General features: G+C 47.7%; 136 protein-coding genes, 2 non-coding genes and 1 pseudogene across 139 annotated transcripts; 59 read left to right on the forward strand and 80 right to left on the reverse strand.

The window, feature by feature from the left end:
• Positions 1 to 5,245: 5,245 nt before the first annotated feature.
• Positions 5,246 to 5,458, forward strand: B0H65DRAFT_436754 (uncharacterized protein; the record flags this gene model as incomplete). Its single annotated transcript, XM_062825256.1, has 1 exon — positions 5,246 to 5,458. A coding segment is annotated over one exon (213 nt), but the record flags the coding sequence as incomplete, so codon positions are not given.
• A 71-nt stretch (positions 5,459 to 5,529) lies between these two features.
• On the forward strand, positions 5,530 to 8,240 carry B0H65DRAFT_481117 (uncharacterized protein). The gene is made up of 5 exons (XM_062827619.1): positions 5,530 to 6,117; positions 6,182 to 6,515; positions 6,643 to 6,872; positions 6,944 to 7,220; positions 7,269 to 8,240. Exons 1-5 carry the CDS (start codon positions 5,837 to 5,839, stop codon positions 7,929 to 7,931), a joined length of 1,785 nt encoding a protein of 594 aa, XP_062676734.1. The 5' UTR covers positions 5,530 to 5,836; the 3' UTR covers positions 7,932 to 8,240.
• Positions 8,241 to 8,905, forward strand: B0H65DRAFT_481118 (uncharacterized protein). Its single transcript, XM_062827620.1, has 2 exons — positions 8,241 to 8,421; positions 8,674 to 8,905. The coding sequence occupies exons 1-2, from the start codon at positions 8,358 to 8,360 to the stop codon at positions 8,868 to 8,870; spliced, it is 261 nt and encodes an 86-aa protein (XP_062676735.1). The 5' UTR covers positions 8,241 to 8,357; the 3' UTR covers positions 8,871 to 8,905.
• A 4,345-nt stretch (positions 8,906 to 13,250) lies between these two features.
• B0H65DRAFT_565916 (uncharacterized protein) lies at positions 13,251 to 15,602 on the reverse strand (the record flags this gene model as incomplete). Its single annotated transcript, XM_062830304.1, has 2 exons — positions 15,470 to 15,602; positions 13,251 to 15,416 (listed from the first exon to the last, which is right to left on the reverse strand). The coding sequence occupies exons 1-2, from the start codon at positions 15,500 to 15,502 to the stop codon at positions 13,251 to 13,253; spliced, it is 2,199 nt and encodes a 732-aa protein (XP_062676736.1). The 5' UTR covers positions 15,503 to 15,602.
• Positions 15,603 to 16,539: 937 nt separating this feature from the next.
• B0H65DRAFT_592888 (uncharacterized protein) lies at positions 16,540 to 17,794 on the reverse strand (the record flags this gene model as incomplete). The annotated part of the gene is made up of 3 exons (XM_062831135.1): positions 16,540 to 17,395; positions 17,591 to 17,685; positions 17,769 to 17,794. The coding sequence occupies 3 exons, from the start codon at positions 17,792 to 17,794 to the stop codon at positions 16,695 to 16,697; spliced, it is 822 nt and encodes a 273-aa protein (XP_062676737.1). The 3' UTR covers positions 16,540 to 16,694.
• A 321-nt stretch (positions 17,795 to 18,115) lies between these two features.
• On the forward strand, positions 18,116 to 19,161 carry B0H65DRAFT_76625 (NUDIX hydrolase domain-like protein). Its single transcript, XM_062831382.1, has one exon. It carries the CDS (start codon positions 18,248 to 18,250, stop codon positions 19,103 to 19,105), a length of 858 nt encoding a protein of 285 aa, XP_062676738.1. The 5' UTR covers positions 18,116 to 18,247; the 3' UTR covers positions 19,106 to 19,161.
• A 2,196-nt stretch (positions 19,162 to 21,357) lies between these two features.
• B0H65DRAFT_76631 (nuclear distribution protein nude 1) lies at positions 21,358 to 24,252 on the forward strand. Its single transcript, XM_062831383.1, has 3 exons — positions 21,358 to 21,384; positions 21,468 to 21,993; positions 22,159 to 24,252. Exons 2-3 carry the CDS (start codon positions 21,763 to 21,765, stop codon positions 24,010 to 24,012), a joined length of 2,085 nt encoding a protein of 694 aa, XP_062676739.1. The 5' UTR covers positions 21,358 to 21,384; positions 21,468 to 21,762; the 3' UTR covers positions 24,013 to 24,252.
• Positions 24,253 to 24,974: 722 nt separating this feature from the next.
• B0H65DRAFT_543230 (uncharacterized protein) lies at positions 24,975 to 26,204 on the reverse strand (the record flags this gene model as incomplete). Its single annotated transcript, XM_062829217.1, has 3 exons — positions 24,975 to 25,343; positions 25,559 to 25,704; positions 25,876 to 26,204. The coding sequence occupies 3 exons, from the start codon at positions 26,202 to 26,204 to the stop codon at positions 25,279 to 25,281; spliced, it is 540 nt and encodes a 179-aa protein (XP_062676740.1). The 3' UTR covers positions 24,975 to 25,278.
• A 966-nt stretch (positions 26,205 to 27,170) lies between these two features.
• B0H65DRAFT_76670 (uncharacterized protein) lies at positions 27,171 to 32,458 on the reverse strand. The gene is made up of 2 exons (XM_062831384.1): positions 32,020 to 32,458; positions 27,171 to 31,961 (listed from the first exon to the last, which is right to left on the reverse strand). Exons 1-2 carry the CDS (start codon positions 32,266 to 32,268, stop codon positions 27,357 to 27,359), a joined length of 4,854 nt encoding a protein of 1,617 aa, XP_062676741.1. The 5' UTR covers positions 32,269 to 32,458; the 3' UTR covers positions 27,171 to 27,356.
• A 3,629-nt stretch (positions 32,459 to 36,087) lies between these two features.
• Positions 36,088 to 36,173, forward strand: B0H65DRAFT_t467 (annotated as a pseudogene). The gene has a single exon. The product of its transcript is annotated as a tRNA-OTHER (tRNA).
• A 2,363-nt stretch (positions 36,174 to 38,536) lies between these two features.
• On the forward strand, positions 38,537 to 40,990 carry B0H65DRAFT_76713 (WD40-repeat-containing domain protein). Its single transcript, XM_062831385.1, has 4 exons — positions 38,537 to 39,050; positions 39,115 to 39,835; positions 39,902 to 40,006; positions 40,063 to 40,990. The coding sequence occupies exons 1-4, from the start codon at positions 38,691 to 38,693 to the stop codon at positions 40,959 to 40,961; spliced, it is 2,085 nt and encodes a 694-aa protein (XP_062676742.1). The 5' UTR covers positions 38,537 to 38,690; the 3' UTR covers positions 40,962 to 40,990.
• Positions 40,991 to 52,635: 11,645 nt separating this feature from the next.
• On the reverse strand, positions 52,636 to 54,025 carry B0H65DRAFT_76888 (uncharacterized protein). Its single transcript, XM_062831388.1, has 2 exons — positions 53,545 to 54,025; positions 52,636 to 53,164 (listed from the first exon to the last, which is right to left on the reverse strand). The coding sequence occupies exons 1-2, from the start codon at positions 53,683 to 53,685 to the stop codon at positions 52,703 to 52,705; spliced, it is 603 nt and encodes a 200-aa protein (XP_062676743.1). The 5' UTR covers positions 53,686 to 54,025; the 3' UTR covers positions 52,636 to 52,702.
• Positions 53,294 to 55,871, forward strand: B0H65DRAFT_76833 (succinate/fumarate mitochondrial transporter). The gene is made up of 5 exons (XM_062831387.1): positions 53,294 to 53,787; positions 53,911 to 53,958; positions 54,032 to 54,740; positions 54,809 to 54,952; positions 55,425 to 55,871. Exons 1-5 carry the CDS (start codon positions 53,727 to 53,729, stop codon positions 55,444 to 55,446), a joined length of 984 nt encoding a protein of 327 aa, XP_062676744.1. The 5' UTR covers positions 53,294 to 53,726; the 3' UTR covers positions 55,447 to 55,871.
• Positions 55,872 to 58,630: 2,759 nt separating this feature from the next.
• B0H65DRAFT_481164 (uncharacterized protein) lies at positions 58,631 to 59,961 on the forward strand. Its single transcript, XM_062827621.1, has one exon. The coding sequence runs from the start codon at positions 58,983 to 58,985 to the stop codon at positions 59,205 to 59,207; it is 225 nt and encodes a 74-aa protein (XP_062676745.1). The 5' UTR covers positions 58,631 to 58,982; the 3' UTR covers positions 59,208 to 59,961.
• A 624-nt stretch (positions 59,962 to 60,585) lies between these two features.
• Positions 60,586 to 62,593, reverse strand: B0H65DRAFT_76818 (acyltransferase family-domain-containing protein). Its single transcript, XM_062831386.1, has 3 exons — positions 62,217 to 62,593; positions 61,525 to 62,152; positions 60,586 to 61,463 (listed from the first exon to the last, which is right to left on the reverse strand). Exons 1-3 carry the CDS (start codon positions 62,253 to 62,255, stop codon positions 60,685 to 60,687), a joined length of 1,446 nt encoding a protein of 481 aa, XP_062676746.1. The 5' UTR covers positions 62,256 to 62,593; the 3' UTR covers positions 60,586 to 60,684.
• Positions 62,477 to 63,649, reverse strand: B0H65DRAFT_76964 (uncharacterized protein). The gene is made up of 2 exons (XM_062831389.1): positions 63,256 to 63,649; positions 62,477 to 63,184 (listed from the first exon to the last, which is right to left on the reverse strand). The coding sequence occupies exons 1-2, from the start codon at positions 63,472 to 63,474 to the stop codon at positions 62,699 to 62,701; spliced, it is 705 nt and encodes a 234-aa protein (XP_062676747.1). The 5' UTR covers positions 63,475 to 63,649; the 3' UTR covers positions 62,477 to 62,698.
• A 5,817-nt stretch (positions 63,650 to 69,466) lies between these two features.
• Positions 69,467 to 71,604, reverse strand: B0H65DRAFT_77015 (uncharacterized protein). Its single transcript, XM_062831390.1, has one exon. It carries the CDS (start codon positions 71,501 to 71,503, stop codon positions 69,641 to 69,643), a length of 1,863 nt encoding a protein of 620 aa, XP_062676748.1. The 5' UTR covers positions 71,504 to 71,604; the 3' UTR covers positions 69,467 to 69,640.
• Positions 71,605 to 72,990: 1,386 nt separating this feature from the next.
• Positions 72,991 to 75,072, reverse strand: B0H65DRAFT_437053 (uncharacterized protein; the record flags this gene model as incomplete). The annotated part of the gene is made up of 2 exons (XM_062825283.1): positions 72,991 to 73,524; positions 73,585 to 75,072. 2 exons carry the CDS (start codon positions 75,070 to 75,072, stop codon positions 72,991 to 72,993), a joined length of 2,022 nt encoding a protein of 673 aa, XP_062676749.1.
• Positions 75,073 to 76,490: 1,418 nt separating this feature from the next.
• Positions 76,491 to 77,688, reverse strand: B0H65DRAFT_512795 (uncharacterized protein; the record flags this gene model as incomplete). Its single annotated transcript, XM_062828601.1, has 4 exons — positions 76,491 to 76,674; positions 76,721 to 77,193; positions 77,243 to 77,585; positions 77,651 to 77,688. The coding sequence occupies 4 exons, from the start codon at positions 77,686 to 77,688 to the stop codon at positions 76,491 to 76,493; spliced, it is 1,038 nt and encodes a 345-aa protein (XP_062676750.1).
• Positions 77,689 to 79,517: 1,829 nt separating this feature from the next.
• B0H65DRAFT_77051 (uncharacterized protein) lies at positions 79,518 to 80,990 on the reverse strand. The gene is made up of 2 exons (XM_062831391.1): positions 80,833 to 80,990; positions 79,518 to 80,766 (listed from the first exon to the last, which is right to left on the reverse strand). Exon 2 carries the CDS (start codon positions 80,664 to 80,666, stop codon positions 79,671 to 79,673), a length of 996 nt encoding a protein of 331 aa, XP_062676751.1. The 5' UTR covers positions 80,667 to 80,766; positions 80,833 to 80,990; the 3' UTR covers positions 79,518 to 79,670.
• A 2,548-nt stretch (positions 80,991 to 83,538) lies between these two features.
• Positions 83,539 to 84,059, reverse strand: B0H65DRAFT_436876 (uncharacterized protein; the record flags this gene model as incomplete). The annotated part of the gene is made up of 3 exons (XM_062825268.1): positions 83,539 to 83,690; positions 83,767 to 83,918; positions 83,992 to 84,059. Coding segments are annotated over 3 exons (372 nt in total), but the record flags the coding sequence as incomplete, so codon positions are not given.
• Positions 84,060 to 84,815: 756 nt separating this feature from the next.
• On the forward strand, positions 84,816 to 85,799 carry B0H65DRAFT_592901 (uncharacterized protein; the record flags this gene model as incomplete). Its single annotated transcript, XM_062831136.1, has 2 exons — positions 84,816 to 85,015; positions 85,103 to 85,799. The coding sequence occupies 2 exons, from the start codon at positions 84,816 to 84,818 to the stop codon at positions 85,797 to 85,799; spliced, it is 897 nt and encodes a 298-aa protein (XP_062676753.1).
• Positions 85,800 to 91,339: 5,540 nt separating this feature from the next.
• B0H65DRAFT_436735 (uncharacterized protein) lies at positions 91,340 to 93,031 on the reverse strand (the record flags this gene model as incomplete). The annotated part of the gene is made up of 4 exons (XM_062825254.1): positions 91,340 to 91,591; positions 91,655 to 91,948; positions 92,627 to 92,675; positions 92,925 to 93,031. 4 exons carry the CDS (start codon positions 93,029 to 93,031, stop codon positions 91,340 to 91,342), a joined length of 702 nt encoding a protein of 233 aa, XP_062676754.1.
• Positions 93,032 to 93,284: 253 nt separating this feature from the next.
• B0H65DRAFT_446858 (uncharacterized protein) lies at positions 93,285 to 93,605 on the reverse strand (the record flags this gene model as incomplete). The annotated part of the gene is made up of 1 exon (XM_062825817.1): positions 93,285 to 93,605. One exon carries the CDS (start codon positions 93,603 to 93,605, stop codon positions 93,285 to 93,287), a length of 321 nt encoding a protein of 106 aa, XP_062676755.1.
• Positions 93,606 to 94,484: 879 nt separating this feature from the next.
• Positions 94,485 to 94,643, reverse strand: B0H65DRAFT_436784 (uncharacterized protein; the record flags this gene model as incomplete). The annotated part of the gene is made up of 1 exon (XM_062825260.1): positions 94,485 to 94,643. The coding sequence occupies one exon, from the start codon at positions 94,641 to 94,643 to the stop codon at positions 94,485 to 94,487; it is 159 nt and encodes a 52-aa protein (XP_062676756.1).
• A 3,665-nt stretch (positions 94,644 to 98,308) lies between these two features.
• B0H65DRAFT_393664 (uncharacterized protein) lies at positions 98,309 to 98,773 on the reverse strand (the record flags this gene model as incomplete). Its single annotated transcript, XM_062823760.1, has 1 exon — positions 98,309 to 98,773. A coding segment is annotated over one exon (465 nt), but the record flags the coding sequence as incomplete, so codon positions are not given.
• Positions 98,774 to 99,670: 897 nt separating this feature from the next.
• B0H65DRAFT_389128 (uncharacterized protein) lies at positions 99,671 to 100,372 on the forward strand (the record flags this gene model as incomplete). Its single annotated transcript, XM_062823733.1, has 2 exons — positions 99,671 to 99,753; positions 99,955 to 100,372. Coding segments are annotated over 2 exons (501 nt in total), but the record flags the coding sequence as incomplete, so codon positions are not given.
• Positions 100,373 to 109,086: 8,714 nt separating this feature from the next.
• Positions 109,087 to 110,346, reverse strand: B0H65DRAFT_436834 (uncharacterized protein; the record flags this gene model as incomplete). Its single annotated transcript, XM_062825265.1, has 3 exons — positions 109,087 to 109,416; positions 109,471 to 109,685; positions 109,785 to 110,346. 3 exons carry the CDS (start codon positions 110,344 to 110,346, stop codon positions 109,087 to 109,089), a joined length of 1,107 nt encoding a protein of 368 aa, XP_062676759.1.
• Positions 110,347 to 112,830: 2,484 nt separating this feature from the next.
• Positions 112,831 to 113,726, forward strand: B0H65DRAFT_446864 (uncharacterized protein; the record flags this gene model as incomplete). The annotated part of the gene is made up of 2 exons (XM_062825818.1): positions 112,831 to 112,902; positions 112,965 to 113,726. 2 exons carry the CDS (start codon positions 112,831 to 112,833, stop codon positions 113,724 to 113,726), a joined length of 834 nt encoding a protein of 277 aa, XP_062676760.1.
• A 1,442-nt stretch (positions 113,727 to 115,168) lies between these two features.
• B0H65DRAFT_446866 (uncharacterized protein) lies at positions 115,169 to 116,427 on the forward strand (the record flags this gene model as incomplete). Its single annotated transcript, XM_062825819.1, has 2 exons — positions 115,169 to 115,256; positions 115,808 to 116,427. 2 exons carry the CDS (start codon positions 115,169 to 115,171, stop codon positions 116,425 to 116,427), a joined length of 708 nt encoding a protein of 235 aa, XP_062676761.1.
• A 4,327-nt stretch (positions 116,428 to 120,754) lies between these two features.
• Positions 120,755 to 122,822, reverse strand: B0H65DRAFT_446869 (uncharacterized protein; the record flags this gene model as incomplete). The annotated part of the gene is made up of 3 exons (XM_062825820.1): positions 120,755 to 121,147; positions 121,322 to 121,733; positions 122,200 to 122,822. The coding sequence occupies 3 exons, from the start codon at positions 122,820 to 122,822 to the stop codon at positions 120,755 to 120,757; spliced, it is 1,428 nt and encodes a 475-aa protein (XP_062676762.1).
• Positions 122,823 to 123,343: 521 nt separating this feature from the next.
• Positions 123,344 to 124,689, forward strand: B0H65DRAFT_446870 (uncharacterized protein; the record flags this gene model as incomplete). The annotated part of the gene is made up of 3 exons (XM_062825821.1): positions 123,344 to 123,403; positions 123,715 to 124,161; positions 124,258 to 124,689. 3 exons carry the CDS (start codon positions 123,344 to 123,346, stop codon positions 124,687 to 124,689), a joined length of 939 nt encoding a protein of 312 aa, XP_062676763.1.
• Positions 124,690 to 125,302: 613 nt separating this feature from the next.
• Positions 125,303 to 129,335, reverse strand: B0H65DRAFT_446871 (uncharacterized protein; the record flags this gene model as incomplete). The annotated part of the gene is made up of 6 exons (XM_062825822.1): positions 125,303 to 125,439; positions 125,610 to 125,885; positions 126,054 to 126,582; positions 126,844 to 127,225; position 128,622; positions 129,293 to 129,335. 6 exons carry the CDS (start codon positions 129,333 to 129,335, stop codon positions 125,303 to 125,305), a joined length of 1,368 nt encoding a protein of 455 aa, XP_062676764.1.
• A 3,012-nt stretch (positions 129,336 to 132,347) lies between these two features.
• B0H65DRAFT_446872 (uncharacterized protein) lies at positions 132,348 to 133,805 on the reverse strand (the record flags this gene model as incomplete). Its single annotated transcript, XM_062825823.1, has 1 exon — positions 132,348 to 133,805. The coding sequence occupies one exon, from the start codon at positions 133,803 to 133,805 to the stop codon at positions 132,348 to 132,350; it is 1,458 nt and encodes a 485-aa protein (XP_062676765.1).
• A 2,494-nt stretch (positions 133,806 to 136,299) lies between these two features.
• On the reverse strand, positions 136,300 to 137,469 carry B0H65DRAFT_543238 (uncharacterized protein; the record flags this gene model as incomplete). Its single annotated transcript, XM_062829218.1, has 3 exons — positions 136,300 to 137,004; positions 137,092 to 137,316; positions 137,380 to 137,469. 3 exons carry the CDS (start codon positions 137,467 to 137,469, stop codon positions 136,300 to 136,302), a joined length of 1,020 nt encoding a protein of 339 aa, XP_062676766.1.
• Positions 137,470 to 138,250: 781 nt separating this feature from the next.
• B0H65DRAFT_446874 (uncharacterized protein) lies at positions 138,251 to 139,187 on the forward strand (the record flags this gene model as incomplete). Its single annotated transcript, XM_062825824.1, has 3 exons — positions 138,251 to 138,309; positions 138,400 to 138,544; positions 138,864 to 139,187. 3 exons carry the CDS (start codon positions 138,251 to 138,253, stop codon positions 139,185 to 139,187), a joined length of 528 nt encoding a protein of 175 aa, XP_062676767.1.
• A 968-nt stretch (positions 139,188 to 140,155) lies between these two features.
• Positions 140,156 to 140,736, reverse strand: B0H65DRAFT_565976 (uncharacterized protein; the record flags this gene model as incomplete). The annotated part of the gene is made up of 2 exons (XM_062830305.1): positions 140,156 to 140,563; positions 140,638 to 140,736. The coding sequence occupies 2 exons, from the start codon at positions 140,734 to 140,736 to the stop codon at positions 140,156 to 140,158; spliced, it is 507 nt and encodes a 168-aa protein (XP_062676768.1).
• Positions 140,737 to 144,984: 4,248 nt separating this feature from the next.
• B0H65DRAFT_534607 (uncharacterized protein) lies at positions 144,985 to 147,950 on the reverse strand (the record flags this gene model as incomplete). Its single annotated transcript, XM_062829007.1, has 3 exons — positions 147,866 to 147,950; positions 147,292 to 147,803; positions 144,985 to 145,549 (listed from the first exon to the last, which is right to left on the reverse strand). The coding sequence occupies exons 1-3, from the start codon at positions 147,905 to 147,907 to the stop codon at positions 144,985 to 144,987; spliced, it is 1,119 nt and encodes a 372-aa protein (XP_062676769.1). The 5' UTR covers positions 147,908 to 147,950.
• Positions 147,951 to 149,055: 1,105 nt separating this feature from the next.
• On the reverse strand, positions 149,056 to 151,804 carry B0H65DRAFT_565981 (uncharacterized protein; the record flags this gene model as incomplete). Its single annotated transcript, XM_062830306.1, has 4 exons — positions 149,056 to 149,693; positions 149,760 to 150,357; positions 150,974 to 151,121; positions 151,654 to 151,804. 4 exons carry the CDS (start codon positions 151,802 to 151,804, stop codon positions 149,349 to 149,351), a joined length of 1,242 nt encoding a protein of 413 aa, XP_062676770.1. The 3' UTR covers positions 149,056 to 149,348.
• A 2,764-nt stretch (positions 151,805 to 154,568) lies between these two features.
• B0H65DRAFT_446880 (uncharacterized protein) lies at positions 154,569 to 154,937 on the reverse strand (the record flags this gene model as incomplete). Its single annotated transcript, XM_062825825.1, has 1 exon — positions 154,569 to 154,937. One exon carries the CDS (start codon positions 154,935 to 154,937, stop codon positions 154,569 to 154,571), a length of 369 nt encoding a protein of 122 aa, XP_062676771.1.
• Positions 154,938 to 159,453: 4,516 nt separating this feature from the next.
• Positions 159,454 to 160,477, forward strand: B0H65DRAFT_436882 (uncharacterized protein; the record flags this gene model as incomplete). The annotated part of the gene is made up of 3 exons (XM_062825269.1): positions 159,454 to 159,511; positions 159,603 to 160,285; positions 160,343 to 160,477. The coding sequence occupies 3 exons, from the start codon at positions 159,454 to 159,456 to the stop codon at positions 160,475 to 160,477; spliced, it is 876 nt and encodes a 291-aa protein (XP_062676772.1).
• A 2,401-nt stretch (positions 160,478 to 162,878) lies between these two features.
• Positions 162,879 to 163,238, reverse strand: B0H65DRAFT_393578 (uncharacterized protein; the record flags this gene model as incomplete). Its single annotated transcript, XM_062823759.1, has 1 exon — positions 162,879 to 163,238. A coding segment is annotated over one exon (360 nt), but the record flags the coding sequence as incomplete, so codon positions are not given.
• Positions 163,239 to 187,169: 23,931 nt separating this feature from the next.
• B0H65DRAFT_543245 (uncharacterized protein) lies at positions 187,170 to 187,618 on the forward strand (the record flags this gene model as incomplete). The annotated part of the gene is made up of 2 exons (XM_062829219.1): positions 187,170 to 187,455; positions 187,575 to 187,618. The coding sequence occupies exons 1-2, from the start codon at positions 187,188 to 187,190 to the stop codon at positions 187,616 to 187,618; spliced, it is 312 nt and encodes a 103-aa protein (XP_062676774.1). The 5' UTR covers positions 187,170 to 187,187.
• A 17,088-nt stretch (positions 187,619 to 204,706) lies between these two features.
• Positions 204,707 to 206,183, forward strand: B0H65DRAFT_565992 (uncharacterized protein; the record flags this gene model as incomplete). The annotated part of the gene is made up of 2 exons (XM_062830307.1): positions 204,707 to 204,719; positions 205,289 to 206,183. 2 exons carry the CDS (start codon positions 204,707 to 204,709, stop codon positions 205,954 to 205,956), a joined length of 681 nt encoding a protein of 226 aa, XP_062676775.1. The 3' UTR covers positions 205,957 to 206,183.
• Positions 206,184 to 208,225: 2,042 nt separating this feature from the next.
• B0H65DRAFT_543247 (uncharacterized protein) lies at positions 208,226 to 208,901 on the reverse strand (the record flags this gene model as incomplete). The annotated part of the gene is given in 3 exon segments (XM_062829220.1): positions 208,226 to 208,657; positions 208,714 to 208,779; positions 208,794 to 208,901. The coding sequence occupies 3 exon segments, from the start codon at positions 208,899 to 208,901 to the stop codon at positions 208,226 to 208,228; spliced, it is 606 nt and encodes a 201-aa protein (XP_062676776.1).
• A 1,691-nt stretch (positions 208,902 to 210,592) lies between these two features.
• B0H65DRAFT_388301 (uncharacterized protein) lies at positions 210,593 to 210,763 on the reverse strand (the record flags this gene model as incomplete). The annotated part of the gene is made up of 1 exon (XM_062823722.1): positions 210,593 to 210,763. A coding segment is annotated over one exon (171 nt), but the record flags the coding sequence as incomplete, so codon positions are not given.
• A 51-nt stretch (positions 210,764 to 210,814) lies between these two features.
• On the forward strand, positions 210,815 to 211,195 carry B0H65DRAFT_446887 (uncharacterized protein; the record flags this gene model as incomplete). The annotated part of the gene is made up of 1 exon (XM_062825826.1): positions 210,815 to 211,195. The coding sequence occupies one exon, from the start codon at positions 210,815 to 210,817 to the stop codon at positions 211,193 to 211,195; it is 381 nt and encodes a 126-aa protein (XP_062676778.1).
• Positions 211,196 to 211,585: 390 nt separating this feature from the next.
• Positions 211,586 to 211,822, reverse strand: B0H65DRAFT_437026 (uncharacterized protein; the record flags this gene model as incomplete). The annotated part of the gene is made up of 1 exon (XM_062825279.1): positions 211,586 to 211,822. A coding segment is annotated over one exon (237 nt), but the record flags the coding sequence as incomplete, so codon positions are not given.
• A 754-nt stretch (positions 211,823 to 212,576) lies between these two features.
• B0H65DRAFT_553558 (uncharacterized protein) lies at positions 212,577 to 213,328 on the reverse strand (the record flags this gene model as incomplete). Its single annotated transcript, XM_062829969.1, has 2 exons — positions 212,577 to 212,716; positions 212,830 to 213,328. The coding sequence occupies 2 exons, from the start codon at positions 213,326 to 213,328 to the stop codon at positions 212,577 to 212,579; spliced, it is 639 nt and encodes a 212-aa protein (XP_062676780.1).
• A 326-nt stretch (positions 213,329 to 213,654) lies between these two features.
• B0H65DRAFT_77132 (uncharacterized protein) lies at positions 213,655 to 214,155 on the reverse strand. Its single transcript, XM_062831392.1, has one exon. The coding sequence runs from the start codon at positions 214,036 to 214,038 to the stop codon at positions 213,757 to 213,759; it is 282 nt and encodes a 93-aa protein (XP_062676781.1). The 5' UTR covers positions 214,039 to 214,155; the 3' UTR covers positions 213,655 to 213,756.
• Positions 214,088 to 214,464, reverse strand: B0H65DRAFT_553559 (uncharacterized protein; the record flags this gene model as incomplete). The annotated part of the gene is made up of 2 exons (XM_062829970.1): positions 214,088 to 214,369; positions 214,435 to 214,464. 2 exons carry the CDS (start codon positions 214,462 to 214,464, stop codon positions 214,088 to 214,090), a joined length of 312 nt encoding a protein of 103 aa, XP_062676782.1.
• Positions 214,465 to 216,149: 1,685 nt separating this feature from the next.
• B0H65DRAFT_534615 (uncharacterized protein) lies at positions 216,150 to 217,139 on the reverse strand (the record flags this gene model as incomplete). The annotated part of the gene is made up of 3 exons (XM_062829008.1): positions 217,068 to 217,139; positions 216,870 to 216,996; positions 216,150 to 216,798 (listed from the first exon to the last, which is right to left on the reverse strand). Exons 2-3 carry the CDS (start codon positions 216,899 to 216,901, stop codon positions 216,150 to 216,152), a joined length of 681 nt encoding a protein of 226 aa, XP_062676783.1. The 5' UTR covers positions 216,902 to 216,996; positions 217,068 to 217,139.
• Positions 217,140 to 218,776: 1,637 nt separating this feature from the next.
• Positions 218,777 to 219,607, reverse strand: B0H65DRAFT_512805 (uncharacterized protein; the record flags this gene model as incomplete). The annotated part of the gene is made up of 3 exons (XM_062828602.1): positions 218,777 to 219,052; positions 219,122 to 219,386; positions 219,450 to 219,607. The coding sequence occupies 3 exons, from the start codon at positions 219,605 to 219,607 to the stop codon at positions 218,777 to 218,779; spliced, it is 699 nt and encodes a 232-aa protein (XP_062676784.1).
• Positions 219,608 to 223,252: 3,645 nt separating this feature from the next.
• Positions 223,253 to 224,028, reverse strand: B0H65DRAFT_566020 (uncharacterized protein; the record flags this gene model as incomplete). The annotated part of the gene is made up of 2 exons (XM_062830308.1): positions 223,253 to 223,881; positions 223,948 to 224,028. The coding sequence occupies 2 exons, from the start codon at positions 224,026 to 224,028 to the stop codon at positions 223,345 to 223,347; spliced, it is 618 nt and encodes a 205-aa protein (XP_062676785.1). The 3' UTR covers positions 223,253 to 223,344.
• Positions 224,029 to 224,782: 754 nt separating this feature from the next.
• On the forward strand, positions 224,783 to 225,053 carry B0H65DRAFT_392256 (uncharacterized protein; the record flags this gene model as incomplete). The annotated part of the gene is made up of 2 exons (XM_062823752.1): positions 224,783 to 224,915; positions 224,962 to 225,053. Coding segments are annotated over 2 exons (225 nt in total), but the record flags the coding sequence as incomplete, so codon positions are not given.
• A 2,964-nt stretch (positions 225,054 to 228,017) lies between these two features.
• On the reverse strand, positions 228,018 to 230,309 carry B0H65DRAFT_512807 (uncharacterized protein; the record flags this gene model as incomplete). Its single annotated transcript, XM_062828603.1, has 3 exons — positions 228,018 to 228,350; positions 229,940 to 229,990; positions 230,277 to 230,309. 3 exons carry the CDS (start codon positions 230,307 to 230,309, stop codon positions 228,018 to 228,020), a joined length of 417 nt encoding a protein of 138 aa, XP_062676787.1.
• A 1,383-nt stretch (positions 230,310 to 231,692) lies between these two features.
• On the reverse strand, positions 231,693 to 234,561 carry B0H65DRAFT_553567 (uncharacterized protein; the record flags this gene model as incomplete). Its single annotated transcript, XM_062829971.1, has 3 exons — positions 231,693 to 232,209; positions 233,262 to 233,523; positions 233,595 to 234,561. 3 exons carry the CDS (start codon positions 234,559 to 234,561, stop codon positions 231,693 to 231,695), a joined length of 1,746 nt encoding a protein of 581 aa, XP_062676788.1.
• Positions 234,562 to 235,899: 1,338 nt separating this feature from the next.
• B0H65DRAFT_390041 (uncharacterized protein) lies at positions 235,900 to 236,346 on the reverse strand (the record flags this gene model as incomplete). Its single annotated transcript, XM_062823739.1, has 1 exon — positions 235,900 to 236,346. A coding segment is annotated over one exon (447 nt), but the record flags the coding sequence as incomplete, so codon positions are not given.
• Positions 236,347 to 242,816: 6,470 nt separating this feature from the next.
• On the forward strand, positions 242,817 to 243,695 carry B0H65DRAFT_446898 (uncharacterized protein; the record flags this gene model as incomplete). The annotated part of the gene is made up of 1 exon (XM_062825827.1): positions 242,817 to 243,695. The coding sequence occupies one exon, from the start codon at positions 242,817 to 242,819 to the stop codon at positions 243,693 to 243,695; it is 879 nt and encodes a 292-aa protein (XP_062676790.1).
• A 3,593-nt stretch (positions 243,696 to 247,288) lies between these two features.
• On the forward strand, positions 247,289 to 248,048 carry B0H65DRAFT_446899 (uncharacterized protein; the record flags this gene model as incomplete). The annotated part of the gene is made up of 2 exons (XM_062825828.1): positions 247,289 to 247,724; positions 248,020 to 248,048. The coding sequence occupies 2 exons, from the start codon at positions 247,289 to 247,291 to the stop codon at positions 248,046 to 248,048; spliced, it is 465 nt and encodes a 154-aa protein (XP_062676791.1).
• Positions 248,049 to 249,217: 1,169 nt separating this feature from the next.
• B0H65DRAFT_437071 (uncharacterized protein) lies at positions 249,218 to 249,640 on the reverse strand (the record flags this gene model as incomplete). The annotated part of the gene is made up of 1 exon (XM_062825285.1): positions 249,218 to 249,640. One exon carries the CDS (start codon positions 249,638 to 249,640, stop codon positions 249,218 to 249,220), a length of 423 nt encoding a protein of 140 aa, XP_062676792.1.
• A 1,045-nt stretch (positions 249,641 to 250,685) lies between these two features.
• On the forward strand, positions 250,686 to 251,466 carry B0H65DRAFT_553570 (uncharacterized protein; the record flags this gene model as incomplete). The annotated part of the gene is made up of 2 exons (XM_062829972.1): positions 250,686 to 250,754; positions 250,810 to 251,466. The coding sequence occupies 2 exons, from the start codon at positions 250,686 to 250,688 to the stop codon at positions 251,464 to 251,466; spliced, it is 726 nt and encodes a 241-aa protein (XP_062676793.1).
• A 1,862-nt stretch (positions 251,467 to 253,328) lies between these two features.
• Positions 253,329 to 253,598, forward strand: B0H65DRAFT_392266 (uncharacterized protein; the record flags this gene model as incomplete). Its single annotated transcript, XM_062823753.1, has 1 exon — positions 253,329 to 253,598. A coding segment is annotated over one exon (270 nt), but the record flags the coding sequence as incomplete, so codon positions are not given.
• Positions 253,599 to 253,965: 367 nt separating this feature from the next.
• B0H65DRAFT_566026 (uncharacterized protein) lies at positions 253,966 to 254,840 on the reverse strand (the record flags this gene model as incomplete). Its single annotated transcript, XM_062830309.1, has 1 exon — positions 253,966 to 254,840. The coding sequence occupies one exon, from the start codon at positions 254,838 to 254,840 to the stop codon at positions 254,148 to 254,150; it is 693 nt and encodes a 230-aa protein (XP_062676795.1). The 3' UTR covers positions 253,966 to 254,147.
• A 1,912-nt stretch (positions 254,841 to 256,752) lies between these two features.
• Positions 256,753 to 257,160, reverse strand: B0H65DRAFT_436959 (uncharacterized protein; the record flags this gene model as incomplete). The annotated part of the gene is made up of 1 exon (XM_062825273.1): positions 256,753 to 257,160. One exon carries the CDS (start codon positions 257,158 to 257,160, stop codon positions 256,753 to 256,755), a length of 408 nt encoding a protein of 135 aa, XP_062676796.1.
• A 259-nt stretch (positions 257,161 to 257,419) lies between these two features.
• On the forward strand, positions 257,420 to 258,743 carry B0H65DRAFT_553573 (uncharacterized protein; the record flags this gene model as incomplete). Its single annotated transcript, XM_062829973.1, has 2 exons — positions 257,420 to 257,469; positions 258,614 to 258,743. 2 exons carry the CDS (start codon positions 257,420 to 257,422, stop codon positions 258,741 to 258,743), a joined length of 180 nt encoding a protein of 59 aa, XP_062676797.1.
• Positions 258,744 to 259,725: 982 nt separating this feature from the next.
• Positions 259,726 to 260,797, reverse strand: B0H65DRAFT_566032 (uncharacterized protein; the record flags this gene model as incomplete). The annotated part of the gene is made up of 3 exons (XM_062830310.1): positions 259,726 to 260,063; positions 260,339 to 260,657; positions 260,753 to 260,797. 3 exons carry the CDS (start codon positions 260,795 to 260,797, stop codon positions 259,732 to 259,734), a joined length of 696 nt encoding a protein of 231 aa, XP_062676798.1. The 3' UTR covers positions 259,726 to 259,731.
• A 1,359-nt stretch (positions 260,798 to 262,156) lies between these two features.
• B0H65DRAFT_437050 (uncharacterized protein) lies at positions 262,157 to 263,497 on the reverse strand (the record flags this gene model as incomplete). The annotated part of the gene is made up of 2 exons (XM_062825282.1): positions 262,157 to 262,336; positions 262,520 to 263,497. 2 exons carry the CDS (start codon positions 263,495 to 263,497, stop codon positions 262,157 to 262,159), a joined length of 1,158 nt encoding a protein of 385 aa, XP_062676799.1.
• Positions 263,498 to 264,661: 1,164 nt separating this feature from the next.
• B0H65DRAFT_77174 (uncharacterized protein) lies at positions 264,662 to 265,621 on the reverse strand. Its single transcript, XM_062831393.1, has one exon. The coding sequence runs from the start codon at positions 265,428 to 265,430 to the stop codon at positions 264,804 to 264,806; it is 627 nt and encodes a 208-aa protein (XP_062676800.1). The 5' UTR covers positions 265,431 to 265,621; the 3' UTR covers positions 264,662 to 264,803.
• Positions 265,622 to 265,715: 94 nt separating this feature from the next.
• Positions 265,716 to 266,336, reverse strand: B0H65DRAFT_446906 (uncharacterized protein; the record flags this gene model as incomplete). The annotated part of the gene is made up of 1 exon (XM_062825829.1): positions 265,716 to 266,336. The coding sequence occupies one exon, from the start codon at positions 266,334 to 266,336 to the stop codon at positions 265,716 to 265,718; it is 621 nt and encodes a 206-aa protein (XP_062676801.1).
• Positions 266,337 to 268,635: 2,299 nt separating this feature from the next.
• On the reverse strand, positions 268,636 to 269,298 carry B0H65DRAFT_437004 (serine hydrolase FSH; the record flags this gene model as incomplete). The annotated part of the gene is made up of 1 exon (XM_062825278.1): positions 268,636 to 269,298. One exon carries the CDS (start codon positions 269,296 to 269,298, stop codon positions 268,636 to 268,638), a length of 663 nt encoding a protein of 220 aa, XP_062676802.1.
• Positions 269,299 to 269,803: 505 nt separating this feature from the next.
• Positions 269,804 to 274,416, forward strand: B0H65DRAFT_553577 (uncharacterized protein; the record flags this gene model as incomplete). Its single annotated transcript, XM_062829974.1, has 12 exons — positions 269,804 to 270,012; positions 270,080 to 270,144; positions 270,467 to 270,531; positions 270,615 to 270,947; positions 271,106 to 271,291; positions 271,740 to 271,748; positions 271,800 to 271,925; positions 271,952 to 272,073; positions 272,147 to 272,313; positions 273,750 to 274,127; positions 274,245 to 274,276; positions 274,342 to 274,416. The coding sequence occupies 12 exons, from the start codon at positions 269,804 to 269,806 to the stop codon at positions 274,414 to 274,416; spliced, it is 1,767 nt and encodes a 588-aa protein (XP_062676803.1).
• On the reverse strand, positions 272,632 to 272,705 carry B0H65DRAFT_t469. The gene has a single exon. It is a non-coding gene; the product is annotated as a tRNA-Val (tRNA).
• A 9,940-nt stretch (positions 274,417 to 284,356) lies between the features above and the next one.
• Positions 284,357 to 286,002, forward strand: B0H65DRAFT_446909 (tryptophan synthase beta subunit-like PLP-dependent enzyme; the record flags this gene model as incomplete). The annotated part of the gene is made up of 2 exons (XM_062825830.1): positions 284,357 to 284,625; positions 284,685 to 286,002. The coding sequence occupies 2 exons, from the start codon at positions 284,357 to 284,359 to the stop codon at positions 286,000 to 286,002; spliced, it is 1,587 nt and encodes a 528-aa protein (XP_062676804.1).
• Positions 286,003 to 286,607: 605 nt separating this feature from the next.
• On the reverse strand, positions 286,608 to 288,213 carry B0H65DRAFT_481225 (signal recognition particle receptor beta subunit-domain-containing protein). Its single transcript, XM_062827622.1, has one exon. The coding sequence runs from the start codon at positions 287,828 to 287,830 to the stop codon at positions 286,784 to 286,786; it is 1,047 nt and encodes a 348-aa protein (XP_062676805.1). The 5' UTR covers positions 287,831 to 288,213; the 3' UTR covers positions 286,608 to 286,783.
• A 775-nt stretch (positions 288,214 to 288,988) lies between these two features.
• B0H65DRAFT_512812 (uncharacterized protein) lies at positions 288,989 to 291,347 on the forward strand (the record flags this gene model as incomplete). The annotated part of the gene is made up of 4 exons (XM_062828604.1): positions 288,989 to 289,234; positions 289,297 to 290,453; positions 290,506 to 290,618; positions 290,668 to 291,347. The coding sequence occupies 4 exons, from the start codon at positions 288,989 to 288,991 to the stop codon at positions 291,345 to 291,347; spliced, it is 2,196 nt and encodes a 731-aa protein (XP_062676806.1).
• A 4,003-nt stretch (positions 291,348 to 295,350) lies between these two features.
• B0H65DRAFT_592916 (uncharacterized protein) lies at positions 295,351 to 295,881 on the reverse strand (the record flags this gene model as incomplete). The annotated part of the gene is made up of 1 exon (XM_062831137.1): positions 295,351 to 295,881. One exon carries the CDS (start codon positions 295,879 to 295,881, stop codon positions 295,351 to 295,353), a length of 531 nt encoding a protein of 176 aa, XP_062676807.1.
• Positions 295,882 to 296,887: 1,006 nt separating this feature from the next.
• B0H65DRAFT_481234 (uncharacterized protein) lies at positions 296,888 to 297,443 on the reverse strand. Its single transcript, XM_062827623.1, has one exon. It carries the CDS (start codon positions 297,421 to 297,423, stop codon positions 297,265 to 297,267), a length of 159 nt encoding a protein of 52 aa, XP_062676808.1. The 5' UTR covers positions 297,424 to 297,443; the 3' UTR covers positions 296,888 to 297,264.
• An 830-nt stretch (positions 297,444 to 298,273) lies between these two features.
• On the reverse strand, positions 298,274 to 298,899 carry B0H65DRAFT_543257 (uncharacterized protein). Its single transcript, XM_062829221.1, has one exon. It carries the CDS (start codon positions 298,865 to 298,867, stop codon positions 298,325 to 298,327), a length of 543 nt encoding a protein of 180 aa, XP_062676809.1. The 5' UTR covers positions 298,868 to 298,899; the 3' UTR covers positions 298,274 to 298,324.
• A 5,036-nt stretch (positions 298,900 to 303,935) lies between these two features.
• B0H65DRAFT_481255 (nucleoside phosphorylase domain-containing protein) lies at positions 303,936 to 305,348 on the forward strand. Its single transcript, XM_062827624.1, has one exon. The coding sequence runs from the start codon at positions 303,987 to 303,989 to the stop codon at positions 305,085 to 305,087; it is 1,101 nt and encodes a 366-aa protein (XP_062676810.1). The 5' UTR covers positions 303,936 to 303,986; the 3' UTR covers positions 305,088 to 305,348.
• A 92-nt stretch (positions 305,349 to 305,440) lies between these two features.
• On the reverse strand, positions 305,441 to 305,755 carry B0H65DRAFT_436992 (uncharacterized protein; the record flags this gene model as incomplete). Its single annotated transcript, XM_062825277.1, has 1 exon — positions 305,441 to 305,755. One exon carries the CDS (start codon positions 305,753 to 305,755, stop codon positions 305,441 to 305,443), a length of 315 nt encoding a protein of 104 aa, XP_062676811.1.
• An 855-nt stretch (positions 305,756 to 306,610) lies between these two features.
• Positions 306,611 to 306,985, reverse strand: B0H65DRAFT_390918 (uncharacterized protein; the record flags this gene model as incomplete). Its single annotated transcript, XM_062823742.1, has 1 exon — positions 306,611 to 306,985. A coding segment is annotated over one exon (375 nt), but the record flags the coding sequence as incomplete, so codon positions are not given.
• Positions 306,986 to 307,389: 404 nt separating this feature from the next.
• B0H65DRAFT_561692 (actin-related protein) lies at positions 307,390 to 308,449 on the reverse strand. The gene is made up of 4 exons (XM_062830182.1): positions 308,091 to 308,449; positions 307,688 to 307,926; positions 307,585 to 307,659; positions 307,390 to 307,518 (listed from the first exon to the last, which is right to left on the reverse strand). Exons 1-4 carry the CDS (start codon positions 308,401 to 308,403, stop codon positions 307,444 to 307,446), a joined length of 702 nt encoding a protein of 233 aa, XP_062676813.1. The 5' UTR covers positions 308,404 to 308,449; the 3' UTR covers positions 307,390 to 307,443.
• Positions 308,450 to 309,152: 703 nt separating this feature from the next.
• On the reverse strand, positions 309,153 to 310,307 carry B0H65DRAFT_566068 (uncharacterized protein; the record flags this gene model as incomplete). The annotated part of the gene is made up of 1 exon (XM_062830311.1): positions 309,153 to 310,307. The coding sequence occupies one exon, from the start codon at positions 310,305 to 310,307 to the stop codon at positions 309,198 to 309,200; it is 1,110 nt and encodes a 369-aa protein (XP_062676814.1). The 3' UTR covers positions 309,153 to 309,197.
• An 898-nt stretch (positions 310,308 to 311,205) lies between these two features.
• On the reverse strand, positions 311,206 to 312,433 carry B0H65DRAFT_481262 (rhamnogalacturonan acetylesterase precursor). The gene is made up of 3 exons (XM_062827625.1): positions 312,060 to 312,433; positions 311,315 to 311,973; positions 311,206 to 311,222 (listed from the first exon to the last, which is right to left on the reverse strand). The coding sequence occupies exons 1-2, from the start codon at positions 312,205 to 312,207 to the stop codon at positions 311,315 to 311,317; spliced, it is 807 nt and encodes a 268-aa protein (XP_062676815.1). The 5' UTR covers positions 312,208 to 312,433; the 3' UTR covers positions 311,206 to 311,222.
• A 295-nt stretch (positions 312,434 to 312,728) lies between these two features.
• Positions 312,729 to 317,444, reverse strand: B0H65DRAFT_77445 (P-loop containing nucleoside triphosphate hydrolase protein). Its single transcript, XM_062831394.1, has 11 exons — positions 317,166 to 317,444; positions 316,902 to 317,089; positions 316,771 to 316,825; positions 315,684 to 316,712; positions 315,477 to 315,632; positions 314,851 to 315,430; positions 314,619 to 314,794; positions 314,034 to 314,563; positions 313,856 to 313,971; positions 313,610 to 313,803; positions 312,729 to 313,542 (listed from the first exon to the last, which is right to left on the reverse strand). Exons 1-11 carry the CDS (start codon positions 317,328 to 317,330, stop codon positions 312,826 to 312,828), a joined length of 3,906 nt encoding a protein of 1,301 aa, XP_062676816.1. The 5' UTR covers positions 317,331 to 317,444; the 3' UTR covers positions 312,729 to 312,825.
• A 917-nt stretch (positions 317,445 to 318,361) lies between these two features.
• B0H65DRAFT_512818 (uncharacterized protein) lies at positions 318,362 to 321,345 on the forward strand (the record flags this gene model as incomplete). The annotated part of the gene is made up of 6 exons (XM_062828605.1): positions 318,362 to 318,451; positions 318,779 to 318,802; positions 318,893 to 319,529; positions 319,601 to 319,899; positions 319,984 to 320,699; positions 320,769 to 321,345. The coding sequence occupies 6 exons, from the start codon at positions 318,362 to 318,364 to the stop codon at positions 321,343 to 321,345; spliced, it is 2,343 nt and encodes a 780-aa protein (XP_062676817.1).
• Positions 321,346 to 321,545: 200 nt separating this feature from the next.
• On the reverse strand, positions 321,546 to 322,470 carry B0H65DRAFT_77490 (uncharacterized protein). Its single transcript, XM_062831395.1, has 2 exons — positions 322,275 to 322,470; positions 321,546 to 322,204 (listed from the first exon to the last, which is right to left on the reverse strand). Exons 1-2 carry the CDS (start codon positions 322,281 to 322,283, stop codon positions 321,677 to 321,679), a joined length of 537 nt encoding a protein of 178 aa, XP_062676818.1. The 5' UTR covers positions 322,284 to 322,470; the 3' UTR covers positions 321,546 to 321,676.
• Positions 322,471 to 322,658: 188 nt separating this feature from the next.
• B0H65DRAFT_543264 (uncharacterized protein) lies at positions 322,659 to 326,159 on the forward strand (the record flags this gene model as incomplete). The annotated part of the gene is made up of 3 exons (XM_062829222.1): positions 322,659 to 323,863; positions 324,874 to 325,214; positions 325,567 to 326,159. Exons 1-3 carry the CDS (start codon positions 323,154 to 323,156, stop codon positions 326,157 to 326,159), a joined length of 1,644 nt encoding a protein of 547 aa, XP_062676819.1. The 5' UTR covers positions 322,659 to 323,153.
• Positions 326,160 to 327,511: 1,352 nt separating this feature from the next.
• On the reverse strand, positions 327,512 to 330,859 carry B0H65DRAFT_561698 (uncharacterized protein; the record flags this gene model as incomplete). The annotated part of the gene is made up of 5 exons (XM_062830183.1): positions 327,512 to 328,106; positions 328,419 to 328,607; positions 328,655 to 329,847; positions 329,888 to 330,130; positions 330,217 to 330,859. The coding sequence occupies 5 exons, from the start codon at positions 330,857 to 330,859 to the stop codon at positions 327,648 to 327,650; spliced, it is 2,727 nt and encodes a 908-aa protein (XP_062676820.1). The 3' UTR covers positions 327,512 to 327,647.
• Positions 330,860 to 335,345: 4,486 nt separating this feature from the next.
• Positions 335,346 to 335,864, forward strand: B0H65DRAFT_77561 (uncharacterized protein). The gene has a single exon (XM_062831396.1). The coding sequence runs from the start codon at positions 335,481 to 335,483 to the stop codon at positions 335,751 to 335,753; it is 273 nt and encodes a 90-aa protein (XP_062676821.1). The 5' UTR covers positions 335,346 to 335,480; the 3' UTR covers positions 335,754 to 335,864.
• B0H65DRAFT_543266 (ribonuclease H-like domain-containing protein) lies at positions 335,719 to 336,799 on the reverse strand. Its single transcript, XM_062829223.1, has one exon. It carries the CDS (start codon positions 336,720 to 336,722, stop codon positions 335,976 to 335,978), a length of 747 nt encoding a protein of 248 aa, XP_062676822.1. The 5' UTR covers positions 336,723 to 336,799; the 3' UTR covers positions 335,719 to 335,975.
• Positions 336,800 to 338,217: 1,418 nt separating this feature from the next.
• On the reverse strand, positions 338,218 to 338,424 carry B0H65DRAFT_409896 (uncharacterized protein; the record flags this gene model as incomplete). Its single annotated transcript, XM_062823828.1, has 1 exon — positions 338,218 to 338,424. A coding segment is annotated over one exon (207 nt), but the record flags the coding sequence as incomplete, so codon positions are not given.
• A 1,884-nt stretch (positions 338,425 to 340,308) lies between these two features.
• On the forward strand, positions 340,309 to 341,112 carry B0H65DRAFT_481302 (uncharacterized protein; the record flags this gene model as incomplete). Its single annotated transcript, XM_062827626.1, has 4 exons — positions 340,309 to 340,363; positions 340,429 to 340,447; positions 340,479 to 340,618; positions 341,016 to 341,112. Coding segments are annotated over exons 2-4 (256 nt in total), but the record flags the coding sequence as incomplete, so codon positions are not given.
• A 735-nt stretch (positions 341,113 to 341,847) lies between these two features.
• B0H65DRAFT_543267 (uncharacterized protein) lies at positions 341,848 to 343,663 on the forward strand (the record flags this gene model as incomplete). The annotated part of the gene is made up of 3 exons (XM_062829224.1): positions 341,848 to 341,951; positions 342,414 to 342,677; positions 343,284 to 343,663. The coding sequence occupies exons 1-3, from the start codon at positions 341,930 to 341,932 to the stop codon at positions 343,661 to 343,663; spliced, it is 666 nt and encodes a 221-aa protein (XP_062676825.1). The 5' UTR covers positions 341,848 to 341,929.
• A 501-nt stretch (positions 343,664 to 344,164) lies between these two features.
• On the forward strand, positions 344,165 to 345,397 carry B0H65DRAFT_77569 (uncharacterized protein). The gene has a single exon (XM_062831397.1). It carries the CDS (start codon positions 344,410 to 344,412, stop codon positions 345,376 to 345,378), a length of 969 nt encoding a protein of 322 aa, XP_062676826.1. The 5' UTR covers positions 344,165 to 344,409; the 3' UTR covers positions 345,379 to 345,397.
• Positions 345,398 to 346,271: 874 nt separating this feature from the next.
• Positions 346,272 to 349,085, reverse strand: B0H65DRAFT_77652 (P-loop containing nucleoside triphosphate hydrolase protein). The gene has a single exon (XM_062831400.1). The coding sequence runs from the start codon at positions 348,920 to 348,922 to the stop codon at positions 346,415 to 346,417; it is 2,508 nt and encodes an 835-aa protein (XP_062676827.1). The 5' UTR covers positions 348,923 to 349,085; the 3' UTR covers positions 346,272 to 346,414.
• On the reverse strand, positions 348,958 to 351,409 carry B0H65DRAFT_512824 (nucleoside phosphorylase domain-containing protein; the record flags this gene model as incomplete). The annotated part of the gene is made up of 3 exons (XM_062828606.1): positions 348,958 to 349,117; positions 349,150 to 350,237; positions 351,341 to 351,409. 3 exons carry the CDS (start codon positions 351,407 to 351,409, stop codon positions 348,958 to 348,960), a joined length of 1,317 nt encoding a protein of 438 aa, XP_062676828.1.
• Positions 351,410 to 353,013: 1,604 nt separating this feature from the next.
• Positions 353,014 to 353,419, forward strand: B0H65DRAFT_481331 (uncharacterized protein). The gene is made up of 2 exons (XM_062827627.1): positions 353,014 to 353,109; positions 353,158 to 353,419. The coding sequence occupies exon 2, from the start codon at positions 353,177 to 353,179 to the stop codon at positions 353,366 to 353,368; it is 192 nt and encodes a 63-aa protein (XP_062676829.1). The 5' UTR covers positions 353,014 to 353,109; positions 353,158 to 353,176; the 3' UTR covers positions 353,369 to 353,419.
• Positions 353,420 to 355,605: 2,186 nt separating this feature from the next.
• On the reverse strand, positions 355,606 to 357,984 carry B0H65DRAFT_534668 (heterokaryon incompatibility protein-domain-containing protein; the record flags this gene model as incomplete). The annotated part of the gene is given in 3 exon segments (XM_062829009.1): positions 355,606 to 356,214; positions 356,314 to 357,621; positions 357,634 to 357,984. The coding sequence occupies 3 exon segments, from the start codon at positions 357,982 to 357,984 to the stop codon at positions 355,606 to 355,608; spliced, it is 2,268 nt and encodes a 755-aa protein (XP_062676830.1).
• Positions 357,985 to 358,765: 781 nt separating this feature from the next.
• Positions 358,766 to 359,560, reverse strand: B0H65DRAFT_446930 (uncharacterized protein; the record flags this gene model as incomplete). The annotated part of the gene is made up of 1 exon (XM_062825831.1): positions 358,766 to 359,560. The coding sequence occupies one exon, from the start codon at positions 359,558 to 359,560 to the stop codon at positions 358,766 to 358,768; it is 795 nt and encodes a 264-aa protein (XP_062676831.1).
• A 413-nt stretch (positions 359,561 to 359,973) lies between these two features.
• B0H65DRAFT_446931 (uncharacterized protein) lies at positions 359,974 to 361,733 on the reverse strand (the record flags this gene model as incomplete). Its single annotated transcript, XM_062825832.1, has 2 exons — positions 359,974 to 360,037; positions 361,003 to 361,733. 2 exons carry the CDS (start codon positions 361,731 to 361,733, stop codon positions 359,974 to 359,976), a joined length of 795 nt encoding a protein of 264 aa, XP_062676832.1.
• Positions 361,734 to 362,380: 647 nt separating this feature from the next.
• On the reverse strand, positions 362,381 to 364,381 carry B0H65DRAFT_512827 (Alpha/Beta hydrolase protein; the record flags this gene model as incomplete). Its single annotated transcript, XM_062828607.1, has 3 exons — positions 362,381 to 363,057; positions 363,145 to 363,176; positions 364,293 to 364,381. The coding sequence occupies 3 exons, from the start codon at positions 364,379 to 364,381 to the stop codon at positions 362,381 to 362,383; spliced, it is 798 nt and encodes a 265-aa protein (XP_062676833.1).
• Positions 364,382 to 365,384: 1,003 nt separating this feature from the next.
• On the forward strand, positions 365,385 to 367,804 carry B0H65DRAFT_534673 (uncharacterized protein). Its single transcript, XM_062829010.1, has 3 exons — positions 365,385 to 365,870; positions 365,937 to 367,262; positions 367,327 to 367,804. The coding sequence occupies exons 1-3, from the start codon at positions 365,508 to 365,510 to the stop codon at positions 367,387 to 367,389; spliced, it is 1,752 nt and encodes a 583-aa protein (XP_062676834.1). The 5' UTR covers positions 365,385 to 365,507; the 3' UTR covers positions 367,390 to 367,804.
• A 390-nt stretch (positions 367,805 to 368,194) lies between these two features.
• Positions 368,195 to 368,764, reverse strand: B0H65DRAFT_553600 (uncharacterized protein; the record flags this gene model as incomplete). The annotated part of the gene is made up of 1 exon (XM_062829975.1): positions 368,195 to 368,764. The coding sequence occupies one exon, from the start codon at positions 368,762 to 368,764 to the stop codon at positions 368,195 to 368,197; it is 570 nt and encodes a 189-aa protein (XP_062676835.1).
• Positions 368,765 to 370,123: 1,359 nt separating this feature from the next.
• On the forward strand, positions 370,124 to 370,865 carry B0H65DRAFT_77791 (uncharacterized protein). The gene has a single exon (XM_062831401.1). The coding sequence runs from the start codon at positions 370,165 to 370,167 to the stop codon at positions 370,699 to 370,701; it is 537 nt and encodes a 178-aa protein (XP_062676836.1). The 5' UTR covers positions 370,124 to 370,164; the 3' UTR covers positions 370,702 to 370,865.
• A 9,283-nt stretch (positions 370,866 to 380,148) lies between these two features.
• On the forward strand, positions 380,149 to 381,743 carry B0H65DRAFT_77827 (high-affinity nickel-transport protein-domain-containing protein). The gene is made up of 2 exons (XM_062831402.1): positions 380,149 to 381,072; positions 381,136 to 381,743. Exons 1-2 carry the CDS (start codon positions 380,295 to 380,297, stop codon positions 381,597 to 381,599), a joined length of 1,242 nt encoding a protein of 413 aa, XP_062676837.1. The 5' UTR covers positions 380,149 to 380,294; the 3' UTR covers positions 381,600 to 381,743.
• A 3,137-nt stretch (positions 381,744 to 384,880) lies between these two features.
• Positions 384,881 to 384,952, forward strand: B0H65DRAFT_t468. The gene has a single exon. It is a non-coding gene; the product is annotated as a tRNA-Thr (tRNA).
• A 1,735-nt stretch (positions 384,953 to 386,687) lies between these two features.
• Positions 386,688 to 389,402, reverse strand: B0H65DRAFT_77873 (nucleotide-diphospho-sugar transferase). Its single transcript, XM_062831404.1, has 5 exons — positions 389,049 to 389,402; positions 388,856 to 388,987; positions 387,716 to 388,788; positions 387,361 to 387,554; positions 386,688 to 387,287 (listed from the first exon to the last, which is right to left on the reverse strand). Exons 1-5 carry the CDS (start codon positions 389,181 to 389,183, stop codon positions 386,803 to 386,805), a joined length of 2,019 nt encoding a protein of 672 aa, XP_062676838.1. The 5' UTR covers positions 389,184 to 389,402; the 3' UTR covers positions 386,688 to 386,802.
• A 353-nt stretch (positions 389,403 to 389,755) lies between these two features.
• B0H65DRAFT_77861 (concanavalin A-like lectin/glucanase domain-containing protein) lies at positions 389,756 to 391,666 on the reverse strand. The gene is made up of 4 exons (XM_062831403.1): positions 391,368 to 391,666; positions 391,179 to 391,228; positions 390,710 to 391,110; positions 389,756 to 390,613 (listed from the first exon to the last, which is right to left on the reverse strand). Exons 1-4 carry the CDS (start codon positions 391,525 to 391,527, stop codon positions 390,250 to 390,252), a joined length of 975 nt encoding a protein of 324 aa, XP_062676839.1. The 5' UTR covers positions 391,528 to 391,666; the 3' UTR covers positions 389,756 to 390,249.
• Positions 391,667 to 393,515: 1,849 nt separating this feature from the next.
• B0H65DRAFT_566160 (nucleotide sugar dehydrogenase) lies at positions 393,516 to 395,775 on the forward strand. The gene is made up of 3 exons (XM_062830312.1): positions 393,516 to 393,927; positions 393,987 to 394,435; positions 394,491 to 395,775. Exons 1-3 carry the CDS (start codon positions 393,576 to 393,578, stop codon positions 395,685 to 395,687), a joined length of 1,998 nt encoding a protein of 665 aa, XP_062676840.1. The 5' UTR covers positions 393,516 to 393,575; the 3' UTR covers positions 395,688 to 395,775.
• A 1,321-nt stretch (positions 395,776 to 397,096) lies between these two features.
• B0H65DRAFT_78010 (uncharacterized protein) lies at positions 397,097 to 398,328 on the forward strand. The gene has a single exon (XM_062831405.1). The coding sequence runs from the start codon at positions 397,388 to 397,390 to the stop codon at positions 398,042 to 398,044; it is 657 nt and encodes a 218-aa protein (XP_062676841.1). The 5' UTR covers positions 397,097 to 397,387; the 3' UTR covers positions 398,045 to 398,328.
• Positions 398,329 to 399,944: 1,616 nt separating this feature from the next.
• Positions 399,945 to 401,769, forward strand: B0H65DRAFT_78039 (uncharacterized protein). The gene has a single exon (XM_062831407.1). It carries the CDS (start codon positions 400,193 to 400,195, stop codon positions 401,645 to 401,647), a length of 1,455 nt encoding a protein of 484 aa, XP_062676842.1. The 5' UTR covers positions 399,945 to 400,192; the 3' UTR covers positions 401,648 to 401,769.
• Positions 401,747 to 402,463, forward strand: B0H65DRAFT_78034 (uncharacterized protein). The gene has a single exon (XM_062831406.1). The coding sequence runs from the start codon at positions 401,892 to 401,894 to the stop codon at positions 402,333 to 402,335; it is 444 nt and encodes a 147-aa protein (XP_062676843.1). The 5' UTR covers positions 401,747 to 401,891; the 3' UTR covers positions 402,336 to 402,463.
• Positions 402,464 to 406,187: 3,724 nt separating this feature from the next.
• Positions 406,188 to 407,067, forward strand: B0H65DRAFT_78062 (uncharacterized protein). The gene is made up of 2 exons (XM_062831408.1): positions 406,188 to 406,545; positions 406,646 to 407,067. Exons 1-2 carry the CDS (start codon positions 406,224 to 406,226, stop codon positions 406,966 to 406,968), a joined length of 645 nt encoding a protein of 214 aa, XP_062676844.1. The 5' UTR covers positions 406,188 to 406,223; the 3' UTR covers positions 406,969 to 407,067.
• A 1,340-nt stretch (positions 407,068 to 408,407) lies between these two features.
• On the reverse strand, positions 408,408 to 411,323 carry B0H65DRAFT_566166 (uncharacterized protein). The gene has a single exon (XM_062830313.1). It carries the CDS (start codon positions 410,850 to 410,852, stop codon positions 408,645 to 408,647), a length of 2,208 nt encoding a protein of 735 aa, XP_062676845.1. The 5' UTR covers positions 410,853 to 411,323; the 3' UTR covers positions 408,408 to 408,644.
• A 5,948-nt stretch (positions 411,324 to 417,271) lies between these two features.
• On the reverse strand, positions 417,272 to 419,094 carry B0H65DRAFT_78104 (acyltransferase family-domain-containing protein). Its single transcript, XM_062831410.1, has one exon. The coding sequence runs from the start codon at positions 418,993 to 418,995 to the stop codon at positions 417,475 to 417,477; it is 1,521 nt and encodes a 506-aa protein (XP_062676846.1). The 5' UTR covers positions 418,996 to 419,094; the 3' UTR covers positions 417,272 to 417,474.
• A 1,912-nt stretch (positions 419,095 to 421,006) lies between these two features.
• B0H65DRAFT_436780 (nucleotide-diphospho-sugar transferase) lies at positions 421,007 to 422,605 on the forward strand (the record flags this gene model as incomplete). Its single annotated transcript, XM_062825259.1, has 1 exon — positions 421,007 to 422,605. One exon carries the CDS (start codon positions 421,007 to 421,009, stop codon positions 422,603 to 422,605), a length of 1,599 nt encoding a protein of 532 aa, XP_062676847.1.
• A 6,130-nt stretch (positions 422,606 to 428,735) lies between these two features.
• Positions 428,736 to 429,542, forward strand: B0H65DRAFT_553610 (uncharacterized protein; the record flags this gene model as incomplete). Its single annotated transcript, XM_062829976.1, has 1 exon — positions 428,736 to 429,542. One exon carries the CDS (start codon positions 428,736 to 428,738, stop codon positions 429,540 to 429,542), a length of 807 nt encoding a protein of 268 aa, XP_062676848.1.
• A 2,055-nt stretch (positions 429,543 to 431,597) lies between these two features.
• On the forward strand, positions 431,598 to 431,900 carry B0H65DRAFT_553611 (uncharacterized protein; the record flags this gene model as incomplete). Its single annotated transcript, XM_062829977.1, has 2 exons — positions 431,598 to 431,805; positions 431,887 to 431,900. The coding sequence occupies 2 exons, from the start codon at positions 431,598 to 431,600 to the stop codon at positions 431,898 to 431,900; spliced, it is 222 nt and encodes a 73-aa protein (XP_062676849.1).
• An 876-nt stretch (positions 431,901 to 432,776) lies between these two features.
• B0H65DRAFT_389055 (uncharacterized protein) lies at positions 432,777 to 435,058 on the forward strand (the record flags this gene model as incomplete). The annotated part of the gene is made up of 4 exons (XM_062823731.1): positions 432,777 to 432,927; positions 432,974 to 433,007; positions 433,067 to 433,167; positions 434,370 to 435,058. Coding segments are annotated over 4 exons (975 nt in total), but the record flags the coding sequence as incomplete, so codon positions are not given.
• A 1,170-nt stretch (positions 435,059 to 436,228) lies between these two features.
• On the forward strand, positions 436,229 to 436,741 carry B0H65DRAFT_553614 (uncharacterized protein; the record flags this gene model as incomplete). Its single annotated transcript, XM_062829978.1, has 1 exon — positions 436,229 to 436,741. The coding sequence occupies one exon, from the start codon at positions 436,229 to 436,231 to the stop codon at positions 436,739 to 436,741; it is 513 nt and encodes a 170-aa protein (XP_062676851.1).
• A 935-nt stretch (positions 436,742 to 437,676) lies between these two features.
• On the forward strand, positions 437,677 to 438,381 carry B0H65DRAFT_512839 (uncharacterized protein; the record flags this gene model as incomplete). Its single annotated transcript, XM_062828608.1, has 2 exons — positions 437,677 to 437,741; positions 437,763 to 438,381. 2 exons carry the CDS (start codon positions 437,677 to 437,679, stop codon positions 438,379 to 438,381), a joined length of 684 nt encoding a protein of 227 aa, XP_062676852.1.
• A 267-nt stretch (positions 438,382 to 438,648) lies between these two features.
• Positions 438,649 to 440,082, forward strand: B0H65DRAFT_553616 (uncharacterized protein; the record flags this gene model as incomplete). Its single annotated transcript, XM_062829979.1, has 4 exons — positions 438,649 to 438,679; positions 438,731 to 438,767; positions 438,854 to 438,928; positions 439,800 to 440,082. The coding sequence occupies 4 exons, from the start codon at positions 438,649 to 438,651 to the stop codon at positions 440,080 to 440,082; spliced, it is 426 nt and encodes a 141-aa protein (XP_062676853.1).
• A 489-nt stretch (positions 440,083 to 440,571) lies between these two features.
• Positions 440,572 to 441,138, forward strand: B0H65DRAFT_436745 (uncharacterized protein; the record flags this gene model as incomplete). The annotated part of the gene is made up of 1 exon (XM_062825255.1): positions 440,572 to 441,138. One exon carries the CDS (start codon positions 440,572 to 440,574, stop codon positions 441,136 to 441,138), a length of 567 nt encoding a protein of 188 aa, XP_062676854.1.
• A 1,442-nt stretch (positions 441,139 to 442,580) lies between these two features.
• Positions 442,581 to 442,931, forward strand: B0H65DRAFT_436794 (uncharacterized protein; the record flags this gene model as incomplete). The annotated part of the gene is made up of 1 exon (XM_062825261.1): positions 442,581 to 442,931. The coding sequence occupies one exon, from the start codon at positions 442,581 to 442,583 to the stop codon at positions 442,929 to 442,931; it is 351 nt and encodes a 116-aa protein (XP_062676855.1).
• A 936-nt stretch (positions 442,932 to 443,867) lies between these two features.
• B0H65DRAFT_446949 (uncharacterized protein) lies at positions 443,868 to 445,073 on the reverse strand (the record flags this gene model as incomplete). The annotated part of the gene is made up of 3 exons (XM_062825833.1): positions 443,868 to 444,344; positions 444,567 to 444,787; positions 444,998 to 445,073. 3 exons carry the CDS (start codon positions 445,071 to 445,073, stop codon positions 443,868 to 443,870), a joined length of 774 nt encoding a protein of 257 aa, XP_062676856.1.
• Positions 445,074 to 445,773: 700 nt separating this feature from the next.
• On the forward strand, positions 445,774 to 446,534 carry B0H65DRAFT_481377 (uncharacterized protein). Its single transcript, XM_062827628.1, has 3 exons — positions 445,774 to 445,934; positions 446,112 to 446,174; positions 446,246 to 446,534. The coding sequence occupies exon 3, from the start codon at positions 446,254 to 446,256 to the stop codon at positions 446,473 to 446,475; it is 222 nt and encodes a 73-aa protein (XP_062676857.1). The 5' UTR covers positions 445,774 to 445,934; positions 446,112 to 446,174; positions 446,246 to 446,253; the 3' UTR covers positions 446,476 to 446,534.
• A 42-nt stretch (positions 446,535 to 446,576) lies between these two features.
• Positions 446,577 to 446,822, reverse strand: B0H65DRAFT_436934 (uncharacterized protein; the record flags this gene model as incomplete). Its single annotated transcript, XM_062825272.1, has 1 exon — positions 446,577 to 446,822. A coding segment is annotated over one exon (246 nt), but the record flags the coding sequence as incomplete, so codon positions are not given.
• A 405-nt stretch (positions 446,823 to 447,227) lies between these two features.
• On the reverse strand, positions 447,228 to 448,260 carry B0H65DRAFT_553620 (uncharacterized protein; the record flags this gene model as incomplete). Its single annotated transcript, XM_062829980.1, has 2 exons — positions 447,228 to 447,337; positions 447,861 to 448,260. The coding sequence occupies 2 exons, from the start codon at positions 448,258 to 448,260 to the stop codon at positions 447,228 to 447,230; spliced, it is 510 nt and encodes a 169-aa protein (XP_062676859.1).
• Positions 448,261 to 468,864: 20,604 nt separating this feature from the next.
• Positions 468,865 to 471,360, reverse strand: B0H65DRAFT_592942 (uncharacterized protein; the record flags this gene model as incomplete). The annotated part of the gene is made up of 2 exons (XM_062831138.1): positions 471,165 to 471,360; positions 468,865 to 469,185 (listed from the first exon to the last, which is right to left on the reverse strand). The coding sequence occupies exons 1-2, from the start codon at positions 471,318 to 471,320 to the stop codon at positions 468,865 to 468,867; spliced, it is 477 nt and encodes a 158-aa protein (XP_062676860.1). The 5' UTR covers positions 471,321 to 471,360.
• Positions 471,361 to 472,461: 1,101 nt separating this feature from the next.
• On the forward strand, positions 472,462 to 473,718 carry B0H65DRAFT_436965 (uncharacterized protein; the record flags this gene model as incomplete). Its single annotated transcript, XM_062825274.1, has 3 exons — positions 472,462 to 473,076; positions 473,138 to 473,145; positions 473,367 to 473,718. Coding segments are annotated over 3 exons (975 nt in total), but the record flags the coding sequence as incomplete, so codon positions are not given.
• Positions 473,719 to 475,760: 2,042 nt separating this feature from the next.
• B0H65DRAFT_566192 (uncharacterized protein) lies at positions 475,761 to 477,538 on the forward strand (the record flags this gene model as incomplete). Its single annotated transcript, XM_062830314.1, has 2 exons — positions 475,761 to 476,653; positions 476,731 to 477,538. The coding sequence occupies 2 exons, from the start codon at positions 475,761 to 475,763 to the stop codon at positions 477,536 to 477,538; spliced, it is 1,701 nt and encodes a 566-aa protein (XP_062676862.1).
• A 56-nt stretch (positions 477,539 to 477,594) lies between these two features.
• On the reverse strand, positions 477,595 to 478,058 carry B0H65DRAFT_553625 (uncharacterized protein; the record flags this gene model as incomplete). The annotated part of the gene is made up of 2 exons (XM_062829981.1): positions 477,595 to 477,654; positions 477,717 to 478,058. The coding sequence occupies 2 exons, from the start codon at positions 478,056 to 478,058 to the stop codon at positions 477,595 to 477,597; spliced, it is 402 nt and encodes a 133-aa protein (XP_062676863.1).
• A 61-nt stretch (positions 478,059 to 478,119) lies between these two features.
• B0H65DRAFT_534703 (uncharacterized protein) lies at positions 478,120 to 480,853 on the reverse strand. The gene is made up of 3 exons (XM_062829011.1): positions 480,124 to 480,853; positions 479,278 to 479,962; positions 478,120 to 479,216 (listed from the first exon to the last, which is right to left on the reverse strand). The coding sequence occupies exons 1-3, from the start codon at positions 480,694 to 480,696 to the stop codon at positions 478,522 to 478,524; spliced, it is 1,953 nt and encodes a 650-aa protein (XP_062676864.1). The 5' UTR covers positions 480,697 to 480,853; the 3' UTR covers positions 478,120 to 478,521.
• A 1,025-nt stretch (positions 480,854 to 481,878) lies between these two features.
• On the forward strand, positions 481,879 to 482,479 carry B0H65DRAFT_78169 (uncharacterized protein). The gene has a single exon (XM_062831411.1). It carries the CDS (start codon positions 482,029 to 482,031, stop codon positions 482,395 to 482,397), a length of 369 nt encoding a protein of 122 aa, XP_062676865.1. The 5' UTR covers positions 481,879 to 482,028; the 3' UTR covers positions 482,398 to 482,479.
• Positions 482,480 to 484,728: 2,249 nt separating this feature from the next.
• B0H65DRAFT_553627 (uncharacterized protein) lies at positions 484,729 to 485,031 on the forward strand (the record flags this gene model as incomplete). Its single annotated transcript, XM_062829982.1, has 1 exon — positions 484,729 to 485,031. The coding sequence occupies one exon, from the start codon at positions 484,729 to 484,731 to the stop codon at positions 485,029 to 485,031; it is 303 nt and encodes a 100-aa protein (XP_062676866.1).
• A 745-nt stretch (positions 485,032 to 485,776) lies between these two features.
• Positions 485,777 to 487,411, reverse strand: B0H65DRAFT_437064 (uncharacterized protein; the record flags this gene model as incomplete). The annotated part of the gene is made up of 5 exons (XM_062825284.1): positions 485,777 to 486,601; positions 486,651 to 486,776; positions 486,832 to 487,034; positions 487,102 to 487,109; positions 487,164 to 487,411. 5 exons carry the CDS (start codon positions 487,409 to 487,411, stop codon positions 485,777 to 485,779), a joined length of 1,410 nt encoding a protein of 469 aa, XP_062676867.1.
• A 2,035-nt stretch (positions 487,412 to 489,446) lies between these two features.
• On the reverse strand, positions 489,447 to 491,890 carry B0H65DRAFT_512844 (cytochrome P450; the record flags this gene model as incomplete). Its single annotated transcript, XM_062828610.1, has 6 exons — positions 489,447 to 489,922; positions 490,076 to 490,596; positions 490,730 to 490,811; positions 490,892 to 491,333; positions 491,381 to 491,646; positions 491,737 to 491,890. 6 exons carry the CDS (start codon positions 491,888 to 491,890, stop codon positions 489,447 to 489,449), a joined length of 1,941 nt encoding a protein of 646 aa, XP_062676868.1.
• Positions 491,891 to 491,931: the final 41 nt, after the last annotated feature.

The raw sequence follows: 491,931 nt of genomic DNA on the forward strand, positions 1-491,931 counted from the left end.
GGTTTAATAATTTTGACGAATTTTAACGATTTAATCGATAGGTCGATAGTTAATTTAATTCTTAATTTCTTTAAACTAATTTTGGGTAAATTTATCTTATTTAAATAAAATATCAGTATAGTAGGCGGCGATATAAATATTTATCTAATTACAAATTCGGATATTAACGTCGTCGAAATTTTTCTAATACTTATAGCGAATATTATACATATTATTAATTTAATTATACGTTACTTTCCTAATAATTATTAAATCAATAGAGGGGTTAATAACTATATCCTCCCTACTATCCTATTCGGTACATTATTTATTATCCTCCTCTTCCTCTTTTTTATCTTCTTCTCCCAAATTTCCTTCCTTATTGTTTTCGTTAGCACTAGCGGCGGCTTCTTCTTAGAATTGGGTAATAGTAGTAGTTTCGGTAAAAGTACTATTCGTATTAGTAGCCGTACTAATAATTATTACAGTTATAATTATAGCCTTTTTAATTTAAATTCCTCTATTAAATTTAACGAACTCCTTCTTTACCACTAGAAGGCAATCCTTTACTTACTTAGTAAGCAAGAAATTTTCCGGCTTTAGGGGTATAACCTTCTAAATTATAGGTCCTCTCTTAAGTAACCAATTACTAAAGTCCTAATTACTACTAGCGAATTTCTTAAGAGTTTTATACTAGCTAGGCCAATCGGTAGGGGTATTGAAAATGACTATAATAGCCTTGTTGGTAGATTCCTTTAATTAAAATATAGCTAACGTTATTGGTTTCATAAGGATATTGCTTATAATCGATAATTATAGCGTTAAACGTAAATACGCAAATCAGACTATTAATTATCAAATTAAACGGTATAGAATTGATTGATTGAAGAGTGTATATAGTTGATTCGAACTAACGCTCCAGAAGGTATAGGGGGTGCTGGGGTAACCCAGATATGCCCAGAAATCAGGCTTAATTAGGTGGCTGGGAGATCTAACCCTCAACGAGTTAGCCAGAATCCCCACCCTTGAATCTGACAAGATTCGCGGATGCGCGGCGCCTTTGGCTGATGGAACGTCATCATCCATTGGGTTGGGCTCATGGATTGAACTTCCCTTGTTGTGGTGGTGGCTGTTGACTGTTGTTGTTCGCAGTTGTTGTTTAGTTGTTTGTTGTTTCTTGGTCAAAGCGTTTGAGCAGGTTTTCTTCGACGGAAATTGTTAGTGTCAGAGATTAAACAACGTCCCTTCCTGTTTGATCCGAGTTGAGTCCTTTCCCGTGCCTTCCGCCGTTGAATCGGTTCCTGGATCGTGTTGGAGGCGTCGTGAGGCGCTCCTTCTCTTCCTCAATGTGGGAGCGTTGGGGGTCAGTGGGGTCTCAATCGGGTTTAGCGCGGCAAGGAAGTGGAAGCCACCACTGGCCGCCGATCATTTCTGGGCTGTGGAGAAGAGAGCGGGAAGGAGACATGGATCGTCGTGCACTAACAGAAGACCCCTGTTTTGAGTGCTTTTGCTCGCTGACGTCTGATAGTGCGGGGAAAGAGGCCCCTGTCATCCGCCAAACAGTGCCCTTCTTCACGGGCGGCTGCAAACAGTAAAACATCGATGGTCGACTTCCTGCATTTCCTCATCTCGCTCATCTTCATCTCTCTTGCGGTTCTTCTCACATCAGCAACAAACTCAGCTTCTGCTGTGTCTCCCCTACCGCATCATTAGCCAGAACTCCCTCTCAACCGGGTTTCCTAAAGGGTATCAGGGTCTCCCCCCACGAACCCCTCAATAAGGATCACAATATATCCAACCCATGCATTCGACCAGACACAGACTGCCAGGTTATCATCATCCTGCTTGTTTCAAATCCAGGCATATTTCCAAGCATTCATGAAAGGACAGCATGGAAACGAGTTGGTCTCCCGATGCCGGTCTCAGGTCTGTTCATGTGCCTTGCATTGCCACCTTCTCCCCGTCTAGCAGTCGAGATTCTGGATCCCATCGCCACTTCCACCTTCTTCAACGGGAGCAACGCTCTAGATGTTATAGATCACGGAAACCTTTCCAATATCGGGCATACAATGTTTGCTTTGGGTATGTGTGGGGGTCCATCCGGATATTCGGAGTCTCAGAATCAAGTGATGGCAAGTGATGGGAAGCTTAAAAGTCAACAGCAGCTGGAAGCCGTCCGCGTCTCCATACCCTCCCACTCCTCCGCCATCTACACTACCGTGGTCTTCATATTGGTACGGAAATAGAAGCAGACGGGTTGGCGGGACATTCGAGCCAGCATCAGCCATGATGGAAAGGCCCGCCGTATTGCCCGTTACCCACTTCTCCCCGTCCCTTCATTCTCTCCGCCTTCTCGTTTCCCCGTTTCCCCGGCCTCCCGGTTCTCCACCACCTCTCCGTGTTGCCGCTTGGTGACCAGAGAATCACCAGGGACCAAGAGGACCTGGACAATTCCCGAGGCCCAGGTCTTGGGACGCGGCACAACGCAGTTACATAACCACTCACTTTCCCAGTCTCCAGTGTTTCTGTCGTGGTCCAACCGGAACCGGTCTTTGGGGGCAAAAGCGATCGGGATTAAAGTGTCTGAAAGCAGTGTATGCGTGTGGAAAGAAAAAAAAGTTGGACACAACCTAAAATTGTCGTCCGAGTTGTACACCGTCCGACTTGAGCGGGGTATCTCAGGACTGGGAAGAGTAATTCAGTTACTCAAGAGGGGACTCAAGGGGTAAGGGGTAATTACTCTCTTGTCCATACGTTTTTCTTCAAAGGGGTATTTTGATGAAGAAGGACCCGAGGTTTGTTAACCTTGTGATCTCGTGATGGGTTGAGGGAAGTTCTGCTTGGTTAAGCCGCGAGGGCTGAAGTTTCAAACTTTGTGCTCGTCACTCCAAGAAATGTCACGGTAGATTCGGATGTGGTATTGCGGCTCAGCGTCGTTCGTAACGGGACTGGAGGGACATGGAGGACTGGGCTCAAGCCAACAGTTGCAACCGGCAAGCCCATCTCATTCAAACGCCGCCGCCGCCGCCGCCGCCGCCGCCGCCGCCATGGCCGTGAACCGGCGACACAAGTTTCGAACCCTCAAACCCGAAAACTCATGGTCAGTGATTATCTCTTTGTTCGCCGCAAGTTTGGAGCCGCCATATCCATGAAGAGATGTCAGGTATGAGGCGCCACCTAGAATTAACAAAACTTCAGGGTCCAACACACTTAACCCAAATTGGGCAACTGTTAATTGGAGGCTTGAAAGGTAATATCGGTCAACTTACCTTTCAGTGCCATCTAGACCTTCATATTAATCACTTGCATAGTAGCATGGGCGCATTGCAGTCGGTCGGCATGTACTATGTAGGCGGTGCATGATTGCATTAGGATTATACCCGCCAGTCACCATGCTCAAAGTAAAACATCAGCGGCATGCACCAAAAGATGGCAAGGTCGCAAGGAAGAACCGAACAGCGAAGCGGAAGCGGAAAACCGAAAGAATACCGTTGGCTCAAGACTGGCAAGCAATTTGGCAATCTCCTCATCAAGGGATGGATGGCCCATGATTTCGTCTTCAACCTGTGGCAAGAAGGCATGCATGTGCCCGCTGGCCGGGCGCCGAAACAACGGTTGCCCGCGGATCGAGCCGCGCCAGTTGGCCCAAGCTGGCGAGGGAAAGCTGGAGAGGCACCACCGGAAACAAAACCGCTTTTCGTTTTATTTGTTTCCTTGTTGAAGAAAAGATCATAATGGTGGCTATGAACGGCTTCGGCTGTGCTATCCTATCAACGGTAAACACTACCTAGCTTGGTGTAGGATGGGGGAAGTCCAAGGCGTCACCAGCTGGGCGTCACAGATCTCCCTTCTTCCACCCCGCGTACCTCGGTTTGTGCCTTGTGCTTTGTCACTTCGTTGCGATGACTTGTAAGAGAATAAGTCGTGAAAACTTGGCCTGGGGAAACGTTCCACATCGTTTCTTGTGTACTTGTGTTTCCCCCGAGGTTATCGACCAAAGCTACACTTACCCAGTTCGCATACAAGCAGACGATCGTACCTACCTTCTACATTTCCATAGGCCCATCTCCACCAAGGCGTTGGAGCTCAACACTCAGACGCCCAGTCCAGACCTGATGACAAGACGAGAAAGGCAGGAGCGACGAGATGAGTAGGCAACAAGCTAAACCAAATTCGTCGAGAACTTATCTTCACGGCCGAGTTGAGCTTCGTCAGTCCACATCAGTTCTTGAGCTTATCCAATGAAGGAAGCTAAGAAGCGAATTCATTTCGCGAAACCCCGGTTCATGCTTCAGAAGTGCTGCGAGAGTGCTGCGTGAGTGCTGCGTAAGCGCCATGTTGTGCACTCCTTTCATCCATCGTCCATGGTTCGCATTGCCAACGAACAGCCTCGAGACATCGCTCGACCAAGAAGGGATGGATGGATGGATGGATGGATGGATGGATGGATGGATGGATGTTCTCGTTGAGAACTTGAGATGATGGCCCGAGCGGTTTGCAGGGTCTTGGTCTTGGGTTTGGTTTAAGGAGCATGGAGGAGCACGGAGGAGGACCGACCGAGGTCAGCGACTTCGGACAGGACCAAAAGGAATCGGTGATCGTGGATCAGAAGACAAGAAGACAAGTCGAATTCCAGATCGAAGGAATCCCCGCGGGAACTGAAACTGCCCCTGGGGAAGAGAACGAGGAGAACCGGAGTCCGGGGAGGAGGGGACAGTCACAGAAGCTCAGTCGGAACAGTTGCGTATTTTCTCGATGGTCTAGGTACGTTGCTCTACGGGCGTAAGAAAGCCACAATGCCGGGCCCCTCCCCGGTATGTCCTCTCTTCATCCCCGTGTCCGTGCGGAGTAAGCTGGACAATTTGGGGAAGAAGGGAAGGGGAAGAGGAAGGGGAAAGGGGAAAAAGAGAAGGCGATTTGGGGGAGCACAACTTGCACAAAAAGTACTTGCCGGATGTATACTGCAGCACATAGAGTGCGGATGTACTCCCAGCCACCCGTCACCCGTTTTATTTGACAAGGTCGTCCAGCTGTCAACCAAGTGTCTGACCGCATTTACAAGTACGCCTCTCCTTGTATGTGAAATTGCTAAATTGAGTCCCGTCCTTCCAATACCGGCCTCCAACTGCCGTCGCCGTCTCCGATTTCGTATGCCGCTGTCTACCGCTGTCAGCCGTGCCCGTCAGCCGTTGTCTCTGCCGAAACGGTTACCGGTGCCGCGGCCTATCCTTTTTGAGGAATCCCATAACTCTATCGAAACGATTTCAAATCACAGAATCCCAAAATGACGAGCATCATGACTCGCGTGCAAGTCGAGAACCTCCACTCACTTGGGGTGAGGTGGGTTTCAGTGGGCTGTGGTTCCCTGTGGTGGGGTTTCCCCAACCTTTTTGGTGGAGAGGGGATGGGATGGCTACAGAAAACTGAGATCACGGAATGGAGTTGCTTAGTCGATGGCTTTTTATTTTCTGTAGCGTGAAGCGGGGGAACCGGGCCGGGGAAGAGCCCACAGCAACAAGGCCAAAACATGGAGGCCGTTCCTGGAGCTTCTGTTTTTGGAGCAAGTGAACTTGTTCCCCCAAATCCACGAACCACTTTCATGATCTTTAGACCAATGAAGCATCGTGTCATGATCAAAAAAGAAATGGAAAACACTTGACATTTCATGACAGCTTCCTTTGACAGCAATCCGATGGTCTGGCATCCTGTCACACCTCCATGATCACGCTTCCACAACTCAAAAACACGATTCAGACCCTGGACGCCGATCAGCCTTTTATATAACACCAGGCTTCCCTGACTATCGTCCAAGCCTCCCTCGTTTACACCATACACTCCATCCTTCCCGATCAATATCATGGCCTCACCAGTAACAACCTCGTTCCCGGCCAACGTGGACGACGTGGTCTTGGACCCTGAGTCTCTCATCCGCCTCCTGCGCGCCTACGACCCTGCCTTTGATGGCGCACAGGCGGTGAGAGCCGCCTACGAGGATGCTGTTCACAATGTGATGATGGACCATGATCTGGATCTTGACAGCGAGGACGTCGGTCGCGGCCTCACGGGGAACGCCCTCGTCGACTGGGTTACCGCCCATGTCAACTCAGACACCTTGCTCTCTGTTGACGAGATAAACCAGTAAGGGCCTTGTCCTGGAAACGCCACACTTTTTTCACACTTGTCTTCCTAACACACAACCCAGGTACGCCGCCCTCGAACGGGCCGGGCTCCTGCCACACTTGGAAGCCACCCTCACCCAGCCTTCCTCCATGTCCTTGTCCATGCCCATGTCCGATCTCAAATCCAGCGATCCGTCAAAAGTCCCTCCCCTCAGCGATCAGGAGATCAGAGCGGCCACCCAGGAACTCATCCGATCAACCAGTCTCATCACCCGCCAGACCGAGGCCCTGCGCGAGCAGCAGGATCACCTCGACCGGCTTGTCGCCGAGCACAAGAGGGATACCCAAGCTAGGGCCGCCTTGGAGGTTCAGCAGCTCAAGGGGCTGGGGGAGCGGCAGAGGGTGTTGGTTCAGTCGGTGAGCTTTATTTTCTCTCATGTCATCATAAACACATCACGATCCATCTGAGATCTTAAGGGTCCTGATGTCTTTCAACTATCTTCTATCCATCGGTTTGACACTGACCGACTAACTGAGTAAACAGGTGGTGGAACTAACCCTGTTCTTGGGCGACAAGGTTGATGAACTGGAGCAGCAAATTGAAGAGCGGAAAGCCGACGTCGAAACGCTCGTCGATGGAATGTTTCACTCGGATGACCATGTTTTGTCTAGTCTCCAGAAATTAGGGGACCAGTTGAGTAGGTGTTGTTCTGGCGAGGACGCCAACAAGGCGGAGGAGGAGATAATCAAGAGTTTGCGTGACGTTTGCGCTAGGTGAGCACTTGTCCCTTGACCTGACACATCAGGGTCTGGCACAGCATGGAAGCTAATCTGTTGTGAGATAGAATGATCAAGTTCCATGTGGAAGGGATTAGAACGAGCTTGGATAGAATCTATCTCGAGACCCTTCATGCGGCGATAGAGTCTAGTGCTGGGGGTGATGGTAGTACCGTCACAGTGGAGGATGTTGCTGCTGTCCAGCGGGAGTTGGAGGAACTCTACACAGAGATCCTTCCAGTCGGTCAGATGGCTATCGAGCATCAGTTCTTGCGGCCTGCTCTTGATGATCTAGCAGCCAAGAATGGCCGCAGTCTGGAGCAGTCGACACAAGCAGCTCATTATGTAGGTTGCCCGCACACATCTTACCTTGACCAAGACTAACATTCCCAGATCGACGAATGCCTCGACTACCTGCTCGACCGCATCACCACCATCCGCGCGTGTCTCCAAGAGTATCTCTCGCACCAACAAGCCGTCGCCGAGTTTGCCCAACTCACACGACCAGAACTCAACACCAACGGCCTGCTTCCTCAAACATCCACAGAATCATCCCGACCTGGCACAACACAGGCGCACCACCGCCGACACTCCTCCTTCCCCCGCCAACTCCCAACAGATTCACTATCCCCCGAACTCAAATCCATCCTCCAAACCCTCGGCATCCCCATCCCCTCAGCAGATCCCGCACTCCAATCCCACCTCTCCGCCCTTCAATCAGCCCTCGACTCCACCTTAACAGACCGCCAACAAAAGCGCGACGAACTATTCTCCACCGCGCAATCAACCTTTGAAGACGCAGTAACCAAGCACATAGGCGATGCGAAGGCTGCCCTTGCCATGCTGAGGGACTCGGTGTTGGCGGAAAGTCCGTGGGGAGCGGTGAGATTGGTTGATGAGGAGTTGGAGGGGAGTGTGGAGGTTATCAGACAGGAACTCGGGAAGATAGAAGAGTGGAAGGGGGATGTTGATGGGGCTGTCAAGGCGGCGAGTGGGAGCGAGAAGAAGGAGGCGTTCTTGAAGCGATGGGGGCATCTTGCAACTGCCCTATCATGACGCTAACATGGCACGTCAAAAGAAGGTTATCGCCCGAGCCGCCCGCAACATGCATCATGATCTGAAGTGGTCCAGACATCTGGGCGTCCGTAGGCCAAGGCGATCATAAGATAAAGCCAAGATGGGCTCGGGCCAGGCCTTGGTGGAGCCCACCATCACGGCACTGCGTCCAAGTGCCGATGACGATGATATCATTGTTTCTTCATACCCGATGCATATGGCATGGTTCCTGCTTTTCGACGTCGCATACGGTGGGCTGAGAGTTCCTGCGTTAGGTATATATATCTGGATCCCTTCGGAGTGGTTTGGCATTAGATCAGTCTTACATACCGAATCTCATAACTACCACACATCAAAAACACTAGCCTTCCCATCATCAACGCACGATACAAATTGCACTATCAATAACAACATCAAACAATCAACATGGACACCATCAAGAAGAAGATCAACAAGGGCTTGGACAAGGCCACCGGCGTTAACAACGAGCGTACGTTTTCCTCTCCTCTCTTCTCTCTCCTCTTCCCCCCTCCTATCCGTGCCCTCCCCCCCCTCCCGACTTCCCCCTTCATCATGAATGTTCCCGACACATCGATCCCATCCAGTTCCCGCTCGCCTACCTTACATATGATTTCCCACCTCCCCCATCCACCCACCACCTTCATATGCCCACAAACACCACAAATTCCCAACACACATAAAACCAGCAAGCAACGAATAATAACACGAATGGACGCAATAGCCCAAGTCCTCAACAAGTCCTCCCAATCCCACGCCCTCAACATCACCGGCATCAAAGACCACCAATCCTCCCCCCTGACGAGCGGCCTCGAGAAGCCGCAAGACCCCAGCAAAGGCTTGGGTGCCGTGGGAACGGGAATGACTGCTACGGGGGTTAGCACTGGTACGAACCCGAACCCTGCTGCTGCGCGCCAGTAAATTGTAAATGCGTTGCTGTTGCTGTTGCTGTTGCTGTTGCTGTTGCTGTTGCTGTTGCTGTTGCTGTTGCTGTTGCTGTTGCTGTTGCTGTTGCTGTTGCTGTTGCTGTTTAGCGTATGATGCTTGCGATGCGATGCGCGTGCTTCCGTCCGTCGAGTTACTGTTTCTTTAGCGAGTGGTGTTTTCTTTGATGGCGAGCGAGCGAGCGGTTTTGGAATACAACGATCATCCGCGTTTCCCTTTTATCTCGATGACTTCCTTCGTGCGTGGAATTGGTGTTTTCGATTCGATCAACATGACCAACATGAACCTAAACCTGAACCGGTTCTGACGAATACCTACTACATACGCGATACGACCCGCAAAAGACCGTCGAGCCTCAAATCAACACGCACGAGACATGGGCTACGGCCCCGGTTCCGAGCCATGCTACGGCGGCACTGGTCCTCACCTCGGTTTGCATAGGGGTAGCGTTGGATCAATTGGATCAGTTGGATCAGTTGGATCATCGGGATCGGGATCCGAACTTGGCGGTCTCGGAGGAGAAGGAGGAGAACAAGTTGGGATCGGCATGGGTACGCAGTCACATGGACGGTATGAACATCGCCAGCCGAGCTTGCAGGAGCAGAGGAGGGGAGAGAGGATGGGGTGGGATATTGGGGAGCATTTTGATGTTTGAACCTCTTAAAGTTGGGATATGTAACAATAGTTGGGTATGGGTATGGGTAATGAATGAATGAATGAATGATGAACATACAAGTTTGTAAACATCATGATACTTGCTGTTCCGGTTGGGTGGGTGGCTTGGACCATCAAGCCGGCCTGTGACTACTACGTAGTCTTTGCGATCAAGCATTCACAAACCAAGTTGGTTCGGATTTGTTGAAGTGTAGTGCTCGCTTGCGCTTCTGTACGAAAGCTCGCTGGACAAGCTCGTGTTCAGAATGATAGTGCTTCTTACAGTCATTCTTCGGCAATCTCGTGTCAGTCAAGCGGTTCATGGCAAGGTATTACTGGATTGTTGTTTCTTCGCTTGATGAACATCAGGAGAGGTGTTTGAGCTGCATTGGGAAACTTTTGAATCCACCACCACTACTTACACCGTGATCATGATTACCTGTATGGATACCTTATCGATGTCGGCATTCCCGCAATTTGGATCTGTCACCACCATATCAACCACAAATGCCAAATATATCCAGAAAGTTTGACCAAAGAACATTTTGGCCACGATCATGCTGGCGCGGCCACCTAACATCAGGTTGCTCGGGAGCAAAGTCATCCAAATTGACATCAACCATTAACTTTCAGTTCCGTCCCGTTCACTCCTGGTCTTCCTATTATCCCATGTCTTCGCCAAGTTCACCTTCACTAGTCCTTTTATCCTCCATTCAACTTTAGCTTCCTCGTCTCCATATCACAGTTCATTCCTTTCTCTCAGGAGGCCACTTCTTCTTCCTGACTTACCACTAATTCTCGATCTACTCAGCCCGTGGCACCTCGCGAACGCCCTGCAGCTCGCCCATCCCATCGAGAGCGAGAACTGAGAATAACGCAGAACCACGACCCAAGATCCGACCATCAACACCAAAGAACTCACCATGTGCATAATCTGGTGGACCTCCGCCTGTCCGCACTGCCGCCGTCTCATTCCCATCCAAGTCGTGCAGCAACCCGACGACGAGCTACGAACCAACCCCCCTCGACCTGGACATGAAGTTCCTGAGCAGCCGCCTCAACAAACCAACAGCACCACCAACAACACCATCCCACATGCAACCTATTGGCTTGGCCCCCTTGAACCGGAGACACACGAAGTCCAAAGTATCTGGAGATGTTATCAAGTTGATAGCAGAATTTCGCTGAGGGAGTCGTTGAATGCTTACATGACGAAGGATTTAAACACCAGGGCGGATTCGAGTACAGGTACTTTCGCTGGGCCGAACCCTAGCCAGAATTCTGGTCCCGGACCAGGCGGACCAGGCGGACCCGGAACCGGAACCGGAACCGGCTCGGGCTCCGGCCCCGCCCCCGTCCCAAACGGCGTTACCGCCGGACCTGCTGCACCCGGACCTTCGGGAGCCGGCGCCGTAAACCCCAACTTGAATCATAACCTTAGCTCCAGCCTTGGCCATCATATCCCCTCCTACAACTACTTTTCTCTCCCAAATCGGCATCCCGCCGTGACCACCAACCTGAATAGTAATCCCGGTCCTACTACTAATCCCAACCCAAGCAGCAATGCCGTTCCCCCGGTCCTCAACACATCCATGTCCACCCTCTCCAGCGTATCCAATCCTACTCACAACGCTCCTCACAACCCTCCTCACCTTTTTCCTCACCTCCCCCCTCCCGGTTCCTCTCACATCCCCTTCCCCTCTCCTGGACCCAGTCCCTCTCCCGGTTCCGGTTCCGGTTCCGGTCCCCTTCCCCTTCCCTCTCCCTCTCCCAGTCCCAGTGCCTCCTCCTTCCCCGGTTACCATACTACCGTCCCCGGTACCGTCCCCGCTTCCTTTCCCCTCCCCGGTACCGTCCCCGTCCCCGCTTCCTGTCCCCTCCCCGGCTCCCTCTCCGGCCCGCACCCCGGCCCCCTCCCCCAAAAAACCCTCCCAGGACTCATCAACCCCAACCCCAACCCCAACCGTCCCCCTCCTCCTCCCCACGTGCAGCGAAAGGGAGGTCTAGAATCCTTCCGCCTCTGTCCGCTCTTGCAGCATCTAGACGGTAGCGATCCGGAAAAGAAACATCCGAGGGAAGAATGTTGGTTGACGAGGTACAGGTGGGTTGGGATGGTGTATTCTCTTGGGAGGGGCGCAGTTGTTCAAGGTGGTCAAGGTGGTTTAGATCAGGGTGGTCAGGGTGGTCAGGGTGGAGGTGGAGGGGGAGATGGAGGGGGTGGAGGGGGAGGGGGAGTTGTTGGAGGGGGAGGGGGCGGACATGGAGGTGGAGGGGGAGGGGGAAATGGAGAGGGACATGGACATGCTGGGTTGGTACATACACATGTTGTACATGCTGGATCGGTACATGTACATGTACCTGTTACTGTACGCACAGGTACGGGAGGGATGGGAACTCAAGACCAAGGTCAAGGCCAAGGTCAAGGCCAAGGTCAAGGTCAAGGTCAAGGTAATAACCATGTTGGAACGGGGGGAGGCGCGGGAGGAATGGGAAGAGGACGAGGTACGCCACATGCTGGTCCAAGTAGCGTTGGTGGGAATGGTCGCAATGGGACAGGACAACCTGAAAATGGGGTGAACCAGAATCAGAACCAGAACCAAAACTTGTCAAATCGACACATGGGATCTGGATGGTTCAAACTATTAGAGTTCTACCTCCCAATCGGCAGTAGGGGGTCGAGACTGACCATGGGAGACATTTGTGGTTGAAGTAGTTGATAGGAGGGAGGGAGCATATCGCAAATACTTCATGTTGCGTTATGCAACTTCCTTTTTCGGCTACAGGTCAAGCACTACAGTACAGAGCAGCGCGCCTACCTCAGAATCGGGGATTAGCTAGGTACCTAGGTAGAGAATCGTACAGCCTGTTGCGTCGCCTCTACCTGAAGCATCAGGTCGGTACATATGTAGCCGAGAGCTTTAGAAAATTTTCCCAAATTCGGGATTCTGGATAACTTACCGAACTTGGGGTTAATTTACCGAACTTGGGGTTTTACGGCAGAAGGAAGGAACGGGAAGGGTTGAGGGAGAAGTGTCACTCATGGAACAGGGAAGAAAAGAGGTGCCAGCCCCAACTGGTATTGAAGGCTGGCAGATCGTGCTCAGTCAGTCCCGAAACCGAAACCGAAACCGCATATCCCAAGTGTGAATAGCAAAATGCAATAGACAACTAACCACTGTGATCCTACGAATACCTCAAAATGCTTCCCTACCTAGGTATGTTCTCCCATGTCACGAGACCTGTCTTTGTCCTGGCGTATGCTTGTTACCTTACCTAGGTACTATATATCTAGGTATGTTCTCGCTTGTTACCTTACCTACAACTCGTGTTTGCATCTCGTATTCCATGAGCTAGCAAAGTTAGTACGACTAAACACGTCTCTACTGGGGTCTCAAGCTGTTTCTTCTCCACGATCAAATGAAATGGTCCATGTATGCTTGTTGTCTACTATAGTTCTACCTCTGTTCTTGTTGCTGTAAGGTAGTGTCCAAGTGTTCCATTATCTATCCAGATCCCCTTCTTGCACCACCGGGGTGTCTCAAATTTCCATGCACGATGCTTGCCTTTCAGTTAATGCTCATGAACGCTCATTTCTTTGCCATAGCATCATGTATCCAACCCAGCCCGAACCTGCGATGAACACTCCGCTGCGCCATTTCCGTTCTTTCAAGAACAATATGAACATGATTCACCCCCTTACCCTCACCTAATTCTTCCTGCCTCCACGCTGCGACTCATTCCTCCGATCTTCTGTGATCCTCCGGCGTTCAGTGACCCTCCGGCGCTCTGTGATTCTCCGGACTTCTGTGGTCCTCCGGACTTCTGTGGTCTTCCGGCGTTCTGTGATCTCCCGGATTTCTGGACTCCTCCGGTGTTCTGTAATCCTCCGGCGTTCTGTGATCTCCCGGATTTCTGGACTCCTCCGGTGTTCTGTAATCCTCCGGCGCTCTGTGATCCTCCGGCGCTCTGTGATCCTCCGGCTTTTTGGACACCTCCAACCTTCTGTACTGGTCCAGCCTCCTGCTTAGGTTGCTGGGCACTAGCCGTTCCCATCCCCGTGTTAACCTCCGTCCTAGGCCTCTTCTCCGGTCTTGCTTCCGTTCCCGGACTCACCTTTCGCTTCTTGTTGGATCCGTTGATCCACCCACCAGCACGAGGACCAACACTGACTCCCGCCGCCTTTGCTGCCGCTTCTGCTACCGCCGCTGCTGCAGCTGCTTTTGCCCATATGTCCGCGGCCGTAGCTCCCATCTCTCTACCTCCTCCACTGCCACCGACACTCCCTCCAGCCTGTGCCTGTGCCTGAGGCTGATACAAGCCCCCACCTCCCCCATTGGCACTGGCACGGGCATGGGCACTCCCTCCAGCCTGACCCTGACCCTGACCCTGACCCTGAGCCCGACACATCCCCTCCCCCCTCTTCTTCGTCCCGCTCTGTATCCTCCCCTCCACCTCCCACTCATACTCACTCAACGGCTTCCTCTGCACCTCCCTCAAGCTAACAAACTTTTTAGGCGGTCTATTATCGGGCAGCAGACGCTGGAGTTCCAGCCGGATCCTAAATTCATCGGAGAGCAACAGGGCGAGGACGGGGTCTTTCCTGAAAACCCGCTGGAAATGCAGGTTGTGCACGAGCAGGCGGTATCGGTCGTAGTCCTCGAGGCTGATGTGGACGCCGGGGATGAGGTGGAGGGGGAAGGAGGGGATGTGGGGGACGGAGCCGGAGCCGGAGCTGGGGCTGGAGCTGGAGCCTTGGTCGGCTTGGGTTTTTTGCGGTTGGGCTGGGACGCCAGGGACGGGGGCAGAGGCAGAGGGTGGGTGCAGTTGTTGCGGTTGTAGCTGTTGTAGCAGTTCCTGAAGCAATTGTTGGTGTTGCGGTTGTTTCAGTTTTCCTTGTGATAACAGTACTAGGAGTTGTTGTAGTTGGTGCATTTGGTGCAGTTTTTGCTGTTGTTCTTGCTGTTCTTGCTGTTGAGGCTGCTCTTGCTGTTGAGGCTGCTCTTGCTGTTGAGGCTGTTCTTGATGTTCTTGCTGTTGAGGCTGTTGAGGCTGTTGAGGCTGTTCTTGATGTTCTTGCTGTTGAGGCTGTTGAGGCTGTTGAGCATGTGGATGTGGTGGTTGTTGCTGTTGCGGGTCTTGCAGTTGCTCTTTTTGTAGCGGTGTAAGCAACCCGAGTTGTTGTAGTTCGTACATTTGGTGCTGTTGTTGCTGTCGTAGCTGTTGTACCAGTTGTTGACGTTGTTGCTCTCGTAGCTGTTGTGCCGGTGTTTGTTGTTGTTGTTTCTGCTGTTGGGTATGTGCGTGTGGTGGTTGTGGTTGTGGTGGTGGTGGTGGTTGCGGGCCTTGCAGTTGTCCCCGTTGTAGCGGTGGTAGCAGCCCGAGTTGTCGCAGTTGGCGCACTTGGCGCTCATGGCACTGTTGTTGCTGCCTTAGCTGTTGTAACAGTTGTTCCTGCTGTTGGCTATACAGCAGTTGTTGGTGTTGGGTACGTTCGTGTGGTGGTTGTTGCGGTCCTGGTAGTAAGTTAGGTGGTGGTGCAGGCGGGAGGTTGGACCTCGCGGGAAGATCGGTGTTGCTTGTGCCGGTCATGGGCTTGGTATCAGCGGGGAGAATGGGTGCGCTGGCCAGAGGTGAAGAAACGGCCGGATCGTTGTTGCGTAAAGTGGTGACTGGGGTTGGATATGGAGCCGCGTTCGATGTGGCCCCGTTTGGTGTAATTTTGGTGATTGTCAAAGGCCTCGTTGATGAAGAAATCGCGGGCGTCTTGCTGGAGTTGGTGTCAGGCTTGGAGTGGGAGGAGCCGGGAACAGCAGTTGAGCGAGGGGCTGCTCCGTCCATGTTTTTGTTCGCTGGTGCGTCCATCTTTGTCTTTTCGTCTGTGAGTGGGCAGAAGCGGTTTCGACGGCCTGTGGAGTACTCACATGGATTTCAGATTGAAGGTCAGCGTGGTTCATAAAGCTAGCAGGCTGATGTGGAAGGTTAAGGAAAGGTCAAGGCGATGGTTATGTTCGAGGTTGTGGTTGACGTTGTCCGAAAGGTAAAGTTCTGGTTGATAATGGGGGCTTCTAACCCTGACGAGTAGAGGTGCTGGAAACAAGTCTGGGTCAACGGTCGGTGCCAGTTGCGACCAGGTGAAGAGAATGATGTGATGGAAAACTGAAAACTCGATGGGTGGTCGGGTTGAAGAAGGCCAAAGGCAGCTTTAGCGACGAGCGTTGCATGTGCAGATGGAGGTATACGCCCCAGGACCATGTGTTCGGGTTCTGCTTGACGAAGTAGACGCATGTACTGTGCATGTACAGGTTTTGGGTGCAGGAAGTTGACTGCAGATGGTGGCAGTTGTTTGTTGATTGAAATTTATGACTGGAGTGTTATGGGAACCTGGATTCTTACGTAGCCTTGGGCTGCTTGGCTTTCAATCTGCACAACGTGTCTAAGGCTGTACTAGATGCCCCTGTGCAGTACTGTTTCCGGCGTTGGAATAACGTAGGTAGCTAGGCCGTTGTCGGGTGGTTGAAGTTGAGGTCCGCCCTGGTCCTGTGGCAGTGAGCCCGTTGCAATCGTTCTCATGTCCAAACACTTGTGCTCTCCATGTGAACCCCAGGCCTCCCTGAAATCGCAGTGGTCACGTTCGTCAGTGCACCTGAGGATATCATGGAGGAAGGCGAGAAGCTGGTTGTTGTCCAAGTTCCAAAAATTGCTGAAGCGACCACCTGACCAGCGGAGCTCGGGGAATTGAAGTCCGTAGGCCATGCCCAATGGGGTGTATTTCAGCTCGTCATTCATGTTCCTGCACCAGAGGATGTAGAGGATTTTGTTGTTGTCCAAGCCGTAGCATAGCGGGCAGTAAATGAAATATACAATGCACATGCTGGACTGGCCGGAGGGTCACAGACCCGAAGGGGCTTTGTCGTTGCCAAGGTTCTGCTCTCTGGATTCGAAGTTTTGATATTGGTGTGGTAAAGCAACCGACGGTATTTAGCAAAATAATTTCCGGTTATGCAAACGGGGTGTAGCTGGATGAAGGACAGCCAAACAAAATGATGATTGATGGGATGATGGTTGGTTGTGGATGATCAAATGCACGAGAGTGTTGCAGTCACCTCAGCTTTAAACAACTCTCAACCTGCTGCCAGTGAGCCCAATTCAACTACCCCTTCCGCTTCCAACATTCCCGCCGGTGCCGCCTTCCTTTCCATTCGGACTCTTGCCCGATGTAGTAGGCGCTGTTTCCTCGCGCTCGGTAGTACTCTCCTCGCCTCCGTGTCCACCATTATTAGAGGTAGTGGCTTCCGCACTACTCTCTCTCCACTCCCTAGCCCTGGCCGCAGCCATCATGCGTTCCCGGACCCAGCTCCAAGAGGTTGTGTATCTCGATCTCGCTGTCGGTAGGTCCTCGACGGCAAATGGCAAAATTGAACCAGAGTAATGCCAATCCCTCGTGCGTTCGATCTCGATGTTGTCGTAGTACGGGCATCGGTGGGCGAGTTGGACGTGGCTGAGGATGTATTCGTGGGTTGAGTCTCGGTCGAAAGCGGTTCGGTCTTTGTCAGTTCCTTGGACGTCGGGAAATTGGGCGGCGCACCAGTTGATGTTGATGAGATGGCAACATTGACGGTTATCTACGATCCTGCGACGGGAAATCCAAGGTGAGAGGACGTACTTGAGTTGGCACATCGGTACTGAGGTTGGAGTTGAGTTTTTAGGTGTCGTGGATTTGTCTGCTGACGAGTTCTGATCGTAGAGTAAGTTGCGGGTGAGGGCGTCACGGGTGCCGAAGGGTCGAAGGGTTTTAAGGAGAGGAATGGCTATTGGTGATTCACCTGGCGACGGATCATTATGGGTGACTTCAACGGTTGAATAGGGGCGAGTTTGTTGTCGCAATCAAGGTGAAGGAAAGGAGTTGAACATGGTCGGAAGTCTTGATGTCACTTCACTTGCATCTCCAAGGTTTGGTCCGAGAAAGGATGGCCCGTCCGATGTAGCTGATGCACAGAAGGTCGGCCATTCTTCTAGACTTGTGGCAGGGACTGACAGCACACCTTGAGATGACCGTGGTCCTGGGAAAGGGGGTGTAGTGTCGAAGGATGGGGCCAACACGGCGTAGACACTCGTCGACTTTGCCCCATCAACAGTGCTTGTGGACGGGAAAGCCAATCTGGAATATAGGAAAATGACCCTTAAGCCCCATTCCAATGTGAGTTCAACGTCAGAACGTACTCATCTGACTGACTCCTCGTTGACATTGTGAGCAATGCCAGGTCAACGCTGCGTTGACACTCGTCGATGTTCGATCGCCAACGAGTTTGATGAAGAACAAAATTGGGGGAAATGGCTGACATGTGATCTCTTTGAGCTTTACACCGCCCCTGACATTCATATCTCCGACATGACATGAGCATGTCGGTGATTTCCTGTTCACTCCTGTTGACATTGCGCCATCAACTCCGAGCCAAGCATCACCAACAACCCTAACCCTTGCGCTTCGCGGATCCGAGGGTCCTCCTGTGCGTCATCAGCCAAGACCCTCTTCTGCCCCGCGCTTCCCTCTCGCCTCCTCCCGAGTCATGTCGTCGCGGTTGAAGCTTCCCAACCACATCACTTCTCTCCGAAAGCAACCTCAACTCAACTTTTCAAACCTCCTGAAAAACCCAATTCAAGTCACTTGACTTGACCAACAACAAATCTCTTAGAAGCCGATGCGGAATATCCTCACCCGAATCCGATACCCCGCACTCACCTCACTCGCATCCGCATCACGCACTCGCGCTCTTGCCAGCAGCAACAACAACAACCTGTTCAACCTCAACCGCGACCTCAACACCAAGTTAAACCTCACCACCAACCAAACCCCCGTCCAAAGACGCCCCATCTCCAAAATGACCATCCAAAAAACCCAAGAACCCGCCATCACCTCCATCACCGAGCTGACCCCTCAAAATGCCAAATGGCTCACCCTCCAACAAATCCACTACGTCGACCAAACCGGCAAATCGCGCCTCTGGGAGGTCTGCGCGCGCAAGACGCGCTCCTCCGATCCTACCCCCGTCGGTTCGCACGGAATCGACGCAGTAGCCATGTGCAACATCCTTTTGCACCCGTCCCGCCCGCCCGCCACCGTCCTGGTAATCCAATACCGGCCCCCCTTGGACGCCTACACGATCGAGTGGCCTGCCGGTCTAATCGACGCGGGGGAAACGCCCGAGGAGGCCGCGGTGCGGGAGTTCAGGGAGGAGGTCGGGTATGAGTGTGTGGTCAAGTCTGTGAGTCCCGTGGAGGCGGCGGATCCGGGGCTGAGTAATACGACGATGGTGATGGCTACTGTTGAGGTGCAACTCAAAGAGGAGGAGAAGGAGGGGGAGTTGCCTGACCAAAGGCTGGATGAGGGGGAGCATATCCAGAGGGTGGTGGTGCCGATGGCGGAGCTGTATGAGAGGTTGGTGGAGTATAGTAAGAAGGAACGGCATATTGTGGCGGCGAAGTTGTTTCATTTTGCGCAGGGGATGCATTTTGCGACGACGGAGAGGTATGGTGTTTTTGGTGAGAAGAAGGAGTAGGCTGCGCGGGACGGAGAGGCACGGGCATGATAGAGGTACCCCTCTGAGTCGAGGGTGAGCCTTTCGGGACCGGAATGAAGGGGTTAGTTAGGTGTAAAAGGTGTATGATGACTATGATGTTGTGTTTACCAAGACGTTTGATAGACGGCGATGAGTTTGGAGCTGGTGTTCTATCAGACGGTCGTGTAGAGTAGAGAGATTGATGACTGTCTGTGCACGGCTTGAGAATGTCATTGTTGGTTCCTTTGATCTTGCAAACGGCCCGTCCCGTTGAGAATAATGATGTGCCTTGCTCACTTGAGTGCGGCCCAATGATGACCCCATATCAGACACAAAGAATGAAGCCAAGCATATTGGCAATGAAAGATGTATGAAAGGTATGGATAACCACGTGTCGTGGCACGACGATTGTCGCAAGGAATTACGCGATTACCGTGACATGAACAAGGGGGAGATCTCCAGTGCAGCTCAAGTTTCAAGTCAAAGAGGTTCCAATGCCAATGGGCATCTTGATCATCGTCAATGACTGGCTTCGTTGTCAATTGTCAAGCAAAGCACACAGTGACGCAATGCTTTGAGGTTGTGTCTTTCGTGAATTGTGACCCAAACGGCCGTCGACGTGCAGTGGGACGTGGGAAAATTGCGGGGACCTGCAGCTGGATGCAAGGCGGGGCGGGGCGGCCGGGGGAGCACGGGGAGCCAAGGGGGGGGATCCGATGCTGCTCTCCCGGGTTTGCATATCGTGATGAGTACGTACTACACATCTGATTGATACGATGATAGGCATTGAGGGCTTTGTCCTCCGTGAGGAGTCACAGAGGAATAAATAGTAACAAGTCGGAAGAACATCAATGGTTCCATTGCCAGGATGAAGACGACACCGCCGTGCTGTCGTGAGGCGGTAAACAGCTGAAGGCTGAGGGACATTCCAGAGTGGATGATTTGGCAAAAAGTGGATGATAGTATCAGCCCAAAAAGGGGCTACGTTTAATCGTGGCGGAATGCGGATGGATGGTTGCCTTGCATTTTAAACTAAAACAATACGTAAGGCTGATGATGATGATGATGATGATGAGGCATGATGCGGTGTTCATCTCATCACCATCCCAAACATGGTAGTAAGTCCAAGTCCGAGCGGTAATAGAAACCCCTTGATGAGGATCTGAGTCCAGTCTCTTGGATAAAAAAGAAGAACAGAGACAGGTACCCGTAGACCGTAGTGGCGGTGACCCACTTGGTTTAGCTTTGAGAGTAGTCTAGAGGGGGACTAGCACTCTGGAGATATGGAGAGTGGTAAGTGAAATATCGAATGTGATTCAAATGTGATTGACAGAAAGAGAATGAAAGGAGGCTTTGAACATGCATCAACTGTTTTGTCATGACCAAACAAGGCCAATGCCACTCTTTCCACGTCTTTCCATTAAAGGTCAATGAATGTTTCAACGTTTCATGCGGGAAGCCATGGGAGGCAGTCAAGTGGACAAGAGCGAACAAGAGAACCAAAAGAGAAAGACCATCTGCACTGATGCACCTCCCGCTGCAAGGATTGACGAGGTGCGCACGGGTGCCATGGTGCCCATGAACCCGCTGACTCCACTCATGGCCATCCATATCCACGCTGTTAGTGCGCGCAATGCGACGGTTGGCCGGCAGAGACTGTTCGGTTCACATCTGTTAGCTTTTCTATGTGTCCCTCCACGGTAGTGGTAACAAACCCGAAGAACTGGGGGAGTGGGCTCGACCTGGGGGAACAGGCGCCCCCGTCCTCAGGTCTGCCATCTTTCCCACCGACACCGCCCGACCGACTCGGACGACATTCCTGCTTCATTCCCTTCTCTGGTTCCTCTTGTCCTGCAACAACACTTCAGTCCCATACCAACCGACGACGACCATCACGACACCCGAGACCGACGGCGTCGTGTAATCTAGGTGGGTTTCGACTTTGCGACTGTCGCAGTCTGCCTTTCCTACAACAAGCACTACGCCCACAGCAGCATAACAGCCATTGCAACCGGCTCAACTGGCAGCCAACCAACCGCTGCAGCCAAAAGAAGCAAACCAGCCCCCCGACAAGTCCTGCGTTTTCGACCACCTTCCCGTCAGCTTGCGACGCCAACAATCAATCAAAACAGGAGAGGCCCCGTCGCCTTTTCTCCCCCCGATCTCACCTCCGCCCGGTCGCGCAGGTCCTTTCCTGGCCTCTGTCCCAGTACTCCAAACGACGACGTCGGCGACAAGGCCTTTTTTCCTGCGTGGTTCGAGGCTCCTCCTGCTGTCGGGTAATGCGTCACCCTCATCCTCCATCGCCATGACCCAAACTGCTTCTACCGAGAACACCTCCATCTAACGCTGGGAAGTAAAGAAAGACGCCAAGGAACCGACGACAACCATTGATCATAATTCCATTTTTCACGCGATACTCGGCTTCAACTCTGCGATATACCCTCATTTCTACGTCACGCACGCCTGCATTTCCTTGCATTCACCTTTTCGCATCACGCATATCGCATCTCGATTTCCTTCACGACAGCGACGACCGACGAGTTTTTTTTTTCCTTTGTTTACAATACTACAACAAGCACCAAATCAACACCAGAATCATCACATGAAAGCCTGCAGACCACCATACCACATCGTACGACGATAGAACTTGCGAAATGGCGGCCGACGTCCCGGGATCACCGCTCGCCAAAAATGCCACGGCCGAGGAGGCCCTGGCCTGGTACAAGTCTCAGTACGAAGAGCTTGAGCAGGAACTCAAGGAATTCCAACAGTCGTCCAAGGAACTCGAGGCCGAGCTGGAAAAGGACTTGGACGCCGCCGATAAGAGAGAGCGCGCCCTACAGCAAAAGGCCGAGGGTTTATCCTACGAGGTAGAGGAGTGGAAGGTATGTTTGGCTCTCGTTAGGCTCCCATGATGATGATCCCATCCTGTGACTGTGATGGATGTGACCCCCAACACACCCTTCATTTCAATTAGCGCCACACCCGGCAAATACCCCCACCACCCATCTTGTCAGATGAACATCTGCTGACCCGTTTCTTCGGTACAGAGAAAATACAAAGAATCAAAATCAGAGGCAAATGCTGCGCAAAGTGCGCTTGAGAAGGAAATCACGGCTCTGCGCGAGACCAACAGAACCCTTCAACTAAAGCTACGCGATATCGAAGTGGCCAACGATGACTTTGAGCGCCAAGCCCGAAACACGTCTTCCTCACTTGAGGACCTCGAATCCAAGTACAATGTCGCCATCGAGCGCGCCGTCATGATGGAGGAGGAAATCAAGATTGGGGAACAAGAAAGAGAACGGCTACGCGTCGAAGCCCAGCGATTGCGCGAAGAATTGTCCGACCTCAAGATTGAAGCCGAGATCCTGCAGTCCAAGCTTAGGAAGCACCAAGCCCGCGGACATCTCACCCAGATTACCACCACGATTGCCCCCGCGCCCGCTTCACCGCTGTCGACCGCCAGCTCGCCCTTGGTTACAACTCCACCCGATACCAAGTCCCTGTCCACGATCGACACCTTGTCCGAAGTGCAAGATCCACCATCGCCGCCCATGTCGGACGCCTCGCTGGGCAAGGGTCTTAGGGCATCTAGGAGCACCCCCGTCAAGCAGACGGCGTCTAGGCCAGGAGGGTGCAGGACACCCAAGACATCCATCTCCAAGTCAGCGGCGGCCAAGTCGTCAGCACAGGCAACCCACAAGGCCAACCGGTCCATCAGCGAGAACAACATCACGCCGAAGCCGAAGCCGCTCAGCTCGTCGACTTCCTCGCAAACGAACCGTCCTTCCAACGGCCGCTTCAACAACAACAGCTATCCTATGGTGCGCACGCCCTCGTCGAGGCCCTCTGCCGCTAGAGCCGCTGAGAGGCCACGGGCGCCGGTGCACAGGATTCCTCCGTCCAACTCTCTCACCCATATCCGAACCCTTACCGCGCAGATGCAGAAACTCGAAGCCCGTGTCCACTCTGCTCGCTCCAAGCTTCCGGCTGGTCCAGCGCAGACGCCACCTAAGCAGTCGCCGCGCTTCAACGGAGGCATTGGAGGTATTGCCGCCACGGTAGCCATGCGCGGGAAGAAGCAGCGAGGAGCTGGGGCCTCTACGCCCAACCTGCTAGAAGACGACAACGCGTCCGACATTTCCAACACGCACAGCAACCCCGACTTTCGCAGTAGCACCTTGAATCTCAGCAAGCACATCCCCCGACTTAGCACGTCAGGAGTGTCTCGTATAGCCTTCGGTCCCCTACCAATCCGCCACCCCGCCTCCGCCTCAACAACATCGACAAGCACAGCAACCGCCACAAACGTTGACTCGGAAGTCTCGCGGCCCAGCAGCCGAGCTAGTTCCTCGAGCTACGCCCGTCCGATCAGCCGAGCCGAGTCCCACTCCACAGCAGCGTCAGGGTACATGCCCTCGTCTTCCTCGCGACCTATCAGCCGGACCAGTCTACCTGGACATGGGACACGAACTCCCGTAGGCTCGTGGCCACGCAGCTCGGGGACACTGAGTACATATGGCCACGGCCCCGCCCACAGCCAAGCGAGCATCAGCTATAGCACAGCGGAGGAGGACGAGCTTACGGATGATGGGCAGCGGGAGTTGAGGCCAAAGACGACGCCCGCGAGGAGGAGGACAGGGACACTGAGTGCACGCGACGCCCCTGATCATCATCATACTGGTATTCCGATACCAGGAAGTGGAGGGAACAGGAGGCAGAGTGGCAGCTCGAGCGCGAGTAGGTCAAGTGTTACGGGTAGCTTGAGTCTGAGGAGGCCGAGTAATGCGGCGGCTCTAGGGCATGGGCATGGACATAGCGCGGGGTACGGACATGGACACGGATCGGTGGGAGGGAGCACGACAGTGAGAAAGGTGGTGGATTTGGGGGAGACTTATTGAGGGTTATGAGGAAGTAAGAAACGGAATTTTTGGGAGGGGAGGAGCGGAGGAAACATGGATATCGATGATATGGATATGGCATGCATATGGATATTGCTTGGAAGGGCAGAGATGAGAGGTGTGGGAGGAGGAGAGAGGAGCCAAGAGGACGAGAATGAGCAAAGAAGAAAGATGAGAGAATGGGAATTCTGATGGACAGGAAGGAGTACGGACTACTGGCTTGCTTGGTTGGCTTGCGGTTTGGCTGGTTTCAATCTCGCCTTCCCCTTCTACTCTACTCTTCTGATTTTCTCAACTTCCTGCTTGCTGCGCGACGCGCAAGAACGGCACTCTACAATAACATACAACAGTTACTACATCTTTTTAGTTTTGCTAGGTGGCTACTATCGAATTACCTACCCCACCACATTACAGCCTTTTTCAGTTTTTTTTTTTTTTAGGGCACACGTTTCTTTGGAAGGCAGATATATCGTTTCGTCAATGGAAGAATATCTGACACACACACACAGCCCTCCCTTTCTATGCACACACAACCTTTGGGACGAGAGTGACGATGATGGATGGATGCCCGTGGTGATGGAGGAGGGAGCTTGTGGTCTTTCTTTGCCTTCATATTGCTTGCTGTATTGCCTATCGATTGACTCTTTCGATTCTGTTCGTATGGCAGGCAGCTTGAGACTGTCGTCAACTTTGATCATCCATTTTCTACCTGCTTTTTTGCTGTTTTGCTGTTTGTTGTATGAATGGAGAAGAGCGATAGAAGTAGCCAAGACACAAGGTTGAGACCTACAGAAAATACCACATCAAGATGAGCTAACAGCATGACAACAGGTGTGAGCGTTTGGAGTCTATGAAGCAAGCGTATTCCTAAAGCTACCAACGTCTCGTCTCGTTGGACACCAGAGTTTTGACAATTAATGCAGCCCATCTCAGCCTAGCGTAGGTAATCCGGTCTCAATCATCGGGTACCAAGCCCGGGTCCCAACTCAATCCCCCCTTTCCTGCGTTCCAGGATTCCAGCCCTTTCCGCCGACTCTCACCAACCAACCTATCCCTTACCTCAGCTCCCCTCTTCCCCGTTCGTTTAATGCACTTGCCTTCTCTCACATCCAACGCTGACTTGTCCCTTGGTCATATCACTCGAAAATTCCCATGTTTAAGAATCTTAAGAACCTCCCATACATTCATTCTTCCTCGACCGTACCCATCCATGTTCGTAACCGCTACTTACCTCCACTTACTTACCTCTATGATTTATCCAATGGACTAGCGCCCGGCGGCGTCGGCGCAGGCGGTCCAGGCGGTACACTCGGCGATACGCTCGGCCCAACCTGAAGATACGAACTAGTTGTACCTATAGGACTCCCTCTAGATGGCGGGGTGGGAGCACCTCCAGGGTAAGTAAACCGCGACGGACTTGGTTCCCTGAGAGTCGAAGTCGAGGGAGGGATGTAAATACCCGGGGAAGAGGTATGCGAAGGGGGGGTGGGCGCTGTGTAGTTGTAGAGGGGGTAGTCTGGGTGGAGGCAGGTTGTTGTGTTGTTACTTGTGGTTGTGGTGCTGGGTGTTGAGGATGCGGTGGAAGTGGATGGGGTTAGATAGCTGGGGAGGGGGGTGGAAGATGAGGTGCTTGTGCTTGTGCTGGTGCTGGTGCTAGGGGCGAGGTAAGAGCTGGTGCTGGGAGCCAAATAACTAGAAGTACTCGGGGTGCTCGCCCCCAAATAAGAACTCGGCGTGTTTCCACCGCCCAAATAGTTCGATGTGCTCGTGCTCGCCCCCGAAGCCGGATACAAACTCGACCCTGACCCGCTCGACCCATACGTGCTCGACCCTCCATACGAACTACTACTCCCCGCCAAATACCCCGACGAACTCGCGACCGGAGAATAAGAGCTAGTCATAGTAGCGGTAGGGAAGTAAGGCGAGTAAGGTGTGTAAGCCGAGCTACTGCTTGCGGGTGTAGTGGAGGAAGTGCTGGGCCCGGTGAAAATGGAAGTGGAAGTGGAAGTGGAAGTGGACGTATAAGGAGTGGAATACCCGATAGTACTAGTGCTAGGGGCTGCAGAGCGAATAGAGCGGGAAGGGGAGTAGGGGATGGTGGAGGCGGAACTGCTGGTGGTGGTGCTGCTGCTGCTGGAGGATAGGTAGGAGGAGGAGAGGGGGGAGGATGATGGCTTTTTTGGGGAGGACATTGTTGGGGTGGTGGAAGGGAAAGGTAGGTGATGAAATTTCGGGATTTGTTTTGAAGTTGAGGGCTAGCTAGGGGCATGCGTGGGTGACTGTGCTGTGGTGGAGGGTAGGTGATGAATTTTGGTTTAGTTTTCCAAGTTGAGGGGGGACTGGTTGGGTAGTATGTCTTGTTTGAAACCTTGATGGGAGACGAATGTTGAGTGCGAGATGTGTTTGTAGGACTGGGCCGAGAGTCTCCTTCTTTTAACCATTTGTCCACGAAGGGGAGATCGTACTTGAGAAGGAGCCATTTGGCAATGTCAAGACTATGGCTCGTCATGGTGTGTTGATCTCTTGATGACACACTCACTCCCCCATGTTTGCCCCCAAGTCAGTCAAGTGCACCCAGGAAACCGCAAGATGAAGAAAGGCCACCGAGACCGGACCAACCAAGTTAAACCAAGACATTCTGGGTATAAACACTATCTGTGAGGAACTATCGATCTATGTAAACAGAAAAATCATCTCATGTACACACTTCGGGTCGGGGTAGGGCCATATCTCTAGTAGATGATGCGCCCATCCACCACCCCAGACCCCATCATCCTCCAGCGCTGGAGCCGGACCCGTCATCATCAACATTATCCAAAATGCAAGCCATAACCATGTAACCAATTTGTTTCGTTCGTTCATCGCTTTTCCCAACCGTCCGTAATAAGTAACCCATAAGATCATGCCTAAGGAAAATCCAAAACATCGTGATGAGCCATGAAAGACACCTGCGTGTTTGTCCATCATTCCCATGGAGACGGGAAGTTTCCTTTTCCTCTGCTTTTTGTTTTGTCACAGCTTTCTGTCGGTCGAACTGTTGAGACCTTTCTGTTCCGTTGGCGTCCTTCGCACCTTTCACACACCTTTCACGCCTCTCCTTTCTCTTCCCAGGTGTCGCATCCTTCGAACTGCTTGCTGCACCCATCACACTTCTTCTCCGGCGTCCTCTACAATAACATCCATGTCCTCCACGTTCTCTACCTCTAGGGGGGCCTACCATCTCAGCCTCAGGTTGCTACAACTACCTTTACCTAAGTAAGCAAGGTAGTTGCGCTTCCGCCAGCTTCAACAGGAGTCCCATCAGTATCACAGACAGGCCTGCTACCCCCCTAGAACCACACTCCCTACCAGCGAATCTTGACCACCCACGAACACCGCCCATAAGCCCTCTTGCACCAATCGCCCACCCAAAACGCGAGGTTGAACAACTTCTGCGGCACCACCGCCGCCGCCTTGGCCCCCGTCTGGCCCAAATACTTCGCATACCCCCCCTTCCCGCTCTTCGGCTCCGGTAGCCTGCGCGCAGCCCGACTTGCCTCCCTTTCTCTCCTTTCTTTATCCTCTTTCTCCTCTCGGCGCTTCATCTCCCGCGCCTCGCGGTGTCTGTTACCCGTTGTCGTAGACGTCGTAGCGGTGGTCGTCGTCGTCGCGCTCGTGGTACTCGTCGTCATGGTATTCGACCGATCTCTCATCCCGCGCCGGCCGCGCGGCCGCACCGTTTCTTGGTCCGAGTCCTCGGAGTCGTCGTTGAGTTGGCCTCTTTGCATCGCCAGCTCGAGCGGGTGCACGGGCCGTTCCATGTCGGGCTTCTTGCCGAGCGATTCGCGCGTGTAGTGCGGCGCTTTGGGCTCGACGAGGGTTTCGGTTGAGGAGCGCCGGGAGAGTGAAGGGGAGGGCGGCGCGCGCGAGTGGGGGTTGACGTCCGGGTAGAGGTCTTCGACGTCGTCGGAGTTGGGGTCGACGAGGGTTGCTTGGGACGGGTTGATGCCGAGACCGGGGAAGGGCTCGGTTTGGCGCCGGTGGTGGGCGACGGCGCGGAAGGCGGCCGGCCAGAGGAAGTCGGCGGGGGAGGGGGCGATGGGCGTTCGTGGGGAGAGGGGAGAGAGTGGCATGCGGGGGGATACTGGGGAGAGGGGGAAGCGTTGGGAAAGTGGTGAGAGGGGGAAGCGTTGCGACAGTGGTGAGAGGGGCATGCGAGGGAGGTCGGGGAAGCGGGGGGTCTGTTGCATTTCGGGGCTCGGTTCATGCGGGCGTGGAGGAGGGGTCGGTGCCAGCTCTGGCTCGGGTTCGGGCTGCTGGGGCAAAATCGGCGAGATGGTTCCGGTCGGGCTAGGAGGCGTCGAGTTCGGTAGTTCGACAAACGATGCCGTGGGGAGGAAGAAAATCTCATCCGGTGCCGAAGGTGGAGGGGTGTCCGGCAATGTCTGATGGTGCATCACCGGCGTCTTCGCCCTCCCGTAATCCTCATCGACGATCTCGCCCATACTCGGCTGAGTACTGAGCATCGAGCTCTCCCGGGGGATCGGCGGCAACGGTTTATCCTCAATCGCGTCGTCCAACAAGGTGTCTCCGGACCCTGCTCTTCGTAGCGGCTTCCTTAGGATGATCTGCTCGCCCCGATCCCTCCTCGCCGGCATGATGACCGATCGCCCATCGTCATCGCTATCGTCATCATAATCGTCATCATCCTCGCTCCCATAATCATCACTATCCTCATCGAAATCATCCCCTCCCTCTCCATTCGGCCTCCTCGACTTTCTCCTCCTCCACCCCTTAGTCTTATGCACGCCCTTCAGCACTCTATGCGTCTTGCGCATAATCATGCCCAACTTCTTGCCCACCTCGTTTGTCGCGGGGCCCTTGGCGTATGGCTCCAACCATTCCAGCAGCGTCGCCTCCTCATCCTTCGCTCGGCCAGGACACTCCAACACCAGATTCTTCATGCCGGCGCCGTGCAGCACAACCGACGGGACCTTGCTACCCTTATCGGCCCCGTTCTTGACGAAAAAGTTGGTAATCCACAACACCGCCCTCACCTTCTGATTCGGCAAAAGCTCTGTCAAGTTCTTCTTCCTCAGCGCCGGATGCACCAACACCAGAATCGCCTGGCTCGTCAGCTCCCACGCGTTCCTATGCGCCGACAGCTTGCCGCTTCCCATCGAAAAAGTAAACTCGCACATCGGGTTCGCGCCAAACTCCAGCAACGTCCGACACACCCTCGCATGCGGCTTGGTCCAGGGCACAATACAAAAGTTGCTGCTAGCCGCCGTGAGCTGCGCCCAAAGGAACAGTAACCTGGTAGCAGTGTGCGCGACCTTTGGTGGGACGTACGTCTGCTTCCCACCCTTGATCTTGTCGATCTTATTGATGAGCGTCTTGCGGGTGGATTTACGCTTCATGGTCGCTTCGATTCCCTCTTCGGCTTCCTTTAGGCGGTGTAAACAGGTGCGCAGGTATGTGGGCAAGGAGTACATGATTGCTACTACCAAGAAACCGAGATCGATCTCGCCGAGGAGGCGCTGGTTCTCTTCGTCGAGGGATGTGGACGTGGACGTGGGGTCATTGTTGACGTAAAGCGAAGGGTAGCAGAACTGGTTGAACTCGGCTTGGACGCGGGCCATGTCGACGTCTTTCGGGCCCGTCCAGAACCAGAAGGCTTTTTGTGCCCAGTGGTGAAGGCGATGGATGTCGGACGAGGAGTTGTAGGGAGTGGTGGAGGAGAGCGCGGCAAACCAGTGCCGACTCATGGCCTGGTCGAGCCGGTCTAGGTAGCCGTCGAAGACGGGCCGTTTCTTGTACTCGGCTATGCGCGCGTACTCGAGACAGGTGCGCATGCTGTCCCACACGACGTCGCCGTCGAAGCGGGTAGTGGTGGGCATGACTCTGGCCAGGGTCAGGCAGGATCGGACGAGGTAGGCTTGCGGGTTGAAGTCGGAGCTCAAGGTGCCATAAAGGAAGTCGATAGCAATTTGGGACTCGCGGAGAAAGTCGACGGCGGTGCGGTGGGTGAAGTCGATATATGGCTTGTGAGTCTTGTCGTCCTTGCGCGTGTGTACTTCCAACAGCCCCAGGCAGCGACTGCTCACTCTCGCTTCGATGTCTCGAACTCTCACCTCTTCCAGATCCCAGGTCAGAGATCCTTCCGGGATCAACTTGACCTCATCCCATACCCCTTCGGCCAACGACAACTGGATCGCGAGGACTGGGTGCTCTCGGATTTGCTGCTCAATGTCGATGCTCGCCATGACGATCCGGAACAGCTTGGCCGCGTTCTTTTTGTAATCTGGCGGTATCTTCTTCAGCATATGCCCATAAAGCTTCTCGATATCGCTCGGCAGCTGATCCAGCCTCTTCCGCATCTCCTTCAGGTTATCATGATGATTCTGCAACCCTTTCTGCAGCGACCGTATTACTAGCGCCACCCACAAAAACACACCCTCGGCGCGCTTGACAATCTCGTTCACCAGCCTAAACCAGTCCTCGCCGCCCTTATCGCGCAGCTGCTCGCCCAGCATCGCCTCCGTGTACCGTCGGATATCATCCTCCGTCAGGTCCTGTAACCTCAGACTCGGACAAGACCCAAACGCCTTGGCGCACGCTTGCATCGGCCTGCTCGATACCAGGTACTTGACCCGATCTCCTCTGGTGTTGCGAATCAAGTGGATCAGCTCCTCTGGATCGCCTTGGAACTCATCAATCCCGTCGATGGCGATAAACAGGCGAAAATTTCCGACATTCGTCGCCGTGGCGTGCAGCAACCGCTCGAACCACATCCTCAGCTCCGAACCCGATGGAGTTTCCAGTTGGCCGTTGCGGCTCTTGGCGGCTTCAAGACACATCTCCGGCATGATGGTTGCTATCAGATCCGGCCTGGCACAGAGCACTTGATAGAGAAGCGACCGCATAAGGCCGGAAATGAGCCGCTGGTCGTCTGTCCCTAAATGCCAGGAGAAGAAGTTGGCGTAGATCAAGTCGTCGGATGGCCCCGCCCATCGTTGCAGGTGTTGTTGGAGGCGGCGGTCGCTGACAATGTACTTCATCAGAGTAGACTTCCCCGAGCCGGCTTTGCCTTTGATCCAGTAGCACTTGTCCTTTTCGTCTTTGCTTTCGAGGAAGGCTGACAGATTCGACCAGGGCCTGCAAATGTTGTCGAAGGTGCTGGGGTTGTTGAGGTGGGAAAACACCCAGGAAAAGGTGCTTTCGTACGGGGTCTTGACGGACTCGAACCGGTCGGTGATTTGTCGGAAGTGAAGCATGTCCAGGACGGCTTTGCTGATGGTCGCGAAGTCCTTTGTGGGGACGTGTTCCATTTCTGCTCCTGCTGGTTGACCCATGAGCCCGGGGTCGGATGAGAGGCGCAATACGGTGTCGAATTTGGCGTCCTCGAAGGATCCCGATTCCGATCCCTTGTTGAAATGCCCGAGTTGCTGGTGACTGCCGCTGCCATTTACCCCCATGGCCTTTGCGCGAGGATAGATGAACCTCGTCTCACCACTAGCCAGTGTGATCATAGCAGCTACAATCACTGGGTTCGGACCACCACCCTGCTTTGCCTCGGCCGCCGTTCTTGCATGCTGATCAAAGATTGGTGTGCTACTCCCCGACTTGATCCCTCTCTGGTTGAAGGCTACAATCTTGACGATGTTCTCGTTTATGCGGTGGATGTCTTGCCGTAACTGGACAATCTCCTCTCGTTGCTGGGCTAGGTCATAGTGGTGCTGCATGCCGTAATGGTCCACTTTGGCGTTTACCATGGCGAGGACATGGATACCCAAGTCACGCTTGAAGCCATCCAGCTTCTCCTTGAACTTGTCGAGTTCGCCTTCCGTCCTGACTGAGCCGATTGCCTCCGCTAGGGTGTTCCACCCGTAGCGGTTTGGGTCGCACTGTAATTGGTTTAGGAAGTCCTCAGCCATGTCCGTGGCTTGGTCGAGGAGAGAGTTGATGGCCTTGTTCAGGTGTCAGCAAAGAGGAGGGTGTCTGCTCATACGACGAAGGGGCACTGACCTCTTCATGCTGTATTAGGATACTTTCTGTTTCGGATGCGTTGTGAAGCCTTGGCGTGGATTTCAAGACGCGATTTACGTTGGTGAGATCGTTGAGTGCCGCTTCGAACGATTTAGATACGGCCCGAGCATTGTTGCCATTCAGGCTGCCGTTGCGGAGCCTTTTGTACTCCCCGTACACGGTAGATCCAAAGTCGATGAACTGAAGGACGGCCGATGCCAGACCTAGGGCGGTGAAAGGGTCGATCATATTGAAGATAGTTGAAGAGGGGGGCGAAGAAGGTGAGTGAGATTGAACAAGGTGAAGGTGAAGAAGAGAGACTGAGGAGAGCTTATCGTCAACTCGGGACTCTTAAGCGGGGTCGTCACTCGTCAGTCGGTCGGTCGTATGAAAAGTGACAGGCCTGGAAAAGAAACTATGAGGGTATCATGCAAAACACATCAGCAGCAGCAGAGCAGCGGCACTGCCTAAGAAGAGAGGTCAACAACGGACGACGACGACGACGAGATGAGGTTGAACTGGAGCGTGGTGAGCCTCATCTGGTGGAGCCATCCATCCGCCGTAGTAGTGTAGGGGGCCAGGCACAGCTGACGGAGCGCTACGTAGGGACTGGATCGGTATTGTGTATGTATGGCTCAACGTTGTCGTGAGTCGTGGTGTGGACTGATTCCTTCTGTATTGATGAAACTGAAAAAAAGGTACAACACCAGGGGCAGGCAGGCAGAGACCAGGCAAAGGAGACCAGACAGAGAGAAGACTGAATGGAATGGCCTTTCTAAAGATCCGGTGGCCGAAAACCCGCCCACTTCCACGGCCACCACACTGCCGCCCTCTCTCTCTCACCTCTCGCAGCGCTTCCTCGTTGCCTTCTGACCTCTCGTGAGGCCCAGCTAACGACCCGGCCAAAACTGTGCCCAGCTGCCCAACACGTGTATCCAGCATGTTATCGGCGCTTGTGATTGGTGGTTGGCGGGCGACGGCGGGCTAATCGGTGCGCGTTCTGCAGCGAGTGCAGCGCCCACATGCGCGATATCAGGTAAAATTGGTAAAGATCCGGCATTTATGCGCCTCTGGCACTGGCGCCGGAGACTAGCACCGTAAATGGTGGAGCTTCACGGAATCGTATAAGAATCTTCAATTCATCCCTCACTTTCTCGACCCCTCTCCTTGGCCTGGTCGTCGCGAGGGCCTGCAGCTCAGGGGCATCTTTGACTGGACAATCGAATTTTACTGGAAGACGAGCGAGCGAACGAACCAGGTCACTGGTGAGGGCCAGACCAGAATGGAGACAGCCAGGGCTGCTGTCAAGCTTCAACGGAAAAATGCGCGCCACAACTCCAGTTTTTTGCCTCCTGGGTTCGCTCCGGGTGTGGCTGCGATGAATGAATGGCTGAGCTCGCTGGCCGTTGGAGCCACGAAAAGGGCCTTTTGCCAATTGTCCACCACACCTCCGAAACCGTAAGCTTGCATGCATCAGCATCATCGTGAAACAAGTACAACGAGATGGCTCCTTTCCTTTTCGCTTTCGGACGTCTGGATCGCGCATTCAGGGGCTTCTGGACCCATTGAGATGATGCTAATTTGGACGGGCAGGACGGCGGTCAGTTTGATCCTCTGCAAGACCAGCATGGCGATATCATGAAGTCGACGACTCCCCCAAAATCAGGAACTTGCAGCCAAATGGACTTGACGTGCGTATTCGGTCATGCAACAAGTCCTTCTTGGCCCGCTGGTTGATGTCATATGTCTTTACTGCGATTCGGTCTAGGATGGCGAGCGACTTGGAGCTTAAGCCTTCCAGCCGGTGGCAGAAGTCCTTGACGCCCTTCAATGCCACTAACTTTTCGACCGCTGCCCATTTGGTTCAAAGGGCGATGGGTTTCTTCGGCCTCATCTTCTCTCTCTCTCTCTCTCTCTTGGAGGCTTTATAATCTCATGCGCTGAGCGTTCTTGCCACTGGTATCGGTATCAACCCAATGACGGTAGCCAGCTCTATCATGTGTATGCCCCATTGCGCAATGGTGCTGCTCGATTCGTTACCATCATCGCAGCCTAGCGGTAGGCAAAGCCTCGTGGAATCGACCCAGCCACCAGGTATCATAGAGACTTTCCGGTTCTTGACGCCGAGGCTCAGCGTTGATGTGTGTACTACGTCGAAGATTTGAGAAAAGTCATGGGGCCACGGTTGATTCGCATCGTCCATCTGCCAGTCACAGGTGGGCGGTCCATGATGAGGCTGTATGGAAGATCAATCGGTGCCAATGAGGATCATATCCATGAGTCCATACTGGCCAGAACTGTGGCAGCCAGTCGGGTGCAGCATGAGAAGACGGCACGTATGCTTCCTGATGGCGGGGTTGGTGATGTACAGCCAGCACCACAACCGACTGGACATCTAGAACGTCCTTCGTCGACAGAGTCAGATGGAGCTGGCCATTGAGGATGGTTTGTAGGACGATGGATTGAAGCTCTGTTGCGTCGTAAGCATATGGACTGTCGTGTAACACACTGTTGAGGTTCATGCCCAATCGGTTTGCTTCTTGCTTTTTGCCTGAGAATGGCAGGTTGCCGTTGTCATTGGCAATGTGCTCGCTTGATGGTGCCGTACAGGGTCAACCTCAGGCTGTGAAGAAGTTGGAGTCCCATGAGGTGCCGATTACGTCTCGAGCAGAGAGGGCGGCATCAACCAAACTTGTAGAAGTTCCTAACTCCGGGCCAGAGCTTGCAAGAAAAGTGGTGATGATGAAATGTCCCACTCGGCCAGCCTACGGCGAGATATCGACCTCATATGCCTCATTGGGACTCTTGTAAGCGAATGCGAAGGACAGGAGTCAGTCAAGCAGGCCTTGGTGAGGATCATGGGCGGACAATGGCATGCATATGAACACGGCCTCGAGGTTGGTGATCGTTCTGACGCCCTCCAGCTCCCATCAGCAACATATGAACCATTTGATGCCGCCCTCCATGATGGCGAAATACAAGCGAGGGAAGCGAAGTCCAAGGTCCGGGGCACATGCACTGGAGAGGAGAAGGTCGAAATAAACTTGTTCTATGGTGCCATAGAAGGATCGGTATGTACCTGCGGTCGTCAGGCGCAGAGTGGTATTGTTCAGGAGTGCCGAGATAGCCACCGTAACCACGGGTGAGGACCTGAAGGTTGTGTTGCATTGGACTAATCTGGAGGATAAGGTACCGGCCGGAGTAAGACGATTGGGCCGAAAACCATTTGTTCGGGCCTTGCCTCCAGTCACCGAAGTGGTAAAGTCTACGCTGTGGTCAGGACATGTTTATCAATGAGTGTTTCTACACATACGGGAAGATGATGGGAAGTGATAGTGGTCAAGACATCCAGTAACGTGTACCATATCCAAGACAAGCGTGAAGATATTCGATATCGGAGAGGGGAGGTGACTAACTGATATGAGATGATTTCCAATGTGAGGCTGAATCTTTTCGGTGTAGCTCGACGTTCGTTTATCGAGACATTATAAGAAAACACTACTAACAAAAGTTGTTTGCAGCACGGGGAGATTTAGAGTACACACTCTGAACTTACAGTGCTTATCAGGCATGGCTTGTAGAAATTGCCGCTGGAGCTCCGTCAGCCTGTTTCGAACTTTCGACACCCACAAGCCGGCAAGGGCTCGAGCCTTTCAAGACCCCTCGAATGTCTGAAAAGCTTCCATCATGATGGAAAAGAAGGAAGTCAATCTTGGTCACCCCGCAAAATTCCCCAGGAAAATGTAGTCTCTGTTACATTGACCTCTTTCACCCCCCCACCCTTCCATCCCCGACCCCCCCCTCTCCCGGACCCCCCCGCGCCCCCGCCCCACATGGAATGTGGGTCTCTTCGAACAAAGTGAGAAGAGGTCTATGATAATTTTGAACGTTTTGGCCGTTAGCTGCGAAAATCCTTATATAAGCAAAAAAATCTATTTAATAGTTATTCGCGAATATTTTAATAATAATAATATGTATTTAAATTCGGTCTATTCATTATATTTGGTATAAACTAGAACTTTTACGTTGTAATTTTTATTTATTTATTATAATTTATATTTATTATTAGGGGGGATAGCTCAGTTGGGAAGATCTGGGCTTGGATTTACCTTGCAGTTTCTGTAAGGTCGTAGGTTCGAATCCCACTCCCCTCTCTTCTATCCGATCTTTCTAATTCTTAAATCGGATGGAATTTTTCTCCCACCCTAAGTACGTAGTTAAACTTGCAAGGCTCTCCCTAGTCCAAAACCTTAGGTACTCTGCCGAAAAAGTGGATTCGGGTTGATTTTCCCTACTTCGAAAAGTAATTACCCCGTTTGATAGTATGACAACTTTTTCGCTTAATTAGCATATAATTCCCTAATAGCAAGTAGGGTAATGCTTACCTTCGCTTCCGCCAACTCTAGGGCCTTTGGGCCGAAAGAAGATTTTAAGAAGAATGCCGATCGAAATCCGTAAAACCCCTCTTCCTTCCCCCTAAAAATATTACCCTATATAAAACAGACGATCTCGGGGCGGTAAAGAAAGGGTAGGGGTAGAGGGGTAGGCTATAAAAGGACTTTGAAGGAAGGCTTGGATTAAATAAAAATAAATATTAAATATAAAGACACAGGAGGTTTTCATCCAGTATTCAGCGATATACAAATATAGTTAGGTTAATTTGGAGGATAGAGAATTCGAATGTGAGGTTAGGCGAATTGGGCGCGAACGTTAAGTAATTATTAAGTAAAGCCGGAAGGGGCGATTCTTAAAATAAATAATAAATCGAATCGGGCGAATAAAACATTATGATTTAATAGATTTCGTTTTAATTAGGGTATATTATATAAAGAGAGAGTATAATTATAATTATACAATTTAGTAGATTTCGTTCTAATTAGAATTATAACTTCGGTTGACGGCTAAAACGTTCAAAGTTGGCTCAGACTTACTACCGTAAAAAAGTGTGCCCGTCCGCTAATTGGTGGGTGGTATAGGGGGGTGGGGCGGGCGGGCGCGTTTCGGAGGTCCAGCAGGTTTGAGGTCTGAGACAAGGAAAATGACCTTGACATACGGACCTTAGCATGGGTCGACATGTTGGAAGGAGGAAGGAGATCCAATTTCAAGAACGCCGGGATCGAGATCGAAACCGGAATGGGAATGTCAATGTCGCTGCCAACGGCCTGACGATGTTTATCGGGTGGATATCACGACATGTCGCCTGGATGTTGACATGCACGACGAGACGGGCAGACGGGGTAATTGGGAACCTTGATGGAAGAGTTGCCTGATCTGGCTGCGATTCAAGATGCAGTGGCACGTGACCGGGACCCGGCATCACAGAGAGCTGTAGCTCGAGCTGTATGTCTTGGCTGTTAGATATTTCCCGCACAGCTTGGCGCAATATTTAACAGCTAGTACATCTCCGCATTTTACAGTGGACCCGGTGATGTCGCAATTCTGGCGACAAAGCAACAAAGCGAAAAAAGAGGACGGTGACTCCACCTTGTACCTGGGAGCTTCCCGCGCCCCACCCAAGCTGAGCCAAGCGATTTCGCCATTTTGCCCTCCTCTTGCAAGAGCGACGGCCAATCTTGTCTCTTTCTGTCGCAACACTCACAGGTCACAGAGAAGGAGCAAGTCTAGCACGTCCGATTTCAGGAGGTGAAGCAAGAGGTTCAACACCCCGTTGCGAGACTTGTATTTTCTCAATTGCCATCTTGGAAGGAGCTGAGTATTCAGGTCCCCATCCCATCACCGAGAGCCGTCGCAGAGCCGTTCCATATCCGGTTACGCTAAAGACGACTCGTACAGCTGAGCTTCAAAGAGTTGGAACTCAGCCAGTCGATCAACTCAGACAACAGCCCTGTGTAACACACTGGAGTGGAACAAATCATCACAGTACGTACAGCACCAAAAAGGACCCTTTAAACACTCTCCCCCAGTCTTGACTCGGATTACGACCAAGGTGTGCATTGCGCGCCACCCGCCTGGTCTTGCTTCCAATGCTCCCTTCCCGTCCTCCCACAGACGTCCCCTAACCTTGATACCTAGCCTTCTGAAGTGCAGCTGCACACTGCGCTGGACTCGAGTGCACTAACACTTACACTGCACCAATAACAAAAGGTCAACGTGCCCATCTCCTCTTTGTGTCCAGCAGTCCTTCAACGGTCCGTCTTTCACACGACATTACCGGGTCATCTGGCCCTTCTCTTGATCGCCTCCTCCTTCTCGGGGCCCCATCTCCAATCCTCCGCCAACGACAAACAGACCCATCACGTGCCCATCCAGAGAGATCGCCAGTTGGGCTGCCCGGCATCCCCTCCCTCCTCTTTCAGCTTGATCCAGACCTACCAACAGTGGAGCGAGATTGGACCTCTTAGACGACGGTAGACCGCCCAAACATCGGCCACCATCCATACACCTCACACACAAGGACCACAGGGAACCCCAAGACATCCTCCAGATCACGCAAGATCGATACAGCGCCAATCTACGATACATCAATCTGCCTCCCCTGGTCAGCACGCCATCGCCCTCCAGCCTGACAACCATCGCTAGCAAGCGAGGGCCCAATGCTTGGTGCTGCCTCTGCCGCCATCCATCGACAAGACCACGCAACCGCAACCGCACTCTACAGACGCATAATCGCAGCGTAATCTGGGCCCGGCGGTCCTCGACTCCCTCTCCCAATGGATTCCTACCACCTCGCCCCGTCTCGTCTTAATGACATCTCCAACGACCCGACCGATATCACAGACCAAAACTGCGACCGCAAACGTCCAGAGCAACAGGCAAGGCTGCGCTCCCGCAACAGCGTCACCAACATGTCGTCCGTCCTCATGAGCAAGACTGTCACGCCCTTCCTCAGGGAACATATTCCCAGCCTCTACGCCCCCATCGGCAAGCCTGGGAACCAAGAGACGGCCAGAGCAGAGAACCCCAACTCCAAGTACTGCTACAGACATCACCCAGACTCAAAGTGCCGAAGAGCTGCCGACAAGGCCAAGATGGTCATGATTCAGAGCGAGCTGGACAAGCTCACATCAGCGGTAGGTCTACAATATTGGAAAAAAAAAGAGGTTTGGTGGCTGACTTGTACCTTGCTTGAAATAGGATCAGCAAGCTGTTACCCACGTGTGGTCCCTGTTCTCCGCCGCCCCTGCCCGACACCGCGACCTGATGCTTCAGGGTATCCTCTCCCAGCTCTGCTTCCCACAGCTCTCGTTCGTCTCTAGAGAAGTCAACGAAGCCCTCAAGATCGACTTCATCTCCGCCCTCCCCGTCGAGCTCGCCCAAAAGGTCCTATGCTATCTCGACACCGTCAGCTTGACCAAGGCCGCCCAGGTCAGCCAGAGGTGGCGAACCCTGGCCGACTCCGATGCCGTCTGGGTCCGCATGTGCGAGCAACACGTCAACAGGAAATGCACAAAGTGTGGATGGGGATTGCCCTTGCTGGAACGCAAGAAGCTGCGCAACTACACAAGACAAAGACAGTTGGCCAAGGGTGGGCCACAAGGGAGGATCACGGAATTGGCCGACTCCCACGACAGCCAGCATCAATCAGTCAACCAACACGGAAAGCGCCCGGCAGAGACGGAGGAAGAGGATCCTATAAAGAAGCGCCAGTGCATCGCTGAAGCCTCCAAGGCGGTAACGCAACCCAAGACACGAAGCTGGAAGGCTGTCTACCGGGATCGCTGGCAGGTCAGCTACAACTGGAAGAACAGCCGTTACAAGTTGTCAGTTCTCAAGGGTCATGAGAATGGCGTCACCTGTCTCCAGCTCGATGATAACATCCTTGCGACTGGATCGTACGACGCCACCATCAAGATCTGTACGTGGCCTTTCTCCTTTGGACATGTTACAATGGCGCTCCAGACTAACACATTCTTCTTGACAGGGAACATTGAGACTGAAGAGTGCATCCGGACCCTTGTTGGTCATACAGCTGGCATCCGTGCGCTGCAGTTTGACGATTCGAAGCTCATCAGTGGCAGTCTTGACCGTATGTTGTAACCCGCCTCCAATCCTAGCATGCCAATGTTGCTAACTGATTCGTAGACACCATCAAGGTCTGGAACTGGCATACCGGCGAGTGCCTCAGCACGTTCGCTGCGCATACCGACTCAGTGATTAGCGTCCACTTCGACGGCCACCTACTCGCCAGTGGGTCGAGCGACAAGACAGTCAAGATTTTCGACTTCAATTCCAAGGAGACATACTGCCTCAAGGGCCACAGCGATTGGGTCAACTCGACCCATGTCGACATCAAGAGCCGAACCGTCTTCTCCGCCTCGGATGATACAACGATCAAGCTGTGGGACCTGGACACGCGCCAGGTTATTCGGACATACGAAGGACATGTCGGCCATGTGCAGCAGGTCCTCATGCTCCCGCCCGAGTACGAGCCCGACGAGGAGGTGCTCAACGGAGCTTTACAAGACAACCAAGACGCCATGTCGGTATCATCGACCGGAAGCGGAAGCCCAACCATGTCGCACGCACAAATCGAGCACGCCGGCAGCCCTGGCAGCCACAGCCCCAGCTACAACCCGCTACCGAGCAGCCTGCCGAGTGGAGACGATGACGTGCGCCACCTCTATGGATCCGCCTTCGCAGCAGACGAGTCACGGCCACTTCCCTCGCGCTATTTCATGACGGGCGGACTCGACAGCACCATTCGCCTCTGGGACAGCGCGACCGGCCGGTGTCTGAGGACACTGTTCGGCCACCTCGAGGGCGTTTGGTCTTTGGCGGGAGATACGATCCGCGTTATCAGCGGAGCTAACGACGGCATGGTCAAGACGTGGGAGCCGCGCAGCGGCAAGTGCGATGCGACGTATACGGGCCACTGCGGACCCGTCACCTGTGTCGGGCTGAGCGATAGTTTGATGGCAAGCGGCAGTGAGGATGGAACGATTCGGTTACATTCTTTCAAGCCGCGGCCTTGTCAACAGTGAGAGGTGGCGGCCGGGACTCCCGCAACTTTGGGATGATGAGAGCATGTCGGGTTTCAACTACCCACTCTGACTGCTCTTGCATCTCCCTCCAGTTTTGGATATTTTGGATACGCCGTCTGCGCCCATCTGCGTCCTCACATCTCTTTTTGTTTCTTTCTTTATCCTCCTCCATTGCGGATTCTCAAGCAACTTTTCGTTTTTTGTGTTTTTTGCTTTCAACAAAACATTGCCTCTCCCCAAGAAGGGAACGAAGGCACATAGTTTTGGGTCAACTTGCAAGCATAGGTACAGCGTCATGTGTTTCACAAGTTAGGCATCCGGGATGGGATCTCAAAAGCAGGCACTTACAGTGATATAGAAAAGGAGGGGGGCGTCATTTGCATGGTTCTGGAAGGATATCTGGGGGTTGGATGGAGTTCATGATTTGGCTTTTTTTTTTTTTTCGTTCTATACCCTCTTGCTTTGGTGTGATAGTGTGAGTTGCGATAATGAGAATGGTATTTTTTGGAATGGGATCTTGTCTCGTTCATGTTCATGTTGTCGTTGATGAACAGAATGCTCAATGCTGATGACGGTTCGGAGATGTGAGGGGAATGAATGTCTTCATGTCTGCTTCGTCTTGTCGCCTTCGGGTTGGCCTTCCAGAATGACCATGGATAGAGAACAGAATCTTGTTCCGTTCCCACATTATCGATTTGCGCGGAGAACGTGTCTCTTTTTACACGTAACGCTCCATCGTAAGGTATGTTTCACTTGGTGGATATGTAAATGGTGCATAGTTTTTGTCTCCCGTATTTCGTCGTCAAGCAGAGATAGATAGTTGATAACCTCATACCGAAAGTCATGACACTAAACTAAGAGGGAGAGGAAACAACAATGTGTCAGTCATGGAAAAGAGGGAATCGCGATTCATCTCTTGAGGTTTCCTACCGGCGATATGCCGTGAGTGATGACGATTAGCCCCAACTGCCACATCTGGATGGCACAAATCCCGTCACAATCACGATCACGATCGAGTGGGTGAGTGGTAGGTGGAACAAGCAAGTGGAAAGTGGTAAAGCACGACCCATCTCCCTCCCGATGTCTCCTTCCTTCCCGTTGTTCTTTCAATACGTAGATGTACCTTCCGCGCAACTTAACAGTTCGGATGGTTCCTTCCTCCGTTGTGAATATGAGCGCATTGGACTTTACGCACTGCAGAGCAGAGGCAGGAACGAAGCGTTGAGCGGTGATGGTTGGAGGTGGCGGTTGATGAAATTCAAGTGGAAAGTGCCATTGTCCGAATGTTTCATGATAGGAAGCAGGGAATGGCTGAGGATGGGAAGGAGCATTTGGCTGTTTGGTGCAAACGGTCAGTGATGAAAGATCTGTTTTGGAGACGTCCAACTTTTATTGCTCAGATCTTCTTCTTAAGTTGAGTTCTTCCTCAGCCTGCAACACTCATCAACCGACCTACTTACTCCAAACCACTTCTGCCACTGAAGCCATCAACCAACAATTCCACCACGACAAACGACGGAAGTCCATCATTGCCATTTCTTACCACGGATTGATCTACATTTTGCGATATCAACAGCTTTCCTTGACCTTCACCAGCTACACTGTCCGGTAAGAACTCCCCTCCTCCCCGGTTCCATCACTCTTTCCCAAATGAAGACTGACAAAATGTTCCTTCAGAACATGACCTGATCCGCTACCAGTATTACGTCGAAAAGAACAAGAACTCCGAGTCCGAAATGACCATGCGCAAGAGGGACAACCTGTCACTCACATGCCACTACCACCCCCCTTCCATCACCATGCATCATTCATCTACAACCTTATCCCACCTTACCTGCTTGAGCGACATCCGTCAGCGTCATAAATCAAGCGAGGCATACAGTCAAGAATCCTTCGAGAAGAACGACTGCTCTCCCTAATTTTTTTCACGAATTTGGTTGAGCACCGGCACATCTCAAGCACTAAGGTACCATCTTCCCGCGCTTCCGTGACAACGATAAGCTCGTGGCAGTCAAACTGTCGCATAGCTTATCGAAGCACGATAAGAACAGTAATGGGTACCTCTACGGTCACGGCGAGTCGGTGACACCACGGAGCATCGGAGAGCGTGTCTTGTCTCATCACGACATCAAACAAATGTCGCCTCACAGCACGCAATAGGGACAAAGACACGATCAAACGATCAATGACCGAATTCGGGTTAATATTGGCCGAGACCCGACATTTGCCGGGCTCCGGAGCGCGGGAACGACGGCTGTCGGCGGGTATTGGTGAGTTTTGTTGACTCTTCTTCACCGTCGTTGATTTCAAACATTCACAGACCGGATTCTCCTCCGTCGTTAGAGTCATCAGCGAGATGTCTCCAGCGAGATGTCTCCAGCGGGCGCCATACCGAAGAACGCACTAGAGAGTTCGCAAGCGCCATGGTCGCCGTTGTCGGCGGTGACATTGAGTTTGACTCTGACGAAGTGGTAGGATTCAACCTCGGCATTGGCACTCTGAGGGACCAGGGCGCCGTCACCGGTGAGCACTGTCACCCCTCGAGACGCGCAACTGGAAAGAAAGAAGCCCAAACAGCGGAATTGATGAGGCCAGGAGGGAAAGCTGGCACGTGGCTGGGCACCTGGAAGGCTCGGCTCCTCCCGGAAGACTTCGGGAAGTATTTCGAAAAGACATCAAACCTCACCGGATCAGCCAGAGCAATTCGGTCGACTCGGATCTGATAAGAAGCTGTCACTCTGCACTCAGGCGGTGGACGGTTCGAACTTTGAAATTCTCGGCTGGATGGTTCGGACGCTGCGGGGTGGAGAACCCTTGTCGCCAATTGACCTTCTCCAACTTCTTCCATGGTGTTGCGACGCTGCGCCGGACACGATCACTGGCGGTGACATTCCGCTCGCCCTTGGCAGGCAATTATCAACAGCTGTCAGATTCAAGGGTGGGGATTCTGGCTAACTCGTTGAGGGTTAGACTCCCAGCCACCTGATTAAGCCTGATTTCTGGGCATATCTAGGTTACCCCAGCACCCCCTATACCTTCTAGAATTCTCGCTTGAGAAAGCGATATACACTCTTCAATTAATTAATTCTGCACTGTCTAATCTGACAATTAATAGTCTAATTTGCATATTCACGTTCAATCACTAACCTACTTTTAAGTAACCATATCCCTATCAAAGGAATCCACTGACAAGACCGTCAGAATAATCTTCAAATCGCCTGGCAATTAGCCTAATGAGTATAAGGCTTTTAAGAGACTTGCTAATAATAATTAAAAATTTAGTAATTAGCTACTTAAAGGAGGACCTATAATCTATTAAGTTCTACCCCCCAAGCCGGAAGATTTTTTTCTTATAAAGTAGGCTAAGGACCGCCTTCTAGTAGTAAAGAAAGAGCTTGTCAAATTCAACCGTAGAATCTGAATTAAGAAGGTCATAATTATTACTACAACAATTATTATTATTACTATTATTAATATTAATAATACGAATACCAGTATTATTACTAAAATTATTACTACTACCTAATTTTAATAAGAAGCCGCCGAAAGCGCTAACAATAAAGAAATAGAGGAAGAAGAAAATAAAAAGGAAGAGGAGGATGAATATTATATTAAATAGGATATTTTAGAGGATATAATTATTAACCCCGCTATCGATTTAACGACCGCTAGGAAGGTAGTATACAATTAAATTAATAATATATATAATACCTACTATAAATATTAGAAGAATTTTAATAACGCTAATATTCGAATCTATAACTAAATAAATACTTATATCGCGGCTTATTATATTAATTCCTCGTTCGAATAGGATTGGTCTATTAAAAACTAGTTTAAAAAGATTGAGGGTTAAATTAATTACTATCCTATCAATTAAATCGCTAAAATTCGTTATAATTACTAAACCTTTATTAAAGAAATTTAGAAGAAGGTCCCTAAGGACTTGGAATAGTAATTATCCAAATAGAAAATTCTTATAACCGCCGGAAAACGTTTTAAAATTAATAATTGCTCTACCCCTACTTTGTAATTTACCAATGTTATCGATATAGTCCGGCTATATAAGCCTATTTAAGTAGTAAATTTATAGAAATTTAATACCGAATTTAAAAATGAATTTTTAAATTATAAAGACATATCTGTTAACTTTAGAAAGGTCAGTATCCGGAAATATATTATCGTTATAATTACATTTAATAAGAAGGCTATTATATACGGCGTTTAAATTATCGGTTATTCTAATTCGTAAGAGTTTACATTAGATAAGGAGGATACTTCTAATTTTAATTATAAAAAGAAGCGGAAGGTTGTCATGGGACTAGAGCCCAGGGGTTAAGCTTGGCTGTTGCCAAGCCGTATCCTGCAGCCTGCCAGCCCGATAAGCCAATAAGCTGCGATGCGAGCCTTCTAGTTGGCTAGACCCGTATAACTACTTAGCCTGTACGGTCTTAGCACTAATTATATAAAACCTTCTTTCAACTACACCCTTCTAATATAATCTTTCCTCTCTTTTTTTCCTTATTAAATATAGTGTTTCAACCTTATATGATTGTTTGCTATACTTTACTCTTATTGACTCATTATATTATATTTAACCCTCTTTTCAAATATTTTATACCTCGCCTATACGTTTAAAGAATTTCCCTTTCATTACTTTAATCTTTCGTAATACCCTCTCCATATTATTCTTATTTCCTTTAGTAATACTATCGTTCTCATTTTTCAACGGTAACCTCTCGCCGTCGCTCTCGTCCCTCAATGATAGTACCCCTCCCTCTACATTTTTTGTGCCCGCGTTACTATTTTCTTACTAGTACGTTAAGAAAACTTCGTATTCGCTTCGTTCGATTTTGTTCACTCGCTTACAATTAATCCCAATTATAATTATTGCCCGGACTTCCGTCCCTTTCAATAATAATACTAATTCTCTCCTTAAAATCCCTACATAAATAGATTCGCTACTTACAATACAAGCTATCCGCCTACTTTTTCGTATACTATTTTAAATAATAATATTTTTTTTTAGCTTTTATTTCCCCTAGGTAGGTTTAATTAGAAATATCAACGATCCTTCGATATTAACGTCGTTAGGAAAACTTCAAACTCTATTTAAATAAAGAAATAAAAGAGAAAAGAGGATAATAGCAATAATAATTATAATCCGAAGAATAATATTAATTTTATAAAAATAGAATTAATTTATTTTAATATAGTAGGAGCTTAAATAATTATAATAGTAATAATTAAAGAGAGGAGCTCTTAGACTAAGTCATTATTTTATTAATAAATAAGAACGCCTTAATGATATTAGGAATGAAGGAGCGCTATTATATCCGTATAGGAGGGATTTTTAATTAATTTACTAAGTATGTTATCTACTAACTAAATAAGTAGTAAAATTACTATACAATACACTTCGCTGCCTAACTATATTATTTAATAGTATTTACTATAAAATGCAATTATAAAAGGGTAATAAATATAATATTTCGTAAATATAAAGATTTATTAAGGTTATTCCTTAGCGAGGGAATTAAAATAATAATTTATAGTTACTACGTTTTAGAGAACGCGGTAATTAATAATTACTACTAATAGGAAAAGTAGAATAATATAAAGTATTAGGTAATTACTTTAATACTAATTATTACGCGGTATAGATTTATTTTAGTACAAAAGGGCCCCGGATAGGCAAGGTATAAATATATTTCCTAATTTAATTTTAATTCTCGTATATTAGGACTAATTCTATAAGGGTAGGTATTTATAACGTTTAGAATATTACCGACTCGGGTAGGAAGTAAATAGTTGTATAACGTTTATTTGGGGGCTCAATATAGATACTTTTCTTAATATTATTAATTTCTTCCCTATTTAGATAGGTATTTGGTTGGGAGCGGTTGTTAATAGATTTCGTTATTTTTGTATAATTAACTACTTAATACTTTGTACGGTAGACTATACTCTTAAGAGGGGTAGACTGAACTTCCTAAGGGGGAGTAGGGGGGTAATATTATAGGGCTAGAGCCTAGGGGGTAAGTTTGGCTATTGCTAAGCCGTATCCTACAGCCTGCCGGCCCGATAAGCCGATAAATTACAATGCGAGCCTTCTAGTTGGCCAGACCCGTATAATTGCCTGGCCCGTACGGTCTTGGTACTGGTTGTACAAAACTTTCTTTCGACTGCACCCTTCTGGTGCAGTCTTTCCTCTCTTTCTTTCCTTGTCAAATATAGCATTTCAACCTTACACGACTGCTCGCTGTGCCTTACTCTTGCAGACCCGTTACAAAGGTAAACGCAAGGAAAAAACGTAGGGCAGATAAAAACGCTAAAGATTTTTTATAGCCGAAAAAGAAAATAGGTTCTTTATTATAATATAAAGTTTGCGAGCGAAGACTTTACTTAATAATACGCTATTAATATTTAATACCTAAAATTAAGGATAACCCTAAATAGAAGCCTGCTCTTCTAATTTAGAAGCTTATTAATAAGAATTTTAAAAAATATTTAGAAATTCGTACAGAGGTCGAGAAAGCTAAAAACCAAAGACGGGACCGCTTTATTGCCTTTATATATAATGCTACTATCGCTTCTAAGTAATAAAGGAACCGAAAAATCGGTACTTATAATTTAATATTTTTCGTTAAATAAAGTACCTTTAATACGGGTAATAAAAGGGAATTTTACCCTCTCAACAATTTTATTATCCTCGATTCTAGTATTTCCTTTTATATTTTTAACGAAATTATTCGCTTTTCTTCATCTCAAGCAACGTCCTTAAAGGACTACGCTTAAGCTAGTAACTTTTAAATACTTATTAATGGTTTTAGGATCGTTAATATAGAAGTTTAAGGATAGAGAGGACCTTTTCAATTAAGGTTGAAGGAGGTAGCCTTCTACTTTAATCTTACTATAAATTTTATATTTTTTTAACTACTTCATAAGTAGGGTTTTTATTAAGATTATAAATTATTTAATAATTACCTTCATCGATTAAACGGCTTTGTTTTTTATTACCTTTAAAATATTTATTATTAAATAGTTTTCGAATACTTTCTTCTATCCTTTAATCGCGCCGCTTTCTTTACCCGACGAAATTGTTTTAATTCCTATACCGGCCGACGCGTTTATAAAATACTAGCGAGTTTATAGTACGGGAAATTCAGCTACCCAGGTCCCTAAATCCTCGAATAATTTCATAACGTCGAGGGCGCTAAATTTAAAGGCCCTGCTACTTATTAATATAATATATAAAATATTTCGAAAATTAAGTAAAATATTATACGAAGGCTACGCGACCGAAGATATAAGCTTGGCGAGTACTTCTCTATTAACTTCCTTAATTTTAAAGAAGGAAGAAATAAGTATAAATCAGTAATATTTATTATATATTGTTAAATTAATTTTATTTAAGACATTTATATAGCCAACTAGTAAGTAATTATAATCGTTCGAAATCTATTCGGTATTATCGATATAATTTACTATTAATATAATATTAAAATTAAAGATATTAAATTCGATAATAAATTTAATAGTTAATACGTTAAAAATTAATTTACTATCTGCTTTATTATTTTCAAACTTTTAATATTTAATATTTGAATTTAAAACGGCGGTACTAAATGTTTAAAGGGTATAATTAAAGAGAGGTCGTATATAATAATTAAAAGTTTGAATTTCCCTTATAATTTTTAATTTTAAATTATTTTAGTTATAATTTACTTTAATAATCGATTACTTAAATACTTTTATAATTAGAAATGACTATATAAACAATTCTATATTTTTAGTACTTATTATAAGAGGGTATAAACCGAGCCCTATAAATTTAATTTTAATTATTTACCTATTTATAAATATAAAATTTATGTAATAATAATTGTTATTTAAAAGAAAGAATAGAGATTTAAAAAATTTTAATTAAAAGTATAGATCGGATTCCTTATCGGCTATTCTACCTCCTTTATTTATTAAGTTTAGAATTTTTAAATAGGTTGTATCATTTATATTTATAATATATTATTTAATAAAGATTCGTTCTATTTAAGGAAGTTAAAAGATTATATAATTGTAAAAAGATTAATTACCGACGAAATTGTTAATTTCTTTAACCGAATCGATTAATTACTTTATCTCTCTATATAATACTTTAAGCCTCTTACTATTAATTAAAATATAGAAGATAATAGTATTATTTTTCTCTTTTTATTATTCTTCGATAATAAGCTTTAAAAAGATAATAATAAGACCGAATTAATAATTATAAAAGTATTAGAGCCCGCCTTTCAAAATAAAATATTTATCGATTTCGTATTTAAATATTTATTTCTACTTACTTCGCTACTTATTACCCTTACTACTAGTCTAATTATGAATTTACTAAAGTTTATATCCTTCCTAATATTTAAATTATAGGAAGCCGTTTTTAATATTAAGAGATTCCTTTAATTAATAGGATAACGGTAAAGTAAAAATATTATTAAAATAGAAATTAATTATTTAATTATGAAGGGTAGTAGGTTAGATTTTATTAAACGATAAGACCTCCTTCTAATATCAAAGATTTGTTGCGATTTCGAATATTATAATTTTAGTAATCTTTTTTAAATAAATAGAGGAAATATATTTTAATAATTATAAGGAAATAAGGTTATAGGTCGAAATTGATAAAAACGTTTCCCGTACTAAAGGTTTTTAAATTTTCGATTATATATAAATATATATATATAAATTTAATAAATACAGTCGATTCTAAAATATTAAAATTTATTTCGTCATTAGAAATAATTAATAGCATAATTACGGTAAAGAAACATATATTTATATTTTTGCTAATCGGGTCTTTCGATTTATTATTATTTAAATTACTTTATTTAACCTCGAATTTATTTAATATAATACGGTTAATACCTTTATTAATACCTATTTTGATAAAGAGATCTATATATATATATTATTTAAGTATTATAAATACAGTACTATTTTTAAATTCTTTAAGGCCTTTTATAAATTCCGACGTATTCCCTTATTATAGTAGAGAAAATTTAATAGTACTTTCGAAACTTTTAAATTCAAACTATTATTTAAAGATTTTTATATTTTTAAACGCGATAGAATTTTAATCTTCTATTACGTTAACGATATTATATTTACTTTTAATAAATTATAATATAAAAAACTTATTTTAATTACTAAAAAGTTGGAGGAGAAGTATAAGCTGATTAGAAGTAATAATTCTTAATAATTTTTGAGTATTAAAATTATTCGAAACCGGGAGAAACGTTTAATTTAATTAATTTAATAGGAATATATTTATAAAATTACTAAATTAATTAAGAATTTCTATACCTTCGCCTTTATATTAATAAATAATAAAGAATTCCTACCTTTTAATAGCGTAACTACCTTTAATAAAATCTAGGAATATTAGGTCGTTATCAGTTTTATTATATACACTACCGTTATTACCCGACCAAATATTATTTTCGCTGCCAGTAAATTAATTCATTATAATTACAATCCCGGTCCTTAATATTGTAAAGCTACTAATGAAGTTTTGTACTACTTAGAATTCTACCCTAACTTTTCCCTATATTATAATAATTTAAAAAAGTTAAAATTAGCTTTTAATATATTATACGCTAATAATTCCCCTAATCGAAAGAACTCTTAAAATTTTACTATTAAACTATTTAAGGGTATAATTTACTAGGATATTATTAAGTAAAAGATAGTTTCAATGATAATTATTAAAGTAGAATTACTCTCTCTCTCTAACGTAGTAAAGGAAATTATTATTATTATATGCCTTTATAAGGAGATCGAAATTCCTTTTAATATAAAAGTGCCTGTAATTAATTGTAATAATACTTAAACGATCTAGGTATTAATTATTGAAGTAATTAAATTAATAATTAAATTAAAATATATTAATATTTATAATTATTAGTTAAAGTAGGAGATTTAAGTAGGGAGGATCGATATTGAGTATTTGGAGACGAAGAAAATGCTAATTAACGGATTAATTAAGGTTTTAGGATAGTAGGAGTATAAGAGATTCTAGGAGTTAATTAGAATAGTGAATACGCTAGCTTATAAGGAAAAGAAGAAGGAGAAGGAGATTGGTAATAATATATTAGGGGATATTTATAATTTAGTTAGAAAAATCGAAGTACCAAAAGAGAAACTCTATAAATAGCTTTACTTTTGCCCATTTTAAAAAGTTTACAAGTGAAGGGGTATATTAAATTTAAGGGTAGGGATTCTAGCTAACTCGTTAAGGGTTAGACTCCTAGCCACCTAATTAAGCCTAATTTTTGGGCATATCTAGGTTACCCCAGTACCCCCCATACCTTCTGGAGCGCTCGCTCGAGAAAGCGATACACACTCTTCAATTAATTAATTCTGCACCGTCTAATCTGACAATAGCTGCCCGTCACCGGCTGGCAACAGCACGCACAGGCAACAAACTGGCTCGTGCACCCTCTGCTCTCTCTTCTCATCGTCGGCTCTCTCCCTCTTCCCTGACAGCTTCATGGTGCCAATCCCCGGCCCCCGCAAAATCACAAGCTCCGTCGGCCTTCCGCTCTTCGAATCGGTTATTAGCTACGTCACACAACCATCACAAGCCAGTCGACATGGCCATTTGTTCGTCTTGACGCCAGGCCGGACGAGACTCGTCGAATGCGGTAACACTAGAAGAAAGAACCCTTGAGGCGAATTTCCATGATGCCTGTCTCGCATCTGACAGGCAAGGCATGGGAGTCACGAGGACAGTTCCATTCTTCGACGGCCGTGCAAATTGGCCACGAGGATGCCTGACTTTTGTCGTCTCTCAACTTTCGAACAGCAGCTGCTAGCAAGTCCAGGTCCCTGGTGTCAAGTTGTGCCTGGGAAGAGGTAAAGCCGTCATGCTTTGATTACCCCGGGCTCGGCGCTGGCCAGAAAGGAAGCTTTTGTACACCAAAGTTGGTCACTGGCATGCGATGAACATGGTGGTTGTGCCAGGGGTGCAGCTGTTGAGCGTGGCAGGTGACAAGTTTCAAATGCCATGTTAATGTCGCTGTACAACGGGGAACGAACGACCTGACAGGCAACCGGGCGCGGGGCGGGAGGGTGCGTGTAAGTGCCGCGTCTTCTATCCAGTCATCTGGCTTCTCCGCCGATTTCCTTCCCTCCGCTGCTCCGAATGACGGGGCTTGGGGCTCATCCCATATGTCCGGACTTGACCCTAACTAACTAACGCCACTCACAGAAGAGCGATATGGGGGCGGAAAGATCAATGGTTTCTGGCACTGCATGTCGTCCCTTTCTGTCATGTCTGGTCCTATTCTTGGTCCCATGCTCTCTGGCCCTTTGCACTGCTTGCACTATGCACGTTCTCCGTCACAACTTGTCATTGGCCAATGCATCACATCTAACAAAAAGAAACACTACAATTTGGTATCCTTCGTTGGGCGTCTCATCGTCCATGTCGTCCACCAAAATATCCTTTCAAACCATCCAGCAACGTCCCCCTCATCACTGTCACGCCAAGTATTCCGGGGTTGCGGATATATGGAAAGCAACCAAGTCCCCCCAATTCTGCCAGGAACCACTTTGACCGCCAGGAACGAATCACAGCCGCCAAAATCCCCAAAAGGGCCACTAGAATCCAGGAATCCTTGCGTGTCCCCGGCCTCATCCGGGACGGTACACACGCGGCACCACCGCTTCTTCCTTTCCTGGAGACTCTGTTACAGGTCGCCGGGCCACCGCGGTGCTCGGCTCAGCTCTGTCCTGAGATCTGCGTCATATGGAAGCTTCCGAGTTGCCCGACCTGACCGTATCGAGCAAAGTGACGGCAAGAGAACAAAGACACCTGGTGGAAGATGGCACATGTCCTCGTTATAAGTCGTCGTGTACCTTGCCGTCCTTGTTGACATCAAGCTCCATATTCTCCGCCTGCCTCCCCTTACCCGACTCCAACTCCCTTTTTTACCATTCTTTTTAACCGCTGCTAGAGGGTCCTCTGCTGTCTCCATCGCCGTGAGCACAGAAGTGGAGTCCGATCTACCAAGTCCTACGTTTCCGGTGTTAACAATCCTCCTTACCACTGACTCGCGCCCAAACCGGCCTCGTCCTTGGCAACTCAGGGTGTCATCCTGTCTCGCCGCGACTCTATCTAGATCGGATATCCCCCGGGAACTGGACTTGTACTTCAGCAACACGTATATCTGGAAGGGTTCATCTGCTGTCTCTCTACGCTTTGTGCATCTTGTGTCGATTATTCTTCTCGTGCTTCACGGCAACACGTTCATCCATCCAAGCCAGCTCAGCCCAGCCTTGTCTCTGCCCTTCTCCAGACACGGCCAACTAAACTTCCCCCACACCGAGCTACGTCCGGTACCAAGTTACAGGGGTCGTCAACTTTAGCAGCCATCCCGAGACATTTTCGGCGATTTCCCTGGAGTGCCGAACTTCGCGAAGCGGACTCTCTTGTCTCCAAGACTAGCCCACAACCAACCCACCTCCATCCCTCGGTCCATACCCCCTGTGGACACGCCATTGATATATCCAACAAGGCCACCCAGATCACTTCTCCCTTTCGCTCCTTTTTCTTCTCTTTTACGGGGGAATTAGTAATTACCACTTGAACACGCCATAGACGGACCCATACCGACGATTTGTCACCGTTGCGCCGAACCGATTTAATACCACTTACACCGAACATCACCATCCTTCAACACCACACACTACACACATACACAAACCGCAGCAATGGCGACCAAGGTCAACCAGGATCCTAAGAAGCGGACTTCCGCTGCCACCAACCTCATTGGTGAGCCTCCCACAGCTGGAGGAGAAGAGATGAGACGGGAGGCTACTACTCGCGCGCAATGCGCCGGGCAGTCTGGTCGCGGCGTATCAAGGACAAACTGCTAACCTTTCCATGCTAATAAAGCTGGTGGTGGTGCCGGTATGATGGAGGCTCTCGTCTGCCACCCTCTCGGTAAGCAATCCCCCATTGCATGGCCTCGCAGCCCCTAAACCCCAGACTCCGGCTAACCTCGGCATTCCCGCAGATACCATCAAGGTCCGCATGCAGCTTTCCAAGCGCGGCCGCGTGCCTGGCCAAGCTAAGCGCGGCTTCATCCGCACCGGTGTCGAGATCGTCAAGAAGGAGACGGCGCTCGGTCTCTACAAGGGTCTCGGTGCCGTCCTGACCGGTATCGTCCCCAAGATGGCCATCCGTTTCACTTCGTTCGAGTGGTACAAGCAGCTCCTGGCCGACAAGCAGACCGGCATCGTCTCGGGTCAGGCCACCTTCTTCGCCGGTCTGGCCGCCGGTGTCACCGAGGCCGTTGCCGTTGTCACCCCCATGGAGGTCATCAAGATTCGTCTGCAGGCGCAGCACCACTCCATGGCTGATCCTTTGGACGTTCCCAAGTACCGCAACGCCGGGCATGCGCTCTTCACTGTTGTCAAGGAGGAGGGTTTCGGTGCGCTTTACCGCGGTGTTTCCCTGACTGCGCTCCGCCAGGGTTCCAACCAGGCCGTCAACTTCACTGCCTACAGCTACTTCAAGAAGTGGCTCTATGAGTTCCAGCCCGAGTATGTCGGCCAGAACCTGCCCTCTTACCAGACCACCCTTATTGGTCTCGTTTCTGGTGCTATGGGTCCTCTCTCGAACGCTCCTATCGATACCATCAAGACCAGACTCCAGAAGAGCGTTGCTCAGCCCGGCGAGTCGGCAATCCAGAGAATTACCAAGATCGCTGGTGAGATGTTCAAGTGAGTAGCCTCCCGTCCCTTTCCTTTCAGCCTCTGTACCATAGTCACTGATGCAAATGCGACAACAGGCAAGAAGGTTTCCACGCCTTCTACAAGGGCATCACCCCCCGCATCATGCGTGTCGCGCCCGGTCAGGCCGTCACCTTCACTGTCTACGAGTACCTCAAGCAGAAGATCGAGCGGACCGGTCCTGCTGCTTTGACTGGTGGAAGGTACGAGGAGTGATTTTGTGCGAATTGAAAAAGTGATGATCGTGATGACGTTGATGAAAGAAGATGATGGGTTGAGGCGATTGGAAACATTAGCCGAGGATCCCTGTCGCTGTTGTCTTGGTGCGCTGTCACATGCGCGGATTGGACACGGCCCCCTTGTTTTCCCCCACACCCCCTGTTATGCTTTCCCCTTCTTGTTTTTTTGCATGTGGCTTTTCTTGTCTCTGTCAAAAGACGGTCATGGTGTCGGTGATGGCGGGGAAAAGTTCTCTGGTCACGGCGATTGATTGTATATACCCTTCTTTTTTGTTGGGGGCGTACCACGATGTTGCATTTTGGTGGTATCTAGTGGATCCTACTTTGACGTTTGGCTTCTTGGCTTTTTGCATTCTGCTTTGACAAACTGCATCGCGAGAAGTTACGTTTGTATCATGATGGAAGAGAACATGGGCTAAAACTGGATGATTTACAGCACCGCTGAGGCTAAGCTCTAAGCTCTGATTTCACGACACTGACGAGCGTTTTTCAATTTTTTACACAACACATCATTGCATCATTTCAGCGGCGCATGCACACAACAGAGTTCGATCGTCATCATCACCAGCTTGCATATACGCATTCACACGCACATACAATACGGGGTACATAGCACACATCGCAAGGACGAGCACAGCGAAGCATAGCGATCAGCAGGAGGCAACGTATCATCGTCAACCACGGGACCCCAAGACACGAGACGACGCTCAGATGAGCAAACGGTCGTGGTCTTGTCTTCCCATCCCCAACATCAGCACCCCACTATATCATCGACGTCGCATTCCTTAATTCGTTTGTATCCGGAGTTCGCGGCGCGGCGATACGGCGATTTGGGTAGGGCTTGCTGTTGGGTTTTTCACGTTCATGTACATACGAGGATTAAGATGACGAACGAAGACCGGGAACGCGGTACGGGTGGGAGGGCTTTTTAAAAGGCATGGATGGGATAGAGAAAACGGCTTGGATTGGTTTTTCTCCTACCTATTTCTTTTTGTCTTTTGCATGGCATGGCATGGCATTAGCATTGCATGTATGGATGGATGGTCTTGAATATCACTTTATTTGAAGAACTTTCACTGGGATTTCTTATACGATGGCATTCCCCAATACGGGTCACAATTGTCGGAGGGTCTGGTGCAGAATGGACCGAAGAACAAACATGGACGTCAGGAAGTCCAACCAAGTCCCTGCTTGACATATGCAGGTACATCTCATGACCAACATCCGTCCGTTGTGTGTTTTGGGTTGGGTAACTCCCAGGCTACCTCGGTCGGACATTGACTGGTCCGTATTTCCGATGGTAATATATGTCTACCCCGACTGGCTCAAGTTACCACATAATCAATCCTGGCATCGTTCAACGGACAACTGAAGCAACAAAATTACATGCCGGACCGCCGATATTTTCAGAGCTCAGAGCCTCTCAAATATCCAGTTTGTTCTCGACGACCTCGTCCATAACAGTACCTATTCTACTGACTTGCCCTCATGTCATGAATCATACTTCTAGGCACTGGTTCGCGCCTGATGGGTACGGGGTACAGGTATCTAGATTTCTGGAGGAGCGACACCGATCACCATGGAACGCCGCCGCTCAAGGGTATAAGTTCGCGTCGATTGCCCAGGCTTCTTTTCCTTCTTCTTCTTCTTCTTCTTCTTCTTCTTCTTCCTCCTCCTTCTCGTCCTCCTTCTCGTCCTCTTGTTTTCCAATCGGCGGTCCTTCTGCTTCTTGTTCTTTTTTTTTTTTTCCCCTCCTTTTTCTTTATCTTGACTTTCTTATTGTCTCCCATCAAGTTTCTTCCAGGAGTCAGTGACGGGGTAAGTGGACCTGGCCGGCACGAAGTAGGACGGGAAAAGGGGGAAAGAGGGAAAGAGGGAAAGAGGGAAAGAGGGAAAGAGGGGAAGAGGGAAAGAGGGAAAGAGGGAACGAGCGAACAAAAGCAGAACGGAAGTCAAAGGAGTGGATGGCGGGGACCACACAAAAGGATAAGGAAGGTAGAACTACAGGAGAAAGATCAAAGAGGATGAAAATGAATTTTGATCGATGTCAATGACTGCAATCGAAGGATCGACGGGCATCAAGAAGGAGAGAGATCTCGATCTAGGTATGGGTATGTATGTACCAGACACAGCACCCCCCGATTCCCCGAACTAATCCTCCATCGACTTCAACCATCTCTAACTAACGATCCCTCAACGCAGGTATCGATCGGCAACCTCGCAACAGTTTAAAAGGTCTCAGCATCCCAGCAAACAAACTCCATCAGAACTACCACAAAAAAAAACAGGAATACAGGAATACAATCTACGTTCGCTTGAAAGAAAAGAAAGAAAAAAAAAAAAACCAACAGTCCTCGACAACCTCCGCGGACCGCTCTCCTGGCAGGCTGTAGGCATGATGCTCGACCGGTCGGTCGGCAAGGGATAGTTAGTTAATCTGCAGTGGTCCGTCCAGTCCACGATCATCAATCATCTCGGGATCTCCAGGTTTCGGAAGTGTCGGACAAGCCTATACCTCGTCAGTCCCTACCTGTATGTGTCTAGACATAGGACGTGAGGGTCCACGGATAGGTAATGACCTTGCTCGATTGTTCAACTAGAGACGCCTGCGCCTGCGCTTGGCGGATAGTGCCTAGTGGTGGGTGGTGGTGGTGGTGGTGGTGGGTGGAGATATAGAATCTTTTGGGGGAGAGGAGAGAGGGGAGAGGGAGAGGGAGAGGGAGAGGGAGAGTGAGTGAGGCAAAGGAGTTGGAGATGGATACGGAGATGGAGACGGACAGTACCTCTGCATTACCTCCAGAGGCTATAACTGGTGAGGTTCTCGTCTCTTTTGTAACAATGGTGTGAGCATCTAGCTTACATGGTTCAGGTCGCCGACGACGACGTCGTCGTTGTAGACGGTTGATACCTAGGTGGTTATTTCATACCCCACGCTACCTGCTTTATCAAGTCGCTGTACGAGTGTGAAGGATGGAAATCAGACATCTGAGATCCATATTGACGAGGGTGGTTGTACTCACTGGGAGTCAGTCCATGTAGATATGTCACTATCTGATCTGACCCATCACTACACTGAAAACTGTTAAGTCTCCTAACCTTCTCTGTTGTCCGGGGTACTTGTTTTCCTTTATGGCTTTTTTGACAAGCGCAGCAATCGCCTCATCACAACACGATGCCATTAAGCCCCCCCGGGTCTGAACTCCTACGAGAAGAGGTGGTAAACACATGGGGACAAATACCATCCATAATCCAAGACAACAAAAGGAAGGTGTTCGGAAGGTGTTCGACACACATGCAAGACAAAGGAAGTGTGACAACCCTCCACCACCGAGTTTCTCCATCGTCTAGTCTCCTCCCTGTTGCCTCCCCAGCCAGCCGCCTATCCTCATCCTTCCAGGTTTACAGTTCGTTCTCTGAAGCAGGCAGGCCCGGCTATAACGGCACTTGAAACCGCTTCTTCCCAAGACAGCCAAGACAACCAAGGAGCCCTCCTGCAAGAGCATCATCCAAGACCCTCCAAGACGGCCCGCTGCTTTTTTTTTCCCGGTTTCCCCGTTACGCCGGTATGCAGTGAGGCAGTCTCAGGCAGTCAGTCTCAAGACAGTCACGGCAGTGTACAGCGAGCGCTGTGTAACCCAACCCGTTTTGTTTCTTTCAATTCCTGTCCGTCATGCCCGTCATCAGCATTGGTGCAACCGGTTTGGATATATTTGACATGGCATGGATTGATTGCACACCTTTCACATCCTCCCTCCATCGTCATGTCATGTCTTCCGTAAAGGACAGCTTAAGGTAGCTTGGCCTTTTTGCTTCTCTCCCCATCCATCTCTCATGAGTCTCCCACTTCTCCCACTTCCGCCTTCTTTCACACATTTGAGTTAGGACTTTCGAGGTCCGAGTCCTCTCAGCCACTCACTGGTTTATCATCAAGTGCCTCTTGCACTCAGCGCCGCCTGTCCTGTCCGTCTTTCGGGCTTCTGCTCTTTCGCCCGCCATGCCTTCCATCTTCCGCTTGTTGTTGTTGCTGCTGCCAGTCCTTCCTCCTCCTCCTGTCATATTCGGCATCCGCCATCTGTCACCCACCCAACCTCCGTGGCCCGTCACGTCACCCATTCTCCGCTATCCACCGAGCCCGACGGCCCGTTACGATGTGGTGTTGCGTGTCAACGAAGTGCTTGTGATGGGCAAACACGCACCGCACCCCTTGATTCAATCTTGACCCACTGGATCTCCAGGGACGGACCAGACAAATAAGTCTTCACAAGTTAATGTTTGAAGTTTGACAGCCTTTGGCCATGAGATGGCGCACCCTCCACGGACGGCATCCGGTGATACTGACTGACGTTAACGTTTGACACCTCGCGAGGTTGACAAAAAGATCTCGTCACGAGTACCTACCGGGGGGGATTAGTAGACGCTGCTGGACCGTCGTGACCTGTTGTTGCTATTAGTGTCTTCTGTCTTGTCCGCGAGTTCTTGGTGTAGCAGAGGAGTTTCCCAAACTTCTCAAGGACTTACACCGAGCAGACGCCGTGCGGACAGACCGACCCTCGCCGAGGTACCTAACCCTCATCCTATACATACAGCAGGGGGCGCGCGAAAACAAACATTCCCTCCTCAAAAACTTCGAAACATCAACATTTAAACTGCAGAGACAGACGGCAGAGAAGGTTAACGATTTCCATCCGCGCAAGCTGTTCCCGATCTCCCTACGTTCCACAGCCTTTACACCATGCAGGCTGGCGAACGGCGAACTAGCTGGCGGCCTTTGGCGGAAGAAAACGCCATCTCACCCGGGAAGCGGCAGGGCATCGTCATCGTTTGATGTGCAGCTATCCATCTCTCCCTCTTTCCATTGCTCCGACGGACATTCATTGGCCATTCATCTGGACATCCAACGGCGTTGAGGCGATCAAGCGATCAAGAGAAAGCTCATCCGGCATTGACTCGATCCTTCGATAGCTGATTCATCCAGGCAAGTTACCTGGTGCTGTAAGGGACACAACAAGGAGCAAACTGAGTGGGATCGGGAAAGAGTCGCTCAAAGGGTTCACGATAGCGGACCAGGTAAACGACAAAGAATCGGTTCCAAAAACTTCAATTGGTATCTCCTCCATGTTCCTCCATGCTCCTCCATGCTTTCCATCTCCAATATCCAACAATATCCGCTCTAACGAGTTCCCAACGGCGACTTCTGGGCCGCCGGAATATGGCTACCTAGGTATATGTTATGCACCTCCCGACATAGGAATTATGTTTTACGTAGACAACAAACGGAAACGAAAATGAATAAAAAAAAAGATCCAATGATACATTGGCAGGCTCATGTCCGCCATGCTCTATATCTTGGTATGATGATGCGTGCGATGGAGAGCCGCTGGCTGGGTGGGTGTGGCTGCGTGGGTTCGGGTCGTGATGTAGATACTCTTTGTTCTACTCCGTGCCGCCGAATGCTGAGTGGTGTCTTTGTCGACGATCCGCTTCGGCTTTCCCTTTAAGCCCACGGACAGCGAGGGCTTGAAATGGCGCTCCTCACAATCTCGGCTTCCACCCGTAGCGAGGCCTTTCACCCAATGCACCTAAGCCATGGGACCTCCGCATCAATGCTGTACAATATCCAGAATATGCCTTCGACATCCTCCCGCTTTGCAGACGAATGCATCCTCATCTAAAATTCGAACCATATCCTCAATGACTTAGGGAGGAGGCACCCTCGCCTCTCCGCCATTCAACAAAGGCTGCGCATGCTCCCTACTCGCTCCTCCGTTCGCATATCCCTTCTCCGCCAGACCGGCCTTGCCTCCCTCGGTCCCCTCATCATCATCAAACACCTTCTTCTCCAACCACTGCGTCGCCCTGGCGCACGCGGTATCAACCCACTTCATCCACGCCCACGCAGCAATGTACGTGGCGGTCGTGAAAATGACAATACTCGCCATCTTGTGGCCCCTGGACTTGGGGTGCAACCAGTTGGGTTCCTTGGGCGAGCCATCCTCGTTCTTTCCCGGATCCTCCCAAGGCTGGCCGGAGATACCGTAGACGATCCACATGCCCAAGGTCCTAAGAATGGTGCCGTGGGTGAGGTAGACGGCGAAGGAGTGGTGGCCGAGCCAGAGGAGCAAGCGGTGCGAGAGGAGGTTCTGCAAGCTAGGAGACAAGAAGATGGAGACGGCGACGCATTGAATCATGAACGCGCTGGCGCGACGACCGGCATTGGACCCCTTAGGAACAATGAACGAGCCGCGAGAGCCGTCACCGGCAGGATCGACGAGGAACTTGTGGAGGCGCAGAGACCAGGGCGCCCAGTCCTCGTGCTCGTGCGGATAGGAACCGACGTAGCCGCCGATGAGGAGGAGAATGGGCACGATGACGTAGGAGAGGATGCGCTGGTACTTGGCGATAAAGTTTTGGGTGGGACGGTGCTGGGAGAGCTCGGCGAGAAGGGTGCCGAGGGCGAGGTTGGCGCCGAAGGTTTCTGCATGCAGGGACGGTGGGTTAGTGTATGTGCGCATGTGAGGAGGGAGGGGTGTGCGTACCAGTCAAGGGTCCGGTGTTCAACAACCAGTAGGCGACCAAGAGGACGTGAACGAGGATGCGGTAGCGGAAGCGCATGCCAATGGTGGCGGCGAGGACAATGTAGACCTGGAAGGCTCCAATCAGCAAGGGGCGCATAGCCCACTGATGTCTGTCGTAAACATTCTCGGTGGTGGTCCAAGTATCAAGCAGGGCTCTAAACAGCCTGCGAAAGTTCTCGCCGAGAGGTACGGGATCGGGGGCGTCGAAGCGGACCCAAAAGCTGTCGCAACGGTTGGAGGCCGTGTAGGCGCCCAAGATGGAGAGCACGAAGCTGATGAGGGTGGCGATGACGGCCGGGAGCATCAGCCTGGGGGGTCGTCGGAAGGCGGATCGGGCGACGGTCTTGAGGGAAGCCGAGTGGTTCCCTTGTTGGTATGCGAGCTTCAAGGGCTTGGCGGCGCAGACGAAGCCGGTGAGGAAGGCGAAGATGGGAACGCCGAGACGGCCCTGCCAGGGGATTCGGAGGTATGGAACTTGTAGCCACCTCGGGGTGCCGTCCTTAACATCGGCAGGCCAGAAGAGTGGGAAGTCCAGGGCTCGGGCAAGATGTGTCGAGATAACGAGGGCGGAGGTGATGCCACGGAGGCCCTGTTGGAAGAAGGGTGGTCAGCAAGGTACTTATACGAGGTACAACGGAACGGCAACGGCTTACCTCGACCCATTTGATGTTCTTTTTGCTCTGAGCGCTCATCTTGCGGGATGAACGTCAGAGACGCAATAGCTAATTGTAATAGTATTAAGGGGGGGTGTTTGGAAGCTAGGACGATGTTGGTGACCAGCTCCGGTATAGGTTCGGAAGCACAAGACAGCGGCGTCAAGCTTGTCTCTGATTCCTTGGTTTTGTGTCCGATGCCGTCGGCCGAACCAGCAAAACGTGAGGCGAGACAAAATATTAAAAGAGGTGAGACGGAAAAGTAGAAGTCGGGAGTGGTTGACCGGAGAGGCGGGACCGGCAAAGCATAAAAAAGATGCGGATCTGGTACACGCGGCCGGATCGAGGTACACGCGGCCGGGCGGAGCTAGAAGAAACGGGCTAGGGATAGGGGGTAGTAGATGGCGGGCGGGCGCTATCGAGGACGGCGTTGTAGGCGTAGGCGGGGCATCGAAAGGGGGTCTCTCTTGTCTGTCCGTCTTTTATTCCGTCCGTACTAGTCGACGTCGGTCGGTATTTCTCTTGTCTGTATGGATTATACTAACGGTAGAGGTACGGGTTTGTCGAAGGAGTGGCCGAATCGAAAAAGTCGAAGTGGTCGCAAAAGTGGGAATCCAAATGCAAAAGGGAAGCGTGGCCGCGTCACAGGACTGAGAAAGTTGGACAGGAACAGGAACAGGAAATCCAGACAGAAACAAATGAAGTGAAAAAGAGGGATGAATGGAGTGCGAATGCACTGGGGTGGTGTGTACGTGTACCGGTATGGGTGTCCACAAGGAGGGTCCTGGAGATGGACTGTGGAGGACTGTGGACCGGGACCGCCGACCGCCGTTGAACTTTTTTTTGGGAATCGGGGTTTTGGGGCTGCCGGGGGACGGGGGATGTTGACGACGTCGCTCCGTGCGGTGGCCGTGTTTCTTCAGTGTTGCCTTCCCCTTGTTACTTGTTGTTATACAAGCTCGTTGTTGCTGTGTAACAAACGTTAACAAGCAAGCCAAGACCGCAGAAAAAAAGGGATAAATATCAACCGTAATCTTACAACCGTCAGATATATCGTCTCGATATTTCTGTCAAGCGAGAGACGGTGGCGGATCCAAGGATTCTGAGGCCTGTGAGTCCTGTGAGGGCGCTGAAGAGAGGGGTACCGCTGGTGTCGCCTGTAACCTGCCCGTGCTTGTGCTGTAACTTGGCACACCCGCCAAGAGATGTAACTTGGCACACCCGCCAAGAGAGGGACATACAAGTTCCAATCTGCCATCCCCTCGAATTAATGCGAGCCAAGACGGCCGCCAAGAGTCCAAGCATGCGCCAACTCTTGGCCACCACGATTGCCGGCCAAGGTCGGTGCACTTTTGCCAGGGCAGGGCATGGAATCGCAAATGGCGGACAGCATCGGATCGGAGGTTGATGAAGAGGTGCTGGCGTTGGTTTTCTCACCGACTGGAGATGACTTCTTTCACGGTTTTGAAGGAGGAAAAGATGGAATGCCCGTCAAAGTTGAAAAGGCCTCAGAAGTGTCCTAGCCGAGGCCACCTCATGGTCCCGGCAGGCAAGAGAGAGTCTGTGTTCCTTGCAGTAGCACAGGTACAGTCCAGCAGGTACAACACCGACTACGGGGATGCAGCTGCCCTGAGATTGCGACTATTGATTCAGCAATTGCGACGAGGGGCAACTTGAATTAACCACCACAGTGCCCTGTCCAAGTGGCGGTCTGGGCTCACACAGTGTCGCACCCGCTTCAACTTTTGGTTGTTCTGTCGAATCCTTCTCGTCCATTTCCATTTCCATTTTCTATCAATTGGACGCGAATGCTTGCCATGGGGATTCGTCATCCTTTGGTTTTTGGGGGGCATTCCATCAATCACAAGTTCACAGCCGCCATGACAGGATGCCGTCCTTGCCGGTGTCACTTGCATAACCCTCTCCGAGATTACAATGCTGACATTGAAGACGGGGATAAAGATGGCTCGAGATATTTGGTAACGAACACGCGGCCCCAAAATGAACCTGAATCATGCGACAGTAGCGGCTGCAACACTCCCGTTTAAGTCCTATTTGGTTCCATTGTTCCACGTCTCGTCTCCCAACTGAGTGTCAACCCCAGATTTCATTGCCCTACCGCTAGGGACTGTGCTTGTTTCATCGTCAACATTTCATCATCCATCATCATCACCAGCCAGTGTCCATCTGTATATCTTGACCAGAGATCGCTCATCCTCAATCACAAGCGTTCAGGAAAGGCAACTAACAAACAATCACAAGCGACAAGACACAGCATCGCATCGACAGGCGCAATTGGATCGATCGTCAACCGGCCAAAACCCTGGATAATGTTAGGGGTCAACCCTTGCAAACATAAACCAGTCGTTACCCATTTCTAGAAGGCTTTCCAGCAAATCTATCGACATTCCAAGGAGAACCGAGCCTTTGACCCCCATCTTTTGCATATCTTTTCCTGCTTTCCTCAAAATCACTGTTCATCACCTTCCAGTTTGTGTTTCCTGTTTTTCTGTTTGGGGAAACCAAGTCCCGTCTTCCGCCTTGTCAAGAAGCTGAAGAAATATCTCAGGATCGATCATCACCAGAAATCACTCAGCTGACCGCTTTCACCGCTGACATTATGGTCGATCTCAGTCCTTTTCGACCTCTTGAAGCGATGTCGTCTCCAAAAAGACTCCATCAAAACCCCAAATCCCCAATTGAACACCCCCGGCCGTCCCCGAACAACCCCCACCCCGGGCCGCGTAACCGACCGCACTACTGCGGTTGCGAGCAAAAGTTTTACCTCCCTGTCAGGTACCTTGCACGGACCACCACAGCCAAAGCTTCGTGGGCACTGTGTGTTCAACGACCTGCTCCACCCGTTAAACTTACCCACAACACCATAGTAGCTTGCGGTTTCTAGCACTTCTCCGACAGCAAATATTCCAATTCAGGTACAGTGATTTCTTACCCCTTTTTATGTCCTTGTCGTCGGCATGTTTCTTTTCCATCTTTTGAGGTTTCAACCATCGACGGAGGAATCCGTCCGTGCGGCGCCCTTTCTCCAGATTCTCACAGACCTCTTCCAGAACCCAGTCATGTGCCGTGTGCTCCAAAGAAACCCAAGACGGCAGCTTGGGTCTCCCAACAACATGAAACCGAACCCGCCCCGGTCCCGAGATCGTCCATGCAGCATCTTTCATCTCAGCCTCCACGTTTTGTTCTGCACACTGCACCCGGAGGTGATGACAAGCTTGCGCTTATCGAGCACCAACAACAACGACCAACAGCCGGGGAAGCATTCGATACCCGCAAGCGCAACAAAACCCAAACGGACAATTGCGCACGCGACCATATGCCCGATGCCACCGTGCCACGCTTGCCATGCCATGCCTCCCATGTCTTGCCTCCTTTCTTAACGTGCGCAGCCACTGTAGCCTACCAGTGAAGTGAACTAGCGAGTGATACCCCATGGGCAACATGACATCGTGAGATTGATCCAGATTCGGAATCCTTCTCGAACCTCCCCGGGCCTAGCTTGATCTCGCCTTGTCCGTCCCGTTTGGGGCACACGGCGGCTCGTGGGCGGCGGGTTCGGGTTCGGGAAATAAGGATATGACATAAGCACTTGCCTGTTTTGTTTATCTGATACACATTACAAGACCCATGATCCCGTGACTTCATCCATTGCAGGATCAAATATAAAAAAAGGGTTCATGCACAACTCGCAGAGCCTCGGATTTGTCAGTTTGAGTAGTGTACGTATCTGACAGGTGGATGGATGATCTTCGGTGATACACTAGTCAGTCAGGCACCGGGCACCGCCAGACCGCCGCCAGTCACCGCCAGGGACGTAGTGTAATTTTACATCTCCTCCTCCGACTTAAAGTCGGAATCGAGATGGGCTTGATGGGGTACCCCCTACGTAGGTAGATGCGTAGACAACCTCACAGCCACAAAAAAAGAAAAAAAAAAGGAAACTCATCGCAAAATCTGAGGACGGATGGATGGTTCACAACCGGGAACGTGGACGAGCACTAACAGATGTCGATAGAGGTTCAGGCGATAGATGTTAGTGCACTGCTTATCAAAGTTAGGTTGACATCTAAGCTTTGTATATAGGGATAGAAGAACGCCTCAAACGAATCTCACTCACTTCATACAATACTCGGTGGCTTCACTCAATCTCACGGCTTCACATCTCCGTAACCGTCTTCATTCTCCGACTCCCTATTCCTCCAACACTCACCCCAGCCCGTCCTCCCCCCTCTTCTATCATTGCACCACAATATTAGAGTAGATGATTCACGGAACTACAACCCGCATTGTTATCGAGTCCTGAGAATGTGAGACAGACAGACAAATACCCGCTCGCTGGAAAGAAGTAGAAGACCTCATCGGAATAATACGCAGTTAGCTCACTAAATTGTTCTTATTTTAGTAGTGCCTTCGGGTAGCAAGCACATCTGTTAGCGAGCTGATATATCTATTGGGGATCTGATATCCGAGTATGTGAAGGAACATGCATACAAGCCATCTAGGCTTTTACTCGTAGTCTCTCAGTCAGGAGTTTAGTTTCAAGTTTTCGACAAAGTGTCATCCATAGGGCTTATGAGAAATCGCATTCCCGGTCCCGATACCCGGAATAGGGGGACGTAGCGCACTAACAGATCATGGTGCAAGAAGGTGCTGCTTGCGTTAGTGACATCGCACGTCCATATCTTCTGGAATTTGAATGTGTACGAATGATTCTTTCTCTGATTCCTACTATGCTCACTCACCGTCCTCACCGTGCTATCTGGTGTGGCACTGAAGTATATACGTCGGTAGTCACTTCCCGGGATCACTTGCATCTGCTGTCTCCGTCTCCGTCTTCGTTTCTGTCTCGGTCGACATCTCGGTCGACATCTCGGACAGTATCGGCCGTCCTGTTACCGCCGGTTGGCTCACCCCCATGAAGAAGAAGAAGAAGAAGAAGAAGAAGAAGAAGAAGAAGAAGAAGAAGAAGAAGAAAGAAGCCGAGAGCGCGCCACCCACGTACATATCTACCTCTACTCTACTTGTATTGCCAGCCCGCTTCCCCCGTTCCCTCTTTCCCTCTTTCCCTCTTTCCCTCTTTCCCTCTTTCCCTCTTTCCCTCTTTCCCTCTTTCCCTCTTTCCCTCTTTCCCTCTTTCCCTCTTTCCCTCTTTCCCTCTTTCCCTCTTTCCCTCTTTCCCGCCCGACACCCAAGAGACTCAGTCCGAGTTGGAACGTATATCCGACCTTGATGGACCAGGAGAGTCGGGCGAGCCGGGTTAATAATTGTCGGCATTGATACAACAGTCCGCGTATCATGCTAGGAGTGGGAGCGGCAGTGGTCCGCACAGAAGGCGAAGATATCTACCTACCTCTGTGCAATGGAACTGGACGGACGCTGTGGTCAGTGATGGTATATTGCTTCTCTGACATACATCCACTTTATGTAGCGATGTAGGTCAAACTTTCAAATCGCTGAGACGGTTGTGAGCTATATACAACTCATTGATCCCGGTGCTATTAACCGACCAGGCCAAATCCTGATGCGCCAATCCTGATGCTAACCCTGATGCTAACTTTTCCAAGTCAACACAAAATGCTATCTAACGCTGCCTGTGTCCATTGACGCTGGTGCCCATGTCATAAGATGTTCCATACAACCATCACCTTCTCACTCGCCGGTGAGGACGACGACGTGGAGGAATTTAAGGATGATGATGAGGATGAGGCTGAGGGGGAGGACGAGAATTGGTCCAGTCCCCTGCCTCATCCACATCCTCATCCTCATCCTCATTCTCGTTCTCATCCGTATTCTCGACCTCATCCACATCCTCATCCTCATCTTCGACCTCATCCATATCCACCATCCTCATCCTCACATTCATCGTCATCCACATCCACATCCTCCAACATCTCCCTATCCTCGTCCTGATCCTCGTTCTGATCCTCAAACTCCTCCTCCTCCTCCTCCTCCTTCTCCTCCTCATCCTCATCGTCCTCCTCAACATGGAGCCCCTGCCGTTCATGAAAGCGCCGCCACCACTCCTCAAACTCCTCTTCATCCTCAGTGATGACCTCGACCTCAAACTCGTCCTCTTCCTCCCTCCCCTGCCGCCTCCGCCGTTCCCGAAGGCGCTGCGACCACCACTCCTCAATAGTCCTCACCGCCCCCATTAACTCCTCCCTCCCCACCCTTTGCAACTCGCGCTCGGCATTGCGGTTCAGCTCCATCTCCACCATCCACCGAATCCGCAAAAACCGTCTCCCATCAAACCTATCAAAGTTATGAGAAAACCTACCCGCACTCCAAGACAAACCTACAGGCACCCTAAGTCTCCATCTGGCAGCTGTCATATAAATACGGCCGTTTTGTATAGTAATTTGGGGTCTTCCAATGACCAATGTTCGTAACATTTCCCAGCGCGCCAAGAAAGTCGTAAAAGTTTATAGTGTTGTGAACCCCCTAACCAGCGTAGTACAATTTTCGGTACCTCATCGCTCCTTTTATTGCTGATTAATTGATACGTTACCCTTACTATATTACTATAAGGTCTATGATATCCCTATCACACTTCTTGATCCCTCAATGTAATTGAAGTACAAATGTCCTTTGCTTCTAGGTTGACGAAGTAGGGTAATGATGTACCTCTAGGCGGTGATGCGACGTCTGGTGTAAAAGCGTGGTCAAAATCGCGAAGACCGCGTGCATTTCAGCCAAAAATTTCACGAAATGAAGCGGAATGTTTCGTGCATCGAAATGGCGAAATTTCGCGGCTAAAAGTGGGTTTCTGGATGTCGAGTGCTATGGCCTGTCACCAGGTGATTTTGTGGATCTTAGGGTGCGTGTAGGCAAACCTTAGAGTGTGGGTAGGTTTTCTCAAAGTTATACCTCATCAACGCATTGCTCCGCTCCGCGCGGGAAGCCTCCCTAAACTGAAAGCCAACGCCCCGCACGCGCTGCACGACCCATTCCGATAAATACCCTGCCCACCACAGAGGCGAGGCCACGAGCGGGGCGACGACGCTGTTTAAGAATTCGGGGCCGATTCTTATCCAGAGGGATTCCATATCGTACATGACGTAGAGGAGATGGAGTTGCTCGACGTAGAGGAGTTCTATGAGGTAGCTGAGAGTGGCCCATTTGAGGGCGAAGGAGCGGTAGGCGAGATCGAGGAGGCGCTTGATGTAGGAGGGGATTAGAGGTAGGGAAGTGGTGCGGTGGGAGAGACGGGGTGGGATAGGGTATCGAAGCGCTTGAAGCCGAAGCAGTGAACGAAGGAGCAGTGGGTACAGCGAGATGTCGGATAGTAGTTGTTGGTCGATGAGCGGTTGTAGTGATGTTTTACTCGGCTGCGAGGGGGCCGACGGTTTGTGTTGTTGCCGTGATCGAAGCGATGGGTGCGACTTCCAGATGGAGCTTGCAAACTACTGCATCTCCTCTTCCATATCCATATCAAGGGGCTGGTCGACGTCAACGACGAACTCTACCCCAGCCTTCTCAAACAACTCCCGAACGTCTTTGAACAGCTCTTGCACATCCGGAGCCTTGTCGTCAACTGGTAGCCATGTAGGCAGCGTCCTGACAAAGAAGCGGAACCGTTTCAGCTTGTGCATCTTGTTCTCGCCATACCGACCGGGTTTGGCGTTCCTCCCTGAAACAGAAGCAAGGCCCTTCATCATGTCCAGAACCGTCTCCCTGTATTCCTTCTTTTCCCGGTAATGGGCTTCCTTTTGCTCGTCCGACCAGCGGTAGAATGTGTCGAAATCATCGAGGCTGTCCCACCACCAATCCTCCAGGGTCAGCTCAACCAGGTTGGGCGGTAACAGATCCACCACTGGCCTTTGCTGCATCATCTGCTCGCCCGCTGGCAGATCCCCGTACAGCATGACGAACTGAATGCACAGCTTTTCCACCTCCTTCAGTTGTGGAAGAGTTGAGAGCCGTCCGCCAACGCCGATGCTGGCCTCTAAACCCTGGCAGTCAAACCAGTTAAGATCCAGATGTTTCAGCTTCTTCCCGTATTTCACCAACGCTTGATCTAAGCAATCCTCGTCCGCCTGGGTTGCATCCTGGGGTGGTATCCTATGGAAGCTGTCCACCCTTCGGGGAAACATGTAGAGCGTCTCCAGGTCTGTCGCGTGTCTGAGTATCCTGCCGATGTTGCGCGGGTCGGCGACTGAAGAGTGGAGGTAGACATGCTTGGCGGGGCTCAAATGAAAGGAGGTGATGGGTCTGGCGAAGACATCGGTCAAGTCCTCCTCGCCGTCCAAGAAGGTAAATAGGCCGTCGTCAGTGGATACTTCGAGGGTGGTGAGAGCGGGAAGAAGCTCGAAAAGAGGGTGATAGTGGCGGGTCTGGACACCGAAGACTTCGGGAGGGTCGCCGGTATCGGAATCGTCTTCGTCGAGCGTGGTAGGGTCCTCGACTGACGGGTCACCTTGGAGGAGAAGAGTGGTGAGGTGCTGGAAGGGGGTGAGGGCCTCGGACTCGAGCCGGTCGGGGATCATGGTCCTGACATCTTCGGGAAGGATGGCGAGATAGCCACGGCACTTTTCGCCCTCCTCCGTGTTGAAGTAGGACATTGTGATTCTGAGACAGCTTATCAGTTCGAAATAATCGCGGTCATCCTCAATCGCAGGAAGCTGCAGCAGCAGGGTCTCGAGTGAATACAGGGCGGTAATGGTCATGCCGAATATCCCCTGGGCCATCTCGTAGTATTCTTCCGGATCAGTGCTAGCACGCCGCATTTGCAGGCTTTCGAGATAACCGGTGATAAAGACCAACCCCTTGCCTTCCCGCCAGGTTGGAAGAAACTTGTTGAGACAGCGCTTAGTCTTGCGAACCACTCGGCTGTTGGTCAAGGTGATGTGGCAGCTGAGGGAGCGGGTCCAACCGCAGTACTCTGGATTCTCGGTGATGGTGCGAAAGAGCAGCACAAGGACCTCTTCGCTGGTTATGGCGATGGTGTGGTAGAGATACGGGCGAGCAAGATCGGCGAAGAAGTGCGAGACGAGACAGAGGTTGCGCAAGGCGCTGCGACGGCGAGTAAAGTCGTACCATGGGTCTTCACGGACAAGCTTGTCGTAGGCTTCTGGAGCTGGCTCGCCTATCTCGGGCAGGCTGGGGATGAGATGATCGAGGATCTGGTTGACTAGTTCGGGGGGAAGATCCATGATGGATTTTGGCTTGGGTGAGGAAGGGTTTTCCGGCCGCCGGTGAGGATCAGACTCTGTGTCGGCCATGTCGGATGCCTTGCGCTTCTTGGCCGAGCCGGGTGATGTTGGCATGGCTGGTTTTGAGGAGATGGGTTGGGCTCAAGTATACAGCCGATGGCGGAGGAGTCAAGATGTAGAGGACTGCAGGTGGCCGCGAAAGTTCAGACGTGAACCCAAGAGCTATGAAAGAGGTCAAGTCCAAAGATGCAGCAGTGCCACTGAAATTTGCAACTGCGATACCGACAACGACGCGCCGAATCCTGTTTCAAAGCGAGTCAAAAAGTAACGAATAATGGTCGAATAAATGAAGTCGGAGGTCTCAGGGAAAAGGGTCGTCCGCCAAAAGCGCCCGAGAGGTGAGGATGATGACGGTGATGTTGATATTGATCGTGGTGGAGATCATGGAGGACATGAAGTAAACACCAGAATTCATGCGATCAATGGAGGGGCAGCAAACAAAAAGTGGATATTGACGAGGTACGTACCTCTGTGGTGCCTGCCGGGACTTCATTCCCACTTTGCATTTTCTTGTAGGCGTTCATCGTGCCTGCCACAGCACCTAGGTACTTGTCGCAGTCATAGCCCCGCGGGCAGGCAACTGGCCAGTGGCCTGTGCTGCTGCACTCAGTGACTTCCTCTGTCCTTCATCAACATCGGCATTGACAACCAGGCAGTGACGATCCACGACATTCAGGGCGTTTGACATGAAGGAGTGACCGTTTCCTCTGTCCGGCCGTTTGGAAATCTGGTGTTCGTTTTCTCTTCTGGACATGACATTTTCCCCTCACCTCTCCGCAGTCTGCATTTCAGGCCGAGTGCAGTTTCTGGCCGCCACAACACCGACCACGGCGTCCGATTATTCCTTTCCAAACTCACATTCCCATTTTGGTATGGATGACTTCAGATGGATCTACTCGAGTTCCTCATTCTCATTTGAGTGACCAGCCTATTCATTTCCGGAAACGCCTTGGAAAGACACAGTGCCTGACAGCCTGGAGGGCCGTGCAAGTGAGATCTTGGTGTCTCTGTCTGTTCAAACCTCCGCTGTGGCAGACAAGTGGAAGCCGTCAGTCACACTTCAAGGGTTTGGATTCTTCTAATGCATCCTCAAAGAAGGGATATGATTGCTGACATCAAATATGCAGTCCTGTCATCCCACGGTAGCCCTGAACACTCCCCGGCAGCTCTTCGGACCTCCACGGTAGCTTTTTGCTGGCACGTACAGTAGGCAACAATGCTTGCCTTCATCACATACCTAGAGGGAGACCCAAGTGGGCTCCATCATCAGGGCTTTTAGTCAGGGGCTCTGTTTACATCATCAATCATCAATCCAAGTCATGGCCTTCAGACTTCACACAGCTCGCAGAAAAAGGCACCACGGCACCCGACCGTCATTTGGCTCTGGATTCCATTTTCTTCAAGGATATCTCTGCTTACAAACCCAACTACATACCTACCTGTTTCTAAACCTAGTCACCATCACATGTTTCCCTCTCTCTTCATTCCTGTCCTCTTCCTCCGCTGCCTTTGGATTCCGTGTACTTCAAGGTTGACAAATTTCAAGCTGCCTGTGCTTGACCACCTCCCTGCTCACTTCCTCCACCACCACCTTGACCCTTCTTGGTCCTTTTTTGATGTTTCTGCTTACCTTTCTCCCTACACTGCAGACAGTATGCAAAAGGCTCTCCGTTGGCCTTCAAAGGTCTTGGTGTCCCCATGTGCCGATTACATCCTGTGTTCGTACAATAGCCGCGCTCTCTATTGATTTCACGTATCTTAGCGTGCGTATCTACGCATTTCTGGCATTTCTTCGTGTTTTTTTTCGCTGGCTTCATTCGAACGTTTTTGCAATTAATGCAATGCTGCCCGCACGGAAGGTCCACTGCCCACTCGGCATACTCTTTCCCTTCCGCAGTAAGGCGTGCATGCGCATCCGCAGCCGTGGCTCTGGGTGGGATGCCCCCGGAATTGGCGCCCTGGGGTCGTTGGGGTCGCTGGGGAACCAGCGGGTTGTTGTTGTTGTTGTTGTTGTTGTTGGCGGTGGCGACGTAAGGAGTGTTGGGACTGTTGGGAGGAGGGAAACCCATGGCAGCCTCTCTGAGGAGCCTAGCTCTCTCGGAATGAGGTGTAATGATACGCCTCGGGACAAAAACCGGCATGGGAGGGGGAGCAGCAGCAGGAGCCCAATCATCATCATCATCCAGCATCATAGGACCCCCAGCATCCTCGAAAGGATCACCACCAGAAAGAGGAACGCCTGCCGATGCACCATCAACAAAGGGATCATGGAGAAAAGGTCCACCAGGAAGAGGATGGCGCTTCTCCACAACACGTTGACGCTTGTGGCTCTCGCCCGTTTCATCCCCTCCCTCATAACGTCGGCGCTTCGGTTTTCTCGTAGGAGACTTGACATCTCCAGCATTCGTTCCATCCAACACCCCGCCCGAGAACCCCTGAAGCAGACCCTGAAACTTGCGAGACAAGGCTTTTGAATGAGCGGTCAACTCAATCTCAGCCTGACCTTCAGGCTCTGGCGGAGGCCCGTTCGGCGTCCATGGTCCAGCAACATCTCCTCCTTGCTGGAACCGTTCTGCCTGCTCCCAGGCCTCCATAACATCCAAAATATCGCTCCCCTCAGGAACCGGGAAACTGAACCACCTAGCCAAATAATCCAACACCCTTACCTCCACACTCCTATCTCCTCGACACCCATTACAGATCGGAGCCCAAGGCGTTCTGTACCCAACGACCAAAGCACCAGTTCCGTTCCCGCCCAGCGTTTCGTCACCCCTCGCGAACCTCGTGTTTTCGGGATCATACCGACAATTACACCACTGAGTTTGGTCGTACATAAACGATTGCACAAACCCGCATGCATTGGTCAGGTACGTGGTCAAGTACGACGGCTTGTCGAGGTAGATCTGTAAAATATCCACCACGCCATTGTGATTTAGCTCCACATAATCCTCTTGAGTAGGTCTGTACCAGATCTGTCTCTCGGAGTTGGGGATAACGCATCCTACTCTGGGGGGAGCGGCACGAAGGAGGGTGAAGAGGTCATCGACTCTCAGGATACCGCGTTTTCGAGGTGGAAGAGTGAGAGGAGGAAGATCAGGGGGATCGTCGGGCACGTTGTCAAGAGTCTTCTTGAGACGTTCCAGAATGCCTGTAAAGTCAACGGGGCTGGATGGAACGTTGTTGCGTTGTTCTCCTTCGGGGTTGGGAGCAATGGACCGGTTGGGGGGTGTGGAAGGGGGGTTTTGGGCATCTTGATTCTGGTTCTGAGACTGAGATGGGCCCATGGCATTAATCGCGGCCTGCACCCTGGCGACGTTGGCTTCAATACGCTTCATAACCTCGAGGGGTATACGGGGTTGATCCTGCGGTGGTTGCGGATGTTGTGGAGTAGGAGGGAAAGGAGTAGGGAAAGGAGGAGGGGGAGGAGGAGGGGGAGAAAGGGAAGGAGAGGCATTGGGGTCACGGGGGTTAGGAGTGACGGGGGGGTACGGGTCGCGCAATGCCGGATCTATCAGATCTATATCCATCTCATCGCCATCGCCCGCGTACCACGAGTCATTGGCTTGGGCTTGGGTTGGATAGACTGACTTGGGGTCATCGTGGGTGGGGGCGTCGGGTTCCATGGTGCTTGTTTGAGGTTCAAGGAGTAGGAATCCTTGCTAGGTAGGATTGCTAGTAGCTGCCACCGATGTGGGCGAGGCTGGAGACGATTACTTCCAGCTTCCTTGGTTGTTTTCTCTCTGGGTTTGTTTCTTGCTCTCTCGTTTTCTTGTCGTTCAGAACCGTCTTCTTTCTGTCCGAGTCGACTCTCAACTGCTGCTGATGTTCACCAAATCGAATAAGGAAAAAACAACTCCAGTCGCATTATAACGGCCATGGTCGCAGATATTTAACCCGTCTTCGACGAAGATAATGAGTCCAAAGATAGTACACTCGGCCTCTGGAAGCCATCGTATCAAAGAGAAGAACAATGGATCATGATCATTGCTCCTTGTCCTCGGCAAGCTCGCATAAGGTAGCCAGTACAATCTCATTGTTTACCTCCCAGTCTTAGTCCCCCTCCTTGACCACCCTGGCCCAGCCCACCTTGTCCTCTTTCCCTCGCATTCTCGCAAAGACCCATTGTCTCCTCCTCCTCGGAAGGGTCCATTGTCCCGCCCTTTCCCGTGGTCCCGTGGAACCTTTGTTGTCAAACGTCTTCCTAGTTCTGCCCTCCATTATGCTGGGGCCGAAGTCTGAACAGATGTTAGCGACGGTACAATGTCCTTTGTTCAAGGTTAAAAACGATGGGAAACCCTCAAAAGAACATCGCGGAGAAGGAGTTTTGTTACAGCTTTTGTTTACGGAGGTGCTGTCTTGCGCTATGCTGGCTGCGATTTGAGAGGGAACGGCAGGTGGTAGGTGGCAGGTGGCAGGATGGCCAACGAGGATGGGGATGGGGATGGGGATGATGGTCGGACTAAGACTTGGACGACGGACTCAGAGACTGGGGGTTGGAGACCGGGTTGGAAACCAGGACTTAGGAGTGGCAGACCGGGAGTGGGACACCGGGACTGGACACCGGGACTGGACACCGGGAGTGGACACCGGGACTGGACACCGGGGCTGGGACACTGGGAATGGGACACCAGGAGTTTGTGGTACACTCCAAGGTTTGAGTATCGAATCTCGAGTGATGCGTGCCGAGGCCCGAGGGCTGAGAGAAGTTGATGTTGGTGACTAATAGTTGTTCCGGGGACCCAACATGGGAGATGTTGGGCGAATGAACTGATCACAAAGCTCGCATATGAATGCCTTTAGAGAGCAGAGAACTGATGAATAGTGCTTTGAAGAGTAATCAATGAAGTCTAGAGGCTGAGGAACGTGAACACCCGTCCCATTTCTGTCGCTATGCCCAAACAATCCACCATCGACTATCTCGCTGAGGACTCCCATTTTCTTGTCCATTCTTTGATCAACACGGATACACTCTATCGACCCATTACACACCTAATCCATGTTCATAGCGCTGATCCTTTGTCGATGTCACTTTAAAAACCCTTTACACCCCATAACTCTTCGTCCCGTAATCCTCAGAAGCAAGAATCCAGTTGCTCGTGGGCAGCTCCATCCATATCAGAGTCATCCTCTCCAGTATCCGTAGATTCCCCTCCTGAGAACTCCTTCCCATCTGTCTGGTCTTGCGAACCCTCCGATTCCGAGTTTGCAGCGTCAGGGTCTGCCACCTCTGTGCCCGCAGCATCCTCCTTGGATCCATTATTCTCTCTCAACAGTCTTCTTCTATCCCGCTCAGCCTGGGCTCTTAGGTCACGGTGAAGTTTACAAAGCCTGCCTCCCTTTACGGCCGGCCGCGGGCAGTCCTTGCACTGACCCTTGATCCATTTCAATTTGCGACCCTCACTCATATCCCAGTTTTTTCGTTTTCTATGTTTCTCACAATATCTTGAGGATCTATCCTTTCTCGTAAGCAGCACCCCACATTGAACACAGCGGCCTTCCTTTACTCGTTTATCATACTTCGCTCTTTCATATATAGCTTGTGGGGTCATTGAACACCGGCGTGGCCTTTTGCTCCCATTGGCCTTATCACCTGCTGCTTGAGCTTTTGCATTAACGGTAGCCGGTTTTTGTTGAGTGTTGTGGGCATTGTCGAAGGCATCACAACTGACGGAATTCTCAGGACCGCGGCCTTTGCCATTGGTTTTCTGTCTCTGCTGGCGGTTTGGCAATGGCTTCTGGCGACGCTGTCAGAGATACAGATACAAGAGTTTGAAAGAGTAGGCGGACACGTACGGTATGTGATGCCGCAGAACGACCAATAGCGTTCGAGTCTTCAGATTTTTTCTTCGGTCGTTTGCGTTCAGAAGGATGTGACCTCGGCGCTCTTCTCCAATCTGCAGGCAAGGAACTCGATCCCACAGATGATAAAACTGGGCGATCTACTCTTGTGCCTCGTGCTGATGTGCTTGGAAGAGTTTCTCTTGCATCATGTCGTGATCCCGGTGGGCTATGGGCTCGGGTGGATGACGAAGGATATTGCATCCTCGTTGGAGATGGATTGCGATCCGCTCTTCTGTTTGGTGCTGAAGAGTAGGATTCATTCTCTCTATAATCGCGGTGTGATCCAGGCCGATGGCTGGCTGAGAAAGAGACTGTATGCCGCTGGCTCCCCCATGCCGGTGGTGATGGGATACGATTCACTTCTCTTGGTGCTGAGGAGTAGGCCCTGCTGGACCCATCGTCTCTTGGTTCGTATTGCGACCTCGGCCGGCTGTTTGTTTGGACAGACGATGAGGAGGGCCGTCTCATCCTTGGAGATAGGCTACGATCCGCTCTTCTTCTTGATGTGAAAGTATGGTCGGAATCGCGTTCTCTCGCTTCGTATCCTGACCCCGACCGAGCTCGGCTGTTAGCACTGGTAGAGGATGAAGGATATGGTCTCCGCGATGGCGATGGGTGATGAACGATCAACGAATGGACGGGCGTTGTGTATGGAAAAGAAGAAGCAGAAGCGAATGTTTCCTTTGCACCACACCTAGTACCTCGCGGAGCCCGGACTCGCAACTTCCTCCGTTCGACATGTGCAAGTGAAATGATCCACGTCATCGAAGTCCTGGTGTAGAGGTAGTTCCTTCCGCCAACTTCCCTCCGGGTGTTCTCATCAAACATTCTTGCCGGGAAGGAGAGCTGGTCTGGAACACCACCGATCAGACACCAGTGGGCAAGTGCAAAGGAGGAAATCGGAAGTTGAGAGTCTGGCGAATGCCTGAGAGATGGACAAACCAGTGGTTCTCTTGAGCAGTCAAGGTGCTCTCCTTCCCATATCTCAGGATCGCGAGGAGCACTTGCCCCATTCCTGTCGGGGAGTGACCTAGGTCCCGCTTTTGTTTCCCGCATCTACCCGACACATTATCCGTTCCGCTTGATCGTGACTTCCTCTGCTTTTTTCGTTCTCTGAGCTACTACTTGTTAGCGGTGTCAAACGCCCTGTTGCGACCCTTCCTCCACTTGACTGGTTTCCACTTACAAACTCCCGGTTCTGCCTCCCTGACTGCCAAGCCTCCATCATCAGCCCAACTCGAACAACCAGACACATTTGAGATCTTGTCCTAAGGAGAGGGCCAAACCGAGAATGGCGGGAAACCATTCATTTTTGTTACCATTTCTATCAAGTACAAAAACACTAATGACAGCAACTTGACCGTGCCAAGTTCTGTCGAACAAAGTGACAGCACCTTCACCACTCCCGTCCATACCACAACACCCTCATCATCGGTACAGATCAGATGTTCTGTTCCTTTACATCTGTCCTATCATTCTCCTTATTCTAGTCTTCTGTCCTCCCTCGCCCATAGTGATCCTCAGTTCTCATCCTTCCCACCAACTTCCCCCAGTCCTCGCCCCTTCCCCACCATCCCTCTCTTCTCCCACCTAGATTCTTCCAACCTCCCCCCAACCCAGTCATCTTCACCCTTCCCCTTCAATTGCTTCCCTACTGCCCTTTCCCCTTCCCCTTAGCATACCTCACCCTCCCCTTCGCTCTACACTCTCCACACGTCAACTTCCCATCATCATCCCGGTCTCTTCCACAAGTCGTACACAGTCCTTCTTCTTCTCGCTGCTGGCGGAGAGATTTCCGCCGAAAGGAACAACCGACACATGTCATCTTGCCAGGGAGGCAAGGCTGCGGGTTGTTTTTGTTGTGGCAGCGGGTGCAGGATGCTATTGGCCTTTGAGCAGGAGCCGATGTAGGAGAAGGGGAAAGAGGAGCAGGTGGTGGTGATGGAAAACGATGGGGAATGGGAGCGGAGATAGGAGCTGGGATCGGAGCGTGAATTGGAGCGGGAAAAGGAGCGGGCAGAGGTGCAGGGGCCTGATCGAAGCCTGAAGATGCTGCTGTTGCGGGTGGAGGACATGGTTGACAGGGGCGTGAACGCAATCGCGTGGGACGGGGTGGGATCGGAGGAACTCGAGTTGCTGGAGATGCAGCCGGGGGAGCCTGTGACGAGACTGGAACTGGAGGTGTGACGGGTTGCAATGGAAAGCCTAGGTGAGAAGCTATCATATCCAAGCGGAGACGAGCTGGAAGCCTTGGGTGGAACTGGAGAGCCTCTGAGCTGCCTTCGGTGACATCGACTTGGTTCCCCATCCGTAAAGGGTCTTCGGTGCCACCGATGCCGGTGGATACAGGTGACAGGACGGGACGCGGGAAAGAAGAATCCTATTCCTTGACTTGGATTTCGTCTCCGTCCTGGCCAGCAGAGGGCTCTAAGTGTTGAAGCGGGTAGTTGCTTGCTGGTCCGTCATCATGAAGCTCACCAATTCCTACGTCGTTGGACAACTCCGTAAAACGCCAGAGTTCCGGCTCAAACACGGCACTCGAGTTACTTGTCTGGAAAGATGTCTGCTCGGACGACGGAGACTGATGACCCTGGACACTGGGAGCCGCACACCTTGGAGATGATAGGAAAGTAAATTCTGTTGTTTGGCTTCCTAGGCTGTGGCGGCTATCCATGAACAAAGAGGAAGAAGTCGTATCTGGGCTGAACAAATGTTCGTCCAACACCTCCACACCTGCGGAGTGTTCTGCCTGAAGTCCCGCGCTCTCCACGTCTGACTGAGTCGGTATTGGGCAAGAACTTATCCCGCATATCATCTGATTGTCGTCAGGGAACCATGGCGTCGGCTCAAAAGGTTGTGGTTCGAACAAGGGATCAAGGGTGTAATCCCATGCGGGATTGGAGAAGAGCTCCTCGATTGTCAGGGTCGTCCAATCTCGTTCCTCCCATTCCCCTGTATGGGTTGGCTCTGCTTGGTTGGTATACTCGGCCGTTGGGTCTGCAGACAAAACGGTGGGGCTTGTTTCTTCGTCGTGATTCTCGCTGTTGGGGATATCTTCCTCTTGCTCGGGCTCGTCATCCACTCGGGGCCTGTGTGTGAGAGTGATCGCGCTCTCGTTGCAACCGAGAGCAGGTTGATGAGTATTCGGCTCAGTGGTGTCGGGGTTGGCCGTAATGGAGGAGGTTTGCCGATGTGGGTTCTCCTGGTTTTGGATCCCTTCGCTGATGATCTCGTCATCCACGCGCTGTCGCTTGTGGATTTGGCTGTTCTCGGTCTCGTCCTCGTCAGACTCGTCATGCTGGCGCTTCGTGCTTCGGGTTTGGCTAGTCGATGACCCTGTCTCCGTCGCGGCCAGTTCCTCGTCGGGTGTGTTCATGATCGGTTATACGTTGGGGTTGAGGTATGTCTGGCCCGTTGACACTGGGTTCGTAGAGATGCGGAAACTGCATGGCGGGAGTGTAAAATGGACACATCTGCTTGAACGAGGGATGTTAGATGTGCGGCAAAGAGAAAGGACGAGGGGAAGTGATCTTTCAGACTACCTGGCGCGCGGATTCTCGGCTTTTCGCGTGGGTGGATGGCAGGATGGCTTCGAGTGTTCGAGGGTCGTCGCAATGCGCAGGTGGGCGTGTCGGTGAACTGCTGGGCGTGGGTAGAATCACCGGCTGTCAACGAGAGCCATTTCGTGAAGAGACTGGCTTCAAAGATGCAGCCGTCCCTTTGTTTGTGCCATTCGTGTAGCTCTTGGTCTCGCAGATGTGCTTGTATCGTCGAATGGCCGCGGTCGCTTGGACTTTGGAGTCCTCTTTCGGGGAGAAGGCCGTTTCATCGCGGAGTTCAGGCGGCCCAAGAAAAGGCAACGCTCAATGAAGCGCCGGGCAAAGCGGTATTGCCTGGACCTCCCCTCAGACTGTTCAGCGCGAAAGCAGCGGTTCTTTTGTCAACATAACGGTCGTTATCTATCCATTTGACTGTTCGTGGCGCGGGCCATCTCGCTGCCGCCACTGCCGTCGTCGAAGAGGGTTTGAAGCAACGAGGAAGTTGGGGGACAACATGACAAGATCCCCGGTTTTGGAAAGCAAATCGCCTCGGAGAGGGAATGAGCGAGCAGGATGCTCAGGATTTCTTCTAGTCTCTGTGCAGGCAGGTGCATCCGAGCTGCATCTGAGATGCATCATGTGAGGGGCCGTTGAGGGGGTACTCACCTCGCGAGTCGCGTCGCGTCTGGATCATCCATGATCGCGACCAACCAAAACCGCTTCACCCAAGCTGCATCTCGTCCAAGAATCTTTGTTGTATTTCCTCTTTTAACGCTAACGCTCTTTGTTATCGTGGCGCCGCGTGGCCGGACCAAGCCTCAGACTGTTTCGATCGGGGTGGTCGCGATGGTGGGAGAGGAGGCAAAGGAACCAACGGTGGCGCGACTGGGTTGAACGCTACAACGACAAGGAACAACATAACCGCAGTACTACCTCTAACCATCAAGGAGAGAAAGCTTCGCGATGCCCAAGTGCTTGGGGGATGGCGAGCGAGATCGCTTTGAGTGTCCGAGGTACATCTGAGCGGGAGCTGATGCAATGCTGACCGGGCTCGCGAGGCGCGGCTGGATACCACCGCGAAAGTCTCTCGGTCTGGACTTTCGATTTTCGGTCAATCGTTTGTATGTTTCCTACACGCATATGCTCTCGTTCGGGTGCTGGATGGCTGGTATCCGAGAGTGACCGGACTGGAGGCGGCGTGGATGGTTTGGGAAGAGGACCGGCGTGATGAATCGTGAAGAAAGGTTCGGGCGAGAGAGGATGATAGCATTGAGGTTGCGGAAGGCCTTGCGGAAAGTCGCAATCGCATCGGTCCTCGGCACAGCGATTTGGTTCCCACGCAGTTCTGGAAGTCGTAGGTCCGCTCCTGCCCGAGATATTGCCTGTTGGCCTTCCCGGCCCCAATGTGATGGCGCGCAATCCGCGATGTTGTTGCATGGCGGCACTTGGTACCAGACTTCCACGTTTCATGTCGCCTACACATCTTTTCTAACCCCTTTGTACATCTTCAGGGTGCTTTTTGCTGCAGTAGGCACGATTCATCGCCAGATATGTGCGAGTGTCTGGTGAGAGTCTGACAAGAAGCCGATATCGGCCAACCCGGCCACGAAGGCAGGAGCGAACAAGCCAACAACGAACAAAAGGCCGCCCGTTGAGTTCCGTTGCTTCCTTTGTGCTAATGCTGCAGGAACGAATGCCTGCAATCACTGATTGGCATTCCGATGCACCTTTCTGAGAACGACCGGGAGCTTCCAGTCCCGGCAATCGGCAACGAAAGATCATCGCCATCGTGGCTTCCCTTCTCTCTCCACTACATATCTGCATGTTTGCCTGTTTGCATATCATAATGTTGGCAAAAGGTGCACCGGACCCTTCCTTCCACTTCAATTACTGGCACTTGCCGTTCGCATCTTCTTTTCGTTCTTCACCGTTCATCAAGACTGTATGCCCGACGCCGAGCAGCACCGACCTACACTATCGCGCCGACCCGGACCCACTCCCCGGACCCGATATTGATGGGAGTAAGCCGTCACCGAAACTTCCATTGTATGAGTGCTGATCGATACGGCAGATATCCCTCTCAGCTGCCGATGGATATCATACTTACTTCGCTGTTGACTTCCAGCATCCATACACTGGCCGATGAACAGGTACCCACCACCAGGAGGCGGGTCTTTCGGTACGTACTTGCTGCAACAGTACGCACCAATATCCCAACGCCCGTCTCTCGTCGTTGTGTCTCTCCGTTCGCCGGGGTGAAGCAAGTCGATGGTAATGCGCGTTTGTCAGCGAAAAGTCAAAGGAAGAGTGAACCGCATACATACAAAGCACTGCAGATGAAGAGCTGCGCCTAGATTGCCCCCCTTTTTCCATCGCATGGCTGCTAGACGCATATTGATGCTTCTTCAGCTACTGGTAAAATACTTACTATGGGAGGTGAAACTTGGGAAAACAAGCAAGAGGGGTGGAAGGCAGGAACAAGACAACAAACGAGGGAGCAAGGGAAACCTTTCGTCGTAAGAGGAAGCAACGGGCAGCAAAGGTATCCCCAAAAGAGCCAGAACACTTCTCTTCCATACAGCTCGTTACATGCTTCTTTTGCTCCTGTTACAATCCCTAGGCAGCACCAGCACTTTCTCCATCCAGTTTCTTGAACAATTAGAGCAGCTTTTCTCCGTTGTCGTGGAAAAGCAATTGCTCGGTCCTAGATCAAGGAGTCGCAGTAGCCTCACAAGGTTGCGTATACGTGGCAATGCCCCAACCAGTAGTGCACTGCTGACACGGCGTTCTCGTCGGGCAAAGGGTGACGGTCGTCGTCACGATCGGTACAGATGAGCAGCCGCAAGACTTAGTGATGGCAGCTAAAAGAGGAGCGAGACCAGTCAGTCAGCAAAGACAGGAACTAGAACGCGACGCCTCGACGCCGGAAACACTTACCGTCCCAGATGCAGAAACCGCTCATGTCACAGGAGAGATCACATCCGCTGGTGGCCCATTGTGTCTGGGTACCTGTAAAGGTGCAGGAAGGGGCGATCGTAGGTGACGGAGCGGTGGTGGTGGCAGTTTTACAGGGGCCGGCGGAGACGGTGCTGTCAAAGAGTGTCAGCATGGTTTGGCCAGAACAGTCAAGGAAGAGGGATAAGGAAGAGGGACAAGGAATACCTCAACGCCGTCAGGAGAAAGGCAAGTTGGCTCTTCATGATGATTGCCGTAAACGTTGGAATAGTGATGTTTACCGCTGAGCGTTTGAGGTGTCAAGGACAAAAAGCCGATGACAACATTTAGGGCGGACTTGGGTGCTCTTAACCATCCTCCTCGCGCATATGAAGGATTGTTCCTTCCATCCCTCCCGGTTACTGAAGTGGAAGGCCCGACACAAGATGGTGCCTAGAGGCTGTCAAGTGCTTCTGAACCCCTCAGCTGAGAGTCTGGTAGAGCAGATCGGGTGATGCGAAAGGACGGATACGGATATGACGGGAACGGGGTGGTAACGCCGAGCCGAAAAGGGAACACGCGTTTTTCCCGACGGTGCTGTTGGCCAATGTTTCGACGGGATACAACGCTGGCTTGCGGGTAGCATCTGATAGTCTCGTATTCTGTTAGCCGTTGTTGGGATACGGACAACCGCCAAGATTGTTGGCAAAGTGTGGTACATACAACCAACAAACATTGTGTTTATCGTGATACGGTGGTAGCTGGTGATGTCAGCAAAACGCCAACAATTGGGATACTTTGTGGTAGGCTACCTGGAAGTGAACAAAATTCCCAGGAAACTGCAAACAAAGGCGTTAGTCAGCTTTCATGGTTGGACAAAGGTTTGGTGTTCAACATTGAAAGGGTGATGTGGTTGACAATTAAAGGGGCTTTGTGTACTATAAAGCACCCATTCCTTCCGGTCAGTTACTCGTTCACGACTCCTGTCTGGATCAATAGGAGAAGGGACAAGACCACGATTTACCAGCTTGCACCGATTGCACCCAGTTTAGATGTCTAACTCGGCCCCACCTCAACCTCCCCAGGCTGGTGGCCTTGGTGCAGGGCAGGGCAGCCAAGGCCCACCAAATATTGCCGACTACCTTCGTCAACCCGGTTGGCGGGAGCCGCACTGTCCCCGGTGCGCATACCGGGCTGCCAATGTGGGAAAGGCTTTGCGGAAATATCTCCCTACGGTCAACATTTTGAAAGCGTTAGAAATCATCGGAGAGCTTGCTTGTACAACGCCAGTCGGCGAGGAACAAAGCGGAACCCTGTGTGACTGCTGTCGTACTTACAGGCGCGATGTCGAGTTCCACTACCCGCCCGGGAGAGGCTTTGAAGAATCGAGTGCTAGACTATGGAAGAGCCTACCTGACCTCGCTGGCCACTGTCTTGATCTTGATGCGAAACCCAACTCGTGGGACATTGGACTCCGAAAAGTAGAACAAGCGTCCAGAGACTTTTTGGCTTGCTGGCATGAGGTCTGTAGGCAACACGGCAAAGACTTGTTGCAAATGAGCGCCCAGGAGTTGAGGCAAATGGGATGCACGTCCGTTGTAACCGTCCCTGTCGTCGGGAAGCCCATGGCAGCAAAATCAACATCAGCCGTACCCAGACCAGACGGACCCGGTGTTAGTCTAGGAAGTGTCTTGGACGAAGTTCAAAAGATGGGAAAGGACTTCAACAAGTTTGCCAGCAAATTTCACAGCCATGCCGAGAACACGAAGACGGAGATCGAGCTCCTCAATGACACTACGGCACAGCTCGAAGCCGACTTTGCGAAAATTCAGATCCAGGACAGGGACCTCGCCACCTCTTTGGAGGGTCACTCCGAGAAGCTCATGAGCGAGATCAAGGAGTTGGCGCAGTTTGTGAAAGCCCAGAGTAGGACGCTTTCGGCGGTGAAGATCCAGGTGGACCGGCTCGCCATCAACTTCAGCAGAGTTGCTTCTGCGGCCTTGGCCACGGCTGGTACGGGTGAACAGCGCGAGTAGTTGGCCGAGGTGGGAACGGAGGAGGGAGACGGCATATTGCCTGGAGTAAACCTACCCGCACCCACCCCAAACCCTACACGCACCCTCTCCCACCACCAACATCCCAAGGAACTCAACATACAAGACTTTTTATACCAAGCTTGGTATAGAATAAGGCACCTTCATAGATCCAAATTCTCTATACATTTTCTAGTAATTCCAAACTTGGTGGTTGGCTATAATGAGAGTACGTTGCACAAATCGGACACTGCGAATGCAATTGCCGGCGACGATGACTTTCAATAGATTCTTGAGTCAGAGAACCGGCATGTATTGCGGGTTTAGGAACTAAACTATGACCCTGCCAGCTTTGAAGAAGTCTTTGAGCGTTGGGAGTAAATCATTACCAAGTGTCTTAGAATGGGGAGGGTGCGTATAGGTTTGGGGTGGGTGCGGGTAGGGTTACTCATTGCCTGACACAGGTTCTTTTCACGCGGCACCAGTGGCTCACTCCCAGCTCAGATCAAGACCAGGCAAATACAGGAAGAAGCTTTCCTCACTGTTCGTAGGATGGGGTATTGTCGTAGAGGATAAAGGTCAGGACAAAGGATTGGGGAGGAAAGGCTCAACTGGCACGAAAAGAAGCGAGGGGACGTTGAGGTCAGATTGGTGGAAAACAAGGAGGATCGGCCATTGAGATGGCCTTTGCCGCATTGTAGATAGCTGATAAGTAAATGGAGACAGAATTGGCATTGGCTTGTGTTGTCAAGGAATTGATCGTTTGGTGGAAGCTGTTTGAAGGAAGAAGTTCGAACAACCAACCCGTTGGACGAAGGAACTTCCCGCCGACATCGGGACTCTCCCGGTCTCGCCTTCGCTCACATGACCGTTGGCAGATGCAGCTTCCCTTCGGACCCGAGGAATTTGGATCATTTGAGCTTCTCGCATATGCGCCTTCCCGTCGACTGTGTGAAATGTGGAGAACGGAGGAGGAGGACACCGCAGCGTCGAAGGGCACCTCGCGGACAACAGTCTTCTTCTGCGGATCGGAGATAGCAAGCCCTGGATTCTTGTTAAACTTTGTTTCGTGAAGATCTGACCCATTGCTGTTCTTTTTGCTCAGAGTACATCGGTTTGCCCCAAGTTTCAAGTCCTCCGTAACTTTCGTGGTCGAGGAACCGCGGATCCAAAGTTTCTGATGTTGGAAGAGCCATGTTTCATGGACTTCTACTTGGCACGATTCGATCAAAGAACGGGAAGGAATCACTTGCCTAGGTTCCGCAGCAGCCATCACGCACTCTGACATTCCCTCCTCCAAGATGGCGACGGAGGCAAGTGCACTTGATGAAGATGACAGGAAGAAGGATCGAATTATACCAGATGGCGGCTAGGGTAGGCATAATAGACAGCTCAAAACAAGCAGGCAAGTCTTCGACTCACCTTCGAAGTGGAAGCCATTCATGAGCACTTTCGTCGTTATTCTCATACAACACCCACAGAAAGCACGCGCTAACTGTCCGCAACAAGCAACGCCATGGTAAACCTCTCTCGTACGAGGAGATCAAGTTTTAATGGTTCATCGGCATAATCACAGGGGCACACCACCTCCAGATCACGTCTCTCCATTCCTCTGACGCCACCGACCATCCTGCAGCAAAGGACCCATGGCAGCCCGAGCGGTGCATACACAGAACCATTTCCGACGTCGGATTCTCGATTTCTGGTCTTTGGTGATACTGCACTGGCTCGAGCAATGCGTCCTCTTCCTGTTGTTCTCTTCTACAACCCATGCTGATCCTTGCTTCCTTGTTGTGACAAGTTCGCTTGCTTTGCTCGCCTCGCCCATCTTCTCGGTCAACCTGATCAACCTTGTGCCGCAACTACGAGAACATCCCGCCGACAAGCACATGTATCGAGTATCGCAGTCTTGCAGCTCACAACTCCAAACCAAGCCACACTTGCTCCAATCCCCGTCTTAATGAAGATAAGATACCAACCGTATCCCTCATCGTTCTGACACATGCTAGGGCACGGTAGCTGACACTCTTTTAATATTACAGATACCGAGTTGATCCTACTATAAAGCGGCTAAGGTAAAATATCAGCACAACGTTGCCGACTCCGTACTTCGCAATATACCCGTCTTGTTTGCTCAACCCGACGGCCGACCCATCCGCTTCCTTGAGAAACAATCATCTCGAGTTGTCCTCGCTGAGCCTATGATTTTGAACCTACCTCGAGACCCATCAGATTGGTTCAACGACCTGTACATCACGTTCGAAGTCGATCATAGCTAAAGGGATCTTCCATGCCGGTCATCTACCTTTAGCTTCATTAATAAGATCTGGAGGACGGTCCCTATCACAACAGGTCGAGTTAATAACAAATGGAGACTTAATCTGGAGGAGGTGCAGAGATCGCGTTCGGAAGCCTGTCAACCCTACGCCTAAAAGATGGGATGGAAGCAGCTCAATTCCCAGGAATTGAAACCCATGACTATTCTAACGGCTCAAGTTGGTAAGCCCAGCGGTCAAAGACAGCACGCGAGATGGTATAACTTCCTACCAAGTTCCCTCAGTCGGTGTCCTGGAGAGGAAGTCATCTTCAAAGAAGGCCAAAGGCAAGAGTTCGTACAATGCAACCTCCTCGTTCAATATACAAGGTTCATCGCCATATTGATGGTAAAGATCATGGGCTGGCCCACAAACACGAGCAAGTGTTTCAATTTTCCGGCCCGGGGACGCTCGCCCACGCTGCAAAGAGCAATACTGCTACCTGTTTCAGACGCACACGAGATTATCCAGCACTAGCCCTCTTGTCCATGTTACAGCAACGCTGGCTAGTCAAGTGATGTCAGTCCATCATCTTGTATCTCTTTTATTCAGCTTGCTCTCATGATGTCGTTTCACGGGCAAAGTTAGTCCGGTTTCGTCTTATCGTCTTGAATTTCTTCTCTATGTGAGGCAAATTGGAGTCTCCATCCAATCATATTAGAGGGACGCAGAGTGATTCTTCGTCGACGATGGAAGATTTAAGGTGGACGATACCAGTGCAAATCTTCGAGTGGCAGCCGAGTGTCACCACTACATTTCTTGGCACACCTTCACAGTCAAACAAAAGAGGACAAGGGAATCACTACTAGGAACTGAATTGGAGGCTATACTACTAGGGTCTTCATCACCTCTGTTCTGTGAGCCCTCCATTCTGGAAGACTTCCTCCTCGAGCTTCATATCCGGCTTCAATGGTTATGTCTGTCCTGCCGTTGGCCGACCATCAGTGGCACTCCAAATCCGCTTCAAATGAAGCACCCGTGTTCTCTTCCCGTCATAAACTACAGAGCCCGATGCTTGCTAGAATTTCCTTGCTTTGTGACTCTGGTCGTTTCGAAAAAAAACCTGCCCGCCAACGGGCCAGCGGTGACAGCGGTGCCCTTAAGCTTAAGGAGTAGCGCCATTGTCGGCAAGCTCCTTCTGGTGCTGGCGGCGGTCTCTTAGGCGCTGCCTGCAGCCGGCGCATGAAGTCTGGGGAGTCGGAACGACACAGCAGTATTTACAGCTACATGTATACTCCCCACGGGCGTGCCGTTCCTTGACCAATCTCTCCTTGGCTCGGCTCATGTAGAACTTGAGATGGCGCGCGCGCTTGGTGGCCCCGGTCTGCTAGACCAGGGCACCACAGACGCCCTCCTTCTTCTCGTCGTGATGGTCGCAAGTCTGCGTGATGATAATAGGGCCCTCAACGGGAGCAATGGCTGAGGTGCCGGAGGCGTTGGTCGCAGGCCCGACCGGAGTACTGGTAGGAGAAATGATGTGATTGGTGGTAGCCCCAGTGGGAGACATGCCCGAGTCGGTGCAGTCATTGACTACAGGAATTACCGCAGCGATTGGGGATGCTTTGCCAGAGGCGTTAGTGCCGAGTCCTAATCCCATGGGAGTAGTCGCAGCAGAAGCAGTGGCTTTGGTTGACTCGTTTGCAACGCGATCTTCCTCGTACTGGGCAAAGTTGAAGAAGTGCTGCATATCCTCCATGGGCATCTTGAGGTCCCCAACAAGAGCGCCCATCGGGTCCATCTGGTCGACGATGCGGTAAGCTTCCTCCATCATCTTGATGAACGCCTCATTGTAGTCAGCAATGAAGGTCAGACCGGACGCATTGGGGCGCTGGCCACCGGCGCCGCGCATGGTGGATAAATACGGCGCCATGTTGCCGTATCGTTGAGATGCGAGTTCCTTTGCTAAGGAGATGGTAGCAATGGACGGTATTGATCGAGATCCTTGACTTTCACGTCCCCTGAGGAGAGCAAAGGTCAACGAAGAGGGTGACTTTAGTGTGTGAAAGGACGAGTCAAGTGGCAGGTCAGGAGTTGCGTGGCAGGCTAAATACCTACTTCTACAGGATGTCACAATTTTCCCATGGCTCGGCCTATGGTATGGGATCACAGATGAGTGAATGGCAAGGTATTTTGGGCGCCGTTTACGCTCTTGGTGAACTCAGATGAAGTTCTCCCCGGCATCCCTGGCTCCTATTATTTTGCTATTCAAATCCTATTGTGTAGTTGCACGCCTTCCCGCGAAAGATGAGATGAAGAACTCAGGTTTCCCGGGATACTGGAACAGTGGGTCTGTAGTCTGGTCTCCAAAACCTTAACTTGGGCGCAAGATTCTAGCCATCACTGTTCCTTTTGTCAGCCGTTGTTTTGCCTGCAAGTTGGAGGCTTTTTGTGGCGGCGAGGATCGCATTTGGGTGAGCCATGCTGATGGGCTCCGGACCGGCGTGAAGACCGTCGATGGACTCACGGCTAGGGAAAGAACCAAGGAGTCACTAGAAACAAGTATACTAAGTGGGAGTCTATGATTAGGGGCAGCTAGTAAAGTACTATTTATGTTGGAGTCGGAGCGTGGAAGTCTATCATCTTTGGGAATGTCGTCCCTGACTGCAATCTATGTGCTTAAGCCAGTTCCTCTGACGCTTTCCATCTGCTTTCCCTAGTCCACCAGCCGCATCTTCATCTTCAGGTTTCCTCGTCAAAGGAGCGACATCAATCTCGGTGTTGCCGAAGTAATAGCAGGAATACCAACAGAAGCCAAGACGCATTGACGCGACATAGCCGGGCCAATGAAGGCTAAAATGACAGCCTCGACCGGAGCAATGGCTGAGGTGCTGGAGGCAAGTGCCCGTGACGATGATAGGACCGCCGACGGTATTCGGACATATGGAGCTGTCGTCGGCGAGTAGCTGTTACGTTAGGAAGAAATGAAGAAGTCACCAGCAAGGTAGAGGTATATAACGTTGCATTCATGAAAGGCTACTGGGGTATCATTGAGGATAAAGTCGGAAAGTCTACATCATCGAAAATCTCGTCGCCGACTGCAATCTATGTGCCTAAGCCAGTTCCTCCGATCATCTTCATCTGTCTTTCCTTCCGGCAGTCCACCACCAGGACCCCAATTTCCACCCCTGTCAAAGAGAAGCGATGTGACTTGGTGCTAATTGCATCTACTTCCTTTCGATCCCCCAGACCATCTCGTCATCACAGGACATGGTCGCGGTTCCAGTTCCCTCAAGCCGAGGAAGCAGCACCGCCGCCGGTAGGCGGGTCGCCATTTCCAGCGAGGGCCAGCTTCTTGCGCAGACGGCGAGCCCTGAGGCGCTGCCTGCAAGCGTCGCAGCTGGTGTTGGGGGTAGCCACAGGGCCGCAGTACTTTCCTGAGCACGTGTACTGGCCATTCCTGAGACGTTGAGCCACCAAGCGCTCGGTTGCCCTCGACCTGTGAAACTTCAAGTGCTTCACGCAAAGATGGGCACCGGGTTGCTAAGCCAGGGCGCCACATGCGATCGCCATGTTGTTGGTCTTAAAGTCGCAGGTGTCGGTGACAATGATGGGCGCACCGGCGGCCGGTGCGGGACCAGGAACCGTGGCATTCCCGGGGGTAGGGCCGGGAGCCGGAGTAGGTGCGTAGGCATCAATGCCGATCGCAGGCTCGGTGACAGGTGTGCTCGGCATCGCGTTGGCCATTTCGGCAACACGATCCTGCTCGTATCGCTCGAAGTTGAAGAACGCGCTCATGTCTTCCTTAGACATGTGGTGATCGTCGCTGTCCGCGACACCGCGCATGGTGCTGAAGTAATGCGACATACTGTCCGTATTCGCAAAGCCGTTGAGTGCTTCCTGATGTTAGCGCGGATCCTCGTATGCAGTTGCCAATGAACATACGTAGATGTACTCCTTGAGGGTTGGTCAAGAAATGTGACTCGAGGCTACGGAGGTGAGATTCAAGTGGCAGGTCAGGATGTTGTGTGGGAGGAATCTTTGGGAGAAATACTCCCTTAGTAACCATAGCGGGAAAATCCAATCTGTGATATTGGAAGTCCAGGTTGTACCTCCATGACTTCTAATGTTGAAAAAACTTCCAAAGTTGAAGGCGCTATAATATAGGGCATTGCACTTGGGTCGGCCCCTGGACTTGGGTCGGGTCGGAAACTTAGAATTTCTCAAAGTCTCAAAGTCTCAAAGTCCTTCCTTCCCACCTTCCGCCCCAAATATCGCACTTCCCCTTTATAACCAGAAAGAACCAACCTCAAGGTCAGAAACAACCATTTGGCTCAGTGGCCAAGTGGTTAATGAAGTAGTTCTTCATTTTCATTCGCATTCGTGACCCATGTTCGATTCCTGTTCGTGACCAACTTTTTGAACTCGTCCCCGGCCACCCGACCGGTGCATAGAAAGATATTAATAGAACTACTTCTAGAAGACTTTGGCCTTCTGGAAATTAGAAAGTAAAGTACCTAGAAGTAAGCTCTCTATCCTTTTGCTTATAGGGAGTTCAACATTGGATGTTAAACCAACATTGGAGGTTTTAGTCTGATCTAATGTTTTGTTTACATTGATTCCTGGACTAAACATCCGATGTCATGGGGTGCATATTCCCAGTACGGAATTCCACTTAGAGGTACTTTCCGATGGTTTGGACGATATTCCGGGTCGTTTATGCCCTTTGGAGAATCCAGAGGAAGTGAATTACCCGGCCTTCCTGAGCTCCTATTATCCTCCTATGGAGATCCTATTGTGTTGTTGCCCGCCTGCCTCAGAAACATCGGACGAAATATCTCAAATATCGGACGAAATCGCATAACTCAGGTTTCACGGGATGAGTACGCTAAAACCTATAATGTTGGCGTGCAGCTGCCCCGAGTCGTTGTGGGTAGTAGTGCTGTCGGCGACGCCGCACATGGTGTTGAAGTACAAGGACATGTCGTCTGTGGCGGAAAAGCCGTGGACTGTTTCCTGAGTATATCTGTCAGTCAATTCTGACAGGCATCGTAGCTGGATATCTCTATTATTCATATCACGGCCCACACAAGGCCTTATCATGATCATCTGGAATCACTGTCAGGAACCGAACCGAGAGAGCGAATAGAGCGAGTACCTAGGTAGGTAGTTAAAGAGGTTTGTGAGATTTGATGCTAGCATACAAGTGTATCTTCCAGTACCATTACTTGTATCTTCATCTGTAGAATCCTAGTACTGGAGGTTCGTAATTCTTCTTCTTCTTCGAGTTCTTCTCGACCCTGCCTGCCAACACACCGCCAGTGGCGGCGGTGCCTTTGGCTTTGGCAGAGGTGGCCTTGCTGCTGCAAGCCTTGGTGTTGCTAGAATCTCCGCCCTTCTTCGACTGCCGGTAATCGGCAGACCGCTGCTTGCACGCAGCACAGACAGTGTTGGGTTGGTCAACTACCCGGCAGTATCTGCCCGAGGACGTCCACTCGCCTCTCATCAGGCGCTCGTTCACCAAGGCGCGGGCTGCTTTACTCATGTAGAAGTCCATATTCAGGTTTCCCTCCCTGAAGGGAGAAAGATTGATCTCGGTGTTGATCAAATCTACTTCGTCTCGCTTTTGGAGACCTGTTGAAGCCGTGACGGCGAGATTGACGAATGAAGTGGTAGTAAATTGAAGGAGGTGGTCAGCCAGAACAACTGGCCAGAATGCTGGATGTATGACTTGTATATATCACAGTCGACATACTTGGAAATGTCACGATGATTTAGAAACCTGTTATAGTTTGGAGACAAAAGGAACGTATCTGGGATTCGAGGCTAGCCTACAGCGGGAGTTCAAAGGTCAACTAGACGTCTAGTACTAGGTGATGATCCGTAACTTCGATCCATCCTGCAGCCGAGATCCTTGTCGCAAGTGGAAGTAATTACAAGAGGTGCTCTGGCAGCCGGGGCTGCGATGGGAGCCGCCACCGGACCGGGGACCGGGATGGGCATGGCAGTGAGAGAGAAAGCCCGCTCGAAAGTATTCAGGGTAGTATTTCTATGGGACTCTGTGGGAAGTAATGGAGGGTGGCTTATTCCTTAGGTGATAGTGATAGTCCTGTAGTTCGGACGAGGTATGCCGATGGAAGAAGTTCGTGATGTTTTATCGTATATATCACAGTCGATATGCATGATCTTATCACAATTATCTATAATTCCCAATAGTCACGGAAAAGGGAAAGAATGAAAGAATACGTAAAAAGAAGAATATGGAAGGTAGGATTCGACGATGCGAGTAGGTCAACCGAAGTACATCTATCTGTGATGACTGAACAGAACCATGAAAGATGTCGAGGTGAACTTCAATCCGTCTTCCAGTCGTGATATCCTGCCGTCTTTCCCCCTACCGGTATTCCCAACTCCGGCATCTTGTCTCCGAAGGTCCCTAGTTCTTCGCCTCCGTCAGGGACTGGCGGTAGTCCCTGCTGCGCTGCCTGCACGCAGCGCAGACTGTGTTGGGTTGCTCGACAACCCCGCAGTACCTGCCTGAGCAGGTCCATTCGCCTCTCATGAGGCGTTCCGTGACCAAAGCGCGCTTCGCCATACTCATATAACAAGCGAGATGGTTAAAGCAACGGTGTGCGCCGGGCTGCTAGGCCGGCTGACCACAGATGATACCGTTGCGTAGGACTTTGTTGCAAGTTGAGATGGCAGCGAGAGGCTGCATGGTGGGCACAAGGAGCGGGCCGGCGGAATGGAGGTGGTTGCCAGGCTCTAAGTCGGCGTGAAAGTCGTTGATAGGACTGTTGCCGGGCTCCAAGTTGGCGTGACCGGCAGAATGGAAGTTGTTGCCGGGCTCTATGTCGGCGTGAAAGTCGTTGATAGGATTGTTACCGGGCTCCAAGCCGCCGTGAAAGTCGGTGTTGGGATTGACGTTGAAGTAATCTTCGGAGGGAGGAATGGCCATGTTGGCCTCTTCAACGGTGCCAGGACCGGCTGAGGCAGCTTGAGTAACCTCGCTGTTGGGAGCAACTTGGATATCCTCCATGATGCGAACAATAGTGTTCTGGATGGCATCATGGTAGTTGGAAGGATCCATCTGACCGCGATTGTTGACGCCCTCGCCGCCAGCACCAGCGCCGCGCAGGGTTGACTGGTAAGGAGCCATGGTTGTTTCGGCGTGTTAACTGCTATAGAGATGATCGCAGTTGACACAGTTGATGGGAGTTTGGGGAGTTGAGTCGCTCTAGATGGGTGGGTGGGTGGCCGCGAAGATGTGTGGACTCGAGCGTGACGGAGGAAAAGTCAAAGTGACCTCCGGAACGTCCAATTTATGGGTGTTCCGTGCGTCCTTGATTAACAGGCTCAGGGACAGTGAATTGCAACTGGGACTCTTGAGTTCTTATTATCCCGCTATTCAGCTCCTGTTGTTCCTATTGTGTGGTCGTTGGCCTCCTTGACTGTGATGAGACGGAAGCTCAAAACCCACTTCTGCCCGGACAACTCGTGATCTTGTTGGTTGACGGGAACCCCGATAGCTTATCGGGCAAAGATTTCTAACCTTCACTCCTCCTCTGCTGACCGGTATCTTGCCTGCCAGTGTGGAAGCTTCCTACTTCGCCAAGGATCCCATTTGGGTGAGTTGGTTTCGCTTGAAGCTATCGAGTACCTCTAGTTGATCCGGTTCCGCAACTCAAGCACGGACCATTTTCATCGAATGTGGCCATTTGATGACAACAGTAGTAAGATTTTGCTCTCATGGAACTACATACCTATCTTGAGCTTAGGCGACGTGAAATGTGTGGTTGTCAAGTGCCATGGGGAGCGCACGGGCAGTTTCAGTTTGCGAGTGGCTTGTACGTGTTGCGGATGTACCTTAGACAATTTGGAAGGAGTTCCATGCGACGAGGTAATCTAGGTCAGGATCGCTCGCGGTCTCGCTCACCAGATTACGGCGAAACAAGACCAGATATCTTCGTATATACAATCTTCACATGGAGGTGGTCTTTGACCATTGGTTCCACCACGACCATTGCTTCGATAGATCTAGTGCTACTCCTCACTTCGAGCCTCTCGGTTACCTGGGGGCCTCTGGACGCCAAGCTCCCTTTGTCCTTGACAACTTCCATTGTAGGGGGCGGCATCTGGCGATAGAGGTATTGTGACGACAATCCATTGTAGTTCGTATGTGGCTCATCCTTGTAATAGTCGGCGGAGGCGCCGAGTTCTGGGGATGTTATCTTGGGAAGTGCGTAGCAACTGTTCATCAGCTCTGGTACCGAGCTTTCAACGGCGACTGGGAATGAAACCTTTCAGCCAACTTCTCTGCCCCCGACCACCATGGAAGCAGAGCAAGATCTCCGGAATCTGTCGGTTATTGCTACTTCGAGGTAATGCTAGTCCATCGGGGAGTGCCGTCGGCCGTCAACGAAGCGTGGTACGTTCTCAGCAATAGAGTAACGAAGGACCATACGGAGAACGTTTCGAGGGCCAAGGAGCAGTCCGTATTCTGGCTCCAGCTTTGCGATCACAGCGAGTACGGATCAAGGTGACGAGTTCCTAAGCGTTTGACCGACGATAGGAGATTAGCAACGGAAACAACATTGTAGTAGCTGCCGCGGTTCGTCATGGCCGGATTCACCGAGACTTGAGGAGGGACAGGGTAGCAGCACGAAAAGAGGAGCTTGTTGAGAGAAATTGTGTGGATCTTTAACCCATGAACAGCTCCGGAAGCAACAAGTTGGGTTCCAGAGGCTCTGGTCGTAGTTGAATCACTTGAGTGACAAGAGGGGAGCTTGGAACAAGAAGCTTGAGGCCACCGCAGAGGAGCGCCCTGCCGCCCTGAGTCGGATCTTGACGGTAGCCGTATGTCCTCAACGAAGGATAACTCTGCAAAGTAAGATCACCCGTCAAGCCAAGGAGTTCGCTGTTGGAAGGTGATATTGAGAAAAAGCTGTCCGGAAATCGGAGTGTCCTGTCCGTCTTATAGGAGCTGCGCCAGACAGCTTTGGGGGACAGCGACAAACAAGGGGAGTCGCTGGACTCCTTTGCGTGGCCGAGCAAACTGCACGAAGATGGGTTGCCTGCGCGAGATGGGATTCAGTCATGGAGACAGGTAGGTACATTGGGCAGCAGCAATCCGTCTTGACACTTGCTTGAACATGGGGAGGTACGCACACAGCACGCAAGGCATCGCGGCTGCTGCGAGATTGCATCAAGCCATGGCACTTGAATTCGAGATGAACATTGCAGTGGTTTAGGCAAGCATGAGCAACACAGAAGGCAGGTGCTTTTGGGTGATAGAAACAATGGTTGACAAAGAAATCCCTGTTGTTGTCGCTTTCCTTTGTTGACATCGTGGAGACGAATCAGGAAAGTGGGTATGGTGGGGTCGGCTGTAGACGCACGGCTTAGATGGTGCACTATCTCTGGGACAGCAAAAAAGATGCCGATCACGATAGTTCAGTAACAGCAGCCCATTATGGCTTGCCCGCATCTCAGCTTGCCCTCCCTGAAGGGGGCCAACTACAGCTGCTGCAACTTGCTCCTGTGCCAGGCATCAGACATGTTGCTCACAATCGCACCTTTCATGTTGCATCCAGCGATTGCCCCGCCGGCAATAGAAGGCATCAGAAAAATGATTCTTTCACAAACGTCACGCTTTGGGAGGCACAAAGGGAGTAATCTATGGGGAATGGGGGACTTGATTTGTTCGCCAACTGCTAGACTTGGCGCTATTTACACTGGCTTTCCCACTCCTCCGAGACGACGAGAACATGGCACTACCCATCCATCCAGAAACGAGGTTGAATCCTTGATGAAGAATCCGATTCCAGATCGCTTTTCCTTGCTGAGAGCTGAGAGCAATATGCTCTGTTCAAATATGCCCACGAAGCGCCGATCCTGTTCTGCCCTTCCGTTGCGCACAATGCAGCCCATGCCCCGAATCGGTGCCGTGTACCCCCTCCGAGAGCCTGTTATTTCTCTCCGCGAACGTTGTCGCAAAATTCAGCCCCTCAACAACTTGCAAGAGACAGCAGTGGCATTGGTAGCAGCCTCCGGAGCAACATCGATGACGACTTTGGACGCTGCGGGGAGAGTCGAACCAGCACTAGGGCTGTCCGCCGAGCCAGGAGTGGAGGCCGGAGTCAAGATGGCTGCATTGGTGGGAAGATGCTGGGCTGAGATGTGAGCGGCATCGTGAACGACAATCGGGGCAGCGAGCGGGCCGCCTGCTGAAGCCACTGAAGCCATCGGCTGAGCGTTACCGACAGAGAGAGCTTGACCCAAAGCCTGACTCGACTCGAGAGCAGAAGAGCCTACAACGAGGGAGTCAAGAAGGGTCAAGGCTTCGGAAGGAGATAAGGCTGGAGAATAGTGGCCTGGGTGGTCGCTTAAGCCTTCGGTGATGCCGCACTCCTCCATAGAGGTAGCAATGCCGACGTCAAGGCCGAAGTCGTCCGCATAGATGTTGTCGTGGACAGAAGTTAAGAGACTCTCGTCAGTCATGGAGCTTGGAGGTGCCTTGGTATCGTTGAAGAGGCGGGTCGCGGCGTCGATTACACTCTCCTTGCTATAGTTGATGTGGATCGCCATCAGACGATCACGACTGCGCTGAAGTTGAGGAAGGCATAGCTGCTCGTTGTACCTCGACTCCAGCTTGCGCCTCAAACAAAGGGAGCGGTGGAACGGGTCCGACCATGAGCTGCGGATGTTGGTGGCGGAAGATGACATGCTGATGATTTTTCCCGTTTTCTTGAGGGCCGTGGTTGTCGACGTTCTCCTTAACGCAAGGCCGTAACAATGTCCTGAAGAATGCTGGCACTTTGTTGTGTTGGGTGCGGAACAGAAAGGGCCACGGAGAAAGCTGAAGCGTCCTAATAAACCGTCTTCTTTTACTGGTAAGCATCGTTACGCAAGAGACGCGAGGTGAATGGTCTGGTCAACCTGACTGTCAGAAGATCGGACGACGGGAGGGCGACCTTGAACATCTTACAAGAAGTTCTTGGTATATAAATGATATCCCAATGTAACCAAAGCTTCTATTTTGTACATCCGGGATCTTCAGGATTAACTCATGGTTGGGTTAAATTGGAAAACTAAGGGTGCCCTCGAAGCCCTTTCTGGGCCGGTATTTCAGCAAGACAGTGAAGAGTATGATGCTTGCACATGGCTCTCCTTCTTTACACCAGCAGCCTTCAACTCAGGTTGCACTGCGTCTCTCTTTCACTATTCTCCCTTCCCAGTCTAATCCGGACGCAAGAACAACGAGAACGAGAAAAGTGATCTTACCATAAGGATGGGAGCATATGTGGGTAGGCGAGAAGGACTAGGTCGGGGACTGGCTTTTGTTGAGAAAGAGCACTCAGAAGTGTAGAGTACATACCGGTGGGAAGGTACCTCTAGATGTAGCAGTCGGGTGCCTCTAGTAAAGGCAAGAATCACCCATTCTGAGACCAAACAAAACAAAGCCAACCAACCCAACCTGGAATCTTTTGCTTCCTGTTCCACTGCTCATTGTTGTCACCAATAACCGAATCAATTCTTGTTCTTCGCTTTTTGACAGAAGTATCACTTTTCTCATCACGAACTACGCTACAGTACCAGCAGCCTATCGGAAACCACATCGTCATGGAAACAAACAGGGCATCAGGTAGTCAGCAACCTGCTGACAATGTGGACGAGGATCCTTCAGGAGTTCACGAGGTAAGCGGGTCCTACGTCGGGTTCAGAGAAGTTGTCATGAACGCAGTCTAATATATATCTTCTTTCAAGCAGCACACAACTCCGGGGCGACCTGCAACCCATAGCCACGATGTTGATAACGGCCTGACTATGAACACGTCGGACAATACTGATCCTGGACCGTCTGATCCCATTATCACCAGCCAAGAATACGAAGAAATGGAAGCAAGAGTGTTTCAGGAACCTTTCACACCTGAGGAGTTGCTAGTAGCACAAAACTGCGTCCTTCCCTCGTCTTTCAACCCCGAACCGAGTATTCGTCAGATTATTACCCAAATGGCCATATATCATAAGATTCGCTTCCAATCTTGCGAATCTGCTAAACTCAATAGCAACATCAATGTTCCATCAACTGCCTCTGATTCCCGCCCGCTTGACTATGCACCTGATGCCCTCGGTCCGGCTACACCTTTTCAACTTTACCATCCAGTTGCCTCTCCTGTTGGTCACCAACTCGCAGGAAGCAACATCGGTAATCCCAACTCTACTCCCCGTCCCTCTCGACTCGCCCTCGGCGTACCAGTAGGTCCGCCTATCGTTTCTCAGGAAAAATGTGATGCATTGGCTGGCCGCTGCAACTCCCTCGTCTGGCAACCGGGCGCGCACCGCTGTCTGGATCATAATTATGGCCGTATTGCAGGGAAGGACTGCATCAGGGACATCAAGGCTCGCCACGCGTTGGGAATCTGGTGCTGCACCGGGTGTCTCAAGGAGGAGGTCGAACACAAGAAAACGCGTTGTCTAAATTGCCGTTCGTACATGCTTGAGTGGAAGAAGCGCAAAAAGGCCGCCGCTAGCAATGATAGTGGTGATGGTACCCAGAACCAGGAAAATGGAGAAAACGATGCAGAGTACCCAGTTGAGGGGGCTTCAAACTCTAACTCTGTCAACAATGGAGGAGCAATGATGTATCCATACGGCCCCGGCAATCACAATCCTTTGGGTATCGGCAGTTCAAATACTCCGATCACAATGCCAGGGATTCCGGAGGTCCAACTCGCGAGCAACCTCCGCTACAGCCCTTATGCTTTTCAACCCTCTCATACGGCTGGAGACTCAATGAATGGCTCCTCCCTTGGACCAGGGATTAATGGTGTGCCCTCCAATCTTCAGAATAATTTCTACGGCTTATTGCAATCGTTCGGCCAGATATCCGCCCCCAATTTGGCCCAAGGTCTTTCTGACAATGCATCCTCGAGTGCCGGCCTTCCTGCTCAGGGGCATTCATCCAGTTTAGCAGAACGAAGCCAGGAGCAAGATCAAGAGAACAACAGCCACCATCGATATGGTTCACAGTAGAGTGACACGAGACTCAAGTCCGCTGGGAATCGGAACAGAGATATTTTCAACGGGGGATATAGAACCAACGCAAAAGACGTTGCAAGGAGCGAAGGACAGTAAGATCAAGAGGTACGTGTGGATGAAGCAGAGATCCAAGGAACCAGCGAAGTGCACCATAGGTAGCGTTGAAAACCGACAGATAGACATAAACCTTCGTCAGTATTGACGGTAGAAGTATCCCACTCCAAGTAGATAGACATCGGCCTTTTGCCCCAGATAACACAAGAAATATCCTCTCTTTACAGTTGTACACATGAACGCTTCGCAAATCCTTGAGATCACATGGCAACAGGTTGGGAGCTCTGTTTGAATCCCAAAGATATCACAGGTCTCCTGGGTGTTGTGGCCGGGGTGTTGCTCGGCGTATCGGTGACTCGCTGCTTTTTCATCTCATTTTTTGGTCTTTTCTGGTCGAGATGCTAGGACCGAGAAAGGAAAAGTCCACAATTCATTTGAGGCCATGTGGTGGTGTTTCGCGGCCACCTCTGGTGGATTTCACCACGGCGGGAACAAGTGGTACAGCTTTCAGGAGATACGATATCGAAATAAAGGAAGTAGAGGTAAGCTGAGCGGCTGAGCCTGAAGGAAGGCGAGTAGGCAGACAGGAGGGGGAATGACTGACAAACCCAAAATCTGGAAGGAATCCTAGAGGTATGCAAGGAAGTCACCGGAAGGGAGGACCGTTATGTGGCTGCTATATCGGGCCATTTCAAAAACTCAAAACTGCCAAACCCCATACAAAATCCCATCCTCGATATCAACCTGTAGGAACAATCGGGAGGTGTCAGATTCAAGGGTGGTTTTAGCCATACCATATGGAGGTTAGCGCTCTAGCCACCTGATATTGCCTGATTTCTGGGCATATTTGGGTTACCCCAGCACCCCTTATACCTTCTAGGCGAGTCAATTACACACTCTTCAATTAATCAATTCTACACCATTACATTTAACAATTAATAGTCTAATTTATATATTTACGTTTAACGCTACGAATATCGATTACAAGCAATATCCCTACAAAACCAACAACGTTAACTATATCCTTATTAAAGGAATTTATTAATAAGGTTATTATAATTATCTTCAATACCCCTACCGATTAGCCCAGCTAGTATAAAACTCATAAGAGATTCGTTAGTAACAACCAAAACTTTAGTAACTAATTACTTAAGAGAGGACTTATAATTTAAAGGGTTTTACCCCTGAAGCCGGAAGATTTCTTCTTTACTAAATAAGTAAAGGACCGCCTTTTAGCGGTAAAGAAGGAGTTCGTTAAATTTAATAGAGGAATCCGGGTTAAGAAGGCCGTAATTATAATTATAATAACTACTATAACTACTAATACGAATGGTACTATTACTAAAATTACTACTATTACCCAACTCTAAAAAAAACCGCCACCAGCGTTAATGAAAATAATAAAGAAGGAAATTTAAAAGAAGAAAATAAAAAAAAAGAAGAGGAGGATAATAAATATTATATTAAATAGGATATTAGGGAGGATATAATTATTAACCCCTTTACCGATTTAATAGTTACTAGAAAAATAGCGTACAATTAAACTAATAATATATATAACGTTTACAATAAATACTAAAAAGACTTCGACAACGCTAATACCCAAATTTGTAATTAAATAAATACCTATATTACCGCCTACTATACTAATACTTTATTTAAATAAGATAAATCTACCCGCGATTAGTTTAGAAAGATTGAGAATTAAATTAACTATTAACCTATCGATTAAATTGCTAAAATTCGGTAAAATTATTAAATTTTTATTAAACTATAAAGAAATAACCTAAAAACTTCGAAAAGTAATTATTTAATCAAAAAATCCTTATTATAAATAGAAAGAAATTTAAAATTAATAAAATAACTTCCTCTACTTTAGAATTTAGTAATTTTATTAATATAGTCCGTAAATATAAACCCATCTAAATTAATAACTCCTAGAAATTCGATAACGAATTCGAAGAAATGGTTTTAAAATATAAGGACATATCTACTAATTTTAAAAGGGTTAATATACTAGAACGTACTATATTATTAATTAATTTTAAGAAAGTTATAGTTCGTAGCGCCTAGGGTATTAGCCACTGTAGTTCGTAAGAGTTCGCGTTTAATAAAGAGGATGCTCCTAATTCTAATTATAAAAAGAAACGGAAGGTAAACGTAAGGAAGAAACGTACCGCGGATAAAAATATAAATAATTCTTTATAATTAAAAAAAAGAGGAGGCGTTACGCTACTTTATAAAATCTACAAATAAGGCCTTTACTTAATAATACGCTATTAATATTTAATATTTAAAATTAAAGATAATCCTAAATAGAAATTAAGCGGCTCTATTTAGAAGTTTATTAATAAAAGTTTTAAAAAGTATCCCAAAATTAGTAAAAAGGTTAAGAAGGCTAGGAATTAAATACGGGAGTACTTTATTACTTCTATGCAAATTACTACTTCGAAAAATTAAAGGAAATGAGAAATCGGTACTTATAATTCAACATCTCTTATTAAATAAAGTACTTTTAACGCGAATAATAGTAAGGGTAATATTTATTTATTTAAAAACTTTATAATCTTCGATTTTAGGGTTTCCATTTATATTTTTAACGAAATTAATCGTTTTTCTTCGTTTCGAACAACGTCCCTAAAGGATTGTATTTAGGTTAATAAATCTTAAATACCTATTAAGGGTCTTAGGACTATTAATATAGAAAAATAGGAAAAGAAAGGAATTTTAAAGTTATAATTAAAAGAAGTAACTTTTTACTTTAATTTCACTACTAATTTATATTATTATATTTATTTCGAAAGTAAAGTTTTTACTAGGATTATAAACCCCCTAATAATTGCTTCTATCAGCTAAATGGCTTACCTTTTTTTTTCTTTTAGGAAATTTATTATTAAACGGTCTTCGAATATTTACCCTTTTCTTTTAATTACGCCGCCTTTTTTATTTGTCAAATTCGCTTTAATTCCTTTATTGGCCGTCGCGTATATAAAATACCCGCTAAATTCTAATATAAGCGATTCAATTATTATGGTCCTTAAATCTTCGAATACTTTTATAACGTTGAAGGCACTAGATTTAAAGGGCCCGCTACTTATTAATATAACGTATATAATATTTAAAAATTAAATAATAAATTAAATAAAAATTATAAAATAAGGAACTTAGTCCGGAAGAGCATTTCGCTATCGACTTCCTCGAATATAAAGTAAGGAGAGGTAATTTTAAATATATTATAATTATTACTTATTAATAGATTAAATTCGTTTAGGATATTTATATAGCGAATCGAATAATTAAAGCTACTACTAAAAGACTCCTTTTGGTTATTAATATAATTAATTATTAATATAATATTAAAGTCAAATACATCGAATATAATAATGAATTCAATGATTAATATATTAAAAATAAATAAATTATACGCTTTATTATTCTCGAACCCTTAATAGTTAATATTTAAGTTTAAAACGGTAATATTAAATGCTTAAGGAGTATAATTAAAGAAAAGGCGCATATAATAATAAATAGCGCTAAATTCCCTTATAACCTCTAGCTTTAAATCGTTTTAACCTCAATCTATTTTATTAACCGATTACTTAAGTATTTTTATAATCAAAAGTTATTATACGAATAGTTTTATATTTTCGTAGCTTACTATAAAGAAGTATAAACCGAGCCCCGTAAGCCTAACTTCAATTATTTACGTATTTACAATTATAAAGTATACGCGATAACGGATATTATATAGAAGAAAGAGCAACGGTATAAAAGGCTTTAATTAAAGGCCTAAATCGGATTCCTTATTAGCTATACTACTTCTTCTATCTACTAAATTTAAAACTTATAAATTAATTAAATTATTTATACCTATAACATACTATTTAATAAAAATTTAATTTATTTAAAGAACTTTAATCATTTTAAAGAAGGATTAAGGCTAATTAATAACGAGATTGCCGATTTATTTAACCGAATTAATTAACCTCCTTAATTATCTATATAACATTTCGAACCTTTTAATGCAATTTAAAATATAGAAAATAACGGTCTTACCCCTCTCCTACCGTTACTCTGTAATAATAAACTTTAAAAAGATAATAATAATATTATTTTAAAATTAATAAAACTTATTATTTAAAATAAAATATCTATTAATTTTATACTTCGTTACTCTACCCCGCTAAATATACTACTAGCTACTCTTACTACCGGCCTTATAATAGATTTACTAAAACCTATCTCCTTCTCAACTTTCGAACTATAAAAAGCTGTATTTAATGTTAGGAGACTTATTTAATTAATTAAATAGCGGTAAGGCAAGATGATTATAAAGGTAAAAATTAACCGCTTAATTTCCAAAGGTAGTAGATTAAATCCTATTAAACGTTAAAACTTCCTTCTAATCCTAAAGAATTATCATAATTTCGAATATTATAATTTAAATAATCTTTTTAAATAAATAGAGGAAGTATATTTCGATAGCTATAAAGAAATAAGGTTATAGCTTAAAATTAACGAAGACGTTCTCTATACTAAAAGTTTTCAAATCTTCGATTATATTTAAATATACGTATATAAATTCAATAAGTATAGTCGGTTATTAAAAGTAAAAACTCGCCTCGTAATGAAAGGAGACTAGTAATATAATTATAGCAAGAAAATATATACCTCTATATTAACTAATCGTTTATTTCGGTTAATTATCGCCTATATTACTAAATTTAATCTTAAATTTATTTAATATAATATAGTAAATACCTTCGTTAACGCCTACTTTAATAAGGAGATCTATATACGCATACTTCCTAATTATTAAAAGTATAGTATTATCTTTGAAATCTTCAAGGCCTTTTACAATTTCCGACGAACTCCCTTACTATAGTAACGAGAATTCAATAGAATTTTCGAAAGCTTAGGATTCAGACCGTTATCCGAAGACCCGTATATTCTTAAATATAATAGAATCCTAATTTTCTATTATATTAACAATATTATTTTCGCCTTCGATAAATCATAGTATAATAAAATTACCCGGGTTATAAAGAAATTGGAGGAAAAATATAAACTTACTAATAATAATAACTTTCAATAATTTTTAAATATCGATATTATTCGAGATTAAGAGGTAGGCTATATTTAATTATCCTAACGGGAATATATTTATAGAATTACTAAATTAATTAAAAATCCCTATACTTTTACCTTTATCCTAATAAATAACGAAGAATTTATACTTTATAATAGCGTAACCTCTTTTAATAAAATCTAAAAATACTAGGTCGTTATCAATTCTATAATATACGCCGTTATAATTACCCAGCCTAATATTACCTTCGCCGCTAGCTAATTAATTCGCTACAATTACAATCCCAATCCTTAATATCGTAAAACTATTAATAAAATTTTATACTACCTTTAATATTACCTTAATCTCTCCCTCTGTTATAATAGATTAACGAAATTCGAAATTACTTTAAATATACTGTACGCTAATAACTCTCTAAATTAAAAGAGCTCGTATAAATTTATAACTAAACTTTTTAATGATCTAGTTCATTAGGGTACAGCTAAACAAAACATAATATCTACTTTAACAATAGAAATAAAATTATTATTAATTTTAAACGCTACTAAGGAGGCTATCGCTATTATACATTTACATAAGGAGATTAATATTCCCTTCAATAAAAATAAATCTATAGTCGGTTATAATAATATATAAACAATCCGTATATTAATTATTGAAGTAACGAAATTAATGACTGAATTAAAGTACGTCGATATCTATTATTACTAATTAAAGTAAGAAATTATAGAAGGAAAGATTAAAATTGAATATTTAAAAACGAAGAAGATACTAACTAATAGATTGATGAAGGTTCTAGGACAACTAGATTACGAGAAATTCCGGGAATTAATAGGAATAATAAATATACCAATTCGTAAAGAGATAAGGATAGATAAGGAGATTCCGGGTAATATTTTGGAGGATATTCATAGTTTGGCTAAAGAAATTAACGTACTAGAAGAGAGATTCTATAAATAGTTTTACTTTTACCCTATTTAGAAGGTCTACAAGTGAGGGGGTATATTAGATTCAAGGGTGGTTTTAGCCATACCATATAGAGGTTAGCGCTCTAGCTACTTAATATTGCTTGATTTCTAGGTATATCTAGGTTACCCCAGCACCCCCTATACCTTCTGGGCGAGTCAGTCACATACTCTTCAATCAATTAATTCTGTACCGTCACATCTAACAGGAGGGGATGTTTCAACCAATTCGAATCTGTCGATCCCAGCCCACCCATCACAAGTTCTCCTTCGCAATCCATCTTGACAGACTCATTAACTAAGTCATCTGCGCCCTTTGTTTGACAGCTAACTGGGAACAGATCTCAACCTCAAAGAACTCTCTTTGTTTCGTTGAAGTCGCGGTCTGATCGGTCTCCTCGGTACGACCTCCGGGCGATATCAGTTAGGTCCATGCCCTGTCTCTCTTGCACTGTGCCGATGGAGTTGATGAAAAGAGAAGAGCTTCTAGGTTTCGAAGGCTTGTCGGTTTGGCTAAATGTTCTTTGTGTCCGGCGCCGTTGAGGGACTAGCCGAAGGAGCTGTCCCGGACTGAAGTTTTCTGAACGTTGTTGTTCTGAAGAGACTGCTCTTTGTGAAGCAAATGCTGGCCTGGCATGTACCGCACATGCGAGTTTCGGACAGGGAAAGACTGCATGTCCTGCATGTTCTGCAGCAGCGGGTCTTGCAGGCAGAACATGTTGGCGGTGCCGTGCATCTCGGACCACTCGTGCCTGGATACCTCTATGAACTTGCGACGTCGCCCACGGGTTAAGCTGCTCTTTCCGACCCATCGCCTTCTTTTCAACCCTTCCATTCAAGTTCCCGCCATCACCAATGGTTCTCCTGGGACCAGGAGCCGGCTTGATGTTACCACCGATGGGTCCGGCACCGGAAACAGTCGATACCGGGACACGTTGGCTTGTTCCATGAAAGCCAACCGCCACATGTTCACCATGTTCAATCGAACCATGAGAAACTTGGCCTTGAGCACTCGGACATCCCACGGACCCTACCCATACTCCCCTAGCTCTCCATCAGACAGGTCGATATCTTCCTCCCATTAAGGGGAGGTCTCTTCCTCGCGACTCTTGATCTCCGCCAACCAACCGGCAATCGCTGGAAACTCCATGGCCATTAGGTACGACCTAGACATTGCACCCAAGCCGTTGGGATCACCCGTTCGGAGTTGAAAGAAGACCCAGAGAGTCCACACGGAGCCCAAAGCAAATGAACCTCCTTAGCTCGGTGGTGGCATGTCACTGTCAATGAAACAACACTCGAGAACAAGGACTATTGAACGAAGGGAGTTGCAATCAATGGAGGAATCTACGAATAAGTGCCCGGCTACTACACCAGTGAGCTGCTAGGGGACGACCATCGTTAGATTGTTCTGCGATATCTGTCGTCCATCCACCACGTTGTGTAACCGCTAATCGGATCACTGCTAGCGTACAGGTGAGACCCTCCTACAAGCCCATGCCTCCGTCCTCCTCCCCCTTGACAACCCTTCATATCCGCCCGTAAGATGATTCCGCCTCGGCCATTGCGAACAAGCAGACCCTCAATATCCCATCCCCCCCCTCGTCAAAACTCGTGGTCCTAGCTGACAATTCATCACAAGACAGATCGATTCAGTGGTTGAGGTCTTTAACACAAGGCTGACTCCAGCGAGCTTGATCCTTCTCCTATGCCGTGATGAAGGCGGAACGGAGACGTCCGGGCTCAGAAGGGGTTATCTCGCTGCCTTGGGTGCCCTGTCCGGCATTGTTACCGGTCTGCTGGTTGAGACGGTTGAAGTGTGTGTGACCGCCGCCGTTATCATGACCGTGGTTATCCTCCTGATCGCCGCCGTTGACTTGCCCGGTAGCTTAATCCTCCCCTGCACTTTCCAGATCGACATCCATCTGGTGTCCAATCGCGCCCAAGGTGCCTTCCCACTGAGGGTGAGCCTCCTGCTTCTCGCTCGTGGTGCTTTCGATCCAAGTTAGAACGGACGCGAATCTGTTGTTCCAGGCCTTCACCAAATCCTTTCCACGCTTGACACAAGCGGCGCAAGGGGTGTTGGCGGTGCCAACCGGCGCGTCGTAGCGGCTTGTACAGAGGTAGAATCCTTGGACGTGGAGGGATCCAATCCACTCCCGCTTCGCTCTACTGAACTTCTTGTGCAAATGCTCGAAGCACTTACGGGCCTTGGGCTGCTAGACCAGGGCTCCGCAGTCTTCGCGTTCACAAATATCCGTACGGGCCCAAACGAGACGTAGTCCAGGCACGATCCGCGCCGGATTAGGGTTGTCGACCTCGGGAACGAGAGCAGAATCCGCGGAATTGTCAGAGGACTCCGCAGAATCGACAAGAGAGGACTCCGAAGAATCGAGAGAGGATTCCTCAGACCATGACAGAAGAGTCGGGGAATATGCCGGTTCCAGCATGCCCAGGGCATGAGCGGTCAGCCTTGGCAGAGGATTGGCTGGTGCAGTGGCCTGGGAATAGTTCGGCCCCACTGCCTGATGGTTGACTGGCCTAGCCGGCTCAGGGATGGGAGCTGGGACTGCAATATCCGGTCGACAAAGTGCCGGAGCCGCCGACGGAGAGAGGGACGGATGAGGCGGAGAGAATTGAGCGCCCACAGGAATCGTTGACTGGGTTGGAACCTGATGGACTGACGGAAAGGAAGAAATGGAAGCCGCCTGTTGGTGGTTGATAGCAGGGGGCGGTTGAAGGACCCGATGAGCGGCCGGCATGGGTTCGACCAAATAAGAAGCTGAACGGACAACATGGCGTCCATCGTGCATGGCCAGGGTTTGGTCGCGCCTGTAGGCTCCAGAGTTGAAGTACCAATCCATCTCCTCATCGCAGGTGGTGGGGAGAGGGGGCTGATCGGAATGGATGTCCAAAGGAAGGCCGCGGAGAATCATCAGACAGTTCATGTTGCTGTCCTCCTGGACTCTTGAAGCCAGCAACTCGTTTGGAAGCTGATGGTAGAGAATGGCTTGTCGCCTGGCAGCGATGGCTCTGGCGACGGCTGAAGGTGCATGTGGGCGCTCGATCCGGTGATGGCACGGGCGGGGACGAATGACGGGAGCCGGGGAATGCGGGCGAGCGCCGGCGGACATCTGGCGCGGTGCCATGGTTACGATGTTGATTGGAGTTGGAATAAAATTCGCTCCAATTGCTCTTGCGCGAGAATGATTGTGGTGTCGTCTCAAGAATCCACAGATGCAATTGCGGCTAGCATGAGCGGAAAAAGAGTTGAGTGGTTCGAGCTGGGTACAGGAGAGGTTTTTATACGGTGCATTGACAGGAAATTGCGACTTCAGGAGAGTGTCCGGAACATGCTGCATGGGGGTACTATAACCTTGACCCATTCACTCGACAGGTTCAGGTTTGACTTGCAGTGCGGACAGGTTTCATCAAAAAAAAGTCCAAAATGGTATCGTGAAGGAGGAAGCTACGAACAAGCAGCTACGCTAGTAGCCTGGATATAGGACCATTCGATGAATCTATAACTCCATCCTCTTTCAATCCCTGAACCGTCCTGGACTTCCCACCCCTGATTAACTTCTTCCATCCTGCCAACAACTTCAAATGAGCAGGCCCCCTTGATATCATCCTCCTTCGCACAATAAATCTTGACAGTTGTCGACGATTTTTCGCCGCCTGGAGTGACTCGATGTTCGAGGACGTGAACTGCAAGCTCGTTCCAGGAAGGATGATGCTTCTCGTACTACAATGTAGATGGAGGGAAGAGACGGGAGTCTTCGGTCTTGGAAGGGGTTGTCTTTGGCCTTTAAAGCGTTCCCTCTCCGCCGTTGCCGCCGGATTGCTGGTGGGAAGAAAAGGCCTCCGTGTGAGTACCGCCGCTGCCCTTGATATGGTTGAAAGTACTTTTGAGGGCTCGAAGATGACGAGGAAAAGTGGCCCTAGTGGGATTGCTAGCATTCCGGCCAAGTACGGAGACGGCGTATGCAATGTCCGGTCTGGGACCAAGCCCGAAGTACATCAAGAATCCGACAGCTGACTGGTACTTTGTCACTCTCAACTTCTTGGCTTGCAAGTCCATGCTCAGAGCGGCCATAGCCTGAGGAGTGAAGACTGCCTGGAGGTGGCGGATAGTGTCCTGCTGAGAAAGGCCCTGAGGAATTTCTAGCATTGACTGGGCCAAAGGAAGATGTCGTCTGAGGGCGATGGCCCTGAGAACGGCCATAAGGAGATCTTGGTGCTCGACCCCTTGATTGGGCGGAGAGGGGAGATTGCTGTGATCAGGGGGCTCGGGGCGAGTGCCGGCAGCAATCTGGTATGGTTCCATGGCGCCGGAAATGCCGATTGAGGGATGAAAACGTTGTTACCAGATCGTTCGTGAGGATTGCGAAGGGCGGTGCTTCAAGAATCTCGAGATGCGGATGCGACGAGGATGAGTTGGAAAAAGGTTCAGCGCATCGGGGTCAGTACAGGAGAGGCGCAATTATAGGGTGCATTGATAGGATATTACGGCTTGAGGAGAGTGGCCGTAACATACTGCATAATGCCGTTGACCCCTTCACTCCACAGGTTGTCCGGTCGATCTTGACAATAGCTCCGAATAGACAACCTAGAGGTACCTTTTGTTTATTGCCCCTACTTTCATCCCATCGATCTCAGGTTTCGAAGCTTGGACTGCCTGACTCAACCATCAACTGGCTCCTGGAGTTAGGAATTCACCTTCACCAGTGCAGTTAATTGCGAGGCGGAAAGCCACAAAGCTGTTCACGAGAACTTTTTTGGGTAGTTGTCATAGGTAGAGGTAGCTTTTCCAGTCACGAGACATGTCAATAAAGTGATCTTGGAATGAGTGGCGGCAAAATATGAGATGTCCAGCCGATCAAGCTTTGAGTCTATGAGGGAAAGCACAATGTCCATTCTATGGTCGAGTAACCGGACATTGGCGAGAAGAGAATACTGGATGGCAAACACCAGGGCTCGAGATAAAAATTTTGTTGATATATGGACGGATGGGAAACAACCTGGACCGAGACCATGCAGTGACCACGAGAGATCGATGTTGGCAAGGGAGGGATCGAGAAACAACCTCAAGGGAGCTCTATATATACCTCTAGAATCGGATCAAGATGAGTGAAGTTGCCTTCTTGGGTGACTGTTATTATATTGTTGTATTGACGATACGGTAGGTACTATGAGGCTATTCCGGCTGTCTGGATTCCCTTCACTGTCAACCTAAGGTATCTTCCATTCGTCGTTTCGGGAGGGAAAGACCAGATGGAAAGTAGGTACCTTCCAAGTACCCAGGAGTGGCCCCTTCCCCGTGGGCCCATGAGTGGCTGGAGGGCGATAGGTACAGGTAGTATGGTGCTATTGGCTATGGAGGGTCTATTATATGTGTCCCTTGGACTTGCACACAAGTCTAGTGGCTGTGCGAACCAATTTCCACGGTCGCAGACCTCCACTGATTTAAACTTCCTTGTTCTTCGACACTGCGGCGATTTCATGAGTCCTTCCTCACCGTACATCACCCGCACCTCAGACACCACCACTTCTCACAAGCACAAGTGCCTGGAAACTAGGTCTCGCAGACAACCGCAAAATACCTTGACTATCTCTAGGTATTCAATCACACTATGGCGTCAAACAAGCCGACCGAGCATCGACTCGCCGGTATTTTGGACGAGGACCCTTTGGGTCTCAACCAGGTAAGACGCAACCATCCCACATACCTCTACCCGATGAACATGAACTGAAAGGCTTTTCTCAGAAAGAGCTTTCTGAAGCATTGAGGGACACAGTCAATGGTGACCTTGTGTCCCCAATTGAAGAGCCCACTGCCAGACGCCCTCCTATGGGCAGTGCCATGGCTTCGCTTGCTTCCCGGGCCACAAACTCTGCTCTATCTCATGCGTCGGGAGAGTATGCCCGGATGCCATCTCTTCCTATGCGCGCAAATACAACTCCTTCTGTTCGCCCTGTTCTGCGGGGAAGAGTCACTGCGACTTCTTCAGTCACTCCTTCGCCTCGTGGAATTGACCCCCGCAGCAGCGAGATGGCTCCTTCCCCTTTCAACCTCACTCCTGGTATCTTGGCCACTGGTCCAATGCACATTGGCTCGCAAGGTGGCAAGTTCAGCGACAACAGGGATAACTCTGGCATTTCCTTGAACAACCTTGGAGCCAATCCCATTTTCGGCGACAATCCCATGCAACACGCCAACACCATGGCTTCAGTCCGACAGATAATGGTCCTCACGGCCATGGCTATAGTAACCAGGGTTTCGCCCTCTCGAACCACGGTCAGAATCGTCATGCTCATGCCAGCCATGCTCATGCCAGCGACGGTGCTTGTAACCACCAGAAGGCAGTCTCACCGGTTGGAATTGAAGGCAACGGCTCTAACCCAAGCGCCCAAAATGGAACCCCTCAGCCAATTGTCTCAACGACCATCTGCGCGGGCGAGAACAATCAAGGCGGCTGTGCCTCTCTCGTTTAGCAACCGGGAGCACAGAAGTGCTTTGAGCATCTGAAAAATAAGCCGAGCAGAGCGATGATTGCTATCAACCGAGCTCGCCACGCGCAGGGAATTTATTCCTGCACCGATTGCTTCAAGAACCAGGCTACTGTGAGTGAGAAGAATGGGCGGGCCCTTTGTAATGGCTGCCGCGCCAAAGGAGAGCGCAACAGGAAGCTCCGACGCGCCGGTAACGGGGTCGGCAGAAAGACGAAGGGCAATAGTTCTTCAACAAGGTAAACGTCGAAGGTCAAAGGGGCCAGCGCCATGGCCGATGGACCAAAGATGGGCGCAGGTGTCCTCCATGGCCGGATCAAGAAAGGCGAAAGTGCCTCTAGTGGTACGATGCCGCCGGGCCTCCCGCCTCGGGATATTGCGCAGAGGTTCATCTCGCAGACCTCCACCTCGCAGACCTCCAGCTCTCAGAGCTTCATCTCGCAGAGCTCCATCACGCAGAGTTTCATGTCCCAGGATTTGTTGCAACACAACTTCGCCTCCCGGAGCTTCACCCATCAGAGCACCATCCAACAGGGCCATGTGTCGCCGGGAGATAGTGCAAACGGGTTTGTGGCTTGGGATGAGCCCGAGCACCTCTATCCATCCGAGCCGTTCAAAGATTTTTCCACCCCGGCAACGATTCGGATTTCAATTTCGAAGACTTATTGGAGGATCTCGATGGCCTTGTCTATGACTGGGTGGGAGAGTTTGGTGCAGGCTGGATGGGTCGGAAGTTCGACGATAAGGGTCCTCCTGGTCCACCCCCGGCGCCCATCTGCTGACGAATGACCACGGACGACGGACAACTGGGAAACCTAGACGAAGAGAACATTCAACCGTTGAAGCAATGCCAAAAACGGACAAGCGCTTAACAGAGTCGACTGGTTCTCAGGTCCAAGGACACTCCACGTTCTCATCTTGCCTGCTCTCCTGAATTGGTTATATGATGGCGATGGTGGAGTGTGGTTAGCAGCACAAAACTCAAGTTTTTAAACGAAAAAGGAGACGGATCGTAGCAGCTTTGGAGGGCAAAGGAAAAATTTCTAGGATCTGGTTTGAGTCTGTAGACGGGAAACATGTCCTGCTATTTTGGCGTGAGAAGGGGTTGGTCAAGAGCGGTGATACCCGTAGCATCCAGATATAGTTCTTTACTCTTTGGTCCATAGCTCAACGAAGCTTGCCTTCTTCGGTTTCCGAACTAATTGCTCTCCATTTATGAGTGTTATTCCATGACTGCAAGACCGATAACTTGACCTCCACCCTGTCTTATGGACGCGGGCATCCGGTCTTAGCTTTATGCTGCATCACCTTGTGTATCAGGGATCATCACTCTTTTGAGCTCTACGAATCAGCCTGGCCTTTAATATCTGGCGGACATGGTAATGCACCTCTGACTAAAATTACCTACCTCTGGCAGTCTGGCGAACGTTTCGTCACTCATGGCTCAATTTCTGATACATCATGCGTACCGCGAGGAAACAAAGGACAAGTGGATTGTTTTTGAGTGTTCGAGCTCGCAGTGCATTCTTGCCGATATACCCTAGCTCAGGTAGGTATGGAAGAGAAACGAGTTATGGTGACAAGCTCATTCTCATTGTGTCACACTGTTTCCCCAATGCTTCCCTCACCCAAACAACAACTGTTTGACCTCGCAGTGATCGAACAAGCCGATAACGGATAGCGACTATCCATAAATCCTCGCTACTCTGCATCAAATGTACCTTAGATCTGGACCTCTTCGGCAATCCGCACCCGACGCTTTCAGGGCCTGAACTAAAATAGCAGGCTTTGGAGATCATGTACTACAATATCGAAAGGCACCACTACAGAACACAATGCTAAAAGCAATCTCGGTTCTTGAATCACCTTATCGTTCTGTATAGAGACGCATGAGGCACCTCTCTATATACCAGATTTGATGAGTCCTCACGCCGCATACATCCAACGTCCACACATCACGCCATGAACCTCTACGGCGGAACTTCCTCCTCCTCGTGCTGACATACTTACCATTACACCATACCTCCAGGCATGCTCCAGGTTAAGTCACTGTTGCGTCTCTTTATACGCATTGTCCTCAGCACGTACACCCAACCTCAGCCAAACCCGCTGGACAACTTCAGCCCATCGTTCCAACTGCCATCTGTGAGGGCTACCGCGGCAATGGTGGCTGCTCGGCTCTCGTCTACCAAGCGGGAGCCAGCAGGTGCTTTGATCACCTTCGAAACAGGCCTAGCAGAGCCACAATCGAGTTGATCAGAACACGGCTCCGACAGGGCATTTGGTCCTGCTCCAATTGCTTCAAGCGCGTTGCGGCGAACAACGTGCCCAACTCGCTCTGTACTCATTGCATTGGCAAAAAGCGCCTAGACAGAGGCAAACGTCAGAAGGCCACTAGTTCGACCAGAAAGTCTGCCAATCCAAACAAGGGCAGCAGCACCAAGTCTAGTGGTTCTGGAACGGGCACCGTGGCTGCCTCCAGTGCCAAGCTGGCAGCCAAGGGAGTCCTGAACGGCCGGATCCAAAAGAAAACTTTTTCCCAGACAGCCCAAAGTGTCCAGGACGCTGATGAGTCTGAAGAAGGCGATGCCGATGACGGAGATTGGTTGGTCGATGAGCCCATGTTCGACCTCCCTTTCGACAGAAATTTGGATCATGATGGTGATGGCGGTGCGGGCGGTTTCGGAGCCCCAGAGACTCTGTCTCAAGTGGTGTTCTAGCCAGGTGCTCGGAAAACACCTCTAACGGACATGAAAGAAGCCGGAACTTCGTGATCCTGAAACGGTTAAGAAGCACCCAATACAGCTCTTACCGGGCTTGGAACTTAAAGGGTCTCTAGACTTTGGAAAGCAAAATTACGAGAACGAAGCCGACAAGCTTTTGCTCCTTCCCTCACAAGTAATACGGAGAGAGTTGACGGCCAAAGGAGCGCTTCCAAGCGGTCTTGACTTCCTGGGGTCATACTGAATATAAAGACGAAAAGAATAGAGCGGCAACAAACACAACCCCAGCGTTGGACACCCGGAACATTAGATAGAATTTTCAAATGGTAGGAAACCTTGAGCATCTCGCGGCACAGCGTTGAGATGGATCTCCGTTTGTGCTTTCATTCACCTGGAGCTCCGGGGCCGTCCCATTCAGACACTCACTTAACCTAGCTATACTCTGTCAAAATGTATGCAAGAGAGTGGGAGAAAAGCCATATTATTCAATGAGAGTAAGCTAGAATGGATGTAACCTTCGCTTCCTTTTATGCCCGCTTGCCTTGTCTACCCTTGTGACACCCTTGTCTACCCATGTACTGGTACTCACGATGAGGCTCAACACGTGAGGCTGTGAGGCTGTGAGGCTCAACATCATGAGTGGCCATGATATTTGGCATACTCACGGCTTGTCATCCTGGGAAGAGTGAAGTGTTAATGGAATCCCAAAAACTTGGGAGCAATTTGGTTCTTGAGATCCATTTAAACCCTCAAAATTCCTCGTCCTTCCAGCGCAATGCCGATCAAACCTTCCGGATACCTACCTGGTAAGTGTTGTTTCCCCACGTTCTCCAAACCCAGCGTGCAAGAAACAGCAGTTGATAATCCATAGATCGTGCGTACGCACCTAGACTGGCCGGCCGAGTATGAACTCAAACAACCCGATGGCAACCCCCGTTCAGGGAGGGGCCCCAATTGATAGTTCCGTTGAAGTGGAGGACTTCATGGATTTTTTCGACTTTGATGCTTACGAGCGTGACATCAATGGCCTAACGCCTCTAACTAGAAGGCCTGAAACCAGTCTACGAGCCATTTACTTGAGGGACAAGAAACTGACAATCGTTAGGTCCAGTCCCTCCTTCAGGCGCCCGCCGATGATGGCTTGAACGGGGGAACCAGCTCCTCACTCAGCTCACCTGTCGTTCTCGAGCCCCAACATCAACCAGCCACTCCCACTCACAGCGTGCCAATATCGCCCAGTTTTCCCTTCACCTTCTCCGTGCGATCCGAATCAGTGTCTCAATGTGAGGCAAACAGCGCGGCTTTGGCAGTCTCTGCCTCCAGTTCCCCAGGAATGACCAATGTATTGCATCAGTTCACTGGCCATGCGGCGTTTGAACAAGAGCAGCATTCATCCTGGGATGAAGATGTCAATCTCGAAGTTAGCTGTGTTGCCAGGGAAGGGACAAAAGACGACGAGATTGGTGAAGACGCAGAGATGAGCGAGGACGTAGAGATGAGCGAGGATGCAGAGATGAGCGAGGACGAAGAGATGAGTGCCCCTGAAGATACAGAGATGGAAGATGTTGGCATCGCAGACGTGCTTTCGGCAGCTGTCCCAAGGACAGACACACTCAGCCCTTCCGAGTCAACCCTTGTTCGTTCACCTCGAAAAGTTCCAACATCGAGTCCCATTAGCGAACAAGGCGGTCATGGCTGCGAGGATGTCCAAAGCGGAAACGACGATGAGCCATCCATTGCAGAGGTTCCCGGTCGCGCCAAGGGTACACAGCAAAGTGAACACAGTTCAGATGCTGTTTCCGGTTCCTCCGAACCTACCTCTAGTCCTCAGGAAGCAAAAGAGCTGGAGGAAGAAGCCATGGCGGAGGAGTCCAGCAAACAGGCGGAGGAGTTCAGCAAGGAGGCGAAGGAACCTAAGTGGGAGGTCCACAGAATCCTGGCTTCTGCCATTCTGTCGGATGGCCTACTGTACTACCGGGCGTCCTGGAAGGGCTGGGGTCAACCCGACTATGGCATGTACCCGGCGCACAACTTCAGAGACTCGCCGGATCGTCTGTTATCCTTCCACCGCAGGTATCCAAAGCAGCCAGGACCCCCAATGCGACTGGATATCTAGAAGGAAGCTTTCGATAATGGCGAGGAACTAGAGAAGCACGACGATGATGATCTTCCCGCACAGAAGGAGAAGGGAATCAAGGAGAGATTACGAGGGAAGGGTAAAGCCGTTGCAAGGAAATGACAGAAGGAAAGGATATTGCTCATGTTGGTAGCTGGAAGGAAATTCTGGAGGTCCAGGTTTGACAGAATGGGGAGAGAGAAGGGAGGATTGCGATGTGAAGATTCACAGCTCATAGGCACAGCTCGATAGGCTCAGAACATGGATCTGGAGGGTTTTCGCCAAATAGCCGATAGTTAGGAAATACCTGACACAAAAGGAATTTGAATCGTGATGTTGGAGGCACTTTTGACCTTCTTGCAGGTGTCTTGTGAATGAGTAATATGAGGTTCGAGGGCAAGGACAAAACGAGAAAACCTTCGAAATCTGATGACAACGGCAAGCCGTTCTATTCACGGAGTCGATGTTCAGAGATTGAAGACTGCCACACAACGCTGCTCACCCAAACTCCCGGTGAATCAAACTCAAACAGCGAGATCGGTGAGTAATCCGTCACCTGGTTTGTTTCTCCCGCGAGTATTTATACTCACCAATTTCCTCTCCTCTTCCCTCAAACCCAGCACCCGTCAAACTCGCAGGCAAATCACCTACTCATAGCGAGGAAGTCAAGACGAAGCTTCCAGCCTCTGCTCAACGGAAGCACAAGCAATTCTTGAGCGTCCTCTGACTGTAGTCTCCGGAAGGCTACCTCTACTAAAAACGACCAGCTCTGGTTTAACCACAATGCCCACGCGCACCACGAAATGGGGATACAAGGTAAGAACCGAACAATCACCCATCAAAACCCGTAAGCAGAATCTAACAGATTGTATATCACAGAAAAAAGGCGGTAAAGCCAAAAAAACACCACCCCCTCCCCCTCCGCTCCCACCAAAGCCCTTCAGACCCAACCAGGCGCCCGTCCGGACCACCGAAGACGGCGAAGAACTCTGGGAGCTCAACGAAGTCGTTGCTTCCAGACTCATGTACGGAAAGCTCTACTACCAAGTATCGTGGAAGGGGTGGAGCAAGGATGAGTACTGGTATCCCGCCAGCGACCTCAAGCGGTGTCCTCACTTGCTTGTTGAGTTTCACTCTGAAAACCCGGAAGCTGCTGGGCCGCCGAGGAGGATAGAGGTTTGGGAGAATGCGTGGGATGAGGGCACGGAGGAGGGGTTGGAGAAGCATGAGGAGGATGATTCGACTATGACGGTGGCGGAGAAGAAGACGTGGATGGAGGGTTTGGGGGACTTGTTGGTGTAGACAAGGGGATTGTTTCTTGATGGGGGTTTTGGGGGTGGAGGCGAAGGGGCTTTGTCTCCAGTCATGCCAGATAGGTTGGCAAACAAAGCGAATGACTCCCGTCTTTTCATGACTGTTCTCTGACTCCACTGTAGTGACAACCTCGAGTAGTTCCAGTAAACAAAGCCAAAGTGATGCTTTTGTTTGAGGTTCAACGTAACTCACAGTGCTGGCAATGCGATACCAGGGAGAACACTTGAGAACCCCAACTTGGCGTCTGGTCACGCCTTGAGTCACTGAAACAAGGAACATCACTTCGTCATGGAACTCACTGATCCTGTTAATGCGCGTACCCTATTCTCTGTCTATGACGGATACCTCTACGCTCCGTCTATCTGAGATGGATCACTATGTCGACTCATTAAGTGCAATCCATTCCTTGTTGGAACACGTCCGAGAGGCCCCGCCCCGTATCTGATTTTCCTTCCTGATCAGCCAAGGTATCAGCCTTTCCGTGAAATAACCTGTTCCTCCTTTCCCTCCGGTTCAACCCTTGCTTCTTCTGTGGTATCTATCCTGCCATTGATTGTTGAGGTCGGGCAGGTAGAATGATGCTTGGCGCTTCTTTCCTTCTTTCGGGTCTCAGGCCGTTACCCCGTTTAGTGCGGCCCCGTCCGACACTCTTCCATAGAGGTAGGTAGAAGGTGTTGTACTTGAGAGTGCTTCTGTCGGACATCCTCAGCTTCGTCACTCATAGCCCTCCCCCCTCCTTCGTTGCCTCAAGCATTGATCCGTCCCCTAGAACTAAGTCCATGCCGGCACCTTGAATCGCCTTCAACTGCTCGCTATCTTCCTTGCGGACTTCACTATGTCCACAAAGATGTCGTTACCCAAGACGCTTGCAACAATCTTTTGAATACGACCAGCCTACTTCTTTCCCTTGCGGTGGGCCTTTTGGACCCTTCCCGAAGTAACACCTTTGCCGGTCAAAATGGAGGATCCCCTAGCGCTTCTGGAGGATGATGGCATGGAGTGGACTGGTTCGACTCCGGCCTGCCCATTAGAGGTACCCAGTTGAGATTGGGGATTAGCCTGCTGATCCTGAGGAACATCCTGCTGGGCTGGAAGATTGTCCTGCTGGGGTGAGGTATGATTGCCAGCTTGCTGAGCTTGATAATGACCCTGTTGAGCCTGTCCAACACCCGGCTGGGTCTGTTCAATACCATCCTGAGCTTGCGACTCCTCCAAGGCCCTCGCCGCCTCCGCCTCGGCGGCTAGCCGAGCACGTCTTTCCCTCTGCGCCCTGCCCTTATCGGCACACTTTTGGCAAAGTGTGTTCTTTGGGATCTCGTTCCAGTAGCAACCGGTACAAGACCAGATGCCACGCCTGTGTCGCGACCGGATGAGCTCGATGAGCCTCTGGCTAACCTTGTTTTCCAAGTGCCCGAAGCACTTGCTCGTGCCTGGCTGCTAGACAAGACACGGGCATCGTACCTGGACGCCATCGGTGGTAGTAGTCACGCCGCATTGGTCTGACGACACAATGGGCACCAGAAAGCAGGCAGGGACAGGTGTTGCATTGCTAGCGTTAACAACGGGCCTGTCCAAGCCGTCCTTCACGTCAAGTGCAGCAAACTTGTGGCACACCGCTTCAACGTAGGAAGGTGTAACAGTCTCCCCCTGCGGTTGATGCTGATTTCTCCGAACAGCGTTATGGACGCCAGAGCTCACAGCCTTGGTGTGAGTGTCGGTGTTTGTCTTGGTTGATTGATCGATGTAGGCATTTGCGATGTTATGTTTGTTGCACGTGGCGCCTTCCAGAGAAGAGGCATTGTGATCATCCACATTGATGCTGTGGTCGTTCTGTTCAACCATCAAGCTGTCATGCTCAGGATCCGACATGGTGCTGTCGTTGTCCGCCATAGTCTGGTCACCCGGACCGCCGTCACCGGGACCACCGTCAAGTTGATGGGCAAAGCCGTCCGCTCTTGATGTAGTTCTGGAAGGTCCCCGGCGCGCCCTGTAAACCAAAGGGACATACCAAGGACTCGAAGAGACCAAAACGCGTGATGAATGCGGTGAGCCATTCATGGCCCTCCTTCACACGAATCCTATTGAACGCCGCAATGACGTCCAGCTTGGTAAAGATCTTTGCCTTGCAAATGGCATCGAGTGTCTCCTTGATAAGCGGCAACGGGTACCGTGTCTTCATCGTGACGTTGTTGATTCCCCGGTAGTCCACGCAGATACGGACTCCGCCACCCGGCTTCTTAACCAACAGGATGGGCGAGGCGGCCTCGGATTGAGAAGGCCGAATGAACTTCTTCCTCAAGTCTTCGATCTCGTCGTCCAGAGAAATCTCCTCGCGTGACCACTGAGAGTTCACGGCCCCGCGAGGATCGAATGAGGCATGAGCGGTTTCACTGCGTTTAATTTCGTGATCAAGGCCAGGAGTGGTGTGGCTGTTACTGGTGATAGAGTTGTCCAAGACGCTTTCCGACGTGTGGGCAGTAGTGTCTACTCTATACTGGTTGTCGACGTTTGAGAACTGGACATGTTGGAGATTGTCCAACTCTATGCTAGAGTCGTCTCCGAAGGAAACGGCATCGTCCTTGGTGATAAGGTTCTTGTCCTTGGAAAAAGCAACGGGTTCGGGAGCGGCGTTGGGGGAATTGAGAATGATTGCCGCATCCTCCAAGTTAGGAGTGAGGGCGTTGTGGAAAGTACTACTGAAGTTCTTCAGGGGTGAAACAGAGGACTTTTCTGCAGCGCCTAGGCCTCCTTCTTGAAGAAGGAAGGGCTCGTCAATGGGTTCCAAACTTGAGTTGCGCTGAATGGAGGCGAAGTCGTTCTCATCCATGCCCCACTCGCCCTCATAACCAAAACGGTCTGCGAAGTCGGCATCGTTGTCGTTGTCGCCATAAAGAAGTTCGTAAGGTTCGTGGCGGTTAAAAAAAGCCTCCTCAAAGAAGCTGTAATGACCCTCGTCGGCCATTTTGTTGGGTTTGTTTGGTCGTCCTGATGAGCCCACGAAACTTCCTTGCCGCTCTCAAATTCCTGTCACTTGCACGTCAGCTCGCGCTCAAACTTTGGGCGGCATGTAGCATGCTGAAGTCTTCATACCTCTACTTGACTGACTTGAGTAGGCCGTGGGAAGCACAGGAGGGGGCAAATTTGCCTTGCGCGCAATCGGCAACGCGCCTCGATGTGATACGAGAATTCTGCGGGCTGATGAGCGACGCTTCGCCCGCTTCTTCTTGAGGAATCTGACTTACAGCTGAGCTACCGTTGGGATTCCTCGAAATGCTAAAGTACTCGGCGCTTTTTTTACCCCTCGATTTGCGCAAAATGTGTGGCAGAAGGTAGGCCTTTGAGCTATAAGGCGCAATAGGGTGAGAAGTGGAAGGAATTGCAGCTGGGAAAATGCTCGAATTTTGTGCGCGAGGTGAGCGAGGTGGAAAGAACAAAGGAGGCAGAAGTGGGGCAGGCGTTTTCTGAAGGGCTTGAAGGGACGAGATGGGACGAACCCGCACCAAACGGGAGAATGCCAGTCTCGTTGCAAACGCCCTTCGCCCGGTATTTCTCATCCAAAACGCTTGGGGTAGACACCATCAGCTGACTCGACTTCGTCAACATCCAGAGTTCCGTTGCTCTGTTTCTTGGCTACCTAGGCGGGCTTTCTTCGTAGCTCCACCAGCAATATCTTCCTCGCCAGCCATAGTCGGCTGAACCCGTTTCATGTCGGGATTCCTCACCCGCTCGGGAGTCATTGCCGAAGTCTCAGGAAGCTGAGTAACGGTTACCCCACGGAGCGCCTCTCTTTATGGGACGAGTTGGTCTAGTTTCCTCTCTCAATGTTAGGTCAATGTTGGTCCCCGTAATGCTAGCGTCTAGGCTACGCTTGTATAAACCACGGTTTGGTTGAGCTGTCGAAGTTGGGTGGGCTTGTGCCTAGCCCTCTGGACTTTGCCTTTGTCGCAGCACTTCTTGCAGAGTGTGCTCTGCCTCGCGCTCTAATTCCAATAGCAGCCAGTGCAGCACCAGATGCCGCGCTCATGGCGCCACCTGATGAGGTGGATCAGCCTCTGGCTGACTTTGTTGTGCAAGCAGCCCAAGCACTTGGTCGTCCCTGGCTGCTAGACAAGGAACGGGCAGCGTACTTGGACTCCGTTGCTGGTGCTGGTTTCATCGCATTGCTCTGTGGACACAATGGGCTCACGAGGGCCGGGCGCAGCTGCCTGGTCTTCAGCTTCCTCGTCTTCAGCTTCCTCGTCTTCAGATCCCTCCTGGTACGCGGAAGCAGAGCCATGGACTTCAAAGGTCGTATCCTTGCTGTGAGTGCCACTTGCTCCTCCCGGCTGTTAGACGGGATTCGGGCAATCGACCTGGGTGGTATCGACCATCATCGTACCGTTGTACAACCGGTTTAGAAATGGGTGTTTCTGCCACAGCTGGCTTCGGCACTGCCGCCGCAAAGAGAGCTTCAGGAACCATCTGCTCAAAAACGGAGTCCGAATGAAAGAGATCATACGAACGCGGCAGGACGTAGCGGCGAGGCTTGGACAGCTTCTTCAGCACACGCTCACGGCACGCACTCGGCACAGGCGTCGGCTGAGGAGGAGGAGCAGTTGTCGGCACCGGCTTGGGAGACAAAGACGATGACCACGTGCAGCCTGCTTGGGGTGTTGAGGGTTGAAGTTGGCTTGACCAGCCTGCTGGGAGTATTGAGCTCACCTACATGTAGGGGTCTCGATGCCATGGACTCGGCAGACTTTGACGTGGCTGTGGTGGTTGACAGTTCCATGTTTGCCGATGAACCGGCCCTGCTAGGATTGTTGGAGGAAGACTGCAGGCAAACTTAGTTTTCAAGGTATATATAATAAAGTTTCTCAAGCTTTCTCGCCATCTCGCTGAAGCGTGAAGTTGATCACAGGGTTGAAGTGAGAACAGGCACCGGGACTTCTGTTGCCCGCACTGATAGAGCTAAAATCATGTAGCCCAAACTCACTTCTGTGCGTCACACTCGTGAACATGCCAATTTCTAAGTAAGTTATCTTTTGTCTCTATAACTGTATCTAGTGCAACCCTTGTATGGAAAAGCGTTGTAGTTAATCCCTATATGAGGTTAATGGGTAGGTATGAATGCTATGTCATGCCATATACCACAAGGCACAAACCGACCATTCCGTGTTAACCCCGGGCTGCTTCTATGAACCTTGAGGCTACGTACCGTACGCCGAGTTGTGTTCTGCTCAAAGAATATTCAGTGATTCTTGAGCACGTCGAACTTGTGGGTTTGCCTTGCAAAGTCTTAATAATTCCTCCCTCGAGTCAGCTCATAAGCAGATAAACGCTTCTTGCCCCTCTTGCTTGGCCCAGCCAGCCACGCCAGTTCCCGTTGCAGTGGCAGGACAAGCTTCTCCCCTGCTTTTGGGTCAGCGTCCCGCGCAGTCTGCACAGGCATCCCCCGAAGCCTCACCAGAAGTCCTCATCATCCTCGACCTCGGTGGGATCATCGATCTCACAGGAGACACCGATGACGTCTCTTCTGCTCCAAAGACATGAAATTATCCCCGAGCAGGTATGCCAGCGTGCTTGTGGCCTCCAGTCGCCTACCAAATCCTCCGAGGGCCTCTATTCTAATGTCCCAACATTCAAGGCATAGCCGGAGGCTGCCCCAATCCTTTCATCCTCCGCTTAGGACTTTCAAGCCTTTTGATCGGCTCCGAAGTGCTGTTTCCGCGCTTTTTGGTCACGCGAGGTTTCTTCGTAGCTCTACTACCAACATCTTCGTTGCCCGCCATAGTCGAAGCGCCTCTCTTGTTTTGGGAGACGGTAGACGGAGCATCCAAACCGGCGGCCCCAACTTGAGCCTCGCGATGACCTTCATCTGCCAAACTGGCCTCTCCATTGGTCATATCGTCCTGCTGGGCGTCGGATTGTCCTCCGTTTGCCTCGGCGGCCGCCGCCGCCGCACGTCTAGCCCTCTGGACTCTGCCTTTCTCGACGCACTTCTCGTCAAGGACGTTGGGAGTCGGCCCGCCACCAATGTAGCAGCCTGTGCAGGAGTAGAGGCCCCGCTGCAGGCGCCAGGAAATAACTTCCCTTATCCTTTTGCTCGTCTTGTTGTTTAAGCACTTAAGGCACTTGCTCGCTCCCGGCTGCTAGACGGGATTTGGGCAGTCCTCCTCGGTGCCATCCAGCTCGACTATTTTAATCTCTTTACACAAGGCCACCACAGGGATAATGGCCTTGCGGGGAGCAGGGACGACAAGCTCGACTTCGACATGAGAGACGTAGACTGGTGCCTCGGTGTTATGGAAGTCGAAAGTCCGGGATGTGGGCCTTGTGGCTGTGGTTGATGGATAGTTTTTGTCTGCAGGTGAACCGGGCATGTGCGGGTCATTGAAGCCATCCTCAACGTCGTTGTCAGAGATCTCAAGTGGGTTCTGGGTGTTGGTGCCCAACTGTTCTGGGCTAGAACCCACTTCCACGCCGTTGGAAGGAAGCTGGGAGGCAAAGGGCATATCAAAGCCTTGTTCGTCGGCGAAAGGATCGGATTCAACAGAGGTATCTCTAACGGGATTGCCTGAATCAGGGATTTGGCTGACTTCCTCATGGCAGATGGACAACTCGCTGTGATCGACACCAAAGTTGGCTCTGTCGTTGTTGACAGTATCATCGCTGCTGACAGTGTTGTCGCTGCTGATAGAGTTGTTGATGCTGATAGAGTTCTGGTTGGCGCTGATAGAGTTCTAGTTGGTGCTGATATAGCTGTTGGTGCTGATATAGCTGTTGGTGCTGATAGAGCTCTGGTTGGTGCTGATAGAGTTGTTGGTGCTGATATGGTTGTTGGTGTTGAGAGCTCTATCGGTGCTGAAAGTTCTGCCGGTGCTGAGAGCTCTGTCGGTGTTGTGACTCGGGGAAGCGTAACCACCGAAAATGAAACCCAAGTCATCGACAAAAGATGCTCCCTCGAGAGATGCGTTGGGGCCGTTCTTCTGACTGCTGCCCACTGGGGTGCCTGTAGCGGCAAACTCATAGTATTCAGCTCCCTCACTCAGATACTGGACTAGATCACCGTCGTCCAGGCCCGCATTAGCATCGTCATTCGGAGAAGCGACCTCGTCCTGACCAGAACGGCTGTCGTCGCCAGGTACAACCTCCGGCGGGATATGAAGGTTGCCTCCTTGCTCATTCAGGGATAGATTTGCCGAACTGAAGGAAGACGCGTGGGTGGTTTGGTCGCTGAAGCCCCCGCCGAGAAAGTCGTTGCCCGTATCACGACCGACATCATTGGGCTCGAAGAGGAGATCATTGCCTTCGTCGTATCCCAAACCTTCGTAACTTTCCCTTTCGGAGCTTCCGGCGTCGTTGGGCGAAGCAGACCACGCAATTCTGACGGGTGACAAGCGCTCATCATTGGCGGTTGTTGAACCATACGGAGGAGGTGATTACGTAAGACGACGAATGTGGTGGTGAATGTCTTGATTGATTGAAGAGAGAGAAAAGAGTAAAGGGAAGAGGAGGATAGAGTCCGACTTATATATAGGGTAAGTATATATAGATCGTATCTATTTGTACTAAGAATGCTAAGAATTAGTAATGGTTTTAATATTCCCTCTCGATTTAAATATAGATTGCTTTGTGACGAGAAAATAGGTGGAAAAACGCCAAAAACGGCGAAAGTAAAGTTATTTATAAGTATTTTTCTTTCGCCTAATACGATTAGTATTAGTAAAATTGAATAGAAAAAAGGATTACCGCGATAAAGGTTAATATAAGAACGGTAATGTAATATTAAATATAATAAATTTTTAAAAAAGAAAATAAAAAAGTAAGTAAAAGAAAAAAAAAATAAGGATTTTTTATATAGAGGTCGTAAAACTATATAAGCGATATTAATCGACTCGTTTTAATATAACGGTTAAAGTAAATATATTTATAAAATTATACGAGGGTTAGATGGTATTGAAATAGCTATAAGTCGATTTTTAAAATTTCTTATATGTTATAGGGCTAAGGCCCGGGCTGTGGCGCTTTGGTCATCGACCAGAGCTGTTATGAGGCGCCGTAGCTATGTTTGTGCAGCCCCCATCAAAACTTCGCATCTCCGGTGGAGCCGCCTCTTAGATAGAACTTTCCTTCTTTATAGAACCTTAATTAAATTATACGACTAGTATTTATATTAATTATATTATTCCTATTATATTATGTTCTATTATAATAGATTTAATAGAATAGGATAAGTAGCTGTTATAATAGTAATAGTAGGGCCTACCTACCTAAATGGCCGTAATTAGAATTCCTGTAGAGTTTTCCGCCGCTATAGCTGCTACAACTGTAGAATAAAAAGAAATTATAAAGAAAAAAGCTATACGCTTCGTACAAGAGAAGGAAAATTTCGTTAGGACGTTATTTACTAATAATATGATCGCCTAAGTAATAAGAATAATACTTAATATATAGCTTACTTTTTAAAATTAATAGAACCCCTTTAATATTAATATAAGTATTACGATAATTATTATTACTCCGAACGCTATAGTTGGTACTATATAAGAAGCCGCTCTTTACTACAATTTTAAGCGTAAAAATATCCGTTAGCCGAAATAGGACGGAACCCCCTCTACATTTAATTTTTATATTACCCGACTATATTTTATATACGAAGAAGAGAGGTCAGCGGGTTCTTTACATTTAATTAATAACTTTTATAATAATTAATATAAGGTTATAATAGATTATAATATATAATTATAATTACTATAAGGAGAAGTCGTTTAATTATTACTCTATAAGTATAAATAGTAGAAGTTATATTAAGTTATTCTATTAAGGCTTTATTATTTACTTAAAGAAGTTATAGATTATTAACCGAATAATATAGTTGCTAATAATACACTAAGTAGGATAGATGGAACGAAGGTTTATATAGATAGATAGGACTAGGTTATATATAGTGGTTTAGCTAGATATATGTATAATATAGGTAGTAAAGTTAATAATTCTTAGGGGTTTAGTTTTTATAGTAGGTATGTAATATGTATATAAATTCTACGATGGATATAGAGGTTTGGTTATTTACGTTATTTTATTACTATATTTTAATTGTTTAGGGTATTTAGTTTAGGAGTGTTTAATAGAAATTCTACGGTATAGATGAGAGGCTGTTTATTGGATTTTAGGGATATTTCTTTATATATAATAATTTTTATTATTCTTTTTGTACGGGAGGGGGAATTAGGGGGTAATATAAGGGGCTGGCGCTTAGAGGTCGAGTTTGGCTATAAATTAGAATTATAGACTTTTAATAGGGTTTGTAGACCCGCTTATTTACCTGCTCCCTAATTAGCTAGGCTTCTAGTATATAGGTGTCCTTCCAGCCTAGCCGGGCTTGTAGGACCTCTTTTTCCCCTTTATTAATAATTTCAAGCTCTATTCTACCCCTATTACTATATATACCTAGTAGACCCGTAATAGGTAAAAGGTAATAAATAAAATTCATTTTAATAAATTTATATTAAATAATGTATAACTAGTTAATATAATCGGTAATATTATTATAGGTAACGAGGGTAATAACGTAAAACCGAATTAAAGTATTAGTAAATTTTTAGAATCTTTAGGGCGACAGTTATTAAAGGCCTATTAGAAAGTTTCTACGATTGTTGTCGTATTGTAATTTTTAAATTCGTTATAAGTCGTAGTAGCGATTTTATTAATAAAGAAATTAAATTATTAGTATTATTTAGTTTTTTAATCGTCGATTTTCTTTCAGTATTTTTATTTGGGGATATTAGAGCGATGAACGGAGGGGTTAGGATTATTAATAACGTTATATTTAGAATGCATTAAAATATAAGTAGTAAGGGCGTAATATTAAGCAGTATAATTATCATTTCCATTAATAAAAATTAGGAGGGCGATTATTTTATTAACGTTTTTATTACGTATAGTTACGATTTGGATATTCAGCGGGGCCGGATATTAAAACGCGGTAGTAAGGGAATGGGAATTAGAAGAGGAATTATAGTAGTAAAGTTTTAAAAATCTATAGAATTGGAGGGTGAAAGTAGTATTAGATTTTAAGCAAGGCCCAAAAGAATAATAATAAAAGATTATAATAAAAGTACAGTAAAAGTTGAATTTTGGAAGGATTCGTAGAAAATTTAAGGTACGGTAGAAATATTTTTTGAAAGATAGGTGAAATCGCAGTAATTAAAATAGCGGCAGGTAAACAATAGTTTTATAGGGCGCGGCCAAAGGTAATATTGATATATTTTATAATTCTATTAAAGATATTATATAGGGTAATTATATTAAGTTATAGATATAGATATAGATATCCAACTTATTAAGGGATTTATAAATTATTACAACATAAAGTAGTAGCGAAATAATAGATACTATAGCTGGCGAAGTAATAATAATAGCGGAGTATATAAAGTATTAATTAGGTAGCAAAAACGGGCGAGAGCGGTTTTTATTCGGTAAATCGCGCTTTTATTAATACGAGGGTAAATAAAATTTTATAATACGTTAAAAATTGAACGATTTTGTTAAAGATAACAGATTTTCGTAAAATATAATAAATTTTATAATAATAAAATATTAGGAAAAATCTAATATATTTGTAATGTAGTAAAATATCCCCGCGTTTTAAAGTGCTAAGGTTTTTTTTATATATATAGTATATACAGTAGTCCGTAAGTATAGTCTGTGCGAGTATAAACTATATATATAATAGTTATAGTTAATAGCAGTATTTACGCTTAGTAAGAAGCATAATTCTTTTAGAATACGAATAATGTTTTTTTTTAAAGAGAAAAAAAGTAATAAGGGGGCAAAAAGGTAAGGAAGGGGGGGTAGGTAAGGATTATAAATTTAATTATTATTTACGGAACGTATAGCGTGTCCAGGCTTATAACCTATTGAATTATACAGAGGAGGTGATTACGTGAGACGACGAATGTGGTAGTGAATGTCTTGATTAATTGAAGAGAGAGAAAAGAGTAAAGGGAAGAGGAGGACAGAGTCCGACTTATATATAGGGTAAGCATGTGTGGATCGTATCCACTTGTGCCAAGAATGCCAAGAACTGGTGATGGCTTCAACAGCGGTGAAGTCGGCCCAATCTTCGGAAAAGGCCTCCATGTTGGTGGCTTCTTGCCTGCTGCAAGTTGGAGGATGCCCCGTCGTACACCTCAATGATCCCTCTGAAACTGTATCAGATCTCGGCGTGCTATCACCCTCATGTCAGTTGGCGATCGCAGGTATCCTGGGCAAAAAGCGGGTTCCTCACCTGCTAATAACTGGCTGTGCTAATTAGAGCTTGCGAAAGGAAGATGGCGAAAAGGGCTTGCAGGCAAGCCAGAATGAAGCGCGGCTCTGCTGTGTGCTACAATCGTGGTAGCGGATGCGCTTACGAACTGAGCTCCGGTTCTGGGCGTCGGCCAATAGAGGGTGTAAAGTGGACGTACTTTACTCTGTGCGGCCTGAAGAGACCTCCAGTTCCTCACCGTCTTCTTCTGTTCTCCACGTTTGAATCGATAGTAGCGAGAGACTTTTGAGAGGGTTGGAAGTTGCGGTGCCGCCAAAAGAAAAGAAGACGGTGCAGTTGTTGAAAAGAGCAGATTTTGTACGTGAGGGGAGCGGGGTGGAAAAAAAGGAAGGAATGGGGCCGGCCGAGATCTGACTGGCGAGAAGAGACGACATCGCACTCTGGCGTGAGGCAAACGCAGCGCGACTCTTTTTCCGTTCGCAGTTGATGACATCGGAACCAATACCAGCCTCGCTAAAAACCCGGATTGCGTCTGATGTTAGAAACAGACCATCAACAAGAAACCGCAGGTGTTTCGCTTGGGAAGTAAACTCACGGCAGCGCCCTGTTCTGTTCGGCCGTGACAGCTGTGTCGAGGTCGTTGACTTTCTTGTTGAAGTAATGAAGCAGCTTCATAACCTCCTCGTGACTGCGCGCCTGCACCGCAAAGTTGGGTGAGACCACAAGGCCTGAACTGGGATCATTGCCGCAGACTGCCTGGAAGGCGTTGAAGCCATTGAGCAATGAAGGAAAGACTGTGGCGAGGTCGACTTCATCCTCGCTGGGAATCTGGCTTCCAGACATCTTGTCTAGGCGATCAGAATGACGGAAATGACAAATGAGATGTTTACCGTGTCGCTTTCTGTGACGATCGCGGCCACGATGTTCTGAGTGCTTGCTTGGTGTCGACACTGACTCACATGTCTCAATAGGGGAATTTCTATCTATAGGAGGATCTCTTAGGATCTCTCACGTTCTGGACTAGAAATGGGCGGGAACCATCATAACATCGAGGCTCCCAGATGTCCGACTAACCTGCCTCGGGTCAATCAACCGGCGCCGTTCAAGATTCCTCCCCATCTATACGGCGAGCAACAGTCCAATATCCTGTGGCCCGCAACTCCTATCTGCCACTGCCATGAAAGCCCCTGTAGTAGAGCGGTGGCTATGCTAGCCCTCTACCTAAAGTCCATCGCTTCAAGGACTTTCTCTCGCCATCCCGGCCCTCATTTCTTCTTCGACTTGGCGGTATTCTTCGTGATTCTTCCCAAGTGCGACTGCTCCTTCGAAAGGCTTTGTGCCAGAGCTTGTGTTACCGAGTCCACCACTCGCAACATCAGCCAAGGTCGCCAGCGTATCAGCTGCCTCTCCCTGCTCGGCGGCTTTCTCCTCCTCCGCCTTTTGCTTCGCGGCAGCGGCACGCCTCTTCTTGCCGTCCTCGTCCTGGTCCCGACAATGCTTGCAAAGAGTCCTCTTGATGAAGACGGCAGAATTGCAACAGCTGGTGCAGGTGTAGATTCCACGGGCGTGGCGCCACTCGATGAGGGCGCGACGGTCGCGTCCGACCTTGTTTCCCAGATGGACAAAACATTTGCGAGTTCCGGGCTGCTGGACCAGACTCTTGCATTTGACTACATTGCCATGTTTGTTGGTGCTCTTGTGGTCGCATTCCTTCTTGGAGACAATGGCGGCACGAAGGCCGGGACGTTCGACGGGACGTTCGACGGGAACGGTGGGAAAGGCGACCTTCGCAGGAAACTCTGGAGAAAAGCTGCCGGTGTAGCTAGGGATGTTGACGCCGTTGGAGGCGCGGGGGATAGGGGAGATTGGCGTTGGGTTGCCATTGCAACCGCTACTGACAGAGTAGTGCTTGTTTTGGGAGATGTTCGAATAAGGGGCAGTAAAACGAGCTGCGTTGCTATCGCCCGAAGAGGCGTTGGAAGACTTGCCAATTGCCTCTTGCGCGGTGCGTAGCAGCATTGTGGTAGCGTCCAAACCTAAGACCCATTTCTGAAATTCAGCCAGATGATTCAAGTCACCATTGCTCCCCTTGGTGCCAAAGTTGCCAGCGCTGGAGTTGACGCTCTTCTGGACATGAGGGAAGGAGGGCATCTGCAGGGTACTCTTCCATTGATGGGAACTACCATCCTGAAGGCCTTGGTCAAGAGGGAAGTTACTGCCAAAGCTCTCATTGGGCTTATCGAGGTTGACGTCGTAGTCCTTAGGGTCATGATTCGTGCCGGTCTTCTCATGGCTGTTGGAGTTGTCAAGAGTGCTAGCCTTCTCTATAGGTCTGGCGAGGCATGAGTTGTGCAGACCATTTTTCGAAGCACCCACATCGACAGAATCGTCGACGTCCATGGGTTGAAGACCAGGGAAAGTGCCATTGTCCAGGCTCATAACGATATCGTCGTCGAAAGAGGCGACATCATCTTTTCCGAGACCATTCTTGTCGTCGAAATGGTTATTATCGGTAGAGGTGTCTCCTTGGGTAAGCTGGCTTGCTTCCAGGGCGGCGCCATTGTCGGCATCATAAGCATCCCAGTCAAACCAATCTTCCCAGGAGAAGTCAGAGCCGTTACCAGAGTCGAATGAAGTGGGAGGCTCTGGATGGGCAGCCGAGTCGGCAGAGAATCCCTCCTCGAAGAAGCTCATCTTTGTGGTCCGCAGGCTGACGGACGCTGAAAAACCTCGGTTACTCGCCTCGTGCAGATTGCTGTCGCCTGCATGTCAGCTTGCGTTCGCATGCTTTTTGAGTCGATTTGCTGCAGACTCTGCAGCTTCTTACCTGGAAACAACCGCACTTCCAAGCTCAAACTAGGTAGTGGAGAAGATGTGTTCTCCCTGGGTGTGTTCAGACGTGACCCGTAACAGGACCGATAATTCTATCGCTGATTAGTGATACTGATCATCTTGCTTTGCGGGGACTGAACTTACTCAAGGGATTTGGGTAGGGCACATCGCTGACGTAGCCCGACTGGGGAACCTGCTACCCAAGGAGAAGTCGTGTACGACTCTTCAACTGGTGAGAATTCGCCGGTTTCTCCAGTATGTGGGAAAGAGAGAAGAGTGAGCAAGGACGGGAGTGGACTGAAAGTGGGACCGCGCACAAGGCGCTGGGAGGGATGGAATTGTTAGCGCGACCGAATCCACCGCCGTTTCGGCGAAGGAAGCAAAGAATGTTGGCGGTTGCTTCAAGCACTTTCCGTAGGCTCTGAAAGGATTACTTGAAAGCGCGATGTGGTAAAAAGCAGAAGACGATGCGGTTGTTGAAAACAGCAAGTTTTGCGCGACGGAGCGAGGTGGAAAGAAAAGAAAAAAGGCGTGCACGGCCGAAGTCTAACCCGAAAGAGGTAACTTGGTGCATTCGCAGTTGCCAACATTGGATTGCATACCAGTCTCGCATGGAAATGCCAAGTTCGTGACCGTCCGACAAAATCCCGGCGAGGGAACCCTATCCCTACCGCCGAAATGTGTAAGCTACAGTGCTCCACTTTACGCCAGTCCAATACCTACGATAACATGCAAGCTCACCTCCCAACGCCATCCCAAAGCCAAGCAACCTTGAGCAGCTGAAAATGATGGAGGAAACGGCAGCCGAAGACGCGGGCCGCTGCCCCCCGGCAGTGAATAGTTCTGCCTCCGTTTGTTCAGCCGCTACAGTATTATTTGACCAGGCGCCGGTACTGAGAGCCGATTAGGGACTCCGTCCCGTCTTCCGGGGCTGTCCGGGGTCCGGACGGAATACCGACCCACCTCGGAGACCCACCCCGGAGACCCCTGCGCCAATCACAAGGGGTGTCATGGACGAGAACCCTAATGGCCTGTTTCAAATGTGAACGGCCGGTTATTCATTTTTTATATAACGGAAGACGGGCGTAACAGGAAGGCACGAAAGAGTTTCCTTTCTCGCCTGGCTGGAATTATCGGGTGTGGCTATCAACTATCATGTGTGGGCTGGTATTGAACCCTAGCCCTAGCATTCGTCCGATCCTTTGGAAGAGAAGGGACGCTCGCCGTTCGCACCTGCTTGAGTTATGCATGTGCACTGCATTCAATCTGATGTCGATCATGTCAAGGCTTCGGTCAATTCAGGAAGGAGGAATGGCTGCATGCACCCGTCCCAGGAAACTGCAATGTGCTCACGTATGCTTGGCACCAGACCTCACAACCTGCTTTCCATCAACATGTGACAGGTGTTGACGTCTATGTAAATGTAGTGTACGCCCGGCCCATTCTTGGTGGCTCCCGTGTTTCCTCACTCATTTCACCGTTGGTTTCAAAAAAGGAACATTGTCACTGTCGTGTACTTCTTTCCACACTCTGTACTACGAGTTGCTCATCCTTCTCTTGAACTAGTACCGAAGCTATGTGGATCTGTTCTAATAACTTGACTCATTACGTCGAGCCTTGTAATTCCGAAGAATACAACCCTTGAACGATCCCCTCCAACGTTGCTCTGTAAATCCGTCATTTCCGATACGATCATTCCCAGACTCATTCGGTCCGTATGCCAATGCTATTGGGAATAAATATAACTTCCATGAATGATAATAGCATCGATCAAGTTCCTCGGACTCTTGATACATCAATGACCCACCAAACAAGCAAACCATTATTCGGTTCCGGCTTTGTCTCCTCGATTCCTTGGGTTTTCCGGGATGTTCTCAGCCCTATCAGGGGCAGAAGCCTTTCCTCGGTGTTGATCCTTTTTTTGGTTCAACTAGCTTGGATCCGAACCGCCTTGAACCATTGATGCTGGCTCTTAGACTGCAACCTCCTATTTCTTGGCTTGGTTCTTCTTGCCCACTCTTCCCTTGGCGACCTTGTGGCTGCCGTCGAGAATTCCAGACCCAGCTGTCTCTCCTTTCTTTGACGTCTTTGATACCTTCGACGGCAACGGTTCGTCAACTCCAGTTCCAGCGGATCCACTGGCGACCTCCGTTTTGGCATCGCCGGCTCCGTCGCCCTTACGAGCCTTGCGTTTCTCGTCGCATCTCTCGCACAGAGTGTTACGCTTAGGGGCGCGGCGCCAGATACATCCGGAGCAGCACCAGATGCCTCTGGCGTGGCGCCACTCGATCAAACGCCTCAAAGTGCCGCTCGGGCGGGGGGTCAAGTGGTCGATACACTTTCGGGCACCCGGTTGCTAGACGGTGGCCTTCAAGCTGCAAGGCATCAATTTTCCCCCCTTTTTGTCCTTGTAGCCTTTGCAGGTGTCTGAAGCGAGCGGGACAATTGGCTCGGGCTGAGAAGGACGCTTGAGCTCAACATTGGCGTGACTGGCTGGGAGGGTGTTGCGCTCCTCGTCGGTATCGTGACCTGCGCAGGCCTTGAGGGTGGAAAGTCCTTGAAGGACACGCTTTGCGCCGATGCCGGGTTTCTTGCTGAGAGACATTAGGTCGACGAAGCGCTTGCTGCTGGACTCGACGAATGGCTTGACGTCGATGGTACCAGTAACAAGATCTTCCTGGACACTGGAGTTGTCGGTGGTGATGTTGTTGCCGTCCAGAGCCTTAGGACACTTCGAATCCGAGACAGCGTTGGCGAGCTTCATGTTTCCGCCGGCAAAGCCCGACTTTCCTCGGAGGGCTGAGCGTCTTCCAGGAGTATTCGGCACACGGCGTTGAGAGGTCAACCTGTTGGAGCTGGCTACCATCTTCTCGCCTTGGAAGCAAGCCCGTTTCAGCTCATCGCTGATCATGTCGTAAAGTTGGGAACATGCGACTGGATCTTTGGAGTCGGCCGAGGCCATGAAAGTCAACCATCTGCTTGGGGGTCTTTCTCCCGTGAGCGGCCAGAGCGGATAGTCCGAGTTGTCGACAGCAGAAATGAGGCTGTCTACAACCACATCCTCAGCAGTGGTATCGTTAAGGCAGGAAAAAGACTGATAAAGGTTGCGAGGGCCTTGGTAGCCTCAGGGGGAGGATACTCCGTTGACCTCAAAGGGCGAATCAATTGAAGCCATCACGTGTTTCAAGCCTATCTCAGAGCTCTCGCTCTGTTCAACCTGGCCTCCATGCTGGTCGTCGGCGAGCGGCAACGCCGCGTAGCTGGGCAAGCGGACTGAACTCTTGCCAACCCCAAGATCGTCGGAAGTATCCTTGGAGGGCTTGGAGTTGCCCGTGGCACCAGGAGACATCATCACACGTCCATTCTTCATTTCCTTCAAGACAAGTCAGCTTAATTGCTCCGGGCATGGCTGATGACCGAACTGTGCGATTCCTACCTGGACAGAAGCGTGGCCAAAAAGCCGCGGATCGAGAACATCGGGGCTCGGGTAGCCCGGAGGCAATGCTTTGTGATCGCTACGAAACATGGTTCAGTGCTGGCTTTGTTCTTGTGTTTTTACCAACCCAGTGTGATATGCTTCGACATCGACGATGTGGGAGTGTTGATACTGGAAGAACACCGCGGGGAATCGGGGATGAGCAAAAGCAAAAGCACAGACCCCACCCCGGGGGCCGCCGGCAGGCCACAGACCAGTTCAGGTTCTAGAATGCGGAGCCGAGCCTTTATACGCGTGGAGGCCATTATAATACCCCGACCCGACCAAGAAACAGAAACCGATAAGACCCGGTGCTTGTGCTTATCGCTTATCGATAAGGCAGTATACATCTTGCCGATAACCGCCCAGGCTGTGACCGTGCACCGGGTGGAGAATCTGTGTAAGTGATAGTGCAGTCCGCTATATAGGCGTGTTCAGCAGCTCCGCCCTAACAGAAGATCGTTGTACGAGCTGTCAGCCTCTACCAGGATTGGCACCGTTGGGCTCGGCATTTTTCGCCATACTCACTGCGTCTTCTTCAGCATCACGCCCAAAAAACACACTGAAACTCAGGACGGAGCCAAAAGTTGCTGCCAATCAAAGTAAGAGGTCAAATGACAATACAGAATGGTGTTGAGATTACGAGATCTACAGGGGTTCTGCCCACGAGAGTTCGATTTGCCATGTACCCACAACAAAGATGACAAAGAGAAAGACAACGAACAACCGAAACAAAAGCGAAACAAAGAATGACAGAACAATGATGAGATTAGGTACTACTGAGTACGCTAGATACAATGGGGACTGGGCTTCGTAGTGGGTGTCCACCGCCATGGCTTCTACTACCTCCCCAGTGTGGACAAAGGCACTGGTCCTGTGCAGATATGGAGGGTGATGAACACACCCACGTCTTGTGTCAAGCTGCACTCGCCTTACATCTTGGCCCTAGCTGCCTTTGGTCTCACATCTCGCGCCCTGAAGCGTATCCCTCCGACCCAATTCTACCCTCGGCCTGAGTGATAGCCGTTCTGGCCGGGGGCAGGGGGTTCACAATCATGGTCTTCAATTCTTGACCTTTCCGCCGTTGTTGTTCATGGTTCTTCTGCCCTTGACATTGCTGGAGACAGTAGGTCCATCTTCGGTTGTGCTTTTAAGTCGCTAACGGCTGAACAGCACCTCGAGGCTACCGATTCCCTGTCTTCTCTCACATGGATCTCTTCTTGACACGGCGAGTCTAGACCTTCTTAGGGCGCTTCGTACCCTTGGCCCATTTGCCCCCCTTGGGCGGAACGCCGGCCTCCTTGTTAGCCTTGGTGTCAATGCCGGGCTGGCGGCACTTTGGGCAAAGCTCTTGCTTTTCCATCTCGACGTTGAAGCACTTGCTGCCGCATGGAATAGCCGCGAGCGTACCGTTCGAGGACAATCTCTTGACGCGCCTTTGACAGGCGGTTGCCCAAGTGATTGAAACAGAAGCTGGCACCCGACGCCTAGGCGAGTGCGGGACATGTTTGGCACTTGTTGGTGATGATGATTGGCGCGCGCTGGATGGGGTTGTTGCTTTGGTCCGGATGGGGAGCGATGGCTTCGTTGTGGTGGGTATGAGTGGCTTCATCCTGGTGGGAGGCGATGATGTTGTTGTCATTACCCTCGAGGCTCATGCTACCGGTGGTATTGGTTGCGGTGTCGTTGGAAAGCCAGACTTTGTCGTAATTTTGCTCCCAAACTTCAACGTTGCCATCTTTGTCCCAGATATCAGGCCATCAGGGTAGTCTGATTGCTGTTGAGAGGGAATGGGCACAAACATTGCGATTGCCGCGTCGAAGATCCAGGGCTCTTCAGCCATTATCAAGTTCAAAGTTCTGATCTATGCAATCAGGGCAAAGGCCCGCGGTCTCCAAGCCAGGGATGAAGCATTTTGAGCAGGAGTAATAACCCCTGCTATGGCCGTCAAATACTGCGGCATGGCGGACCGCAGACGGATGGTTCTTTAAGTGCGTGAAGCAAAATTCGGCGCCCGGACCCTAGACGGATGCCTTGCAACGCTTGATAGAACATTATTCCTTAGTGACAATGGGAGCTCGCTGCTCCTGATTGGTGTTGGGGACAATACCGTGGGAGTTCTCGACGATGTTTGTGGCGGCAACGCCGCAACGGTGTCCTGGTGCTCAAACGCCGCCTGCTTAGTTCTGGCATTGCTGGTCTCATTGACGGATTCACAAAGTGATATATAATATGTTAGAGGAGGATGAGGTAAAAGGGAATCAAAGAATCCCCGTATTGTAGTAGAGAATAGAGTAAAAAAGAGGAAGTGGACTACCACGAACCATCAAACCACCACCCCAGCGCGCTGAAGACCTTCCCAACCCCTAACGGCCAAATTGGTGTTTAATAGTTACTGATTCCCTGCCGCCTCTTACTTAGATCCCTTCTGAGCGCGGCCACCTTTGACCTTCTTGCTGGTCTTCTTGGCCGACTTAGTACCCTTCCTGGCTCGCTTCTTTCCCTTCGCCCACTTGCCCCCCTGGGGGGGGGGGGGGGGGATTCCGGCCTTGCGCTTCTCCTTAGTGTCTTCGCCAACACCACGGCACTTATCGCAGAGCCTCTGGGACTCTAACTCTCCGCGGTAACAGCGGCTACAAACGTAGTAGCCCCTGGAAAAGGTGACCCTGATCTCCCCCTGGCGGGCCTTCGAGGGTCGGTTCGACAAGTCCTTAAAGCACTTCGAGGCACCCGGTGCCTAGGCGGGTGCCTTACAAACTTCGCACTTCGACTTGATGATGATGGGAGGGCGCCCCTTATGGGCCGGACCGGCGACCTCCGCGCGGTTGGCATGGTCGGTTTCATCTCCAGCCTGATCAACGGGGACAGGAACGTTACCGGCCGGAGGATCGAAGGGATTGGCAGTAGAATTGGCGATGGGGCTGCCTTTGGGGTTGGGGCTGCCTTTGGCGATGGGGCTTGCTTTGGCGACGGAGCTGGCTTTGGCGACGGAGCTGCCACTGGCGATGGAGCTGCCATTGTTGAAGATGCTCAGGTGGCCCTGGGCATGACCGGTGTAGCCATAGAGACCGGAATAAGAGTTTGCGTAGGAATAAATGCCGTCGCCTGACCAATCTGAGAAAACGGCATTGTCGCCGTTGGAGGGCTGATGGTAAGTCGTAACGTATTAGCTTGTGCTTGAACAAGTACTGCTCAGTGAACAAATGCGGGGTTACTTACATTGTTGTCCTCGCCCCAAATGTCAGGATAGACTGACTCTTCAGGGGTAGAGGCATAACCACCTCCAGGGGTCGGCATAGACACTCTGCTAGTACCCATCCTTGCTGCGGTGCTGTGCAGATTGATGACCTTTGGGTGGGTGAGTTAGCCGTTTGACATACATTGACGACAAGATGCCAATAACTTAGGTACCTTATGGTGTGTTTGTAGGTTGTCTTGTTGACGGTAGTCACTGTCAGATGGTTGCTTTGTGGGTGATATCGATACTCGACGCGACGCCCGTCGACGACCTAGAGGATACCTCCGGGCTGATCGACGTGCTGGATGCTTGTGAATATGATATTTTTCAATGAATATGGAATGAGAAGTGGCTGCTTTTCTTCACTCTGGATGGGGGTTCGTGAGCGAGGGTGGAAGGAATGCGGAGATGGAGCAGCGGGGGGTTTATAGGGTGACAGGATAAAATCACTCCCCACTCCAGTCCCGTCGACTGGCACACGGTGGGGTCTGAATACAAGCCTCAGGCAGCCAGCCACCGGCATGTCTGAAAGCTCTAATCGGCGCTGAAGAATATCAACCTGGATCACATGACCACCTTGGTACGTACCCGCGTTGCCCGGCCTACCAGCACGCGTCATACCCCCAGATGTGGCTGGAGCAGAGCCTTTCCAGGCTCCCGGTGGACAGGGGTCAGCAGCTGGCTGCAGTAGTCGGCCCTCGGCTTCCGATGGAGGGAGAGAGAATACTTACCACGGAGGCGTAATGCTTTTCCGTATTTTTTATATAAGCGTGGGCAGCGAGACGTTCTTCCAATTCCCCAACATAGAAACAAGTAACCGCCCGTCCAGCACCTGAATCACTTTGTCCGTGAACTATGCTTTTCTGTCATTTTATCTTCTTTCATCTTTTGATAGTACGAGACTAAGACTGGTTGCGTTTGCGGTTCATAAGCGTTGGCAAGACGATAGAATGACGAAATACCATGAAAAAAAGACCAAAGAAAGAAAGCCACTCGGCGGGCTCGTGAAAAGGAAAAGTTGAAACTCATCTAGCTATCTGCGCAAATCATGAGGCCTGAGGATATGACCCATTTCTAGTGATCTGACCAGAACTATTGACTATCGATATGCACAAACCTGTGTCCGGGTTACCCAGCCAATCTGCCGATGTCAACGAAGCTTGTTTAGGCTTCGACAGCGTACCTCGGGTATGCTATGTCCGACCTTCTTGTATCATATGTATCGATTAGTTGAAATATACCTTTGCCAAAGGCGTCACTCTAAGCCCTCTTCTCAGCATCGACACCCAGGGCGGTGCCAGCAGCGCCGGCATCACCGGGACCGTCCCCTCCGCGGTTTTCCTTCTTCTTGCGGCCACCAATATGTCCCCCCTATGAGGTACCGCCACCATTGAGAGTCGCAGGCATCCCCTGAGCGCGGCGGACAAGCTGGTCTCAGTTCCTGCAGCGCGGGCAGAGTCTACGGTGCTGTGTCATCAAAGAGTTCGTGCAGCCGGTGCAGGTATAAAAGCCATGCTCCTGACGGTCCCTAATGACTGCCTGCCTTGCCACGGGAAGGGGGTTCGCCATGCATTGGAAACACAAATGTGACGTGGGTCCCTAGGCCACGGCACGGCAGTCCTTGCATACATTGGTGATGATGATCGGAGCCCGATAGGGAATGGCGGCGGCGAAGGCAGCGTCAAAGGGGCTGCTCACGACCTCGTAGCGAGGAGGAGGTCCATTCTCGTTGGATGAGCTGATCACTCCGTGCTGGCCATGGTAGGCTTGGACAACGACTTGCAGGTTGACCATGGAGGCGTGATACTCCCGGATCCCGGCGGCGTTGTAGACGGCAGGGCTTTGATGAGAAGGTTGGGCTATGTGTGGCGGTCCCGCGGTGGTGTTCGGTGTAATGTAGCCCTCGCCCTCGGTTTGGCTCAGAAGGATATATCCATTGCCGTCGTTGAAGAAGTTGAGGCGAAAAAACCGAGAAGTCGTAGCGGTCTTGGCGACATTCTCGATGGGACTATCATGTCCGGCTGCGGAAGCCATCTGTCGTTGCCTCAGGTCAGCCGGCGCTACGTTATGTGGTGGCTTTGGAGACCTGGAATCGCTTACCTGCTGCAGAGGGGGTATCGGAAGCTCAGTGTTATCTCCCATCTTGTCGATTAAGAGAGGGTCATAGCGGAATCAGTCGAGTTCCCTGGGTGCGATCGACGACTTCCACTTGGGAGGGTACAGCATGAACTGACTTTAGCTGCTGGCGAAGCGATCGAAATCGCAGGAGGTTGCCCTCACCTATGCCAATTTGATGAGGTGTGTAGAAAGCCGGATCGCAGTTGCCGTAGGCGCCTGTTGATCTCGGTAATGGGAGAATCGCAGGTACGAGGGGGAAGCAAGGAAGGCCAGGGGAAGTTGCGCCAGGAGGCGCGACGAAGCGAGGCACTAGCGCAAAGTGCTGCAGTAAAGTTGCGGAAGAGTCAACAGACAGCGCTAGATGCTGGAGGAAAGTAAAGACGTCGATATAAGGAGGAGGGAGGGACGCTGGAGGGACGACAGGTAGAGGTGCGGGAGTGGCAAGAATTGAGGGGTAGTGAGGGAGAAAGAGTGACGAGGCGGGAGAAAAAGATAGATCGCGGTTTAGTGTCCTTCCTTGTACTTCGCAAGCTGGACGCGGTTCCAACCGTAGGGCGTAGCAGCAGACGAAGAATCGCCAACGTTTGACCTCAATATTCGCCCCGTTGTATTGTGCAGAAATTGGGTTCGCCTCGGGTGCTGCACATATGGACGCGAAATATGGGCAGGATGGAGAGGAGGGAAAGAGGAGGGTGAAACAGAGGGAACGCGGGCGGGCAAAGACCGCGGGGAAAATATGCGGTGAAAAAAAGACAGGAAAACGGAAGGTACGACCCTCCACCGAACCGGCAAGCGCCAAGAATCGTCAACGGCACCTAGAACTTAAGACGGATCGTTACTCGCTCCTTCCTCAACTCCTTTTGTAGCCTGGCTAATGGACCGCCCGATCGTGACTTCCGAACCCCTGGAACACTGCTGGCAAAGCTCCGTACCGCCCCGGACATTCCTCCTCAGGCTCCCTCTCCTTCTTTCTACAGGCGGTACACCAGTGATCATCGTCCTTGACGGGATGTCAACACGACACTTCGATTTTACCGCCGTCAGCGAAGGAACCCATCCTGTCAACAGAAAATCTTCCCTTGTCCTGTAATCCCGAGGCTCCTTGTGGCTCGCAAGATGAAGTTCGCTGGCGTTTGCTTGTCAACTGCCACCTTAGCTTCCGTCACGACAAGAACACATACACTATACGTTGAGATATCCTGGAAAACACGCCATGATGGCCTCCTCCCTTACCGTCTCTGTCTCTCCTTTTTCTGTCACCCACATCACCCTTCTTTGTGACTCCACCTCCAGCACGCTTCGCCGGATTCCCTTCCTTGCGCCGCGTCCGCTGCGTTACTCCCTTGGGCTTGTACTTGTCTTCAAAATTCTTGCTCTTTACATCCATTTCGGTCTGGAAAAACCTTATGCAGGTGTAGTAGCCTCGGGAGTAACGCTCGAGGACCATACGGCGAGTCCCAGCGCGTAAGTGAAATTGGTTGACGTGAGATTGTGGCCTGTACTCAAGGCTAAGTAACGAAGGCAAGATGACATGATACATGGATATATATTTCGAATTGAATCAATTTTGTCGATAGCTATCAAGGCCGAAGCTATCACTATGATTGTTTGATCTCATTGCAGGCTGTTCGATGTGAAGAGAGAGGAGGATGGACCAGCTCCGAGCACCACAAGCCTGAAAAGCCCAAAGACGTCTCACAGTCTTGTTCACTGCCACGATTGCCCAAGCCAGCATGTCCCGTTCAAGTAAGTCGTCTTCCGAATAAGAAAGGCAAAGGCTGCCAGGTCCTTCTAGACAAAGACTTGGTGATGATTATGTACTGCCGGATCGTATGGGGGAGCAAAGCTTGAGATGCATGTGGAGGTCTCAAGCCGCTTTCTGAACCCTGCCGCTCAGAACGGCTCCGGCGGCTCCAGATCCCGGACCCTTTCCGTTGCCGTCGCGCTTCTTGCGCGACCCGACATCTCCCTTTTTTGGAGCCGCCTCCGCCGGCACGCTTCGCCGGTCTTCCCTCCTTCTTGCGCTTATTCTGCGCTCTGCTCTTGGCCAAACATTTGACCTTGCAATACTTGCTAGGTTCCGCCATTTCAGTTCGAATACACCCTGTACAGGTGTAGTATCCGCGCGCGTAGCGCTCCATCACCATCTGTTCAATTTCCGCGCTAGGAGACACCTCGAGGTGCTTGAAGTAGAGGATGGCCGAGGGCGCCTAAGCCTTGGCATCGCATCCCGAAAATTGGCACTTGGCCTTGATGATGATGGGTTCGCGAACGCGCTCGCTAGAAGAGGGTTCAGCAGAAGCCGGCTCGGCAGAAGCGAGCTCAGAAGAAGTGACCTCAGCCGGGACGTACTCAGGAGAAGCGGTGGCTGCATGCTCTTGGTGGGCGGACATGGAAAGTGAGGGCTCGACTTGAGCGGCCATGGGAAGAGAGGGCTCAGTAGGAGATGGCTCTGGAAACATCTCAGAATATGTCGGACCAGGCTCTAGAAGAACCTCGTCAGCAAAAAGGTCAGCCGGAGACTGCTCTTGATGGGGGCTGTCAGAAGGAGTTGGCTGAGCATGGTCCGGCTCAGCATGGTCCGGCTCAGCATGGTCCGGCTCAGCAAAGATTTCCTCAAAGTAACCAGGCTCAGGAAGGGCAGGTTGAGGAAGAGCAGCCTGAGGAAGACCAGTCTGACGAAGACCAGGTTGAGATGGAGCTTTGTTGTTAAGAATGGGATAGCCACGCTCATCCCAATCACGAGGTTGCAAAGAGGGATAAGGTAGAGAAAACCTCAGCGCACTCCAAGCCCAGCCTGCGCGTACTCTAAGACCCATATGATAGCTGTTATATAAATACGGTCGTTTTGTATGGTAAATTGGGGTCTTCAAATGCTCCAAACATCGCTCCCGCCAGAGTAAAAGTCGTAATCCTTTTTATAGTATTATAAACCCCTCAAATTCGATATCGCCGTTATGGCAGTCATACATACACAACGAATCTGCAGTCTTAATGCTTAGAATCCCCGTCTCTTTCTTTATTTATTTGGTGATGTTTACTTTAAGTCGCTTAATATAATAGGATTCTTTCTATTGCCTAGCAAATATTACTATACAATCTATAGGTCCCTATTATTCTAGTAGTTTTCATATCCCCTCCTAAAGCAGCTATCCTCGTCCTACGAGCTCTCTCTTATCCTCTTCTTCTTACGTCTCTCCTATTTATTCAATTACTCGATATTGGTATTAGCGACGTAAGTAGACTTGCTTAGCTATAGGTATAGTTTCCTCCCTTAATAGAGGTATAAGAAAGGTAGGCTAAATTCTTTCTTAATGATAGGGTATTTGTGGGGACTATAACGGGTACGCCGCTACTTAATAAAGTAGCCCTCCTCTTCGAAGCTTACGTTATATAGGGGGTGCTTATCGTTAAAGACGTTATACTCCTCTTTCTGTACCTACTTGGCTGCCTGCTTACTAAATTCTTCCTCTAATTGTAGCTAGGCGAATTACTCCTCTTTTATAAGTAATTCCCTAACGTAATTTATCCGGTTCTTTATATTATTAGGGAATAAATTATTGCTAAGTTTGTCGTCTATCGTATAGTATAATACGGCGCTAGGGAGGTTCTCCTGCTAGAATCCCTATATATTATTAAGGACTAATACTTTTAGTTTAATAGTTTAGGTAATAAAGAGTTAGGAGGAGGAGGAGGAGGGGGAAGGAGAGGGAGGGATAGGGGACGAGGGTAGGTTAGATAACTCTAAATTTAAATCTTCCAACTTAAATACCTCCTTTAGTTAGGCTAAAGTGGGCGGGCTCTAGGGAATTAGAACTCTCTAGGGAAATAGATGCAAGGGCATAGTATGGGAGGGTCGAAGGCAAAGCTAAGATTCCATCTATGACAGAAGATTTCAGATGGGGAGGAGAAAAGAGGAAGAGAACTAGATACAAGCGTGCAGACCCAAATAAATATCCTGGTCGCACAAGCGATAGCGGGACCCACATGTGGGTCGCTGACTGCCAGCGCCGTCACAATAGAGTTTGGCTAGTGCTGATGAAAATGATACTCTGTATATTATTGTTTTTATTAATAGGTACCCCCTCCTCCCTATCCTCCTCCTTATCCTCCCGCCTCGGCCGCTTCTTACTTGCGGGTGTTATAGTAGTACTCGCAGTAGTATCCTCGGTATCCAAGACCTCGAGACTGGGCCTAGCGAGCTCCCATTGGGAATAATGACGACGTATAGATGCTAGAATAGGGGTAGTATTCGTAGACTTACCCCGGGGCCCAGGGGGGTTGGCGCGTGAGCTAGACTGGGCTGCACGTGTGTTGGCTCTGGTGACCCGCGTGTGTTGGGGAGGCTGGCTTGCCTGCGACCCACTTTGAGCACTTTGAGACCGCTGGCCTTCTTGAGGGTTACTCTGGGGAGGTCGTATGGCGATGGGTTCATGGCCAAAAGGACCATCCGTGTTACGCGGGCGACCTTTGGGAATCCCCATGGCCGCGGGCATGAGTGTGAGGTATTTATCGACAAGTGGACTTCAAGTTCAAGAGGTTCACTACATCTGGCGACAGGCTGCGGGGACGGGTGCTGGGGATCACCGCGCGAAAGAGCGGAATTAGTCTTGGGGAGAACCACTGCTTCGAGGAGAGCAGGTTCAGTGGCGACGGGAGCGACTTCGCCGTCTTGTCCTCCTTCAGCAAGAACGGGAAGGCTACCACTGGGTTGCCCGATGGGACCGGGATCACCAGGTCCATGGACAATTTGGGACAAGCGGTTGAACAGATTCAGTTCCCATTCGTCAAGGGTGGGACTGCCACCGGTGCTGTTCTTGTTCGGACAAGAGAGGTCGTCGAGAGTTGAGTGTGAATGGGTGCGATGGATGGAAGGGATTCTTCCCCTAGAATGTCCGATTGAGGGTGTGTCGTATGCGGAGTTTGGTGCGCGATCTGCAAGTTGGATAGCTCCCTCGTTGATGTTGTTGGGCATGGTGTGATCGGAACGTGCGTCGCGATGGGCAGGCGTGCCCTCGAACTGCGGGACCTGTCATGCTTTCATGTCAGCTGGTGTTTCAGTGCCGGGCTTCTGTACGAGGGCGATCGTACCTGAAGATTAGGGGCCGCCGGGCGGCTGTTAAACGCATCCATGATGCGCGTTTCCAGTGGCACGGCGCGAAAGATTGGGATACGGCGGTGCTTCCTTGCTTGGCCTTGGGAAAAAAAGGGAGAGGCGGCAGAGAGGTTGACCAAATCTAGACGAGAAAATTGTGAGTTGCGGACTTGACAGATCTGGTGTGCTTAGTTCTCGAGGACGAGATTGTTGATCCTACAAGGCGAGTTGCTGCGAGGCGGGGCTTGCTTTGAGGGCACTGACCAGTTGAGCGCGGGAGCAAGGTGCCGCGAGTATAGCTTGTGGGTTGGAAGGAAGCGCTCTGCGATGGCTCTGCTTCAAGTTGATCAAATGATTTTCGGCGAAAGAATGGTCAATGCCCTGATATGAAGCGATTGATAGAGATGCGCGAGTCGGTTTGACCGGGCGCAGCTGCTAGATTAGCCCAAGTCCACCGGACGGTAACAAATGCCTTGCGCCGAGGATAAAATGCGCGTTGTTTTTCGATTAATTGATGGTGGTTGACCGAAGGGTTGATGGTTGTCGCCCGTGCTGTCAGGATGGACAGGAAGGGAAGAGGACGAGGCTGACGAGGACCAAGGAGAATTAGACCAATTTGAGGGACGAATGGGTGCAGGGGAGACTGGCAGGCGGCAGTGACGTACTTTCCACACAGTCCGAAGCGCCAAGCATCTGGAACGGCAGCTCGGAGAACTCCGATATCCCCCATCCCCCCGCGCCACTCGCGCCTGCCACGGCAATCGAGGGTTAGGGGCGTAGCATTCCCTTACCATCTGTTGAATTTCGGGTCTTGGAGATACCTCGAGGTGGTCGAAGCAGAGGATAGTCGAGGGCGCCTAAACACTGGGTTTGCAACTTGCGAATCGACACTTGGCCTCGATGATGATGGGTTCCCTAGCGCGCTCAAACAGGAGCGGGCTGAGCTTGAGAGTGCTTCATCATGTGTAACAGGATGTCAAAACGAGACGACGGTTTTTTGGTCGTCGAGGAAGGAAGCCGTCCTGTCAAAAGAAAAATTTCCGTTGTCCAGTGATCACGAGGTGCCGTACGTAGGGGATTCAGGATGGAGTTCGCTGGCGGTTGCTGGTGATCTGCCATCACATCTCAAGGCACAAGAAGACGATATACAATATACGAAAAGAAAATGTTCAAAAGCAATGTGATTCCACTTCATACGATACTAGTCTATACGGGAAAAGAGCTTGCCATGACCGCCCTGGCTCTTCATGGAGGAGCGGCAAAACGTCACGGTAGTAAAGACAAGGCCCTTGGCCGGTCGGCCAACGCCTTCCGTTTCCCAGCTGCCTTCCGTTTCCCAGCTAACTTCCTCCGCTCAAAGGATTGCCAAATCTTGATATCCCTGATTCATCATCGCTTTTGATGTGAAATACTTGACCCCGAAAGAGCGTATCTGCCCGATGCTGAGGAGACGTTGTGCGTAGACGAACACGTAGCTGTTCAAGCAGCCTTCTGAACACGGCCGCTCAGAACACCACCGGCAGCACCGGGAGGGCCTCCTCTCTTGCCGTTTCCATCGCGTTTCTTCCTGCCGCCCACATCGCCCTTCTTTGAGCCTCCACCACCGGCACGCGTGGCCGGCTTGCCTTGTTTCCGGCGCGTGCGCTGGTTGTCTCCCTTGGGTTTGCATTTTTCTTCACACCGCTTACCCTTCACGTCCATCTCGGTCTGGATACACCCAGTGCAGGTGTAATAGCCACGAGCATGACGCTCCTCGACCATGCTCCGAGTCTCGGCACTTGGTGAGACCTCCAAATGTTCCCAACAGAGGTGGGCTGTGGGCCCCTAAGCCACAGCGCCGCAGTAGTTGCAAGTAGCCGTAATAATAACGGGAGGACGAGCTGGATTAACTTGAGCCGAATGCACAGCCGGTGCGGCCTTAGCAGGTAGGGCTTGGGCGGGCTTAATAGCCTTGACTGGAGCAAGCTCGACTGGAGCAGGCTTGACTGGAGCAGGCTCGACTGCAGCTGGATTGGCGGCAGCGGTCTCATGGGGAATGGGTGTGGGTTGCGTATGAGGAGCAGGCTCAGAGGAAATGACTTCACTGGGATGAGGTTCAGGAAGAACTTCTTCTTGGAGCTCGAACTGTTCATCCTCCTCAGGAAACAGTTCAGAAAGAGGGGGTTCTTGAGAATTGTGCTCCTGTGGAATGGTATCCTGGCGAACCGGACCCTGGAAACTGGGATCCCGTGGAATGAGTTCCGGATAGAGTGGGTCCAGAGTGAGGGGGTGGAGGAGGAGATGTCTAGGGAGAACGGGATTGGGAAGAGAAAGTCCAGGGAGGTCGCGTTTGGGAGAGAAGGGTTCGGGGATATTAGATGCAGGAAGGCTGGATACGGAATGTGCGGGGTGGGAAGAAAAGACAGGCGTTGATAAAGCACGGTGTGGAAGGACACCATCCAGCGCGCCATGGACTGGGTTTGACTCGAGCCCATCGCCAGTGGATTGGCTGGATTATTGATCAGCTGGATAGAAGTCGCCTAGGTTGATGGGTGCACTGAATAAAGCAGCCAACATGGCATATCGGGAATTGTAATCTTGATCGGCGGTGGCCGCGGAATGTTAGGCGAGACCTTGATTGATGGTCGGAGTCGGATGAGGATCGGCGGCTTGAACAGCCGGCTCGTCGGTGGTGGAGGACATGGTCAAGTAAGATCCGTTGCTGTTGTGAAGAGCAGGTATGGCTCTGCCTTGCGTTCACTGTCGTCACTTTATGTTAGCTGTTGCGTAAGCGTTGAGCTTTCGAACAAAGAGAGGGTCATACCTGGAGGTTAAGGGACGCCGAGCAATCCAATAACTCTCCTCCGTTGACGGGATAAGGGAGCGAGGGGGCAGTCGATGACTTTTGGTCGCGTATTTTTGCTCCAAAGGTTACGATGGCGGCGTGATATGGGATGTTGACCAAGGCGAAAACGGGGCGTTGTCAGTAGCGAGCTTGCCGATCGAGTGGTCTTTTGCGATGGGCTAGTACAAGTGTTGATCCTGGGCCCCGACGAGGTTCGTTGATCTTGCAGGCGAACGGTGCGGATGTGGCTTTGATGAGGCTTCCGTGCTTCCCAGCGTACGTGGGAGGCACCGCGGCACGGTAGGTAGGCGGTAACGATCCGTGCGAAGAAGGCGCTTCAAGGGAGTCCTGGGGCTGCTTGATCAAGGCGCGCGAGTCCTTATGATGCGCAGCTGCGCCGTGTAGGACGACAAACTCAACGGTAACAGCTGCGCAGTACGAGGGGATAATATGGATTTCTACAGCTCTTGACGTGGGTAGATGTTGGAAGCGCTGCTCGTCGACGCTGCGTGCTTTGTTCGGAAGTAGAGATGGTGAGGAGGTCTGGAGGAAAAGAGGGTCAGAGGGAGGTGGATCAACAAAGAGATCAGAGCGGGAAGCAAAGTGCAGGGTAAAAAGGGCAGGCAGGGACGGGACGTACTGCCACTCAGCGTGCAGCGCCAAGCTCGGAAAACTCCGAAACACCGAACACTCGGGTAAGAAAACCCCGATATCCCAACTTCCCTACGTCACTCGCGCCTTCCAATGCCAACCGCTGCACTTACCGCGCTTACAGGGGTCTGAAGCGGGCCTTCTGCACCTCCTCAGTGAAATACAGCCGGCAGAATCCGCTACCGCTTTTGTCCCCCTCCTTCGTAGCCTGTACGCGGCCCAGCTTCCGTTCGAAGCGTTGCCGGCGCCGTACGGGCACGACAGTGGCATTCAAGCGCGTAGAAGTCCAGCAACCGTTTGAAGACTTACAGGACCCAAGCTGCCGGGAAACATTCCATGTCCAAACAGTGAAAAGCTGATCATCGAAGAAATATGGCAGCTTTTCAACTGGGGATACCCGAGTGTCCCGCCGTCGCTTTCTTCTGCCACCGTCTGCACCGTTGCGTCGAGCAGAAAGCATGGTGGTATATACAGCGCTTTTCATATCGAAACTGGTGAGAAGGCAACGCCAATGTTGGTATCTTCGCCGATGACTTTCGTGATATCTATTAGATCACAAGGATATCCTGCCGTCGTCGTAGAGTTGGATGAACCTTGCTGACGGCCTGATGGTCTTGCACAACGCAGTATATCCCACAAGTGGAAAGAAAGAACCAGCACCATCTTGATCTCTCTCTGCATTTCAATGGCTAACTACTTCTCCCTATGACAAGCAACGACAAACCACGAAGAAAATCTCCTCGAACGCGGAACGAAGACCGGAAAAGACCTACCTACTTCTACCCCTCTCCCTCTACCACCCGTAGCAACCTACCGCACCGCCGAGCGAGCCTACCCGAAGTCCAATACGCTCCTCAGCTATTATATCTTCGAAATCAGACCGTGTCTACAACGCTGTTGCTAGTTACTCCCCGTGGCCTCAACGGATGGCAGGGATGGATTGTGGATCTTGAAGGAAGAGGAATACCGACCGCTAACAACCGGTTCGGAAACTGTAACCCTCTCCATGGCTGGTCCGAGTATACTCGGCGTGGGGATGCAGAGTCAACGAAGTAAAAGGGAGGTGTTGGCGCCTAAATGGGGATCGAGGGCATTGACAAAGGGGGGTGGCAAGGACTAGAGAAGGAGCGCAAGATGTACGATATGGAGCGTTGAAGCAGTTGAACTACTGGATTTGACAAGCGTTGGAGTCGGAGGAATGGAACGTGTATTATGTCGGAGACTTGAGCAATCAGATGTTGGGCGATGTTGACTCGGGGCAATTCCGATATACAATCGTGAGGAGAACTGTCCGACACCCCAAGACAGCTATCGCGTCATTAACTGTAGTGGACATAAACTCAGGAAGTCTATCGATGACCGAGAGACGGCGAGCGGGAGGAGGTCTGTCTGCTATGATATAGCCGCCAAGCATTGGTCTTGATGGACGGCACCATGAGAGTCATCAATCCAGGTCATGCCAACAAGACCTACAGCAGTCATCGGCGGTCAGCTTCTAGACCGATGCCATGATTACCTGGAGAACACGATGATCAGCAAGACGGAATGAGCCATGAGGCTACGTCGGTACGAAGGAAACTCGCTCAGTGATTGTTTGCTGGTTTGTGGAAGATAGGAGTCACTTCTCGACGGGGGTCGGCGGCCCTTGTTGGAAATCGTCGACAGCGAAAAGAGGAAAGACCGATCCTGGCCAAGTACCTTGGCGGGAGGAAAGCGACTTGCAGACATGGAAAGAACGATGATCCGCTTGCTTTCCAGTGGGATGTGTCTCGAATGAGGAAAGAACAGCACACAGGCAGGCGTGACTGCTCTGCTGCCGCTGCCGCATGTGTCAGTCATCGATGACTGTTGCGCGTAATTGCCATCGCAGCGACATGAAACCAGAACAAAATCGACTCGGAGAACGCAATCAAAGGGAGGACAGAAGTTCCAACTGAAGCGATACGGGAAGCGTCATCATCAGCACTCCTACCAGGCAAACAGTCCCGGACCAGTCACGATGACTGCGCTCAGAATCATTGCATCGTACATAGAGGTACCCTGACCAAACATTTGCCTTATGACCCACTTTCGACGCCAAAAACGACCAATGGCCTCATTAACCCCTTAAACCTTCAAACCACCGTCAAAGCCTCCGCCGCCCTTCCTTGCCCGCGTCACCCAAATGGAACTCATATCCTCCGCATATGAAGAGGTTGCAAGGACTGCAAGACGCTCGGAATGACAGCAATGAACTCGCTGAGGGTCAACACTAGCAGCACTGACGTGGTGTGCTCTCTTCTTCCGTTGTTGCATGGCTGCTGCACTCCTGTCTCGGCTGGTTTCGCCACGCCAGAAGCAACTTCCGCAACGTTCCCCTGAAAGATTGGCTTTTCTCCTCTTGAATCATTATCCATCTCTGACACTTTTGCTCTTAGACTTGACGTCCGTATCTCTGGCCTCCATGCTTCTGGCAACATCTCCAGCTTTTGCCCGATGGCTGCTTCCCCCTGAATCAACAAGCGCCGGGGCCGTTCTAGTTCCTGCTCTCCTCTTTGCGGTTGGCGGTTGGCTTCCGCGTGGGAATCTGCTGTGCCGTACCAGTTGAGGTACTCACTCCTCGTCGTTGGAATAAGCCACCGCATGACGTTGCAGTAGTCACTGACCCACACGCGGGTATCACTGCCCAACGTGGGGTTCCTTCGCTCGACGCAGGATCGGATGGCCACCAGTTGGTCTCAGCGCAACTACCGCTTTACGTTGAGATTACCACCGCTTCATGTCGATATAACCACTTCTTGACGTCAAAGCAAGGCTCTCTGAACCTGGCAGCCTTGATCGGGCCTCTATGCAGGTTTTCCAACTGGTTTTCCAACGGTCAGGTGTAGTCGGAACAGACTCTCAGCGTGAGTTCACACGGCAGCAACCGAGCTGGGGCTGCTGATCCCCCTGAATATCGTACGATAGCTGTGGGGCCGGTCTCGATGCCCAGGAGTCCAAGCTCAACCACCTCTTGGCACGCGACGTCTCTGCTGCACCGGTATCCAGATCCCCTCCCCCCACGTCTTCCGGTCTCACCGGGGAAGGTCTCCCGTTGTGTCAAGTCGTGAAGGCCACCGTCGCCGTCGTTGGTTTGTCACCGGAGCCAAGGAAGCGTGGTGCGTGGAGTGCGACCAGTTGTCGTCGAGCCCCCTGAATATCGTACGATAGCTGTGGGGCGGGTCTCAATGCCGAAAAGCCCAAGCTCAGCCGCCTCTCGGCACAGGAAGCCTCTCCTGCCCGGTATCCAGAGCTACCCTACGCACGCCTTCCGGTCTCACCGGGAAAGGACTCCCGCTGTCCCTAGGCTTCAAGGACACCGTCGCCGTCCTTGATTTGTTACCGCAGCCGAGGAAGGGTAGTGCCTGGACTCCGAACGGCTGTCGTCGAGCGTCGGAGAGGACGCAGCTCAGGGGTGGAGCAGTAGTGGCAGCGGATCCGAAGCCAAGAGCCTGCGGCGGTTGGCAGCGAGCAGCGGCGCCGGTTGTAGCTAGGAACGGCCGGGCGTCGAGGAATGGAACGACGGTAGTCCAGGCGCCGACCGGTAGTAGCGAAGTGCCGGGACGGTAGACCATTTTGGGAGGCCCCGACCACGCCGTGGGACGAGGCGTGGGTGTAGGTCAGGTAATGGATTGAAGTACCTGGGTGGCCAGGCTCAAGGCTGAGATGCCGAGTCGGGACCTCCTTCTCTCCGTACTTTGAGTCAGCCTTGTCCTTGCTCAAGGCCCCTGTTTCTCCCCATCCGTTCACCGTTCTTGCCATAAGCACCTTGCCATAGGTTTAACCCTCTTTATCGCCGTCGAAACTCCCTGCGAAGGGCTGGTTGCTTGGAAGACGAACGTGGTGGTGATGGTTCGGATGGGTGGTAAAGGTCGGTGTAAGTCTGCGCTCACTTAGACGGCTGTGGACCAATAGCCGATCCGTGGTGGTCGTTGTAGATTCCCAAATGAATCGTTGGCATCCTGCGAGCACCCCGCTGCTTATCGCTTGAAATATTAATCTTATCTGTCGTAAACCGCACTGGGTGGATTTGATCCTCTTCGTTGTCTGTGGTAGGGACTTCCAATAACTAGATATGCGCATCTGGGACGCCGTGCTCGTTCAGGATCTTTCAAGTAGCCCCTAACCTGACTGACATTGGATATGCAGCTAAAAACCTCAAAAGACCTTGGATAACCGAGCGAATTGCTGCTGAACCTGCGATTAACCATTCATCTGTGCAAAATTAGACCTAGCTCCTTTTTTTCCTCATTTTAATACTGCTCTTTGCTTGATCAATGAACGGTATCCGTTCCAGTCGCTTCGTACGCAGCCGCCTGGACTTTGAGAGGTGGACCACATGTACTATTTGTCACAGTCGTTTCAATCGTTGCCGGCGGCAGCTGTCGCACGTTTTCGCACCACCCCCTCCGCCGCCGCCCCCTCCCTTTTGCTCGCTTCGATCAATCTTGGCTCTTTCGCTCGCATTGTGCGTCCCGGTCTAACCTCTCGATTGTTGACAGCTCGGTATGTATCACCTCCTCTTGCATGCAGACCATGCCTGGAATGCCAGACTCAGCCCAGTCTTGTATATGTCTACCCTCACTCAAGCATCTCCTCCACTCTTTCTCCTCGTTCGTCTTGAAAGGGACCCGGTCGTCGTCCTAGCTAACACCGCTAGAGCCTAGGTCGCGACGTTTGCCTCGGGCAGAGTCATTCGCATCCGCTGGCATTGCTAGGATCGCTGGGGTCTCTGACATCGCTCAAATCGCCCGAATCGCTGGAATCGCTGGGATTGCTTGCATCGGCTTGCATCGGTCGCATCAATCGGGTAACGATTGCCGAGATTGTGATCCTCCTCTTTCCTGCGATCCATGCCCAGATCGCTAGACTGAGCCCAGTCTGGTATTTGTCTACCCTCACTCCATCCACGCTCCTCCGCTAACTTTCCTGGTAGTCTTTGCTAATTGCGCTCGGTCGGTCGGCATCGAGCGTATTGTTTGCATCGTTCGGGTATCCGTCGGGTATCGGTTGTCGAGAGATCTTCATCGTCTTCTTTTAGCCTAACACAGAAGGCTCTGCCCGGAGGCTTCCCCAGCTGGCCGGTGCCCCCGACGGCTCCTCGAGGAGCTTCGTCCATGGGCCCGTCATCCACTGATCCCACCATCCCTCGGCGCTTATGGGGTTCTCCCTAGCGCCTGCAGGATCTTCCCAGATGCCGACCCGCAGAGGCAAGAGCCTTTGCTGGCACGGGGCTGAGGTGGTTCGTGATGTTAACGTCGACACCCCGGCAGACCGTAGGGAACCACGCGATAGCAACACTCCAAGACATGGGACTGGGTTTCCTTTGCAGGTTACCGCGGGAGGGTGCCCAGGCCACGGCCTGGACAGCCCTCCCGCAGAAGGTACTTTGTAGGCAAGAACAACCACTGGGCGGCTCCTTCCAGGCGAGGGACGAAACTCCATGCTGGATTGCGAGACTCACACCACCCCGGTCTTTGTCTACCCTCGTTCCATATACGCCCCTCCTCGACCAGCATCGACTCGTCTCCTCGCGCCCGGTTGGGCGGTGCCGCTGGCAACGTCAATATCATCAGTTTCCTTCGGTTGTGGGTAATTCGTAGGCAAGAACCACCACTGGGGAGGTGGGCGTCGTCCATGCCTGGATCGCGACACGGAGTCCAGTCTGGTATTTGTCAGCCCTCACTCCATATCTGCTCTCCCTCTACCATCATCGACAGTCCTCTCGTCTCGCTCGCTCGGGCGGCGTTTCTCGCAACGTCAATATCGCCAGTTTCGTTCGCCTGGGTGCTTGGTCTCCTCCTCTTTCTGGCAGATCCCCGCCTGGATCCTGCCTGGCATCTATCCAGCCCGATTCGCCCGTGTGTATGTTCCTCCTCTTAGCTTATCCGTGGATGGGTTGTTCTCAACATTTGTTTCTATCTTTCGCTTCATCCGCTTCGGAGCAGTACTGTGGAGGATGGGAGGGCTCAAGGCTTCGGAACGAAAACTCTCTGTCGAGGTGTCATGGAGGGGGCATCGGTTGGCATTGATATCGGTTGCGCCCAAGGTGCTGGGCGGTCGGAGAGTGTCGCGGTCTTTTCATCGAATATGGTCTCGGTCCCGGTTCCTCAGAATGAAGCGATAAACGAAGTGAGGGTGTGGCACTCAAACGGTCAGCTCGAACGCTTACGGGAAGGAAGCTTTTCTCTTATTCTTTGTCGAGGTATGGTCGAGGACGCCACGGTTGGCCACGGATTTGCTCGCTATATCGGCGGGTGATCGGTCGGTGGGTGTCGCGGTCTCTTCTTCAATACGGTCTCGGATACGGTCTTCTCGGGATGGAGCGATGGGCGGAGCGGGAGTGCGGGACTCGAACGATGGGCTCGAATGATTACGGAGAGAAGGCTTCATTGTTTGTCGAGGTATAGTCGAGGACGCCAGGGCTGGCCACGAGATTGCCCGCGATAACGGCGGTGATCGGTGGGTCGGTACGGGTCGCGGGCACTTGAAACTGTTATGGTCGTGGTATGTTCAGCAGGGATCGGTGGAGGACACGCTGGCGCGATGGCGCGGGCTCTTCAGTTAGCCACGAGATGCTTGTTAGCCTTCGGGCCAGCAAAGGGCACGTCAACAAGGAAAGGGTCGTCACTTGCCTGGCCGCCACCACGGTACGCTTGATAATATCTTCAGCTGTTGCTGGCGATGGGTGTCCGAGAACAGGGGGAACTGATGGTTGGCGTCGAGGATGGATGAGGTGGGATTGCCACGCGTGGTGCATGCGGGGAGAAAATCTGTGTTGCTAGGGGAACGCGCATGGGTGGCCGACGCGCTCTCACGGGTAAACAAGGGTAACCACAACAATGCCGAGGCATGTTGGAACTTGGAATCCATGGCCCTGTATCAGTGGACAACTCCATGGACGGGTGGATCCCAAACCTCGGTGCCGTCGGGGCAAACAAACCAACAGTCGCTGGCCATTTCCGTGCGCTTCCAAAAACCTCCCGCTTCACCAACGCTCCGGCGCGCATCGTTTGCGTCACGAGGGGGCGTCCGCCGATGACCCAGTGGCTCCCTCGACGCGCGCAGCGGTTCGCGCATGGGTTCGCGCATGGGCTGCTGTGCACAGCGGGCATAAGTAAACAAGCAAGCAGGGAACGATATTGGCCACATGGAAGTACATTGTTCAGATATCAACAAAGGGTTTCAATGGGCAAGTCCAATGTCACAAAGGCATTCTTTGATGACAGTGAGGGAATCATGGAACCAGCAGAGAACAAAGCAGGAGGGCATGGGCGGGGAAGGAGTCTTTCGGAGGACCATGAAAGCACCAGGGGCAGGAGCAGATCAACAAACAGTCACAGGTCCCCGTCCATAAGGGGTTAGTTCCTTCCCTCGCTGTTTGCTGATCATATATTTCGGCATTCTTCGTGAAGGTGCAAAGCACGGGCCGTCCTATTGAGCATCGGTCGTTCCTATTGTGCAACTTGGGGCTCCACTTGGTTTTATCTCGTATCCCTGCACTTGCAGCTTGGTACCCCCGTCACCTTCCCGATTGAACTTTCCTGAGAACCTTGATTGGCTGCACCGATGGGGGCTCTCGACAACTTAAACTCAACGACAGTCATCCAATGTGTCGCTGGCGCTGCGCAACAAAGTTGCATCTCACGAATGGCGGTTTTTTTTTCTGGAATTGGCCTCAATTTGGATTTGGCGCAATTCGGCTGGGCGTCTTCAGGTTTTGTCTCTATATAATGATGACTCCTCCAGGCGGCCAAGAACCTGTGCTTTTGGTCGTCCGAACTCCCACACTCGTCCCTTGCCCTGCCATACACAACATCAGACGAAAGCCCAAAAATGGAGCGGTTGGGACGGATTCACTCAGCAGTCTTCATTTGTCCCTGGAATGACTGTTTTGTGAACAGTCCCCTTGAACGGGCATTCTGGCTGATTCGGAAAGCGACCGTGGAAAGGGTCGGTTGAGTTAAATGCCCCTTTGATTTCTTTCATGTTTTCTCGTGCACTCCCTTTCAACTGCACAGGCAACTCAACACATTGTATCGGCAGAGCATCTACCGAAGAGACTGCAAACAAGCCAGAGACAGCGACAATATGCCCGTTGTCAAAGATCCCCCGGCCTTTGACGGCCACGCAAATCATGCTGCTTCAGGTATGCGACCTAATGTCCTAATCAACGTGCAGATGCATAACGTACATCGTTCACATGTAAGACAAGAAGGCTAAACATGCACATTTTCTAGACCCAATTGCCCTGAAGACCACCTTCGGCGGCTCTGAAGAGCCTTATCCCATTGCCCTCCTGGAGGATGCCGCCTCTGATGCGGCCCATCCCATCCGCGATTCAACCAGCGACTCGGGTCATCACAACCATACCACTCATCTCATCGTCGACGACAACGCCGTTCGCAATTGCAACAATTACGACAGCCAGCGTGCTAATGAACACGGCTGCGGACGTTACCGTGTTATCACGGACGACCTGATTGATCCGATCCTACTTGCTTGGGAGGAGGATCACAAGATCGCATTTTTTACTCATCGCATGGGTGCTTCCACGGATAGCTACTCGGACAGCGACATCCTCCTCAAGACCTCTGTCAACTTCATCTTGAATGCCACCGCAAGGGCTCCGATCACTGGCTTTTATGCCCCGGCCACATGCAACTTCCCGAACCCGGCAAACACGTTCCTTGCCTCGAACCACCACATGACCGGAAATCACAGCACCGGTACCTCCAGCCCTAACTTCGTTAATCCTATTCCCGGCTCATCCAACATGACGCGCCCTAACTCCATCCAACCCACCAACACCCATCACGTCGCCAAAGTCACTGCACCCAAGCCACAGGTTGCCTCGGCCCATCGCTCCATCACCAAAGCGGGTGTCAAGAAATCTACCATCACCAAATGCCGGGAGTGCAAAGTTCGCGCCGTCTAGCAAGCGGGCGCTTACAAATGCAAGAGCTGCCTCAAGAACAAGCCAGGCAAGGCCGGCTGGGCCCAGATTTACGAATGGGCCGCCCAGGGCATTCTCACATGCACCGACTGTATGAAGCGCCCACAGCGCGCGGCTGGTAAGCTGTGCGACGAGTGTTTCCAGAGAGAGGAGGAGTGATGGGCTAGAGGTCATGAGCACATTCACTGCACCGGAACTTGTAACCCAAGAAGGAGGAAGGGACGATCACTTCCAGGAGGGGCGGATGTTCGGTAGTGGGGTTCATTGGTGGAGTGCCAAGGAATGGGTTGAGACTGATGGAGGAAGGGACGATGAGCAGCTAGAACCTCCTGCGCACACGTAGGAAAGTGCAGCATGGTACATATAGCAATACCACGTCGAAGGAATTTCACCAACACTTCTGGCATTACATGTCGTGAACCGTACTTTCATCAATCCCAATATCCATACTCATACCATTCTAACTGTATCTATACCTATATATCGTAACCCGTAAACATCAAAACCGTAAGATAATCTAGTTATCCTCGCCCTTCGAGCTACTCGAAATCGGCACCACCCATTTTTCCTCTCTCGGCAATCCCCACGACAACATCTTTCCTACCTTAGCGACGACACGATCGACGACAAGAATGACAGCGACGCTAATAATGTCGTCCATGACTCCCACAATTCTGGCTTCAGCATGAAGGAAATCGGTCACTATCGCATTGTCACCGACAACCTCATCGACCCCATTCTCCTCCACTGGGAGGCTGATCACAAGACGACGATCAGTGGCCATCTCATCGCGAATGTTGAGACCATTCTTGCCCAAGGCAACACCAAGGCCCCCATCAGTTTTGTCCTTGTCCTGAATGACGCTCCGATCAGCGCTCAGCCCTTATTCACTTTTCCCAACCACTCCACCACTGTCATGCCTCAGACAAGTGCAAGGTCCGTGCCGTCTAGCAGACGGGCACCTATACGTGCGCTAGGTGTCTTCTCAACAAGCCCGGCAAGGCCGGCTGGGCTCGGATTGAGGAGTGGGCGAGCCAGGGAATTTGACTTGCACAGATTGTATGAGCCGCCCCCAGCGTGCTCAGGGCAAGCTGTGCACCCAGTGCTTTAGCGGAGACGAGGAGTGAACTGAGCTCACTTGCCGGGCCGGAACCCGTAGGCCGTAATCCAAGACATGTAAGACACGTTACTGGACATGAACACTGTTAACCAACTCTTCATTTTGATCTTCTGACCTGTTGCTTAAACTTCAATCACTTGTGCTCGTTTCGCAATAACCTCCCCGACTTCTCGACAAACCAAGAAGCGCAGCACCGAAGCTGTTCAACATCCCGCTAATCTACACAGGACATGACAACACGACAAGGAAGACCTTCTAGTCAAGGATTGAGGACGGTTCACCATGTGAATTGACATTGCAGATTTCGGCTGACCATCAGAGTTAGAAACCGTCTGAACTCCTCGGGTCCAGCAGAACATCCTCCTTCACCAGTTTTTGTCCAGGTTCGGTCTTCGAGAGACACGATTGGACAGGCGAGATCGGCAATTCAAGATCGGATGACAGTCTCGGTTACGTGTTAGCAGTGTTCTGACTTACAATTTGCGAGGTTACTATAGAGGTAGTCCCCACTCACTGATTTGGATTGCGACCGGGCAACTTTGGAGGTACTTGTAGTGCGCTCTCCGCTCTGGTCTATCTGCTGTAACCCTTCAACCAAATAATATTAACGCTGCGGGTTTAAGCTTACCTACCCAACACACTCTTCTAATTATTGACAACAATCACGGTCCCAGGAAAAGACATTTACCAATATAGCCCCCGTTGGACTTTTCTCCCATCATGGACCGAAGAAAGTGCGGAGGGTTCCTGCAATTGTGCATGGACGTAGATTTCAAGACCACCTATCCTTTTGCCTTGCTGAATAAAGAGCAGGGTAAGACTCACCCAATATCAATACGAGGCCCGCCTTGAAAACCGTATACTGACAACAATTGCTTCCACAGTCGAGGAGCTTGAGGCACTCAGGCTTGAGTTTGTTGAGTTGGTCGACAAGGCCGATGACGAGACTTGGCGCCGTGTTTGCGACCAATGGGCTCGTCCTTTCGAGGACGTTGTGGGATTTCCCTATATGCTCCTGAAGACGTGTGGTATGGGAACGAACAGTTGGCTCTTCCGACACATCAGCAAGCTGGCTTCTCGGGGGTTTCAGGCAACTCTGGCGCTCCGATGGGCCCGAAAGAAACTGTTGGGAACATGAATCTCCACGGAAACGTGACCGCAACAAAGAACCCTATCTCCTACGAGGCAGCCCTTGCGTCCTGGAACGAAGGGCTTCTTTCTGGCTTGCCGAACGCCGGACCCCAGTACCAGAACCAAACCCCCCCGAACCACAACCATCCCATCCAAAACTATCCCATTCAGAACCAATTCAACCAGAACCAACTCAACCAGAGCTATCCCATGCATAGCCAACTCAACCAGAGCTATCCCATCCAGAACCAACTCAACCAGAGCTATCCCATCCAGAACCAACTCAACCAGAGCTATCCCATCCAGAACCAACTCAACCCCATGGTATCTGTCCAACTTCCAGGGGACAGCCCTCAAAACAACTTCATCGGTCAAGTCCTGGCCGCTCCTCCCCAACCCGTGATCGCAGCTCCTCACGCCGGGCCTGCGAACGACCCCCCCGGTGCACTCCCAAGACCGACCAAACCATGCGACAGGTGCCAATCGCGTCCAATCTAGCAGACTGGCGCCAGATTGTGCATTGAATGTCTTGAGAATGGCCCTGGCCCGCGAAAGCGAGCAGCGATAGAGAGGAACCGCCTGATGGGCTTGCGGACATGCTCTAACTGCATGTACCGGCCTCAGAGGGCGACGGGACGTCATTGCCAGCGTTGCTTCAACAACGCGCATGGTATCCCGAATCCTCCAGAGGAGGATGAAATGGCGGGGGGCGAAGAGGAAGAGGATTAGAGGAGTAAGGGTGGAAGGTGTTAAGGAGAATGAAAGGGCAAGGGCGCCCAGCAATGGAGGAAAGAGGGGAAGCAGCGACCCTTCGGTGGCTGGTATTAGAAGCAGGAACGATCCTGTCGTGACACTTGATGGAGGTGCTCGCAGCATGGCGCGGATGCAGGTGGGTCCCAGTCGAAGCAGGATGCACAAATCCAGAAGGCGCAGACGGGGGCCGCAATGCAGGAGCTGGGCACCCAGGAAAGCAGAGACAGCGCATATCTACTCAAGTAGGATGATCGAGGGTAAACTGGGTTGGCACGTTCTGCAGTGATGGAGGTGTACATGTCTTGGACCGTCACGAAGTAGGGACAAAGAAGGCGAGAGAGAAGTTGATGTATTTAAAAGGAAGACAAGGCTACGAACGAACGCGGGGAAAAGTTAGTTAAGGAAGGTGGTGTTGGGAAGTGGGCCCAGGTAGCTATAGCGTAAATATTACGTTAAGCTTTTCCTTATTGAAACGCTCTATAATTTTTTTTAAATATACCTCTTAATATAGGTAGATATAATAGTTAGGTCTATCTCTAACGATCGAATATCTTAAAAAAGAAGAAGTATTACTAATATCTTTAATATTGAATATAGAATTAAGAGTACTAGTTATTATATTTATATCGGTTTAAGTAAATTTAATAATTGAGAGGTCGTCGATGTAAAGTAGAATAATAATATTAATCTTCTTATTCTTAAATACGTAGCTATTTATTGTAAATAGTTCGAAACTTACTATTTTTATTTCTAGTATTATTATTTTACATTATTAAATTACTAATTTTTAAAGGTTATAGAGCGCTTTATTCAAATAACATACCCTACTTATTCTATCCTCGAAACCAATTGGCTATATAACGTAAATTACCTCCTTCTTTAGTACTAGGGCGTGTGGCGGTGCTGGCAGTCAGCGACCCACATGTGGGTCCCGCTATCGCTTGTGCGACCAGGATATTTATTTGGGTTTGCACGCTTGTATCTAGTTCTTCTCTTCTTTTCTTCTCGCCATCTGAAATCTTCTGTCATAGATGGAATCTTAGCTTGGCCTTCGACCCTCCCATACTGTGCTCTTGCAGGGCGTTTAAGTACGCGGTTACTATATTAAATTAGTAATATTCTAAGTCTATCGTTACTACTAATATAATAAAGATTTTTATATTGGAGGTGTAAATAACGGTTAAATATACTTTATAAAGTATATAATAACTATATTCAAAGTTATTATATATTACTTAGCGAGCTCTATTATAAATCTATAAATTAGCTGTATTAAACTTCTAATTAAGGATCTATTTGCCCGGTATAATTTTAACTCCTTTTACTTAATCGATAAAATCCTATATACTAAATTCAATTAATTTATTTATTTATTCCTTTATAGTAGGGTATAAGAATTCCTTAAAATCGTTCCTCTTAATAGGTTTTTTATATAATTTTAGTAAATATAATACTTAACCGGTAGTCGCTAATAATAGGTAGAAGTTTATTTTTAGCGAAGGCTTTAGGTCTATATTCTCGACCGTAATTAGAACGATGGTTACGTACGCTTGAAATACCCTCTTTCCTTTAGTAATTAGGTTGCCCTTAATATTATATTAATTTTATTATTTGTATTTATTCTATATATTCTATTTAGGTTTTAAGTTCCTTATTAAGGCATTTATAAGGGGACTATTAGTTTTCCTTTTAAATTTCGTTTTTTAAAGTAGGTATAAGGTATTCGGTATAGTAAATTCGCTATCCTTATTTGGGTAAATATTTAAGATAGTAATTACAAAATTAATTTATATATTTATATCCTTATCGTTGCTTAGTAGGAGGACGGGAACTTCGGATAATTAAATATTTTAACGTAGGCGGAGTAGGCCGTCTAATATACTACTTAGTATTAAGTAGGTAATTATAGTCGTATTATTCTTATTATTTATCTTAGCAGCCGGCGGGGTTATCGAAGTAAGTTAGAGTAAGGAGGTATTACCTATATTAAAATGGGGTTCGTATTCGAAGGTAAGTATTATAGAATCTTTATAATATATATTATTAAACATTGCCTCGTAAATTAGCGGGGTTTCGTTAATAACGGTGTTAAGGGGATATTATTTTTTAATAAACTTAGCGTCTTTAATATAAATTACTTTATTACTATTATTTAATTTAATACAATAACGTTTTCTAATTAGTCCCTTATAGCTATAAAGCTTGCCTATAATTACCTTCGCTACTATCTTTCTTCCCCTAAGCTTCTCTTTTTTATTATAAATATAACGTAAGCGGTCGCGCTATATGCCCTAAAGTAATAGACGTGAGGCTAATATTATTCGGCTAGGAATCCGATTAATTTTATAAAGACTTCGAGCGGGGAGATGTTATTTAGCGCGGGGTAAGGGAGTTAATTAAAAATAAAAATATCAACTGCTTTTACGAATAATGAATATAATTCTAGAAACTTTATTTTTAAATTAATTATTTTGCTACTTTTAATAACTATACGGCTATATCTTTCGGTTATAGGGTTTTATTCAAGGTAGTTTAGGATTATAACAATTAATATTATAATTCTATTCTCATATTAGACGCGTAGTTTAGCGATAGCATATTTCATTCCATTATTAATATAAACTACCTATATATGAATACTAGTTTATTTTTTGATGTATTTAATAAAGTTAGTTAAGGATTGGAAACTATTAAATTTCTTACCTAGGGTGAAGTACTATGAGTATTTCGAATATCGATTTATAATATATATAGCGTAGTTCTAGCTATTTAACCCCTCTAGCTTATAGGGGATTGAATTGATATAGATTTTAGTTAGTATTTATGAAGTTACAGGGAGGGGGTTATATAAAATAATTTTAATAGATTTTCCAAGGTCGTAAAAGTAATAACGATAAATCTTTGCTTCCTTTTTATTAATAAGGATACTTATTTTCTAGTATATTAAAAGAATTCTTTAAATATTTACGTATATGAAGCGGCGATATATAATAGCGTAATTAATTATATTAAGGGCAGCTAGTATAATTATTTTAATAATGATAAAAACGGAGAATTCTTTTAATTTGGAGATTATTTAAATATTCAGTATGGTAATATTTAAGTCCTAATAGAATTGAATTATTGTTTAGTTATTGCGTTTAACCGAAATTTCGTTATTTTTGCGGTTGATAACGAAACTTACTTTCTTTATTTGGCCAACTGAGACTAGATTTAGCGGGGTATTCTTACTTAAAATAACGTTATATAATATTAAATTTGCGTCCTAACCGCTTAGGTACGGATTTTTAAAAGTAATTTAATTACTATAGGTTGCTTGGGCCTTGCCGCCATTCGCTACGTTAAATACAATAAATTTTTCGAAGGGGATTAGTATTAAGAATTACTTTTCGTCGTTAAATAAGTAATTTAATACGCCGGTATTAAACAGGAAATATATTTAGGTCGATATTAGGGTATTAATAATATTACCTTTCAAGAATAAATACCCCCTTCCGCTTATTAAAGAAGTTTTAGACGCTATTTATAAAGTAAAGATTTTTATTAAGTTCGATATTATTATTACTTTTAACTATATCCGTATTGTAGAGGGGTAGGAATAGTTAATTGTATTTATTACGCATTTTAAATTATTTAAGTCCTTAGTATATCCTTCTAAGCTCTAAAGTACCCCCGGTACTTTCTAGAATTATATAAATAATATTCTATACGACGTTTTCAATATATATATAATACTATATTTAGAGAATATTTCAGTCTTTTCTGATAATAAAGTGGAATACGAAAAATATATTAATAATATATTCGAACAGTTAGTTAAAGCTAGCCTTTAGGTAAATATCGATAAATACGAATTTTATATTAAAAAAATTAAATACTTTAAGTTAATTATATTAGGAAGTATTGAAATAGAGTTAAAAAAATTTAAAATTATTACGGATCAATAATTCCCTATTTTAAAAAGTTTTTATAGAGCTTTTTAGGCTTTACTAGTTTCTATTGTCGTTTTCTTAAAGGATTTTTATTAACAGTAGTACCGTTTTACGACCTTATAAAGAGGAATATAGAATAGGATTAGACCCTAATTTAATAGACCGCTTTCGAAATTTTAAAATTAATTTTTAATAGTAGACCTACTTTATGTATATATAACTAATTAAACAAAATAATTATTAAAACTAACGCTTCCAATTAGGCCTTTAGTAGCACCTTATTATAATACGGTAATAATAGAATTTTATACCCGGTAGCTTACTTTTCATTACAATATACCGCTTAGGAATATAATTATAATATTTATAATAAGGAATTGTTAACTATTATTGAAATATTAAAGGAGTAGAAGTTAGAGTTCGAAGGGGCATAGTAACCGTTCAATATTTTGACGGACTATAAGAATTTAAAGATTTTTACTACGAATAAATAATTAACCCCGTACTATATACGATAATTATAATTCCTATCCTATTTCGACTTTTTATTCCGCTATACCCCCGGTTCGAAGAATTTATACCCTAACGCTTTAAATAGGAAACTAGAGGACGTCCTACTAAATATAGACGATTATTGTTTAAGGGCTAAGAACCGTAACCTTATTAATTCCGTCCGTTTCGAAGAAGGCTATCTGGAAACCCTACTTAGTATTACCGTGGATATAGAGGTAAATGAGGAAGTATTTCTATTAACGTTAAATATTTTAAAAGAGTTAGAAAAATCTATTCATAGTATTACTAATAATAGTTATATTAAATTTATATTAATATACGAGGCGGTAATTTATTTTTAAAACCCTTACCGGTCAAAATAATGCCCTTATATTAAAAAGAAGTTACAAGTAGTATTTGCAGAATATTTAATAATAGGAATCGAAATTTACTACAAATGACAAATATTTATCGACCCTAACAATACTACTACTTATTTATAATTTATTTATTACGCTTATTCTTCGTTAACGGCGGGGTACTTTAGTAGAAATAAAATTTGGGTATAGATAAACGGATATTAACATTAATTAGGTATAGTAGAGGCCGTTAAGATTTATTATAAGGAATACTTTATTTATTTGAAGACGAAAGAATTATAACGAATTAAAGTTAATTATTTAAAATTAATACTAACCGCCTTCGTACCCTAGTATAATATTAATATCGATTATATTTTACCGTTCCTAAAGAATTTTTATTTAAGTTAGAAGTTTAAATATATTGTTATTGTAGTAAATTGTTTTACTAACATACAATACTATATTATTACCAAGACTATAGAAGTAGAGGAATTTACCGATCGTTTTATCGACTGTATATATACCCTCTATAACTTTCCCGATACTATAATATTAAATAGAAGCTCTTAATTTATATTAATATTCTAGGCTACAATTTATAAAAAGTTTTGTTTCCTGCGGTGCCCTGACTGGCCTATAATGATAGCACCAGTACAAGGTTGCTACAGTGAACTATGCACTTGTAGCAGAGCGGAGCGGAAGCGGTAGGAAGTACGACAGCAATGCTGAAGGAAGCAGCGTAGTTGCAAGTACAATAAAAGGATGTTGTAAAAGAGGTCTTAGAGAGGACTCTGCTCTCAAGACAGAAGATTACAGTGGACTCTGCACTGTGAGAAAAGACTATATTGTATTGCTTGACTTGTGCTTGCTTGCTTAAGGAGTGACGAACTGAAGGAGAGGAGAGGTCTCTATATACATGGACACTAAGCATCTAGAAGCTTCTGTTGAATCCTGTGATGACAAATCAGTCTGGAAGAAATGCTAGCTAAGTTATAAGACTCTAGAATACAGTGGCAAAACCTCTTGTATTCTAGTACATTCTGTGGGGACTGAGTCAACTGATTCCGTAGAAGGAATAGTTCAACTAGCCTTCTATACTACAAGGTAGTACAAGGCAGTTACAAGGCACAGTACTAGCCACACGTTAACACCCCCTCTGTGGCTGTACTTAGTGCCACAAGAGCCCCCTCTATACCCCTATGTTGTAGAGCTTAGAGTAGTTCAGCAGTTGTAAGAACCGCTCGAACTTGGGAGCTGGCAGAGCTTTTGTGAGGCCGTCAGCAGCCATATCCTCTGTTGGAACAAAGGATACGGTGATGTTTCCCTCTGTAACGCTCTCTCTCACGCCTTGGAATTTGAGGAGCGTATGTTTAGTACGGCTGTGGTGCTTGGAGTTATGAGCCGTGTCTATAGCCCCTTGGTTGTCTGACTTCAGAGGAGTAGGGTTTTGAAGAGGACGCTGAATTTCGCTGAATAAACCTCTGAGCCACAATGCCTCACGGTTGCCTTCGATGAGTGCCGTGTATTCGGCTTCAAGAGTGCTGTAGGCTACTGTAGAGGCTCTCTTGGATTTCCAGCTTACTGGGCCTCCACTAATCAAGAACACGTAGCCGTAAGTAGATCGAGCAGTAGTTTTACAGCCAGCAAAATCACTGTCAGTGTAGCCTATAGGTGTTATATCTCCTATAGCGCCGTACTGTATAGCATTGTCGATAGTGCTATAGAGGTAGCTCAACAGCTTTTTTGCTGCCTTCAGATGAGCAACTGTAGGCTGTTGTAAGTGCCGAGAGAGCCACTGAACTGCGTGTGCTATATCAACTCGAGTCTGAGTCATAGCGTAAGTAGTAGTGCCTATAAGGCGCTGGTAGAGCTTCTGATCGGCTTTGTTCAGTGGTGGAGAGGGTGATTCAGGACCTGTGAGTCCTGGAGAGAGTGGTATCTTCGGACCGTGAGTGCTAAGCTTGAAGTGTTTGATAGCCTCTTTGATATAAGCTCCTTGGTGAATCCACAATAGTCGTTTGGCTCTGTTGCGTTCGATCTGGACACCTAAGAAGAACTTAGCAGCACCTAAGTCTTCTATGTCATAGGCTTTAGCTAGACTTTGCTTTAGAGCTTGGATCTTCTGTTTAGAAGGTCCAATCAGGAGGCAGTCATCCACGTGGCTAACGATGAAGATACCGTCTTGCTCGTTGAAGTAAGTGGCTGAGTCAGAAGTTAAAGGCTTGTAGCCGAGGCCTTTAACTAATGTAGCTACCTTCTGCTGCCACAGATAGGGAGCTTGTTTTAAGCCGTATAGAGACTTCTTTAGTAGTATAACTTGGTCCTTAGTAGGATCCCAACCGTGTTGTTTCAGCAATGCTCTTGCACTCTTGCTGCTGAGGCTGTATTCATACAAGCCTTCTGGGACTTCCATATATATATCAAAGTCCACACCAGCATTTAGAAAAGCTCCCACGAAGTCGATTTGCTCTATTTCTAAGTCTTCCACAGCTGCTATGGCTAACAGAACTCTCCAGGTAGGAGGAGTAGCTGTGGTAGCAAAAGTCTCTGTAAAGTCAACTCCAGGGACTTGTTGGAAGCCTCTGACTACCAGCCGAGCCTTGTATTTAACAACTTGACTCTGTGAGTTCTTTTTAGCTTTAAAGACCCATCGGCTTGTTATAGGGTTCTTTAATGCCTTAGAACGGTCAACGAAGTAGAAGGTCTTAGTAGTCAATAGCTGTTGTAGCTCATTGAAGGAGGCTTCCAGCCAACAGTTTTTCTGTGGGTGCTTTAGAGCCTGTTTGAAAGTGTTAGGCTCCGTGGTGCTGGTGGTGGCAGCGTTGTAATTTACTGCAGTAGTAGCTGCCTTAGTAACTAAGTACGTTACTAATTCAGTAGTGTCCATGGCGTTATCGTCGTCATCCACTACTTGGAATTCTTCCTTCTGCTGCTTAGAAGCTTGTGGCAGATGGACTTCGATATTTGTAGACTTGGGAGGCTCTACAAGAGGTGTTGTGAGCCTGGGAGGCTCTGCAGTTATGAGAGGTTGTTCTGCAGAATGTTCTTGTTCTTCCTCCTCCTGAACTTCAGGAAGCTGTAGGGAGTTTGTAGGGCTTCTGGGGCCCTGGAGATGAAGCTTGTAGTCTTCATAGAATTTGACAAAAGGCGTCTGAACTACTTGCCGTTGGCCTAGCCAAACCAAGTAGGTTTGATGCCCCAGAACGGCCAAAAGCCTTCCTTTGGTACCTCTGGGCTGTAGCTTTTGCCCTGCAGAACGTTTCTCAGAAGGTATAAACACCATGACTTCGGTGCCAATAACTTTATAGTTCTGGAGATCAGGGACGTGAGGAGCCTGTGAGGGCACCAATTCATCGAGGAAGAGCTGGTAAGGAGTAAGCTCCTTAGTTGAGTTGGCAGTGCGGTTGATAATTTCTACCACAGAGATAATAACGTAACACCAGAGGGTCGGGGGTAGACCTGAGGCAATGAGAGTAGCTCGAAGATGGTCCAAAATCACCCGAATGGAGCGTTCTGGTAGGCCGTTTTGGTGGTGAGCGTAAGGGCTAGATTTACTGAAGGTGATACCTTTTTCAGTGAAGTACGGAAGTAGGCTTCTGATTTCTTTACCTCCGTCGTAGTGAAATTGCGCTGGGTACCGCTTATAAGTGTTATAGAGAGTTTCGATAATAGATCTAACCTCTATAGCAGCTTCATCTTTCGTTCTTAGAAGCCAAATGAGTCTGAAGCGGGTTTTCCGATCCACTAAAACAAGACCATACGGCTTGTTATTCAGTGGCGTAGGACGAATAATAAAGATATCCCCCTCTAGTCGTCCGAGGGCAAACGGTGGATCGGCTACTGGCTTTTTGGAGGGTCTGCGTAGTATTTTGGCCGAATCACAGCTTTTGCAAACCAAGTCTTCAGGGCGTACCTTTTGAAAGCTAGGCATGCCTTTAGTAACTTGAGCAGTCTTTTTCAAAAGATCAAGGCTTATATGCCCGAGCCGGACGTGCCATAACTGGGCGGCCCGAATCAACGCCTCAGAGGGTTTCTTGAGAGCTGTTGTGGGAGCTGTGGGAGTTGGATCCAGAGCCGGAGGCTCTATAACCCCCTTTGAAATTTCAGGAGCTGTAGTAGGTTCAGTAGATTCTTCAGTTTCAGAATCACTGAGATCGGCATTGTCTCTGGTAGTGTAACAGTGCCAAGTAGACCCGTAGGCCAATGGTTGTTTAGGATCAATTTTGGTAGATACAGTATTCTTCGTGGTGAAGAAGAAGCCGTGTTTTTGGAAGTTTAGCAATGCCAATAGCTTCCGGGAGGCTGTGTATAACTTTTCCTTGATTAAGGTGCCTCCAGAGGCATACAACCTATGGCCACTCACTATATTCAGCGGGAAGTTAGGAATATAGAGAGTATCTGTGAGTGATATAGAGCTGTAAACCGCTGTGTTATCTTTGTAGCCGGCGAGGAATTCGATTTTCACAGTGCCAACGCCCAGTGGCTTTACAGGACCACCTCCGGTCCCTACGGTGCCTAGAGTGGTAGAGAACTGTAGGTCCGAGAATAGGGTTTTGTTGTTGCAGATGTGCACTGTAGACCCAGTGTCAAAGAGCCATTGGCTGTTGTTTTTGATAGTTGGGTGGCTGAATTCAGGAGTTTCCTCGGTGGCTACAAATTCAGAGTCACTGTCTGCTCCGAATATAGTGCCAGACTCAAGGTTATAGCCTATAGTGAAAGCTTCATTAGAAGCTGTTTGCTCAGTGCCTTCAATGTTGAAGGACTCTCCTTGGGCCTTCTTCTTAGTGCCTTTGCCTTGCTGCTTGCCTTGAGGGTTAGTGTGCTTAGCAGACGGCTGGCTGAAGGGCTTAATATCTTGATCCTTCCTCTTAGTAGACCGTGGGTTCTGATGATTAGCCTTGTTGTTATCTTTCGACCTGTGGTTTCTCTTATAGCTAGCTTGCAAAGCTAACAGCTGTTGAGAAGTCGTGGTAGTCGAATTCCGAGTCTCAGCTAGTAGGTCTTCCTGGAAGTACAGAAGGCTTAGTTTAGTAATCTTGCCTTCTGTGTTGTAGAGCCATTGTTCTTGCCGCAGCAAGCCTCTACAACGCTCTACCCACTGAGAGAAGTGGCTTTCTAGCACGTTAAAATAGTGGTTGATCTGGTCAATTTCCGCTATCCTAACGCCGAGACCAGCAAGTCGGCTCGCGAGGGTGTTGAATTTGGCGTTGAATTCTACTATAGTAGTAGATCCATCAAACTTAAGGAAGTGAAACTCCTTATATAGGGAGTCTCGGAGGGTTGACTGGCTGGGAGCGTACTGCATACGCAAACGCTTGTAAGCCTCTGCAGGGTCCGTTTCGAAGGCAATAGTAGATAAGGGGCCCTGTTTTAAGGTATTCCGAAGGGTCAATAACAAGGCAGCCTTCTGAGGATCAGATAGTAAGGCGTTAACTCGGTCAGGGTCTTCCAGGAATTCAGGAATTTGTAGTGCCCTGAACTGGATAGAAATAGCCTGATACCACTGATTGTAGTTTTCAGGTCCTGAAAGACGCTCTTTTTCAGCAAGTTGGAGTGACTGTTTAGCAAGCTCTTTGGTAGTAAGAGCGCTGAAATCAGTTCCGAGGTGTGCTGAAAGCGTTGGAGCTGTAATAGGCTCCGAGGTAGGTGTAGGAGACTCAAGAGTTGACTGAGCTTGAAGAGTTGGTTGAGCCTGAGGAAGCTGTTCAGCCTGAGGAGGCTGTTCAGCTTGAGGAGGCTGTTCAGCTTGAGGAGGCTGTTCAGCTTGAGGAGGCTGTTCAGCTTGAGGAGTCTGTTGAGTCTGAGAAGAGTGTTGAGCAGCCAAGTTCTGTTGTAGCAGCGAAATAACGTGCTGAAGCTGGCCTTCAAGGTTGTGAATTTGAGCTTGTAAGCCTTGTAAGCTCAGGCTTGGATATTCTGCAGGAAAAGCTGCAGTATGATCCATTAGTTCAGTCGGTTGATCCATTATAGCACTGCAATAATGAAGGGTGCTTGAGGGACCAGTGAAAATAGTCTGTAGTACAGTACTATTTGCAGTTGATGAGCAGTCTACAGCCTGTAGTACAGTGCTGTTTGCCGAGAAGAGAGATAGGAGGTTGGCCTGTAGTACAGAGCCAAGGGGTCAAGAATCGATCGTGACTTGGAAGCGCGAATCGATAGGCTAAATCCGGGTATTCTTGTTTCCCGGGCTCATAACCTGTTTCCTGCGGTGCCCTGACTGGCCTATAATGATAGCACCAGTACAAGGTTGCTACAGTGAACTATGCACTTGTAGCAGAGCGGAGCGGAAGCGGTAGGAAGTACGACAGCAATGCTGAAGGAAGCAGCGTAGTTGCAAGTACAATAAAAGGATGTTGTAAAAGAGGTCTTAGAGAGGACTCTGCTCTCAAGACAGAAGATTACAGTGGACTCTGCACTGTGAGAAAAGACTATATTGTATTGCTTGACTTGTGCTTGCTTGCTTAAGGAGTGACGAACTGAAGGAGAGGAGAGGTCTCTATATACATGGACACTAAGCATCTAGAAGCTTCTGTTGAATCCTGTGATGACAAATCAGTCTGGAAGAAATGCTAGCTAAGTTATAAGACTCTAGAATACAGTGGCAAAACCTCTTGTATTCTAGTACATTCTGTGGGGACTGAGTCAACTGATTCCGTAGAAGGAATAGTTCAACTAGCCTTCTATACTACAAGGTAGTACAAGGCAGTTACAAGGCACAGTACTAGCCACACGTTAACAAGTTTATTATTAAAAGATTATTAAATTCAGCTTTCTATATTTCGCAAACCTAATTAAACTTCGCCGTATTAAAATCTTTAATATTACCCGGATTAATAGGGTCGCTTAAATAATAAATTTAATAAATTAAAATATAATAGTCCGCGTTGGACCTCTATATTCTAACGATTAGACGGTAAATTACAAATTTAATAGCTGGCTAAATAGGTTCTAAAATAGTAAGGGGTTCTAAAGTAAATATTAGGGTATTAGAGTACGTTCGGTACGTCTCTAATTTCGCTAATTATTATTTCGCGGCTCTCTTTATTCGCTTAGCGGATATAAAGCAGTTAGTACTTATAAGGTCGAAATCCTCAATAATAATAAATTCGGGTTCGGGGCTATTTATTTCTATAGGCGGAGCGGAGGCTATTACTCGGTTAATAATTTTATTATAATATTTATTATAGTCCTATACTTTAAATACTCGTCGGAAGGTAATTAATAAATCGGTTAATAAATATCGGCCGGTATAATCTTTTATAAAAGTAATTAAGCCTTTTAACTATAAAACCACGGGGTTATAATATTTTAACTAAAGTATATTGAGAATAATAAGGTAGTCGATTATAAGGTTATAAATTAATAATAAAATCGTTTCTATATAATAACCAATCTTTGATTAAATTTAGTACTATTTGGTAATTAATCCCTTTCGGTATTCCGTTAGCGAAATATAATACTTTTAATTTAAGAAGTTTTAGAAGCGATATAATACAGCGTATAGTAAATATACGATTGATAAAAGCGAGTGCAGAGTACCCGCTATCGATTAAAACAGTATATTTACTTTTAATATTATATCGTTTATAAACGATATAAGTAAAAAGGAGGATAGAATTATTATTATGGTAATTTAAAGTTAAATTCTTTAACTAAACTACTTTTAAATTTACTAAATTTAAATCTGTATTCTCTTCTTTTATTATAATCGTTAAAGACAACTGCTTCTCCGTACAATTTACTAGGAAGGCGCCGTATTTCCCGCACTATATTTAACGGTAGGAGCGGCCGGGGTTAGGGTAATTACAGTGGCAGGAACGGTAGGAGCGGCTTTTCTAACGCTTATAGCGTTAATACGGGCAGTATTATTATAATTAGCCTAGCCTATAGTAAATTTAGCAGTATTGGTATTACCGTTACTACTACTATGATTATAATTATTATAACGGTTCTTATTTCTCTTAATACGAAGAGTATTAGTATTAATACTATTATAATAATTAATAACCTAATAGCCTTCCTTACTATAATACTTATAGAAATTATTCTAGAAGCGGTAGTCGAAAATAGCCCTATCGATTATTCTTACTAACGAAACGTTAAGAGCGATTATAATATTAATATCTATAGCGTTACTACTTTAAATAATAATACGTTCGGTAGTAAAAATATTACTTCCTTCTCTATTATTAAAATTATTTTTCTAGAAGGGAGTAACGTTTTAATTACACTAATTACAATCTTCGAAATTAGTACTGAATTTATAATAAAGGGCAAATTACTTCTCATAAGTATTCAAAGCGGAAAGGTTTTACTAATACGTAATTATATTACGGATATTATTAGTAACTTTTATTTTAAAATGATAAATTTTTATAGTATTATTTAAATTGTATTGATCGATTAAGGTAATAAATTTATTTTTAAAATTAAATTAGTTTTATCCTTTACGTATTGTTAAATTCTTAAATTTACAATATAAATCTAAAATTAAATTTATACGGTCGTACTTAATATTTAAATAAATAACGAAATCCTCGCCAATTTTCTATTTCTTCTTATCTATATCGGCTTCCTTTAATAGCGGTATAGTATAGGGAGATAAAATGTAAAAAGCGGCGCTATTAAAGTATTATATAATTTGGGCGAATTTAAAGCGCTCGTCGGAATTGAAGTACCACGAGTCTTCGAATTAATAAAATTCTATTTTAGCCTACTAAGTATAGTAGCACTCGGTATATTTAACTATAGTACTACCTCCGCCAGTAAAAGCTTTAGGGTCCTTAGTAATCTTCGATTTAAGAGTAACAATAGTAAATATAGCGGCGTCGTTGTCGTTATCTAGTAAGAGGATAAATTCGGAAGGGATAACCTTTAAATAAATAATTTTCCTAAAGTCTTTAATAATATCGTTCTTCTCCCTAATTTTAGAAATAATATTTTTTTAAAATTTATTATACGCGTTATTAACGTCGTTAAGGGAAATCTTAATATTCAGGAAATTATTTTAAGTAATTATAAATTCTTTTTTGAAATAAACGACCTTATCGGTAAGATTATTAATTATAGCGTCCTTATTAATAAGGGCGTTCTCTATGGTAACGGCGAAAATATTAATTTTAATTATATCCTTGTAAATAAATTAGGTAAGCCCGATAATTACGTAAAGGAAGGCGGCGTAATTAATAAATTATAAAGCGAAGTCGAAAATAGATTATTTAATTAAGTTACCCGGGTTTAAATAACCGTTAAAAGCTTTAGTAATATTATTGAATAATTATTCGTAAGCGGGGTCGATAATTAAACCGATAGTAAAAATCGCAACGTCGGTATTAATAATAGACGATATTAATTAATTTAATTAATTCAAACAAAATAAAGTATTATTTTATAATTTAGGAAATAGGAAGTACGCTACTTTATAAGCGCTTCTTAAGGGGATTATAGTACAATTTTAATATTTATATTGTCGCAGTACGATAAGACTCTATTATAACACATCGCAAGATTGCGGGTATATTAAAAATTTTTACAACGGCAGCGACAGAATTAAATAAGGTTGTACGCTCGCAGCGTAATAGTAAGTACAATTAATTATTACGGAGTAAAGTAACAGTTAAGGAGTAGGTTGAATATATATAATTGTACGAAGAGGGAAAGAGAAAGGTATATAGAAGTTTAGTAATATAAAGTAGGGCTGAGCTATGCCCAGAGTTAGACCTGTACGTACGTATGTACGTAATGTACTATTAGCCAATAGCGGCAATAGTACGGTACGAGGCTCGACTACCTATGGCGGGAGCCGTGCATGTGCAAGGCAGTCACAGGTAATCTTGTGACACTAAACCCGCTTCCTAAATCGGGCCCTTCCTACTTTAAAAGCTACTTCAATTCTAAAGATAAAGAAATTTTTACTTTTTTTTATATAAGCTTATAATTTAATTCTAAAAAAAGCGGCTCTTCGTCCAGTAAATAGTATAATTCTATTATTTTAAGCTCTTTCGTCGATTATCCTTTTAATTATATTCTCTTTCTTTTTATTAAACTTTAAAAATAAATTCTACCCTTAGAATAGGACGGGGATATAAATTCCGTTAGCGTAATATTAAAAGTTTTTAAAATAGCTACTTTTACACTTTATATAGTTGCTTCCTCCTTAGTGGTTCCTAATTCTTTCGATACCCTTTCTTACGAATTTAACCTATTTACCCGTTTAAATAAATTATTTTATATCGAGGATCCTTTAGTTTTAGCTTTTATAATTTGGGTGAATAATTCTTCTCCGTTTAAAGTCGGGCCTCTCGCTGCTTTTTCAATTATAATTATATATCCTATTCTAATAACTTTAACCCTATTAAATTTATTACAGAAATTTATCCTATCGTTAAAAAAATTCTTTCTTCGGAAATAGTTCCTTAATTTATAGAAAGGTTATTTACTATAATACTCTATCGCGCTCTTCTTACCGACTCTAATAAATTTAAAATTATACGTTATACCCTTATTCTTTCAAATAATTTTATTATATTTATTAAAGAGAACAATATTCTAATATTTTACTCTAAAATTCGTAACGTTTTTTTTAGTAATTCTTATTAATATTGAATTGGAGAGTCCCGTAATCTCGTACGGGAGGCCCTCCTCGGCCTATATTAAATTAATCACCTCTCTAACTTATAGCCCTAATCATATTTTTCTAATTATTTTATTTACCCTTTCCGAGCCTTTTTTATTTACTATTTTCCGCTGTATATTTCCTAGCCCAATTAATAATTCTTCTTCTACTAGCCGTTATCTTACTACTATTAAAAAAAGTAAAGGTAAAAAAATCTTTATTAGTCAGCGTCTTATTATTATTAAGAAAAATAAAAATAAAAAAAGTATTTTCCCTATTCATTAAATTTAAAGCCCCCGTAGTTATAGCCTCTCTTAAAGTTTATTATTACCCGTATATTAATAAATTAATAGTTATTCCCCGCGAAGCTTTTATAAATATTCGCTTTAAACCTACCGTATCGGCCGCCTGTACTGACCGTACTACGGGTATTTCGGCTCCCGGGCCTATTTTTCCGGCGGCCTATCGGCATTACCCTATAAATATAATACTTTAAATTAGGTAGTTACGGGTAATCCTTCTAAGAAGTATAAATAGGGATTAAATCCTTTAGGACAGGTTTATTTAATTATACTTTCTATTTAGATATATTGTCTTATTAATTACCGATTCCTTAGATTTCATTTTTGATAACCTTTCGGCTTCTTATTTTAATTAGTATATAAACTATTAATTTATTATAATTATTATAGAATTTTAATATTATTTAGGAGGGAATTTTCTTTTTAGAATAATTAAATTCATTTTTAATATTCTTAATTTAGTCGTCCTATTTCTTATAATATCTTCATTTAGTCTTGTAATGTTTAGAGAGTGTTTTTTATGTATTATAAAAGTATTTTTCTAATTTCTAAATATTATATTGGACGGGCTAACCCGTTTCTTTAATTAAGAATTTCTATTCTATCCCTTCTCTTTTCTAATTTATTATTTCTTTTACTTTTTATTCGTCTTAAATCTTCTACTAATTTTGGTAATGATTTATTTTTAGTAACTTTACTCCTTATTTTTTAGGGTTCTAGTAAGTTTATAAGGAAAATATCATGTATCGGTAGTATTATATTAACAAGAAGATTTAATATATTTATAATTTAATCTTTTATTTACTTTTATTTTAATAAATATAGGAGTTAATTTACAATTTTTAAATTTAAAATTCTTTATAGATAGTCCTATTAAATTTCTAAGTCGGAATTTTATTAACGTATACTATTTATTATATTCCTTTTATTGAATTTTAACGGCCTATTCCTAATAGCGTTTCATGGTTTTATATACTTATTCTATTTTTTAAAGCCTTTCCTTCACTCCTCAGACCTATAATTCGTTTTAGTCTTCTATATATTTAACCATATATAAGTAATATCTATAAAAAGCTTCGAACGGCAAAACCCTAATAGTAGAATGTACTGAATTATTATAAATAAATTCGGCCTCTTATACTTAGCGTTACTTATAGTAGCGGGTTTCCTTCTAGGGCGTTAATACGAAGGAATTCTTTTAAAATTTAATAGAGGCGCTCGGTTTAATTATTTATTTATAAATAAAATGTAGTAAATAACTAACGTAGGATACTCTGGGTCTTAGTAAATTCTTTTTAAAATTCGCTTATAAATAATTTATTTTAATTATTAATAATCCTTAGGGGGGAGCTGAAACGATATTTAATATACTTATATAGGAGGTTGGCTATTCTCGTTGTATTTAGGGTCTTAATTCTTAGGATAAAGAATCCTATTTTTATAAATTAATCGATAACTATAAGGATAATATTATATATTTTACCGTTAGTCCCTTAATCTGGTAGGAAGTTAATAATAAAATTAATATTAATTTTTTAAAAAGGTTATTCAGGTAGCAGTAAAGATTAGAAATCTCTATGCGGCTTATATTCAAGACATTAAATATCTTAATAAAGTTTATATTAAATAATATATTCCTTTACGTCCTTTACAAAGTTTTTCTAATAGAATTTCCTTTTAATAAATTCTAAAATTTTTTAATTTTTTATATAACCGGGCTTTAAGTCATTACAATAAATATATATCATTTTTTTATATATTAATTCCTTATTAAGGATTACTAATTATTCCTTAAAATGAAAAACCCCTTAATTATTTAATTTATACCCTTTAATTGTCAAACTTTTAATTCGTATAATTGCTGATAAGTTGGTAATATTAGGGTCCTTAAATTAGAATTCTTTTATGATAATATAAAGTTCCTAATTTACTTATACTATAAAGAGTAGTTTTCTATATATTAATTTATAAGCGACCTTGTTTAAAGTAATTTAAGGAAAAGGATTATCCTTAAGGTTTAATATAACTACTTTTAACACCCGGTTTATTGCCGATTTAATAATTTTCTTAATTTATTTAATAAATACGTACGTTACTATCTTTTTACTACACTGATACCTTATTTTAGAATTGAAGTACTTTTAAAAGGATACTAATAATTATGAAATTGAATTAAGGTTTTTTTAACGAGTAAGTAGGATATTACTATATTTTACTTCCCCTTTTATATAATTTACACTTCCTAAATAGTCCGTTCGTAGGGTTCGTAGCATTTAACCCATATTCTATATCGAAATTGAATTATAATACTTAATATATTTATTACGCTAACCTTCTTCGGAAATCCTTCGCTAGGGATTTTATAATATGTATTAGGGCCTAGTAATTTATAAATATTAAAAATCTCTCGGGAAGTCCCTCTAAGTAATAATTTTAATACTTTAAATTAATTACTATAATAAAAAATTCTTATCACCCCGTATGTTAGCGCCGTTCGGTATCTATCAATTTCTTCGAAAAGAAAGTTATTAGGTATTATTAATCGTCGATCTTCTAAAATAGAATATTTAAAATAGTTTTAATAGAAGCGTCTATTTCTACCCTTATTTCCTACGAATAGTCTTAATATTAAAATATAAGCGCTAATATAAAAACGTCCTTTAAGATTTAAAATACTTTATTAACCTCCCTTAACTATTTCAATAATCTAATCTTCTTCCAATTTTTACTTCCCTTTAATAAATCCGTAAGAGGGGCTTTTAATTTAGAATATTTATAAATAAAATACTAATAAAAATTAGCGAACCCGAAGAATACATAAATATTACAGTACGATTCTAATATTAATTATTCTTTAATTACTACGACCCGGGTCGGGTCTATTATAATCCTTTCCGTCGTTATTCAGTAACCGAAAAAATTAATATATTCTTTATAAAATTCGTATTTCGAAACTTTAATATATAATTAAGCGTCCCTTGGCCGTTTAAAAATAAAATTGAAATATTTATTATATTCTTGCTTAATTTAAGAGTAAATTAAAATATTATTAAGATAAATAATATAAATTCGTTTAATTAGGCCCGCCAAGGCTTTATATATATATATTCAAAATATAGTAGGTGTATTAGTTAACCCGAATAGTATTATAATATATTTAAAATGACTATATTTAGCTCTAAGTACTATTTTCTACTAATCTCCCTCTTTAATCCGAATATAATAATATATTTCCTGTAAATTTACTTTAGAGAAGACTTTAGCGCCTAATAGCCGATCTGTTAATTCTCTAATTAGAAATAGCGGGTATTAATTCTTAATCGTTATTTTATTTAAATTAAAATAATTTATATATAAGCGTAAGAAATTATCCTTCTTCGGAATAAATAAAACTAATACCCCCGCTAGGGTTTTTAAGTGTTTAATCCTCTTTATACGTAGGTTCTCTTTTAAGTAATCCTATAGAGTGTTTAATTATACCTTTAAGAAGGAGTATATTATTTTAGATGGTACCTTTTTGTCTTCTTTAATTCTAATTTCATATTCGGTATTAAAGAAGGTCGGTAGCGATTTTATTCTTTCTTCCGAAAAATATAATTCGAATTCTTCTAAGGCGGGTAGGATAATTACCGCCCTATTAGCGTTATTTTCCTTATTATTTATATTTTTAATAATAGGACTTATAGGATTATATATAAATATAATATTAGTAATAAAAGTTCGTTGGCTATATATTATATTACGCGTAAAGATTATTAGGTTTATTCTTTATAGTCTATTAAATTCGAATTTATTAATATGTATATATATAATAATACTTTCCGAGCCTATACATAGTATTAACAATAATACCGGTAGTATTTTGATATTTTTATAGATTGTATAGAAGAGTTAGGTTGTTGCCCATTCCTAGTTTATTCTATCCTTTTTTTAGAAAATAATTTCGAATGCTCTATAATAACGTATTTTTCCGCCGTTCGTATTTATTAATATTAATAATATTATTATTTCTACTTATTTTAATTTATACCTTCTTATACAATTCTTATAGATTATATTAATTTTAGCTTCCGTATTAAGGTTTATACCGACCCTTAATCGGTAACCCTTTAACGAAATTACTATTACTATTATTCTAACCGGGCTATTTCTTCCGGCCGTCCTAAACCCTTCAATTATTGTAAATCATAATTTATTTATAGGGTTTAACCTTTTAACAGCCCTTTAAAATCGGAGAAGTAACCAGTTTTTTTTTCTTTTTAAATTTAAATTTAGTAGTAATATTTTAAACGCAAACTCCATCGTAGGACTTATTATAGGATTCATGATATTCTTCAATTTTAAATTTCTTAGGGTAATTTTTAATAAGATATTCCTTTTCCTTATAAATATAAGATTCCAGCCCTAGACCTCTAGAATTTATCTTTATCTAATTAAAAAATTGTTCCTACTTCTAATTATTACGAGATTTATTTGAATAGTCCTTAAAGCGTTCCGATTATTTAGCGTTCAAATTATTCAACGACTTTTAAAATTATTAAAACTTTTTACATTTAAATAAATCTCTTTTACGTACATTTTTTTTATAATCTTCTAATTACTAATTTAATACGTTCTAAGCTACATCTTAAGTATTTTTAATCAGGATTTCTATATTCTAGAAATATTAATATATTTCCTTTCTTAATTAGAAGAAGAAATTATAAACTTAACTTTTATTACCGGAAACTAATCGGTTTAAGCGTTAGTAATTAATTTAATATTATTCCTATAAAACTTATAAATCCTTATTATTATATTGCATTATTTAATAATAGACCTGTTTAATTTCTAATTTGTAGTATTCTAATATAATATATTCCTTACAAACGAATTATAGGAACTCTTCCTAAATCCCGTCTTATTTTTAACTATTTTTGTCAGTAAACTTTATAGGGAACGTTTACTACGAAATAGCGATTTTATTATCGGCTTTTAAAAGCGCTTATAAAACGAATTAGAGGTCTATAGTATTCTTATAAGTTTAATTACTTACTTCTAAACGTTCGATCCAATTTTCAATTTCAAGATTAATATTATTCAGTTATAAAATATATATATTATAAGTAGGTATTCGGAAATTAAGCGGTTCTTTATCCTCCTTTTTTGCTATTAAATTTATTATTATTTTATATAATTTAAAGAACATTTCTAAGGATTAGGAGATTAACTCTTTAATTAGGGGGTTAATTCTTTTCAAATAGGAATAGTATTTGGGAAGAATATTCCGACTGATCCCTATTAATTTTTGAAAATTAAAGCGAATTATTAATTAAATATTATAAATTCCTTAAAGAAAATTATAATTGGGTAATTTAGGATAATTCTACAGAGAGGAACTTAAATCGGCGGTCCGTCGGTCCGGATTTTCTTATAAATAAACGGAAACCTTTATAGTGTCGTATTAAGTTAACTGAATAGTAACAAGCGATATATGTATTTTTACGCTCCGGGGAATATTCCCTATATTAATATAGGCTATAAAAGTAGTAAGTGTAGAACGTATATAAATTTTTAGAAAAATAACGCCCTAATTTTCGGTTCTATAACGTTTTCTATAAAAAAGCCCCTTCGAATTTAAACGAAAATCAATTTTAATTATAATCGTTAATAACCAATATATTAGTAATAATATTAGTAAAGAATTTCCCAATTTACGTAGTCGAAGGAATATTTCCGTCGGTCGAATATATATTAGTATTTTTACAATTTTAAATTTCGCTATTATTAGCGTTATTCCAAACCTCTTCGGCGATAAATGTATTTTCGCCCGATCGTTCCGGAGTATTGTATTTAATTATAAGTACTTCCGGCGTTACCTCCTACTCCGAAGAATAATTTCGGTAATATACGGCCGTACTTTTTATATAAGTATTTTCCTTTCTGGTATTAATTATATTCCCGGCCTTTGTAACGATATTTTAGAGATTTGAGAATTATAAAATTATAATATAATAAAGTAAGAATATATTTAATATACGATAGTAAATCTATTCTAAAAAGTAGATTTTAACTTAGCCGGTAAAGAATATCCGGCTAGGCTATAAAAGTTTTTATTTTATATACGAACCTTTAGTAGGCCCGGGACCCGGCGCCCGGCCTCCGATTATACGCCTCTATCATTATTGTACCTACTCTATTACTTATTATAACAGCCCCTTCGCCCCGCCTTATAGTTCTTATCAATCTATTATAACGTTCCGCTCTTTGGGCCTAGTTCCTAAGCCCTCCGACACGATAACCTTATGAGAAGATTTGCTAAAGGTTTAAAGGGGGAAGGAAGGTTCTTATATCCCTTTGGCGGATTGTCTACTCTGAGTTATGGAAGTTCGGAGAATAGTATTATAATTTTATCGCTAAATGGGCGTTCTGGTGTTGAATGAGGTGATTTGATTTGATCACGACAAAAGATCGGTATAGCGAAGCGGTCTGACTTGATCGCGACGGGAGTAGTATAGCGAAGCGGTTTGACTTGATTGCAACGGAAGAAAGCGAAGTAATTTAATTTGATTACGACGAAAGATGTAGCGAAGTAATTTAATTTATCCGGATTACAACAAGGTTGGTATAGTAGTTGCAACGAGGGCAAATAACGAGACGAAACTATTTCGTTGTCTCTTATCGCTCAAAGCGAATCGGGAATTGCTGTAAACGTTGCGGAGAGCGTAAACGAAGGTATTCGGATGAATGCGCTTTGCGCGAGAGGGTTCATAACCTCTTAGACCGTCACGAAGTAGGGATAAAGAAGGCGAGAGAGAAGTTGATGTATTCAGAAGGAAGACAAGGCTACGAACGAACGCGGGGAAAAGCTAGCTAAGGAAGGTGGTGCTAGGAAGTGGGCCCAGCCCGGCAGGCAGGCGGCACGGCTGGCACGGCTGGCCGGCTGGGCACAAGAACATGTTCTGGGATCGTGCTTCGGAATCTGTCACCTTTCCAGATAGCCAACTGTATAATACATGTAGTTATATACTTCTCATTCCAAGGCATACTTCCTCAATAGGTATGATTTTCATTACTTCTGTAAAACACTTCTCTTTTCACTATCTCTCGACACCATCCATTCTTTCCTTGATGACATGATCCTTCCCCTTCATATCACACACATCAACCAAACCCTAATCCTCCAATTGCACCCCCCCCGGATGCCCAACCCGACCCGGCCCTCCTCCAGCGCCCTACGAAGAAGGGTAGAAAGCGCAAAGTGCGTACCGTTTCTGCTCATTTTCAGCAGCCTGCTCCTCTTTAGCAGATGGCTCCTCTTCAGCAGCCGGCTCCTCTTGATCAGCAGATGGCCCCTCATCAACAGATGGCTTCTCTTGATAGCTTAGCTTCTATGGGTCTCAGGACTTGCACTAATTGCATGAAGCGCCCACAGCGCGCAGCCGGCAAGGTGTGGGAGGAATGCTTCGGTAGTCCCACCGCCCAATGGCGGAGCGAACTGAAGAAGGGAAGGGAGTAGGAAGAGAGAAATCTCATCCCGGCACTGGAAGTCTTAGATGATACGGGCCTTCCCACGGAAGAGGTGTATACCGTAGCGGGAAAATATGCTAGGGAACAAGCCTTCTTAGGCTTACTACGGCTTTCAAGACTTGTAATTTCAACAAGCCCTGTTGAATTTATAGGCCTTGTTGCGCGAGGGAGGCGTCTGATTGGTTAATCCGGATATCTGCTATAGACGTTCGCTAAAAGTCCCAAGTTCAGCGCACTGCTTTAGTGCCCTCGAGAGTGCCTTCTTTCCTAAAGTTCATTTTCCCTTGAAACTCCACCACCCTATATCAAAGGAAAGAACGAAGCTCGCCTTCAATCAATTGGGCCAGTAGCTTAATAGTTCTTATCGTCGCTCTCATTCTTGTGATTGCCAGTTCGATTCCAACTAGTGACAGCTTTTTTTCCGTCGCGCGAAAAGTTTCGCGCGGACCGGGAAGTATGAATACCCTCATCCGGACTTTAAAGCCAAAATCTAAGACCACCAAAAAGACCACTATAACGACCACTAGCCAAAGACCCCTATAAGGCCTTCTGCCTAAATCCAACCAATCAGAGCCCTCCCTCAGCTAACAAGGCCTGTAGATTCAACAGGGCTTGTTGTATATAATAACCCCAGATATGCAACAAGGCCTGTAATGCTCAACAAGGCCTGTTGCGCCCCTTATATTCCCGCTGCGGTATCGACGTACACCGTCATCGTCGAAGCCATTGTCGGTACCCCCGTCGTATTCCTTCACGACGACCATAGGTACCCAACCGGCTTGTGGGCCGTAGAACGTGCCCCAATTGCATGCACCGCCCTCAGAGGGCCCTCGGCCAGCACTGTCAACGGTGCTTCAACGCTGCCCATGGCATTCCGAACCCTCCCGAGGAGAATGGAGCGATCCATGAGGGCATGGCGGAGTAAGTTTGAACGGATGGGAAGGTGTCAAGCGGAAAGCAATTCGGAAGGGTCCATACAGCCATCCGTTCGTGAAATCACGTTGGAAGCAGGAGCGACCCTGTCATGACGCTTGATACAGGATTGCGCAAGAAGGATGTCAGTGGGTCCCGATTTGGTTTGTAATAATCTATTCATTTTTGTTCTAAATCTATACAAATTTTAGGATCCCCATCACAAAATTCTTTAATACCTAAAGAAAAATTATTTTTTATCAATTTTTTCTGTATTTAACAAGCCTAAGCCTACACGTGTATATATTTTATAGCTTATACAAATTAAGATAGTGCTACTTTGTAATATACTTTTCATTATTTTATATTTTCATTTAAAGATTCAAAATTTATTATATTAGAAAGGGCGAAAATTCCTACCGCAAGAGTAGTCTTAGAATTTTCGTTATTTCCCAATCTTCATATTAAATATAAATCCTTTATAGTCATAATATATAACTCTCCTTAAAATATAAAAATACTTTTAATCAATAATTTTTTCAAGAAAAGTTTTAATCTTATGATTTTCGGAATTTAAGACTGTGAAAAGAGTGCTTGCTAGCGCACTTTGAAAGTGTGAAATCTATTTAAAATCGGCCGTTTTAAAGATATTAGTTTCGGTCTTATAGTTCTAACCTCTATAGAATTTTATGTAATTTTTAATTGTCGAAAAATAGTTAATTAAAGAATTAAATAGAAAATATTTAAGTAGAGAGAATATTTCGGTAGTTCTTAGGTTGTAAAAGGCGGGGCCTATATATTAAAATCTATTAAATTTTAATAAGTAGTTTAGTACTACCATTGGCGCGATACGTTTAAATTTGGCCGAGTTATACTTTATATTATATTTTCATCCCCGTGCGAATAGAGCTTTATCCCTGTGCGAATAGAGTTTCTCATAATATTATATTTACCTTATTTAATAACGGCTTCTCCAAAAAAGTAAAAGATATTCCCTACTTGCTTCCGCCTCGCTTACTAACGTACTATACTTCGGGCTTTCTAACGCCTTCGCTTCTTCTAACTCTTTGAAATCCTTTAAATATTTAGAGTTTTATTATTATATTACCTCTACTATACTTATATTCTAATATTTTAAATTACTTAGCATATTTAAATTATGACTTCCTATGGCCTAATATATTTAAAAACAAATTTAATATTAGCGGTTACTCTAAGTTACTTAAATTTATTAATATAAATAATTAAATTAAATAGGATCGGGCTATTTAATAATACGTATTTATTTTGGGTATAGGAGCCGCCCTAATTAATAATAAACCGCCGGCTTAAAGAGAATTATAAATCATACATAATTATAACATTATATATATTAATTAGCCTATATTTTAGAAATAATTCCTTAATGTAATATTAAATTATATTAATAGATAAGTCATTAATTTACTTAAAACCCCCGCGCCCTTATTAAATTTAATTACTATAATACGTAAGGCCTTTAAACACTTCGCTAATATAGTCTGAACTAGCGGCCAAATAGGACTATCTTATTAAAAATTAGTTTAAAAGTAGGAAAGTTTATTACTTATTAATTTTAATAAAATTTCTAAATATATTTAAGAATATATCGAAACTTACAAAACTATACTTTATTGAGACAAATCCTTAAGAATCCTAAAATTACTCCTAATTTATTATTTTATATAAGGTTTAAAGAATTAGTACTACTAATTTCGGGAAAACTTTTTTTAAAATAATTATATTTTACCCGTCCGGAAGATTAATAAAATTATTAAGGAGGGAATTACCCTAATAGAAGTTATTTTGAATGTTAAAATATTTAAAATAGAATATAATAATTAAAAAAATTAAAGGAAAAAGAATAAAAAGTATTCTACGCTACTAAGGTAGCCGCTATAAAGGGTAAGCGAAAGATTATTTAAGCTCCTTGTAGCGTATGTAATAATCTTAAATATAGCGACGAACGCTATTTTAAATAATACTCTAAATTGCGTTTATAATTTAGAGAAGAAAAACTCTATCCGCAAGTGGATCCACTTTTTTCCCCACACATATCCCTAACCTTCGTGAGGCCTAATATATTAAATGTATTCTTTTATAAATTTTGCCTAGAATCTAAGCATTACAATATTTTATAATATAACTTCAGACTATAGTACCCCGCCCAAATTTGTACCGCGATATATACTTATATTAAGTATTTTATAAGGTAGTCTTAGAGTATATTATAGGGTATTTAGTAGCCCGGTCGTATATTGTACTCAAATTAATTAATTGTACTTAATCTATAATAATTTATATATTACTAATCTATTTGATTTTTATTGTGAATTTGGTTGCTAGAGCTTCTTAGAGCCTCCTAGAGCCTCCTAAAGTATTTATTAGGCTTACGTACTAGCGATACGTATGCTACGCCGGCTACCCTATATATTAATTAGAATATTACTTGGTATACTTCTTCTTTTTATACCTCCTCCCTTTATATTTCCTCCTTTCGTACTTCCTCTTCTTATAATATCAATAATATAGCCTCTTCTACCCTATATAGAGCTACTTCCTCTCTCTCTTCTACTCCTTCTTCGTACAATTTATATAGAGCTTCGCGGGCGGCCTCGTCCCTTCTATAATAAAGTAGGAGGCTAATTATCTATTATATCCTTTATTTCTAAATTAATACCCTCTTATTTAAATATATTTCATTAAATTAGTAGCGTTATTCGTATTAAAATTATAGGGTTGCGGCCTACTTTAAATTATTAGCCGCGGGTAGGTTAGAGGCGTGGCCGTCCCCGTCCCTAGGGATTTTATAATACCGTTACTTAGAATTAAATCAGCACTATAGAGGGTAAAGGAATTCGAATATTAATTAATACGGTCGGTTGGGGTAAGGGAGTTTGAATATTAATTAATATAATTAATTAAGGAGCGTAAGAGTCGTATATAAAAGGTCTTACATTTCGAGGGCGGTTACGTAAATTCTTTATACGGTTAAAATTATAATAAATAAAATATTTATTCTTATTAGATAAATTCCTTTTAAGCTATTAGTGGGGGTGAAAGTTTTATTTTATTAGTTTTAATTATTGAGGCCGGGTAAGAAGGTTAGAGAGTAAGGAATGCGAGTATAGTAAGTTAAATTGCTTAATAAATTTGCCTATATATAATTCTAATTTATTAGGGATTAGTTTCTAGGCCGTAGGGATAATACCTAGAGCAATATTGTATTATTTAATAATTAATTTAAGCGCCCTTTAATATATTTGATTAAGAGCCTCCCCTAATTATTATATATTGGAATGTTCCTATTAGGTAAATCTTATTTCTTTATCTACGTATTTATTGATTCGGCGCTTTATTATACGAAGGAGGCTGAAATTCTATATAACAGCTCTAATAAGTAGATTATTACCTATATATAGAAGGACAATTAATAAATTATAAAATATATAGTAAATAATATAGTTCAAAATAATAGGTAAAGTATAAGAAGGAGATAGCATACAAGATCTAGGGGTTAGGGAATATTACTGCTAATAATGAAACTATTTAAATTATAATTAGTTAATTTAATTAGCGATATAGTACGATAGCTAAAATTGAGCTTCTCGTTAATATAATAAGCAGCCTACTCGTTTTTAATAAAAATGTACGTTTTATTTAAATAGGTAATAATTGCTATTTATTACAAAAAGAAGCTCTTAAACCTCTCCTAAGCAGTATTAAAATCCTTAATACTATACGTATAGTACGTATACTTCTAAAGATCGTAAAGTCTAGTCCTTAAATACTCTATAGTATTAAGGAATAGAAGTAATTAATTTATATTATTTACTAATCGATTTATACGAATAATTACGTATTAATCCTCTTTATTAACCTATTTTAAATTCGTTGTATTATTAAATTAAGTTAATTAAGCTAGCTAGGCGGCTAATTAAATTGCTTGCTATATTAATGCCGATATTTCTCATTAGAACTATACCTTCTTTATAGTAATATAAATACAGTTAACGTAAGCGGCGACCTTCTTATCCTATTTGCGCTTAATATTCAATACTATATTTTTATGAATATAAAAAATATATAATTAAGAGCGCGCTATTAGATAGATTCGTTTAATAGCCGCCCTCATTACTATATTATAATTTATAATAATTATTATCGGTTTAGAGGCGTTAATAGTTTTATAATAATTATTAATTCAATCTATTAATTAAATGAATGCCTCCTATCTCTCGTTATTAATAAAGCTAAAACTATAGTTAAAAATATACCTAGTGCCAATTATATTAATAATTTGAAAGAAAGCGAGGCCCTTATTATTTGTTTTGTACGTATTATCGTATATTTAAACCTAGAGATTATAGCGCTAGAACTCCTTATATTAGGGGTTATTCTAGAAGAGGGCAAGCGGTTTACTCTTTTAAAAGGTCTTTACCTAATTAATTTCAAAGTAGACCCCCTTTTTATTAAATAGCTTTATAATAAATTATAAGGGGTTATACCCTATATTAATTTACTTTTTAAAGATATATTAAAAATTTTGTAATTATTTAATCGTAAAATAAAAGTTAGGAAAATTATTACGTAATTGCTGCCTAATTTTACGATTGCGCGTAATAGGGCAGTTAAAGTACTACATAATAAAAGTCTTATATTCTATTTGGAAGACCCTATAAATCTATACTATTTTATTAGGAGGATGAGTATAAATATTACAACTATCTTTAATTTTAAAAGTTTACCGTCTAAAGTTCGTCTTTAACGCTTTAGCGACCCCTTTCTAAGGGCATCCCCGTTTAATTATCGATATTAAACGATTGCGAATAGAGGAGGGACGGATTTTATTAATTAAATATATAAAATCGATTTTCGATAGACTAAAATCGTTAATAATATTAATTAACTATATTTTAATTAATTAATAACCTATCCCCCTACCCTATTGTTTAATTATTTTGACGAAGTTATCGAGCTTATTATATTAGGTCTTGAAAATAACGAAACGGTTATTATAAATACCGTTACTATTAGGGTTACCGCCGTTATCACTATTAGAGTCATTACCGTTAAAATCGCTATCGTAAGAGTTATCGATATTTATAAGCTAAGTAAAGGTAGGCTCCATTAGAGTAGGCTCGATTAGGGTAGGGTCGGTTATCGGATTAAAATTGGGGTTATCCGTACTACGGTCGTACGTAGGCTAGGTCGTTATATCAGCTATTTATATTACGGTTAACTAGGGAAACGTATCAAAAAGTAATATATTATTCCGTACCATTAATTAAATACGAACGCTTTGTTTATTTAGTAATACAATATATTAGTATTAAAATAAATTAATTGAATATAATGAAGGTAATAATATATATAATTTAGTAGAAGAAGCAATACGATAAGGCATATACTTAGAAATCGCTAAATTAAATTAGGGTGGCTAATATAGTACGAGAATAGCCTATGCGAACCTTAAATACGTATAATAGCTTGAAATCTAGGAGCTTAGTGGGCGCGGTACGTACTAGACTAGTGCGGAGCGGGCGCGGGTTGGCAAGGTTAGGGATATGTGTGGGGAAAAAGGTGGATCTACGTGCAGATAGAGTTTTATCCACGTACAGATAGAGTTTCTCTTAAAGAATTATATTTAAGGAAGTACTCGGTAAAGTAACTCTTAAATTAAAATGATTAGAAGGATTCTATTAATAAATAATAATATAATTACTTATTAACTAGTGACATTAATATTAATACTTTTAATATTAAAATCTTTTTTATTAACGAAGTCAATAAACCTTACGGTAAGCGAGAACGGACTTAGGAATCCCCACGTCCTTTTATTTTTTAAAACTAATTTAAATATATTAATATTAAACCTTCTTCGGAACAGTTAGACGTAATAGCAATTTATAATATATTACCCGCTATTATTATACCCCCTAAGAGGTTTACCTTCGGTTTAATTATTATTACCCTTTCTATTATAGGAAGGGTAAATTCTTTTTTAAATTCTTTAAATGACTTCTATATTTTTAATATTAATACTATTAACTATTTTATTTACTACGTAGACGGTTTTATGTCTTCTTTTCTTTACTACTATAACAGCCTCTTAATTTTCAATATAAATAATATTTCGTTTACACCTTTTCATATTAATATATTTGAAGCCCGAACGGTTTATAATGTTAAGCCAGGTTATTTACTATTTATTAATATATATTTATACCCTATAGCTACTTATAACTTTATTTCTATATCTTAGCTCTGAAAAGCTAGTATTTCCTTTAATATTATTACGTTAAACGGACCCAATATACTCTAAATGTTACGCGAAGATATACTTTAGAAATAATATTAACAGAGAATAAAAGAGTAAGTAACTGGTTGCTAGATAGAATAATAGTACGTAACGATTAGCGATAGTCTCATTAAAGGAAACGAAAATAATAATTATCGAAAGCCTCAATTTGGAACTTCACATACGATTTCGCAGAGTGTAAGTAAAATAAATAATAGGTTGTAAGGTAATAATTGATTAATCCGTTAATTTTAATAGAGACCGACGGGGTAAATACTTTTATATACTGTAATATATTTAAATAAGTATACCTATACCTAATTTGGTATATATTACGATAGGCTAGAAATATTTAAGTACCGCTTAGAATATTTACTATTTATTAATAAGAACGCCAAATATAAATAAATTATGAAGATTATCGTTACCAAACATAGGATGATTATTTTTATCCTTATAATAATCAACCATCTTTAATCTTGCTTCTTCTGTATGTTTATAACCTTTCTTAATATTATTTATTATTTTAATATTTATCCTAATAAATTTAATTATTATAAATATTAATTCTAATATTTAACCGTATCTGTATCCTTTGTAAAAAAATACTATATATTTATTACAATTATTATTATAATACTTAATTTTCGTAATTAAAGTTTTTAAAAGTATTATATAATAATTATATTGTCCGCCGTTAATAAATGTTATAATCCTCCTTAAATTTACAAAAGTTCTTATTAAAATATAAGAAAATATTACCCTTATAATGAGAGCGCTTATAATTAATAGAAGGGGAATTTCTTTAATCTACTAAATTTCTAGTATTCGGTAATAAAGCGAATAGATTCTAAATAAAGTATTAAAGCGGGAGGTAAATTGGGCAGATATTATATTAAACCGAACGATATATAGTAATATATTTGAACGAATAGAGTAAGTTAATGGAAAAATCGGTAATATGTTTAATTAAAAGCTAGGGAGAGTAGAGGTCTAATATTGAACGTACTAAATTCATATTTCTTTCATCTTTTTATTTATTTTGGCTATTTTATTACGTAACTCCTTTATTATAATTAATGAATAATAATTGGAATTAACTAAATTATTTTGTAGAAAAGATAAAGTTTATTCAAATTTAGTAACAATATTAATATAATTAATAAATTTAATAGGAGAATTAATAATAGTATTCATAATATATTTATTTATAATTATATTAATTTGCGTATGGTATAAATATTTTAAGTACGCTAGGAAACTATTAATTCATTTATTAAAATTACCCTTCTAATTATAATATTAAAGGGCGAATAATTAAACGTAGGAAGGAATATAATTAACGAATATAAAATTATTATTATCGTATAATTTAATAAGTTTCTTTAGGGCTATCTTTATATTATAGTATAATATAGTCTAAAAAAAGCCCGTAGGTTTGTAAATTTGCTTCCGTATTTTTCAATCTTATTATAATAATTTTAAATAATAGTATTAACTTTATTATATAGTTTTTAAAGATCCGTATTTATTATAAGGTCGAATATTTTATAATCTTCGTTAAATATAAAACTTATTATATTCTTAATTAGGTAAATTCTACCGACCGAATTCTCTTTAGGAATTTTTCCCGTACGGGCGCGAACTTTAATAACGTTAGCGAAGGGCATACGTAGACTTTTATAAATTAGGGAACATTTAACGTTTATAATATTAATTAAAATTATAGGACTATTAAGAATATTACGTTTACACTTAGTAAAGTAGCCGAATTAACGTTACTTTTATATATTATAGAATTTGAGGTCGTTAAAATTAATTACGTAACCGATAAAATAAATAAATTATATAGGAACACCGACTCTACTATTAAAATAATTATTAATAATACGAATAATTAATAGGACTTCGTTATATTAAAATCGTTAAAAAATTATACTTTTGTAAATATAGGAAATTGTATTAATTGAGGTAGAAATAAACGAGGTAGAGGAATTATATATTATAGTACAAGAATGATTATAATCGTGGGTAAAATAATCTTATTAAATACCGAATTTATTATAAAGAATAATACTATTAAATTTTAGGGACGCGAAAATTGCTATAGTATAATAGTTAGAACTACTAATAATATATAAGATTGCTTGGTTTAAATCGATTTAAACGCCAGTACGTTTAATAATATTATAAAGAATAAAAGCGAAGCAATTATCGTAATATATAAATAAATATTAGATTATTATAGGAGGTATTCAATAACGGGTAACTTCTTTACCGATTTTAATATTCTTAATTATAATATTATTAAGGGCGTGAATTTTATCGCGCGAAGGAAAACGGGTGTGAGGATTAAAGTCGTTCGAAATAAAGTTCATATTATTAATATAGTTAATTATATATTGAAAACGAGTATAATTAAAGAAAGTTATAAGGGCTTAATCGCTTATAATAATAATATTAATAGTAATAAAGGTTAGAACGACGATATAGAGGCTATTGTAACCTATATCAATAATTTTATCCTCGACGCCCTCTTTATAAAGGCGGCTAAAATATATAATTAAGTTAGTAAGAGCAGAGAAGCAATTATTTAATTCGATTACTAATATAGTTGAACGGAGGTTGCTATTTAACGTAATTAATTCGTTATCCGGATTACCGTTTTAAACGATCTAATTAATAATTTTAATATAAGGGTAATTAAACTATAGGGTAATTATTTTAACGTTATACTCTATTATAAAAGTGAGATTGAAGGCGAGATAATATAAGACGATTAATTAATAAGTATAATAAATAATAAGTATAATTATAAAACCGAGCAATTGTAAAGATAGGGCTACTTATAAGGGTTAAAGATAGAATAAATAAAAGGTTTTAGTAAAGAAGGAAGGTTTTAAATAAATCGAAAGAGTTATATATATATTAGAAGCCTTCGATCCTATTTAGATTTATATTCCTTTAATTATCTACTGGGTATTATATTTACTTTATCACTTTATATAATTGTAATTACTTAATTTTAGCGGCCTTAGGTGCGCGTACTAGAATTGCTTATTTAGGATAAAAGAATAAATAAAAGAAATATTTATAATACTTAATATATTATAAATCGGTAGTTTTAATTCAGTAGGTTTACTACGACTTTAAATTTAAAAGCGCGAAGTTTTATTAATTTTAATAAGTTATTTACGAAGATAATGAAAAGAAGAGTAAAATTAAAATTAAGAAGTAAAATAATAGAAGGAAAATATTTTTAAACTTCCGTATTAAATAGTTTTCGCCTTTTTTCCCCCTTTTTATTAAAAGAATTATTATTTTAAACGTTAGAGTTAATTAAGTACGGACCGATTTATAAATTAACCGCCAAATTACTTTCTTATAAATATTCCGGAACGGTAATTCTAACGGTTATTTAATATCAAATTCTTCGACCTTTTCTTTAGAATTCCTTATTAATTCGAAACGCGGTTCTTATATATTATCTTTATTTTAATATCCGGCCTATTTAACGAAATAATTAACGTCCTTCGGTCTTTAATTTTTAGTTATTAAATTTTCGATTTCTTATTTTTCTTAACTATGAATTTTTATAAGTTAGGAAGGTGGAACTGTTCTCCCGAATAAATTAGGACTTTAGGTTAGCTTCTATAAATATACGATGAAAATTATTAGATAAAAATATTATAAAGAAAGTAAATTAAATTTATAAATTAAAGGGCTAACCTTTTTTAAAATTTCATAAGGATTTATCCGTTTTATTAATTATTTATTCTTCGGATCATTTAATAGATAATAACCTTTACCGAAGCGAAAAATTTTTTTATTTCTAACTTTAAACGATATTAGAAAATACTTGACATTATATTTTACTTTGGCCGCTATATTTACTTTATTAATAAATTCGGCGGCTTCTAATTAGAATTCCTAACGTACTAACACTAAAATTCCGCTATAGTTACTTCTTTTATATCCAGGGTTAGTAGATTAATTATAAATTTAAAGTTAAAATTATAAATTAATTCGTTTAAAAATATACCAATAATAGCTTAGATAGTATTATTTAAGTTATATTAAAGGGCCATTAATATAAATAATTATACTTGAATATTAATAGCGTACTATACACAAATTACTATTACTACCGTTTAATTAATAGGTTCGGATTAATTATCTATTTAAGTATAATAAACTATCGAAAATAATAGATTTACTATTAATATTTTAAAAATACCGCACTACATAATGAAAATAAATTTTGAATTATAATTACTAATTACAACGACTAGTAAACCCTAAATATAATATTATAAAGCTTATAATAGAATAGTAACCTATTCTCGTACTCTATAAGTAGAATATCCTATTAATAAGAGTATTTTCTTATTAAATTTATAAATAATAGAGTATATAATATCAAATTCGTAGAAGCCGACGATATTCTATATCGTATTAATTAATGGAATTCTCAATATATTTATTATGAAATTTATAGTACTAATATAATATAATTTAGGAAAAGTCCGAATTAGTATAAATTTATTAAGAATTAATTAATAATTACGCTAATTCTATTAATATACTTCGTAATGTTTAATATATTCCCGAACTATTTATATTTTCTAACGTATACAGAAAAAGGATAAGTCGTTTATTATTCTATTAATATTAAAATAGTATTTTTCGTTATATACGAATTATAGGATTTTTTTATATATAAGAGCGAAGGATATAGAGGCGACGCTTATTTTAGTAATTTATATAATATAGGAGGCCGTTTTTAAGGAAGTAAGGACCGGCGGGTAAATTAGGACGCTTATTAGACCGGCGTATATAAATATATTTTAGAGAATTAATATTAGTAATTATTTAAAGGACTTTACTATATTTAAAGTTGGAAGGGTAGGCCTCGATTAATTATTAGTGAAAAATAGAGGAAATCATAGGAATTATAGTACGGGTATTTTAGAAAACTTGTGTATATATAAAACTAAAAGCGTTAATTTCCTTTAAATAATTAAAATAGGATTAAATATTGGTAAATTTATTAGAAATAACGTTATCGTTAGTAGGCTCGATAATCGGTAATTTAAATAACGTATTAAGAACAATATTTAATGGGCTTAAGATATAGAAAATATTTAAATTAAATTAAGAAGCCTAATTGATAGCGTTAGTAAATTTAGAATTAATTTTAATTAAATTTATAGTATATACAGAAATATATTTAACAATATTTATAGTTAAAGCGTAATTAATGATAATCTTTGTATAATATTCGTTAAACTAGATTATTTTACGTAATTTTTATAAGGCCTAAATAATTGTTACAATTTCGGTTTCTATAGAATTATATTTCTTTTTGGCCGGAATGATTAATTTTAATAGGATATAGACCGGTTTAATTATAATTAGGGGAATTTTACTTATATTAAAGATAGATTCGCTATTTTATATGTATTTAAATTGAAAAATGTAGACCTTATAAATGCTTTTATTAATGTTTATTTTAATAAATAATATTTCGCTCTTAACGTAGTAAAATAAATACGTTTAATTGTATACATTTTCTTATATAATATAAAAAGCGTTTAATTCTTCCTTAACCGGTTCGAATTTAATTTTAGAAGTATAGGCCTTCCGAACGTATTTTATTACTCTTAATCATAAATTTCCCGATTCTCGTATTCATTTTAGCAATTTAATCTTCTTTTCATTTAGTAGTTCTTCTTTAACCGCGAATTAGAATGTGTTTTTACGTAATTAATTAGGCATATTGAAATGGGTTTTTAAAAAATTTATAGTTTCTGGAAAATTAAGCTTTTAGAACGCTTTAATTCGATCTTCTATATATAAAATCCCCTCGCCGTTAATAATACTATTAAATAATTAAATAAATAGGAAGGCAGCGAACGATTTATTAGCGCTAATATATATACGGTATTTATTAAATAAATTTATAACAGTAGTTAAATATTATAAATATTCTTCTTTAATTGTATTGTAGATAATAATATGATTAATATATATTCGTATAAATAAATAGTAATTAAAGAATAATCCGTCTATAAAGTATTATACGAAAGTAGGAAAGTTTTTAAAATTTATAAGAATGATATTAAATTATTAAAACTCTGAGGATTAATTATTATCATACCGTTATAATATTAAATAAAAATGGGTAATTAACAGAAAGATTTAGCGGCGTCGAAAATGGAAAAGAATCTTTTACCGACTATTATATTAATAATATTCTTTTAATCGGGTAATACATATATATCCGGGATAATAATATTATTTAGCGGTCAGAGGTTAATAATGGTACGACCTTTGTTAATCCTATTAATTTTCTATTAAATAATAAATATAAAGTATATAATAGGCGTAAATTATAATATAAAATATTATTTTCTTTAGGCGTATATTTTATTATATCTTTTGTTAAGGGATTTATAATCCTTAATTCCGAGAGGGTAAAGTTTAATGATTTTCCGCTAATTTTACTACTTTTTAATAAAATTGATAGGTATTTTATCCTCTTTCTTTATAGGAACGATCCCTTTATTTTTAAAAACGTTAACGTATTTATTTAGGAGGCTCTTAATTTACTAAGTAAATTCGGGATTAATATTATAAATATCAATGTTTATTTTGGAACGAATAAATTTAATATTATTAAGGTTCTTAAATCCGTAAAATGGGACGTTAAAAGCTAGTTTACAAATTACAATTTCCTTATTATCCGTTATACTTTTATTAATATATATAGTATATTATTCCGGAGAGACTCCGGTTTAGATTGCTGCGGCTAAATATATTACGTTCGAAGCGTTAATAAATATTATTTTCTAGTAACTTTAGGCGAAGGGCGTATAATTGTATTAATTCGAATATTTACGTTAATAAAAAGTAGTTTATTAAATTAATTAATGTATAAGATTATTTTAAGTATTTTATTATGTATAATAATATTTAATAAGAAAAGGTATTAGGTGTAAAAATTTTATATTGAGCGTTTACTTTAGCCGTAATAATTATTAAATTAGGCGTTATAGTGTATTAAGAAAATATTTAATTGGTTTAAAAGAAGAACTATATTATTTTTAGCGAAAATCTTAGTAATAAACGTATTTTCCCTTACTTCTTAATTTTTTATAAAGATTTCGCTACGTACTTTTATATCAAAAATAGATCAAAAGGAGTAACAAATAATACTAAAATTAACTTTTATTTTATAATAACAAAGGAAGTCGGTATTTAATAATATATTCGGGCTTAATTTATTAATAATTAAGGTAGATATTTGAAAATAATTATTAGTTATAATACTATTAACTTTTCTTTTCATATAAAAGTTATTAATAAATATACAGTTTATTATAGCTAATAAATAACCCGAATTAAAGTATATTATAATTAGTAATATTTTTAGGTTAGGTTTAATATCAACCTATAAATATAAAGTAATTGTTTTCAAATTTAATTTTCTATTTCGTAATATAATATTAAGAATAATTTCGATAATTTAACTTTCAATAAAAACGAATAAATGATATTAGTTTTAATATCTAATATCCGATAAATTTAATTTCCAACCGTTTACTAGTATAAGTAATTTTATTTTAATATCCGCGATTTTTACTTTTTTGACCCTTTCGAACGTTTCTTAGAAACCCTTCGAAATTGTAATTTGAAGTTTAAATAAAAGATTAAATAACCTATAAAATACTTAGGCTACTTTTAAATATTTAGAAATCGCCGCAAAATTGGGATTAGATAGTAAATTTGGTAGTAAAATTACTATATAGCCTTCGGCGGAAATATTTTTAATAGCGTTTCTATTAGGAATAGCGGCCAGGTACGCGGGTTTAAGCGTCGGCCGGGCAATTGGAATAATATTATTAGAAAATATAGGGATAATGAAATTAAGAGGATTAATAAAATAAGTAGAGAATTTATTATTATATGTAAAGGCCGATATATTTATGTAAAATTAATTTATTTCTTCTTCGAAATTATAAATAAAATTATAATTTTCGTTTTGGAATTTAAATATTCTATTATTAATATTAGATTCGTTAGTATAAATATTAATTTAATTAGTATAAGTATAGCAGCCATCCTTATAAAATTGCTATTTACTAAATTATTTACTTCAACGATAGAAACGAATATTATTATTATTTAAATAGTCGTTGTTACGATTATCCTAACTAAATCTGTTATCAAATTCATTATCTTTAGATTTATTACCGTTATTATTATAATTAAACTAATTATTAGAACTCTAATTATTAAAACGTTTATTATTTTTATCCTTCGAATTATCGCGGTCGCCTTAATAAATAAAGATTTCCCTAAAGTTTATTAATACTTCGTTAGAAGCGGTATTAAAGGAGCCTTTATTATGATCGGTATTTATAAATATTTAGAAAATAGAGTACAAAACATTCGAAAGATCAATTAATTTATTATATACCGCTTTAACCTTCTTAATAACGGCGTCGATATAATTACTAAATTATACGCCCTATTCCGGTTTAGTGTAATAGGATTTTAATTTTAGGTATAAGTTATTCTATAGGCGAATATAAAGTTAGAAATCATTATTATTACCCTATAAACGAGTATATATAGATATTTTAATAGAATACTCGTATAGAGCGTAATTACTTTTTTTATTTATTTCTGCGGTGAATTTATACGTATTTAATTATTTTTAGGCTTCGTTAGGCCTAATTCCGAAGATTCAATTAAGGGTATCGGTAATCCTATCGAAATTATTATAAAATTTATTATATTTAAAGTTAGAAAGCGTATTAATTTATTAAAAAAGGGCGGCTTTACGTAATAATGTTTAAATATTATTAGTAATAATCTTATAATATTTAATATGAATGAGCGAAGCTTCGTAAATAGCGTTAAGAAAAATTTTATAATTAATATAAATAATAATTTTATTATTAATATAAATACTTTTTTTCTTCTTATCTTTATTTACGTTAAAATAGAATATTCTCTAACGTGAAAGGATTTTTATTAAATAATTTTATCATTAAAATTCCCGTTAAGTATATACGAACGTTCGTTAATTTAATTTTCTAAATAGTTAATCCTTTTTAATAAATTAAAAATAATTTTATTAAACGCTCCGGAATCCGATATTATATTATTATTATTAAAATTAACTAAATAGTAGGAAGAATTAATAGAAGGGGATTCGGCGAAATATACAGTGGGCTATTACGGGTTAATAGGTTAAATAGGAATCTAATATAATTAACGGACGAAGGGTTAAACCGGAGGAGGACTTTATATTTAAGCAGAAGTTTTGGGGATTTAATATTAGGAAATTTAAATTTAAAGTAAAGGAGTTCATTAAGCGAACGATATTTTTAATTTATTAGCGGGAGTAATAACCGGGCGGCGGAATTTATTTAATTTATTAATAAGCGGGATAATTAAATATTATAATACTATAAATAATTTAAATAGGATATATCTTACTTACTAGTATATAAATTACTAAATAATTTATATTTAAATAATAGCTTCTATCCTTTTTAATAGATAGTCGGTTAGGAAGTAGTACATTTTTAAACTTTTCTATTAGGGGCCGCCGGTTGTTATAATTAATAAGAAGATATTTTAACTAATTAGTAGCGCTAGCGATATATAAATTTCGGGCCCTAATTATAATATTATAGTATAGTAGTATTATACCCTAATTCTAATTAACAGTACGTATAGTATTTAAAGTTATATTATCTTAGGTAGTACGAATAATATTTTAGGAAAGTTTAATAAAATAAATTGGAAAAGTATCGGCTACAATCGGAATAGGTTATTCGAATTAACATTCTTATTATTATTTTACTACGAATCGAATTAACGCTTCTATTTAAATTATATTAGCGAAATACATAGTAGTTAGGTTGGTAGCGAATTGTTCGGTAAGATTAGTAGCGATTTGTATAATTAAATCAGTATGTGAAACGATAGATTCTATTAAAGATATAGGAGGAATTTTTTGGTTGGCCGGAATTAGTAATAAGAAAAGCGGTATTGGGATTTAAATCGGATCGATAGAAGGAGCGTTGGTTATTTTAATAGTATTCGAAAAATTAGTAGAAGGAGCGTTAATTATTTTAATAATATTAAAAGAATTGTTAGGAAATTGAAATTAGGAGCCTATTTTAAATATATTAGTATTAGGACGAATTAGTATTTTAACGGCTTATTTAATTATATCGTCAGTAATTTTACGACTATTAATTTTGAATTAATTTATATAATTGCGATAATACTTTTTAAATTAATAGGTTTAGTTATCTTTATTCTTATGAAATGGTTAAGTTTCGCGATCTAGAACGGGATAATTTTCAATTATGCGGCGATATTTTTATGAGATAAATTAGAGTTTCTTGTTAATTATATTTATATTAACGATTTAATTTATATTAAAGCCTTAGTTTTCACTTTTTATAGCCTAGTCTTCTTCGGTAAAGATTTGATTTATTTCGTTAAAGTAAAATTTGGCTGCTTTAATAATAAGATTCTAGGTAATGGTATAAAGATATTTTTTATAGTAAAATTGCTTTTAGGACATAGTATAATTAATAATTTGCTTTCCTTTATTTAATTATTAATTATCCTATAATTTAAAAGTTTTAATTAGAATAGAATCGTTATTATTTATTATAGTAAAAATATGCTTCGAGATTAGTAGGGATAATAAAAAGAATTATAAAGAAAAGGGAGTTTAAAGAGTTGGAATGCGCAATATTTTTGGTTTTGGGATAGCAAGTTTAATAATTGTATTAAAACTATCGAAACGAAGAGTGAATTTCCCCCCTTTACGAAAGGAAGAGAGAAAAAGAATAAAGAATAATAAAGTCGGTTTGAAATTAAATTATAAGTATTATTTATTACGCGAAAATGTACTTTATAAGTAATATTAATAAAGAATAAGAGAATGAGTAATTGGTTATTAGATAGAATAATAGTATATAATAATTGGCGATAGTTTTATTAAAGGAAGCGAAGATAACAATTATCGAGAGCCTTAACCTGGAATTTTATATACGATTTTATAGAGCGTGAATAAAATGGATAATAGGTTATAAGGTAATAATGAATTAATCCGTTAATTTTAATAGAGACCGACGGGGTGAATATTCTTATATATTATGATATATTCAAATGAATATGCCTATAGTTGACTCAGTATATGTTACGACAGGATGGAGATATCCAGGCACCGCCTGGAATATCTCCTGACACTAAATAGCGTTGTTTTCTCACCGTATTTAATTCGAAAGGAAGTATTAAATATTACCTATATATACTACTAATATTCCTACATTACATATCAACCTAAATACGTTTCCCCAACTCATATCTAGCTATATAAAGATAGACTCTACCGTCCATTCCTTCCTTTCTTTTCTTCTCTTCTTTAACCAATTTAAGCATTCTCAACCTCACTTATCTACCCTCGTATTATTGTGCACTCAGTAGATCTCAACAGTAAGAACACCTCATCAGGTGGTTCTATCAAGAACCATCCTAAGTCGCCTCAACACGGGCGGCCTCAGCCGGTCAATGACTTTGACATTCAAGATGCTGCTCTCGCCGGCGAATTGAAGGAATCTAGTAACGACTCACATCCTCTTGAAGCATTTGAGTCGTGGGTCCGGAGTGGGGAGTGGAAGAAGTCTTTTCCTTTTGGAGCCTTCGCCTCCGTCGACAGTGAGGAGGTCAGCAAGTTTGGTCGTCCTACCGAACCTCGCGCGATCAGTAATGCCCGGTGGGGCCGATCTAGCTCCATCCAAGACTTCAACACGGCCAGATTCAACCAGGGCCAGGGCCTCGTGACAGGAGACAACAACATTTCAGGTCCGGCCAATAACCCCGGAGTGGTCAACAGCTTTGGCCCGGCCAACAATCACGGAATGGTCAACAGCTTTGGCCTGGCCAGCAACCACGGAATGATCAACGGCTTTGGCCAGGCCACCAACCACGGAATGATCAACAGCTTTGGCCCGGCCAACAACCTCGGCCAGGCGAGTGACGGCTTCCATCAGGGCGCAGCCGTCGCCCAGGCCAACCCACATGCCGGCTCCGCCGGTGTCCAAGCACAACATCAAACATCCTTATACAGCGAGTGCAAATCGCAACCCGTCTAGCAGACGGGCGCGAGGAAGTGCCGAGGATGTCTGAAGAACCGTGCTGGGAAGGGAAGGCTCGAGGCCCAAAGGCGCAATGCCGCGTTAGGTCTAGGCACATGCACCAATTGCCTGTGGCGTCCACAGAGAGGACCTGGTCTCTTCTGTCAACACTGCTACAACGAGCAGCAGAATCAACAAATCCCTGCGGAGCAGGACGCCCATGATCCCGAGGAGGGTGCTGAGGAGCAGGGTTAAGCAAAAGGGAGCTAGCCCGTGGGGGTTTGAAATCGTGACGAATCCAGATCGAAAAACTGGGGAAAGTGCCCTGGAGATCTTAAAGTGGACAGTGGAGAAAAGGAAAATGCGAGGCAATGATGGTGGGACTTGACTGCTAATGGATACAACGGTGGACAGGTGTACAAAGTCATAAGATCTCGGACCCCGCGAGGAGGGATGGATATTTGCTTTCTGGACGCGTACCGAAGAAGGGTCTCCCGAACTTACATACTGAGAATAGGTACCATGCAGGTTTAAAATCGAATCCTAAGTAATATTTTCATCAAAAACTGACGTTTCTAATTCCCAATATCCGACCCATGGTGATCTGTAGAAAGCCTTTTATGTATATGGGCAGATATGGTTTTGTCTTGGCAGTGTCCCCACCCCTTTTGTTTGCGGTGCAACTGCGGAATAGACATTTGAGGGTGAAGCAAGGAGGAAAGAAGGAGGACTGGACTTCCACCACGGGGAGTCAGGGAAGCACTGAAAGTTGGGGTACATGAATTTGACACGTCTACTTATACAGGAGCGAAGATGGCATGATCGAGGAGGCGAATCTATATGCTGGAATGAAGGAAGATGGTGTTGACATGAGGTGGGGTAGGAGCACAGGCGGGAGCGCAGTGGGTGAGCATACACCAGATGGGGCCAAATGCAAGATCGATGCATGTGCATATCAAATTAAACCGAACTTTGCCCGCAAAAAGTGATTTTGTCCTCTTTCCTGTGCTGCTGAAGCGCACCTTCTGCGGACACTTTGCCTCGTGTCAAAACCATGCAGACCCCAGAATATCTTGGCAAGCGGAGCACGTAATGAAACCAAACTGCCTACCACATGCACGTAGGTCGTGCCTGCAGTGTCTTGAAATCTATGACTGGAAGTGAGACACAATGTAATGCATGTCCCATTTCCGACATCTGATACCCGTGACCCGTCCCATCGGGAGATATAAGACGGCGGTCCCCAACCCCAAACTTTGTGTGGATTCCTCCCCGCTCAAGCATCGTTTTTAATGTCTTCGTCCCTTTTTTGACTTCAGCAACTGGCCAGATGACAACATGAATTTCATGAAAAACGAACTCTTCATCCTCGTCAAACGTTTTCATCACTTATGCCGAGACCTGATTGAAAGACATACAGGCATATCTCGCCGACGGAGGAATATGAGGATCCTGACAACCACTGTCTTGTCATGGACAGAGGCCGAGTCTAATCGAGTTAGGGAACCTACCAAACAGTGACGCCGACGATACTTCGACTTCGGAGCCATATTCAAATGTCAAGGGCCGGGAGTCAACACAAACAAGATGTAAATCACGTCAAGAAGTCCGCAACGCAAGATGAGGTATGGAGACTAAGTATTTGAAAGAACTAAACTAGAGGTATCTGCTAGGCCAACCATGGTATGCCTGGGGTATCGATACGGATAGTATGAAATTCCACCTAATCTCCCGACGCCCAAAGCCATGACATTCGTTCTACTTGTCCCGGAAAACTTCCAAACCCTGATTCGAGATTGTTAACCCCATCGTAAGTGCTGCCCATCCTCGTTAAGTTGACCCCCCTTCCCATGGCTCTCGAAGTTCTCGGCCTCGACACCTCGGTTGAATTTTTCACTCCTTCCTGGGGTTAATTCCCTTCCGCTTGTCTGGACTCATGAGGTATCCATTCGATTTCGCCAAACCGGGAGTTGCTTTCGTCAGGGGACTCCATCTTCCTAGCCATAACTGGCGGTGAGTGTCCCTCTTTGGTTGATCAGGCTTACACGGCATCATTACCGGCAGCTTCAGCAGCCAGGGCCTGCGCCTGTTGAGCTGCAAGGCGCCTGGCAACACCTCTGGCCTTGCACGGGCCGCAATGCTCGCCGGTCTCAACCGGCATCGAGGCGTCACAATCGCTACAGGTTCCTTGGCCGCGGGATAGGCGAATCAGGAACTGTACTTTGCGATCCAAACTGGGCTTGTTCCCCAGGTGCTCGAGGCACGAGCGGGAGCGCGGCCCCGCCTTCTAAGCGCGGGCGTTGCAACCAGCGCGGCCACATTGCTTTTGATGGTGGGCGTGTAGGACAGCTGCCGCGTTCCTGATAATGAGCTTAATGTCCTCGGTCTCAGTGGCCGGGGTAATGGCGGAGAGGGCCCGAACCGCCGGGTGCTCCGCTTGGGGATGGGGAAGAGGGACTTTTGCATTGCCCGCGGGAGGAGGCGCTTGCAAGTTGGCGACTTCGACCATGTTCTGAGCGTGATGGTTCATGTGCACCTGGTTGTGGTTATGATGGTCAACGTTGTGTTGGTGAGGGGCCATCTGTTGGTGATGGACCATCTGTTGGTGAGGGACCATCTGCTGATGGGGCTGGTTGGCCAGGAGCATGTGGTACAATGCGACCTGGTCTTGCGAGCTCAACGTGTTGCTGTTGAGATTACCCGGATGGGGTTGAGGTTGCTGTGGAAAGTTAGTAATGCTCTGCATCTGAATCTCCCCTTGGGTTCAGTACTAACATTAGATTGGTGGACACCGCTGGGATTCGCGACGGGTGGTTGGTTCTCAACAGCGAGGCTGCCGCCCTGGAGGCATTGACGTAGGCAGCTCCTGGGTTTATCATGGGAACACCTCCCTGGTGGTTGGCTCCTTGAGCATAAACGAAGGGGACCCCGTATTGGCCGCCATAAAGGCCTGCCCAATCCATGTTCGCTTGACTTGTCTACGTCCCTGAGGGGTTGACCTCCGTGTGGAGGGCTTGGGGTATTTGGGGGACGTTGAAGATTTGAAGAGGGGAAATTGGGGAAGACCAAAGCAGGAGGACACCGAGTCCCTGCTAGGTCGAGGAATGTGATAGGAATACACCTCTGTCTGGTCAACCGTGAACAGTTTTGCGATCGGGTGTTGACTGAACCGAAATGTGATGTATGGCGCAAGAAGGTGGTCGGTCGGGAGTATTGTCCAGACCAAAAGAAATACAGCGAGGGAAGGCGGACAAGTTCGGCACTAAGGACCCACCGGCACACTGTACAAGTGAAGGCAAAACAGGTAACAGAAAGCAGCGAAACGGCCGTGGGTGGTATGGTCACGGGCCAGGGGGAAAAAGCCGAGCATCGGCCATACACGGATGCATGCTGAGTGGCTGGGTCGACGCCACGGAATTACGATGAACATTTCAAGGTTTTTGGGATGATACTGTACGATACGATGGACATCCCACGCCCAACGTCCAGGTTGTTTGTATCGTCTGTATCAGAAGGACATCCACTAGCGCCTGTCACGGAGGGGGTGGCAGCGGCTTGAGCGTTGCTGTGGCTGTACCTATGAGACAAGGAGAGGGGCCCTCCTGACTCCGGTACGTACCTCGAGGGGTAACCCAACAATGGCATGTCTCTCGGTAGTTTGTGGCGCCCTCGAGGTGGCTTACAAGAAGGCCTGCCGCCGCGGCTATGGTTTCTTTTAAGCGCTGGCGGTACACATGCTCTGGTCTGTGGCACACTGTGGAATACCAACATCCACAAGGGCTTCCGTGCCCCGTGGCAGCGATGATCTCCGAGACCGGCTTTCATGTGAACAAACGAACTTAATATCTTGGTCTTAGTCTTTCTTAACATCTATCTATATAAGACTTTACGCGAATCAGATGGACAAACCCATTAACGACGGGATATTACGCCGTCAAATGTCCAGTAGAAGTCTGACAACACCTGTATCATTTGGACAGAGGGGAAGGCAATCCGTCGGGAACGGCTTTGGCCACGACGTGAACAGGCCTATAAGATGCCGCCAGACTTCGTCTCTGACGTGCTGTCTTCTACTCCTCCGTCATCAGATACATCGATGGATAGTACATCATCATCACTCATCATCAACAGGGTGTTTCCACACATCATCACGTCTATGTCTTTGGGAAGCTTGAGAAAACTGCTATTTGCACCTATGCTGCGTGGAAGTGAACTACTGCATCCGCCAGATCTGCCCGATTATACCTGGGGCGTTGTTACTCAAAGCATGAGATACAACACAACGCCCCGAAACCATGATAATCTCAACGACAAATCTCAAGAACGCTATGAACCCTTCCGATGCCGCTCAAATCTCCATACTATGGCGAGAACTCCTGTCCCCTTTTAGTGAAAAAGTTGCGAATGGCTTCTATCTCCGATGACGTCTTCCCATCTGACCCTCCTTCCCGGTTGGTTTCGGTCTTCAACATGGTTGACTTTGTCGAGTGTCTAGATCCGTCTGAATTTCGCTCGCCTCAACTATCAGTGAGCGCGATGCTTTAATAACCGAATGGAGAGTTCAGGCCTCGGAGTTCCAAGTGTCCTCCTGGCTTGTGCGTTACTCGCCTTCGTTGCCGGCAGCAGCAGCAGCCAAAGCGGCCTGCTGAGCGGCGGCGCTCCTGACTCGACAGGCGTTGCAGCGAGCGCCAGTCTCTCTCGGCAAAGGGGCATAATCTCCGCTACAAGTGCCCTCACCGCGCGATTGTCTGATCAGGATTGTCACCTTCAGCAACAAACCAGGCTGGTTTTCCAGGTGTGATAGGCACTTTCTCCCGCGTGCCTTCTAAGCCCTGGTGTTACAACCGTTCTTGCCACACACGCGGCGATTGCCAGCATGCAAAACGGCTGCAGCGGCCGCGTTGCACCCAGCGCGGCCACACTGCTTTTGGTGCTGAGCGTGGAGGACAGCTGCCGCGTCCCTGATAATGAGCTTAATGTCCTCGGTCACAGTGACCTGAGTCACGGTGAAGAGAGCTTGCACCGCCGGATGATGGGCCTGTGGGTGCGGCATGGCGACCGGGGCCTGCTGGTTGTTGAAACCCTGGTAGTTCACAGAGACGTAGTGGAAAAGAGAAATCTGCTGTATGAAGAAAGGATTGACGATGGCTGGAAGTTGCTGGTGTTGGTGAATCTGCGTGGCGTTTCCTTGGACACCATTTGGGAATCCGAACACGGCTCCCTGGTTCAGAGCGGGAGCACTCACTGGCCGGGGTAATGGCGAAGAGGGCGAGAACCGCCGGGTGCTCAGCTTGGGGATGAGGAATAGGGGCCGGCTGCTGAGGAGGAGCCATATGTTGAAGAGGGGCCGGCTGCTGAAGAGGAGCCATCTGCTGAAGAGGAGCAGCCTGCTGAAGAGGAGCAGTAAACCCTGCTTCTGGTGGTTGTTGACACCCGGCCGATCCGGTGTTTCTTCACGTTGAGATCTCCTGGGCTCCTCCTTTGTCCTTCACCTTTGCCTGGTTGAGGTGTTGACTTGGAAGTCAAGACATGAGGCCCAACGTCCACCACCACATCTGCTGATGCCTTGAGGAAGAACACTTCCCGGCAATCTCTCAAACCCCATTACGCCCAATCCCATCCATGCTAGTCCGAACATATTCACTCACTACTGGGAGGCGCCGCTCTCAGCCAAAGCACCTGGCTGGCCCTGGTTACCAGCCGTCGCAGCAGCCGCTGCTGCTTCAGCCTCCTCCTGGCGCAGGCGTGCCACCTCGCCTCTGGCATCCGCCTTCGCCTTGCAAGGATCACACAGCTTGCCTGTCTCCCGTTCCATTAGACGATAGGCTCCGGAACAGGTGCCGTAGCCCCTGGCAAAGCGTCTCAAGATTTGGACCTTCATGGCCGGCTTGATCTTGTTGATCAAGTGATCGAGGCAATACTTGATCCGGCGCCCCACCTTCTAAGCTTGGGCGGTGCACTGATGCTCGGTACCTTATTCTCCTCGAGCTATGTGTGCTGGCAAACCTGGTGGTTTGCACAGGGGACACTGGCCACGTTCCTGATGACATCCTCAATGTTATGGTTGGGGCAAATGTTTTCAAGAGCAAGAACAGCAGGATGGCTGCCTGGGGGTGACAAAGGGATGGCGGGCGTGTATCTTCCACAATGTATCTGTCGAAGTGAAAACAATGAACGTGCCGTGGACACGAAGCACGAAGACATGACTGCTGGTGGACTTAACCGCAGAAAAAGAAGAAGTACCACGAGAAAGGAGTAATGATCTTCGATATATACAAGAATTGTCCATGTGTAGATTGACCAAGATGCCACGATAACCATCTTGGCCAACACTATCAACCTTCGGGTGACGTCTAGGCACGACTGCTGTCACGAAATACCTGTAGAGAACGAGACAGGCCAGAAAGGGACACGGCACATTACAAACTTTAAACGTGTATCCTTTTCTCTGAGATGCTACTAAAGGCTGTATTTTCTAGACTCGGTTGTATGTACACTATCTAGACAAGGGTTGTCCGGTCCTTTAAAAGGACCGGCATGCTTTCTTTTTGGGGTTTTTCTTTTTACTTTTTTTGGTCTTTTTCTTTGGTATTGGTGTTCAACATCCCTCCTCATCCTTGACCCTCACTAGAGACCTCTCAAGCCATGTCGGCCTGCTCTCCTGCGGCCTCAAGTGCCGCAGCCGCGTCCGCCGCGGCAGCCTCTTCCTGCTGACGGAGCCTGCGAGCCTCCGCCCGCCTGTCCGACTTCGCCTTACACCCGGCGCAAAGCTCGCCCTCTGTGGGCAACCATTTATAGTCGCCCCCGCAGGTACCCTCCCCACGGGCCTGCCTCCCCAAGATATTCACTTGCAAACCGAGCTTAGGCTTGTTTCCGAGATGTGCGAGGCACGATCGGCCGTGCTCCTTCTAGGAGCGCGCGCCACATTGGTGCCGAACACCGTCTTCAAACCACTTGTAGCGGCACGGGTCGTGGTTTGCATGCAGGACGGTTGCCGCGTTTCGGATAATTTGCCGAATTTCCTCCTCGGACGTTTCGGCATTGATGGTTGCCAGTGCAAGAACGTCGGGATGGTTCGCCTGTGGGTGAGGGTTTGCGGGCGCGTTGGCATTGGGCTGGCTTTGGGGGACATGAACACCGGGGGGGTGCGCAGCCGGGATGGCTTGGACGTTGTCCATCGGCTGAGGTGGTTGAAATAATCCTCCGCTCGGAGCTGAGACTCCAGCGAAGTGGCTAGGGGCGGGCACGTTTGGCCCATGGATGCCGCAGCCATGGGTGGATTGCCGACGCCGGCGATGGGAGGTGAAGTGATTTGCTGGTTGAAGTTGGTTTGACTGGCCTGCTGGGAGTATTGAGCTCCCACGACGTCAGGATAACCACCATAGCCCATTAACGGGAATTTAGGGGTCTTTAGAACGCTTAATATATCTTAACCGTATTACAACGCTGTTAACCGTAGGCCAACGCTCTTAAGCGTTGAGATATCTTAAACGTTGAGAATTCCTAACCGTTGGGCTGGGAGCGGACGCTAAGCTCTCGGCCCGCTGCAAGACCCTAAATAAGGTCAAAAACTTCTATTCTAAGAAGGTACGATGAATGAAAAAAGGAAGGTGGGGGAGCAGAAGAGAGAGAAGGAGAGAGAAGGAGAGAGAAGCGGGGTTAATAAAGTGAAAAAGCTGAAATGTCCGCTCCAAGTCCCAACTTTCCTCTTGCAACCATCACCACCACCACCATCATCATCATCATCACCACCATCAACGCAGGTATAGCTACACCCCGGCATCAATGCTCAAGCTGACCATTATTTGCATCGCAGATTCAATTGCCCCGGCGATAGCGATAGCGATAGCGATAGCGACGGCGACAATGACGGCCGAGACACAAGGTGGTGGTGGTGGTTTGGACTTGGTGGTTTTGGACTTGGTGGTTTTGGACTTGGTGGTTTTGAACTTGGGCGGGCGACGGCCAAGGGGAAGGACCGGGCGTAGCCAAGGGGAAGGACCGGGCGTAGTCAATAGAAAGCCAAATTCCAATAGCCTGCATTAGCGTGAGCCCAGCTAGCCAATCAGGTGTAAGCCCCTGCTCCCAACGCTTAAGCATTCTCAACGCTTAGGATATCTCAACGCTTAAGCTCAAAAGGGAGCGGAATTCAGAGCCAACGGTTAAGATAGTTTAACCGTTCCAGGCTGGGTAGATTACCGGTAATGCCACCAAAAGGGTCGCCAAATGGGTGTTGGTCGACTTGCATGTGTTCATAAGTGAAGGACTGCTGGGCGTCGTCGGCATGGCCATGATCAGGGTGATGAGGTGAAATTGGTGCTAGATCCTGGTGAGGTTGGGCCATCATGACGCCTTGCTCCTGGGAAAGTCCAGGGGGAATGACAGTGTTGTTGTCACCCAATCTACTAGACTCCTTGTTCTGATGGAGGCTCTACCAGAAGACTGTAATCAGCGGCTGCTATCTCTACACGTTGCGGTTGTTTTGGGATCTCATACCTCCACCTCATCAACGCCGTTGTCCGCCATCTTGTGGTAGCTGGCCTCCGATGCGCTGCTCACTCCGGATGCCCGCTGTTGTGTTTGCAACGTGTTTTGTGCGATAAGATACCTGTACCGATTTGTTGGTTATTTGCGGTGTTGATGATTTCTGGTAGATGTTTGTTTGAGGATACGAGAACGGCTCAGAAAGACAGCCTAAAATAGATGCGAGAATAGCTGGCAGAAGAGATAATGCGGCCGCAAAATCAGCTTGTGGGGCCTGGCTGATTTGCATCCAGGTTGGATAGGGCCATTCACCGAGACACCGACATCACTGCCTGCCTTTTGTCGGCATGGCTTGCCCCTGTGGCTGAGCCGGCAGAAAATGACGACGTTCAGAAGTCCCTTCTAGAAGGGCGGTGGAGCGCGGGTGTCGTGCTCCAGATGCTACCGACACCCTGGGCTTCCCACTCGTCTGGCCTCCATGGGCAACGAGATGTTCTTTTGGGATCTTTCATCCGTAACAACCAGAACCTTCCACTTCCATTTCTGACCACGGTATTCATCATCTTCCGATCGAATATCCTGTCAATCATTTCACATAGACAAGAAGTATGAAGGGTCGGACAGTTCCCAACCTCTAATCCGAATGTCAGTTGTTCCTGTGATGTCCTTGGCCCGATCGGCTGCGACTTAGTTGTGGAGTGTGCCGGATCATCGGTCCATGTATACCTATAGGTAGAGGTAGACATATCACTTGCTGACACTCACAATACCTTTGGTGAGCAATAATGTTCTTTTTACTACTCAAGTTCTACTTTATGCCAATATGCTACACATCCGCAAGCACCTTTGGAATTCTCTTTCTAACCAGATATAACTCCTTCGCAAAAATCTGGAGATATCCCACCTGAACAAAAGATCCTTGACGACTGTGCTGATCTCCCACTCCAGCTCTTACGCAAATACGCTGCCCTGACGGATGCCTACTGGTCGTCAAGCTCGAGGTAGGTAGCAATCCACGTCCCTTGAATTGGTTTCCCCATTGCTCCAAGCTTCTCTTTGCGAGTCCTCTAGCAGCTATCGCACAGCTTACCATCATCGTATGGCGTCTGGGCGTAACATCCAGAGCAAGTCCCCTCACCGCGGGACTTGCGGAGCAGAATGTCGACCTTTGCCGCAAGTGATAGCCTATTGGCCAGGTGGGGGAGGCAAGAACGGCCGCGGAGCGCCTTCTAGGTGCGCGCGGTGCAACGCTCTTGAACTCTATCGTCATTGATCCAAACTTTGCGGTATTGCGGGTTACCGGCGTACAGAACCGCAGCTGCGGCCCTGATAATGTCTTTGACTTCTTCATTGTCCAGGTCATCTCCGATGTTGAGGAGGGCCAGGACGGCGGGGTGGAAGGCCTCAGGGTAGGGTGTAGGCGGACCATGGTTACCCGCTGGGCCCGCAGCGCCGGGAGCAGGAACAAGAAGAGGAACGTCCTGGACTTGGTGCTGGAGAGCGGCCTGGTGTTGGATAGGGGCCTGTTGTTGGAAAGCGGCCTGTTGTTAGATAGGGGCCTATTGTTAGAAAGCGGCCTGATGCTGGATAGGGGCCTGTTGTTGGAAAGCAGCCTAGTATTGGATAGGGGCCTGTTATTGGAAAGCGGCCTGGTGTTGGATAGGGGCCTGTTATTGGAAAGCAGCCTGGTGTTGAATTAGGGCCTGTTGTTAGAAAGCAGCCTGGTGTTAGATAGGGGCCTGTTGTTGGAAAGCAGCCTGGTGCTGGATAGGGACATGGACCTGTCCCTGAAGCTGTTGGTCCATGATGGGGTGTTGAGCTCCGTAAACGGAACCGTTGGGAATGGGGAAATTCTGAGGGATAGCAGGCTCCTGGAATTGTTGGGCGCCAAAGGGGTGAGGTTGCTGTTGATAAAGGGCACCATTGTAGCTCATCATATCCTGGTAGAGGTGCTGGTTGGCAAGATACTGCTCTCCTTGTTGATAATGCTGAGGCTGTCCCACAAGATGGCCGGGGACATAGAGGCTGTTGTCGTCAAAGAGACTGTTGCCAAACAAGGGATTATGGCCCGGGAGAGGATCAAAATGATCGGGCATATCGTCTAAAAGGCCGTCGGCATACATGTCGTCAAAACCAGGATCGGGGTGAAGGTGCTGGGGGAAGTTGATGGGTGGGTTGGTGAGAGTTTGGCGGGAGGGGTTGGCGACAGTTTGGGCAGAGGGGTTGCAATGTTGGCCAGAATTTTGCTGGTGATGGTTCTGGGGGAAATTCATGGGTACAGGTACTAAGTTGTTGACATTCTCGCGATGGGGAATGTCGTGTTGACCAGGACTTTGCTGGTGAACTTGGGAGCCCTGTTGGTTCCCTTGGTGATCGCTGTGTTCCGTGTCAGAAGCCATGTGGTTGTGGGAAAGTCCCCAGTGATGACAGGATGAACCGGAACTAACCTGTGAGCGGACTGATGGTTTCCATCACCCATCTTGCCGCCAGGACGCTAAGCATCGTTTTTGGCCGGAGAGTCCATTTTCGCAAAGTGGAACTAGACTCGGAGGCAAGATCGTGCGCTCATGGATTCTGAATCATGATTAGCTGCGTCCATTGATTGGGTGTTCTTCATGAAGCGAACAGATATAGGGCTTACATACCACGAGACGGTGTTGTGTTGAGATGATTGATGAATACGGGATGCTGGCGCGCAACTGGATCTGATTGACGAGACTCCGAGATACGTCGCGACTGGGCTTTTGGGTACGTTCCCCAACGAAAACCCAAAAGGGGATGCCGCACGGCAGTTGGGAGCTCGTGGGTACAGCGCGCAAGTGAAAGGGGTCTGATAACTTTTACCTTCCTGACTGAATGTGTCGAAGATGGGGATTATGCGTGGTGTGGGTGAGAGCAAAAACAGCTGTGCAAGGGAGCAGGAGCGTTGAAAGGCTCAGTAAATCGCAGGCTATACCCTGGACCAAATGAATCCGAAATTGACCCACAAATGGTGGAAGGAGGAAGGAGTGGCTGTCTGACGGCGGGGGGGAACTGAAAAGCTGATTCCGCGTCACGTGGTCGCCCAATACTTGAAATTTTCCAGGTTGTTTCCGCCACACACTGCCGTTACCGTAATCAACAGAGTCCCTGTGAAAGAACTACCTAGAATCGGAACTATTAGAGTGTACGTTGGTGAAATTTCAAGGTTGGGCCGCTTCGATACTGGCCCGAGCTTTCACCGGAAGATCTACAGAGGAGAATAGAGGTAAGTACCGTGCCAATAACAGTCAATGTGGTTCATTCCTAACGGCTTAGAAGAGGAAGAAAGCATTGTGCCCTGTCCACAGGGGCCGTGCTTGCGCTTATCGTAGCTTATCTTGTCCCCGTTGTCGTCGACCAGGCAACCGGCGCCGCAGACAGTATCAGTTCTCGCATGGATAACGATGTATATAATCCAGACGGGGGCCATTGTAGTAGTGACACGACCGATTTCAGCAATGACGGTCGAGTGTTGACATATTGTAAGCGTACAGTTATCTCGAAGGCAGGGGGTGAGAACGAGAAAACAAGAAGAGGAAATCGTAGAAAGAGTAAATATAGTTCATGATACGGCCTATCTCGCAGCATACACGTCCACCAACCTACAAGGCATTTACACTACGTGATCAGAAAGACTGTCCCCTACCTCTATTCATCGTCCTTCAACTTGGAGAGGTTGGGTTTACCGAGGTTTGTTCCAGTTGAAACAATGGATTCAAGTCATTGAAAGAAATGTGACGCACAAGGACCTGGCACAAAGTGAAGATCAATAGCTCCGGCATCGACGGCCACATACATGCAGTATGTAAGGAAACCTGCATTGTCCTTGTAATAGATTTGTTTTATATAAGAGCACGAGGCTGTGAACGGCGCAAGTCAGGAGCAAAATCATGGCGAGTGAACGGGAAGGATTGAGAATATTGTAAATCTGATGTTGAGATATTCACGGGTAAGGTCACGGATGCTACCAGAGATCATTTGCGCTACTCCTAGCTGGTGGTAGATTCATATAGTAGTGATATGGAACGAGTTCACATGGACAGAGTCACAGCAATCAAGATAAGGTATTAGAGGCAAGTTGGGGTCATCATAAGCTATGTGGATGTTCTATATCTGACAATACCAGCATGCCCTTGGCAAATAGACCCGTTATCCTCCCAGTTTCAGACCGTCCTTTCCACCAATCAATATGAAGAAGTGCAGTTGTCGAGTCAGAGACAAGCTGTTGGCGTCCTATATCATCATCCACTGTTAGTTTACTATCGATGGTTCAAGGATCATGTGGTCACTTACAATTTATGGTATCGGTCGTCGTGTGTAGCAGTTGAGGCTTTCAGAGGCCGGAATTCTCTTGTCCCGACATGACTGAGTCGTCGCCGGATGATTGTTGGGCAGCCTGTTCCGCCGCTGTTGCCGACGCGCGGTTCTCCCTGCGGATTCTCTCTCTCTCCGCGCACCGATCGCACCGCTTTCCGGTTTCCTTGGGCATCCAGGCAAAATCCGTGGAGCAAGTTCCATAGCCGATGGCTTTGCGACGAACGATTTCGAGCTCCATTTCGAGGCCGGGCCGATTCGTCAGATGGGTGATGCAGTACTTCGCATTCTGCCTCTAGCGGAAGCGAGTGCACTGCACGCCCCTGATGGCACGGAGGCAACGGCCGTGGTTGGCGTCGAGGACAGCTGCGGCCGCGTCGATGACTTGTTGGAGGTTGGCGATTTCGTTGATGGGTTTGAAAGCTTCGCGGACGGCGGGGTTGCTGAAGAAGCTGATGTCGAGGGGTGTCGTGAGGTCGACGGGGTAGTCGCCGAAAAGGTCCTCGAGAGTCAAGTCGCGAGCGAGATGGCGGTAGTGGATGGGGTTGAAGGGGTCGTTCAGATAGGTGGGAGGGGAAGCCATGTCAATGTCCTGACCCTGTTGCTGAGTGACTTGTTCCTGAATGTTTCTGTGCGGGTTGTTAGCTGACTGCTACTTCACATGCATCATGTTGTTGGTGTGAATGACTTACCTGTTGATGGGAGTGTTGAAGTTGAAGACGGTGTTGGAGGGAATGGATGACTGATGAGTGTCGTCGGCCTTTTGTTCGTGATTGTTCTGGGCGATGGGTGCAGTGGGGACAGTTCCATTGTGGCAGTTGCCCATGTTGTTGGATGTGTTGTCGGACATGATGAAGAAGTCTCGAAGTGGGTGGGTGGTGTTGAGGTGATGTGTTTTGGTGTGCGTGGACGCTTGTGCTTGATTGACGTTGAGTCGAGTTTGCTGTTCGATGGTGGAACAGTAAGAAAAAAATTTACCTCGGGGGAAATCCTAAAAGCCTTCTTATACTATGGGAATAACGACACTCCATGCCAGCCTTCGGATCCACTGCCTTGCGATCCTGAGGGCGAGCAGAGATGAACAGAGGAACTATACCACACATAGACTGTCCAACTAACGTCAACCGGCACAGCCCACCGAACACCAAGAATGTTCACAACCGCACTCCGAGGTTGTTCAGAATTCAGATGTTGGTACGTAGCAGAACAACGTACAATACGACAAACCCTTACCCCAGGGTCTCCTTCATAATTCTTCGTTCACTTGCGGTGTTCAGCATACAGTAGTTGGGCGGGTGAAATCAACTATACGTAAACTGTAGTACTGTTCGGCTGTGAACAGCGAGCCTGGGGGAAATCGATCGCTCCATGTTCGAATTTTATGATATGTAACCTATGATTGCCAATGAACACCCGACTGGTAGGCAGAAGTGTGAAGATTGTGAGAGATATAGAATGAAATGCGAAGAATTTATGCCGTTTTGCTCCACGAGATGGATCCAGAATGCCGTGTCCAGCCCATTTCCTGCCTTCTGAAATTTCCCGTGTCAATTGCTGCTTGATGCTGATTCTTTCCCCTACAGCAATCGAGGCTGGCACATGTAGAGGTACCTTATGGACATGCTCCGTGTCGCATTTAGGATATTCCCCCGGGTATTGTTCCGCGATCTTAAGCTCTTTGCTGTGTCGTAGGCGTGTAGTCGTTCTCGTTGAACAGGTTCCCGTCGTGGTCCCTCGAGTTTTGCATCCCATTCTTCACCAGTTGACAACCCGCCTCACTGCCACAACCTCCCTTCGTAGCCCTCCTTCTCGTTCCTTTGCTCGGACTCTGGTACCCGAGGCACGCTTCACATGGTCCGCCGCCGCTCTTGAAGTCCCCAGGCCGGTATCCCGAGAGCATTCGTTCGTATCGGCATGCCGACCGTCAGATATGGACGCCGCGGCGCTCGGGTTCGTTGCCTCCGTTGGGGTTAGCATGAGATGCCAAAACGGCATTTCATCTATGTGCACTAAGGTCGTCTTATTTATGCACCATACCTTATATGTGCACCAATATTACAGACCTTGGTACGTTTTTTTAACCTAAAATATCATTTACATAGTAAATTCCATGGCGTTACATGTACATGAAAAAAAATCACGGCGATGTCCAGTAACATAATTTTGTATGGAGAATTGTATAACACACAATGCTTGAACATGAGAGAGTTCTATAGCATTCATCAACACACTTCGGAATAACTATACTACTAACTAAGTATACTACTGACTATGGGGGTAATCTCATGATTCTTTACATAGTGTTTTGGCTCGCGGTCTACTCATACGACTACTTCATAAAACTTCTGGTAATTAATACGATCAATATTTACGTACGTGCGAGCGATTCTAGCCTGTTCTGGTAATCAAAGGTAGTGTAGCTATAAAGAGAGAGCAAAAAGAAGGGTTGATATTAACGGCAAAGGTATAACTGGGCATAAAGATCAGAATCACCAAGGCGATGTGCCGCGTTTGACGCAATGGGCATCGCGGGACTTAACGGCCTCTGGCCTTGATTTTGCGCTCGGATTTGCATGGTTTCTGGCTGGGAAGGTTTTGGGGTCACGTGCTTCTGTAACTAGACTAGATTAGGACGGCGCCGCTGCCGCACGTCTCATGCCCTTAGTGATAGGGTAATCCTTGGATTGCCCTACCTTTCCTATATTATAGCTTAGACTAGTAATGACAGCCCAGATTAGCTGGGCTGCCATGGAGGCCGCCATGCCCAGTCTGGCCATCCAGACTGCAGTGCTCAGGCCACCCTGTGGCCTGTGCTCTGACTCTCGCACAGCATATCCTTTCTGTGCAGACGGCTGGCTGGGACAGCCTCCTCCTTCCTTTTCCATTATCTTTCTTCTTTACTTTTAATACTACGTATTGCACATTCCTGGCATCGTGGTATATGGAAGCAACGGTCCTATCCGTGTGACCCTCCATATTAACCTCCCGTATCACTTAGGGAGGCGGAAGTAGACGTTAAATAAAACAACAACAACATCAGAATCACCAAGTTAGAATAAAGGTCATGCACAAGGGGGTCCACTGGGCGACTGGGCTTGGCACTGTCTTATACCGAAATGGTGTTGTACGATTACTGTTTGACGGTATTAAAGGTTCGAAAAAAATAATGTACACGTTAAGCCCTAACCCGATTGGTGCACATATAAGGTTTGGTGCACAAATAAGACGACCCTGGTGCACATAGATGAAATGCCGCCAAAACGGTCAAAAAGCCCGTCTTTGGTCGGTTGTAGCGTTGATTGAGGTACGGACTGGGCAGACATGATCGACTGTAGAAGTGGAAAAGGGAGAGATAAAGCGCGTACAAGTATTTGTCAGATGCGTTGGACTTCGTGACCGGAACCAAAATGTGTTGCGATTGAATTGTGGCCCATCAAAGAAAGTGTCAACCGTTACGAGGAAAGCGCTACGGCCATGCATGCGCTTGCAGCCAGTATTTCCACAGCAGGGGCAAATGGACCGAGGTTGCCAAGGGACACTGACCAATTTGGCGACTTTCAAAGTATGAAAAATGTATGTCAGCTCGTGGAGTTAGGCCACGCAAGTGCCTCAATCGAGCTTTGACATTACAATTGTTTTTCTCAAGATCTTGCCTTTTGAAAATGATGGGAACTTGGAGGTGAATTTTACTACAAGGGGTTGATGCATGGAGACCCCACTCGTTAACAGCAGCTTCCCTAACCATGCCCTGTAACACTACTAAAGCCCGGAAATAATGTTAGCGCATAACGATTCATGCACTGCTTAGGGGCAAGTAAACAATCCCGACGACGGGGTTTTATTTCAAGGTGTCGTGGAGGGCGGCATCGCAAAACCGCATTTCTCCCCTCATAATGCCAACCCAGGGTTAGTTCCACACATACAAAAGACCACAGACACGTATGACCGGAAAAGGTGCGGGCAAATCGGACCCATCGTAGAGGTCCTATGCGCGACAAAGGAAAACGCCGCTGAGATGGACAATGAAGGATCGATCAAAGACGACAATCATAGAAAGAACAAAACAATGACATAGAGTAGGACAATGGAGTAGTGCAATGTTTCATGTCTACGTTAATAGGTCCGGCTCGCCATTTCTCTTGCCCAATGACTCGTTCCTGGTCGAATCTGTCTTGCTCTTCCCGGTGAACAAACCCATTGATCAAGTCCACATCTTCATCACTTAAAACTTAGCTCATTCATTTATCTCCTCACAACTTACGTTATTCTCACTCACTAGCAAGTAGTTGGAAAGGCGCGCATGGTAGTATTATACCACGGAGACATGAGTGTCCATTTTGCAGCTCGTAAAGCTTGTGCTAGGTTCACAGTCATCAATGCATTCACGAGGGAGGAAGTATGATTGCGAAGATGAGTCAAATTTCATGACTAAACAATCGTGACTCTCGTTGACTGTGACCGATTGGTTCATGTTGTTGGCCATTCTTGGGATAGGGGGCGCATTCGGAATTCCCTGGCTGGGAGCAGCAACGCTGTGGGTGGGGGGATGGGGAGCGCGACAATATCCTGGAGCCAGCCCAGGTAGATTCACATCTGGGCTCTCTCCCGGCGGAGGGCATTCTTCTCCGCGCAGTCGTCGCACAGGGTTCCATCGTCGGTCTCCTTCCAGGCGTAATTGCCTGAGCAGGTACCGTGGCCTTGAAGGGTTCTAAACAGGATTTCGACCTGCTTGGCCACCGAAGGACGGTTTCGGAGGTGGCTCATACACTTCCGAGCACCCACCTTCCACTTGCGGGCTGTACACTGTTCGCCTGTGACCTCGTCAAGATGGCGGCATTGGCCATTTTCAGCGTGGAAGAGCCTGGCGACGACGGCGATGATGGCCTCCACGACTTCTACATCAACTGCCTGGACCTCAACCGGGAGATTCGAAGTGGCCAATGCGATGATGGCGGCCCTCACATCCTCGGTCGGAGGAGGGATATCCGGGTGAATGTGGACATCTGCTTGCGGCTCAACGACGGCGGCCTGGTTGTGCGCGACGCCGGGCTGAGGGCCGATAACGCTGCCGTCATTTGGCATGCTGCCATTGGCTTGCAAATCAGCTTGATTGCCACTGGCGGACTGTTGAAATGGTGTTAGAGGGCATGGAGCAATATTGAGACCATCGATATTGAGGATTTGACTTACTTGAGAGGCGACGGCCTGATTGCCCAGAGACGATGGGGGACTGTTCCCCTCGACGGCTTGGGATGCGTGGTAATCCGCCATTTTAATGAGTCCTTCAGTTATTCTCGAGCGGAGAAGATGGATGTTTGGTGGTCGTATTCACGAAACCAAGGACACAGCCTCTTATGTAGAGGGATCGCGCTGGCTGATAGCAACCGTCATCAGATCCAATGGATTTTCGAGGCCAATGTGTACCACAGTGAAAGGGACTTAACTCCTGCTGGAAATATCCAGTCCGTTTCGACAGCCCGGCTGGGGGAAGGGGCTGGGATCCACTCGATTCCTATTCAGAATATCAAGCTTGATACTCGCAATAGGATTTGAGCCGCGTGTGGCTGTTGGAATTAAACGAACGTCCGAGCTAGTAGGGAAGTAGGTGTATATACACCACGTGTTGGACGCAAGCCTTGCGCCCCGTGGATTCTGAGATGAAGTCGAAGGGCCCTAACCTTCAACTTGGACCAATAAGGAAGCGGTTAAACTCGCTAACGCTCAACAGGCTCAAAGTAGGTAAGAAGACATCCAGATCCCCAATCCTTTCACTCATATCGCAAAGATGAGACGAACGCCAACATGGGAATGACTCAACACCAGCCACCACCTCCTTCACTGTTGAATTTTTTTCACCAGCCTTTGCGCTCCACTCAGCTCCTGCCTCCTTATCCGTCAAACTCGGACGTGTTTAAAGCCATTCCCTACCTCCCTTGTGTAGCGGATCGCCAAAAACACATATCACCTGCGCTGGTGCGGCGATTCGTGACAAGTGCAAAAGGCAGATCGCAAAACTCAAACTATCATGGATCACAACGACCCTTTGGGTCTGGGGTTCCCAGATGAAGACAACTGGGTCTATTCGGGGCCTGCTGCTGCGAACAGCTATGCCACTGAGTCAGTCGAGGTATGCACATTGTACTCTATTCAGTCCAGAAGTTGATTCCTTTGCTTACGTACCTCTCAAATCTTCCCAAGGTGAAGAAGCGAACATGTCTTACTTCTTCGATGAAGCTATCGGCATTCAAGATCCGAGCGACATCAAGCGCCACATCAAGCGACACATCAAGCGACACATCGAGCGACACATCAAGCGACAACGCCGCTTGAGATCCTACTACCGTTGCGGCACCCCAGGTTGCACCGCTTAGAAGGCGGATGTACATGGCGCCAGACGCGATAGCAACGAGGTTTTCTCTTGATAATCCGTGTATAAGACTACTCGACTAACATGAGTGGTCAGATCCTCGCAGACAACGGCAAGGCCAAACGACAGTCAACCACGATCACCCAAATTCCCTCTACCACTCATCTTCCCCCTTCTGCCGATTCCCCCTACATCATTCATGCGCCGGTCGCCGACGGATATCGCGACCCTCAGAGCCATATTGCCCCTGGTCCGAAGCTGAAACCTTTCGTACCGAAGCCAGCCCTGGCTTCGAATGCCCATCCAAACGTCCAGGGCGCTGCTGGCGCTACATCCAGTCATGAACCCATTCCCAACAGAGAATTCGCCGACGATGAAAACATCGGCCACGAGCAACTCTCGAACACCCACATCAATAGCGGACGGCCTGTTGAGCAAACTGCTGGCATCAACACGAACAACGTGCAGCCCATCAACCCAATCTTAGCACCGGCTTCACCCCCCGTCGATGCTGCCGACCCCTGGCCCATCTGTAGAGGCTACCGCAAGCATGGGATTCATCATCCATGCAAGAACACGCCTGCACGCCGGACCTGGAAGAAAAGCGCCACTCAGTGCATAAACTGTTTGGCCAACGCTCCCAATGCTGAACTTCGAGCTAGCATGGAGAGTCGCGTAGCCGCCGGTATCGACCCTTGTTCAAAGTGTTATCGGAACGATGCTCGCCCGGGTGGCGGCCTTTGCCAGGAATGCGTGGATATGGGCAAGGACAACCTGGAACTGAGGAACGAGGGAAGGGGCAAGAGAAAGCATGCTGATCTGAATTAGTAGATGAGCTGCAGGCCTTCATGTGTCGCAGCTGGGGAAGGCTCGGACGGGTGGTGTGTGAGAATGGCAATTATTGTCATTTGTGCTAACCTCTCGAATGAGGTCACGACGTCGAGGAGCCCGGCTCATGTACATACCTCCAAGCACGATTATCGGACGCGTCGACAGACTCCTGCAATAGATAAATCTTCGTGGCGAGCCAAAAGAGAGAGAGCGAGGCATGATGCCAGGCAGTCAAGGAGTCGTTTTAGTGTTGATCCCATATAGTACATGTACCTCTCGGGATCATGACCTGTAGCACAGGACGGGAGGTCTATGATTCTGTCAGAACAGACTTTGTGAGACTAAAGGTAGTTCTAGTTTAGAAACGGGACCGCGCCGTGATACATGAAATTGGGAAAAGCTGGCAGATTGTATTGTAATTCAACTTCCGCCCATCAAAGAAAGTGCCAACCGCTACGAGGGAGGCGCTATACGGCCTTGTATGCCCCTGCAGCAACGATTCCCACAGGGTCATGAAACGGACCCACTCCAGCCAAGCCGCCAGCGCAAGGACACTCATCAATTTGGCAGTCTCATTATGCTCCGAAATGAAAGACGACAAGAAAGGCTGTAAGCAAAGTAGGTGTTCCCATTCTCAAACCATATCTCATTTCATTCCCACTTTTGCTTCCGCTTTTGCGATGAAGTGACCTCAGTGGGTAAGTTTGCTGCATGGGTTCGTGCAAGGAGACGCCATGCGCTAACAGAGAAACGCCTACCACCACCCCGTAAGGTCGCTAACTCCCCGTTGCCATGTTAGCGAACAACCAATTCATGCACTGTTTAGGGGTAAGTGGAGATAATTGGACGACGAGCCTTGAATATCAATTTCCAGCTGTCTTTCAGGCCATCATCGTAACCAGACACTTCTTCATTAAAACAGGTACAGCAATCCTATCACTACACCACCACCATAGTTTGGGGGAAAATGACCGGAGAAGCGGCGAGTAAAGTGAACACATCCCAAAATGAAAGGAACAACAAAGAAAACGCTGCTGAATGGACAAGGAGCTTGACGGGGTGGTATCAGTCTAAGAGGATGCCTCGTGGCAACCAAGAACAGAACAAAGCAATAGTTTGGAGCCGGGCATCGTCACAATCTACGGCAGCACCCGCGATTGGCTTGGATTCCCATTACTGAAACTTCTGCCGCTTAATTCACCTGTTGATACATGTACAATCAATCAATCCATATGACTATCCGTTGGATCATTTTGAGTATAGGCGTTATCCTCATATAGAACGAAGATGTAGGACCATCCGGATGATCGCAAAGCTTGTTGATTTGAGTCATCAACGTGTGTCAAATGGAAGAGTCATGATCGCGGTAGATGAGTCAAATCTTGAACTTCCATGGCAGCATGGCAAACCTGAGAGGTATTCTAGTCAGTCACTAGAGGTATATAGTTCTAAAACGTCTACAGTCAAATCACCGCTGTGTACAGGGCATCCTTGGTACGACTCATTGATAGTATACGGAACTGCTAAGAGACTTCTTCGTCGTGACTTCGCGTACCCCTTACAACAACCCAGTCTGTCGTGACAAAATCTGTCATGATCCCTCCTCCGGTATCGGGTCATGTCTCGTTCCTCCACTGCCCCGCCTTGGTCTTGGAGTCGATGTGCAGCTTCTTAGACAACCTGGAATCGATTGACAGCTGCCGCTGGGATAGTTGCTGTCGGTAGAATAACCGTTGAAAGTGATAGGATAGTTGCTACTGCTTGTTCCTCCACTAGTAACTACCGTGTCGTCGACCTAGTGCTCAAGGGCAGCGAGCAAGCGCTGGAGTCCGCCGACGATATCTTGAGACCAACCAATCACCTGGCGGATCTTGCGGCGCTCAGTGCGCAAGACACTCTTGTATCAACACTCGAAGCAGAGCATGCCTCTCTCTGCATCTTGCAAGATATAGCAACCAGAGCAGGTTCCGTGTCCTCGAACCTGTCTGATGAGGATGTCAACACGGAGGTTGATACCGGGTTGATTGTGCAAGTGAGCGAAGCACAGCTTTGCTCCCACCTTCTAGGCGTGAGCAGTGCAGCGCTGGCCCGTCGATTCGTCAATCCGGATGCACTGGGTGTGATTGTGGTGGAGGAATGTGACAGTCGCCGCCACGATAGCTTCGACGATCTCAACGTTAATGCAAACCGCTTCCGCGGGAAGGTCGGTGGCAGATAAGACCTCCAATGCGGCGACGAGCTCGTTCTGAGACATGAAATCTACCGCGACAATATCCTGGGGAAGGCTGGGATGGATTCCAACGGCGCCGTGTTCTTCCTCAATGTCCTCGTCAGGGACGTCAGACTGTTGCTCGCCGACGTCGGAGATATTCTGCAAGACGTTGTCGCTGCATTGCTCGACGCAATGAGATCCTTCATGCAAATCTCTTGCCTCTGCAGCTCCCTTCCACTCGTCGCCCGCATGCATGTGTCAATGCTCGAGTTGTCTCCTTGACATTGTCGCCCTTTCTTCGCATCCCTTGTCCTCTTTACCGGCGTCGCGGTGTCGCTCCTCAATGGCGCAATATTTTGAAGCAGCTTTTAATCTGCGTTTGTGGAAGAGGATATCAATTCCCACTGTGATTGCTGAATTTGTCGGCTGCCTGAAATGGCACCCCTTCCTTCTCCCGAGCCTTCTGACGATTGTCGCATTGCGGTGAACGGCTTTCTCTTTCTGCAACCTCTGTGTGGCATCATGCATCCTCAATCTGCGAAGGCGCTCTTCGTTTTCCTTCAACGTCCTGAGGGATTTAAAGCCGGTCCACGTCGCGCGCAATGACAACGTTCGGTTCTGTTCAGATGAATTTCCCCGTCCAAATGTTGTCGCGGTGCGAGGCCGGCTCCCGCAGATGTTCAGGTTGGGGCCAGATTACTCGCTCTTCGAGCCTTTTGCGACAGCGGCAATCTTTGACTTGAGCACCTGTTTGGATGCCTTCTTTGCTTTCTTCACCCCGCCACTCTGGACATACTTGGGAATCCAGACCTCGCCGCTCAACCTCCTCTCCTTGCGACGAGAGTTCTTGTTCACCTGACGCACCGTGCAGGCTTTACAATGCTTTCCGGCACCATTGTCTGCTTCGTGATGGCAGTTGGTGCAAGATTGTCTTCCCTCCAAAGCACGGCGGATTATGACCTGGCGTTTGGCTTGGCTGGGCGAATTGCCGAGGCAGTCGAAGCACAGGGCGGCGCCGCGCTGCCAGATTGACTGCTTCTTGCATTCGTCGCAACGGATGCCGTAGTCAATCGGAGCCAGGAGTGGCTCCTTGGCGCCTTGGCTTCCGGACTCAACGGCGGGACGGACGATGTGAGGGTCGGGATACATGGTATGGGCGACAGTTGCAGGGTCGGGAGCAATATAGCCGTGATAACTGGCTGGTTCGGCAACTTGGGTGGGGCTGTTGGGGATAACGTGTTTAGTAGGTACCTGTTCAGCCTCCTGCTTGTTAGTCGGAGTGACCTAAAGCGCTTGCAAATTGGTTGCGACATCGACAGTTTGGGCCAGTTTTACTTACGCTGATGGTAGCGGTGGTGAGGGTTGCGCTATACACCTCCGGTCCTTCAGTTTGAACGCCCGCAGAACGATAAATAGATTTGTCGGTGCACTTAACGTCGGTCGCGTCAGTCGGCTTGTGGGTTGCGTTGGTCGGCTTGTGGGTTGCGTTGGTCGGCTTGTGGGCTGCGTTGGTCGGCTTGTAGGTAGCGTTGTTCGGCTTGTAGGTTGCGTCAGTGGGCGTGAAAGTTGCGTCGGTCGGCTTCTCTGCCGCGGTGGCCAGAGACTCTTCGAAGATGTAGGTATCCTCTATCGCGAGGTCGCCGTGATCCTGTTCCGCGTCCTTGGCATAATCCTCTTGGCCGAAGGGGCAAGCGGGAGGCATGTCAAACCCGCCGTACTCGCCCAGCAAGGCATCCAACCAGTCGCGCTCCGTCATGATGGATGGAACGGACTGCGATGTGTCTGCTTTGGCTTGTGTTGCTCTTCGCGAGGTTTTCCTTTGCCTGCGATCGGTCGCGGTGTTGCGGTTGTTGCAAGACAACTCACCGTTGACTGTGAGGTGGGTGCGACTTGCAAAAGGTGCAAGGGAGCGGAAGGGTGAGGAATTCGGGTAACGGAAAGAAAAGTTAAGTAGTCTGGCAATAAGGGCAAATGACGAAACGCAAAATGGCCGCGACCAATCAGACTGGTCGGCGTGCCTTCCATTTCGACTTCGAAACTCGCAAGCTATTGTAATAAACGTATTGGTTATTTCGAGCCGCTCCTGCCGTAGCAGAGGACAACCTGAACCGAGTGGGGACTTGACCCGTTGGTTACTTCCATCTCATGTTCGAGTCGTGAAGGTTCTGTTGCGCAGCACGGCTGGAATTCAAGCATTCACTCTGCTCGTCTTCGAATGAACCTTGAATCTGATTATGGGGGCCAGAAAGGAACTAGCAATGGAGAGTAGAAGGTGTATATACTCGACATGATGTCATTGTGGTTGTTGGGAATTCAGGGGATGTCTTGTCTTCTTCTTTTCTCCATCTTCGCTGATGCTAAGCTTATCGGATGAAAGAACGAACCTCGACGCCAAGAGCAGATCATGGTACACATCTGCGACTCCCCTTCCAATGTTTCCAATTTCATTGCAACGAACCTGAATGACGGAAGGCCTGGAATCCTAGACTACGACCCATACTTACCAGACAGCCAGGACGATCACTCTGACATTGAAAATCCCTGTGCGAGTCAAACAACAGGACGAGGAGTACTAGGAAGGAGGAAGAGAAGACGAGGAAGAGAAATATGTGAAACTATCACAGCAAAAGAAAAAGGGATCTTCAATTACCTTAGAGGTAGGTGTCAAGATCGGACCTGGAGAAATGAGTTGCTGCTAGTCCCGGAGAGATATGCTATGAAACGGGCAACCGAACGGGATATCTCTGAGGGTTTCGTCCTCGCCGAAACCTGTTTTCCCCGGTCCACCATTAGTCCCACCCAGCAAGAGTTGGCGGCGACTAATATAGAGTTGGTGGAGCCCAACACAGAGCTGGCGGCGACCAAGAGGGAGCTGGCGGCCACTCAGGCGGAGGCAATGGTCTTGAACCAGCGCATCAATGCGCTCCAGGCTGTTGCTCTGTTCCGCACAGAGAACGCCTGAGTAGTTGGGTTAGCGGGTTGCAGTGTTGTTTTCACCTTACTTTTCTCGGCTGTCTAGCGTCACGTTTGCAAGAGATACCCAGTCATGATTTCTTTCCATTGTGCCTCTCATAAGAGGTAGTCAAGCGTTGCCTTCGTGAACAACCGTTATCGACTTGAACAACATTGCCGCCCTGCAGGAAATAACTAAGGTACCGTTCAAGACATATGATCCGTTGACGACACCTGCAGGGTTAGCATTTCCATGCTCCTCTCCATGGAAGAGTCCTCCTCGAGTGGAAACAGCTTGAGGTCCAGGTGGGGTTTTCACGATACCACCCAGGGGGACAACACCGCCGTTCTTAAAGACGATACTACCGTTAACGAGCCTTCCCCACCATTCGTTCTGAGCTCCAGCGCCTCCGTGGCCCTGGTAGTTCTGTGCTCCTGCTCCAATGCCCAATTGAGCGACGGGGCCGTAGCAAGTGGCCTGATTGACGTAGGTGGAGGTACCGGTCGGCGAGCCTATTTGCGGGACGGAGCCGTAGGGTATGGATTGTTCGTAGGTTGGGGTACTCGCGATCTTCACACCAGATGCAGCGGCAGTTCCACCTCGTTGATGAGCCACCGCTCTTCTAGTCGCTTGGAGGGTTTTGTAAGCACTTGAAGCAGCGTGTGGCCGTCACCCTTTCGACCGCTAGCGCGCTTAGAAGATTTCTTGGATCTCGAGGTCTTGGTGCGTCCGTTGGTTCTGCCCTTCGGGGCCCAGGTCTCGCCCCTAGCCTTGCGCGCCTTGCGCCGAGCGTTCTTGTCTCTTTGGCGCTGTGTGCAAAGTAGACAGTGGCGGTCGGCGCCATTGTCCTCGGCCTTGTAGCAAGAGCTACAAGATCCGATACCGAGTAAAGCCCTACGGATAACCTCTTGGCGTGTCGCCGGGCTGGGCGAGTTTTCCAGCCAGTCGAAGCACCGGGTCGCGGTGCGCTTCCAAACTGACCGCACTTTGCACTCCCCACACTTGATGCCGTAATCGATTGGCTCCAGTATAACCTGGTCCGCTCCATTGCACTTCGAGGCGCCGTTGGCGGGCGCCTCCTTTTTTTGTCTGTTGTCCACTAACTGGGAGGGATGTGTTGCTCGATTTGTAGTGGGACGATTGGACCGCAATAGGGAGATCAACCTGCGTGCTCGGATGGCTACCGTCGCCGCGGTGGGTAGGGGACGCTAAGTGGTTGGAAGTAGGTTCAGAGTTCAACTCGAAGCAGTGGGCTGCAGTTTTCTTCCAACGGAAGTTTAGGTTGCATTTTGTGCAAATCGCGCCGGTATATGTGACTCGGAGGGGTGGTTCGTGGATAGGAGTCGGTGCTGCGCCGCGAGGCGCCTAGCACGGCCCTTGGCCAGGCAAGGGGAACAGTGAGTCTAAGTCTCCACGGGAAAGGGTACCCCGATGGGCGTTATGAGAGAATTGCTGACTGAAAAGACGAATGAAAGAATGACCAGAGTACAGCTGGGTATTGCCGGGAGGGATACCAGTTGGTGGGCTCATGCAACGCTCGAGGACCACCTGGAGGGAAATCAGATCAATATCGCACGAGGGATTCAGATGCAAGAGAGATGACCAGGGAGACAGGTATTGGTTAACGAATTTGACTGGAGTATATAGCAATGAAGCAACACTTGTCACGATGAGGATCCCAAGGGAGGCGCTCTCTGACTCATCTCATTATACGTGCTACCTTGGGGTGATGCTAACAGAACGAACGCTTGTTCTGGCAATAGCAAAAGTGAAGCTTGAGAGTGTGATCCGTGAAATTCAAACAATACAATACTGAACAATGGTAGCGCTTGCTAGCAAGAAAAACCACATGCAGCTCTGCATGCAGAAAGTGTTCCCATGAGTACCTAGAGGTAGTCAAGGACTTCGAAGCCAAAGGGGAATGCCTCCATCCTCCAAACTTTGAACCAGATCCGTCCCTCTTTCCATTTCGCCAAGCTCAGCGGACGATAACTTCGTCTACCTGAACCCCTTCTGACCCTGGCCCAACTTGTCAACCTCCAACATTTCCTCGAGTTTAAGACTGGTCTCAAACATCCCGGCTTAATCTTGGAAGAAGCCATTCTACTCGTCCTCCGGCACCCTGAGATTGAGCAGTCTACTGCGGATCGCTGTGCTGCTGCGGATAGCTCTGCTGCTGCGGATAGCTCTGGTGCTGCGGATAGCTCTGGTGCTGCGGATAGCTCTGGTGCTGCGGATAGCTCTGCTGCTGCGGATAGTTCTGGTGCTGCGGATCGCTCTGGTGGTGCTGATAGTGGTGCTCCTGATGGTTCGCCTGTTGCACGGTCTGCGGGTGAGCACCAGCCTCCACTACAGTCGGCGGCGCCTCAGTCGCTTGACGAGCCTTCCTGGCCTTCACCTTGGCTGCATGTCTCTTGGTCTTTAGTTTCTGCCTCTCGTGACAGTGTGCATGTTGTCGCCCCGGTCCGCTTCACCGTAACAGTTGCTGCAACTGTCGATACCGCGCATAGCCCGCAGAAATATCTCCGCAATCTTCTGGTTGCTTGGAGGGTTTTGTAAGCACTTGAAGCAGCGTGTGGCCGTCTTCTTCCACACGAAGTCGTCTCCGCAGATTTCGCACATCTTTCCCAGGTAGGGTATCTCGAGGGGTGTGGCTTCGCCGGCGGCAGTGGGCTCAGGGGAAGGAGAGGGTGTGTGGAGGGCATGCGACTGTGAAGAATTGTTGCCGTTTTGGGCGGTAACCTTCTGGGACGGAGATGGGTGAAAAGGGGTAAATCCTGCGTGGTAATGATCCAAATAGTTCTGGATCGGCATATGCTCCTTTGGGCCAAGACGACGTTGCGGAATGTTGGATCGCTGGGGAACCGGGTGGTTTGACGGATTGCTGGAATTGTGAGCGACAACTTGGTCATGTTGACAATGAGTACCATCTCCGTCGATGGTGTTGTGTGCCGGAGGGGTCTTCTGTGGCGAGGTCGAAACAAACTGCTGCGAAACTGAGGGGGATGGGAGGTAAGAGAATGCCTCCGTAGCGGATTGGTGACGAGGAAAAGTCGACTGATCTATCATGGGATGCTCCTGGACATGTGCTGACTTGGTGCTGCCCTTGGAAGTTACTGGCTGGACTGGCGGCTCTTCAAGAGTAGTACGATGGTTCGTACCCTGTTGAACAGGGTTTGGAAGTGGTGTCTGGAGGATGGCAGTAGGCTTGTTGGTAGCGTTCTGAATTACCAGATCGCGCCGAGCTTCGGCAAAGGCAACATCGTTGTCGGACCACTTGAGAGAAGCTAATGTAGGAAAGACGGCAAAGAAGTTCTGGGCAGCTTTTAGAGGGCCTAGGACTCCGCGCTCGTCGTTGTATCGCCTCATGGCGCCATCTATCAGATGGTGATCCTCCTTTGGGAGGATTTCGAAAAGTGTCATCTGGTGTGCTGACTCCATGGTCGATGTTTGATATGGCGCTACTTTCTTTGCAGTACCTGCTGTATGGAGGCTTGATGTTGATGATCGAATGCTGAGAAGTCGAGATGACCCGCGCAGTTTGATGGAGAACGGGCTCTTTTGAGGAAGTGATTTGACCAGGTCACGGTCTTGGATCAGGCCTGGGGATGTTTCATGAGGCGGAAGGAAGGAGTAGGAAATGAAGCGGGGCAGGTAGATGATGTCTCGTCTGCTGATGGCAATATTCAGCAGGAAAAGAACGACGAGGGGAAGGTGATGGGGCCTGGCGCAAGTTGCGACTTTCCAGTTTGGAAGCGAAGTAGCAGAGAAATTGGAAAGAGCACCAGTGGCGCTTGCTCCCAAATGCCGTCGAGGCATGTGGAGACTGGGGAGCAATGCCAAGACCGCAGACCTGGAACTTCAGAAGGGCTTTCCCCAGGCCGGGTGTTGGGAACAAGACAACAGCATTGATTGAGGGGTGATGCCTTGGGCACCATCATCGTCCAGTGTTGTCAACTTGGGCAATTCTGTGGGGTATTATCTGATCTTGAACAAAGCCCGTCGGATCAATGCTCGACGCGTCGGCTTTGACGCTTCGTGGTGTATACCTAAAACGACTTGGCGTCGAAGCGCGTACAAGAGCCATATTCACCATGACTGAATAGCTTCAGGAAGCTGATCAGCATGTCACACATCCGTTGTCAATTGGCTTTACTGATATATGTCAAATGAGAGAGCCCTTTGTTCTAGACGAGGAGGGATGGCGAGTTGCAACCCTTCATCCACAGAAGCTCGGGTGTAGATAATGGACATATAGACAAGGAGAACGCAACAGCTTTAACGGAAAACCATGAGGGACATGATACTAGAGTGTTTATATGTAGCACCTAGTACCGTCAGAACAAACTGTTGTTCTTAGAAGGCGAATAAAGGAAAATCTTGAATTGCGAAAATGAAACCAAACAGAACTCAACAATCGTAGTGCTTGCTAGGAGTAAACATGCAGCTGTGCATGTTTGCAAAGCATTTGAAGACCCCTTTCAAACAGTCCTTCCACTCAAGCCTAAAACCAGCCTCCTCACTCCTGCCTGCGTGGTCTGGTGACAACTTTGCTCACCAACAACTCTTTTCGGACCTTTTCCCCTTTGCGGACTTGCCGTCACTTTGCTGTTCAACTTCCGTGGGATCTCAAGCTTCGTATGAAGCCGCTTCTTCTTGGCTCTCGGAAAACGCTTCCCATCCGCTAAGCAAGACACCTCCAAATCCCGTGTGAAACCCAACTTCTGACGGGCGGACAGCCCGAGATTCGACAGCCTGGGATTCGATAGCCTGAGATTCGATAGCCGGGGATGCGATATCCGGCGTTTCGACAGATGGAGTTTCGACACCTGGAGATTCAACAGCTGGCTCCGGATTACCAGCTTGAGGTTGACCAGCTTGATCGAAGGCAATACCGAGTCCCTTGAAGATGGCTTCAGCGTCCTCCCGTGCCTTTCTCGCTCTGACCTTTGCAGCATGCCTCTCGTTCTTGCCCTTCTGACGCCCGTAGCAGAGAGTGCAGAGCTGATTATCGCCCCTATCAGCCTCACCATAACAGGTGCTACAACTATCGATGCCACGAGCAGCACGCTCGATAACAGCGGCAATCTTTTTGGGGCCCGGCTTATTTCTGCAACAGCCAAAGCAGCGGTCCGCTGTCTTCTTCCACACAAAATTGGTGTGGCAGATTGAACAGGTCTTGTCAGGGTAAGGGACCTGAAGAGGAGGGCGAGTGGCAGCCGGCAGAGATGCCACAGGGGCGGCGGCGGCGGCGGCGAGCTGCGGCGATTGAGAATGATTGGGAGGGCTGGGATAGGAAGGGGCAGTGGGATAGGAAGGGGGAGTGGGATAGGAAGTGGCAGTGGGATAGGAAGCGGCATCAGGCTCTTGCTCCGAATGGTGATTGTAGGGGATGGGGGAAGGAGTGGGAGCAATCTCTGCATGTAACTGTTTGTGGTCGACGGGGGGACTGGGATAAGATGCGACGGACCATTGCTGCTCATAATGGGTGGGCTGAGAGACTGAAGGGAAAGGCTCTACGGCTCGCGGCTCATCTTGGTTGTTGTGGGGCAGGGGAACCGAATTACCGCCGACACCCCAGCCATCCTCGTCCCAGCCATATTGTGGGGGATCAGCCAAAGACATGTTTGGCGGCTGTGCCCAATCTGAGAAGTATTCTTGGTCAAAAAAGCGTGAGTGCTGTTCGGCTGATGTGCTTTGGCTGCGACAATGCCCCTCTGATGCGGGCTGTCGATGGCTGCCAGGAGCAGGATGTTGGTCGCCCATGGTGGGCTATTGGAGAGGTCGAATAGAACCTCAAGCGTCTCTGATGGTTGTGGTTGTCGGTTTTGCGAATTGACTGAGGTGGTGCTAACCACCAGCAGACTGGTTAGTTGCCATTGCTGCGGTCTTTGGGCGAGAAGTACCTACTATTTGATATGAACGGGATGGTATTTCCGCCCGGTTGGACGGCTCTGACGAAGGAGTTGGATTCCCAAGTTGACTCGCTGATTGCTTGCAGAACGTGATGCGCTCTTTGCGATAAACAACTCCCACTTTGTTCGTAGGCCTTCACGGTGAGATTTTCCTTTTGGCTTTGATATGGCGAGAAGTGGGCGCTTTGAGGGGTAGCTGAAATGCCGAATGGCTGCTGACGCGCAAGTGGCGGTCTGCGTGAGGAGGATGGGAGAGGGAAAACAAACAAAACGAACGAGGAGGGGGCTGGACCTCGGCGCAAGCAGCGACTTTGGAAGTCAAAAGCGAACTTGCGTTGAAATGGAAGGCAAGTGAGCGCCAGATGCTTGTATCATAACAAGAGGATTATTTTGAGAGGAGCAGTGACGTTCGCCTTTGGAAGGTCATCCAAAAACGTGGGTGCCAAGCCCTCGACCTGGCCGGGGAGCTGGGCAACGCGACTGAAGATGAACGCCAAGCTGGTCAAAACACATCGCTCAAAAGCGGTCACCAGGGCCTTTCGGAATTCGACGAGAGCCCTGGGATATCATACATCGGGTACCGTGCTCCTGATACCAAACAAGAACATGTCGAGAGAAGGCAACTTTATAATACAGGCCAGTATCATAGCACATCTCCATTGCTGGTGATATCAGAAACGGGAAAAGTTTGATGTGTTACCGAATGTTGAAAAAAAAATGAAAGAGAAAATGAAAAGAAAAGAAAGAGAAAAAGAAAAAGAAAAAAGAAAGAAAAAAGAAGGAGAAAAGGAGGAAAAAAAGGAGAAAAGAAAGGGGAGAGGGAAGAAACATAGAAACTTGAAGCAATAGAGACAGAGAGAGAACAAAAATGCCCGAGAACGAATGGAGACACGCGGGTATTGAACCTGGACCTTCCGAAACGATGATGAGAATGCAACATGTGAGCGGGCCGGAATTTGTGAGACAGTCAAACGGTGTGTGCACCGTGCAGGTCTGGGCATCGGATAGCGCCGGGTGCACTAGAGCTTGCCCCTGGTACCTAAGGTAGGTAGGCTAGACAGTTAGACCTCGGGCGTCATACTTATAACATGTGCTAAAATTTGTTGCGAAAGGTACACGCGGTTAGCAGCAGATTGGGTAGTGTGATAAGTACCTCTCGCAAAAAGGGAGCATACCCCGTTAACGGCACCAATCTTACACCCGCTGTAAGTCGGCTCTCTTTCAGCGGTCATCTAGGCCACGAAGGGAACGCCCGCCAGCTCACAGTGCCAAATGACGGGGCCATTGCCCGCACGGCACACGCCCGCACTCACTACACTCTGAATGGCCTCGCTTTCTCGGGGAAGACACCCCCTTACTGTGCCGCAATGCCGTCCGGCATGCAAGAAGCTCTCGAGGTGGTATTTTCGGCTTGACAACGCAGGAACCATCCGGTCGCTAGGAAGCCGCATGTCCCGTCACGCGCGTGCAGCACGTAGTGACGAACGCTGGCGAGAGAATGGATATCCCGTCACTCTTCCTGACAGCAGCGCCGCGGGCAAGAAATCAGGAAGCTACTCACTTCCACTGTGACAAAAACTAGGCAAGTATGAGGATCGCATCTAGCGAAAAGGGTCGCTGATCCTTAGTCAGTATTCGTGGCGCGCTGACCGATCAAGATCACAGATAAACGTAGCCCTCAACCACCTACCGCGAAGCGTACAGCCCGGCTCCTCCTGCGAGTACCGCTCGAAGTATACCCATCCGTCCACTTGTCGATGGAATAGCCACGATTACCGGAGATATACCCGACGATACCGGCCCGGGCCTCGTTGCGAAGGTGCTGAAGTTTCAGTGATGCTCAACTCCCACCGCCTAGGGAACTCCTGTGCCCCCGAGGCCATCGTTAATTGATACGGCGCCGGCCCATACGAGAAGAACGTCCACATACATGAAGTGTCATCAGGCCAACGCGACCCTGGAGTTCCGCAAAAGTATGGCATGCTTCACGAAACCGTCAAATACCGTCTATATCGGCAGCGGACAACGTCGTTGTGCTGCTGTCAAAGCGAAGCAACTGTGATATGCTAGAAGATGTAGAGGCTGGTTCGAGCAAGAGAGAATGGGCGAGCTTTGCGAGGAGAGGCACGCAGATTCCGTGGCGGCGAGACCTCAGCGAGCGAACATGGTTATTTGCACGCGGCCAGCCGCCCAGCGTAGGAATGCGATGCTGAATCCGATTCTGAACACGGCCGTCGACGGAGTGGGGATGGCGAAGAATTGGGACAAATTGAACGATAAGCAGAAGGTGGAAGTGATGATGGGAGAGCGGGACAACCTCGAAGCTTTGCTTGAGGAATGAGGAATAGGAGCGGCGCCTTTTGCAGAGTCAGCGCGGTCGCTTGCGTAGGCTTGTCGCAAGCCGATCCGATCAGAAAGTCAGTCTCTCTTCCTCATTCTCAGAGCAGAAGCACTGTCGGCTTGCAACGACAAGCTTGACAGATATACTTATAGGATTCGCTGGACGGCCTGCGTCACGAGCCTCTTTGTTGTCTTTGGCAATGGCGGCGCCATTCGATGACTGGTCTTCGCTTTTCGGCTTCTGCTCGCTGAGCTGGTCGCATCGTCATTGTCAAGCCTTCCTTCATAGTAGGGTTATATATTTGTGCGTCTCCCTCCTCTGTGTCATGCTAACGAGTATGATTGCGAGTTTCGTGTCAAGAAGAAGTGGTACTCACCAGTTCTGCCAGTAGTTACTCATCATCTTGGAGGTATGCTTGCTAACATGACTCGCTAGGTTGACAGCGAAACACTCACAGGAGAGAGGGAGCCGAAAAACGATATAAGACAGAGCCGACGAGCGTCCTGACCGGTTCAGCGAAACTGGTTCTGAGACCAATCGTCACAGCGGGAGCGCTTTCCACATCGGCGCATACGATTGTGAATAATGGAAAAACACGAAAATCCCCGTGTCGGTCCGCGTTGTTAGGAAACACAGCTCGGCGAGTGTGGATTTTACGCCATTCCGACGTGCGGGTTCGATGTACAACATATTGCTCATAGAAGAAGAAGACGTCCTGGGATGTTCGATGCGTACGGAAAACCAGTCCCTCTTGAATGGCCGGCGTGGTCATTTCTCGGAAAGCATCCATCTCAGGGGATCGAATGTGCCGACATTTACGTCAAGAGGCAAGAGGACGCAGTGGCCCCCTCGGACGCAACTGCGGGTTGACTCGTGAGAGAGCAAGGCAGGAGCTCACGAAGGAGATTGGCCGGGATCGACAGGATGGTGCGAAGACAGCTCTTGATTCGTAGAAGGAGCGATGGGCGGGACGTTGTTGCCGCCAATGGTTGAAAGAACAGTGGTCGAGAAGTCGGCGAGGGAAGTCAGTCATCACGGTCTACGGCTGGATGAAGAGCAAGAGCGAAGATGTGAGGGAAATTGGCTGGCCAAGGAAACAGGAAGAGAAAGGAAGAAGGAGGGGTGGGGAGGATATCCCTCAGTTCAAACACCTACTTGACTGATGAATGTCATGTACGTGGATTCAAGGAATAGCGATGTCTGAGTCAACGGACTTGATGGCCATGCACAGCTGCACCTGATTTGCCGGGCAAAAGACGAGGGCAAGTTTGACCACGCATGCGTAGATCTGCTGCATGCGTGCGGGGGTGCTTCTTCTCGCGGGGCTGCTCATGATCCTCTAATCCTGCAAAGGAATTGCCAAGCACATGTCCATCACAGTTCGAGCGGCTGCTGCGAAGATCTTGAGCAGCATACCCGAAGGAAAGAGGAACCCGCAGAAAGCCATCATCGCGAGCAGGGGAACTAGTTGAGGGGACAAGTCAGGAAGGAAGTAATGACCGTGGGGACATGCAAGACATATCTCCAGAAGTTGGAAAGCACGATGAACGGCGATTGGTTAGACGCCAAATTGCGGTGCGATTGCCTCTGGAGGGTCGCTGCTTCTGTTTGTGCCAATTGCGCACGACTCGACAATCCGAGATCATATCAACTTGGAGGAAAGCGTGGTCACTATACGACGAAGCTCCCATTCTTCTTCCCCCGGGAATTTTTTCTATTTCTGTTCTTTTTGATCTCCGATACGGTCGTCCTTGCGCCCGACACCCATGATCTTTTGGGGTCAATCGGTGTCGCTCATGGCATGTCGTCTACTGTGGGGAAGGCGCCAAAGAGGCTCTCGGTTTGGCAAGAACCCTGTCTCACTTTCCCTTTCTGTCAAGCTGAACCTTTTTCATTGGCTGTATTTCGGGAACATGGCAGGGATGGCCTGCAGAAGAAAACTGTCCCCTGATGAGAGGACATACACGACTTGGTGACGATGGGATCGAGCAGAAGATGAGGTAGGAGACAACGAGGGTTTGTGAAAGAGGACGAAGAAACTCGAAACCATCCAATTGACCTAGAGGAGCGGACTTTTTTGCCGAGACCACTTTTGGACCACTGATGTGTTGTAGTCGCTAACAATTTCCGCCGTTTGCCAAAAATCCTACAAGAAATGCCTCCCGCGCAGGCTGACAGGGCACGTCCATAAATCTTATCTTGTCTGACTTCGGTCTTGGCGTAAAGGTCTGTTTGTCTCACAAACGGATGCGACGGGAACCCGCAGATCCACTGATGACCAGCGGAACGGAAACTGCACCCCAGATCTTCCTCGTCTGGGCGGACAGATAACCGGAGGGCAGGAAGGAGTTGCAGCTGGAGATGCGCTGCGACTGCTTCGTCTCCAAGACGATTGTGCATGCACATGATCAGGGTGCAGCAGATGCGTTTTCGGGACCGAAGCGTTAGCGAGCTAGCTTTCTTCGTGGGAGTTTCTCGAGTTTCTCAAATTTCCTCCGATCTACTGGGAACTGGTGCCAATTGTTGCCATACGCCCTTCTATTCACCACAAACGGGGTTTCAGATTTGGTTCTCGAATGACATCGGACGATTCTTCATCCGGCACGAGTTGAAGGTTTCAGGCGAAGTTCCGAATGCGTTGATTGTCGACTATCCATCTGTTTGTTTGTCATTTTTCAGTACTCCGATACCTGAAGATCGTTAACGTTTGTTATTCTGTGTCCAGTCTCTCGTCTTTCTCGTCTGCTTATCCCTCCTCACCTCGACTACGGAGTTAAACCTTTGGAGTTACACATTGCCTCACGTTCTTAGCCCCAGTAACATTACACTGAGCGATACAGGATGAAGGGATTGGCACATGTCTACCTGATTTTTCTTGCCGTAGGATGTTGGACATTCCAACTTCCAGCGAATTTCATGATTTCTGAGGGCGTTCTCGGGTCAATAGGAGCGGCTCTTCAGTCACGTATATATTTTACTTCGAATTCTTTTAAAGCAACCCATTCAGCTTCGAAAACGCCAAGTTTGAAGTCATCTTGACCATGGAGTTGGCGACAAATTAAGGCGTTTGACAAATGGACGACACAGAAGGGATGAAAGGACGGAAGTGGAGCAATAACCTCGAGAACTCTGATTCGGACCTTGATTTAACATTCACACCATCCATTGCACCTGGTAAACTATTACCACAGAGACCCATTCACCGAAAAAGCTGCATCAAATCTCTTGTCCGATCTTTCTTCAAGAAGTGCAAATATTCCGAATTTTTGAAGCAGAGTTGTTTAAATCATGACGGATACCACTCTCCCATTCTCTCTTCTCCTTTTTCATGTTCAAAACTTCTAGGGGAAGCTTCTCTACTAACAGGAAGGTAAAGTATCGGTCAAAACGCCAGCAGCTCTCTGGAACAACCATTCTTCTCCTCGTTTTCCAACATCAAGATGGAGTTCACGCGCCCCGACGGCGACGGTGCGTCTCATAGCCGAAAAAGACGGAGGCTTAATGGACTCGTGGAGGAAGAAGTTCATCGTTCAGAACTTCCTCCTCACTACCCTCATTCTAACTATTGCCCTCCTCACCCCAGTCCCTTTCACAATGGTACTCCCTTAGGCGACAACACTTTCCTGGATCAGTCTCCTAGCCAACCTCAAAAGGCCTCGACGGGGTATCAGGACATTCTCCGTTCTAGAGGTAGTAATCATTTTCAGACTAGCATGTACTCTCCCAGCCACCACGACCACAATTATCGGCGACAGAGACCCGCTGCATTCTCCAATGGCTCCATCAAATGCGGCAAGTCTCCCCTAGATTGCCCTCTCCGCCAACCCCAAAAGCCTTCGACGCCATATCAGGACATTGTCCGTCCTGGCAACTATCCTCAGAGTCGCATTCTCTCTCCCAGTTTCCACGACCACAGTTACCCGCCAAAGAGCCCCGCTGCATTCTCAAATGGTTCCCTCAAGCGCGACAACTCTCCCTTGGATTGGTTTCGCCGTCAAACTCACCAATCTTCGGAGCTGGATATGGATATCCTCCGTCCTGGTTATTCCAATGGTTCCATCAAAGGCGACAACTCTCCCTTGGATTTGCCTCTCCGTCATTCTCACCAATCTTCGGCGCTGCATATGGATACCTCTATTATCCATCCTGGAAACAAGTCTCGGAGTGGCACTCATCCTTCCAAGCATCGCGGTCTCAGTCATCTGTCACAGAGCCCCGGCACATTCACCAATGGTTCCCCCGTAGGCGACAACGCCCACTTGGATCGGCCTCGTCGTGAACCTCGCCAATCTCCGGCGGTTGATCTGGATCTCTGTTGAAGCCATCACCAGTTCTTGGCATTCTTGGCACAAGTGGATACGATCCACACATGCTTACCCTGTATATAAGTCGGACTTTATCTTCCTTTTCCCTTTATTCTTTCTCTCTCTTCAATTAATTAAGATATTCACTACTACATTCGTCGTCTTACGTAATCACCTCCTCTATATAGTTTAATAGGTTATAAGCCTGGACATACTATATGTTCCGTAAATAATAGTCAAGTTTACAATTTTTACCTACCCCTCCTTCTTTCCCTTTTTCCCCCTTTATTACCTTTTTTCTCTTTGAGAAAAAAGATATTATTCGCATTTTAAAAGGATTACGCTTTTTACTAAGTATAAATATTGCTATCGATTATAGCTGTTATATATATAGTTTGTGCTCGTATAGACTATGCGTATAGATTACCCTATGTACTATACGTATAGGAAAAACCTTAGTAATTTAAAACGCGGGGATATTTTACTACGTTATAAATATACTAGATTTTTTCTAATATTTTACTATTACAGAATCTATTATATTTTACGAAAATTTTCTTTATTAAAATCGTTCCATTGCTAACGTATTATAAAATTTTATTTACTTTCATATTAACAGAAGCGTAATTTACTGAATAAAGACTGCTTTCGCCCGTTCTCGCTATTTAATTAGTATTTTATATATTCTGCTATCACCGTTGCTTCGCCGGTTATAATATTTATTATTTTGCTACTACCTTGCTTCGTAATAATTTATAAATCCCTTAATAGGTCGGATATTTATATTTATATTTACGGCTCGTCACAATTACCCTATATAATATTTTCAATAAAATTATAAAGTATATCGGTATAACCTCCGGCCGCGCCCTATAAAATCATTGTTTACCCGCTAGTATTTTAAATTTTGCGATTTTATTTATTTTTTAGAAGATATTTCTATTGCACCCTAAATCTTTTACAAATCTTTCTAAAATTCAACTTTTACTGCACCTTTACTATAATCTTCTATTATTATTCTTTCGGGCCTTACTTAAAGTTTAGTATTCCTCTTTCCGCTCCTCCTTTTGCTTTAGCTCCCGCTTCTTTGTTACTGCGTTTTAATACCCGGCCCCGCCAAATATCTAAATTGCAATTATACTTAATAAAGACCTTAATAAAATTATTGTCCTCCTAATTTTCGTTAACGGAGGCGATAATTATATTATTTAGTACTACGCCCTTACTACTTATATTGCCACGTATTCTAAGTACGACGTTATTAATAATCCTAACCCCCTTATCTATTGCCCTAGTATCCCCGAATAGAAATACTATGAGAAAGTCGAAGATTAGAAGACTGAGTAATACTAATAATTTAATCGCCGCTATCCTTAATTTAGAACTAAAAGAAATAAACGTCTAAACTACTTTTTTTATAATTTAATTAAAAAAGAAATTTACGTAGAATAATCCCCCAATATTATCAATAATAATGAAATTCTAATATATAAATTAAATCGAACATTCTATAATTTAAAATAGAATCTACGTATTTAATATAATATATTTACTACGTTCCTCTACGGGCTCGGCTTTACCACGGTACCCGCTGATAAAAGTATTTTTAATAAAAGTACTATTTATATTACCATCCATATTAATAATCTAATTATTACTAGCCTATTTAAATCTAATATTCAAGCCCTAAAAAATACCCTTAATAAACGATTCAAAATAACTAATATAAGTCTATATTTGTATTATTTAAATATAATTATAGTTTACAATAAGTTAAATCGTACCTTCAAATTTAATTCAAAGGCCTACTTCAAAAAAATGTTTAGTAATTTTAATATATTAAACTATAATACTATTTCTACCCCTATAGATACTTATAAAATCCCCAAGCCTATTAACGATTTTAAAACTTACGATACTAATAAATATTAGTATATTAATACTATTAGTTCCTTTATATGTATAATATTTAATATACGTCCGGATATCGCTTTCGTAATATCCTTTTATAACTGATATTTCGCTAAATTAACCCTAACCTATATATTAACTGTAAATGTATTTTTAAATACCTTTATAATATTTATACCTTTTACGTCACTTACTCTAGCCTATCTTCTATCATCCTTACCAATTATTCAAATACTAATTAAAGCGATAATACTTCTACTAAACGCTCTATAAGTAATGATATATTCTATATTAATAGCGCAACTATTAATTAATAATCTAAACGCTAATAAACCGTCACCTTAACATTTTACGAAGTAAAAATTATAATATAAATATAAATAACTAAAAAGAGGATTTAGCTTAAAAAACTATTATTAAATTTATTCTTTATAATTAATTCTATTGCTATTATTTACTATAATAATTGAAGTGCTATAATTCTAACGAAGAACCTATAATACTACTCCTATATGAAATATATGAATATTTAAAAAATATAATACAAGGAAGCGTAAACTATTAAGAACGTAAACTTCCAATATATAGCTACTAAAAAATAAATTACTAATATGTTTATAAAAATTCTACCCTAAAATTTTTTTTAGTAGTATTATTAAATATTAAAATTATTAAAACCTTCTACTTTATTATTACTATTAAAAACTTATTAATACTTTTTTAGTACCTAACTACCTATTTTCCCGTACATATATATTTATTAAACCTTTTATACATAATAATTAATTACTATACTACTTTTTCATCTTTTATTATTTCTATACTGAATTAATCCTTTACCTATAGATCCTACTCCCCCTAACCAAATATATATATATATTAATAGCCTAAGTTGTAACTTTCTAACTTCTATAATATTCCCCAGTATAGGAAATTTTAAAAATCGATTAATATCGTTTATATAGTTTTATGACCTCTATATTAAAAGTTCTTACATTTTTCATCTTTTACTTTTTTATTTTTATTTTTAAAACTTATTACACTTATTATTATATTACCGTCCTTATATCAACCCTCACGGCGGTAATCCTTTTTCCTGCTAGATTTTACTAATACTAACTGTATTAGGCGAAAGAGAAATATTTATAAATAACCTTACTTTTACCGTTTTCGGCCTTTTTCCACCTATTTTCTCATTATAGGGCAATCTATATTTGGATCGAGGGGGAATATTAAAGCCATTACTAATTCTTAGCATTCTTGGCACAAGTGGATACGATCCACACATACTTACCCTATATATAAATCGGACTTTATCCTCCTTTTCCCTTTACTCTTTCTCTCTCTTTAATCAATTAAGATATTCACTACCACATTCGTCGTCTCACGTAATCACCTCCTCCGTATAGTTCAACAATCTCCTCCATCCTGGCAACAATTTTCAGAGTTATATTCCTCTTCACCACGGCCACTTTGACGGATACAATCTACACCAAGACCACCAGCTTGTGGCCCACGCACCTCCCTATAATACAAATCACCTGAATCAACACCATTCGGTCCTGGACCCTGCAACCCAAAAGAATTGGCTACAGGATCGCGACGATGTCTCCCAAAATCTCAAGTTCCACCGGTTACCGTTGACGTTGGATAACAACCAGTTTCCTGCTCCAGATCTCCTCGACCACATCTGGAACATGTCTGTGACACCAGAGGACCTGCTGCCCAGCAAGGGCCCTTTGTCTCCCAGCCGAGGATTATTGTCGAACCATCAGTTCGGCCAGAGCGACTGGGAAGAGTCCGTGGGCGTGGAGCTCGAAGAATCATTTTTCCGCAACGACCTCGGATTTGCGGACAAACCGGTGCTTCCAGAGAGACCGCTCTCTCCAGGTGTCGACTTGGAGGAAGATTTCCCAGATCAATCAAATTATCTGACGGGCCCCAACGGATATTATGGGCAATTCCCAAGTGCATCAACGGAGGCTCAACAAATCCAGCCTCCTCAAACAGCGGCGGTCGTCGAACCCCCTCAAGAAGCGGTGGTCGTCGAACCCCCTCAAGCAGCTGCGGTCGTCGAAGCACCTCAGACAGCCACCAATTCCACCGCTCCCCAGGGTCCATCAATCAAGAGATGTAAAGAGCCGGGCTGCAACCGGCCGAGACTTTTTCAGACGGCGAGGGCCGGAAAGTGCAGACAACATTTAGTAAACTCGATGCCCGAGTCTCGCCTGGGTGCACTCGACCAGGCCGCCACGGCCGACGAAACATTTTGCAGCGGCTGCAACGGCCTCCATCCACAGAGGGCACCCGGCCAGACCTGTTGGGAATGTTTTTGTAAGGGGCGGTGCCGGAGGTTGGGCGTCTGCAACGGCTGCCCGGCTTCCAGGTGCCCGAATCGGGTTGTTGAGGAGGCATGAATCTTCAATAGCACAGGAGAGTAACAGAATGGGTGGATAGGGTGGTGGAAAGTTAATCGGTATCAGCACCGCCACAACCGCAAATCTAGGGGCACGAGCAGTTATTGGGCGGTGAGAATTGGGAATGGCAAACGCCATCACGACGAGACGTCGAACAGTATCATCAAAGGGAGCGAGGGATGCATTCATGGGGTCAGCGGTCAGAGGATGGGTATTGGTTTAGGTATGCCACGGTGGGTGTTATTACCGTTGGCAGTTGGAACATGGGGATTCGGCAAGGTATGTAACAGGGATTCGGGTTAGCCGTTTGCACCGAATCTGGTGGTAAGCGGGTTCGAGGCTTCGGGATATTTCAATCATTCTTATTATCAGCTGTGTCTGATCTTTGTCTTTTCCTGTGTTCTCATTCTGATGGTGATTCATGATTCCATGAATTCCTCTATCTCCTGTTGTCTCCTTTCGGCTCCGAACAGTCCTGTTGTTGGAGATTATTACACCGAGTGGCTGATCCGGCTGCTGAAGTCACTTGAGCTCAGGGTTGAAATTTCTTAATGTTCCATGGGTACCGCCTTCTTCTCTTACCTTTCTTCTTGCTCCAAACTCCAAGGAACAAGCCTTTCCAAAACCGAGCACTTGAGAACATGAAACCGAACGTTGGGGTGTCCTTCTTCAACGACACGCTTACAAGTCGATCCAACGTTCACCTTACGGAACCAGCATGCCATCTCCCAGTGTCACTTTCCAGGACCATGTTCGCGGGGAAATAATGAGGTTGGGGCCAGCGTCACCGTATATATATTCCAGATCGGTATCTTCCACTAGAGGTACCAAACGCCTCACCTTCCAATGGCATTCTCAACGACTACTTTTCGCAACACCGTCGGAGCCCGCTGTTCTCGTTGAAGAGACCAGGGCTTTCTATTCTGGCAGATATATAGGTAAGGTAGCTTCGACATTCCTAACATTGAGACACACCTCGACGAAACCTTTCTTGATCATGGACTGGACGACTGGCTTGGGGGTTCGGCTGGAGACCATCAGCAGTCCCAAATTGCCAATGTATATATGCCCCAAGACTACTAGGACGGCCATGGACAGAACCCTCACCTCCGAAATGACATGGTTCAAGATTTGGAGCTCCCACAGGAGTTCCCTTTAGGCGCTGCGATCCCAGCGTCTGCATCACCGGAGCCTGACGCACCTCAGGTGCTAGCCCTCCCACCCCCGCCCCCCGTTGTCCCGAACGCACATCAAAGGATGTGCAAAGAGCCAGGCTGTAACCTTCCCACCCTTGCTCAGACCAAGAGGTCCAGCAAATGCCGGGACCACATGGAAAATCCGCCTCCTCAGTCTCGCGAGGCCGCTCTTGTCGAAGCTGTTGCAACCGGGCAGGGATACTGCAGCGGTTGCAACGGGCTTCGCCCTCGTCGCGCTCCCGGCAGGTCCTGCTGGGAATGTCTTTGCAAGAACCGGCGCCAGAATTTTGGCGTCTGCGACGGGTGCCCAGGTTCCCGGTGCCCAAATCGGGTGGCTGAGGACGCGTAAATTGGAACACACCGGGGCGTCAACACCCGAAGCTAGGACAGTGACGACGTCTTGCTCGAAGCCAACAACTTCCACGGCCTTCAGCATACCTTACCTAGTAATGGTGTTCCGCAGCAACCCATTTCCGCCGTTATACACAACCCGAATCTAAAGATCTGTGACGAGCCTGGCTGCATTCAGCCAACCTTTCATCAGACGGTAAAGGCAAGAAAGTGCGGGTTTCACTTAGAAAGCCCGCCGCCACAATCCCGGAGGCAACCTCTCAACCAGGCCGCCTCGGCCGGCCAGGACTTTTGCTCCGGATGCAACGGCCTCCGCCCGCGGAGGGAACCCGGCAAAGCCGACTGCGAATGTTTTTTGTAAGGAGCGGCTGCAAAGGCTTGGCTTTTACAACGGGTGCCCGGCTTCCTGGTGAGGTAAATAGGTAGGTTGTTAAGGACGCCTGAATTTTAGCTCGGGAGATTGGCAGAGGGCATGGATGTGGTCTAAGTAACGTATGGTGTACCAGGACGATGCGAAGCTTGAGGGGAAGACGGACCAGCGCGGTTTGACTAGTGGTTTCTTATGTGACATTTGTTTCTTACGTGAGCCTTATTTCTCCAAATATGTAAGCCTCACCAGCCTTGTAAGCGATGATCCAGTTTTTGTCACGATTTCATTCGTCGAGGGTGTAAGGGTCATGTTCATTGGAAAGGCCGATAAGCATCCACATCAGCACTGATAACGACTCAAGATCCAAACCTGGTTCATGATCGAAAGGGAGCCATGGACCAGCTTTGAGCAAAGGAAACCTGACGGGTAGACGGTGAATGGGACCTAGTCTGTGTAAGCCTGAACGAAAATCGGGCAATCACCAGAATTGTGCCCAAAATTGCATTGTGGGATCCCCTCTTTGTTTCCCATAAATTCCATGTTCGCAACTTCCACAGTCTTGTCCTGCTTTCAACCACCATCACCCCCAATACTTCAAGCCATTGTAGGGTAACAACAAGTATTTGTAACTCTGCATAAGAACTCAAAGCAACATCCTCAACCGTAAGTCCACTTCTACTGAATGCTGTTTCAATAGTGGTAGTAAACACTGATACCAATGCGTTTACAGCCTCAGCGATGGGAAGCCAGTCCCGTAACAATGGATTGGGATAACTTCTACGCCCATTTCTCCGCCGGCCAGGTGCCATTGCCTGGTCTTAATCATCTGGTAAGCCTTTATGTCTCACTTCAAGGCTCTATTCCCTTGATTAACACTTCTCCAGAGCCAGAGCAACATGGAGGCGAACGGCACCCCGTCTCCTGCCGTCCAGACCCAACCCCAGGAAGCTGCTCATAACAACCAAAACAACAATGCCATTCCACCTGCTCCCATTGCGCCTGGTGCAGGCGTTCAGAATGTGCACCACTACAATGCGCCGGTACAGCTGGGGGGGCAGGGACTCGGCGAACCCGTGCCCATGTACGTCAACGTTCATGGCGGCTACGTGAACGGTGGCAACGCGAACGGCGGCAGCGTTAACAACAACCATTTCAATGGCGGCAATAACTTGACCGTCCACGCGCCGCCTCCCAACCCGGCCCCGGCCCCGGCCCCGGCCGTGAAGCCCTGCGATCATCCCGGTTGCACCAATCCGGTGAACCATCCAGGCCCGAGGGTCAAGAAATGTGAAGCCCATCTGGTGAGCAGGGTTGGTCCCGGCCGGGCCGCCAAGATGGCCGCATGCCGCACCGCGGGCCTTGACCCCTGCCGTGGCTGCACTTCAGGTCGGCCGCAGAGAGCTCGGGGACAATCGTGCTGGAAGTGTCACCACACCCGCCTCAAGAAGCGACCTAAGTGGATGCCCCGGCTGTCTCTGGGAAACCTGCCCTCGCTATCCGGGCCAGTTTTGAACAAAGTGCCCGCCTTCGGTTACCTCTAGTCGTCTTTTTCCGTTGCTTGGTGTTGTAAAGGGCTTGTACCTAGTTCATCGAAAGGGGAAATTGGGTGCAAGGGAATAGCTATAGGTATTTTCATGGCTTTGAAGTCTCTCCATCAAACCTGGGGTTACGGTAGCATAGAGGTATTTGAGTAGAAATAGACTTCGTTGGCACACTTCCACTTTCAATGATTCTTTTACAACAAGTCGGTACATTATCAAAGCTCGATTGGGTTGATGGTTGCATACCGGTATTAATGTTGCTATGAATCTCTTATGCAAACAAACATTATCCTCTATACCTTATACACTGGGTTTTGATGCATGTCATAATCAGCGGAAGTCACCAACCCTGAGAGTCGTCATGGTCCACAGGCCAAGTGGTTCCTTCTCGGAGCGCCGTTATAGGAATCTCCCCATGTCTACCTCTACCCTCCCCAGCCTACCCGGATTTTCGAGGTGGAGGGCTGCATCAACCCGATCAACCATTTCGGCCCCCGGGCTAAGAAGTGCGAAATGCACTTGCGCAGCCGGATTGGGCCGCGCCGGCGAGCCAGGCTCGATGCTTCCCACGCTTTGGCACTCAACCCGTGCCGTGAGTGCACGTCTGGAAGACCACAGAGGGGGCTCCGCAAGTCCTGGGGCAGGGGCATGGTGACCCGATGAACCTCCACATCCACGGAGGTAACAACTTTTCGTTCATCGGTCCGCCTCATCATCTCCACAACGACAACAATCTGCCGTTGAACAACAATCTCCCATTTAATTTCAACTTCCAAGCCCCTGTTGCCTTATACGCGCCCAACCAGGTCGTCAACCAAGTCCCGGCCGTCCCTGAGGAACCTGGAAAGGTGTGTGATGTGGAACGCTGTGACAACCCCGTGAACCAGCATCACGGCGAAAATCAGCACCACGTGGGAGATGCTCTGGCACACAGCAACAACAACCCCATTATTCCGCCTGAATCCCCTCACCAGCCTCAGGGCGCCATTACCCACCGGCATCACGGTGATCATCAGCACCACGTGGGAAATCCTGTGGCTTGCTGGGACTGTTATCACAAGGGCCGGAAGAAGAAGCATGGCGAATGCCCGGGCTGTGGTTTCGCCGAATGCCCTCGCTTTACCGGTGTCAACTAACCTTGTCGCCCATCCGGACTGCGGATAATGGGAAGGAATTCTGTTATAGGCTGTCATTGTATCAGGGTATGTCTTCCATAGCATCGAGAGGCAAGGCCGCAAGATTGCCTGAAATCGGTACAGGACATAAAGGGCAGGGACATGGAGCAGACCGATGTTGGCATTTCTTTACCACTTCTTTTAGCTTCAGTAGAGGTAGTAACAGGTTGTCATGGGTGCCGTTGAGCTTGGATCAATGGTATTCAAAATAGAATTCTGTGTTCCTGAGCCATAGCTTCGAGAAACAAAGTGATCATAAGTCGATATCCATATCATGAAACATGTGTAACATGCCTCTATTATGAGTGGAATTCCTGATCTCTGAACAATGACTACCTTCTTGTCACCATCTCCCTCACATTTCTCCTACAAATACGCGAATTTCTTCTCTCTCTAACCGTTGATCTCGAAGCCGAACAAGATCACCTCACCTCAAAGTTTACTACCAAGATCTCAACCCCAATCACACATCAACCACACCCCTCCCAAAGAAACCCGTCAGAAATCACCATGACCAAACCCAAGAAGGCCAAGAAAAACCCCAAAAGAAACAAAGTAGGCAAAACCCCCACATCAAAGCACCTAATCCCCACACAAAAGCAGAAACCAATGTGTAAGAACGCCCCAAAGCCAATCAAAGTCCCCAAGCCAGGACCGCTTCCGCAACCGAAACCCCCGAAACCTCCCAAACCAGTCAAGATCAAACATACCAAGGAGTACACCCACGAAGACTGTCCCGGTCCTGGTTGGAACTTCAAGACCGTGTTTTGTCTCAAGACTTTGTATGTTCACCATAAGATGAAAAAGACTGCAAATGGATTCTCCAAAAGAGGTTGTTTCAAGTGCGTTCACTTTCAGAAAGACGAGGAGGCCAAGAAGAGGGGTGAGGAGGGATGCTCGGGATGTATGTGGCCGAAGTGTCCGAGGTATCACCCGGGGCTTTACTTCAGTGAGATTGCTGCGTAGAGGTAGTGAGGGTGTGATGTGGTGGGTGGGTAGAGGGAGTTGGAGTGGACATGGAATGGGAATTTGAAACTGCAAACACTGGCAGACAAAGAAGGTGGAACAAAGGAACGCGGGAGATGTATGATAGTTGCAAGGCAGCAGTATTTTGTTTGGATGTCTTTGAATGGCTTTGTTCTCTTCTTCTGAATCTTGCCGTCCTGTTCCGATGTGGCCTCCTGTTTCGATGGATTGTTTGTGCTGACGTTGTCGTCCCCTTTTCTTGCACATGGCCTCGGTTCACCCCGTGAAGACGGGTCTCCTTGTCCAACACATCTCCCGTCCGGCACGAACTTGAAACCAGGTACCTAGGTATGCATGCGGTGCCTTGTCTTGGGAAAGGGCTGTTTCTAAATGTCTCTTTGTCCGCACCGTCTTTTCGGCAAGTGCCTCCCTCAATTCGCGCCACCCTATCGACTACCCGCCGCACAGATGTTCACATCCAGATCCAGATCCAGATCCAGACCCTGTGTGAGCTTAATATCCACCCCAATCGTTATCCTCTCAGTCATCGTCGTCATCGTCTTCTTCCTTGTTCTCGTATTCGTTGTTATAGTCGTTATCTTCATTCTCTTTTTCGTCGTTCTCGTCGTTCTCGTTACCGCCGTTCTCGTTATCGTTGTTCTTATAATCGCTGTTGGGGTAGATCCCCCATATATTATAAAACAAGTGCCCACGACTTCTGTTGGGACATCCTGTCCAAAGACACCCACGACAGTAATAGCCCAACCCTGTTTGCTTCGACTGTAAACAAAATTCCTTGTGCCAACCCCTCCATTTGTCGTCTTCACTGTCATTGTCTTCGTCGTTGTTGTCTTCTTCCTTGTCGTTGTGTTTGTTGTCGTTCCGGTCATCGTTATTCTCCTCATCGTTGTGCTGCTCATCGTTGTCCCCCTCATAGTTGCTCTCCTCATCGCTGTCCTCCTCATCGTTGTCCCCCTCATAGTTGCTCTCCTCATCGTTGTTCTCGTCATCGTTGTTCTCCTCATCGTTAATCGGGTAGAGTTTATGTTTCTCTCTACGATGGTTCTCCCAACCAAACTGCCTATTCGGGCACTTTTCCCAAAGACACCCAGGACAGTTGTCGTCCTTCCTTTCTCTTCTCAATCTTGCACACTTTCTCGTGTGGAAACACTGCCAACAGTACAAGTTCGGACCACGCCCGGCAACCCCGGCAGTACAACCCGTACAAATCATTTTCCCGGCCGCCTCTGTCTTCCTCCTCTTCTTTGACGAGTTTGAGTTCTCGCTATACATGCTGTTGAGCTTCAAGTGCTTTTTGCAAAGTCGGGCTCCCGGCTGGTGCACTTGGTCGCTACAGCCTTTCTCCCGACAGCTCTCGATAAGTCCCGGACTATTGGACGCGCTGATTGGCGGAGGGGGTGAGGCGGAGACTAGGGGAGAGCGGTAACGTCGATTGCCTGGCCTGTGAGGGTCACTCGGAGGGGTCGCGGAGCGTCTGCGGGGGTGGTGTGGGTTGGGCTGTCTAGAAGAGGAAGACGCAGGTTGCTGAGAAGGACTAGGAGCAAGTTTGCGGGGCCTTATGAACTCAGGGAGGAGAGCCGAAGATGGCTCTGGGCGTCCGGGAAGCCGAGGTATTTGTTGTGAATTAGATGTTGAAGGGGGCCAGAAAAGCAAGGGGGCGGTTTCTCGGTTACTTGACTGACTCGTAGCACGAGAGGACAAAGAGGATTGAGGGGCATCTAGCGCGAGTACCGCCTCGCGCAATGTTCTCTCCTATGCCGTTAGCCTTCCACTTGGGTTGGGTGCTGAGGCAGAGCTATCGGCTCTCCGCTGTGTCTATTCGATGAAATATCTTGATCGTTGTTCGCTTTGTCCATAGGATGACGGGGTATTCGAGGTATAAGACAGCCGCGTGCGGGCAGAGACCTCGCTCGGTGACGCTTCATCCTAAGACCCTGGATGTCTCGGCTTTGGTTGAGGCAACTTCATAGCTACCTCTAGGGGAAAGATTGAAAGTGCAGTTCCGTGTTCGGCAGTTCTGCGTTGAGTGAGTCAAGAGCTCAGAGTCTGGTGGTTGGGCAAGTAGGACGTATTAGTACAAAACTGGGTGTGAGGGATTTGCAGAAGAGGAAGAAAGGCTTCAACTTACTTCTAGACAGTTCCTGGTAACCCACCTGCTGAACGTGCATGGCTCGAAGACGGAACAATCTTGAAGCGACGGATGAGTGTAAAGCGACACAACACGGCTTTTGTCTGCAAGATATGCGGCGCGGTTCGCGGCCAATCCAGTGACATCCTTGGTGTATATCCTCCATCAACATGTTAGAGGAGGGGAAGTTTACATCGAAAGAAAATAAGGTTCGCAGCAAGAGATACAACGGAACAAGGAGAAGAGCAGACCTATCAAGAACTAGAACAACTTTGTTCTTTGTGATGTGTAGACTAAAGAGAGATAACGTAGCAAACCTAAGGTACCGTAGGTCTCCAGACCTCGTAGTCTTCCAAAGCCAGTGGTAACTAACCACCGGCTATGATCACCGAGGCTCGTCCCAGAGCAAACAGTGAAAAAACAAAACACCCCTTCCCTCCCCTAAGCCTCCCTACTGAGAAGCCATAGTACTCATCGATGTCGGCATTATCGCTTCCTCGTAGAACTGTAGACTGAATAGACTCTCCTGTGTTCCCGACATGGTGAGCAACTGTTTGTTGGACAATCTGTCGGTCTCTGTCCACTGTCTAGTTCCATTAGATCGACTCGGCATATCTCTTCGATTACTCCGTTGGTTTGCCTGCCTCCTACAAAGATGGTCGGCGTGAAGGATTGTTGCCGCAGCCCGAACAATGCGTTCAACTTCCTCTTTCTCCGTAGCCGGTGTCACGGCGAAAAGAGCCTGGACGGCCTGGTGCTGGGCCTGAGCGTGGGGCACAGGAATCAGAACTTGCTGTACCCGTGCGACTTTGATGGTGAGAGGCTGATTGACGTTGTTTCAGTCAACCGCCGAGGAGGTGACTTGAGGTTGCTGACCAAAGTTGCCTTGGACCTGGTTGAAGCCGTCAGGCTGGTTGGAGCCAAGAGGCTCGTTGGAACCGAGAGGAGGTGAGCATCCACGTACAGAGTATCTTGACCCTCGGGTAGGGACTTATCCTAAGCGGCCAGGCGAGAAGCCACCGCGGTGAGGGCATTTCCCACTAGGTTGACGACCTCTCCAGCCCTCTCAAGTGCGTGGATGAGCTCCGCTCTAGCCGCAACTGCTGTCTCTGTATGGATGGCCGCCATCCGGAACACAACCTCCTGGGCAGCCTGGACAATCTCCCAGGCTTCCATGGAAGCCGCATCCGCTCTCATCACCTCCTGAAGTGAGATTCGGACGTCCTCCTGCTCCATACCAATTTGGATTGCGTCAGTCGCGACTTCAAACTGGGCCGCGGCTCGCCTCAACAGTTCCCGCACCCTTCTTCCCTGCCTGTGTGCGACCCAGTCATGGCAGCGAGGGCAAGACACGCCAGCCTCCGGGACCTCGCGGAGGTAGCAGCTACTGCAAATGTGGGCCATGGCGACGGCGCTCGACGAGGGATTGACAGATGGCGGATCAGGCGGTGAGAATTGGGCTCGAACTATCCCGTAGCTCGATCACCTTGACTGCTTTGGATCTTGCGGTGTTCTCACGGCTGCTGGATGCGGAGGAGAAATCCCACAATGAGCGTTGGCGGGGAAGTGCCACAGAGGCGGTGACGGATCAAGGTGCTGGCCGGTGGTTGCGATAGGAAGCCAAGCAGCGAGCGCGGGGAGGTACCGCAAAGGACGGATCAAGATGCCGGCTGGTGGTTGCGCGAGAAAGGAGACCGGTTTGGTGGCCGGTAGGTAAGTCTTCCCGGTAATAACAGGCGAGGTGGTCGATATGGGTTGCTTGCGGGTGCTTGTACGGAGCAGACGCCGATTGGAGCGACTTCGAGGTGACAGCAGAGTTGGTATTACAATGTGTCGCGAGGCGGGTGCGAAGAAAGACGAGGCTTACCCGATGGCGCGAACGTGCGCGGGGCAGAACGAGGATTTTGGCGCTGACTTTGGCCGGAGAGAAAAAAGTTGACGGGAGGATATAGTTGACGAGCGGATAGAGTTGACGAGCTGACAGAGTAGAGTAGCGCCCGGAAGTGCGGCTGCGCGGGTTGGTAGTGGGGATTTTGGAGATGTGGTAGGAATAACGGCGGTAGTTCCCAAGGAAATATAGGAGGGATGGAGATGAGATGGGGAGGAGGGTAGTGTTGGTGATGCGCGCGTGGTATTTTGATGCCTGTGCTTGTTGCAAAAGTTGACTACGATGGAGTTGTGATCGAGATATAAAGTAAAAAAGGAAGCAAGAGCTGCCCGCCGGGTTAAAGCGACGGACAAGGCTTACACAGTGCCCACTCGCTGCTCGAAAAGTGGAGCAGAAGTTGTAGCCTTGTAAGTTTTATGTGTCTGGAAACTCGTCCCGGTTGGGAGGATTGGGGGTACCTGAACTGGCATACGAGCTTTAGGGAATATATAAGGAGCTGAAAGTTCTTTTCTGGATTATTATGGCCTCCACGAAGTTCACAATCTTCCTTTCATTTTGCGTGCTCTTTATAATAGAGGGGGATCTGATGCGCCGTCGACTTGACAGCCTCCGTGATCTATTCTTCCATGTCCCCTCATGCTCCGGGGATGGTTGCTATAGGGCTATATCTTGGACCGTCACGATAGTAGGGACAAAGAAGGCGAGAGAGAAGTTGATGTATTCAGAAGGAAGACAAGGCTACGAACGAACGCGAGGAAAAGCTAGCTAAGGGAGGTGGTGCTGGGAAGTGGGTCCAGCCCGGCAAGCAGGCGGCACGGCTGGCACGGCTGGCCGGCTGGGCACAAGACTATATCACATTGCCATAGTTTCACTGTACGGGGACAAAAGCACGACAGAAATTTTGAAAGAAGAACGAGGAACGAATGGGAAAAAGGAGATACGAAACCACGCAAGGACCTTGTACCTTAGGTATCTCCAGCTACGAGAACAGCTTTGTTCTCCCGAGGGCCAACAGGACGCCGGCGCCATCTGCCTCAAGCTCCTCTCGCAACTCAAGGGTACTATACAGCTCGGCAAGATTGAGGACAAGCTCAACTGACGCTTTCTGGTTACCGAGGACGATTGCAAGAAGGCCGAGAAGGAGAAGGCCGAGACGGAGGAGGCTGTTGCGTCACTGCAGCAAATAAAAACTAAAACTCGTACAAAACTCCACTCGGGGTGTCTCAAAAACGACCTTCAGGCAACTAATGCCATAGTCCAGACCTCGGAAGTGTTCCAAACCCAGTGGTAACTAGCCACCGGCCACGGCCATCGAGGACCGTTCCCGAGGAACAGGAAACCCTTGGAACCATGCTTCCTTTCCCCACAGCTTCTCATCGGAAAGCTTTTGTGACCATCCTTACAGTAACGTCGCTTCTTAATAGACTTTTGGGTCTCCGTTACAGCGCTAGAAATAACTCAACTTACTCGACTCGACTCGACTCAACTCAGCTCAACTCGACTCAACTCGGGGATTTTGGCTCGAGTTACAACTCGACTTAGGACCCTCGAGTTGAGTTACCGAGTTGGCCGCCTTCTTAGCAAACCTGCAGAATTTTTTTTTGTAGTAAAAGTGCATTGGTTTTGGCCGGGGACCGGATTTTGAAGAGAGTACTCGGGTGAGGGTTAGGGTTATATATAGCCTCACGGTCTTGGCAACTTGCTCGACTCAACTCGACTCAACTCAACTCGATTCAACTCGAAATCTCGAATTGCCCCACTCAACTAACTCGAACCCCCGAGTTGAGTTGAAACGAGTTATTTCTAGCGCTGCTCCGTTATAGTGAGTATCGTCATTCTGGGACTTTCTGTCGGTCTGTATCTACCCCCTGGCCCTGCTTGCTTGATATGGCGAATCTGTTTGCTTCACTTTCACGCCTTGAAGGTTCGTCTTGAATCCTCATATCCCATCTTAATTAGCAAACGACAAGTCGGGAAACGGCCTGCTGTGATCTGTTGGTCGAGGGGCTTCCGTCCAGGTGCCAAGTGGTGTCCTCCTGGCACGACAGGTTGTCCCATTCCATATACTTTCCGTCGGAGTAAACCGCCTAGTTGTCGTGAGGCAGTACACCGTTATCCTGCTGGACAGCAAGAAGATGGGCGTCAGGATAGGCGTTGTTTACGCCCGCGGGAGCGGCCAGTCGAGTAGTAACCACATCCCAAGCCCGAACCGCGCGGTTGGAAACTTCGGCAGACTGTTCATACGCGCGGATCAGTGCCGGCAAAGCCGTTTCTGCTTTAGGCGCATCGATGGCGGCCAGCCGGACCCAAACCTCATGGACTTCTTGGAGAATATCGAAGGCTTCCCGAGAAGCTTCAAAAGCGCCAAGTGACTCCCGACTAGCAATCAGGAACGTGTCTGCGGCCACAGCAATCAGCACTGCGTCCAACGCAGTTAGGAACCTTTCCCGAGCTTCTCCAAGCAGTAGGGTTAGTCTCCTCCGAAAACCGGCCACCGCTCTCATATGCCTGCAGCGAGCACATGACTCTCCCGGGTGCGGGGCTTCCCGTATGTAGCAACTGCTACAGTAAAAGCCGCCGTTATGTAGGATCTCGTTCATCCTGCGACGCCTCAACAGGCCTGGCCTATTTTCCAGGCACTCAGACATGTCCTGGCGTTGGGCAAATGGACATGCCTTACTTCGCAATTGCGACACATCAGAAGAGTCTCAAGATAGTCGATCCACAAGGCTGGGGGATGGTCAAAGGGGTGCCCCCCGGCCTGATGATTGGCAGCCTGGTCCTCATGTTGGTCAACGACCACCGGCTGGTTCTGGTTCGCGGGTTGGTTCGCGGGTTGATTGATGGCTAGGTGGTTCTGGTTCGCCGCATTATTGACGGCTAAGTGGTTGTGGCTCGCAGGTTGATTGACGGCTAGGTGGTTCTGATTGGGAGGAGGATTGACCTCGACCGGCTGGTAGTGGACGATAGGATTGTTGTTAACCTGCTCGTCTTGTACGCCGGGTTGGTGGCCCTGTTGAGCAAGTTAGTTACATACAAGAAGCGACGAAGATACCATCATGGGTGTGACTGATGCGTCTAAGGGGAAGCATCATAGTGTTGGCGTACCTGAACGATGACAGGATGCTGAGGGATCTGTCCTTCTTCATCCATCTCCTCAGTTTACCAGAAAGAACCAGTGTGTGCGCTGCGCGGGGAAGCGGAGGAAATTCTCTGATCCTCTGAGAGGAGTGGGCGCGTTCAGAGAAAACGAAGTTAGGGAAGGTCTGGGGATGTGGGTTGGGGGTGGTGGATTGGGTAGGAGGAAGGAGCGCGGTGGTTGTCTCTAAGGAGAGATGCGCAAGACGGGGAAGATATGCGCAGGATGGGGAGAGATGAGGAGTTATGGGGAGAGATGGGGAGAGATGGGGAGAGATGAGGGGGAGGGTTGACGGTTACTGAGTGTGTTGCGCGTGTGCGAAGACATCTGTGTCTGGTGCTTGTCCCAACAGTTGACCACAATATGATTAAGGTAGTCGTCGAGTAGGACGGCAAAAAAAAGAAGAAAAAAAGAAGCTACTCGCTGGATTTCCACGAAGCGAGAGTGCCCTGCCAACGACCGTTACCCAGTCCCCACTCGGTCCTTGAAACAGTGGAGTAGAAGTTGGAATTTGGGTGTGTCGGGGAAGCCGTCCAAGCAACATGAGACGGTTTGCTCCCACAAGGTACGTACTCGAAGTGCACGGAGAAGTTCTGGGGATAAATAGGGCGTACGGACCGCTTCGATCTTGCCATCCACGATGTTTACAATGCTCTTTACTTCATGGGGAGCCCTTAGGCATTCAGACAGATCTGATCCGGGGTTGACTTGACAGCCTTTGTGACCTGCTCTCCCTATTTCCCTCGTCTTCGAGGATTCGAAGCTACAGGGCCGCATCCCCTAGAAAAAGCTCTGTTATGTCACTGTACGAGTAGAGAAGCACCATAAAATCTTGGAAGAAGGACGAGGAAAGAATGGGAGAGATATGAAACCATACCCAGACTATATAGGTATTTCTAGGTGATGACGACGAGAACAGCTTGTTCTCCAGCATCAGGGTAGCAAATAGAAACTAAAACTCGTACAATACTCCGCTCGGGTATCTTCCAAAGCCAATCAACGCCCTACTCCAAGCTTCCCAAGTCCGTAGCAACCTCACTACCGGCTTCCTTCATCTGCCTAGTAAGATTCGAGGGCAGACGTACCAACCCAAATCACAGACCTTCCTAATCCCTTCGCCTACTCCGCCTACTCTTCATGCTTGATGACGGAGACTGCCTGTTTAGTATCAAGATACTCGAGCCTCCAGTCGACGGGTCCTTTGCGCCGTGGCGACGGCAGTTCTGATTCGAGGTCTCTCCGGTCTTATGGAGCGGATTCGGTCGCTTCGGGTTGTCCTTGCCGTCCTTGGGCAGTTTGATCCCTGACATATCGTCCCAACCCACCATGTTGAACCCCAGATGATAGCATTGTCGAACAACACTGATTATAGCTCAGTTGTCCGTCTGGGGAACGGGGTTGTACTCTTGGTGCCCGAAACGGTCGATGGCCAACAAGATATCGTCCGGATAGGGATCGTCATCATCATTATCCTCCTCAGGCGCGACCAGCGGAGGAATATTGTAATCGTTGGGCAGGAGATCGTCCGGACCGTGTTGAATTTCGTCAAACAGCTGAGGCATACCTGGCAAAGTGAGGTTGCCCTCAAACGCTTGAGGAATAAGGTGGTCCTGGTCGTGTTGATTCTGATTGTGCTGTTGAGCAGCGGGCTGTGGCAGATTGTTATCGTAGAAGAAGTGATCATTGGGGGAGTGATGACGCTGGCCAGGTAGATCAGGCACCTCCAGCGGGATGACGTTGTTTTGGTCTACCAGAGGAACACGGGGGTAGTGTTGATCATCATGTTGATTAGCAGTGGGGTTCTGCTGAATGGGATGCTGCTCTGGATGCTGAGCTGGATGCTGGCCTGGCTCCTGAATATGATGCTGCTCTGGCTGCTGAGCGGGATGCTGGCCTGGGTGCTGAGCGAGATGTTGGCCTGGGTGCTGAGCGTGATGCTGCTCTGGCTGCTGAGCGAGATGTTGGCCTGGGTGCTGAGCGTGATGCTTCTCTGGCTGCTGAGCTGGATGCTGCTCTGGGTGCTGAGCGAGTATCTGAGGGACGAAGCTGTTGATGTTTGACAAGGCTTCTGCATGGTGCTGGTCCTCGTTCTCCTGTCCCATCCAACCAGCGGTAGCGGAAACGAAGGCATCCTGTGCCAAACGTGACACTTCCTGATACACCTCCACTGCGTCATGGAAATCCGGCGCGATGGCGCCTGCCCTTGCCGCATCAAGCTCCGTGAGCTCTCGCAAGATCTGATGGGCCCGATCTAATAGCTTGAAGACGTTGCGTACAGTGAGGATGGCCCTCATAGCATCCTTTACGGCAACAACAGCGTTGTCTTCAGTTCCCACAGACTCTGCCACCTCGCGCACGATTGCCAACTTCCTCCTTGCCGGTACAAGGCGGGCGATCAGCTTCCGTCTAAGCTTTGCCGCTAGCCTCATACGAAGACAGCGAGCGCAAGAATGCCCAAGAATGGGCGTTTCTCGTATGTAGCAGCTGCTACAATAAAATCCACCTATGTGGAGAATGCGGTACATATCCCTCCGGCGTTGAGGGCCAGGGCTGTTTTCCAGGCAATCTATACACCTGGTTGCGCCCGGGAGGTGCACATGACTCTCCGAGCACACATCACACAGTGGTAGTGTTTCCAGTAAAGCGACCCAGAAGTCGGGTGGCCTGGCGTAGTGATCTTCGGCGGGCAGATTGCCTTGGGCGTGGGCGTCCATGACGGCGGTATCTGGCGAAGAGTCTGTAGCGGGAGATACTGAGGGCGAATTTGAAGAGGGTGAGCGATAGATCGCTCGGGAATTGTAGGCTTCGTCCGTACGGAAGCAGGTCAAGGTGAAGCTGAATGCTCCCCCTCGGCTTGGGAGGTCCAGCGACCGGAACGAAACAGCTACCAGGGATCAAACAGAAAGCGTCCTGTCGGCTTGCTGGATGGAGATGCCACCGCTGTCGGGATGGTATCGTTGCCAGATCTCACGACTGGGGGGATTGTGGTACGGAAACCAAAGCTTGCAGCAGAATAATTCTCAATGTGTAGAACCTATTCCGTGCGGGGGTTGTCAAGACGTGACCGTTGTTTGGGCAAATCCAAGTTGGTCTTGATGGGGGTGGATTATGACGTTCAAAGCAGGAAAGAAAACAACCTGGAATAGATTCCAGCTGGGTTGCCACGAGGTAAAAGCGGCGCGCAAGCGTTGCCCAGTCAAAGTGGGGTAGAAGTTGTGTCTGGCCGGTGCTTGGGATTCGGGAACTCGTCCAGGCAGGAACGGGACTGTTGGCTCCCACCAGATGGGTGTTAGAGACGAACCGCACGACCTAGCTACCCCAACACACGACTACCCAGTGCCCGGCCAGTCGGGGCTACCTGTCCTTGGCAACGTCCCGTCGTAAACTTGTCGAGTGGCATCAGTGCGGCCCGCGATCCCACCTGGGCCGGAGAGGCAGCCGATGAGACCTCCTGCCCGCCGTCTCGATAGGTGACTTAGGCTCTCTGCTCCTATAATTTCTTGATCTTCAAGACGTCTAGTAGCACCATTGTCGCTGATGTAAACTGGAATGTAAGCCGCAACACGCAAATAATCGGTTAACCGGGCCACTCGGCCTCCCCCGCTGTCCTCACCGACACTCTTGTCATCTTCCATCGGTCGTTGTCCATCAACTTGCTTGCGCAGAAGTGGAGAAAGATTCTCTTGAACATGTTGTTTTGAGCTTGATGGTAGTTGCTGGCAAGCCCTTGGCCCCATGTTGTTGTCGCAGTATTTTGCCGCACTTGGTGCAAGTTGGAACTATCCCCAGCAGACCATCTATCGCGGCGGCAGCTGATTCGGACAACTTTCTAGTCATGAAGTAGAAGAATATGACGATCAAGCAGCTTTATAATACTTGGGAAACAACATACTGTCCTCCTGAGAATAGTAGGAAAGGCGACCATTGCAAAGGTAGAGCTGACAACAGCCAATTAGAAAGGCAAAATAGGAGGCAATGGAGGGGGCCACTGAACGTCACACTTTCAACACTTGCTCCGTACTAGTTGAACAGGAGAGAGCGACAATCGAAGGAAGTCAAAGAAAGCAAAAGAATGAAATAACCAAGATAGGAACAGCTGTGTTCCATCAGTAGGAAAGCAACCAACTCGAACTCATACCCCAACTCAGCCTCGGGTATTCTGAAACAGACAACGAACGCCCAACTCCCATACCAGACGTGGCTACCAGCAACTGTGCTGGTGACATGAGGAATCCATGAAAACTGTACATCGGAGAACTTTCCCGTTCTTCGCCGCTTCGAAATCCCTCTCAGTCCCATCATCGCCCTGCTGGTGACTTCGTCTCCTCGGTCCGCCTCCTCCTGTCGGCATATTCTTGCAGTTTGCCTCGGTGTCTTCAGAAAGGGAGATCCGAGTGCGACATGTATGGGTTGGAAAGAGTCCACGGATTGAGAATAGGAAGGGATTCTGCTCGGTACTTTAGCTGGGCCGCTCCCAGGAGGTGGTGTGGGAGTTCCATCAGTTGGCTTTTGGGTACATGACTGCCACGAGCATCGCCAAGTCTCGAGGTTGAAGAGGGGAGAGGGTTTCGATGAGTTGCTGAACGACACGGGGTGACTGGGTCTACTGGCTATCTTTGCCATCGTCGTAACACAGGTCGTCGCCATCTCTACCGTGCCCGCTTGCTTTTGCTGGAGCCCCAGAAGAGAGCGGCTTCGTACTCAAAGTGGATAGAGTGGGTGAAGAACCGAGGACAACACAAGGACTTTATACGCGTAGAAGTCATGAGAAACGAACGAAGGAGGGAAATAGTGACCGACTTGCCATGAGCGAAACATTCAGTGATTGCTGTTTGGACGTAGGCACGCGGATGAGGAAACAACGAAGCAAGCAGGTTCAAAAAAGCGGAAGAAGCTGAAGGGGCGCAAGGGTGGCCAAACAAGACAAGCGAACTAGACCGATATAGATATGCATGACAGGAAACGGTTTGCCTCCACAAGGCGAAGAGACCGTCGCGAGCCATCCTTCGGGGGTTGTAGGGCAATTCGAATCATAGAAATGCCGACTGCGGCGAAAGGAACGTGGACTGTCTCGGAAGAGCTGACAACCCCAGGATAGAAACCATCGAGCACTCGGCGACGGGGTCCAGGAGGAGCAGCAGGTCGGAGACGGGTGTTGAGATATGCGTTGGTCGTTGGACCGGTTGCTGGGGCTTCCCGTCTAAACAGCCGAACTTCGAGGCTCGATCTCCCCTCTTGACCACGGCCAGGGAAATGCGGACTGATTTCTCGCGGTAACTTAACGTCGGACTCGTGACAGGCCGGCATCGCGGGTCGCGACATAGGAGCACATGGGTTTGTGGCAACGGCGGGCCAAGGGATACCTGCCTGGAGATCAAAGTTAGCAACAAAGGACACCCATAGTGTAGTAAGGTGTGGTAAAAAGGGGGAGGGAAGCGCCGTCAAGGGGCAAGTAAACCTGATCCGATAGAAATCTCTGTTTCGCGGCGGTGGTGTTGTCATCGTAGTTTTCTTGTCTTGCTGATGGCAAGCCCTGTCCTCAAAGACGCCCATGTCCTGGTTTTGATCGTTTTACTGGCCTGAATCAGATCAAGAAATGCGAGTGCCCGCGAGAGGGGAGTGGTCGGGACGAGACGGTGAAAGGCATCCACGATCACCCACCAAGAGAAGGTATCGAGTCACGGTTTTGGATAGCGCGAACAATGAAGTCGAGGGTGGCCACTGAAGAGATTGGTGTGCAGTTTTGGCGGGTTGGTCGCTATCGAGTGTCCTCGGCGAGGCAGCGAGTCCGAAGAGACGGGATGACCAGCGTCCAAATGAATGAGCGATGGTCTCGGGCGAGAGAAAGAAAGAAGCCAAAAAATCGAGGAAAGAAGGAATGAATGATGTTGTCATCAACCCATCACACCTGCAGCTGCAGCGGCGGAGATGACAGAATGGAGGTCCCGATGCAGCGAGGTCCGTACTCCAAAAAGGAGGAGCGAAGGCAGCTTGCAGACCGTGACGGCATTCGCGAGAATGTTACCCACAACGTAAGATACCTGTAAGCACTTTTGATTCTGTAAATAAGCAGGTCCTACCCCGCATCTACCCCAATTTCCCCAACTCCCTCTTCCCCAACTTGGGACACGCAATGTCCACCCCGCCATTTGTTTGTCTTTTCCCAAAACAACACGCGGGCATGCTGAACGAGATCACGGCCATCTTCCTTCATCAGGAAGTGTCGTTAACATAATAAGTGGGACGCCAAGTCAAGGTTGCCCTGTCGACCGTTCATCCCCGTTTCTCCGGGGAAACACATCAACAAACCCCTTTCTCCCAACTCAAGTCCTCTTCCAGCCAGTCGAGCTGAAGGACGGGAACGGCGTTCGAACTCGACTGTTGCCCGCCGATCATCCGTCCACAATCCTCCCGAGCTCGAACGATGCGCTCGGTAGAACGCGCCCGCGAATCCGATGCCGCGAATGCCTCTGGAATCCGTCGCCGGCCGTGATGATTGATGGACCAAGCCCCGTCGCTCGTCCTCATCCTGACGTCATCGTCCTTGTCGTCGCTTATAACCGGAATAACCGTTATTGTTCGGGCCCTGCTCCGTGAGGAACGCATTTCGAGTCGAGGACAACCTCGGTCTGTCGCAGAACGTTGGAGCGAGTCTGGCGACGATGGACGATATCGCTCGCGACTGACTTCTTACAAGCGCCGCTTCTCCGAAATCCCTTGGCCTCCGCTTGTTGGACATCGCCGAGTAGTCTCTTCTTTTATTCTTTTCATGCTCCTGATATGTCTCCTTTTCTCTTTCCTATTTTTTGCCTTTTTACCTCTCCTTCGTAACATTTTTGTCTTCTTGCCTTGCTTTGCTGCGTAATTGCCATTTGCGTCGCACGCACTTCCTGAAAACGGACACATCGTCGAACGAGAACAGAACAGCTTCTGTTGGTCTTGACCGTCCATCAACTAGAGGATGGCTTCTGTTTACCGTACCATGTCAATCTACTACCTTGCCCTCACTTCTACGACTGTTATACAACGATGCTAATGCTTTGAAATGTGACAGCTGATTTGGCTCAGAGTGACTCCTCGTCATACCGGTCCCGAGATTCCTCGCGCTACGAAGGATACACGATGCCCATGATCAACCGCCGCACGACCAGCCCTCGAACCCGGACCTCGTAGCAAAAGTCTAAAGAGCTCGACGCTGAAGAAGACAGACCAAGGCGTCACTGCCAGATCTCGACATCACGGTCGTGCGTGATCACGGTGGCAGGGCCCAAGGCGAACGAAGCGATACGCCGGGAGCGACGAGAAACAGGCGAGATTGGAAGGTGAATGAGGAGGACTAAAGAAGATACACCAAGCACAAATCGATCGAGATCCTCGAGCTTCTCACAGCCCATTGCGTAACGCCCTCTCCATCCCCGTCCATGCTTCGAAAGCGTCTCTTCGACAACATCCATAGCGTCTCTCCGTCCGTCATCCCTGAACAGATTGTTTCACACCTCGGTATAGACTTTCGCGAGCGGTTGCCGGAACGCCCACTCTGAAGCAGAAGTTACTGTAGATTCGTAGGTTTTCTACAAGAAAAGAAACGATTCGCGACACAAAAAGGGGAAGAGAAAAGGGTCATAAACAGCCAACAAATTTACACGCTCGGTCTCCGCCGATACTGTCGTAACTCGTACCAACCCCAATCTTTTTCGATCATCGTTTCGCAAAGCGCCTCCTCGATATCCCGCAACCCGTTTTGCCTCTCCTCCATGAGCGAGCCCGACGCCATTTGTCCTCCTCTGTACGATCATCCTCGACACCATCATCCTCGACACGACTCCCGAAGAGCCACCGAGGCCACGACCGATCATATCCCATTATAGATCCTCGCCGCCATCTCCGCCAGCTTCCTATTGAACCCATCATCCATCGGCATATGATGTCCGCCCTCGATCCTAAACACCTTCCTCGCCGACGCCTCAAAGAACTCGATCATCGACTCGCTCTCGTAATTATACGGATCGCCGCTCGCCAGCACATGGATACTCTCTGTCTGCACCTTGCCCAGCTCCAAACACGCTTTTGCATACGGGCTCCTTCGATCCTTCGAATCCTTGATCCCCTGGAACGGACAGGTCGGACACACCGTAATGACAAAATCAACCGCTCTCTCTCCTCCCCTCTCCCGCTCAAGATATCGCAGGAGATGGAGCGCCGCTTTGGCACCTTGCGAGAAGGCGACGATGCCGTCGAACGGACCTTCGGCGTGGAATACTTCGAGCATATCGTCGAGAGCTGGAAACGTGTCAAGGTCTTCGAGATCGGGCGGTTGGTCATGCATCCACTTCAGGAAGGGACCCATGCCGGCAAAGAAGGGGAGGACACCCGGGCCCGCGGGACACTCGATGGGAGCGGAGACGTAGTGGAGGTCGAAGAACTGGGAGAGGGCAGCGTCGAGCTTGCGGGCTTGGATGCGGAAGATGTCGGGCGTGGTGCCGCCGCCGTGGATCATGAGGATTTTGGGTCGCATAGCTACCGCTCGCAGCTGCTGCACTGCTGTCCAAACAGATCAGTCTTGTGTTGTGTATCTGCTCGCCGTCGCGAATCGGCCTCCGCGAGGAGTTTGACCGTCTGTCAAGGTATGTCTGGATATTCTCTGGTGGATGTGGGGATTGTCATCGGAAGCTAACAAGAACGAGGTCCAGAAAGTTAACCGGAAGAGAAAAAGGGCCAGTTCCTTACGGGGACTTTTGAACATATGAAGTCACAACTCGCAGACGTCTCCGATCTCGCCAGCGTCGTACGCTTGAAGTTGTGCTACTACGGAGCCGCAAAGGGCCCTTGCAGCTTACATCTCCCAAAGCGGCATGAAGTCTCATGGTTACACACGTCGTTCAAGTTGCTTGGCATGTCGGCATGTCAGACATCCACGAGACGACGATAACACAAGAACCGCATCATCAAGGATGAGAACGGCCGATGGTTGGAAGCGATGTAAGAGGGCACTTTGACCGAGTGATTGGAGCGTGCCCGTAATGGGGTCTCCCGGTGTCGCGAGCTTCGACGATGCTATCTCTCCTCTACGCCAGGCGCCCCCAGATCCAACACCGTTTACGTACAACCTCTGGGGTCTTCCGACACGTTTAACGGTCTTTCTTCTTGCGCTCCATCTTTTCGCTTCTGTCAAGATCATCCTCCGCATTGACCGCATTCCCGGAACAACCTTCTTTTCCCTCGACCAACAGTACGGCCGACGAAGCCCGTTCCATTTGTCCTCTTACGAGGTGCCGGAGGTTAACTGGCAACGAAAGCCCCGACGAGCCCCATGACAAACAAGCTTGGGTTACCGCGGGCACACAACCTTTCGCCGATGCTAGTACTTCGGCCAACGCTCGCAAGTAGCAGGCGGTTACTGACGCCAATCAGCTGTCCGCAACTTCAGCGGTCAAAAGCTTATGCTGCGAAGCAACCAAGAAACCAACTCCTTCGTCCTTTCACGCCCTCGGCAGTGGTTTGACTCCTAGCTTGTTGGCGGTTGTACGGCTTTGACGACGGCCGTGTGGGATCCACCAAGGTGATGGGGTTTGGAGTCGGTGATGACGGCTCACCACACAGACGAGAGGGGAGATGCCACAGGCAGTGACCGAATTGACTGTGCTTACTGCTGGCTATTTTCTCGTGCTAACGAAGGACTGTAGGGCAGGTGTCAACGAGGAGCATCAAGTCCCCGATCGCCACGCGGCACACCGCCTACGAACAAACCGTCCGTCAGCGAATCGTCGCCAACCTAACCATCCCCAATCAAACTGACCACGAGCGAATGGTCCACTAACGAACCATTCCGAGCGAACCATCCACAAACGAGCCGCCTACGAACGCTCTGCGCTCATAAGAACCGTCTACGAGCCCATGGCTGGTGCTTGTATGACGTTCCTATGTCTCTACACGCAGGAGCACGCGCGACCTATCTATCACTGCGATGAGAGATTTCCTTCGAATGTCAGAATGGACACCACCCGTTGTCATGAAGGTGCCAAGGGCGTGACAACCGACACCGGGAACCGGGAGATAGAACACTACCAGTCAGTGACAAGGAAGAACAAGAGAAGAGCGAGGCATAGAAGCGCTGAGCACGGCAAGGTTTTGATTCAGACACAAGCACACACAAGCCCAAGGCCTGTGAGCCCATTGGTCTACACTCCGTTGTGCTGCGCACCGTCTCGAGATTTGAAGCCACTGCCGCTCGAAGTGATCGGCGGAAGATTGCCCACATATTACACGTTTCCGTTTGTCACGGCCTCCGACAAGTCTACTCGTCTGGGCTAGAAACGCCTCAGACCCCATGCGCAGACGAGTACCTCTGCTGTGGCTTTACCGTCAACGTCAGCACTCTGCCCAGGAGAGCACCTCATCGCGGCCGCACTCTCCCCGGCTTTGCGGCCGTTGCTCCTGTTGAGCCACGCGAGGGTCATGCAAAGGGTTCGACTGCCTACTACCCGGTCTTCGAACGGCCACGAATGAACGTACTGCTGTCGGCGGTTGGACAAGGCGAAACCTTTCTGGGTACAGCAACTTCAAGAGCCCGACCTTCAACACTCGAGAACGCTGAACAGTGATGACTCCGATCACCATATCGAGACCCAAAAGAGGGGTTTTGGGTCGCCTTGCTTCAGTGAAAGCAACCACGAGCCGGGGCAGCAGTAGGGTCCATACAGACAGAATGATTGTCTGGAGCCGTGACGGAGGCGAAGAGGAGTGACTCGCTCTGGGAGAGTTCAGGCAGAGAGAATCGGTGACGGATACAGCCGGTTGATACGCGGATCTCGAGAGGGACAGTGTTTCCCACTTCTAGTTTGATCATCGGTCAAGGCACTGATGATGGCAGATAGAAGGATACAGAGACAGGAGTATGGTGAAGTTGAAGGATGGAATAACCGACTAACAGGGTGACAGCGAGCAACACACTGACAGAACAAGGAGGTAAGTGTAAGGGGGGGGATAGGAGTGACGGAGTGCTAATGAGTGGACAAGGACAAGACGCAAACGAGCGAGGCCCGGATGGGACCCAAAGCGAAGGGCTCATATTATTCCCCCGACGCACTCGCCACCATGGTCGCCATGCTCTCTAGCACCTACACCGACATCGTCACCGTGACCGTGGCCGTCTCCGACACCGACTCGAGATCATCCCCGCTACCGACCTGATCACTTTCACCGCCACCGCGACACTCACCGTCTCCGCCATCAAGACGGCCCAAGCCGCCTCCAGCCCGGTCTCCATCGTCCCTCTCATCTGCAAACCCCGGTGGCAATCCTTCTGCACCTCCATGCCCTTTCCCGACAGCTCGACGCGGTGGATGAGCAACGTCAGTACTCAGTAACAACGTCATTGCCTGGCAGACCTTCACCTCGATCCCGTCCGGCACCAGCGGCGCGCTCACGCCCACTTGGACGCTCGACTGCAACGAGTATCTCGAGCTGACGGAGTTGGAGTCGAGCACAAAAAGCCACCTGGACGCTCAGTCGACTGAGTGCCAGGACAGTCGTTTGTCCACTTTGTCCACGCCGCAGGGTTATCGACTTAGTACAGTAGGATTACCATCACCATCGGCTGATAGACAATACTGAGATTCATGAACTGCGAGTCAGCACTAGTGGTGAGTGAAACAGATATCACGACTGGAGGCATATGGACTTCAACCTGTTAGGCTCTCATTCTGCAAGTCGTTGAGCGGCACGGCTCTTCCCGCCTCACGTACAATGAGGAAAGCAACAAAAATGATTGAAAAAAAGGAGAGACGGTTTCACACAAGAAATGGGGGCAAAGTGGAGACATCCGCAACAAAAAAATTGCAAAAGAATATGATCCGACCCAGGCTCGATCTGGGGGCCTTCAGTGTGTTAGACTGACGTGATAACCAACTACACCATCGGACCGTGGCATTATTATTTTGAGTAATCGGAACTCATTATGAGGTCGGGTAACACAGAAGTGTCAGCGGGGGCATTCTACGTCACGCTGCGACACCACAACATGTTGACGTTTGCGCGACACAAACAAACGAAATGACAAGTGGAAGGCGAGAGATACAGATATCGGTAGAGGTAGCTAATGATGCATAGTCAACAACATTGATGACCAGTGAGAAGAAGCTGCGGAAACCATTGACGAGTGTCTCTTGCACTGGTGGCTCGAATCGCACCTGGTCCGGCCGCCATCAGGCGCCTATGCTTGTCAACTCCTGGCTGAAAATCCAAGTCATGTCCGTTTGAGGCAGGTGCCGATACCACAGCCAAGGAGTGTCGTCGATATCCCCTTGATTTGCATGATCCGACTATCGTGCCTGCACCACCATTATATGCCTACTCGAGGCAAAGTCTATCACCAAGCCGTCCTCCATGACGCACAATGCACATTGGTTGAGAACGAGATTGTCGAGTTCCAAGGCTCGCATCCGGATGAGTAAGTCCACAACGCCTCAGCGCCGCTGTCTTGATACATGTCGGCGATCATTGGCTGAGGAGTCCAAATGACGTTTTCGCCCGTCATCTTGGCGGCTTTGAGGCTGAGAGGCAGAGAGGGAGCCTGGGAGCCTTGCGTGATCAAGCATGGCATGGCTTGGCTTGATGGTGTGCCATGTTGCACATTGGGGGGCCGCGGCTGGGACTTGTCCCGATATCCTGAGGCGCGGAGACCGTACAGCTGTGATGTGATACAGGTATCGTGATTCGTGACGAAGGCGATGAGGGAAGAAGGGAGAGGAGGACCGGGATGAAGTGAAACAACGACAGCGGCGGTCTCGATAGACCGGGATATGGACTGGAACAAAGAGGTAGGAAGACGAGTAGACCGTTGACGATCGAGCACGGGAGAAGTATAAAGACCTCCTCGCTTCCTCGTCTGCATGGCTCTCAGAACCATCATCGTTACCGTCACTACCTATCAATCAATCTCAACTCTACCAACTACCTACCTGATAGCAGCAGTCCCGGTTGACAAGCGCACCGACGCCATCACCACCCTCGAGGCCCGCAAAATCTCCACTAGCGCTCCCCAGCCAGGAAGATGTCAAGAAGAAGCGCAAGGCGGAGGCTCAGGGTGGCCGGGTGATAAACGCGTGTATCTAGGTAGAGGAAGTCAGCTGTATCAGTGGCGGATGATGAGTTTGGCTGGGGATGAGAGGATATGTAGTGAACGTGAGGTTGAGAAGAGTACAATCAAGCTCCCGCCAGCCAGCCAGCATCTCAATCCAAGCACACGCCTCCCACCAAGATACAATCCCTACCTGACCAGAATGAAGCTCACCACCCACCACCTCCTCTCCCTCTTCATCGCCATCGCGGCCGCGGCGCCCATCGGTGAGTCTAGTCCCCCCCACCCTTTCTCTACAGTCTTCCCTTCGTTCCAATGTCTCCATGTGCAAGATTCCAGCACTGACAGAAACAACCTCAGATGCTTATCTCTCGAGCTCGTAGACAAGCGCGGTGATGACAAGAACGTTGTTCAGGTCCGGGATATCTCTGAGGAAAAGAGGGGAGATTTTAAGATCAATGCGTCTTGCCAAATTAACAGGGCATGTATCTAGCTAGGGAAAAGACCTGGGTAGTAAAGGTGGAGGATGAGGTGCTGTTTGATTTCAGCCCGTAGCAAAAGAAGGTTTGGATGATGTGAGAGGGCAAGGGGAGAACCAAAGCAGCGATGTAGATAAGTCAAGTTGCCAAGCCAAGTTCAAGCAATCAAGCAAATACAAGCAATCAAATCGGGCTATCCCTCCAAATCAATCAATCAATTACAGACCGTCAATTTGATTGACCTTAATTGGCCGCCCGGCAATATTATTTTTTGGTGATAAAAGTTGTCGATTTTGCCCGCGGTTCGGGCTTTGGAAGCGGTATTTGAGGTCAGGGTTAGGGCTCGCTATGGGCCCCACTGTTCTTGGCAATTACTTGATCAATCAAGCAATCAATCAACTCAACTCGATTACTTGACCCACTCAATCAACCTCAAACCCTTGTTTGATTGAACTTGAGTTATCTACATCGCTGAACCAAAGCCCCGAGGGATGAATCTTCAAACCGAAACATAGCGCCAAGGTAGAAATATGATCAACTCGGGAAGTGGAAGCGGGTTGCGATAAGTGACGTAGCGAGGATTGTTAATGAACGGTGATCAGTAAAAAAAAATTGGAGCCTGATGGCGCAGCTCATTCCGATGATGTGTAGGATGAGGAAGGGTGAGGTTGAGATTGAGATTGAGATTGTTGTTGAGGATGAGAATAGCAGCAATCGTTCTGAGAGCAGCGGCTCAAGTGCGACGATGACAAGAGCCATCCGTTCCGTTGAACAGATACGCCTTTCATTTGCCATTTATTTGGCCATATTGCCATGAAATAACAGCACTGATGTCGGCGATGAGCTGGAAGCATGGCTTGAGGAATTGCTCATCGTCGGTTCTGGGAATGAGTGGAGGGAAGGCAGTTTCCGCCGAACGGTACCAGATTGTTCGGTGCTGCAAGTGGCGGCTTGAGTCGGCTGTAGATGGATTGATGTGCACTCAGTCCCTCACGGATGTTCGTCGACACGGTTCGGGAATGACATGGTCAATTACATCACCTGAGTTGGCGGCCCGCGGCGGCGTTTGGTCATTTTTCACACAGCTGACGACATGGGCTGGACTCGCGATCGCGGACTGTGAGGACCAATCGCGGACTGTGATGATGGGTTGATTCGCTGACCGGGAGCATGTCGTCTTCTTCATCATGGAGTTCGACGCCTTCGTATCACAGTCGAGAACGTGATGTTCGTTTCGGCCTGTGTCTGTAGGGCGCCCGAAGTGAGCTGGGTTCCATCGCCGGTATCGGCGGCTTAAACGTACGCGATCGGGTTTGGGGGTGACCGGGACCGCGGGGGCGCGGGGCATCATCAGCGCCGGCCGCAAAACCTCAACATCAACCGAAGGTTGACCCCGAATGGGAACGTACATCTTCACATCTTCTTCCCTATGGCACGACCGCGCAGGCCGAGCACACATTGAAAAAAAGGTTGCAAGTGATTGCAGGGGATTGACATCAAAAATTACGACCAGAACGGCCCCGAAGGGCAATTCACGGCGGCGAGCACCACGATGTGCAATGCAGGCTCTCCACCGTACTACGCGGTTTTCTTGATCTCCGCGCAGTCAGTCAAGGTAAGTATGAAGAAAAAAAAGAGGAAAGAAGAGGAGGAAGAATTGGGGAGGGGAGCTGGCTTTAAATAGGGGATTGGGTGGTCTGTGCATGAGTGCAAATTCCATGAAATTCCGTACAGCTGTTGACGGTCTGTCTGACTGGTTAGCTTCTGCTGCATGACGCCTGCCGTTGGACATTGCATTTAGGATTTTGGAATTTAATTCTCAGATCGTTCTTGCTGTTTGCACCGGCATGTTCATCAATTCTTCAGTTCTTTCGAAGTTCCTTAAATGGCAAGCACCCTGCAAGGACTCAGATGCACAGTCATAGTAATCTTCAGGTTTCTCTCCCGGCTACCTGTCAGATGTGACGGTACAGAATTAATTGATTGAAGAGTATATATAACTAACTCGCCCAGAAGGTATAGGAGGTGTTGGGGTAACCTAAATATACCCAGAAATTAGGCAATATCAGGTAGCTAGAACGCTAACCTCCATATAGTATAGCTAAAACCACCCTTAAATCTAACACACCCCCTCACTTACAAACCTTCCAAATAGAGGAAAAATAAAGCTATTTACAAAGTCTCTCTTCTAATACGTCAATTTCTCTAGCTAAATTGTAAATATCCTCCAAAATACTATCTGGAATCTCCTTGTCTATCCTTATCTCCTTACAAGCTAATATATTCGTTATTCCTATTAATTCCCGGAATTTCTCGTAATCCAATTATCCCAAAACCTTCATCAATCCATCGGCTAATATTTTCTTTGTTTCTAAATACTCAACTTCAATCCTTCCCTCTATAATTTCTTAGTTTTAATTAATAATAATAAATATCAGCGTACTTTAACTTAATTATTAACTTTGCTATTTTAATAATTAATATATAAATTGTCTATATATTATTATAACCGATTATAGGTATATCCTTATCGAAAGGAATATTAATCTCTTTATATAAATATATAATAGTAATAACTTCCTTAATAGCGTTTAAAATTGATAACAACTCTACTTCTATTATTAAAATAGATACCGTCTTTTATTTAATTGTACTCCAATAAACTAAACTACCAAAAAACTTACTATAAATCTATAAAAGCTCTTTCGATCTAAAAAATTATCGACGTATAACGCATTTAAAGCTATCTCAAATTTTATTAATTTATTGTAATAAAGGTAGAAATTAAAATAGTATTAAAAATAGTACAAAACCTTATTAATAGCTTTGTAATATTAAGGACCAGGATTATAATTATAATAAATTAATCATCTAGCGGCGAAAGTAATACTAAACTGGGTAATTACAATAACGTATATTATAGAGTTAATAACGACCTAGTATTCCCAAATCTTATTAAAAAAGGCTACGCTATTATGAAATATAAATTCTTTATTATTTACTGGAATAAAGGCGAAAATATGGGGATTCTTAATTAATATAGTAATTTTATGAATATATTCTTATTAGGATAACGAAATATAATCTACCTTTCGGTTTCGACTAATCTCAATACTTAAAAACTATTAAAAATTATGATTACTAATAAACTTATACTTTTCCTCCAAGTTCTTCGTAACCTAAATAACTTTATTGTATTATAATTTGTTGAAAGCAAAGACAATATTATTAACGTAGTAGAAAATTAGAATTCTATTATATTTAAAAATATATAAATCTTCGAATAATAATTTAAACCCTAAACTTTCGAAAATCCTATTAAATTCTTATTATTATAATAAGGGAGCTCGTCGGATACTATAGAGGGCTTTAAAGATTTTAAAGACAATACCGTACTTTTAATAATTAAGAGGTATACGTATATAGATCTCCTTTTTAAAGTAAGTGTTAATAAAAGTATTTACTATATTGTATTAAATAAATTCGAAATCGAATTTAATAATGTAAATAATAATTAACTAAAATAAATAACCAATTGACGTAGAAGTATACGTCTCTTTACTATAAATATACTATTAATCTCCTGTAATTATAAAACGAACCTTAACTTTTAATAATTAACTATATTTATTAAATTTATATATATATACCTATATATAATCGAAGATTTAAAAACCTTTAATATAAGGAACGTCTTTATCGATCTTAACCTATAACTTTATTTCTTTATAATTATCGAAATATACTTCCTCTACTTATTTAAAGAAATTATTTAAATTATAATATTCGAAATCGTAATAAATTTTTAAAATTAAAAGAAAGTCTTAACGTTTAATAGAATTTAATCTACTACCCTTAAAAATCAAACGGTTAATTTCTACCTTCGTAACTATTTTACCTTACCGCTACCCAATTAATTAAATAAATCTCCCAACGTTAAACGCAATTTCCTATAGTTCGAAAGTTAGGAAGGAAATAGGGTCTAGCAAATCTATTATAAGGCCGGTAATAAAAGTAGCTAGTAATATACTTAATAGAATAAAGTAACTAAATATAAAATGGATAAATATTTTACTTTAAGTAATAAATTCTATTAATTTTGAAATAATCTCGTTACTATCTTCTTAAAATTCGTTATCAAAAAATAATAGTAAAAAAGGGGTAAGACCGTTATCTTCTATATTTTAAATTATATTAAAGAGTTCGAAATATCGTATTAATAAATAAGAACAATAATTAATTTAATTAAGCAAATCGGTCATCTCGTTACTAATTAACCTTAATCCTTCTTTAAAATTATTAAAGGTCCTTAAATAAATTGATTTTTCGTTAAAAAATATATTATAAATATAAACAATATAATTAATCTACGGGTTTTAAATTTAATCAATAGAACAGGTAGTATAGCGGATACAGAATCCAATTTAAACCTTTAATTAAAACTTCTTACACCGTTACTCTTTCTTCTATATAATACTCGTTATTATATATACTTTACAACTGTAAATACGTAAATAACTAAAATCAGGCTTACAAGGTTTGGTTTATACCCCCTTACAATAGGCTACAAAAATATAAAACCGCTCGTATAGTAACTTCCAATTATAAAAATACTTAAGCAATCAATTAATAAAGTAGACCGAAACTAAAACAATTTAAAACTAGAAATTATAAGAGAATTTAACGCTATTTCTTATTATACGTGCCTTTTCTTTAATCATACCCCTTAAACGCTCAATACCGCCGTTTTAAATTTAATTATTAAATATTAAAAGTTCGAAAATAATAAAACGTATAGCTAACTTACCTTTAACGTATTAATTATTAAATTTATTATTATACTTAATATATTTAATTTTGATATTATATTAGTAATTAATTGTATCGATAACCAGTCAAAGTCTTTTAACGATAGCCTTAATTATTCGGTTTACTATATAAATATCCTAAACGAATTTAATTTATTGCGGAAATAGAGATACGGTGTACGATATCGGTTTAGGGACCGTATACGTAATTGAATTTAGGTTCCCCCTCGTTTAGGATTTCTTTATAGGAGGCTTTCTTATAGACAGGGGCTAAGTAAGTGCCCAATACGTTAAATTGAAGAATAGTATAGCTATTTCTAAATTTAAAAGGGGCGCGGTATATATAATTGGAGGCGCCTTTTAAGAAGTAGCTTCTCAATTTATATATTAAAATAAATTATAAAACATTATAGGGTTAAGAGATATTTAAAGCGTAGTAAACGAACTAGAGGTGGTTAAGAATAATTAAATTATTTTCTATTAAATTGTAAATTAATAAATTAATAACTTTATAATAAAATTATACTTATATTATTAATTTAGAGAAGTAAGTAATATTATTTTTAATCAAGCTTGTATTGGCGAAATAGAAGATTTCTAAGGATTTTAACATGTAATAAGAAAGTTAATAATAACAAATAATTTATTTATTAATAGAATTAAGAGTAATATAGCCGCTATCGATTAAGGTAGAATAATATTTTTTATATAATCCGTCGAATAAGTAAGTAAAAAGATTTAATAAATTAAAGTATTTGTAACGGCTATTTACGGAAGATCTATATATTTTAATTATATTTAACTATATAGGAATATTCCCCTTCTCCTCTTAGTTTTATAAATTTATATTTTTAATTATAATTTAATTTAGAGACTATATATTTCCCTACTAGCTGACGACGCTATTTTTATTACCTTCAATAGGGCTAACAAAACTTAATTAATAAGCGGGGACCGGGATATTCTAATAATTTTAAGCGATTACAGCCGTAAAGGCTATACCTATAATATTAATTTAATAATTTCTAGCCGGGCGGTATTAATTGTATTATTATTAATTATAACCGTACTAGCCTTATTAGGGAACGGCGTTACTTTTTTTACCGCCGTTTCTACTGCTTCTATTTCTTCCGCAATTTCCGCCTTTACTATGGAATAAGTGAACCTTCTTCTTAAAATTAATATTAATATAATACGTAGTTAAGAAGTAATTTTAATAGCTGTAGCGGGTATAAGCGCCCGTTTATATACGGTAATCGAAAACCTTTTAAAAAATTATATTACGTAGAGTAATATCGGTAATAAATATTTTATCGAAATTAATATCTATAGTAATACCGTTTTAATTAACGGATTTATCCGTGGTGGAAATAGAAATAGTTTTTGATTTATAGAAGGGGTTAGTAGAATTATTATAGTAAATACTATTTTTAAAGTTTTAAGCGAAGCTTCGGACGGTCTTAAATTACTTTATATAATTATTATTAACGGATTAAGGGAATCAGAAAGTAAGAGCGGCCCGGACGTTTTTGATAATTTTATTACGGAAATAATATATTTTTATAACGTTATTTAGTTTATAGTAATGAACAAATAAAATAATTCAATTTTCGAAGATTCATTAACGTATATCTTTAATTATTTTCAATTTATTTAATTTATAACGAATATAAATAATGAAATCAATATTATTATATTTAATATCGAATTTAGTAAAAAGATCTATTATAGTCTTCTATTTTTATTTAATATTATTATTAAAATACTTAAAGATTATATTTAAATACGACTTAATAATAGAGAAGGGCGTACCTTCTAAAGACTTAATAATATAATAAAACCGTTTAATTTCGGGCGTAAAATAAATAGCCTTATTAATTTAATATAATTTAATCTTTATACGTTAGGCGTAATAGCGTTTAGCGTATTCTAAAAAAATATTACCCTTAGTATTAAACGGCGGGATATACGAATGGGACGATACTAACTGCCCACTACTAATAATTATAATTGGTATATTAGAATTATTCGGAGGGCCGAAATTATTAGGGACGGTATTATAATTACTAGGGGCGGGGATTTAGGCCAGGTCGTAAGTAAAAAGTATTAATTTATTTTAATTAATTGCGGAGATTATTAATAGCGTTAACGTACTTTTTATATTAATTTTAGAAAATGAAATTAATATTAATTTTAAAATCAGCGAACAATTATTTTAATACGGCGATTTCTTTATATAATTTATTAATTTTAAATTTATATTAAAGAGCCGTAATGATAAAATTGCTATTAAATTTAAAAGTTTCCTTCCGGGATTCCTTTAAATCTTCCTCCGCTCTCTAGGCGTAATTACAAACCTTAATAATATCGTTGTAAATTAAACGATTTAAAATAATAATTACGTTGCGGAAAATAAAAATAGTTGCGAAGGCGAAAATGTATTTTATCATCGAATTCGAAGAAAAATTAATAAAGAGATTATTATTAAAGTTTATAAATACTTTTACGAAATTATTATAAATTGCTTAATTTACAAAGTTAAAAATTTAAAGGGCTCTAATTATGGTAACTATAATAAAATTATTTATTATAATTGGGACGTCCGATAATAATCGTTAAATTAATTATAACGGCAGTAATCTTTTATAGTTACTATCTTTAAAGTAAGAGGGGAGAGAGGATTAAATACTTCATTAATTAACTCCTAGCTCGGCCTAATAATAGGGTCGAATCTTATACTTATTCCGTTAATAAGAGCCCAAGTCATCAATCGCTTAATTAATTAATTTCTCCTTTGAACGGGTATAGTATAATAATAGAATATAATAAATTATTATAGGGCAAGGTACTATTAGGTATAGGGTAAGATATATATTGTCGGAGGAGAGGAAAGGAAGGTGTATGTAGAAAACTAGCTATATAGGCGAGAGCCTTAGTAAGTTAGTCCGTGTACGCGTATACATATAACTGTACGTGATTGCTATATGTAGCTAGTGCGTATATAGTTCTGGGCTATGGTATTAGCTTTGGGTATGGTATATGAGGTAGTTAGTGTAGTGTAAGAATGTTATAGGCTAGCTCTGTGACATTATATTTATAAACTATATTAATAAAGTTGGTAAATTATGAAATAGGGGAAATTACTTTATTAACTCCGAATCTCTTCCCGTTTATAATAAGGATCTCCTAATCGGATAGCTACTTTTCAAAATCCTTAGGTTACTTCTTTATAATTTCTTTAATAAAAACTTAATAGTCTCAACGAACTTTAACAATTTAATTGATAAATCAATAATTAATTTAACTCTTAATCTTTTTAAACTAATTGTAAGTAAATTTATCCCATTTAAATAAAATATTAGTATAGTAGGCAGCGATATAAGTACTTATCTAATTACAAATTTAAATATTAGCGTTGTCGAAGTCTTTTTAATACTTATAGCGAATATTATATATATTATTAATTTAATTATATACTATTTTCCTAACAACTATTAAATCGGTAGAAGGGTTAATAACTATATCCTCCCTAATATCCTATTCGGTATAATATTTATTATCTTCTTTTTTTTCTTCTTCTTTTCCCAAATTTCCTTCCTTATCGTCTTCGTTATCGCCGGCGGTAATTTCTTTTTAGAATTAAGTAGCAACAATAATCTCGGTAATAATACCGTTCGTATTAATAGCCGTAGTAGTAGTAGTTATTATAATTATAATTATAGCCTTCTTAACCCGGATTCCTCTATTAAATTTAACGAATTCCTTCTTTACAGCTAAAATGTAGTCCTTTACTTACTTAATAAAGAAGCAATCTTCCAGCTTCGAGGGTAGAACCCTCTAAATTATAAATCCTCTTTTGAATAGCTAATTACTAAAGTTTTAATTGCTATTAGCGAGTCTCTTAAAAACTTTATATTAATTAGGCTAATTAGTAGGGGTATTAAGGATGACTGTAATAGCTTTATTGGTAAATTCCTTTAATAAGGATATAATTAACATTATTAGTTTCATAAAGATATTATTTATAATTGATAATTGTAGTATTAAATATAAATATGTAAATTAGACTATTAATCATCAAATATAATAGTATAGAATTAATTAATTGAAGAGTATATGTAACTAACTCGCCTAGAAGGTATAGGGGGTGCTAGGGTAACCCAAATATACTCAGAAATCAGGCAATATCAGGTGGCTGGAGCGCTAACCTCCATATGGTATGGCTAAAACCACCCTTGAATCTGACACTACCTTCCAAAAGAATCATCAATACCTGCGGCCTTGAAGATGACTCGGATGAGGCTCACTCAGAAATCCGCGAACCAACTCAAAAGGGACCGTTTGATGCTGGTGACTTCTGTTCCCCGGATTTCAATGTCGAGCTAATGCTCAGTATCCATCACGAGGGCCGTTAGCGGACTGCTCATCCCTGTCTTGGAGACAAAGTGGACAAAACATCACGAACCGTTTCAGTCCGTTCAAACGATGTATCCAAGCACGTGCCAGAAGAAGAGCACAAATGGTTCGTGCTCCTCGGCACTCGCCGCAGTAGCGCTCGGCGTTAGAAACTTTTCTGTGGATCTTTGGAAGCAACTGCGCTAGTCTAGGCTGAGCTAGGCCCTACGGCGGGAAAGGGAAGGTGGCGCATATCATCGGTATTGAGCATCACGAGCCAGGTGAGCCAAGCGGTGGGAGGGACACAATTTGTGAAATGGCGGAAGTTGATTCACCAATTCCGTCACGCCGTCACCTGAGAGCTCGACCGCTTTCTTTGCCGTCGGGTTCCTGATCTCCTGATTCCCGTCACAACCCTCCCTGCGTTATCGCCTCCCGCGTCCGTCCCATCATCCCCGACCTGATTGCGGTCTCTGGCTGTCTACAGGGCGTGTATGCGACAATCACTTACACGATATACAAGCAAGATAAATAGATTGTATCACCATTTCTTGTCAAACCGCCACTCCTCCGTATCGTGAAATCCTTTTCCAGATCCTCCCTGCCAGAAGAACCCCGCCCCCACGCGTTTCCCGTCGTTGTCCTGGTCAAGCGAGTGGATGTCCAAGCCTACCAACAAGGACAAAGCCCCCACAATAATCCTCGTTCGATAAAAGACAGAAATTTCCCTGCTCTCCCTCGACAACCGTCCAGCAATTCTCCTGCCCTCATCCCCGACCGTTCGTCAGTCGAAGAATCAATCAAATCGCAAACATGTGCGGCGGTACTACCAAGGACGCCGTTGAGCGCAACGCCGGCCTTACTATGTCGGCCACCGAGCTGATCGGCAACACCCCCCTTGTTCGTCTCAACAAGATCCCCCAGTCGCTGGGCATCGAGTGCGAGGTCTACGCCAAGGTCGAGCTCTTCAACGCCGGCGGCAGTGTCAAGGACAGGATAGCCCTTCGCATGATCGAGGAGGCCGAGAAGGAGGGTCGCATCAAGCCTGGCGACACCCTTATCGAGCCCACCAGTGGTAACACGTACGTTTTTGTGTCTCTCTTTGTTGCGCTTGCGACTCGAGCTAACAAGCTTCCGACAGTGGTATTGGTCTCGCCCTCGTTGGCGCGATCAAGGGCTACAAGACGATCATCACCCTCCCCGAGAAGATGTCCGCCGAGAAGGTCTCCGTCCTCCGTGCCCTCGGTGCCACCATCATCCGTACCCCTACCCAGGCCGCCTGGGACAGCCCCGAGTCCCATATCGGTGTCGCCCGCCGTCTCCTCAAGGAGATCCCCAACTCCCACATTCTCGACCAATACACCAACCCCAACAACCCGCTTGCCCACGAGTTCGGCACCGCCGAGGAGATCTGGAAGCAGACCAACGGCAAGATCACCGCCGTCGTTGCTGGCGCTGGTACTGGTGGTACTATCACTGGTATTGCTCGCGGCCTCCGCAAGCACAACAAGGACGTGAAGGTCATTGCCGCCGATCCCGTCGGTTCCATCCTCGCTCTTCCCGAGAGCCTGAACGACCCCAACGCCACCGCTCCCTACAAGGTCGAGGGTATTGGCTACGACTTCATCCCCGACGTCATCGACCGCGAGTTTATCGACAAGTGGTACAAGACTGAGGATCGCGAGTCCTTCCACCTCGCTCGCCGCCTTATCGCCGAGGAGGGTCTCCTGGTTGGTGGTTCCTCCGGCAGCGCCATGGCCGCCATGATCCGCGCCGTCAAGGACTTCAACCTCGGCAAGGGCGACGTCGTCGTCGTTGTCCTCCCCGACAGCATCCGCTCCTATCTCTCCAAGTTCGCCGACGACGACTGGCTCGCCGCCAACGGCCTCCTCGCCACCGACGACGATGTCAAGACCGCCAACGGCACCAACGGCACCACCACCGTTAAGGAGCAGCAGGAGACCGAGCAGAAGAAGACCGATGACGCTTACGCCGGCGCCACCGTCCGCGCCCTCCGTCTCAAGCCCGTCACCTCCGTCCTCGCTGACTCGCCCTGCTCCGAGGCCATTGAGACCATGCGCGACAAGGGCTTCGACCAGCTCCCCGTTCTCGCTCCCACTGGCGGCAAGCTCGTCGGTCTCGTCACCCTCGGCAACATGCTCAGCTTCATCCAGCGTGGCCGCGCCACCCCCGCCAGCCCCGTTTCCGAGGTCATGTTCAACTTCAGCCGCACCGACGAGGTCATCACCGACCCCCGCAAGTTCGGCAACAACCTCAAGGACAAGAAGCGCAAGTTTGTCCAGATCACCATGGACACTCCCCTCGCTGCTCTCAGCAAGTTCCTCGAGTGGAACTCTGCTGCGATTGTCACCGAGAAGAAGGATGATGGTTCCAAGCCTGTGGCTGTTGTCACCAAGGTCGATCTGTTGACCTACATGATGCGTCAGCAGTCACTGTAAACCACCATCCCTCAAATACATTTAATGGATGACTGGGAGGATAGAGTGGAGGATATCAATACCAACAACAACAACAAGCCGCCTCCGTGAGCGTGGGATGGATTAAACGGGGATCTCTTTCTTTGACGGATGATACCTAGACTCAACATCTATGGGCGGCTCTTTCTTTTTCCTTTTTCCTTGCTGCTAAGCTAATATTTGGGAACTTACTCTGGGAGCCTTGGGCGTACTACTACTTTGCTTTCGCATAGATTTTCTGGGTAGCATTTGGTCCGGCGTAGAAAAGGGTTCAACCCGTGCAAATGGGACGTTTTATTTTTATTGTTATATTTATCGCTGATCTACAGCTTGGTGCCTCGTGATCTCTGTCTTTTGAGATGGTCTCTCGGCTCTTCCCTTGTTTTTTGTTCGGCTGACATGACTGGGTAGGAGATTGATTGCTGTTTATGAGCTCCAATCTGTTCCACTCTCCAATCCTGCTGGGCTGTTCGTGGCTTTCCTGGCGGTACCGTTTCCAACTGACCTCGTTAGCTGGGAGATCCTGTCCATGCGAAACATGCTCTTCTCTCCTTGCACTCGGCTCCGGCTTTGTAACACGTTGTTGCTCTTCATGATTCCATTCAAATGATATTAATCGGTTACTCGTATGCATACAGTTCGTGACCCCTTTCCGGTCCGCCACACCATCCTACCCATCCATATCATACCATACCCATCCTATTATCTATCTACATATTCCTTCGTCCATCCTGACCATCATACCCATCACGATATCCATCACCTACACCCTCTCAACAACCCATCTCCACCACCCCTCGCACCCCGGCCCCTCCCCTCCCACCACGCTGCCCCCCACCACCTCAACCTCAATATCAAACTCCACCATCTGCCTAAACTCAAACCTCTCACTCCCATACTCCCCCAACCAATCATCCCCCTCCTCCTTCTCCCCCGCCCCCAAATCATCCTCCCTCACCCCCGAATCCAAAAGTCCCTTGCTCCTACTAACTCTAATCCTCCCCAGTTCAGCCTCCAACTCCTTCTTCACCAAACTAGCCGGCAACGCCGTAAAAAGGTCAAGCTTATTCGCCGCAATCAACACCGGAATGGAGGGCGGGTGTTTAGACCCCTTAGTATAGCGCGAGTACCGGTGTTGGAGCGCCAGCAACAGGTCGTACAGATAAGTGGCGGCTTGCGACAGGGAGGAGTCGGGCGAGGAAGGGGAGAGGGTCGAGGCGTCGAGGAGGAAGAGGACCCCCTTGATTTGGCTGGTCTTGGAGGGGGGCAGGGGGCGGCCGGTTTTGGGGTCGAGGGGGAGGAGGTGGGAGAGCGCGGTCGAGCGGAGTTTGGGATGGCCGGGGGTGTCGATCAACAGAAATTTCTTGACTTTGTCTTCCTCTGAGGAGGCGGCGTTGAGTTGGACGGAGACGGGCGTTTGGGAGGTGTGTGTTGCCGCGGGCTCGGTCGATTTCTTCTCATCGGTCTCGGTTGATGTAGAGGTCTTGCGGCCGGCGCGCTTCTCGAAGAGAGTGAGGAGAGCGGTCTTGCCGGCGCCGGAGGGACCGGCGAGTAGGATCGAGGGAAGAGAGGAGTTCTTGGAGGAAGAGCCGGACTCGTCGCCGTGGAGGAATTGGTGGAGGAGGATGGGGAAGAGCAAGACGATCAGGAGACCGGTGATGATGACGGTCTTGTTGGGTTGGAGGGAGGCGATGAGGAGGTCTTTGATCAGTTCTTTGATGTGCTCCGTGGAGGACGTGTTGGATGCTGCTGTCGCTGTCGTTGCAGCCGCCACGGCGGTCGTGGTTACGAGCTCTATTGTTGTGTCCATTGTTGCGGTTGTGCTCGAGCTTGCGCGCTGATTCGGACGTGTTGCGCGGAGTCAGATCGGTTGCTCGCTTGCTTGCTATCTTCGGTCGGAATATATCGAGGGGATCGTGGATGTTATAGGAGCATCCCCTTTTCGTTTTGTTGAGACGCGTTGTTGAGATGCGCGTTGCAGGGGATCAAGCTCTCGGGGTGTTTTGGTGCCGAAAATGACACCATCGTCATTCGAGAGAAACGGCCAAGTTCCCGGTAGACAGTTCTCCACATAATTTTGGGGCCCTGGCGCTCCACCAAAGTGGGCTGGCCCGTTCGCAGTGGGGGCCAAGGGTGGTTGGGGACGAATCAGTGGGCGTGGCAGTGTGCACAGCTGTCACCGAACACACAACGCCCGCCGAAGAAGAAGGCTCGGAGAACAACTGGAAAGAAGATCCAATCGTTGAACCCCTTTCTGTTGCATGCCTCATCGACATCGACATCGTGGTGGCAGTGTGAGACAGACAGCCAAGAACCGATAAACCCGAGTTGTGCCCGGAACCCGGACTGTCTCTCCGCCCGCCGGCACCTCAGTTCCCCCGGTGGAAGACACGGAAGACCCTTGCAACACACAATCGTGGGCGCGAGTTGGGGAAGCTGCATGTTAGTAGGGACATCACCCAGCCACCGAACACGCAGCGAAATCGGATGTCGACACTAACAGGCAAGGGGTGCTGACGAAAGTCCAACATCAGTTCCAACTCCAACACCAAAGTTCTTCCCATTGTCATCTTCCGGCTGCCGTCTTTCGTCTTCCAACTTGGCGACTCGGACACGGCGGCATCATCAGCCAACTCACGACCGGCACATTCCTTTACTGATTGCTCTTCGTTACTCTGTATTTCGACTTCAGCCTTGAGCTTGTCCCTAGACTATTATTATCGCAAGCTTGCGCATTGACCCAATATTTTATTCCCGTCTATTCTCGGTCGCAATCCGTTGCTCCTCGTCTCAAGCTGCTGCGCCCCGGTGCTCCCCCTCCATGCCGATTAGCCTTCGAATGATAAACGCGACAACTCTATAGATTCCGACGACGTCCACGATCCTAATCCTCGACCTCCGAATACCCTAAACTTCCCCCGCCGACGACCTCGCTCTACCGATTACATCCCGCCACCACGGTCCCACGATGGCGCAACACGACGGGGCCGATGCCCATGCCGGCCATGCCGCCCCCGCACAACCGCCCATGAAATCCGGCACTGCTACGCCCAAGCTGAACAGCGAGGTTGAGCTCGGTAGCCTGCCCAGCGAAGCACAGAAGGATATTATGCAGATGGCAAGAGTAGGCGATATTGCCGGCATGGAGAAGCTTTTCGAGGCCGGCGAGTACGATGCGACATACTCGGACGACGAGGGCATCACGCCCCTACATGTAGGTCCAATACTCTCTCACACTCCTAGTCCGACACCCTGCTGACCCATCTCTCCTCGCAGTGGGCCGCCATCAACAACCAGTATGCCATGTGCAAGTTCCTCATCGACAAGGGCGCCGAGATAAACAAGAAGGGAGGAGAGAGCGTCGCAACACCCCTACAGTGGGCCGCCCAACGATGCCACTACTATACCGTCCACCTGCTCCTCCAGCACGGCGCCGATCCCTTGATCACCGATTCTCAGGGGTACAACACACTACACATCAGCACCTTCAACGGCAATGTCCTGCTGATCGTGCTCCTCCTACACCAAGGCATCCCCGTCGACGTCGAAGATGCCTACGGCCACACAGCCCTGATGTGGTCAGCATACAAGGGCTTCCCCGCCTGCGTCGACGTCTTCCTCCGCTGGGGAGCGAGTGTCCACGCCAAGGACGAGCAAGGCTTCACGGCACTTCACTGGGCATTGGTAAAGGGCAGCCCGGGCTGCATCCAAAAGCTGATCGAGTACGGCGCCGACCGATTCGCAAAGACGGCCACCGGCAAGACCCCTTCGATTACAGCTCAGGAGCTCAACACGGCTGCCGCGTGGCAGAAGGCGCTTAACGAGTGCGGTTACGACGAGGATGGCAACGCCATCGTCCCCAGCTGGCCTGGCGCGTCGTATCTCCTTCAGGATAGGAGATCGTTCATGACCAAGTTCACGTTTCTATGGCCGTTCGTCATGGTGTGGGCGACCATGGTTGTCATGGCTGGCATGCCCGTGTTTGTTGGGATACCGTTGGGCATCTTGGCGGGCTATGCCGTGCAGTGGGTAGCACAGCAGGTCATCGCTTATGCCCCGCCAAACATGAGGCAACTGCAGAAGACGCCTTGGATGGCTGGTATCTTTGCTGGCTCGTTGTTTTTGTGCACCTCGAACTGGTTCCTGCGCATCTTTGGCAGCACAATGTTTGGAGAGGATGGAGCAGTCCTCTCCAACTTGCTGTTTGCCTTTTTCATCTCCATGACTATCTGGTTCTACATCAGGTGTATGGTTGATGACCCTGGGTTCGTGCCCAAGATGGGGGGTGTCGCTGAGCAAAAGGCCGTCATTGATGAGCTTATCAGCGTGTGGAAGTTTGACGAGTCAAACTTTTGCGTTACCTGCATGATCCGCACGCCTTTGAGGAGCAAGCATTGCCGTAGGTGTCAACGCTGCGTGGCGAAGCATGATCAGTGAGTACATCGGCATGACAATGACCAAGGAGGGGAAGCTAACTGGCAATAGTCACTGCCCTTGGGTGTACAACTGCATTGGCGTCAACAACCACCGTCACTTCTTCCTTTACCTTATCAATCTCACTCTGGGCATCATCACCTATGACTGGTTGACCTACAGATGTGAGTTTGTACCATCACTCACTTACAGACAAGCTGCTAACACAGACAGACCTCTCCGCCCTCTCTGAGACCGCCTCCGATGAATGCAACATCCTCGCCCCGTCGCTCTGCCGCATCGTCAATGCCGACGCCTACAGCCTTCTAACCGCCATATGGGCCACCCTTCAACTCACCTGGGTCTCCATGCTCCTCTTCGTCCAGTTCGTCCAAGTCTCTAGCGCGATGACCACCTACGAAAACATGCACGGCATCGACAACTACTCCGCCACCTCCCTCAACAGCGCCTTCACCTCCACCGGCGCCCCCCTCAACCCGCCTTCTCTTCCCGCCCCCGGTCCATCTCCTGCTGCAGGCGGCGCTCGCCACGGTCACGCCCACGGCGCTCACGGCAAACACGGTCACAAGCAAGGGTTCATCAAGCAGTGGTCCCGTCTCCTCGGCGTCGACGCTTTCATGGAAACCGCCGCTGGTCGGGGCGCCGCAACTGGAAAGGGTGGCAAGAGAAACAAGCGCGGCAACCCCTATAGCAGAGGGTGCGTCACGAATTGTAAGGACTTTTGGTGCGATCCGAGCCCGATGTTTGGGAAGCATGAGAATGGTGCGGCGGTGCTGGGCGGTGTGCCGGTGAATTATACGGATATGTATGAGAGTCCGGGGGTGATGACTGCTAGTGGTGGAGGGAGGAGGAGGGGTGGGGGGTATGAGAGCGTTGCTGGTGAGGAGGTGTAGATGAGGAGTTGTGTACAATGATTGGGGAACGGGGGTTTGGTAGCTCGGGTGAGCGTCTGAGCTCCGGGGGTCTGGAGCTCTTGGGGTATTGGGTAATGACATAACCGACTCGTAGACTAATGATGATGAGTATCTCTAGTTAATGCGCGGCTTCAATATGGTCTCGTGATAACTGTACAAAGTCTCATGGCTACAGCAGCCAGGTCGGTATCGAGCTGTTTCCGCCTTTCATGACTTTAGACTTCGGAGCGAGGTAATCCGAATTTGGGTGGGACAGCCAAGGCTGATTTCTGTTGCGGAACCCGAAGTTTTCACCAATGAAAGCTCTTTGCCTCCGCCACAGCGCCAACATTCAGAATTTCCTTTTCGAGCACACCTTCCTTCAACTTGCCCCATCAAGCCCCACCATGCTCAGGGGTAAGTAAACAAATCCATTCCACTGTTCTACAGACATCTGAATGCTCACACACAACTGAACTGACTTCAGAACTTCACACAAAAAATTCCCTGTACGAGTTTGGGATTGAATACTTTGTAAAGAAGTAAATGTACCTGGTAAAAATATAAATCCTGCAAGGAATAGCCAGGTAGAGATTGCTGCCATAATATTCCATTGCATTGGAATATTGTTTGATTCGATTACTATAAGGTTGTATGACGTATAGGTATACTTCATTTTTGTAACAGCGGTAGCAGACTATCTAGATGCAATCCGTAACAATTTTGAATCATATTGAGAGTACTGAGATGTTAAATATCTTGAGATAACTATATCCTCCTTTCTGATTTTAACAAAACTGTTACCAATTATCCAGTTCCTAAACACCACAAATAAATTTCAGTAAATACAAAATTAATATTATAATTAGTCTAAGCTCTACTCTAATCTTAGTTTTTTATCCTCGATCGTAATTGTTTCCGTCCTGTTCTTCCAACAATTTGGATTATTGGAAAAGGTACAAATGTTTCCATTCCAAATAATCTCAAAGCCAGATCTGGATATTGAATTCCTTAGTAGTATAAGAGCCACGAAGGGCCGAATTTGAATTTGCACTCCAGGGGGCACCAATAGAAAATAGAAGGTCGTATGCGGACTAAAGGACGAGAAAGAATTGGCATGGTGATTTGGCAAGGCAATTCGTTATTTGAAGTTTTATAGAAAAGATGTAGAGATTTGTTCCAGTGATAGGATTGTTCATAATATTTATATTCTCTTCTGCAATCGCTTTCGGCGTTCATTACGCTACATCACTTTATATGTTATCAAAATTCCCCTTATTATTTAGCTTATCGGTAGGTCGTATTCTTAGCCAGCTTTAAAATCCTTGAAAATGCATTTAGTGTGTTTGTTGCCTATCCTTATGTTCGTCTTCAAGCGGTTGAAATTCCTCCACCAACGGATCGTAAACAAATCTTGAAGAGTTTTCTTCGTTCTGATTATCAAGGTTTGTTTGGCACTCTTGAGCTGATAAAGCGAGCTCTTCAATGTACGTATAATGTGGTGGTGGACATTCTGTTGATATTGGCCCATTATATGGTATCTATTTCAATTAGCTGATATTCTAAACTGGATTTTAAGATTCTTACCAAATGTTGCAATGCTAGGATTTGTGCTCTTGCCTCTGCGACTTCGGTAGCGAGCATACGTAATTGAGTTTGTAATAATTGACAGTACGCTTCGACCGCGACCCTCCTTTCGATTTCTGCAACGAGTAATTGTTCGGGAAGAGGTGCTTGGGACGTCATGTTGAAAAGACAAATAATTACTACGATTTACATGCCTTATTGTCTTTCTTCATCTATCCTACTGATATTTATAGGCCACCTGTTTTCTTAAACGCTTGATTGTATCCATTGATTTATTTGTTATTGGACTAAGCACGAATAGTGCTAAGCGCCAGCGTCTAAATTCTATTTTCACATGGACCAATATTGAGTCAATGTTTCTAAGGCAAGTATTTGTTTTATTTTAAGCGCCCGAGATAGTACGTAGATACATTTAATTACACCCTACCGTAATAATATTAATATTGAAAGAATTTTCTTGTAGCTCAAGAACTAGAACTAGAAGTGATACACACTGTTGAATCATAGACTCTAAACATCCAATGCCTCTGTTCTAGATTCAAGAAAATTTTCACCTGTTGGTGATATCTAATACATATGACACCGTAAGATATACAGTATCGTTAAGTCATCCTTGTATAACTGGGCCATCACTTTGAGATGCTACGTTTCTTTCCAACCGTATACTATCCAATTATTCTACAACAGACCCACTTTCTCTGGGGTGCACCAAACTAAATTAGCGTTCCGTTCCCTCGGGACACTTGAACCAAGCGGCTAGTAATTCAGTGCAAACGCAGCACCAATTATCACTCCAGCCTGCGGAAGATTTTTTACCGCCCTTGCAGAAACTGGTTGTGATGAGACTGTTGGCATACTTGATCGTTCATTGGATAAAGACAAGGAGGTTTGCCACAGGTGTGATGCGAGCGCTGTACTCGAAATCTCTGTAGTGCTTAGTAAAGAGGGGTAACAATCGGATGTTGACATAAGAGCTGAGATTGTGTGAGTTCTAGATGGGATTAACGTAAACGAGCTATTCCAGAGGTGGGAGGCGGCTGTTGTAACCGGAAGTTTAGTATTGTTTAATGAGACGGAGTCATTCGGTGGAGAGGGAATTGTTGTAATAGTTGAGGTTATGCTTGTTTTACACAAAGTGGATACTGACGAAATAGTCGTCGGTTGGCTTGTTCCCAGTTTATCTATCGTAGATGTTAACGAGTTAGAAGGGGAATATTCAACACCCTATGGAACATCCGACACTTCAATAAACGGACTATTGGCTTCCGAAGCGAACGTCCAAGTTGGAGCTGGATTGGTTCTACTAGAAGGCGAACACAACCAAGCACATCCTGGGCATCTTTTCATTACGCGATTCTATAGATCAATTGCGTGCACGATGGTGTTTAGGGCACCTATCGTACAAGATTCGCAGTGCTGATTTGCGTGTTCGGGATCCGAGTTCCGCTATCTGTACTATGGGGGACTTGATTAACAACAAAAACTAGCAGAAACAAAAATAATACAGCTACGGTTGATACGGCTTATTTTGAACGCAATGTCCAGCCTTATGAGACTACCCTATATACTATCCTCGGGCTGAATGGGTGTCAGAAGCTTAATGAGGTCTTCGTTGGGTAGGTTTTGCAGTTCGCCAAGCTGTCTCCTTTGGAACAATCTTTCTTTGAACTCTCCTTCACCCTAAACAGAGAGTAGGAACTCATTGCCCACCTCACTCAACAACATTAGGCTTTCATACCGAGCAATGGTAGCACAGAAGGTCTCGAGGTCTTTGTTCGAAAACCTCGTCAAAGCTCTTAACGTGAACCCACTACCAAACCCAAGGGGTAAAAAGCAGAGAAGCCCATCGTATCCTTCTACCATCTTCGTGATCTTCCGAGCCTCAGATATTTCCCTCGCGAATGCCTTCCGCGCTTTAGGAGTGTCTTCGATGCCACGACCTGCTAACACAGCTGATATACAACTTCCGCTTTGATAATACCCAGCGATAAGTAGCGATGTCGAAATCATTGAAATTCCCAATAAGACCCAGCTTTGATGAATTGCTAGTTTAATGTAAAAATATTTCCTGGTTTAACGAATAAAACATGCATGCTAATAGATATTGATTATAATCATTATTTTAAGTATATATAGAAACGCGTTTTCCCACTAACGGCAAAGTGGATAAATCACTTTCTTTTCTCTATATACCGTATATTTTATTTTATATCCTCAAAAAAAAAAAAGAAAAAAAAAAAAGGAAAAAAATCAAAGAGTTTTCAATAGTAACTAAGGGTTCTTAGAATCAAGGGTTGTAGAAGATAAGTAAAATAGAAGCTGAAAATTAAATCCGCCGAATTGGCCAAGGTTTTTATAATAAACGTTTAGGTCTTCCAAAAATGAAATATTCTCTCCCTAATTTTTAGACAGTGTCCTAATTCGTAGACAATTTATCCTTGAGAACAGTATAGTTCCCATAGGCAATCACCACGCTGCTTCTGTCCTTCTTTCCAACCGCCGCTCCCGCTTCAGCAGTAGTGGTGTTGGTCGTATAACTTCCGTTGGCGATGACCACCCGGCTTGTTGATTCTCTTCTGTGTCCCAACTTGAGAGGTACCGCTAGCGCCCCTACCGATGTTGACTTCCCCTTTGCTATGTCAGTTGCCCCCCTACTAATATTTCCCGTACTATTGTTGTCCTTCGCTGCCTGGTCGCTCTTCTCCTTTCCCTTGCCAAGTGGCCCATCCTTACTCTTGTAAGCGTTTTGACTGTGGTTATGGGTAGCGTATCCTGAATTGAAGCCTTGGTGAGCGTTGTAGGGCTGTCCAATCGAAGCATAGGGGTTCCACGCCGGATCGACGCTATAGGGACTGGTCATCTGCGGGGCCTCAGGATATGGGGCCATAACATGGCCTCTATACGGCTGCGCGGTCCCGTAAACCGCCGGAGACCCGGAGATGGCCATGTTCGCAAAGGCCGGTATCATACCACCGGCCGCACCACCTGGGCTAAAGCCATATCCATAAACTGGAGAGGGGTCTATCTCTAAGGACGCAGTAGGACGAACGGTCAGAGGTACGGCAATGGTGGGCTTGACTATAACCCTTCCGCCTTTGTTCCTCCCATCAGCAAAAAGGGCACGGCCATTAAGAGTACTACCGTTTAAGAAAGCTAACTATGTAATCAGTAAACACGGACCAAGGTAATTTAAGATGATGATATATCACTTACTTAACGCTTTATCAAAGTTGTCCCTCTCTCGGATTCGAACACAGCCACCGAGAGCACCATAGACCTCGGTTTTATCCGCTTCGACACCACATCCTCTCTTTACGTGGTCCTTTAACTGTTGCCACGTCGTTGTGTAGGGAAGCTGCATAAAGAGCCACTGTGACACATCCGCCGGCTCTCATGGTGCCTAAGAATCGGCGCCTTGAGCCGAAGCCGCGATATCAAGCTATGTTTGATGCCATAGCATCTCTAAGCTCGGTACGACGATTCACCATTTACCTGCCTGACGTTGAATATTCCCCTTCTAACTCGTTTCATACGTAGGCACAAGAGAAAAGTTGGGACGGGTTCCCGTTCCGGGCTGAGAAATGGCGTTTGCTCGTTCTTTTCTCGCATCTCTTTAATCAATCAATCCTTCGAGAGGTGCGGAAATGTAGCCGATAGTGATTGTGGGGAGCTGTGTTTCTAGATATGGCGGTTAGAACCCTAACCCTAGTGCTGGCTGAGCCAGAATTAGGGTTAAGGTTCCTCAACGTCTGAGAACCGTTCCGAATTGTACTAGCGTAAGAAGATTCCAAAGGAGAAAGACACTCAACATCTGCGGTACGACTGACTCGGGGAAGATTGTCATTGACAAAAGATTCTGAAAGGGAAGAGTCAACTTCCGTAATTTCTTCAACTTGGTACTTCTTCAAGGCGGGCTCCTCGCACGGCGAGGCCTCCTTTCTTCATTCCTCCAGTCTTGCAAATCCAAGATTCCCTGCCGCACGTCAAATCCCGCATCCACGACATAATATCGACCATCTGGGACCCGAAAAGATCGACCGAAAGCTTGAGCACAAAGGGAGGCATTGTTGCTAGAGCCCTCCACGCCTGCCAGAACATACGAGAAGGTTCTATCACTTGTGCCTGCTACGAATACATTCTGTGTGATATTGCCATTGCGGTCCCTCCAGTGTTACTATTAAAATATACGACGACCAGGGGGACTCCCAATACGATAGGAAGCAATAGGGAGTAAACAATAAAGATTGGGGAGTAAACCAAGATCTATTCTTGCAGGAGGAAGGATTGTGAAAGGCTGACTCGAGGTGGAGTTGTCCTCCAAGCCTGCCTCTTAGGATGCAAGCCTGAGTAGCTTAACAACCGCCTCATGCCTATTCTCTGCCGCCATATGTAGCGCTGTCCGTCTATCCTTATCCTTAGCACCTACGTCAACCTTGCCGGTATCGAGAAGCAGTTTAACAACCGCCTCATGCCCATACCTTGCCGCCATATATAGCGCTGTCCGTCCATCCCGGTTCTTAAGATCTGCGTCAACCTTGCCGGTATCGAGAAGCAGCTTAACAACCGCCTCATGCCCCTTCTCTGCCGCCGAATGCAGCGCTGTCCGTTCATACCGGTCCCGAGGATCTGCGTCAACCTTGCCGGTATCGAGAAGCAGCTTAACAACCGTCTCATGCCCATTCCCCGCCGCCATATATAGCGCTGTCCGTTCATGCCAACCCTTAGGATCTGCATCAACCTTGCCAGTATCGAGAAGTAGCTTAACAACCGCCTTATGCCCATTCTCTGCCGCTATATGCAGCACTTTTTGTAGATCCTTACCATACAAGTTGACCTCGACGGTGTCGAAAAGTAGCTGAACGATTACCTCATGCCCAGTTATCGCCGCTCGATGCAGCGCTGTCTGTCCATTTTCATCCTTAGCACTTGCGTCAACCTTACTAGTATTGAGAAGCATCTTAACGATCGCTTTATAGCCTTTTTGCGCCGCAAGCCACAGCGTCGTCCGTAGCTCCTCCCTATGCAAGTTGACCTTGCCGGTGTCGAGAAGCAATTTTACGACCGTCTTATGTCCGTTTTCTGCCGCCAAGCATAGAAGCGTCCATTGGCCCTTGTCCTCAACAAGTTGATTTACCATTGTTTCCTTTGCATCTTCCTTTTCTGAATCCTCGGGACCTAGGCAAGTCTTTTTTAGGTTACTCATGCTCCTCAATGCTCTCTCAAGAACCGCCGTTTCTTCCCGAAGATTCTTCACTGCAACTCCATACTGTTTCACTTTTTGTAATACCGATCTGACATTCCGTATCCTTGTCGCCGTATTTAGACAACCTTCCAACCCTGTCTTTGAATGCTCTGGTACTGGAATGCTTGCAAAGTAGTCATGGTTGTTTTTATCTTGCTGCCTGTCGGGATCTATATCCCAGTCCCAGATAAGTCGAAAATTGTGTGAAAAGACTGTTATCGACTGTAAAAGTTCTGACCACTTGATATCTCCGGTCGTAGCTTGTGAATCGCCCGCTGGGGAAACTGCAATCATTATAACTGCCCAGTGATCGTTGTATGGCCTGAGGATCGTAGGTCTCGACGCTCCTTGAAGAAGGCAGACGACATCTCCTTTTTGGACGGATTTTACCGTGGTCGGGAGGGTCCAGCAAGAACCCCCATGCTTCCTTCACGCAAATATAGCTGGGGGCATTCCTCCAAGTAATGGCCACATCTTGTCTGTCTTCCCAAGTAGCATTTCTCTTGACCGAGGACACTTCGCCAAGAATGCAGCCCTTGCCCTCAATGACGGCAATCTCCTTATCGTCCGAAAGGCCTACTACAGAGACCAATTCAGATAAGAAGAAGTGGATGAGTTTGTTGAAGAGTTGTTTCCACGAAATCTTGTAGTCGGCGAATAATCCTGCTGCGGGTGGATTATCGGAGCTCATACCGAGTAAGGCATATACTTTATCGCGACGATACTACAAGTGTGTTGGCTCTCCCAAACACCACCAAGGACGAGACCACTTATCCGATCGAGGAGAATCGAGGCCTCTACCATTGTACCAACCTTGGCCATGACTGGGCAGTCACGAGTTAATCCCGTGGCATCTGGACCGCACAGGCACCCGCAAACGGAGAGTCATGGGATGGAATAGTCTTGCTTCTTCGTAATAGAATACGTCATCTTGACATCAATAGAAGTTACTAGAATTTATAAGATCCCTATAAATTCGCCTATCCTCCCAGACCCTTCTGGTGGCACGCTAGAAAAATGAAATAGAGAGAAAGGAATTGAGAAAGACATGGAATACATTACATGTCTTGCGAGAAACCAATAAACCAAACCAGTCCCGATACGCTGCCGATGGATATCATCCGTCCCTGGAAGTCACAACAAGACGGTCGATAATTCGGTGGCAGCCAGAGTACGTTCTGGCCGTTGCAAGTAATCCAAGAACTATCCTGTTCCAAGCCATAGCCATGGCTCTCTGGATTATCTAGTACAACTTGGCTTTCGGTAGTTTCTGTAACTATTTTAATACGTCCAACGTTGGTACGTAGGTAGGGATTAGGATCGTCAAATGATATATGGGTCATCGTAGTATTAGTATTAAGGGTCTGGAGGCAGCTCCCCGACGCCGGATCCCAGATCTTGATCGTGTTATCCCCCGAACCGGACGCAAGCCGCTGGCCATCAGGCGAGAATGCCACTGAGAGAACGGCGTCGCTATGGCCTTCTAGGGTCTGGAGGCATCTCCCCGACGCCGCATCCCAGATCTTGATCGTGTCGTCCCTTGAACCGGACGCAAGCCGCTGGCCATCAGGCGAGAATGCCACTGAGTCAACGGAACGGCTATGGCCTTTTAGGGTCTGGAGGCAGCTCCCCGACGCCGGATCCCAGATCTTGATCGTGTTATCCCACGAACCGGACGCAAGCCGCTGGCCATCAGGCGAGAATACCACTGAGCGAACGTAGCCGCTATGGCCTTTTAGGGTCTGGAGGCAGCTCCCCGACGCCGCATCCCAGATCTTGATCGTGTTATCCCACGAACCGGACGCAAGCCGCTGGCCATCAGGCGAGAATGCCACTGAGTCAACGGAACGGCTATGGCCTTTTAGGGTCTGGAGGCAGCTCCCCGACGCCGGATCCCAGATCTTGATCGTGTTATCCCCCGAACCGGACGCAAGCCGCTGGCCATCAGGCGAGAATGCCACTGAGTCAACGGAACGGCTATGGCCTTCTAGGGTCTGGAGGCAGCTCCCCGACGCCGGATCCCAGATCTTGATCGTTTTGTCGTCCGAACCGGACGCAAGCCGCTGGCCATCAGGCGAGAATGCCACTGAGAAAACGGAACGGCTATGGCCTTCTAGGGTCTGGAGGCAGCTCCCCGACGCCGGATCCCAGATCTTGATCGTTTTGTCGTCCGAACCGGACGCAAGCCGCTGGCCATCAGGCGAGAATGCCACTGAGAAAACGAGGTCGCTATGGCCTTTTAGGGTCTGGAGGCAGCTCCCCGACGCCGGATCCCAGATCTTGATCGTTTTATCTGCCGAACCGGACGCAAGCCGCTGGCCATCAGGCGAGAATACCACTGAGCCAACGGAACGGCTATGGCCTTCTAGGGTCTGGAGGCAGCTCCCCGACGCCGGATCCCAGATCTTGATCGTGTTGTCGACCGAACCGGACGCAAGCCGCTGGCCATCAGGCGAGAATGCCACTGAGGGAACGGGGGCGCTATGGCCTTCTAGGGTCTGGAGGCATGCATTCCAATCCAATTCTACAGCCGGATTAGTTCGAATCCATTCAGGTTCTTCTGCCCTGAAATTTCTCTTTATCAAGCTACCGCTTGGAGCAAATACAAGCGCTGAGATGTATGCTTGAAGTGGAGCTTGCTCTATTATTGACTTATAAGATAGAGCAAACCGGTAAGCATCCCAAACAAGCTTTGATAACTGCGACTGATCATTACCTCCCTATATTTTTAGTTAGACCAAGTCCCTAGTGCAGAGTTAGACTTATACTTACTAGCAGGCCCTCGAGCTTTCTAATAGCAACAACGCCCGCAGGCATAACTTGGAGTAGACTTAGAGCTTCCAGCCAGTAAAGGTACTTCGTCTTGAGGAATGTATAAACAACCCCGTTATCCTGTAAACGATCATGCGAGATCCAAGCCCAGGAAGGCGTCTCGGGATTGCCGGTAAACCCATGGGGTGGGCCCCCGACCAGCGGCAACTTGACCCCTCTTCGCGAGAACATCCCGAAGTTGCCCACCGACGGCTTCCCGGACTTCACCCAGTTGCCCACTCCGGACAGCTTGCCCCAGACTCGGCGTGCTCGTGCCGGCACCGTGCCGTCTAGATTCCCTGCCGGTGCCGGGGTCAATGGCCGTTTTGTGTTCGTGCCAGAAACCGAGTCACACAAGTGATCAACCCAGTAGACGCACGAGTACCGCACCGTCGCTAGCGGGTCCGGATCTGGTACTTGGACCTTGTCGCTCGGAAATCCCGGTGCGCTTAAGCCGTACATGTCGCGTCGCAATACTGTAGACATGGCTTTAAGTGACCTGGAGAAGATGGTATAATTCACATCTTCTTTCCCAGAAGGAAAAATCCACTTGAATGTCTCCAGAGAAGCTTGGTTACCAGCTTTATCAGAAGCATTGCCCAATAGAAAGTCCTTGGCTGATTGATGAACAAAATAGATGGTTTGTTCTCGTAAAGTTAGAAATGAACCGCAAAGCCCTATAATATCTTTTAGAGATTCAAGATTGTTGCAAATGGTATTGGGCAACTCGGCGAGAGAGGCTAGTTCTTGAAGGCTGATGGGTCGGCGAACAATTGCGACAACAGCAAGAATGTGCTTGCAGTAATCGGATTCATCGAACTGGCTCATATCCTCTCTCATCCGCGCATATAGAGCATCCAGTCCAGATGGAAACATGCGTAGCTTTTCTACGGCAAACCCTTTCTGGACTTTTTCAAGCGCTTGGCAGACCAACGCCACCCAAAGGAAGGTATCTTGCGCGTTAGAGCACAGGTAGTCCTGAACGGTCTTTTTCGTAATTGGGTCGTACTCCTTCAGCTCTTTTAGGTAATCCACCTTCTGCAGAATAAACGCATTAACAGCCGCTGCGACGGATTCCGCATTTAGCTCCAGGGAGACCTTCACTTTATCTGAGGCTTTCTTCAACCGTTCCTCAATTTGCGGCCAATTACGGCTTGAGACTATCCACTTGACTCGAGATCCAGATGATGATTGCTGAGCAATGAAGTCGAGAAGCTGCGGCAGGTCTGTTTTAACGCACTCGTCAAGCGCGTCAATGACTAGATAGGTCGTTCGGAGTCTTAGGTCTCGTAGGATGTTGGTGAAGATTCTCGACAGGGCGTCCCACGTATTTGCATCTTTGAAGAGGTCTTCGCCTGCACGGTTGTACTCACTCCGCACGTGTGAGAGGATAGATGGCTGCTGGTCGATAAGTAGATAGATTAGGCCGCGAAGTACGGCGGTTGCATTGTTGATGCGAGAGTCGGTAGCTTGGCAGAAGAAGTAGGCCACATTGCACTGGCGCGCGTTGGCAGTATCGCCTTGATCCAGCTCATTGATGATGCCGCACAGCAACATAGTCTTCCCTTTGCCAGGGTCGCCCTTGATCCAGAGCAGTCGGTGCTGTGGGTCGTCACGCCATTGTTGAAAGTCAGCGTTATTGAGGACCCAACGATACGAGTCCTGCAAAAGGCCGCCTTTGGTCCGTTCGATGCGGACTTTATCATCGCGAGGATCGGTAAGGCGCAAGTGCTTCAGGCATTGCTGGTCCTTCTCTGACATTGCATAGCGTCCCGGTCAGCCATGATGAAGACGTGGTGAGGAATCAGTGTACTGACCTTCCTTCTCACGTTTGAGACGCTCAGGTTCTTGATCAGTTCCAGAGTAAAAAGCTGTTGGATGTTAGCACAGGCCCATACCATCACCACCCGTAATGGAAACCTACGTCCATAGTAGTTGTGGTTGTATTGATGCCCGGCGGTGTTGTTGTTATACTGAGGCCCAGGGCCGGTATTGGCGTTGGAGAAACCCGAACCAGAATTGTAGAAAGACATGTCGCAGGGATTGAGCTTCGGGAGGTGTATAATGCTTGCTTACAAGATCAAACGTCTGGAATTAAAGGAGTTGATCGTCTTGCAATGTTCAGGGAGAAAGCGAGGGGTTGACAGAACGGAACCAAAAGATGAATATTGTCCAACTGGTTGGCCAGCCAAAATTTCAAAGGTGTAGCGTCCCCAAACTTTTGGTTTGCAGCTCAGAAGACTCATCCCCAGCCAAAGGTGGTCTCAAAGCTGTGGGACGGCGGATGTGCTAGCGAAATGTGCACATTTGCGGCATCAGCTGTTGACGCCTGGCCTTCCAGATCAGCCTAGGTGTCAAGATGCCCAATGGACACTACCTGTTAATGCCCAAATTCCCAGTCTGGCGTGGGTCGGCCACCAACCGCATGTGCCATTGGTAATGTGAAGATATCCTTTCCGGGAAAGCTGAATGCGACGCCTGCCCCCACAACTGCAAGTAAGACGCCACTCTCCTAGACTGGGATCACCGTCACTTCGGGAGAGGTCCTAAGCAAATTCGGCCAATCAGAAGCTTCAAAAGAACGACTCCGCACCGAAGATAAAACACTTAGGCTTGAAGGGTCACCTGGCCAAGAGGGGATTGTCTGGTCTGGATGCCCTCCATATTTCCCATCATGGTGGGTGGAGGTATGTGAGGCCACCAACCCGACAACGCCGAGCCACAATGCTCACTCTTGGAGAAAAGGGTGCCAGAGCTGGGCCTTAGCCTACCTCTGTCCACCTTGGATCTTGCCTCTACCACCCCGAGTAGACGTTAAAACCAAAAGCACCTTCTCTGGTCCTTGGTGTATCTTTGCAAGCTGAGACAGCGTTGTTCTTCGTTTTGGATAATCACGTTCGATGTCAACAATTGCCCACATGGATCCCTCACATGACACTTCTCGGTACACAGTCGGCTGGATCGCCCCCTTGCCCTTGGAACTCACCGCTGCGGTGGGAATGCTAGAGGACCCCACAACAATGGAAGTTCCCGACGACGACGTTCTCTACCACGTAGGACGTATAGGCTCGCACTTCGTCGTGATGGTTGTGTGCCCGCGCATGGGTATCGAACCAGCCGCTACGGCCCTTGCCAACATGCGCCGCTCGTTTCCCAACATCAAACATGTTCTGGTGGTCGGCATCGCAGGCGGGATGCCCTGCTACGGTCCAGATCTGCAGGAGCAGATCGTCTTGGGCGATGTCGTTGTCGGCGTTCCCCAGCATGGAAGAGGAGGTGTGACGCATTATGAGTTCGGTGCGTGGGAGGGCCAGAAAGAATTGACTGTCAAAGAGCACACGCTTCACCCGTCCGCTGCTCTGCTCACTGCGGTGAATAATCTGCGAAGCGTGCATATGCAGGTGGCGGGAAGTAAGATCCCGCGGTACCTGGAGGAGTTGCGCAGAGGCTTGAATGAGCGATCGAGGCAGGCTTATGAGGATCCTGGGGCCGAATACGATCATCTCTTTGAGGACAGCTATCTTCATACGGACAGGGGAAGATTCTGTCAAGGCCTTTGTGACGCGACGCGAGCAAAGCTGCGCAAGAGTCGGGGCAAAAGAGCCGAGCGGAAGAGTGACCAACCCCATATCCACCATGGCAACATCGGCTCGGCAAATGCAGTTGTCAGGTCGAGCGCTAAGAGGAACGAACTCCACGCGAGGCACAACATCATCTGTCTTGAGATGGAAGCTGCGGGCGTGATGAGCGACTACCAGGGTCTGGTGATCCGGGGAGTCTGCGACTATGCGGACTCGCACAAGAATAAGAAGTGGCAGGGCTATGCGGCAGCGACGGCGGCGGCATACGCAAAGGAGCTTCTGTTGCTGCTACCGGCAGGTGGAGGGTCGTCGACAGAGTCATCTCTTCCCGATGAGAGGAATGGGACTCGGGGAGATGGGTGGTATGTGGGACGGGATCAGTTTCACAACTCGGGAGGCGGGTTTATGAACTTCAATATGGGCGCAGGGTATCAAACGAATAACAACACCGCCGGCAACCAATATAATGCGCCGTTTTATGGGCATCCGTCTGCCATACCGCAGTGGCCCAAGTACTAGCAGGCGGTGTTCAAGTAGACAATGTCGTTCTCTCTCCTCCGTCGACTGGGACAACTTCTCCACCGCCGACGAGCTCCCTTGCTTTGGCGTCGCAGGCTTCGAGGCTGGCAGAAGTGTTGGTGAAGAAATCCCAGATTTCGGAGTCGACGGAATAGTTCCTTGCCGCGTCAGGACTCGGGCCAGTGATGGTGATCTCGGACGATTCCTCCATGGCGTGTTGGCTGGGTGAAATGACGAACAAGAAGATGACGAGGAAGAAGAAGAGAGGAAGAAGAAGAGAGGAAGAAGAAGAGAGGAAGAAGAAGGGGAGATGGAAGTTGGATAATGGTAGACGCGAGGTTGCAAGTTACGCTTCATACGGGCGGGATGGGAGGTGGGACGAGGAGGGTTCCGTCCGGTCCGGTTATGGTGCGCGTGGATGTGCCCGCGATGCCCGTGACTGTGGTGATGGTGAGGCCTGTGGCTCCCATGCCCGTGGTCTCTGTGACAATCTGGGATTGCTGGGCTGGCGCTTCAGGTGTAACCGTGACAGTGGAAGGGGCAGTTGCAGGAATGGGAGATTTTTTGTCTGCACCCGTGTCCGCTAAGGAGAGCCTGGCGGAGTATTGAGCCAGAAAGTCCTTTTTGGATTGCGGATGAGACAGGTGAACGGGGTTAGTATGATCCATTGAGGCTGGTGCTGATCGCGTTGCAGGAGCTCATACGTGACGTCGCGGCCAGGGTGGCCCGCGCCGGGGGAGTTGTGCTGGCGACTGATCAGCTGGAGCTGGAGTTCCTTGTCGTGGGGGTCGATGATGACTTTGTCCCGCCACTTCGCGATGCCGTTGACAGCGTGACACTCGGAGAAAGCGCGGTGGAAGACTTTCTTTGATGGTCGGAGGCCATTGGCGTCTCGACTCGTCCATCAAACAAGAGACGAGCTCTTGCAAAAAGATGGATGTCTCGTAGCTCGCGCGGATCAGGTCGTCGGTTGACTCATTTTCGAGGTCGTCTATGCCCAGCAAGCAGAGGGAGAAGCTGGCGGCTGGGTCCTCGAGGCAACCCCCCTCGAACTATGAGGGGTCTAGCAGGGCCTTCTTCCTCGCGATGAGTGTCGTCTTCTGCGTCGTCGGGGCGATCATTTGGCTTGTGACTCAAGGCATCTGGGCGGAGATTCTTGGAGCCCGGCATATACTTGATCAGGAAGTTGAACCGGGACAGGAACTGGGACCACCGCATATGGCGCTGGATGAGCTGCTTGTTGGTTGTGAAGGTCTGCAAATTCTTGTGATCTGTGAGGATGTCGAAAGGTTGCTGGGCGCCCTCGAGCTCTGGCCTCCACTCTTCCAATGCCTTAATAATGGCGAGCAACTCCTTGTCATAGACGTCGTAGTTGCATTCTTGAGCCGTGTGCTTTGCTGAGAAGTAGGCGACCGGGTAGAGAACTCAGACCATTCCGGGGATCTCTGGATTTGGCTAAGCTTTTCTTCCACCTTGCACGAGATCATGAGGGCAAAGTTCATGTTGGGTGCCTTCTTGAACTTGCCACGGCGTTGGAAGCCGTTTTCGCCGTGTCTAGGGCGGACAACCCAACCGATGCTGTGGTCTGCATAGAACTCAATTCGTTCCTGGCGGTCTTCCTCGGAGATCAGTTGAAGACCATCGTCATTGATAAACATGTTTGCCGCACCACCCTGGAGCTCGTACGTGGAGATGGCGTGCTTGATCGACTTGACTATGGGAGCAATGACACCGGCGAGGCCTTCTTTGTAGACAGGACACTGCACCGTAACGTGAGGCAGGGCAGGGGTCTGCAGCCTCGGCGGCAGTTTGGCCGAGTAAAACTTTGAATTGACCGAGAGCTGTTGAACAGGTCCAAATATCTGAGCCAAGCAGCCGATAATGACCTGAGCAAAGAATAGGATGAAGAAGATTCGGACCGGTGCCAGGACGACGAGAGCAAGACGGACAAAGTCACCATCAACCATGACTTCAATAGCGAGCTGCCTCCAGGCGGACCTAAGGGATACTGTAACGATCAAGAGCGTGATACTGGCGAGATAGGTGTTGAGCAAGTGAACCGGTCGCTTTTCTCGTTTCGGCTCGCCGCTCTCCGCATCGACTTCAACGATTCGTTCCACCATGGGAGGAGCACTCTCCTCCTCGTCGTCAACCTCATTGCCGGCGAGAATAGGGGATAGCCAACTGATAATCCAGAGATGGAATACCACCTCCTACCAGCAACCATACACGTATATATACCCGTAACCATCCTCTATTATCCACCTTCAACTACTCAAGCTATCCGTTCTTTTTATTCCTTCTACGACCAATTCTTTATTCTTCAACATGTCTATCACTTGCCAAGTCCGAGACTCTACCAACAGACCGTAGGGTTAGGGTTAGGGTTATCGAAGAGGATCTCTGGCGCGCGGAAACGCTCCACTCCTAGCTGTTACACGGGAGAACTTGTCAGTAATGCCTACGAGAGGGAGATGAGAGGGAATATTGGGCATACCTTCAACTTCTTCCCATCCGGCATGGTATACTCCGCGATTTTACCCGGATCCATCTTAGCAGCCGCCCATTCTTTCTCCCTCCTTCTTTGGGTCATAGGCCACATATGTGACAGACTCCTTGATCAACCTAACCACTTCCTTCTCCGCAGAAGTATGGAACACATACCCGCTCTTCCGTAGCAAGTTCTGCATGTGCTCTGTTATGTCTCGTCCGGCAACATCAATTCGCCGTATGCTGTTAGGTACGGTGAAGCCTTGGTATATTGGGACGGCATGGGAGATACCATCACCGTTGTCGAGGACCACGCCTGTTGTTCGGCCGCTGGCGTAGAGGGAGAGGACTGCTTAGATGGAGGTATAGAGGGCGGGGACGTTGAAGGTCTCAAAAAGGATTTGAGCGGCGGTGTCGCGGTTGCTTCGGGGGTTGAGGGGAGGTTCGGTCAGGAGGACGGGATGCTGCAGTTCTTGTTAGCTGTGCCAGTTGTCGCCGTATGCTGGTACAAACTCACCTCTTCACTCAACGTCTTCAGTCCATCGTCGTACACATACGCCCAGATCTTCTCCATATCGTCCCAATCTGTTACAATGCCATGTTCCAGTGGGTATCGGATCTTCAGCAACCCTCGCAGTTCCGTTGCTGCCCTCTGCCCTATGAATACGTCTCCTTCTAGAGCGCCCGCAAGCACTCTGGTGTGTTTCGGCCTTCCGACAAATGAGGGGAAGTAGCATTTTGGTAGATCATCTCCTGCAAAACCTGCTCTTATGGTGCCTGAGCCGTTGTCGAGCACTATTGGCGCATTGTGTAAGAAGTCTGTCATCTTGACCTAGCTCTAGATTCGGACATGAAAAAGGGTTAAGGCTTAGGTGGCCACTGGCCGTCTGCGCTGTTGACGGGAAACTCGAGATCCTAATGATCCGTTGTCGGACGTGCCTATCCAGCAATAGAATGCGTTTTGCTGGAGATTCTGCTGCTCGTCCAGTTATATCCGCCAAGGAATTGATTGTTAGCTATCGCGAATTCGTGAGAGAGCTATGTCCAGGTTGTTGTCTTCTCTTGCTAGCTCGGCGGCCTGAGAGGTAGCTGCTCGCTTGCCGGTTTGCCTTGGGCTAACAGACAAATGAGACGTCTCCCGTGTAGCAGACTAACCAGGCGGCGCGGCGAGTTCCCTAGGCGTTGTTGACAGTGCACAATCCCGCCAACAGATGCCAATTAGTCTTGAGTTCGCGACGCGACCCCTAATGCACATGGTCCAAGCTTCCTGAATGCAGGAACGCCCCGATGACCCGGCCCGTGTTGATCCACTTCTCCGGACCTGGCCCGGATGCTCACCGAGTACATCTTAATTTTGGCACCCATACCATTCTCAATTTCGCCGGTAAATCAAGGTTAAGCATCACTCGAACACACGAAGAAGGTTTGAATGCATTACTGTCTATCTGATGTCTCTTGCCATGACTAGAAGCGCAACCAAGAATGAAACGATATGAAACTAACAGACTGACTCCCATAATCCGCTCCAGCTCATCTTTCTCGGATGTGGAAAACCGCAGGGCCGCGAATAACCGGGAGGCAGTTACGAATCCACGCCTCTCCAGCAGCGGTAAACCCCATCTAACAGGTAGCAGCGTTATACAACCCCAAGGTAGCAGCGGTCACTCCAAAGGCCGGATTTACCCATCGAACTAAGCCCAGCGAGCTCTGGAGAACCGCAATCAACCCATTATCACTCTTGCAACTGCAGTCAATCCTAAACTCCACCCTCGTCTGAATCTGCAGACTCTTGGGATCACTCTGTTTCGCCATCTGGATTTCAAACTTCCCACCATGCGGATACACCAATCCCTCCTGGTGAACATGGTAGTAACTCCCGCCTCCGAATTCCGAACCAGGAATGTAACAGTTTGTGTCATCAGTGGTCCGCAACTTCTCGATCTCCGCACCCACGGCATCGACAAAGATCTGGGCTATCTTCTCGGGCGTGGTGGAGTCATAGCCGGGAAGGCTGCTGGATGACGGAAAAAGGAGAGAGGGAAACACCATTTTGCAGTTCCCACCAATGCCGATCCCGTTGTTGGCATCCCAGCTGTGGCTCGCCATATCCTTCAGCTGGGCAAAGACATCCTTTGCGTTGTAAGGTGCCGAGGTGGGATTGTTACAGCTGGCTTTGACTCGACCAACTTGTGCGACCTTGTTATCGAAGGTCACGCTTGTAGCACGGATATATCGATCCGCTCGGGTACAAGTGAAAGCCGCCCAACAGGTGCAATTATCATATGTTCCCCAGGTCCCTTTCACGCCTTGATAGCACTTGAACTCTGCCCCGCCAAAATCAGCTGTTCCGGAGACGGGCATGTCAGGGGCGCTGCCATCAGAGAGTCCCCAGACTTTGAACGTCCGGCCGTCGGCCGGGAACGTGCCCCGTATGGGGTCAGACTCCTTTGCGGCTGTCCACGCGACGTGGTATTGGAAGCCGTCGTGATTGAATGGATCGTAAATGTTGGTGACGGTGTCGGTGCTGCCCCTTCCCTTGCGGCGATCGTAGTCATCTTTGAAGTAGTGGAGGCGGTCCTTGGTTCCCAAGTCGTCGTTGGGCGGGCCGTCGCATTCGGCTAACACAACTACTTCGTCGGGATAGTCGGTGCGGGTAACGAGGGGGCTGGCGAGGAGGGATGGAAGGATGGAGAGGATGAAGAGGATGGAGAAGAAGGAGGAGATGGCCATTTTTGTGTCTGGGGTGGAGTAGTCTGTTCTTGTAAGGAAGTCTGCACTCTGCAGAGGTGCCGATGATGGGAGGTTGAATTTTACGACCATGGCGTCTTCAAGCGTTATATACCTCTACTCAATGGTAGCCTGTTGTTCAAGCTTTTCTCCCCTCAACTACCGACCCTGAAACCGATGAGCCCAACGATCGTTCCGAATTCAAGGTGAGGTTGTGCCGTTTCCGAGTACCCGTCGTTTCCCAGGCTGCTTGTTGCGTGGCCGCCGAGGTGGTATTTCGCGGAGCATCTCAGTCGACAGCGATGTCACTCAAGACCGAGATCCAGCACACAAACCGTCAATACTCACCGCTCTCAACAATTCTGTTTCGCCCGTTGATGTGGCCCTCATCATGGGATGATATAAACACCGAGTATTCTTGTAACCCCTGAGACATGGACCGCCTGTGCGCCTTCAATGTTTTGCACACCCAAAGATGACACAACACTGCCCTGTATCACCATCATACCGGGACCAGCATAAGATATCACAAACTGGGCCCAACAAACGTACTAACCCGAAGCATGGAAAGACAAAATGAATAAAGAAAGGACATCGCGTACCATTCCAGGTCGTTTATCGCACTTTCCAAATCTCGCCTGAAGCAACAACAGTGTCTCGTGGACAACGCGGTGTTGTCAAATAGAGGATGGACAACCGACATCATGGAAAAAGAACAAACACCCAGGCCACTGGTCACACAAGCAACGCCCCCCAAACCGTGGTGCTTCCTTGGCCTCTTTGTTGTTTCACTGCAAGGCACCCAAGTGGATGAAAACCCAGGCACCTTTTACCTCCTACTGCACATCATCTTCCTCTCGGGACGGTCCGCTTCGTTTGCGTAACGACGGGTAGACGAATTAAAAACTCAAAGAGGACGACGTCATCAGACTCATGGATCTTAACTACAAGTCATGTAGGTAGGTACCCACTCGTGTACAACAGACACTTCAACCTCCCCTCTCCCCCCTTTAAAAAACAGTAGGATTCCCCGCCTTCAAATACCCCTTCAACGGCGTCGTCCCATTCCAAGCCAACTTAACCGCCTGCGCAAACGCCTTCGCCACAAGATCCGCTCCCTCCGGGCTAGTATGCGTATGATCGCTCGGATACAAGCTGTTCGTCTTCGTGCTCCCCAGCTTCAAATACATATTCGCCACAGCCTGATAATGATCCACAAAGCTGGCCTTCCCCGTCCCGGCCAAATTCTTCGCCGCCAGGCTTGCATACCCCACGAACCTCACCGGCGCTCCATACCCGCCATAACTGCCTCCTTCCCACAGGTTGTTAGGTGTCTGGCTGGAGAAAATGACAGAGGCACCCTTGGCGATGATGGATTTCGCGGCGGTTTCGACGTAGTGATTGAATGTGTAAACTTTTTCGCCCGTTTTGCCTGAGACACAAACTTCGGAGCCGGTGCCGGGACAGTCGGAGCGGCCGTTGTCGGAGGCGGAGTTGGGAGAGCCGCCGTCGTTGTGGCCGAACTCGATGACGACGATGTCGCCGGCGGTGACCACTTTGGCGAGCTCGGTGAAGCGGCCTTCGTTGGTGTAGGAGCGGGCGGAGCGGCCGGGTACGGCTTTGTTGACTACCGGGATGGTGAGGAGTTGGGGGAGGTATTCACCCCATCCTGTCAGAGGAGGGGAGGTTTGTTAGGATATATTGGGTATTTGGACAGAGGGAACAGGGAAAGGGATTGACTAGTTACTAACGTACCCATGAGAAGCCCCCCAGTCTTGGCTGTGGTGCTGTCACCGGCAAGGTAGACGGTAGGCGTTGCTCGCTTTTCGATGGGATTCACGCTCCGCGCATCAACACTCACAGCAGCGAGGCCGGCGATCAATGTCGTGGAAGAAAACCGCATGGTGGAGGAGGGAGGGTTGAGCACAAGACGTTGGTCACGGTATGCTTGTCAAGCAAAGGAAAGCATCTGGATGGCTGGAGGGTAATCACATTGTTCTTTATACAATTTGAAGGTGAGTTTTCGGCTCCGTGGTTCCGGCGCCAATTCGAGGATGGTACCATACCCCAGGAAAATGCGACTCTTGAACAAACATGTGAATCGACGGCGTCCTACCAAGAAATCCTCCCAATGTCGTTTCTGGTCGGTTGAGAAGAATATGTACCACGCGCTCGAATAAGGAATCGTCTCCCCCAGAATGTGGGGAATCGGTTAAAAAGGGAGGATGAAACAAGCACTGGTTCCCCACTGGTGGCATTATGCGATCGATCCGTTCGGAAGAATTATCGAACGGGACAGTAGCACCAGGGGGAAAGTCGATGTTACGCAAATGCGGAAACACCACGCGAAGTTCGTCATTGTTTCAGTCCACGGACGAAGATGGCCCGAAACATAGAGGTACCCTGCAATTGTGGGTTGATGACGGGCGAAGAAAAAGAATCCTGACGGAACCCGAAACTGAACTCTATTATTTGTCGCTCGCTGTATAGAGACATGTGAAAATGACAACATACGGCATCTTCACCCATCCAAAGACTGCCCCAAACACATCTCATAGTACATCCCCCTCCTCTCCAACAACTCCTCATGCGTCCCCGCCTCCGCAATCCTTCCATACGAAAACACAAAGATCCTATCCGCCCCCTTTATAGTCGAAAGCCGATGAGCCACAGCAACCGTCGTCCGTTTTCTCCCCTGTCTCTCATCTCCATCTCCATCCCCTGTGCCTTCGCCCTTAGCAGCAGCATCAAGCGCCGCCTGCACCACCCTCTCCGACTCCGTATCCAACGCACTCGTCGCTTCATCAAGCAACAACAGCCTCGGTTTCCTAACCAGCGCCCGCGCAATAGCAATCCTCTGCCTCTGCCCGCCGGAGAACTGCAGACCTTGGGATCCACAGGGGGTAGAGAGCCCCTCGGGTAACGAGGCGATGAACGAGTCGATGTTAGCCTGGCGACAGGCCTCGAGGATTTCCTCGTCTGATACGGTTGTGGGTTCGCCATTGTCAATTACGCCCATCGCGATATTCTCTCTTATCGATCCCTGGTAGAGCACCGGCTCTTGCTGGACCAGCGCAATGTTGGCGCGGTAGCGGCCCAGGTGGACGTGCTTGTAGTCGACGCCGTCGAAGAGGATGGTGCCGCTGGTGGGATCGTAGAAGCGCTCGAGGAGAGAGATCATGGTGGTTTTGCCGCAGCCGGAGGCGCCGACGAAGGCTACGAATTGGCCTGGTGGGATCTGCATGTGTTGACAATTAACGTTAATATACGGAATTCGGCGGAAGAATTGGGTGGGCTGTACGTACGTTGACTGAGACTCCTTTGAGGACTCGGGCATTAGGACGGAGAGGGTAGGAAAATTCGAGAGCTTGGCAGTCTATCGTGACGGCGCCATTGCTGCGTTTTGAGGCATCTGGTGGGTGGTCGTCCTTGTTTTCGGGAAGAACTGAGTCCCTGAGCCGGAAGATGAAGTTTGCGGCGTGTTGTGCTTTGGTGATGCCTATGCCAAAATCAGAAGGATGCAGAGAGGAAAATTAATCTTTGAGACTCACTTGTGGTATAAGTAAAGAATGTTGCCGCTGCTTCGCCGGAGAAGATGATGGCGATGAATACGGTGTAGAACTGTGTGACAGTGTACTCTCCAAATGATACCAACCGGCCGCCGTACCTGACCATGACATTAGTTGACTTGAGCGAATTCAGGCAAAAATAAAAGAAGGAAGGATTTACCAGAAGCCCAATGCCATTGCCAGAAACGAGATCGACTGGCTCAGAGCGTACCAAACCATCGTCCAGGTGAGACTCTTGACAGACGTCGCCGCGATACAGCGCAAACTGCTCTCGTACCTATCGAGAATCTGCCGTTCCATAGCCAGTGACGAGATGGTACGAATAGCCATGATGGCCTCCGACGCGATGCCAGTGCTGTCTGCAAACCTATCCGAAGTATCATCATCCAGCTTGATCTCCAAGCGAATTCTCAGGTACCCAGAGGAGACAAGAGGCGGCAGAGCCCCAAAGACAAGGACGAGCCCAAGTTTCCACCCAATAACGATGGCAAGGATGCAGCTCGACAGCAAATTGACAACCACGACTGCGATGACGCCCATGTTCATGGACAGAAGCTCGTGCAGACTCTCCGGTTCCTTGGATAGATGGGAAACCAAAGCGCCTGGAGAGTTTCCAGGCTTGTCGAAGAAGGTCATGTCCTGCCGGACGACGCAGTCGAAGATTGTGTATCGGTAGAAGCGGACCATTTTCTGGAGAAAATTGTCAGTCTTGGTCATACATGGCGATAGAATAGCGGGGACAAACTTGAGCGATAACGTTGCAGAACCAACCAAGCACTGCATAGGCAACAAGGTTGCCAAGGGCTACGACAAAGAACATGAGCGAAAAGAAGTTGCCTCGTTCGACCATTTTGTCACCCTCAAGGGCGAAGGCATCCATCATCCGGGAGAAGATGATGGCGAGAGCGGGATACGTAGCCCCTAGGTTTTGGTGTTAGTCCGTGAATCTGACAAGAAGGTGGCTTCGTGGATCTTACCTCCCGCGAGACAGCCGATACCCAGCCAAAAAAAGGCAGGCCAAAGTACTCTTTGCTCTCGCATGATGATAAACAGACATCTTAAAAGGTTGATATTGTCTTTCTTCGCCGCAGCTTCGTCCAAAGCATTCACATCAGGAACAGCTTCAACCACGTTCGACGTTGTGTTAGCTATTACTGCTCCTCCAACCTCAGGCTTGATGTCCTTTTGAGGTTCGTCGTCATCGTCAGGTTCTTGTCCCAGGTCTTGCACTCGAACGAGATGGGAGTAGGTGCCCCCCAGGGCAACAAGTTGATCATGAGTGCCCTGTTCGATAAGACGGCCATTGGACATGACGACAATGTTGTCGGCATTTCGGATGGTGGAGAGTCTATGGGCGATAACGATCATGGTTCTCCCGACTGCGACATTGTTGAGTGCCTTCTGGACGATTTGCTCAGCGTTTGGATCAAGGGCACTTGTAGCTTCATCAAGCAAGAGAATTCGTGGGTTCGCAATGACGCTTCTGGCGATGGCGAGCCTCTGCTTTTGGCCTCCTGACAACATGGAGCCTCTCTGGCCAATTTGTGTTTGGTAGCCCTGACAAAGTTAGATAGGATCGGCGAGCAAAGGTGATGCGGCATACCTCTGGTAGTTTCTCGATGAATTCATGAGCATACGCCGCACGGCATGCATCTTCAACGAGCCGCTGCTTCTCTTCATCACTCAGATCTGCCATAGGGGTTCCGGCCAGCCCATTCACGACATTCTGAAAGACGGTGCCTTCAAGCAAAACTGGTTCCTGTGAATGATGTTAGCTAGGAGAAGAGTTACAACGGTCAACCCTGCTTACCTGCTGGACAAGTCGGACGTTGGTTCGAAGCCATTGAAGATTGTACTCTTCTATGTTCCGACCATCCACTGTGACAGTGCCGCTCAAGGGAGCGAACCAACGCTCAACCAGACCAACGATGGTGCTCTTACCGGATCCGCTTGGCCCAACAATGGCCGTCGTCTTGTTTGCCGGAATCGCAAGGCTGAAGTTCCGCAACACTTGAATATTTGGTCTTGAAGGGTAAGCGAAAACGGCATCCTGAAGTTCGATGTCGCCTCGACATTTGGCTGGCTTGATGCCTTCTTCCGACAAAGAGTCGATCTTTGACTCACGGTCGATGACCTGGAACAACTGGTGTGCGGCAGCGGCAGCCTTCGAAATAACGACCGACTGTGGAGCAATTTGGGTGAGCGCCTGAGCTGCCAGCAACACAGCAAAGATGACAGTGACAATCTGGCCCGGCTCTGACACCTCACCCTCTTTATACATCCTGATACCCTGCCAGAAAGCAAGGCCATATCCGGCGTAAACGCAGAAGAATTCCACGGAGAACAAGACGGCGTAGTTCGGACTCTTTCTGGCACCGACCGCTTTGGCCTCATCAAGAATAGCTGCATACTTCCCCGACAGCTTGGGGAAGGCCCAAAAGGCATGAGCAGTCTTGACACTCGCGAATACTTCCTCGGCAAGCTTTGATGCTCGAGAGTTGATGGTCATGATCTCGTTTTCCTGCTTTGCGTCGATGCCCATGCAGATACCGGTGACGATGACAATGACGGGAACGATACAGATGGTGATGAGGGTCAACTTCCATTGTACCGCAAAGGCGACAACAAAAGCGGCGAAGAAAGTTGCAATAGCTTGAATAGCGAGGCCCAGCTTCTCCGAGATGCCCTGGTTGACGAGGTTGGCGTTGGTGGTAACATGACTTGAGATGGACCCGGCCTCGGGCAGGTCGAAGAAGGCGATTTCCTGGCGTATGGCTTGCTTGAGGAAATCGATTCGTAGAGACCGTGTGATCCTGATGGCGTTGGTTGATGCGAGGGTCTTGGATTGTATGTGAGTGACTGATCACGATAAAATCCGAGACGGGAAGAAGACTTACGGTCCAGATGTATACGAGGACAAGTTTGGCGATGAAGAGATACACAAAGTACAGTCTGAAAATCCAAAGCTTGTGTCAGCATCTGTTGAACATGACATAGAGAGTCAATCATCAGCGGGTCAAAAGCTTACGTGTAGTCGTTGAGGCTGGAACGAAACTCTGCCGGGGTAGCTTTGCCGGTTATGAAATTATTGAAGACAGTGACAAATTTGCCAAAGACAAGGTCCATCAATGGAAGGAGAACACCAGACGCTATCATGCAAGTCAGGGCTGCTGCATGTGTCCACCAACCGATACGATCTGTGTATCTGAAGATTCTCTGGAAGGTTGAAAGGTGTTAGTTGGTGGTCAGCAGCCACTAGACATGTCTTGAATTGTTTGGACGCATCACTCACAAAGTAACTCTTGAGGCTCCCATCTTCGCATTTGTTCGATACACAATCGGTCCCGTCTTCATTTTGAGCCGCGCCAGATTCGGGAATTGGTACGACAGCATCGCCTTGCTTTCTGCCGTCGTCGCGGATTGAGGTACTGGAAGGTGAACCTTCGACCACGGCCATCTTGTTGGTCTGCGATGACGTATGGCTCTCTGTCTTCAAACTCACACCCGTCTGTTCGCTATGTCACACCTGAACACGACTGTGCCTGGTAGATATATACTCGGTCGGGAATCATCCACTGATTGATGGCAAATCTGCTGTCAACTTGTCGTCCCTTGGCACATATTCGGTGGTGGATTTTTGCAGCAAAGTGGTGTTGATCGCCAAGACACAATGAATCACAATAATTTACAGGGGAGAACCAAAGGAGAAGGACGCTGGAAAGGCCAAGGCGCAGGGTAGCTTCGGCCAATTGTATGTCAATCCAGAACCGGAAGCAGGGCACCTTGCAAACCCCGTTGTAACATGGTGAATACGGCTGTGATGGCCCATCAAATGCGACATCCGCGTATAATCCATATCCAGTCACCCAGATTAGAAACCAAGACGGAGTGACACGTTGAAAACGACTGTAAAGTACGGCGCCGCGACGGGCGAGTGGATGTTGTTTGAGGTTCGAGTTGCAGTTGGCATCGGGTCTCGAAACGACGGAAGTGTAGGAGGAGAAAAGTGGGGCAATACCCGCGGACGGAGACGGAATCCGCGGGCCGCGATGCCGACTCAATGCCATCCGACGTCGAAAGTTGAGACGACGGCAGCACTCAATAGTCGCGCAGCGGGCATTCTCACAGCCTCCCGTCAGCAGTCCTGTCATTTCAGCACATTACGAGGCTCCACATAGCAGTATACCCTCAGAGCCACAGCAGTCTAGTAGGGCATCTGTCTGCAATCGCTTCGGGTGTCTTGTCATTGCTGATATTGTCATTTTTCAACATTTGCATCAGGTCTCTTGTTGTCAACGTATCCGACCCTTCAGGGCCATAGCTTTGATATCTTCGGTCTGCATTAATGTGAACATCGATCCTTTGGCGACGCAAGCCCAGGCTACCTAAACTCCAATTTGCACTACCGATACGTAACAGACAACTACCACAACCGTCCCGGTCCTTTGGATCAGCACAAGTGGAAGGAAACCATACAACACATCCCACATGGACACGGAAAGAGAGGCCAGTGGCGAGAGGGATGCGGCCGAGGGAAACGCAGGTGGACTCAGCCCAGGGGCAGGTCTAAAGAGAGCAGTAAGTCCCGTTCTTTCTATTTCCATCTTCTGGGCTCCGCAAAGTCCCGTCCCCCGTCCGTCACGGGCGCCGAAAACCTAAAGTCTGAATAGCGGGGCCCGCTCCGGTCCGGGTCCGGCCTCGCGGATCCCGATGGGGTGCCCGCGGTGCCCGATCCGCACCCGCACCGCACCCGCATACGCTTTGGGCTCTCCAACTCGGGGCACCTTACTTCCGCATACCTTATCCCCTTTTTCATGTCATTCCTTTTGGAATTTCATACCCAGCAATACCACATTTGAATGCATGAGTGCAACTGCGTCTCACTGACACACCCCGATTCTACAGTGCGATCAATGCCGGCTCCGTAAGGTAGGTAGGTCCAAGGCCATAGTACTCTCATCAATGATTTCAAGTCCTGGGATAGCTAACCAAGCCCCCTCTCTTCCCTTGACTACATAGATCCGTTGTGATAAAGAGTCACCGTGCTCAAATTGTAGGACAGCAAACCGGTCATGCAGTTCATCCGGAGTAGGCCAAAAGCCCAAAGAACAACGACAGCGAGTTCTCATATCCGCGCAATATGAGCGCAAGATCGACCACTTCGGCACCCGGCTCACCGGCATCGAGAAGATGCTGCGTGAGCTAATAGTCATCTCACAATCCCGAAGCCCATCATCCGAGTCCTCTCTCGCCGGCGCCGGCGCCAACAACAACAGCAATGCTTCTCCCGCCAGCGAACCCCCGGTGGCCATCATCAGCGACATAGTCGGCGATCCCGACCGGGGTGAGATGCCCCTTGACGACGATGACGGCAACGACGACGAGATGGACTCGGCCTTCGAGGGCAACTCCTCCATGGCCGCCCAGACCGTCTTCGCCAGCGAGTTCCTCGAAAACGCCGTGACGCAGACGTCGCTCAGCCCCAGCATGGAGTCGGCGCTGTCGTCCCTCCGGCAGATTGTGTGCATGCAGAACCGCAAGCGGACTAACCAGGACTCGAGGTTTCCTAACGCGAAGCCGATGCCGAGGGGCGGCATGCGTGAATTGCCTATGCCTCCAAGTCCGGTAGTCGTGGGCATTCTTCGGGATATTAAGAGTACGGAATGCCGTTTTGCTTGGTGGGCCCTGATGAGAATGTGAAGCTAACTCGACAAACTCTCTTTCCAGATGAGCTGCCAGAAACCTTCACATTGATGTGCACATTCATCGCGGTAGACGACTTTATCGACTGCTGTCGCAGGGTATACTTCGCTACCGAAGATTACAGCTTGGCAACCTTCATCGTCGTTAACGCCGGTCTGTTCTACCTCTTCCAGGAGAAGGCCACGAGGGCGGACGAATCTCATCAGGCCGAAAAGCTGCTCGAGTACCGTAACCTCTGCCGAGACAATCTCGAGACGGCGCTGATGGCATTACCTCTGTTCATGCCGGCAAGAAAGGAGAGTATCGAAGCATTGTTGTTAGCTGTAAGTCGCCCTACTTATCACTTGAAGACCATTCCCCTCGCCCGTGACATGACATAGGGTTGCTAACCCAGCCCTTCCGCATAGGCTTCCTACGCCGTCGAAGCCTCCCGCTTCACCCTCGCCTGGCAACTCAACTCATCAGCAGTCATGATCTGCCAAACCCTCGGCTACCACCGCCTTCCCGTCAACGCCACCTCGGGCGCCTCCGCCAACGACGACGTCTCCAACGACACCAAGTCCGCGCTCTTCTGGTTTGCCTACATGCTAGACAAGGGCCTCTCCCTCCGCTTCGGGCGCTCCTCCATGATCCAAGACTACGACATCGCCATCCCCAAACGCATGGGCCGGACCATCAACGTCGCCGACTTCTGGAAGGAGATGCTCAACCTATGGATCGAACACGCTGAGGTCATGGGGAAAGCCTACGAGCAACTGTACTCCATCGCGGCCCTGTCCCGACCGCCCGAGCAGCGCATCGAGAGCGCGCGCCAGCTGGTCGAGGCCATCAAGGGAATAGCGAGGGAAAACGACGAGCTGATCCGCCATGCGCGCGAGACGGGCAAGCTTGCTGATTCCGGAAAGAGGGACGGGTTCACGGTGACGCTGATGCTGCGGTCGGACGAGGCCACATACTGGGCATCGCTGTGTCTGATATACCGCGCGATTCCGGCCGCTCCCGGGTTCAGTAGCACCTTCAACCCGGAGTGTATCGAAGCGGCGCGAAGGGCTGTCGAGGTTCATTTGGAATGCATGCAGATTCCCGGGTTGAGCCATTTCACGAAAGTTGGGTATCTTCACTGGTAAGTGTTACACGCCCGGGTGATAATGATACTTGGGAGAGTCCCAATTCTAACAAGAACCACACACAGGACGATTCTTTACGCCCCGTTCATCCCCTTCATCGTCTTGTTCTGCCATGTCATCGAGACATCCAACATGCAGGACCTCGACCGCATGGATCACTTCGTCGCCTCTCTCTCCACCGTCTGCAGCATCTCCGAGGCTATCGACAAGTTCAATCGCGTCTGTCAGGTCCTCTGCCACGTCGCACGCCTCTACGTCGAGACCAAGGCACAGCAGCAGCAGGACCAGGACATGATGCTGGTTGGCCATGATTTCGATATGTATCTCAGTCAGCTCGGGTTTATGCCTCAGCAACTCCTCCATGATCAGCAGCAGGGGCAGCAACAGCATGCAAACTCCAATTCCAACCCCGCCCATCAGCAGCGACAACACCAACATGGCGGCATGGCGGCACCAGACGCTGCTGCCGCCGTCACACCTGGTGTCTTCAACGCAGATATGCCCGCTGGTCTTATAGATGCGACACAAACAGCGCAGCTCGGTAACTGGTTCTCCGGCCATAGACATATCATGAACTTGGTGGAGGAAGACTTGTCGGGATTCGAGCCGAGGATCTGGACGACTATGACCGGGGGTCCTTGAGGTAGAAAACTGGTCGGCGATAGATGTGTGGCGCTTTGTAATACAATTCGGCTTTCCATTTTCATCCATCCTTCTTGATCTTGGCGGACTCTCTGCTCTTGGTTTTCCGTGCTGGAGTTTGGCGGTATTTTCGGCAGAGTTGACTCGATGGGAGGATGGCGCGGCAATTCGATCCTTCTGTGATAGCGAATATGGCGTTCAATGCTGATAGACTTCCTTCCCATCACCTGCCGATGCTTTTAGCAGATCTCGTGTTTTAATGCTGTTCATCGTAGTCGCCATCCTTTCCCAACCAACTTCTGTAATTGATATTTTTCAACAAAATCCCCACTCAATCGGTCGGTTTCCTAGGATCGTAAACCTCATATCCCTCGTCTTCGGTGTCGCTCTCAACCAGTTCGCTTCTCGGTGCCCTCTTAATCCCCGTTTGGCCGTCCGGCGCTGTATCGCTCCTAGTTGCTAGAGCCGGTGCAGCAATCGCCGATGTAGCTGTTTTATTTTCTGCAACAGGAACAAAAGCGCTCTTAAACCCCGACTTCTTGAACCCGCCCTTCTTGAACCCACCGCCGCCGCCCCTAGCAGCACCAGCACCAGCACCCCCAGCCGCAGCTTCTCCAAGCTTGATGGAGATGACGCCCTCATTCTTTTGCTCCTGTCTCCTAGCACGTGCGGCAGCTTGGGGGTCCCGCACCATCTGCTTCATATCCTTGAGGCGCTGCTTGTGGCTGTGGTCGTAGGAGGAGAGATGGGCTTCATAGTCGTTCATGCGGCTGTATCCCTTTTGGCATAGTTGGCAGTAGAAAGATTGGAGGGCTTCGCGGGCGGAGGAGGTTTGAGCTGGTGGGAGGGTTTGGTGGCGCTGTTTGAGGGGATGGTTAACATATTGCCATCAGGGTTGCGTGGGGAGCAATGGCTGGATGGTGACTTACTGGAGGCATTTTGACGGTAATTTGGACAATACTAGCAAGTTAGACTGTTTTACTCTGATCTCGACATACGGCTCTCGGGATGTCAATTGCGGTGTTTTCGATTTCGTTGCGTGTTGGAGTTTGGTATGGTTCGAGGGAAGTGAACAGGCGTAAAGTCGCAACTCGAGATGAAGCGCGTCTGCGTGTGAGGTCACACCTAGACCAAGAACTGCCGGCGGCACGAATCACAGTTCGTTCAATGCAACTTTGACGGACAGCAGGGAAACGTGGGGAAGCTGCCCCCACAGGTTCCACCACAACGCCAATCCCCACCAGGCTTGGCTTAGCGGAACACCGTGCTTGCCCGGGCCCAGCGAGTGGCCCACTTGAGGACCCCAACGGCTGAGCCAGTGAGGACCCACCCTCGTCACTCAACAAATGCGCCAGTACGTACCTAAAGAACCCGAAACCTCCAACCCATCTGACTTTCCAAGCCCTGTTTGGTTCCTGACGACAAACCTGCCCGGGTCTCCTGAAGTCCCAATTCGTACCACAAACAACATCAGAAGAGACTAATTGGAAGGAAAACAACCTCAAGAAGGACGAACGAACAAGTAACGGTTGCGAGAGACTGGCGCAACCCGACGCTTTACACCACAGCCAGTCCATCCACCATGGATCCTCACGACCTGGACCCTCGGGACCACCGACCTGGTCAAGAAGTCGTCGGACAAGGACGCTGCCACCCGGCCCGTAGAGGTGAATGAAGAGAACAAAGACCAGGAAGGTGGTGACCAGTCAGCACAAGGAGGCGACGGCATCAACGCTAATCCCGACGAAGGGGTCCCGCCAACGACTGCCACAGGTAGGCCGCCGAATGGCAACGGGGCCACCAACAACATGCCCAAGGTCAAGACGAGCATGAACGCCTTCATTCAGAAGCTGCTGCAGTCCGCCAAGGCCGGCTCGGCCGACAAGCGTCTCCTGTCGCTGCTGCAAGAGTGCGCTGAGACCGAGTCGCTAGCCGAGAGCATGCCCGAGCTTGTCGAGTCACTAGCGCCTTCTAACGGCGGTGATGGCCAGGGGCCCGACGAGAGCGCCGAGGCTGACGAAGCCGAGGAGGAAGCGGCGGCCGAGGCGGACAAAGTGTACCAGGGCCTCAAGGCGCGCCTGATCCTGGGCGATGCCGCACTCGAGACACTTCTGGAGCTAACGACGACGGACACGTTCGAGTCGGTGGTTTCGCCCAATACAACGAACACGGAAGGCTTCTGGGGCAAACTTTGGAACGGCATCAAGGGGGTTGGAAAGGGCGCTCTCAAGGCCGCCCCCGGCATCATTGTCTCGGCGGCCGGGAGTGCGCTCATGAAGAAGATTACCGAGGCTAGTGAGGCCGGCGTTGGCACGGGTCCCAATCCAGATGGCGGGTCGGGCGGTGATGGGAACTCAGGCGAGACGGGTGGTGAGGGTGGCAATGATGACGAGGCCGGCAATGATGACGAGGCCGGCAATGATGACGAGGCCGGCAATGATAACGAGGCCGAGGAGGATCCGGAGCATGAGGCCATGGACAGCTTCGAAGATTGGATGAAAGGTCAGTCAAAGCAGACGTAAGCGTCACTGGGGAGGGAAACAGAATCTAGTAATGAGCTACCTGGTGACTCAGGACATCTTTCACGGTCGCGTTAGGACAAACAAGGGATACTTTTTTCCTATAAAACGAACGAGCTAGCATCAACCGGTTTTGCAAGAATCTCTTCCCATACAACATTTATGCTGTAGTTCTTCACAAATTTGCGGTAGAAGTTGCAAAATCCGAGGAAAGACTGCACACCCTTTACCGTAGTAGGCTCCTGCCAGTTTGCCACGGCGGTGATCTTCTCGGGATCGACGCCCACTCCGTCAACGCCCACGATGAACCCAAGGAACTTCGTCCTCTGGACGTGGAATTCACACTTCTTGATGTCGGCCTGGAGACCTGCCTGTCTGAGTCGTTCCAACACCTTTCGTACATGTTCGCGGTGCACCTGTAAGGTGTTGGAGTAGATCAAGATACCGTCGATGTATGCACTGCAGAACTCGTCGAGGTAGCCCATCAAGGCGTTGTTGATGTATCGTTGGAACGTCGAAGGACCGTTGGATAGCCCGAACGGTAATACCTTGTATCACAGAGGTGGAAATCGGTCAGCACATGAAGACTTGATTCCTTCCGTGCCCTCAGGGCAGGTCTGACAAGCTATTCAATATACAATGGAGGCGAGGTGTGAGCGTGTCTCAGCCCCTCATCCTTCGGAGCTTGGCGTTGACAGAGTGCGTTGATGTGACTCGTCCTGAGGCACTCGAAGGAGCCAGGAGGATTTGACGGAGTGTAGGACCACTGTTTCGGCGGCATGTGACACACCCCCCAGGTTCCCGGATCTGCTGATTGAGCTCAGAGATTCGGGTGCCTGCCTCACATCCGAGGTCACTGTCTTCTGCTGGCCCCTTCGGGCCATGAATGGAGTCTCTATCTTTGCCTCCTCCCACTGATTGACCTTCTCCGCGACTCCTTTCGCAGGTGCTTACGCCTCCTCCAGAGTGAGATTCTTAGACGTCGCCCAAACTGCTGGGGCTACAATAGCCTGTGTGTCTTGCAAGTTCAGCATCATCCTGAAGTTCTCGAACTTCTGTCGGGAGAGACACTTGGTGAGGCCGTCAGCCGGCATCTGGGCCGTCGGAAGGTAGGTCACAATGAACTTCCCAGCCGCGTATTCTTGACGCAGCCACATATTCTGGATATCAATATGACGGAGGCGCGTACTGATCCTAGCGTTCTCGCCAACAACCAGACGAATGGTCTGCTGATTGTCACAGAATATAGTCATGAGCTGGCCAAGGTCGAGACTGATACAGCGGAACAGCCTCTCGAGAGCGAGAGCTTCCTTGGCAGTGTGCTCAAGGGCGAGAAGCTCAGCTTCTGTGGTAGAGGTTGTGACGGTTGCTTGTCTGGCGGCCCTCCACAAGAGAGGGCCTCCGAATAGGATAAAGATATATCCCTGGGATGAGTGGCGTGTTTCCTCATCGTCGGCAAACGACGCGTCTCCTGCGACGATTAAGAACTGCCCTTCCAAGTGCTCACCTCCGTACTGGATGCCCGGAAAGCGGCGGCCATACAGATACAGAAGCGCCTGGTTGGCAGCGGCAAGGTGTGCAGGTCCGGGGACATTAATACACGCTGAGACGAAGGAGCAATATGACAAAGAACGCGAAAGTAAAAATTCAGACGAAATGAATGGAGGGGGAGGAGAATTCGTTGATGATCGAATGGATATAGATGACTATGGGTTCATCGAAGACGACGATGGTGAAGAGGGACTGTTACAAACCAACGATGATGACCGCTGTGTGGATATAGACTCGCTCCTCGCGCTCTACAAAGAGGGTACTCCAGACTTAGAGCAGTATCTCGCATCCACTGACTATTCCAGTAGCCCGCCGAACGATCTGGCCAAGCTACAATGCGAATCCCTTGATCGACGTAACGAGAAGATAGCTACGGCGCATGGCACACAATACAAGATTAGTTATACGCTCTTGAAGCAGTACCAGTACGAAGTTCAGGAGTTGAAGCGACAGATTGAGGCTACAAGCGGAGCATCGAAGACGAAACTGACCAACGACCTACATACCACTTTTGCTCAAATTCACAAGTATCTAGTGAATGGCAATCTGCCCACCCGCTGGGCAAACCTGTTGGGTGCACCCCCACCGCCAGAAAGCTTTGATTCATCGCTCCCTTCCGCCTGGGATCGTCTGTACAATGGCTTTCCCAGAAAAACGAATGATCAATATGATTTTCATAGCTTGGGCCGAACCACACGGGCTCCAGCGAGAAAAAATCTTGGCTATGACGCCCTACGGTCTTGATTGCAAAGGGAAGTACGAGGTCGGGTTCGAAGAATATGAAAAGTTCAAAGACGAGAAAGTAATCCCAAATACGAGCTCCTTACGAGCACGGGCGAGTGTAAGGCTCAGGTTCAGGGAATTCTGGGCGCCTGGTCGGAAGGTGAAGGGACAACCGAGAGATTCCCAGAGGTCTATTGCCTTCTCCAATTTACGGGCAACGTCTTTAGGGTGGCGTCGCCGCCTCAACCTCTTCCTGCTTCTTCGACTCCTCCAGTCCGATCCCTTCGAGCCCGCGGGATGCCCTTGATCCGGACGTTGCGTGCATTGAACACAAGTGCTTCAAGAGCTGCTGGTACAGAAAAGCAAATACCATAGCTGACCTCATTACTGAGCATTTGCCGTATATGGATGAACATCCGTTCGCTATGTCAATGTCAAGCACGCTCAGTTCGTTCCGACAGACGGCTGCCTCCCTCGCTCAACCCTCCCTCGCTCAGCCGCCGCCCTTCAGCTTCGTACAGTATCGCACCTGTAGAGACCCTACACGCCGCTCTCGATGCGGGAAGGCACTAGTGAACTGCTTCTGGATGTCCTGCCACGGCAGCCCCAGTCCTAGAGTCTTTCATCCAAAGCCGCCCCTACCGCAAATCATCGAGTCCCTCGGTCAGCCCGACTACTCGCCCGACCACAATCTTCCCGTCCCGACGACACCATCCGACCCAGCACCAACCCAACGATTACTCCAATCCAGTTCCTGCAAAGCACACATATGAAGATTAGCAGAAAGAACGAACATTGAATCCTCATTAAACAAAGGGCAGTTGAAAGGAGAGGTGACTTACGCAACGAAAATGAAACCACCGATGATCGCTTCCCATATTCCCAAAACCCCCAAAACCCCCAAAGCCTGCCCCTGAGTACAGGTATCAAATTGCATCCCGGCCACCGGCACCCACAAGAAAAACCGTGACACCCACAATACGCCCCAGTCCTGTCCGAGTTCCGGTTTTTCTACTAATTGATCGACAATAAGGTTGGCTTATAAGTTTCTCCCAGATTGGCAGCTATGTTATAGAATTTTATGTTATATGATACCCGTTGGGGAGGAGGTTAGTGCTCTGTCTATTTCCCTACTTTGTTGCATAGGGTAGTGACCTGTTCCCCAACGGATGGGTATATATCGAATAGATGAGTCTCGGAGTTGTATTGAAGCCATTTGCCCTTTCCGTTTATGGCAATCCTATAGCCCAAGTATAGAACCCATGTAATTCTTTCGTCGAAGAGGGAAGCCGATTCGAAATACTTCTCATTGTCGATGATTTTGTCTTCCGAGAACCAGTCGCTTGGGAAATAGTTCTCAACCCACAGAAGGCCGCGCATAGCAAAGTCCTCGGGTAAAGGACGGGGAACCTCTTCGTTCTCCGGCCTGGGAAACTGATCGCTCTCAAATCGGTTATATGCGAAGGAGGAGGGGTGGGAGAGTAAGCTTACCCACTATCGTATGGAAGTCTAGGTGGAGATGGTACCATCGCAGCTCCCAGTGGCAATGACCCCGTTGCTACCTCTAATATTTCTACTTGTGAGAAAGAATTGGGAAATGGTCGCATCTGTGGTAAAGAGGGACAGGTTGTGGTGACAGCCCAGCGTGAGATAGCAGAATGTGACGGCACCGGTACTATAACGGTAGCCAAAGGACGATCTGATCATTCCATGTGATAGTCGAGTAAAATCTCGTACGACCTCTTTGTGGCCTTGGAACGAGGCCGCCTGGAGCGCCGTGCCGTAATGTCCGCCTTGTGCATTAACGTCGGCGCCCTTATCGAGCAGCATCTCGACGACCTCTTTGTAGCCTTCTCCCGAGGCCGCCTGGAGCGCCGTGCTGTAGCGCCCTCTACTTTGTGTATTGACGCCGGCGCCCTTATCAAGCAGCATCTCGACGACCTCTTTGTGGCCTTCTCTCGAGGCCGCCTGGAGCGCTGTGCCGTCTCCGCCTTGTGCATTAACATCTATTTTCTCCTTGGCCAAGATATCTTCGACGACCAGCCTTAGACCCAGATAACTCGCCAGAGCCAAATCAGTCCAATTTTGCCACCTGATCCACCTCGGTTCGAAGTAGTTAGGTGCCCAAACTATCGCCTTCCCAACCACATTACAGAGCGCGCGCGCATCCTTCCGTGATGGGTCTGCAAGGACATCTTCCTGCGAGATGTGGTGCGAAGGCCAGTGAACAGCTGCGTACGGGAGGAATGAGCGTTCTTGACTACCGGGAGAGTTCTGAACTGGTGTTGCGAGATCTGGCAGCAGTAAATAGTGAAGCCAGACCAGTGACATCGTGCTGTGCGACTTTCGCATGTTCAAGCGCCCTTCCCACTTGCCTTGTCGTTGAGGATTGGTGAGGAATTCCCTCGCTGTCTGATGAATGAAAGACAGCTTTGAGTCGTAGACGCTGATGAAGAGGCCGCATAAGTTCTTGACGATGCGTCAGAAGTTGTCTCTTGGCACAATTCTGATTCAACGGCCGCGTATGATGCGAACCGTTGTTTCTGTGAAGCTAACGTCAACGCAACGTTCGTCTCGTCGAGAGTTAGGGGCCGTGCAGCGGTGAGGGTGATTCGGAGAAGTATATCGGTTTGTTCTTCATCCTGGCTTCTGCTCAATATCTTTTCGTACGCTTCAGACACCTGGGATGGAATATCAGACAATAGGCTCTCAAAGCTTGACCGCTTCCCGTATCGACTCAGGTTCTCCTTGATTATGTCGAATATGAGATAAAGCCACAGGTATGTGCGGTTCTCCATGCTCTTGAGGCGTTGGGAAATCTTGCGTCGATCATCAGCGTTGAAACTACCCATGACTGTATTTACGCGCTCATCGATGACCAGATTGATCTCGCGGCCGATGTCGGCAGACTTGTCGTCGCCATCGAATCGCAGATACTTTGTCGTAAGGAAATTCCCAAAATAAGCCTCTAAATTGTCGTATGGACGACTGGTGATGAGAAACTTAAGCTTCGAAGACGAGTGGGCCAGATGGTGCGGCTGGCAGTAGAAGTCTTTAAGCTTGTTGATCAATTCCTTCCGGCTACTTTTATCGCATTCATCAAGAGCATCGAGGATGCAAACAACTTCTCCAGTGTCCGAGGATCTGACACACTCCAGCAGGATTCGCCAGAGCTCAGAGAAGTTTTGGGTCAGCTTTTCACCGTAGTTCTTATGGCTGGGCAGCGCATTTCCGATCAGGCCGCCGGCAGGGTCCTGTGTGAAAAGCTGGTGGAGGATGGCACACAAGGCGTTGGTGCTGTGCATGCGGCGTTCATCTCCGTCCTTGAAAAAGAAATAGCAGACGGTCGAGGTCGTAACGTTCGTGGATAGCCGATGGTCGTCGATCAGAGCCCGCGACAGGACCGACTTTCCACACCCAGGGCCGGCAGAGACCCAGAGAAGGCTGGACGTGTTGCTGTCTCGCCACTTACGGAATCTGTCATCGTCGAAGAACCACTCGCATGTGCCTTCCACCTTACGCGGGTTGAAGTTTTTGTAACCTTCGTAGTCGGACGCGAGATCTTGAAGGAGAACTCTTTCCTTCTGGTCCTCGTAGATTCTCTGGGTCTGCCTCCCACCTCTTTCAAGAATCCCCCGGATCTCGCCGAGAATGGTCCGAGACTGTTGTATCTCTTGCAGCTGGCAGTTCCAGCGTTCCCTGATTTCCCCTTTCATTGAGATGAACGATGCAGCCGCTGCAGTCTTTACTCAACTTATCAATCTCTGCTGCCTTATTATCCCAGTCGTTCCAGCCGGCCACGTTTTGCCACGCGCGCGAGAGTTGGGCTATGGAGAGATGGCATATGACGCGGGCTTGATATTCGATGATGTACGAATAGACCTTGGCCAAGGGTTCGACAAGGCGTTCGTAATGTTGTCGATGTTCGGATTGGAGATAGGTCTCTTCGCAGATTCGCCAATATATTTGGAGGTCGCCGATTAAATTGAAGCCTTTAGCATGGCCTCGTTTTGGATGGTACCGCTTGTGAGGAGCTGCCCCGGTAAGCATGCGCGTAGGAGCTGGGAAGATCATAGACCTACGGGGAGAAGCAACGAAACACCGGTCCATGCCAGCGCCGCGTACGGCTGAGCGCTGAGAGCGTCCTTGACTATCGGGTCGGACCAGAGGAGAAACTTTGCCAACTTCTCCGCCTGCTCTCGTATCTTTATATCCCTCCCCAGAAGCGAGACTTGCCACTGCTTCTTCTCCCGATCTTCTAACAGCTGCGTCACGATTGACTCGACGGACCGCGGCACTGAAAGGTCGATGCTGGCTGGGGGGTCGCCTTGCACGGAGGCCAGATGCTTCGCGTAGTCTGCCATCAGCTCGGGCTCCCGCTCCCGGAATATCTTGTATGCCTGGCCCCACGGATCGACATCGTGGCTTGGGGAAGAGGCCGTGTCGGAAGTGGTGGCAGGGCGGAGGGTTGGGGCCGGCGAGGCGGGAGTGGGGTTCGGAGGTTGTGGAGCAGACAGCACGATCTGCTCGGGAGGCGGATGCGTGATAATTGTCGGGACCGGGGGGATTTCGGAAGCGGAAGCTGGCGCCGACGCGGACGGTAAGGCTGGTGCGGTTGGCAGGGTCGCAGGCGGAGATGAGACTCCGCTAGCCGCCTTGGATGCGCCGTCGGGTTTATGCTTCCCCCGCAGCCTGTTCGTGATCTGCGAAAGTCGTCCCATACTGTTCCGGACACCGGCCACGAGCGGGATATTGATGGCTGTCTGCAGAATCGTTCCTGGGCGAAGTATCACGGGGCGAGAGGGCACCGTTGGGGGTATGGTAAGATATGTGTTGTTGTGCGAAGGAGAGGAAAGGAAGATGTGCGTGGAGGACTGGCTATATGGGCGAGAGCCCAGACAGGCCAGTCCGTGCGTACCAGTAGCTTTTTGTTGTTGTTGTTGTTGTTGTTGTTGTTGTTGTTGTTGTTGTTATTTTTAACGTCTACTTCCGCCTCCCGTGGGGCATGAGACGTGCCACATCGGTGAATATAGCGTACAAAAATAGGAGCAATGCCCTGGCGCGCCCGTGCGTACCAGTAGCGGCCTGGTAGCTTGCACCACTTATGGGGCCGCGGCGGGGGTAGGGTGTAAATCCGAGTGTCCTCCGGGACGAAATGTTTCGTCGGCTTGTGAAGGGATCCTTCTAGCATGTCTGAAAAGGGAAACATTCTGGCCGTTTGCGGCATCTGATTGGTTCGACGATGTGCGCTTGGCATGTGACCAGTCAAGGGTCGCCTGGCATCCTGGCATCCCAAGAGTTTACTGGAAAGGGTTCACAAAGGATCGAGAGTATTATGATTTGTAAATGTAAATGATGATGTATCGAAGGAGGGCAGCAAGGTAAAGATTGCCAAGGTACCTTCATCGTTTGGCCAAACGATACAACCAAATAAGAAACCGAGCAGCAAGGGAGTTACCAGATATAACGACGACCCCAACCTTCTTCTCCAAAGCAAGCCGATCATCTGATTTTTGCTAGACGGCCTAATTAACGTGATTCTGAGTACTACCAGACATCTTCAGAAAACGTCGTTTTGATAGCCTCAGAGACGGCACCCGGACTTCCTATTGTCGAGATTGAGGTTCGATAGTGCCTCATCCGTCTCTTCGATATCCTCGATGAGTTCGTTCTCGCTGCTTAACCTCTCCAGCTCCTCTTGGAGAAGCGCGATGAGGCGTCCAGATGCCCTGTTCATTGCCCTGTTCAGGATCTAGAGGAAATTAGTGTTAGATGGGTGTGACTGGCATGGACTTTCAACTGCTTATTCGGGGACGCATGTTCCTACCTCACCAAAATCGCGCCCATCACCTAGTGCCGACTGTGTCTCTCCTTGGATTTCCTTGCCATCCGTCATATTTAGCGAATATAGATCCGGCGGAGGCAGAGAATTCATTATCTGAGGGGTGACCAATTTGGGCGTGCTAACTTCGAACTTGGCGTGGGATCCTAGGTAGGGGCGTTGGAAGTGGGTGGTAGGTACGAAAGACCGCTCGAGCGAGGCTTCCGTTGGGTAATTAAGCAGGTTAGAAGTCTTCTCTCTTAATATGGAATACATCTCGTCACCCATTGTTGACAGGGTGAGGTACCGATTGGCGCCAAATTCAGTTGTCCGTTGATAATAGAAGCGAAACGAAAACGTCGAGGATATGGTTTGGGAGAAAACGGTGATATGTGAAGAAGAGATGTGTGAGAAGATGTTCTCAAATACGATACCAAGTGCTTCACAGAACTTGATGATGGTGCAAGTGCTGCGCAAAACTTGATGATGGCTGGAGTGGTATATATTCCATGGAAAAACAGGCGGCCAATAACACATCTTGGTTTCACCGACTTCCGCCTAAATCGGACTTAGGGCCTGGAGGGGTCGTCGAGCATCGAATGCCCTTGATGCCTTCGGTACCCCGGCGAAGTGGTGACGTTACACGATCCCTGGCCGCAGCAACAGCCTCTCCCAAACGGGTACCAAGCCTCTGAGCGGAAGCCTAAGATGGTGATACTCCATAAGATAATGACTTGATTGCATTGTTCCTCCTGGCTTACTCCCAATGCAAATTCTCAAACACGGCGCCGCATTGCTAGGTTCGGCTACGTGACGTCTCGTCGCGCAGGTCGTGCGTGGCATCCCACTCAGTCAACTTAGCGATCGACACCTTGACCAGCTTGTGACTCTGCGCACCATCCTCAAGTCGCAAAACCTCCTGGCGAATGCGATAACCACGCAGCTTCGGGATCACGGAGATTCAGAGGTAGTAGTAAATAGTGCAAGCGATCAAGCTGATATCTGTGTCAGTTGACCACTCTTTTTCTGTAAGCCGCGGCGGCTTTTCAAGACAAACAAATCAAAAAAAAAAAAAAAAAAGAACTTACATTCTGATGCCCGTGACCACATAGGTCCCGTACCAAAAGCTGACATCGCCCGCGTACGCTCCTCCCGCGGGCGGATACCACGGCATGACGACCAGGTAGAGCTGCACCAAGATGTTGAACACGACTACGAGGTCCCAGGCTTTGAACTCCGGGCGGGGAAGGTTCAGCCGAGACCGTCGGTACCGGACGACGTACAGACCTATTCCCATGATCAACTGGAAGAAGGCCGAAGGCAATACTTGGAGATCGATGATGAAGTTGAAGGCGTCTCCAGCAGGAGGCGCGAGGATCATGAGGATGGTCAGAGCCCATTTGTGCCCGAGACGGTGGTGGATAGGTCTTTGATGTGCGCAAGGACTACATCGGCTGGTTGGCCTAAGTGTGTGTTGTCTTGTCGCCCGCGGAGGGGGGTAACGTGCGAGGAGAGGCCGGTGTAGATGATGATGTTTTCATACGGACATCCCGCGCACCGATCAACCAAAACAAAAAGCAAACGCACACGTTGAGACCCTGCCGCCCAGAGCCTCCCCAGACCGAAAACCCCTAATTACAAAATCCGGATCCAGAACCCGCCCAAGATTAACAAGAAACCCGAACCAAGGAAACGCCGTTAGTGTTGCTGTTGCTCCCCCCACCATTCATCCATCCTCCCAGTTAAGTCATGGTCCTTTCTTTTTGTGCGCCCTCGATGCATGCTGGCTGTATGCTCTGGAAAACAATCGGCGCCGCCCAACCCCAAAAACGTGGTGTATGAGGTATCCACGGGTATCATCAAAGAGAAGGCAGCCTCCTAGTTTTGGCTCCAAAGTTCAATGACTCACACCAAAAAAAAAAAGCAATGCATCCACCGTCATGACGTCCGGCTTCCCATGTTCACACAAACATTCTTCCTCGGGACACTCCAACAGGCTAGTGCCTCCGGGACCTCGACTTTGACGACGACTCCTTATCCTTGTTGTGCTTCTTTTCCTTACCGCTGTAGTCCAGCGCACTGTCGTAAGATGTTGGTTGTCCGGCCTCCTCTGCGGTCATGGATACACCATCTCTGGGGTCCCTTGTACCGCGCTTGCTGGAATCTTTTCTCTTCTTCCTGGAGCTTTCGGGAGCAGAGCCGGGAGCAGGTGCTGGTTTGTCTGTTAGCTTATTGCTACCGAAGTCCGAAGTCTCAGGTCACTGGAGGAGGGTCCACCACATATCCTCTCTGGGACAGTTCCTGCAGCACATGTGATCGCAGGTTGGTTGTATTACAGAATGTGGACGTGGGTACCTCTAATTACGTTATATGAGTACCTGTAAAGATGGTCAAGGTATTTAGGAGTATTTGTCGGGATATAGGGATAGTAATTTAGTAGAAGTATTACGGCTAATAGTGAGTTTTTATTTGAATAAGAAAAAGCGTTTACACTTTTATACATACGTTTTACTACTTTGTTTCTACTTTAACGATGGGCTATCGCGAGATAGATGTAATGAGTCTAGCCAGCTAAGTTTAGAGGGGAGAGTTGAGTGGAGAAATTCTACAACCGTCACGACAACATGTTACTGGGAACAACATTGTAGCACTGTTCGAGCGTGTATCCTACTCCAGCGACGAGTACTTCGCAATTGTCACTTGTACCGTGTCAGCGCCAAGCTGTAAAGGTCTGTGCGCTGAGAATTTGGGCGACCGACAAACTGGAAGCCGATTTCGAATGCGACTGTAGTGAGGAGGAAGCTCATGCGCGATATGGACAAGTTGAGCAAGTTTGTTACAGCTAGGAGCGAAATTGGCGTCCGCTCTGCACTTTTTCAAAGTGTTTGGGCACGAACCAGCTATACTTGAGAAACATTAAAGGTACAGCACGACGCCAAAAACGGCCGACATTTGCCCACTTCTAACTTGCTGACGTCTTGTCGGCATGTACCCTGTAACTCTTCCAGGGCAGGCTTGGCATTTCTCCTTCCCAGCCCAATTCCCTTTCTTCGCCTATCCAGACAATAGCATCCATGTATTTCCCATGCGCTCGTCCTGAATTCCCACCTTACCTCTCTGGCAAGGCTGTGACTGAGTGTCGCGCGACTAACACCGCCAATGACGATGCTTCGAATTATGCGCGGTTGGCTCCTGTTCTCCAGGCGCTAACGCAGACAAAATGCGCAGCGTGCGGGGTTGGTGATCCAGGCAAAGGCAGCGCCTTGAAACAAAGACGACAACAGCAACCACCTTTAAGGCTCCCAATCAAACCCACCGAGATATACGCTACGAATTTTGCCCGTTACTTATGGTAAGTAGTTCTCGTCTGTCGAACAACTCTCCCAGTTTCAACTGCTGATTTACTGTACCTACAGTCCCGCGAACATAAGCCGTCCGCTCGCGAAGCCTGCGAGCCTTTTCCCACCATCGAACATTTGTATGATTAGCTGCCGAGGGAGCTGAGCCTGGCGGACTTTGCAATGCGACTCCTGGAGCGTGACGATACCGGCGGGGTCCGTCTGACGGAGGACCTCCCCAACAACGAGATTCCACCGTATGCGATACTTTCATACACATGGGGTCCCGAAGAGGTCCTCTTCAGAGACATGACGGACGGTACAGGCAAGAACAAAGCAAGCTACGCTAAGATTCGTTTTTGCGGAGACCAAGCCTGGCGCGATGGATTGAAATTCTTCTGGGTCGACACATGCTGCATCGACAAGTCTGACAGCGCCGAGCTTCGACTTCGATAATGCAAGATAAGTTTGCGTCTCGAAAACAAGATCAAGTGTCCACAGGCTCGGTCAACCGGCAAAAAGGCCGTAAGCGTCATATTGCTAAATCCAACTTGGGCCATCCTGCATCGGACAAAACTACATCTAGGTTATCTCTTGCCTTGATTCCCCGAGCCTCAGCTGGCCTCTATAGCCAAAACAACTCGTCCTCTTCCATCTTCTCAAGCCGTTCCTCCATCGTCAGTACCGGAAGTTTCTGCTCAACCCCGAGCCCCAAGGTCCGAACTTCTTCTTCTCAGATTGAGGCACGTACCCAGGGCCGCAAGCTTCGACCACGCGACGCGCGCTCTCATCCATAGCTTTTCCCAGCCATCCGCTAGACTTAGTGATGCGCTTGGCGTAGAGGTTGTGGAGCGCAGGCAGGTAAACGACATCGTTGACGCAGTACTGCAGCGTTTTGGCGTCCAGAGGGCGGCGGGAGAAGATATCGTTGTTGGGCATGTTCATCAGAGCCCGCACCTCCTGCTTGGTTCTGACCCAGCGCTGCTTCTCCACGTATTTCAGCCCAAGATCCCTCTCGACACACCTGTCGAGCCCGTAGAGGTACGTCTTGTCGCCGACGCGGGATCCGTTTTCGAGGAGCTGGACGTCTGTGACGCCCGCGAGACGGACCTTGTGGTGCGCCCAGAGGGCGTCCGCGTCGTTGCGTACGTCCCAGAAGCATTTGGAAGTGTGGGGATCCTCGAGGATGGCTTTGAGGGTGTTTCCGTCTGTGCCGGGAGTGGTGAAAGCAGAGTCGCCGAGGGTTTGGACATCGACAATGCTTGTTGCCCGCGTGGGAAGGACGAGAATCGTCAATAGCGTGAGGGTTCCATTGCGGCTGAGACTTTTGCCCTCAAGGTCCAGATAAAACGTGCTGGACGGAGGGATCAAAGAGAGGAAGACCTGGAGGTCTGGAAGGGATGAGATCAAGGTTGGGGTCGCCATACTTGACTTGGGAAGGGTGCGCCTTGCCGATGGTTTGATATGTCGAAGGGAGTTTTCTGCTGTCCCAGAACGCAACTTATTGTGGAGTTTGCGTGTCTTATTCTGTCCGAAGGGCAATTTTGTTGCCAAACTTTTCTTCAGACTCAAATGCATGGTGTTAAAATCGAACTGGTTTGGGTCACATCATCTACTTAAGTCAAGGCAGACAAGTACAAGTCGGGCCTCAAGCATACTTTGAGTAGAGTTGGAGGCTGCTGGCATCTGATCCTTAGAGCTGTGGTTGGCTTGTCGCTCTCAACGCTGCCGTCACCCTGTTTCGCAGCTCTGGGCCTCTGGCATAGAGCTCTCTCGGCCAATCGACTCGTCTACAAACGAAGGTATTGGCGGCTGCGCCGACAGTGTGTTGCAAGCCAACCACCATGTTTATGTTCCCGAGCTCAAACGTCCTGACAGTCCAGCCGAATGCAACTTCCCGAGTTGAGCTTCCCTTCCGACACCTTGGTGGCAAACGGACCTTCGAGACAAAACGAACAAAACTTCATCTGCCTGTCTCTCCACCAAATGGGCAGATACAAGAAATACGGTTGTGGATTTGAAATCAGCGTACTTGAAACTATCAGTATAAAATTCTTCCTATCAACATAATTGAGTTCTTTTCATTGTCGTCTTTCGTTTTGAAGGTCCGTTTATCAAAAGTTGTACAATCTAACCCTGGTTTGTTTGTTAGTTTGGTACAAAAAAACGCCTTTCTCCACCCAAAGGGTTTTAAAAGCATTGAGGCTTCAAGCGGACGGGTGCCGTAGGAGGGGACTGCTCTCTTATATCTTCCAGTCTTGAGGGCTTTGAAGGAGACGGGGAGAGGCATAAGAGGCTTCTGTGGCGTTTTGACCCCTTGTCATTGTCCCATGACGCTTCAAACGGAGGCCAGTTTCTCTCTTTGGAGGCCAATGAAAGCTCCCGATCTCCCCTGCTCAACCCATGGCCGAGACAAGGTACGCAAACCCTTTCTGCCCAGCCTCGAGTAGAGCCTCGCGGTTAGACTTTGTCTTATTGTCAAGTTGTCGTGCACAGAGGAGACTGACCGCGATTGCAGGGTATGACTTGGCACTGATGGACGAAACGCGAAAAGTGCTGGAGAAAACAGGCAAGCCTACCGTCCTCAAAACCGGACGAAGAATGTATAACTGAGTGGGCTTGCCTCTGGGAGAGCGGAGTGAGATGAGGCGATGCCCTTTGGGGATGGCACTGTGATGGCGTTGACGGCTTCGTTACTTGTATTAGTATTTGTTTCATCTGTGTATTCGGGTAGATAAAACACTTCTCGGTGATGTCTTTCGGCCATTGCTCGGTTTATCATTGCGGACATTAGTGTCACCGTGCCACGGTGATGGCAGACTACCCACATCGACCAGGCGGTTGAGGAACCCTAACGCTAGTTCCAGCGAGCCGGAACTAGCGTTAGGGTTCTGACCGCTATATATAGAAACATAGCTCCCGCCCAATCCAGCGCTGTCTGTCTATTCTTATCCTTAGCACCTGCGTCAACCTTGCCAGTATCGCGAAGTAGTTTAACAACTGCGTCATACCCATTCTCTGCCGCCATATACAGCGCTGTCCGTTCATACTCGTCCCGAAGATCTGCATCAACCTTGCCAGTATTGAGAAGCAGCTTAACAACCGCCTCATGCCCATACTTCGCAGCGCTGGCGCGAACAAGTGCAAGCCCGCCCGCCGACTCTGCAACGCCTCAATCCGAGCAACGTGATGCCCAGCCCAATATCATCTATCCGTGCAAGCCCCCCTACATCGGCTGTGACAAAAGCTACCTTATCGTTCAAGCCCAGAAGCCAACAAAGACCGTCACTTGCTCTCCTAAGGCTCGAAGAGGAGATCGAGAGTCGAGATGAGGGCGGCGTCGGGGATAGGTGGTGCAGCCAAGGGTCAGCTACTGCTAACAGCTGGGGGGCTAGTTCGCAAGCTGAATGGTTAGGACCACAAGGATGACAGGCTAGAGTCGAGATTGAAAAGAGTTCGGTATCGGGAGTGTCTCTTCTGGTAATACCGAATGGCATCTGATTGGTGCGTATAAAGCTGTCGGAAAGGGGACGGGAGAACGAACAAATTTGACAGAGGGAATTTGGGCGACTGGCTGGTCGCTCTCGTCGCCGTTGGTCAGCAGGGCAAGGGCAACGCAAATGACCTTGTGCAGTCAGCAAAAGTGTGATGCAGATGCCACGGGTTCTGGAGCTGGAGGAGTCGCGGTCGATGTCACCCAAGAGTCTGGGGTTAAGATGGTGGGCTAGCAGAGTTTGTGTACACTACATACCTGGACACTTTGGATCGGACTAAACCAGAGACCTCAGTTTGATTTTTGTTCTTTCGAGGTCAGCTTCTCCGTCTCGAACATCAAAATGCGTTTTCGGCTTTCTGGCGTTTCGTGATGCTCACGGCGAGGGCAGTGGCCCAAAGGAGGAATTGCAAGTAAGTCCTAACTCCCGATCACCTGAACAGGGAAACCGTTGACGGCTCTCGTCAAAAGAACAGGGAAGCTATCCTACTACCACTGCCGATACCACAACAGGTAGAAATAAGGATAGGAGCAGCGGCTTGTTGGCTACGTCCTCCAAGTCTAAAGTGGTGATTGCCCGTGGGAGTTGGGCTATTCCCAGTGACAAGTCGTCCAAGAACTAGGAGACTGTCTAAAAACTAGGGGGAGAATATCCACGTCATCGCCCTTCGTCGTCGTCGATGAGGGAAGATAGAGAAAGGAAGAGCAAGTTAGAGGGAGGAAAAGTGAGGAAGAGGAAGGAAGGTAGACAGAAGTAGAGGAAGGAAGAGGATATTCATAGGAAGACAGGGGGTTGAAGGCAGGGGAAGAAAGTTGTCCGTCAGCCTTTTTAGTGGTGTTGGAGGCTGCCGGCTTCTGATCCTAGAGCTGTGGTTGCCTTGTCGCTCTCAACGCCGCCGTCACCCTGTTTCGCAGCCCTGGCATGCAGCTCTCTCAGCCAATCGACTCGTCTACAAAGGTGTTGGCGGCTGCGCCGGCAGTGTGTTGCAAGCCACCCACCATGGTTATGACATGCCAGGATGGAAGGGAAGAGGTGGGCTAATGCAGGCAGATGAAGAAGGTAGGTTAAGGCAGGTACATGAAGGAGGTCTATCGTGATCAGTTTGTCGTAGTGGATCACCAAACCGTGATCCAACAAGACAAGAGCGAGAGATTCCCTTGCCACGCTCTCATCAGACTCGGCGACTAACTGCATACACATAACTAGGCCGAGGAGTACTAGGAACCAATCAGGAATGGTCTTCTGACCGAGCGCAATCTTGGTGTTACCCGTGTAAAAGAGCTAGCCGCAGTGTCAGGACGGTCAACTTTTCTCGTAATCCGCCCAATTATATTCATCTTTTTAGCGCCGCCTCCCCACTTACCGTCTTGCCTCCGTCCGAACGATATGGATATGGGAGGTGGTGGTTCAGTTTTTTGACCCTACCACGTGATTAAAAGACCCGTTTCATATCCTTCCCACTCCCATAGATAAGCAGACATATCGGAGGCTTGTCTATGGGAGTAATTTTTTGTAGTTTTTAACAGGGATTTTGATGGCTCAGCTACACCTCTGCCGGGATATGAATGTTAGGGCGAGTACGTCGATCCTACAGAAAGTAGGAGAACAGAGGTTAGCGGCTGGGCACTTTTCTGTAAATGCTACGCTGCGGCAAAAGTCAAAAATTAACCTTTCATACCCCAGCAAGGGTGTAGAAACGCCGGCGTTTCCAGAAGCGTTTTCATCCTATCACTCACGCCAAGCGCGGCTAAGGCTATGAGCCGGGCTAGCACATTGAAAGTTAATTCTAAATTAGGCTTCGATATCTTGGTTATATGGGAGCACACGGTGACTAGATGTCTCGTTTTTTACAAGCTTCTTAGGTAAACTTGACTAACTTGGAGTGGACGTTTGTACCTGTTGTGCCCATTCAGCACCGTCGCACACTTGGGTGAAGCTGCATCTTTCAACCTCAGCACATCGACAGTCGGTACAAATCCAAGCCGACGAATAGAAATACTCAACCATTATTCTTTTTGCCCTTACTGCAACATCCCTCAGCTACGCTCGCAGGACGATGGATTGGGAGCCGTCCTTCTCGCAATTAAAACGTCCCCGCCGACACTACGAAGCGTAAGAACCCGAGATATTTGGGCAGGCGAATCCGACTAGAACCTAAGAACCTAGGCCTATAGCAGCCTCCACCGCTTAATAGATCACAAGTGTTCCTCAATTTATCCTCCAGCGGCGGGGTCGTAAAGTTGTAGAACTCGCTGTCCTGTTCTGGGTTATCACAACTAAGTTCCAAGCCGCAGGCGGAATTCTGAACCGGAGATGTCAGAGTGGCAGTAACGACCATTCACGAGACTGAGCTTCTTCCCATCAGTCAGCATGGTTAATCCAGAAAGAGGGATAGCATTTCGTCACCCATACAAGCCGAATTACTACCTAGTGTGAAGTCAGTCTTGGAGTACCTTCTGTCATGGGGCTGGCGCCCAGTACTGGCATCTGGCATATCGTTGGCCAGACGACTGACGCCCCTATTCCATCCACCAAACCAGTAATCCGTGAGGGACGACAGCGAGGGAGAGAATGGTGAGGAGTAGAGTGTTTTTGGTTTCCCCTTTTCTTTTGTCTTTTATTTGTCTTTACGGATTTCGCCACATCGCTGGCTCGTCCACGGGGCGATTGATGGAGGTGCTGGGCCGTGTTTACGCTATGGGCAGCACGTGAGATACACTGGCTATAGGCCTCGGTTTGCCCTCGGATTACTGGTTTGGTGGAGGGAATAGGGACACTGGGCGCCACAGGGCGTGTCAGGCAATTGCTCTTATCTTTGTACACTAGATTCACCGCTGTGGCACGTCTCATGCCCTACGGGAGGCGGAAGTAGACGTTAAAAATAACAACAACAACAACAACAACAAGAAAAATCCATCTATTCTTATGCATCTATCCGTCTCCTTCGAGCTCCCAAAGACTGGAAGAGATAAGAGGGCAACCCCCTACGGCACCTGTCCGCTCAAAGCCTCCCGAACCTTATCCTTGCTTCCCTTGCCTTCAGCCCCCTATCTTCTTCCTCCCTCTTCCTCCCTCTTCCTCTAACTTGCTCTTCCTTTAACTTGCTCTTCCTCTCTCTATCTTCCCTCATCTATTATCATGGCACCTTGTCAGCTGGCCTGTATGTACAAACTGCGGGATCGAATCAATCAACTGGATTCAATCCCAACCAGGTACCGCAGGCTATTGGAGCATCGTCTGGTTATTGCGTACAGTGAATTCAAGCGCCAGAACACGAGAGACTGACAGCCTCGCAAAGTCATTCGGCGTTGGTCCCGACTACTCCTTCTCCTCATTTTCACTGCCAATGCTCGCCAAAGCCAGGCAATGGCGGCTATCAAAAGCTTATTTCACTGCCTCAGAAAGGCGCAACACATTCTCTTCTCTCTCGTTGGATTGGCGACGTCCTTTACATCAAGCCTGATGTCAGCGTGCCACATCGACTTTTCGTCTTTCAAAGGCAACCAGAGGGTTCACTTCGGGTAGCGTTTGTTTTGATATCAAGGCTTCCAGCCTCGCTTCGAGCCAAGCCCCATGCAAGTATGCCAGGGGGGCGGGGGTGCTGACACGGGCCCCCACCCAGGCTTAAAGCCATCCCACCCTAGCTGCCGGCTTCTGATCCTAGAGCTGTGGTTGGCTTGTCGCTCTCAACGTCGCCGTCACCTTGTTTCGCAGCCCTGGCATGCAGCTCTCTCAGCCAATCGACTCGTCTACAAAGGTGTTGGCAACTGCGCCGGCAGTGTGTTGCAAGCCAACCACCATGGTTATGACATGCCAGGATGGAAGGGAAGAGGTGGGCTAATGCAGACAAATAAAGAAGGCAGGTTAAGGCAGGCAGATGAAGAAGGTAGGTTAAGGCAAATACATAAAGGAGGTCCATCGTGATCAGTTTATCGTAATAGATCACCAAACCGTAATCCAACAAGACAAGAGCGAGAAATTCCCTTACCACGCTCTCATCAGACTCGGCAACTAACTGCATACACATAACTGGGCCGAGGAGTACTGGGAACCAATCAGGAATGGTCTTCTGACCGAGTGCAATCTTGGTGTTACCCCTGTAGAAAATCTAGCTGCAGTGTCAGGACGGAGACGTGCATTACTTTTTAATGATACACCAAAAAAAAAAAAGGACACCAATCTTTGTGCTACCAAGGATCTAAGCGTTGGTGGGCTCCCGGACCGGAACAATCTTATTTTACTCTGTCAACTCAATCACCCCATACCAAGAGCGGTACACAAAGCCATAGGGGCGCATATCATGGTGCCAATGCGCTCGACTCACATGGAGGCGTCCTCCAGTTCTCGGTAGTGTTTCTCTTCCCTTCTCGTTCCCATTGATTCTTTCGTTTCATCATCTTGTTTTGCACAACGGAGGAGGTCATACGCAATCGTCTCCAATCCGTTATCTCCATCCTCGACGATGTGTGTAAGATTTTGGGTGCTCCGTCAGCATTCGTGGGTATACTCCACGACAATAAGATCATCTTCACCAAGGGCCACGGAACAGTTGTCGGCAACCAGCCTAACCTTAAACCACGTCATCCTGGTCCCGATACAGTTTACGGCATAGGGTCCATGACAAAGAGCTTCGTGGTTGCGTGTCTTGCAAAGGTCCGTTGGGAGGGCAAGAAAGCCGAGTTTGAATGGAGCACACCGATGAAGGATCTGATTGATGGTTTCAACACCGATGACAGAATACAGCACTTGGTCACTCTTTCCGATTTCCTCTCTCACCGAACTGGGCTCAACGGAGATATGTCTATCGCCCATCAGGGAGACCAAGAGTTCCTCCTTGTTACGATCCAATCAGAAACCCCTTATGTAAGCTAAATGGATTAACCAATAAAAGGCAGCCCGAACCTAGGTCCCGAAGTCCCGAGAATACGGGACTACGGGACACCGCCCCCACGGTCCCGGGGTCCCGAGATCGCGGGACTACGGGACGAGTTCGAAGGCCAGTATATAAGAAGGCCGCTTCCCGGCCTTCGTTATTCTGGCTCTTCAGCAAGCAATAGCTTCTACAATTGATCAGTACCTTTCGGCTACTACTACCGTTGTTCTTATCATCCCAGCGATATACTCCTGTGCTTGTAACGGTTCGTCACACTCCTCCAAAAGGATGAAGTTCTGCCAGCGGTGACGATCCTCGACAAAGTCGGACAATTTCGAAGTGATTGGATCTACAATAACTGGGGTTACAGTCTCGCCGGCAAAGTTTTAGAGAAATGCTCGAGGAAGTCGTTTGAAGATTGCCTGCGAGAGTATGTGCTCGTCCCGTTATCACTTCACAACACAACAACAAGTCCAGACCCAAACGGCGATTTTGCGTTTGCTCATGCAGCACTGGACAACGGCGACATCTATCAACTGCCAAAGAAGATCCCTTTTGAGAAAAGCATATTCGAAACTGCTGGGGGCATCTACTCGAGCGTCAACGACCTTCTTGCATGGGCGAAGGCGATTCTTGCTGCTGAACAGAGGTCATACTCCGGTCCTCTTGAGGAAGTCCCAACAATCTTGAGCAACCAAGTGCCTCTGGATAATCCGTCCAGAGATCATCGCTTCTACGGGTTCGGATGGGTTCGGACGGCACTTCCAAACGTTGTGGGCCTTCAGGGAGACAACGCAGAACTGTTCAAGAGGGACCAGCTTCCAGTACTCGGATCAAAATCTCAACCAATGATGACCACCACCAAGGCGCCGGGCTTGGGTACTATTCCGCAATGTTCATGTTTCCTGAATCCAATTCCGCTGTGGTGGTTCTGACGAATTCGATGCCACTCAACGACGTTGCGGACTGGATCGCTCAAATATACATCACCGCGCTATTCCAATTTGAAGATGGAGGGAAAACGTACCTTGACCTGGCAAAGAAGTACGTTGAATTAGCGAAGGAAAATCGGGATCAGAAACTCAGGCTTGTGAAAACAATGAGAACGGGCATTGACAGCGAGCGCAACACGAACTACTTTCATCCGCGACAATTGGACTTATACACCGGGAGATATTACAACTCGAAGGGTAGCTGGCCAGGGAATTTTTTCATCGACATCCGTTGTCCGAAGGATCAGGGGGAAAAGGACGATTGTTTGGAGCTCAGGTTCCAAGGACGGGAATCACAACTCTATAAGCTCCGTCACCTCAAGGATGACATCTTTGAGTGGGCACTAGACTACAACCAGCAAGCACGGCGAGCACGATTCACGGTATGGGACCCGGAGTATTTCAAGATCCAGTTCAGCTTCAACCCAAAGCGGTCTCATGAGGCTGTTACATCTCCCACGAAACCTTCCAAAGCTCTCAAATGGAGTCATACCGTCCCTCCAAGCAACACTTCGCAGGGTTGTCAAGAAGAGCTGGCGCTTGTTCTCGAGAGGTTCACGGAAGTTCCCGAGATATTTACCCGAAAAGGCACACTTCTCTCGTTCAGGGGCGGTGACATGCTAGTCGGCTGGGAGGTATACATGCACTACAAGCAATGGAATCTCAGTGTATTCCGCCACGAAAGACACTCTACGCCTTTTCGCAAGGCTTCCCAAGCGTAACTTGATGTTAAAAACCTGCTAATGACAGACGTCATCCATCAAATGACCGGCAGGCCGGTTTGCTTCAGACCCTTGCTTATTTCTGATAGTCGAAAATGTGGTGTAGAGACGCGGAGTTTATTGCAACTTTCAGTTGAATGCATGTGGCGTATCAGTGCGCACAAATTCGGTTGTCTCTTCCAATAACACTTCCGAGTCTCAAACAACTCGCTTTCACCCCTACCACCCCTCTGCATGCTTTGCCCGTTCGAGGGAAAAGGCTCCAAGCACTGAGCCGCATCGATGTGTCTATTCAATATTCAATATTTCCGAACGGTGGGAGGTGGAAAAAAGAGAACGAGGGATTGTATGATCGGATGAGTAGGATTCTTGGGGAAGCCCGAGAGGATCCAGAGGTATTACGGAGAGATAGCTTCGCGAATTAGTGTAATCAGCAGAGAGAATTATATACAGTGATCTGTGTGCACGGCTTCCAGCTCCTCCCCACTTGCCCAGCTCAACCAAAAGGCCGATTGGAGTGGCATACAAACAGCCAAGTCATTCAAGAAATGGGGCCGGGTTTTGACGTCTAATGCCCACGGGCGAAGTATTTGATACTTAGGTACACATAGAATATACGTCTTGCTCTCTCTATTTCCATCCACGAAACGTATCTTAGACATTAGAAACGGCGTATATCCAATCTATATAATTAAATGGAGGTTTGTTTATCAACTCTGTCCTCCGGGACGAAATGTTTCGTCGCCTTGAGAAGGGATCCTTGGATGTTCGCAACATTTACATCCCGTTCCCATTCTCAGAACAATGACCTGACAGCTAGCCACCGGCTCGACGGGAGCCGGTACACTCGCAAGTTACCTATTCTTGACCTCCGCACTAAATCTCAGGTACACATACATATCCTCAGTCAGCGCCCTCTGTCCCGCATACCGTATTCTGACACCTCAGCTGCTTTCTTCAGCTGGCCATCGGAGTTGGGGCGCCCACTGCCCGGGAACCTGGAAGTTACGGCTGTCCAATCTATTATTATATAAGCCTAGCTACTCCATTCCGACACAGTAGCCAAGGACGACAGCGTGTCAGGATGCTCAGGCCCAAGGACTCGCTGCCGAGCCTCAACACAGTCTTGCATCAACGCTAGGGCATCTTCATGTCGACCTTGACTATTCCACGTGAAAGCAAGATTGGCCATGCTCGTCAGCGTGTCTGGGTGGTCAGCCCCGAGCTTCGTCTTGCTCGTCTCCATCACCTGCACCTCCAGCTTCTCGGCCTCCTCCCACCGGCCCTGATTCCTGTACGTCGACGCCAGGTTGCCCATGCTCGTCAGCGTGTGTGGGTGGTCGGCCCCGAGCTTCGTCTTGCTCGTCTCCATCACCTGCACCTCCAGCTTCTCGGCCTCCTCCCACCGGCCTTGGTTGCCGTACGTCGACGCCAGGTTGCCCATGCTCATCAGCGTGTCTGGGTGGTCGGCCCCGAGCTTCGTCTTGCTCGTCTCCATCACCTGCACCTCCAGCTTCTCGGCCTCGTCCCACCGGCCTTGGTTCCTATACGTCGACGCCAGGTTGCCCATGCTCGTCAGCGTCGAGGGATGATCGGCCCCGAGCTTCGCCTTGCTCGTCTCCATCACCTGCACAAACAGCTTCTCGGCCTCCCCCCACCGGCCATGGTTCCAAAGCGTCGACGCCAGGTTGCCCATGCTCGTCAGCGTGGCTGGGTGGTCGGCCCCGAGCTTCGTCTTGCGAGTCTCCATCACCTGCACCTCCAGCTTCTCGGCCTCCTCCCACCGGCCCTGGTTCCAAAGAATCGACGCCAGGTTGCCCATGCTCGTCAGCATGTGTGGGTGGTCGGCCCCGAGCTTCGTCTTGCGAGTCTCCATCACCTGCACAAATAGCTCCTCGGCCTCCTCCCACCGGCCCTGGTTCATGTACGTCAACGCCAGGTTGCCCATGCTCGTCAGCGTGGCTGGGTGGTCGGCCCCGAGCTTCGCCTTGCGAGTCTCCATCACCTGCACAAACAGCTTCTCGGCCTCCTTCCATAGTCCTCTATCTCGAAATACTAATGCAAGCAATGACGTGCTCGAGAGAGTCGCCACATCGTCCTTTCCCAACCTCCTCTCGCGTACCTCCCTCGCCTTGCCCAGCATCTGCTGTGCATCTTCATATCTCCCTTGCGACCACGCGTACCATCCCCCGTTGTGCAAAAGAATCGCCCATGACTCGACCGTATTCTCGCTAGGTCGATAATCCGAGGCCACTCGGGCGTGCGCAAAGAGGGTCCGACACATGGCCCAGTTCTCGAACTGGCCCGTTGGGAATGAAGCTGCCATCCGCTCAATGTACTGCTGCCTGAACGTCTCCTGCTGCCCAGACGCTTTTAGCCACCTCCTAGTCGACAGCTGCACGAGCCCGTGCATCTCAAACTTGTCCTCTGTCTCGTCCGCGGTGATGAGACAGTAGTCCCTTAGCATCGCCGCATCATCTTCGAAGCTAGCATCGTCTGTGTCACTGTCCGTGCTCTGGCTGCTATCGTCCGACTCTAGGTCTGCGGCATCGTCTAGACCTATTGCTTGCATTCCGTCCTGGGCAATTCTCGAAGGGTTTAGCACCCATCCAGGGATGCCTTGTCGGTCAAAGAAGCTCATAAGCGACAGCAGATTCGCCGCAGAGCGCCGCTTGGACCGGATGTGGTCAAAGGATATCTGCCACGTCGTAAGTATCGCGTTAGACGCCCCTCCGTCCCGCCGCAGGTCCCCACCATCATATTGCAGAAGCTTGCTCCGATTCCGCTCGCTCTCTCGGAACTCGGCTAGGTACTTCTCGGGCGAGCTCCGCGGCACCCTGGCCTGTATGTACGCGGCAGCTTGGCTGATGGCAAGCGGCACAAGGTCGAGCGCCCGCACGAGATCCACCGCCATATCAGTATCCGAGAGCGATCCCAGCTTCTTCTCTAGGAGCGCGAGGGCGTCTGTCTGCGCCATCGGCCCGATTTCGATCATGTTCTGGCGCCGCCCGGTCAGCCGGAAAGCCAGGTCCTTATCGCGGGTTGTGACGATGATCGACCCGTTTCGACTCTGTGGGAGGGAGTTCGCAAATGGCTGCCCGTTGCGTGTACCATTACTCGTCGTCCCGTAAAATACGTCGCGGTCGTCGGCACTGTCAAGGACCATAACCCACTTGCCGTTCCGTTCGTTGCACAGCCAGCCGTAGACAAGCTGTGGGATGTTGGCCTTGGGGTGGTTCCGGCCGGGCAGCTTGGCGACGTCGGCAATCGCCCGGAAGCCCTCATCGACCCGCGCCTGCGTGCCGGCATGGACCCAGAACACCCACGTGTCTGGGTGCCGCGCGGCGATCCGGTGGGCGAACTCAATGGCCAGCTGCGACTTGCCGACACCGCCCAGGCCTACGAGCGCAACCCGAGCAGCTGGCTCCGAACATCGTTGGTCGATCTGGTCGAGAATGTCTCCACGGTCGACAAAATCGGGGTCACGGGAGAAAGGAATGGTCGCGAACGGCGGCGGCGGCGTTTCCAGTCGCTCTAAGAACATCAGCGGGGTGTCACTAGGCTCGAGCGGTGCTAATCTTACCCGGCGGCAGGTGGAATTCCGCGTTGATCGGTGCGTAGCTCTGCCCCACCTGGAGACCCTGGTTCAGCGGTCCAAAAGATGCGGATGGAATTTGCGCCATCGCTGGTGTGAGGGTTACTCCTCCAGCCGGCTGATTGATCTGGCCACCGCCCGGGCCTGCATCCCTAGAGGTAGCAGAGGCGACATACCTCTCCATAACCGCCTTCGCTACCGACGCCGCGGTTGCCGCAGCATAATTCTGCCATCCTTTGTTTTTGTGGCTATCGGCATAGTCACACACGCCTTTAATCACAATGCATGGCACCTCATCCCATACGCCTGCTCCTTCCATCTCGAAAGCAATAACCCCGGCCTGCTTGGCGATCTGATCACGGTGCTCGCCAGACCGAATAACGCTGTCTCCAGATCCAATCGCACCAATGAAGAAGAAGACACCCTCGGAATCCGAGTCGGCATTGGGGTCGTTTGAGGCTGACTCCAAGTGCTCCCTCCGTATCACGCAGCTCGTATCACATTCCAGCTCTTTGCATGACAACGTAAGAGACTCATCGCAAGCGGGATCCGCGTTGCCATGACAGTCTTCGCACGTTCTGCACCCGGAACCAGGAGCATGCTTGTGTCGGTAGCAGGCATGGAACAGGAGGTCGTTGGCTGATCCTGGGTACTTGTAGCTGGTATGCTTGCCTCTTCGCTTCCGTTTGGCTTTTTCTTCGCTCTTTGTCTGAAGAGCTTTGAGGAAGTCACCCGCCCATTTCTCGATATGTTCGCGGTCGATGTCCGTATCAAGCTTGACCAGGATGTTGCGAATAATCTTGTTTGGTCTTCCAAGACTGTCATGGGCGGTGTCTTTGCGAACGAAGCGATCCGGAAGCGCTCTTCCAAGGTCATACTGGACCACGAGGTTGCTTATAATCACGTCGCCGAGGACAATGGGGTCCCTTTCCGGTCCTGCGAATGGGACCGCCCCGCAAATGCCCACCAAAAGGGCCAGCGACACTCGCGGATAGCTCGATCGAAGACTTGCAGCTGCGCTGGCGGCGCTCGCTTTTCCCATGTTGGGCAGAAGGACAAGGACGACATTGCACTTCCCCATCCGACCTGTCGTGTATATGTTCGGGTCTCCTTCGACTTTGCCGTACTGATCGCCGTCTTCGTCCCACAGCTCATCGATAAGGAGGCATACGGCGTCGAATTCGAGACGGAGCGCGCATATTATCGCAACTTCGAAGTCGCTGCGCCCGTTGGGACGTTGACTCGATGATGCATCCATGGGCTGCTATTACTGCGTTCTTTGCACGAGACATGGTGAGAACATTCACCGATGGAATGAACATCGTTTTGAATCAGTCGTTCTCCATCTATGGCTAATTCTCATTCAAGTGTACTGGCCAATTACGTGGTTTGCTAGGTGTGCTAACCATGTTGAGGCGTTAGTTTGAAGGCCTTTTTCAAGATATGATTGGCCGCACAGCGCGGGGATAAATCCCGTTTCAGTGGAAACGTGCGGTAGCTTATCACAAAGTTGGGCTGCGGCTGTGTCTTAGGCGCTTAACGACGGCAAGTCATGGGGCCTGGTTTTGATGCCTAATACACCTTGGAACGCACGTTTTACTCTCTCCTTTCTTATCTAAGAACGTATCTTGCATATTATTAACGGTGCTACGTCCAATATATACCTGATTTGTCCTACTCTTCAGGCATTCTGTCGGCGGCGATTTCCTCTCATGCCTACTGTGTTTAGTTCTTAGATTACAAATTACTATGGCGAATACGATCTATAATTGCGCAATTAGCGGAGAAAGCTTCGTGGTCGGGCCTCAGGTCAGTCACGGCGGTATTATGAACATCCACTTTGCTAATAGAACCGGTCGAAGGAAGAGGATATTCATAGGAAGACAGGGGGTTGAAGGCAGGGGAAGAAAGTTGTCCGTCAGCCTTTTTAGTGGTGTTGGAGGCTGCCGGCTTCTGATCCTAGAGCTGTGGTTGCCTTGTCGCTCTCAACGCCGCCGTCACCCTGTTTCGCAGCCCTGGCATGCAGCTCTCTCAGCCAATCGACTCGTCTACAAAGGTGTTGGCGGCTGCGCCGGCAGTGTGTTGCAAGCCACCCACCATGGTTATGACATGCCAGGATGGAAGGGAAGAGGTGGGCTAATGCAGGCAGATGAAGAAGGTAGGTTAAGGCAGGTACATGAAGGAGGTCTATCGTGATCAGTTTGTCGTAGTGGATCACCAAACCGTGATCCAACAAGACAAGAGCGAGAGATTCCCTTGCCACGCTCTCATCAGACTCGGCGACTAACTGCATACACATAACTAGGCCGAGGAGTACTAGGAACCAATCAGGAATGGTCTTCTGACCGAGCGCAATCTTGGTGTTACCCGTGTAAAAGAGCTAGCCGCAGTGTCAGGACGGTCAACTTTTCTCGTAATCCGCCCAATTATATTCATCTTTTTAGCGCCGCCTCCCCACTTACCGTCTTGCCTCCGTCCGAACGATATGGATATGGGAGGTGGTGGTTCAGTTTTTTGACCCTACCACGTGATTAAAAGACCCGTTTCATATCCTTCCCACTCCCATAGACAAGCAGACATATCGGAATATTATCTATGGGAGGAGTTTTTGACAGGGGTTTGGATGACTCAGCCAAAAACGCCGCCGCCGTTTCTAGAACCGTTTTCATTGCCTTCGCTCTCGCCAAGCCCAGCTGAGGCTATGAGGTGGACTAGGCATACACTACGCAAGGTACTTACCCCTGCCATTTACCCCTGACACCTACTCCATATACTTAGTACATCTAACTGGGAGGTGTGGTTGGCTTTTGGGAAGTGTGGTTGGCTTTGGTGAACAGTTTTCGTACGTATATCCCTTCAGGCGAGTCAGAAGGGCCTCAAGATATATATTGCGTCTTTACCCTCAGATTCCCGACTGAACCAAACAAGCAAACTTCTGTCCCATTTTAATTGCATTCATTGTATATCAATTCTTCCCAGTTGAATCTACCGCATGAATTACGGCCCCTACGTTGCGAGGGTTGCGTTAGTTTTCATATGAAACCCTCCTTCCGAGTTTTCTCATTGATTTCTCCTCTAAAACATGCTGAGCTCGTAAGCCATTGCAGCTTGAGAGGGTATTGTTTGAGTCTCACGGTGCCGATCGCACTCCATCCATATGCAATACGGAAGGGATGGAGCTACGAAAACCGCCGATACCGCCGACTGTACCCGACGTCGAAGAACGGAAAAGAAGAGCATTTGCCGACGTCGACGAATTACGGTAACAACACATGAGCGTTCGCTTTGTAAGAAGACCAAAGCCGAGCGGGGACGCGCGTGGTGTCTATGGAATAGGTATGTACCTTATCATTTTGCTGTTTTCTTTGATATTGCGTACTAATGCTTTTTAGATTTGTCACAGATGTGTTACAATTAACACAAAAGGAGGCTGATAAGGTTTGGTTTGGTGTGTGTCAAAACAAGAAAAAGTCCATTGCTATCTGCAAGAGCTTTCTGGCCGACTATACACGCTATGCAAGATGCAGGCGTCTGTATATAGACGGGACCGAGGAACAGAAGCAGATACCAACAGTTCAATCAGTAGTGACTATTATTGCTGTGTGGAAGCATATAGTAGCTCAAGCTGATGCTGTAGTGCTCGCGAAGAGAAGGGATCAAGATTCAAATGAAGATTCAGACGAAGATTCCGAACAATGGACATTGCTTGGCAACCGTGGGAAGGCCCGTGGAGAGGTTATCCAGGTAGATTCTCTCCTTACCCATACCGATACTGTGTACTGACATTTCTTCTCACAGTGAATCCAATCAACTCTTGCACAAAAGTTCAACCTCTCATGCGAACAAACATTTGAGAAAACCGAAGCCACAACAGACGATGTTCTGCTTATTCTTAGCACTTTGTGGGAACGCGCAGTCGATATACCTTGTGATCCTAGACATCGGCTTGCCTTTCATACATTGGTGCTTATAGGAAGCATTGGCTTTCGGCCCGGCACTCATGAGAACATGCTTTATCGACAAGTCAAGCTACTTGTCGTTCGCGATCCGGATACAAAGCAGCCAAGGCTTGTTGCTGAGATCACGATCAATCAAAACAAGCTATCGGCTAACAAAATTGATAAGGGGGCAGATGTGTATGTATTCTTGCCTTTAACCGTTGATTCAAACTAACACTTTTCTAGGGTGACCTTTTCTGCTACTATGGTACCATGCCAGATCGTTTGTTTAGTCACGTTTGTAGTTATTCAAGCTCTACATGATAATGCCTTCGAAACAGAGTTTTCGTCCTTCGACGAATTACTTCAGCGTCCAAACTTGGAAGATGTTGATTGCATTGAACTTAGGTGGAAGGATGGGATGCTCTTGGACTCGTGGGCACAAGAAGTGTGTTGATTGTCCTAAGCTAGAGAAGAAAGGGAAAAGAAATGTGGAGGGCTAAAATACATGGTGGTGTGGGCTGGCTGGGCCCATGTGACAATGCCAGTGAAGGGGAGTGGGACAGACCCCACTACAATTATAGACGGCCTGTCGAACGCAATCTCCCAATACACAGTCGAGACGGCCACATTTACTTCAGCCTCCGAATTGCGAAAACCCACTGAAGAACTTATTAACAATCTCCAAAACATCATATCGAATGCAGAATTAACGCTAAACCTAAGAAACACCGGTGTAATAATAACACCGATCAACTCGCCCCTTCCACCACTCCAAAGCAACCATCTGGAAACGAATACTTCCCTATCCCCTTTACAGCTTGGAAGTGACTGGATTCCCGAGCTCAAAGAACGATGCCGACCTTCCACAATTTCCATCATCAAGGCCGATATCGAAAAAACCAGGATTGACTAGCTTGGGCTAGCATCACGTGCTGATCCCCCGCCTGGTCATAATCAATACGCAATCTATTATGTTAAGGACCCTCATACTACAGAAATTACCTACCTCTACCTTTCAAAATCGAAAAAATTACACCATATCGATTTCACAAACAACAAGAAATTGCAATCTCCATCGTCTAAGGAGGCTGCTATAGATTTTACGAAATCTACTACCACTACTCCCTCCAGCGGGGACCGTATCTACTACGTTGGACCTGTCAATGATAAGAAACTTCCAAAACTCTTCCCGTCCGGGAAACTCTTTCGGGAATACAGCCCAATCGATGGGGTTAGTACCCCATATATCCATATAGGCGAAGCAAAATCAGGCACAGCTTTCCACTGCGAAGACGCCCACTTACGTTCTTACAACCTCACCATCTATGGATACAAAATCTGGATTCTGGTCGATCCCAAAGACACAACAAAGTTCGACGAGTATTTTGACACCCGCTACACCGATCGCAAGAAATCGAAATGTGATCAAAGGGTTCGACACCAATGTTGTATACTCGCCCCTAGCCTTCTGGTTAGCCTAGGAATCAATTTCGACATTGGACGGGTCCTGGGGATCTGATTGTCACAGAACCACGACAATACCACGCGGTCATCAATTTTACCGATTCTCTTGCTATTTCAACGAATTTTGTTTACGAAGACGATATACCGATCAGACCGAACTGGCTTGTTTGCCCGAAGGATGGGTTGTTTCTACTCGATGAACCAAATCTTCGAAAATTTAAACAATCACCTAAAACCAAGAGGAAAGCCGAGGTCGAATTAGTAAGGTCTGAAAAAGCGAAACGGATCAGACGTCTCCTAGAAAGCAAGAATGGCGATAGGATGGATGTTGATAACGAAGACACTCAAAGTCTCGAACAACGTCTGATGATAGCAAACCACCAAAGGATTCCAAATATAAGGTAAGATGCCTAGACGATACTATCACATACGACCATACCCACTGGAAAACTCGGGATCCCGTCCGCTCTCCCATAGATAAGCCAGTGAAGGCCAGACTAGTAGTTGGGTCGGTGACGACCAGCGAATCCCTGGTGTTGTATGTTTTTTTTTCTTTTCTCCCGTCTCTTTTCCATCACATCATCATTTCCCCGGTTGAACCTAATTTCTTTCTTGTTTTCTCCTATCAATGTTTCCTTTCAAGTGGGGTTTTTTTTTTTTTTTTTTCCCCAAATTCCCCAACATTCATCCAACTAGACATCGTTGCCGGCGGAGTGTCAACAGCGTTCCTTCCGGTAACAGTAATAAGGGACCGGCGGCAAAGTGCAGCTGCTCGCCAGCCACTAATCAGGGAGATTTTCTATCCCTGACGAATACTCCAGTGTTTATTCACATTGCATACCACCAGGGGCTGCATCCAACAATTTGCTGTGTCGCTTGTTCATGCTCTCAATCCATACGCCCAGATGAAACAGTCGGGTATGCAGCATGAACAGGAGAGGAGAGCAAATCACCGAGTTCGGTCGCTAGACTGGAAGTTAGAAAGTCATGTGTCGGATAGATAGGTAACACCCCGTGATATCGAGAACCGGATCTCGCAACAGCCATGTGAACAGTTGCTTCATCTTGATCGAGGATCCTGCTTGGCTTCGCCACCAAGCCAGCACAAGTATGGCAGGGGATTTGTTGAATCCATCGATCTCCGATTGAGCCCCCAAACTTGTTGACATGCCACAACCTACACCTTAATTTGTCGAATGTCAAGAGTCAAGAGGCGACATGCAACTCCTACCCAAGAGCAACAAGCTCCCTTCTCAGCCTACTTCTTCGCCACGCCTGCGCGTCAATCTGCCAAATATTGACCCTGTACACGATTCCTTCCCGCCTCTCGACCTGGAGAACAAGACAAATGTAGGTGAAACGACGGAGGGCGATGAACTCGGCTCGCTGATTGTTGTTGCTGGTGCTCGTGCTGGTGCCCTTGGCATCCCTTGCTGAAGAGCTGTCCCGACCAAAGTCGTCCTCCTCATCTGCATCATCGTCAACTGCCCCAACTGCCCCTGGTAACGGTCCCACATCCCCACAGTATTCGCCCTTCTCGTCGTAGATTGGTCTACCGCGATCTGAGGAATGGTTCGACTTTGATAGAGGTGAGAGAAAGAAGTGGGCGGTTTCGGCCCAGAAGAAGAGGATTTGATCGTCGGGGATGAGGGAGAGTCGGTCGAAGGTAAGGTCTGGTAATTCTGTGACGATCATGTCGAGGGTTACTAGCGATGCGTCTGGATCGTCGTTTTGTTTGTGGCTGGTTGGTGCATGTGTATCTGCCTCTGGTGTGAGAGTTGACGTCCTGACGAGCTCGAGAGGCGTGTTTTTGAGTACATAGGCGACGATGGGCGTCTCGATATCTTCGGGCCTTGTGTTTTGACTGTCAGCTCTGCAAGATACAAACCTTCTGAATGGGTGTGAGTGGTTGTTTATGATATACCTTGGTGAAACCAACACTTGGGAATAATCCAAATCCGGCAAATCAATCGGCCCTCTCCACCCCAGCCACGACCAGCTCGGGAACGGTACCCTCTGCTGCAAAGAGGTAGTGGGCAAGGTCGTATACTCCTGGCGCCGTCTAAGCGGTTTCCCTGCATGCGGATCTAATTCGGAGGGCTTGGTGGTGTAATGCCAACACAAAGCAAGCTCAAAGCGAGCATCAGCAGGTAGACCCCATAGGAACTGTACGCCCGTTTGGATGGTGTACTCTCTGAGGATGGCGGAGGCGGCGTCGTGGGCATCTCCTTGTACGATAAGATCCCGACGTGCAAATTCGGATATCAAGGAGGATAAGTTTTGCCATGGGGATGCTGTGATCTCTGCTTGACCGATGCGTGATGGGTTGGGTTCCATAAAGGGGTCGAGGTCGAGGCTGCGACCTCCGGTTCCCTCGTATCGGAGAGAGCAAGATAAGTCGCTGGCAGTTTCTGTGTCAATCTCCTCCCACTTTTTGCACTGTCGACATCTCCATAGCAATCGCTTGTCGGTGAAGGTGAGGACGCGTCGGGACAAGACTTTTTCTTGCAGTGTCCATCCATGGGTAGACCAAGCATACTCTCTCATCTTGTCCCGCGGTGCTAGTGTCGAAATGAGCCATATGGGCGCCAGTTCTGGACTCTCTGCTTTCTTCACCAACACTTTTTGTTGAACGGCTTCCCTGGGTATGCTGATGCCTGGAAGTCCTGCTTGTGCGTTGTTGCCAGCAGCAGCCACGATTGTGAAGAGGGCATACTGATAGATCTCAGCCATAAGCTGGAGCTGGGCGGCTTTGTCATTTTCGTCGTCCTGGATGATGCAGAAAGCGTCCACCCAGAGGTAGCGGATGCCCATGTCAGAGGTAAATTTGATCGCATCCAAGACTGTCTGCGGTCCAGCTACTGGTAATGAACCAGTCAACTGTAGCTGCGTGACAGTGTCATGCCTCGGGGTAATTTTGTGCCCGTTACCCCATACACAGCTTAGGGCTACGTACTGGATATCCCCAAGACGATGGCCTCTGAACTCAACAACTGCTTTGGTGCTCGTATCGATAAGGCGAAAGGTAGAAGCCGTTCTGTTTTGCCTCCTATTCAGAGGACAAATATCCTTGTGGTCTTCCAAACAGCTACGTAGCCACCGCCGCGGCAGGTCTGGGTCAATGATGACCGGTCTCTCGCGCCCACTGAAGAGGCTACGAGGTCTGTTGATGCTGGTGTCTCCGATAATCTCATCCTCTGCCGGATCCAGAGTCTGAAAGCAGTCGAATAGAGTGAGACTCGGCTGTCACGTAACAGCAGTCACTGGTGCGTTCCACGTCAAGGATATCCTTCCGAAGAAAACCAAGAGTGCAACGGGGTAAGACTGTCCAGATCGCAGCCCTTTTGCTGTTAACCATCCTAATATCTTGTCGTTACCAGCGGATTTCGGTACCTCGATCGCAGGTCCATCCACCGGGTCGCAATAAATGCTCAACGAGCAATCTGGGTCACCCTCGAAGAACTCATGATGGGGTGTATAGAGTCCCGCAGTTCTGACCAAGCTTGAGATAGCTTGACACATGGGACAGCTGGCTGCGGAACTGTCGATGCGACTTTGCTTTCCGAGCTTTTGGTCTCGTGTCACACGGACATCCGCCGGCGACATTCATTAACACCCTAGGGTTAGGGTATTGAGGCTTTGTGACCTCAAGCAACAAGGCTCAGCCTCACCCAGTCCAACCCCTTGTCATCAGCATCACATAACCGAACCCTTTTGACAACGCCACCTGGGTATTGAGCCAACCCTCGAACTCCCGACTGAAACTACCGACAGCACCAAGCCCCCTCACAAAGCAACCATAGCCAACCAAGCAGAAGCAGGGCGACCGGACGAAGGACGGCCCCCAGAAGGAAGAAGGAGAATGGTGGAAAACATTCAGAAGGTCCACTTGTATGCAGATGAACTAGATAGACTCGCACCGATGCCTTGTGGCCTTAGGCACACGAGACCCGGTACGTACCGACCTTCTTTGGTATAAGAAGGCCTTGAAGCCCGAACCTCCCCATAAGGGTTGAAAGGGTCAACAAGGCCTTCGAGACCAAAGAAGTTTATCAGCTGAAATTGAACATCTTTGTTCCAAGCCCAAAAAAAACTCTGCTCTTGTCACAGATAACTATTTTAATACGTCCAACGTTGGTACGTAGGTAGCGATTAGTATCGTTAAACAATATATAGGTAATATGGACTGCTTTCGCCTCAAAGAACAACTGATGGAGGCTGGAAGGCGACAACGAAAAGGGCTTGATTGTAGTTGTCTAACGGAAGAGGAGAAACGGAAACCAGGGCAGCCTAAATACCTGGAAGGGAGTGCCGGTAATGGAACGGCCCAGTGAATGGGCAAAGCCGGTGAATGGGCGGCCCAGGCCTGAAACCACTGTACACAGGCTTAATGACCTTGACCCTGACGGCCTCCGGCGAACCGATCCCGAAAAGCATTCATAGCAGCGTCTCCGCCCATCATCCCCATGCTACCCCCGCTCGGGGGGTTCCCATGAAGGGCTCTTGTAATTGCAGAAACAGGCTCTTCTCTAGCCTCCTTATAGCCCACCATCACATAAGTTGGGCTCGGTTTGGGTACGCCATCGAGGCTTGGCCATCTCATTTCCTCTAAAAGTGCTTTAATACAACGAGTCTGTATCTCAAGCCAGTCATCATCCATATGCTCGAAACCCGCTTGTCGACAGAATTCAACCAAAGAGTTCACTATCTCGTCCTCCACTTCGTAGATACGCAGCAAAGGAGCCACCACACTTATCCACATTTTTAAATGCCATTCGAGCCATTTGTCGCGTTGACCAGACGTACCAAGCACTTCGCCACATGATTTGAAGCAAGAGTTGATGGTTTCGCTGTTTAGCTTGGACAAAACCCCCAACGCGTAGCCTATCCATTTGCCGGGGTCGTGGCGCCCCAAGTTGTTCAGGTGCTCTATCCAATCCACTTGGCTGGAGGTGGGCTCGTTGTCCTCCGGCTCCCCCTCCTCCGGCTCTTCACATATAATTTCAAAAACAGTTTTGTACCACTCCGGAGCCTTTCTGTAGTGTTGTCCGTTACTCATTGCGTCGAGAGCTTCTTTCCGAAGCACGGCGGGGTCTGAGGGCGGGTCTGGGGCGTCCGGACCAACCTGCGTGGGCGCATTTGGGTCGTCCATCTCCCAGCCCTCGTCGTTGCGTCCAGGCATTGTGTGAAAAGAAGCTGACTTCCAACTGGAAAAGATTGTTTGTGAGTTTGAGTGATTGCTGGTGTCGAATATCTGATGAGCTGGTGTATGGACCTCTTGCTGATGTGCTGATGAGTGATGTTGGTCTGGTGCTCTTCGTTCCCTGGCTTGAACAGACAGGAAAGCCATCGTTCTTATACTTTTGGCTTCCCTCTTGTTTCCTCAATCAAACCTGGCCGCTAGCGGTCGACCTGTCAAACTCAAGGGCATCTATCGTGATTGAGTATATTACCAGTGGAGATAAGGGCAATTCACATTCTTCGGGGATCTGTTCATGATGATGTCGTCTTTGAATCCTAAAACGAGGATGAATAGGTATCGACCCGTGTCCTTGAGGATACCTGCTTCCGTCAGCTGCAGACGCCAACCGTCGACTACTCGAGGTAAAGGGCATTCATGGTGATCAAGTGACTACCGGTGTAAAAGCGAAGAATTAATCTATATCAATCTGTTGGTGATGATGCCATCTTTCAACACGAAGAGGTACGAGTATCGACCCGTGTCCTAGAGGATACATGCCGCCGTCATCTTCTATGAAGGTCACGGAAAGCATCAGCGGGGGGATCAGGATCCAAAGTAGAAAAACTGGTCTACTCACCAGCTTCACAATCGCCGTCGTCAGAAACCAACCGCCGCATCGTACAGTTTTGGAGGCGGCGTGTGACCGGCTGCTCGCGGTCCAGCACCAGCATCCTCACCAACGGCACGTGCCAACACCAACGCCAACAGCACCAACAACTTTCCTTGACAGACCTCGCTCAGATCTCACGAGAGGTCGCCCTACTGGATCAACCCTTTCACAGCCAACACCACCAACACTGCCTACCTCGCCCACAGAGTCAGCATCCCATTACCTAGGTAGTAGGTACGTATCTCACCGAATCCCCCAACCGCCTCTAATGACCGACTCTTCTTCGAGAACCTCTACCCTTTGCCGCCCGAATCCTTTCTTAGTGCAACAACACAAGTATTCGACGTCACGAAGTAAGCCCCCGCCAGGCACGTCCTCAAAATCCATGACATTACACCTGTGAAACAACTTGTTGGAACTACCGGAGAGCCTCCAAGGAAAGCCTTAGCTACCTCTACATGTGAGTGACTGAGAAAAAAAAACTAGATCTCTTCGTCCCTTCCATCACTTCTGCTTCCGGGCCGCCCTCTTTTTCTCCCTCTCCTCTTTCTCCTTCCTCCTTTCCCCTCTTATCTTTCTTTTCCCTACCTTCCTCTCCGCCTCCATCCTCACATATATCTCTCTTCTCTTCTGATCCCCCCTCATCTGTAGGTCCTTCAGTAGCTCCCTCTTCCCCGCCAGATCCCCCAATATCTTTCCATCTTCTAGCTTCCTTATGGCCTCCTCCCTGCTGCTTTTATGCTCCGGTTCATTCAACATCTCATGAAACAACCTGTGCGGAGGCCACTTGCCCTTCAGCCAACCAGGGTAGCGCCATTCGTCGATCACTTTCTTTTTGTTCTTTGTGATCTTGTGCCCCTGACTTCTGTGCTTGTACTCATCTATTCCCGAGTAGGATGGCTCCTTAGGTGTCCTGAACACCTTTTTCTCATCGAATATCTTTTTGAATATTTGCCGAGTATCTTCCTCTTTCCCCACACCACGCTTCTGGCTGTCCGCATCCACGATGCGGCGAAAGACGAGATCGGAAAGCTCCAGCCACTCCCTAACCCACTCGAGTGGCTCTAGTCTGTTTTCAAAAAGGCACTGGAGTGTGTCGTCGTCTGCATTCCGTAGGGCTTCCGCGGCGGCCACCATGTTGTAGACCGCAACGTGGTTTCGAAGCCGTGCCTTGCACTTTCGCAGGGAAATCATGCGACGTCCCTCTTTACCCTTTGTGGGAATAGAAAACACCGTCTCGTGCCAATGAGGTGACGTTCCTAGCAGCTTGCCAACCTCGGCCTGAAGATATTCGATATCGTCGGAACCGAGCTTGAGTATCCACAAGACTTGAAACCAGATATCATCTATGGCAGCTTTCTCGCCCGGAGACTTCACCACGGAATTTCCCTCATCGTCGGATTCGTTTGAAGATTCCTCACGGTCATCTGGGGAGGTGTTCGCTGGGTCGGTGTTTGACACCGATGAGTTGGTCGACTTAGAGGAGGCGGATGATGACGACATCGTGAGAGGTTTGTACTAAAGTGAGCGGGATAGCCTGGATGTGAGATGAATGTTGATGTGTGTAATGCCAATGAGAAAGTGAAATTTGACCAAGTCTTCAAAGCTGGCTGAATGTGTTGCTGGTTGTCAGCTCTAGTGGGCAATAAACCTCGAGTCGACTCGAGACTGCGAGTGCCTTTATAGCCCAGTGATGCCTTCTCCGGCCTCATTGCTGACGACCCCAACCAGCCAAAGGGCTTCAGAGCTTCTCTGTACATGGAGGGAATCAAAGACCTCAATCGCCAACCGACTGGTTTTCTGATCCTCGGTTTGATACGTGCCATCGCGCGCGTCTGTCGACCCGTGACCCCATTCTCGGGCGTCTCTACACAAAAAGGACGACCAACATCCAAAGGGTACGAAACGTCGAAAGGTCATGTAAAAGTGCGATGAAATCGTGATCGTAAAGGGAGCATCGGCGGAAGTATCTCATTGTTGTTGAAGCGCTGTCCAGCCGGCGTCTGCCGCCCATCACCAACACTCGCCTCAGCGCCAACATCCCGTCCCAACGCCGAGACCAACACCAACACCAACAGCGCCAGACCCGGGCGACCACTTCCTTTGTAGCCAAACATCCAGTACCTCAGTCCTTCCCCCCTTCACACCCCTCAAAGCCATTCCCCAAACCACCTAACCGCCTGCAAAAACGCGCTCTCCTTCGCAAACCTCTGTGCCCTATCACTCAAATCCGCGCTGACCGCAAACCCATGTCCCGTACCTGAGTATAAACTAACCATGTACTCCCTCCCCGTCTGCCTCAACAGCGCCTCAATCTCCGCTCTCCTCTCCGGCGGCATCAACTCATCATTCTCCGCGGCCGCCACGCTCACAGGCCCTTGGATACCCAGTATCTCCTGATTCTCCAGCAGACTGGGATGAGCAGTGAATGCTGCGTCTACCCTCCCTTCTGGTGGTCTAGTATCGTCGAGGAAGCGGAAGGCGTAGCGGCCGCCGTAACAGTACCCCGCTGCTCCGATGCGGGTTACGTTCAAACAAGAACGAAGAGAAGAGATGGTGGAAGCGATGATAGGATCCGTGACGTTGGGCTGGTGTTGAGAGAGGAATAAGGTCGTGTTGAAGCCGGGCACGTTGATGTCGCCCGGAGCAGGAGAGCTGGAGAAGAGGTCCGGTGCGACGGTGAGGTAGCCGGCGCGGGCGAAGGAGTCGACGAGAAGAAGGTTTTGGGGGAGGGCGAGGCCGAAGACGTCGGTTAGGTAGAGGATTGCGGTGTTTGGGTGGACGGTGGCGGAGGAGTCGGAGGGTGGGCGCGAGATGTAGAGGGTTACTGGAGGGGCGGAGGGGGTGGTTAGCGATGCGCGTTGTTAGGACGGCGAGGGGAGAGAGCGCAGGGAGGGGTGATTCTGGAGCTTACTGTTATTGTGAACCTCGGTTGTGCCGAACTTCCTTCCTCGGTGCGTGCGTGCTAGAGTGGAGGTGGCAGTGCGGACTCGTCGGCAGGCAACAATCAAGTTTGCAAATGAGCATGAAAGCAAGAATGGAAGGCACAAGGCGCATTGAGGGACACGAGCCACTTATAGGGAGTGGCGGAGTGCCTGCCGTCTTGACTTGTAATGTAAAGTCCATCCGAAATCCGAATGACGGCATTCGCTACCAAGTTACCCCCATGCTCGGCTTGTCACGGTTGCATTCCTCGGTCCCCAATATCCGACGATCAAATCCCGTCCCCCGCCTCTTGTGTCTCTTCAAGATCTGAATCAGGAACCATCGGAGATTCCTCGGTCCACCGTCTGTGCCGTCCGAGCTGTTTCACTTTACGGCATTACCTTCATCCTGCCACACTTCCTTGGATAACAAGCCGACAAGGTACTGTACCGCAAAGACTCGAGTTATCCAGAATTCTTAATTGGGGGGGACTCCCTTTTTTTGGCTACATACTGATACTTCAAGCAACGTCAACGCAACAGACTGTACGGTTTTCTTGGAAATCCCCAACTCTGAGCAGAGGCAGGCACGCTGCTCTTCCCGGCTCTTGAGTGCTTAAAGTCAACAAATTTGTACCTGAAAAAGGAAGCCTCCTCAAATCCTGGATTCTTGATATGTGCCACTGTCGTGATGTTTGGTCCCTGTTTCTCATCCGCTGCTGACAAAAGCCAAAACAACAACTGATGCAGCACACGTCCTGCCGCTGTACAATCCACATCGATACTCAATCAGGGATGTGCCTGTCACAGCCATTGACTTGGTGCCATCTTCAAAATCTTTGACCGTCTGGTGCAAAGTTATGTCTGAATTCCTGTTGTTAGTCTCAACAGCAGCATTTCTCGTTCTTGGAATGGGCACATACTAGTCACTCCTGTCCCTCCGTTCGGCCAATCATACCCAAAAGAAGTATCGTTACAGGTTCCGGGCGGCGGGTTGTACCCAAAAATCCTTGGGTCATAGAACCAGTTGCACTCGGATGTGATGGTTGGCATGATCCCCGTCTTGTTGCTGTATGCAAACTCAGCAAGCATGTCCTGCCAGCGGAAGCCAGAGACAGCGAAGCCACCGCTGACTGACAGGTTCCAGGTCCCATATGGAGTTGAGATCTTGGAGATGCTGTTGCATGAGGAGAGGAGAGGAAAAGTGAGAAACAGGAGGATGTGCATTTTGCTGAGAATGGTGAGTGGTTGGATTAGGTTGTTAGGCGCACTTGTGTTGAAGTCCCTCGGCTAGGGGAGATGAGGCATAGACAACTCGCATAACAGGATGCGAGAGAGAGACAGAGAGGAAACAGGTTCTTCATGGCGGTATGCGCACCCCCTTTTATCCTCAACGCTCTTCCATTCTTCCTTGGTCAGCCACTCAGCCATTCAGGCCGAAGCCGAATACAGCATTATATTATTCATACGGTAAATTACATACCGTTACATACAGGCCCATAAGTTACCTGTAGGTTCGTCGCCAAACGCGCCCAGGTGCTTGTACGTGCGACATCCAGAAGTTGCATCCACACCAAGTTTCCATTTCAGAGGATCGACTTTACCTCTTTGACCAATCAAGCCACCCAACAACCATTTTTACAATAATTGCTTCCCCTTTGTCTCATACGGCAACAGCCGGAAGAAAGTGAGGACCCGGCAGTCCGGACTTCGGACCATTGCCGGGTTGACATCTTCCATGACCAAACCGCCGGGTTTTCCGGGCTAGAGGAACCGAGATCCGGCAGTCGGCCGCAGTGGAAGGTATTGCCCTGATGTGCATGCAACTAGAGGTATGCAAGACACCATTGATACCTGCCAAACCGACATGAAGCAAGGCCAGAGGGAAGGCGCTTGGTCCAGGCCGTAGTGATGTCGCTCCTGCCTCTTTTGCCCCTCCAGCTGTCATCTTGTGGGGAGAAAAAGTTGGCACTAACGGCAGGCACCTGCACCTAGAGGACCTTTCAGGTTTTGACAGTTTGACGACGGCAGTCACCACTGCCATATCACGGGACACGACCTGGACCGCGGCTGGGGCTGCCATTGTTTCCCTTTAAACCTTTGCTCATCCCCTCCACCCATTTCATTCACTTGTCGGCTGCTTGGCACTTATTAGCCTTTATTTGCTCCGTTCCCCTTTTGGCTGATCTTTTTGTCTGCACAACATCTGCAAACTACTCGTCCATCTCTTGCAAGCGATCGAAATCCTCACTCTTTTTCCACCGATTACGGCAGCGCAGTATTATCATCAGCAACGTATCAGCATATTATCAGCGTTACATTCTCACCCTCCTTTGACGCCCCTAACAACGACATGACTGGGAATAACCACGATCCTCCCCCAAATGGGCATGGCAGTTATGACAATCAAGACCATCCCTCCTCAAATGGACATGTCAGTTATGCCCAGCCAGACAGGCTACGAAACGGTTTGAACGAGCTCGACATCTCGAGTGGCTTTCAGGTTACCCTCAATGAGTATAACTCTATGCACGCCAGGATGAACAACGGTCTGAACCTCCTTATGAATGTGTACCGCGACACGAACAACAAACTCCATGAGCTTGAAGACAAAAATATGGAGCTGTTGTCGAAAATCCAGGAGTACAGAGACTACACTGCGGAACTCGAACATTATATTCGCGGCCTGGAAGTAAAGAACAGGGTTCTCAATGACGTAGGCTCTTGTCCTCATCCTTTCCATATACAATTCTCCTAAGCTAACACAACTTGCACAATGCAGACCTCCAACGCATTTGCTTGCCTAATAATTGATGGCGACGGTGCGTTGTTCAAGGAAGAGTACCTGGCCCAAGGCGAGGAGGGTGGCCGCGAGGCTGCCCATAAGCTCCATTCCGCCATCAAGACATACCTGGAGTCGGCCAATATGGAGGACCATATAAAAACTATTGTGGCCAAGGTATACTTGAACGTCGAAGGCCTCACCAAAGCCTTGATGGAGTCCGGCATCATACATGAAGAAGACAAACTCACAAAGTTTGGTCGCGGGTTTTGCCAAGCTCAGCCCTTCTTTGAGTTTATCGATGTTGGCCGCGGCAAGGAAAAAGCAGACCTCAAGGCCACTAAGCACTTTCACCTCATGCTGCACCTGAAGGAATGCAAGCGTGTGATGCTTGCTGGGTGCCATGACAATGGCTATGCCACGTATCTTGAGGAGTACAGATGGGCATGTGACAAGATCACCCTCGTGGAGACGACCCCCGCCGCAAACGGTGTCGCAAAACTGAAACAACATTTCGACTTCAGGAAATTTCCAGACGTTTTCCGCTCCGAGCCTCTCTTCGTCAAAAAGCGCAGCCAACAGCACTACCCCTTCCTCACCCCCTACGGCAACATCGAGGCACCTCTTAGCCCTCCGTCAACCTATGCAACAAAGGCTCAGGAGCCAGCTATCGGCAAAAAGAACCATCCGGCAACTCCTTCTGATGCTCAAACGTCGAGAGGCGCTTCTCCCTCAGCCGCTCTTACGAAGACGCCCAGCCCGACTCAAGCTGCCGCTACCCCAGCACCCAGCTTAGATGGCCCCCAGAAAAAGAACCACCAACCAGCAGATGACGAAGGCTGGCAACCAGTCAGCTACGCCAAAGCTGCAGGCTATACCAAAGTCGGCCGCATGACCAGCAGCAACGACCCCGTGATCGGCAACTTTCGCAACCCACAACCCAAGACCGAGAAGTTGTATTTCTACCTCAACGAAGCCCAGCAGCGTCTCGACCATCCCTTGGCCAGACCTCCCGACACCCAAACACGCCAAGATATGGAGGAGAGGACAAAGAAGAATGGCGCCAACTATTGCAATGGCCACCACCTGATCAAGCGATGCAAGCACTTGGCCGAGAACAATCACGGCGATTGTGATTACATCCATGGCGCGCCGCTGAGCGAAAAAGATAGAAAGTTTCTCTGGTACAAAGCACGGAGTGTGATTTGCAGGAACGGAAGTGATTGCAGGGAGGATTATTGCCTTGCCGGACATCACTGTGCCTGGGGGAAGGACTGTAGGATAGGAAAAGAGTGTCGGTTTAAGAAGACGCATGGTGTGGATCTTGTGAGTACTCTGCTTCCCTTCCCAGAAATCGAAGACACGGGTTATTGACCAGGTATAACTCCAGGAACCGTTCTATATCGTTCACGAGGGGGATCCCTGCCCGAAGCGGCTCATTAGAAGGGGCTAGTCCTCCGCTTCTGGCGCATAGGCATGTGGGAAGATCCCGTCAGGGAGAGGAAGGCGACCCGAACTGGGAAGTCATGACGGCCTTGAGTTGAACCACATCGACAACAGCGGTTGGAGGACAGCCAATGCATAGGCCAACAAGACTCTCGAGGCAGATGAGACACACTGGACCAGTGTCGGTTGAAGGAACAGCGGACGGCGTGAATGTTGCGTTGGCATTTTAATCCAGGTACACGATTCACTTTGCAGGAGATACACGGAGCGCATTTGGCCTGTTGCATTGAGGGATGGGATACAAAGGGTCCAAATCGGTAGCGAACATGGAAGGATCTCGCAAGTAATCGAGCAGCAAATCTTGTGGACCAGGTACCGAGCAACAAAGATAGCATATGGCCTAAAAGACATGTTTTATAGTCAAAATACAGATAGACTACAGCATGAAACAAGAAAGATCAAAACTCCAGCTCCTTTGACTCGTTTTGAGATAGGATGTGTCCCTTTGTGACTCCATCACTTAGGAGTTGGGTTTCCTTGCTCGGCTTTTACTCTTTTGTTCTTGTCATCTTCCCTCACTGTGAGAATAAGGCAGGAGTGATTTGATACATGGTCTCTAGTTCGAGGGGCAGCTTGGTCCTGGAAGAGGTGCGTGCATGCAGGTCCAATGTGGTCGATGTGTTCATTACAGCCTAGCGTGTTTATTACAACCTCGGTATCACCAAAAACACGCGAGACCTATCCCGACACTTTTTACAGAAACGCAACACAATCCATAAGCTCATCATTCCAGTGATACACCGACCCAACGCTCAGGCAAACAACCCCCCTAGCATAACCCCCCACCCCACCACCCCCGTAACTACCATCTTCATTGACATCTTTCCCCTCCATGCCGCCGCGCTCCCCTCCGCATCCTTAACCTGCCAGATAGTAATGAAATCCTCCGTAATATTCCCCTCCCTCTTCACACAACTCTCCATCAGACTCGCGGCTACTGATCCCGGATTTCTTTTTTTTGCGTCGTTTCCGTTCCTGTCATCAGTCCCATTCTCATAGAGGAACTCATCGGGGATCAAACACCATAGTTCGCACTTTTCAGGTCCGCCTACGTAGACGCCTTCATTTTCGGTGTTTATGTTGTGGTTCTCGGTATTGCTGCCGCCACAGCAGGCCGTCATGCCTACTAGCGACTCATTCCAATTGGGCACGGCAAAGATGCTCGCGTCGCGCAGGAGGGTCTTGTTCTGGGGCTCGTCGCCCACGATTTGGGGGAGGGCGTAGATGCCAAGGTGGTCGCAGGTTGTGGCGGGGGTTATGGGGGTTGTGGTTGTGGGGGAGGCACGGGTGGCCAGGAGGGCTGGTGGTGGTGATGGGGCCATGGTTGAAAAATGGAAGGTTTGTGGTCTGTGATGACTTCCCGCTACTAGAAGGGACAGTTGAGAATGGAAGATGGGTGGTTGATGAACCGATGGGGACTGGAGTACAGGTCGGTATATCGCTGGTCGAGATATCTTCAGTACAGGAAAAGCTCTTGCGGCAATGCTTGCTTGGTATAGATCTGATGCAAGTAAAGAAATGAAGAGAATCGTGTTGATGGGGAGCGGAACTGAAGGAGCAGAGATTCGTGCGGGGCCAAACCTCTTCATATAAAGTATCTTCCTGATGTTTGTCGGTTAACAGGCAGGCTCAGCCTTGATAGGTTTCCAAACTGTCGGGTGTTGCCCTTCGCAATTCCGCCCAGCGCTGGAAACAAATCAAATACAAATAAATATAGAACTGTATTTATTTGAGTGGGTCAAATATTCTTTTATATTTATTTGCATTTGATTTATTTGTATTTATTTGACGATTTGCCAAGACAGGTGGAGCCAACGGCCAACCCTAACCCTGATCCCGACCCCCCTTCCCAAGTTCGGTCCGCGGGCAAAATAAACACTTTTTCTCACCAAAAAAGTTCTGCCCGTGTGTCAAGAAGGCGGTCAAATACACCAAATCAAATATCGATCTATATTTTTTTAGGCACATCAAATATGCATCTGTATTTATTTATTTGTATTTGGTCATTTTCTTGTATTTGGCTTGGCGATTTGATCTGTTTCCAGCGCTGATTCCGCCCAATTGGACCCAGCGGTTGTCATGAGAAAGTCGGATCCTCTACATTATTGGGTGCGGCAACGAGCGGTTGCATTGGCGGGGGGCGACCGAGCCTTCATGACATTGGCGCTTGCCAACACTGCCTTCCACGATGTCACGTCTTGGAATACTTGGATGCTTGGCGCACAACAGTTGCAACACTTGTCTCCCCAACCTCGTTGGGAAAGAAGGGCTCGTGACAACTGTGCCGGCAAAGGAAGTAACATCCACCGGCATAGGGTCCGCTCTTGATCGAGAGTCACCCATGTTTCACCTACCAACAGAGTCCAAAACAACGAAAGGATTGTGCCCGTTTAGCGCGGATGTGGAGCAGTGAGCCTCGTGACCTCGTGTCCTTTAGTCGCCTTCCTCTTCCATCATCGATACATGTCTGGGCGTTTCACTCCGCCTTCTTCACACCGACCGGCTCCAGTCCATGCCAGCGTGGCATGACTTTTATAGCCGAGTCGTGCTAGCATCGTGAGGCCCCAAAGATATCCCAAGTTTTGTAGGCTCGCCATCGTTTGAACTATTCCCTCATTAGCGTTGACGTTGATACAAAAAGCACAGCGTTTAAGAAGAAAGCCAAAGGTAGTAGGTACGGAAATTCCCAACATGTCGAATTACGCAACCGTTCATACATACCATGGCAAAACTGACAGTCACATCGCAGATCCCATACGCTACAGGCTCCGAAAATGTCACCACCCACAACAGCCCTAGCCATAGCGGCCCGAGCCGCCACCAGCACGGCTACCGCTCTCACCCCCGCCTCCACATGCGACCGCGAAGCCATGGTCGACCTCTCCCAAATGGAAGGTCTTCCCCAAAAGCGGGCATGACAGCCTGCTGCGGCTTGAAACCCGACAACGCGGTGCACATGGCCGGTCCCGACGGGTGCGCGTTGTGGTGTCTGATTCCGGACGAGTTCCTTTTTGAGCAGACCAAAAATGAGGATGGTACGACGAAGAATGGGAAGAGGAGGGATGGGACGGTGGCTGCGTCTGCGATGGAGCAGTGCGTCGAGGACAAGGGCAACGTGACGGGGCCGTACATTACGATTTGGCAGGTTAAGGAGGGGGCGGCGGCGGCGGCGGCGACAGCGTGGTCGGGGAAGATGTCGCTGAAGACGGTGGTGGGGACGGTGGCTTGGGGGCTGGTGGTTGTTGGGTTGCTTGCTTGAGGTTGAGTTCTGTTACGGTATTTGCATGTATTCGGAATTTCTCAGGACCGAGGCCTGTCTGTCAGTCGGTTTGGTTGAGTGTTTTTAAGAGAATACCTACCCTTTTTTTTTTTTAACACTGGCTTCCTTCCCTTCGTAGCCTTGGGCTCCTTCCTGTTGGCCATCGTCGAGCTGGTCTCCTTCTACTTACAGGTGCGCGCCTTCTATGTATCCGTATCGCTACCTTCCCTATAGCGGGACATGTGGGGTATTCACCCCGCAGGGTATGTGTCCGTCGGTCCCGATATTGGCCTTGTTGTGCAAAACTTGAGGGAGGGAAGGAACTTTGATGACATTTTATTTCCAAGTCTGTTGTCTTGATGGTGTTTTCCCAATTTTTTGTCAGGCCTGTACCCTGCTGTGTTATGGCGGCGTGTTAACACATGATCACTAAAACTTTGACACAACCACCAAGTTGTCGACAATGTTAGGAACCTTGAGACACTAGTCTGCTAGAAAGCAATGGCAAGAAAAAAGACAATGGAGCTGAAGACATGCGAAGGGCTTGGCCTCGTAACCTTAGTTAGATCTTACCTCCCCAGTCCACTTGAAGATGTCTCAAAAGCTGTCTGCTCATACCTACCGAATCAGCCAAGCAGCAATTTCTCTCAGCGGGTGCACTAACACTTACACATCAAGCTTTGAAGTCCCGTTCCCACACTCAAGCGCCTTGTCAGTCTCGGCGCGCTAGTTGTATTGAGCTGGCCACAACACCGACTTTCCAACGGATTTTGACAGATTGACCAGATTTAACTGTTTTAATCAACGTACATCAACCGCATCGTATCGTAAATTATCGAAATCTGCACCAAAAAACCAACATTTCAATACTAGCATATTAGCTATCGTTTTATTTAGCGTTTTTATTATTTTTACTATTATTGTAGCCATACAATATAGTGAACTTTCCCAATTCGAACTAACGAACTATCATAAATTTAATATTCTATAACGACGAGCCCATTAAAAATATCGCTATAACCGTTAACGTTTGCGAACGTATAATATATTAATATAAACGTAATTTCAATATTATTAGTAAATTAGTACTACCCTCTCGAACGTCCCAAAATTCTAGGAAGCCCCCTATATAAGCTATAAAAGTATACTTGTAACTATGGCAACCGTTTGTAGTTATTATACTATAATTATAATTAATATTGTAAAGGAGGTTATAAAATTGTTAATATTAAAGCTATCCTTATACTTCAATGAGATTTGTATTTTCTTAGTTAACGAATACGATGTATATATATCGATTAAAACCGTACGGTACTATTTATACTAAGAGCGTTAGAAGAAAAGAAAATTAGCGTTTAAAGCAATATAGTAAGAGCCTAAGTTAGTAGTAAAGTAAATAATAAAAATATTATTATTTATTATAGAAATATTCGTCTTTTACGATAAAATTAATATAGATTAATATAATGGAGTTTATTATATTAGCTAAGCTCCCCGCGGTACTATTGTAATGATATCGAACCGCTTTAAGCGTGGTAAATAATATTATATTCTCTTAACTATATCGGTTAATAGCGTATTTAAAATACTAGTTTTTAAGAGATAAATCAATACCTTAAGGTTTATTAAATAATTGAAAGATCGCCTCCTGCCTATAATTAATCCCTTTCTTAGTTATAATAGTATTTTAATAATAAATAACACGAACTAGTATCTACGTAATGAATTTTATTATATATGTATAGGCGCGGGTATATTATTTTAATATTTACCGTTATATTTTTCAAAATTTAACCTAATCAAAACGTATTTTAATAATTTTAAGAAATATATAAAGCGGGTATATAACAACGAAGGTAACAATAGGATAACTAATAAAAATTTCCTTATTTTCTTCTATCGAATTACTAAAAGTATTAGGTATAGAATATAATAAATCTATAATTATTTTAAAAACGTTAAATTAATTCTAGAGACTATTAATAATATTAATAAAGATTATACGATTCTATACACTAATTAATTAAAAGAATATAAGAAAATTAGTAACGTTACTAAGTAAGGGTAAATAGGGAGGGTAATTAAATAGTATAGGGGGTAATATATAATTTTTATTATAATTTAATACTAGAAATGCTAAAAATACTAAAAATACTAGAAGTACTAAAAGTACTAGAAATACCAGAAGTACATTTATCTATATAATAATGAAAAAAGGGTATTAAAAGTACTAAAAATACTAGAAATACTAGAAATACCAAGTAGAGTACTAATATTTATCTATATAATAATAAAAAGAATATAGAAAGTGCTAAAAATATATAAATTCCCCCTTTATAATTAACATAATCTACTTCTTTTATTATAATTCGTTTCGTATACTATAATCGCTAGCAATAGTGTTGCCCGCTAAAAAGGTAAATACTCTTATAACACAAAATTCGAAGGTAGTAGTATCAGTCGGTCATACTATAAAGTTATACTACGAATTTAGTATATAATAATAATAATTAATTAAATTTATTAATTAGAGGGTAGAAAGTATACCGTAGAAGCTACCTACTTAGGCGATTACTAACTACTTTTATTTAAAGAAGGTTTTAATACGACTCTTTAACAAATTATAGAATTCTATTATAAAGCCTAATTTTATAAACTATTCGACTAACTAGTACCTAAACGCTATAATATCTATAATAGGGGTATTTAATCCTCTAAATACTTTTCGTAGTACAATTAAAAGTTGCAATACCTATACTACTACTATAATCTTCCTGAAATAATATTTCTAATAAAAGGTTTTAAAGAATTTAATAATAAATTCGCTTAGGGTATAATTACGTAGCGGGGGTAATAGTAAAAAGGAGGGAATTAGAGGGGATTTATTTTCGTTAGTAATAAAGGGCAGTATGATTAATAGAAGTATTAAAAGTACAATTAAACGTAAAATAGAGGGTACTTATATAAATATAATAAATAAAGGTAAAGGAGAGTTACATTTAGTAATTAACGTATTGTAATTAGTAGGGTAATTATAAAATACAATAATCTAGTAATAAAACGGCGCGTTTAAAACGGCGTTTAATAGGGTTATTATAATATCCAGTACCGGTATAATAATAATAGAAGTAGCTATAATAGAGGAAGGAGGAGGAGGCAGCGGGAGAATTGGGTAATAAAAGTTATTATATAAAGAGTAATATATTAATTAATATAGCGGGTATAAGTATAGTTGGTATAGGGGGTAATATAGTGCTAGTAGCCTCTCTTTCCTTCTTAATATTATTTGTAAAAGATTTTTAATAGATTCTATACTAGTATTATTATTACTATTATTAATGCTATTAATAATATTAATATATACTAGGAGCTTATTATTACTATATTTCCCGCTATTCGAATTAATACTAGCCACAGCGGTCTTTATTATAATTATGCTTTGAATAATTAAAGTAGGGGGATTTCGTATAGTAGTATTGATTTGAGAATTTTTTCTAGTTTTTTTAGTGTAGACCAAGGGGGTTATTAGAAGTAGAGTGATTCGGATAGGGAGGAGTAGATCTATCGGACCGTCTCTCCCGAATTTTGAAGGTATGTAGTTATATTAGAGATCTTTAGGGATAAAAAGGGTAGTATTCCTCTTTAAGACGAGAGGAAAGGGGGTAAGCAATTTAAATTAGATATTATTTCAATTAGTACAATATATTTAAGCTTCGTTCCCAAAAAGATTTAACCGTTGAATTTATTCGTAATCCCCTACTTAAGAAATTAATTTCTAAATTTATTCCTTTTTCTAGAATAATTAATTTAGGAGTAAAATTCTATTTCCCCCTCCTTCCTTTAGTAATTAATAATTATAAGTTAAAAGTTTTATTCTAATTTCTTCTCGAAATTATTCTTAACCCTTGAATTAGTATTTTATTTTAAGGTTTTGGATAAGTTATACTTTTCTATAGTAGTATATTTTTATTCTATTTTAAATAGTAATAAGGATGAAATAAGTTTTAAACTTTTAATTAAATTAGTTAATACGAATTTGAAAGGTTTCCGGCCGGGACTTCTTATAAATACGGAGGTTATCCCTATAGCCTTTGCGATACTAATTTAAACGCCGGAAGCCGAATAACGAATAATTAATTAATTCCTGTAGTAAAGAAATTTTGTATTCGACTTAATAGAGATTTTCATTCTAAATATATATAAATCTCTATTTCTTCAACTAATTTACGATTTACCGATATTAGTTAATAAGTTCCCTAGCCCCTTCCCCTCTTATAATTAGATTAGTAATAATTAAGATTATAAAACGAGATTAAGAAGAAATTAGATTAGAAAGATATTAATTAGAGATTTAGATAACAAATTAATAAAAAAGAAGTGCGAAAGCTGAAATAAAAACGAGGAGTAAATCCGTTCTTTACTTATTAAAACCTTTTAATAAATAATTATTTATATTTTTTACGCCGAATTCCTCCTCTAATTAATCCGACCCCTATTCGGAATAATTATTATAATATTCCGAATGTTATTTTTAATTATTATGGCGCTAAAAATATTCCTAACTGAAGCGAATTATATTAGTTAGGAAGTAATTGTCGGTAGGTTAAATAGGGGATTTTATTATTTTAGGTAATAATTAATAATAATATTCTAAATGCTACAAAAAAAAAGATTTTTAATTAAGGATTATAAAGACCGAATACTAATAATATAGAAGTATTTATATAAAGAAAATTATTTTAACAAAAGATATTAATTTAATTCCCCTTTAATTATTTACTTTAATATTAGTATTTATTCTATATATTTATTATTTATAAATTTTATAATTATTCCCCCTTTTTATTACCTCTTTACCTCTAATAATACCTTCCTAGGAAATATATTTAATATTACTATTAATATTAAAGATTTATTTATTCCTACCGCTAAAATATTTATTAATGCTATTATGGCCTTCTTTGTTAATAATATTACCTTCGCGCGCAATATTATTTTAAAGAAGAAATTCGATAGTAAAAAGGTTTCTAAATATTTAAAATTCTTCGAAAATAAGGTTGGCTTTTATAATTTCGTTAATAAAGAGGTTAAAATTAATATTTGGTTTTAATAGTATAAGAAAGAGCCTAAGGATATTAATAAGGGTTTCCTCTGCTGCTTTAAGGACGAAGGGATTTATATTTAGGAGGAATTTTTTTAAAGTTTTTAAAATTGCTTATAGAATTAAAGACCCGGAATAGACTAATAATATTTCTATTACCTTAAAGAGGGATAACACATCAGTCAAATGGTAAGATATCGGCGATGCGTTAACGTCATTATTCACTGAGCGGTAGGTGAGCACCGCTACGATAGGAAACGCAGGTGCCGGCCTCGCGGCCGGGCAAGGGGCGGGGGTTTTTATCCGGCAGACGGAAGTATGTACGGTTTTCCCTCCGAAAATAGGTAAAGGACCCCATGCCCATCGGGCGCTTAGTATATAGTTACTAGCATAGGGAATAAGACTACTATCACTATTACCTTAAAGAAGTTTTATAGTAAGTATGTCCTTTATTAAAAATTAAAGATTATAATCGTTATTATTAATTATTCCGCCCTATTCGTTTATTAAATTTTTATTAATTATAAGAATATTAATTGGTTCGTCGTTAAAAATATTTATAAATAATTATATTTCGATATTCGCTATATAATTATTAATTTTGTATATAAATTTAAAGAATCTCTATATAAAATAATTTAAAATAATTTCTTTCAGAAAGTAATTAAACTCATTCATTAAATAGTTTAATAATATTAATATTAACGAGTTTTCTAATTCTAATCATAATAAGTAGGAGATAACTATTAAAAAGAATAAAAGTAAGAAGAAAGTTATTAATTTAAATTCCTCCTTTAATTCTTTTAAAAACGAATCCGTTATAATTAAGAAGGTTAGTACTAAAATTATTAAACTTATTAAAAAAACTGTTATATTTAATAAAAAGGTTATAAAAAGCTTCCCTACTTAAATAGGATAATTAATTATTATTTATATTAATACTTACGCGCCCCTTACCTACTAACTTCCCCCTCTTATTTAATAATTTAATAGTTATTAACTTAATTATATTAAGCTTGCTAACGCCTAAATTAATATTATATCAGCTTTTACCTTTTATAGTATTAAAAGTAATAAAAATAATCGTAACGATTATAATTCCGGTTGCCCATACTAATAAATTTATTATTAATATAGTATTAAGGGTTATTTTATTTACGAATATAAATAAAGAGAAATTAATTATAATTATAATACTATTATTTATAAACGAATTAATCTTTAGAAATTAATAAAAATTATAATTTATAAGGGTAAAGTATTAGATTATAATGACCGCTTACTTGAAAATCTATATGCTTCTATTAACTGTTAAAGCTAATTTAATCATTTAATTCATTCTTTAATAATTATATTTCTTAATTATATTAATTATTTTAAATTAAAAAAATAGGAATTAAACGTATATAAAGTAAATAACCCTAGTAATTCCAATTTCGTTCCTTACTTTATCTTACTTTACGAGGGTATTAAAATATATTAAAAGTAAATTAAAGATTAGTAGTAAGAAATATAGAAAATTACTAATATTAAAATTATTTAAATAGGAATATTTAATAGTCTTTATAAATTTATAACCGAGGTTCGTACTTATATAATTATTTCGTATACTATATAAATTTTAAAGGCTAAAGTAGGTAAATCCTTTTAAATTACCGAATTATCTAATTCTAATAAGGAAGAGAAATAGATTAATTTTTTGTGCAATACTACTATTATTATAGTTAACGAATTAAAGAAGGTCCAAATAAAGGATATTATTATTAATTTTATTACTATTCCCTTATTTGCCCCTATACTCCCCCCGTTTATTATAAAAATATTAAAGAAAGCTTTAAAATAGCCCGGGATTATTTTAAAAGATAAACCCCGAATTAATTTATCTATTTTAGCCTATATAATAGAACTGTTAATAATAATATTTAAAAAAGTTTCCTTTGCTATAAAGAAAATTAGAATAAATTAACCCCTTATTAAAAAAGTCCGCAGAGACCTCTTAGAATAAAAGAGATATACCTTATAATAATAAATTTTTTAAACGTTAAAATTATGATAATTATTAAAGAGATTATAAGGGATAATTTTATCAAATCTTTTTTTATTTATAATTAAATAAAATAATTTTCTAACGTTTTTTATAATATAAATAGTATCCTTAAGCTGGAATTTAAATACTATAATAATACTACGCCTAATAATAGCGTCAAAACTAATAAATGCATCTCTCTTATTTTAAAAATAACGGTAATATAAATTAATAATATCAATATTAAATAGCTAGAATTTATACCCGAAGTAGTAATTAATTTAATAAAAATTATATATAAATGTACTAAATACTTTAATTTAGCCGAAATCTCCTCCCTTTTAAAATAGAATAAATTCAATAAATAAAAATCATTTCCTACTAGGATAATATTTCTTAAGGATAATATTTCTTAAGGATAATATTAAAATTATTAGTAATTAAATTAAATAATTAATTCTTTATTATAAAGAAGGATATAGGTTTACGCTTAATTAATAATGCTTAGCGGATTAATAAAAGTTTTTGGTAAAATATAAATTTGTCCCCAAGTTATAAAGAATTTAGTAAAGGTTTTAAAAAATATAAAATATTATTTTTATTTAATTTTTTTTCTAATTATAATTAAATCCCCCTTAACGAAATTAACCGAAACTTTATAACCTTTTCAACCCCTATTGGCTATTTCCGGATAATAATACTATCCTAAGGCGGTATTAACTTAATTACTTAATTTATAAAAGTAATAATTCGGATATTCTATGACTTAATCTTTAGAATTTGCTCACCCTACTTTAATAATATTTATATTAAGGGCCTTAACACTGATTATCATAGGAAGGTAATTAGTATTAAGGGTATTAGGAGATATACTTTAAAATACTTCATTAATACCGATAAAGTATTATTTAATGTTAAATTAATAAAAGGAACGATTATTACCGTTAAGTCTCAATAATATTAAAAGGAAATAATATTAATAAAGTACCTCTATATATTTGATAATTATACGCCCGTTATTAATAAAGTTATTAAAATTAATAAATAAATATATTATAAATATTAATATAACCGAAAGGGTAAAGAGCTAGAGTAGGTTAAAGCCTTCCTAAATATCGTTAGCTACTATAGGATTTAAATTAAAGCCTTCGGTATTATTACGATTCTTCTATACGGCTTAATTAAAAAAAGGATTAAATAATAATAGATTAAAAACGAATAATTTATTATAGAATATTTTTAATACCTAATTATTACTGTTCTAATTCTAATTACCCTTATTTATAATGACGACCGGTATAAAATAATCTATTTTATAATTAATGCTTCGTTAGAAGGATAGGGAGCTATCCTAAAGTAGATTAGCCTTAATAGTAAAAGACATTTATACCGTTTTAAAATAGGATTTAAATTAACGCGGAAAAATAGTATAATACTACGAAAAGAGAATTTCGGGGGCTTCCTTATACTTTAAAGCGCTTAAGAAAATACCTATTTAATACACGTTTTATTATTAAAACCGACGCTATAGTCCTAGTTCATTAATTTAATAATACTATTAGCAATATCCTTAGTATTTTATTAATAAAATAGATCGCTTAAATTAAAAGTTTTAATTTCAATATCAAATATATTTTTAGTAATAAAAATTCGGTAATTAATAGTTTATTTCGTAAACCCCTTTTGTACGATGAAAGAGGTTGTGTGACGTTTCAATTCTGTATAGAAATCCAGTAAAGAGGCGATATTTTACAATGTAAATATATGTTTGACTGGTTATTGTGGCCAGCTCATCAAAGTCTTGGCAACTGACAAGGCGCTTGAGTGTGGGAACGGTGCCCTATTCTATAGCGGGAAGCCCCACCATGCCCACCGTTCCTGAGCGGAGCGGGTCCGGCGCGCTCCGGACCCCACACGGCGATTCCCCCACACGGCGTTACTAATCGGGATATCAAAGAATAAGATAAGCATTTCGCTAATGCCTATCATGCTTATCGCGATGAGGGGTAGACTTTCTTGCATGTTCCAAGACTTCGATCGTGGGGACTTCCAAGCCGTCGCCCAGCTCACATTGGAAAGAGGATCAAACACTCCGAGCTACGGGAGGAAAGAGCGCCTCAATTCGGCAAGATTTCCGATGGGACAAGAGCAAGGAAGATGGAGGGGAGGGTGAGAATTCTCTTCCTCTTGTCATCTCGTCCAGGTTTCCCTTCCTTGGGTCTTCGCAAGACTTTCCCATCTCGACGTTCACGGCCGCCAGCCTCGGAGGATCTCGATCCTAAGAGGTAGAACTTCTAGTGCTTTTACGTAATCGATGAATCACGCACCTTCGATCCCGGCGACCAGCGAGCAGCGTACGACGACGAGACATAACACGGCTACGACACCCGACCACATCGCCCACCATCAGCCTCAACTCCGATCCGAGCTCACCACCACCGTCCTCACGAGTCACGACCCCCCAAGATGGCCCGCCTCAAACTCCCCCACCTCCGGCTCCCACCACCCCTCTCCTACATCCCCCGCCCCGCCCTCCACCTCATCGCCCTCCTCGTCGCTATCAACTGCCTCGTCTGGGCCGGCGTCGGCATAACCCTGCACTACTTCCCCAAAATGATCTCGCCCGCCGTGCTCTCCTACACCCTCGGTCTCCGCCACGCCCTCGACGCCGACCACATCAGCGCCATCGACCTGATGACGCGCCGGCTGATCGCCTCCGGCCAGCGGCCCGTGGCCGTGGGCACGTTCTTCAGTTTGGGGCATAGCACGATTGTGGTCATCACTTGCATCGTCGTCGCGGCGACGAGCGGCGCGTTGAGGGATAGGTTTGATGGCTTTCAGAGAGTGGGGGGGATCATTGGCACTTCTGTGAGCGCGGCGTTCCTGATTGTGTTGGGGGTGGGGAATGGGTGGGTGTTGTGGAAGCTTGTGAAGAGGTTGAGGGTGGTGTTGAAGGAGCAGAGGGAACGGAGGAGGAGGGTGGAGGGAGGGGAGGATCTCAGAGGGGAGGAGGAGCAGGAGGCGATGAATAATTTGCAGTTGGAGGGGGCCGGGTTCCTGGCGAGGGTGTTTAGGAGGGTGTTTGCGATCGTAGATCGCCCGTGGAAGATGTACCCGCTGGGAGTCCTGTTTGGACTGGGGTTCGATACCAGCTCGGAGATTGCGCTGTTGGGAATTGCGAGCATACAGGCCGTGCAAGGGACGAGTATTTGGTTGATTCTGATTTTTCCGATTTTGTTTACTGGTGAGTTCCGCACTTTGCAAGTTTGAGAGAGAGAAGATGATTGCTAACGAGATGCTACGACAGCCGGCATGTGTATGCTCGACACGACCGACGGCGCCCTGATGATGGCCCTGTACACGTCCAAGGCCTTCTCGAGAGACGTGGTCGCCATCCTGTACTACTCGATTGTGCTTACCGGGATCACGGTCGTTGTGTCGGCCTTCATCGGCGTCATTCAGATCCTGTCGCTTGCCTACAACGTGGCCGAGCCGACAGGGCGGTTCTGGGATGGAGTCGAAGCGATAGGTGATCACTACGACGTTATTGGAGGATGCATCTGCGGCTTATTCGTCGTCGTCGGTCTGGCGTCGGTTGTCATCTATCGCCCCTGGAGGAAGAAGATGGAGGACCGGATGGATGCAAGGAGCATATTGGATGTGGAAAGCCCGGTTGCGTCGCCCGCTGCAGTTGCGGATGGTGCTAGCAGCCCGTATGCCGATAGCCCGGTGGTTACGCCCTTGGAGCGGGTGCCGGAGCGGATTGTTTGAGGGCCGGCGGAATGAAGGGGGTCTTGGCGAGAACGCGACGAAGATGAGAAGCAATTGAATATTTGACGATCTTGACGATCAGATACCGGCCGCATTCGGGACGGGCTGGCAATAAACGACACGTGCATCTACGGGCAGTTTTCCTTCATCAAACCTACCGCCGTCAACATGGATGACCCCAAGACCCTCAGATGCAAACCGCGATAGCGACATTCTCCCTCGCAGTGGCGACGCAAAAGCACACGCGGAGAATTCGTTGGTAGTGCTCGCACGAGAAAGCCCATCAAGATGCCTAGTTGGTATACGAGTCCAGATTCCACGACATGGCTCCGTGAAACGCTTCCCCTCCTTGCAAATCCAGATTGGGTTCATGTCGTGATGGCAATGCCAGCCAGTCATCCCGCAAGATTTCCGCAGATTCGAAGGGTCCGTGTTCCGGTGACACAGCAGAATGTTTTACACTGCCGTTCCGACCCTCCACCCATACCTAAACGCCCCTGTCGCAACCCAGGCAGCCACAACCTCGTGGCACGCATGTCTCACAAAGGCAAAAGGAAGAAAACACCGCCGTCAATCAAAGTTTCCTGTCCTTCCTGGTGCGCTCGGGATGCTGCATCAGCTACATCCTGTAATCTGCCTAGGGCATTCTTCGCCTAGGCACTCCAGGCTAGCTGCACACAAGGTGTGTAACCGCTCGGGTCCATCCGGTATGAAGTACCGGGCCTTGGCTGGGCGGGTTGGCGGGTCGGCGGGCGCGTCGTTCTCGTCCGGTAATTGCGTCTTTCCGTCGGGTTATCGTTTCTTCTAGAAGGGTGTCATATTTGTCAATCCCGGAAGGCGCAAATGCGAGACATCGTCGCCTGCTGTCGGCGTCGCCTTCGGCACTGGGACTGATGGTGGCTGGCATTGGTGCGTGGTATTGATGGCAGCGTGCCGTAGAAGGGGAAGGGAAGGGAAAGAATGGAAGGAAGGGAAGCCGATGATACCTTCCATAGGCAGGCGCTTGCCGGACAACCAAGCCATGTCTGGGGTTCCCGATTCTTCTAACCCGCTCCCATAACAAACCGAGAAAGGAAGTCTCGTGCGAGCGGACGTCCCTTCAACTAACGCAGCAATGATCCTGTTCATGTCTCTTCTGACCCCTCGTCGACGTCCAAGCTTAGCCAACGAAATTCTGAGTCAGAACCTTGATATGCATCCCGCCCCTCCATGAGTCCATCCAACCCCTCCCTGTCTCAACGTTGTTGAACCCGACTTGTCCTCGCACAAAGCCTAGAATGCGTACCTCTAGGCACTCCCCAGTCCTTGCCTGCCTGGATTGGAGACATTGATGCTTTCACTGGTATGCCAGACATATTGGAGCCTGTACACGACACACAATATTGCAAACCACAACGTCAACACAACATTAACCATGAATCTGAACATCGTGATGCCCCTTAATACGACAAGCCTTGTGTCCGGACGGGAGCAACAGAAGGACAAGAACACAATGCAAATGCAGCATATGGGTAGGCGAAGTAACATACCTCATATTCCTCAAGGGATCGTTACATTCTGCCCGGGGCAATATCAGCTTCTGCCAGGCCCAAATTGTGTCGGGGGATGGACAAACTTTGCGTCGGAGAATGGAGAAGTAAAGAGATGCGAGGCAATGTAGCAATATAATCACTCATCGCGGGCAGAATGAAGATAAACCAACATAAAGTTTCCGGCTTGGCGCCGACATTTGAAGCGTCGTTAATTGCGATCCTCAACTGAACAGCAATCCTCAGGAACAGAGATAGAGAATGGTAATCTCGCTGCACCCGTGAAAAGTTCAGCACCCGGTGATGATAAAGAACCAACTACATGCCAAGAAAGGAGTGTGAGATACCAAGAATCTCGATCTTCAACCTTCATGTCGGCGTCAAACACTCGATGATCTTCATGTAAACCTGCAATGGCAATTGACGAATCGCATCCAACTGCACCCCTTACCGAATTGTGCAATCACATTCAGGCATCGGTACCTTATCTCACTCGCGAGCATGCTCATTCAGCTCAGCTCAGCTCAGGTACCAACCCAGTCAGGTACCGACTCACTTCGCCGACCTGGCGACCGCCCACGACCGAACCGAACCGAAGACATCTCACCGCCAGCCTCAGCAAGCCACAAACGTCGATCACTTTCCGATTGGTTGTGATGAGTTCACAACACCCTCGACGCCAGATTGTCGACAACTCGTCAACAAATGGAGGTCCGATGATAGGAGGAGGAAGGAGATGCCACTTTCACATGCATCGATCGTCCACCACACACAGGGCAGCGAAAAGGAAGAAGAAAAGGAAAAGGAAAAGGAAAAGGAAAAGGGGTGAAGATCAACAACGGGAAGAAAAAGCAACGAGAACTTCAGGTACCCGCCATGTCCGGTTGAGCCAGGCGCCTCTTTCGTCAGCGGCATATCTCTCATTCTTGACTTCAACTCTCGAGTTTCGTAGATACCTTAGAGAGTAGCAAAGTGTGAAAGATCTTCATGGACCAAGTCAAAATCCCACTCATATCATTCTAATCACACTCTCACTGCAGCCAACTCGTATCGGTCGGTCCAAGAACTATCTCATCACTCCAACCACCAGCTACCCACATCATCTTCCTAACATTACGTCTACACATATTATGAGCGTGATCGACAATGTAGTCTCTTATCTCATCACATAAACCTGCCCGGTCGGTCTTTTAGTTTCTCATGTCCATCTAGATATCCCTCGTATCGAACATGAACATGAACATACCTACTCGGCCAATTCCAGCCATGTACCCTGAGAAAAACTTGGCGACCGTAAAGCACTGTATACTTCCTTCCACTGATTCTGCAAAGTTCCGTTTCAATGAAGATCATGAGTGATCTGCTTCAGCTCATGCCTCGGTCTGACCAGCCCTGCAAGTCTCACTTGCTTACTTCTCTCAGTCTTAGCACCCTCTACCAGAAGAAGAAGAAGAAGAAGAAGCAGAATTATGAGTTTGGAGAGAAGCAAAACGGCCACTTGAACATGATGTCATGCATGGAAAATACAATGTCATTACCATGTGAAAACTTGAACTCTTTACCCAAGTTTGTCTTGTCGACCGACCTGGTTTGATGACTACCTACAACTGTACTTCTCATTATTACTCGTGTCGCCCTTTATGAGTTTATGGGGAAGTAGTGGTGGCTGGCTCCAGACCCGGTGGAGAAGAAGCGCTAAAATAAAAGCCCAACTTCCAGACCAGGATAACCATCAAAGCAAAGCAAAAACCCGCCCGCATGGCTCAGTGGTAGAGCGCATCACTAGTAATGATGAGGTCGTCAGTTCGATTCTGGCTGTGGGCATTTTTCAATGCCTAATGATCTTCCCTTTTTTGCTGTCCATCTGTGTGACGAACCGTTACAAGCACAGGAGTATATCGCTGGGATAGGTAGAACAACGGTAGTAAAAGCCGAAAGGTACTGATTGATTGTAGAAGCTATTGCTTGCTGAAGAGCCGGTATTCAAGAGGCCTGGGGAGGCCGTCTTATATACTGGCCTTCATGGACCCGTCAATCCGGACCCGTGGACCCGGCCTAAGGACCCGGGCCTTCGGGTCCTTCCTTCGGGTCCTACCTGATTGGTCCCGTTGGTTCTATCTGATCTAGCTTACATAAGGGATCCTTGATTGGATCGTAACAATCTGGTGATGCATGCCATGGAGTCGTGACTCTTTTTTTTTTTTTTTTTTGCTGTTAGTGAATCCACATTCGTAAGTAAGCTCATTCATTGTCCATGTAAACCGACAGACAGGAAAGATGTCACGATTAAAGAACGAAAGGTACCTCTAAAAATTGTGAACCAAAATCAGATAGATGCAGGACAGACGAGACCTGTCATGTTTTCTTAAACCGGACCGGACCCGTGAGCCTGGATCCGTTAGATAGACTGAATCTTGAAATGCTTGCGAATGTGACGGCGGAATAATTCCTCGACGAACAATCTCGCACACAACATTGGCGATGTCTCAGGTTGTGACTCTCGAACAACGAGCTTGGTGATTTCCACTACAAAACGGATGGTATTGATACCAGACGGATATTACCGTCCCCTTAGGCTCTGGCTGAATGTCATCTGGAGATGGGAAGTCAAAACGGAGCAAGGTGTCCATGTGCCTTTGGGTAAAAGTTGCTCTTGGGTTGATGGGAGGGATCATGGGTTCACGCAGGGCTGAAAAAGTTAAAAAGTCTAAAAGTCTAGACCATCCACCTCGAACTGCCCTGATGCCTGCCGGCAATAACATTAACCCATTTCAGCTCCCAGCAAAACATTGGCGGCTAACCATCGCGCGCGACGCTATTGAATCTATTTGGAATGTACGTAAGGTGGCAAAGGACGACTTGGCACGCACGGGTCGAACTATCGATTTTTAGGGGCGACCAAAAGAGGGCGCCGCAGACAAGCTGAAAGTTAGACTAAATGATGAATGTGTATCATATTTTCTCGCTTGGTTGAATGATTGAGTGCATCTTCACATTAGCCCATCTGAGTAGTGTCGTTCTGCACCACTAGTGACCTTGTCGCATGAACCGTGGCTCGCGTGACTTGGGGCCGGGCATCGTTCTGAACGAACAGGCCCTGAACCGAAGGCTCTGACTCTGAGCAGGCTCGGGACAAGCCCTCGATGTCTTGGAGAGGGCTTTTCTCTCTTGATTGAATGAATGATTGAGTGAATCTTTTTCACATCTAACATCATGCATGAGCCAGGGGATGCGGAGACGAGATTGAGGTATTAGGTAATTCGTTCATTAAGTCTTATGTATAGTAGGTAGGTATCGATATCCAATCCTGTGATCCATCATCTCGTCCTTCATGCATGTCAAATTTTGAGGGGGGGATCCAGATCCAGCCCTTGACCTCCTCCTCCATTGCTTCAGCAGACATTCCATCCATCAAGTCCATCAAAGTTCGTTCTCGTACATCCATTGTATCCCATTGATGTCCCCATGTCTTTCCGTGTGACCCGGGTGACCCTGTGACCCGTATCCAAAACCAAAAACCGATCTAGATGTCACCGACATCCAGTTGTAGGTATCCAAAAGTTATTCCCAAACTGAGCCTTCTAACGACCTTTGCAAAGGTCCGGCCCAAAAAGAAGTGAAAAAAACCCATCCCCATTCCATTCCTACCTATCCTGCTTGGGCCCGGAAGCAGCCTACCACTTCCAAGAAGCAAAGATAAAGTAATGGCTGATGTACAAGTTATACGTCGACAAAATGATCAACGGCAGCGTGTTGTACCACTCCATATGGTGAAACCCGACCCGGTAAATCACCGCAGCGGTCATACCACCAACATTGCAAATGGTCCAGAAGGTGCACAGCATGCGCATATGGAGATACTTGTTGCTCTTATGGGCCTTCTTGTCTCCGGACGCAGCCCAGAGGAGCTCGATGCCGAAGAGACGGTCCTTGATGGCGGTCAGGTAGGCGTACGACTGCACGACCATGATGTGCTGGACGTTGAAGCCGTACTTGGCCTTGGCCCAAAACCTAAAAAGGACGGCGCCGTAGATGATGGAGGGGATGGCGAAGGCGAGGTTGTAGTACTTGAAGTACTTGGGGCGGAAGGCGAGGAGGAGGGTACCGGGGATGGGGGAGATGAAGATGCCGAGGGAGACGGCGGAGTAGTAGAGGAGACCTGCAGTAGACGGTTTGGGTTAGCCAACTGTGGTTGGTTGGGAAGGGGGCTAAGGCAGGGCAGGGGTACGTACCACAGAGATAGCACAACTTCTGCATAAAGTTCAACTTGGAAGTCCAGAAGTGCTTGGTGGTCAAGAGAGTGGTGGAACCGCGAGCCCAGCGCATCTGCTGCGAGAAGAAGGAGCGCGGAGTGTTGGGGCAGATACCGGTAGCCAAGCAGAGCGGGACGTACTTGACCTTCCAGCCGCGATCGACAGCGCCAAATCTGTTTTACTGGTGGTTAGCGAGCAGTTCCATGCAGGGGTGAGGCACGGGGGAAGGGTTTGAGAGACTCGAGAGGTCACACACCCGCCGCGCCGTATACGGGATACGGGGTGCATGTCTCACTCGAGGTCTGCCCAACCCTTTGATGAAAAAGAAACTTACCCAGTATGCACATCCTCAGAGAAACCAATTTCAGCAGTACCGCCGACTTCCTCCAACGCGGCGCGCCTGTACACGGCATTACTGCCGACGCAAATCGAGGCACCCCACTTGTTTCTGTTGACCTGAACGACACGGTAGAAAAGCTCCTGGGTAGCTCCAGCGCCCTGCTCAACCCAAGTCTGGTCATCAGTGACCCTGAAGTACTGCGGGCTTTGAACGATAGCGGTCTTGTCATCGGCCATGTGCTCAACGACGAGCTCCCTGAGGAAGTCCGGACGAGGGCAGAAATCAGCGTCGAAGATGGCGAAGTAGTCACCCTGAGTGCGAGAGAAAGCCCAGCGGAGGTTGCCAGCCTTGCGAAGACGGGGGCGGTCGTCACGAACGATGTAGTTGAATCCGTATGATTCAGCGAGCGTACGAACGGCATCCGAAGCGCTATCGTCGAGGACATAGACCTTCATCTTGGCGGCGGGCCAGTCGAGCTTGATGACGTGCTTGTAGGTGTTCTCCAAAATCTCAAGGGGCTCGGAGCAGCAGGGGAGGTAGACGTCGACAGTGGGGGCGGTCTCATCGTTGATGGGGAATTGCTCAACGATTTGCTTGTGGCCATCGTAGTCCCAGTCGCGACCGACGACACCGACGAGGTAGGAGATGATGAGGTAGATGTTGAGGAAGCCGACGAAGACGCCGTACCAGGAGAAGATGGGGGTGCAAATGGCGAAGAGCCACATACCCGCCGAGAGGGTCAGGAAGGAGATGATGCCGAAGATGTAGAGGGGGATACGGTTGGTGTGCACGTAGCTGAGCTTCTCCTCGTCACTGGGCCCGGTAGGGAAGACGAGACCTGGCTCTTCCTTGGGGCAGTAGGTGTCCCGGAAGGCCCCATAGCCGCGCTTGAAGGGATTTCTGCTCTTGCGGGGCGGCGAGTCGGACTTCTCCGGATCGGCGCCGGCAGGGGCAGCGGCAGCCCGGCCCTGCTCGACATCGCCAGCAGGGCTCAAGACACCACCGGTCTTCTCATTAAACTCTTGTTGAGGAACATCTCCTGCTGGAGGAGCAGCGGGGGCAGGAGTCTGTTTACTCAAGGTTAGCTGCTGTACTCCTTGTGAGACCAAAGCACAACGTGGGGTGTTCCCTTACAATATCATCGACAGGTAGTTGTATCTGGGGAGGAGGATGGGCAACAGGAACCGGAGGAGCACGATCGGAAGCAGGAACCACAGGGGCAGGAACCGCAGGCGGTGCTGTAACAACAGGCGAGGGAGGATTTTCCTTTGAAAAGGTCAGTCATCAACATCTGCAAAACATAAACTCGTGGTGTTGTTGCACTTACACTAGAAGGTCTCCTCGAAGGCCCTTGAGATGATGCGCTGTCCGAAGAAGGATCTTGGAAGGGATCTGTGAGATAGCTGTTCCTGTTACCAGCCACGAGTGTGGGCCTGGTATCTTCAGCATGAGGCGGCGCCATGATGTGTGGCTAAAGAGATCGAGATGATCTGGATGGAATGGAAAGAAGGGAAAGGATGATCTGTCTGCACTGCCCAAGACCGTTTAGGGCTTGTGTCTTGAAGATCGTGAACTCTGAAGAAGAAAGACAATCCGAGACTTACGAACACTCGTCGAAGGAGTCATATAAAGGGAAGTTTTGGGAGCCATCCTAGGGGCCCTGCATGCCGTTCCCGGCATCTGCACAAGCGAAGAAGAAAAGAAAAGTCACATCAACAAAAGCCACACGCCCACACACGCCCACCCAAAGACATCGGTGAGTCCATCACTAGAGAAAGACAAGCGGCAAGCCATGAGGCTCAAGACCAGGGGGATCGACCAGGGTACCTGAGCTAGTCGGGGTCAGTGGCGACGATCACTTGCGATAGGGGACAGACACCCCAAGATCCCGACCTCGCAAGATCCCGTCCATGTGGGGGGAGTGAGAAGTTAAAGTTAGGGTAAGTACCTTCATGGCCAGGGGCGGTGAGTCCCATACGGTGTACCTGGGGCAACGAGCCTCCCACCCACTCCGTGCTAGTTACATCCGACCTTGAAGCAAATGAGAGAAGGGAAAGAAATGCAATGTAGCTGTTTGATGTGAAATTTGATACCGGGATGCTTGATATTAAAGCCTCGTGATGGGGCTTGAGAGGCGCGTCCAGAGCATGCAACTGCCCTAAATTCCCAGGACATTCCCAGGACTAAATCCAAACTCCGCCGTGGTCTTCCCCATGGCCTGTAAACGGGCTGGGGCAACTCAGATTTTGCTGCGCTTGCTGCAGGTACCCTCGCCAAGGCTCCGGCCAAGGCTCCGAGTCGAACGGTGTGGTGTGGGTATTAGGTTAATCCCTTTAAGGGTGCAAATGTGTCATTTTAGCGCCGCAGGGATGTAGAGCTAATCGGTGGTTCCCTTCGCCTGCAGGATACCTTTTTTTACCATGCAGATACCTCAATACCACCAAATCGCCAACCACTTACCAAGTACTGCTGGTATCTTCTGGGGGGCGCAAAAATGACACATTTGCACCGTTAAAGGGCTGTCTTGGCTAGGATATCAGATAGAGTAGAGTAGCGCTCACAACCGACGCGCTAGACAACAGCCATTGTGGAGGATTGGTGGATGCCGCCCGAGAACACTCTGCGGGGAGGTCGCCGACTGCGAGGTTCGGAGCCGCGCCGGTAACCAGGTGCATATCGAACTCCGATGCAGCGAAGGTGACGATGCCATCTGAATGGTACGCCTCCGACCCAAATTCCACCAAGCCGAGATGGGATCCGGCTGATACCAGGCCTTTGCGCCATAGAAATTGCAACAACGGCGACACCTCCGCCGCAAAGTTTGTGTGATTGGCCGTCGCTACCCAGCTCAGCACATCGGTACCTCTCTCATTCTGGCCCTGATACAAGACACTGGGTACAAAGTTCGGTTAGAGTTTTCTTTCTCATCCGTCAACCGGGACGATGCTGCCTTGACCGGCCGCTTCTCGGATGATTTGCAAAACTTACAACTCTGCATCCCCGACAGTCTGGGTGAAGCACGTCTTCTCCATATTCGCATCGAACCCGAGTGGTTCGGCATAGCCAAACCTCCCCACCCAGATCATGACCTCGGTCTCTGCAGTCTGCTCACTGCGTGCGTTTGCGACATTACGATCAAGGAAGAGGTCGAACGCCACATTGGCAGATGTGCCGTGGTTGGCCAGGCCGTCATGGTCGACTACCAGCGCCGGGCGAGGCGTCGGCCCCGGACCCATGGACCATTGGGCGGAGAGGACCAATGCCGAGATGTTTGACAAGGGTGTCGGCAGACCTGGAGCCATCAGCTTGACGTGGGGGTAGGAGTGGACCATCCCCGGGTTCGACGACCACGACCAGGTCGCGGCAAAAGCAGGCGGTGAGTCTTGGACCTGAAGAAAAATGTCAGTCGGAAGTAAGACAAACTAAAAAAGGGGCCCAGAAGGCGTCATCGACTTACGGATATACATTGAAATCCTTTGACGTCAGGGTTCCAGGCATCGGCGTTGACTGTGAGTTGTTTTTCGCGAGTGAAGGTTAGGTGTATGAACTGGACGAAACAAGTATGGCGTGCCTGACTAGACTCGCGCTGTGGCTGACTGGAACTGAGGACTATTGAGTGAGTGCTGAATGAAGAGCGGTGACATACAGGTCATGTTGTTGGAAGGTATCGTGTAGGCCGTTCGCCCGCAAACCGTGGTATCGTAGGCTCCGGCAGTGGTCTGGCCCCACAGGCCGACAGCTAGCAGCACTGCTAGACGTGCTAATACCGACAAGCGAGGACGTGGTTGGAAAGTTAGCGCCGCCATTGCATTTGCAGACTGGGTCTGGAACAATGTATCGAGAGCTGAGTGCTTTCAGTGAGTCGAAGTTTTCCCCGCGGCGTATGTAATGTCGAAGTCGGGATTAATGGACGATGTGATATGAGACAGCAAGTTCTGGGTAACGAAAGAAAACGAGGGAGGCGTCGTTTGGAGCAGCACAAACCCGCGTCTGTACTGCCACACGGATCTGCATCGCATGTTTCGAGAAAACCGGAAAGCTCTGACACGCCAGCATGTCCTGTACCCGTAGGATTGCCGTCTCCGTTATCCCTTCGTATTTCTTGCGATCTGCGACCATGGGCAACAAAGAAGCCCGGGAGCGGCCGTGACACGGTGCCTTGGCTGCGTCACAAACCATTTCAGCTCCCACGCGTCTGGCGCATGGGAGAATCGCAGCGTCGTGGGTGAATCCCATTGTCGGCCCATGGTTTACTTGCGGTTGGCGGTTAGGTTTGTTGGCGGTTGGTTGACGGTGGCGGTCAGGGGACAGTGGACGGGGATAGCAAACAGACAACGGACGGAATTCCGCAGTTTTTCCCTTCCCACTGCCTGCCTCCTCCTTCTCCGCCATCGCTAATCTCCTGAGTTTATCGCGTTTGTAGATGATGTGAAGCAGGGTTGCTCTGTCAGGGCCCTTTGCCGAGTCATGGATGTCCCGAACCGAGTATGATCAGCACCTCCACTGGTGACAGCTCCGCGGTGGCTGCACTGGCTGGTCCCGGGGGCCACTCTAACGAGCTGGTAAGGCACAATCGTGGCCAAGCTCGGGCCAAGCACGCGCTAATCCGCAATGCGCAGGGCGTCACGGGGCCGCCCAGGCTGCTGGCATCAGTGGCCCCTGCTAGCCCGTCCAAACCCATGTTAGAGCCGCCGCCGATCCCCTTATCTGGGGACAGCCCAAAGAAACAAACTCCGGCCGGACTGTTTTGCGGGTTGGCAACGGAGCCCAGGCCCCAGACCGTTTTGCGGGTTGGCGACGGAGCCCAGACTGAAGAAAAGCCTCCATCTCGACTGCATTGCGATCAGCCTTCAGATGCACGAGTTTGGCTTGAGTGGGCTTAAGCCACAAGTGCCCATCTTCGCCTTATCCACGACGCGCAACAACGAACGTCTGGTCAAGTTTGATTTGCCTGTGACAGTCATCATCAATGACTGGCCGATAGCGGTAGGGCTCACCGCATTTAACCTTGCGCAAGAGAAAGCTAAGCGCAGGAAAGGAAGGTGCCAGTAAAGTGGGGACAGCTGAGAGAGTTAGCAAGGTGTGTCTATACTCCGATCATTTGCAAATTCGGGAGCAACATGCTGGTTGCTTCTGTGCCGGATCGTCGAGAGAGTACCTACTGCGGTATTCAATTCATCACGGTGGATACTTGTCCTTATTGCGGACACCCATGCCCAGTGGTGAAGATCCCCCACTTTATCGTGCTGAAACAACTATCCCCAAGCGAAATCCGTACCTGGGGAAAGAGACGAATGGGAATCAGGCTCGGGGACCAGTCCAAGGTGCCGGTTCTGTCGGTGTTCAGAAAGTGGTGACACGAAGTCGATGCCCGAGGGAATAAGTGAGCTTGGCACTTTTTCTGGCCCCATTCCAGCATGGGTTAGTCATGGGTAATCCCACCCAGCGGCAGGGAACAATGGTGCCGGTGAGAAGGCGGACAGCGGACAGACTGCTGATGGACTGTGACCACACCCGGATGCGTGATGGCTTCTGTCATGGGTTACCCCTGGCACAGACGGGTCTTTCTGCGCCACGCCCATGAAGAAATCATGTTGTGACGAGAAGCCGTAGCCGGGACATGGTGCTATAACACTCGGGAGATGGCGAAGATAATTGCTCAATGCATCGGGAACAGACTTGAGCACCTCTTCTAGACGTAGGATATATAACAATATCCCCGAGACACTCCTAACAGCCGTAACCCTTGGGGGCAAAGCACATCGTTCCAAGACATTCGGACAACACAGAAGTATCAAGTCCTCTTTTCACTCTCTTTTCCACTTTGATCAGCAGAGCAGCACATCGGGGCAACATGGACGCCAACCACACTCACAATTGCTGTTGCTCCTCCCGCCGAGATGGCCCCCAGTCGCCCTTGGTTTCTCCATCACCAGGCCCTCTTACTAGATCACTCCCCAGCACCCACTCGCTCGCTTCCGCTTTGAGCCCAGGGGCCTCGACGCCAGGCTCGTGGACCGCCCATCCGTGGTCTCCAGAAAGCGCAAACACTTCACCTCCTAGCACACGGTCAGGCTCGCCAGAACTCAAGGTGAGGTTTCAGACTGAGAAGGTCAACACTGCTCCACGAGTAGACGTGACCGAGGTGCTCCCTACCGTGACCAAGTCGGTGAAGAGCATCTGCTTTGTCGGCGCAGGCTTTGTTGGTATGTTTACCTCTCCGAGTTGTTTCTGAGAGAGAAGATTGCTAACCTCGATCGCATAGGTGGACCAACTGCTGCCGTCATTGCCTACCACAACCCAGACATCACGGTCAACGTTGTTGATCTGAACGAGCAGCGAATTGCGGCTTGGAACTCGAGCCAATTGCCAATCCACGAAGATGGCTTGTTGAAGGTTGTAAGGACAGCTCGCGATGGCACCTTGGACACCATGGTGAAGATTCCGGGCCTTCCCAGATCGCTCAAGCTCGACGCCCGCAGCCCCAACCTGGTATTCTCGACCAAGGTGAACGAAGCCATCGAGGTGGCTGATGTCATCTTCATTTGCGTCAACACACCCACCAAGACCTATGGTCTGGGAGCCGGGTCGATGGCCGATATCAGCATGGTGGAGAGTGCTAGCAGGACCGTCGCGCAGCACGCCAAGAAGGGAGCCATCATTGTCGAGAAGAGCACTGTCCCATGCGGCACAGCCCGTGTCATCCAAGATATTGTGAGTGGACATATCGAGTTGCCCGAACTGCGGGCAGGGTGCTAACAACGACTAGTTCAAATACTACCGCCCCAATGACGACTTTGAGATTCTATCGAACCCCGAGTTCCTTGCCGAGGGTACCGCCGTCGAGAACCTCATGCACCCGGATCGCATCCTGATTGGCAGTGCCCGCACCTTGGCCGGAATGAAAGCGGCCGAGAGTCTCAAGAACGTGTATGCCGCCTGGGTTCCTCAAGAACGTATCATTACCGTCAACACCTTCAGCAGCGAGCTGTCGAAGCTTGTCGCCAACACGATGCTGGCCCAGCGTATTAGCAGCATGAACGCTGTCAGTGCCATGTGCGAGGAGATTGGTCTGGGATCCGATGTCGACGATGTCAGCCTGGCCCTTGGACAGGATTCGCGAATCGGGCCCAAGTTCCTCCAGGCAGGTGTGGGTTTCGGTGGTTCATGCTTCGAGAAGGATATCCTCAACCTGTCGTACCTGGCGAGGGAGCTGCACTTGGACGTTGTTGCCGATTACTGGCTGGGTATCCTGAAGATCAACGAGTATCAGCGTGAGAGATATGTGCACCGGGTTGTCAAGGAGTTGAACGGTTCGCTGCGTGGAAAGAAGATTTCCGTTTTGGGCTTCGCCTTCAAGGACGGCACCAACGACACGCGCAACAGCATTGCTGTGCACATCATCAAGAGCCTGGCTGAGGAAATGCCGTTGGAGATTGCCATCTTTGATCCGGGATGCGCTGCCGACGAGATCATGGAGGAGATTGGGAAGATTGGCTTGACCAAGGCTCAGCTGGAGCGCGTCAAGATCTGCTCCAACTGGCGTGACTCGGTCAAGCAGGCCAGCGCTGTGTGCATCCTGACCCAGTGGAAGCAGTTCCGCGGCTCTCAGCTTGGAACAAAGGCAAGCGTCAAGACACCGTCTAAGCCGGCCATCACCAAGACCTTTGTCAACGGCAAGCTCACCGAGATGGCCATCTTGGAGCTGGAGGCCATGGTAGCGCGCGACCTCAACATCACCGACGAGGACCCTCTCCGAAGACTCAAGCCCGAGGGTGCTGCTGAGGGATTCGAGATCTTTGGTTTGGCGGCACAAATGATGGAGGAAATCAGCCAGGAGCCAGTCAACTGGTTTGAGGCCGCGTCGCTCATGCAGGAGCCCCGATGGGTGTTTGACGGCCGCAATGTCGTCGATGCCATTGAGCTCCAGTCGCTTGGCTTCAAGGTGCGCGGCATCGGCAAGTGATTTTCCGGAACTGAAGGAAGTTGGTAATTAGGGACGAGTAATGGATCGATGATATACAGAAAAGATTACGGGTAATAAAGAGTTTGGGTGTTTCTGGCGTCTGGTTCGACGGCTTCATCGGCCTCGGTTTGGATACAATTGGACGGGACAAGGGTACTGGACGGCTTTCATGATATCAAGACGGGTTTCTTGAAGGAAGGAAAGGATTGGATTTGGAGGATTGGATTCTTCTGCCTAGGTGGTTATAATAGCGATTCGTTGCGTTCTCATTCCGAACCAATAATTGATTTGCGTTGTTCCTTCCATATGCCGCGACAAGTTTTGATGAAATTGGGAAAGTGAGGGGTTGATCGGACCGGGAGCAAAGAGACTCCGCTTTCCAGTACATGTTTGTGACCGTAACGCTTGGACGACACATCAAACTCTCGCCACAGATAAGCTCTTATCGTTCTTTGTACGTAATCCGTGTAAAATACACAACACTCCAGCACCCCACCCCACCAAATCACCAGATCGTCATCAGGGAAAGAGCGTCGCGAGCAGACCACTTTCGTCTCTCAGTGACGCCTGACGACTCGGACCGACTATCAGCAATGGTGACTTCCCATCTCGATGCCTTCGTTTGTTGTGTGACCTGGTCACATTCTTCCGCTCCGACCAACGGACATTGGCGAGGTGACGGATTTTCATGATCGGCAGCGGTCCGAACTCTCCTTCCGCCAACAACCAACGCGATTTAGGCACATCCAGGCACATCCGACAGCTCAACAGCCATCGGCTAGAGGCAAGTGTAAGCTTCATCCATCCCTTCCGCTCCCTTCAACTTTACTTGCTTTGTCTCTTTATCCAACATCCGGGAGTTTGTTGGTCGCCGCGTAGGTTTTTTTCAATGTCAATCACGACAATATGCAGCCGTTTTCAGCTTGCGACGCCAACCAAGGTGGAATACTGAAATCTGCCATGGACTAACTCGAGACCACAGAATCAAAAAGTCTAGACCACGGCGCAGTACCGCAGCCTTGCCGTTGCTACACACACCCCGAACAATATCGCAATAAAGACACGCCGCGGCGTTCCCAATCGAGACGACTGCTACGTACACTGCTACTGCGACCATCCACGGGTTGGCGGCTAACCCCGGTGGTGACCATGCGCGGACCAAGCGATTAAGCGCAATAGACGCGCTACTCCAAAAGTTCCCATGTCCCGGCTGCCTCTCTCGAGCCTTTCAACCTCGTCGACCTGCATCATGAAATTTCGGAAGGATTCGACGATATCCCCGTCCATCATTGAGGCATGATCTCGACGGAGTTCTGTATGCAGGTCGGAAAAAGCTCAACCGTCTTGCATGGCTGCTAGGATATGAGACCAGAGAAGACGACCTCCCATGTCCGCGGCTACAGACCTGCATCGCTGCAGGCTAAAGGCTTGGGTGTTTCAACCTTCATGCTTCAGATTCCAAATGGCCAGCCGGTTTCTGACTGGTGAACATAGGCGCCTGCCTATTTCTAGTTCATCAGCTCCTGCACCTAACCCAGAGGGTGTACCTTTGGCCTCCATCATGGCATCCGACAAAAGGTCGAGAAGAGGTCCGAAAGAAGGCGATGCTTCTGGAATGACCAACATGAGCGGCCAGTCCCATCCCATTGATGCGCACCGTTCCGTACTCCCCTTCTTCTTTGAGCAGAGACTGATGGACAATGGAGAGGCATGCAAGGGGCTGGCCCTTTCTCTGTTCAGCCGTGACATACGAAGCTCACACGCAATCCACTACCACATCTTCACCTCGGTCATCATTTGACACTGACAAATCCCCGTGTGATCACACTTCCCCTCTCCTCCGTAATGCTGCCTGGAGCTTGGTCATGCGGCTGAGGAACTCACATCAAGGACCTTCTTGGACAAGGCTAGGCGATTCTGTCGTTGCCCACATCATTTCATGCCCTCTGGGAGCGAAAGTCAGCCTTGCTGGCGTGTTTGTACCATCATTATCGTCTTGTACGACAAGCCCATACACCAGCCCAAAGTACCAGCAAAAGTCGCCGAAAAGTGCCAAGATGGAGCCGTCAAAGATAGCACTGGGAATCTTTTGCTTTCCAAAAAGGGACATGCTTTCGGGTCATCGAGCGCTTCGATTGGTACCCCTTTTGCTGGTTCTGAAACGTGAACGGCATCGTCGCCAGACTCCTACATACAACTTCCCCAAAGCACTCTTCCTTCTCGCACCGTCTGCCACAGCGCTTGGTCCATCAAGCGACTGGCACAACGTTGCCTTGGCAGACGCCGGTTTGGCAGACGCCCACTCCAGCGACCCTTTTGACACTGTCGTGGAACTAACATTCTGGAATAGAGGCTGAGGTGTAACCCCATGTCGAATACCATCAAGACGAAAACCGTTTACCAAGGTCGACGACATGCTCATTACATCACCCAGTCAGTCCTTGTCAAGTGACTTGATGATCAATATTCAAGATTGGTGAGAGTGCGCAGCCTGCCCCAAAGGGGAAAAGCTCAGCTCCTTCACTGTGTCTTGAGGTTCTCCACGGCAGCCCCAGCCAAGTCCTCCCACGCAACGCCCACTTCTCAACGCTCCTACTTCTAGGGCTGGAACCAATCCAGCAGAGCACAGCCCCAGACCTTTGCAGTAGGCCGAGCTCTCCAAGAATGCAAGACCCCCGCGGCGCCAGCAATGGTTCGCTGCACGTTTGCCCTGTACCTGCTTTTGCACTTGGATCAAATCGCACCTATTGCACTAATCAATTGTCCTCTCGAATACGGTCCTCAAATCGGGCTCTGCTTTCACTCCCGCTAATCACTTGCAGATGGTGATGACATGCTGGTGGTTGCGGGGAACGAATTGCGGTTTGTCGAGATGACTGGCCGCCCATCCAGTACATCCAGGCTGCCGGACACTTGTGGCGCTTGATGCGACCGATGCGACAGGGTCGTCCTCACCCCTGTCTGCCCTGTCACACCCTCAAAAAGAGTCCTACACACGCGGTACGTATAGGGCAATGTGGAGGACGCAGGACACGAACGGTGGACTCCAGTGAGTCAGGACGCCGAACGAAAAACCATGGCCTGATAGTGTCGTCGTCAGAAGATCCCCGAAGTATGGAAGAAGTCCTACCAGGTGATAAACTCCGGTTTTAGTATGTCAGCACTGTCCCTGCTTTTCCGGCTTTTGCATATCGAGAGTGAAGCATAGGCCGTGTCAACGAAATCGATGTTGGCTCAGCAAGTCTCCCTGGCGACCTTGTCATCCCAACAGCCATTCCGGTGGTGAACTTTTGTTGTTCTTACCATCTCCTTCCGGCCCGAGAATATTGAATCCTTCGCACAGCCAATGGGTTGCCTCTGAAGCGAACCCTAGTTTCATCATTTCCGCCAACATTCACAAACATCACTTTCACTACAATGACGGTAGGACGGTTGCGGGGAGGAGCGAGGGTGGTGTTGAGGGGTGGACGACCAGGGGTCGTGATGGTGGGGGTGAAGCCTGGGAAAATCCAAAGATGACTGGGGATCACAGGGCCTTGCGAGGTCCTGGTCTGGGCTCCCTCTTGGCTCTTCCGCCCTGTCCTTTATACATCACCAGTGTGGTGTAACTATTCCCATGTCCACACTTTTCCTATTGCGGTCGTCATTTATCTTCGATCCAACATTTCTTTCTCCCATCTTCAGGGATTTCCACCGGAGCGGAGAACCCTGGAATGATCCCAGCAAAAACTGGGGAGGAGAAAAGGCGCGCCGCGCTAGAACGCCCGGGTACAAGAGTTACCACGATGTGGTAGCTCAGCCCTTCTGGGCTGTGTTGTTATTGATTGGACGGGGGCGATGCACCTCGTACTGCCCACACCCCCGACCCTCCACTTCCACCCCCAGCTCGCAAAGAGAAGTGACTCTTTTGCCAACTGGCGGCCTGGAGGCAGTCGCATTCGCCGGATTCTCATTGAAGCATGATCAGTTACTGCCTGGGGAGGGGGTGTGGATCGAGGCGAGCCTATGAGGCATCTCGTCGCTACACCCGCTCAGTTCGTACATGGGTCATGAACTGCGGACAGTGTGAGACTTTGAGTGGCCTGGCACACGCCCAGGCTGCCCACCTACACACTTACACGAACTGGAAGCTGATGACACCTCTCGAGACTCCGGTTCACCTTTACCACACACCGAAGCACTTATAAAGACCAGACCACCCGCCACTTGGTCCGACCTCGATCCTCACCACCTCACCATCGCCTTCATCAACACATCAGTCACAGTCTGTTACCAACATCTCCAAACAGATTCACACATCAGGCCAAGGCCCGGTGATCCATCCAACAACTCAACACAACAACAACATCAACACTACAGTGACCTCGCCGCATCAGACTCCGTCTCGTCGACAAGTTGTCACCACCAAACCCAACCACGACCGTCGTTGCATGTTCCCATGTCTTTGAGACATCAGTACCCAAAGGACAGCTTTAACTCAGACACGGCCGACTGACATCGACTTCATGGATCGATACCCGGACGTACGAATTGAGAACATAGTCTACGACTCCTCACATCACCACAAACACACAACATCATTGCCAACACCTCTTCCATCACCAACCTTTGGCACCGAGTTTGAGCCTCATCGTCGATACTCGCACTCGCATTCCCACCGAGGACAACTTGCTCCTCCGTCTCCAAGAGATCTAGCATTTTCAGAAACCTTCTCATCTGGTACCAAGCACAACGACAAGATGTGTACCCAGGAGATTAGCCACAACACCTACGCCAGCGGGGCGCGGCCCGACGTCACCGAGACTGTTCACCTATGCAGCAAGGGCTTCTGCGCTGTCCCCAAGATCAAAGAGATCTGGCAGGAGCTCCCCGACAAGTCGAGCAGAAGCGAGCCCAGGTACGGTGGATACCTGCCTGCCCATCTGCCGCCTACACCTCGCGAATCCAAGGAGCCTTCGCCCGTGGGCAAGCGGGACTCTGGTTACCTCCATGGCACTCGGTTCTCGGAGCCTTCGCGCTCCTCGAGACACAATGACGACTACTCGAATTACAAGTATGGCAGCAGCCCAACTGACAGCAAGAACAAGTCGGATGTTTACACACGTCCCTCCGTCGTGCTCACGCAGACCCTCGGTGTCCCTCACGAGGATAAGACTCGTCGCCGCTCCCCTCACGAGCGCGACCCCAGCCCCAAGCGTGGCCCCGCTATTCCCTACCGCGAACACTCCAAGAGCGACCGCGGTTACGATGCTATCGTGACTAACCTCGCTGACGAAGACCGTCGACGTCGTCGCGCTCACAAGTCCTCTGATGCCGTTTCCACCACCGCCACCACCGGCATCCCTACCTCCTCTCGCCCTCCCCTCTCGAGCTCCAACCCCGGCCGCTACGGATCCAGCCCCAACGGCCCCAGCGGCATGGACTCGATCCGCCGTAGGAACAGCGTCTCTTCTCGCAACGATGACACCGGCCGTACACCCCGCCCGAGAACCGCTTCTGGAGGATCTCGCTCGCGCGCCTCGTCCGTCGGCGTCCGCTTCGCCGATGAAGTCGAGTCCAAGATCAGGCAGCAGAACGCCGAGATCGCCAGCCGCTCCAACAAGCCGAGCACCGAGCAGGGTACTAACCAGCCTGAGCTCAAGGGCATTCTCAAGAAGCCCGCTGGTGCCCGCGAGGAGAGCAACGAGCGCAGCAAGGAGAAGAAGGGAAAGGGAGCCGAGGTGGACATGACCGTCGAGGAGTTGAAGAGGTCGGTGGAGAGCTTGGGGCTCAGGGGGTCTTCCAGCCGGGACAGGGAGAGGGAGAGCAACGTCTCTTCGTCTCTCACCGGGTCGATGGGCGAAATCGATTACGATCGGTTGAGGAGCAGGTTCGATAGGGATAATGGTGGAAGCACTGGGCGGCATGGAAGCCATAGGGTGAGAGAGGTTAGGGATGGTGACCGGCACCTCTATTATTGAGCGGTACCTGGGGGGAACGGGAGGAGCTTGTGAGGAGCGACCACGATGAACGGAAACACGAAAATCGACAAAAAATTCGCTTCGACGGCATGACCAAAAGGTCGTGCCACTGTATTACTAGGAAGATTTGATATCGTGGGCTTCACATGGCGATTTGGGTTTGCGATTGCTTCAACGATCATACTTTCGCTTCTTTAACTAGTAACTTTTCTTCTCTTGTCAGGGAATTTTAGGATTAGTCAACATGACATTTGCAATGATGCATCACTTCGTTGTCCCATTTTGCGTGCTTTTTTGCTATGACTTTTTGTCCCCAACTTCTTGCCATTTCTCCAGTTCCTTTCCCCTCTCCCAACACGACTCCCAGAAACCATACTTCACATGCAACCAAAAGCATGAAGCTATTCCCACATTCACCTTTATCTCCAACCTTCAACCTCCCATTACAACGCCGTGCTTACGCCCGTCGCTCCGCCCCCACCACCCTGTGAGGGCTCCTACTCTGCCACCCAGCCTCCTATCGTCAAAAAGTATACAGTGCACTTTGTCGTCCTGCAGGCGTTACGGACTCATGCAGTCAGCAATCGCTCCCATTCGGGAAGTTATGGTTCCCCATCGTCGTTGCGACTTCGCGATGCAGCATCACGACACAGTACGAAGAACAGTCAAATCGTCAATGGGGAAATAGTCAGCAAGCAGGCTCGCCTTATGGAGCTCGGCATTTCAGGGCACCGCCGCGCACCATTCGCAAAGATCCGGAAACTAAGAGGTTGTGGTTACGATGAGCGAGAAGGTCGTATCCCGTTTTACTTTGGCTTTTGAGTTATGACGAGAAGCATCGTATTGTATTGCTATGGTAGCGTTCGCTTACTATCGCTTCCTTAGAAGGAAACAGATGGACATCGTACCCGGAAAGTAGAAAAAAAGGAAACCGACGATCTCAAATGCGACGAACGAATGGCATTGGTCGAAGATTGGTTGAAGGAGAACTGGCGATGCAGGCACCGATGACTTTTTACTGGCGAACAGCAAAGTGTAAAGCCTTTCTATGCCAGTGGTCGAAAGGTAAAAAGGTCTTGGATGATGTGCATCTTCATCTTCATCGCCTCATTGCTTGCATCGTTTTGCCACTTTCGGGTGTAGCCGATTTGACGAACCGACCGGCCGACTGATTCAACCGACCGAATCGCGGCGAACATCGTGCGCATCGATGTTGGGCATTTCGTGAACCGCTGACCATTGACATCGCGCTGCGCATTCCTTGAGCAATGACGACATCGAAGCAAGCCCACGAGGTGCAGACGGAGTGGAGAAGCGGAGGAGATCGCCGACGGAGTTTTCCCCGCGTGTAGCCGGCAGTACCCGCACCAAAGCACCGAACAAACTAACAAATCTGGTAACAACTTGCACACATTCCTGTTAGTGACCTGCACCCGCACATCCCAGCTCTCCAAACAGCAAGCACCGCCCAGGCACCCGCGCCTGCGCCTGCACTAGCAAAGACCCTGCACGCCCTGTAAAGACCCTGTTTCTGCAGCGCTCTGCCTATGGCCCAAAGAGGTCCGAGTTCAAACCGCAGTCTAAGTAGTAACCCATGCTACAAATCTCGGCTTTACGAGAGCTAATTACTAAAGAAATACTCTTAGATACAACCAACAGCAAAATTATTGAGATGACCAGACTTTCCTCGAAGGTAGAACTTTGAATTGGCTTTCCAATGGTGTCATTTTCATTAGGAAGATAATTCAAAAAGGGGTTGCCCTGAGGCCCATCCTTAGGGAAAAGGGGCGAGAAAAGGTACTTGTCATGGGGCTAGAGCCCAGGGGTTAAGCTTGGCCGTTGCCAAGCTGTGTCCTACCTTATCGATAGGGTTCCTGCCTTATCGATAGGGATGCGCGCTCTCTAGTTGGCCAGACCCACATGTTTGCCTGGCCCGTGCCCTCTTGGCGCCTGCACCTTAAAACCTTATTCTAATTGCCTGCCTTCTACTAGTAGTCTTCTCTTTCTTTCCTTATTAAATATAGTATTTTAACTTTATATGACTACTCGCTATGCTTTACTCTTGTAGACCTATTATATTATATTTGACCCTCTTTTTAAGTACTCTATGCTTCGCCTATATGCTAGAAGAGTTTCCTTTCCATATTGTTTTCGTTTCCCTTAGTAATATTGTCCTCCCTGTCGCTCTTATTTCCCTTAGTGATAGTACCCCTTCTTCTACGTTTTTTGCGCTGCTATTCTTTTACTGGTACGTTAGAAGAATTTTTACCGCTCTTACGATCCCTAATGATATTCTTCTTACTCGATCTACCCCGTTCATTTACGATCTACTTTAATTTTAGCCGTTACTACCCGGACTCCCGTCCCTCTTAATAACAGTATTAAGATTTCGAGCATTTAAGTTTGTACGTAGATAGATTTGCCCTCTATAATATAGGTTTATTGCCTACCTTTTCGTATATTATCCTCAATAGTAATACCCCTCTCTTTTCGCTTCTATTTCCGTTAGGTATACTTTAGTTAAGGACGCCAACGGTTCTAGGATGTTATCGTCGCTGTTATAAGGAGCTTTGAACCTAATTTACAATAAAGGAGGAAGAGGAAGATAGAAGTATAAATTTAGTATTTAAATAAATGTAATTTAGTATAGCCCAGTTGGAGGCTTAGGCAGTTACGACGATAATAGCTAAGAAGAGGAGCTCTTAGATTAAGTGGTACTTTATTAAAGGTAACCTTAATAAAATTATAGTGGAGGGAAGTCTATAAGTTCGTAAAAGAAGGACTTCTATAGTTATTTAAATATAGTTTACTAGTTAGGAACTTAATTAATTTTATTCTACCCCTCTACATATATTTTTATTAGGAGAATCTATTATAAAACGCAACTGTAGGAGGGTGGTAATATTATATTCCGTAGGTATAAGGATTATTGGGGCCGCTTTTAGCGAGAAGTGTAGTGGATTATTTAAAGGTAATTCCTACTAGTAGGAGAAGTAGAGCGAAACGAAGTATTGGGTAATAATTTTAATTCTAACTACTTCCTAAGTATAAATATTTCTAATAGTAAAAGAGGATCCCTAATAGGAAAGGTTTAAATATATCCCCTAATTTAGTCTTGGTACCTATAGCCTTTGGGTGTAGTTCTGTGAGAATAACGGCGGGCGCGTTCGTTACCGACTTAGGTAGTAAGTAGGTAATCGTATAGTATTTATTTGGGGGTTTAATGTAGATACTCTTTTTAGTATTATTAATTCTTTTCCGTTTAAATGGGTATTTAGTTGGGAGCGGTTGATGCTAGATTTCGTTATTTTTATATAAACAGCTACTTTATACTTTGTACAGTAGATCGTTCTTTTTAGGAGGGAGTAGAGTAGAGCTTCCAAGGGGTAGCGGGGCTTCTAGGGAGGAGTAGGGGGGTAATGTTATAGGGTTAGAGCCTAGGGGTTAAGTTTAGCTATTACTAAGCTGTATCCTACCTTATCGATAGGGTTCCTACCTTATCGATAGGGATGTGCGCCCTCTAGTTAGTTAGACCCACATATTTACTTAGCCCATACCCTCTTAGCGCCTACACCTTAAAACCTTATTCTGACTACCCGCCTTCTACTAGTAGTCTTCTCTTTCTTTCCTTATTAAATATAGCATTTCAACCTTACATGACTGCTTGCTATGCCTTACTCTTGCAGACCCGTTACAGTACTTCAACCACGAACCAAACCCTCAACACCACTTTGAGGATGCAATGGTTCAAATTTTACTCGAAGGTAGAATTTTTCATTTTCTGTCCAATGATACCATTTTTATTAGGATGCGACGTGGAAAAGTGGTTTCCTTAGTGCCTATCCTTGGAGAAAAAGCTGAAACAAAAGTGTGGCATGGGTTGGTTTTTAAGGATGGGTCTTAGGGTAACCTCTTTTTGAATTATCTTCTTAATGAAAATGGTATTATTAGAAAGCCAATTCAAAATTCTACGTTCGAGGAAAATCTGGTTCCTTTAATAATTTTTATATTGGTTTATGACCAAATTCTTTTCGAAGTACTTTTTCCATTTGTATGGAGAGTGTGGCATGGGTCGCCCTTTTTCTACATCGAGAACTCAGACCTCTTTTTTGGGCGTTCTTAGAAAAATGGCCCGTGCGCAGCAGCTGCCAGCTGGTTGAGCCGTTGAGGTACGTACCTTTTACAGCCCAGAAAAGAAGGAAGGTCTGAACGCTGAGATAAGCCAGGTCCAATGACTTACACGCTCGCCGCATTTCCTTTTTCGGACGAACGCTCCCGTCCCAGTTGCTTTCGGTCGCCGGACAAGCCCCAGGTGAAGAATCGACAACCTAATACAATCGACAAAAAGCCCGACCGAGGCGAAGGAGCCGAGGGTCAACCGTTGGGAGAGAACATGATCGCTGTCGGCGCCGATGCGGCGCGGAAGGCATACAGGCGTAGAAGATGTGAGGAGGCGGCGCAGGCAGCGATTTGGTGGGAAGTTGGGGGCCGTTTCGAAGAGATGAGATGATGAGATGAAGCGAGGTGGTCTGGTGGTTCAGCTGGAGGCCTTCCGTCAGCCTTTTTGACGCGGGCCATGAACAATGGATGCAGATGCATCTTCCGGAGTTCACGCGTTCGAGAAGCATCACGAAACAAAGCGAACAATGATCCTGGCCCTGACTTCCGAGACCTTTTGCAGGAACCGGACATGAGAATGGCATTGTTCAACTTCGTTCTTGCCGACATGGCGGATAAGGTATTAAAGAAGTTGCGCAGGGAGGACCTGAGTCACCACTGCACGCGCCACCTGGCCTACTGCGATTCTTTTTCGGTAGGCCTAAAATGTTCACTTACCCTGCACAACAATGGACACAGCCAGGCAGCGCCAGGAAAGCGACGAAAGTTCGAAAAGATAGGTAGGCATATTATGAACAGAAGGTGCACTACCATAGGGGAACTCACAGACCGTGGATTCATAGCAAATGGTATTGTGGAGGATTACTAACAAGCATCTAGCATCACTACTCCTAAACATAACTGTGTCCTTCGATGCCCTCGCCGTTCGTGTAATGCCGGAGTCCCAGAGTAGTCCCTTTCCTAGGGTCCTTCAAGAGGACTCATCCCAACAACAAGATGACAAATGCGTTCGTCATCCCTACGGCCCACCCACCCGGCTGGAAAGGGCAAAACGACACGGCAGACACCTAACCTCACCCAGACCGATCATCACCACTCACCATACCAAAGACCGCAAGCCCATCCCAAATTCCCACCCAGACACAAGTGGTGTGGTGAGTCCGTTCTTCAGCCGCACCGTAGCGAGCAACGTCACTTGCTGACACAATTGTGCACCGAGCCACCCAGCCTTGTGTCCATGACACACTCCGAGTCCAAGACGAGGCCAAGACCACAAGCCACGGCCGGGGATCACCGGACGGTGCCACCGGTCACTGTGGAAGCCATGATGATAGGTGGGAAAGGTGGTGGATGGATGACGAGGCTGGTGATGACAGAGTTGATTCGGACAAAGTTCCTGCTACGAGGTATCGGCGTCTCCAGACGGTCCAGGTGAGAAGACAGAAGTTGAAAAGATGACTCGAACGAGGTGAACGGCTGACACCGAGGTGAGGAGAATCATGGTAGATGTGTGTGCCTCAGGATGACCACCATGACCACTGCGTAAGCGTAGGACTGCCCCTTGCAGATCGCAGCCGAACTGGAAGTGGAGCGTAAGCAACATGTAGAGGTAAGATGTGCCTGCGCCGTACATGCGTTTATCTTTCTCCACTGCGTGAACGGATTGGGGTGTTCCTGCGTCCGAGTCTTGGAAAGCAGTTTTCAGCTGGGTTGTGTCGCCGGACCGCGTGATGGGGGACGAGATGTGAGTCCTACGGAGGACGCGAAAAGAGGTGGCCGAGACTTGGTTACTGTCATCTTGACATGACAGTAACCTTCCACTGACGGAGCGAGGAAATCACCCTGTTCATCATCATCGGAGATAACGAAGCCGAAACACAAAGATCCTATTTTCGCTGCCTGGTACCGGCGATCATGGCGACGCTGGATGGATTGCGCGGCTTCGGTCGCGGATGAAGGAAGGAAAGGGAAGTGGAGAAGCGAAGACTAGGACAAACCGAGAACCGAGAGACATGGACCGGCAGACTTCGATGTCTTCTTCATCCCTTGATACTACGGATCATGACAGTCGGACCACATCCAGAAGAACTGAAATCTTGATGAGCGGCAGGGAAATATTGAACACCTGACGATAAGAATTTTCCAACGCCAAGTCCCGTGGTAGATAGAGGCGTCCGCCGTATCAATGGCTCGGTGTCTCACCTGCACACACCTTCTTCACACCTTGCTTCTGGCTGCAGACCGTATGTAGGCGTACAAACACCAACTTTGTAATATGTATCGCTCTTGTGTGCCATTGTGTGGTTGCGCGCCGTGTAAGAGGGTTGGGTAAAGTGTGCGACTGCAACTGCGCGAGTGCCATGTTGCGCGAAGAAGAGGGACAAGGCTGGCTGAAGGCCGCCCATGTCCTACACCACCTTTCCCTTCAGATAATGTTGGTGCGGTAGTGTTGGTGTGGTGGTTATGGTGGTGGTGTGAAAGTTTTGATTCCGGTGCGGAGAAGACGCCCGGCTGATGGTGGTGGCGTGGACCGATGGTGTGGAAGTGTGGTGCAGAAAGGTGTGGGTGTAATGGTGTAATGGTCAAGGTGTGATGTTGTGCAGCTCAAGTGAACGGCCAGGTGAACGCGGTGTGTCATTCCATCGCGATTGCCAAAAGAAATGTTTGTGTCTGCTGTTTCTGTGTCCGTCGTCTCGGGATGGTAGCTTTTTTCGGCGCCGGTAATGTCTTGTCCCGGATGCTCCTTCCCGACTGAGCGATTGCGATCTGTGTGTTTCGCCGTCTGTGGCAGGAACGGTCAACGGTCAACGGTCAACGCCGCAATCCCGACCATCTGGGACCCGACATGATTGAGGCGCAATCCGTATCGTGTGTCCGATCAGATTTCGTTCGTCATCCTCCGCCGTCTCTTCTTCAGGAGCGACCCGGCCTGAGGTTGTGCAGGTGGAGTGTCCAGTTGCACTCCCGGTCCCAAGCCGAAATCAGCTTGCACCGCTTCCGGAGCCGGAGCCGGATCAGCAGCGGGGAAATCTTTCGGGAAATCGGCTGGAAAGTCAGCAGGGATGTCCTGTGGGATGTCCTGAGCCGGGAATCCATCAGACCCGGTCAAATCCAACGGCTGCTGTGGCTCCTGCGGTGGCGACGGAGGACCGTTCTCCCCTTGCGGTCCCAATCCAAGATTCGGTACCAACGCATCGTTCGCAGGCGAGGAGACTCCATATTCAACGGTATCAACTTGCTTCTCACCACCCGACACCGAAACCGTCGTCTTCGAGTCGTCATCCTTGCCCACAACCTCCGAGCAAAGGCCGATCCCCTTCGCCAACTCCCCAGCCAACACATCAATGCCCCCCGACTCCTTATCCTCAACGCCAAACTCGATGATAAGAACATCATCCAGATAACCATGATACCCCGCCCCATCCTCGTCTCTGTGGTAGTCGCGCCAATTGACGCTGGTCACATAAAACATCTCCGTTCTTTCTTGTCCGTCCTGTCCTTCCTGTCCCTCCCCCCTAGTCCCTTCCTCGCCCTTCCACTGACCCGCCGCCCATCGCTTCCGCCCCTCGATCCAAAGCGGCTTTCGCGAAATACCAAACACTTCAAACCCCGGCGCCTTCTGACTAAACAAAACCACATAAGGCTCATACTCCGAATGGAAGTGGTAAAACCGCTTGTATTGAATAATCGTCAGGGTGAACGTGTTTTCCTCCGTCACCACGCATAAAGGATCGGAGCGGTTGCAGAGAGTTAGACGGAGGCTGTTGGTGGATTGGTGGATTGAGACTGGCTCGTCGGGGGGGAGAGGAGGTAAGAAATGGGAGAGGCATTTCTCGTCGGCGGCAGCGGAGATGGAAGAAGAGGCAATGGCGGTGGCGGAACCGTCGTCGTGGAGGAGGGCGAAGGAGCGGTGGGGGAAGAAGTCGTAGTGGATGTAGGTTTGGGGTTGTTGAACTTGGGGTTGTTGAACTTGGGGTTTGTGATGGGAGGATTCTGGGGAGGAGTCGGAGTCGGAGTCGGAAGAGCCAGAGCTGAGGGGAGGAGGAGCCCAAAAGACAAACCAATTCTTCTCCACCTCTCCCCATCCCTCCGGCGCAATCTTTGGCTTCTCCTCATCCTTCTCCTCGAGCCCCTTATCCTCACCAGCCGCCCTCAACTCCCCGTTGCCCTTCACCCCCGCTCCCTCTCCCGCTCCCGTTCCCTTCCCATCACCATCACTCGTCCCTATGATCATAGGCCTCTGCAATTCCCCCGCAACCCTCCACCCCTCCCCCGCTCCAAATGCCTCCACCTCCACCCCCCACCACTCCACCAACACCCTGAAATCCTGCATCCACATGCCGAAGCAGGTAAACTGCGAATTGCTTCCGAAAATCGTGTACGGCTTGCCATCCCCGCCGTAGAAAACGCGAGCATCGTGCGGGCCGACGTTGAATGATAGTACCCCCAAGAGGGGACCGACGCAATTATTTCCTGGTGTTGCTGCTATCGGCAGCGGTAGGGGAGGAGACTGCGGTAGACAGGAGAGGACGTTGGTTTTGGGGTGGAAGGAGGCGAGACAGTGCAGTGCTGATTGCATTGTTACGTGCTGAAACTTCATTTTCCCGGTAGTTTCATTGGTGTCAGGAGAGTCAGGGGATGGTTTTCGAGGCCGATGCCATTTTTGAGCCGCCACGATGTACACTCCCGGACGAGTAGGATGGGGGATAATGTTCGGATTGAAAGCGGGTGTGTTTTCGGCGAATTGGATGCGGAAGTAGGAGCCGTTGGCGGTGGAGACTGAGGAGATTGTTTGGTGTGTTCCTTCTTTGAGGCTCGGGGCGATGCCGCCGTTTGCTGCCGACGGGGAGGAGGACTTGGAGGCATCTTTTGATGAGGAACTGCTGCCGCCGCCGTGGTAGGGCACTTGGTTCCTTGATGAGCCGCTGCCGTCGGAACCAAAAGTGTCGTTGAGGATGGAGGTTACTTTTGTCCCGGTCCCGGTCCCGGCTAGAGAAGGGAACCCCCAGATGGCGAGGGTGATGAAGAAGAAGCAGAGGAAGGGACCGATGATGAGGCGGAGACGCCTCAGGTCCCTGACGAGCATTGTGATGGTTGTGATTTGGTGTTTTTTTTTCCGTCTTCCAATGGATATGTGACAATGGACTGTACGATGAAAAGCCTCAAATGTCAACAAAGGTGAAACTGAGACTACAAGCCGAGCCAGAATGCTCGAATCACGATAACACTGCTGATAATGACAACGACATGCCAAGTGTTGACTACCCGTTGGGGATTGGAGGTCGGTTCCTGTCTGTTTCCCCCAACTCTGCTGCACGCGGAGACCCTGCTTTCTTCCCCAGCGTGCCCCAGGTGGACGTGCAGATCAAGCGGGGGTTGGCAAAAGCTTGGTTGAACGTTGCTCTTTTCATGAGAATCTGTGGAGCCTCGAGGGAAGTATGGAGAGGAGGCTGGTGAGGTGGTCTACACTACTCGTCAGGTCTACAAAACCGACCGTCTGACTAGTGGCGGGCCATCTAGTCAGGGTCATTAATTCGTACACGTTCATTGATTCGTACCGAGCGGGGTACATCCCCCACCCGCCATTTTACTAGCAAATAAAAGTCGCTCATCCGGAGCCAATAATTTTTTTTAGTAATATATCTATATTTTCTAGTCGCATACAATATCGCTTCGACAGCTAGCATATACACGTAAAAGTGAAATATTATTATTTTACATAGCCATTATTACACACTCATTTTAACATACATTACCTTATAATATTAACCTCCTCACAGTCAAAATCCATATATCCTTCCTCCTTCCCCCCCTTATTATCATCGTTATTATTAGGAATAGTTTTATTAATATTATCCTTATCCTCCTTATTGTTATACTTCTTATAATCCTTATACTCTTAATCTTCTTAGTTTATTTATACCTATTATCTATCGTTAGGGTGCCACTAGTCTAGATCTTTCTATATATTTATCGGTTTATTATCTTTAAAAATTTCAGCATCCTTAAACTTTAATTCATCCTTTACAATAGGGGTAATACCCGCTTACTTACTAATTAATTATATTATAATAGCTTTATTTACAACCTTTTTCCTTATTTTATTAAATACTTATAGAGTACGTAGTTTAGGGGAATTACTAGGAGGTTGCTAATATAAGGGTAAAGTTATATTATTTGCGGTCCTTCTACCCCCTAACCGCTTAACCTCCTTATTGATAGTTTTTTACCTTTTAAATTAAAAGTAATACGAGCGGTTAATTCTCTCCTTATAGTATTTATTAATTAGCTAATCCGTATTAGTAAGCCGCGTAATGTATAATTTCGTATACTCCTAGATGTCCTTTCTAAAAGTTTAGAGTATATGTAACTGTAACCTCTTATTAATAATCTACGTCTTTTAGGTAGTAATAAACCCGCTGTCGAGCCTGGCTGCAAGCCAGAGCTATGGACCTTTGACAAGGCCTATAGACCCGCTTACTTACCTGCTCTTCAATTGGCCAGGCTTCCAATACATAGGTGTCCTTCTAGCCCAGCCGGGCTTATAGGACCTCTTCTTCCCCTTTATTAATAATTTCAAGCTTTATTCCACCCCTATTACTGTATATACTTAGTAGGCCCGTAATATATTATTAACCTTCTTTCTTAATACCCTTTAAATTTTTTCATTCGTTTATATAGGAGAGTTACGACCGTTTGTACGATTTCTTTGCTGTGTTCAATTTTTTCGTTTTCTTTGTTCTACTATAGTTTCCATCCCTTAGGCCTAGACTGCTAGCGAAAGGCAATAATAATTTACTATAGCTATTTAATCCTTAATCGACTAAATAGTTGAATTTAAAGTTTCTTAGTTTTTAATTATTCCCCTCATTGTAGCTTTTCCTTATTAGCTTAAGTTAATCTTTCTTTACTTAATTAAATTTTTTAGGGACAGTTCAAATTTCGATACTCAACTCTATACTGTCGAAATAAAATTATATATTAATAATCTAATTATTAGTCATTTAGAGGCCCAATTTTATTATTTTTATTCTAGCCTTTTATTCTTTATGTAAAAGACTCTTTTTTCTTTTAGTTAATAGCTGACGAACCGTTTACTAGCGAAGTTATTATAGAAATTCGATTAATCCTACGGCGAAACGAATTCCAATAAATATATAGCTTAAGAATTCTACGAAACTTTATAAACTTAAAACGAAATAATTAAAATATTCCTCTTCTGTTTTAATAAAATTCTCCATTGAACTTCGAATAATTAAATAGATAATTAAAAGTAGATTTTTCTTATAAGTAATTTACATAAAGAGTGGCGAATAAGGTTAAAGGAAAAAATAGACGTTTTAAAGGGCTTCGAAGTTTTATAAGAATATTTCCGACGTTTAAATAGTAATAATTATTTTGGGTATATTATGGATGCCGGGGATCCTATGTAAATTAGCGCTATAAAGGTATTTAGGATTGTAAGATGTGGTAGTTTATTTAGAATTTCTAGCTCCAACTTTAGGATTATTTTTAAATAATAATAATTTTAATAAAAAAAAGAATTACTATATAGGTTATAATTTTTAAACGTATTAGGTAAAGGAATATTTTATAAACAAAAATAAAGGTAAGGGTAAAGCCGTTATATAGCTATATAGTATATTTATTAAATCGGTTGAGGATTTTAATAATAATAAAATTTACAATAATTATTAATAGAATCCGCTTAAAGAGGTTAAAAATTAGCCCGGAAATATTATAGTTAAGAAAGGGTTAAATAATATATATAGTATATTATTCGTTAAGGGGGCCGGCTAACCTAAACCCGGCTTTATGGATTCCTTAAATTGAATTAACAATTTTTATCATAATTAAGATAAGCTTATAATAAGCTATAGTATATAATTATAATTATTACGAGGAGAAGTTATCTAATTATTATTTTATAAGTATAAATAATAGAAATTATATCAAATTTTTCTATTAAAGTTTCGTTATTTATTTAAGGAGGTTATAAATTATTGACCAGATAGTATAATTATTAGTAACGCTCTAAGTAGAATAGATAGGACGAAGGTTTATACGGATGGATAGGATTAGGCTATATATAGTAGTTTAATTACATATACGTATAATATAGGTAGTAAAGTTAATAGTTTTTAAAGGTTTAATTTTTATAATAGGTGTACAATATACGTGTAGATTTTACGTTGGCTGTAGAAGTTTAATTATTTACATTATTTTATTATTTTATTTTAATTATTCAGGGTATTTAATTTAAGAGTATTTAATAGAGGCTTTACGGTATAGATAAGAGGCCGTTTATTAGATTCTAGAGATCTTCTTTTATATATGATAATTTTTATTGTTGTTTTTGTGCGTGAGGGGGAGTTGGGGGGTAATATAAGGGGTTGGCGCTTAGAGGTCAAACCTAATTGTTAATTAGAATTATGGATTTTTGATAGGGCTTGTAGACCTGTTTCTTTATTTGCCTCCTAATTGGTCAAGCTTTTAGTATATAGGTGTTTTTCTAGCCTAGCCGGGCTTGTAGGACCTTTTCTTCCCCTTTATTAATAACTTTAAGCTCTATTCCACCCCTATTGCCGTATATACCCAGTAGACTCGTGATACCCACTAACCCATCCTCTTAATGCAATTTATTCTTATTAAAGCTCGTAATTATAAATACGCTCGTCTTCTTTCTTAGTAAGAATAATACGCTAATATTCATCTATTGCAATATAAAGATAGCTATTACTAATAATAATTATACCGCTACAACGTAGTAAATAATTAGTATTATACTAATTATGTAATACTTCCTAGACTACTTCCTCTTTCCGTTTATATTTAAATTTAACCTCTTTTATAACTACTAAATTGAGGGTATTACTAGCCTTATTTCGCTTAAATAGTACGTATACAACCGTTAGTAATATAGCGCAATTTCTCTTAATTACAAATGAAAGCCTTTATTTAATATACTTGCTATACTCTTTAATAGAAGGGAGGTTAAGTACTAATATAACTATATTACTCCAATTTATTATAGGTATAGTACGGCCTCTTCCCTTTGGCATAGATAGTATAGTAGGGAACTCCCTTGTTATAGGGATATTGGCTATAATAGGGGGATTATTTAGTATGGCGGCACTATTGGAGGGCTTTCCTAATATATGAAGCCGCGGTCTTTTATTATTTAAACTGAAATTAATAATTCCTTACTTGGTAAAACGAATAATATACTTTCGCCTTTACTTAATATACTCTTTATTTATTAATAAGGTTAACAGATTACGAAGGTTCGAAAGGATTAGGTCAAGGTTAAATAGCTATAAGCCAGTACGCTTCTAAATAAATTATATATTCTTTTTCTTAAATACCTTCTTACGAACTTACTTAAAACTATTGAAAAAATTTAACTTATTATAATTAACATTATTAAATACTATCCTCTTACGTACATTAATTTAATAAAAGTTTTTATAAATTTAAAATATACCGACGTTGAAAGGTTAAAAGAAGTATATTAAATAAAGGGGTAGGAGAAAAAATATAATATTATTTCATTTACATTACTTATGAAATTCGTACGTATAGTAATTACTATAGTTATCCAATACTAAAACTCGCCTTTCTTCCTTATTAAAAGGTTGTAAATTCTCTTCCTAATATTTTAATTAATCTAAAATATATTAATTATTTATATAACTTCGAAAAGAAGTTATAATAATTATCCCATTATTGAAGGAGTTATTGATATGTTTGTATATAATATTAATACTAGGAAATAGGACGAAGGGAGGTATGGTTCGACTAAATGCAAAAATAGACTCGAAGACAATAATAAGAACTCTCTAATTAGGATTAATAGACTATACTTCTATTATCTTAGAGTAAATCTATATATAATATGCCTTATTTAATATACTAATACGAAAGCTAAATTTATTATCGTTCCAAACGTTATTTCGTTTAACCTTGTACCTAGTAATAGTATTATTAAAGAAGTAAAAGACTTTCTCAATATCTATCCGGGTCTATAAAGCCTTATAAACTTATGCTATAGATTTAATATATATATTATAAAATGCTCTTTGCTATAAATATCATCATACCTATTAAATAAAAATATAGGGAATAGCCTTATTATTACTATAGTCGCAATTAAATTTAATGAGCGTAGTAACTATAGAAGCAAGCCTTCCTACCATAATTTTAATATTTAATATTACTAGTTAGTTTAATTAAGATATAAATAATAATAGCACTAACCGACTAATATCTATACGTTCACTTAAGCCTATACAGCTAAATCCTCTTCTTTAATTAATAATATATTATTACTCCTATTATTTACCTTTCAATATATTCTCTTATAGCGATTGACAATTTGTTTGTATGGAGTTTGAAATGCTTTTATTGCATTTACTATAATTTTAAAACCCCCCTTTTAAAATACCTTTACGGCCGTCTAAACTCTCCCCTCTCATAGGAGAAATATCTATGTATTTTCTATAATATCCTCTATATTAGAAGGTATTTCGCTAGGCCTTGTTTTAGAGCGTAAAGAACCGCTAGCAGATCTACGGTTTAGAGGAGGTATAGTAAAGGGGATAGCGAAACTAGGCACTTAATAGGGTTTATAATCGATTAAGATTAATTGTACGTAAAGATAGATATAATAATTGATAATATTAATGTAATAGCGGATTAAAATAAATCGAATATAAAAGGGGGATTTAGGAGTATAAACGGGTGGTGCACATTCAGTGTGTTGGGCAGTGCGGGGAATTGAGCTGAAATTAGCTTATTATAATTAAAAAAATATGCAATTGAACAGATCTACATTGATTTGCTAGCAGATTGGCGGGTGGGGGAAGTACCCCCTGTTTCAGGTACGAATTAATGAACGTGTACGAATCAATGACCCTGACTAGTTGGCCCGCCACTAGTCAGACGGTCGGTTTTGTAGACCTGACGAGTAGTGGTCCTTCAGTGGCGGTGGTGGTGATCTTTGGGGGGGAGTCTGTTCGTTTGCCGTCTGACAGTGACTTGTCCATGAGTGTAGTGTACACTAAGTGGTATATACAGGTACGATCTTCAACAGCAGCACGTGTCGACAACGACGTTCCTCGGCATCTGTCAGGAACAGAACCAGACAAAAAAAGAAAAATGATAAGGTATTCGCCATCTCGATGGCGAGGACCACCAAAATTTCGTCTTCGTGGGGGACCGTGTCATATGCCTTGGACAACAGAAAATGCCGAGCTGGTTGCCCGAGGAAGAAAAAGAGGGTTGGTGTTGCACGACAGTTGAACCGCACCTTGATGATCTGACTAGCCTCGTCCGGAAGTTCCTCCGTCTGTTGGTGGTCTAAGTGGGAATAGCTTCTTTGTGATTTGCTAACTCCTGCATGCGATCGACGTCACTGGGACCAGGGGTCGGGGTTGGGGTGCGACGCTATGGTCGTATTGGACTTGTGATGACGAGAACGAAACTTGGAGTCTGGAAATGGTGATGTCGAGCATCTGTCTGTGCAGCTCGTATTTCACGGGCACTGGATTTGGACTTGTGAGACGGCCTCCGGTACCGGTGTTGCCTGGTTTTGTTTACAACGAAATCGTGTGACTATCCAATCCATTATTGTGGTCGCTGTCTAGATGTACGACTGGTATCAAATCCTAAACTCCTCCCATGTCCTGATCATATCGTACATGTGCAATTCAAGGTAACCTAGTAGGCTGTCCACTTCCCAACACCTGCTTGTAGAGCCAGTTGGGAAAGGTAACGCTGGGCTCGTCAAAGAGCCTCGTCGAGATCTCGGCGACGTACAAGGTCAATGGCAAGAGGATGATATGCGGCAGCAAGAAGGCCATCTCAAGACCAAAGGGTCCAGCCATGGGCAAGGGGAACTTGTTGACCCAGTTGGCCAGCATGGTAAGTTGAGGCTCCCTTCCCCAACCAACAGCCGTGTAGAGTCTGTCGCCAATGGTCCAAAGAATAGGACCATGGACCAGGTAAAGCGCAAAGGAGATGCGACCCAAGTACTGGCAGAAGCGCGTCTCGAAGAATCGCTTGAGCCAGGGGATGCGTGGAACCGAGACCACCAAGAAGACACCAGCCCAAAACAAGTAGAACCACTTGTAGTCGTAGACAGCCTGCGGCTTGAGGAAGGACAGGTAGTACCACCCGGGAGTCTTGGCCAGATCGTTGATGTCCTTGGTGTGAACGGGCACGCCTCCGAGGTAGAAGCTGACTACAAAGAGGGAGTAGAAGATGTGCTTGCTGTATGGCTCGAGCTGAGTGAGGAAGTTGGGCAGCTCATCCTTGATAGCCAACAAGTCCAGATCGTTGAGAAGCATGCCGGCACTGAAGAGGGCGTAGTGAGTTCCGTCGACGATGTAGACAAAGTAGAAGATCAGGAACACCTGGCACCATAGTCTAGCCTTCCTCGTGCATCGCGAAAAGGCTAGCAGGCTGGTGTAGATGACCATGGATCCCTTGAATTCCACAGGGATAGACCACAGATGGAAGTTGTAGCTCAGCCAGGGCTCGCCGCCGAGGTGATAGATGAAGCTGAAATTCTTGACTTCTGCGTACCACCACCAGAACTCGTCGTGGTAGTTGGACTGCGGTTTTGCCGAGTCGACCCAGATGCCGAAGGCATGCCACGAGGTCATGAATAGGAAAGTGGTCGCGATCAGAGGCATGAAGAGACGCAGCCATCGTCGGAATAAGGCAGACGCAAGGTTATCGGCCAGTTTCTCTTGTTCGCCGGCGTGGATCAGGCGCATGGGCTTGACGGAGAGGACGTAGCCCGAGATGACGAAGAAGGTCGCGACGGCATAGTGACCGCCGCCAAAGAAGTTGCGCACAAAGGGAAGGGCGCTGAAGTAATGTTGGCCATCGAAGCCGTAGCCTCTTTCGAAGATGGCGTCGCGCATCAGGCCATGCGACCACAGCTCGTGGTGGTGCCAGTAGACGAGGAAGGCAGCGAAGCCACGCAGGCCGTCGAGGTAAGCGGTTGGTCGCAGCTTTTCGGGGGCATCGAAGTTGGGCATCGCAAAGAGGTTTGTAAGGCGATTGACGAGGCTTGAGGCCATCGAGGAGGGGATCGTAAGGGCGGTCATGATGGCGATGATGGGCTTCCGGAGAAGAGGGAAGCTACACGAGTTCCGGTTGTCATGCCACTTTTCGGGGTCGAGGGAGGTACCGAGGAGGTCGTGGTCGAGATCGCTAGGCATGGACACGGAAGAACGCGACTGGAGCTGAACCCAAGCCGCGTACAAACCTCGAGCTGAGGTTGTGGTTGGTCTGGTTGGTGGGTGGCTTGGAGGGGGGATGTAATGCGCAAAGTCAACAAATGACGGGACGAGAGTGGAATTCTCGCCGAAGTTGATCACCCCTGCCAAGCCCACTGAAGGCGTGCCGTTACAGAGGGTTAAAGCACCTGTCGCGATGGTTGATCCACTGAAGGGTTGCCTTTAGTGGGGAAAGTGGCCGCTAAGAAATGGAAGCCGGCGAATGGAATTTGTTTCGATGTCCGAATTCGGTGCTGTGTGGCTGGTGTTCTGCTTGGCGGGCTGAGGAGGAGGGTTGTTTGTGGCGGGTGTGTGTGGCTTGCTTCTCCAGTTCTTGGCTGAACAATTGAATTCATGTGAAAAGTGACAAGTTCTTCCGTCGGCAAATTCCTCTCCTTTTCAACATCACAAGTTCCAAGCAGAACAAGATGCAAACTTCCTCGGTTCACAACATGGCACCCCCAACTTGATATGCTTCACCACCACAACTTTTGAAAAAGGTGCACACCACCAAGCAAGACCTCATGCAAAGGTCAATTCCTCCGAGGTTGGCGTTTGTCAATCACAAACTCTTGTTGCTGTCGTCGTCACACTCTTCTCTCCTCCGTCCAAGATGGCCCAAGAGGGAACTGATCAGTGCACGTCGGGATACGCTGTGCGGGGGAAGCGCGGATCAAGTGGACAGCAAAGCGGAGGCGAAGGCCTTCAAATCTGGAGAAGTGCGGGTTGTTCGTCGTCTCAACAAGTTCCCGTCCTCGCTTGCAAGATGGAGAACGGAGATGGGCCGGGATGGAGACCAGACCAGGGGACGCCAGGGTTATATGCGGGGGAAATGAGGACTTTTGGGGGTATATCCATGCAGAGGTGTACCGGGATTTACTCCGGCGCTGGCGACACCACCCGACCTGGGGCACGAAAACGAAAAGCAAAAGCAAGATGGCGGCTTTTTCCATGGTCTCGTTTAACACCAGCGTCTGGCCGGCCGCCATAGCCGGGCGGGTGATAGAAAGGGGAACGAAAGAAAAAAAAAACAGCTGAAAAAGCTTGTGATTTAGCTCCGGCATATGTTTACGCTGATGTTACCCTCTAACACCGGGTCCAGCCAATCAGTTGCTTCAATTGGCTGGGTATCATTCCCGCCTGCAGCTTCAATCTTCCTTCACGCTCACACCTATCGCTTTCTGCCGAGATCGTCTCTCGCCTGGGGGGATTGAAGAACCCAACACGGGGAGATGACTCCATTGCCCACTGACGATCGCTGCCAAGTCGTTCCTGATCGTTCCTGAATTCAGAAGCAACCTCCGATGGCACATTTGTGGAGGCCAGGCTGGTCGTCGGAGACAAGGACTGTCTGACTCCTTTGTCATTCGTCTGGCCCAGCCGCCCAGGTTGTCTTCTCTTCTATACCAAGCAGTCAAGGAAGAACCATGGAAGGATTTTGTCTGATTTTTTTTGTTGCCTGTGAGAGAGTAAAAAAAAAAAAAACAGGGTTTAATCAAGTGATCGTGGAGTGGAATACGTGAGCTATCTGCCGTATGAGCAAAAAAGCCCCAAGTTGGCGAGCGGCAGGAAGAGGCCCGGAATGCCCTCACCTGTCGCGGTATGGCCTCCTCTCTCAGCTCCGATGCGGGGCCCCACCCAGTCCCCGGGTTGGAAATGAACACGGCATAGTCGGATTATCCGGGTTGATCCTCACCATCTTCTCCTCCCCTGTCGCCCTGAACGGACCTGGCCACCCAAAACATTTGATATGCCCAGTCCTTCCCCATCCCTCATCCCTCTTATGACTTGATTTGTTTTGTTTTCCTTCTTCTTCCTTGCTTCCTATTCTCTCCACCCGTGTCCCAAACTTCATTCATCCACGGATACGGGGCATTCCACATACACGACAGGTCATACCCTCAGACACAGATTATTATAACCTGCGGTCATGAGCTCTCCACCATTATCTCCAATGTCCCCCTTGTCGCCCAGTCTGGGCGGTATACCTGTCAAGTGGAGGAAGATGTCCGAGACGGGGACGGGGGCCTTTAGGAACCGGATCCCAACACAGCTTCGGCGGTCCCTCCCCCTCTACGCCGTCATCGTCGTCCTCTTCTTCTTCATGCTCAACGCCCACGTCTTCACATTATCCCCATCCGCCAGCAGCATAATAAGCCACCAAACCACACAGAAAGCCCTCAACGGGCAACAAGCCGACGTCCATGGCTTCCCCAAGAAGATCTGGCAATCCTGGAAGGTCGACCCCTACAACATGGCCACGCGCGACCTCGACACCGCCAAGACCTGGACCACCAAAAACCCAGGCTACCGCTACGAGGTTTTGACGGATAACAACGACATGGTCTACGTGGAAGAGCAATACGGTCCCCAGGGGATCAACCGCCCGGACATCATCGACTTCTACCGCGCCGTCAACATCTCCATCATCAAAGCCGACTTGCTCCGGTACCTCATCATGTACGCCGAAGGCGGCGTCTACGCCGACATCGACGTCGAGGATCTCCGGCCCATCAAGCGTTTCGTGCCCGAACGCTACTGGGACTCGCTCTCCGAAATCGACATGGTAGTCGGCATCGAGATCGACCAGCCCGAATTCAAAGACCACCCAATCTTGGGCAGCAAATGCATGTCCTTCTGCCAATGGACATTCACGTGCAAGCCTCGTTTGCCCGTAATGCTGAACCTAGTCGAAAACATCATGACCTGGCTCAACTCCCTCGCTGCAAAACAACAAGTCCACCTCTCGGAACTCCAACTCGACTTTGACGAAGTCATCTCCGGCACCGGGCCGTCGGCATTCACCATCGCTTTGCTGAAAGAAATGAACCGCATCTCTCCTCAAGGCCAAAAGGAAATAACCTGGGACAATTTCCACGCCATGGACGAATCCAAAGTCGTTTCCCGCGTCTTGGTCTTAGACGTCGAAGCCTTCGCCGCCGGCCAGGGGCACTCCGACTCGGGTAACCACAACGCCCGCGGCGCGCTCGTCAAACACCACTACCACGCCAGCAACTGGCCCTCCAAACACCCGCGCTACGCACACCCCGTGTACGGCGAGGTCGAGAGATGTAATTGGGACTTGGCCTGCGTGCAGAAGTGGGATCACGACGTCGAAGCTTACAAGTCTCTTTCCATTGAAGAACAAAATAAAATCAAGGAGTTGAGGAGGATAGAACTCGAAAAACAGCGCGAGCAGCAACTGAAGGAACAGGAGCAGGCGATCAGGCTGGAGCAATTTGGCGAGGCGGTGAGGAAGGCGGAGGAGGAGCAGAAGAGACGGGATGAGTTGGAACGGGAGATGAAAGAGAGGATGAGGGTCGAGGATCAGGCGCTGAAGCCGCTGCATCCGGAGCAGGCCGGTAGTGACGAGAAGAAAGAGGGCGAGGGCTTGATTATGTTTGGGGGACGGCCGGTGCCGGGGCAGGAGAAGAAGCCGCAGGAGAAGGAGCAGCACCAGGCGGATGGTGAGGAGAAGCGAAAGGAGCAGAATGGGCAGCAGCCGGTGTTTGGGGAGCCGGCGCCTGCTCAGGGGCCTTTTGGCGGGCTGTGACGGAGTGATGTTGATGGGATCAAGTGGATATGGTTGCATGTTATGGTGTTTTGGGTTTGCTTTTACTTTGGTTTCTGGTAAATACTTTCATCGCCTGTACGAATGGTGTGTACGATGGTGTGCGGATGCACGCAATGGGAGGAACTGAATGCGGTATGTAGCTGTATGAAGTACCGTATGAACTCGGGCCGTTCGTTTTTAGGTTCCAGGGAAATCAGGCATAATCAGTACACTTGAGGCACCTCTAGCATTGCAGACTGCTCGAATCTCTTCCACAACCCAACCCCTAAGGCACCTAATATATAAATTCTGTCAGTTAGGCCCTGTTAGCTAAAAACGAATGGCCCGAGTCTATACGGTATGAAGCATGATTTTGTCACACCCTTTGCTGTTCGCTTGTTGCTTGCTACATTTGATTTCTCTCTGCGTTTCTTCCCTCTTCTGCCAGTCAATTTGTCTGCTCGTCTGTCGCTTCCTCTTGCGATCGCTGTTTTGCTCTTTTCCTACAGTCGTTCTTTCCTGCAGTCAACTGAAGCTATCGCCAAGTCTTGGTGCCCAGGGTACCCCCCTCTGCCCCAGCTCTGGGCGTGCACGGGAATCTCCGACACTCTGCATCCGCTGCGACTTCCTTTCCTGATTCGTTCTTTAAACCTCGGTACGACGTTTCGTGCATTTTCGGCGCATGTGAAGATCGTCCCTGGTGCTTAACCGAGATGGCCGGCGACGCGATGTGAGCGCGGCGGTTTGTCTGTTTGGGGTTTGGTCTTGTGAACTTGCAAGAGAAGGGTGTGGTTGGCGATGATGTCATGCTTCAGGTTTTGGAGTTTGGGAATTTGGAAATGCTCGCCGGTCTGGACTTACGCTCGTGGAAGAGAAGAAGATGGCCGCTAGTGTTTCGTGAGATGATTGTGAAGATGGAGGGTGTTATCCGTGAACTCAAGGAAACACACCGGATTTGCAACCAACAAAGCGATTGGGAAACGTTATCGCCGTCGCAAACAGCAAAGATTCAAGACAACTCACAGGCGGATGACGGTATAAAAGCCCCGGGCAGTTATCTTCATGTGTCTCCGACGGTTGTACTGTGTGTTTCTGTCCCGGTTTCGTTAATGAGTAGTATTCCAGTCCGTTAATCCCAAGCGAGAGAGCCTGCCATCGTAGAGGCACGACAAGACGTCTGACTTGCGCTCCAGTCCCTTAAGTATACGGTCGTAGATAGCAATGACCAGACCCTCAGAGTGTCTGTTGACTGGTCGTGTGAGACACGTCTAAGACCAGAAAAAGGTCCTTGCGAGACGAGGTGGCTGTGGCGTAGTTTGCCGGATCCCTTACCCCAGGATCAAGGCTGCTCAGTTGGGCAATAACCACGATGTCGTTGGAGGACTCAAGCAGTTTCTGTCAGCATGACGGCTCGACGAATAAGACTTGAACCACACCTTCGGGGGTGTCCTACTGAGTGTATTCCAAACAAAACGTCGAGCCATCAGCCATTGCACATGCCCTCGAGGCAGTCATCGCCCTCTTGAGTCTCCTCAACCACAACGTCGGATCTAGGAGAACTGGCTCGAGACAAACAAGAAGCGAAGGGTGAATGTCTGCCATGTACTAGTGGGACTGGAGCTCTCAACGTGGTCCCTCTTTATCAGCCGCGCTGGACTTCGGGTGATGGATATGCGGTCGTTGCAGGGCCTGGAGAATAGCAAGATCGGAATGTACGATGGGGGCAAGATATCGTGCGGTGCGTTCGGCCCATGCCTGGAGTCAAGATCTCGAAAGGTTAGCTGCTTGTCTTCTACCTCGAGATGATCCGCTTCGAAGTCCTTGCTGGGTTTTTCTAGTGCATACCTCTACGCCGTCACAATTTCCGCGCTCGGCTGCCGGTGTCCTGAAGAACATGCAGACTACAAAACCCGAAGATGGCTATCCGTCCTCAATCTGACAGGGCGCGCTCTGTTTGTGTCATCGAAGCTGGAGTCAGATTTGGCAATCGGGAGTAAAAAGGGCACAAGGACCGCGCCAGAGGGACTTGGAAATTCTTCAGGTAAACGGAATGACTGCCTGCCGCGCACTGGTACAGGTCTCGTGTTGGGAGTTGCATGAGTGCATGTCGGGAAGGGGCGATGCGTCCGTCGCATCCTGGCCGCACAACGGGAGAACCCACTGTCCGGCGCAACTGCCTTTGTGTCGCCCGAGGGACGACCTGGACCGGTCGCGCCTGCTTTCGTCACCGCCCGGCCAAGAGAAACCATTTCAACCTTGACTCTGATGGCGCATGCCGACTGCCCCGACTTTCAGAGAGCCGCGAAGTCGGATGTCTTACGGCGAAATTCACCGAACCTCGTTCGACCGCCCTCAGAGACGCCCACTGTGATTCCCATCCACGAGACCACGTCTATCCCCTGAAGAGCCAATGTCCAGGCCCCCAACGATCGCTCGACAACATGGAAGGTCGCCTTCATCTTCGAGCGGAATTGCTACGGCCAGACGGCGAACCCACGCTGAACCCAAAACGAACAAGCACACTCCGAACCGAAGCCGACAGCGAACATTCTATACCCCTTAATCGCTCGCCAAAGTCCTCAAAACGTTGTTGACGCAGCACGACCTCAACCGGCTCTGTCCCCTCCTACCGCCTGCTCGTCTATTCGTTTAGAACCCGTTCTCATGTCAAGGCCAAGTCAAGTCCCTCGTTTCGGGCGACCTCGTGGAAGCCGCCCACGAAAGGCTCGCTGCAGTCGAGAGGTGGCCAGCTTGGACTTGGTGTTACTGCTATTGCAACAGTACATAATATTGGACCTGACTGGATGTGGTAAGCATCTTCAAGGTTGGACAGAGTGGCAATAACATCTTGCTGATTAGAGGACGGAAGTAGGGTCATAGAGCTTATACCATTCTGGGCACCATTCGAGCGTCCTGTCGCACCATCAAAGAAAGGAGAACATCGCGACAATTCGTTCAAGACTCGGCGGCGAGGGAAATACCACATCTATGTACACCCGCTTCAAACCATCCTCCTACCCGATGATGCCATTCTTCCACCGTGGGGGACAGGCAATATCCAATGCATAGAAAGAGCAACAAAGAAGGAAACAGACCTCCACCACATTACATGCTGTTTCAAACCTCCGGGACTAGCCCGGCCGAGGCACAGGCTGTCGATATTGATGTAGTCGAGGCTTTCATCGCCGCCGCCGCTGAAATTCCTCCAAGGTCGAAATGGTCAATGCCGGCACCACGACGACGTCACAGGAGAGCAATGCCGAGGCCGCAAGTGGAAGCTGGGCGCTCGGAAGTGCCTGAACCACCTCCAGAACCGTATTTCGCCCAGAATGAAGGTCGAAATCCTTTTTCGGGACATCGAAGGCCACGGAACCTGTTCTGGTGATTACGTATGGATGGAGACTGGGACGTCATTTACGTCGAGTACAATTACGGTCAGCTGTGGTCTGGAAGCCCGAGGCAGAAATGCTTTGAACATCTTAGGAACAAGCAAAGCAGGAAGAATCGTCAACACAAGTATAGTGACCGCCAGTAAACAGGATAAGAAACGACCACTTGCGAAGAGCACTGAGTCTACGTAACCAAGGATTCCGCCGAGGTTATTGAGCTCGGCTGGATGTCTACAACCTCGAGGAAGTGAACGAAACATCAGGAAGGAAGTTGGAAATGGGGAGTTACAAAAGATGACTAGAGGTATTGTGTGTACTGACAAAGGGGAATTTAACAACAGGCTTGTTGATCATGACTGTGGATAAACAAGCAGGGAACAGAAGGTATGTGGCGACCTCAAGGAGTCATAATTCGGACTTCCAATGCGATTGTGAATCAATGATGGAAATGTCACTGACCAGATCTTGTATAAAGAGACAGATCTAGTGCCACGGCTCCCAGTCCTCTTTTCCTCATCACCACCACCGCATTGATAGAGCATCAAGCACCAACGTCAAAACGTCGCCCTGATAAACATTACACAAACAATATGCCAGATCCACGCCATCCAGATCGCATCAATGCAGCCAGAGTTATAACAGCAGCAGAACTGTTCCCGTCGTTCTTTCCGTCAACATCTTCGGAGCACCGGGCGGAGAGAAACCGAACAGAGGCGCCGCCATACACCTTTCGCCCTACCGCGGGAGAGACTACAGTTGGCTTCAACCGCGACACCTTGGAAGATCCCCCTGGGTACTCGCCTCCCGTGCCGACGACCTGTGACCAAACCCACGAAGAACGGAGACGTGATGAGCTTCCCGCTGGAAATGCCACGCCGGCTACACAAGTACATATACAGGCTCGGCCATCAGGCATACCTCCCCCTCCATACGTGTCACTTCCTCAACCGGCCTCGACTACGGAGACACGGGCTAGTCGGACCACCTCCCAAGCTGGCGAGACAAATGGGAGTGCGCATCTGCGGACAGGACTAAATAGGTGGAATATGCGGGGACATTAAGCGTGGCGTTGGTTGAGGCAGATGATGATGTGGAGGAATCAACAGGTTATCATAAGACGTTTAAAACATCACCGATGGCAAGGTAGCGTGGGAGTGGTTCCCTTATATATTATTCCCACTTGCTTTTCTTGAACTTGCTCTTCCCTCCATCCTCTCGTGACGGAAGCAAGCACCTAACGAGCCAGGCAGGCTGGGGAGGCGTAGCGAAACCATTGATTCGCAACGACCACCACCCCTGAGGGATGTAGTTGCCTTTTACCTTCCTTCCACTCGCTGTCAAGCCTACTACCAAAGGCACATGTCACGAATCCTTCAGTCATGCCACGCAGGGTTTCAAAATCTTAGTCAAGCGATCCGTCATGAAGTAATCCGACGCGCGATGGCCGGCACCTGGTCCTGTGGCAACTGCTACCACGAAGCGGACAACGGTGCTGGAAAGCACTGCCAGAGATGCACCCAGCTTGGAAACACTTCCACTGTGTGTGAAGTGTTCTCAGAATCACCAACATCTTCCGGACGCTACCAGGTACATTGAATGCCTGGAGAATAAGCCTAGCCCCCAACGAAGGAGGGTCATGCACGGCATCCTTCACCTAGGTGGATATTATTGTAGCAGTTGCTACATCCGTGAAGCACCCGAACTTAGACATTCATGCCCGCGATGCATCAAACTCAAATTAGACTCTGATTTCTCCTCCTCGGGAACCTCAGGGGGCGACACCCCACAGGAGGGAGGAGACGTAGCTTGTCAATCAGCAAAAGACGGCCCTCCCCCGAGCCCTCCCACCCCAGCAACCCCGAGCCCTACAGCTCAGAGCCGCCTCCGATGGGTGGCCACCCCGACATGGTAAACGGGCGGGTATACTGTATTGAAGTCAGGCAAAGGCACTGTGACTCAGAACCAAGAGGGAGGAACGGATGGATGGCTTCCACTGGGTTCTGTGGACACACTATCGCGTCAAAGGAAGCACGGAATTTGCTTCGTCCCAACTAGAGCGTTTGCTGTGTTATTCAGGCTGGTCCCTCACGCGGGAAATACTCGTTCTATCTGCCAGAAAGTTTTCGTTTGGAAGAAAACCGCAAGCAGTTGGTTTAGCCGCAGCAAGAACACACCAAACTTTGAGTAGATTGCTGCTGTCATCGAAGGGACTGCTCACAGTATAGACAACTTTAGCAGCTGCTAAGGAGAGGGTCTGGACATTCAGGAAGGTGGAGGGACTCAAGATGAGAGGAAGGCACAAGTCTGTGATGCCAGTGAAGGAACAATAGCAAACCGAGCTGCAGTGGATCACGAAGTTTCGTTTGGGTCATGCCTCTCCGTGAACTTGACGGCCTCAGGGGAGAAATGGCCCGTTGACAATGCTGCTTAACTTCAGATGAGAAAGGCTTGTGAATATGGCTGCAGCTGGCAGTGTTTCATCTGTTCCTCCCCTCCTGTCCATGTCGTCTGAATAAGATTTCAGTGAAGTCCATGACCCATTCACCTGAGATTGGGAACTCGTCGTAGTGGGTCACCTCTGTAGTATTTATACCCCTCCTGCTTGATTGCAATCCTCCTCTTTCTCCTTCCACCACTCAACTCAGGAAGATCAGCAAAAGCAGATTCAAGATCCTTTGACGCAATCTTCACACACGCTTTACCCAACTTCTATATTCCTCTATAAAACAACAACCGTCACCATGGGACTCCCATTCTACCGTTCCCCCTCAAGCGAGGCCCTTCGCCGTCAGGCCGCAGACCAAGCGGCAAACCAACAACAGCAACCCGACCCGCGCCGCGCAAGGTCCGGCGCCCCTCCCCCTCCTCTCCGTCGCGAAGATGCCCAGCGGCTCTTCCCCCAAACCACCTCCGAGGCTGCGACAGGTAGTCAAGAGCGGCCTATCGACCTAACCCGCCGCGCCCTCGAAGTCGAGGCTCAACGTCGCCCTGCTCCCCCTCCCCGCCTTGACGCCCCTATTCCGTCAACAGAGGACGAAGAGAGTGACGCGGCGGCAAGTGCCGCTTTGTACAGATACAGCCGCACACGCTTCGACTCCAGCGAGTTGGCCACCCCCGCCGACGAGGAAGAACTCCGCCTCCCGGACTACGGCACTCCGGATGTCGACTGGTCGACTCCCGAGATTGAGGCTGCCAGTACCCATCCCCGCCCTGCCCAGTCCTCACCTCCCCCTCCCCAGCCGCAGCAGCGCCAGCAACAACCAGAGGCAGGCCCATCCCAAGCCGGCACAGGACAGCAAGAGCGACAGGCAAGCGGCGGTCGCGAGACATTCGTCCAGGTCACCGTGGACGAGGGTCGGGGCCCACTGGTCCAAGTTCGGGGCGGAGAAGGACAATCTATTCCTCCCTCGCGTCGTCTCCCTCTTCCTCGTCCCTCTGACGCGACGATCCGAGGTCCTCGTCGGCAGAGGCTGGGACAGTCAAGCGCGTCGAGCCAAGGCACCAGCAGTCAGTCGAGCAGGAGCAGTGGAAGCCGTTCCCCTGTTTGAAGGTCTGGGCACTAGATCGCGGACGGAGGCTTGGATCCAGAGGTAGACAACAGATTTGGAGGCAGAAGGTGTTGGTGTTCGAAGGGACTCCGGGTTTGTTGTCGATGATCTTATCGGGTTTGTCTTTGGACGGTTTTCCGGCTTCGAAATTGGCAGGCGTTTCAGTAAATCGGTTGCAGAGGAGTAGAGCAAACAGGGACAGGGTCATACTTTTCTGGACGGCATGGAGCGATATGGGTAGCAGGCAGGGCTTCATAGGTACTAAGGATTTTGATATCTTGATGGGCTTGTCTAGAAAGTTCACAGGAGTCAGGCGCTTATTGACGGGAACTGTTAGGGACAAGGAAGGATATACCCAGAGACAGTTATTTCAGGTATTACCATTGAGGAGAATGGATATCGCCATCGACAAGATACATGATGTCTGCGCCAGTCGTGACCAACCCAAATGCAAGTATTGTACAGACCCCTGTGTTCATTCCATACCGCTGAGAATTCTCCTTCTTTCCTTCTGTCGATTTTCGATTACTTCCACCTGTTTTGCCCATCATTTATCAGGTTTGCCTTGCATTGTTTCACATGGTCAAGTTTGGAATGCCGACATTCTCATGCAGTTTCATCAACAGCGGGCATGGAGGGCTATCCGACTGCCCCAAAACATGCAGTGATTATGTGCAGCCCGCAGCGACACAGTCTCCGTCGGAGGACAGATTCCCTCAACGTACGAGTATTTATACCTAGCGTGGCCCCCGGATGACCCAATTGTTCTTCCCCGTCTCTTCTTCTCTTCAACCAAGCCATCAATCAAACATCTCCCACCCCCCACCAATGTTCTCCTTCGTCTCACTCTTACAAGGTTGGAGGGTTTGCGAATCCCTATCCTGTCACTCAACTACGGATTTAGTTTTTCCTGTTGTTTTAGACGTACTGCTCATATTGCTCCTAATCGCCCGATTTTCTCCCGATCCAAACAAATTCCCCTTTGCCACCAATGACATGGGCCTTCCGTTTTACAGGAGCCCGTCTCAACGCGCGCAGGAGTGGGACCTCACCAAACTCGATCCCAAAACGAGAGCAACACCCGCAATCACCCTAGAGGATCCTTCCATTTAGGAGGCCATATTACCCGACACCATAAAGTCCTGTAAGTAATTCAGAATCCAACTCTCGCAGGATGCCTTCTTATTGGTGTATCAGCCGCTGACCAAAGGACACAGGTACAAACAAGAAAAGAGAATGATACTACTACAGTTCTACGCTACCAACATTGGGGAGGGGATCTTTGAAATAATCGGTCTTGGAAAAGAACCAGATAGGTGAGAGCTTCCAAGGTCATTCAATCATCAAGCTAGTGGTAGCCAATTGATATCTTGGTGCTATTCACATCCATTTTTAAATGCTCTCTTTAGCAGTACAATGTGACATGATATGACCGTTGTTGCTTCTTGTGCTATAGCCGGGCACTGATATTGAGAACCTGAGTGAACTATCAAGACAGTGAATGGCAGGACTGTGAAGTTCATGTTTTCAGGCTCGTGTTCAGATGAAAAAGACCTTGGAAAGTGAATTTGAACCTAAAACCTTGAATCCTCACGGACCTCCATAAAATCGTCAACAACATGGGACCGGTTACGATTTCCTCCTTTCTCTCTCACAACATCCGCACGCACCACTTACGCACATCAGAAGCACATCACATCTCACCACCAAGCAAAGAGTCTTCTCCTACAAAAGCAAGAGCTCAAAAGCAAAGATACCTGCCGAAAGACATGGAACGAACGCTCGTCGCTCCAGACAAGCCACCAACAACCCACCTCCCTCGCTTCGCCTACAAGACGCGGTTATCCACGAGACAGTCACCGACGGCGGACAAATTGTTGACTTCGGTATTTACACCGATCAGGTAAACGATATTCTCAGTCGTTTGTTCGGTGACCCACCAATCCCCCGTCCTCGTCATCACCGTCGTGGTACGTTCAATCCTCCTCTTCCAATGCTCAATAAGCCGTACTAACTTCCTGTCGCTCGCTAGCGGTAGTTCCTGTTCAACCCAACATGAACCTCCCCTATCCCGTGATCCCTTTTCGGCGTAGAAATCCCGAGGAAGTGGATACACTTCCTCTCTACACCAAGCTTCCTGGCGTTAGCGAGACGACTGTCGATATCTCGCCCTCGGAGCAGTCCGAGGTGCTTCCCGAGTACTCCCAGGCCAAACAAGAGGAAAGGAAAGAAGAAGGCGAAGACAAGGGCCCGTCGAATGGAGGTACGTCTACTCCGGCTAGCTGCTCTTAGATCTGTTCCAGTATGACGTTTCGAGGTTGGACTTATACTGACTGTTGCCTAGAATCTCAAGTGTGAAGCAAACAAAGATCCCTCGAGGCAGAAGGACACAGGCCTCAAAGGTGACAACTATATCATTATTCCACATCATCTGACTGTGTGGAGGAATCGTGCCTGATGATGACAAGGCACGAAAAGATAATTCATGAATGCATCATCGGTATGATCGGTTGGGGTAACGTTCATATACCAGTAGTTAAAAGTTCTTACAGTAGTTAAAAGTTCTTACAGTCTCTACTCGTTATAGTAATTTGTTGTTAGCTTCTCATCCATGCATTTGCCATGATTCCCAACTAAGGTATGAAACCGTTCTGTGAAACTTGATGTGGCATGAAGAAACCCTTTCCGTGTGCACTCAAGGCAATCGATGGAAATTGACCCGTTTTTGGGGGGGGCAAGACGACCTGCAATGACCCCGGCTGAAATCTACACGCATACTCCCTCATCCAAGACACTCGACAATATCTTTTTACCAACGCCTAATGTCTGCTTCAAACTTGGTAGAGTCCAAGGAAAGTTCTCACAAAAATCCCGACTAGGAGGTATCTTACCTGTAACGTACTTTGGTTGGTACCCGTGATCTCCTCGACCAAGGTCTCTGCTATGGAGCCGTTGCTCTGGAGACCACAACCTCAAAACCCCTGGTGACGCGGGGATCTGAATAAACTGCCATGAATGTGAATGGCAGGACTGTTCAGTGAGGTACTCAGTGTTCAAACCTGGCGAACGTGGAAAATGAACCAGAACCTTGAACGTCAAGGACGTCCATAAAACCGTCGACATGATGGGACCAACTGCGATCTTCTTCTTTCTCTCAACAATTGCGCGCACACTTGCACATATTAAACCTATCATACAAACGCACCGAACAAGTCTTTCCGAACACCCACCAAAATGCCTTTCACACGCACAACTGCTCGCCGCTCTCGCCCTAGGGCCAACAACCAGCCTCCCACGTTGCGCCGCGAAAACGCCGAAGTAATTTACGAGACAGTTGACGACGTCGACTTGTCGGGGGGAGTCGACCAGCTCCTCACATTCTTCAGTCAGACCTACGATGGTCAGCGGCACTCAGTCAACACTGCCACCAGCCGCCCCTACCAAGTCGCTCCTGCCACCCACGTTGTAAACGGTCGGCGCCTCGAACCCGAGCCGCAACTTCCCGTTTATACAATGAACCCCAGATCCAATGAGATGACCGTGGATGCCACACCTTCGGAGTCGCTCCCAACCTATGCCGAGACAAGCAAGGCGCAAGGAAAGAGCCAGGACGACAAGGAAGGAGGTATGTCTACGAGCTACTCCCACGATTGCAGCGCCAAACTCGTACTAATACCTATCTATCTAATCCCTCCCCGCTCTCAGTAAGAGTACCGATTTCTAGGCGCATTGCCCCCATGAAGTTTTGTAAGTACCTAGGTATCTTCCTCATCATGTCTAGTCCCCTTCAGTGTCGTTCGTCTTGTCACAGTCGCTAATTTCACTCAACAGGTTCACATAGAAGAAGCTGGCAGCGAATCAATCCATAATGAAGGTGCATTTTCCGTCAGGGTCGGGCGCAAGGGGTGGGCAAGAACGATCAGGTCTTGGAGTTGAGGGGTCCTCTGTTACGATCCGATCAGAAGCCCCTTATGTAAGCTAGATAGATTGACCAATAAGCGACAACCCGTACCTAGGGTCCCGTTGTCCCGAGAATACGGGACTACGGGACCAGGTTACATTGGGTGTCCCGGAGTCCCGAGAACACGGGACTACGGGACCAGGTTACATGGGGTGTCCCGTGGTCCCGAGATCGCGGGACTACGGGACGGGTTTGAAGACCAGTATATAAGAAGGCCGCTTCCCGGCCTTCGTTATTCTGGCTCTTCAGCAAGCAACCAACTGATACAATCGACCAGTACCTTTTGGCTACTACTACCGTTATTCCTATTCTTATTTCCCAGCGATATACTCCTGTGCTTGTAACGGTTCGTCACATCCTCAGGGTAATGGAAGTATCAGGGCAATAATCTTTACCTCCACAATACGAAACCATACTACCTGTCCACGTATTATTAATGACATTTCCTTGTTACATCCCTCGCGAAAGTTACCTCTACACAAGCCACAGGATAGACGCCTCCTCTTTGTGGCGAGATGGGGCGTCGCCTTTCTCCTAGTAATCTGCATGTTCATCTCCTTCTAAAGTATATACCACCTACTTCGCGAATTGCATCATTGTTCAATCCGTCTTGTTCATAGTTCATACCACCTGAAATATCCATCGGTAGCCACAACTAGTTGCCTAGGCAACCATACCTCTACTCAACAGTGAATGGCACGACTGTTCAAGGTCCAACCCTTTAGATCACGACTGTTCGATGTCCACACCTCGAGATCAGGACTGTTCAGCGTCTAAACCTTCAAACCTGGCGACCCTGGAAACGAACCTGGAGTCTGCGACACTGTCCCTCGTGTCCATATATGTCCAATCCGCCGACACCATAGCACAATCTCTCACTTCCATCCTACATCGCAAAACAATTTGCACGATTTGCACGTCTACCACGATCAAAGTCGCACCCGACCCGAATACCAAACATCAACTTTCCGTCTTCATCACCAAAAGAAGCACAGCAATGTCCCAGTCCAACAACCCCCGCCGCTCGCAACTGCGCGACAACCACCAGCGCCAGCGGCGTCTCCAGCTCGTCCCACCCGTGTCCCTCGACCCCCAGCCTCCCCACCCTCGCGTCCAGCGACAAGACGCGACGGTCAGGTCCCCCATCCTCGAAGCAATTGCCGCCGAAGTCGAGGAAGCCAGGTGGGCGGCACTCGCCAACCAATACATGGCGTTATTCGACCAAAACGACAGACCCGGCACCGGGGCTCGCGCGCACGCTTTCTTTGATGCTCTCGCCGGCGACGATCATTCCTTGGCCGAGTTGATCGGCCGTCAAATTCGGGAGCTGATTGAGCGCGACCCCGTCTTGTATATGTGGCGCGACCATGAGGATGGCATTGTGAACCCGCCGCCGCCGTACACGGCGCATCCGACAAAGGGCGAGATTACCGTTGAGATGTCTCCGGAGGTGGTTCTGCCGGAATACACTCCTCCCTACACTCCGTTCGGGCAGGATCTGAAGTGGCAGACCGAGGCCGAAGATGAGGAGGATGAAAGCGAGGTGATGGAAGACGACGAGGAGGCTGCATCACAAGCAATCTTCTTCCTCCTGGCCTTCATCCTATTGGCATGTTTGTCCTATTGGCATACTTCCTGCCAGTAGACTTCGTCCTACTAGTTGTCCTCCTAGTTACCTTTATTCTAGGAGATATCCTCGTGCTCGCCGCTTAAAGGTACGTACCTTATTGAAGACACTCGCCGGATTATGATCGATGGAATTCATGCTAACAATTCTCTTGAGAATCAGGTCTCTAACACGGAGTCATGGAGTTTGACATGACCCAAGCGTGCTTCAACCACAATGATTGTAAGTATACATTTACCCTTGTTTCTCGTGAGTTGACAACTGCTAATCAGAAGCATAGGTTGCTATACCAAACCCTGTTGCTACCAAAGATACCGTACTTTGGGCTGTTCCGAACATGGCGCTGTACAGGAAGGGGTGAAAAGGAAGGGTGGACTCCAGTCAGCAAGATGGGGATGAACAAGTCGAATGAACGATTTCATGTCAAACTAGGAATTGGGCCTTGGCTGCGCGGGTGAACCTTCTGTCCTCCTTATAGTATCTTCATTTGGGGAAGGAACTGGGCGTAAAATACAAGCTACATGTACATCTATCATCGCGAACGGCCCTACCTTCCGTAATTGAACTGCTACCGCTCTCATCGATTCCTTCATTGTGATCATCTGGCTAGGCTTTCCCATGTTTATGAGCTCATTGAGACGGGAATGACCCTCTCACGTCATTGCTCCTTGCCCGGATACACCGTGAATAAACGTCAGGAGTACCACCTATAACCTGAATATAGTTGCATAGGAAGAACCTCTCTCGCCGGTGCTTACTCGAGCCATTAATCATCAGCTATAGTTTACAAATTAGGGACAACTCTACCCAATACAACGGAAAGAAGACTTTTTAAGTCGGTACACTTCCAACTAGACCCGCCATTATAGAAACTGTTATAGCGGGGTGGAATACGGCCTTTAGTAGTCAAACCTGGGAGCTGGCAATAAACCTTAACGAACCGCAAACCTGGATCTCTTCACGCGACCCTAGAGAGGAGCTTTTATGACAGAATATGCCCGACTCGAGTTTCCTGTCCCCGTCCCTTCCTCCATCCAACATGTCAGAACACCACCTCCACACATCAACTCAACTTCTACATCAGAAAGATAAGACAAAATGTCTTCCCCATCTAATAACCCCCACCGCTCTCAACCGCGCCAAAACCAGCCATCCCGTTTACACCGTCAAACCGCCGCGGTCGGCGCACCCGAAGTCGCCGTCGAACAAGCACACATAGAAGCCGCCAGACTAGCCGCAATCACAAACCAAGTAATGGCCATCTTCGACCCAAACCGCCTTATGGAATCGATGGACGCTGCGTTGAGGACAATCAGCGCTGCCGCCGGTGGCCACCCTGCCACGGCTAGGGCGATCGCGCGGCACATTGCTGATGAGAACGATCGCAATCCCCGGCTTTGGGCGCGCCGGTGCGGTCCCGAAGATGGGATTCCCAATCCTCCCCCGCCGTACTCGGCTTTGCCCAGCAAGGGAGAGGTCACGGTCGATTTGTCGCTGCCTGAGCCCGAGTATACTCCTCGCTATACTCTGTATGCACAAGGTCAGAAGAGGAAGCGCGAGGAGGGGGATAACTTGGAGGAAGATGGCGAGGAGGAAAACAACTCCAATTAGAAGTACGTATCCAAAAAAGATGGGTGGCATTGTTATCAACGAAATCCTAGCTAACTGTCAGACCATAATTAGGCCTGAAGCATAAGGTAGAGACGAAGTTATTTGTGACCCAGGCGAGCCTCAACTTTACGATGTTGTAAGTTTAGAACATCTACCATTGTTTGTCACCTCTTGGTTGTTGACAGTTGCTAATCATCACTCAATACATAGGTTGCTCAAGCAAGGTCGACTGCCCTCGAAGATTGTCCGCGCCGACTCGAGAAGAGCACTTTCCAGGAAGGAGTCAGGAGCCGAAATGCATTGATCAGGATTGGGATAATGTATCAACCGTGTTCTGTCGGGCTAGCAATTGCGTGTTCAGGGAGTAGTTCTTGCCTTTTGTTGTTCTAAACGCGTCGTCATTCAAGGAAGGAGCTAGTACCAAAGCACAAGCTACCGGGACACTCTGTAATATCTGTATCAGTCACGTCTCCGCGCTTGAAAGATAAATGTTTGTCGCATCTTAAAGGTGATTTTGAACTGTTCTCTTGTTTTAGGGTACTAATCTGACTTGATTTTTCGTCAAAACTTGCCATATCTGGGATGTGACATTCTAGGCATCAGGACATACCTGATACCTTTACTTTATATATGAGAAGATAAGTGAGAAAATAACACCACATCGCTTCTAAAATAAAGAAACTCAACAGCCTTATTGACCTCTGCTCGGTCGAGAAGGGAGAACTGAGGCATCTCTTTTGGTGGGTCGAGAGGGGTCTGTCAGACGGAGATGAGTACACCTGACTTGCCAAGACTCTCTCGTTTCCACTTTACAACCAACAACCTAACCCGATTAAATAACTTACACGTCCGGCACGATCAAAGTCGTACCCGACCACAATACCGAAGTTCAGCAAATCCTCACATCTGCTCCGTCAAGCAAGAAAAGACCAACAATGTCGTCCCCGTCTAGCAACTCGCGCCAATCTCAAATGCGCAATAACCAACCTCCCTGCCTCCAGTGACAAGGCCCGACAGTCAGGGCATCCGCCGCATCCAGATCCCAAAGCATCGCGGAGGAAGCAGCCAGGCTCACGGCCGTCACGAACCAAGTCATCGCGACCTTCAATCGTAACGAAGGAGCCAGGATCCCCGCAGTTACGAACCAGGCCATGGCGACCTTCGATCCAAACAACTTCATCGAATCCATGGACGCCGCCTTGAATGCCATGAGAGCTGTCGCCGGTGGTGAGCCTCACAGGGTAAGGAGAATAAGGAGAATCGCTCATGATATTGCCAACGTGTATGAGCGCAATTCCCATTTGTCCAGGGGGCGCCGCCACCCGCGCAATCCCGAAAATGGGATTCCCAACCCACCGCCCCCGTACACGGCGCTACCATCGAAGGGTGAAGTTACAATCGAGATGGCTTTACCTGAACCTGAATACACCCCGCATTACACTCCATCCGGGCAAGGCCAGAAGAGAAAGCGGGAGGAGGAAGTTGAAAATGAGGAGGACGATGACGTCGAGGAGGAATATCACGGCTTCATTAGATCATCCGCCCCATCGCCTGAACCGACAGTTCCCCAAAGAGCCACCCGCTGTCCCGGTTTTGCCGTTGAAGACGACGGTGACGTGAGCGACGAGGCAGCAGCATGAGTGTCTACTTCGTACCCAAGACCTCGAAGTATTTCACCCAACTTCATCGACCTCACCCCGGATCATTGGCCCAGACTGTTCTTTCCTTGGGTCACTTTGGTGTCTGTAGCAAGAACAATGACTTGCCTTACTGGAGGGAAACGAGCAGGACTAGAACAACTCCGACTAGAGGTACGTATCGAAGACATTGCGTAGGTCAATGGAATCCATGCTAACTATTCTATTAATACGTAGAGGTAATTAGGCCTCAAACAAGAAATCTAAGTCATGGCGAAGGCGGACTACAACCACGATGATTGTAAGTATAGCCCTTGATTCTTGGGAGTTGACAGCTGCTAATAACTGACAGCATGGCTCTCAAGCAGGCAAAAAATCCGATTGTGGAGGTACGCAAAAGCAACTACATTGCAAACGACGCTATCTTATGAACCCGTCCGCCGCTGCCTCCGAGCACAACAACGACGAGAACGAGTTCAACCGGCGTCAACTGGGATGATTACAAGGTCATCAAGAGGGGAGGAAATATGGTCTGCATGAGACGGGACGAGTACGTGCCTAGAAGCCCGCCCTCGCTCTATCCGTCTGCTGAGGATATGGCCCGTCGTAGACAATAGCGACGCCGTTCTCGCCGTTAAGGCCGATAAAGAGGCTTCTAAAGGCAGTTCCAGTCCTCCTCGGCTTCTCAGAACAGGAAAATCGGTAGTCGGCTGACCGGCTGGTCCCTCGGTGTTTAGGGGAGACTCCTCGAGAGTCGGTGGCATCGTGATGGGGGTTTGGTTTGGTCCATGGTCTCAAACAGAACAATTAACGAAGGATATGGAGTCGAACGGAGGAGCAAACTTATCGAGGGTTGGGATCAAGATTGGACGGGCTGTTTCATAAGGTCGACACGCCAGCCGTGTGCTTGACACAGAACATTCCCCCTCCATTTCGTGTTCGCGCTCGTACCCGGGGTGAGGACGAAGAGGATACAAAAGAAAAGGATACAAAAGGAGAGGAGAAAGAAGGAGAGGAGAAAGAAGGAAAGGAGAAAGAAGGAGAGAAGCAGGTAGCTAGGAGCTGGTTCACAGCGTGTAACTTCTATTTTTTGTTCCTGTAGCCACATCGTATTTCAAGGAAGGAGCTGGTCGCAAAGCGCATACTTGTACACTACCCGGACACTCTGTGCTATATGTATCAAAGCCGTCTCGGCGGTTAGAAGGAAAACGCTTTCCGGAGTATGAAGGGGAATTCGACCTGTTCCCGCGGCTATAGGGTTTCAATCTGCCTGAATTGTTCTTGAAATAACTATAGGACAGACGTGAGATTCTACGCTATTTAAAGCCAACTTTCACGCTCTCCAACTGACAGCGCCCATTAATACCTCTACTCAACCTCCTCCTCCCTCGACGGCACCAGCTCGTATCCCGACATTACAGGATACCCGTCCCCGGGACGGCCTGCTTCGAAGCTCACTGCCAGCCTCCTTCTCCAACCCAGATGAGGGGAGTCTACATTGAGAAGTTGCGCCTGATGGCGCCTCAAAATCCCCTTGTGCGTTCCCATGAGGCGAAGCAAGCCCGCATCGACTGCTTGCAGGAGGAAATCCTTTTCCTGCGTGTGGAGATAAGCCAACGGCAAAAGCTGGTGAATGGGAAGGCCAAGGAGTTGCGCCACTTGGCGCCTGACTATACCTTCCTGTTCTACGCCTTCTCTCCCTAAGGCGGCTGCTCGTTATTGTCCGTGTCGCTGGGGTTTGGGGGGCTTGAGATAATCAGGACTTTGTAATGTGTTCATGTTGCGTTCGTGTTGGAGGAGTGTTTGTTCTGGTACGGTTTTCGTATGAAGGGCCTCATACGACAAGTTTTGCACTCAAGAAGGCGGCTAACTTGCCAAACACAACTCGGAACCCTCCAATTGAATTGTAATTCCCTTTAGGGGTCTCGAATTACGTTTATATGAGTGGGATTGGGTCGAGTTTGGTTGTGTGAGATGGGTAATTTCAAGCGCTGTACCAAAACCGTACGAGAACAAACACGGCGTAAACATGGATCCAGTTCCTTCGCTCGAACTTGACAATCTCTCACTTCTATTCAATATCGCAAAACGATTTCCAAAATTCTCACCTCTGCCACCATCTACGAGTCGCACACCACCACACACCAAACAACAACATCCCACCTCCATCAACAAAACAAACATAAAGCAACGATGCCTTCCCCATCGAACAGCCCCCGCCGCTCCCAGTCGCCCGACAACCAGCCTCCGAGCCCCCGCCTCCAGCGCGAAGACAGCACGGTCGGCGCACCCGGCGCACCCGCCGAACGTGACGAAGCCAGGCTCACCGCCATCGCGAACCGAGTACTGGGCGCATTCGACCCAAATGACTTCTTCGGATCCATGGCGACCGCATTCGAAAGGATGAGAGACGCCTCCGGTGGCGACCCTGCCACGTTCAGGGCAATTGGTCGCCACGCTATTGCCGAGATTAATCGGAGGCGCAATCCGGAGGATGGAATTCTCGATCCTGCCCCGCCCTACACGGCGCTACCTAAGGAGGGGGAGGTCACGGTTGAGTTGTCGGTTGTGGAGCCGGAGTACACCCCGCGCTACACTCGGTACCCGCAAGGTCGGAAGAGGAAGAGGGAGGAGGACGATAACGAAGAGGACGACGAGAAGGGGGAGGACGAGGAGGAGGAGCAGAACCACGAGGAGCAGGGAAACGAGGAAGAGGACAACGAGGAAGAGGACAAAGAGGAGGAGAATGACTCCGATTAGAGGTGTGTATCGAAACAATGAAGCGAGCGCCTTATAATCAGCGAACTCCAGGCTAACAGTTTTCTTGATGATCAGGTCTAAAACTCTGAGCCATACCTACCTAGAGTCAGTCATGACCCAGGCTAGCCACAACCACAAGATATTGTAAGTTCAAAGGTCATCCCGCCACTGTTGCTTTGCTGTTAACAGTCGCTAATCAGAGGAGCAGGTCGCTACTGCAAACTCCCGTCGTCTACGATCGAACATCTGCCCCATGATAGTAGGATATAATACCTCGAAATCAAAGAACAACGATGCCTCAAACGGATATAACATCAACACAGCTGAGACCCAAGCTACCAACTCGGGTCAAGTCCAGGAGGCGCAGGCCGAGGCGGAGAGTTTTGGACAGCAGCCCTGAAGACAACCATGATGACAGCGGCGACAAAGACAGACCGAAATACACGGATGCTGAGTTGCGCGAAACCAAGATTCAGGAGGAGAAGAAGAAGATGTGGATCGAGAATTGGTTGGACAACACAGACCGGTCGATGTCTTGGGGGAGAGCTAGGACTTCTTCTTTTCAGAAGACCGCGCCAGTACGGCAATCTGGGACCATCTTCCCGACCGCGCGGTATGGGACCGCCTTTCAGCCGACATTGAAGTCGCACCGGGTTTTGCCGGTTTACTTTCTCGCCGCAATCCTCCGACCATAGATGAGCTGGAAAGCCTCCCTATTCTCCATCATTCAAGCCGACGAGAAGAAGATGAATCAGGAGGAGGCTTTGGTGGTCGGCAAACTCGAGCTACCCCTCTGGATTGTCAGGACCATGTAACCTGTACAGATAGTGGGCAGGTTTAAGGAATTCTATTCACAGGCAGGAAGGCGTCAAGAGAAGGGGGTAAACCCATTGAACTTGGAAAGGAGATTATACGGATTCATGTCAAACTACCTACCTGTAGTTACCTACTAGAGGTAGTTACGGGGCCTTTAAAGCGTCACTTCTACCTTTTTTTCTTATAATATCGTATGTTTATTCGAGAAAGGAATTGGTCGCAAACCACATGCTACCCAGACACTCTGTAATAGATATGTCAATGATTTCTCCGCGCTCAAAAGGAAAACTCTTTTCGCATCTTAAAAGAGTAATCGACCTCTTCTTCTGTTATAGGGCTCTACTCTGCATACGCTAGCAAGGTGTTCATGATCGAAACCTCGAAGTACGTACCGGTAGCGAACCTGACATGGAAGTATGGAACAGACCGCAAACCTGGATCCAATGCCTTGACGCAACCTTCAAGCGACCGTGGAAAGAAACTTTAATGACAGAATATGACCGACTCAAATTTCTTATCCCCTTCCTTTCCTCCATCCAACACATCGGATCCCCACGTCAATCGAACTCGACATCAGCCATCAAACGAAACCCATCACCGACATTGCCATAGACAACAAATAACAAATGTCATCCACGCAGCAAAGACCTCCCCTCCGCCGTTCAGAGCCGATGGATTCACTCCCTCCTGCTTTGCGCCACGAGAACCCGCAGGCGATCGACATTGGCGATGACCAGTATCGGGAGTTGGTCGACATGATGAACTTTCTTGGCGAGGATCCAGCTGTTCATACTAGAGAACAAGAAATTGACGAGGCTATCACCGATCCGGTCCCACAGTACACCCCATTCCCAGGAAAGGGAGAGAAGACAGTTGAAGTTTCTCCTTCCGACAAGCATCCAGCTGACCCGTCACCGCCGCCCTATCGCCGCGAACGAAACAAATTGAGCAAGCGACGACCAAATAACGGTCAATAATCGTTCGGCACTGGTGTCTGACATGGAGTGTGTCCCATGATTCGCGCCCTGATTCGGGTTGCGATACTCCATTCGGCTGAAGAAGTCGGCGAGTCCCTTGCTTATCCAGATTCGAAACCCATTGTGAGTAAGACGGCTCCCATTGTAGAAGTGGCAGTACAATGGTTTTGTTCTCCGGGCTTTGTTCAGGTACTAACAAAGGACGACAGATAGTGCGATTGCCAAAGGCAGCAGGGCGACGGAACAACCTAGGTGTTCGGAAACAAATCGTTTCTGGGATTGCGCTGGGAGATGGTCGGGCGGCGAAAGAATGGATTGTAGAGTGGATGACGCTGAAAGATCACAAGCAGTTGTACTTCTTGTGTATACGCACGAGGAATCGAATAAAGTAAGGTACTTCCGGTTTCTACTCTTGGTCAGCCATGAGCCCATGACCAGGACATAATAGTGAAGTGGAATGCAGTCAAGTGAAATACGATTCACAACGCCGTCGCACGTTTCCCTTTTGACTCACCTACAGACGCGGGCCTAGGGATTGGTAGAAAGTAGGCATTGATAGATCTTGTATGATGCTCGGTCGCAGTCTTGATCTTTGCGTGTGTGTTCTTTTTGGGCGCCATCGTGCTGCTACAGTCGACTTCAAGGAATCTGGCTGGAGAAGGTGTGAGTCAACTTCGTCTGGTCGTGACCCTGCCTCATGACGGCCACCCACTGGGCGTCGATCTTGTACTTGAGGCGGCTGATTTCAACATGGAAACAGTCATCCACAGCAAGTGCCCGTCATAAGACGCCCGTCCACTGAGTCAACACAGAGAAGACCGGCCTCTTTGAAGAAAACGCCCAGAGTCCGGGTTTCCGTTTGACTGACGGCAAGGCAAACCACCGTGAATCATGGCTCTGGAGCCAGGTGATGAGGCAGCAACTCACCACTCGACGTCAAACTGCAGCTGCTCTGAGTTCCAGGCCATGCCGAAGAGGTGACGCTGCATTAGAAGGCGGATGAGGTAGCCCGCAAAGTTTGCGAGACTTAGATTCCATGACTTGGAGGTAGCGTTGGCGGCGAAAGCCTAGCTGAATAATTGTGATCGACAGGTATATAGTCTCTTGCCTTGGAGGCTGCGGAGTCTTAGCAGGAGACATGGCATGGAACTCTTCGTCTATGGCGGGCTCAGTGGTTGTAGGGGCTGTCTCCATGGAGGTCGCGCTTGCTGCTATTGCTTTTGCATTCTGGTGTCCCGTTCTTTGTTGAATCCAGAGACGTTTTCGGGTGTAAATCAGGACGTCTGAGATGATCAAGGAGACTGACTTCGGCATCTGCACAGTGGGCCTATCTTCCTCATTGACCAAAAACATATTTCTGTCGTTCTTGCGGCATTTCGTGGCAATCTTACCGGCTTCCGGGTCGACATTGGTCTGCCAGAAGACAAAGTTAGTTGACTGGTGGATGATGAAGATTGATGGATGAGGAAGGCGACAACAAAAGACAAAAGCGTTGACGATGGAGAATCTGGCGCCGGAGACGAGATCGGAGCGGCTGCGGCCCAGATGGAGGCCGATCAACAAGCAGTCAAGCAGGCCATTGCCAACTTATCCGGGCCAGGCGGCATCCACCTGGCAACTATCTTTGATTGCTACCTTATTTGGACTAGCGAACACGACGCCAAAAAATACGTGGTTAGTTCGAAGAACAAATCCGCTCCAGCCAAGCGGTTCTATAAGCATTGCCTCGAGTTCTTCGCAAAAAACCCGGACGCCCTGATGGTCGCCCAACATGGAGGGAATCCGATCCTCGAGGATCTCCAGAAATTGACGATTGTAGATGCCCAGATCAAATTGTATATTGGACTTGGTAGGCGCTATAAGGACGATCATCAGCAGGCCATCAATAGACGCCGTTCTCCTATGGTGGGAGAGAATATGTGGAAGCGATTTGCATACGCCCCAACGCCTCCAAGGACATTTTTTGGTTTTTGGGTCTGTTGTTCATGATCGCCTACCCATTCTTCAAAGCGCACCAGTTTTACAGATTCCTGACCGAAGCATTCCTTTGTGCCTTCTCATTTCACCCCGGACGACCCCGAGTTCCAAAGGTTTGTATGACGGCGACAATATGCCCTGCTGCGACGAAGTGCCAAGGGACATGATGTTGGCGGCACCGAATGCTACACGCTTGGCGTAGCAGCGAGGTTTTCGGACTATGATAAACTTCGGAATCTATCAGTCTGATACCAAGATTGGGTCCACAACGGATACCAAATCACGTACAAAGCTTTGTACCTCCCCTCTCCCCCTCCTACCACCCGGTCTGCGGTCCGGGCGGTTTTCAAAACCATCGAAACGATGGTAACATCGACCCTTTGGGCATACCACGCCGCAAAGTCTCCTGACCAGTTGGGGCTACCGGAGATTTGCCCGTGGCCATACACAGCCCTGACTTTTGACGGGCTGTGTACAGGTACCCACGCGGCCTTTATCGAAGGAGTTAATTTTGGTCATGCCCAGCATGACTCAACTGGGATGATTCTAGCTCGGACGTCGGAGTACATCGTTTGGGCTGAACTTCTGGATGAACCAGTCTTCCCTTGCCTGCTTGGAGGTACCTGACGAGTCAAACGCCTCATCTAAAAGCTCGGCCAGCGTTCGAGACGGTTCGGACGAAGCTTCCCAGCAATCTCGGTCCCGAGAGTCTCTCATCCCATCTTGAGTGAGCAGATTTCTTCGCCAGCCCTTCACTCAGGCTCCCAGCTGGCAAGAACGGATCAGACCCACCGCACAAACGGGCACTCCGCGGGGCAGGAGCACTAGTACCTCTTCCTTCCTAGGTATTCTTCCTCCTTCCACCATTCTCCCCGCCCATAAAAAGACACTCGCGACCACAAACTCAGAGCGCGTCCAACTCTTTCCTCAACACCTCAACACACCACACGAGGCAAGAACTCCAGTCCACCTGCACCTCCAGAGACTCCAAGAAAGCTGCCATCATCATTTCCCACGAGGAAAAGTGTGTAAGTTCCCGTCAGCTTCCTTTCTCCCTTTGTGTGGTTGATCTGTGATCCTCGTCGCCTTGACGTTGAAATTTGAGGCCTGGGTGAACGGTCGATGACAACCATCGTCGAACTGCGCGACGACCTTCGAATGACTTGCTGGCGCTTGCTCACAGTGACTAACGAAGCGCGGTAGGCTCCCCTATATAACTATCACCGACTTCTTCTCTTTCCCCAACTTCGCCGATCATACCACAGGGTAAGTTTTCTGTCCTCCACAACAATAGTATGCGCTTGTTCAAATACGACGATACTAACATCTCTATCCAGCCAACAAGATGTGTATCATTTACCACATCAACTTTTCCGAGTGCGACCACAAGGACGCACTCTTTGTTCCGTGCGCCGACCGACAGCCGAGAACGCATACGTGCCCGAACGGTGACCCGAGGGAGGTCACCCACGTCCAGGACGGCCCCTGCGACGACTGCCACCCGCCGCAGGGAGACGGTGATCCCGATGCCGTGGTCGAGCAGGAGCAGCAGGAGCAGGAGAAGTGAGGGAGGGCCCGATGGGCGTATCAATGGGCGGGATGAGGATAGCTTGATATGAAAGGAGGGCGTCTCCGAGACATCAACTAGACCGGTAGAACAGAAAGCCATCACCTGTTTCGGTCTGATCGCTTCCGCAACTTCTCCAATCGTCGTTTGTTTGCTTGCGAACGGTCGTAGATTTCGGTCCGTTGTTTGACCGTTAGGTGCGTTATACACCCTTTCGCCATCTCCGTCAAGCAGTTATGAGAGCAAAGGCCGGACCAAGGCAGTTGGTGGACTGGCCAACGGGAGTGGTGCTTGAGATTGTCGTAGGGCCGTTGGGGATCTTGGATGGGATGCATGGCCCACAAGATCTCTTTTGCCCCCAAGCTTCGTAACAAGATCCTGAACACACCGTGACACCGATGCCATCCTTGTGAAACACCGATACAACCAACGTATCGACCAGAAAACGCTCGCCTCAAAAGCCGTCCATTTGGTATACAGTTGGTGGACTTCCCACATGTGGGCTAGTCTCTCCTCCTCTGTGAGGAAGGTCGACCCCCCTCTGTTGACCCTCCCTCCTTCCGGATTGCTGGCGCAAGAGCCGAAAAAACAGCCCAGCTCCTTCCGTCCACCCGGTAGAGTCTTGGTCATCGTTCTCATATGGGTCCGATAGTGCTCTCCCATTTGTTTATTGGTCTGGAAGGTGGCGCCACACGGCACAAATTGGAATTTTACAAGTTCCGCAACGGTATGTGCCTTTCTCCCGGTTCATCCTACGGTTCGCTTTCTTCATCTCCTTCAGGCGGATTCGCCTCGCTTGGGCCGCCGCTTCCATTGCCCGCTCTTGGTCGTCCGTCATCGGCCCTCCGCTCTTCGTTGAGCTCTGCAACGTCCCCAGCGATGGCTTGTACCTTTGGCGCTTTCTACACGATCCCCTCCCTCCCCTCCCCGGAACCCCAAATCGCGGCCTGATCTTCATTGTGGTTACCGAACATTCCATCCCAGAATGGATGATCAACACGTTCCTACATAAAATCCACAAACTCTTTCTCGAACAGTACCCCCCTGATACCCCTTACGCCAACATGCCAACTCAAATTACACCCTTCGTCGAATGCAGCGTGAGAACACAGGCCGTCATAAGGCAAAGTGACTTGGGGCCACGGGCAAGTTCCCAAGAGCCCCAACTCGCCCGGTCCCATTGGTCCCAATACCAAGTCCGGTTTGAGGGTACTGCCCGTCTTGTCCCTGTGGCTCCGTGAGTACCGCCTGATCGCCCTTGTGCCCACCTTGTTTCCCCGTGGGGGAACTTGTTGAAAGCGCCTGACCAAGGGGTTGGGAACTTGTTGAAAGCGCCTGATCAGGGGGTTGGGATAGAGATTCGGTGTCTAGGCGTTGCCGCTTACCCCTCTGCATGCCCGGGGAGGTAGAAGAGGCCGGTCGTTTGGCTGGGGTAGCATATTTGGATGGGGTAGCAAATTCCCAAAAGCGCGCCTCGAGACTGGTGTTTCCACCGCGGGCTTCGTCGACGGCCGCTTCGTCCTTAATGACGACATCTTGCCAGCCGATTTCCTCCGCGAATTTGATTTGGGCCGTAAGTTTCTTACGAGCCTCTTCTTTTGAAGATCCGATGGGTGCGCTGGCTAGCGCAACCAAGAAATCCTGTCTTTCGAGGGCATCCCATTCGAATTTGATGGTAGCCTCTAAGTCTTCGACAGAAGCCGCGCGCTCGGAATTTCGCAGTAGCTGCTCATCTGTGAGGATATCGTCGTTGGCGACACCCCGGAATTGTGAATCAACGTACATCGGCCCATAAAATGGGTCTAGAGAGCGAAGGTGAAAATGGCGACGATAAGTATCAGACTTGCGATGCTTTAAGGTGGGATATGACGGGGTGGGTATGACGGACATCATGACGAGATTATACAATCTCGGATTAAGCCGCGTGTCCACTGCGACACACCTTATTAACAACCATCGCTATCCAAAACGGATATACCATTTCGCACCGCAAGATTTTGGTTTCAACTCCTTGTCTTGAAGATTCGGATGCCGATTTGATCATGCCAGCCCGCGCCCTATTCCTCATTCTCGAAACCGCTCTGTCTCACGGGCTTCGGACTTATAGCGACTGACAGCAATATCTTCCCTGCTTCCGACAGTTTCGAAGGTTGGGAGGAGATGGAAACCCGAGACAAACGCAGCTCTCAAGAAGGAGGCTGGCAAGAACACCGAGAGTTCGCGTGCGGAGAGATACTAGATGTGCAGAAACGTTCAAAGATAGAGGTATTTTCCGTCCCATGTCTCAGCTAGTTCCTCGCTCCATCTCTTTGCTTTTGGACGAATATATCCGTCGGAATACGTAACGTCAAACGCAGAAATCGTCCTGTCAATTGAGACAATATTGGTCGACTGTAGTGATATCGTCCGGTCTATGGTTTCTGGATGATGTCTTCGAAAGAAGTACCATCCAGCATACGCTCACATCCACGGCACAAGACTAACTATCTCACCGGCGAGGAGACCGACGAAAGGTCTGTAGCACCTCATGCCTCCTCCAGGTAAATCCAGCAAAGATAACATAGGCTTTATCGGGCTTCGAGGCCGACAATACTGTATGCCATGTCAGGTATCAGAAGCGGCGGCCTCAGATACTTGCGCAAAGCAAGGCGAAGATGGACAAGGTGAGGGAGGATCCCGTCCAACATGCTCAAGTGAAAGCGAAGAAACGTGGGAATCACAAGGCGAGGATGGACAAGCTGAAGGAGGATCCCGTGGCACACGCCGAATACAAGGCGATATACGCTTTCCCTTCCAGAGATGCCTTTGCCTCCAACATGCTGGCCCGTTTCTTTGCATAGGCACGTTGATTGTATCGAATTGCTTGGCCGCTGTCACCACGTAGGTGGTCTGTTTTCCGCGTTCTTCTGCCAAAGTTTTTGCGGACTGCACTGACGGAAGTTCTGAACGAGACGCGGGGGCATCGGCGGCGGGGGCGGCATCGCCGTAAGCCATTTTCTGAATCTATGTTAGACTCTGAATATATTGGGCAATACATTTAATACAACGAATGTACTTACGTGCACCTTGTTTTTTAGCTGCTTCTCGGTCGGAGCTTTGTCTCGCTCCTCCTCGAGCTTCTTGAGCTCTTCTTTTATTTTTCTGATCCTTTTCTTGAACTTTTTTTGCCTCCTTTTGTGCTTCTCCTTGTCCAGGATCTTTTGGGAGCTGACGTTCTATACAAATGTACCGATTGGTAACCGACTTATGCACATTATACTAATAATAAGGTTTACTTACGTTGAGGTAGTTCACCTTTTCATCGAGTACCACTGTCTTGACTGGGGTGCCCTGGACACGCCCTCCTCCTCGATGCTGTGGGCATTGGGAGGCTAGTGATCCTCCGATGATTGAAAGACCGGGGGAGGTCGGGCTGGGGATGAATATGTTCCTGCTTTGGTCTACAAACCCAATCACCACCTCCACCTTATGAGCCAGAGGAGGCGTTGCCTGACCCCGAGGCGTTCCGCTTGTTGCCTAAGTGACCAAGGAGGGAGAGGACTTGAAACAAGCAACTGGGAGCAGCTCTGTGTGAGTGTTTGCATGCGCGAGCGAGACACCAAAACTTGGTCCAACCTCGATCCAGTTACTGGTGAAGATCTCGACCGCAAACATAGAGTACGCGCTGCGGGATGAATGTTTCCCGAAGACATTTTCACCGCCAAAGAGAATATGGGTGGAAGCTGCTTCCCCATTGCTGAACTCCTTCTGTTGGATATGGGCGATGATTTGTCGTGTTAACGGTTGTTTCCTCCTTTTGAACCAAAGTTTCGAGCAGCGCTGGAAATAACTCAAATACAGATTCAAATATATATAAATACAAATAAATAAATAAATAAATACACATGTCCGGATATTTGACCCAAATAAATACGATGTCCATATTTGATTTAGTTATTTGGCCGCCTTTCTTAGTACTCGGCAGAATCCTTAGGTTAGGGTTCAAGGTATAAAAATACATAATTTTTACCCTTGAAAGATCGACCCACCTCGACCCTTAGGCATATAAATTGGCCACCTATTGCTATATACATCCCAATTGCCAATCGATTGCTAATGTAACACTTAGACTACCTAAAGAGGTAAAATTTCTAGTATTTCAAAATTGTACGCTAAATCGAATATTTCTAATATTTCTAATATTTCTAGCATTTCTAATATTTTTACATCTCGAGGTTATATCGCCAACATTCTCCTCAAATTAATTCTAACACTACTAAATCGATTATAATCCCTCTCGATTACTATTAGTACTCTTCCTCCCTATTTTACTAATCAATACTAACTTCTACTAACGTTATTAATACCGTACCGTTACAATACCCGTTATTTAAAACCCTACCGCCGCCGTCCTTAACCGTAATAAAGCTTCTTCTACCGCGGGCAACCCGCTTACCGTTTTCTTTAAAGATTTGCCCGCGCACGTTATTATTATTACTGTATTGAATAATAATTACTATATCCCTATAGGGCGCTAATTCGTACTACTTTTCGATATTTACCTTAATAATTTGCCCGTTAATCTTATTTAGTAACCGAGGGCTAAATTTAAAGGGGACGAATATATCTTAAAAAAATAACTAAATTACCGTTCTAAAAGAAGTTTTCAAATTCATTAATATAATACTTTCTTTATTAAAATATTGGAGAGTATAGAGCTTGATAGCTATTAATATTATAATCTTTACTATAATATTTATATCCTCTTCGTAGTTAATTCTATAATTATATACTTTCGACGTATTTATCGTCTTATGGAGCCTATTAATGAAAAGGCTATAAATAAGTAAATTTAAAAGCGATTTAAATTGGTTATTTAATTTCTCTAAAACTAACCTCGTATCCCTATCCTTAAACTAATTAGCGAAACCTTCTACGAAATACCAATAGAAATGACTATTACCGCGAAGCTTCCTTTCTCATTTATTAAAAACGTTGCCTTTAAACCACTTTTAGAATTAATGAATAGTAATATAACCGACAAATTATTACCTAAATCCCGCTATACTTTAATTATATAGATTAATAATAAATATATTTATCATTTTAATAAATCAAAAGAATATATAATTAATTCCCGCTTTTAAAAATATATTTCTTTCGATTTCTAGACGTCGCTAAATAGACTCGTAATCCTCTAGATCTTTATTTATTATATCGATTATTATTATAGATTTAGAAGTAATTTATTAAATTTTTAGGAAATGCGCGGTAATTATTGTAGTAAAAATATTACGTCTATAATTATTTAAATACTTAAAAAGTACGAAATATTCCCTAATAATATTAATTATTCTTAAAGCGATAATATTAACGCTAATAACTATTGTATATGTTATATTTTTAAAAGCTTTTACCCCTCCCTCAACGCTGACGAAGTAAAAAACGAAATCTTTTATTATTAATTATATGACTTCGGTTATATTTTAAATTTCGGTATAAGGCTGCTATTAAAAGAGGAGGAGCCTGCGTCCCCGAATTTAATAACCTTCTACCCCGAGTTTCTCCTACTAATAATGATACTATATTTCGAGAATAGCGTAAGGAGGGACCAGTTAGTAAATTGTATAATATTATTGTCATAGGGCTAGATCATATGCCCTGTGCCAGTTGTGCTATGGCTGTTATTGGCCAATGCACTACAGTGCAGTATGACAGAGCTATAGCACTGGGCAGCCTTGGCAGCGGTTACGGGGTAGATCTACCCAACTAGGTAGATCTCACCCGTACCCTATATTTGCCCTAGCTACGTACACCTTTCTTACTTCCTTCGTACAATAATAATTTATTATACTTATATATTAGCGCTACGTACCCTTACTTACTATAGATATCGCGACGAACGTTTTTCTTAGCGATTTATTAGTAATCAAGTTTTCGGGTCGTTTTCGACATTTTCGCCTTTTATAGAACGGAGAATTAATTTAACGATAATATTTATCCGTTTAGTACCCTTAATTATAAACGGATTCTACGATTATTATAATTATAATTTAGCGTTAAGCGACGTCCTTAATTAAAGGTATATTTATTTTATTTATTTTGAGGACAATAACGATATTAAATTAGTAATTATTAATTATTACGATAATAATACTAATATTAAATCCGTAATTATTAATTATCCCTCCAATCTCTTAGGCGAGATTATTTTTATCGATTAAGTTTTAACTTTTAATATAATTAATAATTACCCTATTCCTTAGGAACTAGATTCCTATAAAATTAACGTTCCTCGTCCCCCTAATTATTATTATTAGGGTTATAAATTCTATAGTCCTAATTTTATCCCTTAGGATTTAAATAATCCCCCCCCAGTTAATAATAACGAAATAATTACCAATAACGAGTTGGCCTTAATAATTTTACGTACATACGGTAACAATACTATACGTCGCTACACTTAATTCTTTGTATATAATATATTATTAATTAACGATTTTATTCCTTTATATCTAATTATTTTTCGTTAGTATATTAATTATATTATTTAATTGCCGGCTTTTATAATTATAGTTAATACTATTGCCGAAGCTTTTTATACCTTTAAAGAATATTATTATTAGGAGATTTTATATGGGGAGGCGGAGGATTATATTAATAAATAGTTTTAGAGGAATTTCTAGAACGAGGTTATTTGGTAGAGGTTTGAAATTAAGAAATAGTTTAATAAATATAAAAATATAGAATAATTGTATATAAATTACAATAAAGAAATACTTAATATAGTTAATAATAATAGCGTTATAAAAATTTGTGTAATTTTTCTATAGACCTAAATATTTTTTTTATAAGATTAAATCGTAGAACTATAAATCAAGAATAACGGTGTTATAGCTTTATTTAAAAATAATGGCGTTAGCGTCCCTATTAACTTCGGTTTTAATAATAGTAGTTTTAGCAATAGTTGTAGCGGAAATCCCAGCGGTAGCGGCGGTAGAGGTCCTAGTAGTAGCGGCGGAAGTTTTAGCGGCCCCCCCTTTAGACCCCCGGTCCTAGCCTCGGTTATAAATTACAATAGTAATAATTATCGTCGTATAACACCTAACCTTAAGGTTTTCGACGCCTTTAGTAAAATATTTAGAGATTATAATAATATTTATTCGATTTAACGTACGAAGGTCCGTTTATATTAGAATATAAACGAGTAGGCTTTCCTTATAGAACGTACTAAATTCCTTTATATTTATACCCGTTTAAGTAAAGTATTTATAATTAACGTTGAAAAGGGTATAGAATTTGTTATAAAGAATAGGAACCCTTCGATATAATTTTAGAAGATAGGCGAGGATTTAATTACTTACTTTAATATTTGTTATAATATTATAGATATAAGATTGGACGCTAAGGATACTTTCTAATAGTTTTAATAGACATTTAGCTTCTACGACTTTGAGGATAAGTTTATTTTTTATGCCGATTGTTGTGGTATAGGTGATTTGATGAGAGTCTTCTTATTTAAAAAAAAGGTTAATAATTAATTTAGGGAGTTAATTATTTTTTAAATTAACCTCCTAATTAGTAACGATTTTTAGGGTTAGATTTTATTTTTACGTAGTTTCGCTCGTAATTATGAAGAGGCCGCCTTCGAAAAGAAATTCTCTAACCCTTTCGGTAATTGTAGTGGCTCCGGCTCTAGTTTCGGTAATGGCGGTTCTAGCGGTGGAGGTAACGGTAGTGGATTTATTAAAACTGTTTTATAGGGCGGCGATACTATGGATTAAATTAATTCGAAGTCGTTATACGTTGTATTATATTTTTTTAATATTTAGAAACGCTACTAAAATAATAGCGAGTATAAAAGGTACGGTAAGAAGGGTTATAAGTAAAAGATTTATTAGCGGCTTATAAATTTAGGTAATAGTAAGGGATTTATTGTTAATATTAAAATTATTATTTTAAGAAGTCTGGTAATAACGATAAGAAACCCGATTAGAGTAGTTACGGTAATAGCGGCGATAATATTAATACGATCGACGGTAGTAGTAGTAAAGTTATTCCCGAAGTTAATAATAGTAATATTAGTAATACTAGTACGGGAAATATAGTGCTTCCGTTATAAGTCGCTAACGGAGGCTACCGTTTGAAGAGAATAAAGGAAAGGAAGAGGAATTAGAGGGATAATTATTAGAATTAAAGTATAGAAAGTTGAATTAAGAGGATTCTTTATTAATTAATTTAGTTATAATTAAATTAGGGAAATTCTATTTTTTTTAATTATTTTTATTGTAGTAGTTTCAAAGTATATTATTTAGTATTAATTAATAGCGGTTGTACGGGTAAAGCTTTTATTGACGTGAATTTCGATAAATAAAATAGTTTATTAATTTATAAGTTGGAACAGCCGCGGCCGTTAAAGTTAGTAAATAGTAATATTAATATTTATATTACCGATTATATATGGTTGACTATAAAGATTGGCATTTATAGCGAAGATATCGATATGTTGATATTTATATTGTTATTAGAGAACCCGGTTATCCTGGGGCTCCCTTGGCTATAGTAATATAACTCTTCGACGGATTGGGAAACGGGAGAGTTTAAATGTGATAGAAAATGCCGGGGTAAATATCTTCTTAAGGATATATTTAATTTCTAAATATAGGTATTTAAAATTTTATATAGGGATATTATAAAGGTCGTTAATAATGGAACGGAGGGAGAGATAGAATTGGCGTTAACGGCGGCACTATTTTTTATTAAATAATAGATTAGGTTTCGAAAATATATTAGCGGCGCCGGAGTCCGAGGTTAGGTTATTATTAGAATTAGATTTATATTTAGTTCGCTTATTAATACCCGGATTAAACCTAGAACGTTCTCCGAACCCGGAGCGTTCCCGGGAACCCCTATTACTATCCTAGATTAAATATATAATTTAGTATAGAAGAATTCGGTTACGGCAAAGAATTGCGAAGAGGGCGGGTATAAACCCTAAATAGCTCTGGCCTATTAATTTACTAGAAGGAAGTTAAGTAATAATAATACTTTCCGATTTAAACCAGTCTTAAATAGCGGAACCTAAGATTAAGTTAATACCTTATAAGATAGTTAATAAATAATGTAAATTTATTGTAAATTTAATAAGGAGGCTTTTAGCGCCCCTATTTATAAAGCCTATCGATATTGGTAGTATACTTATTAATATAAATAATATTATAGAATTTAACGCTGCGAGTTTTAATTTCGTAGTTTGTATAGAGTAATTGGAAGCGATTATTACGAATAAGGTTGAGATCAAGGAGGCGATTAGGTAAATGGAGGTGGAAGTAGAGGATAAAGGTAAAAAAGAATTGGGAAAGTTGGAGGTTATAGATTAAATATATAAGGATATTTGTATAGGTAATAGGGTTAAATATAAGGATAGGTTTATAGACTACTTTTTAAAAATTTTAAGGGGTAATATAAGCGAAGTTATATTGAGGATTATAGAGGAGGACGCTAGGAAATTCTATGAGAAGGCGGATAGGCTTTTGGCTATTGAAGAGTAAATTAAAGTAAAGATGCTAGTATATTATTATAAGTATTAGAGGGCAGTTATTTTTAATAATGTTAAAGTTATACTTTAATATAGGTTTTACAATTATAAGATCCAACTTATCCCGGGAATTGAGCTATTTAATGCCCGGTTACGACCGTTCTCCCTCTTAAAATTGAGGGTTATTAAAAAATAGTTTGATAAGAATATTAAATAAAGATTTATTTAGCTATTATTTTTATTAACGGCTTCTTTAATTTTATTAGTTAAGAAGTTAAGCGGCGGTGTCCGTTTTTGTATAGATTATAGAGGTATTAATAATACGATTTTAAAGATGTAATACCCTTTCCCTTTAATTAAAAAAATGTTAGACCCTATTTATAAAATTAGAATTTTTATTAAATTCGATATTATTACAACCTTTAATTGTATACGAATTTATAAGGGTTATAAATAATTAATAGCGTTTATAATATAGTTCGGACTATAAAAGTTTTTAATTTATCTTTTCGGGTTATAGGGCGCTCTAATAACTTTCTAGAATTTTATTAATAATATCCTATACAATGCTTTAAATAAATTCGCTACCGTTTACTTGGACGATATCCTTATTTATTTGGATAGTGAAAAGGAATATATTAAGTACGTATTAGATATATTAGAATACTTTGAAAAGTCTAAGCTATAAATCGATATCGATAAATACGAGTTCTATACAATAAAAACTAAATATTTGGGTTTAATTATTATACTAGGAGGTATAGAAATGGATATAGATAAGGTTAAGGCAATTACTATATAGGAAGCTCTAGAATTAAAGAAAGCTTTATAATCTTTCTTAGGGTTCGTTAATTTCTACTATCGGTTTATTAAGAATTTTTTAAATATAGCTAAGCTTTTTTATAAACTTATTAAGAAAACGGCGGATTAGTATTAGGATATTGGGTATTAAAAGGTATTTAACAATTTTAAAACTACTTTTACAATAGTGCTAATTTTAAAGATTTATAATTAGGGTAAGAAAATGGTAATTGAAATAGATACATTAGATTAGGCGTTTGGAAGAATTCTCTCTTAGTAAGGAGACAACGGGATTCTCTACTTTATAATATACTTCTTAGCGAAGTATATTATAATAAAATACAATTACAATATTTACGATAAAGAATTATTGGTAATCGTGAAAACGTTAGAAGAATAATCTCTAAAATTCGAAGGGGCTTAAAAGGAAGCAGAAATCATTATGAATTATAAGAATTTTAAAACGTTTGCAATTACGAAGTAGTTTACCCTTCGATGTTTAAAGTAATTAGAATTTTTTAGCCAATTTAATTTTAGGATTATATATCGATAAAGATTAGATAATATAAGGCCCGACGCCTTAAGCCAGAAATCGGAAAATAGGCTATAAAATTCTAATAACGAGTATTTATTAGTAAGGAAAAAACTATTAATCGATTTAAACCGTTTCGATTTAGCCTTTTTCGAGGAAAATAAGCCGATAGATATCTTTTATTTATATCTGGGAATAATAGAAGAAATTTATTATATAAATTACGCTATGGATTTATACGACTAAGAATTGGACTTTTGGGATACTAACCTTTACGAATTTAATATTACAAAGTCGACGGACGATTTTATTAATAATAATTATATTAAATTTAATTTAATATAGGAGATAATCTCCTACTTATAGAAGGAAAGTTAAAGGAATAAGACCTTAGAAGTTAAGAAGAAATTTAAGATTACGTTTATAGAATATTTAATTAAATAGAATTATATATATTGAAGAAAGGATATAAAAGAAAGGGTGTTTATTAATCCCGACGATAAAGATATTTAATTATAATTTATTTGTAAGATATATATAGCGAAATTAGGTAGCTACTCGGGCTGTAAAAGGATATATAAAATTTTTAATAAATTTTACCATTAATTAGGAATATATTAATTAGTTAAAGAATTTTGTAAGGCTTATTTAACTTCTATAAAGATTAAATTATTAAAATATTTACTAGCGGGTTTTTTAACGCCGTTCTTAGTCTTATTTAAGGTATAAATAGAGATTTCTATTGATTATATTATCCCGATAATATTATACGTACAGTAGGGTAGGATTTATCAATACATTATAATCGTTATCGATTGCCTAATTAAAATAAGGTATTATATTCCTATAGAAACTTTAGAGATAGACGAATTAATTAAGAGGTTTATTAAGAAGATTTATAATATTTACAAATTATTAGATAATATTATTTCTAATAAGGGCTTATAATTTATTTTAGTATTTTGGAAGATTTTGTATAAACGGCTAGGTATTATAGTAAAATTATTATTAATATTTTATTCGTAAATTAATAAATAAATAGAAAGGATTAACGCAGAAATAGAATAATATTTTTATTTTTATATTAATTAAGTATAAAACGATTAGGCAAATTAGCTACCGTTAGCCGAATTTATTTATAATAATATAATATTGGAAATAATAAGCGTTAGTTTATTTTATACTAAATACAATTTTTACCTTCGAATAGGCATTAAATTAATTAAATTATACCTACTTAATTTGTCCGAAGTATAAAAGAAGGCGTTTCTTAAAGCTTTAAAAGTAACTAATTATTTCTAAACTATTTTAAATAGAATAGTCGCTTTATTAAAATAGGCGTAAAATCGGTACGAAGTAAATATAAATAAATATTATAGCGATACCCCGAAGTATTATATTCGAGATAGGGTTTTGTTGGATATTAAAAATTTGGCTACGGGAAGGCCGTAAGTAAAGTTAGTTTTTAAATAGGAGGGAACTTTTCCAATTATTAAATTAGACTCCTATTATATAAAGTTTAAATTCCCTAAAAATATAAAAGTTAACCTAGTATTCTATATATCTATAGTCAAATTTTAGGAAACGGCCGGATTATTAGGATAGTACGATATTAAGGAGGATATCCGTACTAATAAAAGTCGAATAATAATTAGGACCGACGAATACGATAACGATAAATAGTAGGAATAAGAATTCGAGAATATTATAGGATATAGTAAAGTGAATAACGGTGGTTAGTAATATTATATTAAATAGAAAAATATTAATAAACCTAATTAACAGCCAATTAAGGAGTTAAAAGGATACGACGACGCTATTTAAAAGTTTTATAATGTTAACTTTAATATATTACCGCTACTAATCTAAATTAAGAAATAACGAAGATAGGGACGGTTAAAGAAAAAATTAATAAAATTAAAGGATACTTTAGAATAGTTAGGGGTATTACCAGTTCGACGAAGTATACGATTGAATAAAAAGTAAAATATAGATAAAAATTTAGTAAAAAAGGAATTTAGGATTTATAGTACAAACCTTACCTAGAATTTTTAGAGAACGAATCTCTTAAGCCTACTCCGAGGGATAGTCCGAAACTTACCTATACTTTAATTTCCTTTTCCCCCTACAATCTCTTTAAATCGATCTCCCTAGTTCAAATAAGATTATATAATAATTATAATACGTTAGTATAGATAAATAGAGCGTTTAATAACTATATTTACGAATATAGGGTAAAAGAGGAAGAAAGAGGAATATAAATACGATTCGAATATATAACGTCTATACTTATATTAGTAGCGGCGCTTTGAGCGTTTTCGTACGCTATTATACTATAGAGCCTTTATGGTACCCCCTTCGGGGGTTGGCGATAGTAGAGAGGGGAGGTAGTAATTATAAAAGCGATTAGAACGTTGTTTAGGATTATTTAGTAAAATAATAAATATTTCGGTAGGAGGGTTACGTTTAATAATGGTTTAATTAGTATTCTACCCTTGAATAGGTACTTTAACGCTAAGCAATTTCCCGCCTTAATATATACTGTTGGAGGGTAACGATCGACGAATTCTTAGATGAGAGGAAAATCCTTTTCTGGATAAATGAAGAGGTAAAAATCACTTTCTTTTTGAAGGTTGAGAAAAAGGGTAGTTTGGTAGGCATTGACGAGTATTGGAGAGTGTGTGTGTGTAGAGTATTTAACGACGAATAGAATGGTATGTAGAATGTGGGGAAAGGTGGTATATTGGTAGAGATATCGATGAGTGTTTAAAATATATTTCTTTTTCCCATTCCTCGAGGGAAGCCCTATTCAAATAGACTTTTTGGATCAATGAGTCATTGAGTGATAAAACCGTTTATACTATTGGAATCGTCATTTTCTGATAATTCCAACAGTAGTCTGGTTATTCTCATATGTCAGCCATAGAGTCCGAAATTTGACTACGAAGGTCGAGGTTTAGATTTTCCTCCGGGTTTTCTTCCGGATTCTATTTAGGGTTGATCCTTATTGCAAATCGGACCTTTCTTCCGGACCGGAAATTTTCTCCGGTTATAAAAATATGAATATTTTCTTCCTTATTTATAAAGGTATTAATAACTTCGTGTATTTCTTCCTTATCTTTTAATAAGGATATTTCTAAATAACGAGTAGCCTTATCAATAAAGGTAATAAAATATCTATAATTATTATAAGTTTTTATAGCAAATGGACTACAAAGGTCACTGCTAATCTTATCTAAATAATTATTATTGTAAGGGGCTGGTGCCCAGAGGTCGAGCCTGGCTGTAAGCCAGAGCTATAGACCTTTGATAGGGCCTGCAGACCCGCTTACTTGCCTGCCCCCTAATTGGCTAGGCTTCCAGTATATAGATGTCCTTCCAGCCTACCCGAGCTTGTAGGACCTCTTCTTCCCCTTTATTAATAATTTTAAGCTTTATTCTACCCCTATTATTGTATATACCTAGTAGACCCGTAATATATTATTCACCCTCTTCTTCAATACCTTCTAAACCTTTCTATTTGTTTATATAAGAGAGCCACAACCGTTTGCATAATTTCTTGACTATACTCAGTTTTTTCGTTCTCTTTATTCTACTATAACTTTTATCCCCTAAGCTTAGACTACTGGCGAAAGGCAATAATAATTTACTATAGCTATTTAATTCTTAATCGATTAAATAGTTAAATTTAAAGCTTCCTAATTTATAATTATTTCCCTCGCTATAGCCTCTCTTTACTAGCTCAAACTAATCCTTCCTTATCTAATTAAATTTTTTAGGGAAGATTTAAATTTTAATACCTAATTCTATACCGCCGAAGTAAAACTCTATATTAATAATTTAATTATTAGTAATCTAGAAGCCTATTTTTATTACCTCTATTCTAACCTTTTACCCCCTATTTAAAACCCCTTCTTTCTTTTACCTGATAGTTAACGAACTATATACTAGTAAAACTATTATAGAAATTCCGTTAAGCCTACGGCGAAATAAATTCTAATAAATATATAGCCTAAGAACTTTTTAAAACCCTATAGGCCCGAAACGAAATAATTAAAATATTCTTCCTCCGTTTTAACGAAGTCCTCGACCGAATTTGGAGCGATTAAATAAATAATTCAAAGTAAACTTTTTTTACATATAATTTAAATAAAGAGTGGCGAATAAAATTGAAGGAAAGGACGGACGTTCTAGAGGGCTTCGAAATTCTATAAAAATATTTCCGACGTCTAAATAGTAGTAATTATTTAGGGAATATTATAAATACTGGGAATTTGATATAAATCGGCGCTATAAGGATATTTAGGGCTATAAAACGTAGTAGTCTATTTAAAGCCTTTAATTCCGGTTCTAAAATTACCTTTAAATAATAATAATATTGGAAGAACGAGACTTACTATATAAATTTTAACTCCTAAATATATTAAATAAGGGAATGCCCCGTTAATAAAAATAAGAGTAAGGGTAAAATTATTATATAATTATATAATATATTTATTAAATTAATTAGGGACTTTAATAATAACGGAATTTATGACAATTACGAATAGAAACCGTTTAAAAAGGTTAAGAACCGGCCCGGAAATACTATAATTAGGAAATGGTTAAGTAATATATATAGTATACTATTCGTTAAGAAGGCTAGCTAATTTAAACCCGGCCTTATACATTCTTTAAATTTAATTAATAACCTTTATAATAACCAATATAGGCTTATAATAAGTTATAATATATAATTATAGTTACTACGAAGAGAGGTCGTTTAATTATTACCCTATAAGTATAAACGGTAGAAATTATACTAAATTATTCTATTAAGGCTTCGTTACCTACTTAAGGAAGTTGCGGATTATTAACCGGATAGTATAATTACTAGCAATGTTCTAAGTAGGATAGATAGGACGAAAGCTTATACGGATAAATAAAATTAAACTATATATAATAGTCTAGCTATATACGCGTACAATATAGGTAGTAAGGTTGATAATTTCTAGGGGTTTAGTTTTTATAATAAGTATGTAATATACGTATAGATTTTACGTTAACTATAGAGGTCTAATTATTTATATTATTTTATTACTATACTTTAATTGTTTAGGGTGTTTAATGTGGGAGTATTTAATAGAAGCTTTATAATATAGATAAGAGGCCGCTTATTAAATTCTAGGGATATTTTTTTATATATGATAATTTTTATTATTGTCTTTGTATGTGAGGGGAAATTTGGGGGTAATATAAGGGCCTAGCGCCTAAAGGTCGAGCCTAATTATAAGCTAGAGCTATAGACCTTTAATAGGGCTTGCAGACCCGCTTATTTACCTACCTCCTAATTAGCTAGGCTTCTAGTATATAGGTGTCCTTCCAGCCCAGCCGGGCTTGTAGGACCTCTTCTTCCCCTTTGTCAACAATCTCAAGCTCTGTTTCACCCCTACTACTGTATATACCTAGTAGACCCATGACAATTATTATATTTTATAGTATTACTTTTAATACTTTTTTTTCTTATTAGTTATTTTTGCTTGGTAACAAATAGGACATTCTTTATTAATATCCTTTTTATAAGTATAAGAAGTAATCGTATTTTTAATAATATTTTTAATATTATCATTACCACAGTGACCATAACGCTAGTTTAAGGTATTTAAATCAATTGATTTATTATTATTAATGTTATTATTATTAATAATATTTTTTACAGTATTATTTTTAATATTATTTTTAATACGATTTAGTTTCTTCTTATTTATACTATTAATACTAATAGTATTTATATCGCCGTTAAACGGTCGATTCTTCGGTTTTATAATTTCAACGGGTAAAAAATATAAACCGTTAATTTGTTCACCAATACTAATAATATCAGAATTATTTCGAAGATATATATTATATTTATTTATAATATTATAATATTCGCCTTCGAATGCAGAATTGCTTATAATATTAATACCTGATTCTGACATATAATAATAATTCTTTAAAAGCATTTTCTTTTTAGAATCTTTAAAATATATAAATACATTTCCAATTCCTAAAATAGACCTTTTCGTAGCCTTTCCCCAAGAAACTTCCTTTTTAATTTCTTTAAAAGTATAAAAGTAATTCTTATTTGAAATTACATGAACCGCTGACCTAGAGTCTACTATAAAATTATTTTTATAGTTATTTTTATCGTTTCTATTAAACGTAGCCTTATAATACACTTTAAGAAGGCTATTAAATAACTTTTTATTCCTAATCCTAAGACTTTACTATAATTAGCTTCTGGTTCTTTATATGGATTATTTCTAATATTATTTCTAATAATATTTCTTTTAATATTATTATTAATAATATTTCTTTTAATATTATTATTAATAATATTAGTATTTGGGGTAGGAAAAATACATTTATTTACTATTGAAATATCTTCGAAAATATCGTCTCCAAACTCGTCTTCAAAGACTTCTTCAATCCTAGAATTATTAGAAATTTCTAAATTAGAAAAATCTATTAATTCTAAGGATTTTTCCTTATCCAATAAATCTTCAAGGGTTTTTTCTATCAATATATTAATATCTTCTCCCCTTTCTTTCTTTACTGGATTTTCTAGCCTTTTCTAATACTGTAGGGCTTTTTCAAAATATAAAAAAAGCGCATTCAACACACTTATAGCCAAGTCTTTTGCAATAAGAGCGATAAACTATATTCTTAGTAACTTTGCAAAGTTTTTTACCCTTATAGGGCTTTGAATCCTTCTTATTCTTATTAGAATAATTAAAAAAATTAGAATTTTTATACTTATTGTTATTATTTTTATTAAATAATAGAATATTCTTATTGGAATCCTTACGCTTAAATTCATCTAATAAATTAGAAGCTAGCGTATTTAAAGTATGGGTCTTAAAATCTTTCCTAAATTCTTAGGTTATAGAAGAAATTAAGCTTTTTTAACCTTCCCCTAAATTAAATAAAATCCAGGAAATTACCACTTAATTAAGTAGTTCTATATTCCTAGCCTTTAATTCATTAATTAAGGCTTTGATTTTATTAAAGAAGGCTTCCATTAAATCAAAATTACTAGGAGCAGCCTCAAAGAATTCCTTAATAATAAGGTATTCAGAAATAAGGCCTTGTAGGCTATATAAATCTTTTAAGGTTTTCCAAGCCTAAAAAGCAGAAACTTCGTATTGAATTTGCAATAGAGAACCTTCTTCTAAAATTAATTTTAATTTAGAAAAGGCTTCTTTAGCTTGCAAATCTTCTTTTTCAGCTATTCTATTCCAATCTTTTAAAATAGTAAAATAGGCTTCGGCCCTTAAAGACCAAATAGTATAATTTTCAATACCTTTAAGCTTAGGAAGCTTAAATTGGCTATCTATATTATAAAATGTATAATATATATATATATATATATATATATAAATATTTATATATATAATAGTTTTATAAAGACTTATTATAATAATAATTTTTATAAGGTTTTGAAAACAACCTATTATGCTGAAGGTAATTCTTAATATTTATAAGGATTATTTAACAAATTTCTGAAACCTTTTATTTATTCTTTTATAAATAAAAGTATGTAAAAAATAATTATATTCTTTAAGAAGAAAAATAACTATAAAAATCTTTTAGATTTTTAATCCTTATTTAATATAAGAATGTATAAGACCTTTGTCTTATACCTCTTATAAAGAGGACTCTTATTTCTTCACAATGGAAGAAATCCTTAAATATTTCTAAAAGAAATAAATAAGTATAAGAAAAATAAGAATATTTTTCAAAGGGTTTTTATTTCATTTCTATATAATTAAATATAGAAAAAGAATTTCTTTTTAGAAATTATAGAAGGGTTTTCCTTCGTTTTTAGCAAAGTCCAAAGTATTCTAGCTAATTCTCCAAATACCTTCGTTGTCAATCAAAGATAAAAGAAGCTCCGAAACCAAAATCCGGTTTATTCTTAAAGAATAATTTTGAAAGTGAGGAACAAAAACTCGTTGAATAAAATTTCTAAAGCCAATTTTAAGGTCTTCCCTCTAATTCCACCTATAATTTCCTAAAGCCTTATAATAATGAACGATCGAAGCTTCGAGGTCGAAGTTGTAAGGGAGTTGGTTTAACTAGGGTAAATTAGGGGGTATAGTAGGATCGATTTCTCGTTCAACTTTATATAATCCAGCGTAAGAAAATCAATAGAGGGCGAATTAGTTAAAGTAAGTCTTTATAGAAAAGGGCTTTTCAATATCGAAAAGGTAATAGATACTTCGAAAAGGGTTAAATTTCTCGGGATCGATATCGTCTTCAAATTCCTTATTATCGTCGAATAAATTAAAATAGCCTTCGGGAATTATATCGGCCTTATAAATAGGTTTAGGGTCGGGTAGGCAACGGGTAATTAAGCCGGGCTTATAACCTATTAGAGGATCATAATCGACGAATTTTTAAATAAGAGGAAAACCCTTTTCTAAATAAATAAAGAGGTAAAAATTACTTTCTCTTTAAAGGTTAAGAAAAAGGGTAGCTTAGTAGGGGTTAACGGGTATTGGAGTATGTGTGTATGTAGTGTGTTTAACGACGAATAAAATGGTATATAGAATGTAGGGAAAGGTGGTAGATTAGTAGAAATATCAATGAGTATTTAAAATATACTTTTTTTTTCTCTTTTCTTGAAGGAAGCCCTCTTTAAATAGACTTTTTGGATTAATGCGTTATCTAGTAATAAAACCGTTTGGACCTTTGGAATTGTTATTTCCTAATAATTCTAATGGTAGTCTAATTATTCTTATATGATAATTATAGAGTCCGGAATTCGAATCCGAACTCAAAAGTCTTCTCGGACTTCTTTTTTTACTTTTATTCCATATAGTCATTATATAACGAAACCGTTTGTACGGTCGGAAACGTTATGTTCCGTTCTTTCTTATGGAGTTACGTATGATTTCGTTCGATTGACGTTGAGGCCGGAATTCGACTACGAAGGTCGAGGTTTAGATTTTCCTCTGGGATTTCTTCCGGATTCTATTTAGGGCTGATCCCTATTGCAAATCGAACCTTTCTTCCGGACCGAAATTTTTCTCCGATTATAGAAATAGTATTTATATATTATTATATAAGCTCGTAAATGCGTTATAAGTCTAGTATTATTATTATTACATATATTAAGTCTATAATAACTAATATATACGCTAAAGGATTTTATCGGATTTTGATTGGGTACATTTACGGGATGACCAGGAAGGCTTATTTTAAAGGAATCAAAGGGCAAAACTATATATTTAATAATTTTATAGACGGAGACTTCTTTTACGGAGGGTAGTATTATAGGGTTAGATTATATGCCCTATGCTAGTTGTGTTATAGCTGTCATTAGCTAATGCATTGTATTGTAGTATAATAGAGCTATGGTACTAGGTAGCCTTGGTAGCGGTTACGGGGTAGATTTACCGCCCTAGCTGCGCACACCTTTCTTGCTTCCCTCGTATAATAATAAAGATTATACTTTATACCTAATGGTGCCCTCGCCCCATGATAATTATTTAATTTATTCGAAGAAGCCTTTAACGTCGTACGAAATTTAAAGAATTTGTTTAATTTAACCGTAATAATTACTTTAATAACGACGTTTAACCTTAATTTGTCTTATTAATAAGGGAAATACTTTCTCTTTCAATATTAACGATATTTTTAATAATATAATATATTAGAACTCTAATTACCATATAATCCGCCGTACTTAGACGTTACGCAAATTCGTTAATACTGTTAATCATTTAAAATTATTTAAATAGCTTCCTAAAAACAATTAACGTAATAATGATAATTGGGGGATTTTAATAACTATTATAAAAGTAATAAAACTATTCGAAGACCTTACGAAAAAATTCGAAAAAACAAAGTCTTTCTTTATAATAATTATCCTATCCTTCTACTACCTTATTAAGAAATTCGTTAAAATAAGAGTACAATTTAGAAGTAGCATTGCCTTCGAATTATTCGAAGGATTAAATGTTTTAAAATTAAATATTATTATCGCCCTTACTTTTATTACTTATTTTATTTAATATAGTATTTATATACGTACTTCCTATAATTACCCCTCTTAATTCCCCTCTTCTTAATTCGCCTCCTTTCAATTCCCCTCCTTTTAACCTACCTCTTCTTAATAATAATCTCCTAATAGCCCGCCTATCGATTATACTAATAATATAACTAATAAGAGTATAAAGATTGTCGGTATAATATTTAATAGAGTATTCGCTAAATTTAAAAAACATAAAGGGTTAATAAAATAATACCCAATATATTAAATTACATATATTTTATACCCTATTTATTAACGGGAATAGATTGATAAAAAGAATAGGCCCTATTAAGTAGAATAATACCCTTAAAGAATTCTAATTTATTTATAACGGAAATTATACTAACTAGTTAATCAATTTTTTAATAGTTAATATTAATAATCAATAGGTAGTACGAATTAATAATAATTAATTAATCGATGTAAATTTCTATAATACTTTTTTATTAAAATTAAAAAAGAAGGATAAGCTAAATTGCTACTTTAATAATAATATTTACGTAGTTAATAACGTTTTAAGGTAATAGAAGGCCAACGAAAGTATATACCTTCGGTTATTATATATGTGACGACTAGGATCCAGCGCCATGGGTCACATCCCATTCGTCTCATTAACAAGACCCACAAGACCCACCAGCGCCATTGATGCGCGCACTCTGATTGGTCGCATCGGCGGCATTAACATGCGTGCCCATTCAATTGGCACCGCGACCTATATGTCGCATTCACATATACTGTTAGATTAAATAAGGAAGGCGGTCGAGGCTGGCAGAATCTGGGCTCATCCCATATAAGGGTGCATACCAGAGCACAGCTCTCAACCTCTCCCTCTTTCCTTCTTTAGCTTTAGTTATTTATTCATTTGTACCCAACTACGCGATACGGAACTACGTAAGCTGGTGCATCGTAACAATATATAGTATTTAATTTCTATTCTATACCCTGTATAGTGGATAATTATAAGCGCTCTTTTAATAGCGCTAAATTAACTATCGATAGTTAAAGGTAGAGCTTTACCACTAAAATTATTAATATTATTAAGAATTTAAAGTTTTAGTTAGTATTTAGGGTACTAAATTATATTTAATATAAATAAATAATGTATACGACGTTGTAACCGTCATAACGAAGGGATTTATAGTTGTTGGGAGGCTTTGAGCGTTTTAAGAAGATAGAAATCGTAAGAATCCAAGCACTTTTGAGACTATAAATACCAAAAACGCGATTTTAGACATCAAATATTAGCAAATAAATAAATACAAATAAATAAAAATGAATACAAATAAATATGCACCCATATTGGACCCACTCAAATAAATACAGATCGATATTTATTTGTATTTGCTTTATTTCCAGCGCTGGTTTCGAGGCCTTCGCTATAGACTTGTCCGGTTGTCGGGTAGTCCCCCGTATACCCTAGGCATATGCTGCCTTGCCCCGTCATGCCCTAGTTGTAACTATCCAAGCCGCTAGCACGTTTCACCGTAGCCTGCTGTCGACATTGCAGCGGTGCACGGAGCAGCCTTCACGGTCGCAGAAGTAGAGCTTCTCGGTTCCCGTCTGCTGGTCCTTGACGAGGACGAGCTGCTTGGGCGTAGTGAGGATGCCATCGGCGAGAAGAACCTTCTTGTCGAAGCCATCGAGGGTGGAGGACATTAGGCTGCCGTCCTTGGCGGTGACGTCGGCGCCCATGTTGGTCCAGTACACACGGTTGGCGGAGGGGTCGACGTCGATGTCGTCGGGGAGGGGGGCGGTGACGAGGGCCTTGGGCGGCTGGTTGGGCTCGTCGAGGCGGAGGATCTTGCCGTTGGTGGAGATATGAAAGGGGGGTAAAGACGGGTGGGGGCCAGGGCGGAAGAGGATGGGATTGGGGCCGGGGCCGAAAGGGATTGGGAGAAAGAATGAAGCAAAAAGATGGCGAGTAAAAGAATGTTGCCGACCAAAACTTAAGGGTTACAGTAAACCATTTGTGAGGTCGGACACCTTCTACCCAAGCGGCACTCGAACACAATCCCCGGTAGGGCAATCTTTCGGGTCGTTGCGTATTTTGTTATTGTGAGCTGGTGGGTTGTCGAATTTGGATTCCTAGTGATTATAAGAATCGTCGTTGTCTCGCACTTCATCATTTTCATGGCTGGTTTCCTCCTCCTCTACTTGTTTTAACTTCATCTTCTGGGTAGCGGAAACCTTTGTCAGGGCTAGAAAGCCAATTGCTCCATCAGCATCGGCCTCGTCGTTATCGGTACCCGGACGAGGTGGGCGGTCATAATCGTCATCGAGGTGGTGGCCTGCTTTGAGCCATCGGGATGAGAAAACCTGGGCGCACCCATACCTTTCCTCCATGTACCTATGTATCCATCGATGCCAGCTGATATGTAAAAACCGTCGTTTTGTATGGTAAAATCGCGTTTTCTCGTGTCTTCTAGCATCCCTGCTAAAATCGACAAGTTTATTAGGACCGCTAGAGTCGTGATACTTTCGTGGTGTTGAGTGCAAGTTAAGTCCAGCCGTGCAGTGTAGTGCAAATCCATCTCTTGTTTATTCAGTTGGTGATATCTATTTTTGTTGTTCTACTCCTCCTCGTCGTCGCTAATTATAAAGGGGTTCTTCTGACCTCTCTCTATACCGCCCAGGGATTATGGTCATTCTCGTCGTTAGCGTGGCCCTCGTTGTATTGTAGGGTGGTGTTGGGTCGTGGTGATGTGACGTACAAAATGCCTCGAAATCGCTAAGTTTAAAAAGAGGTGCAAGATTGGTCAAAAATTTCACGAAATAATGTGCAATGTTTCGATCATTGAAATGGGGTATTTTCGCGGCTAAAAGTGGACTTTTGAATGTCGGGTGTTATCGATTGTCATGGGGTGCCAGGGACCCTAACCCTCTGGGACTATGGGTGCATGGAGGAAAGGTATGGATGCGCCCAGGTTTTCTCATCGGGATGGGCGGAGGTGCCATGGGAGGTGCCATGGGCCGAAATGGTTCCGGTGCCCGTTCTGGTACCTCATGAAACTCTTCTTCACGATGTTGGGGTCGAGGTAGCAAAGGTCTCAGCTGGGGAGGGCCTGGCTGGTGCTGAGGTCGAGGTAGCAAAGGTCTCAGCTGGGGAGGGCCTGGCTGATGCTGAGGTGCCTCCGCCTTTTTTTTGGCGCGTAATTTCCTTTTCCGCTCCCTCCGAGGTGCAAGATATGCTCAAGTCTTTTGTGTCCGTACTTATTTATCATAGCGCGGTGTAGGTATCGGCCCTTGGTTGCCCACATCCTCTTTCCGAGTTGGTCCTTCAAGATTGCTCCGGGCTTCCTGCGGTTTTCATGCGCTCATGCTTTCTTCAAGATTGCCGAAACGTAAAGGAAGTAAAGATACCGCGCTCTTGGGCGGTGGGTGGAAGTGGGAATGTCGGGTGCCTGGGAAGAGATTAACCGTTCTTGTTGCGAGGATCTGCTCCAGTTGGTCGAGGGTCATCCTGTGTTTTGTACCCCAGAGTCAGCGGACGGAATTTTGGATAAGGATATGAAGGGAGGATGGGGTATACCTGAAATATACCTAAGATGCTGAATCTACCTCCTCATGCCGTAGATGGAGAATGCCGTCCCTTTCCTACAGGGCGACCCTTCTCTGGCTGAAATCCATCTCCCTCTCATTCTCCTCCCACGCCCCCGCGGCCGCATCCGCCAACACTGGGCCCAGTGCACAGCAACGCTTGTTATGTGTGGTCGACTCGCGAGGATCGGTAGAGGATGTGGTGGAGGTCATGCGCGGAGCAGTTCTTAATCGTCATCGACCATAGGGTCCAGTCCTGCCACCGGTTTCCTGCTCGGCTCTCTTCTGGTGGCTATCGGCAGGTTCTTTCGTGGCATATTCCTCCTGCTCGTCATCGGCTGTGTTGATCGAGATAGCGTGCGGGACTTCTCCGTTGGAAGCAGGCTCTTCTCAGCCATGGTGGTCGCCCAGTCCCATCCGCTTGTTGGACGTGTTGACTTCGACGGCTTCGTCAGAAAATCGAAGCTTAGCCAGGGCACTAGGAGCACTCTCCCGCTTCGGAGCGGGTTTTTTACGGGAATGGAGAAAGCGAAAGGAGACTACCAGAAGCTCAGTTAGAAATTGACGAGGACCTGGAAGGCGAAGCCACCGAGCTGTACTGACCATTGACTTGGGCGATATGGCCTGTCGGAGTTGAAGCTGGAGTCAAGATGTTGGAATTGGAACGCGAAGAGGGACAAGAAGACAGATGCCCGATCTGGATGTCCATCCGTGGAAGGAGTTGTGGGCTGCCCCTGAGGGACATGCAGTGCAGTGGGGCGGGAATTTGCAGGCGGCCTACAGCGGGTGTGTTACAGTGGACATTGTCACTAACTGTTAGTGCAATACTCGGACCGGCACGGACACTCATGGATATCAAAAGTTTTTTACGGGTATGTCTCAAACAACCACTCTCCTATAGACCAGAATGCTGAATCGTCCATTGCTGTTGCCTCTTGATGTTTTCAAGTTGCTCTACGGGCAGTCGCAGAGGTGGCAGGTCCGTCTGTATTGAGAACCGCGCCATCTCAGTTGGAGATGTGGCAGGCACGAAAGGACCCACATCCATCCACGAGTTGCATTAGAAAGGCATCCCCTCTCAGGGCCGAAGTGCAGCATGCACGATCCTAATTTTGCCAAATGCAGTGAATCCGAATCGTTGGAACCGCTTCTCGTCTTACAAATACCATATACTTCCCCTCTTGAACCGAAGAAACGAAGCGATGGAACGACGGAAGACAACAAAAAGACATTCACTGCAGCGTGAAGTGACCCAAAACCTGGGATGCGGCTCTTCAGTCTTCGTCCCATGCTATCTCTCCCACAACTGCCTTAAACAAGGCAACAGACCTTGAGACCTTCGAACCTGGACGACCACCAAAAAAATATTCGACGAGTAACAAGAATTGTAACAAAAAGCACTGGTTTGAGATTTCGTGCCCTTTTCACAACCCACACACCACGATTAGCTTCCGCAACCCTAAAAACGAAACGTCTACTGACCTCGACATCTCTCAGCTGTCAACCTACAAAACGGGTCGAAGACCTTATCAAAGCCGAATATCCCAAAATACCACACCGGCAGCAGAGACTCCAGCAGTGTCGCCAGCGATGATTCCACAGCGGCCACACCCGCGCCGCACCGCGCCCTCGGGTGTCCCTTTTCCTCGACGAACATTGCGTTGCCAGGATGCCCAGATCCGGTTGCCGGAAGATTCCATTCACGAAGCCGGTCGATCGCCAGTAGCTCTCCACGTCGAATTCCACGAAGACGAAGAATCCGACTCGCCACCTAGAGGACAGGGTACCTCGAGAGGAGTTTACGGCAGTCAACCTCCAATACCCCTCCAAGGCGACGAACCCAGCCTACCTACAAGACAGGGTACCTCTAGATGGCTCTTCACCATTCCACCTCCCACACACCTCCACGAAAGTGATGAGGACAGACTGATCCGGAGGAACATTGAGGTGTTCCGACGTCGCCTTCGTGCAGGTCTCCTTGCACCTGTCTACCACCATTCACAGCAAACCCGTAGACGACCTCTCCTTTTTCAAGACATGGAACAGCCTAGCCGTCAAAGCCGAAGACACCCGCGCAGTCCCAGCCCTATTCCCCGCCCCTCCAGCCGCAGAAGGCTTACCTTAACCTCCCACGATAGCTGGATTGAGGTAACAGTACCCGAAGCCGCCGCCTCCGCAGCCAGACGCTCCCATGCCGCCGGCCCCGAGCCCGAAGCTGAACCCGTACACCCTCCACCTCTTTACCCTCGTGAGCCCACAATCTCCAACGAGCGCCTCAACGAGCGCCTGGCCGAGATAGGCCCGCGCAGGGAACCCGCGCCCGAGATTGCCCACCTCATACCTCTACCTCGCGCACCCCAAGCCGACCTCTTCCGACCGCCACCGCCTTACTCACCTCGCATCCCAAGCCTACATCCCACAGCCCACCTCATACCTCTACCTAGCGCACCCCAAGCCGACCCCTTCCGACCGCCACCGTCTTACTCACCCCGCAATCCCCGCCTACATCCCACGGGCGAGGACTACGACCTCACATCCAGTCTCTACCATCGCCTCCACAACAACGGCGCTCCCCCTCTGCCAGTCTACACCCCCGTTGCCGGCCCCAGCGAACGCGTCCTCCAATTTGGAGGAAGTGAGTATGAGCAACGGAACGCCTTGTTGCGCTTGTTGCAGGAGAGGAACCGACAGGAAAGAGAAAGAGAGGAGGCTATGGAAGAGATACGATTGCTGACCTGGGAAGAGGTAAAGAGTCACATGGAGAGCGGTCTCGCTATATACGGAAGTTCCAGATGATCAATCTTCCTCCTGGCGTACTTTGCTACGAAGGTCTTGATGAAAAGCATCTACCTGGTTTTCTTGTGTTGGAAAAGAAGAGTTCGTGGGGCCGGATTTTGACAGCCCGCAAAGCATGGAGCAATACCTAGCATTACCGACGGTGTTGGATACTGGTGGCCGGTATGATCCGGCGGTTCATGAACGACAGATCTCGCTCACGGTAACTCGCAACGGCAAGGCTTGAGGGATCACTTGGACTAAGGTCAGAGGCAGGAGAATAGGGGTTGGTTTTATCGCGACCGGAGCTCGGAGCCCGACTTGGCAGCTAGCTATTGGGGATCGATGACAGGGGGTAGCGATCTTACAGTCGACGGCACACATATCCAGATTTGGCTCACTCACTAAAGAGGATATGGGTGGGAGAGGACCATGACAATTCGCATGCATGGAAGTATCACGGCTTGGAAGATTTTCGGCAGCTTGCCCAGAGGCGAGGACAGGAAGAGAAGATCAAGTGGAAGTCAAGAATCGGGCTGTCAATTAGCGCTGTCAGTTAGGGGCGGTATGCGGGGCAGCGGGGGCATCGCTCATTCGCTCATGCTTGCGAATAGCGCAATAGCATAATACTTTTCACTGAGATGGACACTCGCAAACCATATTGCTTCGATTGAATACAAGGCTCTTCCAGCTGCTTTAACAATTTGGAAGGAATGTTGTAATTGTGTTGGTCCAATACTTCGTAATTCCTATCATTTAACGAATTTTGTCAACCTCGCCGGTTGTCTTCCGCATGAACTCAACTATCTAAGTCCAGCGCCAAGACCCGCACACCCGCTACACGGCCCCCGGCCTCCGGCCCGGCCCTCGAGGGGAGTCCACTGGACAGCCTTCAAAACACAGCTCGGAGGAGTCGGCGTCAAAAACAAAACAGCTCTTCAAGATATCACAACCGGGCCAAACTGCAATGGCAACCACCTAGTTCCACACCCTACCTCAATTCTCCGTCCATGGACAAAACCCATTATCCTTCTAATCTTCCCTGTCGACCAGGTAAAAATCGGTTTCTCTTGACAGGAACAGAACGCCATCATTCAATTGTCCCTGCTGTGTTAAACAGATGTTCCATATTACTGCTTCGCGGTTGTGTTCATTACGTTACGAGACATCAACAAGTTTGCTTACCCAAGAAACTCGCCACGTGCTCGCCAAACTTGCAAACATGGAGGAGGTATAGAACCAAGCTTTCCTTTTTGAGCCACCTAGATAATGCTGGCCGTTAACTCCGACCTTGTTCTGCCTGTTCTTCCTGTTCTGCCTACCTGTGCATCAAAAAGCAAGTCAAGCAAGTTCGAGTCGTGAGGTGGGCAATGTTGTAAAGGACAGCTTTCACTAACTGCCCTAGTGCCCTGGGGGGATTGCAGGACATGTATGCTGCTAGATATATATGCTGCAGGTATACGTGCGGGCAACTTGAAATGTACGGACATCATTGCTGTGCTTCCTCAAGTGCTACTGCTGCTCAATGCCGGGCGTCTAAAACTCGCCAAATCTAAAAGCCAGATTATGCAATGCATCTCCCTGTTTCCCAGTTTAACGAGGTTCTTCGGAGATAAAGCCCGGTGACATGCCATATTATCTTGAAAAAAGCAAGAAAACTAGCTGGGTTAAGAATGTCAGTTTATATAACCGGGACGGGATCTGCTTCGGTCTCGTCCGAAGCCCAGTCCCCAAACCAGGCACTCGCAGGCGGTGTTTGTTGTCGATTCGAGACTACACTATCTGAGGGTTGAACCTTGAGGCTTGAACTCCGCGTGAAGGCGATGTGGGAATTGCAGAAAGTTCTGCATGCATACTGCAGTGAATGGTATGGTGGTGAAATGCGCGTGCTGCTGGAAGGCGCCATGGAACTAAGGTAAACCGGACCTCCGGGATGCAGAGAATATTCATGCCCGTTAAAGTCCGTGCCAGCCCCTCTTCGCTTCGTATATATCGCTCTTACTATCCCATCGTCATCAACTTCGCCTCACCTTCCGAACTTTCAACAACCGAAAACCTCCACAATGGCACCTTCCAAAACCCCCGACTTCCCCGAGGAGGTATGGCGTCTAATCATCCAACACGGAGTTACCATAACGGCAACCTCAGATTACCGCACATGGGACTGCTACCACTCCGACGAGGTAAACGACCAGCTCCGCTACGATCCAACCACCCAGTTCAACCACCAGCGCTTGAGGAGGGACTACAACGCCATGCTCAACCTCTCGCAGACATGCCGTTTTTTTCACGACCTTGTCGCCGACGAGCTATACCAGTACATCGTGCTCTGCGACGACCACGGCATCAAGCGTGAAAAGTTAGCACTCTTGTTACGAACCTTGCTTGAGCGCCCCGAGATCCGCGACCGGGTCAAGCATATCACGATGGTACCCTGGTTTGGTGGAAATGAGCCAGAGCCGTGCGCAACCGCCCTTCGGCTGATGGGGAGGGGGGCACGACCTGTTGATTACCAACAGGCCTTTACCTTTTTGAAAGGAAAGGATATCAAGAAAATGGATATGCAAGCCCAGGGCATCATCGACACCGCTGGTCTTGAGCTCGCCAACCTGCCCATTAATCGTAGGGTAAAGAAGTCGACAGCGTGGCTTGAGAGGGCGCTTGCCGCGTTGGTCTGCCTATCGACTGGCCTTCGAAGCCTGTCGATTCAGGATCCTCCCCCAGCATCTGGCTGGAAATCGGCGTGGATGTGGTCGTTCGATGTAGACGGGTTCGAACGCGTCATTCGTAATATCCGGGATCTCCCTACTTCACAGGGAAAGATTTTTCAGAAGCTGGAAGCGGTTTCCGTCTTGACGACAAGGTCCAAAAACGATTCCAAGGAGGCGTTCACCGTCTATTCCTCTCCGCGCCTGACTGGCTTTCAAGCGCTTGGGTTCCTCAGCATGAAGGACTGGTAAGTCAGAGCCTTTATCCTTGTGGCTGTTTCTGTTTTTCTCTGCGCTCACCTGGCTAGTACTTGCAATACTATAGGCATCGCTTGGCTGACTTCCGGTCAATTTTGGTCCACCTGGATATCGGTCACCTCTACCCACAGTTGTTCCATGTTAGATGGATTGGCCTCGACAAGCCCAACCCGGCTCGGGCCCGCGAAGCCGCGCAGTTTAGACGTATTTTGTCGACATTCAATCGACTCAAATTTCTACGAATCTCTTATACTCTCCTTATCGGCCACCTGGAAGAGGAGACCAAGAGATTTGGAGACATGATATCCGAACTCCTTCCTCAGTCCGTCGAAGATTTCCAGATAGCGGTCTTTAACCACGGGGTAGATACCTGGATTGAGCGACCAAACATCGACATGTCCGTCAAGTGTTTTTTCCAGGGTCTTGGGTCATGGACATGGGAGCTGGAGCAGAAAGGATACTGGTTTAACTTTCGCGCCACACACCGTGATCTCCGGAAATTTGGTATATTGGTCCACCAGAAGGGCAATTCCCGGGACCAATCCGAATTCTGGATAACTAGACGGTCGATCAACTTGAAGAGGCTCCGGACATGGCTAGCTTCAGGGGATAACTATATGGATCCCAGCGAACCATACCACGCGTATCTCGAATATGTCGGGTATCCCAGTGATCGCGAGGATGACGAGGAAGATGCGACGGATAACGCTACGTACGATGGCTATTGCCCCCGTGGAACTCTACAAACCCTACAGGCCCAATTGGAGCAACTAGGGGTGGACTTCCAGGTTTCTACCTTCCAACCTCCGATGTTTCGTAGAGGTAGTGACGAATTGCCTGGCGGGTCGGAGGGATATGTGCGCCGGCTCATATGAGGAATTGGCGGCATTGAAGCCATCGCACGCTGTGGTGTTTCCTGGTAACGGTGGATTCATTCGACACGGGTCCACGCTGTATGGTGGAAGACTGCGTCCTTAGCTCTACAAATTTCCTCTCCATAGGTTGATCAGCGACTTGCTACCACAGAGATCTTTTGCCCAGGTGGCTACATACCTCTGCCTTTGTCGCCTTCGCTTGGTTCAGCAAGCTGTTGCTCAAAAGGCTCATCACATCCAGGGGAACAGTTTGCCTATCAGCCGCCGATGGCCGAGCACGAGAGGGCATGATGCCGTGGAGAAGCCCAAATAGGAGGCGGACGATGACGCCGAGGACGACTCCCACGATGAAAGTGCCAATGTCGCTGCGGAGGATGTCCGTCACGCCGGTCCGGGTCCGACGAGAAGTTTGGGACCGCTCCATGCTAGATTGAAGCAATTGGGGCCGGACCTCCGAGTTTCCCTCTTCCACCGCCGTATCTCGGCTAACGGGGTTGACCTTGGTGAGGGCCTCTTGCATCGGCTGCTACGGCAACTGGGGGGTACACTTTCGGGTAGTAGACTGGAAGGAGGAGATGGTAGATGGATTGATGGCAGTTGGCGAAGGGAGAAAGTCGGTTCAGGGAACTTGGAGGAAATCAAGAGAGAGATAATTGATACAAGTAGATACAGTGATGTTCCAAGGAAATGATGCAAATGGTGAACACGTGCCAAGGTTAACATGGAACGAGACAGAAGAAAGTTGATGGGAAAAGATTCTCCTCGCACGAGCGGCTTCTAGTTTCGACAGTTTGTCGCCGCCATACGCTCTTTCCCTTCCCACCATTCGCCCCACAAAGAACATGAACTCATTGCACCTTCCATTATTTTTCATAAACCCTCGCCTCCTTCTCATTTACCGTGCATCTCACTGCCAGCCGGCTAGCAGCGGCCCATGTTCCTGAACCCTCTCTCTCCATCACCACTTCCCCTTCCTCTCCCACCTACGCATTAATCTCCACCCCCTTATACTCCTTACTCCCCGCCTTCAACTCCCACGGCGCAAACACATTCTTGCTCCCCTTCAACGTGTCCCTCAACTCCGGGAAATGTCTCCCCAACACATCCTTCATCCCGCTATCCTGCACCCACTTGAACCCAACCTTGGTATACATCTTCTCATTCCATTCGCCGGCAATGAACCGATCGCTCTTCAGCCTCCTTGACGCCATCAGAATGAAGATCCTAAATGCCGTCTCGCTGAATCCAAACCCTGGGATCACAGGCTCCGAATGAGACCCGACCAAAGCGTCGACGAGGGAGATGTCGTTGTAGGCTTCCGCCAGTTCTGCTGCTAGGACTTTGTTGCCGCCGGTAAGTTCTTCGAAGGTCTTGGGCACTGATAGGCGGAGCATCCTACGGAACTCGCAGTAGCGGGGGACGCCACGCTCGCGGTCGCGGAGGATGTCAACTGTTCCAAGGTCGCGGACTTGGCCGTCGGGGGTGCGCAGGTTGCGTAAGAAATCGGGGTAGTTGTTGTTGGTGATGGCGCCGGGGTAGTTGATGCCGAAGGAGTAGAAGACGTCGGCGAAGGAGAGGCCGTCGTCGAAGGGGGTTTGGGATTTGGTGAAGGTGGTGTCGACGACGGGGATGGTGGTGGCGTGGTGGCCGTCGTTGGCGGAGAAGAAGGCGATTGTTTCTGGTAGGCAACCGGGTCAGTAAAGAGGGAGTGGTAAAATAATGGGAGGGGAGAAACAAACCAGGCATCAACGAATGCATCCGATAAACCGACACGAACTCCTCCGTCAGTGAGTACGGCGCCCCATCCTGCTCCGCTCCGCTGCCGGGAATTCCACTGATAATCTCGCTCGTCTTCGACAGTCTTCCCGCGATCTTGGTCAACTTCTCTCCGACAATCCCCCACCAGTTGGCAGCCATTCCAATCTGCAGCGCCGGATGCGCCAGAATCGCCGGCGTCCACTCCACCGTATGGATCTTGGCCATCAATGCACAATTCACCAGCCTCGCCTTATCAAAGATCTGGTCCCCGCTCCAATCCGGATACTCCTTGCGCAACGCATCGCAAACGGCATTGTGCTCCAGCGCAAACAGCGTGTGCAGGATCTCCATTCCCACCCACCAGTTGTCGCTGAAGCCCGTCAAGACGTTTCCATCTTGGTCCCGAGGGAGGAATTGCTCACGCCCGCGACTGTCGAGGGGTAACTTGCCATCTGGATCGCGGTTGCGGAGCTTCTGTGTTACGGACTCGGAGGAGCCGTAGATCTGTGATCCGTCCCACCAGTGGGTGTTGAGGTTCTTGTACCCGGGACACTTGATGTCGGATGGGTCGAGAGTCTCATCTGGCTTGGTGGCGTATAACTGCATGTGTTCATCGAGCCACTTGTCGTCCTTGGAGAGCGGGACGTCGAGCTTCTCGTGGGGGTCCTAAGATATGACCAGAAAGAGTCAGCCAATGATCGGAACTAAGAAGGGAGAAGCCGAAGCCACACGAGTACTGGGAACACCCGATGTTGCACAAGATCACAACAAATGCATGATCGGCAAAGTCCCCAGCCCAGAAAGGAAAGTCTCACGGGAATACACACCTGCTCATGAAAAAACCAATCATGCGTCTGAAACTGGATCCACGCCGCCGCCAACAAATTCAGTGTCGTCGCCGGGATGAACTTGCCCTCCTTCCTCGCCATGAACCTGTTGCTGATCTCCCTCGGATTTGGCGTCCACAACTCCTCCTCGCTCGGCTTGCCGCAAGCTTCCCTCGGGAAATTCCTTCCGAACTTCATCCCCGTACATCCCATCCTGGGCTGGCTCAAATCATTGAACTTGCCATCGGAGTGTCTAGCGCCCAGGTAGCGCTGGTCCGGCAGAGGATCGGTGACGGAATTACCCTGAGCGGTGGGAGTACTGTAGGCGTCGTGCAGGTTGTATTGTCGTAGCTCGATGCGGAGAAAGGCCAGGTTAAAGGCACCGATGAAGCCGGGGAGTTTGTACCACGGGATTAGCTTGTTGAGGAGGTGGAAGGAGGAGATGCCGAGGCGTTCGAGGAGGGTGGGGGTGAAGGAGGGGACGAGTTCGACTGGCTTCTTATCGTCGTCTGCTTTGGAGGTAGAGGCGGTGGAAGAGGTGGTGCCGTTTGGTTTGGAGAGGGTGTTGGGCATTTTGATGAGGTGTGGTGGTCTACACCTATGAGAATGTTGGATGGTGGTTGTTGTGATGGTGAGGTTCTTGAGGTGTTGTTGATGCTGGTCGTCTTACTAACTTCTTCAAGCGAGGAACTGATTGACGAAAACAGAACTCCCACTTCGACCTCAACCCAAGGACCCCCACAATCTTATACCCATTGCCTCATGCAGTACCATCCCCCACCCCTTCCACGCAGCCGCTCACTCTTCCTCCCTCCTCAAATCCTCAGCTCGACTCTAGTTACTCCCTTCGGGGATTCCGTGGGTGCCATGGCGGGTGATCCGTGACGCCAATCCCGCATCCCTCATCAGCTGCCGCCGCCATATTGTATGCTTACCCCTACCACTCGAAAGGCTGAGCCAACTCGGGAGGTCAAGGGTTGTAGCAGAGCTGCTGATTGGATGACAGTCCGGTGTGAGATCCAGGGCCTTGTCGTGGGGTGGTAGGTGGCTTTCCGAGGGCTTACATGTAAGATGATGCTCGTTCCCTCCTGTCCATCCCCTAACCGAAAGGGAACGACATGGATGCAGTGCCGCTCGAGCACCGAGGTGATTGACCCCGATGTGGGAAATTCCGGGCTTCGTTCGCCGTTGTGATGCATTTCGTTCCCCTCGATTCCGTCGAACAGATGTGGGATTTTCTGCTACACGATGCAGTAGAACTCGACAATAACTGAACACTTGTATCCCATAACGAAGAACACCAGTGTTCACAGGATTGATCAACGAACGGTTACGAGTAAGTATTTCAACCAATCATCACCGAATCCGGACTTGACCGGTCAGCCCATCAGCCCATCAGCCCGTGCCGCCCGCGTCGGCTGTGATTGCAACCCTCAGGGACCATGTGCAGAAAAAGGGGGCAGTGACTGTCAGTGGAGGCAGGGGGTTCGGACGGACATCTTCCGAATTGAGCTCTCGAAGCTCAGCCCTATCTATTCCTATGCTTCCGAGACCCTGCTTTTGTTTGCTTTTGTTTTGCTTGTTGAATCATTTAGTCAAGGAGTGATTGGGAGGTGGACATGGAGGTGCAGGAATGCCGACATACAGGTGCGTTATCTGTCTGTTATTGCACTATCACCATATCACAGCAAAACCAAGACGGCCCGTTAAGGCCATTTCTTAGTCGAAACTACCTTACCTGCCTACCTAGTCTTGTCGAATCGTGATATGGGAACTACTCAAAACATCGACGTCTTCTTGTAGGCGAGGAGGTATCACGAAAGCATAGGTACGAAGGCATTTTGCAAGTTCTTTTGTTGATTATCATAGAAATCTCACCCCAGCCCGTGCCACCTCAGACTTGATATGCACCTCCGCCGCCTGTTGACCTATGGGTTCATCGCCCGCATTTATTGCCATCCACCACATTCTTCCATACCACTCCGGCACTCCCAGAAGCATCAACGACGACGTCTCCCAAAGGCTGAAGTTGGCAGTCTCTCATTCCAACCCCTCCACCACCAGCCCGGCATCGACCAAGCTTACAATGCTAAGCCTCTGGTCATTATCGTCTGCCCCAACCGTGGACTGGTTGTCCCAATCATCAACGAGGCTCGAAAGTTCTGCTACCGTTCGATATCACTGGCGGTTTTGGAGAAGATGGAGAATGAAGGTCAAGGTCTGGTTTGGCATTGTGAACTATGTAGTTTGGAACATTGGGGGGGAACTATGTAATTGTGTGCACCAAGGGAACCATGTGACGTCCGGAGCGTAGCCAACGTGTGGGTAGGCGGGCTGGGCCTGATCCCAGGAGGTGATAGGCAAAGGCTGCATTGGATGAATCGGTCTACCGTTGACATCAGCCGCCCCGTGGGGTGAGGCAGAGCTGTAAACTGGAACTCTGAGTTCGTCAGTGTCAGACATGATCATCGGGAGAGGCTCATAAGAATTTCACTCACCAGTCTGTGCGATCGCAATGACATCGTGTCCTTGGGAAAATGTGTTGTTGAACGTTGGGATTTGAAACTATGTGATTTGGAACGTTGAGAGGAACGATTGTTTCGAAGTAGAAGCTCCGCAAACAGCTTGAAAAGGTCGAGTCCTGATGCTGGATTCGACTTTCTCCAGCTGTTTGCGGAGCTTCTCCGCCTTCTGTTCTTGCCTCATCAGCAGAAGAACCTGTTGGTTGATGAGTCGAGTTAGCAGCCATCCATACCAGTATCAGGCCTGTCATCAGACCATGCGCTTCAGAGTGAGTGACTTGCCCGACGCAGTCCGTAGCTGCGCTGGCCGTAGGACTGCTGCTGGTAGCCGCCCTGGCCGTCGGCTTTGAAACTGGTGTTGAAGCTGGTGTTCGAGCTGGTGCTGAAGCTGGTGTAGGTGGACACAGCGGCACTGATTCTGGTTGCTCAGGGTAGCAACGGCCATGAAGGGGCAGGAGGCTGTTGCTACCCTGAGCAACCCTAGGCTCCCCCAAGACCAGAACTTGTATTGATGGGTTCTACTCCCGCGCCAGAAATGTCAGCATCAACTCAGATATCAAGCACCAAGGGCAAAGCGAGGAACAACTTACCTGGGTCTTGGAGGAGCCTAGTTGTAAAGTAGGTCGAGGGAGCTATGTTGTTGTTGAACTGTTGTGTGTTGGAACCAACTTGCTTGAAGTTGTTGGGAATGGAACTGATGCGCCCGAAGGCGATCGATGTGGAAGGAAGGAAGAGAAGAGGAGAAGAATTTTTATGGGAAAGGAGGAGGGGAGGACCGCCTTTTATAGCCGAGGAGGGGGAAGGAGAGGACGGGACGGGAAGAGGAAGGGGTCCACATGGATTTTCAGCAACAGCTGTCGAGTTTGACAGCAACAGCTTGTTTACGTCTGGTAGACCTCCAAAGTCCACTTGAAATTGCAGCAACAGCTGTCAGCCTGTCACGCGGTTAGAAAAAGAGGCTCTTCAAGTCTGGCGGACCGCCCAAGTCCAGATGACACAGCTTGTTGGCACCTGTCAGTGCCTGCAGACTGAGGCTCCTGCCGTGTGTGTCGTCCCTTTGCCAGCCATATTGGAGGGAAGTGGAAGGAACGAGGCCGAAGCAAACAGTACGTACTCGTCTGGACCAGTGAAGTGCGTTCACTGCCCCCTCTCGAGAGGCACGTGGGGGATCAAAGTCGACTGAGAGAGAAGGCAGGAACAGACGAAGCAATGCCCCAGGCAGCAAGATGTGGTAACGCTGGTCTGTGTCCTTGGTGGTGACGGGACCCGACGAGCACAATGGTGATAGTTGTGTGATAACCTAGCCCGTAGAGTACCGAAGTCATCATCATTCATCGTCCTCGTCCAAGTCTAGAGCTAGCGGAGAGTTGCCAATAAACCCTGATTCCTCTTCTATCTTCTGCTTCCATGCTCTCTACCCGTTTCGCAATGATACTCGGTGATGCGTAGCCGTGGTGACAGCCCAGCCGAACTGACAGGGTCCAGTGTCAGCCGAGACTGCTGGGAGCCGTTATCTGAAATCTTACACAGCGATCACATTGACTCTGCAAGATTGAGGTATGAGCCGCTAGGCAGATAAGTGATTGACCACAACCTCACATAGCACCCAAGACGACAGAGAGGACGATACTTTTCCACCAGACTATCCAGAACCACACGTCCTTGGCCTAACAACTCCCCTCTTCTTTGTCAACCCCATCGAGAACGAATCCAAAGAACACCCAGAAACTCCCCTCGCCAGCCCCTCAGCGTCATTTTCACCGACAACTTCACCGAAAACTTCCCTCGCGACGTCGCCAATATCAGCAAGGTGACGCCTCAACCACATACAGGCTATCACTGAGACTGCCATCACAAGCAGCCCATTTCAAACTTCAAACCTGCCCGGCATCTATCTGTGAGGTGAGTTTTCCTGATCCTTACCTACCTTAAGAACCATAACCCGCCACTGCCCCCCTCCCCTCTGCTTCAGTTGACCTTCCTCACCCCTCACCCCCCTCACCGCAGACTTCATACCTCTAGACCTCATATTAACACTTGCTCAACGAATTCCCAGACAAGAAACTCACCTCAGAATCAAATCATGCCCGCCCAACCTTCCACTTCTCAACCCCCTCCCCCTCCCCCTCCCCCTCCTTCGATCACGATCGTGATCACATCACCACCTCATCGAACGACCACAACCACGACCGCGACCGCGACCGAGACCATCCAGAGCACGGCCACGACCAGGACCACGATCACCACCACCATCACGACGATCACCACCAGAACCAGCGTCACGACCACGACGATCACTGCCGAGGAGATTGACAGGTCTACAGCCACGATGGTGGACGTGACCTTTGACACGACCATTGACATGGATATCTGGGAAATCGAGTAGGCCTGGCCTGCGCAGTGTCCAGTACCCCCGCAACGCACTTGCGGCGTTGCCTTGTGGACATAATGCCTAGAGAAGCAAGCTGGATGGGTTCATGGATGGTTGGAGAGAGCCGGCGTCGGTGTGGCAAGGCCTTGCTGCTTGTCCATGTCGTGTTCTCGTCGTTGTATGTATTCCTTTGTCATATTGTCCTTGGCTAGGCAACACTAACAGCTTCGCAGTCTCCATCCAGCTGTATTGGACATCGTGGACACTCTGACTCGCTCGTGGTATTGAGCCTCATCGACATACATGGAGGTACTGGTACAAGGGTGACATGGGAAGACAAGACAAGGCAAGGCAAGCGGGCATGAAAGGAAGGAAGAAAGGCACTCACATCGTAGTCTAGAAGCTCTGAAATGAATGACGCTGCTTCCCTCCCTCCCAACACTTTTTCATACCTATGCTTTTACACTCTGAAGCCTCTCTCGAGCACGATTCTACCGGCAGGGCTTCATTAACCATTTCCTTGTTAGCGTAGGGGGGCGGATGTCACAGATGCTTCTCCGAAGACTTCGCCTCCTTGAGAAAACAAAACATAATCGGGTATATTGTCATCAATCATCGCTCGTAGTCACCATCCCCCTTCATGTCTAGATTCCCCCCTCCTCTCCTCTCCCTCTCCCCTCTTCAAAACTCCCCCTTTCGAGGCCCCCCCCCCCCCCCCCCCCCCCCCCCCCCAATCCTCAACGACCCATCACTAACTCCCTCACTTCTCAGCAGGCTTAACACTCTGCGGATTCCAAAAAACCTCCTTCGGATCCCACCGCTTCTTAACCCTCCTCAACTCCTCATAATTACTCCCCCAATACTGCTCCTGCGCATCCTTTAGCTCCGGATCGACATACCCCGCATACGTCCCGAACGCGCGCGTCGACTTGGTAATCTGGTTATGGAAATTCTCCAAGAAGGCCTTCGTCTTCTCGCTGAGCGGTAAACCGATGCCGTAGCTCTGGTAGAACATGACCTTGTCTCTGTGCGAATAAGCGGTGGCGTTCATGGGCACGTCAGCGATGGCGCCGCCGGTGGCGTCGAAGATGATGAACCAGAGCGGGGTGCCCTTGTCTTGGGTGTCGGTCCATTTGAAGATGTCGGCGATGCCGGTGGTGTTGATCAGCTCTTCGCGGCGGAAGGCGAGGGACTTGGCGTAGAACGGGGTGGCGAGGCCGGATAGGTAGAGCGCTTCGTTTTCGCCGTCGCGAGCGAGGGCCGTGAGCCAGTCGTTGTTTCCTACCGAGTCCTTCTTGCCGGGGAGGCGGTCGGGGATACCGCTGGCGCGGTACTCGGCTTCGGTGCCGTAGAAGGTGCCGGTGATGATGGCGCCGGTGGGGTTGAGGATGAATTCGGAGCCGAAGCGACGGTCGAGTTTGGGATCGGAGATTAGGTCTTGCCAGGCTGAGTAGGTCGAGGCAACATCGGCGGATTTGCCGAAGATGAAGGTGTAGCTGTACTGGACTACGTTGGCGGGCTCGGGGTGGGTGCGGACGACGAACTCGGTGATGACGCCGAGACTGGAGGCGGCGCCTCGAAGGCCCTGTCCTTTGTTAGTGAGTAGTCGCGGAAGAAGGAGGGGGCAGGCATACCCAGAACAGGTCAGAGTTTTGAGTCTCGCTGGCCCTCTGGATCTTGCCATCAGCAGTTACCACTTCCACCTCCACTATGTGATCCAAGGCGCTTCCCCACATGCGCGACATTGGGCCAAGACCACCCTAGGAAGATGTCAGCAACCTGGTCTATCATGGATCTCCAGTGCCGAGGACCTACAATAGTAGCATGCCCACCAATGCCAACATCCGGACATACGCCATAAGCCATCGCTCGGCCGCCCGCATCATGTAACCTATCCGTGACATGTCCAAGACGGCTGCCGGCACCTATGGTGGCTTGCCATGTCTTGTTGTCCATGGAGAACTGCTGGAAGTTTTGAAGGTCGATGGTAATAACTCCATCCTGACCTCCTCCAAGGCCTACGTTCATCTCAGTTAGCGTCCAGGAATTCTCGCCCGTAGTGTTGTATCCCAGCGAGTGACCTACCATAATTCCTGCGTCCCTCGTTAGCAACTATCCACTACATAGAAGAACACAAGCGAACTCACCCGAACGAATGCCCTCCCGACTTAGCCTGCACCTTGTACCCGTTCTTGGTAGCACACTTCACTACCTCGGCCACATCGTTGCTATCCTTGGGCCTCACAACGGCCTCGGGGACCACTTTGATATCGAGATTGTACGGTTTGACCCATGATAGTTGGTAAAGAGGTGTGCTGGGATATGCTGCGAAGTGGGAGCGGCCGTTGGCAATGCCATCGATGCACGTTTGGAGTGCGCTGTGACCTTGTCCCATTGTGGCCTTTGTTCCTGGATGATGAGTTGCGTCCGGGATAAGTTGACCGAATACAGGGTCAAGTATGGAGAAGAAAGGAAGGAAGGAAAGAAAGAATACGTGGAGAGGATTAGAGCAGAGGAGGCTTAAGTGTTTCAAGACTGGAGCAAACAATACGGGATACGAGTGCCGAGTTGGTCGATAGGTATGCGTGATAAACAGTGAGGATGGAGGTGGGGCGTACAAGGACATGGGAGGTATCATCCCAAGCTAAAAGCGAAGCTGAAGCCATCGATCCGTCATACTGCAAAAAAATCCGAGTGGAAGGAGACGATCAAACAAGGCGCAGTGCATTGACGTTAGTACCTAATAGTAGCCACATAAAGGTCAGGCCTGTCAGGGCAAAGGCAAAAATGACTGGCGGAAAGCGCCTTTGGTTGGCTTTGAACGAGTCAACGACTGGGAAAGGGTAGGTAGGCTTTTTTCCACTTGGAGAAGCCACATTGGACGGGAAGCCTGACCGGCTCACCGGGTGGCATGACGGAATCGTTTTGATCGACGAAACAGATCTTGTCAGGGCAGCCACCTTGGGCGCCTTGGCTCGATGTGTGGATGACCGAGGAAGACCTTGTAACGCTTTGTTAGATCCGAGTTTGCGGGATGTGAGTCGTCGACTCGTCAGATGGGGTCATGGAAGGGTGGATGTGACATACATGATGAGGCTCGGCGGTGGTACAGTACCAGAGTTGATAACCAGGTCCAGATATTTGGCAGAATATCACGCCAAGTTCTGCCGGGACGTGAAGTTGGAAAGACGAAACAAATAATATCTAAAGCCAAAATGAGAAGTGCATATCACGGTTGACAAACGTCCAGCCTCCCCCCAAAGAGAGTCGGCCAAGTGGTGAAGCCCGAACAGAAAGAAGAGTGGCTGCCTCTCGCATTTGCTACGTCAAAGCACAGGAAGGGCATGGCAGGGCAGGAAAAAAACAGGATGATGTTGGGAGACGAGTGTTTTGTGCCCAATGAGTCATCACAAAGGAAAGGAAGTCCAGGGGCACAAGAAGCAAACCTGCTGACAACGTTTCGTCCGGTTACCGCATGGATGATCACCAGATTTTGTTGGTGTTGGTGTTTCCATTGCCGCCCCCGGGTACAACCTCGGCATCCGTATTCGAGACGATGCCCAAAACGAGAGGACAGTGACACTGCGCGGCGGTTACCAAGCAGCTGGCTGTGCAGAGTCATGGCATGATGCCCAAGACTTTGGTATCCAATCGCCTTTCTTCAGCTGCGGTTTGTGCATCGAAGGTTGGAAGTTTTCTTTTGGTCACCGGCGACCAATGGCCAACGAGAAGAAGGGATGACGTTGAGAGAAGAAACAAGACGAGTTCGCGAAAAAACGAGGAGGGGTTCGTGACGGGGCATGCGGTGATTGGTTAATAATTTTGCAGGATCCTGGTAATATCATGCTGGCTTAATTGGTGTTGTACTAACACTTTATTTAGTTGTGATCGCCACAGAGCGTTAACAGGGTAACATCTGCAACCGGAGGGAAGAGGCGCTAAATTTGATATTAGCCTATCTTCTTAAGGGCAAAAGAACAGGGGAATCTGTTAAGGTCGTATCTCTGCAACCTCCGTCCAAGAATAACGGAAGATCAAGTTTGTTCCCACGTTCACCATCTGTGAATACAATCCTCATTGAAATATGGGTGACGCAACGATCTGCAAATGCGAATGGAGAGAGAAATTTAAAGGAAAATGGGAAGGGGACAAGTGCAATTGCGTATCCGACATGGCTCACACGATAAGCGTTAACAATCTATCAACCTCTCGGCAAAGTTTGCGGCATTCATGTTTACGACATATCTCAATCAGCTGCCCATCAAGGTTCTCATCCATGTTCCAAATATCATCACGAAGAAAGAAGTCACATCTCCCATCATCCATCATAGGTAATGAGTTAACGACAGAAGTTATTTAACAAGAACAAACTCCCAGATCATATCCAAAGCCAAAAAAAGGAAAAAAACGAGCTATATCCAAATTTTTCTTCACCACCTCCAAGCCCCCGGTACAATCTCATCCACCACACCGTCCACACCAACTCCCACACCCACACCCAATTGCACCACTCCCTTTTCAGATGGTGTCGTCGGCACCATCAAAGCCTCAATCGTCGAACTCGCATTCGACACCGCCTTGATGCGCACTCTCCTCCTTTTTACCCCTTCTTCAACTTCCTCCTCTGTTTGCCTGTGAATGCCTAAAGCCTCCAGCCGCTCCTCACAATCTGAGCTCTCGGCACTGCTTCCCCTGAAACTTAGGGAAGGTTCGGATCCCCAACTTGCACTTGGTGTTCCGGTGACACTTCCACTTCCACTCTCATGACCCCTTGAGCCCAAACGACTAGAGGTACGACTGGAGGTAGATGTACTCTTGGTCTCATGATTCTCATCCTCGCCTGCCTCTCCGTTACCCACCACGCTTTTTTCTTCCTGTCGAGGGCCTTGGGGTTGAGGACCTTGACCTTGATCTTGACCTTGAGTTCCAGCTTGCCCCCCACCGCCCCCCTCGCCATTGCCAACGGAGACAACAGTACCTCTAACGTCGACATTAACGACCGGAGCGACAGAAACTCCAGCCACTCCAGTCACTCCAGACCGTCCAAAAACCCCAGGACCACCAGCCCCAACCCCCTCCACAGCCGACTGCCAAGGAATCTCCTCCTCCTTCTGCCTCACTTTCCCCTCCACCATCCACCCCTCCGTCCTTTCCCTCTCCTCCCTACTCTCGCTCCGCTCCATCTCCTCGCCCTCTACCGCCTCATCATACATCTCCCTCATCTTCTTCAGTTTCCCCTCGTCCCTCGGATGCGCATCAAAGGGAAAGCGACAGGGTTTAGCAATCAAAAGGGGCGTGTAATCGTTCCAGTGCACCGGTAATTCGCTTCCAGTCAGCGGGTCGGTCTTTTTGGTGATGGTGAAGGCCCACGCCATACCGCCCATGGTTAAGAAGAGATCCTGCTCGACGATGGGCACGCCTTGGCAGGTGCGTCGGCCGAAGCCGAATTGGGAGAAGCCGGAGAGGTTGGGGTAGAGGGTGAGGGGTTCGCGGTAGGTGGATGGGTAGGAGGGGAGGAGGAAGCGGGAGGGGTTGAAGGTTTCTGCGGAGGGGTAGGTGCTTTCGTCGCGGGTTATGGCCCTGTGTTGGTGTTGGGGGTTAGTATGGTATTATGGTGAGGAGAGGGTAATGGCGAAGATAAGGGAAAGGAAGGAGGGGGGAGGGGGGTTGAAAGTTGGAAGGGTGAGGACGGGAGTCGGGAGGAAAGACTTACCACTCAAGAGCGTGGATGGTAGCTCCGGCGGGGATGAAATACCCATCATAGACATCATCTTTCTCAATGGCATGCGGAATCCCTAAGGTAGTTATCATCACGGTCAGTATCTTCCCTCTTCTCAGTATCAACAAAACAAGACGGAGACAGAAAATAACATACCAGTAGGCACCGGCGGCCTCCACCTAATAACCTCCTTAACCACCGCCCTCAACAACGGCAATTTCTCCCGATCCTCCCACATCGGACACCTCCCCGCCAACTTGGTATCAATCTCCTCCTGCAACCTGGCCTGCCACTCCGGATAATGGCACATGGCCAATATATAACTCTGAATCGGGCTTCCAATCGTCAGAGCACCAGCAATAGCCATCAAGCCAACCACATGCATCGCCTCATCCACATCCGCCTCCTTGGCTTTTTCCTCGTCAGTGTCACTTGCGCTGGATTTCTTAGAAGAACTGACGCCGCCTCCTTGCTGCTCCTCGAGAAAAGTGCGGATGAAAGAAGGCTCGGCGCGGCCGACGTCCATCATCCTTCTGACAAAACCAATGTTGGAGCGGAACTGTTTGTCTTCCAAGTCATGGCGGGCCTTCTCCTTTTTCTGCCAGGGGAGAGGGCGAGGGGGAGATGCCGCAAAAAGGAGATGACGTTGGGCAGGGCGCCCGAGGGGGAGATGGTTTCGAGCAGACCAAAAGTGGTGTGCCGCAGGATTTGGGCCGGGTGGGCACTGCCCCATGATAAACGGGAGATGGTGCGCGAGGTGAATTGCTCGATGTACTCGATGTAGTCCTCGGGGGATTGGGACAGCAAGTACAGGAAGCGGTTGCGCTCGAGGGTGGGGTAGTCGTGAAGGGAGGCGAGGGCCGAGGTGTGCATTAGGTGGTTGCAGAGTTTGCGTTGGCGTTTCCAGGTGTCTGGTTGAACTTGTTAGTACCTCTCTCTACAGGTACCTTTGTGAATTATCCATTAAGTGGTGAGGAGCAAAGTAAGAGAGAGGGGCTTACCATTCCGCCCAAGAAGAGCCAGGTAATCACCGCTTGTCCGGTTATCAGGCAAGTTGGGAATCTGTGGCCGGTCAGAGTAGATGTTTGCTCGTCGGGACAGGAGGTCGTGAGCAATTTTCTCTGAGGAGATCCAGACGTGGGTGACGCCGAACATCTTGGTCTGGTAGACCGGACCATAGACCTTGCTCCACTCGT

The sequence above is a fragment of the Neurospora tetraspora genome (genome assembly GCF_033439725.1).
Source record: "Neurospora tetraspora strain CBS 560.94 chromosome Unknown B0H65scaffold_10, whole genome shotgun sequence".
Taxonomy (NCBI): Eukaryota; Fungi; Ascomycota; class Sordariomycetes; order Sordariales; family Sordariaceae; genus Neurospora; species Neurospora tetraspora.

What these genes read in the sequence shown, in the direction of transcription:
- B0H65DRAFT_78039 (XM_062831407.1), top strand. Translation starts at nt 400,193, where the DNA reads ATGGATCGATACCCGGACGTACGAATTGAGAACATAGTCTACGACTCC.
- B0H65DRAFT_77015 (XM_062831390.1), bottom strand. Translation starts at nt 71,503, where the DNA reads ATGCCAACATCACCCGGCTCGGCCAAGAAGCGCAAGGCATCCGACATG.
- B0H65DRAFT_566160 (XM_062830312.1), top strand. Translation starts at nt 393,576, where the DNA reads ATGGACGCCAACCACACTCACAATTGCTGTTGCTCCTCCCGCCGAGAT. An exon ending in TGTCGGCGCAGGCTTTGTTG is followed by an intron (nt 393,928 to 393,986) that starts GTATGTTTACCT and finishes TCGATCGCATAG; the next exon opens with GTGGACCAACTGCTGCCGTC. An exon ending in CCCGTGTCATCCAAGATATT is followed by an intron (nt 394,436 to 394,490) that starts GTGAGTGGACAT and finishes AACAACGACTAG; the next exon opens with TTCAAATACTACCGCCCCAA.
- B0H65DRAFT_76888 (XM_062831388.1), bottom strand. Translation starts at nt 53,685, where the DNA reads ATGGTGATGTTCGGTGTAAGTGGTATTAAATCGGTTCGGCGCAACGGT. An exon ending in AAAAGGAGCGAAAGGGAGAA is followed by an intron (nt 53,165 to 53,544) that starts GTGATCTGGGTG and finishes GTGTTGCTGAAG; the next exon opens with TACAAGTCCAGTTCCCGGGG.
- B0H65DRAFT_77652 (XM_062831400.1), bottom strand. Translation starts at nt 348,922, where the DNA reads ATGTTCTTAGAGCGACTGGAAACGCCGCCGCCGCCGTTCGCGACCATT.
- B0H65DRAFT_481118 (XM_062827620.1), top strand. Translation starts at nt 8,358, where the DNA reads ATGGACACCATCAAGAAGAAGATCAACAAGGGCTTGGACAAGGCCACC. An exon ending in CACCGGCGTTAACAACGAGC is followed by an intron (nt 8,422 to 8,673) that starts GTACGTTTTCCT and finishes TGGACGCAATAG; the next exon opens with CCCAAGTCCTCAACAAGTCC.
- B0H65DRAFT_481225 (XM_062827622.1), bottom strand. Translation starts at nt 287,830, where the DNA reads ATGGACACAACAATAGAGCTCGTAACCACGACCGCCGTGGCGGCTGCA.
- B0H65DRAFT_543257 (XM_062829221.1), bottom strand. Translation starts at nt 298,867, where the DNA reads ATGAGCTCCGATAATCCACCCGCAGCAGGATTATTCGCCGACTACAAG.
- B0H65DRAFT_481234 (XM_062827623.1), bottom strand. Translation starts at nt 297,423, where the DNA reads ATGGCGGCAAGGTATGGGCATGAGGCGGTTGTTAAACTGCTTCTCGAT.
- B0H65DRAFT_77445 (XM_062831394.1), bottom strand. Translation starts at nt 317,330, where the DNA reads ATGGCCGTGGTCGAAGGTTCACCTTCCAGTACCTCAATCCGCGACGAC. An exon ending in GGAGCCTCAAGAGTTACTTT is followed by an intron (nt 317,090 to 317,165) that starts GTGAGTGATGCG and finishes TCAACCTTCCAG; the next exon opens with AGAATCTTCAGATACACAGA. An exon ending in ACGTCCGACTTGTCCAGCAG is followed by an intron (nt 315,633 to 315,683) that starts GTAAGCAGGGTT and finishes CATCATTCACAG; the next exon opens with GAACCAGTTTTGCTTGAAGG.
- B0H65DRAFT_78010 (XM_062831405.1), top strand. Translation starts at nt 397,388, where the DNA reads ATGGAGAGGCATGCAAGGGGCTGGCCCTTTCTCTGTTCAGCCGTGACA.
- B0H65DRAFT_481255 (XM_062827624.1), top strand. Translation starts at nt 303,987, where the DNA reads ATGCTAGAGGACCCCACAACAATGGAAGTTCCCGACGACGACGTTCTC.
- B0H65DRAFT_481331 (XM_062827627.1), top strand. Translation starts at nt 353,177, where the DNA reads ATGGTACCATGCCAGATCGTTTGTTTAGTCACGTTTGTAGTTATTCAA.
- B0H65DRAFT_77791 (XM_062831401.1), top strand. Translation starts at nt 370,165, where the DNA reads ATGGCAAAACTGACAGTCACATCGCAGATCCCATACGCTACAGGCTCC.
- B0H65DRAFT_534703 (XM_062829011.1), bottom strand. Translation starts at nt 480,696, where the DNA reads ATGCCCAACACCCTCTCCAAACCAAACGGCACCACCTCTTCCACCGCC. An exon ending in ATTGGTTTTTTCATGAGCAG is followed by an intron (nt 479,963 to 480,123) that starts GTGTGTATTCCC and finishes GTCATATCTTAG; the next exon opens with GACCCCCACGAGAAGCTCGA. An exon ending in GATGCATTCGTTGATGCCTG is followed by an intron (nt 479,217 to 479,277) that starts GTTTGTTTCTCC and finishes GTTGCCTACCAG; the next exon opens with AAACAATCGCCTTCTTCTCC.
- B0H65DRAFT_76670 (XM_062831384.1), bottom strand. Translation starts at nt 32,268, where the DNA reads ATGATCGACCCTTTCACCGCCCTAGGTCTGGCATCGGCCGTCCTTCAG. An exon ending in TCCTAATACAGCATGAAGAG is followed by an intron (nt 31,962 to 32,019) that starts GTCAGTGCCCCT and finishes CACCTGAACAAG; the next exon opens with GCCATCAACTCTCTCCTCGA.
- B0H65DRAFT_76631 (XM_062831383.1), top strand. Translation starts at nt 21,763, where the DNA reads ATGGCGGCCGACGTCCCGGGATCACCGCTCGCCAAAAATGCCACGGCC. An exon ending in ACGAGGTAGAGGAGTGGAAG is followed by an intron (nt 21,994 to 22,158) that starts GTATGTTTGGCT and finishes TCTTCGGTACAG; the next exon opens with AGAAAATACAAAGAATCAAA.
- B0H65DRAFT_76818 (XM_062831386.1), bottom strand. Translation starts at nt 62,255, where the DNA reads ATGAGCGCTCAGAGCAAAAAGAACATCAAATGGGTCGAG. An exon ending in AGAACATCAAATGGGTCGAG is followed by an intron (nt 62,153 to 62,216) that starts GTAAGCCGTTGC and finishes TTCTTCCAACAG; the next exon opens with GGCCTCCGTGGCATCACCTC. An exon ending in GAACACCGGACCCTTGACTG is followed by an intron (nt 61,464 to 61,524) that starts GTACGCACACCC and finishes CCCTGCATGCAG; the next exon opens with AAACCTTCGGCGCCAACCTC.
- B0H65DRAFT_77873 (XM_062831404.1), bottom strand. Translation starts at nt 389,183, where the DNA reads ATGGCGCCGCCTCATGCTGAAGATACCAGGCCCACACTCGTGGCTGGT. An exon ending in TCTGAGGATGTGCATACTGG is followed by an intron (nt 387,555 to 387,715) that starts GTAAGTTTCTTT and finishes CCAGTAAAACAG; the next exon opens with ATTTGGCGCTGTCGATCGCG. An exon ending in GAAGTTGTGCTATCTCTGTG is followed by an intron (nt 387,288 to 387,360) that starts GTACGTACCCCT and finishes CGTCTACTGCAG; the next exon opens with GTCTCCTCTACTACTCCGCC.
- B0H65DRAFT_76625 (XM_062831382.1), top strand. Translation starts at nt 18,248, where the DNA reads ATGCGGAATATCCTCACCCGAATCCGATACCCCGCACTCACCTCACTC.
- B0H65DRAFT_76833 (XM_062831387.1), top strand. Translation starts at nt 53,727, where the DNA reads ATGGCGACCAAGGTCAACCAGGATCCTAAGAAGCGGACTTCCGCTGCC. An exon ending in TCTCGTCTGCCACCCTCTCG is followed by an intron (nt 53,959 to 54,031) that starts GTAAGCAATCCC and finishes GCATTCCCGCAG; the next exon opens with ATACCATCAAGGTCCGCATG. An exon ending in GCTGCTTTGACTGGTGGAAG is followed by an intron (nt 54,953 to 55,424) that starts GTACGAGGAGTG and finishes GATGATTTACAG; the next exon opens with CACCGCTGAGGCTAAGCTCT.
- B0H65DRAFT_78104 (XM_062831410.1), bottom strand. Translation starts at nt 418,995, where the DNA reads ATGCCTAGCGATCTCGACCACGACCTCCTCGGTACCTCCCTCGACCCC.
- B0H65DRAFT_481117 (XM_062827619.1), top strand. Translation starts at nt 5,837, where the DNA reads ATGGCCTCACCAGTAACAACCTCGTTCCCGGCCAACGTGGACGACGTG. An exon ending in TCTGTTGACGAGATAAACCA is followed by an intron (nt 6,118 to 6,181) that starts GTAAGGGCCTTG and finishes CACACAACCCAG; the next exon opens with GTACGCCGCCCTCGAACGGG. An exon ending in TTGCGTGACGTTTGCGCTAG is followed by an intron (nt 6,873 to 6,943) that starts GTGAGCACTTGT and finishes GTTGTGAGATAG; the next exon opens with AATGATCAAGTTCCATGTGG.
- B0H65DRAFT_77561 (XM_062831396.1), top strand. Translation starts at nt 335,481, where the DNA reads ATGCGACTCCTGGAGCGTGACGATACCGGCGGGGTCCGTCTGACGGAG.
- B0H65DRAFT_561692 (XM_062830182.1), bottom strand. Translation starts at nt 308,403, where the DNA reads ATGACAGACTTCTTACACAATGCGCCAATAGTGCTCGACAACGGCTCA. An exon ending in GACGTTGAGTGAAGAGGTGA is followed by an intron (nt 307,927 to 308,090) that starts GTTTGTACCAGC and finishes CCATCTAAGCAG; the next exon opens with TCCTCTCCCTCTACGCCAGC. An exon ending in CGGATGGGAAGAAGTTGAAG is followed by an intron (nt 307,519 to 307,584) that starts GTATGCCCAATA and finishes CCCGTGTAACAG; the next exon opens with CTAGGAGTGGAGCGTTTCCG.
- B0H65DRAFT_543266 (XM_062829223.1), bottom strand. Translation starts at nt 336,722, where the DNA reads ATGGCGACCCCAACCTTGATCTCATCCCTTCCAGACCTCCAGGTCTTC.
- B0H65DRAFT_76964 (XM_062831389.1), bottom strand. Translation starts at nt 63,474, where the DNA reads ATGGCAGATTGGAACTTGTATGTCCCTCTCTTGGCGGGTGTGCCAAGT. An exon ending in AGACGATATATCTGACGGTT is followed by an intron (nt 63,185 to 63,255) that starts GTAAGATTACGG and finishes TTTGTTACACAG; the next exon opens with CAACAACGAGCTTGTATAAC.
- B0H65DRAFT_77569 (XM_062831397.1), top strand. Translation starts at nt 344,410, where the DNA reads ATGGGTTCGGACGGCACTTCCAAACGTTGTGGGCCTTCAGGGAGACAA.
- B0H65DRAFT_78169 (XM_062831411.1), top strand. Translation starts at nt 482,029, where the DNA reads ATGCACCTCCGCCGCCTGTTGACCTATGGGTTCATCGCCCGCATTTAT.
- B0H65DRAFT_566166 (XM_062830313.1), bottom strand. Translation starts at nt 410,852, where the DNA reads ATGCTCGTCAGGGACCTGAGGCGTCTCCGCCTCATCATCGGTCCCTTC.
- B0H65DRAFT_77051 (XM_062831391.1), bottom strand. Translation starts at nt 80,666, where the DNA reads ATGAACACACCCGACGAGGAACTGGCCGCGACGGAGACAGGGTCATCG.
- B0H65DRAFT_77861 (XM_062831403.1), bottom strand. Translation starts at nt 391,527, where the DNA reads ATGGCGGCGCTAACTTTCCAACCACGTCCTCGCTTGTCGGTATTAGCA. An exon ending in ACCTTCCAACAACATGACCT is followed by an intron (nt 391,229 to 391,367) that starts GTATGTCACCGC and finishes AACAACTCACAG; the next exon opens with TCAACGCCGATGCCTGGAAC. An exon ending in AAGGATTTCAATGTATATCC is followed by an intron (nt 391,111 to 391,178) that starts GTAAGTCGATGA and finishes ATTTTTCTTCAG; the next exon opens with GTCCAAGACTCACCGCCTGC.
- B0H65DRAFT_76713 (XM_062831385.1), top strand. Translation starts at nt 38,691, where the DNA reads ATGGATTCCTACCACCTCGCCCCGTCTCGTCTTAATGACATCTCCAAC. An exon ending in CGACGCCACCATCAAGATCT is followed by an intron (nt 39,836 to 39,901) that starts GTACGTGGCCTT and finishes TCTTCTTGACAG; the next exon opens with GGAACATTGAGACTGAAGAG. An exon ending in CATCAGTGGCAGTCTTGACC is followed by an intron (nt 40,007 to 40,062) that starts GTATGTTGTAAC and finishes ACTGATTCGTAG; the next exon opens with ACACCATCAAGGTCTGGAAC.
- B0H65DRAFT_481262 (XM_062827625.1), bottom strand. Translation starts at nt 312,207, where the DNA reads ATGCGGTTTTCTTCCACGACATTGATCGCCGGCCTCGCTGCTGTGAGT. An exon ending in GACTGGGGGGCTTCTCATGG is followed by an intron (nt 311,974 to 312,059) that starts GTACGTTAGTAA and finishes CTCCTCTGACAG; the next exon opens with GATGGGGTGAATACCTCCCC.
- B0H65DRAFT_77827 (XM_062831402.1), top strand. Translation starts at nt 380,295, where the DNA reads ATGGCCCGCCTCAAACTCCCCCACCTCCGGCTCCCACCACCCCTCTCC. An exon ending in TTTTCCGATTTTGTTTACTG is followed by an intron (nt 381,073 to 381,135) that starts GTGAGTTCCGCA and finishes ATGCTACGACAG; the next exon opens with CCGGCATGTGTATGCTCGAC.
- B0H65DRAFT_481377 (XM_062827628.1), top strand. Translation starts at nt 446,254, where the DNA reads ATGTGTATCATTTACCACATCAACTTTTCCGAGTGCGACCACAAGGAC.
- B0H65DRAFT_77132 (XM_062831392.1), bottom strand. Translation starts at nt 214,038, where the DNA reads ATGCTTAAGCGTTGGGAGCAGGGGCTTACACCTGATTGGCTAGCTGGG.
- B0H65DRAFT_534673 (XM_062829010.1), top strand. Translation starts at nt 365,508, where the DNA reads ATGACTGGGAATAACCACGATCCTCCCCCAAATGGGCATGGCAGTTAT. An exon ending in AGAACAGGGTTCTCAATGAC is followed by an intron (nt 365,871 to 365,936) that starts GTAGGCTCTTGT and finishes TGCACAATGCAG; the next exon opens with ACCTCCAACGCATTTGCTTG. An exon ending in AGACGCATGGTGTGGATCTT is followed by an intron (nt 367,263 to 367,326) that starts GTGAGTACTCTG and finishes GTATAACTCCAG; the next exon opens with GAACCGTTCTATATCGTTCA.
- B0H65DRAFT_78034 (XM_062831406.1), top strand. Translation starts at nt 401,892, where the DNA reads ATGACATTTGCAATGATGCATCACTTCGTTGTCCCATTTTGCGTGCTT.
- B0H65DRAFT_481164 (XM_062827621.1), top strand. Translation starts at nt 58,983, where the DNA reads ATGCCTTCCATCTTCCGCTTGTTGTTGTTGCTGCTGCCAGTCCTTCCT.
- B0H65DRAFT_77174 (XM_062831393.1), bottom strand. Translation starts at nt 265,430, where the DNA reads ATGGCGACGACCTGTGTTACGACGATGGCAAAGATAGCCAGTAGACCC.
- B0H65DRAFT_78062 (XM_062831408.1), top strand. Translation starts at nt 406,224, where the DNA reads ATGAACAATGGATGCAGATGCATCTTCCGGAGTTCACGCGTTCGAGAA. An exon ending in ACGAAAGTTCGAAAAGATAG is followed by an intron (nt 406,546 to 406,645) that starts GTAGGCATATTA and finishes ACAAGCATCTAG; the next exon opens with CATCACTACTCCTAAACATA.